The following is a 576,716-nucleotide window of genomic DNA, read 5'->3' as shown; positions in this document are numbered from 1 at the left end:
TGGCCTGCCCATAATACCAAGGATAAGGCAAAATAGGTGAACATTGTTATGGGCTGAGCATTCCTTCATTTAGTGAATTGAAATTTAATTTTCCAGGTAGATCAGCTGATGTTTCATTAACAGGAGCTAATGTGGCTGATAGTCAGTTGGAGTGGGTATCTGTCTTGGAGGAGGTGATATCCCTCCAGATGAGAAGAGTGGTGTGGGAGATGGGGAGAGACAGGGAGAGTGCAGTTCACACTTTGGTGAGTCAGGTCCATTATAGCCTAGGGCCTATTTTATGACTGCAGGAGCTTTACACTTCCACAATCTGCTATCAGCAGAATTAGACTGATTCCGCATTCCACATGATTCTAAGTATGTTTGACCAAGTTGCTGAAAATACATACACTAATTGGATGGAGTTTTGTTTCACTTGGTAGCCCAGGTAGATCTCTCAACCAAAGCAACAACTCTTCTTCATAATATATAACAGTCTTTCTGGTCAAGCCAGCCTGTTGTGACAAGTGGTGGTGTTATGTACTGAGTTGAATAGGATCCAAACTGCAGCAGTCTGATTGGTCCTAGAACAATAGCATCCAAAAGGCAGCAGTCTGATTGGTCCTAGAACAATAGGATTCAGAATGCAGCAGTCTGATTGGTCCTAGAACAATGCAGCAGTATGATTGGTTGGCAGGAACCACCCAATCCTGCTTCAGATAGAAGTGAATCCACAACCTGATTGGCTTACAGTAGAATTCCAGAATTAGCCAATCATGTGCAGCCCATTGTGTAAATAATGTATATAAAGCAGATACTGTGAGGGGACATTCATTCATTCCTCCTCACCACTATGAGCTGAATAAAGAGCATGAAATCACTTTGCGACTCTGAGTATATTTCACTGGCGACGAAGGTGGGATCCCGCTGAGCTGACTGCCACACACAGCACCGCAGCACCGCCAACTGCCGCACCGCTGCCTCGCACCGTGTATCCAGGCTTCAGCTCCGGGACACTAGGAACTCAGAATGGCAGCCAACAGCAGCTTCTCGCCATTCAACCCAGCATCTGGAGACTGGGAAGCGTACGCCTCCCGTTTCACCTTCCTCCTAGAAGCCAAAGGGGTCACCGACGAAGAAGACGCCAAGAAGAGGGCGATATTCTTCAGCGTCTGCGGAGAGGAGACGTTTGAAATCGCCCGGGCTCTCCTTGCGCCTGAAGACGTCGCTACTGTTCCATACAAAACAATAATGGAACAGCTGAAGGGGCACTTTTCGCCGCAGCCCTCAGTGGTGGCTCGTAGAAATGCCTTCTACGCAAAGCGGCAAGCCCCTGGGGAGACCATAACTGGGTTTGTGACCTCTCTCCGCCAAGCCGCCCGGTTCTGCAACTTCTCAGAGCTGGAGAACATGCTTCGTGACCGCCTCGTCGGTGGCCTGAAGGATGAGAAGCTGCAACGACACCTCTACGCTAAGAAGGACCTAACGTTCCAGGTCGCTCTGGAGGAGGCCCTGGTAACAGAAGCTGCCGAGAGGTCGACCCAAGAAGCACGGCCGAGCCTGCCATCCCAACCGAGGGTCCGCCACGAAGACCTCACCGACGACTCAGGATCCGACAGGGAGGAGGTGCACCGAGTACAGCAGCGCACTCAAGCAGCGCACAGACCACAGCTGCCTCGACGAGAAGGAGGGAACTGCGCAAGCTGCGGGGAGAGTCACAAGAGGAGGACCTGCCGTTTCCGCAACGCAGAGTGCAGGCAGTGCAGAAAATCGGGACACATCGCCCGGGTGTGTCGGGCTCGGCCCACCCGACACCAGGCATCAGATGACCAATCCAAGAGCCCCAGGTCCCGGGGCCCAACGCACCAAGGCAACTCGACGGAGCTCACGGACTTCCAGGTATACCAGTTGCCCCACCCCAACGTAGAGAAAATTTATGTAGAGGTACAGATAGAGGGGGCCCCTTGCCGCATGGAGCTTGACACGGGTTCAACTCTATCCATAATCTCGGCAAGGACCTTAAGGAAACTGTGTCCTACTGGGGGTCCCAAACTCAGGCCGGCCCCATTCACCCTCCGGGACTTCCAGAAACGTAAGGTCCCCACAATGGGGGTGGGGACCTTCAGGGTGCAATACCGAGGGCGGACACGGCAACTGGACTTGCTTGTGGTCAAGGGCCCCTACATTAGCTTACTGGGATTGGCATGGTTTGGACCACTGGGGCTAGCTGTCACCGGGGTGAACCACACTAGCTTACAAGTGGACGTGGACGCCATATGCAAGGAATTTCCAGGGGTTTTCGATGGGAAATTGGGACAGTATACGGGCCCCCCCATTGCGCTACAGCTTGACCCCGCAGTACGACCGGTCAGGCTCAAGGCCCGCCGGGTCCCGTTCGCCTTGAAACCCCGTATAGACGAGGAATTGGACCGACTCGTGGAGCAAGGAGTGCTGGAGCCGGTGCCTAAGGCCCCCTGGGAAACCCCAATCGTCACACCCGTCAAGCCTAATGGTTCGGTCCGCATCTGCGCAGACTACAAATGTACCATAAACAAGGCCCTCACGGCCCACGCATACCCAGTGCCAGTGGTCAGCCATGTCCTTGCCACCCTGGCTGGGTCGAAAATTTTTGGCAAGCTGGACTTGGCCCAAGCATATCAACAGCTGCCAGTAGATGAGGCCACAGCAGAGGCACAGACGATTGTGACGCACAGAGGAGCGTTCAGGGTAAAGCGGCTGCAATTCGGTGTCAGCGTGGCACCAGGCATATTCCAGAATCTAATGGACTCTCTCCTTAAAGGGATTCCTGGCGTCACCCCCTTCTTCGATGATGTGTTGATTGCTGAGCCCACACCAGAGGAGTTTGAGGACCGCCTCCGCACCGTTCTGCACCGTTTCCAGACGGCGGGTCTCAAGGTGAAGCGGGAAAAATGTCTACTAGGAGTGCCTCAGGTGGACTTTCTGGGATTTATGGTGGACGCAGAAGGGGTCCACCCGACTGGGGACAAGGTATGGGCCATTTGTGATGCCCCAGCGCCCAAGAGCAAGACTGAACTTCAGGCCTTCTTGGGACTATTGAACTTTTACCATTCCTTCCTTCCCCACAAGGCGGCGGTAGCGGAGCCCCTACACAGACTCCTGGACAAGCGGGCCCCTTGGGTGTGGGGCCAGCGCCAGGAGGCCGCATTCCAGGCAGTCAAGGACTTGCTTGTCTCAAACTCGGTCTTGGCACACTTCGACGAGAGGCTGCCGGTGGTGCTAGCGTGCGACGCCTCACCCTATGGCATTGGAGCTGTCCTGGGGCACCAACTCCCGGATGGAAGAGAGGTACCGGTGGTGTACTTTTCCCAGACACTCAACACAACCGAGCGGAACTACTCGCAAATCGACAAGGAGGGTCTGGCAATCGTAAAGGGAGTAAAAAAATTCCATGATTTCTTGTACGGGCGGCCCTTCACCGTGGTGACTGACCACAAGCCGTTGCTTGGCTTGTTTGCCCCTGAAAAGCAGACCCCCCAAGTGCTGTCTCCTCGCGTCCTCAGGTGGTCAATTTTCCTTGCCAGCTACCAGTATGCACTGATTCACCGACCTGGGAAGGCGATGGGCCATGCGGACGCCCTCAGCAGGCTACCACTACCCGAAACAGGCCCTGACCCAGCACCTGCACAAGAGGTTACGAGCCTGGAGCTGCTTCCCGACCGCCCCATTCAGGCACAAGAAGTTGCAGACCATTCCAAGAAAGATAGGGTCATCTCCCGGGTCCTGGACTGGGTGTGGAAGGGATGGCCCAGCAGCAGCCCCGGGCCAGAATTCGCCGGCTACACAACCCGCAAACATGAACTGTCGGCCCACAAGGGGTGCCTGTTATGGGGAAGCAGAGTCGTTGTTCCCCAGCCCCTCCGCAAAAGGGTCCTCACAGCCCTACACGAGACACATCCAGGGGTAGTAAGAATGAAGGCCCTTGCCAGGAGTTATGTGTGGTGGCCGGGGATCGATGGAGAGATAGAGGCCTGGGTCAAACACTGCCAGGCCTGCCAAGAATCCCACCCAGATCCCCCAAGGGCCCCAGTCCAGTCCTGGGAGTCCGCCCGAGCACCATGGTCATGCCTGCATGTGGATTTCGCTGGCCCCTTTCAGGGGAAAACATTCTTCATAGTGGTGGACTCCTACACCAAATGGCTGGAAGTCGCACTGGTACCGTCCACTTCCACGTCCGCAGCCATCCGGGTACTACGCAGGCTGTTTGCAACCCACGGGCTCCCTGACACTCTCGTCTCAGACAACGGGATTACATTTACATCAGAAGAATTCCAAACCTTCACAGCGCAGAACGCCATCCGCCACATCCGTTCGGCGCCGTTCCACCCTGCCACCAATGGCCAAGCAGAACGCATGGTGCGGACCACCAAGGACACCCTTCGCCGCATGACGCAAGGGGACTGGGAGTACCGCCTTGCCACATTCCTTCTAGCACAGCACAGCACCCCCAGCTCAACGACTGGCCGGAGCCCCGCTGAACTACTAATGGGTCGGCGCCTTGCAATCAGATTGGACCGCCTTCACCCCGATAGAGCTCAGGATGAGGTAGTGGTGGGGGAAGGCAGGAACCCCCGGACCTTCGAGGCCCAGGACCCAGTGTACGCAAAGAATTTTGGGGCAGGCCCAGCATGGGTACCTGCCACAGTCACCAGGGTCACTGGCCCCGTGTCGTACGAGGTGCTAACGGATGGGGGGCAATGCTGGCGCCGCCACTGCGACCAGATACGGCGACGATTCCCGGGAGAAAACCAGGAGGAGGACAGGTCAGAGGAGTCCTAAGGGAACAGCGGGGCAGTGAGGCCCATAGAGCAGGAGGGGCAAGCAGGAGAGGCAGAATCAGTAAATACAGAGAGGACCCGTGAGGCCGAAAGGACACCGGAACCAGAACCAGGACTGAGCGAGCCGGTTGCACCAGACCAAACAGCCCCATCACAGCCAGCATCCTTGGAACACGAGCCAGAACCTGGAGCCCGGACCAGGGAACACCCCAGGCCGCAACGCACACGTAGGCCGCCGGCATACCTTGAGGACTATGAATGCGACCTCCCGGGCAGGACTGGAACTTAGAGGGGAGGGGTGTTATGTACTGAGTTGAATAGGATCCAAACTGCAGCAGTCTGATGGTCCTAGAACAATAGGATCCAAAAGGCAGCAGTCTGATTGGTCCTAGAACAATAGGATTCAGAATGCAGCAGTCTGATTGGTCCTAGAACAATGCAGCAGTATGATTGGTTGGCAGGAACCACCCAATCCTGCTCCAGATAGAAGTGAATCCACAACCTGATTGGCTTACAGTAGAATTCCAGAATTAGCCAATCATGTGCACCCATTGTGTAAATAATGTATATAAAGCAGATACTGTGAGGGGACATTCATTCATTCCTCCTCACCACTATGAGCTGAATAAAGAGCATGAAATCACTTTGCGACTCTGAGTATATTTCAGGTAGTTTTACGTTTATTTCAGTCCCAGTAGTAATGCTGGAGTAGCTAGACCCACATGACTTCTACAATGTCAGGGTGTGGAGAAAAGTAAAGACCACACCAAGCTAGTCCCGGTCTACTTAACTCTGCTCTGGATCCATTTCTTTTGTGACACAGTGTTTGGAGAGTAGGGAAGGTTGCTTTATAGACAGAGGGCTTGCCCACATTTGAGCATTATTTACCTGTTCCCCTCATTTGAATTAGACTTGAGTAGTTCACACCCACATGTATTTGGACTTGTATATGAGGAGCAACATTGGTCTTTTGTGTTCATACAAACAGGTGCTCCTTTTTGTATTTGTCCTTGCCTTCTAAATTGTTGATTCTATTATGTCAACTAAGTACCAATAGGGCATGTGCAAAAATAGTTGTGCGCACCTTCTTTTGTTTGCTTGCTTGTTCTTAAATTCCCCACCCAAGACATGTGCAAAAACATACAGTCATACCATTCTAAATTTGCTTGTTAAATTTTCTCTGTTTTGTGCAAATCTGAGCGATAATCTGAAGTGCCCTTTTCTGGAAAAGAAATTAAAGCCATTGTAAATTCCCAACAAACACTTTTCAGATTACTGCCCAATATATCCAGTGCAGAAATTTTTAATGTGGCCCGCTTGTGTAGTTTTCTGGTTTAGTGCAAAGCTGCATTATCAAAAGAAATAAAAATCCTCCATTCAGGAGTGCACTAGAAATTGTTACAAGGACTGCTGGGAATTAAATAAAAACATTGAAGGAGTAGTGGGCATGGAAAGGGGAGTAGAAGAAAATGACAATTGATCCACCTACCTAGAAACACCCAAACAAATTGTCTGCAACCCTCTATGGAGCCCAATTTCCCCCATTTTTTTGGATTATATCAAACCAAGAAAACCCAAATTTGCAGGAGGAAATCATTGAGGTTGATGTTGGTTGAGGGTAATGTCATGCGGCCTATGCAAATTAAATGAGAATGCAAACAGCTGACAAAACACAGTAAATTCCAGCGGACAAGCCCAGATAATATATATGATACATCTTAATTGGGTGTAATAAAATGCTGTAACCTGTGTGATATATTTGCCAAAAAGAAATTAGTTCATAGTGGAGTAAGCAAAAGTATTGCAGATCTTCCTGATTTATAAAATTATAAGTGACTATTATGATGCATTTTGAAAGCATTGTTCATATCACTTTTTAATATTTTACAGAAACTGTATAATTCTAGGTAATAATTCACTGGTGATACATTGTAAATGACTACTTACATGAAAAGGAAGATCTAGCATTATATTATTTTCACTGTAATTGGAACACATTTCATTGTCAAAGTCTTGTGGCACTGTCAATTCAGTATATGTTGATATATTTTAGTAATACCTGTCCATAAAATAAATACCAATGGGATTCCAGTACATATTATATTATATATTATATTATGCGGCGGCTTTTAAGTTTTGATTGTGAGTAGCTCAAAACCAGAAGGTTAAGATGATACAGGGACAGGATATTAATGATGTGAAATACTCCAAGTTACACAGCAACCAGACCTTGATCAGGAGTAGTGTGAAGAAATCGGCAAAAGGTCTCCAACTACAAATATGGAAATTGCAGCATTGAAGCTGAACTATGTGAGAAGACTAAAATGCCAAAAGAAATAGTTCTTCATTTCATCCTTAAAAGAGACCATTCTTCTAATTCAGTTTAATGTATAAAGCAGTATTAAACTCCAGGCAGGCTGCAGCTGTGTTGTCAAGAGATCTGCTAATTCACCTTTAGTGTGTGCAGTGTTACGATAGTCTTGTAATGACTATCAACAACATTTGCTGTTAATGTTTTACAAAGATCAGCTGTATACAAGTGAATAGTATTGGTAAACAGATGGATTTAGGTGAAGGTCCTCTGCACATGACCTCCCTCATTTTGAGATTTTTTGTGTATGTGAAGGAAGGACCAGAAGGTTTGATAACCATCTCTAAACGTTATTTGCTTGGATGGGTGCCATAGAACTTAGGAGAAATACTTTGTACCAGAAACTTAGGAGAAAAACAGTTTGTACCAGAAGTTGCGTTGGAGGCCTGGCAGAACCTCCAGCGTTGCTTTGAAAGTCGCGTTGGGCCTCCAATGTGACTTTCAGTACAAGCAGGAAGTTGCATTGTAGCCCACACAGTGGGTGGGTGCCAACCACCCACAAAAAAATTTTGTGGGTGCCTGAGCCCCCAGGGCCCCCTATAGTTGGTGCCTATGGTTGCTTGTGTAAAATATCAGGAACCCTGAATTCTTCATCTCAGGTTAAAAGCCAAGCCAAATAAAAAACCATGTCTAAGCCTGCTTGCAACTTTCTAGCCTCAAATCATGTATAATTATTATACAATTGCTCCCTCCATCCCTTAAAAAAAAAGAGAGAGAGAGAGAGAGCCTATTGTGGCATGACTGGTGTAGGGGACACAATTTTCTCTTGCTGCCTGAGCCAAGGGATTATGTGATCTTTTGCACTGATGCCAGGAGGTCTGATCTTGTATTCTGCTGACAGTGAGCAGGATGGAAACCCACAAAAAGGATGCAAACCTGCTTTGTCTTGTGATTTTTTTCCTCAGCATTGCTTTAACGTACTCTTCAAGTAGGTGCATTGACATGGAACAAATATGCAATGAGGACCAAATATGAATCTTCCTCACAACTCAATGCTCTTAGAAATCTACTGATTTTTCAATGCAGCCTTTTGGCTACAGGAAGGCCTGGGTAAGATATTAGTTCGGCAACATGACCTGAAGGTCAATAAATGCAGGCTCTAGTGGATTAACTGAGAAAGTACATTCTATCCTTCAGTAAAAATGCCTTGCTTCATCCTGCTTCTGATTAAAACTGTAAGGCTGTGACTTCTAGCACTTCGGTTGATCCTCTTTGGTATTATGAGAAGACAGACTCCCTCTCTCACACATTCATTCAGGTATTAGTGATGTGCAAACACCTTGGCTCACCTCAATTTTACAGCTCACTTTTTGCAGTCTTTCTGTGGAAGTGCTGAAAAAAAGCACCTAGAGTCCTTTTGGGTACTCACAAAAAGATTACATAAAACAAGTGGACAAATCTTTTCCCCACACTTCCCTTACTTCCCATTATTTATATGGTAATTAATTGTCATAGGCTGCTTGTGTTGAAAGATTATCTGCCACAGATTTGCGGCTTGGCCTTGGACACATTACCTCCCAATATGTGACAGAAGCTTGTGTTGGAGGACCTACAGTGGAAACTGGTCCAGTAAGGCAAATGATCTCACTCTGCTCTCCGCCAGCCACCACCTGCATGCATACATACAACCAGTCCAGGGAAAGCACTGGTTGTTAGATTTCTCCACCTTGGTCTCAGTATTGTATCAACTGGGAGGAAGATTGTGCTCTGAACCTTTGCCTGCCTACCCACCCATTTGCTCCCAGGCCACTGCACTGCTCCTCTGGGCAACTCAGAGGACCCATGGTCTACTCTAGATAAACAAACACAGAACCTTAGAGCAGGGATGAGAAACCTGTGTCCTTCCAGCTATTGCTGGACTACAGCTCCCATCATCTTTTGACCATTGGCCATGCTGGCTGGGGCTGATGGGAACTGGAGTCAAGCAACATCCAGAGGGTGACAGGTTGTATTCCAACTTCAAATAATGTAAAAACAAATTCCACCAGTCCACCCACATAATAAAAACCAAGATCCATTTCAGCCATTCATGACTGACATTGGATAGCAAGGAAAACAAAACATTACTTTCTGATTTTTTTTCATGCATAATGGAAGCAACTCATGATATGTGAAAGCATTTTTATGCTTTTCAAAACACACATTGGACACAAGGAATACTTTGTGCAAATAAAAATGGTAAGCAGGACACCAGCTTTCTAACACGCACACACATTAAAAATATGGTTTGTGAAACAAAAAAAATACTTTTAAGAGTGAACTATTTGAGTGTGAAAAAATAGAAAATCAACCCTAAGCACTCCTGATGTCAAACAGCTAATTGAACCATAAAATAATTCCAGTATCTCTAACAAACAAGATTAATAATATATTAGATTTTTTTTAAACAAAACAAAACATGCCAACATCATCTATGGCTACAGTTCCATGCAACTACTCCCTAAGGCTGCAATTCCATGTGCATTTGCTGGGCGTATCTCCTGTTAATAAAATCAGTGGGGCTTAGTGCTGCGTAAGCATGCATAGGCTAATGTAACAAAAGTCTTAAAGAGGCCACATATATTTCAATGGTACATATTTGGGATTATTTGAATGTAAATTATTTTAGGTATGTTGCTGAACTAAACTGCATCAGAGCACAGTGACTAATTTCAGAAAACCTGGTGTGATTCACCCAGTCTGCTGTGAAAATAATTTCTCTTAGTCGTGGCTGACAGAGGGAATTCCATCCTCTTCTGTGTCTTTCTTTTACTTTTAAAGCATGTTGGAAGCACAGTCACACTCAAAGAATTATGGGTACTGTAGTTTGTTAAGGGTTGCTGGGCATTTTAACTCTGTGAGAGGTTAACTACAGTGCCCAGAATTCCTTGAGGGGGAAAATGTCTTTTGAATGTGCTTTAAAGGGTCAGTGTGTATGCAGTGCGCACGCTCTCTCTCTCTCCCCCCCCCCCCATTCTCCATGATCTTTTCTGACTATGAAATGCCTTTCCAAGATGATAATCCTTTTTGATAATGATATATAGCCATCTGAATGGCTAGAGGAGTACTTATCTTTCCAACTAATACAAATCAGTAAAAGTCTTTTCTTTGTGTAGGGTCGTGGGGGTGGGGGATAAATTTCAAAATGGCCAAGTATGAATATTGACAAACACAGCATCTGACATTTAATATCTTATAACTATTTGTACTAGAACTCTAGAATAGAAAGTTGACATTTCTCCAGTGTGTTTGCCTTGACCCCCCCACCATGGAAAGCTATTATTAACAACAGATTTGCTTTATCTCTGCAATATTTCCAGGATAGTGATCTACGTCTAGCTTAAACTACAGTTCAAATTAGTATTATTTGTGAGACACAAGTATTTCAGCAGTAAGAATTCTTGAGAGCACAAGGGAGAAAATATTCCCCATCCTCCACCCCACCTGAGTACAATGGCTTGGATCCTAAGTTGTTCTTCTGGGACGGCAGAAAGCTACAATGGGAACAGAGCAGTAGGAAACCCTTGTTCCCAGTAATCCCATGAATTCTGATCTTTGAAGTAAAACTAAGATCCAAACATACATTTATATGTTCATTATTTTTTTGCCGATTAAAAACCCCCACAAAATTCATTACACACAAACAATGTTAGTATCATCAGCCCACAGGCAGAGGTACCTGGCCTCCCCCGAGGCAATTGAGCGAGATACTGTTGTTTACCGTCCGTCTGCGACTCCCGGCAGGCTAGGTAAACAAACCGGCGATCCTCCTCAAACGTGAGCAGGACACACCCTCCTCCTTCTCTCCCTCCCTGCACTCCCCCAGGGAGGGGAAATGAGACAGACAGGAGTCCTCTCTACATGTTTTATTCCTGTCATTCAACAGTACATAGAAATGTGACTGTTCCCTTCAGACTCCATCAGAAGAGTCACAACTCCTCCCCTGTACTTCCAGCACAGGTCATATGACACACTGAGCTAACATCCGGTGCTCAGTACAGAGAATAGGCTCCACCTTTTCCCCAACAGTACATCTGCACTGTTTTGCATTCCAGCCATCTGGAGCTGGCTTTTGCCTTGGTGCTTTTTCCCAACATCCTCCCCCAAAAGCATCAATTGGCAAAACATGATCCAGAGAAGAGAACAAACAGTTGTTATACATATAACAGTCCCCTGTTGTTTCAGTTCCACCCTTGGAACTCCCCACCACTGGTTTCACCAGTGTACCTCTCTGGTTGTCTGGCTTCCAAGGAATGAGTTCTTCTGCATTACCTTGGCTAGCTACTCTCTGTTGTGTCTTTGTCTCTGACTTAGACACTGCTTCAACCTGCTTTGAGTTGTTAACAATAGCAACACATGCAACAGCTAAGTTAGCAAACTCTTTTGAGTACCTCTTTGGTGGTACACCCTTTGTAACTCTCTCAGACCTGCGTATGAGGTTCTGATCCTCTGTGCTCACTGGTTCAACCTTTGGACTCTGTTGAGAACCAGTAGCAATCAGTGGTTCTTCCTTCACCTGTGAAGGTCTATCCATTGTGTGAGATTTCCTCTCAATGACTGTTACAACTGAACTCTCTGAGCTATCACTGTCATCGTCAGTACCACTGTAATCTGTGACATCAGAAAAATCATCATCATCATCTGAATCGTTTCCTGTGGGAAATGTCTGTACTATCCGCTCTTGCTTTGGAGCACTCTCTAGGAACTTTGTGAGAATCACCTGACCAGATTCAGACAAAATTACTCTGTAGAGACCTTTTTCATATCCCACAAAAATGCCTCTGGCATTCTTTACTCCACCTGGAGCTTCTGTTCTCACATGAGACCCGAAAACCTTAAAATAGGCAACAGAAGGTTTTCTTTTGAACAGCTTCTCAAAAGGAGAACATCCCAACTCTGTTGAGACTTTTCTCAACCACACATGAAGATAGGACGCTAGCGATTCGGCCCAATATTCATGTGGCAAATGTGAACTCAGCAATTGCGCATTCATCCCCTTTTGCAATTCTTTGTTCACTTTAACACAGACCCCCCTGTTCCACGCTTCTTGCGAAACTGCAACTTTGTGGTCTATCCCTTTTCCATCCAGGAACTTCTGAAACTTCTGTTACAGAAAAACTTGTTTGTCATCTGTGAAAAGACAATCAATGTTAGCATCATGCATATTTTTAACCTTGTCACAAAACTCCTGAAACTTTTCTAAAGTTTCTTGCGGTTTCTCCATCATATAAACCCAAGAATAATTAGTGAAACAATCCACACACAAAAGGTAAAATCGTGCACCGCCTCTAGATGGTTCTAGAGGACCAATCACATCAGCATACACCCGCTGAAATGCTCTGTCGACCTTCTTGGTCTTGGTCACCCCTGCAAGAGAGATTTCATTAGAAACAGAAGAATTACATTTCATGTAATCACTTTGATCAAAAGTCAACAAATACAGTCCATCTTTCTCTTTGGCAGTAAGAAACAGTTCTCCATCTTTGTAGATCTTGCAGCTTTTAGCATCATAGGACAGTTTCAGTCCTTTCTTTGCAATCTGCGACACGCTCAGCAGATTAAATCTCAGTTCTGGAACCAGGTAAACATCACTTATAGTCAAGTTCAGACTCTCAAGATACACAGTCCCAATTCCGGTTGCTTCCAACTCCTGACCGTTGGGCTGTTTCACAGTGAAGCTTTGCTTCCTCAACGTCGAAAATAGTCCTCTGTGCGGGCACATATGAACCGTGGCGCCCGTGTCAAATATGAACGAGTTCCCAACATCTGGCGTGGTTCCTTTCGCCATCATAGCCTTTGCAGGTTTCACCTGGCACTTGGAACGGCTTTTGCCTGACGCCTCAGGCTTCGTAGAGCTGCTCTTTGCTCCTCTTGACTGGCGCGGCTTCTTACAGTTTCGCTGTAGATGCCCAGTCTGTCCACAATTGTAGCATCGGACAGCACTCAATGCTACACCATGCTCCCTAGTAGCATCAGCAGTGGGGGAATTAGAACTCTGTTCTTCCCTCCCCCTGTCAGCAACACCCATTGCACCTTGTTCAGGAACACCAACAGTTCCTACAGCCACAGTTCCTGCACTCTCCCCTCTGGGGTCAAAGCTCTCCTCAGCTTTCGTTGAGCTCTTAGGAACTTGGCCAGCATCATCTTGGCTCACCCCTTCTGGGGTAGTTATTCATCCAGACCCTGATGAATAACTGTCTCTGGTTAGGGGAGATGAGTTAGGCAAGTCTCCCCCTTCTTGGCATCCATTTAGAATCCAAGCCTCCAGCTCACACTGTCAAACAAACTGTAAAATCCAACAGTTGTTTTTTCCTTTCTCACGCAGGCAAAACTGCAAGTTGTTTACGCCCTTTTGCACCTGGCAGCTAAACTCTGGCTGCTATTGAAAAGTCCCTTCCAAGGGCACGTAAACTTGTAGCCGAAACATTCTCTGATTTTGTTTCGCTTTCCCAGGCTCACACTCATAGTCCAGCCCCTTTGCCAGTAACTTTCCAGGACCGTTACTTAGCAACAATGCATTTCAATAGGACTTCTTATCTTAACCACAAGAATTTGTGGAATGCAGGCCTCTGCCTTCAAGCTGCAGGCCTCTTCCTCCCGGAGCTTTATTTTTCCAAGACGCAGCTCCCCGTGAACCAGTGAATTAATCTTACTGCGTTCACACTTTTAGCCCGAAATGCAGCAGCATACCTTGAACTTTGTTGCTCTGGAAAACACCTCTTCTTTCCACCAGCTGTCTGTTGAGCCTCTGGCTTTTCTCAGACGCTTGCCTTCTCCCTTGGAGCAGAGGAGGACAATCCACCAGCCTCTCATGCAGATGTCCGATGAATCGCAACCATCCGAAGGCTGCCATATGTCAGTATCACCAGCCCACAGGCAGAGGTACCTGGCCTCCCCCGAGGCAATTGAGCGAGATACTGTTGTTTACCGTCCGTCTGCGACTCCCGGCAGGCTAGGTAAACAAACCGGCGATCCTCCTCAAACGTGAGCAGGACACACCCTCCTCCTTCTCTCCCTCCCTGCACTCCCCCAGGGAGGGGAAATGAGACAGACAGGAGTCCTCTCTACATGTTTTATTCCTGTCATTCAACAGTACATAGAAATGTGACTGTTCCCTTCAGACTCCATCAGAAGAGTCACAACTCCTCCCCTGTACTTCCAGCACAGGTCATATGACACACTGAGCTAACATCCGGTGCTCAGTACAGAGAATAGGCTCCACCTTTTCCCCAACAGTACATCTGCACTGTTTTGCATTCCAGCCATCTGGAGCTGGCTTTTGCCTTGGTGCTTTTTCCCAACAAACAATGCATATTGTAATTGTTAGATATATATATACATTGCACCTTCATTTATCTTTTTAAAAATAATATTTTAATTAAAAGGCAACTTCATTTATATAACCATGCATCTAGGAATAGGTACAAATGGGCCCCCTGTAATGGGCATCATAAAACTGTCACCTTTAGCTAATTAAATAATCTATGGCCTTTTAAACTGTGGGAGGGTGGGGTTATTGTTTTCATTTGTTACAAAGTTATGTATTTTTGTGTTTTTATGCTGTAAACTGCCCTGTGGTCCTCTGATGAAGGGCAGTATGGAAATTTAATTAATAAATAAAATCATGATAATAACGCTAAACTTTATTATAATAAAAGAAGAATAGATAGTTCATGCTTTTTCTTTTTCTTCTTCTTCTTTGTTTTCTGAAGCCACCACTTGGAACAGGTCCATGCAGTTATTAAAGCAAGGGCAGCAGCAGAATGCAAACACTCATGAATATGAACCTTAGCCACCTTTTAAAGATTCTGAGAATATTCTAGTGAGGTAATAATTTGCAAGGTGGTTGGCATCTGAAGCTATTTTAAGAAAGGAGAGGTTTATGTGTTTGCATTATAAGCTGGAACTTCAAAGTGCTCATTTGAAACCATCAAAATGATCTCTCTCTTTGCTGATATTTTGATGAAGAGTTTTAGACATGTTTTATACACTTTGAGAAAGCCGTAATATCACTCATTATAAAAGTATCATTGTGGGCAATATAAAAGTTACGATTAGAATTATGAAACAATCATCTTAAATTGTTCACTTTACCTGCTTTAAAAAGAAAAGTACAGTATCATTTGTGATCCTTTACAGTTATTGCAAAATGACATTTTGGATGTTCACCTTTACTTCCTAAACTTCCCTAAACTAATTTTGTTACAGATTGTTTTTGGTTTTGTAATCATTTGATCCTCCTGCGATTTGACATTTGAATTACTTTTTATTTCTTTGGGGTGTGTAATTTTTGTGCCACTGGTTCTATTGGAACTGCTTGAGAGTAAATAGTTTGACACAGCTGGTATTGAATGCTGTTGTGGCACTCACCCAACCTCCCAACAGCAGAGTCAGTGTTGCTTATTGGAAGGAAAAGGCAATGGGCAGAAGAATCAGCGTGGGGCAAATACAATACTGGAGACAATCTGGTGCACCTCCGGCTGTGCTTTCACTATGCCAACTCCCTTGCCACCTTGCCCCTCTCCTTCTTGGTAAGCAGCAGCATTTCCGTTTTTAGGTGAGCACTGCTACCCCCACTGTTAAGTTGTGGGTGAACATATCAGACGACACAGCGATTCTTGAAGCAGCTCTTGTTTATTCACAGGCCAGAACAGAACTGAACTGAAGGGTTCAGCCAGCCTGCTTATATAGAGCTCCACTCCAACACAACAGCAACCATTTTCTGTAACTATCCAATCACTGAACATCACTTTCAATTCCTTATTTGCATATGTGGACCTGAGTGAAAACTATCTACAGTATCCCCCTGCTGACCCAGGGTGAGAACTTCAGTACATAACACCCACCATGCTGTCCACCACTGGACACAAAATAATACACTGATTCCTATTTCCAGGTCAAGGTCAGATCATACACCCAAAGAGTCAAGCGGAGAAGCTTTTCCTGTATAGCTTTGGGTGGTGGTTTATAACTTGAATTTTCCATTAAAAAACCCTAATAAAAACCCTCTCTGCGTATAGAAAGCTACTATGTCAGGAAGAAGGCTTAGCATAGCCTTTTCTTCCACCACAAGGAGTTTCCCACACCTAGGTGGGAGCATTCAAAGGTTTCGTTCTTCATCACAGCCTGAAGAGATGCAATCCGGGGTGGGGGGGGGGGGAGCCTTACAACTTGATTCTGCTGATTATATAAACTGGCCCTTATTCTGCTTTGATTGTAATCAGGAAAAGGCCACTGTGCTAAGTACCATACTTGGGAAAAGTCCTTCTGAAGTCAGAGTAGCTTATATATCCAGCATATATCCTTCCTTCTAATTGTTTTCTGATAATGCTAATGACAGAATTTAGAAGTATAGAGATTAAGGCAATTTTATGTTGTATCACTAGTCTAGAGATAATTTTACAAGACAGAACCTAGGCACACTTAAATTATCTGGATTATGGAGGAATTTGGATCACTGATGCCAGTGGGACACTCATCAAAACCTATATACAGTGGTACCTCGGGTTACATACACTTCGGGTTACATACACTTCGGGTTACATACGCTTCAGGTTACACACTCCACTAAGCCAGAAATAGTGCTTCAGGTTAAGAACTTTGCTTCAGGATAAGAACAGAAATCAGGCTCCAGCGGCGCGGCAGCAGCAGGAGGCCCCATTAGCTAAAGTGGTGCTTCAAGTTAAGAACAGTTTCAGGTTAAGTACAGACCTCCGGAACAAATTAAGTACTTAACCCGAGGTACCACTTTATTGATGGCTGAGACCATGGCCTAATCATTATTAATCACACGCTGCTGGAAGAGTTTATGGGATAATGAAGGGAAAGCCCCAATATATGTTAAACATGTAGACATTCTTCTATATTTTCCTCTGCTATAGTAAAGTAGTTGTTTAGAAACTGTTATGCTTTCTGTTACACTAAATAAATACCTTACAATCCTACACGGCCAAAGATGTTGGACAGATACCCATGCCCCAAAACACTTTTCAGAGAAGACCCGGTGAAGAAGGTAGTCAAGTCGAGGTGACAAGAAATGAAGTTAAAGAACTAATTGATGAATTAAAAATTAACAAGTCACTGGCTTTGGACAGCATGCACCAGAGAGTATTTAAGGAACTCAAGTGTGAAATTGGCAGTAGATTCAGGGGACAGGCAAAAGAAAGTACTTCTTCACAAAGCCTGTAATTAATCTATGGAAGTTTCTGCCACAAGTTGTAATGATGACCACTTATTCAGATGGCTTTAAATTCATGGAGGACACATCTATCAGTGGTGATTAACCAGGACAGTTAAATTGACTGCTTCCAAATGCCAACCGGAGAAGGGATGTTGCCACCATTCTCTGGTTGTGGGCATTCTAGAAATACTAGTTGGTTACTGTTGGAACCAGTATAGAATCATAGCATTATAGAGTTGGAAGACACCATGAAGATCATCTAGTCCAACCCACTGCAATGCAGGAATATTTCACTCAACGTGGGGTTCAAAGCCACAAGCATGAAATTAAAAGTCTTGTGCTCTTGCTGAGTTATCCCCCATTTCTGTTTGTTGGATAACATAGGCCCTTGAACTGATCCAGGAGGATTCTACTTAGATTTTCATATTAAAGGAAGAAGGTGGATATCTGAAAGTAGGGCTTAGCCAAAATATCTCAGAAAGGAGTTTTCTGACAAGTGGGGGGTGGGGGGCAGGGATATTCAGTGAAATAGTCTCCCTGGTTTTGCCATCCATCAATTTTGGAAGTAACTCTAGATCCAGTTTTAAAACTACTCAATGTTATTTCAGTGTTGTTGAAAAAAACAAAGGGCTTGCCCCTTACTCCTTCCAGTTCCCAATTTTTTTGGTTCACTAGGACTTTTTTTCTGCCCAATGTGAAATGCAAATTGGCACCAGCCCCTCATTCCATGAAGGAAAACTCAAACTGACCAGGCTGGTGGTTGAATCTTACTTCCCAGTAGCAATGGCACACCATTCTCCACTGCACCTAAAGGAAGCAGGCTAGATTAGGGGGGCAGGCTGTGTGCCACATGTAACTTTAACACTCTGTCACTCCTCCTCACCAGAGGCAGCTGCCTCACTCTGCCTAATGATAGGGCCAGCCTTGTGGCTCACTGCTTCTTTCGTCCACCAGATGAATGAGCAACTGAATTTCATCCAACATCAAGAGAGCCAGTCTTTCTCACAAAATAATTTTCTGATGAATACATAATTTTTTAAGAAGGTTTTTCTGAACTTTTGGAGAATGGAAGTATTTTGCCCTGGAAAATATTTTAGCAATATTCACCCATGAACAGCATTTTGAGAGACTTTCTTCTTCTTCTTCTTTTTTTCTCACCCCTACTTGAAAGTGTCCTTTATTTCCAACTATTTCCAGACTGGCTCTCCAGTTAGAGGCTTCAACCTAGACTGAAATGCATGGGTTGCAGTCAACTAACCTGGAAGCCAATGCAAGACCTCCTGCTAGTGCAATGGGGCCTCCCACATTTATACTTTCAGCACCCTTGCAGCTTCTCAAAATTGACCCCTCAGAGCAGTGCATGGGGGAGATCTTTCCATTGAGCATGCAGAATTGCTTGTGGGTTTCCCACAGATATTTGGCTGGCCACTGTGAGAACAGGATGCTGGACTAGAAGAGTTATGATCCAGAATACTCTTCTTGTGTTCTTAATGATCCTATTAGCACAATATTGAATTCCACTGTGTTTTCTTTGCTAAGTGCTTTAAAAATATTTAAGATTCGTTATGCCAACACCTGAAGTTTTTTTTTAATGCAGCCAATAAATAGTTTTCCTAACAGAATGTAGCAGCCGAAGTGCAAATCAATCTGTGTATATTTCTTTAAAGGTGGTGAGTATCCTGTATTATATAATAAAGCTGCTATTTAAGGCAAGCTTCTTCCGAAGTACAGCTGTAAAGTGTGTGTTCAATGAAGTTTTCCATGAAAACATCTAATCAAGACAGTTTAATTGGCTGCAATTATGTATATTCTGATGCTTTTGGTTATCTTCAAGATAAAATATGACATTAATGTTATTTCGGGAAAGTAGATCTAATTGCATTATTGTTTGTTTTGTTTACTGCCATCACCAGATGAAAAACAGCCATTTTGCCAAGTAATGTGGGCACTATCACATTAATTAAGTATATAAGGCTGTGATGTATGTGTTGAAGTTGAAAAACATAAAAATAGTGTTGCTTGAATTAAATTGATGAATCTTTACACTTGACTGTATATAGTTCCTGCTGTTTCCATTCTCATTCTTGAGCAGAAATGAGAGGCAGGCCTTCATTTCAGATTTGCTTTGCTGACTTTGTAGTTTTTCACATCATGCACAGTTAAGCTAGCTGGGCCTATTGGAGCACATTGTGTGTTGTGGTGCCCATGGTGAAGATGTCCCAAACTTCAGTGTGGTGCTCCATGTAGGGACTGTAATATTGACATGTGTGGGGTAGTGGTTAGAGTGTTGGACTAGACCAGGGGTCTGCAACCCGCGGCTCCAGAGCCGCATGTGGCTCTTTTACACCTTTGCCGCGGCTCCGGGGCAGATACTAGCGAGGGGAGGAGGCGCATTGTGCGCCCCGACACTCCCCACTGTGGCGGCCGCTGTACTGGCTGTGACATCGCATGGGGGCGGTGCGTGCGTTAGTCATGCACCGTCCCAACATCACCTTCCTGCCCGCCCGTCCGCTACATTGTAAGGGGCATGTACACTGGTCACTGCATTGAAAGGGGGCATGTACGCTGGTCACTGTTTTGAAGGGGAGTGAAGAACACACACACACAAAAAGGTAACTTGTTAATTTAACGTTTATTTCTATGAGGAGGAGTAATTCTGAGGGGTCAAACAAAGAAATAATAAAAAAAGTGACAAAAACGTTATTTTTATAATGACGAGTTTTGCGGCTCCCAGTTGTTTTTTTCTTCGGAAACGGGTCCAAGGGGCTCTTTTTGTCTTAAAGCTTGCAGACCCCTGGACTAGGCCAAGGAACATGGGATCCTAGTCTCCATTCAGCTATGAAGCTCATTGGGTGACCTTGGGCCAGTCACTGTCTCTCAGCCAAACCTACCTTACACGGTTGTTGTGAGGATAAAAGGGGGAGAGGGAGAACCACGTATTTCACCTTGAGCTTCTTGGAGGAAAGATGGTATATAAATGTATTAAATAAATAAAAATGAAAAATATGGAATATCTACACACCGGCAACATGAGTGGCTAGCAGGCACATGTGGCACTGGAGAAGCTTACAAACACAATCCCTCATGTGCAATGCCCCTACATGGAAGCAGTTTTTGTTACTATCCATGGGGGTCAGGGTATAAAGCATGAAGAGGTTTTTTACTCCTTTAGACAGGCATATAATTTTTAATAATATTTGTTTACATATCTAGCACTTTACTCTAATATTCAAAAGTGTTTCACATTATAGTGTCTTGGTAGTCCTTAACATGGGTGGTGCTGTAGTCTAAATCACTGAGCCCCTTGGACTTGCCAATCGGAAGGTCAGCGGTTTGAATCCCCTTGACAGAGTGAGCTCCCATTGCTCTTTCTCAGCTCCTGCCAACCTAGCAATTTGAAAGCATACCAGTGCAAGTAGATAAATAGGTACCATTGTGGTAGGAAGGTAAACGGCATTTCCGTGCGCTCTGGCTTCCATCACAGTGTTCCGTTGCACCAGAAGTGCTGGCCACATGAACCGGAAAGCTGTCTGTGGACAAACGCCAGCTCGCTCGGCCTGAAAGTGAGATGAGTGCTTTACTCCATAGTCCCCTTTGACTGGATTTAACCATCCAGGGGTCCTTTACCTTTTACCTTTTAGACCTTAACAACAATCCTGTAAGATATGTCAGTATTTATCCCCATGCTGCAGATAGAAAGGCTGGGGCTGAAAAATACTTTCTTAAGACTTCCTAATGAGGCTAAGGCAGCACTTCACATCTCATGTCACACCCTCTTCGCCAATGCGCTGTACCCAGGCATAGTATCAGCAATGTCTGCTAAGCATCACACTCCTACATCACTGAACTCTCAGAACCATACATAAGCTTCCTGGAAGCTTAGACTGGTCTAGCTTGCACCGCTTATATAGCACCATCTTGAGAGATTGATTCAACCTGACAATAGCTTGATAATTAGGAATGCTCTCAGGGCCAATTCACACAACCTTTGGGGCATGTAGCCAGCCACTTTCCCCCCCTCCGGGCTGACATTTTCATCAGCCAGGATTCCAGCAGGCTCTTGTTAAAGCGGTCATCCAAACACTGTCATAAGCACAAATTCTTATTCAACATCATTCTGAAAACAAAAACAATAAAATCTGTTTAGAAGCAGCATGCTGTATCGGGAGGGATTGAGAGATCAGATGACTGCATCACCAGGGGCATACAAGAATTCAAGGTGACAGAAAAGGCAACAGCTAGAAAGTAGGTGGTCAACAATGCACTGAAAGGACATGTAAATCAATGCTCTCCAGCACAGCATAATGTTCTCATGCTCTCCACATAATAAGCACTAGAGTGGCATTGGAGGCCACCACATGGTATAGTGCTCAGGTGATGGCTGCTTGAAAACTTCCTCTGTGTTGCTGCTGCACAACATGGTAAAGTGCTGAATGCATAACTTGCCACATGGCTTGGGTGCTGGGTCTCTATGACATGCCCAGAACGCCAACCAGTTCACATGAAAGGATGAAGAAGCCACTGTACAGATTCACTTTCAATTAGTTTCCACACAACTGAATGGGGTCTTATATACAGTCGATTGCATACAAGTGACTTTGCCACACAGTGGCTACTAACAGGGGTGCTGTGAGGCCGGTATGTGTCATGTGGTCATGCGTCAATAGAGTGAATTTTAACATGACACCACAACTGATCAGAATTGTGGACACCTAAATGTTAATAAATTGGCCTCACAAACCATCTTACAAGCTTGCTGTTGTAGCTCTAAAATGGCTTTAAATTGGGAGATCAGATGGTCATCATTAAATATTCCCAACTGTATCTACTCCTAGCATCATGATGTTAGTATTTTTGTTATTAATTTAATTTTTTATGCCACTTTCATTTGACACTGCAAGCTGCTGCCGTTTTTTTGTAAAACAAAACACTAAAATTTCAATACAAAATAAAATAAAATCAAAATTCCTTCCAGTAGCACCTTAGAGACCAACTAAGTTTGTTACTGGCGTGAGCTTTCGTGTGCATGCACACTTCTTCAGATACACTGAAACAGAAGTCACCAGGACTTCCGGAGGCGGCGCGATCGGCAATGGCTGCCCGATCCTGGTAAGGAGAGGGAAGCTCCGCTGAAAACGGGTCGTCCGCTACGGCGAAGCGGAGACCCACTAAGGAAAACTACAGGCGGCAGAAGCCTGTAGTCTCGGGACCCGGCGGGCGCCAGAAGCAGCCCCCAAAACGTTGAAGGGACCCCGTAAGGGGCTCCGGATCGCGGAGGGGGTAGCGGCGCTGTGGGTCGTTGCGCAATCAACGGAGCGAAGCCGCGTTGCTGTTGCCGGTGAGCGCTGACCTTTCTTCCTGTAATTTTCAAATTCGGAAAAGCTGCAACCCGTGAGTAATCTGGACTTTAAGAATTTTTGGAGACCTTTAAAACTTAGAATTTGGCTGAAAGCGGAGTGACGATAAACAGGAAGCCCGTCTTCCGCTAACACTGAACTTGAAAGCAAAGAACAGGAGGAGTGGAGACTAAAAGCGATGCTTTAACCAATTGCTGGCACCTATTTAAAATAGCTACCAGGACAGAAAGACTTTAAGCTGTTGGCTTTTGGATTTATTTGGGAACAAGGATATCTTTCTTCTGTTGAACCAGTGGATTACAAATTAAATAAGAACCCCAGGTGCTGGAGCTGCCTGAGTAATTGAGCACCAGTCTGCAACATTGGATACTTTGAATTTAGACTTTGAAACATTCTGAGCTGGAACTTGTTATTTTGAAACATCTGCAGTCTAGGCACTGTCTGAAACACTGTTTTGCCTTACGTATACTCTGTAAAAATTTAACTCTGTGGAGGTCGTTGGATGTTGAATTAGATCTATAAATTTGAAACGGACTTGACTTTCTCCCTTAAGACATTTTAAGCTCCCTCTAGAGGATTTTGGACTTACAGCAGTGACTTTGTTTTACTTTCCTTTTCCCGGCCCTCTGTTTGACTGTTGCATCTGGGCTTCTACATTCTCATGGGAACAACTCAGTTTGACCTTGGTCTTTAGATAACTTTGGAATGAGTGGAACAAGGAAAAGGGGAAGAACCAAACAAACAACCTTAACTTTATCTGCGGCCTCACAGCGTAGATCATCTGTGCCTGCTTTGCCTTCCACTTTGCCTCCTGAGATAGAGGCGGCTTCCCTGTCACAGGCAGGGGAGGGAGAAACGGAAGAATTACAATTGGAAGATATGGCCTCAGGAGGGAGTGCTTCTGTTTTAGACAAAATTTTTGAAAAATTGGAGGCTTTGGATAGAAAGGTTGATTTGCAAACGGCTAAAATTGACCAGAATACAGAAAGTCTGAATAGATTAACTGGACAAGTTGCACAGAATGTCCAATCCATTGGAGAGTTGAAGGAGGCTGTAGGTGAAAACCGGAAATTGGCTGAGGATACTAGTCAAAGATTGGGAGAATTGGAGAAAGAAGTTAGACCACTCAGCAAACAAGTTGGAGAACATCAGATTCACTTTTTGATGACAGAGCTGCGGAACAGGGAGGCCAACTTGAGGATACGGTCAATACCAGAAGTAGAAGAAGACAATTTAATTGAGTTTTTGACCAAAGAATTTTCCAAGTTTTGGAAGTTAGAGGAAAAAGACTTTAAAATAGTATCTGCTTTCAGGCTTGGAAGATTTAGGAGGAAAGAGAAGCCCAGAGATTGTTTGGTTATACTGAGATCCAAGGAGGAAAGGGACAAGATTTTGGGCCTGCACTACGGGAAGTCACTGGACATTCTGGACAAGAGAATTGAAATTTACAAGGATATCCCTAAACAACTGTTGGACCTTAGATCTGACTACACGGAACTAGCAAGATTGTTGAGGAGCAACTCAATTATCTTCAGGTGGGAGTTTCCTCAAGGATTATCTTTTACTTTCAGAGGGAAAAAGATCAAAATTAGAACATTGGAGGATAGAGACAAGTTTCTGGAAGCACACGGAGAAGATCTTCACAAAGGACTTGGAGCACAAGGGCCCGAACCTTCAGGGGAGCCTGCGCCCTCGGACCCTCAAGGACCGGAGAACAAGGTACCACCCCAGCAAGAATAACCAGATTTATTCAGGATGTCTCTGCAGCTTCTGAGCTGGAATATAAATGGCTGCAACAGTCCGGAGAAAAGGAGAAAAATCTTTCACATTTTAAAAAAGGAACAATTGGACATTATTTGTTTACAAGAAACACATGTGATTAGGCTCCACAGAAAAGTGTTAATAAATAAAAGACTCGGCCAGGAATTTATATCTTCTGACACAGTTAAAAAGAGAGGCGTAGTGATTTATGCAAAAGAGAGCCTTTCACCTAAATTTCTGTTTAAAGATGAAAATGGAAGAATTTTGGCAATAGAAATACAACATCAAGGAGAAAAAATTTTGATATTAGGAATCTATGCCCCAAATGAAGGAAAATCGGATTTTTATAAGAAGTTGCATGAGACTATGCTGGATTATCTGGATTACAACAACATCATCATGATGGGAGACATGAATGGAGTCGTATCAACCAACATGGATAAGTCACAGAATCAAAATGTTACTAAAGAGGGAAGACTACCAAAGACCTTTTTTGAAATGACTGACAATATGGACGGGATTGATATTTGGAGAGTGAGAAACCCCCTGGGAAGAGAAGGAACATTCTTCTCTGAAGCCCAACTGACTTGGACAAGAATCGACCAAATATGGATAACTAGAAGTCTGGCACCTAAGATTAGAAAGGTGGAAATCTGCCCAAAGACATGCTCCGACCACAACGCACTGAGAATGGACATGACACTGATCCCAACCGGCTCCTTTAGATGGAAGATGAATGACGGCCTGTTTAGAGATCAAGAGATTGTAAAGAAGGCCCTAAAAACTCTAAAGGACTATTTTGAGGTTAATATGAACACCAGGGTGGAAAAAAGAACTATATGGGACGCAAGCAAGGCCGTGATGAGAGGGTTCCTGATACAACAGAATACCATAAAGAAAAGATCACAGAATGAAAGGAAGGACAAAATTTTGGAAAGAATTAAAGAGCTAGAGAAGAAGTTAAGGTCTAACCCAAAGTCCCAGCCGATTCTACGAGAAATTAAACTTCATCAAGCACAATATTCTAAATTGATAAACCAGGAAATAGAATGGAAGATTAAAATAATGAAGCAAAAAACTTTTGAATCGGCTAACAAATGTGGAAAACTGCTAGCTTGGCAGCTGAAGAAGAGACAAAAACTAAATACGGTAACAAACCTAGAGATTGAAGGAAGAAGCATCCAGAACCCTGGAGAGATCAGAAAGTGTTTTCAGAAATATTTCAAAAAGTTATATACTCAAGGGCCACAAGATGAAATTGAGATTAAACAATTCTTGGAGAAAAATGGACTAGCAAAGCTGTCAGAAGAAAACAAAACAATTTTGAATGGTAAAATAACACGACAAGAGATTGAGCAGGCCATCCAGAACATGAAACAGGGCAAATCGCCAGGGCCAGATGGGCTGACCTCCATCTACTATAAGACATTGAAAGACTACCTGATACAACCATTGTTGGAGGTCAGCAATGAAATTATGGAGGGGAAGAGGGCGCCGGAATCGTGGAAAGAAGCTTTTATCACATTGATACCAAAATCGGAAAGCGAAAAGACACAACTAAAGAACTACCGTCCCATTTCCCTTTTAAATGTGGATTACAAAATATTTGCAGATGTCTTGGCACGTAGATTCAAGAAAGTTCTAAATGAAGTAATTCATAAAGACCAGGCAGGCTTTCTCCCAGGTAGACATATGTATGCTAATACAAGGAACATTATAGATATACTGGAACTTTTGCAAACAAACATAAACACTAAAGCAGTTTTAATCTTTATAGACGCGGAGAAGGCCTTTGACAATATATCCTGGAAATTCATGAAGGGGAATCTAAAAGAAATGGGAGTGGGACGGGGGTTTGAGAATGGGATTGAGGCAATATACTCAGAACAAAAGGCTAAACTGATAGTTAACAATGTGGTTACAGAAGAGTTCAAAATTGAAAAAGGTACACGACAAGGCTGCCCGATTTCCCCACTACTATTTATCTCGGTTCTGGAAGTGCTCCTGAACATGATTAGAGGGGATCGGCTGGTGGAAGGGATCCAGGTCGGAGCGAAACAATATAAACTTAAAGCGTTTGCAGATGACCTAGTTCTGACATTACAGGAGCCGGAATCTAGTACGAAAAGAGTATTACAACTGATTCAAAACTTTGGTCGAGTGGCGGGATTTAAATTAAATAAACAAAAAACTAAGGTATTGGGGAAAAATTTGACAGATACTGAGTCGGAACGGTTTCAGAGGGAGACAGAGTTAACGGTGGTCAAGAAAGTGAAATACCTAGGGGTAAACATAACAGCAAAAAATCTGAGTTTATTTAAAGATAACTATGAAAAATGCTGGTTAGAAATTAAGAGAGACTTGGATAGTTGGTCAAGATTAAAACTTTCTTTGTTAGGCCGAATAGCTGCCATCAAGATGAATGTATTGCCAAAAATGTTATTTTTGTTTCAGACACTACAGATTGTAGACAAGACAGAGTGTTTCCGGAAGTGGCAGAAAGATATTTCCAAATTTGTCTGGCAGGGCAAAAAGCCCAGAATTAAGTTTAAGATATTAACGGATGCGAAAGAAAGAGGGGGCTTTGCCCTGCCAGACTTAAAGCTGTATTACGAAGCGGCAGCTTTCTGCTGGCTAAAAGATTGGCTACTTCTTGAAGATACGGATGTATTAGATTTAGAAGGTTTTAATAATGCATTTGGATGGCATGCATATTTATGGTATGACAAGGTTAAGACAAACAAGGCCTTTAAGAACCATATTGTCAGGAAAGCAGTATTTAATGTCTGGATAAGATATAAAGACTTATTGGAGAATAAAACTCCGAGGTGGCTGTCACCCCTAGAGGCTAAGGCCCGAAAAAGAGCCAATATGGAGGCCAATTGGCCAAAATATTGGGAGATATTAGAAAGAGATGGTAACAATTGGAAATTGCAGAGTTTAGAGAAAATGAAAGATAAAGTGCGAGACTGGTTACACTATGCTCAGATTAAAGAAGTATTTAAAAATGACAAAAAGTTAGGATTCCAGGTGGAGAAGTCAAAGTTGGAAACTGAACTGTTAGAACCTAAGACTAAAGTACTCTCAAAGATGTATAATTTGTTGCTGAAATGGAACACACAAGACGAAATGGTCAAATCGGTAATGATAAAATGGGCACAGGATATTGGGCATAATATTATGTTTGAAGACTGGGAAAGGTTATGGACCTCTGGGCTGAACTTCACTGCATGCAATGCTTTGAAGGAAAATGTAATGAAAATGATATATAGATGGTACATGACCCCAGTTAAATTGGCCAAAATATACCATTCGTCTGACAATAAATGTTGGAAATGTAAGGAAAATGAAGGAACTTTTTTTCACCTCTGGTGGACTTGCCCGAGAGTGAAGGCCTTTTGGGAGATGATATATAATGAGTTTAAAAAGGTGTTTAGGTACACCTTTACTAAGAAACCGGAGGCCTTCCTCTTGGGCATTGTCGGCCAGAGTGTGTTAAAGAAGGACAGAACATTTTTTATGTATGCAACAACGGCAGCAAGGATACTGATTGCTAAGAATTGGAAAACTCAAAATCTACCTACGCTGGAAGAATGGCAGATGCAGCTGATGGACTATATGCAATTAGCTGAGATGACCGGCAGAATTCGAGACTTGGGAGAAGAGAGGATGGAAGAAGACTGGAAGAAATTCAAGACTTATCTGCAAAAGTATTGTAATTTGGCTGAATGTTGATTGGGATGTCAGAGTAGAAGTAATTGTCTACCACTAAATTAGACTTAAGTTTAAACTATACGCTAGTGATCAAATCCAAGATTATGAACAAATTGATAATTTGTTTGGAAATAATTCTTTAACGTTGTAAGTGTGTGCGGGAGGCGTGGGGGAGTCCAAAGTAATGATGAAAAGATGTCAAATAATTAATGTTATTTGTTTAAATATGTTTATGTATTGAAAAACTTGAATAAATATATATTAAAAAAAAAAAATGAAACAGAAGTCACCAGACCCTTGTATACAAAATAAAACACTAATCAATAGGCTGGGGCTATATGTATCCTACCTTAAATTAACGCTGGATTGTAGTTTTTATTATTATACAGTCATTTTTTTTGTTTTCTATTGACCCTTGGCTGTCATCTGTATTTCTTCCTTTCATCTTGATTGGCCTCCAACATACAGATTACTTTTCAGAAAGAGCTGCTGCATTTTTAATTTCACATCAGCCAAGACTGATGCCAAGAAGCTCCACCACCCACCTTTGGTCAATAAATATCATTACTGCAAACAAGCATGAATTGGAAGAGCAGAACAAATCAAGAAGTGCTTTTGACAGGCTTCCCTGGCAGTGTAGGAGGATATTCTACAATTCTAAAAATAGCTTCAGCAGATTTCATAGACAATTTGCAATGTCTCCTTAAGTCCTCCCTACAAAAGATAGTCCCAGAGCCCACATCCTGAATCTGACACATGACTTATAATAATAACCTTCTTGAGCAATACATTATCTTCATTTTGTTTTCAGCTGAGGAACGGAACAGTAATCAAGAACCGTGATCAACATAGTTTTTCTTCCTTTCCTCAGCAGATGATCCTTAGACTTGGATAAGTGCCTTGGAGCTCCACAGCCAACTGAATCACTGCAACTTCCCCAAATGAGTCCTCTTCGCAATGCCAGTGTGTCTGGCCTTTTCTCTGCTGCTCCAAGTGGTTGCCAATCCCCCAGTCCTGATTAGCATATCTGCTTGAACTTCATTGTCAACATTACAATTTCACCTCCATTTTGGATCCCTGCACAATCATTTTAGTTTAAGCATCTCCATTGACACCTTGTCTAGAAATGGAAAATTGGATGGCCTGGGATCAATTAAATCTGGAAAAGTGGACCCTGGCATGTCCATATTAGATTTGTTTGCCACCAATGCCCAGCAGCTGCCTCTGGTGTTTTTTTTTAGGGCTGCACAGCCTCCAGACTTAGTGAGCATATTCCAAACTTCAATATGTTAACTCTTGCTGGATATATTTAGTACCAATTTACAAATTTGTAATACTATGGCTAAGAACACATATTCCACAGAATCTTTACTGGTTTATCACACCTCTATTATTATGGAGCCTGACCAACCACTCATGGAGACCTAAGAAAATTTACTTCTGGCCTTCAGCTAAGTCGTCGTCGTCTTCTTCTTCTTCTTCGACAATCACTCATAGCCAAGTAAGCTAGTACATGGGTTGGCAAACTAAGGTCCACGGGCTGGATCAGGCCCAATTGCCTTCTGGATCTGGCCCACGGACGATCCAGGAATCGCCGCGTGGATCACTAGCGCGCATGTTCTTTCCCTCTCCCTCACACGGCGGTGGTGTCGGCGGCGGTGCCTCCTCCCTCCCTCCCTCCCTCCCTCCTCTTGGCTTCTCCCTGCCCTTCCTAGAAGAGGAAGGGGGCTGGGCTTTGTTGGTGCCAGCAGCAGCAGCACTCGAGCAGCTGCCATTTTAAGCAGCCCCTATCTGGAGCCCTTTCGCGAGCCACTCATTGCCCCTCCACCGCTACCGCTGCCAGCCTCTGCCACTCGCAAGACACAGGTAAGCAGCCACCGGGGCTTGTCCAGTGCTGTGGAGAAAAGAGGGGAGAGACAGTGGGGGCTGGCTTATAGTGCCCCCCAACAAGGTCTGAGGTACAGTGGACTGGCCCCCTGCTGAAAAAGTTTGCTGACCCCTGATAGATTAGCCCTAACAATATGAAAGCTGGACACACCTGTTATGTGGAAAGACCCATCCTAATTCAGCTAACGTGATTATGAACACAAATTAGCTGCACATCCAAAATGAGGATGCAGACTGCACTGCATTACTTTGACTGAGATGCACATTCTAGTCTGTATACACATCCCCTTTCCATTCATTGGGGCCAGTACTTTTGGGGACTGGGGCCACTGAGTGGTGGGCCACTGAGTGCTTCTGGCCTAATTGGCACTTCAATTTAATTGTGCTGACAGAATGTGTGAAATATATGAGGCCCCCAATTTTAGTAATGCAGCATGGTAATAACATTATGAGATTCTTCTTCTTTGTTGCAGATTATTATATTTGGTGACATTTTCAATGCCATTTGAAAAGTACTTTAAAAAACCCATTCTGTATTGTTACATGCAAATAACTTAGTAAATAAAACTAGCAGTCTGTTCCCCCCCCCCAATATAATACATTTTACTGCCACAAAAGCAGAGAAGCTACAGAACATCCATGTTTCTTTTAAAGCAGGCTTCTTCAAATGGCGATAGGAACGTCAACAGAAGGCGATGCAAAATGTATTACAGCTATTCATCATATTCGGCTGATGTTCCCACTCTGCCAATAATTTAATTAATCAGTTTGGATAGAAACAGCTTATTCATTCATGCACAGTGTCACCACGCCTGTGCCAGACTGTTGGTATTCTATTGTTTAGACTAAATTAGCTGTAGGAGTACCAATCACAGATATTCCATCAGCTCCTCTGGGAAACAGCTTGACAGCATAATGGATGTCAGAGGCAATATAAATGTTCTATCAAGTCAGCAGTGCCATGTATGAAGACTAGGCTGTTCTGACCCACCTGCAATTGGACACCCATGAAGCAAGGCAGGCCAGTGATGCCAGCACCATGGAAAGCTCCCAGTGAGCCACTTACTCCAGCGAAGGCTGGAGGTGGACTGAGCTTTACAGTCATTTTATTTATATGAGAATTTCCCCACCTATCTAATGAGTACACGTCACTCAAGGTGGCTTGCAACAAATCGGATTACATATCCACAACAAAACTTCAGTTTTGTTTTAATGCACATTTAAACACAAAAAACCAGGATAGAGGCAGGTTGCATAGATAAAACAATCTATTCAGATGAAATGTCAGCTGGTCAGTAAGACAAAATTGAATTGTTGGGTAGCTGTTGCAGGATCTCATGGGCATATGATCCCATCCAACTGATGTTTCCAAAGATTCTTCAAAGATATCCACATAGAGAGTGTGCTGGAGTAATCCAGTCTTACTGTAATGAATGCATGTCCTTCTATAACCAGATCTCATCTCCTCAGTAATGGGTGCAGTTAGTGCACCACCTTAAGCTGGGCAAATTGGTTCCTAGCCATCACTGCCACCGGTGCATACAAGTGCAAGGCTGAATTAAATAACACCAACAAAGGATAAACCTGGTTCTTCAAACTGAGTGCAACCCAATCCAAAACAGGTTTGTTTGTTAATATACTTCACTTCATTCCTTGCCTCCATCTAGCCTACCCTTCCTAAACTCTCTATAGAAAATGTGAATCCTTAAGAACCAACCTCCTGGCCTGAAGACAAGTGCTTCTGGCAGGTGCTCCCTGTGCCACTGGGCAGGTGTGGGAGGTACAAAACTCAAGTGAATCAAAGGGAAGGTCTTGACAGGGGTCCTGGTTCAAATTCTGAAGCCTCCTGACCACCAGCTCAAGGCTCAGAACCAGGGACATGGTTCTTTGTTCCATCTATCAAAATCCAAAATGGTGCCCTTGTTTGTGGTTCTCCAGTATTTTGCTCAGCTAGTCAAAAAGTGAGCATCTATTAAAAGCCTGCTCTAATGGAGAGCACTGAAGCTAAAGGCCTTTATTTCCACCAATTAGCCAAAATTACCCAGATCAGTAATGAATAGCACAAAGTAATTCACCTTTCTTTGAGCTTTAATGACCAACAAGTGATTACAGAACCTTTGTTAAACATCACTCTTCTTTCAGCTTTCATTTATCCAAGCTATGAGTTCAGGACTTAGCTTTTTTGCAGTCTAAGTCTAAGAATGTTTATATAAGTCCAATTTGTTAAACATGTGTTTAGGGCTTCAGCTTTAATTGGTCATGGGAGAGTTGACTGCATAACATTTAACGTCATGGTACAGTACTTGGGAATGACAAAATTCCTCTGAGTCATTCCAACCCAGAAATGAGACTATCGGCCATTCCTTGGCTTACTTACCACGATGCTGTGAAATTACCCACTTTGGGCAGCACATTCCAGAGGAGGCAACCATTCTGCCACTTCCATTTCCATTGTTACGTGTTCTGTAGGATGGTGTTACATGTACACAGCCTACAGTCCACAGTAGGATGGTGTTGGCAACTTTTACTTCATGTGCAAAAATATAGAAGCTGCAGAGTTACAGAAAGTGTAACCTACAATTTACTAAAACAAATTGTTTTTAAAGTAGTATGTGCTAACTACCTAGTATCAGACCCAAATCAGTAACACAAGCCCCATCTACCACCCCCATTTAGGGCTGCAATCTTATGCACACTTACCCAGGAACAACTCCAGCTAAACGCAGTGGGTCTTGCTTCCATGTGAACATGCTACACAGGAAAGAGCAACATGTCAGAATGCTACTGCCAATAAAACATCACTCCTGCTAACTCTAATATTGTGAAAAGATCCTTGGAACTCTTTGGAACACTCACTTTATGAAGAAGAAGAAGAGTTTGGATTTGATATCCTTCTTTATCACTACCCTAAGGAGTCTCAAAGCGGCTAACATTCTCCTTTCCCTTCTTTCCCCACAACAAACACTCTGGGGGGTGAGTGAGGCTGAGAGACTTCAGAGAAGTGTGACTAGCCCAAGGTCACCCAGCAGCTGCATGTGGAGGAGTGGGGACGCGAACCTGGTTCTCCAGAAGTGACTCATGGGCACCACAGCTGTCAACTTTTCCCTTTTCTTGCGAGGAATCCTATTCGGAATAAGGGAATTTCCCTTAAAAAAAGGGAAATGTTGACAGCTATGATGGGCACAAAGATTACAAACAGGGCACGTGCTTGGTTTGCTCAGCTTACGTACCATGCCTGATAAATGCAAATAATATTGTAAATAATTTGCTTCTCTATTACAGAGAATCAAAGTAGACTACACTATTTTTCTGTTTGGGCTTATATGTGCATATGTGTAACAGAGATTTGGGGGGGGGGTGTATTTCAGAGTACAAAATCTTATCAAATTCATGACCGGAAAAAGATGTCGCGAACTAACAAAACAAGATCGATTCTTCTTTCATTGTATACGTTTGTTCCCATAGGGCTGACAGAGGGTTAAGTGCCTGTTTCTCCTGCAGGCTTCCTGTATGGTAAGTCATCAAACATGCTTGACAACAGCCAGAGAAATTGCTGCTCAGAGTTTGAGGCAGCTGCCAGTTATAAATACTAGGTTCCAACAGCTCCATCCCTTGTAAATGACCAGATTGGAAAAGTCACATGCAGCGTAGTAATTGTATGGATGTATTGTATACAAACTGACATTTTATTTCGCAATTGGAATTAGGATTGGACATGTGACTTTGATTTTCAGATCTTGTTTGATGCTTCATAAATGAATGCCACCACTGAGAGGATAGAAGCATTAAGAAATATGGTATAATTCTTATCAGAATTAAAATAAATGGTTATAGGATTTGATGTTGCTATGGCCCTATCCAGGTTGTGCCCCCAGTGGCAGCCTGGCCTACGAGAAACAAATAGATGCTTTTCCTGAGGCAAGGAATAGTTCAGAAGAAATATCTCACCCTCTGAAATAAATCCAAACAATTATGTCGTGCATAAGATGAAGAATCAGGAAGGAACGACTCGACCCAGGACCCTGCAGGCCACAATTGCTTCCCTGCGTCACTCTGTTTATTGGGTTTTCTTTTAATCACACAAGCTTGGAGATGTTATACAATTGTGATTGGGGTTTGAAGGCTTGTGGAATTGGAAAATATTGTTCAGTTTATAAATAGAAGCCATACCTTTGTTTCAGCGACAGTGCCTTTTTCAAAGTAACCAGAACTGTCTGAAATTAACAGGCTTTTCATAACTCATTTTGGAGGCTGTCTCTCATCTGGCTCTTTGCCCCAATTTTAGGAACACTGCCTCCAATCACCAGGCCATGGAGCTGACAAGTACTGTGGCGACATGTGTTATTTCCCTCACTCCTTCCTGATATGGAGCCATGGTCCTCATTTAGTGTCAAGCTGCACGTTCCCCCCCCCCCCCATGAGGCCTCAAACTAATTGGAGTATATACAGTTCAATCTGTGGAGCAGTCAGGCCCAGATACAATTAGATTGCTCAAAACAAAGCTGCAGATCTGAACAGCACAGAGAGAGGAAGAGAGAGCATAGATTAATTCAAGCTTCTTTCCAAATAATGTTGGGTAAGGTTTTTCTGTGGCTGATTTCACAAGAGGCAGGGTGGTCATGTGTCCTACTTCACAGAGGACAGTCCTTTACTTGAAAGGCTGTCAGAGGCAGAGGACAATCTTCTGTTTGAAGCAGTCCTCTATTTGAAGGCCTGCCCAGGTCCAGTTAATAGCCAGTACCTTGACAGCAGATGCGGACACCTTCCTATACTTAAAGTATAGTTACCATGGCTAAATTTAATCCATATTCATTTTTATGCAAATCTGCCCCCCCTTGGAGCTTTTTTTTGACCATGCACTTCTTCCTTTATAGTGATGCATAAGTGGTTATGGTATAAGGAAGTGGGTTTGGTCCTCTTTTTTACAGGAAACATCCCTTACATCTGCCCATATTGTCAAACTTTATTAAATAGAACTCAGCAGAAACAAGCTTCACAGAGGCATGAGAAACTGCCGCGTGCTAAGTCAGATCACTGGTACAGCTAGCTCAGGATTGCCCACATTGACTGGCAGCTGTCCAGGGTTTTAGGCATGAGCGTTTTCCAGCCTCAGCAGGAGACACCAGGGATTGAACCTGTGACCTTCTGCATGCAAAGCATTTGCTTTACCAACTGAGCTATGGCCCTTCCCTATAGCCCAACAGCGAAGGACGTAAGGCAAAGGGGCTTTTGAAAAGGGTTCCACTTAGAGGAATACTAGGTGCAGAAAAAGGTGGTTTCTTGGTTGTGCATGGATTTACACTGTCCACTTTCCCATAGTAGTAAAGTCCAAGGGACGTTCTTGTACACAGGGCATTTCCACATAACAAGATAATACCAGAGGGGGTATGCCGGAGAAGGACTAGAGGAAGACATAAATCAAAAGAATAATTGATAGTTTCCCTATCCTCTGACCTCCCCCCCCCAAAAAAAAAAACCTTGGAGAAAATTATGCCAGCCTAGGAGCTGAGTAATTCAATCCTGTTTATTTTGAAACTTTTTTTTCTTTAAAGGATGGACGAGCACAAGAGTTGTGCTCTGCTCTAATTTCTGCCGTGCCAGTGGGAGCCCTGCAGAGTGTTGAATAAGGCAGAAGAACCACATTCTGTTCCACTACCTCACTCAAGCTTTAGGATTGCAGAACTGGTGCCTTTAAAACATTGCACACTGTGGGCATCTCTCAATTGTGATGAGCCTGTACCGCTGACAGTGCAGGGATCTCCATCTATAACAGCTACTGATATCCCTTAGTCCATTTATTTAGTCCCCACAGTCTTCTTCCAACATAACTGAATTTGCTCCATAATTTTAAAATAAAACGGCTCAGTTTAACACTAAATCTTAAGGCCATTCTTATGGACTAGTTGGAAAGGCAGGGGGGCAAGGAAAGACACTGCTGGTGTTCCTCTTTTTCTGCCAGTAAGGAAAGGGACAGCAGGACGCAAAACTGCAATTTTATTTCTGTTTTGACTTTTTGCCACCTCACATTTCAGTTCCCATTTATATTACATTTTAATTTTTGATAGAAGACTGTGCTGGAGGGCTGTTACAGATCAGTTTGTTCAGGTAGAATGTATTTATATTAGCTACTTCAAAAGATATTGGCAAAGAAGTGACACCCCATTCCTCTGAACAGGAACTTGCATCAACTAAGAACCATTTCACGTGCTGCCTATTATTAGCAGGAGCTGGCACAAGTCCTGCTAGTGCAGCAGTGTTTTATCCCCCATGTGCCCCTGCGCGCACACACACACACACAAACTGACACGGGGTGGTGGTGGTTCAGGAGAACTCTCAGAACAGTGCATGGGGGGCGGGGAGAGGGAAGATTGTTCCGTCTGGCAAGCAGAAATGCCTGCACTCAAATAATAATAATAATAATAATAATAATAATAATAATAATATTTCCCCAGCCACTCTGGGCGGCTTCCGACAAAATATTAAAATACAATATTCTTTTAAATATTAAAAGCTTCCCTAATCAGGGCTGCCTTCAGATGTCTTCTAAAAGTCTGGTAGTTGTTTTTCTCTTTGACATCTGATGACAGGGCATTCCACAGGGCAGGCGCCACTACCGAGAAGGCCCTCTGCCTGGTTCCCTGTAACTTGGCTTCTTTCAGCGAGGGAACCGCCAGAAGGCTCTCAGCACTGGACCTCAGTGTCTGGGCAGAATGATGGGGGTGGAGATGCTCCTTCAGGTATACTGGACCGAGGCTGTTTAGGGCTTTAAAGGTCAGCACCAACACTTTGAATTGTGCGCGGAAACGTACTGGGAGCCAGTGTAGGTCTTTCAAGACCGGTGTTATGTGGTCTCGGCCGCTCGTAATAGTGCAACAATGAATTCCTCCCTATATATATGAATCAACTTCCCTCGAGAATAAAACAACCTAAAACACACAAGTAATATATACAGATCCAACTCTACTAAAAGATAAGCATCCAAAATTAAGATCCAAAGAACATTTTTGCCAGGCATCTAAAACCAGATAGCAATGCTGCTAGGTGTGCCTCCCTGGGGAGAGCATTCCATGAAAGAGGAACCACCACTGAGAAGGCCTGTTCTTGTGTTATCTCCCTCTGCACCTCCCTTGGAGGGAGCACATGGAGACGGGCCTCAGATGAAGTCCAATTTCTCGCACCAGACTAATTTCCCCAAACCACGCCCACCTACCTATCAGCTGGCATCGCTCATGACATCAGCTGATGGGGCAGAATTAATAATAATGCAAGGTTGACTGTGTTGACAGTTCTGTGAATCTTGTGTGTAATGTTCTGTAGGCAAAGGCTGCAATCTCAAGCACACTCACCAAGCAGCAGCTCCAATTCAATGGGACAGGACTTACTTCTGATTAATAGTGGGCCTGGTCTGTTCAGAACTCAGATATGATTTCAGACTTTGGCTGTCTTTAGTGCACATGACACAATTTTCCACCGCACAACATATTTATACATCATACAGTTCAACTTTATGGCCTAGTCCTGGCAGCAGGTTCCAGTTTTCACAAGTATCCTTGAAAAAATATTGCAGCAGCTGAAACCCATAGACCTGGTCAGTGCATGCATTGCACAACCCTTCGACAGTTCTGCAGAAACTGTTGTGGCCACTACAAATGTTGACATAGACAGAGGAGGGTGGGGCCACAGAGGAGTTGTTGGAGATTGACACGGAGTGGTTTGGTGAAGGGAAGTAGGGACTGCATTCATTAAGAAATCCATGGTTGTTAAGAAAACTCTGACATTCAAATACCCTTCTCAGATGTCTAACCTCAGTGTTAAAGGGCCAGATGAGCAGTAATTGGTTCCATTTAGGCACTTATTATTTTTAGATAATATATTGTTAGATGAGCATGGATGTATATGTAATATCTGTTTCCAAGTCAAGTGTTTTGTTTGCACAGTCATATCCTTGAATTAGGAGTTCTCTGTTAGTTTAGACCAGGGGTCTTCTATGAAGACTTACAACACCTTCTAGAAATGACACCAAAGAAGGATGTTCTTCTCATTATAGGGGATTGGAATGCTAAAGTAGGGAGTCAACAGATAAAAGGAACAACTGGAAAGTTTGGCTTTGGAGTTCAAAATGAAGCAGGGCAAAGGCTAATAGAGTTCTGCCAAGAGAACAAGCTGGTCATCACAAACACTCTTTTCTGACAACACAAGAGACGACTCTACACATGGACATCACCAGATGGGCAGCATCGAAATAAGGTTGATTATATTCTCTGCAGCCAAAGATGGAGAAGCTCTATACAGTCAGCAAAAACAAGACCTGGAGCTGACTGTGGCTCAGATCATCATATTCTTATAGCAAAATTCAAGCTTAAGCTGAGGAAAGTAGGAAAAACCACTGGGCCAGTAAGATACAATCTAAATCAAATCTCTTATGAATACACAGTGGAAGTGAGGAACAGGTTTAAGGATTTAGATTTGGTGGACAGAGTGCCTGAAGAACTATGGATGGAGGCTTGTAACATTATACAGGAGGCAGCAACGAAAATCATCCCACTGAAAAGGAATTGCAAGAAAGCAAAGTGGCTGCCCAACGAGGCCTTACAAATAGCGGGGAAGAGAAGGCAAGCAAAATGTGAGGGAGATAGTGAAAGATACATGTGTTTGACCAAGCTGCAGAAAGTAGTGGAAGACAGGAGTGCCTGGCGTGCTCTGGTCCATGGGGTCACAAAGAGTCGGACACGACTAAACAACAACAGGCAACCTTTTTATACCTACCGCCCACTAATGCATCTTTCTTTAGGGTAAGATTTCCTTACCGCCCACCAGTGCTCGATGGAAGGAGGATTCAGCTTGTGCCGTAGAACCCCCTACCGCCCACCTAGAATCCTGAAACGCCCACTAGTGGGCGGTAGGAACCAGGTTGACAACCCCTGGCTTAGACTCTCCTCCTAATTTAAAATAGGCCAAGCCCTATTCATCAAAGATAAAGATTTCTTTAGATCCTGAGCTGAGAAATACACAGAGACATGGATTTTGAATTAATAATATGACATCATGATATTAGCCAGATTTAATGAAATAGATTAGCAATGCTGTGGTTAGGTTTATTGAGACATTAAAACCTTTTATTAAAATCAAAGAAAATGGCAGAGCTCAGACTGTGGTTCGAACATTTAAATATTAATTTTTCATCAGTGGACCCTTGATAAAAGATGGCTTGGTTTTCTTTTCTTTTTTAAAATTGAACAATTGTATGAATAAGAATCTACACCATACATTTTTAGTATACTCAGCACACATTTAAAGCACGTGACTTGATGCAAAGAATTCAGGAAGCTGTAGTTTGTCAAAGAAAGAGAAAGAGCAGACGAACCATCATAACACTTTAGAGATTGGGCAAGAAACAGCAGAAGAAGCAAGAAAGTTGTGTTCCTTTGCTTTATCATGACAAGATCATGTGATAGCTGTGCTATGTGAAAATGACTTCCTTTCTTGCAGCACAGTGCTTAAAAGCTCTTCCTCTCCTTAACCATTCAATTTCTGCTCCCTTCAACTCCTAGCTCTCTGTGTGCAGAAATAAAGGCAGTTTTGGGGCTAGCGGGCTGGTGACACAAATAAATTTCCCTTTAAAAAGGCAGGCAGAGGAGCTGTAAGTTAAAAAACAACAACTACAGAAGCAGGGGTGCTGATCCGGAGATACGTGGGAGCAGTTGCTTATAGGGATGATAGGCGGTTAAGTTCCACCTATGCTCAGTGTGTGTGTGTGTGTGTGTGTGTGTGTATGTGAATAAACTCAAGCATTGCAGACACACACCAGTGCCTCTCTCTTTCCAAAGGAAAGCAGTCTGAGGTACATAACCCCTCTTTGAGATGTGCGGCACACATTGCAATGATATTGATTAGACTCCTGGTTTCTTGAAGGCTGAGGTCTGGAGAAAGTGGATTAATCCTTTTGGTATGGATAGGGCTGCTGATGTGTGGATTGACCTGGACTTGCATAAAGGGTTAGGTTAGAGATGGTTAATTAGAATCCTTGGGGCTGGTTCACATGTCATTCACTACACAACCTCTTTGTTGAATTGTGCCCCTCATCTTTTACAGCATTTCACCCTTGGTTTGGGGTACTGGACACATATCAAGCTTGCCCTTAAGACTGACACTATTAGGAAGATTGACACTATTATACTTCATGTTCTGTAGTTACTGATTTAAACTGGTAGCATTCTTTCCTGTTTGATACCCTAAAAGTAAAACTTTGGGGTTAAGAGAGAATCAATGTTAATTGAGAAAAACCTGTGCCATGACTTCGGAAACATTAAGATACACTGTCCTGCCTGATCTCCAGTCAGAAGGTGCAGAGGATGCCCAGCTAACTGTCACCGGTGATAAATCCACATAATAAGAAACTTTCTATGTGGTCTTCTTTTTAAAGGGGAGAAAACTATAGCCCAAATGAAAAGTGAGTTTTGTAAGAATCCTCTACTTGTGATCAAGCATGTAGATGATTGACTTTGGTTGATAATGGGCAAGAGAGTCACATGCTTGGGCAAGAGAGGTTTTCTTCCTTTGCCAACCACTGACCCACCTACAACTTGGACCTCGTTAACACAGCCCTGTCTCCTACAGGCTTTCAGTTGCTAACCCTATCCATTTCAAAACTAGTTATTATTTATCGCCTGCCTAGTGAGTCTTTTGTTTCACTTCACTCTTGTGTGTTGCTTCTGGCTCCTCCAGGACTGTTAGCTATTGCATTTTCACTGCCAGTGCCATTATAACTACCTCTTTGGCTGCACAGCTTCTGTTTATTTCCAGTACTGCTAGATTTGTGGCACAGATGAATGAATTCCTTCACCTGAAAGGAAAACAACCAAGGAAGAATGAATGGGTCCTTGTGTGGAGCTTAAAAAGCAAAGTGTCCATTTCATTCCACATGTTGCCTAGTTTTCACTGACACCGGTACTTGACGTCCTTTAGCTGAAGATTTGCAAGTAACATGGATTCAAAAGTAATGTCAGAATTCCACACATCATTTCCAATAAAACTGACTGAGTTTCTGGGTAAAATCAGATGTTATACTAAACAAATGGCATGGTTACTTCCAAAAGTAGCAGCAGTGAATCAAGCTCCACCTTGCCTTCTCTAATGTCTAATAGAACATGCCCATCTTTGGGTATCAAGGCCACAGTCTCACCATATCTAACTTGTTTGGGAGTCAGCACCTATGACATTGGTGGGACTTCTGAGTAAACACAGATAGGCACAGGCCATAGGTCAGATATCTATTGTATAGAAATATCATTGTTGTTAGCCACTTTGATATGTCCTATGACAGGGGTCTGCAAGCTTTAAGACAAAAAGAGCCCCTTGGACCCGTTTCCGAAGAAAAAAACAACTGGGAGCCGCAAAACTCGTCATTATAAAAATAACGTTTTTGTCACTGTTTTTTTATTATTTCTTTGTTTGACCCCTCAGAATTACTCCTCCTCATAGAAATAAACGTTAAATTAACAAGTTACCTTTTTGTGTGTGTGTGTTCTTCACTCCCCTTCAAAACAGTGACCAGCGTACATGCCCCCTTTCAATGCAGTGACCAGCGTACATGCCCCTTACAATGTAGCAGGTGGGCGGGCGGGAAGGTGATGTTGGGACGGTGCATGACTAACGCACGCACCGCCCCCATGCGATGTCACAGCCAGTACAGCGGCCGCCACAGTGGGGAGTGTCGGGGCGCACAATGCGCCTCCTCCCCTCGCTAGTATCCGCCCCGGAGCCGCGGCAAAGGTGTAAAAGAGCCACATGCGGCTCTGGAGCCGCGGGTTGCAGACTCCTGTCCTATGAGATAGTCATTTATAAATATTTTTATAATCTAATAAATGAGCTAATCATGTCTGGACAACCAATCAGATCAATTGTTGTGTAACAGCAGAATAAAAACAACAGACATCTTTTAAAAAACAAATCTGGTTAAGTGTCAGTGAAAACACATGCATCTGGGAGAAAAATGGTTTAGGTTCCTTGTTTGTATTAGTATTCATGATTTTTTAAATTCCGATGAAGAGTATATACTTTTACAAGTAAGATCAACAAATAAAAGCACTCTATGCTGAATAGCTGCACCAAAGGCACTGAACACAAAATATAAAACAGCAATATAGTTTATTTTGAAAATAATGTACCGACTGCCATCTGTTTTAGTTGGTGTTTCATTAATATTTTCCAATACTGAACATTTGTAAGCAATAAACCTGATTTTCTTTTTTCTCCCCCCCTTATTTTTGTAAAGAAAAAGCCAAATGTGTTATTCAATAGATATAGTGAGTTATTTTACTGGCTGAAGTCCAGCACATGTCCTCTCATTGAGCATTCCAGCCTGTGTTTCAAACACTGATAAATGTGCAGTGAACTGTGTCCATTACCATTTTCTGGGCCTATATAGCATATGGCCTGCAAGTGAAATGCAACAGCCCTTGTCAATTTCTGGAGCCTGCCAGCAATTCATTGCCTCCATTATGCAGACCACCAGCTATGAGATGGCCAAGGGCAGCAGAATACTGAAGGTTGTGTTTTGTTGTGGAGAGGGGGTTGGAAGGAGTGCAAGATAGAAGGGAATTTTCAAGAAATGAGCCAGCCAAGAGACCCAAATCCCCATTGACTAGAGTTGCCAGGGAATTTCACCTAAAGTGAAATTCTGAATTGTGAGGGAAACAGAAAATTTCCAAATAAGACTAATGACATTTCTCTGGAGATAAACTTTCGAACCAAAGCATGTTTTAAGAAGAGTGTGGAATGTATAAGGGCTTTGGAATGACGCAGTTAAAAATATCGTCGCCATATTGGGAAGTTCTGTCGGAGGTCTTGAGTCTGGGAGGAGAAATAGAGAAATAGAGCTGTTTTTATATTGTGGATGAAACTCCTCAGAGGGACTTAAGATCGACAGTTCTGCAATTAATGATGGAAAGAGCGATGTTATCTATGAAGGCGATGATATATGGAAACCATCTCGATTTGAGCATTGGAAGAACGGAAAAATTCACACAGGATTATTATTGGTGTTTATCGGCTTAAGGAGACTATCAGAAGAGATCATAAAGAAAAAAGAGAAAATATATGAACAAGATGTGATGTGGAAACAGCAAGATAAGACTGGATAGAATTATGAACTTTGTTTGGACTGATTTGGACATTAATGCAGTAGCAAGAAGATGATCAGAATCCCCCTTCGGATCTTGAAATATGGGTCCCCTCAACAAAATTTAAAATTCGGCTTTGTAACTCGGAATTTGTGTGATGTGATTTGATTTGATCTGACTGGCCGGTTAATAAAAATTAATTTTTTTTAAAAAAAGACTAATGACATTTCTCAGGGGGTTCTGATCATCCCTCTCAGTGACATTATCGGGAGTGCTACACATCCATTTGTTCTCATGCATTTCTAGGTGTGGTGAGAAGAGTGCCCCGCAATCACAATTGATATGGACTGAACTTGCGTACAACTTCAGCACTGCACTGCATCTTCCTTGCATTTTCATGACCATTAAAGGTTTATTCCATTTATCCTCCACCTTTCTTCTATGGCAGAAGTCAAGGCAGCATTTATCAGATTCCCAGCAGATTTCCATTCTGGACACTGATCAGACCATTCAATGAACTCTTAAAGACAATCAGATAGAGGTTGGGAATTGAGCTGTACCCGCCATTGCTTCTCTCTAGTACATTGTTTTGTTTTGATTTCTTATACGTGTATGTCACTTTACAACATATACATAATGGTATAAGACATAATAAAACTTACCAAACAATGCACAATATCAGTACAGTAACCAGTGATGCCTGGTGCTCATTGGGACTGGCAGGGCAGGAGGCAAGGAGACCAAAAGGAGCCAATGACAAGTAGAGCCAACTAGTTCTAGTTTTGCCCCCATCCTCCTCCCTGCTGAGTTCTACAAAAGCAACTCAGAGATTAGAGAGCAGGAAACTGACAGGCAGTGCCACCCCCAGACTGGTTGTTAGTAGGAAGGCAAGCAGGTGGGGTGTGTGTGTGGCTGAGAGCAAGCTGAGGTTGATGGGGGCAGCAGCCCATTCACCCTAATGGATCAGCCTCCAATGACCGTAACAATTGTAAAAAATACACACTAAAACTACAATGGAGTAAATGATGAAGAGTGTTAACAAGCAGGGTCATCTGTACTGATGCTGTCCTGAAATAAGAGCAAAAGCAAATATGATCGCAAGAGCAGTTCATCTTTTGAGTATTCTCAGTTTGTCTTGCATAAGCAGTAGGAAAGATATGTATTGTCCAGTGGTTTTCCCAACGACGGTTCGGTCCGAGGGAGTTCACAATACAAACAAAATGAGACAATCATCTCATGCTATATAGCTATTGCTAATTTATATTTGGGGGCAACATTTGCACAATTGACAAGGCTCCACCTGGAAAGTAATGCATGCTTTATCATATTTTGAAACTTGAATTGCTTTCCAAATTGTTTTGAGGAACCAGATTTGAGAAAGCATTTCAAAATATAGAAATTTGTGTGATATGAAGATCTGAATGTCGCTTGGACTATTGTTCATTCTAGTCTAGTGTTGCCTGTTCTGGCCAGCACTAATTCTCCAAAGAAGCCTTTCCCAGCTCTGCTGTGTAGTGGTATCATTTCAACTGGAGGTGCTGGGATTCAACCTCAGCCCTTTTAGATGCAAAACATGTGTGCTGCCACTGAGCTATGAGCTCTTTCCTATGTCCTATTCTACTGCACTTACTTTTCTCTATATTTACTTGACTATTCCAGTACATCAATATTTTCAGCACCATCATTGTGCTTATCTTCCGAGACTGCCTGAACCTTGATAGCAGCTGGTAGAGGTGGCCATTATACAAAATTCATAGAGCACCTTAGTAAATTGGTTAGCGGTGCTGATGTAATAGATGGGCTAGAATAAAAATGCAGCTGCCTGTGAAGTGGAATGAACAAAATAATTCTCCTGAAGAGAGTATCAAACTGGGATGAGAACAGTAGCAAAGTGTCCCCAGGCCACCCTGAGCACAGAGCAATGGCATTACACATGTGTTGAACACCACTTGCAAATCACTTAATATTTTGTGATCTCTTTTTTGCTTTTAATGGGTGTGGTTGTTCTGTACTTTTTCATCTATATTTTGCCTTCTGCAGGCAGCCTACTCAGAAAATGGTAAGTGAGGTTTAAGTGGCCAAAAACGAGCAACTTTCCCTTTTTTCTGGATATAGCTGACAGGCGTAATTTGTTCCTTCCAAACTGCACCACTTTGAAGAGGAGCAGATGGTCCCTTTAAAATGTAACAAGCTACAAAAATATGTAGATATGATCAGCTGAGCTGACCTCTTACCGGGCCATCATGAGGTGAATACAGATGAGCATGAATACATGCAAATTCTTGGTAAGCTAACTGTCTATATTGTTTTGCCAAGAGGTAAGGACTAACCTGATCTCGTTTTTTGACAGAATTACAAGCCTGGTAGATGAAGGGAACGCAGTGGATGTAGCCTACCTTGATTTCAGCAAGGCATTTGACAAGGTGCCCCATGATATTCTTGTAAAGAAGCTGGTAAAATGCGGTCTTGACTATGCTACCACTCAGTGGATTTGTAACTGGCTGACTGACCGAACCCAAAGGGTGCTCATCAATGGTTCCTCTTCATCCTGGAGAAGAGTGACTAGTGGGGTGCCACAGGGTTCTGTCTTGGGCCCGGTCTTATTCAACATCTTTATCAACGACTTGGATGATGGACTCAAGGGCATCCTGATCAAATTTGCAGATGACACCAAACTGGGAGGGGTGGCTAACACCCCAGAGGACAGGATCACACTTCAAAACGACCTTGACAGATTAGAGAACTGGGCCAAAACAAACAAGATGAATTTTAACAGGGAGAAATGTAAAGTACTGCACTTGGGCAAAAAAAATGAGAGGCACAAATACAAGATGGGTGACACCTGGCTTGAGAGCAGTACATGTGAAAAGGATCTAGGAGTCTTGGTTGACCACAAACTTGAAATGAGCCAACAGTGTGATGCGGCAGCTAAAAAAGCCAATGCAATTCTGGGCTGCATCAATAGGAGTACAGTGGTGCCTCGCAAGACGAAATTAATCCGTTCCGCGAGAGTCTTCGTCTAGCGGTTTTTTCGTCTTGCGAAGCAACCCTATTAGCGGCTTAACGGATTAGTGCTATTAGCGGTTTAGCGGCTATTAAAGGCTTAAAGGCTTAGCGGATTAGCTGCTAAAAGGCTATTAAAGGCTATTAAAGGCTTAGCAGATTAGATAAAGGGGGGGGAAAGCGAAAAAAAAATCTCTAGACTCGCAAGACATTTTCGTCTTGCGAAGCAAGCCCATAGGGAAATTCGTCCTGCGAAGCAACTAAAAAACGGAAAACCCTTTCGTCTAGCGGGTTTTCCGTCTTGCAAGGCATTCGTCTTGCGGGGCACCACTGTATAGCATCTAGATCAAGGGAAGTAATAGTGCCACTGTATTCTGCTCTGGTCAGACCTCACCTGGAGTACTGTGTCCAGTTCTGGGCACTACAGTTCAAGAAGGACACTGACAAACTGGAACGTGTCCAGAGGAGGGCAACCAAAATGGTCAAAGGCCTAGAAACGATGCCTTATGAGGAACGGCTAAGGGAGCTGGGCATGTTTAGCCTGGAGAAGAGGAGGTTAAGGGGTGATATGATAGCCATGTTCAAATATATAAAAGGATGTCACATAGAGGAGGGAGAAAGGTTGTTTTCTGCTGCTCCAGAGAAGCGGACACGGAGCAATGGATCCAAACTACAAGAAATAAGATTCCACCTAAACATTAGGAAGAACTTCCTGACAGTAAGAGCTGTTCGACAGTGGAATTTGCTGCCAAGGAGTGTGGTGGAGTCTCCTTCTTTGGAGGTCTTTAAGCAGAGGCTTGACAACCATATGTCAGGAGTGCTCTGATGGTGTTTCCTGCTTGGCAGGGGGTTGGACTCAATGGCCCTTGTGGTATCTTCCAACTCTATGATTCTATGATTCTGCTACTTTCCTGTCTCCTCAGGCGTCTGATCAGATGTGGTGTGGCAAAATTCTCTTCTGTATTTATTTATTTATTATTTAACATATGTTTAAGCCACCCTTGATTACAAAGTAAATCCAGGGTAGACTACAAGGTGCAAAGGTACTGGAGTCAATTCTACAACAGTAACCCTATTTTTAAGAACCTTTTATCAACTAACCCTGCATTTAGACCTTTATGCTGCTGGTCTGGGCCTTAAAACATCACTTAAGGCATTGTCCAACTTCTGATTCTCAATTGGTGTTAGATAATTCAATGTATATCAGCACCCTCAGGTTCATCCTTAAGTATACCTTGTTAAGAATGCAACCAGTGAGCATTACTGGAATCTCTCTTCCTTGGATTCCCTTTTCCTATTAACCCCAAGCTCTTCCTCCTCTGAAAAGGAAGCCTGAAAGAACTTGTTTTTTTTAGTTCTTTAGTTCTGAAGTTTCTGATGATGACAACAACACAACCACCCTCCTCCTGAATCTCATTCTTTCCACTGTGAACATCATTTTGTTGCTGTTTGCGAGAAGTTGAACTATTCACACAGAACTGAAGACAGTGATGGATTTATAGGTGTGCACAGAGTTAGGACCCCATTAAGCTGACACCTCACACCCAAGTTATAACTATTATTAACTGAGAGTATACGTTTGAAACTTGACTATAATGAATTCTCATAGTTGAATTTTATTTTGTAGCCATTTTACCCCTCTTTATTCTACTCTCTGATTAAAATCAGTGGAGGCAGGCCCATCAAGGCAACCAGGGCTTAGGCCTACCAAGTGAAACATCAATTTGTTTTTAAAAAACAAAGTTTTCATCAAGATCTCAAAGGTATACCCTTTCCTTTCCCACAAATCCTTCAATAATTGGTTTGAATGCAGAAGGCTTGAGCAACCATTTCTGTCAATCTCCTGTTTACTGCTTGATCTGTATGCGTAAAGTGAGAGTGGTTTGCTTTGCGCAACCATCACAGGCTGATATAGAAGATCAGCCATTATTTTTCACCTGATGGTGCACCATCTTCAGCTGTAGTCTTTTGCACTCAATAGCAGCTGAAGGTTAGATGATATGTTTATGGGCTATGCATGCTTCTTGTGTCCTGTTTTTCCTTTTAAAAATAATAGCCAGGGTGGTGGGGGAGGTGCCAAATTATGTATGGCATATAGAAAGGGAAGATTTAGAGCTTGCTGCAGTCCTTATGAAAATCCACTCTGACTGGCTGCTATTTCCTTGGAGACTCCCAAATTCAGAGAAGAATTTGGAATGGGAGATACCCATATTTACTCTGGACTCAGATTACCAATTGCCTTTGCTTTCCCAAGTCCTGTGTCTCTGTTGGAGCTTTCTCCAGCTCTTTTGCCTGGAGCCTATGATTTACTTACTACTCCTGAGCAACTCCAGTTGCTCATCCTAGGTTTGGCTTATGACTTGACAAGTCCATAATAGTCTGGCCGGAACAGGGCAACAGCTGTAAATGATTTCCTTGGCACACTTGTTTTGGGATCGCTTGATGAATTTGCACAGATAATTTATGCTAACGTTGTAGCTTAGTGACAACTTAGTTAATATCTGGAGCATCTTGTGCTCAATTGTTTGACAGTGTTGCTTCATCAGTCTTCTGAGCCATCAGACACAGTGAACCACTACTTGGAGTGCACACGCATGAATGGCTCAGTTGATTCATGTATGTGAATGCTTGGATGATAAAACATGGAAATATAGCTAGAGATGCAGATAACCAAACCCAATTATGCCACATTGTTTCCACGTTCTTGGCTTCAGCATTTTTAATTGTTTTTCAGTCACAAATTATACAAGATAAAGGTCAACATGGACATGCATTATACCATGTCATGCTGCTCTTGCTTGCTCGGAAACTGGTTTGTCAGCATTTCTTATGAACAGCTGTATGGAGGTACTAAACGGAGCAAGCATTTTCTTCCCCTTCAAAAAAATGTGGAATAAAAAAAAAGTCTGTGCAGGATTTTGAAACAGATAGCTCTGAGCTAATAGTGAGTCTATTTCTTTAAACACTGGAATCATGCCAGTCTTATTTTAGCAACAGTAATATTTACATTAATCTTTTCTATGGTCAAAAGAAAAAGTAGATTATATAAAATGAAATGAGGTCCCTTGGCACAAAGAAAATGTAGTGATTATGGATGGCTACTATGCTTGGGGCTTCTCAGATAAGTAATGGAATGAAAGAATTCACACACTAACAATGCAATTCCATTGCATGTTTCCTTAGCCAAAGGTCCCAGTCATATACATATATGGGAGAAAGTCCATTGAACTCAGTAAGCATTCATAGGATTGTGTTGTACGTTGTTTATACTGTACATTGGTTATGATAACCAGAACATGACATTGCTGGAATAAGCTTTGCAGGATTAGACAATACAGACTACCTCTTGCAATAACAGAAGGAAAGAGTGTTATAGGCCAGAATAACCAGTTGATCTTTCCTTAATGGCTCAGGAACCTGCCACTGAAATTAATAGTTGAGGTATAAAGAGAAAGTCTAGAACGTGAAAGCAATTTTGGACAAAGTGGCTCATTCCTTCTGCTGTCTTCCTTAACAAAGGGTAGATCTTGATGGTGTAAAAAGAAAAATACAGACCTTGGGCCAGTGGCGGAGGATGAGACATGGGGCGGCCCACACCCCCCTTCCTACGTCCCTGTCTGGGCAGAGAAAGCTGAGCTGAAAACATCAGGAGAAAAGGTACCTTTGAGAGTGCCTGGCTGCCTTTCTGGAGACCCAAATGTGGGACAGTGAATCAGCTGCTTGACAGAATGCTATGCTCTCTACCTCCACATGCGCTAAACTTGAATATTTATAAATAAACCCAGATATTACAAAATACCAGAAGTCTCCAGTGAACTTGTGTTCTAAAGGAAGCCGAATCCTGGTATGTACTACCCTGGAAGTTCTCATTGTGCAGGGAAGTGGGGAGCATGAAACAATATGAAATAATTTTTCTTCCTAATGTAACACTAAAGTCTCAACAAATGAAACTGACCTGTAGAAAATGTAACTTGAAAAAAGAGACATTGCACATACTTTTGTAAACTAAGAAATCTTTAATAAAAAAAAATCCTCAAAAAAAGAAGAAGTGAGAAAATTGATCCTAGCAGGCAGAGGGCCTTCTTGCCTGCCCTGTGGAATGCGCTCCCGTCAGATGTCAAGCAAATAAACAACTACCCTACTTTTAGAAGACATCTGAAGGCAGCCCTGTTTAGGGAAGTTTTTAATGTTTGAAGTTTATTCTGTTTTTAAGGTTCTGTTGAAAGCCGCCCAGAGTGGCTGGGGAAACCCAGCCAGATGGGCGGGATAGAAATAATAAATTATTATATATTATTATTACCATCTTTCTACCCATTAAGCAGGGTTGGGAGTGCCTATCTATTGTTGGATCGTGCCAAGAACTTTAGTTTCTCAGCAAGTAAACTTCCCTTACATTTAGTAAAGTTTTTTGCTCCTTTCTCCCCGGACTTTATGTTTATATTCCAAAGATTGCCATCTGGTAAGGAATAAAGCTAAATATAAAGCCTAACCTAGTTTTTCTTCCCAAATCAACACTGCAGGTTTTTTTGGGTGTTTTTTAAAGGCTGATGCAGTCTTTAGGCTCTTACTTTATTTTCCTTCTGAATAATATAGGGAAATATTCAGGGTTCCCTCCCCCAGGCTTATAAGGTTTCCAATAAGTCAGACACTGAAATTTGGAATGCAGATATAATGGTCATTGTAATACAAATTTATTAAGCTTCAAATCAAATAGGATTGCCACCCTCTTTGGACATTTTTATGCCTGTCTCCTTGTCCATTACACCTGAACGATGCACAGCAATGCAACTGGAGCATAATCTTTTTCTGACACTGTGCAAATCCAGCTTTCTCATCCTTTGTATTCTGTCCAGCTGATTTACAGATGTTGGCACTACAAATCGTAGAAGCATGACAATCTCTTCAAAGAACCTGGGTTCTCCCTGCACCTTACCATGTTATTTAAATTGCAAGCAATTATGGAATCTATTTTTTGAATATAACTACAGTCTGTCCTCTCAGCTATCTACAGTCATACCATTGCATTGATTCATAGGAAGAAACTCACCTGTTCACTCGTTTATTTGTTTTCTATGCCTTGCCATGCAAAACTAAAACACATAAAGCTGTTCTCGTATCAGGAAAGTTATACTGTACCAGTATCAGACTACATGATTAGTGAATAAAGTGATCAGCTGTAAAGAAAGATAGGCTCCTTTAACTTCAATGTTCAAAGCCAAGTGGGAGTTCTCCGACAGATTTTCTTACTGCTGCATGTTAAGCTGCACTTGAAAAGATTGCCTCTTCCACAAAACCAGCGAAAGTACAGTAGCCCTATCATTGCACATGCATATCTAGCTATCTAGCTAAAAATGTTTATATCCTGCCTTCCAGAATGAATTAAAAACACCATACAATACAATCAGAATATAAAACCAACGAAATAAGAACAGAGCGTTCAGAGATGTAAATGACAAAAGCTGCTTGCATTGTGCAATGTGGAAAAAGCACAATCAATCATGCAATGGGCAACAGAATGCTGAAAGACTGAATGGTCATGGGAAAAGTAACAACAGGTAACTCTGGCAAGAAACCTTCTGAAACCAACCAATTTCTATGGCAGTGGATTAAAAGAATGACTGCTGCTCCTGTTCTTACTATCATCCTACTTCCATCTTTGGTAAACAAGCTCAGCAAGTTGTGTTTTTTCAGAAAAAGAAAAGAAAAAAGTGATAAATGCCTTTGGGTGTCTGGCAGACTCTTTGAACCAGTGGGCACATTTCGAAAATGTGCCAGTCCCCAAATGGGAGCACTGCATAACACGGAATTAGAGCGTGTACAGCCATTGTCACTTTCTCCCCCATCTCGGACAATAGGAAGTCACCTATATGCTGCTAGTGCTGATTGTGAAGATCACACAGTATTGATCACATACCTAAACACACAATACTGCTGCTGCTGTCTAATAATGACAGGGAACATTCCCCCAATACCAGGAAATATAGACAAGGCGGCCACATGCTCTATCGCACATACAGCACATACACCCACACTCAGAGCATGCAGATTAACCACAGGCACATATGCATCTCTTTCACACTCATACACTTCATGAATACACCCACACCTCTCCCTCTCCCTCTCCGCCCAAGTGCATCTCTCTCACACCCACCACCCCTCTCTCAGACTGTACAGAAATACATACCTCAGCTCCTCTCTCTCATGCACCTCTCTCTGCCCAACTGCATTTCTCTCAATCACACACAGACAGCATATCTGAGCACACCTGCACCTACACATTTAGAAAAGCATCTCTATGGTCGAAGGAAGGGGCTGCTATTTTTTCTTTATTTTTTAACCCCAAATAGATGAAAGCCACCCATCTGCCAGGTTGGTGATTCCTGCATATACACTTAAACTGAGAGTAATTCCTATTGAATTATGACAATGCAGGCAATACTGAATTCACTAGGGTTACTTAGTTCAGAGCAGACTTTCAGTGGATGATGCTGTGAGAGAGCTCAGGGAGCCAGGGATTTTATGTGTATTGTATTTAGTTCATTGCTGGTATTGCTTGTTCTCAAAATTAATAAAAAGCAAAAACAAAAAAGCAAGCTATTCCGAGCCTGGCAGCAAATGTTGTATTAGTTCTTTTAAGAGACTGATTTGTGTGTTCTGCTGATGTACAGCTTACCAGAGGGCAAAAGAAAATCTCAAAATGCATTGGCTGTAAACTTATGATAGTGCAAGTAATTTTAATATCCAAAGGTGGGGGTGCAGGATGGATTGCAATTTGTCAGACTCACTGGGTTGGGGGCTGCAGGCAGAGCGAGAGGGAAAAGGCAGGGTCTATAACGGCTGCCAATAAGAGCTGAGAAAGTCTCATTTAGCAGGGCTGCTCCTACCATTAGGCAGAGTGAGACAGCTGCCTCAGGTAGCTGATTGTCTGTATCACAAAGGGGCAACAAAAGTTCATTATTCTGTTTATCACTGTTGCATTTCTATTACCAGGGAGGGGAGAAGAGCTTGTTTGGTCTGCTTCCTCAGATGTCAAAATAACTTGGCTGGCATCGGGTACTCTGCCCCTTGACTGAGGTGCATATTTGTCAGCAAAATGCCTCAGGTCAGCTTCTGCTCCCACCTCCTGCCTGGATTCCCAAAGGCATCCCCAGCTTTCCTTCAGCACATCTCCTTTAATTTTTCTCAGTCAGGCCAGCAGTTAAAATGAGATACTGGGTAGTCAGTTAATAGGAGAGGCAAGAAGTGGCTGTGTTTCCTTGACAGAATAACTGCAGCAGTAGGCAAGGCAAATTCCGTGCATCTCCCCGTTCTGAATGCGCAGGAGAGACACTGCCCTGCCCTTCACAACCTCCTCTCCACCCAGCCAGTGTTTGTGCTGACTGGCAAGCAGACAAGCGAAGTGATCAAACACCTCCCATTATGTGCTAAACAGTAGGCACAGCTGCATGCTTGTTGCTGCACGGCTTCCTTTGCAGAGGGGTGGGGGTGGAGGGGTGTGTGGAAATCAAATGTCATTTGTTTGACTCCGGCTGCGCTGATATTTCACTTCTTGGTTGTGACTCTTTTTTCCATTGTCAATCTATTGAGTGCATTTCCATCCGCAATAACAAGAGAGCCTGCTGAGGAACAGCAAGAGAGGGAACAGTGTGATACAAGTTTCATCATAATGGCAGCATAATGGGGTCCCCAGGGGCCTAGACCTGAGTGCATTGGGACTCGCTCACAAGGTAGACTTTCCTGTGGAAGTAGCAGCTCAGCCTCTCAAGTGTGTAAACAGATGTAGGAAAAATCTCTGCTGTTGACATTAGGTTGCTAGTTGGAAATCTGCATAGTGCTCACCAAATCCCAGCATTAGCTAAGTAAATAGCAGCATCCACCCCATTGTCTTTAGAGGATTTGAGTCCATTTGCCAGTTATAAGGCACATGTCCATAATGCATCATCACTTCCCTACAAGTTTTTTTATTTGTAGCCTTTCAGAGCTGAATATCTTTCTATGTCCCTCTGTGTGTGTGTGCCTGTCCACATATGTGTACAGTATATGAACATCTAAAATGTGCACAACCATTTAGACAGTAGGGGGGTTTATTTTTCATTCACTGTTGAGATGGTTCACTTCAGACAACAGTAGCCAATTCCTCCTGATTAGGTGGCAATGAGCCAGTGCAAATTCATTTCTGCAATGGCTTTAAAGAGAGAGGGAGAGAAGTAAATCCTGCTAAAAACAGCAGCATTGGTATTGTAGCATTTGGAAGCAGGATAACCTGCGGAGAAATCAGCACTGCCCTCTGGATGACATTCAATACTCAGGATGGAAATATGTCATGTTCAGAAGATAATTTACCGTTAAGGACTGGAGAAAGAGAGGGAAATGGCATTACAGTGCCAAGGTGGAGGTAAACTTTTGTTACTGTTTTTAATGCATATTTTTGGAAAATAAATATGGCCTTTTAAACTTGGGCCCTATGAAATTAATGCCACTTGCAGCCAGTTTTCCGGGCTTTAAAATGAGGATGCCAATGAAATTCACATCATGGGAATAATTGTGAAAACCATTTAATTTGTAGCAGCCTGGAGAAGAGTCACTGAGAGCTCAGCAAAGAAGCACATACATTGCATGTAGGAGGCCCCATAGTAAGTCACTGGCATCTGCAGTTAAAAAAGGTAAGACGGTAGCTGGGAAGACTGTGACTTTTAAATATTTGCTTTGGGTGAATGGACAAGACTCAGAATACTTGAACATGCAAAGAGGAATCAAACAAGGATGCTCCTTATTACCTCTATTACATGCACTATCAAGGGAACTATTGTCCAATGCAATTCAAAACAATCCAAAAATAAAAAGAATAGTAAGATATGGGCAGATTACCATCGAACCTTTTTGCTGATCATATTTCCCTGACGGTCTCCAACCCAGAGACATCCCTGTCAGAGGCCATCAGAGAAACTGATGGTTTTTTTTGGGAAAATAGCTAGATTGTCCATCAATAAAACAAAATTGGAACTATTAAGTCTGAATGTCCCCTCAAAGATGCAAGCAAACATAGAAACTAAAACAAATTCAATAGTCAACTCTCAAGCAATTAGACCATTGTCATCATTTGAAAAACTAATTCTGAACATGACTGAACTTTTTTTAAAAAAAATAATCTATCAATTGTATACAAAATACTCATTGATCTAGCCATTGGACAATGCTCAGCTATTTTTTTTTTTTAAATGATATTTATTAAAATTTTCAAAAATACAGAAAGTAAAGATTAAAGTACATTCAAAGCCTTATTTTCATACATCCACTTTCCGGGACTCCCCCCTTCCCCCACCCCTACCATATTCCCCTTTCATATTGTTGGCTCCACAAGCTCTCAGTTCTAATTGAAACTTAATTTGTTTAGACCATTATTCGAATTTAAAATTTATACACTCCTCATCAATACCCTTAATAAAAGACAAAAGTTCTCTCCCCAGGGCCCACCCCATTTTCATTCCACAATTTCCCTTTTTTTAATGATAAGGACACCCCACACAATAGAAATATAAGAAATAAGAAATAAAAAGTATAATAGATGAAAAAGAGCCAATTCAGAAAAAAAAAGTTGACAAGCCTTTGGATTTTAGTTCTCCCCCCCCTGTCCCCGGTTTAATTTCCCCCTGACCACCAAACCATGTTATCCGCCTGGAATTCTTAAAGTCCATAAATCACCTATTTCCCCCAACTCCTTGCTGGCTTTTTCTTTTTATAGTTATTTTTTAAGACATTTAACTTCAGATCTTTAATAAAACTCCCCCCATTGTTCTTTCCAAGTTGTAGTCCAATTTCCTCTTGTTCCGCTGCTAAAACGTTCTAATTCAGAAGTTTAGTAACTCTGCAGGGATTATTGTTATTCAGGAACAAAAACTTGCGTTCAGTCCCTTCCTTTCTTCAATAGAAAATTCTATTGTCTCCTTTAGCTGAACACCCTGTAGACAAAATATTATTTCCGTTTTGCAGCTTTCCCAGAAGATAACCAGTCCTGTAAAATTCCAATGGTATTTTTCCACTTACGACCATCTTTGTAATGTCCCGAAACTCCTCTAGGGGGATTGTTGTAACTTTGTTTTCTCTAGTCCAAAAGTCCGATTGTTATCCATGTTTTCGCCATTTTGTATCCAAGTTTTAACGAGTTATAGCAAATTGTAACAAATTTAACCAGCAAAGTTCTCATAATAAAATCCTCTCTGCTTTCCGACTTTGACAGCTACTTTGACAGCTGTCAAAATCTCCGACTCTTTTCACCAGGCTCTCTCTTCAATCACCCCGGTTCCCTGGGGGGGGGGTTACGTTTCCCTTCTCCCTCAATTCTTCCTCCAGCACAGTTCTTGTAGTTCCCCATCGTGGAATTCTTAGTTTTTATCAGCAATACAAATCTTTTTGGACCTTGGTTTCCCCGTCCTTGTTTTGGAAGGTTTACAGTAGGGAGGGGGACTGACTTCCTTTTTGGATCCCCCCCCGCTCGTGTCCAATCCGAAAAAAAAATTCTTTTTTTTTTCTCCTTTTGAACCCGGTTTCCAAATTACTCACGGGTTATTGTTAAGAAGTCCGAATTTTCAATGGAAGAAGTCAGCGCTCTCCGCCGGATGGCATGCGGCTTCGCTCGGCAGGGATAGCAGAGGACTCAAAGCACCACGCTTCTCCCCGGCACCCGATCCGTAGCCTTTAAAAAGGCTCCTTCACGAGTCGGGAGGGCGCTAGCGGTGCCAGCCGAGTCTCCATGTCCACGGCCTCCGTGGCCGTGGTTTTTAAGGGTCCCCGCATCGCCGGTGCGGTAGGACCCAGCCCCTGCCGAGCAGGCTCCCTCCGGAGCTCGGAGGGAGTCCGCCATTCGGCGATGGCGCCAACCCGGAAGTCCGACAATGCTCAGCTATTGAACAAAACTGGGAAAAGGACTTGGACACAGAATTTGAAGAAGCAGATTGAAGAAGCAGATATTATCTATGGACAACAACACTACCCCTAAAATCAACATCAACATCAACCCACAAGGCAGTCAATCCACATCACAGAAAACTCTTTTAAGGTAATACACAGATGGCATCTAAGACCTGTAAGACTCAGCTACATAGACAAAACATCGTCTCAGCATGCTAGAGAGGGTGCAATGTAACTGGTATGGCTTTCCATATGTGGTGGATATGTGCAACCATTTTAGGAAAGGATATTTACAGAAAAAAGCAAAAATGCGAACCAGGACATACAATGCAATCCAGGTTTAATAACAATTTTCAAAGATACTCAACTTGAACTATTACACCAGGAACTTATCACCTTTCTCCTGGTAACAGCACAATTACTTATAGCAAAGAACTGTGAAGTGCTGTATTACCAAATAGAGTAGGCACCGGCCTATGGGGGCCCTGCGACAATGGATCCAAAGAATATTGATTTGACCTTAAATGAAAAATTACCATCTTATTTCAATGGCCTCCACAGGATTTAATGTGGCACTGGACTTGATCCCTTCCCCTTCACACAATGGAAACAGAACATACTGTATGAACGTTTGCTTTATCTGAGAAACTAAGACTGGTATCCACTTACTATGCACATAAACTTATGGGAAAATTTGATGCATTACTCTTCAGTTCTGGGGGTGAGGGGGTGGAAAGAGGGAAAACCAATTATACTCATGTTTTTATATTTTTGCTCTTGAAAATAAATAAAAATATTTGGAACATGAAGATTTGTTTCCACTGAGGGCCAAGCTACTCAGGCGACTCATGTGATGTATGTCTTTTATTTGCTGGGGGGGGGGGGAGCTGCTCATTTATTACAGAAGTGTTGCTGAGGGAACGGGTCAGAGGTGCTGTTTCCCTCTGTGAAACTGGCTTCCAAAGCTGCTGTTAGCTTGCTGAGGAAAACAGATAGGTGCAGTACAGGTACCTGTCATTTTGCCTTGTGGTGATCAAAGGAAGCTGCCTTATACTGAGTCCTGTTGCTAGTCCATCTAGCTCAGTTAGATTAACTGTCCTTTTGGGGACTTAACTAACAGCTGTAATGAAGGCTGGTGTTAGAATTCAGAGTATACAAAAAGCATGTATGCGTTTTGATTGGTTGGTGCAGGTTTAGAATTTTCAGTTAGGTAGTGTGATTGGCTGGGGCTGGACTAGAAGGGCTGGAAGAAGTGTATATATGGCTGGGCACTGGTGAGTTGAATTAGTAGGAGTTATTTATGTTTGTGGAGAGAAGAAGAAGGCTTAGGTTGAAGAGCCAAGGGGAGAACCTACCTGCAGTGCTGACGGGAGAAGTGAGAAGCAGCTTGGGATGTTCATCTCTTTTGATTGGTAGGAGTATCAGAGGGAAGATTTCCATGACGGGAGAGCAAAACAAACTTTTGCTTCAAAAGACCAGTAAAAAAAGGGGGGGGGGGAGACTTCCAGCAAAGTTCTCAGAGTGTCGGTGTGGCTTGACAAGGGTGGAGAAAATAAAAGGGCAATTTAGCTAAAGGGTTTTAATAGGGTAACTAACTGCTTGTCTCCCTGCTTGTTTAACTTATATGCAAAATTCATCATGCGAAAGGCTGGGCTGGATGAATCCCAAACTGGAATTAAGATTGCCGGAAGAAATATCAACAACCTCCGATATGCAGATGACACAACCTTGATGGCAGAAAGTGAGGAGGAATTAAAGAACCTTTTAATGAGGGTGAAAGAGGAGAGCGCAAAATATGGTCTGAAGCTCAACATCAAAAAAATGAAGATCATGGCCACTGGGCCCATCACCTCCCGGCAAATAGAAGGGGAAGAAATGGAGGCAGTGAGAGATTTTACTTTCTTGGGCTCCATGATCACTGCAGATGGTGACAGCAGTCACGAAATTAAAAGATGCCTGCTCCTTGGGAGAAAGGCGATGGCAAACCTAGACAGCGTCTTAAAAAGCAGAGACATCACCTTGCCAACAAAGGTCCGTATAGTTAAAGCCATGGTTTTCCCAGTAGTGATGTATGGAAGTGAGAGCTGGACCATAAAGAAGGCTGATCGCCGAAGAATTGATGCTTTTGAATTATGGTGCTGGAGGAGACTCTTGAGAGTCCCATGGACTGCAAGAAGATCAAATGCATCCATTCTTAAGGAAATTAGCCCTGAGTGCTCACTGGAAGCACAGATCGTGAAGCTGAGGCTCCAATACTTTGGCCACCTCATGAGAAGAGAAGACTCCCTGGAAAAGACCCTGATGTTGGGAAAGATGGAGGGCACAAGGAGAAGGGGACGACAGAGGACGAGATGGTTGGACAGTGTTCTCGAAGCTACAAACATGCGTCTGACCAAACTGTGGGAGGCAGTGGAAGACAGGAGTGCCTGGCGTGCTCTGGTCCATGGGGTCACGAAGAGTCGGACACGACTAAACGACTAAACAACAACAACTAACTGCTTCCTTAAAGCTGTCTTGAGTGTAATATTAATAGTTAAAGATTGGCATTAAAAGTGGCAGCTAACAGGTTAACAAAGCATATACTCATTTAAAGATAGATTGAAGTAACTTGAAAAACTTGTGTACTTAATAATCTTGCAAGAGGTAAATGCAAATACCTTTATTAAATATAATATCAATATCTGACTGTCTTTGTACCATGCCTGTATTAGGGCTGCCATATTTCAAAAAGTGAAAATCTGGACACAGATTTTTGCAAAATGACAAAAAAAATTATGAAATTTTAGAGCTATTTTTAAGGAAATTTGCCAAAATCTACACTACCAACATGTGTTGCTATACGCCCGAATTTTCCTGGACATTTCAGCGATTTCTGCCTGGACACTGTTTCTGACTGCTGAATCCAGGCTATGTCCTGGATGTATGGCAACCCATGGCTACCAAGTTATTGGTAAATTAAGTGTCCAGAGGGACTAAGCAAGACTGAGTGGTGGTAGTGGCACAGATTTAGAAGTACTACGACTGTAGAAGTTGGGTTTTGTTATTATAGAGTGAGAAAATATTCCCCTTCTGTCTACAGCTATACCGGATTAAAGGGACCAAAGAGCCCCAGGAAAAAATTGCACAGAAGGAGGACGTTTGGAGAGGGTCACAGTGTACAGGCGCTCTCACAATGCTGGATCAGGCAATGAAGCTGAATGTTGGGAGATAAAGGACAGACAAAAGGCAATGTTTCACAGTGTACTGTTGATTTCTGGAATTTGTTATGACAAGATGCAGTGAGGGCTATCAACTTAGACAGCTTTAAAGGAGGATTAGACAAATTCATGAAGGATAAAAAAAATAAAAAAATCAGAGGCTCCTGCTAATGATAGCTGTGCACTACTTTCAACATCTGAGGCAGCATGCCTCTGAACACCAGTTGCTGGGTTTCACAAGTGGGTAAGGTTTTTGTACTGGCAGGCTTACCATAGGCATCTGGCTGGCCATTGTAAGGACATGAATGCTGGGCTAGATAAACCTTTGGTCTTAACCAGAAGGACTGATGTTTTTATGTTTATATGCTAAAGTCTGAATCCTCAAAACCTAGAAGGGGTAAAATTGGACAGCAAGGGGGGAAAATGGGGAGCATAGGGTGCATATACACCATACATTTATAAAACATGTTAAAGCACACACCTTCCCTCAAAGAATCATGGGGACAATCATTTACACCCTCACAGTGCTATAATTCCCAGAACCCTTAATAAACTACATTTCCTAATATTGTTTGGGGGAAGACATGTGCTTTAAATGTGCATTGAATATGCTTTAAATGTGTGGTGAGTATTCTTCATCGTGCCATTGTTTAATTTTAGAAAGAAAAGAAAACTAAGCCATCTTTTATCAAGGATATGCTGATGGAAAAGTTAATATTTAAATGTAAACAACACAGCTTGAGTTTTGCCACTTTATTTGATTTTTAATAAAATTCAAGGTTATAGTGTCTCAATAAGCCTGACCACAACACCGCTAATATATTTTCTTAGATTTGAAGTAGACTAGTATCAAGATGCCATATTATTTACTTAAAATCCATTATGTCTCTCTGTTTCTCATTTCAGGATCTAAGAAGATGGACAAGTTATGTGCTCAAAATGTATTGAGTATACAAAGCCCTAAACTTTATGAGAACCTACTACAACAGTGATAAGCAATGGAATATGGTTATCTTTGGATAGCAAGTCTGTAAATAGCCAATATGGTGAGCTGATGGTGTTGCAATTGGATTGAGATACCCATTTCTGCTTGGCCAGGAAACTCATTGTGGGACTCTTGGCCAATCACTACCCTCCAGTCTAACATCTCTCACAGCATTGTTGCAAGGATAACGGGAATGTGGTGTCATATTTGCCACCCTCAGTTCCTTGGAGAAAGGACAGGATAAATTGTAATGTTTTTTAAAAAACCAATCAAACAAGTAAGGATAAGGATGGTTGGGTTCAGGGTGATGTAGCTCCAAGGAGAGTCCTAGAAAACCTTAAAAAAGAAATTGCTGTTGGTGAAACTACCAGGCCTCAAAAGTAACTTATTTTTATGCATATACTATTGTCCCCCGGCAAATATTCTGATGCACTCTTGCAATGGAGAAAGAAATCAAGGGGGCAGTCAAAATAGGATATTTCAGCAACTTCAGCTACCCTTGCAGTGACAGATTAAATAAATGTAATCATGAGAAAGGTACAAATATTAATCATATTTCTAAATGTCTGCAGTTATTAGTGGAACTAAACAGACAGCAGCCATTCCTGAGGGGTCGCCAGGATCTATTTTTACAAACAAGTCAGAGGTCTCTAAAACTACAAATAGCATGGAGAAAGCAGACTAAGGATTTTTTTTTCTTCCTCTCATAATATTAGACCTTGAGGTTGTGAAGTGAAATTGATTAGCAGTAGATTCAGGAAAACAAAATAATTGTTTTTCATACAATATATAATTAACATTGAATTTACCTCCACAAGTTGATGGCTGCTGGCTTACATTTCTTTAATAATAATAATAATAATAATAATAATAATAATAATAATAATTTTTATTAAATGCTTCCTCCTCTCTCCCAGCATAGGACATTGAGGAAAAGCCTCTTATGTATGTAGCTTTTGGAATTTTAGCCACTGAAATTATTATTAATTAATGGAGTATCAACATTACTGTTCATTGTTGTTCTTGATTAGGGTTTTCTGAAACCAGATAAATTCTTGAATTACTGAATGAATTTCTAGCTTCCATTCTTATGAACTAATCAGTTATTATGTGCATAAATGCAACCACTGTGTATGTAACACACTGAATATAATTTATGTTGCAACATCTGATGGTAAGTGCATCAATACATTCCTAATGACTATTATTATTGCTGCTTTGCAGATCTCAATAAACATTTCAGCATTGGCTCAGAAGAGTCATTAACACAGAGCCTTTTGTGTCAGGTTCTGCAGCTGAATCTGTGAACTGACTACAATGAAGAGGGTTGTATATGGAGTTTGATCTGGAATGGCTCATTCGCATAAACAAGGTACCCCTGCAAACTGCAGTCATTAAGAGATTAATGTGTAATGGATATTAGATAAAAATAGATTGATTTTTCTCCCACAAGCCTTTGCACTCTTGCTTAAGCATTCTTATTGTGGTGTCTGGCAGGGCCGTAGCTAGGGGGTGGCAAAGTGTGGCGATGGGTGTGTGTGTGCAAAATCGGCTAAAATATGTCCATAAATATAAATATTGATTATTGCCTCCTAAGAAATGGTTTTAAATAGAGGGTGAATTGAATGGGTGGAAGGTGGGGGTTGGAGGAGAGGCAGAAAGAAGAGCAAATTTATCCATAGCTATGGGGCGCAATCTGGATGGTTCTGCCAGGGGCGCAAGATCACCTAGCTATGGCTCTGGTGTCTGGTGATTTCCTGGACCTTGTAAGACTCTGTCTGTCTAATCTTACAACAGAAACCTAGCACAGCTCTTTGTCCTTCTCTTTTGCCTAGGGATCAATCTGTAGAAAGGGTAGTTGGGAAAGCTCAGTCGGTAGAGCATGAGACTCTTAATCTTAGGCTTTGGATACGAGCCCAACATTGGGCAAAAGATTCCTGCATTGAAAGGGGTTGGGCTAGATGACCCCCATGGTCCCTTCCAACTCAACGATACTGTGATTCTATTGCAAATGTAACAGAATGAAAAGGAAAGGCCCATTTCAGTAGTGGCACTTTGGGTATGGAACAGCCTTCCCCAGGGAGCCTCTCCCGGTGCCTGATCAATTGTCTTTTGGGCACCATGTAAAAACCCTTCAAAAATCTGTTCCTTATGGATCTGTTGGGAGACCCTTATGAATGGTGTGGCATTTGCAATGGGGGTTGCAGGGGAGGCAAGGAGTCTCTCAAGATCACCTTGATCCCTATTCTGCTGTCAGAAGGCTCTAGGGAATCAAAGAGTTCCTCTCCACTGGCTTCTGAGTAGGGGGTTAGGGGAAGGAGCTCTACTGTGGCAGAGGTCACAACTTCATCCTGTCAGGCAGAAAGCAACCATTAGCAGATCTTTAAGTATGACAGGAAAGGGTGGGAGAAAGACTACCGGAATGACCTGCTCTGCTCATTAGGACTGACACTCAACCAAGTCTGTGAAGATCATGTTTTTGCAAATAAAGAATTAACTTCATCTTTGAACTGTGTGATTACTGACCGGCACACATATCAGGGCAGAGCAACTAAGCAAACACCTAGAAGACCTTTCAGATCTTTAAGCAACAAAGGCTACAGCATGCTACTGTACCTTTTCACAAGTTCCTTTTGTCATTGTTTCAATTTGCCTTTCTTGCCTTACTTTGTTTCTGCTCAGCCATCACGGTCCATGTGGGTGTGGGCTACAGCTCAGTGACACATGCTCCACATGTAAAAGGAGCTAAGTTCCCCGGGTAGGGCTGGGAAACTGACCTACCCAAAACCCCACAGAGCTACTACCAGTCAATATTGACAATACTGAGCTAGATGGATTGTCTGACTTGGGAAAGGCACATAGGAAGCTGCCTTATGTATATAAAACTGTCTTATTTGTATAAAAAAGGAATGGATTGTATACCTGGCCAACAATGACTCCACCAGATGACATCACCTACCAAGGTCTAAAAATAATTTTTTTAAAGTGTTTCTAGCCATGTTTCAAGAAAATCAGTCGTTGAATTCAAATGAATATTGACCCAAAAATCAGAAGGCAAATACTGCACCCCACTGCTTCTTTAGCTGCAAGTACTTGGGCTGAAAAACTTGGTGAAAGAACCATACCCCCCATTCTGTTTAAATTCTGTGTTGATAACTATTTACTGCCTTTACTGCAGAACTTCCCATGCCATCAACTAAGAGACTTATCAGTGTCAGATTTCTTTCTTTGGATACTTCTTTCATAAACCAGATCTCCTTTGTGGTCAAAGGAAACAATCCACAGAAATGCAAGGCTTGTTGAATTTAATGGGATTTAAGAGCTTAACTGCACTTTCCACTCTTTTGTTAACAGCAGCGGTACTTAGGTTCACATACTTTTCTATGGATTGAGCTCAAAGAGTCCAGGAAATTATTTATTATTATTATCGCCAATGCTTCACTTTTTACTTGTATGTTGCAAAATGTTGCTTTAAGCCTTTATTGGAAGGTTGATTCGGGGTACTACATCATATTGGTGACAGTTTGTTTAAGTGACATCTCATTCAGTTGGATCTAGTAACACTCACTCTCATCTGTCATTAGTATTGACATGGACCAGTATTACCCCTGTGGCCTGGAGTTAGAAACCATGAAGCCAAAACTTTGCAATGAATGACTAACGGCATTGGGAACAGTACAGCAAAGGCCAAATATCCTACTATAGGACTTGCACCAGCAAGATTATGATGTGAAGAGATGTAGTAGGAACAAAATGGCATTGTTGAGGGATTTAATGATGACATGACTGTAACAAGATGACACAGAACCTCCACTGACAACTTTGTTCTGATGTTCGTTCACGATGCCTGACTATTTACCATGCTGGCAGGGCTGATGAGAGCTTCACTTCAGTAAAATCTGGAGGGCAGCACATTGGCTACCGGAGTTCTGGAGGTTTGCAGTATCACATTTATAAATCTGTGTGATAAAGACAAATCTGCATAAGCAAAACTATTCTCTGTCTAAAACATACTTCTAGTAAAACTATTTCCCTGCCACAGTAATCTTTAGAATACAGTTTCTTTTTGCATACCACAGATCACAAGCGTAACTCTACAACCACTTTTGCAAGAGATCATGAAACCAGAGAATGGAGTCTTGCCAGCCTTACTACTTCTGTGCAACGCTATAGCATATTTTCAGGTAAGAGAATACTTCACAGCAGAGGTCGTTCTGTTAAAGGGAAATATCCCATTCCAAATGCAACTGTTTTAAAATGGGTGGCTGTGAAGCACTTATATGTACACATATTTAGATATTAAGGGTGCACTCCTATGCACACTTACCTGGGAATAAGTCCCAGTGAATTTAGTGGGACTTACCTATGAGTCCAGACAGACCTACCTATGAGCAGACAGACATGTACTGCTGTAGTAGTATGATTGTAGCAGTAGTATTGGCATTTGTATGGTGCCTCATAACATACAATTATTTGGTGGCTTTAAATACAAAAGATGGCATAAACACAGTGGTGCAGGGGGACGGGACTTCTCCCCAACCCCAATGTTAAAACACAGGTTTAAAACAGAGGCCCAGACTACATGGGTTATACGAAAAAGGCTAGTTGAACAGAACTGTATTTGCCTATCCACAAAAGTTCCAAGTGAACCTTTCTGAGATGGCTGTTCCATAACTAGGTTGTCTCTGTCATAAAAAGCCCTTAGTGGTTACCAACTCACTTCATTTATTTGGGATACACAGAACCAGGCATCCACAGAAGATCTTAAGGTTGTGGTAGATACATACTGGGAAAGGCAATCTTCCAAATAACCTGGTCCCATATATTTGTAATATTCATAATTTGTCATATGGTCAAATGAGACTCAGGCAGGGCATAGATAATTTTGGCCAAGATGGCTTCATTCAGGTGAGGTTACAGCTGATAAAAAGCACTTCAAGGCTGTGCAACCTCAAATGATAATGCTGAGTCAAAAAGCACCACCAGACTATGAACCTGGTCTTTTAGAGGGTGTGTGACCCCATCCAGAAGAGGCTGAACACCACCCACCCAGATAGATAAGCCACCACCAACAGTACCTCTGCCATGTCTAGATTGAATCTGTTTGTTTGTCTGTTACTGCACCGAAGCATTGGTTCCAGATAGCAGTCTTGCCTGCATTTGATGAAAAAAAAAAAGAGAAAGCTGGGTGTCATCCACATGTGATTTTACCTCTCTTAGTGGTTTTATGTATCTGTTCAACAGCACTGGAGAAAGAATGATGTCTGTAGAATCCTGTAGTATGACTGTCTAGAGGTCAAGCAGTAATCTCCCAGTACTGTCTTCTGGAAATGGCCATCTGTGCGGAACTGGACCTCTGACACCTAACTTAGCCAACCTGTCTAAAAGAATACTAGGAATAACCCATTCATCTCCAGATTAACTGTGACCCAGGCAAATAACTAAAAGAGGAGTAAACAGAATAGCACCTTCACAGTTCCCCAAAGGGGTGTGCCTGTCAGCACTGTGCCTGCCATCCAAGGCAGCTTTCCTTTGAAGTCCCTGTCCCAGGAAGCTGATGCAGCCTGATGAAAATTGGCAGAAGGCTAATGCAAACTGCTGAGTCAGGCCTGGTTCCCTCTTCTGCCAAATTCTGTAGGCATAAAGAGTCTCTGGAGAAGAACCTGTGACAGGCAGGCAGGCAGGCAGCAGATGGTAAGGCACACTGACTTTCTACCTGATTCGATGGTCTGTTCTTCTTCCACTCCTGCTGCTTAGGGGTGTGCATGTTGGCAGTCCTGTTTCTAAATACCAAAATTGCTGATTAGGGTACTCCCAGATTGTCACTATTTTCAGATGGGATTCAATCACAATTTCAGATTGTGCAATTACCATTGATTTGGAGACCCCCCCCCCAATATTTTTTTTAATTGCAATAAGGAAAGTGATAGGGAAATGTGCTGGAAGTGTGGGATGACACTTGCTTGATGCAGCACTGTCTAACCATCTCACAGACAAATTAGAATGAATGCTCAATAGTCAAATCCTCTGGAAGCAATCTTAAATTCTTATTAGTTCAAAAGCGTGAGTTGGGAACACTTCAAAGGAAAATTTGTGGAGAAATCACTAGCAATTTCCATTTTAACTGCTCATAGCAAATATCAGCCAAATACCAAATATTGGGGGTGTTTAGAACATCTACAGAGAGGACGTTTCAGAAGAAACAAGGCATCCACATGTATCCTTTAGTGACCCTCCAGATGTTGTTGGACTCCAACTCTCAGCACCCCCAGTTTTAAAACTGCTGCAAGTTCAGACATACAGAAAACCAGATATTTTTATAAAGTAACACAGCTGAAAAGCAAACAAGACACAATGAGAAATTCTGAGCGTCCACTGGTTTAAGAGACAGTCCTATACAGCCTGTACCTCACAGCTTGTGAGTTATTCCACACAAAGTCTTTTCTATTTCCTCCTGTCTTGTCAAGGAAGTCTTTCCAAAAACTAACTTGAATAGGCTGAGAAATGATCTAGAACAGTTGAGATACCTGAAAGAGAGAACCCTACTGCTGCCTTCTTTCCCTGCACGATGTGCTGAAATACGTTGAAATCCAAAGGCTAAAGCAGGGTGATAAACCTGAGGCTCAGAGGCTGGATTAAGCCTTCTGGCCCTCGGGAATCACAAAGGCCACTCTCTAAGACACATCTTTCATCAGTCCTGCTCCATGCTCTGCTTGAGTACTTTTTCCTCACTGAAATTTGTGGGACTGTGAGGGACTGTGATGCTTCTTGGTTGTCTGGATGAAGAGGGGAGAGATATGAGCTTGTATGCAGAAACCTCTTGCTTTTGTGGCTGAAATGTAGCTTACTGTACAAAGTCAAGAGACACATCTTTTGCTCCACCCACTATTGCTTCTAGCCTACCCTTTGTTGCCTCTGACCCTGCACACCATTTCCTACCCCTGCTCTAAACTAAGAGTTGGGCAAATACAGTTGTTGCTATGTGGCCTTCATGCCTACTTGAGAGTCTAATGTCACAAATCTAGAAGAACACAGCAATGCTGGAATCATTTGGGAATAATGATTAAGGCACAAGGTACTTCCTGGTGGATCAATAACCCACTGGGAGGAGTTGATGGTCCAATCTATGCTTTACTAAACCCTGCCATCCGTTAATCCCCAGGTAATGTTCTGTGCTGAGGCTGCGTCTGCTGGTTTAAATTGGCAATAGTTTTCATTCTCTAATTCTGAGTACAGTTGTGTTCTGTTAATAATGATGTTAGATATGAGTATGTTAGGATGTAATGTCCAGACAGAGAAGCTCTGTGGAGTTGTAACTTTGAAGACAATGAAGCTATTATTTACTCCAGCTGCAAAGATCAGGAAGACTGAAATAATACATGTAAAATGATTTGAGCCTTCTAAAATGTTACATAAATGCTAAAAACCCAATCTAGCTGACCACCTATGTGCATTGTTTGGCGGGTTCCACTCTCTTGACATTGGAGGTGGGAGAGGAGGGCATGGTGCTATTGGCAAGGGAAAGGGGTGTTGGTGGTAGAGCATTCTTGCTTCTTCAGGTTCCATCATTTGAGCAGGGATTCTAGGGCTTTGGTGTAAAATTTTACACCAGTACCTTAAAAAACACCACTTGTTTATCATGTATTTCAGTTATTTTCAGTTATTGTCACCAGAGAAAGAGCTGGGAAATATTTTTTTATTTTCTTTTAAAGCCTAGACCAGGGATGGGGAACTGGTGGCCCTTCAGCTGATTTTGGACTCTCATCAGCCTCAGCCATCATGGCCAATAGTTAGGGACAATGAAAGCTGGATCCATCTTCAGTATATTCATTTTATTGGCTATGTTGTTTATTTTGCAACTTTGTACATTATTTGCATGCATAATTTACCCATCGTATATGATGACAGAACTGCATGCATGGATCGAATCACAATTGCTGGAAGTTGCTCACACATACTCCATTGGCTGAATGTGCGCTGCTATTGTAAAGTTTATCATGACTAATAAAATAAAATACAAAACTTATGAATAATGTTGGTCATGTAGGTCAGTGTTGCAAGACTTCCAACTGAAGATTAAGTATGTGGAGTAGACAGTCCGTGACAGATACCATCTGAATTTGGTGTGTCTTCTCCTCCATCCCAAGCCCTGCACCCCAGTTCATTGCCTGCCACTAAATGCATTCATGAGTTCACAAAACTATTTTCAATTTTATTTGGATACCGGCTCTGATATTTGGTTATGTAAATATACTAAGGGTGAAACTCACTCTATAGTTATGTACTTGGATTAGTTTATATCTTATCACACCCTTCCTCCAAGGAAGTCAGAATGACATTTTTAGTATGTTTATGTTGACAGAGAGTAATTTGCCCAAGCCTATCCAGAGAGAATCATTGTTCAGTGAGGAACTAAACTTTTCTCCTCATATCCAACACTCTTTTAACCACTACCTCACACAGTCAGCATGTTCTACTAGATATGCAATATACCTCCGTCAGGTCTTAAGTGTGCATAAGGTTAAGTTCATATTTCAAGTTCAATTTCTTGCACAACTGCCACTTCTGTGAACAGAACTGCTCACAGCTTACCCCTGTGATGAATATATATTTGACTGTTTTGCTATCTTGTAAGCAGCCCAGAGAACTTCGGTTATAAAGTGGACTATAAATGTGTATAAAATAAATAGACAATTTCACTCCAAAAGAAGTCAGTACTCACTGGGATCATACACACAGTAAATAAATATGTGTGCTTTTATTATACATGATGATATACATGCAAAGTACCCAAAATAATTTACACAGAAGTGATATTTGTCATCTGTAAAGTTCCTTATCTGGGCAGGGGATCACAGACTATTGATATCCAACTTGTATAATGGCAATATTCCAGTTTATTTCAGAAATTTTAAACTATGCCTCCAAAAGTTATATACTCATGGTAAAGCATTCCAATTTCAGGGAATACAATATTACAACTCCAAGGCTTACTGCTTGGAAGGTCATCAGAACAAGTTGTGCACACCCTATATTGTTGTTCCTGTGATGTTGTGTGAAGTCTCCAAGAGCAGAGTTCCATTCGGAGAGACTTCTCTAAACATTCTAGAGCACCAGCTACAGCCAGTGACCTTTCATTACTTGGTTTTCACAGGCTATATATAGATGATTGCCTTGTAGACAAGGTATTTAATTGCTGCTACATTGATTCACGAAAATAAAAAGGGTAAACAGATTAAAGTCTAACATCTAAATATAATACTTGACAGGTGAAACAGAAGGATGACACTGAAATTTACCAATAGAAACCTTGTAAGGCAGAGTTCTTGAGATAGCCAGAAATGTGAAATTAATATGCCTTTTTTCTTTTATTTTGCTGCAGAATTACATCCAGAATGACACTCCTCCTCACACTGCATACTACTGATACCAATGCAAAGTTTCTTTGTTTTCAGAAAAGCTCAGGCAAAACAAGACTCAGCAAGGGAAAGAAACTGGAATCTCAAAAATACAATGTCAAATTATAAGGTAACTTTGATAAATGGATAACAGCCATGGTTCTTTCTGAGCTCTTGGATTCAAGTGGGAGGCACTTGAGGATGAGGGCTTGGAAGAGGAGGAGGGAATGAGACTATGCAGCAAAGTCCACTGGAGGTACCTACCCCCCAAATGACACCAGATGCACCAGTACCTGATGAGACCTAGAGGTTGCCACTACCCAGTCTGTGGACAACGATGGAGGCTGAGGAGAGCAGCCTGCTGTGACAGAGCAGAAAAATTCAGATGAAAATGCATGTCCAGCAACATCTCCCAGGTAAAAGTGGTTCCTCAAGGTAAGAGAGGAGATTTATCTTCCTTGGAGAAATGCTCACCTTCAGGCCAGGAATTATTACAGAGATTCTTGCGAGTAGTTGAGCCTTTTGTCTCTGCTTACAAGCTTGGTGGGTAGGTGTGGAAATTTGTTGGAACCCCGTTGCAGCTGCTGTGCAGTCTCTTGGAGCACTGGCTACTCATCTTGGCCTCTTCAGCCTTGGCCTTTGCTCTTGACTTGGATTTATTGTTGTCACGCCTCTGCCTTGCAAGAGCACCTAGATAAGATTCTATTTCCTAGCTGTTGAGTTTGTACTGTTAGACTGCTGTAATAAAAGTTTGCTTCTTTACTTACAAATAAATGTCTTCAATTATTTCTGAAAAGTGCAGATAGTAGGTACCTGTCATAACTCAGCAAGAATGTTATTCCGCCAAAGAGGAACAGGCATGTTAAAAGCCCTGTTCTGTGTGGCGAAGGCTTCTGAGGTCTTTGGAACTTGCAGGATAAACTGTCCCACAGACTGCAGTGATCGACTGGGTACTTAAGGAATCAGATGGTTGCCACATTATCCTGAGTTGTATAGGGCCTTATATATTAATACCAACACCCTGAACTTGGTTTGATCACAGATTAGCAGCCCATGCAAATCCCACAAGCAAGGTGTTATCTTGGCACCTGGCAAAAATGTTTCTCTATAACCAGGCCTTGTATTTGTGGGAGGGAGGTTATTTGTTTGTTTTTGTTTTTATTATGCATTTTGAGTTCTCATTTTATATTTTTATGTTGTGACCTGCCTTTTATTTTTGGATGAAAGGCAATATACAAATTTAATAAATACATAATAAATAAATACCAGCACCATGTACTCATGTAGAAGAATGTTCAACGCACCCTGAACCCACCCAGTCATGCCCCTTTGGCTAGCTTTAATCAGCCATTACAGAGGCACCAGACTCAACTGGTGCAGCAGCACTGGCTGCCACACTGTAGGGGGTGCCACAACAATGCTGTAGAGCACAGCACAAGAGGCGGGGGGGTGGTGCGCGTCGGATTTTAGCATTGCTGAAATTTGAGAGCTGAAAGCTGCCACTAGCCATTAAGGGCAAGGATCCAAAGAGCATGTCATCAGGTACACCCTGTCAACATCATCAGGCTGTAAAAACTGAAAACGATCCCATAAAACTTGGCTTGATAGGGCATTGGAAACCTCAGTTGGGGATTGCATCAGTCATGGCATTTGGTTCTCTGTGGAGACAAATGACTTTCTCCTCAAAGTGATCAGCAAGCAACTCACAGAAGGTCTCTGAGGAGTCCCAGGCCGCATCCACCAATATAGATGTCAGCAGCCTATCGACCACTTCGAGGATGTGATGGAAGCAGTGAAGCAATCACTGCTTTCACTGCCACACTGTAGGCATGATTATGTGTTCTAGCATGTGTTTAGACCTCTTTGCAGTGGGACTTCTAGCACCTGCCACTGCCTGGCCTGTTTTGTTGCATGTAGCTCCCCAGTATATAAGGGACTGTGGCGATCACACAGGGTCCCTGGACGTTTGACGGTCTATTGATCCCTGTATCACCACTGTGCTCGCTTCCCCGCTGCCACCAACTCGCTACTCTCGGGTCTACACTGAGTCCAGACAGTTGTTAAAATTAAATCAAATAAACAAATTTATTTTGTAAGCATTAACAAGTATGGTTTCTCAGTTAACTTTTTTGTCAGTTTCTTATCCTTAGTTTCTTGACCGGCCTATACCTTCCTAATACCTTCTGACTCAACTTAACAGTTTCTCTCACTCTCTCACATCAGATTAGCCCAACCCACAGATTTATCCTCCCTCTCCCTTCTCTAACTCCAGACTGACTTCTTAACAACTCTAACTCTAACTCCTCCCCTTGGGTTCCTATAGGTTAGTCATTTTACAATTAGTTAACCCTTTCCTTATGAACCCAGTATGATGTCACACACCTAGGAGGGCAAACGCCACAGGGGCCCTAATATGCTCTGTGATGTCAGAGAGGGCACTCAGAAACAGTTATCTCTCTGGCCCCATCTACACAATGGGAGGGACTTCCAAATGGTAGGTTCTCAAGGATAGGGTCAGGTTGTAACTCTATCTAATGCGTTGCTCTTCAGATATTGACATCGGCATTAGCCAGCAGAGTAATCTGAAATACATTAGACATTTAAAAGCAAAACCTCCCCCCCCCCAATGTGATACTAGGAATACACAGGCAAAGCTGAGCATCTGTACAACGAAACCCAAAAAACCTCTACTCATTCTAATGCTCATCGTTAAGGAGAAGGAACAGAGGCAGCTCAGAGCATTCATACAAGAAAGATGTTGGATTATTTCTCAGAAAGTCACTGGAGAGGAAACATGTGCTCCCTTTCTGTGATATATAGGCATGTCAATAACACCTCATGATCAGCATTACAAAAGGCAGCTGCTACATCTAATAATGTCAGCAGGGACACCCGATTTATCACTGCAAACTGTGCAGACTTTGTGCTGTATGCAAGATAGCACAGCCATAGAAATCAGAGATATGTACATGCTGCAGAAGTGACAGGGGCACTCATAACAATAAATCGCAGACTACCTCCGTGGACACCACTGGTCAGATTTCACAAACAGCAGTGCTTTTTAAAAAATATATATAAAAAATTAAGGGACATAAAAATGGTTGTGCTGGAGTTAAGGGGCATCTGGGAATTTAATACACCCATGAATAAGAGTACTGGCCTAATCACAATTCCTTTAATTTGCATATTGTCTCTCTGTGTGTGCTCATGCCCCCAATCACTTTCACAGTGGGGGAAACTTCATGAAATCAGCAAGAATTGACTGCCTGGAGCAGACTAAAGTCCATTTAACCCAGCATACCAGTTCCAACAGGAGCCAGTTAGATCCTCTTGGAGACAAACCACCAGGACGTGCAGGTCACAGCTATCCCTATTGCTTCTCCCTTCTATACTTCCCCTGAACATGCTGCTACCACAGCTATTTCAGTTGCTATAAATATCCTTCCCCTCTACTTCTTATGAATGATGGAGCTCTTCTGCTCACAGGAAATTTTTTTTTTTTTAAATGATATTTATTAAAATTTCAAAAAATACAAAGCTTACACAAAAGCAGAACAAAAACAAAAAGTAAAAATAAAAATACAGAAGATAAAAATAAAAATATAAAAAAGTAAAAGATACAGAAGAAAAATAAAAAAGAGACAAAACAAGTTCATTATTTTCAGATCCTTAACTGTCATTACCTTCTTTCTTAGACCTCCTCCTCCTCCCTTCCTTTGTATTCTAGTTATTAATTATCCCAGCAAATCCTTTCCCCATGTTTAAAAAAAAAAAAAAAAGAATTCTCAACTAATTTAATCCTATCTTTCTATAATAAAATAAACCTTAAAGTTTAAAATTTAAGTCTTAACTTTACCAACTTCTTGTGTTCATAATGTTCTTTCATTATTCTTTATGCATCTTTACTAAAGCCAGGTAATTTCTTCCAACATTTTTCTATCATTCATCAACTTTGTAAAACACTCTATTATTAAAGAAAAGAAAAAGAAGCATATAAACAAGTCCAATCTTTATCCAACGTCCCTTCCTCCTGGTTCCGGGATTTGTCAGTCCTTATTCCTCAATCTAACCCGGTGACCTTATGTCCAAGGCCCTCAGGTCACTTCCATGGCCCTTCAGCGGCTCTTCTTCATACTTGTAGCTGTAGTCTCTTGCTCGTAATAACTCCGACTTAGTAGTGTTTTTAGCCCTTCTCGTCAGATCAGACCCTTTTCCGTATTCATCGCTGCATTCCATGTAGTATTTAAAAGCATGCTTCAAGGGCCCTCCAAAATTGTGGGCCCCCACAATCCCAAACATATCGCAGCCTATTACCGTACTTAAAAGGTCCAGATATCCCGACATAGGGGGGTCAATCCATCCCCCCATTTCCAAACCACACCAAACTTTCCCTTCCCGAATCTGGTTTTTTCCCAGTTCCTTTGTCCAATCCGAAAGATCAAACTCCTGTTGGGTCTGTTCTGTCAGAACACACTCCTGATTTAATGCCACAAACCCCTGTTCTGTCAAAACACACTCCTGGTTTAAGTCCTGGATAGGCTCCACATATATTCCCACAGTCTGGTCAAAACATTCCACTGCCTGTTCAAGATTTCTGGTCGAAGTGGCCATCCGGTTCACCTTATCATGTAATTCTTCCAGTAGAGCATTTGTTTTGTTAAACAGGCACACCAGGACTTCTGAAAACATTGTCACACTTTCCCACGGTTATTTTGTAGCAGCTGTCAAATCCTTGGGGTTAGTTACAATTTCAAAAGCTCCCCCTAGGGGGAAGACTTATATTTGTTTTTGCTACACAGTTTCCCCCTTTTCCCCCCCAAATTACTTAAGATACTTTGTCCATATATATTCCTTTAAATTGCGAAAGGGAACAGTAAAGTCACAGAGATTCTCTTCTTTTAGCTGTCTGTCACGCACAATTATCTTAATAGATTCACGTCAGTCCTGACATCCCCGCTCCAGGATCGGGACGAAAATAACTTCCTTTTACTACTTCAAGTAGTCCAAAAAAAATCTCCAATTTAGAATGTTAGAATCCACTCTTTTAAAAGCGATTTTCTAAGCTCCAGTGTAAATTGCCTTTGCTTTGTTCTATTTACAAAAGAACGGAAGGGTGACTTCCTGTTTAGCCCTTCCCGCTCCGTACCGAATTCAATAGATTTTTTTTCCTTTTTTTAATAGTCCAATTCTGTCCTTTTCACAAATCTTCATTTACTGTCCCATTTGTTCAAATTCTAAGTACTCACGGGTGTTTGTTTTTAAAGTCCGAATTGTCCAGGAAAAAAGGCAGTGCTCTCCGGCAACAGCTACGCAGCTTCACTCCACAAAAGAAGCAGACGACTCACAGCACAGCGCCACTTCCCCGCTCTGTTCCGGAGCCCGTTGCCGGGTTCCTTTGCAGATGGGGGGGGGCGCAAACAGCGCCCGCTGAGTCCCAGGGTCACAGGCTTCACCCGCCTGTGGTTTAAGGGGTCCCCGCTGCGCCGAAGCGGTGTCAGACCCAATTTCTGTGGAGCAGATTCCCTCCGCATTAGAGGGAATCCGCCATTACCGTTGGCGCCACCTCCGGAAGTCGCTCACAGGAAATTATTGAACCAGGGTTGTTAGTCTGGTTTGGCTCTACAACTGTTGCAACCTGTCCCCAGAGAAGTGGATAAAGGGTTGTGTCCAAATCAGTCAATCAAACCAAGGAATCCTTAAAGAGAGATGGCGCTGAAAACCGCTTTTTACAGGTGGATGAGAAAGACTGCACAATATATGCTCATACAAAAAGACCTTATCTTTGTTGGAAATTGGAAGTTAGACAACACACAGCAGTAGCCCAGACTTGCTGGAGTCTAGACTAACCATTGTCCATATTGATGGTCTGATGCATGGGTAGGCAAACCAAGGCCCGGGGGCTGGATCTGGCCCAATCACCTTCTAAATCCGGCCCGCAGACAGTCTGGGAATCAGCGTGTTTTTACATGAGTATAATGTGTGCTTTTATTTAAAATGCACTTCTGGGTTATTTGTGGGGCATATGAATTTGTTCCTCCCCCCCCCAATATAATCCAGCCCCCCACAAGGTCTGAGGGACAATGGACCAGCCCCCTGCTGAAAAAGTTTGCTGACCCCTGCTGACCCCCTCCAAACAACATTTGGAGGACTGCATGTGCCCCATGCCTGATCTATGCACCCCCCCCAATAGTGTATCTAGAAGGAGATTGCTTCTCCCTACTGTGTGGTAGGGCGGTCTGTGATTTCTTCCCATTACTAGTATCAGACACAGCTATTCATTCATTCAGGATTTGGAATGCCTTATTTCAGTAACTTCTATTCATCACAAATTTAATTCACTGGCCAGTTCGGTGCTACTTCTTGTCATTGCATTCTTGCTACCTTACCACTATTCTTCAGCGAGCACAATAACCTATAAAATTCCTACCAACTTCATAGGTAACCCAGAAGACAAAATCCTAGACTAAAGCAAAATTTATACCAAAAAAAGTTGTCACACTGTCAATTTGCTGTTTTCTCTCTGCGCCCAAGGCCCTGTTGGCACAAGATTTCATACTGTCCAGATGGTCTCATTTCCACTTCCTATGCATGCAACCTTTTATTTTTGCCCAGTCGGTGAATGCCAAGTTTCTGGTAAAAACTTTAATTCATTTATCTAAAAGGCTCGTGAGATCTTTCTTTTAATTCCCTCATCATGCTGTACTGATGACTGCTAGAAAAACATTCCCCCCCCCCCTACAATATTCAACAATAGAATCACAGAAAAGCAGGAAACATAAACAAAGGGCCATTCTCCAACCAGAGATAGTAAGTGTTTGGAAATTAGGAGAGTTAAGCAAATATTCTTCTAAGTATTCTTTTAGAAGTGTGGCTGAGGCTGCACACATTTCCTGGATGGGCGCTGGGGTGTGTGTTTTGCTGGAGAGCAGCATTGCAGTGGCAATCTCTGCTTCCTACTTTGCATGCCTTCTCATCCGTGTATGCAGTGTTCCTATACACATGCCAATGGGTATACATAGGCATCTTTCTTTGGTTGGGAACCCTACAAAGTCAAGCCCCTAGTAATGGGGAAGATGTGAATATGCATGTAGGCACACTGTAGATGTTCACTGGACTACACCAAGAGCCTACGGCCACAACACCCTAACACCTTACGTGAATTTATTGAGCACATGGAGGCCCAGCTGCGTGTTACTTTCAGTGTAATCACTGGGTAAAGGAGCCTTACTCCCAGTGTTATTGGTGCTTAATTTGGCAGGATCATGCCCCCACTATGTTGCTACACATAATTTTATTTACTTACTTGTTGGGGTGGGGAAATACTCTTAACAGGTTCGTTCCCTGGTTCTCTCCTTTCTAGTATACTATATCTAACTGTGTGTACCTTAAATGAAACCACCAGTTCTATATATGAGAAACAATGATGCACCTTGTAAGATATAGTTATGTGTCAGTATTTTTAAAAATAAACCGAGAGATCATCTGTTCTGGATTACTTGCTCTTTCTGAAGTACACTATTTCCTCCCATGGTGTAAGGAATTTGAAAGACTTCCTGCCTCTGTGCTAGACACAATAGCCTAGAAAGATATGTGTTCACATGAGCAAGAACCACACAGATGTTATGGAAGACCAGAGACATTTCCATTGTAGCTGATGGGAAATCAGCTTGCCTCTATTGCAGTAGAAACTTCAGAAGAAACCCCTGAGTGTCAGCAGTTTCACTCTAGGGTCCACTTACAGCTGAATGTCTTTTTCCTCTGGAGTATTAACTCCTTCAGCAGCAGCATCCTTGCACAGAAGTTCATTCATTTCTCCAGAATCTGCCCTGTATAGTAGTCCATTCATGCTTCCTACGTCTACTTTGAGCATAAGTTCATTCAGTGCACCCAAGCCATACACAGTATATGGTGCTCATTCTGTGCCCACCCTGATCTCCCACCTTAACACTTTGCAGTGCACAAAGGACTGAGGAGCATAGCACAGGTAGTGGAGCCTAAAGAGAGGAAAGGGCAGCATTGATAAGCTAAACTCTTGGGGTAAACACAGGGCTTCCTGATGAGTGCAAATACACTTTATGAAAATTTTCATTCAGATATGCCAGAAAACAGGGATGGCTAAACTTTTAAAACTGTGTGTGTGTGTGTGTGTGTGTGTGTGTGTATTGTATTTAGATATTGCATAATATTATTATTTAAGAGCAGTTTACCTTTTTTTTGGAGATAACACACAGTGTTGGCTAACCCTCAGACGGCCATAAGCCTATGGCAAACACAGACATAACATACGTATATGCATGCCACATCCATAGACACATACCCACACTAACCTCTATCATAATGCTGAGCCAAAAGGAGAGACTTAAAAGTCTCCTCTCAACCATGTCTGCAGTGGAGAGTCAAAGCACCCTACCACAGCACTGGGCTGAGAAGAGATGTTTAACCCTCTCTTTCCAGTTCAGCATTGAGACAGCATCATTTATCCATTGCAATGCTGAGCTGACAGGATTGTTAAACCTCTCAGGTCAGTATCAGAATGGTGTGATTTTTTTCATCACAGAGCTAGGCTGCGTAGAGAGGTTTAAACCTCTCTGACCAAGTACAGGGCTGCAATGGGAAGAAAGCCCCATCGTCTTACAGAAATGCTTCTCCTCCCTCTTGTGCAGTGCCATTGCTTAGGGTTTTTGAGTCTCCTGCAAGTCTCATTCATGCCTAAACACTTAACATAGTAATGTTAAGATAGACTCTGTTGGTGATTGACTTACTAGTAACTTAAAATTTCCAGATAGACTAGACCAGGCTTGTACAACTTATGACTTATCAAGCTAATGTAGACCACCAGCCATGTATTGTACCCTGCTTAGGTCTTGGCAACCTGCCTGTTTTTGCAGTCTCATATAGGCAGCAGAAAAGTGTAAAGTTGCACAAATCCCTAGTGGGCTGCATTAAATTGATGGGTCATAAGTTGTCAAGGCCTGAATTTTAGTTAGTACTTGAATGTAAATTTTAGTCATTTTAAGTCCCATTGATTTTAATGAAATATTTAACGATGTTTTTAACTTTCTCACTGAAATCAATAGGAATTAGATTCTGAACTGTATGATATACAGGTCCTGTCCCTTGGCTATTCTATTAAGGCAATTATTGTTGAAATAAATGGAAATTGCACTGGAAGCAGTCTTCATAGCCTTTGGGGCCTTAATCTTTTAATTCCTCACAGCTACGTTAATTAGTACATTATCTTGAAAAATCAAAATAATATTTTGATGCAATCTTGTGTGCCATATAATTATGTTTTCTTCAGCTGCCATGCAAACACTTTCTAGGTCACAAATAACCTTCACACGGAAAAAAAAATGTTCAATATCCATAGTTTATATATATTGAGATACCTTTTAAAGTACTAAACGAGAATAAGTTTTTTTAAGTGTTGTAAGTGCTTTTGTTGCAAGAAATTTTGGACTAGCAACCCATTATAAGGGAAAAGATCCATGAACAAAGAGTGAGACAATCAAATGAACCAGACAATCAAATGATATCTTCACATTGCAATATAATTTTAGTACAGTCCAGCTGAATGTTATTTGAATATTAAGTAAGGGCACAACCCACTGGGAAGTTTTCTTGCAAACAATCCCCATTAAATTACAGAAGAACAGTGGAAAAACACTCTTGTGCTGTGCCTGTTCAGCTGGGCTGGGGTCATAAAACATCCCAGTGGATTTCCTAGACAATCACACATCACTATCTCCCCCATGCCTCAGCCACCATGTTAGTCCTTCCCTGTGACTTAGCCACCTCTTAATCAACTTCTAGATGTGAGCAATTACTGTCTTGTAATTGCTCAGGCCTTTATAGCTGCAGGGATAAGCCACTTGTAATGTTGTATAGCTTCCCCAATAAAGTGATGCTGATGTGGTAGCATCAGATGGTGCAAAATGATGCAACTGGGAACCCTGAACTCCAAAATACCTTGTTCCTTCTGTGGCTGCAGTCATTCAGTAAGTCAGTCTGCACTGTGTACGACATGTTGCCCTCTTAGTCTCCCTTCAAGGCAGTGCTTCTGCCACCATTGCTAAGTGGTGACAAAGTGTGTTCTCCCTCATGGAGAGCACAGGTTGCGGGCGGGGCTGACAAGACACCTAACTGTTACTAGGCAAATGGTTTGGCCATCCTTTAAGCAGGGGCGGGCTGTTACTGGGGAAATCTAGATGTTGCCATTTGCTGATTGACAGCCCTATTTGTTAAATACAATGCTTGCAGCGAAGAACTTCCTCTTTTCGCTGCTTACTTCGGATCACCTGCCCTCCCTTCCCTAATTTTAGGCTGTTTGCTTGACCTTGCTATGCCTGTCATGGGGTCGTCTGCTTTGGGGCAGGGGCCAGGTAGGAATTTTGTCCATTTGGCTGATTAGTGTGTGCCACTTGGTTTTTGCCTACTGCGTAGCAAATCGTCACAACTTGTAAGGTTTGCGGTTACGCATTGGTCTTGGAATTGGTAGGTGGAGGGGTATGGATTCGGCTGTGCCTGCCCCTCCAAAATGCTGCTGCTGCTGCTTCAAGGGTTTTCTGTTCAAGGAACCCAGGGGCTCCCCATGCTTTTGTCCGAAACCCCCTGGCAAGGGGCTAGGGCCACGCAAGCCCCTGGGAGCATTCTGGGGAGAGGTGAGGCATGGTTCCCAGTCCCGTCTCTCTCCCCAGGTGACTTACCTTTGCTGACTTTGCGGGGGGTGCAAATGTCAGAGCTGTCCCCGTGCGAGGTCAGTTAGTGCTACCAATGCCTAAGCAACCACTCACATTGCTGTAATTTGAATAAAGTTGTGGCCAAAATAATGCCAAAAACCTTAAACAAAAATTAAGTGGGGGGGAGGACACTTGGACCTAAAGTGTATTTGCTAGGCTGTACTTAATTCCTCCTCCTTTAAAATCTGTTTCCTTTTTATGTATTTATAAAAATATTTCCACATACCACTTTTCACATAAGAACCAAAACAGTGCACAATAAGAAAACAACTGTCATTAAAATAGCATAAATGCACAATAAAACAATGAACATACGATAGCCGGGAAGAAAATTGGTACCCAGAAATTCCCTGGGTAATGAAGAACATTTTTTCACTGCCTGTAGAGACCTCCCTCTAAAGGCGCTCACTGTATCTCAGGGAAGGAGAGGTGAGAGAGAGACTGTATGAAAATACAGGTGCCATTATAGATCAACTGATGCAGGTTGTGGTGCTATTAAAGGGGCTTCCTTGAAGATATTAGTGAACAGAGTGATTCATATGGGAAAAGATACTCTTTTTGGATAGCCTAGTCCTGAGTCATTCAGGGCCTATTAAATCCAAAGTAAAACCTTAAACTGGGCTTGGTAGCTAAAAACGCAGCTCCATTTTTGTCACATAAATGCAGGTAGTATGCATGGCAGTTAGCAGCCCAGCTTCAGCTTTCTGAGCTTGTTGTTGCTTCCATACCAAGCCTAAGGGTAGCCCCACATATTGTGTACTACAGTAGTCCATTCCTGAGCTTACTGACATTGTGGCCAATGTATCTCAATCAAAAAATGATCATAGGATTCGAGCCAAAGCTGATGAGAGGAGCTCCTACTCACTGTGTCTACTTGGATGACCCGATCATCACTGGTGGCCCATCACTCTCTCAAGCACCTTATCTCAACAGGGGGTGGGTTCGCGACCAGGTGGGCGTTGTTAACAACCTCTAGGTCCAGAGTAGCTTTCTTTCCAGGAGTGGAGATGCCACTAGCTCCTTAATTGTGGTAGGCACCACACCTTCACGTAGCAAGGCATTAACCACATCCTGGACCTATCCTTTCAATCTCCCTCAGGTAGCTTGAATTAGCCAGGAAACATAGTCAGGTGGGCAGCTACAAGCACCTTGGTCACAAAACCGCAAAAGGCTGCAAAAGCTTAAACTCATAAAACTAGATGAGACAGTACACCTTATATGGACCTGTCATGACCATAGCATGCAAATCATTGTGATCAGGACAATGCAATTCTACTTGCAATGTGCCTGGCAAATCCGTCACCGCAGAAGGATTCCAACATGCCATGTACTGGAACAGATGCTAACAACCTCTCACTGCTCAGAAAAGCTCTTTTGAGTGGCTACTTGAAAATGCTATAGCAGCAACACAATAAAGCCCCCCAGGACAACCATTGTGGGGTTCTCAAACACCATGCTCAAGAGTAGGAATGTCAGAGAATTCCAATGGAAATGGGAGGGGAAATGGCCAATGTTCACTTATTTGTCCCATATCTGGAATGGAAATCTATCCAGTGAATAAAATCCGTAATGGTTGTGGTGGTTGCTTTTGGTCCATAAACGATATGTAAGCGATTACATTTCTCCTCCTCATGTGCATCGTGTCTCCTTTGCACTGAAATGAGTGGAGTAGAAAAACATAATGGTTGCCATTAATCTGATTGGAATTAATTTTATAATGAAATGATTTTAGAATGTTTTATCATTTTACTGTTGTTAGCCGCTCTGAGCCCAGCTTCGGCTGGGGAGGATGGGATATAAATAAAATTTATTATTATTATTATTGTTATTATTATTATTATTATTATTATGACATTGTAATGAATTGTGTGAATTATGCGAGTTAAATAATTCCACTACAGCAAAAAGCAATATTAATAATATAATTTTTGGCAGAAGACGAAATGTATGGGGGTGGAAACAGTGTTGCATGAGATGGATGCAGGGTAGAATGAAAAACAATGGCTTCTAACATCCCTATTCAAGAGCAGCTCAGTCAGGGAGGCTGGTCCAAAACAAATTGCAGGTCCCCACAGCCTGCCCCAAGGCAAGGAGATCTCCTGGGACGAAAGAAGAAATTTTCTTTAGATATTAATTTGGAGATGTATGAAGTTTTTCATACTGTGAGCTTTTATGTGTGTCTTATGTGTCAAAAAAAAAAAAGAACACACAGGCACATGGGCAAGCTACAAATATTTTTTTTAAATCTCACCAATTATAACAAGAGATGCAGTGATGCAGCTATGGTGCCTCTTTGTCCAACACACCAGTTAGGAAGACACTCTCGATTTGCTGGGAACTCTTTCTGTCTCCACAGTTGGCCTCTGTCTCTACTTTGAGAAACTGAATCACTGCAATGCAGTCAATGTGAAACAAACAAATGAGGTTGAAGGAAACACCATAACCTTCCTGAGCAGACATATTTTTCCTATCAAAATGCTCTCAGCCAGATATCAGGCAAAGCCTTTCCATCAAATGAGCTGGAAAAGTTAAGTATCAGGCAGGCTGGGGTGAAAAACCCATGGCAACTGATATAAGAGGCCATTATGCAACAGAATGCCTCTGCTTACAGGAAACACAGTGTCGAACAGATCATTTAACCAGCTGCAGCTAATTTCAGGTCATACATCTCTTCATTAATATCAAGCTCTCACCACACAGTCTGTGCTCAGTGGGCAGCTTTCTTTTCAATCTACGGTACTTATTATCTGGGTGAAAAACAAACAATATTGGCAGTCACTCTAGGAATGAGATCACGCAGGTGGTCATGCAGGTGTCAGAAGCACCCCTTGCATTTTTATGTAGCGACATTCTTTATATGTAGGGAAATAGACTCAGGTGGCTGGAAAGATGTATGCCTGTATCATTTCTGAACTATGTGTTGCATTTTTACCCAAAAAAGAGAGAAAAAGTCATAAGTGTGTGAAAAGAGCCTGGGTGGAAATACGCAATGACATTTGCAGATTACTTAGATACAAGCCTCCTGGAGATTTCAGGTCTACTTCTTGCACGTGTTTCAGAAAATGACATAATAAGTGGCTCTCCTGTTAGTATGGTCTGGTGGAGAGATTGCCGACTTGGTTCTGGCTTCTTTACTTCAGATTTGGCCCTTGGCTAAGTCAGTCTCTCAAAATGTGCCTCCATATTATTTATTATGGTATGACCAGTACAGATAATTATATGGCAAGCAGGAGTGCTGTGCCATTGTTTTCATTCCATGTTTTAACTTATTAAAGAAGTCAAAATTTGTGATTGCTTAGACAAAAAGGTCATGCCCATCATCTTCCTGGTCATTGTCCTGTCATTTATGCATCATGGTAAGATAACTTTAAGAGAAAACCTATTCATTCCATTTACCATTTTCTTTTCAGAAAAAGAGCTCAGCTGAATCAGTTTAGCATCCAATTTCCAATACTGGCAAGCCACATGCTATTTAAATTACCAAGTTGTTATGTACTGAAGTTCTCACCCTGGGCCAGGAGGGGGGATACTGTAGATAGTTTTCACTCAGGTCCACATATGCAAATAAGGAATTGAAAGTGACGTTCAGTGATTAGATAGTTGCAGAAAGTTGTTACTGTTGCATTGTAGTGGAGCTCTATATAAGCAGGCTGGCTGAACCCTTCAGTTCAGTTCTGTTCTGGCCTGTGAATAAACAAGAGCTGTTTGAAGAATTACTGAGTCGTCTGATATGTTCACCCACAACTTAACACAAGTGATTTTTAAATGATCAAAAGCCCCCTATCATATCACAAGTTGTGAAACTATTTACTATAAAATCTTACTCAAAACCAAAATAAGATACAATGGAAAAATAATCTTTACAATGAGAAACCATCAATAAAATTAGAAACTGAGAAGACTAGCCAAATTACAGAATGCATATCAAAAGCTGTCTCAATTACAATGCAGTGCAACAAAAATTAGTATTTAGGATTGTCACGGCAAACTAATGAGCAAATCAAGCTGCATTTACATGCTCCTTATATGAAACTGAAGTCCTGTCATAACTTTAAGAATACAAATAGGCTAGTCAAGTGTCACATTAATATCTTAACAAAAAGAAAAATATTTCCCCTTCTCCTTAGAGACTGAGCTTTCGTGTGCATGCACACTTCTTCAGATTAATATCTTATTCTAAGATAGTGGTCACCAACTACCACATATTAAAACACAAGTAGGATAGTGTAATTGGAAACACAAACAGTAGGGATATTTTAGAACTATATACTTAAATATAATATTTCTTTATTGTGAGATTACTCAGCAAAGCATTTTAGAAAGACTAACTTTGGATGTGCACACTTGTCATGCTAAACTTTTCACAACAAGCCTTCAAACACACAAGTTCATACATAAAAACACTCATTTCTGGTGTATTTTTTACAGTAACCTTTGGTAATGTAACTGATTACTGAAAATAGCTATGGCTTAGTGAATATATGACCAAAGTTGTCCTAATGGATTGATCCATGCTTACACAGAAGTAAGAGCAGTTGATTCCAGTGGGACCTTTTAAAATTAAACGTCCACAATCCAATACAGAGTTTAGCACACTTAAATTAACTGAAATCAATGGCCTTAACTGTGCTCAGCCTTGTATTGGATTATGGATAGTACACTTATGGAATTTGTGTGGTAGCCAATATAGGCAATGAAGCTTGTATGTAAAATAATTTTTTCATTTTTGGACAGAATTCAATAATACAGTGACTTTCCTCTTCCATATAAGGTGGTTTCAGGCAAAACTGTGCAGGCAACCCCCACCCCACCCAATGTCCTTGCATGCATCATGCCCCCCTTTGTCTCCAACTATGTATCTCTGTATTGGGTGTGGAAGGTCACTTCCACTGGAATGTGAGCAAAATGCCTCATGTGATTGGGTACTCTGCTTCATCATAGTCCTCAGTCACACAGGAGGTCCTATTTGCATTCAAGTGCAACCCCCCTACAGGACCCCCCCCCCTGCTCAACATGGGGATGGTTGGTTGGTGTAAGGTGCCCCAGGAAAACTGGGGCTTGTATGCACATCCTGTACCCCCATTAATGGATACAGAGTATGCATGTTCAGGCCTGAACATACAATTTGTCTTCTAACAAGCCTGATGGGTGATGGTTAAAAACCTTTTAACCACTGTTAGAAGATATTTCTCTCCACAAAATTTAGTCTGAATCAACACCAGCATATTTTTTAATCATAAAGTGATTGAACTCACGATTTTGGAATTAAGTTGGGACATGAATAATTCAGCACTTTTCTCTTCCTACACAGCATGGAAAATACTTGTAATTTTGATTCACGGTTTCAGCTAAATAAAAAGCTGACAATGCTATTTTCTGACCAGCCACCTGGCATGTTCTTTCAGAAGAGGCGCTTTTGACCGTAACTCCCTTCAAAGTAACAAATAGAAAGAGAATGACCAGTAGGAAGAGAAGTTTCCTTTATGGGAACTATTCCCTATCCAGACATGCAAAGAAGGACCTACATATACAAAATGCCAGAGGCACACTCTGCAATCAGGAAGGCATTGCTGCTCTTGCTAGCATCAAAATAATCATTTTACCAAAAAATAAATAAAAAATGTCTTGATGATTTAACAGTTCCGTTTCCCACTGTGCTATATAATCACTTGAAAAATGGTGAAAGATTCACCCATGTGATCCTGCTGTTTAATTATTTTATTATATGCATTTCCAGAACTTTCTTTAAAAGTTGGAAAGATTTGTTTTGTAAAATGTTCTGCCCAGCCCATGCTCCACAACTATCCTATGAGGCTTTCTTTAAATGGAATCTGTGCTGAAGATGCTCTGATACATGCTGAATGGATTGATTTTTCTTCAATAAAAGATATAACCACCATTAACTCTTGCTTGTCTGGCCACGGAATTTTATTTAAAAGGGATAGGGGTAATGAGGCCACTGAAATACTGAAGTTCAAGCTCTAGAGCAACATTTCCTAACCTGATATATAATGCTTGGAAACCATTTTAAAATCATTCTGTGTAAAACCTGTCAGAGTCCACAATAACTTTAGGTAGCTACACTTCCTTCATGGGATATCTTATACCATTGAGTTAAGCTGGTAACCTAGTGACAGTTAAATACCAGGGATATGAAACTTTCAAGAGGGGTGAAAACAATAATAAACTGTCCTTCATCAAATGAATCCAGGGAGGTGTACAAAGGTGTGAATAAATCGAATCTATCATTTAGCATATAAATACAATTTAAAACCAACAAATGAATATCATAGAACACAGGACAAAGAAAAAATGAAACCTGAACAACTAAAGAGTAAACTAAAATAAACGATAGCATAAAACACTAAAATGCCCATCCTCTTCCTGGCCTTGACTAAAATGTCTTTTTCTGGTGCTGGAAAGCATGTAAATGTCAGGGCTAGGACTGTCTCCTTGGGGATGGAATTCCAAAGCTGAGCGCTCTAATAACAATATAATGACCCTTCACTAAAAGAGGATATACGGACTGTTATGGGGCAAGAGAAGAAGAAATCCTTCAGGTATTTGGGTCTTAAGCAATTTAAGGATTTAGGGGCAAGCACCTGCACCTTAAATTAGGATTGGGAGCCAATGTAAGACCTTCAGGTTATGTATAATATGAACAAGTCTAGCTGTACCTAACAGAGGCCTTACTGAGGCTTCTGGGTCACTTTAAGGGCATTATGCACAACACACAACACATTATAGTAACAGGACTGAGAAGCTACTAGAGCATGAAGCTGGTAAAATGCTCTCTGAGCCCCTGATGCCACCTTGGCCTCAGTTGTTCGTGCTGGATCCAAGAGTGTACCCACACTGGGAACCTGTTCTTCCAAAGCAAATGAAATCATGCATAGAACAGGATATACACTGGTTTCCCATACCTGAGAATCACCCACCCACAGTGCCTCCATTGTGTCAGGATTCACCTTCAGTTCATCAGACATTAGCTCTTGGAAGTTTCTTCTGCTAACCTAATTTACTTGGCAGTTAACAGCTATGCATGATTCTTTCTTCTATTATTAAGTATGTCCTCCTTTCTTTCTTTCTTTCTTTCTTTCTTTCTTTCTTTCTTTCTACAGAATTCTGTACTGTACTAGGGAAGTTTCTTCAAAACAATTATTTTTATAGCATTAGTGTTTCCCAACAAGCCACTTTCCACAAGTAGCAGTGGAAGGGAACAAGTAGAACTGAATTCCACTCCCACTTCTAATTCTCCTACATCCACCCTTATATAAATGGGTACCAGAATGAACCTGGGTGTGCCAACGGTAGGAATAGTTTCCCCATGTGCATCATAGGACTGTTGGTTCAAGTTAATTACCAAGAAGACTGGAATGAGCTTTTATTCTTTAAACATTCTCTAAACTCTCTCCTAACTAAATTCCTCAAATGTTTTATGTTCAGTAATCAATTTTTTTTGTCATTCTAAACCACAAAATTAGATGCAAATTTCTGTAGATTTTCTCTTCCTTCCATAGATTTTAATCTGAACATTAATGTAGCCTTGAGGCCAGCTAACTTTCAAGTTCAAAAAGTTCTCAAATTTTGTACAGGAATAGCCTCACATTGAGATTATGGTGAAACATCTCTTTTTTGCTAGAGTGTGTCACCTTCCGACACTTTAGGAATTCATTATTTGATCAAATGCAAGCTAAGGCCAAGCAAGTCAAGCTGACACGTATTCCCAAAAGATTAACTGTATATCATTTACAGTATCAGAGCAAGACATTACTCTTAAAATTAAACACTAGTCAAAGCAGAAACCTGAATCCAGTTTGTTGGCATCTGAGCTGATCTTACAGAGCACATAAATTCACAAAACAGGTAAGTCCATTAGGTTCTCTATCCCAGTGGCAGTATGTATTCCAAATGGGAGCAGTTATTCCTATCATGTGGAAGAATAAATAGGGAGGCAGTATTATGTTTGCTATTCTATATGTACAATACACAGATGCATCCATAATTCAGACTGTTGTAGTGCAATTTTGTAGTGTTTTTAACTGCTATTATACTACAGTACTGTGAAAATTTAAAATCTGGATATTTAAATTCAGACAGGTAAAAGAAGAGTCAACTAGATACTGTAATGCCAGGGATTACATTGGAGGCCAGAAGAATCAATGCTTGGCTTCGGTATGAGATGAAAATAGCCAATAGCATTGTTTATGTGCACTTGTGAATTGACACCTTACTAGCTTTTCATTTTAAACAATCATAGTTTGGATTAAACACTTGTGTTTGCAAGCCCACAATTTCTCTTGCCTTTAAAAAAAAAGCTGGAAAATTAACTGTAGTGAATTTAGGTAGTGAAATGATTTTGAAAAATTAATTGATGAATGATGAATGAATGAATGAATGAATGAATGTTATCTCTGATGTATTTAATTATACTATCTAAGGAATAGGGGAGCAGAATCAGTTATACCAAAATAACAGCAGGATGATTCTAAGCCAAGTTATGGAGATAGGCTTTTACAGTTGGTTACATATTAGTAAATATGTGGTATCACTCCCTTTAGTAGCTAACATATTAAAAATGTGAACAAGCTGGGACCTAACCCCTGTCAAATCATCTAGGGTTCATAATGTTAACACTGAATGTTGGAAATGGACAGGGCTGACTTTTTTCATTGCTGGTGGACATGTTCTGTGGCAAGGGATTATTGACAAGAAATCCAAAGGAAGCAGGAGCACGTCTGGATTCAAACTTTTTAATTAGCCGATTTGAAAGATTCTGTCCCAAAAGAGAATGAGAAATTGTTGTTTTATATGGTTATTTTCTATGTCTGTGGGTGGGCATAGGGCATTTCTTATATTTTCCTTTTTGTTTCTTATGCATATCTGGTTTTACCTTGGGAGCTCACTGTTGCAATAGAGCAGAAGATGATTTCACAGATTACAGCATAACAAGCCTGAAACGATCCAACTTTTTTAAAAAAGCAACAAACATTTGCAACCATGTCATATAATATGTGATCAGCAATGATGGGAAATTCATCAGGAAATGTGATCCTGTTTCTTTGGGGTTGGAAAATCTGTATAAAATCTACTACAGCAAACTCTCTCTCTTTAGCCTTGCGCTGCACATATTGTTTAGCACTCCTGTAAATCAGTCTATAGTCATTTCTACCAAATGCCCTCACCACTTCTGTAAAGCTTAACAAACCTTTATAGGGAGAAATTTATAATCATATTAGTACATCCCATGTTGCACTGTGTTTAGTTGAACATTTCCTTGAAAACGATAAAGGGAAAAAATGAGCCCCATCACGTCACTGTCCACTGCCAGGTTGTTATTGTTGTTGTTATTGTTATTATTTAACCCCCCCCCACTCCTTTTCAACATTCATTGCAACTTTCTGCAATGGAAAGTGGCGAGGGTGGGGGTAGGGAGAAGAATCTCGCTGTCCAGGCTGATCAGGCAGGCAGGCAGGCAGGCAGAGCGTCCTCTCATATCTGCTGACAAAAAGGTCACTTTGCTAGCATTTATTATTCAGCTTCCACTCCAGATCTTGATTTTTAACTTGACACAAATAAGTCACTTCATGCTCGCCAGATCCCCAAGGTTGCCAAGCTGTTTTTGGATTATTTGGGATAATTTATTTTGAAAGCAGCCTGCTGAGTCTCTTTCCATGTACTGAGAATGTTTTAATGCTGTTTTGACTGTCACCCGCAGGAATGAGGCTGTACACCTTCACTCTCTAATGTTTGATTGGAGAAATGTAGGAAGAGAAGGGATTAACTTCCCACACCCTCTGCCTATTGCACTTTGAGCTTTGACAGATGCTAACCTATTATTTACCACACTCTTTGGGTACTTCCAGATGACCTGCTTATTGAGCATTTGTTTTGATTTGTTTGTGGGGAGGTGAGATGATGATGTGCCAAAGCAAGCATTATCCAACCCTTTCCAATCATCATTTTCCTTATCTCAAAAACTCATATGTATGGGGGAATGTATTGGGGAAGCAGGTCTGTTATGCAAGACCTCCCAATCTACTAACATTCTGCAACCTGTATTTGCCACTATGTGATTTTGTTTTGTTTTATAACATTTGCTCAAGGGGCTGCACATGGTCCTCTCCCTTCTCATTGAATCCCCATAACAACACTGTGAAGTAGGTTAAGCTGGCCCTGTAAATCAGTGGCTGGCCCAAGGTCCCATAGTGAGCTTCCTGGATGAATGAGGATTTGAACCCTGGTCTTCTGGAATCACACCACACTGGTTCTTGCATCCCATCCAAAAATAGTGCCCAAAGTCTCTTCCTGTTACTAAAATATGTTTGCTAACCAGTTTCACGAACCACTCAGACCAGTAGACTTAGCAAATGTACAGTCTATAAAATATATACAGAAGTAGCATACAATTATTATAGCTGTGGGTAAGAACATTTCCTACTACAAGACGATATTATTGGAGGAGAAAGATGATTTCTGAAATGTTCAAAATACTTAAGTAAAGGCATCCTGTTTTCTGGAGATCCCTTTCTGCATTTTATATATTCCTAGGCAAATTCAACCCAGTGCAGAGTCTTGGGCTGGTGACTACTTGTTCTGTAAATCTCAGACCACATTGTCAAAAGGGGAAAATACAAAGTCGCAAAAGACTGAGTGCAATCTAAACCTTCCCAGCATCTAAAGTCTCCTCTCTTTGCCGAAAAATGACAGGCCTTATAAAAGTCCACATGCCCATGTGTGCTCATACTTTCCCCAAATCTACATGCTGTCAAAATTGCTTTGGAGAGTTTCTGCATGTTCGCTGTGGGTATATTATACCATCCCAATTACTTCAGATATGACATGCATTATTCAACCCACTCCCAGGCACAATAAAATGGTCTTTTTGTGAAAGAATTTGCTTAGAATTTTGGAAAAAATGCCCACACATATATATGCCCACAAGATTATCTCATTTTTAAAAGTTTGAAAGATTTGTTTGCTTGTTTCAGGAGAAAGCATGAGTTCAGTTTCTCCAAGTAATGACATTAGCCTTTAGAGCAATGTGATTTTCTGAGATTATGAAATGTTATTGATTGGAGAAAAGGGGTAGCAAATGCATGTCACACACACAGCTGAACGATTTCAAAACAACACAAGCTATTTATGGTCCACAGACAGGAGGCAGTCAAAGAAAAACAATTATTCAGAAAATATACAGCTGCATAGGTGTCTAGGAAGTATCCTCATTTTTGTAGGTGATGGCCCCTGTACTATAGAGACTTGTTTTCTATCTGTAAGCATTGCATATTGCCAAGCAACTGCTGCTGTTCCATAAGGGACCACTTTCTCACTTATCGCAAGGTTGGGGAACCTGTGGCCCTCCAAATGCTCTTGGACTGCAACTCTCATCAACCCTGACCACTGACTATGCTGGCCAGGGCTGATGGAAGTTGAGAGCCCTCTCTTAGGGAATTAAGAGGGAAATTGAGTTGGGCTCCCCAGCCACTCCAAAGTGCACCAGGTCTCTATGCAGCAAAAAAAATAAAAATAATGTTGAACAGGGGTAGCTGATGCAGTGCCCTCCAGATGTTGTTGGCCCCCAACTCCCATTAGCCACAGCCAGTATGGCCAGTGATGAGGGATGATGGGAAATGTAGTCCATTAGCATCTGGAGAGCACTACGCTGGCCACTTCTGACATAGAAGCCTGGCAGTACACATTGTTGGGAGCCCTTCCAGAGATAAACAGCAAAACCAGAACTGCACTGCAGCTCTGATGCTTTTCAAGGGGAAAGCAACCCAGCGAGCTGGTTCCTGTTGCTGCCATGAACAGCTGAGAGCTGGAAACTGAGAGAACAGCCCTCTCACTCTTCCTCCCCTTGAGGAAGGAGGAGGAGGTTCACCTCCTGTCAGACCTCATAATGACTCAGATGATTACAGCTTTTCTACACACACACACACACACACACACACACACGCTTGGCAAAGTTGATAGACACATGAAAGGGGCTTGTGAGCCTACTATGGCTGACAGCCGTCTGAGCCGAATGTTCATTTTATGCTGAATACGTAGCACGTAGCTACATCTTCATGTTTTCTTTAAGTAATGACATGTTGGGAAAAGGGTTATTATTGGGAGAAAAGAGGCTTCTTTCTCTGCTTTCCAGCAACAATTAAAATGACACACACACTCTGCCCACAGTTTTTCTTTCTTTCTTGGTCACCACAAACATTTGTTCATCTTCTGCATGGAGGAAACATCTTTGTTGCATTTATATCCCACCTTTTCTCTGAGGGGCTCCTTGTTCTTTCCGTTGCTTCAAACATGGACAAACACGTTCTCCCCTCCACCCCTTTGTTGTTTCACTTCACTTCTCAGTCAAGATCTGATATGGGAAGGTGGTCTGTGTTCTTCTCCTTCTTCCCAAGTAGCATCATGTGGAGCTAGCCAGGCTTTTCAGTGGTAGCCCTGGAGCTCTTCCCAGGCAATCTATATCCTCTGCTCCCGTATCTCTGGGGGGCTGAGCTCTGTTCAGGAGCCCAGGCAGCTGGTTGGGTGACCCAGACAGCTGGGGCAGGACACTACAAATCCTATGGCTCTTCTGAGTCACTGGCAGCAGGCAGATCTGCTGGGGGGTTGGTGGTTCCTGCTCCCCCTATGAGGTTCCAGGTTTCAGTTCTGGTCAGGCCTGAGTCCTGACTTGTCTTATCGGAATCCTAGCTTCTGCTGTGCATGAATTTACCTCATCCAAACCTGAAGTTCGCCTTGTTTGATGCTGTCTTAACACACATGCACTCCCCAACTCTGACTAGAACCCAGTCCAGCTGAATCCACTGCCCAGGAAAGAACAAGGAAGATGTCAGAAAAGGAAAAGGAAAAGGGGTGGGGGTGGGAAGAAAAAGAAGCAACTGTCTGCTGGATGAAATAAAATAATTGTATGAAATGGCCACTGGTCTCCCACATACTTGTTTCCTCTGCGGCATTCAGTTGTCAGCATGACTTCTAATCTTGGCCTTTCAGACTAGTTTGCCTTTCCTGTGTTTGACCAGAGTGTCAAATATAAATACGTTTCACTGGCACTTCCTGAACACATTCTGAACCCGTGTAGGTCTTGGATTGCTTCTCCCCTCCTCCCACCGAAGTGTGGGAAGAAGTCAAAAAATGATTGATGGTATCAAAGGAATTGTCAACACCCTGTAAGTCCTAGGGCAATAATCCTTCTTCCCCTCCCCGCCCTCCTGCCCCTGCTTGGCACTCCTCTGGTTGTTTGCCCACTTCTGGCAACGGCCCATTAGTTAGACCAAAGAGTTTCGGATGGGTAGATTAAGACAATAAAGCTGAAACACACAGCATACCAGATAATCAAACATATGTATTCAACACTGCTTAATAACTGTTGCCAAATAAGACGGCAAATTCTTATTTGTCGTTTCAGTTGCAAGTCAGCTTCCCACGTCTCATATCTCAATTCTCAAATGTCTGGTTTCGAGCACAGCATGACATTTGCAAAGGAAGAAATGAGATGCAATCATACATCATAAAACCAGGGAATGATGTCCACTTAAAGAGAGCAGGCTTGCTGAGCTGGGGCGACCATTTCTAGACAGCACTTTTCTGCATCTGCTGCTGATAAGGCCAACATAATATGCTGCAACTAATGAGGAGTCCTTATTTGTATCAATCACAACTGAAGTCAGTGGGTAACATTGATCCTAGCATCTGCCAAGAAGGAGATGAGGCATATTAATACAAATTCAGACAGAAAACCAAGCTCCCTGTGTTGATGACAATGAATCTTTCCTGAAATCTACTTGGTATTTAGAAAATAAAGTCAATTCTCAGGCCCACAGCCAGTAGGTAAGCCTTGTGGGTGGGTACAGTATTATCCTGTACAGTATTAATTTCATACTTCCTACACAGATATAAGAGACATACTTTCTGTCAATTTCTGCCACTGAATTCTTCTCACTAGAAAATTCGTATTTCAAAAACATTCATTCACATATGTATCTCAGTAAAAACAGATATGCTAAGTTGCATTTTTAAAGCGCTTCGCCTACATTATCTCGCAACACATGCACCACCTTGCCCCCATGATTGAAGGGGGCTGGGGCTGTGTGATGTCACTGCAGCGTGTATGCATGAGTCAGTGTTCTCCATGGCTTGATGTTGCATGTGTATGCCACGGGGGTGCTGACATGTGCGTGGATGCCCCATGGCATGTATTGCAGATAACACTGGCTCTCAAAGTGAACCATTCACAGTGGGATCAGGTGTTAAACAGGGTTGTGTTATTGCCCCAACTCTGTTCAATATTTTCATTGCCATGATCCTACACTTTGTTGAAAGGAAACTCCCCACCGGAGTAGAAATCATATATCGAACAGATGGAAAGCTCTTCAATCTGAGCAGGCTGAAAGCAAAGAATAAGGATACTGTAACTTCCATCATAGAGCTTCAGTATGCTGATGACAACATAGTGTGTGCACGCTCAGAGGATGACCTCCTAAATATCTTTGCAGGAGCTTACGAAAAGCTTGGCCTATCACTCAACATCCAAAAAACCAAGTGCTGTACCAACAAGTACAAAATAACCCCTCTGCAGCGCCACAAATCCAACTCAGTTGTTTAACGTTGAAAAATGTTGATCACTTCTCCTACCTAGGCAGTTATCTTTTCACAAGGGCCACATTGATGCCAAAATCCAGCATCGCCTGAGCTCTGCAAGTGCGGCTTTCTCCCAATTGAAGTGCAGAGTGTTTGAGGACCGGGACATTCACAGGGAAACCAAAATGTTTGTTTGCAAAACTATTGTACTACCAACCTTACTACAGTATATGCTTGTGAAACATGGACCACTTATAAATGCCATCTCCAACTCCTTGAAAGATACCACCAACGGTCTCTCTGAAAATTTGTACATATCACTTGGGAAGACAGGCGAACTAATATCAGTGTATTGGAAGAAGCAAAGATCACCAGTGTCGAAATAATGATTCTTCAACATCAACTTCGTTGGACTGGTCATGTTGTGCGGATGCCTGATGATCATCTTCCAAAGCAACTACTCTATTCCAAACTTAAAAATGGAAAGTGTAATGCTGGTGGTCAACAAAAGAGGTTTAAAGACTGTCTCAAGGCAAATCTAAAAAAATGCAGTATAAACACTGACAACTGGGAAACACTGGCCTGTGAGCGCTCCAGTTGGAAAACAGCCTTTACCAAAGGTGTCATGGGCTTTGAAGACACTTGAACTTAGGACGCAAGGGAGAAACATGCTAAGAGGAAGGCACGCTTGGCAAATCCACACCATGATCAACTCCCACCCGGAAATCAATGTCCTCACTGTGGAATGACGTGTGGATCCAGAATTGGCCTCCACAGTCACTTACAGACTCATTGTTAAAACCGTGTTTATGGAAGACAATCTTACTCGGCTACAAGTGATCGCAAAAGAATAGGGAGGAGGAGGAGGAGGAGGATGCCCCATGGTATGCTTTTGCGGCTGGCATAGAAATTGGGGGTGGTTGGCTCTTTTATTTGGAATTTTGTGCGGCCTTGGCAGCCTTGGTCTCACAACAGAATTAGGCTGCTGTGTTGGGTTCATTAGGATTGTTTTTTTTTAAATAAAATATACAATCCAGAATAGTAAAAAAAGTTGTCAAGATATTAGCCAGCTCTTGAGTTCTCCAAAACACCTAATCAGGCTGGATGCTAAAGAAACTGAAGGTGAAGTAATAAAAGCTGAACATGATGTCACTTCATCCAAGTCTGCCATTTTTAACAGTCTTAAAATGAAGCACAGGAAGGGTTATGCAGGTATAACTGGATTAGCCTCACAAGGTGCTAAACAGTTTGTAGAATGAACCCTGGAGCTAATGGGACAAAGGAGCAAAAAATCTCATAGCTACTGGTGTCTGCTCCAGCACTATCGGAGTAATCCTTTACAGTAATCCTGTAAAAGGTATATTAAGTATTACTCCCACATTGCAGATCACTGGCATGCCTTAGAAAAGCACAGTTAGATGCTTATAAGTTCTGCTAAAGCATTCCTGTCTTAAAGGTAAATAGAAATAAGGTTCTATCTAGAAGAGAATACACCATTTTAATATGCTCTTGGAATCCAGCGCAGCGTTTAGGGTTTTGCAATTAGGCTTCATAGATCTAGCAGATGGAGGCACTGTGCCGCTTCTACAAAGACCCTGCCGTCAAACAGTTTTGTAGCCCTATTATTTACTTGTATTAAAGCAGCTGGCATCCTATATCTATGAAAGTACTTAACAGCAGCTAAGGAACAGCAATATGCAGCAGACAGAATTTAAAATTGAAAGTAATATGGGAAAGCAAAGAGCAGGATCTTTTGTATCTTGTTGACACACCCTTCCAAAAAAGGAACATGCTGGAAGAGAATTTTTTTTCAAGGAATTGGAAGGTCTCTGCTAATTGCTAAGGAAGGTTTCCACACAATCCCAAATTAATTTTAAAGTTATATACTGTGATTTCAAAAGTTTGGAGATATATATATATATATATATATATATATATATATATATGCACAAAAAGCATCTTGTCCAGATTTCTTTATTTATAGTAACTAATATACAGGGTTAAGCACAAAAATCTTTAACTGTTTTAAATATATAATTTACAACTAACTCAGAATGCTCTTTTTAAGAATAACAAGTAGTGTTTTAAGAGCAAGTTAACCTGAAGGAAACAATGTCATTAGTGATTATATTAGCGATTATCATTATTCCTGTTAGATTTTTACATCTTTGTGTGTGCGTCCTTGCCCACCCACCTTTTTGCTGAACTTCTTCTTGGTGCCTAGCAACTGCTGCTTTTCAAGTGGCTAATGGTGACCATCTTCTGAATCCAATAGGAGTGTGTGTGTGTGTGTGTGTGTGTGTGTGTGTGAGAGAGAGAGAGAGAGAGAGAGAGTGTATTTGCGTGTAGTTTAGGCTGTTCATAGGGAAACAGTAGAGTGAATTAATGCAGAAAAAGATCCAAACCTGCTAGCTTCATTCTGATGTAAGAAATAAGAACTAGTTTCAGAAGCTGTGGTTTTTCATCACGCAGGCAGAAACTAGGTGGCTTTGCTGTCAGCCCGCTCAAGTTGCTCATATTTAATCACAGACCTGAGTCTGCACAGTGCTTAAGTTCTTGAACAAGGACCGTTGTTTACTGGTAGAGCATGGGGCTAAGGGTGGGGGGCATGAGGGCCATTTGGCATGGGGCCTCCGGTTCAAAGGGGGTCTCACATGTGGCCCCTTGTTAATTACTTAGCATAGGATAAGTTTCACAACTTGTTTTTGTGCGCAGCAGACTGGTAAGTTGTGGGTGAACATATCAGACGACACAGCGATTCTTCAGACAGCTCTTGTTTATTCACAGGCCAGAACAGAACTGAACTGAAGGGTTCAGCCAGCCTGCTTATATAGAGCTCAATTACAAAGCAACAGTAACAACTTTCTGTAACTATCCAATCACTGAACGTTACTTTCAATTCCTTATTTGCATATGCAGACCTGAGTGAAAACTATCTACAGTATCCCCCTGCTGGCCCAGGGTGAGAACTTCAGTACATAACACTGACCAAATTGTGATGCGCTCGAGCAACTTAAAGCTACAAATGGAAACAAGTAAGAGATATGATTTGGTACATGACATAATTTTTGTTAAATGATAATAGAGTTTGTCATAGGCTTAAAATCAACTGTGACATTGTGTGAAAGCAAGACTATCCCTCAATAAACAGTGCATTTGCGCAGAAAGAAGTCTAGAAAAGTATTTGTTAAATTTTATTATTTGTTCAATTTATATAAAGCCCTTCATCCAAGGATCACAGGGTGGTTTACAGTATAAAAACACAAAATACAATGCATAATAACCAACAGAACAATACTACCATCACCACTCCCAGTTTAAAAGGCCATAGATTGTTTAATTAGCCAAAGCCTTGGCAGAAGAGAAACATTTTTTTCCTGGTGCCCAAAGATAATGTAGCAAAGGTGCCAGGCGAGCCTCCTTGGGGAGAGAATTTAACAAATGAAGAACCACCACAGAAAAGGCCCATTCTCATGTTGCTACCCTCTGGACCTTTCATGGAGGAAGCACATGAAGTAGGGCCTCTGATGATTATCACAGGGTCTAGGCTGGTTCATATGGAGAGCGGTACTGCGGGTACTGAGCCATTTAAGTCTTTATAGGTCAAAACCAGCACTTTGAATTGGGCCAGAAGCTAACTGGCCCCCAGTGCAGTAGGGCCAGGATCAGTGTAATATGCTCAATCAGTCTTGCCGCGGTGAGCAACTTGGCCACTGAGTTCTGCAACAGCTGAAATGTCTGAACTGTCTTCAGAGACAGCCCCACATATAATACATTGCAGTGATCTAACCCCTATTATGTTTCACTCTTTTTTCTCTCTGTGTGTATTTTGCTGCTTCTTTTTTATTCCTTGTTTTGCTTTCATGTGTTGTGATTTTATTTTTATTATGGCTGGAGACCTTAGCTTGTTCATTAGTGCAATTAGGGCTTAGCCCTACCAAGAAAAATGTCAAGCAATTTTTTAAGGGGGAAAAAATCTTCATAAAACTTCAAGCCTTCTTTTCTCAGTGAGGAATAAAATGAAAGGATATTAAGTGGAATAGGACCTAGGAGATCCCGATAAAAACCACACTCAATGCAACTCACTGTGGGACCTTGGGCCACACTATCCATCAGCCTATCTTCCCTCACAGGGTTGTTGTGAGGATAACATGGGGAAGAAGAGACTCATGAATGCCACCTTCAGTTCCTTGGAGGAAAAATGGAATGGCAATTAACATAATACTGAAAAAGAAAGAAAAAGAAAAAAAATCTCTTTCCAGTCTTCTTCTACCCAATTTAGAACTGGGGAATGCAGGCAAAATCTTGTCAGCTGAATGTATTTTGAAATTATTGGTGCCTAGTACAGGCTTCCTCTACCTTGGCCCTCCAGATGTTTTGAGACTACAATTCTCATCATCCCTGACCACTGGTCCTACCAGCTAGGGATCATGGGAGTTGTAGGCCAAAAACATCTGGAGGGCCGAGGTTGAGGAAGCCTGGCCTAGTATATTGAAGATGCTGTCTCTTCTTGTGCTCATTTCTAATGCAAAACATCTAAAACAAGCAATTCATGCTGCCATACCACATGTAGGCTTTGCATGCAGAGTTCTCTTCTGAGCCAACTCTGGTGCCATCCTACTTTTTGTATTGTAACAGCATTTTAAATTTGCCAGTGAAATATACTCAGAGTCGCAAAGTGATTTCATGCTCTTTATTCAGCTCATAGTGGTGAGGAGGAATGAATGAATGTCCCCTCACAGTATCTGCTTTATATACATTATTTACACAATGGGCTGCACATGATTGGCTAATTCTGGAATTCTACTGTAAGCCAATCAGGTTGTGGATTCACTTCTATCTGGAGCAGGATTGGGTGGTTCCTGCCAACCAATCATACTGCTGCATTGTTCTAGGACCAATCAGACTGCTGCATTCTGAATCCTATTGTTCTAGGACCAATCAGACTGCTGCCTTTTGGATCCTATTGTTCTAGGACCAATCAGACTGCTGCAGTTTGGATCCTATTCAACTCAGTACATAACAGCCAGAGTGTTTTATATTCTTTTTATTTTCACAACAGCCCTGCACAATTTGAGTAAATCAACAACAAAGAACGGTTCTGGGACCATAAACACCAATATGTTTATTACAGCCTGAACTTTGGGGGGCTAAAGTCCAGTTCAGCAGATGAATCATTCTTGGTAATCCATGGAAATTTATGGAATAATACATATGCTAGCCTCTAAAGTGCTACTTTACTGCTGTTTCATTTTTGCTGAAAGCCAGGGCTAGTTGGCTTCTCCTGTGATTGAAAGGATACCAGAGTAATGCATCCTACTTCACAGAATGAATCAGTGACAAAGAAGAGGATTTTTAAAGTTAAGTCTTCAAATTCTCTGGTATACTTGTTTTTTTTAAAAAAATGTATAAAGGTATAAAGACAGGGAGGCTTTTGCCAATTGGCTTACTGGGAAAGAAAATGTGCAGGCAGTATTCTATCCAATTAAAGTATGATGCAGCCCAAGGGGTATAACTATTAGCACCACCAGAGTCTCCTCGCAAACCACAGCCTCCTCTAACAAACTTGAGCAGGGGAGACCCGATTAGGAACTATGAACCTCAGAAATAATTGGCATGATAATGCAGTGTACAGTACCTGCCTCGGCAATGAGGAACCGGTGTTTGTATTTAAAAAGGTTCTGCAACTGATTATTTTTTCTATAAACAGTACAATGCAGAACTGGCACAGTAGAAGGAGCCTGCTCGATCAGGCCAAAGGCCCATCTATTGCAGCATTCTGTTCTCACAACACCCAACTACACACACAAAGCATTTTTTAAACCTAAAGAAAAATAGGAATGCAAAATATCCACACTTCACCCAAACATAAATCACACACACACACATTTATACCTATAGTTCCAAACACAGGTAAACAATTTTTGACATGATAGTCATTCTGCCTTATTAATATTTCTGCAAAGTTATTACAGACAGACTACAAAATCAAACGACAATTCACATTTGGGGAGTCATAGATTGGCAAATTTACAATTTTGTGGGAGGAGGACTTTAGAAGTAAATAAAGGCTGAAGACACCATTTTGTCTAAGAGTTAAAAGTTTTATGGGAATCATAAAACTCTGCAAAGACAATTCTTTCATTCCACCATCATCTCTCATCAAACAGGTTTTTAGCAGCTCTTCAAACCCTGCAAAACCTGTTTACCAGAGATGACAGTGGGATAAGTATGCATATCATGGGCGATGTTGGTTGTCCTTCAACAGTCTGAGAAATCTGTGTAAGGCTATGTACACATTAGTGGCTTAAAACTTTGTAAATTCATTTCCCCAGCTGCAGTCCAAGTCATATTTTTACACCAGAGATGGGGCTGAGCATCTCTTCGCCTGATGCACATTACCCGATTACTTTCCCTGCACCTGCAACCCTCCAAACTCTTACTCAACGAAGCTGCCGTCTGCTCATGTGCAATGGCTGTTGTAAATACACACACCTCAGCTTACCTGCAGCTTACGTTTTCAAATCAAATGGAGCTGGTTTGAGGGGAAATGTATCAAACAGCTGTATTTCTCAAAACCCACAGGATGCAAATGGATTGTGGCTAAAAATCAAAACACCAGCAGTGGGAGAACACTGGAGAACACTGGAGAAAATGGTAATGTATACTCTCTTTGTCCTTTTGTTTGTTTTGTTTGTTTTTCATTTCCTGAGGTTGGAGTGGCAGTCCTTATTGATGTCTGAACACTGGACATCCTTCTGAATCTAGATGGCCGACTGAAACATCACCTCACTTACTTCAAGGTGCAAAGACTTGTAGCTCAGTGCCAAAGCACATGCTTTGCATGCAGAAGGTTCCAGGTTTGATCCTGGAATCTCAAAGTATGACTAGAGAAGACAGCTGTTTGAAATACCGGAGAGCTGCTGCCAATCAGTATAGACCAGTAAGAGCCAATGTGGCGCCCTCCAATGTTGCTGAACTGCAAATCCCATCAGGCTCGGTGAACACAAGCAATAATCAGGGATGCTGGGAGTTGTAGTCTGACATCTGGAGAGCGACACATTGGCTGCCCCTGGTTAGCGCGGCCCTAGATTGACTAGTGGTCTAAGACAGGCTTCCTGTGTTCCAGGTCCACATGGATCATTATCCCAGTGTGTCTCTGTATCAGATTTTTGATTGCTATGATTCTTTGTATATATGAAACTGTGCTATTGGTTTTTTATTGCTTTTACAGTGAAATCACTTTTAGATATGTTTATGGGAAGCAATTCAGAAGTTAAATACATACATACATACATACATACATATGGTTCTTTTTTCTAAAAAAAATATGTTTAGGGGTACTCTCATTTTCCTTCTCATATTGAAATACTGCCCCTCAATGAGGCCAAACTTAGATTCACAAAGTGCATCCCCTGCATCCCCCCCCCAGAAAAAAGCACTGCATACATACATACACACATGCATGTTTTCTAGTCAGATTTGTTTTCAAGAGGGCTCCTCTTCCTAATATATTATAGCTTTTATCTCTGCCTTTAAAAGAAAGTATTCTTCATCCATCTCTAAGGCAGAAAAAGCAAGTTCCCCTTTCATCCCCTCCTAAAGCCACTGAACTCTTAATAAGTTCCAGTGTTTTCATAATGCTGTGTGAGGGCACAAGTGCACTTTACAGAGGATGTTCCTATCTTCACCTATGTTTACATAACATAACAACATTCAGAAAGCAAATAAAAGAGAAGGAACATGAATATCCATTACGAACAGGCATCCACACAGAAATGCATGAGTGGGAAGAACTGCTTTTGGAACTGGAATGTTTTTGAAGCTGTTTGTTTTACCAGCTCAACAGACAAGGTGCTTTTAAAAATAAACTACTTTCCTCTGTGGCAATGGTAGCTAATCCCAACTGCACAACGCTGCAAGACAAATTCCAAAATAAGTCCCATCTGCACAGGTAGCTCTTATCTACCAGTACTTTTATTTGCTGCTTTGGATTGTGTCCAGCATTGTTAACTACTGGGAATGTCAACCCCACCTAGGAAGCCTTCAACCTTTGCAATAATACCCTAAAACTAGTATCCCAAGAACCAATGCATGCACTCTGCACTGGAGGAAACTCAAGGAAGGTCTAATCTGAGGAAGACATTTCAGCAAAGAATCCTTTGGAATGGGTTTAGATGGGATGAAGGGATAAGCTTTTTATTTGCATTCAACTTTCATTAGAACTATATGATCCAGGAAAAGTGGGGAGGGAGTATTTCGGAGTTTGGTGAATATATAGCAGCAGAATGCAGAACTAAATAGCCTGGTAAGACTGCTGGTTGAAAGAATAACGCAAAATAAGGTTATTACTCTTGGCAAACAATGCCATTCTGACTGAGTACAGGCTTTGTATTTGGCCAAAATGAAGTCAAGTAGTTAACACCATCCTATGCCTACTCATGCTGTAACTAACTTGGAGAAGAAGCAGGAAGGAAGTCAAACCTGAGAACGCAATCTACCTGAAAACAAGTCGTTACTAAAAGAGACAGAATACATCAGGATAGAGATCTGATCTGTCGAGAAGGGTCAAAAATATTGCCAAGCTGGAGTTACCACGAGCAGGAGACAAGGGAAAATACAGTTACAAATATGAATAAGAGCTGCGGAAGGGACATGGAAGAGACTTGAGGGCCTCGGATATAAGGTTGCCAGGTTAATGCGCTAGATCGATGGGATAATAAGGACTGACAAAACCCAGGACCAGGAGGAAGGGACGCTGGATGAAGATTGGATCTGTTTGTATTTCTTTTTTTTTACTATTAGGACTGTTTTATAAAATTGATGAATGTTAGAAAAATGTTGGAATGAAATTACTCGGCTTTAGTAAAGATGTTTAAAGAATTATGAAAGAATATTATGGTTATGAGAAGTTGGTAAGGATAAGATTTAAGCTTTAAGTTTCAAGGGTTTTTTTAATAGAAAGATAAGATTAAAACAGTTTAAGGTAATGACAGAATATTATAAAATATGGAAAGGATTTGCTGGGATAATTAATAACTAGGATACAAAGAAAGGGAGGAGGAGGAGGTCAAAGAAAGAAGGTAATGACAGTTGAGGATTTAAGAATAATGAATTTGTTTTTAAATGTTCTTAAATGTTTGTGGTGTATTTTTGTTTTTTTCTGTTTTTTTTCTTATTTTGAATTTGTATTCGTATTGTTGGAAGTGGTTTGTTTTTCCCCTTTTCTACTTTGTTAACCATTTTTATTTTGTATTTTCTTCTTTTTTTATTTTTATTTTGTAACATTTTGAAAATCTCAATAAATATCTTATAAAAAAAAAAGAGAACAGCTTGCCTTTTCAGGGAACTTATTTCAAGCGCTGCTGCTTTACTCTCAACAATTTATTTATTTTAAAATTATTTATCACCTTTCCTGTGTTATACTAAAGTGGTGTAGAGCATAATTAAAGGCATATTACATTAAAACAACTGAAAATATACCAAAAAGGAATCACATAGTAAACAAAGAAAAGGTAAATGAGCCAGTGACCAGCAATATACAAATGCATTGCTTCTTACATGAAAAAGCTACACTCCCCATAAATCATCCTGCAAAACCTTCTTTTGTGCTCAAACATTGGTAGCTACCTTGGAAGGATGGACCAAGGAGTGCCTAAGAAATGATCAGGTAGATTTAACGTTTGCAGACACAGAACCTTTTAATACACTGCAAACACTCTGTGTTTCGGCTTTCCATTTGCAAACCATACTAATATAGAATTATTAAAGCATTACAACCCTACATGTAAATGACCTAGCAAACACTGTCTTCAAATACTAAATCTATGAAGCTCTAAATTAGCACCGATTAACATGTATCTGGACAAATTAAATTGTTATTATGCTAACAATCCAACCCCACGAACTTGGCAATGCTTTCCATCAAATTCTCTAGGATCAGGGTTAAAATATACATTTTGAAAAGCTAATTATTCACATCCTGATATTGTTTTATAGTAGGAAATGTTTCTTGAGTTCCCATAATAAATACATTAGGCTCTATGTGCAACAAGACGTTTGCTGGTTTTGCTGCAACAGACTAACAGGAATGCTTTTGAAAATGTTCATGTTCAAGTATGATTAGCTATTGTTATTCCCCAGCATCTAAGCACCTGATTTTGGCAGAAAGGAAGATTGGTACAATCTTAGTACTGGATAAGTTTTCAAGTTACAGTATTTTCAGCCTTTGTTTTCTTGTGGGGAGGGCGGTTGAGAAAAGTGCAGTCTGTGGGCCATTTCTATTCAAGAGGTTGAGGCTCACACATAGCCCCTCAAATCTCCCCGGGAGGATTGGCAGGGGATCCAGACAGATCCCAGGAGGGCAGGGGAGGAGGGGATGTGCTATTCCAAAAGCAGAAGTCCCTGGAGCCAACTCCAGGGGGGCATGGGTGCTTCGGCACTCACAATAATACATTTGTGGGGGCTGGGCCCCCACAAAGTCAATAGGCAAAGTTGAAGCCCTTTGCTCCGGGGCCCCCCACAATCTTTGGCACAAGATGGCATCTATGAGAGAAGTCCTTGTGTGAAGAGGACAACTTCCTTAGATACAACTTGTAGCACCTGTGTGACACGTTACAAGTGACACGGAAAGGAAGGATTCAGGCAGATTCATTTTAGCCAGTCTACACTGCTGGCTGATCTTGAGTTCAATGCGCTGGTGGCAAACCACAGAGGTAAGGCAGGAATGACTACATTATCTCACAATGTATTGCTTGAGTGGCACTGCCTAATACCTGGACTTGAACTTGCCCATGTGCCAGTAATTTTGCTCTTTAAGTGTCATAAATATTGATGGCACTATCTAAACAGTGATACACTGAAGTGTCCTATTATTCTTTGGATTGACTCTTCCCTGTCTTCTGCTCCACCTTTGTTCCAATTTGACACAGATAATTTGCAAAACTAATTTTGAAACCGGCACGTGTGCAGTCACACCCCCCTTCTGTTGCTTCTGTTCATTCATATCTGCTTTTTCTTTCACATTCAGGTGACTGACCTGCATAAGTGCCTATGCGCACTAACGGTGCAGGGAAGAATCTTAATGAGGCTGAGTGCTCCATCAATCACATCGAGAATCCTTTTTGTGCTGTTTTTGTGCCAGTGTCACACATGCTTGTGAGCATTCACAATCAACATTCTGGCAGAGGGGGAGGATATGAATTAATAGAAGGAATTGAGAGCTATAGCAATCTACCCATATGCTGCAGTCTGTATAAACTCCAGAAACGAAACCCGGAAGAATAGCAGATTGTCGACATATCCGTGCTACTCTCCAAAGAAGAACAGATAATTGGGTTCTGTGACAGGAGAAATTCAGGAAATAAATAATTCAAGACCCACCCCATTTGGAGCGCGAAGATTTCATAAGCATCCTAATAACTACTAGCTTTTTCAAAAGCATTCACCACTGGAGTCAACACAGGTCTATGATGAACGCCCTAGAATATATCTCTTCTCCCACCACATTTCACTGTTGCAGGTTATATTAGATCTCATCATTTACTTAAATGCATTATTCATTCATGTAGCAAGAGTGATGAACCTGAACTCAAAAGCAAGTCCAGATGTGGGATAATTTATTTCAAAGCATGAAAGCAGTCATTGTGTTTGCAGATGATGATGATAATTTATCACTTATAAAGTGTCTAAAATTTCCCAAGCACTGTACAGAGATTAAAAGATAAGGACAGGATCAGAAAATAAATAATTATTACAGTGAAATCAGGTTTGTTGGATGCATTTGACTTGGCTTTTTTTCTTTCTTTCTTTTTTGCTAGTATCTATAACAACCGCTATGTGAGAACAAGTCATACAAGATTTCATCTACAAGATAAATTATTGCATTCACGAGCCCTTATACAGCTCAAGTTACCAGACTTTGCAAGCATATTTGACAAGCTCAAGTGAAAATGAATAGCAGAGAAAGCAATAAAGGACATGTGAAAGATTTATAGACAAAGCTATAGAACCTGAATCTACATAATGCAATAGTAGATTATATAGTGGAACTGCAATAATCCTACGGAAGAGGATATACATTTTCCTTACTGTGAATATCAATAGCCATCTTCAGGTGTTTGCCTGAATGTGTAAGTATTAAAAGTGTGTATAGAGACCATTGTGTGTGCACATACCCAAGCCTCACCCACAGTGTCCCCAGGCACACAAGCTCCTCTTAGAAGCCTCTATGAGTTGAGGTGTCCTGTCTTTTCAGGATTCCCAGTAACATGGAAGGTTCTAAGCACATTCATTCCAATGCTTGGAGAAGCCTCCTTCAGATCTTTGCAGTCAATGTTGAAAGAGGAGCCCATAAACCAGGGGCCATTGGGCCAAAGCTTACAGGCCCACACTCCACGCCTCTACGCACTTTTAACCTCCATGTGTTCAATTGAAAGCCTAGAGAAGCCTAGAATTCCTGAATGCCATGCATCTATGTAATTTGAATACCTTTGTGACAAGAAGAAAACTCCCCATGTTTACCTGACATTGACACAAAGCTGTTGCAACTATTTAGACAGTGAGACTGTTCCCTTCCACCACATTTTCTGATTCCTGGGATCTGATTAATTCAGCATCCATGTGATTAAACCTTGCATGCAGTTGTTGAATGTATAAATAGCTTAAGTACAAAATGTATCAAAAATGGGGTGGCTTCATCATACCACTCTTTTTAAAAATCACAGTTATGCTAACAATATTATTAAACATGTAGATTGGTGTTCAACTGTTACTCACAGTAGACCTAATGAAATTAACAGGTCTAATGTAGTCACGTTAATTAATTTCAGAAGGTCTACTCTGAGGACAACTGAGTTTCATACCACTCATTAATATATTTTTTTCAAAGTGAGAAGAATAAGTTAAACACAAGGCAATCACTGCATGGATGCAGCTTTTTTTTATTAGTACAAAAATCAGAAGGTATAACACAGCTAGTTTAACAAACACCTATTGTTTTTAAACTGTCAAAAGAAAAAGTGAAAATAAAGAATAGGCATTGTAAACTAACTGATCTGGTCAGGTGGACAGTATAGAATCAGCATTGTGTTTTATAGGTGTGTAATATTCTGGAATAAGAGATTAATTTGAAATTCCTTTAGGGGGGAGGTTGTAGCCTATGATTTCCATGTGGAAAGCCCAGCATCTCCAGGCAGGGCTTGGCAACTCCTACCTGAAACCCTGGAGAACTCTTGCCAGCCAGCATTGTGTGTTCAGACCAAGAAACCTCCCCCATAAATAAATTCACACGACTCAAATTTTGGTTTTGGTTTTTGGCAGAATTAAGGCCACAACTTTATTGATTACAGAAAGTGACTGGTTGCATAGGCTCTGTTTTGACTAGCTCCCTGCCATGCAGGTAGCGCTGACCCAGGGTTCCAGCATAGGTCAGCCAAGGGTGAACACCTGGATAAACGGAAAGCCAGGAACAGGCTATCTCTGCCACCTAAATGTCCCCCTGGACTCAGGCACGGGCACAACCCCCTTTCAGGGATGACCAAACCATCGAGTCCCTGGATTCCTTTAATGGAATACTCTTCACATAGGGATGGCGAGAGTGTTCTCCCATCCCTATCACCTGAACCAGAGTCTATCTGCAACCTTACAAGTTGTGATGATTTGCACCAGGGAGAAGGGTCGATGGAAGAAGATTGGAAAAAATTCAAAATATACCTTCAAAAATATTGTAATATAAAAGACTGTTAGAAAGAGGTTGGAAAATGAAAATTAGGTCGTTTTGGTAGATATGATATAAAGGATTAAGTAAAATGAGTTGATGAAATTGACGAAATAGAGGAGGTTTAATTACATTATTTTAAATTAAAATACGTAAATGAAAATAAGGTTAGAAGGACTTGCTGGAAATACGATCTGAACTAGAATACAAAACTGGGAGGTGAGAGGAGGTTATGGACATAAGTAAAGGGAAAAGGCTATGTAAAGGTTTAATTTGTTTTTGTTTCATTTTAGCTTAATGCATTTTTATACTTTTTGTTAAGTCTTCTTTTTTTATTCTATTTTATTGTTCACTTTTATCTTTTTACTTTTCCCTTTGTTAAGGTTAAATTTTTCTTTGTATTTTGTAAGGTTTTTCTTTCTCTTTTTTGTAACTTTAAATTTGGAATAAATATCATTTAAAAAAACAAAAACAAGTTGTGATGATTTGCTACGCAGCAGGCGAAACCCAAATGGCAACAGCCAATCAGCCAAGTGGGGAAATTCCTGCCGTGCGACTGTCCCAAGGACAGACGACACACGACAGCATAGCAAGGTCAATCACAAAACCTTAAAAGTAGGGAGAGGTGGGTGGGTGTTCCAAATGCACGCGCCAAAAGAGGAAGCTCTGGGTCACGTGCATGGGTATAAATAGGTCCCTCAAACTGTTTGGACTGCATCCCATTGACCAGATTGCACCCAGCTACAAGGGACCTACCAATCCGGTGTTGTGGCTGAACAATTGTACCCACCCACAACACAGGGTGTCTGTTTCCAGGTCTCACAACAATATGTGCCCTCTTTAAGGTAGGACCCGATTAGGCATTACATACAGAGCAAAATGGATAGTCCAACTCTGCATAAGGCAGCTCCCTATGTTTCTAAAATAAAACAGCATCTGGCAATTCAACAGCCCCCATGTGATTTGATTAAGGCATGAGTACAAAAACTTGGAAAACATTTCAGTATTTCCTGGTCTCTGCTGAATATATCATGGTGATTATCAATCCTGGAAAGCAATGCTCCCCTCTTCATTTTTTTCAGGATTCAGCTTATCTTTCTTTTCATCTGCCAGAGATCTTAAAAGCACACAGTGGGCTTCTCTAGACTTGCAGTCTATTCTTTCCTTCTGTTTCTTTGCTCTTGGCACGAGGACAAGAGCCAATAATCCCAAACTAGCATTCACTTTGGTGGGGTTTTTTTTAGTTACACTTTGGGAAATGAGATGAGGAAAGGGAAAGTCAGATAGGTTTTGCTTTTTTACTTAAAAGTTAGTTTGAAAATCTTAACAAAGGTGCAGATAATATTTATACAACAAAAATACAGCATTAAATGTAAAAAAGGGAGACACAGAGGAAAAGAGAAAGAAAGGCAATTTGAACTTAACACCGAAAACTCTACAGAGAAAATTTGTCAGACTTAGCAGTGTTAACCCAGAAGATAACTTTAAGCCAAGATTTTAATAAAGGGAGGTATTTAACAAATACTGATACCACTCCACCTCTAATAGGCCAGAACCTATTTAAGGGTTTATAGCAGTTAGTTGCAGTTTCTGCTCCCTATGAAAACTCAAGGAACAAAGCATCTTTTAATTTTTACAGCGAACAAAATGCAAACACAGAGCATGGGGCAGGGGTATTACCATTTGTGTGGCATGCGAAAGCTATAATTAAAACCAGAATTCTGTCAGGCAATTTTACAATTCCCCGTCTTTGTTACTAGCTGCCCAGGCAACCAATGGTGTAGTAGTCTCTTCTGTTCCTGCAGAAGAGATTGTTAGATCTTTGCCCTAAAAATCAATGACGTTATTGTCTTGATTAGCCAGATGACATTAATAGAAGATGGCATGGCCTTTCAGAGGACACCTCCTTTCTTCTCAATAATTTTAAATAAAGTACTCAGAGAAGGAAGTGGCTAAATTCCAAAGGGAGAGTTCAGAAGCATGTTAAGTTGTGCTCTATCCTTTTAGTATTCTTGATTGAATGATTTCCATTGTAGCTGAACTATTTTAAATGTAGGCACCCAGAAGTTAAAGAGCCCAGGGGATAGATTAAGCAACCGAACCATCGTATTAGACCTACGGTATTTGTTTGTAATATTGGTGGGAGAATGGAAATTAACATAGAGGAACTATGTAATATATTTTCTAAGGCAGGACACATTTGTGACTGATTCAATAACACAATAACCTAAAATAAATAAATCCTATTTATAGAATTCCTTCTGTTTGTCCTAACTGGCTGCAAGCTAACCTAGTTATAAGCACTTTGCTGTGATCCAGATGAAAGCATGCATCCTTCAGATTTCCACAGGGCACAGAGCCTCTGCATTGTGTGTGATGTGGACTAGTTTTCAAAAAATAAAGAAACAAATATAGAGTTTTTCTTAAAACAAAGATGAAATCACTGAACTAATTTCATTACTAATATCAGGCGCTTATACTCAACTTGGAACAGTTTCCTTTGATTTAGTTGGAAAGGAGAAATAAAGTTGGGTATCATCATTATATTGGTGACACTGAACTCCCAATGACCTCCCCAGAATTTTCATGTAGATGTTAAATAGCTTGGGGTACAAGATGGAAGATGGACATCACAGACCAATGGCTAAGATGTCAAACAGGAATTCCCAACATCACCTTCCCAGAAGGACTAGAGCCACCAAGAAATGATGCCTCAAAGTACCAGCCCTGAGGTCCACTGATTGCACAATTAAAGCCACAAAACCAACAGGGAACTCCTCCTACCTATCAAGTTCCTGGTATACATACATACATACATACATACAACCTCTGGGGGAGGATGCTTGCTGGAGGAAGCCCATTGTCATTTTTAATTACTCTCTGAATGAAGGTGTAGAAATGTTTACTAGGTAAGGTAAAAGTTAAAGGACCCCTGGATGGTTAGGTCCAGTCAAAGGAAACTATGGGGTTGCGGTGCTCATCTCGCTTTCAGGCCAAGGGAACCGGCATTTGTCCACAGACCGCTTTCCGGGTCATCGCTAAACCGCTTCCGGTGCAACGGAACACTGTGACGGAAACCAGAGTGCACGGAAACGCCATTTATCTTCCCACCACAGTGGTATCTATTTATCTACTTGCACTGGCATGCTTTTGAACTGCTAGGTTGGCAGGAGCTGGGGCAGAGCAACGGGAACTCACCTCTTCGTGCAGATTCGAACCGCCAACCTTCTGATTGGCAAGTCCAAGAGGCTCAGTAGTTTAGACTGCAGCACCACCCACGTCCCTCTTGAAATATTTACTTATTAGGCATGCACTATTGGTCCCTGTGGAGAAATCCCTCTGCACAGCATCTACAACGAGGAGAATCTTTGATAGGACCATTTCATACTTAGCTTGGGCTATACCCCAGCATCCTCTGATTCCCTTGCACGAGTGCCACACACATTGCTCAAAGGAAAGCTAAAATGTACATATAATTTCAGGGCATGTTCTTCTACTCAGGGGCATAGCGTGGGGGGACAGACATGCTGCTCACTCTGCCCTCCTCAAGCCAATGCTGGTGTCGCTTCGGTGCTGAGGACTGGCCAGGCGCAGTGGGCTCCTTCGCCTTCCATGCCCCACGTATCTGCCCTGGGTGCAGTGTGAGCATTCTCCACTGCTGCTTCCACTCCGTAGCTACAGGGAAACACCCAATGCCACCATGATAGTTGTTTTGTTGCACAGCTAACATTAGGTGAAATTTTATTTCATGTACGTTTCCATTTTTAAAAATCTACTGTGCTTAAATCCTTTGCAACAAAATCGGGGTGTTCATTCCAATAGTAGTGATCTATAGTGGCCCAATTTCTACTTGTCACTTGAGACGTTGGGGGATTTTAGGGAAATTTTGGCATAAATCATGTCTTCACATATCACAAACTTTGCTTTGGAATGCTGCATCTGTAGCACTCTTCCACACAGCTTGTTCCTACGGTAGAAAGGTGGGGCCAGTTCTTAAAAAGAAGAAGAAGGATTTGTTTATGTGTAAAACTGAGTAAGTAATAAGGGGGGCAGTTTTTTCTGCAGAAATTCCAAATGTCATCACAAACAAGCTGTAGACAGTTCATTACATTAATTTGCATAGTCCCTGAGGTTTCCTGTAATGTGCCCTCAGTTTTCATGTCAACACCCCCCCCCATTGCAAATTCCTTGAATGTACATATCCCACTTGAAGCGGGGGGGGGGGGGGACTCATCTTATTCTATTTTGACATTCTATCAGTCTGTGCTGGTCTTGAACCAGCAACCTTAGGAATGAAAAGTTCATACCAGCACATGGGGAAGGAAGCAAAGAAAAAGACAAATAATATCTGCCAATATGCTGTAAAAGTACAGCATTCCCCACCACCACACCCCGCCAGCAATCCAGCAATGCTTTTTTGGCAACCACTGTATGAACTGCTTATGCAATGTAGAAGGATTAAGCAAACTGGCATAAGGTTGCTTTAATTCCCGTGAGTGCGTTTAATCCCAGAGTGTTTATTTATAAGAACTGAACACAGTTTAATCATAAATGGGGGAGGGTCTCTTATAGGGATAGAAAATAAGAACTTTATAGGGTAATACATCAGTAGCTGGAACCATTTGAACTTGTAGTTTTTGTCAAACTCTGAATGTACTCAAATTAACAACCTAGACCTCTTGTGTATTAATTTATTCACATATTTGAAACATGTATTTTGGTTCAAAAATATCTAAAAGGTGGCTTACTAAAATTTTGAAATGCATAATACAAAAGAAAATAATCAAAACCCATAATTTTTCCTTTAAAAGCCCACAATAAAAAATAAAATAAAAAAGGAAACTGAAAACTACTTGAAATTAGCAGCAGGAGCTGATAGAAAACTCTGACAATCCCAAATGATTGCTGGGGGCAGGGACTGTCCAGGCTCAGCACCTAATGATCTGTAGAGATAGGGTAGACTGTGAATCTTCCTCAGGTGAAACCAACAACATTGGTGCCACTGCTGAGTGGGCTCTGTCTTATGTAGCCCTCCACCTTAACACCAATGACAGTGGGACCTAGAGCATTGCCATGAAGAGAGATCTTAAAATGCAGGCAGATTAATGTGAGAGATTGAGGTATTTATTGTATTTTTGATCCCAACCATTCAGGGCCTTAAAGATCAAAGCCAGTACTTTGAACTGAGCCCAGGAACCAACTGGAAGCTGACAAAGTTACTGTTGGCAAAGGCAGTTTCATGTAGAGCATTCTGCAATAATCTAGTCTTGATGTCACTAACATATGAATCCATCACTTAGGAGTCTTCCATCCACCTCACAGCATAGCCAAGGCAGCAAACTCAAACATCAAAATACAGACTAAAAAGCGCCAATATAATCAGCATCATTCAAATATCCCTGAAGCTAGGTCAACACAACCTGCCAGTGGTTGAAACTTGCTTTAATGGTCTCCTTGTTAAATAAAACCAAAATTTGCTTCCTGAGCTTATGACAGCCATGGATTTGGGCGGCGGGGGGGGGGGGGGGGATAACACAATTTCCAGAGGATAATGCAAATGTTTGAAATAACTGTACATCAACTATGAAATTGTTATACATCAACTATGAAAGTTGCAGCTGGATACAGGGTAGGGGTGATAAATGTTTGACACTTTGTAGATGTCCAATTGCCACCAATTAAAAAACAGAGTGATGTTCAAGTCAACACGCAATAAAGGCTTTAAACATGTCACACACAATGTTGTTGTCTGCACCTTAAATCCGGTTGCCACATATAGAGCTCTGGAACAAAGTTTAATCAGGTCTATCTATCCCTTTACTTTTTAAAAAAACAGTCACATTTGAAGACTCTGCCCTAAATTGTTGTCTTGGGGTTTTTTGTTTTGCCATACCCTTACAATGAATTGCGTTGAAGCTTGCTTTAGCAATAAGCACAAAGCTTACTAAGTAACAACGGCCTTATAAACTGCCACACCAGTCTCTGAAAAGGATGAGGACCACATATCGTTTGCACAGCATGGCTATTGCCTGAAAACAGAAGAAACAGTGCAGCTCTCTTATCTGTTTACATACTCAGATAAGGGGTTCACCAAGTAGAAAGGTTAGGCCACACCCAGCCACCACTGGCAGATAACTAATCTCTCAGCAAACAGCTTTGAAATCCTTTGAGTCTGAGGCAAGGGCACACTGCACTCTAGTTTTACCCAAGCAAGTATAGGATGCTAATCCCACAAGCAGGCCCAAACTCGGCCCTTCTGCTACAAACTGCAATAATAAAAGTAGTGTGAGGTAAAATTACATAATAATGTATTCCGTTGAAAAGCAGACGTAACAAATACCAAGGAATACAAATAATAATAACGATCGATAGCGTTGGTTACCCGCATTAAATCAAACCACTTTGAAATATCCCTTCAAAGTCATATCTGCCTTTCTGAAGGAAGATAAGAAGCATGCTGCCTTTTAGAAAAAATATTTAATTTTACTTCTTCAGCAAAACCCTAAAATAAATCCAACCCACAGGCTTGGCAATGTTTGTGAAACCCAAACTCCAGTCAGCTCCAGGCAGTTCACTGTGACGCACAAAGTCTATCGATGCTCACAGCATCGCTCAATGTGACCATGTGTCACATAGGCTGCGCAGAGTGCGTGCGGAAGTGGCCATTTTCATTGTGAGGGTCTCCCCCTTCCCAGTAGTTTCACTGCTCTTCCCCCACATAGTCCAGGCATGGAAAATCCCCTGGCAAGAAATAAAATTACAGCTGTGGTCCAGGCCACAGGTTCATTCACGGCAAAGACCCACACCTACTTGCACAGAATGCTTTAGCAGATCATATTCCAACTATGACTAAACACAGCTTGCATTTCCATGAGCTGTTTTGCCCGAGGAAACACAGTGTGCAAAGTGTGTGTGATTCATCTCAGCAAGAGACAGATAGAGGGTGACAGTGAGAGGCTCTGACTTCCCCAGCGCAGCCACAACACAAGAGGGAAGAAACCCAAATAGCTTTACTTGCCCGATCCCACCCTCATTCCTCAGAGCAATATGGGCTACTCATGGCTCGCAAAAGATTCCCTTGCCTTTCCAAGCCTCACTCTGGGCTATAATTAGGAAAGCTGATGTAGCATATCGGCCTAAGAGACAGAGGCTATGTGCACATTAGCGGCCTAAAACACAGCAAGGTCATTCTCCCTCCTACTGCATTTCAAGTCACATTTGCACATTGCTGTACTCACCAGAGAGGGTGTGGGGATAACTTTGCCCAATGCACAATACTTGCGTGGCTTTCCTGTGTCCAAACCCCTCCCCCAATCCTATTCATGAAACTGTAATCTGCACATGTGCAATAGCTGTCTCAAATATACATACAGTGGTATCTCGGGTTACATACACTTCAGGTTACAGACTCTGCTAACCCAGAAATAGCACCTCAGGTTAAGAACTTTGCTTCAGGATGAGAACAGAAATTGTGCAGCGGTGGTGCAGCGGCAGCAGGAGGCCCCATTAGCTAAAGTGGTGCTTCAGGTTAGAACAGTTTCAGGTTAAGAACGGACCTCCGGAATGAATTAAGTATGTAACCAGAGGTACCACTGTACCTCAGCTAAACTGAGAAATAAATGTGACTTTTCAAATTGGATGGAAGCTGGTTTGAGGGGAGAAGTATCCAACAGCAATATTTCTCAAGAAACTACAGGATGGGTATGAATTGTGGTTAATGGCATGTGAACATGGTTTCAGCGGGAGTGCCCTGGAGCCACAGTAAGTGGTAATGTGTACACAGTCTGCGTTATAAATCGGGAAGTCCCTGCTTTGAATCTTACCTTGGCCACTAGGTGGACTTAGCCAAGCCATTCTCACTTAGTCTCAGTCATTCCAGCTGCAAAATGGGGGATCATACTACAGACTTACAGCATGACTGGGGAACCTGATGTTGTTGGACTCCAGCTCCTATTCACTCCATTCAGCATGGCCAATGCTCAGGCACAGTAGTAGTGACTGCTGGAGAGGAGTCATGAAGCCACCCTCCTGACACCAGTGTTGCTGCAGGTTACCTGGCCAGTTGTGGGGTGGGGCAGGCTGAAAATGAGGTGGGGGGGGGTTGCATGGATACACTGATGGAAGCGTGTATCCTCTGCTGCTCAGAGATAATGGAAGTTGTAATCCTACCAGACTTGGAAGGCCACAGGTTCCCCAGCCCTACATTACAGATTTGTTATAAGGATTACAAATAGGTAATGTGTAGGAAGTGCTCAACATGTATTTTAATTACCAGATAAAATTTTTGCTCCAAAGGGGAGAACTGATAAAGGTTAAGCGGCTTCCTACTGGGTTCATCTGCCCAGGTACTGGCTACTCCAAAGCCTTTCTCAGCCCTGCTACTTGGCAAGTATTTCAACTGAGCACTTTCAGCTCCCGTTGCCTGTGGCTCTTACTGTCCGAAGGCAAAGCGGGTTTGCCTAGAGATGCAAAATGTCTGCCAGTGTTTGATATAAGCAGTAAGGCAAAGCATGCTGGAGAGACCAGTGACTGAACCTATCCTGGAAAGACCTTAGGTATAGAAAGCTTTTGCTCGGCCCCTGAGATATGGGCTCTCCTTGGCAGCTGGATATTATGAGGCAGCATAGGAGCCAAAAGGCTGTCTCTGTTCTATGAGGCAGTCATGTGCTGCATTCTGCCTGCATAATCAATCACAAGACACAGTGCATGCACACCATTTCAGTGGCAATGCCCATAAGCTTGGGAGTGGCTCCCTCAAATATTTTATGGGGAGGCACAAAGGGACCTCAGTCCTTAGGAGTCGACTCCTATGGGTGGTTCAATATACATTATATGGCATAGGTTTGGCAATTTTTGCAGGTGCCAGCTTCTGAAGAAGTATTAAAGGAAGTGACAAGAAGTGGCAGTTCAGGTTTGGAGTGGGGAGGCAATATTCATAGCAAGGCTTGATCTGATCTGCCCATCTCCTTCCATGCCCATGTGTCCCCAGTCCACAACAGACCATTTCCTTACATCACCAAGAGGGATTCCCTGAAACTGATGTAGGGCTGTGCCTGACGCTCATCCCTCTCAGCCAGTGAAGCAGGCAGACACTTGTGAAAGAAAAGGGAACTGGGCTTTAATAATTAATTTTAATAATAATAATAATAATAATAATAATAATAATAATAATAATAATAGTATTTTTTCCCCCACCCATTCTGGCTGGGTTAAGACTGGTGTGCATTTTCAGAGCCCAAGTGGTCCTTTCAGCAGGGAAATAGTATTTGTTTATTTATTTAAAGAACTTTTTAGCCAGCTTTTCACACACTCAAGGCAGCATACGGAAAGTAGAAAAAGACTGCAAAATAAGAACAAGGGAATAAACAGTACCAAACAAGCAAACTAGCCAGCTGAGCTAAAGGCTAAAGCTCCTCAGCGGAAAAAGAGAGGATGTGTTTTGAAAATTCACCAGAGGAAAGGGAATAGAGAAGGGGAGTTGTTTACCTTGGGGTGAGTCTATTCAGCAGCCTCAGGGAATTTTGTGTAAAGGCTGTGTTTCTTGCCACAGCATAGTATTGAGAAGCATATTGAAGTGAGGAAAAATGTTAGGAGAAGTGTGAGGGACCTCTTCCTTGAAAGGAAAGGGGAGATTTTACCGTCCTGTGAATTTTTACAGATCTCCATAGTTGAAGACTATGTGAAAGGATGCTTAAAGGATCTCCAGCCTTTCCATGTGGGGTGTGAAATGTCTCCTATCTGAACCCCTGGAGAGACTCTGCCAATCACAATAGACGATACTGAACTAGATGGACCAATGGTCTGACTCAGTATTAGGCATGGATGTAAATCAGGAAGTTTCCTAGAAATCACCAATAAACCGTAATTCCCGGACCTAGTTTCCATTTAAAAAATATAAATTTTGTAGCATTTGTAGAACCTGAGACAGGAGACAAAATGTACATATGCTATCCTTCTTAACTTCTTGGCAGAAATCAGCCTGCTCCTCCTTTCAGTGTTTTAATTTACACACACACAGAGAAAATTGCTGCAGATGCCCATGGTATCAGGCAGCTTCTTGTGTTTCTAGGTGTTCCTCAGGAAGAGCCACTGAACTTCCCTTCTTGTGCCCCATAAATCAGCCTTTGTCTATTGTTCTCATCAGCCCCAGCCAGCTATGCTGCCCTAAATGGTGCTCCTGAGCTGCTGAATTGTGCTGGCACCAAAGTCCTGCCCTGCTACGGAGCAGGGAGCTAAAGGCCTTTGCTTCTTTGGATATGACAGTACTACCTCAGATCAACTACAAGAAGAAATGTTTTCTTCCACAAGTAGCTTTTATTAGTTCTTTCTTTTGTAAAGAAATGAAGCAACCTGACCGATACTATAAAATGTACAGAGTGCCCCGAGTCATCACATCACATTAGAGGGAATTAATCTGACCTTTGTAATTTCGGGAGCACAGAACTATTATTTTCCAGGCAGTACATATGTGCCATTTAGATCGCGGGAGCTGCCTTTCTCACAGCATTTGTACTGGCATGGATTAACCAACACTGTAAACAGCAGAAGAAAGGCAAATATTTGACCTCCTTTATTTATTGTTATACTAAAACACCCTGTTGAAGCAAGGATGTTACAGCAGCTCAAGCTAAGAGAAGGGAAAGAAAGCTTCTCTGGGTAGCATGGGTGTAACCAGTGCGAGTGATAGCAGTTTTGAACAGGGAGGGGTGATGGTTCTAATTATCTGTGCCTCAATGCCACAAGTGCAAAGTGGGAGAGATAATGCCAGGGTCTGGTGGGGCAAAATTCAGACAGCAAGTGAAAACCATAATCTGTAGGTTGGGATGGGTGAAACTGCCAATTGCGGCTTCTCTTGGTTTTCCATTTTCCAGTCTAAGGTTTGGTTCTCTACACTTGTACATCAATTTGCAAGGAAAAGCACCAACATCTTCATGAAAATGTATCAGTATTTTAGTGTGGATTTATCCCAATATACACATTTTATATGCAATTTGGCCTAATATACACACATATGCAGAGCAACCTGCCCAGTGCCCTAACGTAATATGTTTTTTTCCACTCATATATGCAGTTGTGTGCACACTTCACCCTAGTATGTTGTTGTTGTTGCTGTTTTCTCATTACTTGGGTAGAGAAACCGAATGCAAAATTCAGAAAAGGATGAATTTTGAAGGGTGGCTGTGTTTCAGTTTGTGCATTGTTTCAGAAAGTGTCAATTAGTGAGGTTTGCCTTTAAATGTGAAATGAATCCAATTCCCGCCCCCCATCCCTACAACTGGAGGTGAGCATGGTGGGGGGCAGACACTGAGGAAAGGGTTTTGAGTGTACCTCTTTAAGAGCCTGGTTTTAGTTTAACTGGACTCAACTGAAATCCTGCTGAAGACTATTGAGTTGTGCAGAACCAATTCAAAATATACCATTTGGGGAGTTCAGGAGAGAGTAGACATTGTTTCGTTTTCCCCAAGCTCAGACTACCTATCATTTCTCAGGACTCCTCTGTTTCTGGGCAATTGGTCACACACAGATTAATATAAACAATGGACATTGCTATGCACACTGATAGGCATGCACAATAAAGGTATAAACCTATTTACTTGGGGTTTTTTTTTAAGGGGAGGGGGTAGCTGATATATATTGACTGATCATATTAAACCTCATGAAAACATTGCTATAGTTCTCCTAGCATTTGTTATCCTACGTTTTTCACGCTTCAAATATATGCTTAAAAATTAATTGTGAAAATATTCAAGGCCACGTCTTGAACCTTGATGAGAATGTTATCCCACCTATGAACTCTCAAACAGTGACCTTGTCCGGTACAAATTCAGGAGACATATTCAGAAATTCTGTCTCTCTGCAGTTATTGCTGTGAATACACATTATTAGTGTGCCAGTTTAATACCTCCACTATGGTGTGTTTAGGCTGGTCCAATCTGGGCAGGTGAGCCAAGGGGATAAGGAGGAACATTTGTGTTTTTTAGGAGGCCCATAAAATTAAATTGTGATTTACAGAACTGTGTTTCAAGGCCTTTTGTGTGTTTAATTTGAGTTTATATTGCAAACAACAGACTTTCTTTGGCTGATAACACTTTTTTATTGTGTTTTGTTAGGGACTTTTCTTTTTTTAGACTGTGCTATTGCAGAATTCTGTATTGCTTCTGCTCTTATCTGTCCTGATCCCTTTGCCTTCATTAACTGTTAACCTTTCCTACGATAACAAGAGGAGACTCTTTAATTTTCTTCTGCCCGATGAGAGAGATTTGAGAGGCATACCAAGGCCATGCATTTCACTTCCCTTGGAATCTTTTCCTTTTTCAGCTGCTAGTTTCTGGCACAGTTTATGCCTGTGACATTTTCAAGAAAAGATAAGGCCACTCAAAATGGTGACACATTTGAGCTCGGTTCACTCATAAGTTGTTCTGCTCTGAGCTAGAAGTGAATCAACTGAATCTGAATAAATGCCATCTCACTTATTTCTGTTCTGAGCAGAATTTCAAGGATGCTGCTATCCTGAGCATGTTTACTTGGAAGTAATTATTGTTTGCATGGATTAGAGTGCTAGAATTCTGAAGTATACCTAGACAGAACTAGAATCAGTCAAAATTGAAGATGTTTTCAGACGCAGGTGGCGCTGTGGGTTGAACCACAGAGCCTAGGACTTGCCGATCAGAAGGTTGGCGGTTTGAATCCCCACGACGGGGTGAGCTCCTGTTGCTTGGTCCCTGATCCTGCCAACCTAGCAGTTCGAAAGCACATCAAAGTACAAGTAGATAAATAGGTACCGCTCCGGCAAGAAGGTAAATGGCGTTTCCGTGCGCTGCTGTGGTTCGCCAGAAGCGGCTTAGTCATGCTAGGCGCATGACCCGGAAGCTGTATGCTGGCTCCCTCGGCCAGTAAAGTGAGAGGAGCGCTGCAACCCCAGAGTTGTCCATGAATGGACCTATAGGTCAGGGGTCCCTTTACCTTTAATGTTGGATATTTTGAATGGCCAGTTTTGAATGACACACATTTTTAATGAACGTACTATAGCAGAAGTCCTTCAGAAAATGCCTGTCACTGCAGAAGGTCATTCATGGGACTCCACCACCCCCTTAAGGTTCCTGGCTCTGTAGGGGACAATCTCCATTCCAATCATGGTGGGAAAGTGAAGAGGTAACCTCCCTTCCCATATGCTTACTTCCCAATTAAAACCAGAATCCCTTGGATCTTGTTTCTAAGGGAAAACAAAGCTTGTAACTGCATACAACATATTAGGAGAATGTCTACCGTGGCCCACAGTGACACTTCTAGTGGGAACAACAAAGAGTCTTGTAGCACTATATTAGGACTGCTGACTCTAGCCCTGAGACCTGCGGATAGAGAGCAGTATGCAAATTTAATAAACAATAATAAGGTGCAACAAGGCTCTGTGGTTTTTTGCTACAACAAACTAATGTAGCCCCCTAACTAGAAATGGTAAGGCTCGTCATGACCATTGCCTTGTAATCTCATTCCTAACAAAGATCTGCTAGTCTGGCTTTTACAGTTATTCTGCGCTGAAGGGAAAAATTCTGCCTCCTCAGGGGCAGCTTTATCTATTTTCTGAGCTTTGGCATACCAAGAGTGAGCCCAAATTAAGTTCTGTTTTTGGCTCAATCTTGCATAGTGAGTTTGGAGGAGAGGCCTCATGAGATGAGCACAAAACTCACCTTGCAATGAAAAACAGCTAATGAGACTCCACCATTGCCATATGGTGGCTGGAAAAATCCAGCTGAGCCAAGAGAAGAAGAACCCACTCACAAAGGGCTTGTTATCATCTTATGGTGTGATTACCTATCTAAAAAATGTTTGCTGATTCAACATTCACCATGAGCTTAGTAACCCATGTTCTGACATGCTAAGTGAGTTATAAACATTCCCAGATCTCTAGATAACACCACTAGATCCCATATTGGATGGGTTCCTTGCTCAGGAAAGGATGCTGGAGTAAAGGAAGAATGGATTGTGAGCAACATGTAGTATACAATGGATAGACGGACCTCACTAAAATAAGGCAACAGCTGATTTGGTAGAAACACTTAACAGCACAGTCCTGTACATGCCCATTTGGAAATATGTCCTATTGAGTTCAGTGAAATAGGAATTTCATTCAGTATAGGAATGTGCTGTGAGTCAATATCAAGCCCAGTGCTGAGTGAAGAGGGCCTAGTAATATTGAGTTTTAATAAATAAATAAAATTTATTTAACAAAATAAATAAAATTTATATGAATTATTATGCATGCATTTTTTTTTCATGCATAATAATTCATATAAATTTTACACAGGTTTTCTTGTGGGTAAACAGAGATTTACTGGTTGAGGTTCATGAAGGATGCTTTCTGTCTCCCAGCTTCTAAGTCTTTATTCTGTTCTAAGTTCTGTGCGCCCCCCCTTGCCAGGGCACACAGACAAGTGGCAGGAAAATGACTATTCCCCCCCCCCCCATTGTTCAATAGCAATAGCCATATCGTCACCCACACATCTGTTTGTTTCATTCTATAAGAGCCTTCAAAAACAGATGGTATCTTGGATACCCCTTTCCTCCCAATGAATCAGCTGGCCTTGAGACACTAAGATCTTCCTCAGATTTCTATCATTAAGAGAAATGTCACTGTGGCATTACCTGTCTGTAGTGCTCATGCCTAATCACTTCTCCTAATTAAGGCTAATTCCAAACACTAATGTTGGACCTTCATTAACTATCTCATTTTTCTCTACGGCAAATATTAGAGCAAAAAGCTTCTGTGGATCCAATATAACTGCTCAGTGTTTTTAACTACACTGGATTTTGACTGATTTAGCTTGGGAACAATGCTAATTATGCTGGCAGGAAGACTGACGTAATTAGTAACATGTTTTGGCATTGTTTGTATATCATTCTTGTAGCAAAGAGTTGCCATCTACTGAACTGTACTTGCAGACCCTCCAAGTGTCCATGTTTTCCGGGGACACCCCTGATTTAGAGAATGTCCCGCTTTTCCTTTGGGTGTCCCTGTTTTCACTGAAGAAATTTTGGAGGGTATGGAGATATGCGACTTCTGAGCCGTCTGTAGGCAATCCTGTATAGGGAAGTTTTTTTTAATGTTTTATTATTTTTTATATATGTTGGAAGCTGCCCAGAGTAGCTGGGGCAACCTAGTAAGATGTGTGGGATATAAACAGTAAAATCATCATTATGGGATGGGATGTCCCTATTTTCATCAGAGAAATGTTGGAGGGTATGTGCTTGGCCCTCTCTCTAGCCAGGGCAATTAGGAGTGTTGAAATTTGAGCAGAGGTACTCAAAGGCTCCTATTCAAATTCTTGCAAGCAGAATTGAAGCAGGCATGCCCTGCTGGGAGCAGACTGTGCTAGCCTCGATTCTGCTTGCCCTCCTTGCCCTCCACCACCTGCTCCTCTATCCCTTGAATAACAAACATTCAGCAGGCTTCAGAGAGGCCTGCTAATCCTAGAGCACATGATTTGCATGCAAAAGGTTTCAGGTCCAATCCCCACCATCTCCAGGAATGGCTGGGAACACCTTGGAAAGAGACACTGACCATCAGTCTGTCACAGCGCTTAGCTAGATGACTCTGGATAAGGAAACTGCCTATCTTCCTTTCTCCAACTCTTTGGAAAGTGAAGATGCTGTGGGCACAATGAAAACCCTTGAGGGTCTTTTCCAGCATTTGCCTGAAATGCTCAAAGAACCCAATGCATTTTGGGATGGCCACAAAGCTTCTCACTCATTTCTAATGGCAATGAGGGTGTTGATGCAGACTTCCACATACACTCCTGCTGGACAAACATATGCCTCATAAGTGGTTACCGCTCACCTGCTCCCACCCTAAGAATTCTGGGAACTGTAGTATAATCCTCACCGAACTATAATTCCCAGCACCCTTAACAAGGTACAGTTGCCAGGATTCTTTAGGGAAGACCATGTGCTTTAATTGTATGGTGTGAATATGCTGTCAGCATAGTCCAATTTACGTAGGCAGGTGAGATCGCTGGATCACTTGTTTGAAAGTAGGGGGAACTGAGCTTAGCTCGTTTGCTCTCCCCGCTAGGTGACTTGTGCTTCTTTTATGTACCTGCCGCACTTCATGATATTAGATTTCAGTGCCGCATACAAGAAAAAAGTACAATATAATAAAACACAAAAGCTAAGACTGCAGAGTTAACAGTACTGAACTTTTTCAACAGCAGGGATGCTTATGAAGGCATACACAGCTAGGTTGGAGTAAATACCTTTAATTTGGCTGGGTGCATTCCTTGATGCAAAACAAATGTATTAGCCTCTCTCTAGAAATAAATGATCAATTAAGCCCTGTTGGTTCAATGGCACTTAAGCATGACTAATGCGTTCTGGATTAGGACCATAAGCTTCTTGCTTATTGGTTAATTTTCATTCATCAGTCAAGGGTACAATCTTTTATTACAGAAATAAAAAGCTGTAGTTTGGGTCTATTAACAGTCCCCCCCCCCACTTCCTCATTCAAAAATGGTAAAAAATAATGTATTTCTGAAATATAGTAGCTCAAAGTCAAAGAAGGTGAAGAAAACAAGAGAAATTCTAATAATTCATTTGCAGTGTGTCGTACGGCAGTTCTAGGAGGAAAAGGTGACAACACTCCACCCTTTTCTTTTTTTTTGGAGGCTACGACTCAGTAACCCACATACCTCAATAAATATATGATTGTCTGAAATAAGTTGGTATTTCTCATGGACTCTGCTAGGTGAAAAAATAATAGTTTCTTCTTACATCTTAAATGAGCTCATCATTCTGCAAATCCTCCTGTGGAGCTTAGATAATGATGCTTTACAAAGTTGGGCGCAGAGAGAAGGTCGATACTCTGAAGCAACATACAGCTGCACTGCCTCATTGACGTCAATGGCATTACACTAGAGAAAGTGGTTTGAATACAGTATTGTAGTTTCTTGATGGAGGCTGAGGGGGCACTGAGGGGGACTTCTAAACTGGAGGTAAGCATCATGCAGACAAAACACTGAGTCATTTGAAGAGCTCTCTCATCAGCCGCACTGAGGAATAATGATGGGCTTCCCAGGAAAGAGATTCATTGTTTTCCTTAAGTAGGTTATTCCTGCAGCAGCCATTGTCAAAGACACTACAGCAGGCATGGGGAACCTCTGGTCCCTGGAACCTTCTGGAAGCCACGTCCCCACCTATCACTCACTCTGCTTTGTCCCCTGAGAGCTTTTGCTTAGGTGAACCCTGAGAATGCCTCAGGCTTGCCTGGATGGAGTTTAGAGAGGGATGTGTAAAAACTAGGCTGCCCTATAAAGGTGAAATGTTCATGAGGATTTTTCAAAATTGCAAATTGATGCAGAAATATAGAGAGCTGAATTTCAGGTTGGACAAATGAAAAACGGACAGACAACAAAGCTGAGGTATTTGCCCATCCCTACTGGGTGTGTGTGTGTGTGTGTGTGTGTGTGTGATTTCTTTGCACACCAGCGCACTAGTCTCTGCCCACTGCAGTGCTGTGTCTGCTTTAACTTTTCCCTTGCCAAAACTGGTGGACTCATAGGGAACCAGAAAAATATGGGGGTTTTTTTTGGGGGGGGGCAGGTTAGCCATACTTGCTATGCAGCCAATGCTGGCTCAATGTTTTTGGCCCACCCTTGTTGAAGTACCATAGCACAGATCTGGGCCTGGGACATCTCTTAATGAATGGAAAGAACTCTAAAAAGCTTGGCTACCTGTGTCTTTCTCTCACTGGTGTGGGGGACTAGCCTTTGTGCCATCGTTTGAAATGTGAATTTGAAATGTGCCTTCAACTGGAGCTGCCACCTCTGCTAGGATGACTGAGCCAGCCTTGGTGACACAGTCCATCATCGCATAAAAATACAAAATGATAGAAGTGAGAAGAAACATAATACTGGGTTCTGGTTCACTGTAGAATATGTTTCTCTTTAAAGCCTCTTCCCAACCACAGGACTGAGGTAAGCTCTGAAGCCCTGCCCCGAACATAGGTGCTGATGAAGTATGTCAGCACTACAGATCAGACAGCTGTGTGGTGCAATCCATGGTACAGGTAGCTGTCATGATAAATATTCATATAAATAGGAAAATAATCTGAGTAGTAGTGGCTGGATAATTTATGAGGTAGCAGGCAGGTTTATGTTTATAATTCTCCCCAGAGTGGATGAAATGCTTTCTGCAAAAATGAACAGTCCTTAAGACAATCTTTAGCTTGTCTGAGTCAGCCCCCCCCCCTTTCCAGGCTTATTAGCAACAAGAAATCAAAAACAAAACACAACCACCACCTCACTCTCTGTGCATAATAAAACAACAAAGGTTGATTTTTCTGCAGGAACATGGCATTAGTTTTTCATGAAGCCTTGGATCATCAGGCAGAAATGATCTGCAGAACAGCTGCCTGGGTGCTGTGCAAACAGTCTGAGGGCAATATTTGTCCAAGTATTCAACCTTTACAGCTCTTCCAACACTTCTATATTTCACACTTTGCCCTGAGGAACAAAACCCATGTTGACGTGGGAACCCAAAGGAATGCTGATAGCCCCAAATAACCTAGAACAAACTGCTTTTGAGTGTAGCTTATTGGTTAATTTAAAACTTATCTATCCTGCCTGATCTTTTTAAATTTTAAGTAACAACAATGCTCTAAGGTAAGTAGCTTGCCAAAAATTCAATGTGAGACAGCGAGCAAAGAGAATCATTTTTAAACAGAATATACAGTACACCGAAAGCTCTGAGAGTACTGAATTTCACTGTGTAATGCTAATAATTTTTGTGCTGATCTTTCCTTTCTCAAAAGGGGTTTGTGGTTGTGACTATTACACGGGGAAATGCGGAAGTGCAACCATTATGTGCAGGAAATGGTCCAAGGAGCTGGGCCGGCAGAATAGGGAGAGCAAGTGTGAACCTTTTGCTGTAGGAGAAGTGAGAGAGGTGGGAGGATAAAAGGCTTTCTCAACATAGCTCCTCATATAACCATGTGGCCTTCACAGGAAGGGATTTTTATATCCTTCTAAATGACAGATAAGAACACACAGGCAATGCTAGCACAATCAGTCACTACCCATGTCTGTCTAGTCTTCTTAGCATAAGCAGCACCCACCAACTCTCCTCCCACCATCAATCTGCCACACACAGAAAAGGTGACCAGATCCCAGTCTATGGTTCCTACCTAAACCTTTGAGGCTGAGCCCCTATGCATACCTAGTGGGGAATACTTCCAAGCAAACTGGCCTAGGTTCTGTCTGCAAACATTTCAAGAGAGTGGGAAGAGAGTCTCACCTCACTTCTTGCCCTTTTCCTCCATGGGTCCCTTTACCCGTACAGGACTACAATGCCCATCATGTCCCACCCAGACTGGGCCTGATGGGAATTGGAGTCCAACAACATCTGGAGGCTCCCCACCCCTGCTCTTGAGTAGAGAGGACTCTCCTACAGCAATGCCTCTTGCTGCAGCGGAGTCTACAGGATATCCCGGGGCAATGATGGTGTGCATTGCTTCCTGTTATTCCATCCAGTATTTTTACAATATGAAGCCCTGGATGAGAAAGAGCTGCTGATTTGAAAAAGAGGAAAATCAAGACTCTTTGGGTTCTGATGTTCAGAGCTGCTGAGGTTTATAGACCAGAAAGCTGGGGCCTATAAACCCTGGCTTTAGAATTTTGGCAAAATCCAGCAACTGTAATTCACCAGTGATTTCCCTTGCATCACTCTCAGTGGAAAGCAACAAAAGAAACTAGCATCAAGAAGAGCCAACTTTTCTATCTGTCAGCTTGCCTTTCATTCTCTCTTTTTAGAAGAGGGGAAAAAATTGACCCAGGGGCTTCTGCAGGGAGCTTGAGTCTGCCAGTCCGCCTGCATCAGCATTAATGAAAGGAACTCAGCTGCTGATCATCCCTGCTGATATAATCTCGGGAGAAATTAGAAAGGCAGAGGCCTGCTTGTGAGGGGAGAGAAGGAGCTGAAGGAAAGCAATCACAGGAGCAGCGAAGAGGGAAAATTGAGCGTGTAAAGAGGCAGAACAGGAAACTGACAGGCTCCAAAAGTATATTGTTTGGCGAGCTGAATGCAGTACCTACACAGCCAGTCCAAATATATGTGGACTCAAGGGAAAACGCTTCGTACTAGTTTTGAATTCACCTTGTAATGAGGAAAGAAAGGGGTTGCCACTTCTCAGGACATCAGCGTTTGAAAAAACAACAACTCCACTATTGGGCACAGTCCAGGCATGTGGAAGAAGAAAGCTGGAGAGGAATGTGCAGGAAATCCCATCCTCCTTTCTGCCTGATGTTACAGCAGGGGCAGCCCAAGGCGTTTTGTTGCTTCCCCATCAGGGTGCCTATTACATCCAAGGGCCACCAAATTATTTTGCCACCTGAGGCAAAATATCCCATGAACACCTATCTTCCCACTCTTGGAAAAGGCTGTACTAGCTAACCTGTTTCCCTGCCCCCACCCTCAATCAATGCTCTCTCCAGAAATAGTTGCATTTATGCCTGAATGATTTCCAGCTCAGGGGCTTGCAGTTTATTGTGAGATAGGCTTCATACAACGTATGAAGGACCCTCTGAACACCATACTTTGCCTGGAGCAAGTTATCTCCATTCTATAAAAAAGAAAAGGTGTAATTGGCTTAGCTTGTGTGCATATTAAGTTGGAGCAGAACGAAAGGTTGGAAAAGCAACACCATAATGGCTTGGCAGCGCATAGGAGTCCTTGCACCCCGTCCCCCTCCCCCAGCTTTGCAGCAGTCACATTGAAATCATTTTTTAAAAGTGCAACGGAAAAATATTTTTTTATCAAGTTGTACACAACCCAACATTCCTGCACCAAAAAGGAACTAAATAGGAACTTAAGGACATTTGTTACATTTCACTACCTGTATTACCGTAATTTTCAAAGCAAGGATTAATGAGTTAAGGAAAGTGTCTTTTTTTCTCCAGCCACTAGATGTCAGACTAGTCTTTAGAAATGATCCTCACATTGAAGGAAAACCTGTATTTTATGAGGCCTGCTAATGAGGCCTTCACATCTAAGGTGTGATGGGCATAAGCCATTCCTAGCCAAACTGAGATTATATAATGATTTTTTTTATGAGAGGTGCACAGTTCACAAATTATTTTCACAAATTGTATCTGTTTCTGAACCAGTATTAAATAAGACCCTCTTGGAAACAAACAATTTCGCAACAATCAGCCCCTTCCCATGGTGGAACATTTGAGGGTACAGTTTCCAGGCAGGCTGAAAGCACAACATTCATCTTTTAAGAAAGATTCACTACTGCAACACCTAGAGGCCAGGCACCTTCAATTAATGCAATGATAAGGCATGATATTTCTGTTTTCCTTGCGTTTGTATTCTGCCCTTCCTCCAATCTGCTCTGCATAAACAGGGTTTCACAAACACACCCCAAACCTGTGTGGTAGGTTTGACTAAGATTTGGCTCAGGGTCAAGTGAGATTTATGGATAAGTGGGGATTTGAACCTTGGTCTTTCCAGTACTAGGCTGCTACTCTAACCATTATACATCACTCTACTTGCTAAGGATGTGGTGGGAGGGGGTGCTTCAATTTGCATTTTAAAGCAAACCAGTCTAATTTGCAAGTCCCTGATTTACATGTGGATTGGAATGCAGTTATTTATTGGATTATGTACTTCTCCACATTTTTCAATGCAGTTTAGATTTTATTTTTTTTAGTAGTCAGAAACACCTATATTTTTACAAAAAAGAGAGATACCAAATATATACTTTGGGGAAAATGCAATGATAAGGTTACAAAAGTGTATTTTTTTTGGGGGGGGGGGGAGAATGCATACAAAATGCATGCAATTAAACTGTGATTTTTCCCACAAAAAATGGGGCAGCATAGATCTATGATGGAGTGCCTATGAAATTGACATGGAATGGAAACAGAATGATATGCAGGCAAGTTATCATCAATTAAAAAGTGGTATGATAAAACATGGGACTATGTTTTAATGGATGAATTAATCCTCTTTATCAGATTCAGAAAATCAAATCAAAGACGGCATAAGGACAAATGGGAGAAAACTTATTGTGGGATATACGAGTGGTTACTCAGCACATGTTATGGCTTCTCAGTGTTTTTATAAAAGGAAGTTTATGTCACTCCAAAGTCATTTCTTGTACTACTGTATAATTTCCTTGAGAAAATATACACACTATCTAAACTTGAGTAATTGTAAGATACTTTTTGTTATCTATTCATTTCAAGATACATCCATTGCAACATAAAGTGAATTCAAATACGCAAGCAAAGAAACAAATAAGCAGATGCAATTGAATATGCTGTCTACCCCTACCTGCGGCTGTTCCCACCTTCCCTCTCCTCAGGCTTTCATTTTGCCCTCTTCTCTTGCTGGCAACAGAAGGGCAAGTCTCCATGCTCTCCTTGTTGCTGGCAGGTGGGAAGACTAAGAATATGGCCTGAGCAGCCACAGCTGTTTCATCTCCTCTTTACTGGTGCATTTAAAGGAACGTGTTTCATCTTCTGGAATGCAGCTTGGTGATCCTAGTTAGAGTTCTCTCTCTCTCTCTCTCTCTCTCTCTATATATATATATTGCAATTTACTTCTGTCAGGGTTGCTCAAAGTTTTCCTGACAAAGGTGTCTGTTTCTTTAAAAGTAACATGGCTGCAAATAAGTCAACAGGTAACATATTTTTTTTCCAGTCACAGGTTTAAGCAACTGAGCAAACACTCTCAGCTGAACTTCTTGTAACTGTGCAGGAACTTCTTTCGAAATAGGTGGCAGACCTATTGTTGGTGCCTGGAGGAACCTGCTACAAACTTACCACGATGTAGAAATCCTACATCATATTAATTCAAGGCTATAATCCTTATGTCTACTCAGAAGCAAGTCCCTTTGAGTTATGTGGGGCTTACTCTCAGATATCTGGGGTTGGGATTGCATCCTTGGCCGGAAGATCAGCTCTTGGCATTATGAAGTTTTGTCATAAGAACAAAAAAGAAATAAAACACCTGACGCAGGTATTCTATGCCCCATCAACAGAAGTATAGTGTCCAGATCAAAGGAAGTCATAATTCCACTCTGTTCAAGGTGAGTACTTTGTTCAACGTGGAGTACCGTGTCCAGTTTCAGGCACCACAATTTAAGATGGACATTGGTAAGCTGGAACGTGTGCAGAGGAGGGTGACCAAGATGATCAAGGGTCTGGAAAACAAGCCTTACGACGAACAGTTGAGGGAGTTGGGGATGTGTAGCCTGGAAAAGATGAGACTGAGAGGAGATACGGTAGCCATTTTCAAATATCTGAAGGGCTGTCACATGGAAGACAGAGGAAGATTGTTTATGCTGCTCTAGAGGGTTTGACCCAAGCCAATGGATTCAAGTTACAAGAAATAAGATTCTGAGGAAACTGAATTTTCTGGCGGTAAGAGCTGTGTGACTGTGGAACAGATTCCCTCAGAAGGTGGGGGACTCTCCTTCATTTGAGGCTTTTAACAGAGGCTGGATGGCCATTCGTCAGGCATTCTTTAGCTGAGATTGCAGGGGGTTCTACTAGATGACCCTTGGGGTGCCTTTCAACTCTACCAATATATGCTTCTATGAACACCAATTAATATAAGGGTGCTTATGTCCTCCTTTTGACCCTACAAGCCATCTTCCCATAGCAACTTACAAGAAAATAATATCCCAATCAAAATACAATTAAAACCAAATAGGATCACTAAAAATACAATCAACCAACAGAAGGAGAAAATAAACATCGCCCAAATCAAGAGAGAGAGATATTTCACAACGTCTTCACAGTTTTTGGAGCCTGTTTAAGCAGAGGTTGGATGGCTATCTGTTATTCATGCTTTAGTTCAAATTCCTGCATTGCAAGGGGTTGGACTAGATGATCCAACTCTACAATTCTGATTCTATGAAAGTGTCTATTTATTAGAATGGTCCTGCTGTCTTGCTAACAATCTTTAGACATTCACACTAATTTTAAAAACAATTTGGAAACCTTTTGTCTTAACAGAAGTGATAGAAAAACCTTCACCATTGCTGTTTAAAACAGGAGCAGGAGCTCTTGCTGTCAGCAGTTGGATCCAGTTTTCTAACTTCTTGCTGTGTTGTGTCCTGAGGCCACATCAATAAAATCATATCACATTTGCGGCAGGCCAGTGTTCAGACAGACGCTGAGAAGAACTAACAATTGATCTGCTCCCCACAAAAACTTGCATTTTCCAAGTTTACTGTTCTTGCACAAGGTAATTGGCTATTGATATTCCAGCATGAATCTTTACTGCAGTGTGATCAATACCATGTATCATTGCCTAACGGGTCAGGAGCAGGGAGGTCATCTAAGGCGTTACACTGCCTGAGGACAAAACAAAAAATAGCTTCTAATTACCTTCAGATCTCAAAAGTCCACAGCAATTAGATTTGAGGGCCATAATATTTCATACCAGGAAAGTTAATTGCATTCTGTATTTGATATAATAGATCTTGGCTATTGCATGTAGAAGAATAATTACACGCATGTTAGAGCGACTCTACATGTTATATGGCAATCACGTCGGCTGCAGGTTTCTCCTCGGCAAATACACAAAAAGTGTGGATTGCAGGATTCCAAGGCTTGGTTCCAAAGGAAAGAAAGGCATCCACTTCCTTATCCATCCTTCTATCAAGAAGAACTGCCCAAGGTGAAAGGAAAAGAGCACAGTCATAGTACAGAGAAACTTGAGTGCTGATGCTTTCTGTCTAGGAGGTCAAGATTTTCTATTGGCCAAGATAAGAGAGCAGCTTTTTGTGGCTTGAATAGCATCAGACGTTTTGCTGTTTTGCCAGCCAATGCTTTTCAGTGATGCTTTCGATTTGGGCTGTTTATTTATAGCAGCTACTCAGCACCGAGTACAGCTCTTGCTGTAGGGAAGAGATTCCAGCAGTATTTAGGATATCCAATATATTAAAAAAACAAACCAACTGTGCCTATCAACATTAACAATCACATCTGTGCTATTTCATCAATAGTTCAATAAAATGGAACTGTAGGGTGATTTGCTAGCTGACATAAAGAAGGGCTTGAACATTTTGTTGATTGGATTGGCAATAATCAGATAAATCAGATCAAGTGAGGGGAGGTTTGGGAGATACATAATTTATGCTATACAAATATTTTCAGGTTAGAGACTTTTAAAATTATTGGTTGCCAATATACAGAGGAGGAGTAAGGCAGCCAGATAATTTTGTCAAAACCGAGAAAAATGGTTGCCTTACATATGTCAATCTGTTATTCATACGGGAGACAGTACACAAGTTGACTATGTCACAAAAAATGGGAGGAAATGACTGGGAGATCAATAAATATCTGGAAATATATATGGGGAAATATTACCAAATATACTGCATTGTTAGCACTGATAGATAATTCTATTAAACTTTGGCTAATGTGGTATCTAACACCATCTGGGATATCTAGAAGATACAAGACAGGAAATGATAGATGTTGGAAATGTAGAGGGGATAGAGCAGATTTTATCCACTGCTGGTGGAACTATCCTGAGGCTAAGAAATATTGGCATGAAACTGTGTCTAATATAAACAATACAAGCACTCAGTACACTTAGACCCCAAAGCGTACTTAATAACTTTCTTTAAAGATGCAGTCCCCCAAGGACAGAGAGAAATTCTTATATCATATGGTTCTAGCAGCAAGGATTTTGTATGCAAAATATTGGGAGGGGAGAACACCCCTATTTAAGGGAATGGTTTATACAGTAATACTTTTGGAACTTTAAACACAATCACCTGGATGCTTTGGGTCTGACAAGGCAAAAGGAAAATAAATATTCTTTTCTTCTCTTTCTTTTTCTCACTCCTTTGGTGTTCTTTTTTATTTCTATTTGTTTCTTCTTTGTTGATTTTATATTTTGGATGTAAATAATAATCACTGTTATTTAAAGTTCACTTACAATCCGATACATCTTTGTAAACCAGGTAATGATTGTTTGGATGTCAGTCTGTTTCCTATTCCACTTTTTCTATTTTTACCTCTACTAATAATAACAACAATCAGTGCTTTTTTTCTTTCTTTCTAAAAAAAATGTTTAGGGGTACCCTCATTTTCATACCCATATTGAAATACTGCCCCTCAATGAGGCCAAACTTAGATTCACAAAATGTTTAGGGGAATGTGTACCCCTGCGTCCCCCCAGAAAAAAGCACTGATAACAATAGTAATAAGAAAATAAAAATTTAAAACCCCTAACAAGCCTTTCTGTCAGCTGTACATCAGCAACATCCCTATATTTGATACAAAATGATTATTGTTTTATTATTTACTTATTTTTGTTAAGCAGTCTTGAGGGAAAGTACACTTTCCACTCCCTCTCTCTCTCTCTTTGTGTGTGTAAACCTTGTTTTGTGCATAATCAACATTCAAGCCTAAGGAAGTCAAAACCTCATTGTCACAATTAGCTCCCTATGCAGGAGCTGTTCAGCTGCAAACAAACCCATATTTGATGCAGTAAAAATGCCTTGGAAACAAAAACATTTGCAATATATTAGGCAGATATAGAAATACCTCCCTCTAGTGACGAAAGATGGTAATTTGTGACCTCTTTCGATAGGCAACTTTAAGCCTTTGTTGTAGATTTTACCTTCCAGGCGAAGAAAATTATGCATGAGCGCTTAAATTTAAGCTACTGTATTAGGCTCCCTGTGAGAATAAAGAATTTTAGGCTGAAATAGTTCAGCTTAACTTGGTTAACTAAACTTGGTGCAAAACTTCACAAGAGCCCTCATGCGTCCTTCCCAAAGCTCAGCACCTCATTTACCCAGCTCTGGGAAGGCAGCACGAGGGCTGGCGAGGCATCAAAAGTTGCCTTGGACTGTGTGTTGGACTACCCTGAGCTGGCAGTATTTTTGTCACTATATTGCAGATGGTGGGCTGAGACCTCCAAGGAGTGCTATTTTTCTAGAAAAAGAGGTGCTGGAGCTCACCATGAACAGCTCCCTTGTTCTCTTAGAATGGCAATGGCGCCCACCTGAGAGGTGCCAGAACTGAGTTCCAGCGTGTTCTGGCTGGAAAAAAAAAGCCCTGCCCCAGAGGAGAGTGGTTTGTCAAACACTTACTGGTGAGTTCATGGTTGAGGTGAGGTGTGGATTTCCCAGCAACCTGCCTTTGCAATCATATTACAGTGGTACCTCGGGTTACATACGCTTCAGGTTACATACGCTTCAGGTCACAGACTCCGCTAACCCAGAAATAGTACCTCGGGTTAAGAACGTTGCTTCAGGATGAGAACAGAAATTGTGCTCCGGTGGTGTGGCGGCAGCAGGAGGCCCCATTAGCTAAAGTGGTGCTTCAGGTTAAGAACAGTTTCAGGTTAAGAACGGACCTCCAGAACGAATTAAGTACTTAACCCGAGGTACCACTGTAAATGAAATTTGGAACTTACCAGCGTAGCATGAGGGTAGACGAAGATGATGTCAGTCCTGCACACTGCAGTTGGACCCAGTACCTGGTTCAGCAGCTGTGAAGTGGTGCCATCAACTTGTCTCTCCTCTGATAGCACTTGTGAGAGCCTTGTAGCACACTTAGGTGGATGAACAGTTTATTACTGAATTTCGATGCAAGACCTGAAACAATTCTCAACTAGCATATTCTCTTCTACCACAGCATCTTTCTCAGATGTAACAGGGATAAATTATACCTTTAGAGAGCATCAATTATAGCCAATTACTCACATCTAGAACATAATGAAGATTACTGTATTTTCATCAAGATGTGATTTTTTTTTTTAAGGGACAAAGCCTTTATAATTCAGGAAGTGAAACTGTTACGTAATGTATGCTAGAGAGGTATACTGCTAATGTACTCATTTCAGCCTACTAATTTGGATGCTTTATTATCACAGGTACACATATTTTGGGGGAGAAGGAATTGCTGAGCAGCTGTTGTAGCATTTTCTGCATGAAACATGTTTATTACTATCATGGTGGATGAAGATTGAAAGCTAGTAAGGGGGAAAAAAGTGAGGCTTATATTCAGGCCAATACGATACATTTACTTTGCAACTTTCGTGCCAGGTGGCATACTCATTTGGCTCCACAGAACTACCTTGTGAGGTAGTGATCAGCTCTAGGTGATTTAGTGAGCTTCATGGCTGGGTTGGGGGTATCTACAGTGGGGTCTCCCGAGCCCTAGTTTGACCGTCTTAATAAGCAGTCCATTCAGGTTTTCAGAGTGGTGTTCACTTCTCTGGGCTTCACCATGCTCTCGCCTATTTGTAGAAGTGTGCTTTCCCCAAGGCCTTTTTTCAGACATACATGGTTCTCTTCCCTCCTCCTCCAAGCTCACAAAAAGCCTGTATTGTTGGGAGACTGCCTGGTCCAAAACCACACACTAAGTTTTCTTGCCAAGCAGGGATTTGATCCCAGGTGTCTGTAGGTATAACCCAACACAATAAGAACTACAGCACCCTGGCTGTGATTTACATCTCTGGTTGCAGCAAAACTAAGCCACCAAAAATAGGGATTTGGAATTGGTGAGTTTTGTTGCAAAGCTGGAAGGCTGCCTGGATGCTATGTTGCACTTGTACCGAATCATGTTCCATGGGGGCACAATATCATTCATCACATCTTGTCAGTACAAAATGCCTCAGCAAATATATGGTCTACATCTTCAGGGAAACCTACTCCACACAAATACTGAAGCCTCTTGCATCTGTGGGCTGTAAGCCCACAGTATCAGAGCTTACAAAGGCAATTAAGTAACTGGTGGAACAGGACATCCAGAATGGATTCTAGCATGAGTGGCAGAACTTCAGAAGACTTCCTGATAGAAAAGTTGTGTCTGCCAAATCTTTTTCAAGCAGCACCAGGTGGGCCCTCCCTTCTGCAGCGGCATTGCCAGGAAAAAGTGCCATTTGACTGGGGGGAAATGAAATCCACTTGTAGAACCACCAAGAAGACATTGCCATTTTGGGAACCAAATCATTAAATATTTGTAACAACACTTTTGGAAAGGCTCAAGCTGTATACAGTGAATAACCTTGACAAATGTCAACATAGTATGATCAGTTCTCCAGCTTAAAAAATAAATAAATACAGAGACAGCCTCTGACATACAGATGAATGAAATTATCTAAAATGTATTGAACTTTAAAAGGGTGGTAAATGAACAAACATTGCTCTATGCTACCTCTCAATTATTTGAAATAAATAGGTGGCTACAACCAATAATTCATTGTATCATTCCGGATTAATATTGCACTAGAGCATTTTAAATGTGGCATTAAAGTGAAAGGTAAAGTCAAGTACAGTGGTACCTCGAGTTACAAACGCCTCAGGTTACAAACGCTTCAGGTTACTAACCTCTGCTAACCTGGAAGAATTACCTCGAGTTGAGAACTTTGCCCCAGGATGAGAACGGAAATCATGTGCCGGCAGTGCAGCGGCAGCAAGAGGCCCCATTAGCGAAAGCACACCTCTAGTTAAGAACAGTTTCAGGTTAAGAATGGACCTCCAGAACGAAATAAGTTCATAACTAGAGGTACCACTGTATTAATAGGCTAAGAGATTGAGTTCCTCTATTTCTCAAATCCTGCAAGAGAGAGCTGAACATGTCGGTCACGCAGATGGTCAGTCCAGATGGAGATGTGAACTGCTTTCCATTGAGTCTAATGGATGCTTCTGATATGGAGGGATGCAAGCACACACCTGGCCCATTAGTCACACAAAGCTTGACTATAGCTGGGTCTATGCCATAGCAGAGGCCTTCTAAAGTCAGTAGGTGTGGTGGTCTGTACATGCTTCAACCGTGGGTTTTGCTCTTCTTTTTCTTAGCTCAGCATGGATAGTGGTCTGGTCTTCCTTAGTTTGATATTTTCTTTTTAGCTTCTTTTTTCTCTGAAAGGCACCTTTACCCTCCCTTGTTGATCTGTATTTCCTATTTTTCTTAAAAAGAATAAGCACATTTATTTAAATTAAGCCTGACACAATCTGGATTAATGTTGCATGGTTCCTTGCTTATCCTTACAGTATTTGGGGAGGGAATACACACAATCCCTTTCCACAATATGAGGGGACATGGGAATTGCATCGTCCAGCCATGGCCCTTTGCATCGGCCAGATATGCCCTCCCTGCAGCGCATGGTCATAAGCTCAGCCTTAGTGGGCATTATAAACTCAACATTCCTCCATGGACTCCTGGAAGTCCCAGGCCAATCAAGATTTCCCATCATTTGGAGGAGCCATACGTCTGTACATTCTTACACATGCAGGGCCCTTTACCACTGAGCCTGAACTCGCAACCATCAGAGAGACATGGTCCAGCCAGCACAATCCCAGTTTCGCCTCAACATGCAAGGGGTGTTTTCATGAGCACCCTGTTGCCAACCTGTAACTACCGACTGTTCTGTTGTGTAATGTTAGTGACACTGCGTAGTTGTGCTTCTACAGCTGTAAGACACTGAGCTTTGTGCATCTGTGAAGGGAAGCAGTTTCCTGTGACCACAACTCTGACCATATCAGCCTAGAGTGACCACCCCTACTCCTCAGGTTTTTGTAAGACTCATATCTGTCATGAGTAATAAGAAAAAGCAATTTCTACATTTATTAAAAATCACTTTATTTCTCATAATCTTATTTCTAGGGCTGCCATTCAATAAAAAATGTAGTTGATTAATCCTGTAAGATTTAGTCAATTCTTTTGTGCATAAATTTGCATATGATAATACAATTGTGCTTGTAAAAGTCTTGCTTTTAGACAGCAGCAAAAACGTTGCCGCATGGTAGAAAAGGAGTGCCTCCTTTCTAAACTGGCACACTGCGGTTTTTCTAACTGTGCATTCAAAATACTTTTTTTTATAAAGAAACAACCTGTGGCCTGATTAATTAGAGGCACCTTTAGTCAAGCAAAATGTTCTAAATTGATTAATTTATTAGGCTAATTCAATGAATGTTGCAGCCTTTACATATCACACATTTAACACAAATAGATAACAAGGGAGAGAAGCAACAAAAAATAAGTAAACAAAATATACAAAGGTGAATGAAACAGAATTACATAGCATACAACTGAAAGCAATTCAAAATACAAATAAAAACGAAGAAAAATTATCAATGGAGGCCCTGCAAGGCTTCCCCTTAGTTGGAAATGGTGAATGGAGCATCACCTCCTCCCAGACATTATGGAACATATAACTACAAAAGCTGCAAGCTCTACACAGGTGCTATTTCCCATAAAACAAGAGGCCTTGCAGCGTCTCTCCAATATGAAAGTGAGACCTCTCTGATTCCCATTAATCCCCCCACCCCCACCATGCAAATGATCAGGAATAATTGGATGGTGGTGGGCACAGGGTTCAAATCTCACCTTAAGTCAGGGCCAGGTCAAAAGGAACTACACATGATACAAATAAGGTCAGACTTTTCAAGTGTGTGTGCATGCATGCCTGTCAAAGAGAATCACACTTTTAGTCCTTCTCTTCCCATTCAGAGTCTCACAGCATCATTACTCAATGTGCTTGAAGTTGAATTACAGAGTTGGAAGGGACCACGAGGATCATTTAGTCTAGGGCTGTCATATCTTGAAGAGCAAAAAAGAGCACAGCCCAAGCGACTGCCAGCCCAAGCCAGGGAAAGAGGCAGGCAGATGCGCGGATGTGCGGGGCTGCCATGCATTTCTCTCCCCGGCTCGGGCTGGCAGTGGCTGCAGTGTGCAGAGCACCCATGCCATCTTTCCCTGGCTTGAGCTGGCAGCAGCCACGGCATGCAAAGCAGCCTGAGCCACCCACGCCTGAGCTGCCTGCACTCCCCAAAACTGAACCCCCCAAACCCCAGACACTTGCTATAAATGTAAACATCCCCCAGGTGGGTGTGTAAGCCCCCCAAAAGAGGACATGTCTGGGATTTCCTGGCCGTAAGGCAACCCTAATCTATTCCAACCCCTGCAGTACAGGACTATTTCACCCAATGTGGACCTTGAAGGCATGACCCTGAGATTAAGAGTCTCATGCTCTACTGACTGAGCTATCCCTATACAACCCTATACCTTGGTTGTCAAACTTTATCTGTTCCTGGAGTCCATTCGACTCCCGGAACCGTTCGAAAACCAAGGCACGGCTTCCAATTGGCTGCAGGAGCTTCCTGCACTCAATTGGAAGCTGCAGAAGCCGCGTTGGATGTTCAGCTTCCAAAAAACGTTTGCAAACTGGAACACTCACTTCCGGGTTTGTGGCGTTCGGGATCCAATTTGTTCGGGAGCCAAGCCGTTCGAGAACCAAGATACCACTGTAATGCTGCAGGAAGCAAGGGTTTCACAACACTCTTGCTACTGCTACTAGTTAATATTTATTAAGTACCAAGATTCCATAGTGTTGGTTCAGAATGCAAACGTGATGTATTAGGAGGGGAGTGAGGGAGAAGCCATGTTAATCACCCCGACCTCCTTTGAAACACCACAAGCAAGCAAGCAATCAAAAGGTGAAAATGATACGTACTATGGGGCCCAGCCTCCATCAGTAGAACTTGAGTAAAAAATAGGGGCTTGGTGTAGTTACAGGACTGCTTCACACAACTATCAAAGGCCAGGAGAGTACTAGAATTCTCAATTCACAGGCAGCTACTTAAAATCAGATTATCCGTGCTGATAATGTTGTTGAACCTTAGAGCTGCCCCTTGGCCCTTAGGTTAAAACACAACAGTTTTACAGGCAAGCAATGCACCAGCCTCAATATTGTTGCCACAGGACTTCTCTAAAGCCTTGGGGAAAAAATGCTTGACAAATATGCAGTGATTGTGCAAATGGTATTGCTATTGTGTGCATGGGGGAAGACTTCATTGGCTTTCGCATGCGGCCATTCACAGAGGACAGATGGAGAAAATACGGATGGCAAATAAGGTACTAACTTTGAGAAATACGCTGGTGACAGAGAGGATGTAGCAGAGGAGCTAAAAGGTGAATTTCAGTAAAGACTTTTCAGGAAAGTGAGTGCTGAGTAGTGATGGGCAACTTCCCATCAGCCAACATCAGACTGACTTGGAAAATAAATCAAACTACTTTACAAAATTGAAATACCTTAGCTTCTTTCCCGAGCCAACCCAATTTCGGAAGTTATTTACTATCCCAGCCTGCAAAACACTCACCATCTATGATTGCCAATCCCCCAGTATTTATTTCTAAGCAACAAATTTTCCTACTTGGAGTAATAGAATGGAGTGTTTTCTGGGACAAAAAGTATTTTGTTGCTTCCTTTTCTTTCTATTCATCATCCAGCTAGGGTGCTTATGGGAGAAACATCTTCCAGCTGGACAAAACAAAGGCCAGTGCAGATGCAATGCCACAGAATGAGATTAGTCAGCGCTCGCCTACGTGGGGTAAGACACACTGCCAATAAGCAATGCCTGGTAGTGTGAGAAAGGTTCTGGGATCTAATACCTGTGTCATTAAAGGAAATTGGATTCACAGATTATTCTGCTGCATTTCTACAAAGCAAAATTATTTATCTTGCCATCCTTCTAATTTAAATGACAGGATTTTGCAGAGCATTTGTTCAAGCTAATCTCAGAACATACCATACTTCTTTAAAGTACTAACTGCTGCAAAGGGAAACAATACTCTCAGTTGGTAGAGAACTAAACAAGAATGAAAAATGATAGGTCGTGTGTAGGATTTGGATGAAACTAGCTCCTTGAGAATTGAAAGTAACCTGATAAAAATATATCATTGACCAATGTTCTGAGCATAATTTGTAAACATTCCTTTAGTTATCACACATGAGAACGAGGCATCCTTATCTTTTGTCATTTTTTTGTAACGCTAGGCATAACCTTTCACAAACACACTCTCTTCACTGGAAAAGGTGAAGAACAAAGACAGCCCAAAATACCAATACTGAGATTCCTAAGAATATTTTAGCTTTCCTCTGCTGTGTCATGTACTTTGTAGGCTGTGTGTCTAGATTCATATATCCTTTCCCCCTCCCCCAATAGTTACTTCTACAACAAGGGGTTCTAGAGCTGTTATTGCACTTCATAAAATCCATAAATATATAGCAAAATGGCAATCAGAAGCAGGCACGTGGTCAAGTTTGCTCAGAATTTTCTTTTTCAGGATTTTGTTTACTTGTATCACCACCTCTTGGCCCAGCAGAATGGTTGAGGGTGGTACCAAGGTAACTCTCCTCTCCATTCCACTAGACTTCCTTGATTTAGATGTTCATTTATTCTAAAAACTATCTGACAATACTGAAAGGCATATTGGTAATTTTGTTGCAAACATTTATTGCAATTAAAGCATAAAAATATAATGCCAAAGTAATGGCATACAGTTACAATTTTAAAATCAATATCATTTAAAGATTATAAATGGATTTCAAAAATAACACTTGGAAAAAAGACAGAATTGCATTCCAAAATACTGCAAAAACTGGTGCTCTTTTCTGACCAGTAAGGAGGTTTACCCAGCTTCTATTTCAAGCAAATTTACTTTTTCTTCCCTCCTTTTCCTCCTTTTCCTCCTCCCTTTTTTTTCTTCTGCACATCTGGGGTTTTCTTTTCTTGCTCTGCTCGAAGAGCGGCTTCTTCAGCTGCTAGTGCTTCTAATCTTAAGCGCTCAGCTTCTAATAGCTTAGCTCTGTATGCTTCCCGGACGCTGAGCACCCTGCCTCGTGCTTCATCTAAGGATGCCTATCCAAAGACAAACACATCCACTCTATTCAAAATTAAACCTATAGGTATATAATAAATCTAGTGCCTTTCTAGTAATATTTTAAGTACTTCATTTATTCCATAAATATGTGAGTCCTTTCCTTTTCTCAATTACATGGCTTAATTGTCAGTTTTGTTTAATTATATCAAATGGGAGAAACTATCATTTACCTTTTCAAGTGTATACTTATATATCTTGGGTGTATACCTAAAACAACAACCAAATATTTTGAGCAGATTTCAGTGTTCTAAAATTCTGAACGCTTACTTCACAACCAAGAAAATTCCTTACACAATGAATTCCTTACGTATTATCTGACACCAGGCCTTTTCTACCTATGGAAAAATTCTGCATCTTGATACAAGAATGTTAAAACGCAACAAATGTTCTAAAGTATAAGACACATCAAATGTGTATGCAATTTGTTTGATTTCCAAATTATTACAAGATGTTATTTCCCAGAAGTCTGTAGTAGCATAGAAGGTACTGTAATAAAAAATCCTAAGTATTATCTCTTCAATACTGTGGGTTGCACAACTTTTATAAAAGCATGAATATTTTAGTTACCTAGAGCTCATGTATATTTTCTCACAAAGTTTTTATTTTTCTAATGACCACACAGATGTATTATACTGAAGGTTTTTTAAAGATGTGTGTCTAGGGGCTGCTTGTTCATACATAACTCTAAGGAGCAATACTAAAGAAACTGCCTAGGGAGCAAGCCCCATTGAACCCAGCAGGACTTCTCTGAGTAAACATGCACAGGATCATGTTATTGCAATGTCTGGTCACTATAACTGCATGTTGTACTTCCTCTCCATCCTCAGCATACCAAATTTGGATTGATGATAAAAAAGAAAGAAAAGGAAGAAAAGGAAGTGAAAGGAAATCAGGAAAAATATGAACCAAGCAAAAACGTAACAGGTAAGCATAAATAAATAAATAAATAAGACATTTATTCAAATGATTAGCAGAATTATGCATACTTACCTGAAGACTGTCATACATATCAAGTACATTTTGCTTCAACCGATTCCTAGCCATGTGTTCTTGCCCTCTGTGTTCTCCAACCATCTCTCGAAATTGTCTAAAATGATTTATTTCTTCTGCCTTACGCATCTCTTGCTCTTGAATAATAGCTTCATTTTTCAAGACAGGTTCAGGTAGTGTTTTTCTGTGGGTAAAGCAGAGATTAAATACTTCCCTTTGATGTGCTGCTTAGTTAGAATTGATTTCAGGGTGCTGATATCCAGATCCACTCCATCTCCATAGCTTTGGGAGCAGGACATGCTTAGACAATGGGACTAGGCACAAATGAGACAACATGGTGTACTGCTAAATATAAAGGCATATAAAGGTCTGTATCCGAGAAAGCCATCCTTTTCGCAAAAGGACTTTTGATTGAGCGGAATGAACTTTTCAAGTGCATGTTGTGTTCTCAGCCCTCTAGAGGGGAAGTGCCCTCACACAAGTGGGAGTTCTTCTGCTAATGGGATAACTTCATGGGATACAACTAACCATAGGAGCTAGATGAGTACTTTAAAATATTTCTTAGGGTTGCCTTTTGTCTGGAATTTCCTGGCCATATATGGAATACTGCATTTGGCAACAGTGTCCAGGTGGAAATCGATAAAACCTTCAAGATGTATGGCAACCCATGTTGGCGGTGTCAATTTTGCCGAACTTCCACCAAAGTCATTTTTTTGCAAAACAAAAACAAAAAGCTCAACAACTTTTCCGTTACTGTTTGAAATATGGCAACCCTACATTTCTTAACTTTTACACATTTAAAAAAATATATGTTGTAACCAAACTTTAAACACTTGCTGCAATTTACCTAATATAGGGAGAGAGGTCTAAAGGTTCCTTCCGCTGCGTTTCAGCAACTACTCCAGCAGGGGACACCACTAGTTCAGAAACAGGAGAAGCAGTCCCTGGCCAGAAAAGAGAAACTGGTCAAAACTTTAGTACCATATTATCCCAGACATGATAGTTATATATGTTGGGATACTGCCAGGGAGACAAAGTCCATCATGGCCCCCAAGCCGTCTCCGGACGTCCATCGATCTCCCGTAGACACGCAGTATCAGCAATTAGCGACACGAGCTCCAGAAATAGCCTGCCACATTCCAGAACTCGTGCACGCTCTATCAGCAGATAATGCACAGCGAAAGATGCACGCAGGAGAGTATTATTTACAAGTTTATTCAGCGTTGGTCAGAACAAAGAAAAACATGACTGCCTGCTTCAGTGTTCAGGCACAGAGAGAGAAACGAAAGCAAAGACACAACAGAAACATCCTGTGAACAGGAAATATGCAGACTCTGTGACTCACAAAGCCTGCTCCCTTTTAAGGTGGAACGGAAATATCCTAACAATATATTGACCTGATCCAAAGATATAAATATGCACCAGCATGTATATTTGCAAACTGACCTGATGATCAGATGGCCAGTGAAGTCACCTTTACCCAAACCGAACTGCTGCCTGGTAGAAGAGCTTGGGCTCTATCCCAGTCTATAGAAACATATTGTCAGTACTGTCAAAGCTAACAATTTTTTACCCATCTGAATGAAACTGCACCTCCAGACCATGTCTATCTATGTATGAGATCCCTGGCTGCACAGCAAGGTGTAAGCCTTTATCCTTGTGCCATATTTCCTATATCCTTCCAATCACTAGGCTACAGACTTAATTAGCTGGCTTCCACTCCATTTCTGGGCATAGCTGTCAACTTATCCCTTTTCCTGCAAGGAATACTATTCGGAATAAGGGAATTTCCCTTAAAAAAGGAAAACGTTGACAGCTATGTTTTTGGAACCAATACAAAGTGCTAGGTTTAACCTCTAAACCCCTAAAATGACTTAGGGCTGGGTTACCTGACAGTTCACCATCCCTCATACATATCTGTCCAGACCCTGCAACTTCCTTGGAAGCCTTCCTCCAGGTTTCCTACCTAATTAAGTGAGAAAAAACAGCTACGAGGGAAAGGTGGTGGTATCTCCCCATTTATGAAATGTCTCCCCCGCCCCCCAAAAGCTTGCCTGGCACTTCACTATGGTCTTTATGACACCAGAAGAAGACCTCCTTGTTTTTCCAGGCCTTTTATAATTACAAATTACATTGAGTGCTTCAGCTTTTGTGCAAGGGATTTTAAGCTAGTATTAACTACTTTAAATTCTAGGTTTCTGCTTGCTTTAGTTGCTTTTTTGCTCAGCTTTTTTGTTTTTGTAGCTTATCTTATTTAAGTGTAAGTGTTTCAACTGTGAATTATATTTTGTAATTTATGTAAACTGCCCAGAGAACTTAGTTGTATGAGTAATACATAAATGATACAAATGCAATTGACAGAAAGACAGATACTTTAAGTGCATGATTAAATACGTGTGTGTATATATACAAGAGCCATTAGGACTTCTGACTGGGAGTCACACAGTGGATGTTAATCCTTCCTTCCATGCTGTTCTCCCAACAAAAATGGCCAGTGAAGCTCCCGGGGGGGGGGGGGGGAGTTGATATGGACATAAAGAACAGCCTCCCTCCTGGGCCAAATGTCAGACTGCCAGGAGGATTTCCACTAGGAAAACATAGCGAGGGAAACATCTTTCCTCCAAGCTGCTGCCCCTGACTTGGATCAGGGGCCTGGGCAGCATGGTTGTTTATGTTGTGAACCACCCTGAGATCTACAGGTATAGGGTGGTATACAAATTTAATAAATAATAAAAAAAAATAATAGTTTGGACTGCAGTATTTTTGCTAAAATGCATTCCAAAAGCAAGGTATATTCAGAAGTGACTTGAAAAGCAGCATATGATAGAAGTAAAGAATATTTTGCCTATTACCCACACAGCCTAGTTGGTAATGACACCCATTTTATGGCAGACAGAAATTACTATTTCATTCCACAAATCCTACACCTGAAAACAGTTTCTTCAAGGTTTTCATAGGTAAGAAAGCTTATATTATTTTAGGGTTGCCATGTGTCCTCTTTTTCCAGGACACCTTTCAGCGGTAAAATTTGAGATAAATTGCATTTATTTGCTTTGAGTGGCTGTTATATCCGTCATAGCATCCTCTTTTTTGCTCTTCAAAATATGGCAACCCTATTTATGTAGGCATATACATACCTGTTTCTCCTGAACTCACTCTAGTGCTGACACTGTCGGCCTCAGACGCAACTAAACCTTTCCGTGCACATTTATTAATAAACTGCATGCGCTCCTGAACAGCCTGCAAAGAGAGTTTTATTGCAAATATTTGAAGTACTGCATGCTATATTAATTATCAAGCCATTTTTATATGGGAACATTTTTATCACTGGCAAAAGATATATTCAATAATTCATGAATCTTATAGATGCAAAAGCCAGAATTTTAGGCTAAAAGCTTAATAGGATCATAAAAATTCTATGCATCCATGCACTGGTAAGCACTGGCTATCAACATGAATTTAAAGCCTCTTGGTTTTATCAATACCAACATGTATCTAGCATGGATATCTAAAAGCAATTATAATAGTTGTCCCACCCTCAAGTCCGTTTAGAAGATGCTTCCAAAGCCAACATCTTGTTTATGATTCCCAGTTCACATGTGAACAAACAAGATTGGCTTGGCCTGTTTGTTGTTGGGTTGGCATTGCAACAGTCTTGGGACATTGGGAAATAGGGTTCTTCTATACAGTGACAACTGGTGAAGCAATTTTTAAACCCTCCCTTCCTTTCCCACATAATATTGATGTTTATTGCAATAATGTGAGTCCAAATTAACACACTGTAGCCTTGGAATGCCTATTTGCTCCAAATCAAATCCTGCCAAAAGGAGGTCCTTTCATGGCTGACAGTCTCCAGGGAAAGGTTGCCAGGCAGGAATGCTCCCCTATATTTTATAATTTTGAAATGACTGACAAAACAGTCCTTGAGGCAGATCTACAAAAAGCCAGGCAATACAAAGCAAGGTCATCCACAACCTTGTTGTCCGTGATGGAGAATGAGTAGGTGGTCACTCCCTTTCTTCCACTCACGCCATTTTTCTTACAGTAATCTGGAAAGCTATTATTCCCTTCCCCCTTCAAATAAGTTGAACTCGGGGAAAGGAGATTACCTTTTTTTGGAGGCACAAATTTTCAACAACAAAGAATGTGTCACAGTTAGAGAAATGATCTCAATAATTGTCATGCAGATGGGATGGGGGAGGATCCGGCTTCTCAGACAGGAGAGCAGTGGAACAGAATCCAAAATCCAAATTAACTTTTATTGAGCTTTTTTTGGGAAGGGCAAACTCAAAGTTATTGAGCTTTTTTTGGTAGGGGAAATCACTCACCTGTAACAACAACACAGTGGAAAAAGCTGCTTTTGTTTCTTAACTCATCAAGAATATTTGACGCTACGGGGTAGCAGAGCAACAGAGGAGGGGGGCGGGGACTTTCACGCCATTGCTTTTCACTGCCACCAATAGAGAGGGACTAGTATACAGCAGTAGGTATACATTTGGCACCCCCCAGAATTCAGCGCCCGAGTGCCCCACACCCCGGGTAAAGATGGCCCTGCATCTACTACCACATCTATTTCATGTGAGGCACTTATATGAATACATTTCTAAGAAAGACAGGAAAGTCTAAATCACTGCATGTCTGCTACATGCCCACTTCTCCCCTGTCTGACCATTAGTTTGTGTTTGAGCTGAATACTATCTTAGAGAACAAAAACAAAGAAATAAGCTTGCATTTTCTCACCCAATCCTTTGCCCATTGCCCCATAATAGAGCCACTGCTGGTAAGTTGGCCACAATATACCACGCATAGTCAATGTTAGGGCAAGCAACAGATAGATAGTCAAAAAGCCTGACATGTAATAAGACAGCTTTCTGTATTGCCTATGATGTTACCATAGCAACATAGGCACATGCATGTAATTGCAGTGGCATACGAAACAACAATCTCTTCAGATTTGGTCTGGCTGTACAACAGTAGCATGTTATCATTGCACACCAAGAGAACGTATCATTTAAATTTTGAGCCGAGCGGCTTAATTATTTTATTAAGTGATGGAGGTCTGGCTGACAACTGAACGATGAGTCACTGAATTAAAGCACACACATGGGTAAATGACTCATGTCACAACATTCAACTGCAGTGCTTGGAGTGACAGGAACAGAAACAAAAAATCAATATTTTCTCCTTAAATTATGCAATTTTAAGCTGTTTGACTACTAGCTGTTAAATAACAAAAACAACTGGGTACATGGAAAATGCACTGAATAAAGCACAATTTTTTTTAAAGCAACTGAAAAGGGGAGATGATTAATGCTTATAAAAGAAAAACACCTTGTTTTGTTTTTGCAGGCATGTTGATGCTCAGTTATTAACATAAAATATGCCCTGCTGGAATGGATCAAAGGCCCATCTAATGCAGCATTCTGAGTCCAACAGTGACTGGTATTGTCTTTTAAACATATTAGGCTGGATTAAACTAAGTTGTTGTGCTAGCAGAATCTAGTGCAATGAGCAATGTGTTCCACTGTAGGACTCCCTTGCTCCCCACTCTTCCCAAATCAGCTTGGAAGAAGCAGGAGAACCCCTAGAAAAGTGGGAGGGGTGGGAAATCATTCCGTCTGGCAAGCACAGGGGTGCCATCTCCTAGGGGATGAACACCCCCCCAAGTCCAAATCACAGAGCGGGGCACAATGTGGCCTCAATAGCCATGGCTCCTTCTCCTCTTCCTCCTCCTGCTATGGAGGGGAAAGAGGCTGGAAGCAGCCCCAGGCCGGTGGCGGCAGCAGCAGGAGAAGCCACAGCCACTGAAGCTGTGCTGCCACTGCGCTGAGCTCTGCCCCAGCTCCTCCGACATCCTGACATCACATGCACTGTGCATCCCCCCTCCCCCCAAAAAAATCTTATTCAGAAGCTGGCATGTGTGGGCAAGGAGAAACGCTTCTGCTGAGAGGGCAATTGCTTTGGCACAAAATTTAATTGCACCCATTGTAAGCCACCTCATGTTGGCTACTGTGATGAAAACAGCAATGTTAAAAATTGCAGCCATAACCAAGTCAGAATGTTACCAGCCAGCACTGTAAAGCATAGATGAAAATTCAGGGCTTTCACTGCCTAGCTGCCTACAGTGATTTATTCAAATCAATCTCTCAGTTCAGCCTCAGCACTCACTCTTCAAACAGGAGTTTGATACTGAAAAATCTCTGCAGGGATTTGACTTTTTGGTTGGCATTTCCACACTACCCTGCTGAATCTCGGAACTCATTTTAAATGCATGTGTAAAACGATAAGCCCTGGTTACCTTAACAGCTCTCCCTGGCTCCGCAGCCTCCCATGCTTGCTTCATAGCTTTGATCTCATCTGCTCTCTCAGTGTCTTTCCTCAAATCCAGTGCTTCTATTTCATTTTGTTCAATGACTAGACGTAAGATCCAGGAGGGTTTGTTAGGATCAGATTGCTGGAAATGAAATGCACAAAGCAAAATCAGAAGAGCACATATTGCTTTGAAACTCTCAAATGAATGAAAGAGCCAATTCATTATCGAGAAGCACTGTCCATGATAGACTCTTATTGTCAAAGAATGCCAAATGCCACCTTCTGGTCTCATTTGACGTATGTGTGCTCAACTTTGCAAGGGAACCCGCAAGAGTTACCATCCCCAAAACTAGTCTGTTTCCCCCACACATGCAGCAAAGGCTGCTTTCAGTCAATATCTTCTTTAGCAGACAAGAGCAGTAATGGGTCACTGGAGGGCTGGATTTGAAGTGAACCCCAATGTGAGTTGTTTTAAAACCTGGTTTCTAAACTGTGGTTCAGGAGAGCCCTTATTCATGGCTAGCATATGACTGCCAAGAGAAATTTGTACAAATGGGGTAATTGCTGGGGAGGAAAGAGAGCATGTGATTCTGCTACCCAAACTATGAGTAGTCTTGGAGTAGCACTATGTTTATCATGGGAGCTAATCATTTGCAGCACATCAATGGCCTGAAGGGGGGGGGGACTATTTTTCCATTTACAAATGCTTGCTTCCGTGTCCAGTCACCTGACGATGGTTGTTGTTAAGTTGTGGGCGAACATATCAGACGACACAGCGATTCTTCCAAAACAGCTCTTTATTTGTAAGCTGGAACAGAACTGAACTGAGGAGCTCAGTCAGCCTGTTTATATAGAGCTCCAGTACCTTGTTACTGTTGCAACTTTCTAAAACTATCCAATCACTGAACGTCACTTTCGATCCTTCATTTGCATAACTATCTACAGTATCCCCCTGCTGGCCCAGGGTGAGAACTTGAGTACATAACAGTTGTTATTTGCCATAGCTAAGATACCAAGTTGCCTAGGTGGCTCTCGTGGATAATTAGTATTACTTGGCTTATCTAGGCCATCACCATGTAAAATGAAGAAATGTGGATGGAAACAAGTTAATGAAAATAAACAAGAGAGGCCACTTGAGTTGATCCAAGTAGATAGACAGAAGAGAACACCCTAAAAAGTGTGGCAATGTATTTCCACCCTCAAGTGGAGGTGTAGAGGAAGGGGAATCAAAAACTATTAAGGGTCATTAAATAAAGGGTCATTAAAATAAAGACAATGATAATTGTAATAGTGGAAGATGTGAATGAAATGTGTATGAGGGGCAGAACAAGTTGTGAAACCTCTCAGTTGTCACAACTGTGACATTAGTGATGCAAATTGCGACTGATATTAATATTTCATTGCTCCAGCAAATTCAAATAGAATTTGAATTCAATTCAATTTGCATGCCATTCAATTATACAGGATCTCAAGACAGCTGCCTACCCAGGCAGAGCTGAAATATAGCACAATACAGTGTGTGTTTCAGCCACAGCACTAGAGAGTGAACATATTACATTTTTTTTTACTACTTTCCCCTTCACTCCTGGAAAAATAAAGATGAAATTTACCCTATACAACATAATTCAGAACATCTGAAAATTCACTTTATGAACTTGTATATTTATTATTACCTGTGATTCGGGCCTAACAACAGTTACGGGTTTTTCTTTAGCAGCTTTTTCTGCCTTCTCAGTTGTTTTCTCCTTCACTTTTCGACCTCCTTTGGAAGAGCCTGCAGATTTTTGTCCTTCCATGTTGCTGTGAATGTCTGGACTTAGGACACTTACACTTTCTTCATGTTTTTCAGTAGGACGTGCTGTGTAAATTTCATTGTAGTGTTTATTTATGCTTTCCATTTATGCTTCTGGAGCTACATAATTGTTTGTTACCGAAGAGTTTATTTTTAGGAAACAGGTCTTTAAAATTATGCACTCTCCCTTATTTATGACAAACTGCTGTAAATTTCACTTTAAAAGTAAAATGTTCTGTCCTAGCTACTTAATTTGGACACTAAAATCTACCCTAGATGGCACTGTTGTCTTAAATTATGAAGTATTAGGATGAGAGATGAAAGCTTATAGAAGTGGTTTTCTATTTTTCCATTTACACAATAGCGTTTTCTGGAAATTATCAACTGACATGTTCTTTTGATGCAGGACTGTATCAGCATCTTTGAATAAAAAATAATTTTGACTACATCCAGCATGTCTGCAACTCTTCTTCACAGCCTCTTTCTGAAAATGGATGCTTTCACACTCAAAACACTACTACTACTTTTCCAAGTTAATATAATGATAGACTTTCAGGAGGTATTTTAAATAAACAAAAAGTAACATAGATCTTCTTGGGAGAAAAGCAGTGACAAACCTAGACAGCATCTTAAAAAGCAGAGACATCACCTTGCCGACCAAGGTCCATATAGTTAAAGCTATGGTTTCCCCAGTAGTGATGTATGGAAGTGAGAGCTGGACCATAAAGAAGGCTGATCACCGAAGAATTGATGCTTTTGATTATGGTGCTGGAGGAGACTCTTGAGAATCCCATGGACTGCAAGATCAAACCTATCCATTCTTAAGGAAATCAGCCCTGAGTGCTCACTGGGAGGACAGATCCTGAAGCTGAGGCTCCAATACTTTGGCCACCTCATGAGAAGAGAAGACTCCCTGGAAAAGACCATGACGTTGGGAAAGATGGAGGGCACAAGGAGAAGGGGACGACAGAGGACGAGATGGTTGGACAGTGTTCTTGAAGCTACCAGCATGAGTTTGACCAAACTGCGGGAGGCAGTGGAAGACAGGAGTGCCTGGTGTGCTCTGGTCCATGGGGTCACGAAGAGTCGGACACGACTAAACGACTAAACAACAGCAACAACTTAGAACTTAAGAACAGTTAGTTGGATAACAGTGAGTGGTCTTAAGAACAGTCAGTCACAAGGAAGGTGGGCTGGCCAGCTGATCCCACACAGACCCATGTGGAACACACAGTCCATTGTACACAGAAAATTAAATAAATAATTAAATAAAAAGCACAGGCAACAGCTTCTTTCAATAGCTTCGGCCACAAGGGAAATAGGGCTGGCCGCACTCAGCCCTGGACAGAACCATCACCACCTAAAAAAACTCAGTTTCATATCCTTTGACATGCATAATTATTTCAATCATTATAAAGGATGGTAAAAAAGTTATCATTTGGGGGCATAATTCAAAACAAATGGCACTCCAAAGCAGAAGCTGGAAAAATAAGACCTAATAAATAAATAAATAAATAAATTGTGGCATCATTCTCGTAGTATCAGAGCAACAGTTCATCTTCAGCTGTATGTTCATATTTGTTCATTTCAGTACACTGTTTCTAATGTCTTGGTGTAAGAGAGGTAAAAAGGTACACTAGCATACTAAAGAAGAAAAAAGCTACTCCCAGAGAAATTTGTACTCCAGACTTATTGAATTCCTAAAACCACCTACTAGGAAGAATGTCCCATTGAAATTCATGGCACATATTTCAGAGTAAAAATGCATAGGATTGCCCTGAAACTTAAGCACCATAGTTTTAATGGACTTGAATATAATTGATTTTTTCTGGTTTGACCTCTCTCTCTCTATTTAATAAAGTTTTGTGCTACCATTCAGTAAAAACGTTCTCAGGGTGGTATTAAAGGCATTTATGAGAAATAATTTGCTATTTGTAAGTTCTCATACAATTCTGTTAAATGTAAGTTACATAATTAGCTAACTGAAATCAAAGAAATTGGTGTTTGTTATGACGCATTTCAATAAAAAAATAAGCATGTAGCAAAGTCACTCACTCACCTTTGATTTCATTTTTTTCCAGTTCTCTCAGTGCCTGAACAAATACCAATTGGTTCTCAGTAAGTGGCCAACTATTATGCAACACTGAGGCTTGTATAATATACTTGTGAGGCTGTAAAAGCCAAATGCAGTAAATTACTTTTTTCAGAAATAATCACAGCTTCTTATTTAAATTTTTTTAAAAACCTTGCTTTTAGCCATCACCCCCTTGACTGCTATCTTGGATTTCTGTAGGGAAAGAAAGAAGGGTCAAAAAAGGTGCCTGAAGAATTCCTGAATGTGTTGAATTCCTGTACAAAACAACCTGATCTAAACCTCTCAGACTGAAATGCAGGTTGAAACTTAACTAGCCACCAGTTCTTTCACTTCTGTGAATGCTAAGATTCAGTTCTAGGCTGTTTAGTATCAAAATATGCACTTAAATATGTATATTGAAATGACTTTTTGAATAATTTTTAGAAATGCACAAATTAATGCAGAAATGGAATGGGATTATGGGTAAAAGAGGCAGGAAATACCATGATGGGGTTTGCCCAACTATATGCCCCAGACGAGGGGGCTTGGTTTGGAGGAGCAGAAGAGAAAAAGCGGATTCAGTGCCCTATTGCTGCCTGCAAGGAAAGACAGAGCACACCCCAAGGCATTACTGGGCTGCCTCTTTGACAACTTGAGCATGCCCCTTAACTCCTTGTTTCTTACAGGTTCGCTCTGCAGGTGACCGTGCCCAGCAAAGGCATGGGTCAGCACAAGAGAGGAAGCAAACCATGACATACAAAAGCTGCCCTCTCTGTTACAGGTAAACTTGCACATATTACTTATATATTCGAGTTGTTAGTCGCTTGTTACACAGAGGTCTCCAAACAATCTGCAGCTTATTACAAACATAAGCATCAATACATTATAATATGAACATGTACCTTGGATACCAAATATTGTACAGTGGTACCTCGGGTTAAGTACCGTATTTTCTGCACCATAACACTCACTTTTTTCCTCCTAAAAAGTAAGGGAAAATGTCTGTGCGTGTTATGGAGGGAATGCCTACAGGTGGCATGCCTACGGATTTCCCTCCTCTAAAAACTACGTGCGTGTTATGGTTGGGTGCGTGTTATAGAGCGAAAAATACGGTACTTAATTCGTTCCGGAGTATACCTCTCTAGTATACATTACGTAACAGTTTCACTTCCTGAATTATAAAGGCTTTGTCCCTTAAAAAAAAAAATCACATCTTGATGAAAATACAGTAATCTTCATTATGTTCTAGATGTGAGTAATTGGCTATAATTGATGCTCTCTAAAGGTATAATTTATCCCTGTTACATCTGAGAAAGATGCTGTGGTAGAAGAGAATATGCTAATTGAGAATTGTTTCAGGTGGTGCATCCATTCTAGCAGAAATTCAGTAATAAACTGTTCATCCACCTAAGTGTGCTACAAGGCTCTCACAAGTGCTATCAGAGGAGAGACAAGTTGATGGCACCACTTCACGGCTGCTGAACCAGGTACTGGGCCCAACTGCAGTGTGCAGGACTGACATCATCTTCGTCTACCCTCATGCTACGCTGGTAAGTTCCAAATTTCATTTACAGTGGTACCTCGGGTTAAGTACTTAATTCGTTCTGGAGGTCCGTTCTTAACCTGAAACTGTTCTTAACCTGAAGCACCACTTTAGCTAATGGGGCCTCCTGCTGCCGCCGCACCACCGGAGCACAATTTCTGTTCTCGTCCTGAAGCAACGTTCTTAACCCGAGGTACTATTTCTGGGTTAGCGGAGTCTGTAACCTGAAGCGTATGTAACCTGAAGCGTATGTAACCCGAGGTACCACTGTATTACCATGTGTTTATTTATATTGTATAGATTTAATATCAGCTGAGGAAGCCCTTCGGGGTGAAACAAGGGAGATATCTGGAAACCTTGTTCTGCCCAAGTTAGCAGTTTGCAGCTGCACCAGCCAGCTAGTGCCAGCAGTCCACATCAGCTGTGTTGTTCTCAATACCTTGAGGACTTTTCTATTTTCACCTAAGGATTGTGTTATACAGAAACTTACAGGAACAAACAATAAGAAAGCCTAAGGATTGTGTTATACAGGAACTTATAAGGAGAAACAATAAGAAAAGATAAGTAAAGAAGAAATGTATTAATATTGTAATTAGTCTCATAGGTTATATACCGTACATATGAACTGTATATGTTGCACATACTGGGCTAGACCTTTACATTAGGAAATAACCAATAAAATGTTTACAGTTATTATTATTCAGCTTGTTGCACTTTGTGTATTGTGTTACACCTGAATACAGGTATGTACCTCCATTTGGCCATTCAGTAGCCCTGGGAAGAACAAAAGTACCATTTTAACAAGCTAGAGTGGCGACTTGGCAAGATAACCCCACTTCTGGTGGTGCCTTGTTCTGTTTTGCACAAAGCGTTCTGTTCTTCCTTTTCATCTAATTCCAAACCCACATTTAGCAGGAATCTTGAATTACCTGAACCTTGTTTTCATCTTCTTGTTTTAGATAACGCTCCCCTTAGGAAACACGATACCTAAGAGTTCACTCCTGGGGAACTGCTTTGTTCAACCTTCCACAGGAACTTTAGGATACAATGTTTATTACACTAAGAAGCAATGTAGTAGGAATTATTCTCAAAATTCCTCCACAAATATATTTAAGATCTCTCACCTGCTGAAATAAATTTTCATCAAGAACAGGGGTAACAACAGTTTCTTCTTCTGTTGAAGTTGGGCCTTCCTGTGACATCTTGGCTGCAGACTTGACATTCTTCTGAGCTGCCACAGTACCTTTTTTCTTAGAGACTGCAACTACTTCAGGTTCCTTTTTGGGAGTGCTTTGGGCAACTCCACCTTTACTTGATGTTGCTGGAAGAGGCAATAACATTTTAAAGAGTATTTTAGCATTTAGTCATTTGTCTTACTAATTTCAATTTTATATCTACTTCTGTAATTCTCTCCTTCTCCTGCTTTACCTACTTATCTACTGACTCTTTCTAAGGATTTACAGCCCAACCTTCATAAACCTTCCCAGGGAATTTTAAAACATAGTAAAATAAATAATATAATACTAAAATACAGATAACCACAACTTCCAAAATGCTGATATCAAACAGTATAAAAATTAGATAAAATACCTATATAAATGCAATGAAAAAATAAGAAGTCTTCACCTGACACCTAATTGAGAGAGCCAAGTCTCTTCAAAGACAGCATGTAATAATTAGTACCACCACCAAAAAGGCCCAAACTGTTTTTCACCCACTAAATTTATAATAGCAGAACGTCCCAAATAATATTTCAGTGAACAGGCAGGCCCATATGGAAATTGGTGGTCACACACACACACACACACACACACACTCCTTTAAGTTGAATAATTCATATTTTAAAATGGAATTTGGTCTCTTTGCTCTTTATTCTTTTGAATAATGCACGTCTGAATAATAATTAATCCAGAAAAACAGCTCAGAACTGTTTATAAGGAGCTTATAAATGTCGATTAGTCTTGGCAATATAATTGCTTGATTGGAAGCTTGTTAGTTCTAAGTAAAGCTTAACTGTCAGAATGAGGAAGTATCACTTTGCTATTCCTGCTATTAGCTGCTGTGAGACTCCTAATAGCACCCTAGTGGAAATCTCTAGAGACAATGGCCAAATAGATGTGGTGTATGGCTCTCTTGGAACACCTAACTTACCACTGTAGGGTAATTTGAGGGGAAACAGAATTTGATTCACTTGACAAGGAATGGTATACCCATTCTGCATGCTCTGATGGTCTATATGCCAGAAACCGATTCAAAATATGCAAGCCTGATCACTCAGCAGCAAGCACGACAAAGCAAAGTCAGTAATCCTTAAATGAGGTCTTAGCGTACGCCACAAATTATTAACGTAGTTATTAAGGCAGGTGCACATGCAAATGTATTGGCAGTCTCTTTGTCCACAATAATCATAGCAATTCAGTTTACCATACTTACACATGCTACTTAGAGGCCGCTCATTAGATATGAAATAAAACGCAGGAACAACAGCATGACCCTTCCCAACAGAGTGCACCATTTCTTCCTCAGAGTCCAGAACTTGCACTTTAATGATTACATCTGGCTTGGAGGTCTGTACTTGCACAGTAGCCATAAGTGGTGTTGTTACTTTTACTGCATACCTGAAGGAGAAGGGGGAGTAAAGATATATAGTTAACTGAGGCAGATTTTATTATTTTCAGCAAGTCTAAGATCTCAATCCTTAAAATAATGTTATTCAAGAAGGCAGCCTAGCCCCAGCTCAGCAAGCTCTGAGATGGAAGTTAAGACATATGTTTAGAACAGTCCATTTGTTGCTATGGAAACCAGTTATCAAAATGAAACTGCAGTTAAAATGCCAAGATTGACTACAATAAACTTTCTGAACAAACATTAGACAAATGATAAAAAAGAGGCCTGTGCAAAGCCCTGAGTACCTTAGGAACAATCACATACATGTTTGCACAGAAGTGAGTCACTACTGAGTTCAGTGTGGTTTACTCCTTCATGTTTTTAGAATATAAACCTTATTTCCTAGATCATGCAAATGTCTTGAGATGAATGTGAGATAGAAAAACAACTTTCATGTCTGAATTTCAGAAATACCAGGACTTGACCCAGCATTTTAGAATGCCCAACGAGGTGCATTTGGGGAAAGATACAAAAGCATTACTGGGACAGCTCAGTTAGCCAGAGCATAAGACTTAATCTTGTGGGTTTAAGCCCCACATTTGACAAAAATAATCATGCATTGTGGGGGTTGGACTAGAATGACACTCACAGTCCCTTCCAACTCTAAAATCTTATGATTCTATTATTACTACTCATTAATGCTTCAGTAAGTAATATGCTCAAAGTAACATATGAACGCTCAAATAGGGTACATATGCAAATACCTTTGCTGTTTCCTCAATTTTACCTGAATATAATATTCTTAGCATTTGGTACATAATAGTCCTTAACTTCTTTAATGGAATATACATTGTTTATAGTCTCACGAGAAAGAACTGGAAGGGGACTGTAGGAACCTATGAGTCGAAGCCTCCATTTCCCAGCCAACACTGGTGACTCACCAGTTTGAACTTCAGCCATAAAAGTATATCCTCTCTGAAATTAAAGTTAATTTTGTTAGCTATTAACACAAGTAATATGATACAATAAGTAATGGTAAGTAAAGAGTAAATATTATAGCTGCTGCTGATGCAATACTGTATACCCCAAAATGGCCCTACAATATTCAAGACTTGTACATTATGAAGAATTACAGGTTGTGTTGTTGCATTCACAGTACCTGGGGAAAATAATTGTTATTTATATCAGTGTGTAGTAACAGGTCCTTTGTATCATTTTGTTAGTAAGATAGTAGTACTGTAATTACTATGAAGATGTTTGTATTTATCACCTTATTCTTTGTATAAAGATGGGGTGCAACCCTGAGAAAGATCCGAGGCATTTCTTCCAATGTATCATTGTCTACGACATGCAATGCGCATGTAGGTATGGAAGAATAAAATTTTGCTGCTATGATCATATCTTCTGGAACATAAAACACCTCTCTATAATAAAAGGGAGAAAAGTGTAAAGTAAGGATAAGGGGATCTGTCTATCTCCAATTCATGCCATTTTTGCAGGTTTTACCCATACAGTGGTATCTCAGTTTACGAACTTAATCCGTTCCTAAACCGAAACTGTTCTTAAACCAAGGTGCGCTTTCCCTAATGAGGCCTCCTGTCGCAAACTAGGACATTGCTTCTGGTTTTGCAGAGTTCGTAAACCGAATCATTCGTAAACAGGTACCACTGTATTTCCATGTCACTTCCACCATGAATCCAATTTTAAAAAAATACGTTTAAAATGCCTATTTATGGGCAGATTTTGACATGCTTAAACTGCCTAGAACTGCACAACATTCAAAGAAGGGTTGCAATCTAGTGAATATCAAAGTTCTGATCCACATGTCAGTTCTAGAGATGGTGATCAGATAATTTCATATCAAAATTAACGAAGACTGAATTCCTCAAGCATGACCTTCATGAACAAGTACAAGAATGTTTCAACATGTGGTCACTTGGCTTTCAGTCACACAAACAGAATTAGCAGTTAAACTATAATATGATATAGGTGGTCTCTATGTGACTCATCAATAACAAACCTCACCTGAAGACCACAAACCAAAAATTTGCTGGCTGGTCCGCATATGTTACAGTATAATCAGCAAAAGATGTCTTAGTCCACTCATCTTCAGCACAACGGTATTTTTCAAGTGACTTACATTTACTTTTGAACATATCTCTGTGAAGCACAACAAGAAGAATATAAAATAATCAGTTGAGATCATAACCAACAGTACTGAGCTTCAAGCTGCCTCCACTCTATATATACATAAGATATAATAGCATCCCAAAGATTAAGCAGTGGCTACTGTATTATGAAATAAATGCCTTCCCCAACAAGCAACAAATTACTTGTGGCAGAGGCATATCAAACACTTTAAGTGTGGGTCTACTCAATCTCACAAATGAGGGATCAAGCCTTCCAGATGCTGCTAAACTACAACTCCCATCAGCCCCAGCAAGCAAGGCCAATGGCTTCCCCACACCAGAATAAACAGTAGGAGTCTGATTTAAAGGGCAAAAGGAATTTGGGGATGAAGGGTGCTGAACTATATCCCAATCTGAGGATTACCTCTGTTTAACTGGGATTTCACTTCTCTGTCAGCTTGAATCTAATTGGGAGGTGAAAGCAGCTGGAGCACAAACCGCAATAAGCTCAGGTTTAAAGCCTCACTACACACCTTTTTTGCTCCTAAAGCCAGACCTCCCTTGTTCCTTCTGCTTTATGCTTAATTAGCCAGACCTATAGTTCATGCTGGCCACATGACCTGTCTGCGGACAAATGTCAGCTCCCTCGGCCAGTAAAGCAAGATGAGTGGCGCAACCCCAGAGTTGTTTGCAACTGGACTTAACTGTCAGGGGCCCTTTACCTTTTTATATTTTAAGGGCTGGCCAAACTAGAAATAGCATGGGAGATGCTCAAATGTATCTTTCAACATCTTTTTTCCTGCTAAAACCAGCTGTGGCGCCCCTACTATGGATCACGGCCAATCTAATTCACACATACACCAGCTGCTATTAGCTGTGAAAGGAGAGTGTGCTGTGGAGAGTGAAACTCATACTGTTTCTATGTATTTTACTGTCTGAAACGAATAGCAGTTCCCAGAGGGAGGATTTAGATTAGCAGTGTGACCCAAATCTAGCCCTACCCCCGCTCTGTGGTTGTTTTTGGAGAAGAATAAGATGTCGGGAGTTGTATTTCTGAATCTTTCACATCACATCTAATGTGGCCCTGAGGAGTAGCAGAAGTTCAAAGGGAAATTAAGATATGATCATGCAGCTTTATCACTGGACACAAGAAATATATTCTATACATTCTTTTAAAAACTACTTTCTCTGTATCAGTGTAATAACTATGCTACCTCCAGGCTGGCATAGTTTAGGGATCCAATTCTGGGGCCTATCAGGAAAACAAAGGAACTTTGGATCCAGCGGGTCCAGGGTTACCTTTTGTCTGCCTCTGCAGTACCCTGTTTCAGACCTTATTGCTGGCTGAAGCTGAGCTGTCAACACAGAACAGATGTGTACATTGGAGAGGCAGTGTCTCAATCTGTGAGCAAGAAGAAACCTCTTGTGGATTCAAGTCACAAGACTGTTCTTACTGAGCAGTGCAAAATCTATAAAGCCTTAAATGGCTCAGGACCAAAGTACGTTTCCTTTCCTCATATGAACCAACCCAGTCCTTGCAATCATCATCTGAGGCCCTTCTTTGTGTGCCCCCTCCATGAGAGGTCTGGAGGGCGGCAACACAGGAATGGGCCTTTTCTGTGGTAAACTCCACACTTGTGGAATGCTCCCCCCAGGGAGGCGCCTGGCAAATCTACACCATTATAAACTGGGGGGGGGGGGTTGTTTTTGCTTGTTACTATGTTATGTATTTTTGTGCTTTTCTATTGTAATCCAGTCTGTGATCCTTGGGATGATGGGTAGAATAGAAATGTAATAAATAAAATTATAAATATATAAACCTTTTCTAATGATAAAAAAATTAAGAAATTTGGCTTCCACCTTATCAACTAACACAATTTGAAGACAACCATCTCTACTCAGTCAGACTATAGCCCATGATTTGTAGATCTATTCATGCAGGGCCCAGTCATTTATCTGGGACAACAATCTGGTATCCTTAATACAGATGTGAATGTGGATCAATAAACAGAAGAGATGTTGCCCCATTTGCCAATTTGCACATAAAGGTAAAGGTAAAGGACCCCTGACAGATACATTATATTTAATTCTTCAGTAACAAATTGATGTAAAAATCATAGATTTTTTTTATCCTGAATATAAAGCAGAATAAAAATTGATTCAATGGTTAAGCAGGGTGTTCTTTAAATTTCACTTTTACATCCGAAAAACTAAATATAGGGATGCCCAAAACTGGGCTTCAGTACTTTCCCTACAGCACTTCCTCAGGGTCAGGTCAGTTTTTATGAGAGAAAATAAGGGGGGCGGGGGAGGTGTTGTGAGGCAAAACATGGGATTTATATACGTGACCCTGCAGAAACCATACTTTGTATTACCTCAAAAGTGTCAAAGAACATTGTTCAAAATTTGGCTCTATTAGAGCCCACAACTTTTGAAGTGTGTCTTTGACTTTAGTATTCTCCTTAGTACCTGAAAAATAAAAAGACAAATAAAAACAAATTTGGCTATTAGTAAATATTCAACATAGTTATCATTCCTAAACACTGGCATAAAGAAATAAGGTAAAATATAAAGCTCTGAGAGTAAGCAGAATGAAAGCATGTCTAGCTGAAAAGACTATCTAGCCAACACTTCTGCAAGACATCATCTGAGGACATCTGTAGCCAACAATGCCATGTTTTGTACAAATAAATAGCTTTTATGATAAAATGACCAACTGCATTATACGAGCACTGTGGTGACTCCTATGGCATTCTGTGAATAATTCAAGATTCTAGGTGTCAAGATTGGGCCTTGGCCCCCCAATCCGAAAGTCAGGAAAATTGTGTTTGGCAGCCATTTGGAAGTTCTATGTCTTTTCCACTCCTCATCTGGGCTTCTGTACAAAATCTTCCATCCAGATCCCTTTACAGGAATACCCAGATATATCACACCTGATAAAAAAGGCGGGGTGATGCACCATCTCACCCCGCTGGGAGTAGACTAAAGAGTCAACCTTTATCTATCACATGAGCAGCCCACTTATATACTTCAGTGGTGGACCGGAGTGACGCCTTGGTTCCTTCAGTCTGTTTCTGAAGCCCCAACCCGCCCTGCATGTAGGCCTCCATTAGCTAACTTAAATTTAGAGTTTTGGTGGGCTATCCCATCATCCTCCGTGGCTGGCTGAAGTCAAAGCAAATGGCTGTCTGCAAAGGAGGAAGGCGCCGCCCTGCTCCGTCCCGTAGGGGCTGTGTCAGGAAGCAACTGTCACTTCCCTCAGAAGAATCCTGACCTGGTTTTCTGCCATTCATTAGTAGCCGCACATAAGACCCTTTCCAGGCAGCTTGCAGTTTAAGTGCAACTTTCTCCTCTTCAGGTGTGGGATCTTTGCTTTGCCAAGCAGAAACATTTACCTCTGTCAGCTCTAAAAAGAAATTAATACAAAAGTTACCTGCCTGTGAGATTACAATACTTACGTCATGTCTACAAAAACTAACAATGGAGTGTTTTATTGTTTTATGATGAAATCCTGTATACTAATACACATCTACAAGTGTGGATTCTTAGGTAGTCACACATAAGAGGGATCATTGCAACATTTGGTTGCAGTTCCCACTTGTTCATTACAATCCAGGAACCCAAAAAAAGCAGTCTAATGCAACATTTCTGATGAAAATATATGGTTCTGTACTGTTTCCCTGCAAAATGTTTTCAGGTAACTGGATACTGCAGGACATTTACATGAATTTAGATCAGTTTGATAGATCTGAAACATTTTTCTCATCTAATGAATGTTTAGTAGACCTTACGTCAGCAAGCTTAGTGCTGCATATATCAGTAAAAACCCAGATATGCCAGGCAGCAAATCAGGATGGTTGGCAGATTATGTGCCCACCCCCACAGAGCCCACAACTGGCTGACTGCCTTTCCCTTCTGCTGCCTGCTGCCACCTCATTCTGCCCCTGCTCCCTCCTGCTCCCTATTTGCTGCCAAGAGTGGTGGCATGTACTCCATGACTTGCTCTGGGGTATTTCCCCAGAGTAAGGTAATGTCAGTGAAATCTCCTAGATAGTGTCTGTACTACAGCTGAAAATTACTGCTTAAGTTGCCTTTTAAAAAAGAGGAAGATTTAAACAGTCATTTGCTGCCAATGGAGAAAAATGGCAGCCCAGAGCATCTCTGAGATGTCTTGCTTTAAGAAACGAGTCTTTTGTTGGAAGAGAGTGAGTGGGAGGGAATGGTTGGTGGAGGGGAGGAAGAGGAGGGGAGCAGCAGAAACGGTGATGGCATCTGCTGCCATCTCAGGTGGTGCAATATCTACCGTTGGTCCTGGTTAATCCTGATTGCCAAAAATGGAACCTCAATTTTCAGAGGCAATTGACTGCTAATTTTCAGATGCTAGGCACCAACCGGGATGCGGGTGGCGCTGTGGGTAAAACCTCAGCGCCTAGGACTTGCCGATCGCATGGTTGGCGGTTCGAATCCCCGCGACGGGGTGCGCTCCTGTCGTTCGGTCCCAGCGCCTGCCAACCTAGCAGTTCGAAAGCACCCCCGGGTGCAAGTAGATAAATAGGGACCGCTTACCAGCGGGAAGGTAAACGGCGTTCCGTGTGCTGTGCTGGCTCGCCAGATGCAGCTTGTCACGCTGGCCACGTGACCCGGAAGTGTCTGCGGACAGCGCTGGCTCCCGGCCTATAGAGTGAGATGAGCGCACAACCCTAGAGTCTGGCAAGACTGGCCCGTACGGGCAGGGGTACCTTTACCTTTACCTTTAGGCACCAACCACAGTAGTGGCTTGTAACTTCCTGGAGCTTGGTCTGGCAACTATTGGAGATAAAGCACTAGCTAAAGAAAGTACTTAGTTTTGGTCCAGGATGACCTCAAACAGACAGCACGGACAGTTTCATCCTCCACACTAGATGCAATGCATTTACACTTTAAGTCTGGGAACATAAAATGCAAATTGATTTTTGTATTGAGTGCTAGACTTATGTCTTGCAAGCTTAGGTAAGTGATGTGCTGTTCTCCTAGTGTCAAATGCTAATTAAAACTGAAATCCAATTAAAGTTTAAGAACATATATAAGACTGATTTTTTTTGTAGGTGTTGCAGAGCATTTGAATGATTGAAGTGCTGTAGAAATGGGAAAAGGATGTAGCTCAGTGCTACAGCATATACTTTGTATGAAAAAGCTGCCAGGTTTGATCTCTGGCATCTCCACATACAGATGTAAAAGACACCTGCCTGAAATCTTGGAAAGCTGCTGTCAGTCAGTGTCAGCAATACTGAGCTAGATAGAACAATGGTCTGTCTAGAGAATCAACAATGTTCAAGTGCCCCAAAAGTTGGGATCAAAGATGGGTAAACTTCAAGAGTATCACACAAAAAACAAACAAGTTCAATGGCATAAAGGTGTGCAGAATTAAAGTTAGCAGCATCATGTTAGCTCTGATGTATGAAGTTCAAAAAATCTGTAGGCTCCATCAGTTATATGAGAGAATACCACGTAAGAATTTGGTGTCTGGTTTGTTGTGTTAAAAATGGCAGGACATCTCAACATTCAGCAGAATTTTTCTGTAATCGTATCTTCTTAATAGATTATTTAAAAATAAATATTGCTGGTACATTATTCATGTTTTCCGTATACCTGAGGAGTCTGTGTCTTCAACAGACACATCACTGTCTTTAAAATCCAAAGTGAAACATCTGTAAGCAAATTTATAGTTGAGAGGAACATTCCCCAATGTCTGTTTTATCAAATGCCAAAAAGCATTATTGAAAGCCTAAAATGTAAAAGAGAAATGGTCAGTAAATTATTATAAATAAATGTTCAAATATTTTCTACTAATGATTTTCAGAGGAAAATATTACCAAACACATACCCCAACCTGTATATTTGACTACTAGATAGAGTGGATTTGTAGAATCTATAAAATGGCTCACTCCAACTAAATGAGTTTTCCTTTTGATATTTCAAACCAGCCACATAATGTGATCACTATCTTAAGATATGATGGCATATAAACAGTATATTTTCAGAGGATCAGATATCTGCCTAGTGACATTATTGTTTCCAAAATATTTAATTGCATAAGCAACCAGAACAAACAAATGTATCTTTTCAACATCAGTCAAAGGTTGGGGGCAATTCAGATTTGGGGGCATTGTGGTGTTTGAACAACTGACAACCCAGCAGCAGCAGCAGCAGCAGCAGCAACAACAACAACAACAACAACAACAACAACAACAACAACAACAACAAGTTAGCTGAAAGCTATATCCAAAGTCAAAGTATTTTGTCTGAGAAAAGGGCAGTTCAACAACATGTTAGGTACTGCAACATGGGCAGAATGATCCTAAGGCTTGCACAGCCATAGCTAAAGGGCAGTCCTTTAAGATAAGAGGAACGCAGCTGCTCAGTGGAGCTTATTGTAATTGTTTCTAAAACTCATACTTCACTTTCTCATTATTTATATAATGTACTGAAAATTAGGGAGTGGAGATCTGTTCTGAAGACAAGGCTGTTGATCTCATCCATTCTTCACTGTGTCTGCATAATTTGAAAAATGGCACAAGACCATAATTTCATTTACAGAGTGTCCAAGGATCACCTCAGTCCAACAGCACAGCTGCCGATTCTATGCTCTTATGTCACTAAGGAGCCAGAGAACAGGCATCAGTGTGATTATTGGTTCATACCATCCAGAATACGGGGTTAGATTTCTTGTCAACACTGAGGAAAATCTAGACTTTTCAAACTATCTGAAGTGAAATTCACAAGAGCATGTTTACAGGAATTCATGGGACACAAACTAAACTTTCATTATCAGGAGTTTCAGCTAATGGGCTGCACTAGAAAACAATCATTTGGAAAGCACAATATATTCTGCATGTTAACAGAAGGATAAGATTCTTCTTCTTGTTTTTTTACCTTAAAGTGTTCTCTAGTTGTTCCTGGAGCACACAGGCCAGGAGGACAATGTGTTGCTTCCAGTGTCTTTATGGCTGCAGGAAGGTTTTCTGCATTTCCAAAATTCAGTATCACATTTCCAATGGCTTTCATGATAGTGGTGGCTTGTTCTATGAACCGATAGCTTTCCTGAAGAGAAAATACATAAACTACCATTAGTCAGAAATATTAAAAATATATCACTATTTCAACAACATGCACATGGTCAATTCATTAGGAATTACTGAGGCACTAAACCTATGCTAGTGACTATTACATTCATATGTAATTACTATGAGGGTTTTTTAAATGTCCCTGGAGAGAGGAAAGAGAGTTCCACATAAAGAATCATTTGAAAAATCTATGAATTCAATATACCGTATTGGCCAGAATATAAGCCGCACTTGCAAATAAGCCGCACCTTTAAAATCTGGCTGCTTGGGAGAGGCTTGGGAGCCACGGATGGGATGGGCGCCATTGCCCTGTGCTCCCAGGCTGCTCTCGGGGGGGGGGGGGGCGTGCTGCTTTGCCGGTGCAGTAAGGTTGCGAATATAAGCCACACTTTAACTGTTCACGATCGGAAGTTGGAAAAAAAGTGTGGCTTATTTTTGGGCCAATACAGTAGATCAGATCAGGAACCACAGAAACCTAAATATAGTGAAGAAACAAAAGGGGGGAAACTACTGAATGAAGACTGAGCATGCTCAGTGGGTATGGAATGCTGTCTGTCTGCTAGAGGAAAACTTAGAAAAGCAGGAGATGAGTGGAGAAAGAATAGAATGTCTGGAACCATGAACAGAAGGACTTTACCCTGTAACTCCACTTGTATAAATGTATTTGCTAGCTCTGTTAAACCTACAAAGAAAATCCTCTAGAAAGAAAATCCAGCAGAAATTGAACCACAACTACTTTTTTGAAGAGCTAGGTGAGATCCTCGTGGAGCTCAGTCTGTAGACATTTTGCAGAATTTTCTCCCTGTATGATTTGGAGAAAAAATGCTGGGCACTTACCTTTGGCCATCAGTGGGGCCTGCAACCAAATTTCAAAATTGCATAAGCAGTTGTATGTTTTAGCATTATTTTGTGATGATGCAAGTGTCTTCCAGATTCTGCCATTTTAAAATTAAATTGCAGGATTATTATGGATCTGTGATTTTTTCCATTCAGAAACAGACTATCTACTTCTTGAACAAAACTTTAACTTCAATAGGAATTAAAACTTGACAATGAACATTTGTTTCTCCCAATGGGAATATAGCTCCAGTTGTTATGGTAACAAATACCTTTTCAAGATTTGGCAGGACAATATCCTCTTCACCAAACACACATGGGACCATGCTACAAAGATGGATATGGTGCCCTACAGGAGAGCTCGCAGTGAAGAGTAACACATGACGCCTACATTTAAAATAAGCACACTAATGAACAAAGAAACTAAAACATAACAGAAATTCTAAACAGTCAGTGTAAGTAAAACCCTCTTGTCTCTTTCATTATTTATTGCTTGGTTCTCAAAACATTTAATGTATAAAGGAAAGAGAAGGCTCTAAGACTATTTGGTGGACCACATGTGTTTGTACACTTTGAAAAAAAGTTATATGTGAAAAAGTGCTAAGACTTGTTGGCATTTCATCCACCCACTAGCAAATAAATATGTAGCTTATTTTGCAAAGTAAGTAACCATAGCCATCTTCTTCCTTGTGCAAGAACAGATGCCTCAGGTGGGAGTTGAGCTCTCCCTTGTGGCCGAAACTGAGGTGAGAATCAGAGAGTTCCTGGTATAAAGCTGAGCTCAGAGCAAGGCACATGAGAAGAGATGAGGGACTAGTGAGACAACAACAATGACAGCCAGGGAGGGAAACTACCACGAAGACACTCCACTTTAGAAAAACACACACATACAAAACTGACAAAAATAACAAATGGATTAGAAAGAAGAGGCCAGAAAGGCAGCACAAGCTGTGTGAAACCAAGAAATCAGATTGTGGCTTTCCAAGGGAGAGGCACACAGCAACTTCTTTGAAAATGTCAACATTTCCTGTCTGCAAGCACAGGGAGGAACAAGATCCCAGTTGGAAGTGTCCTGTTGCCCACTAGAAAACAGAGAGTTCCTCTGCTGAGGCTTAGCCCTACCATGAATTAATTTATTTAAATATGTAAAACTGTATTTTTCATAAAAGATACAGCAAGGGGGTATACAACATACAAAGTGACAATAGCTTTGATAAAAGCATAAAGGTGTGTTTATTTATTTAAATATTGAGGTAGCGTAAAAATAAATGCTTATTTCTCAGCCTCAGTAACTCCATGGAAACAATGGCACTGACCTATTTTACAGGATTGCTGTGAGGATTAGAAAATCTGAGAAGGTGTGTAAAGAATTATTTAAAGCACTATTTTAAAGCACTATTGCTATGCCTCTAACTCCTGGATCAAAAGGGTGTAGCAGACTGGCACATACCCAGCAGGAAGACTTATCACAGCAGCTTTAGTGGCATATGTATGGATCTTCAGGATTAATTGTCCTGGCGCCAAATTTTTCCATGAGAATTTTTCAACCATGAGTAATCCCTTGGGCAAAACATGGCCTTCTTTTTGTGCACTTGCTATAAAATAAAAGTGTACGGATAACTTGTTTTTTTTTATCACCAAAATGTAACCATTTCCAATATCTTTACATATGCTGAGGATTTTATTTATACCCTGCTCATCTGGCTGAGTTGCCCTATCCACTCTGGGCAGCTTCCAACACATAAAACATAAAAAAGTCAAACATTAAAAACTTCCCAATACAGGGCTGCCGTCAGATGTCTTCTGAAAGTTGTTCTTAGATGTAACCTGTAGTTTGTTGCTTGTAAAGCTCATAGAACATGATTTATATCTTATAAATATCAGCAGGCAGTCTTTCAAGAGAGTAGACAATAAAACAAAAGGAAAGGAGGAAGCTCATCAGCCTTTTCCTTTCTGCCTATAGCATGTTAAGTCAAGTTGCCAGAGACAGCAAATAATTAAAATTTGTAAGCAGTTCTACTAAGAAACAATGAAACACTCAAATCCTACTGTCAGATGCTGGTGTGGTTGCTCGAGAGTAAACAGGCAAGACTCTGACCTGTCTTTTCCAGGCTTTATTCTTGGTGCAAACTATTTACAGTGAAGAGCATCGTAAGTTTATGTCTGGCTCAATCGCTAGCAGAATCTGGGAGTGGTTGGTTTTTGTACCTCCCCCAGCATAAAAGTTGCATCACCCCCAGCCTTTTCCGCCCCTCCCTGCGCCGAAACCTACTGCACAGATTGGGCGCTGGCAAGGGCATACTTCCTGCCTCTCCGGTTTGCTCAGGCTTGGTGTTGAGGCTCTCCCTAGCATCCCCTGGTCCCTGCACCTCTTCTCCACTGGAGTTGTGGCTTTCCTCCTCGCTGGAAGAGGAACTGTTTCGCAAGATTTCCGGAGGCTCCCTATAGCACAACTGCCCTTCCATCTCTCGCCTCTGAGCTGATGGCAGTTCCCTGATGCCTACATATGCCTACCACTAAGAGGCTTACTTCAGGTACATGAACAAAGAACTGCAGTCTAACATGTTTCTCTTCTACACCTTCTTGAACAGGCAGAATCTTGAATATGCAAGGAGTGAGGAACATGCTATGTTACCCTCTCCAGATCTCAGATAATGAGATGCCTCTTGTGGTGGACAACAAACCAAACCCAAGGCAATGATAGGAGACAGAGTAGACTGGTCCTTCATAGGTTTCCTTGAGCCTCGTGTGCACTGAACTAATGCTGAAGGGACTATGGGTACTATGTGCCTTCCTTAAAGCCTAAAATAGAAAGCTTAGTAGTTGTGTGGGCTGGGAAGCTCTAGGAGATTAATGTAGGGGGAATGGTAGGGATGGTGGTGAACAGAGCAAGCAGGGCTGCAGACCCTAGAACTCCAGTAACAACAGAGCTGCATGTAAGGCATTTTTATTCTGACATATACATTGAGGCTGTTTTCAATTGCAAATTATGGCAAACCATAAAAGCAGCCTCAAATTATTATGAAGAGGATGGAAGTTGATTGAACTTTGATTTGTTAGTTAATAACATGTGCAGTTCTACCACAGACTCTGGGCTTAAGAACAATTAATTGCATCCAAGACTTTCACCAAACATTCATGGTAAAATGAGAAAGTTGTGTGTCAACATAGAAGAAGATCACAAATACTGCAGCTCTAACAGAGTTCTATCTTTGAGTACCTCTTTGTGAAAAAAATCACAAGAATCAATACTTGCATTACCTATCTATTTGATACTGATCTTACCTCCTGATTCCCCCCAGTGTACTAATGCAGAAAAGCTAACCAGGATATCAGTAGGCTTCAAACTATCTACAGATAAGTAATATACAATACGATCATCCACCATCTGTAAGGGAAAAAAAGAGTATCCATGCTTATTATTTATCTAGTATTGGAACGACTAGTATTTGGCAGCATTTGAGTTATATTTTAAACAGTGTTTTTCAAATCAATGTATGATATAAAGTCAACAATGAAAGGTCACCAAGCAAAACCTTGGATTTTGCTTCCCCATAACATTTAGCTTCTATTTTAATCTACTGAAAAAGTTAAGTTTATCCTAAGAATTAAAGATTTTCTCTGACCCACTTCTGTTATCGTAGGAGGATGAAATTGTACATGTATACATCTCTCCATAGGTAACGTGGTAATTTGTAGCTGCATAAAGTGATGGGAGAAGTGTGTGACTCTTGCTGGTAGCTATGTAGAGAAGGACTAATAACTGTGCCCAGTTTCGTTTGCCTCAGTCCATGGGAAGTACATCAGGGGAAATCTTTAATGAGCACCCTTCGTAAACTACTGGTCTAAATATTTTAAAAGAGAAGACACAAAAGCTAGTTAACATGATGAAGCAATGGGTTTAGGAATTCTGCAACTAGATTTTACTTACCGTATTTTTCGTCCCATAGGACGCACCTAGTTTTTTGGGGGGAAAATAAAGGAAAAAATGTTTTCCTTTATTTCTCCCCCAAAACCAGGTCGGGGAACAGCGGGATGGCGGCGCTGCGCCTCCCCGCTGTCCCCCGAGCTTGTGGGGCTGGCCGATGTCTGCCCGGCGCGAGGGGCACTCTGCTTCAGGGCGCCCCGCGCACCCGGCGGCAGGCTGCTATCCGCAGCCTGGGGAGCCCTGCGGGAACTCCTGCAGGGCTGCCTAGGCTGCGGATGTCTTCCTGAAGCCTGGAGAGCGAGAGGGGTCGGTGCGCACTGACCCCTCTCGCTCTCCAAGCTTCAGCGAAAGCCTGCATTCGCCCCATAGGACGCACCCAGATTTCCCCTTCATTTTTGGAGGGGAAAAAGTGCGTCCTATGGGGCGAAAAATACGGTAATTAGCACAAAATACTTAAGCACAACACAAGTCTCCTCTCCATTTGCCCCCCCAAATTGGCCCTGAGGGGGTCAGGAGAATCCCAGAACAGTAAGAGTGAGAGGAGAAAGGGAATCATTCCATCTGGCAGGCTGAAATGCTTGTCCTGGTAGAACAACCACCTTAGTACAACACTGAATTCTTTCCCGTGTATTGGTCCAGAATGTGCGACTTGCTTTAAAAATGTAGAACAAATGAAATTCTCCTCAATTTCTTCTAGGCCTTAGGGTACAAGGGGTACTTGAATTGGCTGAATGCCTAATAACTTTATTCCACTGTATTCCAAAATGTTTTGGATCCACAGAAAATTCCACAGCAGTGGACTGGGATAACTTGATATTCCTACCCCCATTCCTCTGGCAGCTTCCAGCTCCCAGAAAGTTTATAATGAGAATCAGGGGACCCAGTCAAATGGGGTAGGCTGTGGCATGGGCAGGGGGGAGATCACAGAAAACCGGACAGTGGCATCTTCCATGAGATGGCTGGGGGTAAGCCAGCTGTGTTTCTATAGGCTTTTATCTGGATTCAACCCAATATAAATTTGGTGACAGAGTTTGAGGCTTTATACTGTTATTACGTTGAAAGCCTCTATAATAGTACAGTGGTGCCTCGCAAGACGAAATTAATTCGTTCCGCGAGTTTTGTCGTCTTGCGAAGCACGGTGTCGGGAAAGTTTTGGAAAAGCTTCAAAAATCACCAAAGTCTTTAAAAACCTCAAAAAAGGCTACCACACCGCGTTCTATGAGTTGCTCCTCGAAGTTAAGTCGCAACTGTATTAACGGTGTTAAGAAAAAGGAAACAAACTTTCAAGACGTTTCCGTCATGCGAAGCAAGCCCATAGGGAAAATCGTCTTGCGAAGCAGCTCAAAAAACAAAAAACCCTTTCGTCTAGCGAGTTTTTTGTCTTGCGAGGCATTCGTCTTGCGAGGTACCACTCTAGTTGCTTGGTGACATGCTCTGAGAGGGAAGAGAGGTGATCACTTCGAAAAGGTATTAGGCAGGACCTAGAGCATGTAAATTCATTCTGATTCGGCTGGGTGATAGCAGACTCTGATTGTACAGAAATTCTAGAGTGGGGGTGTCCAATAGTCAGGAAAGGAGTTGAAAAATGGTCAGTTAAGGAGTTGGGGAAAGACAGGGAAATCGGAGGGGAAAGTTGAATCCTGAATATTAATACCCAGTGTGTTTTTAATACTCCATCTGGTGAAAACCAGGAGAAAGGAGCTGGTGACTGAGTAGGTCTGAGAGGCTGCCCTATTAAAAGTCTTAACAGAGGAAGGTTGCACAAGCAGGTTTTTTAAGCTGGCTAAACTGTCTAAGCAACTAGAGGAATTTGGTGGGTCAGAGGCAGATTGACTCAAGTAACTGGACTGGGTTGTGGCTGCATTTGACTGGGGTGGAGGTTTAGGGATTTGACCTGAGGTAAAAGTCACTTATCAAGTACCTTTAAGACCCTGATGTAACTATTAGTATTCCTTTGTGCACAGTATCCCTTTTAATTAGCCAATGATCTTAGTTAAAAGTTCATCATATATCTCGTGTTATTGTCCAGCTCATATGTTAGCCTACTATACTATACAAACTACAAAGAGGTTTCAAAGTATTCTGAGTGAATTGATGGCAGAGGAAAAATTAAAAAATACAATTATCTAAACTTGTGTTTATACAAAATGAGGCTAAGGGAACTAGTTTCCCTGTCAGATCCAAACTGAAATTCTGCAGTTACAGATGGGTAGCCGTGTTGGTCTGCCATAGTCGAAATAAAAAAATTCCTTCCTGTAGCACCTTAAAGACCAACTAAGTTAGTTCTTGGTATAAGCTTTCGTGTGCATGCACACTTCTTCAGATACACTTCTGAAATTCTGCAGTATCTCTGATCCCAAAGTATCATGATAACATTGTTTTTAATGTCTGTCATTTATATTTTAGGATTTGTATCAATTATTTCTGTGGTAGGTTTTTGTAGATAGTAACATTTTACTGGTGAATGCAAATGTTTACAGAATGGATACAAAACTGGGATTCACAATGCCGTTATAGTTTACAAAGAGATGAATAAATCATGTAGTCAGTGCACTTACTCTAAAATCTGACTTCTGATAGGTGTAGCTATAGGTATTTGGCTTGTGGAAAACATACAAATTCCTAAGGAAAGAAAACATTATTATTTTAGCATTAATTATACAGAAACCACTCCCTCATGCTGTGCATCACATTTTACTGAAATATAAGACAACTGAAACAAACCATCAGGATTCTTTGAATAGTTACTCAGTATGTTATTATCATCTAGCAATAGAAGTTAACTTCCAAATTACATGACAGCTTCTGAAATTGAAAATGTGAATAATCTGTCACCATTCTGAACTACAAGTTGTAATTAAGTCTAAGTTTCCATTGTTCATTTAGGCTACAATCCTGTACTCCATTGCTGAGAGTAAGCCCCATGGAATTGAATGAGACTTATTTTTAAATTGATGTGCATAGGATTGCACTGGTAGTTGTGGTTGCAGCCATGACAGAACTCTTCCATTACACCTGTATCATGTTCAGGTTGAATTTAGGATGTTTATGAGCATCAAATCTGATGTAAAAAATATAACCACGTGCTTAAGATTTCCCTAAATGCTAAAATGTTATGTGAAAGGACTTTTTTACTTGTACATTTTTTTCATTTCACCGTAACTGTTTTTCATAAATAAAATAATATTTGGCATTTCAAGTCATTTATGTATGAGGGAAGAATGTGTCCAGTGAGTCATTCTTATGTCCAGGAGATGTAGAACCAAAAACCAATGTGAAAGCATATAGAGTAAGTTCAAAGAACCAGGTTTCAGGGATGGGGCAGCAAGAGGCAGAATGGCAAGAACTGCAAGGGACCAAGAGCTCTGTGTGGGGGAAGTAAAATGGAGCTTGCAAAAGTGCTTTTGTAACCAACCAGACAGGCCTACAGACCTATGGGCTGAGATGACACCTGTGACCTTATGGGTCTAGCCATTGGGTATGTGCAGCTTGTTCTCTAAGTAACAATGGAGGGGGAATGCTAGGAGTTTGGCAACTGCTTTTGAAGACAATTATTCTGGAAAATTGATGTTACATTTATTAAAGAAGGTTATCAGACATCACAGAAATCTCTTACTGGGCAACATCCATTGTTGCATGAGTGGACTTTTGCTTGCACAATGGGACTTCCCCTTTTTCTCTGCCATCATGTCCTCCCCAAATCTACTCCGGGGGTCCTTGAACCATCAAGAACAGCTTTTGAATGTATGCAGGGGACTGCAATGGGAAGGAAAGGAAGGGAAAGTTCTGTCACACCAGTAGAAGTCCATTCTCCTAGTGGTGGCCACCACTGGCCACCATCCATTGTCTTAAAGAAAATACAGCATAATTTGTTAGGAATAATCAGATGGCAGATTTATAAGAAAATATGCTGAATTTCTAGTATGTACCACAGGGACTGAGGATGCCTTTTGTGTAGCAGCCATGAGTCACCTACACAAATCTGAAGGATAATTTGCAAAAGTCCACAAAAGAAGATATAGCTTCTGTAACAATAATAAAAGCATGCCTTACTGAAAACTAACACAGAAATCTTCATAGTCCATCCATATTTCCCTGGAGATGGGGCTCTTTTCTGATTCAATCTCTTCCTGAGATTTATTTCCTAACTGGTTATTAGCAGGTTCTGTTGATTCTGGCATTGGAGCTGCTTCACTACTTATTTTTTCAGTCGATTCCCCTGCACAGATAAGGGGAAAAAAATTTCCTTAAGTTTACACTCAGAAATGAAAGACTATATTCTACTGGTAAAGTTGAGGAACATAAACAGGGCAAAATTACCCTAGTAATTTATCATAAAGCAACTTAGCAATACTGTATATGTATACACGTAACAGCCTAAATCCTCACTGATTGCTGTGAAGCTGCATGCACCACAAAGGCAAATGCTTTGAAGATAAATGGAATGAACTATTCTTTCTTCTCTTAAAAAGGTAAAGAAAGGAGAGAGATTGAATTTCTAACTGCCAGAAAGCAGCACAGTAAAGCAGCCTTCTTTAACCTGGTGCCCTTCTGATATATTGGAATACAACTCCAATCAGTCCCAGCCAGCAACACTGTACAAAACATCTGAAAGGTACCAGGCTGGGAAGGGCATGTTTGTCCAGCAACATAAGCACAGATGAACTATCAATACGTCAGAAGAGAATTCTCAAAAGCAGAGAAGCATTTTTTTGAATATACACCAAGACAGCTACTAAATAATGACTGAATCAAGGAGGATTTGTCCATAACCAACATATTGCTTGCATATTGAAGATTTCATACATCTTCAAAAAGAAGAAATAAATTATTTGAAAACTGTGAATTGAAATGAAGGTTGTGAAGCTGTGAACCCCTTAAACCCAATTCACAAAAATACTGAATAAATGAAAACATAACGGTTATGCTTCACCTCTAGAGGGCTCTCTAGGTTAGCCCTGAAGCATGCTGACAACAAATGCTTCTCTGTTTTACCTAATCTCTAGTAAGGAAGTTGCAGAATACAGGGTTGTCAATGCACATCCTTGAAACTATCTTATATACCATATTTTAAAATAATTTGTTTTTAAGAGATAAGCCCAACTGAAGTTCTGGAAGCATTGTGCTCCAAGAAGCCAGTCTGTGCTAACTCTCTCTCATAAGAAGGGAGCTGAACAACATTTCCCGGATCAATATGACAACCTGAATTTAGTTAACCAACTTTTGCAATTCACTGGTGTTTGGTGCAGGTTTTGGCTCAAAGTATTGAAATACATTTTTAAATGTGTATTTTGAGAGAAAGCAAGTTAAGAAATGCAGATTTTGACAGAAAAGGCCTATTTAATACGCACACACCCCAAATACAGATTAACGTGGAGATGCAATAAATGTAATTATAAGTGAACATAAGTAAAAGTGACACAGAACAGAAATAAACAACCATCCATCCCTAATTACAGTAGGTTACTGCTATGTGATGTTTCTGTAGTTATATAACAACACAATGTGAAATATTAACACACATGCTCTTTGAGAGAGAGAAGCACTCATGTACTATGTGCATGTTTTGACAAAGGTCATGAAGCATTAAAAGAGATTACCGTACTTTTCTCTCTATAACACGCAGATTTTTTTCTCCTAAAAAGTAAGGGGAAATGTCTGTGCGTGTTATTGAGCGAATGTGTGGTCCCTGGAGCCAACTGGCTGGAGCGCAGGGGCAAAAATCCGGCAAAAATCCAATCGCGCGCGTCAGGGAGGAGGGAGCTCCGTGAGACAGGAAGCTGTTGCTTTCCTGCATTCTGCCTCAGGGTCTTACTGCCCACCCTGTTCTGTTTCGGTTCCTGTTTGCTCAAACGGAACAAAGAGCAGGCAAATCCCCTCCCCTCCAGGCAAGCAGAGAGGAAAAGAAAGAATCACTTCCTTCCTTCTAATTCCTCTCCGTGCTCCGGTGCTGCTGCGTCCAGGGAAGCATTTTAGGGACTCGCAGGCAGCCGGAAAACATGCAGGTGGGAGAGAGAGAGAGAGAGAGAGAGAGGGGGAGGGAGGGAGGGCTGGCTTGGGGGTGTGTGGGGGGAAAAAACTTTTGCCTTCCTTTCCTCCCTCCCATTAAACCCCTCTCCTGCATTCTTAGCCAGCTGCTTCTCTGCACACCCCTCTCGTGCTCCTTGTCCCTTCTGTGTTTTTCCTTCCCTCCCCACTTAAAATGTGGTTACAAAGCACGGATCCACATGGATCATCAGGATCTTTGCATTGGGTCACCCCAAATTCACCATCAGATCACATAGCATGTCCATGGCTACAGCCTGCACCAAAAAAATCACGCATCCACTGTTGCCTGGGGCTGCAATGGTGCAAAAATGTGGTTACAAAGCACAGATCCACATGGATCCTCAGGATCTTTGCATTGGGTCACCCCAAATTCACCATCAGATCACATTACATGTCCATGGCTACAGCCTGCACCCTGTAAGCAAAGTCAATGGTCAGAGATTATGTCAGCTATAGTCCAAAATTATTGGAGGGAAATACTAGTTTAATGTGATGCAATATCAGAAATTCCCTTTTACCAACTGCTTATTTCTCTGGCAAGTTTTCATTGCTGTTCTCCCCCTATAATTTTGCATTGTAAGACACCTTGGAACTAGCTATTTATAGAATTTTTACTTCATTTATAACTAAATAACTGAATGAATTAATAAATATTTTCCTATTCAATAGAGAATTCATTATTCACAATCATATTATTTACCTCTGGTGGATCCTTCCACAGTATGTAGTGCAGCTAAAGTAGATTCCTGCAGAGAGGGGAAAAGTTTGTTTAGAACAATACTGGCAAAATAGCAAAAAGCAAAATAAATTAAATGTGTCATAAATTAGAAGTGTCATAGAAAGCTAGTTATCTGTAGCAAACTTCCACAGTCTGGCAAACCTCACTACACACTCATTTCCATGAGACTCTGTGCACACGTTAACACATGCGTGCTAATGTTGGCTTCACTGCGGATGTGAGGCAATAACAGAATGCTTAAAACAACTCTGTTCTCGTCCCTAGGGACAACTCTTAAATCAGAAGTATGCTCAGCCCTCTACTACCAAATTGCCTCTATGCATGGTGGCAGATTTAGGATCATGCCCACCAATTCCATTCTAGGACAACTGTTCTGCTCTCAGATCAATATAGTACTGGGAGTCCAATTTAATGGAATATTTCTGCATTTTTACAAACTGTCTCCTCCATGTTACAGTATGCTCAATAAAGATTATAAAATGATAGAATCTGGAATCCAGAGTATAGTCATAGCTTGGAAGCCAACCGGAATCTATTCTGGAAGCCCGTTTAACTTTCAAAACGTTCGGCAACCAAGGTGTGGCTTCCGATTGGCTGTAGGAGCTTCTTGCAGCCAATCAGAAGCCGCACTGGATGTTTGGCTTCCAAAGAATGTTCACAAGCCGGAACACTCACTTCCGGGTTTGTGGTGTTTGGGAGCCAAAACGTACGAGTGCCAAGGCGTTCGGCTTCCAAGGTTTGACTGTACAGCTCCCAGAAGAGGGATGGTGGAAGCTGAATTTCCCAACTTATCCACACAGCCCCTTAAAGCCTCTCATGGGACTTGGGAGACACTGGTGAATGGGGCAGAGGTTTGTACAACCTGCCACTAGTCACATTAAATGCAGCCCAGCAGCATTTTGTGCTTGATAAGAATCCTGTTTTTGCTGCCCACCTGGGACTGCAAAAAAAACAGGGCCAATTTCAAACTCCAACAGGTTATACATGCACGGCTGGTAGGCTTAGTTGTGCTTGCTTGGCAAGTTGTGCAGGACTGATCTAGAATGATTTGTGAACATAATTTTTTTACTACAAACTTCAGATGAATCACAGTCTTCAGATTTATTCAAATGCAAAGAAAAAGAGCTCAGCAACATTTTTCTTTTTTCAAAAAACTGATCATACAGGAAGTAGTGTACGCATTTTTTTGCATGAATGGGGAACAAGACATGCAGAATAAAATCTTCACCTGAGAAATTTCTTCTGTACTTGTTAAATTTGAATCTCCAGAAGAGTCAATTACGCTTTCATCATTTTCAGTGACAGCAGGAAGACTGGATGCTGGAAGAGATCCTTTTTTGAATGTAGAAGGTGGGAAATGGCTAAATAAAACACAGATAAATTAACATTCATCTCTAAATAAAATGTATATATTAAAATGTCCAGCGGAGTAACTCTACTCCATTAGCAGTTACCATAAAAAGAAGTCCTACTGGAAAATAGGGAATATCCAAGGAAAATTAATTTAAGTTCAGAAACCAAAAACACTTCCTTGCACTTTGAGGAGGTGAGATTTACTAATGAAGCTTCTAATCCTGGTACCTGTTCTATAAAAGAAGATAGACTTTTTTTAAGAGCAGAAGCTCTGCTCACCAGAGGCTGGGCTAGCTGTTCCAAGGAAGTGGGAGGCCTGTTTTAGGCTTAGTCTGGGTTCACTGTTTATTGGAGCTACATTCAAGCTTTCCTTGTCTCACTGCCAACCTAGGTGCTACTAGGAGCTATCCAGGGTGCTACTTATCTAACAACCTTGCCGGTTTGCCTCATCCAGATGTTTTGGGACAACTCCCATCATCCCTAGCTAACAGGACCAGAGATCAGGGATGATGGGAATTGTAGCCTCAAACATCCGGAGGGCCGAGTTTGAGGAAGCCTGGTCTAGCATATGCTACCACTTGGGCAAGAACCTTGTCTCCTGGCTGAAATCACTGCCTGGGAGAAAACAAGGGCATCGTGTTGATTACCATCCATTGCACAAGTACTTTTGAAGCATAAATTGTAAGCCATCATTTCTGGTAGTTATTTTTTGTGATTGTCTTTTTTGTTTTTAAATCTGTTTTTAATGTTGTATTTAAATTTTTTGCAACCTGCCCTGGGACCTTCAGGGAAATACACATTAGAAATGAAATCCTCATCATCATCTCCAATTGCTTATGTAGCCCACCCCCCTCGCACATGCATGCTGCCTCTCGTGCTGCTCTAGGGAATCTCCAAATCCTCTGGTTCAGTTCTTCGGGGGGTGGAAAAGAATCTGAGAAAAGTGCCTCTCCTTCCTCTAACATGAATGCAAGTCTGATTCCAACATATTGTCTTTTGGACATATAGGAAGTTATATATGTCTAATGGGATTTTTGAAGTTCAGGTTTTTTTAAATTACAGCATTACCATGAACTTCTATGAATACAAATCACTTGTGGCACATTTTCCCTCCTTTCCTCCCTTTCTTCCTCTATTGATAAACACACCCCTTTAACACTTTGTAGTGTTAAATTGTTGTTGAATTCACCTTTATGCACAAAATATCATTATTTATTAAATTTTATATAACGCTTGATTGTAGGTTTCCAAATATAATTCACTGAAGCCCACTGGTTCATATACTTACGTGTCTCTTGGTATTGGTATTGGAGAAAGTCTATAGCTCAGAAACGGGCTAGCAAGTTCAATGAATTGTTCTGGCTTTTTAATGACAGGTTCTGGAAGGTAAAGAACAAAAACAGGAGTTCTTCATAGTTTAAGAAACCCTCCACACAAAAAGACTCTCATTGAAAAATAACAATCTGAATCCAGGGAATAGTATATTATCTGCAGGTTCTATACAATAAGACTGCCTTTCATTCAGGAAGGTGAAATGTGCACACAGACAAACATGGTTAGCAGGTTTATGTTAAAATGTTAACAGCACAGATTTAACAAGAAAAAAATATTCTTAATGTTGTAAAGAACATCAGCCTCACCTTCATGACAGTACCAAAACAATGACCCAGATTGGGTGATCCCCTTTCATGTCACCCCTTTGGGGTCAGCCCACCAGCAGCAGTCTTGCCCTGTGGGCAGGAAAAGAGGCTCAAATGCCTAGAGTCCTCCAGCTGGTTCTGCCACAGCTATAAAGCTTCAAAGACAGATGTTGACTATTAGGAGCTCAAGGGAGGGATAATATGATGGTAATATTCTTCTCTGTCACTCTCTTTTCTCATTAGTCTGGCCCAAACAAAGAAAAAGTCAACATTCCTCCCATCAATATGATAACACTTTCCACACTGCAAGTTTCTGTGCCAAACCAGAGAAGTATCCTATACTATATTTTGTGTACGTATGTGTATTGCTGTGGGTCAGATTGCTTTCAGAAGACACAATATATCCCTATGTCTCGAACGTGGTCAAGACAAGGGAAACACAACAAAAACCGCACAATAGTACTACTTTCAGTACTACTTTCATTTCAAGCACAGAATAATACTTATTAGGTAACCGATAAAATAAAAAGCATCTGAATTTTCATACATCAATCCTTTTGATCCTCTAAATGGCAGTGTGGGTGAAATCAAGAGACAAGTATTACATTTTGGCTTATTGTTAGTTTAAAATATACTGCAAAGCCTGGAAAAACAAACCTTGGGGTTCATCAGTCACAATTGTTTCTTTTTTCTGGCGGATAAGTTTCCAACGAGGAATAGGTGGTGGTTTTGGAGGGGCTACCAGGGGGCCAGACCTTGTTCTGGTTAGTAGTGCAGGGTGACTGTATATGTGGGAAAGACCATATTGCCGCAACTGCTCAGATGAATCAGCCTGCAAAAGAAATAGGAATAAAATGCACAATGGAGGCTGTGTTACACATAAAAATATCAAGAGGAAACTAATTTTGGCACAATTATGTAATTTCTGACTATCATAATTGTTCTAGGACAGAGAGCACCGCACTGCCTCTGTATGTGGGGCCATCAACAGCCCTAAACTCCATCTGAGCGCTCCAATCCTACCGTTGGCAAGACAAGAGTATCAAGGAGGTAGAAGGGGAATATAGAGGAATATAGGAACAACTGCACAGTCCTGCAAAAACAATAAGACTCAGGTTTGGAGTGGAAATAAAATATTGCACTGTAATTGAGCTGTAACTTCTCTCAAAGACTGTTGGCAAACTTGGCCAGTCACTAGCATAATTACAGCCCTGTCTACTTCTAGATTATCCTTCGTTATGATGGGCAACTTATTCTTGGCTAGACCTATATGGAAAGTCTCCAGTAACATTGGGAAGATATCCCTGTTAATGGTAAGAATACTATACATGCCAGGATTCCAATTAACTGCACATTGCTGTACCATAATCCAACACAAGTTTCAAAAAAGGAATGTTTATGAAACATACGTTTCTTTTTAACAAGTCAAAGCACTTAAGGTGTAAAACCAACCAACCCCAAACCTGAGCTGGACAGAGGCAGAAAATTGGCCTACAAACAGCCCTTTTCACAAATAAGTTTTGCGTTCTTTGTTGATATATTTGCTGCTTTTATTCGATTATTAGTTCATATTTTGAAGGCAAAATAAACAAAGCCTTACCATTTTCCCTAATACAAATATCTTTCTTTCAGACACATAAAGAGGCATATAGCAAGCATATACCACCATCTGTGGTTGCAGTGGTGTTGCAGAACCTATTAAAAGAACCCATTACATATTATTATTAATTAGATTTATATACCGCCCATCAAAAGATTTCAGGGCAGTTCACAAGATAAAAATACTCCAAAACAGTAACAAAAATCCCTCTGAAATGCTGCCACAGATAATAGCTCAATATTATCATAACTATTATAGACCTTGTTGGGTGCTATGTTGCTATGAAAGCAAGAAATGAAACTTGATTTCACCAATTTTGTTCAAGTTAAGTAACCTTTCAGGCACAGATGAATGGAGCTACTTCAGAACAGTGGTTTCATGATCAGCTAGGGCTTTACACTTAAACGGCATACATTTTATTCACTTTTTTTTTCTAGGGACTGATCTGCCCCTACGCGACCTCTTGTGCTTAGAGCAGAAAAAGAGCTAGCCAAACCATGGAAGGAACTAGCAACCTCCAAGTGAATTGTTCCATGTACCTTCCCAGCCACCACCTGCTTTTCCCACAACAAACCCAAAATTTTAGCAAAGTGTTCAGGATTGTAGTTCACCTGAAGAGGTTAACTTCTTCAGACCACCTGAAAGAAGAAGGGAATGTGGGGCAATATACACTTTCTCTGAGGCTGAAACCAACTCTGAAGTACTTTCTGCCTGCCTTTGAGATTAATTTGTGTTTCATGCAAACTGGTATGATCTTTTGCAGTCTCATTCAGCTGAGGAAAAGCCTACAATCCTTAATTATGAGCAGAAGTCAATAAAGTATTCGGTGTCGAGATCAGTTGTTACATACATCTAGGAACAATTATAATTTACCATCAAGAAACAGCTGGAGAGAATTTTGAAAGTCAGAAGACACGCGTCCAGAATGAGGCCCTGGCCTAAATTTATCCCTTTCACCATCTTTGCTTCTCTTCTTTCCAACATCTTTTTGATCTTGCTTCTCTACCAAAGAAAGACAATGCACGTGTGAATACTACCATACATGGTCACACAACACCCAGTGGTCCTTGTCTCAAGGCAGTGCAGAAAACCATGAACCAAAATTTGTGCCTCTGTTTTAGATAAATGTTAAGTTCAAGATAAATAATCTCACTAAGTTCAGTGGTGCTGAGTTATCTGAGGGCAGTCCTAAATTTTCAGTCCAGCACACTGTTGCACTGATTTCAATAGGATTTAAAGGTACTTTATTGTACACTGAATTGCAACCTTACATCAAACCTCAGTTCTCTCTCTGACATACATGTAACACCTTCAAGTCTGGTAACTCCTTGGATTTTAATGTGATTATTTGACGTCTATACAGAAAAGTGCAAAGAAATAAAGATGTGGTTTCTCTGTCCAGAAGGTGTCCTTTGTTGCATATCATTCACAGTCTTTATAATTTCATACCTTTGGCAGTTTTTTCAGGTTTCTCTACCTTCTCTGGTGGCTTAACAGTAGGTACGGCATCATTTTTAATGTCAGATGATTTTAGATCTTTTTTAGTGTCTTGAAGTGATATCTTAAGTTCAGGAACGGATTCTTCTGGTAACTTAAATTCTGGCAATGTCTCTCTTAAGAATTCCCAAACTTTATCCAAATATCCAGATCTTTAAAATATACATAAACATTACTTTGAAATGTAGTTCTGTCTGCTCTTTATTTACTGCATATGCATTATGCTACTCAAGTGGTTTTTTTTTAATCTATAGAAGTCAAGTCAAGCAACCATGCTGAATTTTACTACCATTTAAATAGTCTGGTTATCACTGGAACCGTTCTAGTCACTCTTGGAACCTAGTGTCATCTAGAATGTATCCACTCCTTGAAAAGAAATGCAACCTATTTTTTTTCTCGAGTACTGAGAAAATAACAACGAAGACAAGCACAACAGTTTGCCAAAAGGTTAGGGACAAAGCAAAAGCAACCCCAACCAGGGGAGTAAAGTGGTGGAACAACGGTCACATGCCCAAGTCTTGCCACTTGAGCCAGTCAATATGTTTTTTGCAATGCTGGCTCTAGGCTGATACTGTTGAAGGGCTCTATGTTGGCACTCCCCTTAGGGGATAGAGCAGCTTTACATCTAGTGGATCTATGGCTGGTTCTGCATTGTACCTGCCCCACCCTCTTAATGATTCTATAAGGCTATGTTTTGGAGCCCTATACTAACTGCTGAAACAGCCTTTCAACCCAATGCACTTTTAGCAGCAATGGAGTCCTCCACTGGTGGAGGGACATCATCTTATCTTAACTCTCTCTAGCAGCACAGAAGGTTAGGATTACTCTGTAAAACTCATTCAGAAATAACATAAACAAAAAAACACTAAACCAAGCAGTTTCAAAATCAGATATTTAAAATGATCATTTGAAACGATGAAACATAGTTTCCCCCCTACATCCTTGGACAGCACGATCCAATGTATGTTTGCTCAGATGAAAGCCCTACTGAGTTTAACAGGTCTAACTCCCAGGTAAGTGTGAATTTGAAATTAATTTAGGCTAGAATCCTATAGACACCATTAACTACCAGACAAACCCAACAAATAAAACATGTATACAACCATTTTAAAAGGTAATATTTCACTAAAGGAGTCATAAAGTGATTGAATAGCGAGTGAGTATCGAGCAGGCAGAAAGGAAGACAAGAAAAAGACCCCAGCAACAATCAACTTATGATCTTTTAAGGTTTTTTTAAAAAAATTCACAGAATTCAGTCGATTTTGACTGCTTTTAAGTTTTGAGTCATAGTGTGTATCTGTTCACCCCATCCCACCCCAAACACCAGATCAACCAAGTATACGGGACGCAATGCTGAAGGAACTGCATATAAAAGTGGAACTTACTGGAGAGGAATAATTTCTGGTATCCATCCAGTAAGTGCATGTAGAACTGTGAATTCCCCCAGCTCCCTTTTTCCTACATCATTTATGCTAAAACAAATACAAATATGTATATAAGCAGATCAATATTCTATTCAGATATTAATTCTGTCTCAACAGTCACTCATATCCTTCCAAATTCTTCATATTTCATATATATTTTCCACTGCAAGCAGACAAGAATATTCACAAATCAATTCACAGTACAGCTGCAGTCAGAGGGGTACAGGCCTCCTATCTTATCTTCCCAGAAACAAAATATAGCATCAGATAGCATTAAGCAATTCAAGCTTTCAAAGGTTTGAAGCAGGCTTCCTCAACCTTGGCCCTCCAGATGTTTTGAGACTACAATGCCCATCATCCCTGACCACTGGTCCTGCTAGCTAGGGATCATGGGAGTTGTAGGCCAAAAGCATCTAGAGGGCCGAGGTTGAGGAAGCCTGGTTTGAAGAAATTAGAACAAAAACCATGGTCAATGACTTTTTATTGGCAACACAATTTGCTGTAACTTATTGAACAAATTCAGTTGACAAATTCCAAAGGAAAACTTATGTTAGCCAGCTAGTCTTAAGGTAACTGAAAAATGAAAATTTATTTTGAGCCATAAACTTTCATGACAATAAAGACATGCTTTCATATTAAATGTCCACCTATAAATCTATTTAAAATTGCCATTCTAGATCTTCTCAGTAAAATTTTAACGTATGAACAGAAAGAGAGCCTGCTGGTTCAGGCTCATCCATCATCTTGTTCTCAGTGGCCATTCAGAAGCATGTGGGAAGCACACTGGAATTCAGAGGAATACTGCCCTCTCACAATGGAGGTGGAATTCTGCTGCTATAACATCTACGTTTCTTTAATTTTTTCATTATATTTGTTCCAAAGCTATGCAACTGAAACTGCTAGACACAAAGTTATAGAATTATTGGTCAAACAGACCAATATGTAGGGTGGCAATGCAAATGTACTTTGTTAGTTGTTGTGTTAGCTTTCCAACTGCCAACACAATTCATGATCTACAATGCAGTGAGCTCTATAACATATGCCCTCCTAAAACCCTGAATCTTCCCCCCCCCCCAACTTCCCTAGCATTTCCTTGTTTGGGTGGCCCTGGGCCTTGGGAGAAACCAGGTCTATAGCTCCCATGCTGCCACAGACATTGGCTGAAGAGGGAAATAATTCCATCAAGCCCCCTCCTGAGAGGATTCTAACTGTCATCAAGTCAGTTACGGCAGCTGCCTTAGGGAAGAATGGTGGCAGAAGCTGCTCTGTCCTGCACATTGTTCAGCAGTTCTGCTCCTGGACCGGAGGAGAGGAGTGCTTCTGGTGAAGAAAGCCGTGGCCATAACTGCCTCTGACACCTGTGAGTAGATGCTGCTCTTCTACACAAACAGAATCTTATAACAGTTATAAGAACTGAAATGTTACAAATTGAGCTCCAGTTTGCTTTCCCACTCCACCTCGCTCCCCGACCACTCCTTTTTCCTCATGTGTCATCTTTTTAGATCATAAACCTAAGGGCAGGGACCATCTTAAAGCTGATTTTTTAAAAAGTCATTTAGGCAGCCTTTTTGGCTGAAGGGTGCAATATAAATACCTCCTTAACAAAGCAGAGCCTTAGAATCTACAACTGCAAAATGAGTTCCAAAAATGGAATAGGGCTTCCCCACTTCACTCTTCCTACTACAACTTCATGTCTACTTCAAAAAGCTTCATGTGAGAGTTGAAGGTGTTCAGTGGGGTACAGGAGATTGCAGCAGAGGGAAGGAAAAATCAAGGACACCCTGGGCCTCTGTGAAATGAAAGTGTTTGTTCATTAATGTAAATATAATCCAGTTGCATTTACATGTGACATTAAACCATGGCTTACTGCTATGTGGATGAGCCTGAACAAGTCTGAGTAAAAGGTCGAAGCTACTGCACTGCATTCTCTCCTTTTCCTGTACAGCTGGAAAGAGCCAAGTTTAACTTTCAAAGAATCCCTGTTTAGCATTATGTTCAAACCAGAGTTCCTGTTTAAAAGAAACTCCGGTTAAGTTTCAGAAGAAAACAATTTCAAACCATGGGTTATGAAGCTCAGTTCTTAAAACTAACCAGTTTGTTTTAAACCAAACAATAAGCTGGGATTCTTTAAAAGTAGGACCAAACTCTGCCAAAGTCCTCCTCCCAGATGTGCAAGAGGAGTAAAGCAGGGAGGATGTAAGCTAATGCTGCAGTCAGACATTTCAGGCTCATCCATGTAGCATTAAACTATGGCTTAGTATATTATGTGTTAACATACCCACTGACTTTGGCTGCAGCTGAGGATCTTCCTTTGTTTACTATATTTCTTTCCTTTGTTTATTATATTTTATAGGGTTCAAAAAGCACCCCTATCAATTCATTCATTCTTAACAAACAAGCATCCACCCTATGTATTAAATTCTAGCTTTGTTGCCCATCGCTCTATTTTGATCTCAAAACAGACACAAAGCTTAGAAAACATACTCATTGTTTGCTAGTTTAATTATGGCTTTGGATAATATCAATGGCCAAAGTTCAATTTCACATGTTGTTACTGGAAGCAGCATATCATTGTCTTCATTGAAAGGTATGCTGTCATCCACAATGATCTTTCGCCAGCTCCCCTGCAAAAGAGAAAGGAAATTAAATGTGATTAGGTGTCAGCATGGAAATCTGTGTGACCTTCCAAGAACGTGACCCTCATTATAGATAATTTTAATAAATAGGGAGAGCAAATATGAAAGTCCAGTAGATTCCGCCTGCACAATGGAAAGCAGCACAGCTAGTACTTTCGAAATTGTTTGCAGGGTACTGATGAGCTATTCCTCAGTTGTCAGCTCTCGTGGTTTTCACCAATGCAAAACTATCCTCTCAGAACTAAAAGGATTAGTTGGAACATTCTCATCTTATAAAAGCATAATGATAAAAGCACTTTGTCATCTATCATTATTACTCATATAAAGTGGAAATATGGGGTGGGACAAAGTGTGCTACTCAGATGCCACTGAACAACCATTGAGGGAGAATGTTATTGGAATGTTCTGGTACTTTGGGAATGGCTTGTTATGCTTCCATGGCAATATATTAGAATCCACTTTTCTGGAACTTTCCAAAGCATCTGGAACAAGGGAGAATTATTTCCTCCTTGCTGTATATATTTATAGGACATCTCACATATGGGATTGAACTCCTTTTCAATACATGGATTGTATCGGCCTGAATCTACATTCACCTGAGTGTGGTTTCTCCTTAACATCAAATGGTTTAGTTATTTCAAATGTTACTATAATTTATATGCTTTAATGTTGGATTTAAAATAGCTTGTGGGCACAGCTTAAATTTTAAAATGTATAATTTCTTGCTGAAGAGATAGAAATTTGTTTCAGCCTGTGCTATCCCTTTAGATTCATGCATCATATACTGGCCAATATTTTGGTTCAATATTTGTCATTCATTTATTAAAATCATTGGCCATGCTGGCTGAGGCTGATGGGATTTGCAGTCCAATAACACCTGGAGAGTTGTAGCTTCCCCAACCCAAGGCTATAGGAAGCACTGGATTTCCCTTTCTGCAGACCATGTCAGATCTGAGAGAGACGTAGAGAGATCCAACCCTATATGGCCCCTCCCTGTCATTGCAGAAGTGTCCACAGCCTCTGTGTGGAAAGGAATGAAAGGGGTGTGTGCTGGGGGAAGGCACTGATTCAAAGGATTCCTAGCCTGTCCAATTCTCTGGCACATCCACCCTTACAAACCAAGAAGAAAACCATGCCAGTTTTGGAGCTGTTGCTACTAATGAAAGGAAAACTGTAAAATAAAATAATAAACTGGAGAAGGACATAAGAGTGCAAGAACCTCACTTCCACCCTTCCAGCGAAAGATCATTAAGCCTTTTGATAAGGCCGCTCAAAGGCTTTCAGCCTTCAACCACCCCACCCCACAACAGGACTGCAACCTATGTAAAATAAATGATGTGCATAATATATACCAAAAAGATTGATGCATACTTACCATCCAATAAAGCTTTACCACATATTTTCCATAGCTATTGTACAATGGCATATGTCCCTTGATAGCTTTGCATAATGAATATATATGTTCCCATGGCTTCCACAAAAGCTGAGGTGCTTCATTTGCATTAGCTTTAGGATCAGGACTTAAAGCAGGTGCATTATACAATTTCCAAACTGCATAGATTTCACTTATTATCCATCTTATCAGCTGAAGCCAGGGTTTTTTTTGGGTGGTGGAGGAAATAACAGAAGTCAGTTTTGTTCCCAATACATACATATACATATATAGTCTAACTCTACTTTAAAATGAAATATATAATGATAACAACACTATTTAATTGTATAGAAGCTAATAAAGCAAGTGCTGCACAGAGAACATTAAAAAAGAAGTCTGTGCTCAACAGAGCAGAATCTAAGCACCAATATGACATGAGAGAGAAGGGTTGGCAGACAGAAAGACATATTAAAAGGTGCACAGAATACTTTATTTATAAATCACCTGGCCTTTATAAAAGTAGGCAATCAATGCAACAGAAGAAAAATCAAAATAAAGCAGGGAACACTTTTCCATATGAATTTATTGAGGGATCTCTTCCTGGATCACACACAGCAGGTGGTGTGTCAGTATTAAATAATCTGAAACAAAGACACCCTAAAGTAGCAAGCATGATCTGGAACCAAATGTGGCCATACTTTTGCAAAAGAATGTTGTTAGGGAGAAGGAGCAGAACCCTGTCATCTGGGAGAATAGATGACTCCTTTCCTCTCCTGTCACCACACAGTTGTTCACCAGCAGCAGCTCTGACAGAATGGATCATATGTGCATGGGGACAAAGTGGAAGATCCCGTATGTTGTTGTGGGTGAACAGCATCCAGTCTCTAGACTGAGGCCAAGAACTTGATATCCAGCCTGGTAACAGATTAGTTAATTTTAACTACAGCCTAAGGTATTCTAGTATGTAGCTCTTCCTTAATGAACAGTTCAAGTCTATTCTTACCTACTCAGAAGCAAGCTTTTCTGGGTTCAGGGTAACATACTCCTAGGTAAGGTGCAATCCAAATGTACGTATGCTTAAGGCCAATGACATCAATGAGACCCCAACATGCTTAAATTCACCTGGATCCCCCCACTTTTCCCTTTCAGTAGCTCCCCTATAACACCAAACCCCTTGTTAAAATGGATGGAAATTGTTCTCAATCCATGTGTTATCATATATTTTTTCATATAAGCTACCTCTTCAGCAGCTGGCACTCTACCCCCAAGCTGAATTTTTAAACTCAGTTCATTTTGAATTTTAAAATAGCTCAAGGTAGCTTACACCATTTTGAAAATGTAAGTGTGCTCATTCTTCCCTTCATTTAACCCTCCTTCTGTGGCATCACCTGAAACAGGTCACTTCCCCTTGCAGCATGGTAGAGCCATCCCTGCCCTATCAAAGGCATTTTACCTGTTTTATGACAACATCAAAAGTCTCCTCCATTCATCTACACAATTAATATGCTTTCTTAATTAAGAAGAGATCGTACACATACCTCACTGCCCATTAAATGTTCATTGGCTGAAAAAAGGTCAAACCACGTTTCATTTTTCACTACCACAGGCACCTAAAAAGATAATTGTAATTCTTATATTAAAATGTTTATGAAGGCTTATACATGTTCAAAATCTTGAAATAACTTACCGGTATAACTGCCTACAAAATATTATTCAAAAGTTAAGGAAGGCAATTTAAAGTAATCAGTGCTAAAATTCTGTAAAAGACTGATGAACTGTTGTTGAACTGATTTTGGACATTAGTGAAATAATCAGTGGGTAACATACAATAGTGTGATAGTGGCATTGTTTCCCATGGCATACATGCCCCCCCCCCCCCGGTTATACACTGGTCAGGCAAGTTTTGAAGGCAAACACCCGCAAAACCTTTGAATATAGGTAACAGGTGGATAGTTAAATAATACTGGCCCAGATTGGACAATGTTTGAGGTGGAAAGTCATCTACAAGTGTCTCAAAATTAGAGGTGTATGAGGATATGATTGTAATTATGTTTCTACCATTGCACTATGCTCTCCCCTACTCAAACAACTTGGGAACAGGCAGGAACAAATGGTGATGATCATAATGATGACTCTGAAATGGGCACCCCCCCCCAACCCTCACCACTACAACTTTGCAGGCAGCAAAATGACTGACAGGCAATTCCCACATTCTTTCTACTACCACAACAGAGGCATTTTTTTAAAAGCCTTTCAAGTAGCCCCTGCTCCATGTGGCTGGCAGGCAGAAAAACAAAATAAACAGAACGGCTAAAAAACTAAAACAAAAACACACAAGCTGGAAAAGTGCACTAAAGGGCATGAGGAAACAGAAACTCTGCAGGACTCAATGGATTCATGTTGTCTGGTGTCCAAACAACTCACTTATCAATCACAGCTCTGACTTCACTCATTGGCTAAAAATACTGACAGGCACGAGAGCCAGGCTGGCTCTTTTCAAAGAAATTGATTATATCTGCACATTTTGCTTATCTGCATATTTTGCTTCATAACTGTCTTTGTAGGAAGGGAGACACTTCTTTCTTTCTTTCTTTCTTTCTTTCTTTCTTTCTTTCTTTCTAAGTCTTAATCTGGTGGGGGTACTAATGGGTGCAGGGTTAGCAACTCTGCTGTATAAAATAAACATCAGATAAGAAACATCTTCTCACCTTAGTGACTAAGAATTCTTGTGGCCTTCTCCAGAAACTCACTTTTAAAGAAGGGGGCAATTCAATTTTTCCTTCTGGATCCTCAAAGACATGCTGTAAAAAGCATTCATTTACTATATATATATAAAATGCTTATCCTGAAGAGATTCAATTACATACAATTCAAAGAAAAGTTGCAAACTTTTCACTTGCAAGTTTTTTTTAGAAGCATATCTAATATTCTAATAGTGATCAAGAACTAAAGCTTAAACAACTGAGAAAAATAAAAGAACACTTGTATGAAATGGAAACTATCAATTATTTTTAATTCTAAATTTTTATAGATAGCATAACAACAATCATATAAGGACAGCAACAATGTGTGTTGTAGAGACAAGCATTAAAAAACTAGCATTAGAAGAGCATAAATAGCTCCACAGTAACTCAGGACACCAACTATCTATACTTTCCAGAAATAACTGAAGTCGTTTTTTGTTTTGACAAGCTTTTCCAGCTGCCTTAGGGTTTTATGTTGCATTGTTTTAAAACCTATCTTCTATTCTTTGTGCAGTCCACAAAATTATTTCTGCTGTTTTATGATGTTTGTAAATTGCCTTGAGACGCATGTAAAAGGCCATTCAGAAATATATCATCAACACCAGCATCATGATCATCATTAATCTGGGGGATGTACCAGTCAAAGTCTGATACTACAGTGGTGCCCCGCAAGACGAATGCCTCGCAAGACGGAAAAACCGCTAGACGAAAGGGTTTTCCGTTTTGGAGTTGCTTCGCAGGACGAATTCCCCTATGGGCTTGCTTCGCAAGACGAAAATGTCTTGCGAGTCTTGAGATTTTTTTTTTTCACTTTCCCCCCCTTTATCTAAGCTGCTAAGCCTTTAATAGCCTTTTAGCAGCTAATCCGCTAAGCCTTTAAGCCTTTAATAGCCGCTAAACCGCTAATAGCGCTAATCCGTTAAGCCGCTAATAGGGTTGCTTCGCAAGACGAAAAAACCGCTAGACGAAGACACTCGCGGAACTGATTAATTTCGTCTTGCGAGGCACCACTGTATTTTGTAAACTATTTTGTTTGCTGCTCACATCGTGATAAGTAAACAGATAGCTCTGGGAAGTGTGATGGGTCTCAGGCTTCTTCTCAGTCCTGGAACTATTGCAGGTGGAGGGAGAAGAGAAGAGGAAGCACTGGAAAACAAGTCTCTGCCTCCACCCTACAGCTCGGAGATAGAGGAAGACGAATGTTGGCTTGGCTTTGTGCTTGCCAGTCACTTGGAGCACTTGGTGAGCACAGAGTTGTACAAGGCTCTTTACCCCTTCTGCATGGAGCTGTTGAGGGGTGGGAGCTCATTATTACTATGTGTAAAATCCCTCTCAATGCTTTCCAGCTCATAGCTTGGAGTGGGAGAGAACAGCAGATAGTAATCATTGAGAGCCTCACACTGGGTTTTCAAAGCACAGCACCAAGTCAGTTACAAGACTTTGGCCCTTAGGGGAGGCTGTATGATCCCAGAGATCACAATATTTTGGTTGCCCATGAAGGTCAGCCAAAAATTGGGGAGCTCAACTTTTAAATCTTACTGATTTTAATATAGGTTATAACACAGATGTACACACATCTGAGCAGTTCAACCAAAAAGTGCTTAACTTTGGCTGGACCCTATCAGCATATCCAAAGCTACTGGTGATCCCACTCAGAAATGCCTCATTTACAGACTTTCTCCTTCTACTGCTGGTGGGAAAACCTCCAGCAGTAGCTGTCTGCCCACCTAGGCAAAGTTGGGACCATCACCATAGTGTAGCCTCCCCAACAGGCAGCATTCTTCTTAGTGAAAGATACCAGCAGAGAGGTAACTTTGTGCAATCCTGATCAGAAGGTGCTAACAAGGTCCTTCTATCAGTGCAGTGCTCTCCTTCCTCTACATGCTGTTCTGGGAGTTCTCCTGGTGGTTTCAGGGGAGGCGTGAGGGCACACAGAGGGAGGAGAGGGTGCTGAGATACCCACTGCGGTAGTCCTTTTGCTGGCTTCCACCAGCAGCTGTGTTATGACTGGTGCCCACATCACTCTCTTAAAATGCAAAATGTGATCACTAGTTGGCAATGCTTGAGCTAAGGTATGATTCAGAAACAGCTAAGCACTTTTAACTTTAATATTAGTTTAATGAAAAGCCTCATTGCATTACTAGAATGGCGAGCACTCATTCAATGATGAATCTTTAAAAGGTGTGCTTAAGAAGATACAGGGTTAATACATATTCTCAAATACTGATGAATCTGAAAGAACTTTTCTGATTACTACAGAAAACTTACTAAAATAGGACTTCTTCCAGCTTTATCTTTTTCCTTTGCACCTTTTCCTGCATCCCACTTCTCTACATTGATATCTGCTTCATTCCATTCTGGCCAGATAGGAAATCTTGGTTTCCTAGACTCACCCAAAGGACCTTGAGGGTTTACACTAGAGACTGATCCAGTAATACCCCAAAGGCTGAAATAAAACGTGAGCACGAGAAGAGAACTTGCTGTTAGTTACATGGTAATCAACTTCCAAATTTTCTTATTCTAATTTCAGTTTCATACTGTTGGCAAGCACAATATCTTCATTTTGAACCCCATGCAAGTACTATCACTACAAATAAAATGAAGAGATAAGAAATACATCATTTGAGCAGCTTATTATATGTGCCTTATGACTGACGCAGCTCACAGTCCCTCAGAAAAAGTATAAACAATTATCATTTCTACAACCAAAACAAGAGGCTTGTAGTAATGGGAACAGCATTTCTTTAAAAATCTTTATTTTCCCTAGAATGACCCTGGGAAAGATGCTATGATGAAATGCAATTCCCATTGGTCATTCACAAGGAAGAACGCTGTTGGGTTGCTGCTTATTGTAGCTCTGCCACTACTTGAAGTAGCAGCAAGTTGTTTTTTTGTTTTGTTTCAATAAGAGAAATCACAATGCTCTACTGCGTGATCAGGAAACCCGCCTGAAACACACACTGCTCCCCCTCCAGTCTTAAAAAAATGCCTGCAACTTTTGTGGAGACAAATGACCCCAAATAATGAGGGGGACATTATTGTCCAAGCCTACTAGCCAGTTGGCAGGGAAATAGTGAAAACTCTACTAGTAGTAGCATCTAATTGAAGAGCCATATACCTCTGAGCTGTTTGACATTCAGAGTGAGATTGTTTGTTCAGCGTTGTGCCAGTCTGATAATCAAGGGTGCCTTATTGACAAACAGTGTACATCACCCCTTCCCCAAGCTCAAATGAATCCTTTACATAATATAAATGTTCACTGGGGCTGCGACTAAATGTCTGCACCTGCACAGAGAAGTAAACTTTGCTCTTGCACTGCTGTTGCATTTCTACCACCTCACCCTTTGAGGAGCTGTCAATGGAACCTTAATATCCATTTCAGTTGTGGTTTCCCATCTGTGGAATACTTTTCCCAGTGAAGTCTGCATGACATATTTTTGGTGCTAGGTGAAGACTTTTTCTAAAGCTGAGCTGATTTTGTTCTGCTGCTAGTGTGCTTCTAAAAGTTTCCTGCAGATGTTACCCAGGGGGTGGGTGGGTGCATTAATTGTAGGTGTCTGCATGAGAAGGTATGGAGAATGTATGAGAATGCTAATGTTTTATATGATTTTTTAACAGTATAATGTATTTATGTTTATGTTCCTAAATGTAAGTCCCTTGGAGACCTTGGTAGCAAGTGACTAATAAAAACTAAAACTAAAAAATAACCCAAATGTACCAACAATTGAATTTTACTAGTTGAATTCAGACTAGTTTCTAAGTACCTACTATAAAAAAATATTTCCATAAAATGTCTATAAAGACCATAGTAATTACTTTCTTCAACGTGTCTTCATTATTGTACCTCTAAGGCAAACATCAAGAGAAATTAACAAAGCAGGTGAAGTGCAAGATAGCAGACAAGCAGATTTACCAATATTTTCCCATTGTGTAATAGTCTGTAGGGTGGTGGTAATTCATTTCCTCTTATTATATTGAATAGTGACAGCTCCTTAGATAACAGTTTATGTCTTTATTTACTTCAAAAAGACATACTGTAGAGCTGGAAAATGTGTGGAAAAGGGTAACCAAATGTTCATAGGGCTGGAACCACATCTCTAAGAGGAAAGGTTACAGCATTTGGGGCTTTTCAGACTTATGGAAAAGCATGTTCATTAGTCCAATTTTAAAAAGCAGGAAGGCTTCCTAATATTTTCCAGGTGCTTTATTTTTAACATACAGGCTTAAATATTCAATATTATGCATACAGACGTATGCCAACAAGCTAGGAGAAAGAAACTGACCTCTTTGAAAGTTTTATAGTTAAAAATATCACTTAATAGACGACAACAAGCTGCCATCAACCTCTTGATTTACCGTATTTTTTGCTCTATAAGACTCACTTTTTCCCTCCTAAAAAGTAAGGGGGGATGTGTGTGCGTCTTATGGAGTGAATGCAGGCTGCGCAGCTATCCCAGAAGCCAGAACAGCAGGGATTGCTGCTTTCACTGCACACCGATCCCTCTTGCTGTTCTGGCTTCTGAGATTCAGAATATTTTTTTTCTTGTTTTCCTCCTCCAAAAACTAGGTGCGTCTTGTGGTCTGGTGCGTCTTATAGAGCGAAGAATACGGTAAATACTATCTACAGTTCAGCAGTAACTAAACTTAAATATTTCCTGACAGCTGGGGCCAGAAGGCTTAGCTGGTGGTTTGTCAAAGTCGAAGAGAGATATGCTGCTCTGACCTGACACTATTTTGAGGATAGCTTCGTAAAAGACTTCATATATATATCCTTTGCGATATATAAGCAGTGACTTGACTAAGGTCAATCTGCAGAACAATGTCAGGATTGGTTGTTGTTGTCATTAGGTTATTTGTTTAAGGGTTTCTTCCCCACTTTCATATTAGACAAGACAGCAAAACAATCCATCTATAACAAAGAAACCGAGCTTGGAAACTTCTGCCTGCTGAACTTGAAAGGGACCCAGGACATATATAGAGCCCAGCTGTGGGGTGTGCCCTACTTTTTAAAATAAAATTGGAAAGCAGACAATTATATCACATTTGGTACTACATTTTATTTCCTGTTCATCCCCAGGTTTTCCCCTTGTACCTATTTGAAGAGGAATAGGTGAGGCCTCTTTATGCTATAAAGTCATACCTCGGGTTACAGACGCTTCAGGTTGCATGTTTTCGGGATACAGACGAGCCAACACCCGGAAGTACCAGAATGGGTTACTTCTGGGTTTCAGCGCTCGCGCAGAAACACAGAATCGCAACCCGCGCGTGCGCAGATGTGGCGCTGCGGTTTGCGAACGTGCCTCCCGCACGGATCATGTTCACAACCTGAGCGTCCACTGTATTAGTAAATAAATGAATTGGATAAAAGTGGATAAATACCCCAAAGACTTGCTTATCAGGTGGCCACTAACCATGATGGCTGTAAGTGTATTTGACACTTCTCAGCTGCTGAGAATAGCTGTCATTATCTTGTGTTGGGGCATGTGGCTAGCCACCATCAAATCCACAGTGATAGAATTGATGGCTCTATAGAATGACCCTGCACAACTATTATTACCAATCAGCTACTGGTTTAGCCAACTCCTGTTGAAATTCTGTTCCAGCCCTTCCAAAAAATAGTAAATATGGTTAGTTCTCAGGTAGGCATGACATGTCTTCTGGCCACACAAGCAGTCTTATACTCCTTTCTTTCTGCATCAGAAGACGTTAGTATTCGAGGCTCAAGAAACGTATGAGAGCTTTCTGATATAGTAACTTATTTAATTCCCAGTTACCAGGAAACAGCTGAAACGGCTTGATATGCTCATTCAGAAGTTCCTGGAGACTGATGTGGCATCTCCTCTTTTAGTTGATTAGGGGGAGCGATGGTGAGAGAGGCAAACAGACATCACTGAAGACAAAGTAAATCCAAGGCTTACTAAACCAAATAGACAGTACAACACCCAGCAATTTGGTACTATACCCAGAATCTCAATAGCACACATTCAACACCACTAACTGATGACAGTTCTTCCATATTTTGTATAAATTGACTCTTAACCATGGCAGGTATGCTTACTGTGTACCAACAGGGTGCACATAACATGTGAAGAGGAAAGCCTGTTTGCAAACATGCAGCAGACACAGAGAGATGCCGTTAACCTTATCTTCCCAAAACATATCCCCAAGTGTTCTGAAATCATATAAAGCCCTGCTGCATTAAACAAAAGGTTCATCAACCAAATACTTCCTGGAATCCACAAGCAGAGGGTATAAGCAATAGCTCTTCCCTGTTGTTTATAATTCCTCAGTGTTCAATATTCAAAGATATACTTTCCTCAAAGGAGGAATCATTTAAGGGAGGATGCCCTTAGCTATTAAAGCTAATAGCCACTGATAAACATATCCTTCATGAATTTTAGTAATAAAAAAGCTACCAATGCTAGCAATCATCACTGCATTCTGTGGTAATACATTCTGCAAGTTAATAATGTTTTGAGTGAAATAGTCCTTTCTTTCATCTGTCCTGAGCCTAATGCCAATCAATTTCATTGAAGTTAAGAGCCTCTCCTTCCTACTTTATATGCTGCCCTTAACATACATCTGTGCAAACAAGGAAACACAGCTACTGCTTTCAAGTGTGGCTGACTCTACTTGGCCCCTACTGCTCTCGCTGCCTCTAACCTGCCTGTGTTGGATTCCACCCAGACTACATTTTCTGGGAGCAGAGCAACACTTCTGTAGCAAGTCTGCATATTCCAGACAAGGAAAATATCTGACACTTCTAAGATAGGGTACCCATTTTTTTTAAGGAAAAGTAGAAAGTGGAAGGATGGTTGCAGTGGAAAGGCCCAGCTTCAGTCTCTGCTCAGCCTTCACACTCACCGAGGCCAATTCCTGTACCTGTTGTTAAGGACTGGGAAAGGGGAGTGTGTATGTCACACGATGAGCTCCTTCCCAAGTTTCTTGAAGGAAGGGAGAGATAATAAATGTGCAATGTACGCAGAATCGTTTAAGGTTTTGAGTCCCAGCCAATCCCAGGTGCTGCAGTTCCTCAAGCATCAAAACAAAGCCACCGACAGCCGCAAAGTACATGTGGCAGATACGGCATGTGGCCTAGAAACAAGAATCAAAGACATTTAGCACAGACAAGACTTACTTGAGTAGCTGATGGCTAGATATAGCTAAACTGCAGCTGGAAAGAAAAATATTGATCATCATACGCTCAACCTTTCCCTAGACCCCAGACACTGCTTTGGCAAGGATAGTACACTCTGCACGCGCCCAGAAACACTCTTTCCGGCTACAGATAGGTAGCCGTGTTGGTCTGCCATAGTCAAAATAAAAAAAATCCTTCCAGTAGCACCTTTAAGACCAACTAAGTTAGTTCTTGGTATGAGCTTTCGTGTGCAAGCACACTTCTTCAGATACCGGCTGTTATCGCTTCACATCTTCCAGGTGCGAGTCCTTAACCTTAGAAACAGAAATGCATTGAAAGAGTCGGCGAGGTGTGCGCAACCCGCAAAGAATGAGAAGCGGAGGGTTTTGGAGCCTTACTCTTTAGCGGGGAAGGGCGTCTGGAGAACGTTGTTGCTCTTCACCGGCTCCTTCTTTTTGCTTAACTTCGACATGCCAGGCACCCTTAGACGAGCTTCAGCGCCGCCGCAATAGCTCGCCTCCCTCAGGCGTCGGCCGCGACGGCGTCCATCCCGTTGCTAAGAGACGCCGACTCAGTCGCAGAGATAGAAACGGGTTAGAGTGCCACGCGTCCCGTACTTCCGGCACGATAAAAAGCACGGAAAGTTTTAGCCGCCCACACCAGCCTCGCAGTCCTCATTGCCCACTTCCGGTCCGGAACCTTCCCTCCAAAGCACAGTAGATAGGGAATGTTCTTTACCATAGAGCTGCCGCCGGGTAGACGGACGTCTCCCTGAGTCCATAGAGATAATAACGCTCGACTTCTGGCTTCCTGTTTTTATTTATCGTTTGTGTTTTTACGCTGTTGGGCGAAAAGCCCGACGAATGAACAAAGCCGGAGGCGCAAGGGGTTCGCGCGCAGCTGACCGCAGAGAGGACGGTGTGGCTGTGTGTTTTCATGGAAGTTAGATACAATCGAATTGCATACTGTCAACAAAATCGAGTATCTGTATCTCATCTTGCGCAAATCGTTCTTCCGCTGCCCTTCCATATCTTGATAACATGTTGAATATCTTCATAAATACAAAGAGTGAGAAGGGGACGGCTCTTCAAATCTGCATTAGTGTTTGTTTATTTAGGTGGCGGAGCGGAGTTCAACATAAACATATATAGTGCACGAGAAAGAAAACAATTTGAAAAACCCAACGGTGTATATCTTTTCTGCTGTAGGCAAGACACATGCTGAAGTTATTTGTCCAGAGGAGTTACTGAAAGCAAGTATTTTATCTGTTAACATTAGCCTAATCTGAGAAGTAGAAGACCTCGAGATGGAATAGTTGTGATGTCTTTCTATCATTAATGTGGCAATATTAGTCAACTACATTACAAGGGGACGCCGATCGGAAGGTCAGTGGTTCGAATCCCTGCAACGGGGTGAGCTCCTGTTGCTTGGTCCCAGCTCCTGCCAACCTAGTAGTTCCAAGTGCACATCCAAGTGCAAGTAGATAAGTAGGTACTGCTCTGGCGGGAAGGTGAACGGCATTTCCATGTGCTGCTCTGGCTTCGCCAGAAGCGGCTTAGTCATGCTGGCCACATGACCTGGAAAAACTGTCTGTGGAAGCGGACAAACGCTGGCTCCCTCGGCCTGTAAAGCAAGATGAGGGCCGCAACCCGAGAGTCATTTGCGACTGGACTTAACTGTCAGGGGTACCTTTACCTTTTACATTACAAGGGTGTCAGAAGCCACTCTTAAATTTAGCCTGCCCCTGTGTATGTATGACTTACAGTACAGAATAATGATACTGGAGTACCCAGAGCTGGTCCACCCATGAGGCAAAGTGAGGTGACCACCTCAGGTAGCAGGATCTGCAGGGTCAGCAGATCCCTAGGTAGATTTTTGTTCCCCACCCTTATTCTTGATGTAGATCTTCACTCACCTCTTCTTTCCTGGCAGGGAAGGAGCACCACTTTGCAGTTTGCATCAGGTGCCAAAATGTCTTGGGCCTGCCCTGGGAGTATCTTACCAGATCAATTGTTGTGCTCAGTACAAGCAGTCACACTCAAGAAAACAGGAGTAAAAGCAAAATAGTTATTGGAAACAAGATAAGGGAAAGAAAACATTACAGGGGCAGGAGTTTGGCATTCAAATGCAACAGATTTTCAAGTAACTCAGATTTGCAAGGATTGGGGATCCTGTGGCCCTCCAGCTGGACTACGTCTGAAGGACTGGTCTGTACATACAGCAGAATGGAATGCACCACTTCAGACAAGAAGTTACTGGTAGTGGTGGTACTTTTGAGTACTTGCTTTTTAAAAAAATCCTGCAAGCAGAAGACAATGCATCGGAGAGAAAAAATTTTTTGTCCAACTGCATTGGCTTTCTGTTTGCAGAGAAGTTTAACATAGCAGTGTTGAAAAAAAAAGTAAAACAAGTCTGAAATATGCAGTCCCATGTAGGACAGCTTTGTTCTTCTACATATGTGGACCAGCCTTGAATGTACACAGCAGAGAGCTGCAGCCTATCCAGTTCTCTTATTAAGACTGGCGAGATTTGGGTCTGACTCATTCCTGTGAACTGTTTGACTTGCTTGGGGTTCTTTTTTACAGTATCAGTTGCAGTTACAGGGCAGGCAGGGAATGTACAGATCATTGCATCTTCTAAAACCTGTCCAACGAAAGCTCATGAAGCCTCCTAGAACTTAAGGGTATAATGGATCTTCTGGGGAAATGAATTACTCAAGTTACTTCGGACGTTTGTTAATCCACACTCTGTTTCTACCAAAACATCATCTCCCAGTACAGTACTTAACCCACATGGGATAATTCTTGACTCCCACTGAAGAGAAGAGAAACACAATGTATTGACTACAAATTTTATTTATACAAAATATAAAGAGCACTTTAAAGTTTTAGAAAACAAAAATAGTGTCAAAAAAGCAAGGATGAGAACAGAGAACAGATCCTGAGCACTGTATTGGAGCAAATCAAAGTAGACAATTGCTTTCGCTTTTACACACACAAACAATTGGATTTTGTATTAAAAACTTGGTGTACAAAGTAGAAAAACTATCAACATCTATTTTCTTCCAAAAATATTTAGAAATATATAGTACATATTCTAGTGCCTAATAGACACAGGCAACATATGTTGGATTCCAAAAGGGTTCAGTGGAGACCCATCTTCCTAGTTAAGTGTTGATGCAGAGGATGGCACAGGCTGGATGTGGAAGGAATATGCAGGCTACACATTCCCCAAACTGCCTGTCTCATTACCTGCTCATGCACCTATGCACTTATGCTAAGCAGGAAAACAGCTAAACTGAACAATAAGAATTGGAGTGCACTATATAACTCTTAGGCAGCAGATTATGCCCTTAATGTGGGAAATATTTTAGAACTTGATTGGTTTTAAAAAGCCACATCCAACCAGGAGCCAAAAATACAGAAGCAGTCAAGAGTCTCAAATAGGGTTAACAACTAGGATGATGCAAGGACACCAACTGTTGCCAGTATGTCATGGGTTATACACTGTGAGCAAGCGGTTTGGATATAGCCTAAGCATTCATTTTATACCTGCTGGCTCAGTTTATTCATTTCATATATACAATAGGTCTCAAGCTTTATTGTGGCAAGGATCCTTTAGGTCAGCCTTCCCCAATTTTGGGTTACCAGATATTTTTGGACTACAATTTCCAATCATCCTTAGCCAGCAGGCCAATGGCCAGGAATGATGATGTCAGCTGTAGTCCAACAATATTTGGAGACTCAAGATTGGGGAAGGCCAAAGTTTCATAACTAACTTTTGACCATCCCCATGTATGGTTAAAAACTTAAGGTGGATTGTTTATGTGGGAGCAAGTAAATTAGGAACAAAGAAAGGGACACAGAAGCAAGTTGAGATAACTAGTTCTCAGGAAGAAAAATTATTCCAAGAGAAGAAATTGTTCTTAATCCTGGAGAGCTAGTGGACAACACAGACGTATGAAAAACAACAGTGATTGTACATGCACACACATGTATGTATAGTGTTACAGAATCCTTCATTTCAACTAGAGGACACATCACAGCAAAATGAAGGGGGGGGGGGAGAGCCAGAACATGGTTCTTGTCCATCATTCAGGAAACCCTCGAATTAGGCCAGCCTACTCCATCCTGGCCGTTCTGGTGTCTTGGGACTGTAACTATCATTAGCCCTGGCAAGCATGTCAAAATTAACCTCACAACAAGGCTATTAAGGGAGAATATTAGCTTAGAAATACAAATACAAAGGCTTCACACACCAGGACCATCATTCCACTTTGCCTAGTACTGTTTACTTTGACTGGCAGCAGCTGTCCAAGCACATAGCAGAGATCTTTCCCAGGCCTTATAGTGTAGGGATTTTAACTAAATATTCTACAGTGGGAGGCATCAGCCCTTCAGTCGCTCATCAGGGAGCAGTAAGGTCACTGTGCAGTTTGAGAAAAACATGAAATTAAGCCAGGGAATAAACCACATTTCATTTACCCTTCAAATTTAAGAGTGACAATTATAAGACAGGAGTTGAATGAACTTCAAAGGGAGAAAGGGGGTCACTGCTGCTGGACTTGTCTTCTCTGGACAATAGTGACTTCTCAAGAGCCATGCATGGAAGTCAAGTTATACAATTATGCTGCTAAGGTTAAAAGATATAGAAAGGAGGTGGAGCTATCAACAACTTACTTTACAACATTCTTTCTGCTACTCACAGAGAACAGCAGGCACTAATGCTTCCCTTCCCCCCCAAACTAGAGATTACATATAATACTGCCTCTGGCTTTTGAGCTCCACCAAGCATTGCCTACATGCTTTAAGCTAGTTTAAGAGGCACAAAAGGTTTGTTTGTTTTCTTAAATTAAGCTGAGTTCTACAGCTAATACCACATTCTGTACTATACAGATAGACTGAGGTGCAACACTGAGTACTCTATGGCCCCTATGCCAAAATGCACCACCATGCCCCTTTATGCAAGTGCTTTGCTCCCATTTAGAACAATACAATATCCATGGAAGACCCCCTATCAACAGTAATGTGCTTTGAATAGCTAAATGTGCACACCAATAAATATTTGGTAAGCATGAATTAATGCCTTGCTACTATCACCAAGCTAGCAGATGTCTCTTTCCCCACCTTTGGTACATTTCTAGTGGCTATAGGGTGCTTCACCATTACATAGCACAAATCATGTGATATGTATTCAGCCTATTTTTATATGCTGCAATGAAGTTTAGCTTTTTAATGTTCTAAGAATTCTATAAGTGATCAGAGGAGCTTGCTGATATCAGAGCTCTAAACACCCACTGTCAAACTGCAATGTAAACTTCTCACTTAGATTTTGGGAAGAAATATTCAAAAACGTGTAACTGGAAAGATAAGATTTAACAACTGTTTAATTAAAAATCTGCAGAAGTTAAAAGAGTTCCTTCTTAAGAAAAAGTGGTCCAATGCTTTCTCAAGGACAGCATGAACTCACGGTAAGTATACAAAACCTTTTCTTCTTCTTGTAAATTGATATCACATTGGACAAGTATCAACAAGTAGTGTGATGTTATCCATCTTGCTGACCTGTGCATAAGATTGTTTCCTTACAAGCAGAGATTACCTCTGCTCAAAGGACTGCCATGTTAAGCAGAACACTGAAAGCCTGGCAAAGACGAGCCCCCAAAGAATGTCTCTTGTCTATTGCCCTACTCAGAAGTGCTGGCGGCTAGCAGACTGCATCTCCAATGAGGTTTTATAAACATGTTCATTTGCACACATCTGTTAATGTAAACACAATTACCCACCCCCTCCACATCCAATGCAGCAAGTTTGGGGAGCAGAAGGTGGCTATAGGATGCTTTACCATTACATTTAGCATTAGGAATCGTATTTTGATTTTTTAAAAACAATGAGTTACTCAAGCTCACATTTAGAGTTTGCACTTCATGTGTATTAAAATCTATTCCAAATGTTTTTATTTATTTTAGAAAACTAAATGAAAACCACAACGGTTAGGGGATTCAGGATTAAAAGGGGCTTTGACTTTTGTGGAATTCAACAAAATTAGTGCAAGCCTAGAACAGAAGTCTAGGAACATGAGATGCTCTCTTTGGATTCTTGACAAAGTGCCTGAACATACCTTCTAACAACTCCAGGCTTGTGCATTTACATCATAAAAATATTTGCCTGGTATTTTAAATCATATCAAAACATCTTTGGTCACATAAATAGATTTGTGACCCAGTTTAAGCCTTCAGAAATATTAGGTCAAAAGTACTTCAAGATGTCTAGTGGCTGGCATGCTATGTTATATAGGTGTAAGGTGCAGAAAACAGGATTAACAGGTTTTAAGATTGTAATATGCAATGCGTTAAATATTTTACAGAAGTCACCCCATCTCACACACACCATAAGAAAAAGGCAGTTTTTGCACAGATACTTCAGACTTCTTATTTTTGCACACACAGCTTTAGCAGATAGCAATAGTAATAAAACCAATAATATATTCCACATTTGCAAATTGTTCTTGTGCAAGACTTGAATCAAGTGTGACTCCTTGTGTAGAACAGTAAAAGTAGAAAAATACAGTACTATAAATATAGCATGATTAAGAAGAGGTCTCTACTCGTACACCTATCAGTTAAAAGATCAAAGTTGACAGTTCTGTGTTGCAATCTGATTTCATTTTAAAAAAATTCTTGAGACAGTTTAATCAGGCACATTATTCATTTTTAACCCATCAGATACCATAAGAACATACAGAAAGAATTGTGTTTGTGCAAGAAGGGAGATTTTCCTTAAAAGTTTAATTGTGCACAGATGCAATGTATGCAAGTGTACTGGAATGTTTCTTTCCATTATCTGAGTCAGAAATGGACTGTTACTCATTGGTCAGATGGGACAGCACTGACTTATCCTTATCACTCCCTTTCAAACAGCATAATCTTCCTATCCCGACTTTCCAAGCAATAGAGTTTAAGATTACCATTGCTTAATATCAGTCCTGTGCTATTCAGAAATGAAGTGTTCTTGGGTGCCAAGTGTCCCTAAAGGCTTGGTGGCCCTGGTGCTCAAGACGAATGGAGGAGACATTATGGGAAAAGCAAAAGGAGGCAGCTACAGGATTTTGTATGCATTAAAGGGGATATAAGCAAACGATAATAGCACTTATCAAAATGAACAATTTCACTCATAGACAGATGTTCCTATTCTAGTTCTGAAATTGCACTGTGAAAGATAAATATTGGGATTGAGTCACTCATACTGACCCTTGACTTGTAGGATAAATACTGCCTTTTCGTATTGGAGGCAGCTTTCAACTGTGCTAAATGGTTCACAACCAGACAATGATATAGTGTAAAAGGCAATTTGAAGTCCTACCCAACAAGGAAAAAAAGTGTGTAAACGCCTGGAGTGTGATCAACTCTACAAAACACAATTCCTCATTAGGATTGTCGTGATGAAGCACCATAGCAGCAGTCCAACATAAGGAGCAGGAATCTTGCTGCTCTGACATAGTGTGTCACTGCAAGATTGGATGTAACTAACAGCACTGAGGTTTGCTTTCTGCTGTCAGAGGACCCGGTTCCAGTTTTAGTCTCCCGACATCATTCTCTTCACTAGGAAAGGCTTTGAGATTTGCAAGGATGTTTTCTACCAAGAACCGAGCAGCTTCATCTATGTTGATATTATCCTGTGGAGGAAACCATAGGAGATAAGTTAATGCTTTCGTGTGTAGAAGAATCTAAGAACGCCACCTCTTAAGCATGCAAGCCTTGTACAACAAGCCCACAACTTAATGCACATTCAGCTTTACATGCTCGGCAAACCTTTTCTAAAAAAAATTAAAAGGGGGCAAAAAGGGGGTGGGCATCCAGGAAAAAAAGACTTCAGCAATCCCATCCACCAATGCACTCAATGGGTTTTGACAATACACTATTTTGGTTTTAGGTACGATCCCTGAACGTAACCCCTGCGTAAGTTGAAGACTTGCTGTATATGTGTAAAAGGTGTTTTGATACAATGATTCAAACCATTTAGGAAAACTGTTCAGAACTAAAGTTTACAAGCAAAGCACTTTGTGACTGTTATTTCAGCTTCCATGCAATTGGTTTAAGGTTAAAGTCTGCAACTTTACCTTCCTAAAGCCAGTGCAAAACCAGTGCCATGTTGAATTTCATTTTCTACACAGAAAAATGATCTTCAGGTGGATAGAAAAAGCTGCATTAAAAAGCTTTTAATTTAGTTTCCTGTCTTCTTCTCTTTTTTGCCTGCTTTGGCATCACAGATACACTCCTGCAGCAGCATCGCTACCATTTTCAGAGCTTGCTTCTCCCCCGCATGAGCCTAGCTAAGCAGGGATCAGACAGTGAACATGTTGAGATTTGACATCAATCAAGATTACTTCCTAGTGCCTTATTCACATCTCTCTATCTTGCTGTACAAGCAGTTCCATTGCCCACCATTGCTATGGGGCAAGATTTCTCCGCATCTACATATGTGTGGTTCAATTAAGTAGTTGGGGCAGAATGTGGGTGCCTATTTAGACCTGAATGCCCATTCCTTGTCAAAAGTAATATGCTACTGATGGACAACATCTGCACCTGAATGCGTGATTTTCAGAAGGATGAAATTATACTAGGTCCCATCTGCAATTTTGCCCCAGTTAGTCAGCTATGTGTGGCAGCAGAGATACATGAAACTTAGAACTTGGGCCCCCTTAAAACATCAAGGATATACCGGTACTTACAGTAGTTACTGAGCTACACGTCTTCCTTTCAAGAACCACTATTGAGTGAACGCCCAGAACTGAATTGGAACTTATAGTCAAATGTTCTGCCAATGAGCTATGCTTCCTTACACATTTATCATGAGATATGGGTTGTGATTCTAGTTATTCAAATGTTTGCTCAAAGCAAGAAGCAGTGGGGCTGCCATTTCTTTTAAGAGTCACATGTGTCTGAGCTTCCTAGAAGCCGTTACTGTTTCAGGCGATGTACTCTTTAGATCAAAAGCACAGCCATTAACTATAAAGTTTATGGTCTATAAAGTTTCATTTCCTGGATTTTAATGCTTCACCGTCCATATGACTAAAACAAATAAGTATCACATACCACATAATTACATGGCAAGAAGATTTATTTACACTAAATTAAGAACCAGTGTGGTGTAGTGGTTAAGAGCGGTAGACTCGTAATCTGGGGAACCAGGTTCGCGTCTCCGCTCCTCCACATGCAGCTGCTGGGTGACCTTGGGCTAGTCACACTTCTTTGAAGTCTCTCAGCCCCACTCACCTCACAGAGTGTTTGTTGTGGGGGAGGAAGGGAAAGGAGAATGTTAGCCGCTTTGAAACTCCTTCGGGTAGTGATAGAGCGGGATATCAAATCCAAATCCAAACCACATCAAAATTAAGAAAGGGTAGGCAATAAGCTCTGGGACATTTGGCTTCTAACATGATCAAACACAGACTGACTTCCGTGGTAAGGGTGATGGTGAATACACATTGTGCGACAATTTTTTCAAATTTATTATGTCATACTTTAGAGCTGTATTTGAATTTTCTCTTTTGTAACAGAATTCGTCACAAGAAAGTAATCATACTAATAATAATTGAAATAATAATAATAATAATAATAATAATAATAATAATAATAGCTGCTCCTCAAAACTGTATCTGAGACAAAATCAGACAGATATATGAAAGAAATCAGATAACAAACATTTATTTAGGCCAGAAACTTTTGTGATTCAATTTGTAAGTGTGCCTTTGCACAGCTTTTGTTTTTCACATATGTACACATAAGCTTTAAAGCTTACCCTGGTTTAAGAATATTCTTACCTTTGCAGAGGTTTCAAACCACCCAGCAAAACCACCTTCTTTGCAGAACTGGTCCATCTGAGAAGGATTTTGGCCACTGTCTTTCTTTTGGTCACATTTGTTGGCAATTAGAACTGCAGGGATTGGGCTGCCATTTGGGAGAAGCACTTTGCTGTCCAAGTCATGTTTCCACTTGGAAACTGCCTCAAATGTTGAGCCTCTTGTGACATCAAATACTACAAAAGCACCGACAGCTTCTTTATAGTACACTCTGGTCATGTTGCCAAAACGTTCTTGACCTGAAAGACAAGGGGGCAAATGTTACGAAGGGAAGCACTAGGCACTGTTTTCTTAAAGTAGCCAAAGCAAAAAGGGGTTGTTCAATACTGATAATCAGGTTATGTGGCAGCTGGCAGCCGATCATGTGAATATGGCAAAATGTATGTCCAATTGAGCTAGCACTCAGAAGAGCTAGAGATGAGTGAAATAATGAAGCCTGCCTGCACAAGACTTTGAGAATTTAGGGAATCCAACAGTAAACAATTGATCTGGCCAAACACCATTGGCCTGCACAGCACAGATCAGGCACTCTGGAAGGGTCAACTGGAAGAGTGAAAAATACGATTTGTACAGGGTCCTGAACACAGTGTCCATCTATGGTGAACAGAGTCCTGCAGAAGTCTGGGATAGGTAGAGGACATCGCAGACATGCACTAGAGCCTGGAGGAAGTGCCATAAGTTGGTGCTTTGCATGCAGAAAGTGTCGCGTTCAGTCATCAGCATCTCCATATAGATCTGGGAATTTCCACTGTCTGAAACCCTGGAGAGTGGCTGCCTATCAGTGTAGGCAATACTGAGCTAGACAGACCAGTGGTTTGACTCTGGGAATTGCAAGTGGGGAGTGCTGTTGCACTCAGGTTCTGTTTTCAGGCTTTAAATATAAATGTAGTTGGCCACTGTGAGAACAGGATGCTGGACTAGATGAGCCATTGGCCTGATGAGCAAGCTCTTCTGCTTGTATGCAAGACATTTCCTATGTTCCTAGAGCCTAGGATGTCTGCACAGGGGTGTGTGCGTGTCCTGAGATGTTGGTGGACCCATTCTTGTTTCAGATAACCTTTGGCCCAACCCCTTGTTGTTGCAAAGTAGGCTTGAGACACAGACACACCCTGGCCACATGTACCTTCAAGCTAATCCCCACAGCAATAGCTTTACTCAGCTTAACAGTGGATTAGTCGTTCAAGCAAAAGCCATCATTCATGGCTGAAGGTGTGCACGTTTTATTGCAAAATTCAGGTACCCTATTTCCAAGGGATTAAACTAACATTTACACATTGATAATAACGTTAAAAGAATTCTAGTTGCTTAACGGTCAAGCATTGAGTAAGTACTAAGAATGCTAGGACGTCTTTTGAATAACAGGAGATTGAGATCCCTTGTCAAGTGTTGGAGGTCATCTGCCTAATGACCCTGTGTACAAGCAAGGTAGAAAGGAGGAGCGAGTTTTTAAAGATCCCACTAGAGCACATGCCAAGGTGGCCAACCTGAAGTCCCTGACATCATTTTGTATGTCCTCTGCAACCTTCTGAAGCTACCCTGTTCTTCCATGCCAGAGTTCCTCCCTTCCTGTTTCTTCTTAAGTTTTTCCTGACTTCCTAACCGCATCCTCCCACATTTCACATAGAAAGGAAGAGAATAAAAGTTAACAGGGTTTTTTTCTTTTTTAATCCTGGATGTATTGGTTAGGGAAAAGACACGTTCCTCTGCCCCTGGCTGTCTGGGAACAATTGTTAGTCTTCTGCCACTTAACTGCTTACTATGATTATATATGTCGGTGTGTGCATTTGTATATAGCACACTAAAGTCAGAAAGGAATGACTTTAACTTAACCTCCAGAACAGTAGCTGTATCGGAATGTTGTACAAAACCCTCTGTAGACTTTTTGAGGGGGTCCTACGAAAACAAATCGGGCTTACTTCCAATGAAATCTTTATGGTACTGGGAACTGTAATCAGAGGTGGTCATGTTGCAAACTGAAGCAGGTGGTATTTTATTCCGGATCAATCAATCAAAACCACATGGTGCTGGTTTCACCCACTGCAACACTCACCCGCCTAGCAACAGAAAAAGGTCCATCCGTCTCCCTGCCCAAGGACTTCCCTTCCAGAGTTTAACCACTTCACCACAAAATTAGCAAATAAATTTGTGCCAGGGACTTCAGTTAAAACATTAATAGCTCACAGTTAGGCCAGAAGATGTTGGCAGAAAGGTTGGGCAAGTTGTTGGTAGACAGAGTTGGCATCTGAATTAGCTGACATACCATGAACAGCTCAGACTCCTGATTATGGCACAATATGAAACTCTATCATTTAAGAACATAAGAAGAGCCTGCTGGATCAGGGCAATGGTCCATCTAGTTCTGCTTCTTGTTTTCGGGCCAACATTGTCACATGATAGGATGGCCTGCCCACACAAACCAACTTTTCATGGGTAGTACTGTGAACAACTATTGCATATGTGTTTTAAAGAACAATTCTGCTAACATGGCTACTATGTTTAGAATTCTTACAGCACCACTTAAGGTGTGTGGGGGGATTTAATTGGCTTTTGGCCTGTTGAGAGAAGGCTGCTTAACCAAGACATTGGGCTAGGACTTAGAACACACCTTTCTTCCACTGCCAGAGAATTGCTTTGACTGAGTCGATTTAGGGAGGCAGTAGCCCCAGCTACTGGGTTATGGGCTCCACAAGACTTTCTATTATGCAAGGCTTTTCTTCCCTGTCTCCCCACACCAACTGATTTTTGCAACAATGCAAGACGCTATATCAACCAGTCCTCCCTTTCGCCCCTTCTGACCACATATGCCAAGTTTGTAAAAACCTGTATAATTATAAACTATCCAAGTTATCTTGGATAACTTGCATGGAAGGCTTTTATCTTTTGTAGAGACAAAGCACACAGTCAAAAAGAGGATTATGCATGCTGATCTTAAAAATTGCAATAGAATTAAACAGGGCACGGGGAGGCTGTTTCTATGGTACTGCGGCCAGCACAGTAATGAAAAATCGGATCATTATTCCACATTTTATCTTGTAATTTGTTCATGTAGGCACTGTTGTAATATTAACCAGCCAGGTTAATGACATAAAAGCCTCTCACTAAACTCATTATAAAACTATACTTCAGGTGCTAGCATCAAACATTTGAAGATGATGGATCCAGTGCCAGAAAATCAGTGCAATTTTCAGCTTCCCATGAAGTCACACATACCTGGCTACAACGCAGCATTCTGTAGTCTGCTGAAACTAGGTCCATCAGCTAAAGTGAAGCTGACACCAGTTCTAGAATATACCTTAATCCATCCCTAGATCAAGTCAAGGGCAAACACACAAAACACCTTGCCCCATGAATCCTTTGGTATTCTCTGCAACATCACATGTTTGAGAAAAGTGGAATTCCCAATTCACAAAGTTAGTTATTGCACACAGTGCCTGTTAAAACACTACTCATGTGGGCATCAACTCCAGCAGCAAGTACTGTTACCAAGAAGCTTACTTTAACTGGAACTCTGCACATGCACCAGCATTGTGCAAGCCTAATTAGTCTTCAGAACGTCTACCATATCTAATGGACATATCTGCTCTTACTTACCATGAATTAATCCTAGGACAATGGTAATAAAACTAGCATCTTCCACCAGTAATTGGATGAAGCCAGGGATATTTATACAAGTCAATGAGGTAATGGTGAGGGTGCAGGCAAATTCTGTCAAAATTTATAGTAACAAGAGCTTACTCTTATCCTTGTTAGATTGTAGGTGTTCAAAACTGGGCAAAAGTTTTGAAGTTTAACATGACAGAAACCCTTTAACATGGTCTTCCGCCAAGCACAACACAGAACTGAAAAGTCAGGACCTCAAAGTTTCTTTAGCTTGCACACAATAGGATTAGTAGGGTGTGACTTGTAAGTAGGATGAGACCACCCATCTACTCCAGTGGTGGAGGACTTGTGGCCCTCCAGTTGTTGCTGGATTGCTATTTCCTTTCAGGCCCAACCGTTGTCATGCTGGCTAGAGCTGATGGAAGCAGAGTTCAACAACATCCAGGGCAACATGTTCCCTACCACTGGTCCACTATTTCTAGTTGCTGAATCCAATTACTGCTACTGCACCTGAAAAAGTAAAAAACAGATCCCCATCCAAGGCCAGAACCCTTCAGTCTTGAATGCCTATTCCATGCATGTCAGCTCACTTCTCTTCTGTGACTGTTGCCTTCTGAACCTTCATTATTATTTCCCCAAACCATTCATACTTCTTTTACAAGTTCTGGTGAACCACATCCTGCTTACATCTTGGGCACTTCTCCAACATTTCCCATGCTGCAGGTACATGGTAAAGTTGAGCTTCTACCAAACAATGTTTGATGGGGCTATATGTATATTTATAGAAGTGTGTTAGGAAGTCACAAACCGGTTTTAGCCCCCTGAAATGTATGTTCCATTGTATGTTTTTTAAAAAGGCTATAGTTGGTTTTAGATATATTTTTAATTGCTTCTCCCGTCATCCTAAGGGCAAAAGTTGATCTAAAATTAAAACAGCTCTGGATACTGAAAATTCACTTCCTTTAACAGAAGGAAGACATAATGCACTTGTCACTTCTGAAGAGATGATTGCTCAAAACCAGTTTCAACAGTCACCTTGCCTTGTCTTAGGGGTTTCAACGCTTCATATAGTATGTACACTTCAGCCCTGTTCAGTGGTTCTCCATGTATAGAATCCAAGTGTGGAGAAATGAATGGAGGTTTCTATATTTGCAAAAACAAATGGTAACAAGTTGCATACTGGAAACCCCAACTGATCACCACTGACTACAAGCAAAGTATACAATTTCCTTTTGTTTTAAACGGCTAAGGACCGAAACAGCTCAAAGACCGCCTCTTTCCATATGAACCTACCCAGACCCCAAGATCATCTTCTGAGGCCTTCCTTCGTGTGCCTCCTCCTCAAGAGGCCTGGAGGGTGGCAACACGAGAACAGGCCTTCTCTGAGGTGGCTCCCCATCTGTGGAATGGTCTCCCCAGGGAAGTTCGCCTGGTGCCTTCATTATACACGTTTAGGCGCCAGGCAAAAACGCTCCTTTTTAACCAGGCCTTTGGTTGATCTGATTTACGTCCTATGCCATTTTAACTTTTGTTTTTTTTGGGGGGGGAAGGGGCTATTGGGTTGTTGTTTTTATTTTTATTAGGTATTTTGTGGTTTTATATCTTGATTTTATTCTGTGAACTGCCCTGAGACCCTCAGGTATAGGGTGGTATATAAATTCAATTCAATTCAAAGAAGAAGAAGAAGAAGAAGAAGAAGAAGCCACCATAACTTACCTGCTTGTTTTAGCCAGACCCTGACTGAAAGATAGTCTGCCCCAATGAGAAACAGTTACAACATAGCAAGTGGTGTGACAGCACCTTCTTCTCTCATTTCTTCCCTCCTTTCCCATCTGCTTGCCACAAGTTTGTCTGGAAAGCAGCCAAGGCTACAAAGCCAGCCTAACATCTCTGCACAATACTGTGTGGCATTTTACAGCCCATGCTGAAGCAAGCTCTCACATTATTCTGCTCTGCCAACAACTAACAACTAGCACAGGTTTTAAACACATTGAAACCTCTTGAACTGGCAGACCTGCCACACCACACTTCTATCATCTCTTCTGCCTTATGAAAATTTAAAGGCCATTCATCATCTGAAGTAACACAAACAGTTAGAGGAATGACCCAATTTATACAGAGGGAGGTGTTGTAACCTCTGGTGCGTGCTTCTTCCCGGTTCCTTTTAAGAGACTTGAACTAACTGCTAAAATGTTCTGTAAGTTATTTGACTTATTTGTGTCTAGCAGAGAAATTTCAGGGCCAGAGTCATGTGCAGCTTGTTCTTCTCTCCAGGCTACCATTTTCTTAGCCACACACACGAATCCAGGGAACTGAATTCAAGCAAGTCAGGAATTTGCATAAAATGTGATACAAGGGGCTGATTTCATACATACAGTGGTACCTCGAGTTACAAACGCCTCAGGTTACAAACGCTTCAGGTTACAAACTCCACTAACCTGGAAGAGTTACCTCGAGTTGAGAACTTTGCCCCAGGATGAGAATGGAAATAGTGTGCTGGCGGCGCAGCGGCAGCAAGAGGCCCCATTAGCGAAAACACACCTCTAGTTAAGAACAGTCTCAGGTTAAGAACGGACCTCCAGAATGAATTAAGTTCATAACTAGAGGTACCACTGTACTGGCCTCCACTCATGTTATCCCTGGTGTGTTAGTGTGTTGGGGTGGGGGTGGGGTTGCACTGTTTTGAACTTTAGTGCATTTTAACTGTTCTGCAATGCCATGAGTCTTGTTTTGGAAATGACATCTAAGAAATTGCATAAACTAAACTTAAGAGCTCCACTTGACTTGGAGACATGCACACTATGTTGCTAACAATATCTGAAAGGAAACCCCTTCTACCTCAGTATCCTTTCAACACCTTCTGCTACCTAATCTAAGCAGACTTGGAGAGCCGTTTGACATAGCTTTAAAACTCATATCCCCGTCTAATTTTGCTAGTCTCTTCTGTTTCTCATTTTAGATTTACAGTTGGAGGCTTGTGATTCTTCTGCTCACAGTCAAGACGGTGCCCTTCTACGATTGTCCTGGCAAGCTTTGCACTGGAAGTAACTTAATTTGCACTGCAAGTGCTTGCCTCCCAGCTTCCTTGCAGAGAAGCAAGGGACCCGATGTTTGGGTTCTTTGCTACAGGTGCTTCTTCCTAAGGTGGTTGTGCATCATGGGACCACAGGCCATCTACTCCAACCTCCTGCAATGCAGGAATCTTTTTGCCAACATGGGGCTGAAACCCATGGCCCTGAGATTAAGACTTTAATGCTCCACCATCTTCAGTTCACTTATCACCAGTCCACCACCACGGATGACTTGTCAAGGGCACCCAGAAGCCTTAATGGCCAAGTGGACATTTGGGCCTCCATGATATTATTATTGGATACAGAGACCCACTTGGCACCATTCCTCTCAACTGTCATGCCAAGACTATTTTATTTACCCAGCTGATTTCATGTCAGTGCCTAGAAATTATACCAAGTGATTCCATCCTGCTGCTTTTGGATCTGGATTTTATTCCGCTTCTGTGTTTTTCATTTTTAGCCATTTTAATTTGCAACTTTATAATTTTCTTTGGGGAATTTGTTTGTTTGTTTTGTTACCTCCTACTCTGGTGATGTTGTTTATACGTTTTGAAAAGTGGACAAAGTATCTTCAAGACATAATCTTTTAAAACAACTGGGGAAAGGTTAGTGGGTAGACACAAGTATTGCAGCTATTTTCTGTAACTTTTCCTGTTTTCCTAGTTAGCCTCAGATGTTCATCAACTTCTGGCGGCCTGTGATTTGAACCCCCAGTCCCTAGACTTGCACACCGGCACAAGCTTGAACATATTATTCTGCTTTAGAGGAAACAAATTTCTAATTCAAAATCGAGTTGAAACCACTCATTTACACAAAACAGCACTTCCTTTTTATCTTGCTTAATCAGGAGTCTTGAAAATAAGCTTAAAACTCAGGCTAATGGATCTCCATTCACAAGACTTAGCTCATGTGATAAAAAGAATGAATAGTCACTTCTACATTTTACCATGTCTTTCCACAAGAGCAAAACTAAAACTAAAGCCACAAGCCACAAGACCTCAGGGACTTTTGCTTAAGTCTTGCATTAGCACACACTACTCATTTCTGGAAGTCCTTCTGTGGCAGTTGTGTCTGAACTGGGACACTGTGATCTGCTCTTGCAATCCACAACCTGTATTAAGCAAGTAACATACTTGGGCCGGGATCAAGAGGAGCCTGCCTTCTCATAGTGCATACATAGTGCATACACTCATAGTGCATACATAGGAGGAAGTCTACTGCAAAAGGGGAAATAAACATGCTTTCATTCGGCATTTGTCAACATGTTACCCTCTAGCTGTTTTGGACTGCTACTCCTGCCAACCGGTCTTCCAAAGGCTATTTATTTATATGTTTAAGCCTTCTTTCCAGGATGAAGCATAGGGGGAAACAGTTGTGTATTCAAATGAGTGGCAAGTTTACCCACCTCCACCCAAGAGCAGCTTTTTCCAACTTTTAAACAAAAAATTCTGCTTTAAAATTGAGGAGACAAGCAAGCAAGCAAGCAAGCAAGCAGCAATTACCGTATTTTTTGCTCTATAAGACGCACTTTTTCCCTCCTAAAAAGTAAGGGGAAATGTGTATGTGTCTTATGGAGAGAATGCAGGCTGCGCAGCTATCCCAGAAGCCAGAACAGCAAGAGGGATCACTGCTTTCGCTGAGCAGCGATCCCTCTTGCTGTTCTGGCTTCTGGGATTCAAAATATTTTTTTTCTTGTTTTCCTCCTCCAAAAACTAGGTGCGTCTTATGGTCTGGTGCGTCTTATAGGGCGAAAAATACGGTAGCAGGCACAGTACAAGTCCCAATTCTCTCCCCTCCCCCACCATTTTTTAAAAAAGTGTGTGATTTCTCATACGGGACTACTGTTCAAGGCACAACTGCCTAAAGCCCCTTGTAAATATATACCTAGTTTCACAGTGCCTTGGGTCGTGGCGAGGACTTCTCCTGCAACAGCTCTTGCATATGAAGCCTTTTCAGACTAGCTTGGCAGCTAATGCAATTTTTTTTAAAGGCAGGAGTCATATATACGTGCAATACTTGCAGGGGTCAGCAAACTTTTTCAGCAGGGGGCTGGTCCACTGTCCCTCAGACCTTGTGGGGGGCCGGACTATATTTTGGAAAAAAATAATGAATGAATTCCTATGCCCCACAAATAACCCAGAGATGCATTTTAAATAAAATCACACATTCTACTCATGTAAAAACACGTTGATTCCCGGACCGTCCATGGGCTGGATTTAGAAGGCGATTGGGCTGGATCTGGCCCCCGGGCCTTAGTTTGCCTACGCATGCACAACAGGATGGCCCACTTAGCAACTCAACCACTGCACTGTGCACCAATTGCAGCTTCTGAGCCAATCTTAAGGGCAACCCCACACAAAACTCATTTGCAGTAGCCTAGTCTTGAGGTTGCTAATGTACTGTGGCCAGGCTTTAGGAGCCAATGGTTATTGCTGGTGCACTGGCTGAAACAGGCAAAAGGCACTCGTTAGACACAGAGGTTGCTTGGGCTTCCAGTGATGAAAATGGATCAAGGAGTCTCCTCAGACTGGATACCCATATCTTTGGAGGGAATACAATCCTATCCAGAATATGCACATTCCCTAACTCCACTCACTCGCAGGCATGTTTTTTACTTACCAGTTACCAATTTACTTTAAATTTTTATTATTATTACAATGAAAAGTATAGTAAAAGATGATGTAACAAAATAATTATAAAGACAAAATAGCCAGATGAATAATTATCGCAATATAAGTAAACAAAACTTTCTGTTATCCATAAATTCTTCCCAAATACTCAGTAGTAAATCCATTCAATATATTTTTATGGTGTTCCTAAATGCGGATGGAAATTGTCACATTTTATGGCACCAGTACAGGATAAGCAGAATTCTATTTTTCAATAAACAAATCATTAGATTGTCCACCTTCCCTCACTGTCATATAATCGTTACATTAGAATGTATTTGCGAATTCCCAGACCTGCAAAATCCACTCGTCTGATAAAGGAGTCCTTGAGTCTTCCCCCCAGTTAAAACAAGTTGCCATATGTGCCACTGCTAATAAATGAAGTAACAATCCTATATCCGTTGACATAACCAAATCATGCATAGCCAAATGACAAGATTAATGAGTGTTCAGAAGAGACATATCCTGTTGCAAGTTTGATTTAATTTATTATGACTCTGCAGAAGGCTTAAATTTTCAGGCAGAACCAAAAATACCAGACATATCAGCGTGGCTCACAATTTACACCTTCAGCGTATATTTGTTCTCCTCTCTACCCTGTTAAGCCTTAAGGGTGCTAAATACCAGCAAAAGATAAATATGGAAAAGCTTTCTTCAAGATTTGTGCTTAGGGTTTGTTGTGGGGGGGGGGGGACATGCTGTCATGATCAATTCCAAGCCTGATGCTCTGTCAAGTACCTTTCCCAATAGTTCTGGTATGCATTTCTAAGGGCTCATCCATACTTTCTTTTCTGCCGGGTTTCTAGACACGGGTATGCTCTACTCCTTACCTCCCAGCACTTTCCCCATAAAAACCAACTTTTTACTGCTGAATCGAATCAAATGGCAATTAGTTGAAAACCCAAATTTCCATTAATTCCGATTCAATGTTAAAGAGCAGGTTTTCCTGTGGAAAGAGGTGGGGGGAGGGAAGTGCTTGGGCACAGAGGTTTAAAACACAGACTTGTGCCTTGAAAGCACAGGGCAAAAAGTGTGGATGAGCCCTAAATTAATGCTGTAGTTTTATCCTACTGGCTGCACTTAGTACTCGCTGAAGAATGGCCAAAGCAGTTATGTACAAAGTCTCTCATATAAAAACAAAAACACAAAACCTGACAGCTAAATTTATTAACACAGTCCAAAATAGTTATTCTGTCATTTCTCCATCTTCTTTCACACCCCTTATAGTGGTACCTCGGGTTAAGTACTTAATTTGTTCCGGAGGTCCGTTCTTAACCTGAAACTGTTCTTAACCTGAAGCACCACTTTAGCTAATGGGGCCTCCCACTGCCGCCACGCTGCCGGAGCACGATTTTTGTTCTCATCCTGAAGCAAAGTTCTTAACCCGAGGTACTATTTCTGGGTTAGCGGAGTCTGTAACCTGAAGCGTATGTAACCCGAGGTACCACTGTATTATAAAGGACATTGTTGCACCTTATCAGAACTTCACCAAGGTGTCCAGATAATGCACCATCAGTATATTCTTTTGTATTTGCAAGCTGCATGTTCTTGTAGCCATCAACGGAGACGAGGTAGCCTTCGTATTCCTTTCCCCACTTCAGCTGCACCATCCCTGGATTCCCAGTCAGCCCATTCAGAAAGGGCTTTGGATTGAGAGGCAGACTCACAGCCAACCAAAGGGTGGCTACAAAAAATTACTTGTGGGCAGCACTTGCGCCCACCAAAGCTCTAAAAAGAAAAGGCATGGAAGTATGTACCAAGTCTTATACACCAGCAGCAGCTATCATATGTCTATTGAAACAGTCTCAACTGACTCTTGATTCCTGCAATTAAATTCTCTACCCCCAGTTAGCCACGCATTAATACAATTAATACAAAAAAATACATTAATACAAAAATACAATTTGCTTTTATACATGATATAAATACCAACTTTGATTGATTTTAAGCTTGATTTTATGTAGATGAGTCATTTTCCTATTTGCTTCAGATACCCACATTTCATTTTAAAAAACAAAACAAGCCTAGAATTATTTTGCCTGTCGCCACACATCAATACTACAAAGACAGACAATATGAAAAATTAAAGAGAATGACTATCACATGCTCACTCTGGACCGTCGCTCCCTTTTTCTAAAGGGCAAGCTTTACTAAGAACTTGCACGTTTAGTTTATGAATGCATCTGACAACTGGAACTCATCTGTAGGAACATTGTGACCCTTCCATTTACTATCTGCATGCACCCCAAATATTGAACATATTTACTGCTGCGAAACATTCATTTGGTAGCCTTTGTTGTTTAGTCGTTTAGTCGTGTCCGACTCTTCGTGACCCCATGGACAAGAGCACGCCAGGCACTCCTGTCTTCCACTGCCTCCCGCAGTTTGGTCAAACTCATGTTTGTAGCTTCGAGAACACCGTCCAACCATCTCGTCCTCTGTCGTCCCCTTCTCCTTGTGCCCTCAATCTTTCCCAACATCAGGGTCTTATCCAGGGAGTCTTCTCTTCTCATGAGGTGGCCAAAGTACTGGAGCCTCAGCTTCAGGATCTGTGCTTCCAGTGAGCACTCAGGGCTGATTTCCTTCAGAATGGATACGTTTGATCTTCCTGCAGTCCATGGGACTCTCAAGAGTCTCCTCCAGCACCATAATTCAAAAGCATCAATTATTCGGCGATCAGCCTTCTTTATGGCCCAGCTCTCACTTCCATACATCACTACTGGGAAAACCATAGCTTTAACTATACGGACCTTTGTTGGCAAGGTGATGTCTCTGCTTTTTAAGATACTGTCTAAGTTTGCCATCGCCTTTCTCCCAAGGAGCAGGCGTCTTTTAATTTCGTGACTGCTGTCACCATCTGCCGTGATCATGGAGCCCAAGAAAGTAAAATCTCTCACTGCCTCCATTTCTTCCCCTTCTATTTGCCAGGAGGTGATGGGACCAGTGGCCATGATCTTCGTTTTTTTGATGTTGAGCTTCAGACCATATTTTGCGCTCTCCTCTTTCACCCTCATTAAAAGGTTCTTTAATTCCTCCTCACTTTCTGCCGAATAGACACACATCTGCAGCCTACAATTCTTTTAGGTGAGTTGTCAGAGGAATGGTTAAGAGATTATCATTGTGGTGCTTTGTTCCTTTTGAATTCTTCAAGTGAAAAAGAACATTTTTAATTTGAGACTACTGTAAAATAAAATAGAGTCTCATTTATCTTCATCAAGTTAAGAGAAGTCTACTGCCATGTACTTTTTATTTTAAAAAACCCTGTTGCTCAAACACTCCTGTTAGCTGCTCAACCACTTCTCATTAGCCTATGGCGGATACTCTCCTTGGAGAGGCAACTTCCAGGCACCACATATTCAGCCTAGCAAACAGTTGAGCAGCAGCCTCATATCCCTACTATAACTTTCTCACAGCCTGCCTGCTCTTCATTACAGTGGTACCTCGCAAGACGAATGCCTCGCAAGACAAAAAACTCGCTAGACGAAAGGGTTTTTTGTTTTTTGAGCTGCTTCGCAAGACGATTTTCCCTATGGGCTTGCTTCGCAAGACGGAAACGTCTTGCAAGTTTGTTTCCTTTTTCTTAACACCGTTAATACAGTTGCGACTTGACTTCGAGGAGCAACTCATAGAACGCGGTGTGGTAGCCTTTTTTGAGGTTTTTAAAGACTTTGGTGATTTTTGAAGCTTTTCCAAAACTTTCCCGACACCGTGCTTCGCAAGACGAAAAAAATCGCAAGACGACAAAACTCGCGGAACGAATTAATTTCGTCTTGCGAGGCACCACTGTACTGCTCACACTATTAGTTCTCTTGCCACAGAACAGTCTCTTTCCCTGCAGGGGATCTCTGCACCCAGACGCTCTGCTGGTTGTATGCATCACCACACCATTTCCTTTACAAGTATGCGTCCCCTGCAATGGGATTATGGCAGTGATGGCCAAACTTGGCCCTCCAGTTGTTTTGGGACTGCAACTCCCATCATCTCTAGCTAACAGGACCAGTGGTCAGAGATGATGGGAATTGTAGTCCCCAAACAGCTTGAGGGCCAAGTTTGGCCATCACTGCCATAATCCTATAATTTGTTACCTGGAAGTAAACCCCACTGAGTTGATCTGAGCTTGCTTTTGAGTAGTCATGTTGAGGATTACACTGAAAGTCACACTGAATTTAATAGAATTTGCTTCTAAATGCTTTCCTCACCTTCCCACCCCAAACCCCTCATGATTTAACATTTAAAAGAGTTGGGTCCTGCCGACTATCATGAAAAACAAAAACAAAGTTGTTGAAATCAACAACATTGAAATAAGAGCCCATAGAAAATTTCGTTCCCAATTTTAAATGGATGGCAATGTAAATTATGCTGGAATAGTAAACTAGGAAATCCTGGGCAACTTGTGCTAGCATGAGGTTTTGTAATGCACATACACAGAGACACTGACATTAGAATGTACCAAGATTAGAGCCTAGTTAAGGGCTTGCCCCATTGCAGGGGACACACAACATTCACCCCCCCCCCCCAATATTCTTGGAACCTCTGCTTCTAACCTCCATTATTTCCTCTTATAGCAAACTCAGCTGGGAAGCATCAACAGGAGTTCAAGTGCAGTCAGTGAGGGGGAAAAGAGGGAACATCAGTATGTTTAAGCAACTCCAAGTTTTGCATTAGTGTGCTAATATGCGGGTGGCGCTGTGGGTTAAACCACAGAGCCTAGGACTTGCCGATCAGAAGGTCGGCGGTTCGAATCCCCACGATGGGGTGAGCTCCCACTGCTCGGTCCCTGCTCCTGCCATCCTAGCAGTTCGAAAGCATGTCAAAGTGCAAGTAGATAAATAGGTACCGCTCTGGCGGGAAGGTAAATGGCATTTCCGTGTGCTGCTCTGGTTTGCCAGAAGCGGCTTAGTCATGCTGGCCACATGACCTGGAAGCTGTACGCCGGCTCCCTTGGCCTATAGAGCAAGATGAGCGCCGCAACCCCAGAGTCGGTCACGACTGGACCTAATGGTCAGGGGTCTCTTTACTAATGGATTGGAGTATCCTGTAAGAAAGCATTGGCAGGAAAATAGAAGTAGAGCAGTCCATAATGTCAATATTTTGTTGTAGATCCTACTTGTTTCTCTCAGAAGATAATCAGCTCTAGGGTCAGAGTGGCTCTTGTCAGACATATGTGCTTTAGCTTCCCTGGTTGCAATCATCAACTCAGATGCCTCAGTAACCTAATTTGGGCACACATATTTCCTGGCCTTAAAATTCAGCATGTAACAATAAATCCACTTGAAATTAAGTTACATTAGTAACGGCTGTATGTCACAAGATTTTGAATGGCATCTTGCAAGTACAAATAGGTTGAACGGCTTGAAGCTTTCTATGGGCAGACAGGGAGACTTGCTTGCATGGAAGCAGAGTTTGAAGGTTGCCAGGCACATTTTGCACCTGGCTATTGACCACTTCTTGGCAACAGATGGCACCTGATGTCTCCACCATCTGGAGGTACATGCCTGGGGATCTTTGCACTAGCAACACATCCTGTAGAAATCTATCCATTATATTTTATCTACAATCAGAATGAATTTCAGGAACCAAAAAATCGATTGAAAAATACTACTTCCGACCTGTCTGGCCCAAAAATGGAACAAGGCATTCCATTTTGGTGACTGTGACCCTGGTTTGAGGAGCCATTTGGTGCCTAGTTTACATATATATGTGTGGAAGACTGTCTGCTCATAAAAGGAATAATCAGAATTTACACAGCCACTTTAGTAAAACTTCAGCTTTTTCCATTTTGGCAGTTTCTCCTAGAACATATGGTTTCAGTTCTTCACGTGATCGCTGTGTTTGTATCTTGCAATGTTTATATTGTTCTATTATTGGGGTAACCACTTCTGTAGAAAGTGCAGTGCAAAATTGTTTTGGACACACTTCAAAACATCTAGGGGACTGACAAAAGGAACACACTGGTTCAGCGGGCTCCTTGCCAGGTAGGTTGCATTCTCTGCATTGTTATGTTTCGCTCTACTGACTTGCACTTCATTAACTTATGAAGCGCAACCAATTACAAGTACATTTCATGGCACTGATTAGCTGAAAACTGAAAGGTGCCAGACCACAGAAAGATCAGACCATTAAGTAACACAAAGCTTTGGAGACCAGAATTTGGTTCTTCACACACTGTGCTTCAGAACTAACTGGACAAGAGACTTAAACTAGCCAATTCTCTCATCCTGATGTGATGAAAATACAACAGTCACAAAGGAATTCTAACCAGGAAGATATGCCCGTGTATCTCTGGTGCGACATAAGCCACATTCTAACTGCTTCTGGCCATGTTTTTGCTTTGTTTTTTCTGCGGTGGGTGGGAGGCCAGCACAAACCTTCACTAGCTTCCCTTCCACTGACTCCTATGTGGTGCATTTCAGTTACACCAGTGACTCTGCTGGCATAAGTTACGCTGAGTGCTGAATGAAGGCAGTTATAGGATATCTTCATTTATCTCTGTCCCTGTCATGCCTATTCCCATCTCTGATGCTGTCTGGGAAAAAGGTTGGGATGTGGAATATCTGAAACTTAGTCCTTTACCATCAGTCTCATTAGTACTGCCAACAGGTTGTCATTTTCTGTTGTTCTATCGAGGAAAACAATAAGCACTATTTAGATTTATTGTTGTAGAACAGCCTTAAGAGAAATAAAAATAAAAGACTACATCAAAAACACCCAATATCTACAGATCAGTACATCAATCTGCAACCTCATCTTGAAAAGATAATTTCAATAGAACTCGATGAAACCCAGCATCTGAAACAAACATTTGCAACAGTTTGGCTGTCAGTTGAGACTCATATATATGTTACTGAACACTGGTGTTCTATTTTTTCAACCATTACACCTGGGGTGGGCAGGCTTGTCGGACGTACTTTTGTTTACTAGAAGAACACAAAGACCTACCCATCAGAATCAGATGCAAAGGACATACTGTTAAAATTAATCAACAAGTTCCCTCAGAGCATATTCTGAGTCCAGGAATTCTTTTTCCATGCCAAACTGTACCAAGTTCATAGTTCTTTCACACAAAAATCCATTCCTGATTTGCTTGTTTCATTCAACAGCCTAATTTAGCTGGGAAAGTCATTTTACTGCTGCTCTTTAACAACTAGGTGTCAGAAACCTTTGCTGAGCTATTACAAATGACTCTGAGATCAATCATCAGACCCACTCCCCCATCCCGCCCCCAAATTAGGCACTAATAGCAACAGAGAAATTACAGGTGGTGCTTGTTAGCACTGTTAAATTGTACTGGTTGTGTAAATGTAAGTATATATAACAAGGACCATTTCTAGGCTACCAGCGGATTTAGAAAAATCACACCAATATAAATACTCCCCATATTAGTAGCTGCTTTGGTAACACAAATGTTCAAAAGAGAAGTGACCAGCCTTCATTTTTAATCAACTATCAGAATGGAGTTTTTAACAGTACGTTTATATAAAGGCTGCTTTACAGTCCTAGCAACCTTATTAGGTTAGTCATTATGATTCACTTTTACAGGCTAGTATTTGAAGGTGAGCAACTTGCCTGATGCCACCCAGGTTAAAGTACACTTGCAAAGCTCAAATGCTGCTGCATGCAATCTGGCCTATCCAAATATGTCATTGCAAATCGGCCTATGCATCACCCCCAATTCAAAGCTGCTCTGCAATCACATCAATTCAACCAACTAAAATGACAGAAGAGCAAAAGGTTTGCAGTAATCACATTACTTCTTTAAATTAAGGGGGGGGGTTGTAGTTATAGTAGCTTTCCCCCTAACTGACCCACTCTATGATAAATAGTTGCTGGACTCAGTTGTGGAGAGGGAGCGGGTACTAGGAAGAGAATGCTGATCCCATAACTGGAAGGTTGTCAACTTGGCAGATGAAAAAGAAATCCTTCTTGCATTCCACTGCTATATAAAACAGTTTGTAGTCTTAAAAGGTAGAGCAAACTGGGAGCTAGCAAAGGAAAAGAGGAACCGAAGAGACTATTACAACGAATTTTGCAAAACTGGGAAGACTTTCAAGACTACATCCTTGTAGTGAAGCAACTGAAGAAAATGCCACATCAAAAGCTCCCTGCAACTTACAGTTACTAGAAGTTTGTCTAAAACAAGAAGTAACACCTTTTATTGAACAACACAGCAACTGCCATAAATCATAAAGAATAACACTCATTTCCAAAATCCAGAGTTTTTAACACACTTCACCAGAAGTCTGGAATAATGTAAAAAGTATACTTAGAAATAGTTTAGTTAAGCTTACAGATAGGTAGCCGTGTTGGTCTGCCATAGTCAAAAAAAAAAAAAAAAAAGGTGCTACTGGAAGGATTTTTTTTAGTTAAGCTGATACTGATAACTTCTGGAAAATCGAGAATGCAACACAAGAGTAGCAACATCTTCGAAGCCCCACAACCTCCACAGCTGTCACACATTCAGACCTTTAACCTATGCCCATGTTTTAAAAGTTTACACATATACATACTTTACACATTAAGGCTTAGTACCTCTGCTTGCATGTGGGTATATACCAAAGACTACAACTTGTGTGCATGGAAAAGCATAGGTAAGATACATACATGAAAAACTTTATCAAACTATCTCCACATAACACAAACATATGCATTTAGAAAATTGAAAGGCAGAAAGCGGCTCTTCCCCCTCCCCAACAAGTAAATAATGGCAGACCCATTGGGGTAACCCCCCTCCAAGCAGCTCTGAGTGGCATATATGAATTCTACTTACCCTACTGATCATGCCCATCCTATAAGGCGAGTTAAGGCCGAAACAGAAACTGGCTGACCTAGATACACCCCGTGAGCAGGAATACGAACTTGCATCTTCCCCGGACAAGCCCGGCCCTCTCTCCACTACATCACACTGACTTTCCATCCAAGTAAGCAAAACCAAAAGCAAGCTTCTACTCAAGACCGCATAAAGCCCGCATAACGAGGGATGGCCTCCGAGCACATGCAGAGCGCCTTTTCCATAAGAGAGCCGGCATCGCCCGCCTGTCGCCTCCTCACCTGCGATGTCCCACAGCTGCAGCCTCACCAGGGTCCTGCTATCCCAGTTGAGCACTTTCAGGGCGAAGTCCACGCCGATGGTGGCCCGGTAGTGCTGCGAGAAGAGCTGGTGCACGTAGCGCTTGATGATGCTCGTCTTGCCCACGCCCAGCTCGCCGATAACCAGCACCTTGAACAGATGCTCCCGGCTCTCCGGCAGCCCCGCGCCGCCGCCTCTCTCGCCTCCCCCCGCCATTCTCGCGCCCCTCGCCCGCCTGCCTGCCCGCCTTCCCCCGGGAGCTCCCCAGCCGCCAGCGACACTCAGGAGGAGCCGGGCGAGAAGGGGAAGGTTCCTAGAGCTTTGTTGCGACCGCTCGGCAAACTTTCTTTGTTCAACTCCTTCTTTTCTGGTGGGAAGGCGCGTCCTCCTGCAGGCGGCTCTGGAGAGCGAGGGAACCACCTGACCGGAGTCACAGGACGCGGAAACCCGGCAAGTTATAAAACTCCATGGAGGGGCGGAGGCAGCGCGGGCGGAGGAGCACCAACAGCCACCGCCTCCTCCTCCTCGGCTCCAGCTCCTCCCCGCCTCTCAGCCCGACGCTGTAAGGCGCAAAGGAGGCTGGCGCTCTCTGGCCCTCACGCTGCTGCCCTGTTTTGGTTAGGCTGGCCTAACGCCCGCAGACATGGGACTAAGCCCCGCCGAATTCAACAGGGCGTCTTTTTCCACAGAGGGGAGGGTCTCGCTAGAGATAGTAGGGAGCCTTCTCGGGCTTAGGGTGGCGAAACGAAAAAGAGCCCTTGCGCCTTTAATGGCTGCATGGAAGGGGGAGATTGCCGTGCCGCTTCAGGAGAAGCTGTACCGGATTCCCTCTTCTGCACCACGCAACTCTTAAAGCTGTCTGCCCCCCGGCCACATTAATGTGTCGCGGCCGCTTGGATGCCACAGGATGGCCACTATCCCGTGACACTTCCTGCGGAATGAAGTCGGCGGGGTGTTCTTTTCAGGAAGCATGCATATATGCTCAGTCTGCAGGTGTGCTCAGAAATGCGGGCCTTCATCAGACATAAGTCACAATAAGATCTGTCCTGTACAATTGTATAAAATATTGCATTGCTGGGAATAGGAGGTGACTGATTTCAGGGTGAATATAAAATGTGCCAGGGTATGGCCTGGGGGGAATATGATGCAACTATCTTGTTGAAGATAAGCAGGTCTGGTGTTATGTACTGAGTTGAATAGGATCCAAACTGCAGCAGTCTGATTGGTCCTAGAACAATAGGATCCAAAAGGCAGCAGTCTGATTGGTCCTAGAACAATAGGATTCAGAATGCAGCAGTCTGATTGGTCCTAGAACAATGCAGCAGTATGATTGGTTGGCAGGAACCACCCAATCCTGCTCCAGATAGAAGTGAATCCACAACCTGATTGGCTTACAGTAGAATTCCAGAATTAGCCAATCATGTGCAGCCCATTGTGTAAATAATGTATATAAAGCTGATACTGTGAGGGGACAATTATTCATTCCTCCTCACCACTATGAGCTGAATAAAGAGCATGAAATCACTTGCGACTCTGAGTATATTTCATCTGGTCTGGGCAGTGCTTGGATGAAAGACTACCTGAGAAGGCTATGCCATCTTGAGTTCCACGATGGAAGGAAACAGGAGCATTAATGTACTATGTAAATAAATACTAAGGAAACAAAGTGTAACCTGACTGATCAGGATAGCAGCTTGTCATTAGCAGGTAAGTAAAGGTAAGCACCCTTCCAACATTAAGCATCTAAACTCACAGTCCCACTCCAACTCATACCTCTTCCTCTTAGTCAAGTATGGAGTTTACTTTGTTGCTCAGCAGAAATGAACCAGATGGAGTGCCCCAATGAGTCCTCTTCAGTAGCAGAGGTGCTGGAGAATTCAAACTATACATCTCAGCAACCCCTTGGAAGCCACCACAGTTTTGGAATAGAGGAGAGGAGAGTGTTAGAAGATGGTTCTCAAAAGTACACAGCATGCTTTCATGATCCACCAGGTTTTTGGGGTAGTAGCTGTCAATGGACCTATTGTGAACAACTGTCACCTTTTAATAATAAAATGTTCATAACTACTGCTCTAATTAAATCACAGTGTGAATCACATTAAAAAGGCATTACACAATGTAAACTAACAAGTCATTTTAAATTTACTTCGGCAAATTTATTTAGGCATGGGGAGAGGAGAGGGAGGGGAAGTTCCTTTCATCAGCCAGAAGTTCTTGCACTAATGGAACTACTTTGGTCAATCACACCCATAGTTAAGCTATTTTCCAAGTGATGAATTTACTTTCAAATGTTAATTGTGTTGTACCTGCATTTAGACAGCACTTTATTCCATTTTCCGGACGTTTCCTTACCTGATAATGTTTACATTTTATGTGAGGTTTCACACAATCTAAAAGTCGCTTCTGGAAATCTAGCAGAAGTTTGATGCTCCTTTTTGTGTTAGTTGCTTCCAGAAAAAAATATCTGTTTGCAACCCCATTAACACACAAAATAGTTGGAGTTTTGCACTGTAATTCCCCACCCTGCTTTAATGGAACATGCCATGTGACAAAATTTGCAGCAGTATTCTGGTATATAGCTCTTTCCTGCAAGGGGAAATGAGGACCAAAGCATGCATGCATGTTATAGTTATGACATGTATAATGGCACCTGCTGTTGTGTCACACTAAACCCACTGGTGTGAATGAAAGTAAATGTGACATGGCAGTATAGTGATCAAGAAGCCACAGTTCCGTAGTGCAACGGGTCATGCAGTGTAAATGGAAGGTTAGTCCTTGCCAACTGTAGCAACTAGTGTTCAGTGGCATATTGCCTCCAAATCTGGAGGCTTCATATAACCCTAATAAATAATAACCATGTTATTTCCTGGACTCAATGCACTGCAGAGAGGAGATCAGTAATTCAGGGCAAGCTGTCTTTCTTATCATTCTTCTCACCGCATAAGCCCTTACAATTGTTCATGAAACAAAGTTAGAAAACCGCTCAGGAACACACACAAATGTTTCATACACCTCATAATATATCAGGACCAGAAATGTCTTTTTTGCAAGGTCTGTCGTATCTACAAACCACATCTCAGCTTGTGTCATCTAACTTTCTCTTGAAACTTTCAGGTTCAGATGCATGACACACTAAGGGAAATGTTGCCAGGCAACTAAGGGTGCCCCAATAAAGTTAACTGAAACATTCCTGTTTGCTTTCATAGGAACAGAATGTTTGGTCCAAACTTTCATTTCTCTTTTCATTATTGTTTGGTGCAGTCCTTTCTAACCTCTAGCAGCAGAGTACATGATTCTGTTTTCTAGCAATAAAATTTGCACTTGTCATATTTAATAAACACATCCTGCTTATTGGGGTGATAAACAATGTTGTTCATTTGTTTATGACTTCTGTTTTGCGCAAACCTGCCACAAGAAGCAGCATTTGATTTTAACAGTTAGGTTCAGGACAATCATAAACTCAGAATGATAAGAGCTAGTTTTACAGTGGGAATGAAATATACTTGAGGACAAATTGGAAGAACAAACTTGTCATTCTTAATTAGGGTCACTTGCTTGACAATGGAAGGTGATATGAATTTTAGGATTCTGAAGATTAGCATGCTGCAGTCCTAATGCCAAAAGCCACTGGTGTTCTGTCTTGTGGACCAAAGTCCTGTGACCTTGGAATTCATTCAATCAATCTCACTGGTTGTCCATTCAGTTTCTTGCCCAGGAGCATTAAAAACATTGCAAAATATGAAAATGGATTTTCTGAGCTGGAATGATATAAATGAGATGAGACACTCTACTTGAAATGGGAATCACATAAGATAAGCACTAAGCAAATCACCATCTGCACATCTTGTGTGGAATAATGAGAGCATAAGAAGAGTCCTACTGGATCAGATCAAAACCCTATCTAGTTCTGCATCCTGTTATTACAGTGGCAAACCAGATGCCTATGGGAAGTTCACAAGCAGGACCAGAGTGCAACAGCACTACCCATTTGTGATTCCCAGTAATTGGTAATCAGAGGCATCCTGCGTCCAACATAGCAACTGAGCCTGGTAGCTACTGATTGCCTTATCCTCCATGAATTAGTCTAATACTCTTTTAAAGCCATTCAAGTTGGTGACCACCACTACATTCTGTGCAAGTGAATTGCATAGATTAACAATGCGCTGTATGAAAAACTACTTGTCCGTCCTGATGGTCCCAAGTTCTAATATTATGAGACAGGAAGAAAAAACTTTTCCATATGTACTTTTGTATAGTGTTGTGTTAAAATGATATAAATGATACTGCTATACACCTGTATCTTGTCTCCCCTGACTTATTTTTCCTCCTAAAAAGCCCCATATAGAACCTTTCCTCAGATAGAAGTTGCTCCAGTCCTTTGGTAATTTGGCTTGCCTTTTTCTGTGTCTGTGTACTGAGAAATATACATGGTAAACCATGAAGTGGTTGGCCACTATGGGGAACTGAATGCTTGGCTGATCCAGCAGTTCTTATGCTTATATGTAAGGATTTGGTACATACATCTTCCAGACAACTCTTACTCTTTTTAGCTTTCTCATAAAGTTTTTATCTAAGCAATGAACTCTTACTTCACCTTATATTTCCCATTAGGTGAAATCAGGGTTCTCTCTCTCTCTCTCTCTCTCTCTCTCTCTCTCTCTCTCTCTCTCTCTCTCACACACACACACACACACACACACACACACACACACTCTTATTGCAAATACTTTCACTTTCCCCAAAATCCCTCAAAAGTTTTTGCCCAGGCCGAAGCATCTAAACTCAGCAACAATGTTACTGAATTGCATTGTGTTCTGAAAAGTTCTGTCATGAGACAGGGTATATTCTGGTATATTCCTGACCAGCTGAAACTGATTGCAATCATACAGTATCACATGCACTAAAAGCACATCATGTTGTGCATTGCTGGGCCTTTGGGCAAGACTTCATTTTCCAGAAGCTTCCTTGATAAACATTGTGCTTAGTTGCCCTGTCCTTTAATGGCGTATAATCTGCCTAATCGGATTGGTCAAGCTTCAGAAAATTTTAACAGATGCCTCAGAAACTTCTTTTGGGCCACTGATTTCATGCGATAAGAAGTAGGAGGGTGAGAAGGATTCAGGTACCATTGAAATCTTTTTTCCTAAGTCATTATAGACATAAGAAGAATTTATCATGATCTGAGGTAACGTATATTACTGTTTTTACTTTTTGGATGAATTTTTGTTTGTTTTTCTTTCAATAAAGCATTAAAAAAAAAAAAATCTTTCCCCCTAAACAATATAGGAACTTCTTACACTAACCCATGAAATGGAAAAGAGGTACAGGAAAACAGTTGCCAACCTTTTTGTGTGAGTGGGCACATTTGGAACTTTTGGAAAGTGCCAGAGTCCAGTCAAAAAATGGTTGTCCTAGGGTATGGCATAACTCTAAATGACTGCCATGTCTGAAGGAGCAGAAAAAGAGACAGGATCACAAAATGGTGCAGACTTCCTTCCCATCAGCCTACCAGTCAGTGGTGGAAAAGGCATCCAAATCGGCCACCAACATGCTCACTCACAGAAAAAAAAGCTCTTTGCACATATTCTCTGCTCAGAGTAGAAAGGAGAATGGTTGTCCAGACCAGTCCAGGCATCCAATGAAATTGGGGCATTTTCAAGATATGCATTCAGTGTAGGAGGGGCTAAGCTAGTGTAAATAGGCAGGAAGACTAAACAGTCTTTCATGTATTGATGGGATATTTATTGAGATCTTTTGCAGGCACCGTAGGAGGTACTGGCAGCACACTGGTGCCCATGGACACCATGCTGGGGATCTCAATGCAGTTTCCACTCATCTCAACCCACTAATGTATGTAAAGCAACAAACAAGGGCAAATATGTCTATGAACTACTATCAATCTCATTCCAGATACTGAGGCTGTGTATGATCCATGGTGGTGCAGTATGTGCATTGCTCCATTTATATTTGTGATTTCTCCTTTGCTTCTTCAGTCTTCTGAAATTTTCAAAACCCTATCAAGCTAATGTATCAGATGGAACGTGCAGTGGGTAGACCTCTACTGACGAAATTGCAAAGGACCGCCTGAATGGGGAAAAGACCTATTCATGTCTAGCTTGGAATCGTGTGTAAGTTTTCCTTCGCGCATATCCAAAGCTGAGTTCTGCTTAAAACAGGGATTCACAGTATCATATTCATCTTGACTGAGTGTTCCCACAAAGTACGTTCTGCATGAACAGGTCCTATGCCTGCAACATGGGAGAAGTGGTTTTGAAGCATGTATATTTTCTGCCCTGGAAATAAATGGTTTTAGCCTAGTTCAGATGCCCCATATCTGTTTTGACTACAGGGTAATCATGAGCAATTGAATAGGAGAAGTTAGTAGGATTTGGGTTTCAGTTCTGCTCCAGAACTTGGGTGTATGTATTTAAAATGTGGTTTCTCCATTAATCAACAGTGGCATGCTATCATCAGCACCAAACACTGAAAATATTTGCTCTGCTTCATAGACTGGCCATTTTGACAGTGCTGAAGGGTGCATGGAAGCTTCTAGAGGGGCACGTAGCATAAGTGTTGAAAAAAGGAAAGACACAGGGGTGGTGGAGCCAGCATTTTTATACTCTTCTATGCTCAAATAACAGCTTTCTCCTTGTGTAACCCACAGGAGGAAGCTGAGGAGTTGCCAACTTACTTCATCAAGAAAGGGAATGTCTCATACAGCTCAGAGAAGGGAGGGCTGGTGCTCCAAACGTTCCTGAAGGACTCCTGAGAAAGCTCTCCAGAAATCATTGCGACTTGGCAGACAGAGATTGGCTTAACCCCAAATGAATGTGGAACACAGAAACATAAAATGGAATGATGCAAACAAAGACTGCTTAACATGTCAACAAAGTCGGAGGTTGGAGGTTTTGGTGTGTTGTTTGCATTGTGCCATGCTTGCTGTATTTTTTCACTGTATGTAAGATGCTGCTTTCTGTGATTTCCAAGTGGATTCAGAGGCATTTCATCTGCTCACCAGTTCTTCTAGCTAATAAGGAATTTTTCAATGCCAAGAAAATCACCGTGCTGAGACATGCCTCTAAGAATTATCTTGGTTCAGAGTCTCTTGTTTTGAAGCTGATTAATTGAATCCACACCCCCATTCCATTAGCACCATCCCATACATCATCTTTCTGATTACATAAGGGATAGTATAGTATCTGGTCAGATAAGCAAGTGTCAGGCAGAGGCACTCATTCCTGGAAGAGGCGCACTGAGCCAGGATTTTCCTCTATTGACAACAACTGTAGAGAGTGGAGTACTGTGTAGTTCACTCAATTATGCCATAATTTATTATTATTATTGTAATTGTAATAAAGTACTGTGTCATCCTCAGCACCAATGGGCAGTTGTAGACTATAGATAACAGCAACATGATTTCTTCTTAACAACAAAATTATTATCCACCCTTCACCAACAGGTTCAGGATAGGTTACAACAATTTTAAATTCAGAATTAAAAACAGTTAAACTATATTGCATTCACAAGAATAGAGTGGGTCCCAAAACACTTATCTCAGGTGTCAGTGGTACTTGTATTATTACAATATAGTTAATGAAAAATTGAGGCTGTTACACCTACTTTCATGATTTCTATTCTATGCAAATATCCCAATGTTATTTAGCAACACAACAGGGTTATTCAAAGTGTGCTTTTGTCAATACTACTGACTAAGTAACCTCTGGGGTTTAATGGAACTCATAATAGGAAAGAAGAGGATACTGGAATGCCAATCACTGAAGAAATCTCTTTAACGTTAATAGCTTCAGGAGGCAGTCTTTTAATTAACAATACACTTCTCGTGCAATTAATAGGCATTACTACCAGGCAATTTGCCAAAGAGGGCATTTAAGTGTTTGGGAAGTGCAGGGCATGTCTGAGAAGCTGCAGCAATAACAGTTGCACATGGAATTGGCCATGACTGTTTATGAGACAAAAACACTCATCCAATGTGGGGCCATAGATATCTTTAGACCACACCATCCATGGCGTTGGTGCTTTAGTAATTGGTGGAACAAAGCTAAGCTCAGAAAGCACAGCTCCTTGCCTAACTCAAAACAACAACACTAAGAAGATAACACTGGGAGTGGAATATATTCCTCAATACTAACACAGTTCATGTGCTCATCTGACAATAACAACAGATAAAAGAGGGATGATCTTCTTCCAGCCAATGTTGGCTTGCTCTCCATATTCTAGCTGGGCAAGATGGAGGCTTGTCATGACATCTCTCTCTGCTTGTCAGTCTGTATAGAGTACTCCTACCCAGAAGTCCCATGAGAGATGGGCAGGAAGGTTTGTCTATTCTTCATGTCTAGAGTTTTGGGGCGTGTCACATTTGTTGTGGGATACCTGAGTGCTCCTGACTGCATTTCTTCTTTTTTTAAAAAAAACAACATATGAACAATTTACTACAGGTGAGCTATTCAGAAGTTTGGTGACACATCACATTATTTCCATGCTGTTCTATGTCATATTCAATTTGATGGTGGGGCAATGTTCCAGAACAGGATATTTTTGAAAATTTTGGTGTGGCTCTCTATAATTCCTATATAGAGCTTTGAGGCATCTCAGTCTGATTGCTGGGATATCTTAGAACCAAGTAACCTACAACTTCTAACATTTATTGTCATTTATTGTTTATTATTCTAAACTTTTGTCACCAAGTAGAAGAAGCCCATCTTGAACTTCAGAGTATGGATAATACCATATCTTGGTTATTCAACTTCAAGATGAACAATGCTGGAATGTGACAGACTCTCTTGCTTGATTAATTGTAATGACAACAAGAACACAACATAGCATCATTTATACTGTCAAATCACCCACAGATGAATAACTTCCTTTTGTTAAATAACTTGGAGAGAAACAATAAGTGCTGAACTGACAATAGGAAAATACAAAACTTCTTCATTTTACATTACATATTCCATATTCAATTTTTCAGAGAGATCTACCTATTTCATACAGGGAACCTATATTTCTGAGAGAAACAGTGGGGTGGGGGCCAGGAACAATATTTGGGGGCATAGGGAAGCAGCCCCAACACCCAAATTCTGGACCAGAACTGAAACCCAAATCCTACCAACTTCTCCCATTCAATTGCTCATGATCACTCTGTAGTCAAAACAGATATGGGGCATCTGAACTAGGCTAAAACCATTTGTTTCCAGGGCAGAAAATATACATGCTTCAAAACCACTTCTCCCACACTTGGAATGCCTGCCTACCTGCCTGTCTGCCTTCTTCCCAAGTCTCCTTAGGACCACAGCCAAAATTGGTTTGAATTCAGATATTGTGGCTTATCTTACTTCAATAAATGAAACCTCAGCAGTGAGGAATGATCCTTTTCTTCTGAAAATATGCAGGCAACTGTGATAAAATGCCTTGAGGCAAAAATAAAACCAATGACAATGTTAGTAAAACTGCCTTAACTAGTTGACTAATAAGAATAGAAGAAGAACCTGCTAGGTCAAGCCAGTAGACCATCTCGTGTAGCATCCCATTCTCACAGGTGCAAAGCAGATGCCTAATGAAAGCCCAAAAGCAGAACCTGAGCACAAACTCCCCACTTGTGATTCCCAGCAGCTGGCATTCAGAAGCCAGTATATATCAAGTGCTAATATACAGAGAAAAGCAAATTGTACCTTAGGCTTTCAGGAGATGTATGATGACCATGATGTTCTTTAGGGGGTGGACCAGTGGAAATCATCCTGGTTATCCTTTAATATTTTGATGATCCTTCATCTCTGCAAAAGCCTCTGTTTTTATATTAATATGAGATTTAATTCAGTTTTATCAGCTGTGATCTGTTTTGCCGACTCTATTTTTTTTAATAAATGATGTTTTAATATATTTTAGGGTTTTCCCCTTTTTATACCTGCAAACACTTCATGTGTCTGAAGGAGTAAGCTTGAGTCTACAAAACTTTAAGCCATAATACATTTGTTTGTCTTTAAGCCGCCACAAGACTGTTTCACTCTTTTGCTGCAAGATTCTAATGTGGCTACTCTTCTGATATTTTATGCAATAGTTTATGTGCATATTTTATGTAACCAACTTTTATCCTGCTATTTTTGGTCAGTGGACCGTAAATGACTGACCAGCTGCAATAGCAATTGCTATGCTTTTGGACTGTATATTTCAAAAGGTGATGGGTTGGACTTGGAAAACTAGGTGTTTGCATTTTTCAGTTGTGAATGGTTAATCTCTCAAATACAGCACAGTATTATGAAAAGATGCACTGGCTTAGAGATGGAGAATATTCCCACATCCTAACAGAAATTGCTGCCTTGAAATCATTGAAGTATTTTTTTTTTTTTTGCAACCATGAAAATTAGAAAGTCATTATTAATGATGCAGACTCAATTTATTTGATTGAATAGTATTTTTGAATTTTGCTTCAGTTGTACAGCCTTCTAAAAACTGGATAAGGAATGAACTATTGGGGTCTTATTTAACAGATTAGATGGGTGGGAGGGAGAGGAAAAGTCTATCTAAAAAAAGCTATTCTGTGTATTCAAACTTCCTCTCTCTTTTCTATTGTCAATTATTCATTTGTCAATTATTCATTTGATTCCTCTGGGGATTTGTGAGTCCTGCCAATCTTTCCTTGCAGAGCTGGGGAGGTGTTGGGGGGGGGGAGGCCTAATATATATGCAGTCTCAATATTGGGAGTGTCAATCTAGCTACCTTCTGTACCAGCAAACCTGCTTTTGACTGTAAATGCCCTAGCAACAAGCGCCCACCTCTTGGGAGATCACAGATGTCACCAGAGATATTTTGAATGCGTGAATTGCACGCATTCAAGGTTTTCACCCCCAAGGCAACAGGAAGCAAAACACTGAGGAATCAGCCTGAGGTTTGTGTAAAGGTGAAAACTACAAGAAGTCTTACCCAGGGCACACACATTCCTGTCTCCAGTCAGCAGCTCTCAGCAGGAATAACATGGTTTTTCCCCCTGTGAGGATTTTGGAGAAAGAGATGTGAAGACAACCTTTTCATGACAAATAATACATTTTTGGACTCATTCTGGCAATATGTGATTGAAGACAGAGGAGTCCATTCAAAAGAGTGGCTCGGGAGATCCAGCCAGATGGGTGGGGTATAAATAATAACATTAATATTATTATAAATGTCTTTTTCTGACAGGGCTCAAGTTAGGGTGGCTACCCGGGCATTGTCAAAAAGAGTTCCATAAAATGTGTGGGTGCTAATTCATATGTGTAAATACAAATGTAGAAATAATGATGTTGTTTTAAATAGAAATGTAATACATCTTAGCCCTTGCTCCCTAGTTTTATGGTTCTTTATCTTTAAAGGAACCCTTTAAATAGAGTACTGTCTACATGCTACTTAGGGAGAAATGGGGAATGCTGGTGGTGATGATAGCGAGGTAATCTACTGATGATGATATTATATTATTATTATTATTATTATTATTATTATTATTATTATTATTGTACCACCCTTCATCCATAGATCTCAGGGTGGTTCACAGTATAAAAATGCAAACTAAAAACATGAAAACTGAGCAAAGTGATGGAGGAAACACAGGTGTCTCTGCATAAATCAGTTTTGTACTAGATATTCCCCATGCAGGTGGCCCACAATTTTCATGAAATGTGCAACCTGCCTAATACTGTTCTGAAATGCTCGGAAGCAACTTTCAGTCAGAGCAGACAATACTTTTGTCCACTCGGTCTACTTGGGTTGGATCTAGACACATCAAAGAAGTGATTCAGTTAAACGCATTGTAAACTTCATACAGGGAAATCCCGTTGGTGAAAGACGGGACTCCACAGTGCCATCTGGTGTCACAGTGTTACAACACATATAAAGCGCTTTATCTTTACGAATGTAGTTGGTCTGCAGACTTTGAACAACTAGTGCAGTGTAGGGCTTTCATGACAACCACAGCAAAAACAAAAAAATGGGTGGGGGGGAGACAAAATGCTTTTGAGCTAGATCTCATAAGGCCTATTTCTCAGGGGTCAGTCCAGCCCCTTCAGAATAATTGACAGTCATTCAAAAAGAAAAAAAATATTTTTAATTGTCCAGCTATTTTTGCATATATTTCTTGGGTGCCTCTTCCCCCACCTACCCTTTAGTTTCTCTATTCCTTCCCCCAAAAAATTGAGTGTGCATTTCTGAAAGCAAATATAACTTATTTCTTCTTCTTCTTTTTATGCTTCCTCCGCTAATAATATCCTGCTCTCTGATAATGTCACAGTAAATGGTGCTGAAATACTTTCTGTAAATTGTCTTGATATTTTTCTGAGGCTTAGTACATTTTCCATGGCTTCATGTTAACTGCAACTGCCTGTAGGCAAAGTTCAAAAGCTCAAGCTGTTGTGGGGAGGGGTTCCACACCAGTAATTTGGCCTGCTTAAATGTTTTTGCTCTGCAAACAAACTTAATCTGATTTTTGTATTTTATCTCTTTTATTGGGTTCTGTGGGCTCTTCTGAAGAAGGAAGAGATCACATTGCTACTGTTTGCTTGTAGGTTTGTGGGCTCTCCCTTGTTTATCATCTTTAAGGAGTTTAGAAACTCTTTTGTTCCCACATCAGGGGCCATTTATGCAAAGGGGTAAGGTAAAGGTAAAGGTAAAGGGACCCCTGACCATTAGGTCCAGTTGTGGCCAACTCTGGGGTTGCGGTGCTCATCTCGCTTTATTGGCCGAGGGAGCCGGTGTACAGCTTCCTGGTCATGTGGCCAGCATGACTAAGCCGCTTCTGGCGAACCAGAGCAGCGCACGGAAACACCGTTACCTTCCCGCTGGAGCGTTACCTATTTATCTACTTGCATTTTGACGCGCTTTCGAACTGCTAGGTTGGCAGGAGCAGGGACTGAGCAACGGGAGCTCACCCCGTCGCGGGGATTCGAACTGCCAACCTTCTGATCGGCAAGTCCTAGGCTCTGTGGTTTAACCCACAGCGCCACCCACGTCCCTTCTGCAAAGGGGCAACAATATAATAAATATATTCCATATTTTGATTGCTTGTATTGTAGCAGCAATCATTGGTATTTAATTAGAGCTTACCCTGATTTTTCATGAATGCTGTTTGGAATTTGAGATCTTGTTCAAACTAATATTTTGAGCCGGTCCCAATTTGTGTGAGAAACAAACTACTTTGACCTCATAGATACAATTTGGCACACATACAGCAAGTAGCGGTACAGATGTTGGTTGTTTTGTTACTTCAGTTTGAAATGCCCCATCCTACTCACTTTTCTTTTATAATAAGATGGTACTATAAAGTAAACCATTCTTATATCTATTTCACAGATCATGCAAGTCAAACGTATGCATGTTTTCTCAGAAATAAGCCACGCTAAGCTTTAATGCATGACAAGCTATACCTGCTGAAATTGTGTGCTTAGCCTACACAACTATTAAAGGTTGCAGGAGTCCATGGTTGTTGTTGTTTTCAACCTTGCCACTGTAAGCAGTAGGACTACACTGGACATTTGATCCTCAGTCCTTTTATTTACATCATACTTTGGACAATTTGTGCAGGTCAGAAGCAGATGCTATAGAATTGGATGGGCTAATGGCTTTGCTGAGCATAAGGCAGCTTTATATATCCGTAAGGGAATTATTCAGCTTCTTTTCTAATGCTGCAAATTGGACTGTACAATGTGTTACTACTCCTATTAGTCATCCCAGACAATGAGCAAGACATGCTGTGGTTAAGGGCATCTTTTTTATTAGACCAACTGCTGTTAGTTAGTTTGCAAGCTTTCCAAAGAGATCTGCTCTTAACATCTCATTTGCGAAAGTAGCTGGACTCTCAAAGGCTCTGGGCTCTGTTCCAGAAGAAGATGATGTAATAATCACATACATCACTTGCCAGCAGGATGTTTTTTTGTTTTTTAAGAAGTGTCTGTTAAATACCTCATTAAGAAAGGCATGCTGTAGGCTGGCTGCTTCTTTCCCTTGATGAATTTGCAGGCTGGTATTTGCCAAGTATCATTTTACTGATCCAATTATTTAAAAATACCCTTCAAGAGGTTGTTAAGATATACTCCCAAAGACTTCAGCTCAAGTAGTTAGTATAAGGCAGCTTCCTATGTTCCTGAGTCACACCATCGGTCCATCTAGCTCAGCATTGTCTTCATTGACGGGCAGAATCTCTCCAGAATTTCAGTCTGGGAGTCTTTCACAGTTCTACCTGAGAATTGAACAGGGACCTTCTTTATGTGAAGCAGATGCTCTACCCAAGGCCAGCCCACTTGTGAGACAGACTGAGGCAACCGCCTCGGGCAGCAGAATCCCAAGGGGTGGCACCAGTGGGGAAAGGAGGGAAAGCGGCAGCAGCTTCTGGCAAAATCCCTTGAGATCTCATGGAACGCTTCCGGGATCTCACAGAGCTCACAGAAGATCTCGCCACAGCTGCCAATTCTCCTCACTTCTCCCATGGCTGAAAGGCATCCTCTCTCCCCACCCCCACTGCTGCCACTGGAGAAGCAAGGAGAAGTGGCTGTGGTTTCCAAGTTCTGGCGAGATCTTACAGACCTCTTATGAGATTTCACAGGAATCTGGAAGCTGCAGCGCATGCGTGGTAAGGCTTCAGCAGGGGAGTGGCGGGATTGGCTGCTTCTGGTTCTATCACTCAGCAAAGATTAAGTTGTGTCCCATTGACCTTTGTTAAAACATTTCATTTTCCTCTAGCCAACAATTTAAAAAATAAATAAATGATGGGAATTACATTTCAAAGCTTGGTTCTCACTTCTGTTCTTTCCAGAATTCACACAGCATGCATATGCAGTGGTTGATGGGACGGGAGATGAAGGTGGTTTAGAAATCACCATCCTTGGGAAAGCGCTGCTCTCTATAGTTCATAGGCAGATGTATTTTGGTGCTGAAGTAGGCACTTTTTAAGTCTTAGGGCTGGCAAGCACAACCAGAACCAAAATGTTATGCTTATCTTTTGCTTGTATCTCTTGATGCTTCTGTCTCTGTGCTTAGCAGTAAACATGAGTTTTGTTGTTTTAAATGGTCTAAATTGGTACAGTTCAAGTTGATTCTTAGGCAATATATTAGATAGAGAGGAGTGAGGGCCATGAGGTTGAAAAGATATCCATACTGAAAGTGGATGCCATAGACTAAAGGCAATCCTTATACAGGTCTCATAGCAAAGAAGCAACTTTGTGGTGGAGGAGATTTTAAGTAGACAAGATCCTGTGCAAAATGGTGCGGTGACATTCCCTCAAGCAAGTAAGTTTGTTCCAGAGACGGTTTACACATTGAGCTGAGTCCTCTCTCACTCACCACATAGCTTACAGTGGTACCTCTGGTTACGAACACTTCTGGTTACGAATGCTTCAGGTTACGAGCTCCGCTAACCTGGAAGTAGCTGCTCCTGGTTGTGAACTTTGCTCCAGGATGCGAATGGAAATCACGTGCCAGAGGCATGTGTGCAGCAGAAGGCCCCACTAGTGAAAGTGTGCCTCAGGATAAGAATGGTTTCAGCTTAAGAATGGACCTCTGGAACGAATTAAGTTCATAACCAGAGGTACTACTGTATCTGTAATTCTATCCCATGTGCTGTGGTAAAAGGTAAGGTAAAGAACCCCTGGACAGTTAAGTCCAGTCAAAGGTGACTATGGGGTTGCGGCGCTCATCTCACTTTCAGGCCGAGGGAGCAGGTGTTTGTCCACAGACAGCTTTCCGGGTCATGTGGCCAGCATGACTAAACTGCTTCTGGCACAACAGAACACCGTGACGGAAACCAGAGTACACGGAAACACCATTTACCTTCCCGCCACAGCGGTACCTGTTTATCTACTTGCAGCGGTGTGCTTTCAAACTGCTAGGTTGGCAGGAGTTGGGACAGAGCAATGGGAACTCACTCCGTCATGGGGATTCAAACCGCCAACCTTCCAATCGGCAAGCCCAAGAGGCTCAGTGGTTTAGACCACAGCGTCACCCACTGTGATATGCCTCAACGCCACTAGTACATACCAGGGGCCAATCTGATGGGTAGGCCCACCTTCATTTAGAAAGGAACTACATGCTCAGCCTCACACATGTGGTTGTGGTCAACCTTTTAGTGAAAAACCACACCTGTATGGGACAGGAGTCCAGAAAAATGGCTGAGTTTTTCAAGTGACTGTGGGATGGGGGCTTGAAGATAACTCATCAAGTGATCAAGTAATGTGTTAATCAGCTCACAAAATATTTCTGATTTAAACTTTTTATATGGTTTTTGATGTATAGTTTTATGTATAATTGTTGAATAGCAATATATAAATATTTTTTATAAATTAAAGAATAACAACAGTATGTCCAGATATGAAAACCTTTGGAGTGTTACTTTTTCAGATATGTAGTTTGTATCTTAAATCATGATAACTTCACGGAGTAAAAATGTAAGATCATCTTCTTTCAAAGTAAATATAAAATACTTATTAGACAGTGTTATAAAGGCAATTTTAATTAATCATATGACAGGCCCAAAATATACCTTTTTACAGAAATCTTAGAAGTTTGTACAACCACACATGTGAAGGTCTTCACCTTTGGATAAACATTAGAGACATATATCACAGTTCCAGTTTCCAGTTACAAACGAAGAGCTAATATAAGGAGCCTCAGTAAAATGGATATTCATTGATATTTATGCAAAACGATTACTTATTATGTTGAGATTGGCTAGATCAGAGTACAAGTTGCAACCATCAAATAGGCGCAAAAATAGGTGCAGGTAGATGATGTGCTTCCTCTTCACATTTTATTGTTGAATATGAAAGCTATTATCACTGCGGTATTGATTTTGTATCAGTCATAACAGTGAATTATCCCATTTTAAATGTTGCCTTCTTAGTAACTAGAGAGGGCTTACTGTAAGGTTTTGTTCAAACAGTGTTTCTTCAGTGGTAGAGAGGACCGGCCCTGCCATTAGTCAAGGTGAGATGACCACCTCAAGCAGCAGACGCTAGATGGCAGCAGTAGCCCCCTGGCAGATTCTTCTAAGCCCCCAAGCCATTCCCTGTTTATGTTACATAGACTGTCCTGCCCCACTACAGTATTCTGCTGTCTCAGGTGCAATGAAGAATGCTGTCTCATCACCTGTGTTGAAGTAATATCCAACTGAGGAGTCAGGCCAGTTTTTAAAAAGTCATTCTATACTTGTAATATTTACATGGCAGGAGAAAAATATTCTGAACATGTCAACTGCATGTGTAACATGCATGATTTCACTAAGGTTTTGGGGATTGCTAAATTTGCCAAATAGTATAAAGACCTTATCTTTACATCTTTAGCTTTTGCTACATGTCTCTTTACCCTGGCCTTTGTCAATTAAGGTATTTAATTTTTTATGGACCCCGCTTTTTTCCTGAATTTATAATGTTCTGTTTCATTTGGACTCATTTTACATGTTTTATAATTGCAGTGTTTTTTGCTGTTTTATGTTCTATTGTTGTAACCTGCCAGTGGACCTGATGCTGAAAGGGAGCTAAGAAATCGTATAAATAAACAAGCACACTTTTTGCTGCATGTTGTGAAATGAGAACTTTGCTTGTCTCCCTCACTTCAGAGTCTTAGTGGGTCCTATGAATGTTTGGTTGTTCAGTTATCCCTTCTATTTTGCTACTGTTTTTAGTAATTTACTATGTGATTTTATTGTGCTTTATATATTTTTTCATTGTACACTGTCTGTGGAGCATTTGCCCTGGAAGAGTGAAGTCAATCTCAGGTTTGTAGGCTTATGGGAGCGTTGGACACCCAGATTGCAGCAGTAGCCAGGAATACTTTCTGTCAACTGACTGCCTCTAATAAGAAAGCTGCAGCCTTTTTTGTCAAATTACAGCCTCAAGAAGACAGGCTACTGTATTGCGATGAGATTTGGGGGGGGGGGGGGGGCGTTACAATGGGAGAAGGGATTTGGCAAAAATTGAGCAGAGGCACTTCGCATGTACAGAAGCAAAGTGCCCCAGCCTTGTTCTTACTTGCTGAGTTTCATGATACTTCAGAGCAGCCTTTCCAACCTGAAGCACTACAAATTAATTAAATTTAGTCTTACTTAAATTCCATTGATTTCAACAATTAAGTGTGGATCAAACCCTCTGATTACAATGGCTGAGTGCACTTGGGGCTGCCCTGAATATTCGCCTTTTTCAGGCTAAAATTGTTTTTTTGATAGTGTAAAATATTTCCACAAATATCCCTTTAGACTACGTAAACATTTACCATCACCATCCAGTCGTGTTCAGTGCCAACATGCTGGCTTGCTGCTATTATTAAGCTACTGCTGCTTCTTTCTGGATTACATATGGGGGTGACTGAAGGTCTGCTCAACTTATTGGGTGGGCAGTGTTGCATTGATCTGGCCCAGGGACAGAGACTGGCACCCTCCCCACCGCTGCTTGTCCACGCCATCAGCACTGTGTGGGGCCCTGCTCAGGGGGTGGGCCCTGGTGACCAATCAGCACCAATGGTGGTGGCCGTGGAAAATTTAAACCCTGACACGGCAGGGAAATTGAAGCCAATCAGGGATTAAATAGTTGATGGAATGGCATCACAATGCTAAGTATCAAACTTGGCTGCATGATGACATCACTGAAGGCATAAGAAGTTAACGGAAAACAAGAGAGGACAATATAAATGCACATGTGACGATGTCCCCTTTTACTGCTAGGGATGGGGAGAAGTTGAGTCCAGCAGACCTGCATAATCCACATTTTCTGATGCACAGGGCAAATGCTTATATATATATATAGAGAGAGAGAGAGAGAGGGAGAGAGAGAGAGATAGTCCAGTAGCGCCTTAGAGACCAACTAAGTTAGTTCTGGGTATAAGCTTTTGTGTGCATGCACACTTCTTCGGAACATGCACATGATAGCTTATACCCAGAACTAACTTACCAGTAGTTGGTCTCTAAGGTGCTACTGGACAATTTTTTTTATTTAGTTTTTATTTATTTTGTCTACATCAGACTAACACGGCTACCTACCTGAATCAAGGGCAAATGCTGCTATTCTCCTATGCTTTGAAATTTACACTCCTCCAAATTTTGTGAGGCAGTTCTCCAACCAAACATACAAAAATGCATAAATTATGGGAAAGTGTGCATAAAATGCATATATTTGTGATGTACGATTGTTGGAAAAAAATCCTTGCAATATTCACATTAGGCAAAATTGCATATAAAAATGCATATTCTGAACTTTCACAATGACTGAAAAACCCCCACAAACTGATGTGTAAATGTGAAGGATTGAATTTAAGATCAGGGAAAAAACCCATAGAAACTGAAATAAAATGAAGTTGACAGATTTGCCCATGCTTACCCACTGTAGGATCTGGGTCACATCCTATGCTGTTCTGGAGCTTTGCCTGATCTCAGGTCAGGAGCAGTTTTTAGGGGGCTCATGGGGCTGATGTCAGGAAGGGAGAGCAGTAAAGTCCCTTTGCACAAGCATCCTTACACTTGTGTATCTTTGGATACAACTCTGTGGGTATCTGTGTCTTAGTGGAGTGAACTCATACACCCTGGAGATATTTGCTTGCTTCCAGTCCCCGCTGCCCATTTAAGCCCAGCCTGAAATGCTGGTTTTAGGAGTAGAAGACCCATCAGCAACAGAATGGGATATGGTGCAGAGGGCTGCAGCTGGTAGGATCATTTAAAAACTGGATGCTTTCACTTGTCCGTGCCAAAGCATTTTTAGCTAAATCAAAGCCACCATTGCATACAATGTTTTTCAGTTACACATTCTCCAAATTCAATTGTGTTACACATTTCCTTCAATCCCTTATATGAAAAGAAATGAAAAATGTTGTTAAAACAGCATGATAATAATTGATTTTGATTATTAGAAAAGAAACCGACACAAAATCCGGAAACTGGGGGAAAGAAAAAAAAAAAACAGCATGAGAGGAATAACAACAATGGTAGACAGATTTAAGCACCATAGAAATTTCTTTGCCACAGGTATGGTCTTTCAGTTATCCATAACGAGAAATGGTCTGAATACTTTTTCCAAATTTGCCTTTACAGTTTTTTTTAATTCTGGTGTGTGCAAGATTTCTAAAAGAGATGCATCCTTTATTAAATACATTTGTTTAAAATACATGAAATAACAAATTATTGGAGCACTGGTTATTTTCAACAACATAATTTCACATGGCAAAAATATCAGCAAAATCAAGCACCCTATTATAAGGGAAGGCTTAGCTTATTAAAAATGTTTCAGCACAGCTTACAAACCTTCAAAGATCTATAGTATATTTTTAAACAATGCAATATAAAACATGATCGAAACATAAAAATATCGATAATATATTTGTAGGACGATCATCCAGTGGCAGTTATTAGATGTTATACAGCACATGTTCTATACAGTTACACGCACACACACACACAAAGACACAACATACACTCATTCTCTTGCCTCTACCATGAATCTAGTGAGCCACGGTTAAGAATTGCTTTTTGCTTTAAAGTAGTAACTGTTGCTCAAAATATATAATTATTTCATATGTAGTTGTTTCCATAGTAACACAAACAAACAATGTAACCACATGGCAGATGCATCAGATTATGAAAGTCGAGTTGGTAAATATTGTTTTGCTACAGGAAATGTAGTGTTAACAGTTTAGCCACCTGGCTTGCAATCATCTACAAAAGGGCAAAGGCTCAACACTACAGGAATTTCTGCCTTGGTTCTCATCAGCAGCCCTTTCGTGTCTTCACTGTGTTTATTCTGGCTCTTTTTAAAATCAGCGCAAGGGGGGGGGGGCGGGAATACTAAATCAGAGGTTCCTTATAAACTATATGCTCACATGCTATTTTTGCTTCTCTGACACAAACTTCACATGACAACTTGTTATTTCCAGGTCACTCACTTAAGAAAGCATAAGAAAAGATATACCCAGGTATGCTGTCTGCAGAGAAGTCTTTTATTCCTTCCTTTCCAAGGGAACGTTGCTGCATTCAGTGAAGATGTCCAGCGGTGAGATGGATGCTAAGGTCTCCTCTGTGGTTTGTGTTATGCAGAGTTCTATTCAAGTGTTGCCAAGAGAGTGTGTGACATGTGTGTGAAACGTTGTGTACTGTACTTATTACCCCTTTGAATTTTGTTTTTGCTATAGAAGTTGTAGATGGGATTTGTGCTTTGTCAAAACGCCTACTGTCTTCTCAGAATACAATACTTTGAAAACAATACAATACTTTCCCTTTAAAACATGCGCACACGCACACACGCACACACACAACAAGTAAAGAATTGAAGCCCTCTAATAGATTTAGTGCAGGATACACATTTGTTCGTTGCTGCTGCTGCCCCCTCCTATACACAACACCATGTTGGTGTGCCTTCTCTTGCCCTCACACGGCTTGTGCTGCTTTGCCCCATCAAACCAAAGCTGACCAAGGAGACATGGGCCACTTGCTTCCATCACCACAGCCTCCGTTCTACAGGGTCGATGAAGTTTGCTTATAATCCCTCAGAACAACAGAGGCATAGGTTGCAATGGGAGGTGTGCAAAGCACTGATTCAGATACCGGGGAGCTGGGCACAGAACTGCCTGAGGCTACCGAATCTCGAAAGGGAGATGGAGGCGTCAGTGCTGGTGAGTCTTCTAGAGTCAGTTTGCTGGTTGCCTGCTCCTCTTCCTCATCTTCATCCTCCTCTAGGTTCCCCGGCCGCTCATACACATACCCTTGGATAAGCTTAAACTTTTCATTTTCTTCTTCTTCCTCCTCCTCCTCCTGCCCCTCTTCTTCAGATGGGGACGAAACTATCTCTTTGCTGAATGTACCCATTTGGAGTGGCAGCACCTGCTGCTGCAATAATGGAGGGTGATAGATAGGCCTTACTCCGTTCCCGGCACCAGGTGCGGGGATCACAGAGTTGAAGTCCGGGATGCCAGTGGCAAATTTGTTGACCACGCCTTGCAGCTGCTCCATAACAGATCTCTGTGGTGGTGGAGGTGGTAGGATTTGGGGACTCTGCTCAGACAAGAACAGGTGGGTTTCCTCTGCTGTTGCCTGCAGGGGAGGCGTTGCCATGATTCGCCGATGCACAACCATGGAAGGACTATTTAGTTGGCCGAAACGCACTGGCTCACTCTCCTCTTCCTCCACCACATTGTACAGAGTCTTACTGCTGATGTCTGAAAAAGTCAGGCTCTTGCCTTGGCCTGGATAGCTTTTAGTCAAGGGCTTGATCACTGCGGTCTGATTGCATCCTGGCTCTTTGCTCTTCACATGCACTGAGAGTCTGTGCCACATATGTTGTCCCTTGGGAACGTCTCTCCCACCTGGTTCAGACCAGGACACAGACTTGCCGTTGGAACTATGAAGAAAGCAAAGATGGTTGGTTTGTGTTTGCTTCAGGAAAAGAGAGGCTACAATAGCAAAACTGTCCTTAGTTCTGCTCTGTAATATTGCCTCCACTCAGAAGCAATTACAGGGAAATACTACATTGAGAAACAGCAAAGACTTTCTGTTTTTTATAAAAGGGAAACCAAATTATTCCTTGTTGTGGTGGCAACATGTTGTAGAACAGAGGTCACAAATGAGGCGCCCATAGGTGCCAATGTGCCTGCCAGTGCCTTCTGTGTCACTCAGGAAATAGTCCCTCAAAGATCCACAATACACAAGAGACTATTTGCTCAAATTCTCCTACATTGAGCATACCTGCTTAAACATTCCCACAATTTATTGTATGCCAGGACTGGACACTTACTATCCCTTTTATTCTGAAGTGCAAAGGGCATCTCTCTTTGAGCAAGTATGATGGCCGCTGTAGGTGCTCCCCTCATTGTGAATTGATGAGGGAGTATGCCTGCACCATTTTGTGGTCCAGTATTTCAGCTGTTTTAGATGTGACAGCCATTTTGTGTTATGCCACACCCCTATGACAGCAATTTTGTGACTTGCAACAAAGGCACTTTCTCAAAATTCCAAATGTGCCCCCTGGTCAGGCAACTTGGATGGCTTCAGTTATTTTGGTTTCAATGTTCTCTGCAGGGACAGGGAACCGCTAATCAATGTTAGATTCAGTTCACCTGAAAGTTTTAGAAGATGCAATCCATAATCATTAGAACTCATGTCTAAATCTATGGCAGTAGAATTAAAATATTTAATGTTATATTCCCACGTGCCATACACTTTACATTTCTGGGTCCCATCTAAGCTTGTATTATGCTTTTTCTCTACCACATTTCTCAGGCAATTCTAGTATACAGAATCCCAACTTATTCCATCATGCTTTAAAAATAATGATCAGTGTTTGGTCCACTCATAATAAGTATATTGAGGTTCATGATCAAGCTTATTCCCTTGAAATGGTAAAAATCTTATATCCAAATTAAATTTGACTAATGTTCCTCATACAGGTTTTTTTTTTGTTTTTTTTAAAGAAAGCACCAATGGAAGAGATTTCAACATTGCTCCAGACAAAGGATTCCATGTCCCGTGGAAGGAATTGCATATTGATGTTTCGAGTAAATCTGTTTTGTCAGAACTGGAACCTGCAATAAAAAGTTGATTTCTCCTTTATTTAACTAGCCTTTGGAATATACTCCCAAATTAATACCAGGCATGCATCTGGAATTTAGGTGCCATGCTTAAAACTCATATTTCACCCAGGCTTCCCATAAGGGGGTGAACCAACTATGTTGATGTATTAAGCCAATGTACTTATTTGTGATATTTTTGTACTTGTTTTATGCACATAATTTCAGTGTTTAATTTACAGCTGTTCACCAGCTTGGTCTCCCCACCCTTAACATTAGTGGTTATAGACATTTTTTGCAAACAAACAATATACTGAACTATTTTCTTCTTATCCTCACTAACAGTCTAGTGGGACATAAGTCCCATTCATTTTATTTATTAAACCCAGCTCCCACCCTTCCTCCCAAAGGAGCCAGAGGCAGCAAACACACAAATGAAAAAACAACAAAAACATATTAGAAACCATTCCAATACAGACACAGACTGGGGGAGATCTCTACTTAAAAGGCTTTTGTTGGAATTTCCAGCAGACTTAATACCAGCCATCTTGGGGTGCTTCCAGACAGGGGCTTGCTATTGCAAGTAGGTTGTTCAAAGCACATTAACTTCCACACATTCCTGTTTTTTCAGTCATGGATATTCATTGTTATTCTGCTGCTTGCTGTCCACACAAGTGGGTGAAGATTGAGAAAATGTACCTGGAGGGCTTCCCATCTTATTCCCCTCAATCACTCATTTCCAGCCCTCCAATGCTGTTGGTGGGCAAGTGCAGTGGTATTCTCTGTGTGTGTGTGTGTGCGCGCACCACGCACACAACTTTTTTAAAAAACAACAACAACCCAGGAAGTGCTCATGAGTGCAAGAGGAAATATTACCAGCCAGAACATGCAAAATGGGAACTTGTGATTTGAAGTATGGGTGTGAGCAATATACATTTCCACTTGCTTATGAGTGGTGTTTCTCTAAGCCTAGTACAAGAGTGATACTGAGATCTTGCACAAGATCACTGTATTGGTTTTGCTGAGAATAATTAAAAAGACAGATATATGTACTGTGAATACAACCTCTGAGGTAATTGCCATGTGTATTTTAGGAGATCTTTTGAGAAAAACTCATAGCAACTGGTTTGCTGAAATTCAGGTGTGCCCTCATCATGTGGCAATCTCTGGAAATAGGCACACTTGCATCATTTGAGCCACTGAAAACAGAATGGGCTGGATGAGTGTGGCATTAGAATCCATCCACCCAAATGTCACAATGTGTGACAAACCATGGAACGAGACTAAATTAATGTGCTGAAAAGTGACTGCAGATCACTAAGGTTTATTTTTTTGAATCAGATTTTCCATGGAAATGGGAAATCTGGGCTAAAATTTTAAAAAGTATGAGCTGACATTCTGTTGACAAGGATATTGTGTGGGCACTACAAAAAAGAATTGTGTGCATGAACAGCACCAATTACCCAGTATAAACTCCTGTCTGGAAGCATCCTTAGAGTGAACTCAGAAGAACACTTAGCAGCCTAGTCACATAGAGAAGAGCTTTTTCAGTGGTGGCTATTGGGATGGAGGCTTCTAGTGACTTGGTTATCATGTGCTAGCACAAATAGCAAATTAAAAGCACTATTATTTAAATGTAGCCTTGGTACATCCATCCAGCACAAGTCTGCAAAATCTACAGTGTGCATTTGGCCCGCATTTGATTTGTATCACTTGAATAGATATGGGAATTGATAAAAACAGCAAGGCAAAATTGGCTCAAACTATGTGACAAGTGGAATTCTACCTATCAGACATGATGTCACTCATCTTGCCCATCTTGCCCATTTTCTCTATCGCTGTATATGTCCATGACCATAATGAATTGATTCATTCATTCATCTTGCCCATTAGAGACACAGAAGCTTGAAGGGGTCCCTCTCCACCAAGTACGTTTAGAACAAACACACATGGTACAAATTCAGCCTCAGTAATCACTAAGACAAAAAAATGTAATAAAATACAAATGCAGACATATTTGATACCGATGACTATACAATACAATTGTGTGTGTGTAAGTAAGTACGTAAAAAGATTCAAGAAGTGTGGGGGAGGATGCAAGGTCAGCCGCAGGAACAACCAGTTGCCCTGGAAAAACCCAAATATTTTAGAAACAAGGGTGTACTAATAATATGGCAACAACCAGAAGATTGAGACCATTGGGTACAAAGGCACTGTGAACAGTGAGACTCAATACCACAGCAATTTAAAAGCAAGGGACACACAAAACTTTAAGCAGGACTCAGGCATCATGACAAAGGGAGCCCTATAGGTATGGATGCTGAGGAGATTTGTGGCACAGGCAATCTGTTGTGTCTTAGCAAGGAGGTGAGGCCGGAGTTTGCCCTCAGGTAATGAGTCTCTAAAATATGGAGAGCTTTTCCATTTGGGAAGGGCTTGGGGAGAGTTAAGGAAGAACTGGGAAGGGGGATGATTGGAACTCAATGATAAAATGCATTCTTTGCTGCATAAAGATAGTTCCTGGTTAATTTCCTCACACTCGTTTCCTAGTTCTCCTGGATCTCTCAGCAGCCTTTGATACCTTTGACCATGACATCCTTCTGGACTATCTAGAGGCGCTGGGATCTGGGGGCACTGTTAGATAGTGGTTCCGCTCCTTCCTCCTGGGCTGTGTCCAGAAAGTGGTGTTGGGGGATGAGTGTTCAGACCCCTGGGCTCTCACTTGTGGGGTGCCTCAGGGTTCTGTCCTCTCCCCCATGCTTTTCAACATCTACATGCAGCCACTGGGAGAGATCATCAGGGGATTTGGGCTGGGTGTTCATCAATATGCGGATGATACCCAGCTCTACCTCTCTTTTAAATCAGAACCAGTGAAGGTGATGACTGTTCTGTGTGAGTGTCTGGAGGCGAATGGAGGATGGATGGCAGCTGATGGATTGAGGTTGAATCCTGACAAGACAGAAGTACTGTTTTTGGGGGACAGGGGGCAGGTGGGTGTGGGGGACTCCCTGGTCCTGAATGGAGTTATTGTGCCCCTGAAGGACCAGGTGCGCAGCCTGGGAGTCATTTTGGATTCACAGCTGTCCATGGACTTGTGTGACTAAGTTCTGTAATTCTATATTTGTATAGAATGGAAGACAATACACACTACACTATAAAACATTTTTGAATAGTTATACTGATTAATACATATAAACACAAACAGAAAACCTACCTGCATGATATACACAGAACTAACACACTTTTAATTTCCGTTTTAACAAGGCTGCTTTGATGAATTTAATCTGCTTACAACAGAACCACGCTTTGAAATAGGAAATCCTAATGTACTTTTGATATTATGGCAGGGATGATTTTCTGTTAAGGAAAGAACTAATATGGCTGTCCTTACATATAATTCATCAGGACCTGTTTCCTAGCAAATCATGTTTTAATTCACCTTACTCAGAAGCAAGATCTGCTGGGTTTGCACTCTACATAGATAAAGGTTTGTGCTGCAGTTACAGTTAGATGGTTCTAAATGGTGTTTCAGTCACTGTAATTGACATTTTATGATATGCTGAAAATCTGGGAGCTGCCAGTAAATATTGCAAATCCTTCTTCATTCATACTATGCCTTTGTTACATATCTTCAAGTGCCAGGAAAAACTCTCTTCTCCCAGGCCTTTGGCTAATTAAACAATCTACGGTTTTTAAACTGTGTGTGGAACGTTGTGATGGTGGTTGTTTCATTGGTTCCTTTTTAATTTTTATATTGTAAACCCTCCTGTGATCCCCAGACGAAGGGTGGTATAGAAATTTAATAAATATTAATAAAATATATCACAAATAGTTGCATACCAAACATTTGTTTTTAAAAACTGCATACAAGAGTTTGTTAGACTTTCAGTCTGATTCAGAGTACAATCCCAACCATGTCTACTCAGAAGTAAGTCCTATTGAATTCAAGGAGGCTTACTATCAGGTTAGGATTGCATCCTAAATATCACAGGCCTTGGGAATTTGGCTAGCCTTGTTGAAACTCTTTTTGCTTCCCTCTAAAGCAGAGGTGGAGAACCTCTGGCCTTCCAGGCGCTGGGACTCCCAACTCCCATCACTATGGCTATTTGTGAGAGATGGAACTTGTGGTCTGTTAATAGTTGGCGGGCCACAGGTTCCCTGCCACTGCTGGAAAGTGTTGAGTCTAAACTTAAGGATGTTTCTCCTAAGATGTTACATCAGAATATTGCTGTGGGTTAAATTTGGTGGTTAACTCCAGAGGTTTGATCTTTGTCAACTGCATGGAGAGGTTCCCCAGAAAACCTGGACCCCCAGCATGTATGTGGTGCTGGTGAGATGCTGAATTTGCCAACAATACAGCTTGTCAGTCAATAGCATGTGTGTTTCCATAGCTTCTAGGTGGGGGTGCACATCCTCTATGCAAAGAGTATTTTATCATATTGTTGGGTTTTTGTTTGTTTCCTTCCTTGAGTATTTTGTCTGAGTAGGAAAGTCAATGTTTGCTTTGAAGATTCAATTTGGGTTTCAGTTAAATTCTGTTAAAACAATGAAATGTTTTAACTCTGTTAAAACACTGAAATGACCACTATATCTGTGAAGTCTCTTTTTCTTGGCTAACAGCTGTTCCACGGCTTCTGTCACATTATTATTTCTACTTGGTTCATGTTCTCACTACTTTTGTCTGTCACTACCTTCTCTGTGTTAAATTTCCCAACCAGAATACTGCTGTTCTCATTATCAGCTTGATTTGAACTTCAATAAAACTAATTGTCTCCCACTTTCTACCACAAGCATCATGTTGGAAAACATACCTCTTCTATAATGACTATTTTCTTCTCCTTTTCCTAACATAATTCTGCTTATTAACCTGTTTTCATCAGCTCCAAATCTGTGACTTAGCACCTACTAATCTGTAAACACATGTTAATGTGACAAGAAAGGGAAGAATCAATTGGGTTTAATTATTACTTTCAAAAGTAATAATTAAAATCTTCTATCTCATTGCTTGAGTGTTTGCACTTCAAAATTCCTGTGTGGCCATAAATGGTCGTCAGCACGAAACTCTGTGTTTTGCACACTCCACCAAACCAGTGTTCTGTGAAAACCTGCAGCCGAAGTTCACCAACCCGGGCTGTCAAGAAGAATCGGGCACAGCAAAGCTGCAGCAGCCACTAGAGAAAATATAAAGCCGTCATTGCAAGTAGGCAGGATCGTTTCAGCTCCATGCAAAACTCTGAACAGGGGAAAACAGTGTTGGCTAAAGGACGGGGGTTCAGATAAAACGAACAAGAAAAGTACGTATTTTTTGTTTTTGTTTTGCAATTTGATCAGCAGATGCTGGAAGTGACAACCATGGGGAGAAAAAAAGAGTTTCTTTCAAAAATTATTCCACAGTGTCCTTTGAAGAATATATGGACAAGCAAGAGTCAAGGCAGTGTGAAAAATGGGACACATAAGCAACTGTTCCATCATTAATGGCATGCACCACATTTGTCCCATTATCCGGAATGAGAAAAGTCATGAGAAAGAGAAAGCAATGGGTAAAAAATAAAAATAAAAAAGATATAACAACAAACACCACTGTTTGTCATGCAGCTTCTCTTACACATTCACTGCAGTTTGGGGGTTTTCAAAGCTGCACATGGGCCGACGGACACTGGCTGGTGGGCGAGAATTCTGGCTGCCTCTTCCTGAGGATTGAAAAGAAAAAGACACCCAGTGAGTGGTTATCCACATGCACATTCATGGCAGCTGTACCACTCAGTTGGGTGCTTGTCCCTGGCCTACTTCCAGCCTTCCTTGTGCTGCTTCAGGTGTCTTCTCCAGGTCTGCATGACTTAAGTGGTTCTATCTACCCTATTCGCCATATGGTATTCCTTTCTTCTTTGCCTACCAAGTTGCTATGCATTTAAAAATGAGGGTGGTTATGCAGTGGATACTGTGCTGTGAGCTTGTTTGTTTTTTGTTTTGGATAGGGGGGAGCTAGGTGGAAATCCCTGTGCTTCATGGAATGGGCAATGCACTAGCACCCTTAACGTAACTTCCTGCCCTGTGTTGGAGCTAAAATAAGAGAAATGTATAATGGTTGTCCTCCAGAGCTTCCTACAGGAGAGCAGGAAAGAAATCTAAATAACATATAACCTCCAGATGATAATAATGGTGCTGTGCATGAGTGGAAACACCTCTTAGTCATGCTTAAATAGCTTGTAATTAGCTATTTGTTTGGTTGCCTGTGGTGAATTAGACCTGATTCTGAGCAATCACAGAGTCAGCTGGTTCTTTTCTCCCCTTGGACTACTGATTGTCAGAAGTAACTAGCACAATTAACATGTAGGGATAGCCAGGCTTAGGGGGGAATTTTGTGGGGTACTAATTTATTTGCCAGGTGGGTCTATATGCCACATTCATATTGGAACTTGCACAATATATGGAGGTTTTTCTTTCACAGTGGTCAAGTCCTTGGAAAGAGGGCACATATATTCTACATCCCCTTTTTCGGATTGTTGATAGCTTTTCGCAGTGCACGGGCCCTGCCTTTCCATAAAAGCCATTGTCACTATTTGCTTTTCTGATTTTTATTTTTTATTATTTTTAGAATTTGAGTCTCAGTACGGGTGATATTTTGGGCCATAGTAATGAGGCAGATGACAAATTAAAGCACAGTACATTTACTGATAAAATTGCAGTTATGTCACCATCAAAAGTGTCACAGGAACTTGAGGGGGAAAACAAAGTACCTGAAGTCAGCATAGGCTAGCACTTACCTGAGCTGGTGTGAGGATAAGAATATTCAGAAACATTCTGTGCTTCATTTACTGAACTGCTAGAGAGGAACTACTAGCCTGCCCCATTCCACAGCGCCACATTTTTTTGCTAGAATAGTAGGCTGGTCACGGTTTCACATGTTATATTTGTGAAAATTATGTAGATAAATTTGTTACTTTAAAAATTATCCAGTTTCTTGTTTCAGTTTCTGGCACACCCCTGAGGCTTAGTGATATGGGACAGTTGGGATGGATAGCATACCTGGGTCCATGAGGAGAGCACCACCCCTCCCCCTCCCCCTTTGCCTTTTCCCCTCTTCCTCCCCTCCACAGGTTTCAATTTGGTCTCCTTTTTCTCCCTTTTTTCTCATGGACAGAAAAAAAGGGGGGAGTGGCAAAGGTGGTCAGTGGGGCTGGTGGCTGGGGAGGATTTGTCATCGGGGATGGGGGAGGAGTCGGCAGGGTGACATTTTCTGTTTTGCTTCAGTGGCAAAATGTCCTGGTTTCAGTTTGTGGACAAGAATGAACCAAACTGTAGGATTGATGGAACAGACTGTCTAAACCAGGCATGGCCAAACTTGGCCCTCCAGATGTTTTGGGACTACAGTTCCCATCATCATCATCCCTGACCACTGGTCCTGTTAGCTAGGGATGATGGGAGTTGTAGTCCCAAAACATCTGGAGGGCCAAGTTTGGTCTAATCTTTGCTTCTCCCTCCCTCCCTCCCTCCCTCCTTTTTATGTTAATTTCTTATTATAGAAGTGTGTGTTATATTGTCCTAACATTTGTGTCATATTGCAAAGACTTCACAATAAACTGCTACTTCTGCTTACAAATATTCTTACAACTCTGGGCTAAATTTTCAGTGTGAATGGGGTGAAGATGCAAGAATAAATGAATTTAGAAGAAACTTGTTGGAATATCTTACTGCAAAAGGTTTCCTGGACTCCTGGGGAACTATTTGGTTCTCATGTATATGCAAAAGTTGCCCTGTAAAGTTAAATAGATATCTCCCTTTTAATGTATCTTGCTTGGAAGTTACGATTGGTTGGAATCCTATAACTATAGATATGTTAATTACATTACATTACATTACATTACATTACATTACATTTCTATTTTCTTCTCTTTGATATACTGTGCAGTAGCAAGCTGCCAATGCAATGTTCCCAAAGTTAAATGGAAATGTTTTCTTTTAAAAAGTCACGAATGCTACCTTTCTGCTGGCTTGGACTAGCTATTAAGTCTAATCAGGATTTTAATGTCAGCTAGCAGGAGGCGATTTAGTGACCATGAACTACTGCAACCATAAGCCGACATAGCATTACGTGCTATTAGCACATTCAGACTTAGGATTTTTTTTTGCGGGGGGGTGTTGATGTGTCCGTTTAAGTGGGGCACTAAACTACATACTATGAAAAGCAGGGTGGCCACTTACATGTCACTAAAAAAAGAGAAGACTGTGACCGGTTGATCTATGTGATTGCTCAGTCAGCTCTCTAGGTGATAACTGTTGAAGGTCAACTTCTAAGCCTTGCACTCTATCTTCACATGGTTCTTTGTCTTTAAACTTGACTTGGGCTGGACAGTCCTACAAACAGAGGGCTGCCCTCTGACTTCTCTTCAAAGGTAAAGGTAAAGGGACCCCTGACCATTAGGTCCAGTCGTGGCCGACTCTGGGGTTGCGACGCTCATCTCGCTTTATTGGCTGAGGGAGCCGGCATACAGCTTCTGGGTCATGTGGCCAGCATGACTAAGCCGCTTCTGGCAAACCAGAGCAGTGCATGGAAACGCCGTTTACCTTCCCACCGGAGCGGTACCTATTTATCTACTTGCACTTTGATGTGCTTTCCAACTGCTAGGTTGGCAGGAGCAGGGACCGAGCAACGGGAGCTCACCCTGTTGCGGGGATTCAAACCACCGACCTTCTGATCAGCAAGCCCTAGGCTCAGTGGTTTAACCCACAGCGCCACCCGTGTCCCTCAAAGAGTGTCTTCAAAGAGAGGACTCTAAATTAGGCCACATAGCCACCATAATGAGAAAGTTGCTCCAGGCCTAATTCTCTTGCATCTGCCAGCTAGGAAGAAGAGGTAGGTGTTGGTGCCTGGAAATATGTGACAGGAAGGCTGTTCAGCAGAGGCAGAGAACTTCAGATGTGGGAGCAAAATATGGCTCTTTGGAGATCTTTATTCAGTCCTCAAACTCTCCCCAGATCACACCTGCTCACTGATCTAGCTCCATGCTTTCCTATAGTGCTTTTGCCTGGATGAAATGTGTCTTTGTACCAAGCAAATGAACCTTGCTTGACTGGCTGAAGAGCTGTGTGTATGTAAAAACCTTTAGACTTGTGTGCAGCTGTAATGGAGCGTACTCTACAATGGTAGGAGTCACATCTGCTGCTCTGCTGACTTTGCCTCTGGCCCTGTCCACAGCTGGCATGTGGCCCCCAGAAGGCTGTCTACAAGGGAATATGGCCCTCAAGCCATATTCCGCCATCCCTGCTGTAGGCTTCACAACAGTGAGGTGCCTAACAATTTCCCCATGGGAGGCTTAGGGTTTTAATGGATGGAACTGCTTGAGGCAGAATAATCCCTTGGGAGAGAGGATGGCTTATAATTGTTGAGAAACTAATTTAAGAACCATTTTTTCTTCCCAGGACCAGGGACCCTGGGAGCAAGCTTCTTGCAGGGAGTGGATGAACATATGTGGGTTCAGGGAATATTTTGTTTAGTGTAGTTGTGTTAGGATTGCTCTCTGTGTGTATGCAAGGATTTTGTTGCATACAGCTGATTGGTTGGCTTCACCAGAATAGAGAGAACTATAACCATGATGAGAAGGAGGGATATGGTGCCCTACACATGACATTCTGGCAGGTTGCGTATTTCGCAGAAGATTTGATCCCGGATTTCAAAGAAAATTTATTCACCTAGTGTCAGCATTGCTATTTCCTGGCACAGATCTTCTACCAGACAGAATTCTGCAGAAAGACAAACAATGTAGTTTTGCTCTAAAAGCATCTAGAACAAAACTCTGCAATTTTTGCTCTCGACCAAATAATCAGTATGCATAGTATTAAGATTGCATTTGGCTCAGAAAATGAAGGATTCTTTGATTGAATGATTACTTGAATTTTTTGATGTAATCAGCGGCGTAGCGTGGGTTATCAGCACCCGGGGCAAGGCAAGTAATTTGCGCCCCCTAACCCGGGGCAAGGCAAATAATTTGTGCCCCCTAACCCGGGGCAAGGCAAGTACAGTAATTTACTCTCCCAAGCAGCAGCAGCAGCGAGGCTTCTCTTTCCCCCGCGCTCTCCTGGAGCTGCCTCTTTTCTTTCCTTTTTTCCCTTTCTCCAAGGCTTTTCGCTTTCTCTCCTTAATTGATTCCTCCTCCACACCGCAGCGTTTCCTAGCTGCTTCCCCCCCCCTTCCCCTCTCTCTCCTCCTCGCTCTGCTTGCCTTGCCCTGCACCGGCAGCAGCAGGCGCAGCCAGACCCCCGCCAGCCCGCCCGCCCGCCCACCCGGCTTCCTCTCCTTTTTTTGCCCGCGGCAGAAGGCTTCGCTCTCCCCCTTCCGCGACCTCCTCGCCAAGCCGAGCGAGCGCGGGCTCCCTAACCCGTGGATTTTAGTAGGGGCAGAGAGCTGCTAGTGCGAGCGCGCCCCCCGCCCATGTTGCGCCCAGTGCGGCCGGCCCCCCTGGCACCCCCCACGCTACGCCACTGGATGTAATTTAGAGGTGCAAGTCAGTCTCATTCCAGGGTCGTTTCCTTGCATTCATTCCATTCACCTTGGTGTCTCACTCACAATTAAAACCTTTACCAGCAATGACAGGCTCTCCAAAACAAGAAATTATATATGCAATGACAGTCTGAAGCTTAGCAACTGTGGCCTTTTTTATTAGGCCTTTCAAATTCACAATGTTTCTGATTAACTAGTCCAAGTTTAAAGGCAGCTTGATATGTGAGCATTTGACTCCTGGTTGAAAAATGATGTGCATCATTATGTGTTAATTATCTACTTGTCGTGGTTCAAATTAGGGAGAACAGTATGTTCAGGTAAGGGATTTGATGCAATAGGACTGAAATCGCTGGAGCTGCTCCCCAACCCCGATCCTAATGCACGGTACGCAATTTCGTTTGTCAGATATGGTTTAAGGGAAGCGACTGAGAATCCTATCTCCCTATTTCCATTTCTTCATTTGCATAGGCCAAACTGAAGGGTCGTGCCCTGATTACCCTGGGGTAGTTTGTCCATTAACATGGTGCAGTGATGAACAGCTTAATCACAGAAACTTGAACATATATAATGCCCCAAATTTCTCCCCAAGTGTAGGGTGCTTGGTGGAGATATAGAAGTAATCACAAAAATCTCCACCCACCAACAGCCCTGGCGCTGGCACCTGGGCCCTCAAGCTGCCATTAGTGCATGAGGTGGCTTCATAATATTGTTGAAATGTCAGCATTATGTGACAGAATGTCCCAACAAGTTCGATGAAATGTGATGATGGTTACTACTACTACTATAGTCCACTTTTCCTCTAAGGACCTGGCAGAGGCCTACATGCTCCCCCAACCTCTCCATTTTATCCTCACAGTTACCCTGTGAGGTAGGCTGGGACAACATGACTGGCCCAAAGCCGCACAGTGAGCTTCATGTCTGAGTCTGGATTTGAACCCTGGCCTTCAGTGGTGTGTAGTCAGACTATGCTAGTTCCCTAAATGTCACTGGTAAATTAGAATATTAAAGTATTAAAGCCTGGCACCTTCTTCCCAAAATCTGGGAAGCTTCTTCCTGGCTAAGGGAGGGAGGTCTGATGGGGTCCAAGAGCCCCTCCCCATTGTTTTCACAAGCTGGCACCTCTGGCCCTAACCTACGAAAAATTTCACTGCCTGGCACTCCTGGCCTTCTAGGTTTTGCATTGCTACTACACTGGCTTAACTCTCAGGGCATCTTAAGTTCCAGGCTAGGTATCTTCATAGCCAGCAGCAGGTACTTGTGCCCACAGATGCATATAAGGATCTCCCTTCTGAATAGACATGTAAGGGTTATTTTTAGGTGAAAATTCTGTGACACTCTTGCATCTCAGGAACTCTAGATCATAAATACAAGTTATATCCCATGTTCCTGTGAAAGGTGTAAAGAAACCTGAAGCGGTTCAGAGCTGTAGAATATGACTCTCCTTTGCATTTTATTTTATTGCAGCATGTCTCCGTACTGATGGACAGTGACACATATAATGAGGCATCTGAGCCTGCATTATAATCAAGGCTTATATTTTGATCAGGTTCCTATAATTCTAAAAATGAGCTTAAATTCACAAATGTTTCATGCCAGGCAGGAACTAGGCTGGCTAAGATTTTGGCAGATGTTCATCCTCTTAGGCAGAGGGCCCCTTTGGTTTATTGGTTTATTGCGGTCATAAAAAGGCTGGGAAGCGAGGTCACTGACCTTACAAATAATCAAGTTGCAAAAACACAATGGTAAGCTGGTAAATAGTAAGAATATTGTGCCACAAATAGGACAAACGGCAAGAGCTAATGGAAACAGCAGCTGGCTAGGGAAAGGGGGGCTTCTCTCTGAAGAAAGTGTTTTTAAGTTTTTTCTTATTGTGAACGTCTTTGCTTATAAAAAAACTATATATGTTATGTATTAAATATATTGGCTTAAATGTAATTATGCAAAGGATTTAGAAATTTAGATTCTTATGTTAGATTCTTATTTCATAGAATCATAGAATCCTAGAGTTGGAATAGACCACAAGGGCCATTGAGCCCAGCCCCCTGCCAGGCAGGAAACCATCAGAGCACTCCTGAAATATGGCTCCAAAGAAGGCGATCTTTCATAGCTGGTGAACCCAAGATCTCTGTTCAGATAAAAATAGAACCATTAGCCACCATCTGTTCTGGAGTGAATAGGGCAATAGGGCAAAAGGTGAAATGTTAGTTAAGGCGCCTTGTCTAGGGCAAAGGGTTATCTGGTAATTAAGGTGCCTTGTAGAGGTTAATGGTAAGGGGGCAAAGGTGATCGTTAATTAAGGTGCCTTGTAGAGGTTAATGGCTACTTGTTTGCCAATTATAAATAGAAGGAAATATAGCTCTTTGTCTCCCATAAAAGGTAATAGGAAATGGGAGTATCTTATATGATTGGTTCTAGCAATCAGCCAATAGGAAATTCAACCAGGCTGATTGGACAGAGGCAGCCAAAGGAGGAGCAAGGGGGCTGGGCTGAGGGAATATAAGTGCTGGCCATAATGGCAGGATACCAGGCCAGAGCTTGGTAACCATATACCACTGTGCCTCTCATTTATTTGTCTGACAAATAAATTATTATTTTAATTTCTCTATTGCTGCGTTGAATATTTCATTCCAGCTAAGCGTTAACCACAAGCAGGGTGCTACATTTTATGGTGCCTGTGACTCGGATAAGTGGTCTGCTGGAACGCAGCCCCTTCGCCTTACTGGGCAGGGTACAAGAGAGAGGACCACTCACTGCTTACCCAGCGCGCACTGGAAAGTTTTTTTCCAGGGGAACGCAGAAGTCTCGTCTGTCTGATACCCTGCCCACCGACGGCGACGGACCGGGGGGAACCAGAGAAATAAACAGGCAACCAACTAAGGGTAAGTGCACTAAGGGGTTTTTGGCCCTCCAATTAATTGGGAGGAAGAGAAGTCTTGATCAAACTTCTGCGTCTCAGTAAAGGGGAACTGAGTACGCTAGGTGGTTGGGTACATCAGATGGTGATCTGGTGTAGGGAAAGGGAAAGGTTGGGAGGTAGAGTATGGTGAAGTATCCAGCGCATTGTATGTGTGAGAAAGTACAATTTGTAGCTGACCTGAGTGTGGAGTGGGTAGTACTTCGGTTCCCGGTAAGGCGACTTCACCCGGGCAAGGAATCTCACGAAGCGTGTGTGTGAGTGACTGAGTGGATACTTCACAGGGCCATACAATGGGAGTTGGGGGTTCAAAGGGGGAAAATACACCTCTTGAATGTATGTTAAATAATTTTAAGAAAGCCTTCTCAGGGGCATATGGAGTCAAAATGACGCCAGAGCGCTTGAGAACGTTATGTGAATTAGAGTGGCCGAAACAAAATACTGAATGGCCATCTCAGGGAACCTTTGATATAAATTTAGTAAGCAAACTTTGGTCTAATATCGCCAAAGAAACTGGAGGGTGCCCAGAACAATTTTCATATATAGATTCTTGGCTGAGCACATTAAATAAAAATCCTCCATGGATAAGGGAATGCAAAGTCAAACGATGCAAATTATTGGCTGTAAAAGCCGAAGCTAGGAAAGGAATATTGCCAAATAAACTCAAACCCATTTTTGAGGGACCAGAGGAAGAGGTGCTTCCACCTCCACCCTATGCTCCACATCGAAGGGAGCCTAATCCAAACACTCCACCAGTTGTAACCCCAAGGCAAGAAAGTGGAATGAATAATGGGGCTGGAGTCACAGAACTTGATTCCTTGATAGATTATGATAAATATCTTCAGGAGGCATTGGAGGCCTATAATAAAGCCCAAGCAGAAGTGGTTATTCCACCTGTGAGTCCCAGTAGAACTCCATCTACAGTCTCTTTTAGTGGAACAACTGATTGCCTACCCCAAACCCCTGTACATCCAAGTCCTAGAGAATTATTACAGAAGTTACAGGGAGACCTTAATCGGTCAGCAAGCAATACAGCCAGGCGTATAAAGCTGCTAAAAGAACGCCTTGGGACAGATACAATCCCCTATGATTTGAGGCCCCTAGAGCAAAGCGAAGAGAAAGATCACGTAGTAGCCCCTCTCAGAAGAGTATTTGATGCACTTGAGGAGCCTGTGCTGGTTAACGGGCAACTCGGACCACGGCCACCTCGAACTTCAACCCTCCAGTACATTCCATTCACAACTACGGATCTGATGAATTGGAAAACACACACCCCATCTTTTGCAGAAAAACCTCAGGCTATGATGGACTTGGTGACTTCAATAATAAATACTCATAGTCCTACTTGGACAGATTGCCGCCAGCTCCTGAATACTCTGTTCACCACTGAGGAAAGGAGAGACATAATTGAAAAGGCACAGATATATTTGCGTGAGCAGGCCAGAGTGGGAAATATTTTAAATGTTGACCGTCATCTCCGGGACAACTTTCCCTTGGAAGATCCTAATTGGGATCCAAACAATGCAATTCATCTGGCCAGGCTTACCACCTACCGCCAGACGCTTGTGCAAGGTATCCGCAGGGCATGCCAGAAGCCCACTAATATGTCTAAAGTCTCAGAAGTAGAACAGAAACCAAATGAGAGTCCAGGAGACTTTTTAGAGAGGCTGCAGGAAGCCTATCGTATATGGACTCCTTTTGACCCTGAAGCCCCTGAAAACAGCAGAATGATTACTGCTACTTTTGTGGCCCAGTGCGCTTCTGACATTCGTAAGAAAATTCAGAAATCAGAAGGATGGGAAGGGATGCTGATGAGCCAAATTATGGCCATTGCACGCCGAGTTTATCGGAATAGGGATGAGGCTGAGAAGCAAGAGAAGAAGAAGTGGCAGAAGGAAAAGATGGTGATGCTAGCCACAGCAGTGATGTGTTACCCATAACACACTGTTTCGTGTTCGGTGTGCACCGACAAAAAGACTTAAGTTGTCACCTTTTGAGCTCCTGTATGGGAGGCCGCCCTCCTTTGTTCAGGATATTCTAGCTGACCTCAAACAAATAGGAGACTATGTGACACAGGGACAAGTGCAATCTCTCTCCCGTGTTTTTGTTTCTCTTAACAGGTGGGCCCTCGAGCGCACGCCGTGCAGCATTGCCGAGCCGATTCATCAGTTCCAGGCTGGCGATAGCGTATGGGTGAAAGAGTGGAAACGTGATCCACTTGCACCTAAGTGGCGTGGACCTTACACCGTCTTGCTCTCTACTCCAACAGCGGTGAAGGTAGCTGAGGTGACCCCCTGGATTCATCACTCCCGTTTGAAGAAGTCTGAAGGCAGTTGGACATGCAAAGGTGACCCCTCTAATCCTTTAAAACTGACTCTCTCCAAAAACCCCTGTATCTAGCCCTACGGGGAACGGGCTAGGTCACGGGCAACATTAGACGACCGGCCTGCTGCAGCCACAACCTGGAAGCTGGCTGACCTGCGCACGCCTGAAGCTTGAGGAGCGTCTAAACCAGCGATTGTGAACGGGAAGATTCTCTAATACAATTAATTGACTGCCCCCCCTTGTGGAACAATTATCAAGGATATTACTCATTGGGGATCCTTGGGATATATGTTTTGGTCTTGGTGGTTCCCCATTTCTGTCACTGGGGGAATTATATTGGGGCTAATATTTTTATGCTATCACAATAAGGTAATCTTTTGTGGAAGGAATGCATATACTACACATCAACATGATTTTATTATTAATCCTGATCCCTTGGGAAGGGGAAGGGTCCTTGAATCTGACCAAATTTGCTAAATATGGATTCCGCCATGACCACAATATGTGGGTAGGCTTAGCTGAGATGGTAGCCAATGTTACAAATAGGACCAATTGTCTTGTTTGCTCTCTTGGGCCAGATGATTCAGAGGGAGGTATGCCCTTATTACCGATACCATTAAATGCCATTGGTATGGTAAGCGAAATGCCACACCAAACAGAGGTACAGAATTTCCCCGGATGGAACTCAACTAAACCAATACGAGTTATACCTGTACAAGGGGAATTCTGTGTACATAAATCATCAGAGGCAGCTGATCCTACCATGGTAGGCTCTTCTCATTGTCACTATACTTGGGATTATATTAAGAATAGTCAAACCTGGGTAAACGGTACTACCTATCGAACTCGGAATACCTTGCCCTGTGCACCTCCTTTTATTGATGCATGGAAAGTGGTATGGAACATAACTGTGACAGAAAAAGGCAATCTAACATACTGCACTGTGAACTCTCTACCCCTTTTGATATTTCGCCTTCTGCACTCCACGTACCAAAAACCTCAGACCCGATGGTTGTGGTGGATATGTGGAGAATGGGCATACAAGCAACTCCCTTCCAAATGGAGTGGGACTTGTTTCCTGGGATGGGTATTACCACCAATGTGGATTATGCCCACTAATTCGGCCAAGCGTACACGAAGAAACGCTGATATTTCTCATATAGCAGGAGGAAGTACCCAAAGTTGGAGCGATACTGATGATTGGCCACCAGAGCGCATTATAGCCTATTATGATCCTGCCTCCTGGAATCCTGGTGAGCTCATACAAGGGGCACGGGATCCTATTTATAATCTAAACAGAATAATTCGATTGCAAGCAGTAGTGGAACTTGTAACCAATGCAACAGCCCAGAGTTTGAGACTTATTGCACAACAGCTGGATGAAAGTAGAGCCGCCATTTTGCAGCTGAAAATGGGAATGGATTATGTACTTGCCAGGCAGGGAGGCCTATGTGGAGTCTTGAACTTGACAGGGAATGCCTGTTGCTTTAACATTTCTGATAATGGTGAGGCAATCCGTGTGTTGGCCACAAAGATGGAGAGTATAGCACATGTCCCAGTACAAACATGGGAAGGATGGGATATGGGATGGCTCACCAACTGGTTACCTAATGTTGCGGGACTCAAAGGGATACTATTGTCTTGTTTGTTTTTCTTGACGGTAGTAATAATGGTTTTATGTATTGTGCCATGTATCATTTCATGTTTTAGAAGTACAATTAGCAAGATGATTTCGAATGAAACTCTACCTCATATCATGGCCCTATATAGAGCTTTACCTCAGGAATATGATGAAGGTCAAGCTATCAAGGACACTTGGGATGAAGGTCCTTGAGCTTGAAAGGGGGGAATGAGGCATCTGAGCCTGCATTATAATCAAGGCTTATATTTTGATCAGGTTCCTATAATTCTAAAAATGAGCTTAAATTCACAAATGTTTCATGCCAGGCAGGAACTAGGCTGGCTAAGATTTTGGCAGATGTTCATCCTCTTAGGCAGAGGGCCCCTTTGGTTTATTGGTTTATTGCGGTCATAAAAAGGCTGGGAAGCGAGGTCACTGACCTTACAAATAATCAAGTTGCAAAAACACAATGGTAAGCTGGTAAATAGTAAGAATATTGTGCCACAAATAGGACAAACGGCAAGAGCTAATGGAAACAGCAGCTGGCTAGGGAAAGGGGGGCTTCTCTCTGAAGAAAGTGTTTTTAAGTTTTTTCTTATTGTGAACGTCTTTGCTTATAAAAAAACTATATATGTTATGTATTAAATATATTGGCTTAAATGTAATTATGCAAAGGATTTAGAAATTTAGATTCTTATGTTAGATTCTTATTTCATAGAATCATAGAATCCTAGAGTTGGAATAGACCACAAGGGCCATTGAGCCCAGCCCCCTGCCAGGCAGGAAACCATCAGAGCACTCCTGAAATATGGCTCCAAAGAAGGTGATCTTTCATAGCTGGTGAACCCAAGATCTCTGTTCAGATAAAAATAGAACCATTAGCCACCATCTGTTCTGGAGTGAATAGGGCAATAGGGCAAAAGGTGAAATGTTAGTTAAGGCGCCTTGTCTAGGGCAAAGGGTTATCTGGTAATTAAGGTGCCTTGTAGAGGTTAATGGTAAGGGGGCAAAGGTGATCGTTAATTAAGGTGCCTTGTAGAGGTTAATGGCTACTTGTTTGCCAATTATAAATAGAAGGAAATATAGCTCTTTGTCTCCCATAAAAGGTAATAGGAAATGGGAGTATCTTATATGATTGGTTCTAGCAATCAGCCAATAGGAAATTCAACCAGGCTGATTGGACAGAGGCAGCCAAAGGAGGAGCAAGGGGGCTGGGCTGAGGGAATATAAGTGCTGGCCATAATGGCAGGATACCAGGCCAGAGCTTGGTAACCATATACCACTGTGCCTCTCATTTATTTGTCTGACAAATAAATTATTATTTTAATTTCTCTATTGCTGCGTTGAATATTTCATTCCAGCTAAGCGTTAACCACAAGCAGGGTGCTACAATATATCTTTGTTTTGAGGAGAGTACGTGCAACGATCCCTCAAGTGCAGTGGTGAAACACCCCATCCCTGAGAACAAACATTTAGAAAACATAATTTTCATGACCCATTGAACTACTACTCTGCTTATTCAGTAAGAAAAACAGTTTTATCACAAAGCAGACTTGTCCCCCCCCCCCGAATTGTTCTACCCTAAGTAAGATGCTGTCACTGCAAGTTCTGTCAGAAAGACTCCATAAAAAGGAAAGATTCTCATATCTCATTTGCGCACCAGATACTTATCTGCAAGGCTGAGCTTTTATCTGAGCCAGTAAGAAGAGAAATGGAACTTCTGGTATGGATATAAGGACTTCAAAATGGGATGGCACCAAAATAAACACTTGATACAGGTGAGAACAGTTTTCACTGTTAAATAGAGACATTTCTCCATGTCAGGCTAACTGAATTGTTGTGAGTTTCTTCCTATTGCTCAAATGAAATATACGTATATTCACAAAGGTACCAATACAAGAAAACGTAGTATGAAATCCAGTCAAGCAAGAAATTAAATTGTAACTGGTGTGTGGATTATTCCTGACATGTTATGCCATGACGAAAGCATTTCCTTATATTTTCCACAGTGATACATTTGTGACCTCCAACATGGGAAGCATGGAACGTTTTGTAAAATTGCAAAACCTCCTCAATATTGAGATGAAATTTTGTTTTATATTATAATCAGAATCCAAAGAATTGCTAAAGTTCCTATCAGGGGGTTGTTGTTAACCTGGGGGAATGTTTGGCTTTTAAAAGTTGAACAGTTTTCCCTTCACGACTAATTGCAGAAAGCAAAATTTTTATTTTTACCCACTCTGCAGTTCCAAAGCATTTGAACATGGGGCATGGAGCTGGAAAGTCTAAGACCCTCTTGGGCTATCCAAACTCATTTCAAGCTATTTCACTTAATCTATATTTCAGACAATTGCTGACTGAGGTGATGGTAAAGCACTTAATTTAACATGCTGGTTTATACAAAGGCTGGATCTAGATACATCAAAGAAGCGTTTCAGTTAAATGCGTCTTAAATTTAAACAGGGAAAACAGGTAGAGAAAAATGGGACTCCACAGTGCCATCTGGTGGCAGAATGTTATATTGCATATATAACGCATATAAATCGCTTTTTCTTTACCAGTCATAATCTAGAATGTGGAACTTGTTTGTTTCCAAATATTTCCCCTTCCTTGTAAGACCTTGGCTGACAGCAAGACTTCCTTGGCTTAGTACAATCCATTTGGCAACTTCTTTATCATACCAAAACCGAGTAGAGGAAGATGTTTTGGCACTTATTGTGCTGTATAAATCATCTTATCTTATTTTGTTTGTTTAAATTGCGTCATGGATGGAATAATGAAAATAGGAAGATGGATGAGAAAGTTGGAACTCTAGGTAAAATTTTCAATTTTATAATAGCTTTTTACAGACAAACACCACCGCATAATTGAATCAATGATCTTGCTACTGACTATGTAAGAAGGCAGGGACAGAATGATAAATGCACCATTTGGAATGCCAGCTATGACGTATGCTGTGGGAAAGCTCTATTAACTTGCTGTGGATCAGAGGTCAGGAACCTTAGGCCAGGGAGCCAAGAGTGGCTATCCAGGTCCCTCGATTTGGCCTTCAATGCTCTTTCCAGATACACCCCCTCTGCCCAGACCATGCCCTTCCCTGGTCCTCCTCCAGTGCTTTTGCCTGGCTGGAATGTGTGCTTGAACTGTGACAATACCTCTGGCCAGCAAGGATGGAGAGATGCAGAGGTTTAGAAACCCATACTCTCCAACATTCCTCCGATGGAGATGGGGGCATTTACATCCAATCTATCTCCCTCTGTCATAGACAGGAAAAGTCAAATCCCTCCCATAAGTGTGTCTTGCCCAGATAGATTTTTAGGTTCTCATTTCTTACTCCACTATGCTGCCAGAACTCACTCACATCTCTGTTCACATGTTTATGATAACATGACAGGGTCCAGTAGGGCTGGGAATGTCTCCTGTCTGAAAACCTGAGGGCTACTGCCAGTCCATTTCAACAGTAATGAGATAAATGGGGCGATGGCTTGGCATGGTATAAGGCAGCTTCCTATGTTCTTAGGATGTTCCCATGCTCATTCCATCCCAATCTGACTCGGAAATCTATACCTGGCAATGTGGCTACATAGAGTAATATGGAATAACCTGAGTGTGTGTCCCTATTCATTTGCATTGGACAGGGCCACAGCAGCCTACGCTATGAAATTAAATGCAAATGAGATGAGGCAAAGTATAAATAGAGAGACTGAATCGATTGAGCAGGCCTTCGGCTTTTGTGCAATCAAGGTTTAAATGTTAATTCGGATCTCGTTGGCTGCATTAGTTTCCGTTGTATTTACCCCCCCCAACCCATTTTAACTGTGACAGTTCCTTTAAAAAATTGTTGCCCTGCATCTCATGGGTGCTTTAAATATTCTCTTAAATCTATAAGCTGACAATATAAAATGCATCTAAGCTTGTTGAACTTCCTACTTGAAATTCATCTCACACAAAAGGAAGACCTGGAAAACAGCCATTATTTGTCACAGTCCTGTGTGTCCTACAAAAGGACTGAAGTTGAGCCAGCAATGTTGGCAAATGTATGACTGTCTGGGGTAGATGCTTGGCACTGAAATCTTTAATTATTGTTTTGTGTTAGCTGCACGCCTGCCTGCAGTATTTGGGAAAAGGTGCATTTACCAAAGTCAGAATAATTGGTAAAATCTGAATAACAAACAGTAAAGAATAAAACATGATTTTGTTCTAAAGTTTGGGGGTTTGGGAACAAACCCGTCCTCTGTCTGCCTAAGATACAAATGTAAGTGCCTCACAGGGCAATGCAACACTAATTTTTATCGAGAGATCTGGGAATTCAGGAAATCAGTTCTGTTCTTGGTAAATTTATGGAAAGCATTATTCAATACAGTGGTACTTCGGGTTACAGACACTTCAGGTTACAGACGCTTCAGGTTACACACTCCGCTAACCCAGAAATAGTACCCCAGATTAAAAACTTTGCTTCAGGATGAGAACAGAAATTGCATGGCGGCCACGCGGCGGCAGCAGGAGGCCCCATTAGCTAAAGTGGTACCTCAGGTTAAGAACAGTTTCAGGTTAAGAATGGACCTCCAGAACGAATTAAGTTCTTAACCCGAGGTACCACTGTATAGAATTACCAAGCATGAAGAAGAACAAGTCTGGCTGAAGAAGAATCAGCATGACTTTCCTTTTAGAGTTCTCTGGAAGTGTTGGCAAATATGTGGATGGGGCTGATCAGCTAGATAATGGTCATCTCTGCTTTGACTCTCAAAAATATTTTGACAAAGTCCCTCATCTATCAACTGTAACTAACACATGTTGTATCAGGAAATTCCATCACAATCCCTATTCTGTTAGAGTGACTGTTACACAGGGGCATAGTGTGGGTTGCCAGCGCCCGGGGTGGGGCAAGTATTGCGCCCATCTGGTGGACTGGGCAGCGTTCAAGCCCTTCACTGGCCAGCGTCTAATCAAGGGAGTCTCTCCTTGCAAACCAGTCCCAACCTGGAACTAGGAATGCCATTGTGTTGCCTTGCCCTCCTGTCCTTGCAGTGGGCGCTCTGTGGCTCCAACAGTGCTTTCCCACCTTTCTCTTCCTCCCCTTGTCCTCAGTGGGTGGTGGTGCCCTCACCCTCCCTCCCTCTTGGCTGGCTCAGGGGTGGGGTGCACATTGGTACCCCTTTGTTGGCCACAAGAAGAAGGAGGCACCGCTGCAGCCCCAGCCCCAGCCCCAAAGGCCCGACCAGGGAGCAGCTTGCCTCCTCACAGCTCCGGCCTCGATGAGGGAATCTGTTGTGGGGGTGCCTGGTTGTGCCCCCTCAGAAATTTGTGCCTGGGGCCAAGGCCCCCCTGCCTCACCCACGCCATGCCACTGCTGTTACATGGTGCCTTATTTTTCAAGTGGGTCAGAGCACACCGTTGGGAAGCACTGATATAAGCCGTTCTAAATTGGGTACCACATGGCTATGTGTCTTCTCCTCCTCTATCTTCTCCATCTTCTTTTTTACTGTGCTGTGTTTTAATGAACCCATGTATTTTCTGCCCTGGGGTCACCTGCTGGAGGGCATTATACATTTCACAAAGAAATAATAAATAACAAATAGCTGAAAAATGCACTGAGCATGAGCGATAGCAAATACAGAGATCAAAATTGGAGGCATGGCAGTCTTCTCTACTGAAAAGACAGAGGGACATTAGATATGGAGCTGGTGTACATGTTTTCAGCTGCACCCCTGATCAAGTTTGCATTCTTCTGAGGGCTTGTCATAGTGCTCCAGTGGGAGACAGACTTCCTTTAATGGAGGCATTTCTATGAGAAAAATTAAGAGGCATCTGCAAAGATGGTAAGAGCCAAGGCACATTTTCACCCACAAGACAGGGATGATGTGCTGGCCCAGGGGTGACCACAGCAGCTATCTGTCTGTCTGCCTGCCTGCCTGCCTGCCTGTCTATCTATCATCTATCTATCATTTATTGATCTGATTTATAGCCCACTCTTCATTACAATCAATCCCAAAGCAAAGTACAACATCTGGTTATTAACATATGGGGCCCTTTGACCCATTCCAAAGCTCCTGAAGAGTAAATGTTTCCATCCCACAGGATTTCTGAGGACATTTATGAATTCTCAGCAAAGAGATACCTTTGAATTTCCTTCCTTCATGGGCATCTTACAATGTAGAAGCGTTTATCCTACAGCAGTGAGTAATGAGGTATTTGATTACATTGTATTCACTCTAGACTCTTTGCTTTAGTCTGTGCCAAAATGGGACAGTGAATGATTTGTGGTAAATATATTTTCATGAACGGAACTACAGAAAGAGGAAGGGTGAACTCTGGGTTTAATAACTGAGTTGGGCATTTAAAGCGTGAGTTATCACCCTGGCTTTCCAGCATACGGTGTGGGGTGTTGGCCAAATCACTTAATAATAAATAGCCTATCTTTCAGAATACTAAACTAGAAATTCTTTATGGAATTATTTTTATTAAGTGCAGAATCTGAAGAGTTTTAAGTGAATTTATTGGGCAGAGTCACATGCTGAAAGATTAAGCTAGAAAAAATGCTTTTTCATAGCTGAGGATAACCCATTTCACACCCTAAGTAATGCATGAATGAATCTCTTCTCTTTTTGCCCCGCTGCATATCCTGCCCTCCTTCCTGCCCTTATTTTCCTTTCTTGATTGACGTTGTTTCATATTATTTCTCTGTTTCCCAGGGTTGTTAATTTAGTTGTTTAAAAACAACAGTCCAACCCCTTTCCCCAGGAATTCATAACATGTCCTTAAACATCGTCGCTTGGAAATAAGCCCTATTTATTTCAGTGGAACTTAACTTCCAAGTAAGTGAGTTAAGAATGTCCTTCCAACAGCTTTTTCACTTACAATCAAAATCAGGCTTTGGACAGGTGAGCATTCAAGAAAAATGAAGATGAGCAACAATTTAAAGGAATTCAGTGTCTACAGAGCAAATAAGGACAGCTGTTTGCACTGAATTAATCCATTTTGAGTTCTGTTTAACACCAGCACTTGACCTTCATCTCAAGTTGTATAGTTTTATTTTCCATTTTTGAATTGCTCCTTCTACTGAAGTCTGTCTCTCAGTGTTTCACCAATAAAAGTATCTCACTTGATCTAACATTTCTAGGACTACTGTTAAACTGTTGTTAACAGTTTAAAAAGTGTCTAGATGCTTTGCAACATGCCTTTAGCCTGGGAAAACGAAGCAGTCCATTGAAGGCTGATGGCAGCAACTCCGCTCTGTGTCCTGCTCCAAAGAAACTGTCTTTAGCCAGAACTTATGAGACCCTGAATAAAGGAGGTTAATGCCCTAGATCTATTGATAAGTATTCTTTGACACAGAAATTAGAAACCACCTATCTATACACATTTCTGTATCTATTACAAAGGTTAGAAAGGTAAAATAAATCCTCTGAAATTGAATTTTAAAAAGTAGAGAATCAGCTCATACTTCCCCTATTATGGTCATATATTTGCAATGTATCCTCAGGGCATTGAGTCTTCTCTTTCTGAATTTATCTTCCCAGATATCCTCCCAGAATAGCAACTGTTTCCCTTGTTTATTCCATTAGGAATCAGCAACTGGCTGAGTGCCTTTTCCTAACAAGAGGTAGCTGATTTACATGACGAAAAGGTAAGATTACATTTTATATTCAGGCTAGTGGAGAGCTACTGGCCAGGGAAATAGATGGGGAAGCTGTGTGGGCTTTCTTGCCTACATCAAGCTGAGTAAACATCAGTCAGAGATGGCTTAGTCATGGCAAATCCAGCCTCTCTGCCTTAGATGATCATTGAGTTCTCCCAACTCTATGATTATCTTCTCAAGAAGTGCAAATATAGCTTATCTTGGGCTGCTGACGCAGTGCTTTAAAGCCAAAGTTATCTTCTGGGATGCCCATCAGCATGTTTATGTTGGTGCATAATAATAGCATGGCTGTGTGCCCCCCACTTGAAAACAGATTTGCTGCCACAGCAGCATATTCCTGCCTTGCAAGCAAGCCCTTGTGAATGCTAAGGCTGGCAGCAACAGCCTATTAGGAGACTTAGGTCACATTGCTGCTTTTATTTTGGGTGTGTTAATGATCCATGTGCCCTGAACAAACACAAAATACAGAAGGCATATTAACAAACTAATTGGCTTTTAGTTCCAGGTCACAGTAAAGGTACAATGACCGTTTGTTTTTGTTTGTTTCAGTCATTACATACTTCCTGGGTGGGGAAGAGCCAGCGGGAGAGAGAGAAGGAAAATATCTCAAGAATGTGCTCAGTGCTTTTCAAAATGCATCAGATTGTTTAGTGGCCAAAGGAAGAGAAACGTTTTCTTGTAATATGTACTTAAGGCTGAGTGCAAAGTCTAAATTATGAATGAACAATATAGAAGGCGAATATTGCTCCTCCAGTTTAGTTCCATTCCCTGTCATTCAAAATTACATTTGAAGGGGTTAGTCCAGGTTCTGTTATTAGTTGATTTGAAATCGTTGCTAAGAGTGGAGAAAAAGAGTGGTTGAAGTTGCTCGTGATTCAAGGCGCACAAAATCACTTTGGTGAAAATCCTTAGAACCCAGTCTGTTACTGACTGTGAAACATCAACAGCAATTACCCATTACCTTTACCCAACAAATAAAGTTATTTCAGAGAGAAAATATACTGAGAGCTGTGAAAATTACGTTGAATTACATTCAAGGAAAATAGTACCTGTCTCTATATTGCAGTTTACAATGTTCTGTCTCTTTGGCATGCACTATGTGAAAGAAACAGATGGCCAGAAAATTGGTTCAGGACCACCCAGAATTTGAAACCTTGGTGACATCAGACTAGGACATCCAGTAGAGTTGAAACTTCTGCAGAGCTAATCAAGATGATCCGGTTCATCTTTATCTATTACTCTAAGCTAGACAACTGTTGCCAACAGGTCCAAGATTTAAATAAGACTGGCTAAAATCCTATTAGTTTAATCAACTATGCATATACAGTGGTACCTCGGGTTACATACGCTTCATGTTACATACGCTTCAGGTTACAGACTCCGCTAACCCAGAAATAGTACCTCGGGTTAAGAACTTTGCTTCAGGATGAGAACAGAAATTGTGTTCTGGCGGCGCGGCGGCAGCAGGAGGCCCCATTCACTAAAGTGGTGCTTCAGGTTAAGAACAGTTTCAGGTTAAGAACAGACCTCCAGAATGAATTAAGTACTTAACCTGAGGTACCACTGTAATACAAGAGCAATAGTTTGATGATGTTCATGAAACTCTCCAAAACCATCTACCTTGTACTATAAAAGTGAGTGTATACTTCTGTTTTTTTTAGTTGAGAAATCCCTTTCTAGATTTAGACGTTCCATTCCATTCCATCCCATCCCATACTCTCTATCTAGCTCAATAAATATCTAACTGTTAATTTCCTTTGGAAGGGTTGTATGTAATTATATCTCTAGACAGAAGAATTACTGGGATTCCTCATCTTGAAGTGTAAAAAAATAATAACGTTTAGGTTAACTTTTTGTAAGGCTCTGTCACTCTCATATAACAGAGCAAGAAGATGTAATTTCCTTACCAAGCCTTGAAACCTGATCCATAAACAATTTGAGAATTACCGTACTATTTCTTAGGGAAATATTCATTCAGCTGAAGTCTACATTGGTTTAAATTGAATTTGACTGATTGCTAGAAACGTGCTGCACAGTTCAATAGCTTGCAAGGTGGTTTGGGTGAGAGTAGCCACTCCATCATGGCTGTTCATATTCTGCTAAGCAAGAGAGCTGAAAATCCTGGATCTGGAATAGCAGTTAGAAATCCTCCCAGTTTACTTAGCTGCCATAGATAGGACTACATTGAAAGTGCACTGCTGGAGTTCTGCCCTGCCCAGACCTCAAATCTGAGGTCTCCTCAGAGGAGGAGCAGGGGGTGCAAAACCATCCAGCAGAGCTCCACTGGGGAGCAAATGGACACAGATACTTCTGCCCCAGAATGGGAGATCCCCACACCACCTGCCTCTCAGATCTCCGTACCTCCCCCTGGGCCTCAGAAGCAGAAGAGTCAGCTAACCTAGCAGGAACTTCATAGCCACTGATGAAATGCCTGGGTAGCTGCATGCGAAGCTACATGGGAGAAGTGGAGGTGCATGAAAGCACCTGCTCAGATCAGGGGTTGGCTGACAGCTTCTATTTAAGCTTCCGGTCTAAACTGCTTCATTGCTTGAAGCAACAGCTGTCTCCTAAGCTCTAGGCTGGGGAAAATCAATGCACAGCTGCATTTCAGACTAAATATTTATTCCAAGACAGGAGTGTTCAGGCTAGCTTTTTCAACGCGTGAAACCAACCACCTGTCTCCTTGATCCTTGCCCATCCTGGCTAATAAAAGCAAGCCGGGAAGGGCTGGGCGATAGGCTCTGTGGGGTGGTGAATGCTTCCCTCTGTGAGGGAACATTCCCAGATCCGCTGAAAGAGGCGGTCATTAAACCGCTTCTTAAAAAACCATCTTTAGACCCGGCCAGTATGGCCAACTATTGCCCAGTCTCAAATCTTCCATTCTTGGGCAAGGTGATTGAGCGCGTGGTTGCTGAACAACTCCAGGCACGCCTGGAGGATGCGGACCATTTGGATCCCTTCCAATCGGGATTCAGGCCTCATCATGGGACTGAAACTGCCTTGGTCGCACTGGTTGATGATCTCCGACGAGCTAGAGACAAAGGTGAGAGTTGTTTCCTGGTTCTGCTGGATCTCTCAGTGGCCATAACATCCTTCTGGACCGTCTAGTGGTTTTGCTCCATCCTCCTGGGCCGTGTTCAGAAAGTGGTGGTGGGGGATGAGTGTTCAGACCCCTGGGCCCTCACTTGTGGGGTGCCTCAGGGTTTCGTCCTCTCCCACATGCTTTTTAACATCTATATGAAGCCGCTGGGAGAGATCATCAGGGGGTTTGGACTGGGTGTCCATCAATATGCAGATGATACCCAGCTCTACCTCTCTTTCAAATCAGAACCAGTGAAGGCAGTGAAGGTTCTGTGTGAGTGCCTGGAGGCGGTTGGAGGATGGATGGTGGCTAATGGATTGAAGTAGAATCCTGACAAGACAGAAGTACTGTTTTGGGGGGACAGGGGGAGGGCCGGTGTGGAGGACTCCCTGGTCCTGAATAGGGTAACTGTGCCCCTCAAGGACCAGGTGTGCATCCTGGGAGTCATTTTGGTTCTCACAGCTGTCCATGGAGGTGCAGGTCAATTCTGTATCCAGGGCAGCTGTCTATCAACTCCACCTGGTACGCAGGCTGAGACCCTACCTGCCCACGGACTGTCTTGCCAGAGTGGTGCATGCTCTAATAATCTCCCGCTTGGACTACTGCAATGCGCTCTACGTGGGGCTACCTTTGAGGGTGACTCGGAAACTACAACTAATCCAGAATGCGGCAGCTAGACTGGTGACTGGGGGTGGCCGCCGAGACCACATAACACCGGTCTTGAAAGACATTGCTCCCAGTACGTTTCCGAGCACAATTCAAAGTGCTGGTGTTGACCTTTAAAGCCCTAAATGGCCTCGGCCCAGTATACCTGAAGGAGCGTCTCCACCCCCATCGTTCTGCCCGGACGCTGAGGTCCAGCGCCGAGGGCCTTCTGGCGGTTCCCTCATTGTGAGAAGCAAAGCTACAGGGAACCAGGCAGAGGGCCTTCTCGGTAGTGGCGCCCGCCCTGTGGAACACCCTCCCATCAGATGTCAAAGCGATAAACAACTACCTGACATTCAGAAGACATCTTCAGGGAAGTTTTTAATGTGTGATATTTTAGTGTATTTTTGGTTTCTATGGAAGCCGCCCAGAGTGGCTGGGGAAACCCAGTCAGATGGGCGGGGTACAAATAATAAATTATTATTATTATCATTATTATTTCAACTCAGTCTTAACCAGTCAACAAGTATAATAGGGATTATTGCTCACCAGCCGGGGGCCGCCGTCTCCATATGTGGCAATACTGTGATAAGCATTAAAAAATATTTTTGAACAAATGTAGAAACATGGCTACCAAGATTTGTTGCTATTTTACAGTGTAAAAAGTGACCGCCATTTTGTATGCATGTCACTGTGTACCGAAGCAGAATAGGTTAAAGGCAGGGTTGGGGGTCAATGGCAGAAAAGCATGTAGGCCTGTGGCACCTGACACGTAGCACAGGAGAAGCAGAGAGGAAGAATAGGTTATTCTTGTAGACTATGCCAGAGTTCAGATCTCATTTCCTCCATTGTTTCCTCATGTAAAGAAGTTGTAGCAGAATCACAAACCTTGTTGAAAAGGTAAGAAGGTTCCTGAAAACGGGAAAAGACTAAGAAAGTGAAAAACGAAGACTGACAGATGCACAAAGTCAAGTTACTTACTTTGGGTTTCCAGTACTTGGCTTCTTCCGCCGGAATATGCTGAGGAAAGTGTTGGACCTACAAGGTGTCTTCCCATCCCCAACATGCATACGCACCACATCTGAAGTGGTGAAGGCACTGCGGACGTTCCTCTCAGGCTTGGCAATGATGATATACATCTTGGGTGTGAACATGCACCCCAGAGCTACTGTCACACTCAGGCTCACCGCAAAGCAAGTAGTGATGATCTTGTAATTGCTCCCAAAGTATATAGGTACAAAGGCCAGCCAGATGATACATGTTGTGTACATAGTGAAGGCAATGTACTTGGCTTCGTTGAAGTTGGCGGGCACGTTGCGAGTTTTGAAGGCATAGTAAGTGCAACTCATGATAAGGAGTCCGTTGTAGCCCACTGGGGCCACCACACCTAAGTTGCTGGTGTTGCAGATCAGGAAGACTTCCTTGATGCTGGGATAGGAAAGGATGGGGAAAGGGGGCTCCATGATGATCAGGGTAATCACCAAGGTCAGCTGCACACTGATCAAGATGGAGGCAATGAGGACTTGGGCCCAAGCACTCATGAAGCGCGGTTTGCGGGTGCAAATTTTTTTCTTACTCCCTGCTAGGATGCGTGCAATGCGATTGGTTTTGGTTACAAGGGCAGAGTAGCACATGGCAGAGGAAAGCCCCACGAGGAGGCGCTGGAGGTAGCATGAGGTGACAGTGGGCTTAGCAATCAGGGTAAAGGGGCAGATGTAGCCAAGGAAGATCCCGGCAAGTATAATGTAGCAAAGCTCCCGACTGGAGGATTTGACAACAGGGGTGTCCCTATAGAGGGCAAAGATAAGCGTAACAAACAGGGTGACCAGAATACCCAGGCAAGAGAAGGCCACAGCCACAATGGACTCAATGTCACTCCACTGCAGATATTTTACAGGGATGGGTTCGCAGCCTAAAGGATACAGAAAAGAAAGACAGATAAGTTTAAATGTGTAGCTAGAGAAAAAGCATTTTTTCCAAAGAGAAACTTTGAATTAACAGATATTTATTTATCAAGTGTAATTTATTTTTAAAGTCTATACCCAATAACTCTAACATTTCTGGGGTGCCTTACATACATAATAATGACTTACAAATCATTATAGTTTATCTCTATACCTCCATCCCAATATTGGAGGGGTAGAATTTTTTTACTCTATGCAAAAACTAAATTAGAGAGAAGGAAAGAAGGAAGAAAAGAAAGAAAGAACTTGGAATATTTTTGCTGTTATTAAGCAAAGCTAGATAATAAAAGGATTAATTATAGTCATGGCTTTTCTTTTAAATATAACCACACACTTTTAATAACCTGTATACAAGTTCTTATTCTGTCTGACATAATCCAGCAGCATGGTCATTTGAGAACATGGCTTGGTGGTGTGACCTGTAGAGTCAGAAAACCACATCTATTTGTATTGCATATCATTTTAAAAGTAGCTACATTTTTATTTTCTTAGCATGTTTATGCTAACTGACCAATGTCATGTGCTAACATATTTGATTAGCTAAAAGTTATTGTTTTGAAAGTGTAGGCATGGGAATGTACAGTAATGTCTGTATATGCTTGCATTTTATGTGCCTGCTGTGCACAGGAAAAAGGCACAGACGTTTCCAAGAAATGTATGGGTTGGATGTTTTAAATAATTATTTGTCGCACACAATTTAACTCCCTCACAATGTTCCAGCAGACTCAGTGCTGCTATAGTCAAGCATAATAAGACATGTGGTGATAAACTATTGTAAATATACCTGCTGTTTTAGATTCTTTAAAATATACAACATTTCCATGCATTTGGAACAAGCTTGAGTTAATGACCTGGAGGCCATCTTTAAGGGGGGAAAATGCCTAAAGACCCTTGATTTATTTGCCACTTTTAATTCAACATTTTCAGAGTGGTTTACAAAACCTGATACACACACACACACACACCAAACAGAAAAAGGCCATGCTGGAAACAATAATAGCAGGGGATAAATACATGGAAGTAAGATGTGGGAAAATAAAAAGTTCTGTGCCTGGCAGATCAAAGGCACTAGATGAGCTTCTAAGAAAAAAGGTTACATAAGTGAGGTGCCACAGCTCTCTTCTCCATTGATCCCCACCTTAAATAGATGGCATGGGCACCCAGAGAAGGGCCTCTGAGGAAGATCTCAGTATATAACAGAGGCGTGCACCAGCCACAAGATTTCAATTCCTGACATCTCCAGGAATGGAGCATCACTCCCTGAAACCCTGGAGCGCAATTCCCAGTTAGTGTCAACAATACGTAGCTCAATGGACCAATGGCCTCACACACACACACACACACACACACACACACGGCATTTCCCCTTTGTATTTAAGCACACTCTCCCTCTCAGTTGCAATACCTGTCAGTTCTGTGTTGGGCCACCATCCCAGGTCACAAGCTTTGCATGTGAACTCATCCTGTACAAACTCATTTTCCTTACAAGCTGTGCAGATCCAGCAGCAGCTCACTTCTCCCTTCCTTATAACCTGCAATAACCCCCCAAAAAACAATGGAAAATGTTATTTAAAAATATATTAAATGGCATCTCGATTTCACTACAGTAATATAATGTGTAGTGCAGTGAAACACAGCCTTGGGAAATAGTGATAACCGAATCTTTCAACTTGTATTCATGTCTCAACTTGCTTGGTCTAAATTAATTTTTTACAAGTACAAATTCTCATTTGTACTTTCCAACACTCTTTCTTGTCTTCCACTCCACAAGCTAGCAAATGAATAAACCCGGAAACTACAATGGATACAGATTTAGTGCATAGGATCACATGGTTTGCATGCAGGTGTTCCCAATGTCAGTCCTTGACATCTCTATATAAAAGAATCCTTGGTTGCAGCAGGGAAGAAGTAGATACCTTTGTCTAAAAACAACTCTTCATATAAATACTGAACTAAATTAGTGATGGAGAACCTGTGGCTCTTTAGATCTTTTTAGACTCCACTAACCTTTAAAACTGAAGGGATTTTAAAAATTTATTCCCAGTCCCCTTTTAAAGGAACGTTTTGCTCCTTCAAGCTAACTTTATACATGCAATATATTCTCATTAATACCTCCTTTTATGCCACATGAGCATGGTGGATGGTGAATTGCATGAGATACAAACTGCATGAGATACAAACTGAGTTGGTAGATAGGTATTTTGCATGCCGTTCAAAACTGCTTGTGAGGTAGGAGCATAGATCCCACCCAAGGAATCTGCTGTTACATTTTACAACTTGCTAATATGCTGGGTATTGATTTGGTTCAGTAACGTTTACATCGCATATTGTACACATAATGCGGTCTGCCCCATTAAGGAAAGTCAATTGAGGAAGAAACCAAAGTTCTAATTATACAAACTAAAGCCAGGTTTCATGTGCAAGATCAATAGGCTTTCCATGTATCCAAAGGGACAAGCATTTGTTAGAAGTTTAAAGAGAGAATGCTAGTGAAAGGAATTAGTGTCACAGTGGCAGGATGATACCTAGGAAACAAGCTGAAACTTGGATCCAGCCTCTCCTTCCAAGAGTGGAAGCGGGAGATGACTTCTTATCACTCTCGCTTCAGACCCTATGCTCAGGAGGGCTGGGTCACCATGGGAGGGCACAGAATGGCAAGTTGGAAGGGACCCTGAGAGTCATCTAGTCCAACCCTCTGCAATGCAAGAATCTCAGCTAAAGCATCCATGACAGATGGCCATCCAACCTCTGCTTTAAAACCTCCAACAAAGGAGAGGCTAATAATAATAATAATAATAATAATAATAATAATAATGCTGTTCACATGGTTCCTGGAAGCAGAACAAATTTTTGCAAAGATATGCAAATTTACTGAAATGTTATGTGAATCTTATTTATTTATTTATTTATTTATTTATTTATTTATTTATTTATGGCACTCTGTCTCAAGGGATGGCTACGATTTATCTTAACCAGGCATGTCCCACAGGTTGGTTTAATATGGCCCCTGTGGCAGTTTATTTCCTGGGGTAAAATCCTAAAAAAAGGCCCCTTTTTGTCGGCCCCTACGGCCCTTCACTTCATCAAATCTGGCCCTCCTTGAAAAAACTTTGGACACCACTGATCTTAACAGTAACTCCCCCACCCGCCGCACAATAGAGATACCTCAGATGAGCAAGCACTGGCAACATACCTTAATTTGACCCTTCAAACAGGGGTCACTACACACCGACCGGACCATTCCACTTTTGTTCATCTGAATCCTATTGTCATCAATATTCAACACCCCTTCATGCCAGGTCCCAATATAAACATAATCATAATGGTTAGCTTCTATGTGCTGTAGGTTCATGATGTCATACCTGGGGGACAAGAGCAGAGTGCGGTAAGTCAAATTAAACATTTCTAGGCAGACCAGAGTCTCTTTTTCCTGTTCTGCTCAGCTTCTAAATGGAAGCCTTCTTCCAATTAACTTCTTTCAGCTCATGCTCTTCATGTGAAATCAAATCTTTAGAAGTTACTGTTTTGGCCACAACTTATCATAGAATCATAGAATCATAGAATCATAGAGTTGGAAGAGACCACAAGGGCCATCGAGTCCAACCCCCTACCAAGCAGTTTGTCAGGATCAAGTCAGGGCAATGAAATAACTGGCTGGACCCACAGCCAGCACTGCTCTAAAGATAAGCTAGGCAACTTCTTGGGGTACCAAAATTCCAGGGCACCTGCCTATTAATGTAAATTTATCAAATAAAGAACCACCGTCTTGCTGGTACTTTTGGCTTTAGCAGCATGGAGATGCCATCCTGTGTCGGTGATTGTCTATGTTTCATTTAAATTAAGTAATATAAAGCACAATCATGCAATGCTGAGTTATTGAAATAAAAATGGAAATAAGGAAATAATTGCGTGTATGATTTTAATTTTAAGAGAGAAAAAAAGCTTGGTGGTTATTTATTTGTATTATTATTGTCACTTTTCCACATTAATGTGTTCAAAGCAGCTCACAAGACTAGAACAGAAATGCAAATTAAAAGCACCATTACAAGAAACCAACTCTAGGATGGATTCACTGCACTCAAACAAACCGTAGTTCATTTCAATAATACTAGTATTTTAAATTCACTACAAAAACTGAAGCATCAGTCCTTAACACACAGTATCAGATGATGTTATTTATCAGTTTCTTTATACAGGGAGAAGGTTTCTGACTGAATATATTTTAACAGTGTCTGAAGAAATCTTTGTCGTCTTTTTAGCAGTGTCTGAAAGGGAAGAGTAAGGAAGAACTGCTGCGGTGTGGTCACCAGGGGTTTGAACTATCAGTGGCTCTCCAACACTCGTGGGGCATGGCATTAGTTTTATCAGTCTCCATTTGTAATCTTTGTATGCAACAGCCACTAAAATTCCATTGGCCCTTCAAACTGAACCTCCCCATTTTGCCTGTGAATGAGGCAAGTCCCAGGTTGAAAGAAGTGGTTCTGTCATTGATAAGATAAGCCTGACGGCTCAGGGACCATTCTTTTCTTTTCTTTTCCTGGCACCTTCTCTCAGGGAACAGCAGGCAAATCCTTTTAAAGTGATCTGGCAGATGAGCCACCTGTCTTTGTTAAACCTGTGGAGGCCCAACCCGTGTTCTCATTGACTTACGGAGGCTTCTTATGATGTGCTCTGAGAATCCTTGACATAAATTAATCACAGGGTTGTGTTTAATAATGGATGGAAGGCGGCTCTGCAAGCATCTCATGAACATTTAGGTATCCAAGTGGAAAATCTGCTGTTCGCCTGCTCATGGGAGGTAGGCTATGTTTGCAGAAGACCAAAACAAAGTCAGCCTACATGCTTCCAAAGGCTTTTCATCCTCTGCCCACGCTCCTTGCCCACCGCATACCAGCACTACATTGTAAGGAGTCGTTTGCTGCCACCACGATATGCTGCTTTTTCTCCTTACAGGGAAAAGGGATTGTGCAAAAGGGAAGATTGACAGCAGTAATTTCAAGGTGGGGGAGAAAGAAGTAGGAGTGAAAGGAGCAGAGGAAGGAGGAGGCGGAATCACCACTGAGTCTAGACAGACAAGCCGGTTGTTGAGATAGAGAAGAAAAGATGGTTGTGGGTGGCAAGCAGAGGAGTGTTTTGATCAAGATTCAGGGACAGGAGAAAGAAGCAGCTAGAAACCCTTTACTTTGCTTAGAAATTGCAAGAGACAGGATTCTTTCGGGGCAGCCGCTTGGTCTGTTTAGCTGGTGGCTTTAGACTCAGGCAAAGGCATTTTCTCCCTTGAGTGTCACAACCATACAGATGCGGAGAAAAACTGTACAGAAAAGCCAGACAGGTGCTTGTGTCCTGAATAGTAATGAGGGGCAGGCAAATCAAACGGATTCTGAAGAGCAGAAGGACAGTGCCCCAATCTTTTTCTCCCCTTGAGGTTGAAACAAGATAACTCCTATCTCACATTTCTGCAAGTCAATTGTAAACTGTATTTTTGGAAGATTTCATGCCCAAAAGTTCCAAGGGCATCTTACTTCAGTTTCCGTATGCTTAGATGTAAATATTTCAAGTATTTTTTTTCTGAACTTTCCCCCAGTTTGCTAGGGGCTCTTAAAACAACAGGGAATGTGGGAAATGATGGTTTGTGCAAACCATAGCTAGTTATCAAACCAAACTAGACCATGGTTTGATACCATGGTTTGCTACCAGACTGCAGTTTGCATTATGAAACAAGGCACAGTTAGTTATAAAATGCAAACTCCTGTGGTCAAAAAAGAGGAAATGTATCATTAAAAGAAGGTGGGCAAAACAGGACACAGAGATGCACAAAATTTGCATAAGCTGATTTATAGTGTTGCATGCCATCCCAATCTCTGAATGGTGTGAGATTCCAGGAGTTCCAGGCACTTAGTCAGGGTTTGTGTTTCCTTGTGCTTTGAAACTTTCTGTTTTTCTCTCTCTAGCTTGCTGCTTTCCTTCTAGATCACTTCACTGCCACTTCTGCTCCAAACTCTGTCCTTTTCTGTTGAGGGAGTGGACCCCACACATCTGATATCTTACACTGAACCCCTTAAATCCCATCACCACACCAGGAAACTAGCTTGGCTATTTCCCAGAATTAGAAGATTTTATTAGTTTTTAACACTTGCTAGATCCAGGGATTATGGGGTCTGGCACCCCGCACCCCAAAACTCATAACACTATGTACAGATACAGATTTGGAAAGAATTGCTATAATTTAAATAGAAAAACAAAAATCTCATCATGGCAAGGAAGACTTTAGACCAGTGCAGTTGTTCAGTCTGTTGCACAGTTGTCAACTGTTGTGTGGCATCTGCTCTCCCTTCTTACAGTTCTTGATCTTAGACTAGACAGCTCTTAAACTAGAGGATGACTTCAAATAGAGGCACGCCTTCTTAAGTGTTGGTGCTGACCTTTAAAGCCCTAAACGGCCTCGGTCCAGTATACCTGAAGGAGTGTCTCCACCGCCATCGTTCTGCCCGGACACTGAGGTCCAGCACTGAGGGCCTTCTGGTGGTTCCCTCACTGAGAGAAGCCAAGTTACAGGGAACCAGGCTGAGAGCCTTCTCAGTAGTGGCACCCGCCCTGTGGAATGCCCTCCCACCAGATGTCAAAGACAAAAACAACTACCAGACTTTTAGAAGACATCTGAAGGCAGCCCTGTTTAGGGAAACTTTTAATGTTTAACAGACCATTGTATTTTAATATTTTGTTGGAAGCCGCCCAGAGTGACTGGGGAAACCCAGCCAGATGGGCGGGGTATTATTATTATTATTATTATTATTAATAATGATAATAATAATTAGAAGGTTAATCTCATTAAAGCAGGATGCATTACCACCCTGGGCAGCACACAAACCTGATGCACATTGTCATGACAACATGGTTTCTTACATCTGTAATGTCACCTTGCAATCTTATGCTTGTCCTATTGAGTTCAATAAGGCTTAGTCTGTAGCCTTAATGACACACCTGCTGTTGACTGAACCTAATTCTAATGTTCTGCTTTTGAGCATATAGCAGACACGAAAACCGGACTAGAAAACCGGACTAGTACAGATAGATAGCCAGTCAAACCTGTGGCCTCTAATCTGTCCATAAAATGCCAGCTATTTATCACACTTTGCCAGATGCTCAAAAAGCCTCCCAGTTTTGGAAACCCCAGGCTGCATAAACATCATTTATCTTTTTTCCAGAAGCCAGTTATCTTCTGTGAAGGAACATTAGATTAGCCTGTTTTGATGCGCTAGTGAAGGACTCAGGGCTATTTATGTCTCACCTGAAGAATTTCCCCCTTAATATTTGTTATAGATCTTTACTATGGCTAACACCAGCCCACAAGATCTGCAGGAATACATTCACTTAATATTTCTTAAGTACATAGTTGGCAGTTAGTGCAGAATGCAGCTGCACAATTGCTAAAAGGAATGAGACTGTGTCAGCATAGAACACCTGTGCTCAGGTATCAACACTGGTTGCCAATTTGCTACCGGGCTAATTTCAAGGTGTTACTATTAGTATATAAAGTCCTTAACAATTTGGGACCAGTTTACCTGTGAGATCACCTTACCCCATAATATGCCTGCTCAACCATGTTGATGTGCAGAACTGCCACTGTTAGAGGTGCCACACAATACCAGTTCCTAATTTGTGTGGCAGCATCCATACTCTGGGAACCTGCCTAGTGACATCAGGTAAGTGCCTTCACTGCACTGTTTTCAGCACCTGCTAGTCTGTTTTTAGTTTATTGCTGTTTTTACTTTAATTTTTTGAATATTTTAAATGTAGTTGTTTTTACAGCATGCTAGTTGGGACTGATGGGAGTTGTAGTCCAAAACATCTGAATTGGGGCTGGTTAGCAAATGCTGTGCTTTGTACTGGATATCGTATATGAATCATGTTTTGGAACAGAACTTTGCTTTCTATCATTAATTTGATACACACAGTATGCAAAAAATAAAAACATTTATATGATCTGACAGCCTCCAGAATTTATTTAAGTTGTGGCTCGTAATTAGATCCATCAAAGAAGTCAATTGTGAAATAATCAGCAAAGCATAAAATGTTTTTTATATGTATTCTTTCATTTTATTTTGTTCCTGCTTTGATACCTACTGAATATATTTGTATAGAAACATGGTCAAATATAAAGGCCTCTGCTATTTCATCAATGAAGAAAATAAATGTAATTAAGAATTCTTAATATAAAAATGAGTGATTCTTTGTGAATAAACTTATATGGAGTGCATTCTTGCTCAGCTTTGCACACCTTATATTAAGCCTTTGAGTCCACCAGAGGCTTCTTACACAAGTGGTGTTTGCTCATTTTTTTTATAGGAAAAGTGTTATCTTTTTGTTGTATTACGTTGCAATGCTGGAGCAAAATGTGTGAATTTGAAGCTTAATAGCATAACAGTATTTTCATATAACTGAGCTTTAAACCTCTACTGCAGGTAAATAACATAAAAAAATTCTTATAAAAAAAAGGAAGAAAATGAATTATTTTCCCCCAACAGCTCTTTACATGAAACTTTTTTTGGTTTTATTGTTGCTTCATTGGAACCTGTGCCATACCTTCTTTATTGGTGCCTAACGCTATCATATGAAGGAAGGAACTCAATGTCCTTTTGTTGATTAACATGGTAGTTGGCTAAGTTGCTCCCCCTTACTGGTACTATCCATCTGCTGTACTACATAGCAGAGATGGAGTACCTGCGGTCCTCCAGATGTTGCTGAACTACAACTCCCATTATCCCTGATGATTGGCCATGCTGCTTAGGGCTTATGGGAGTTGAAGTACAGCAGCGACTAGAGGAGCACAGGGCCCCCCTCCCCATCCCTGATTTACAGTGTTAAATGTATCAGCTTCTTGCTTCAATTGTACAGGCTAGGATTATTAACAAGGCAAGATGCCATAGTTGCTTACCTTCCGGGAGCGTCTCCATTCTCATCAATTCGAACTTCCTCTCCTGAAACGCCGATGAATGAAGAATTGAGCAGAAAATCCAAGAGTTTGCTTCCATCAATGGGCTTCATGGCATCACACAGTCCAATGTGTCCTGGGCAAAGGGCATGATGCATACTTTGGAGGCCGTGAGCCATAGCATAGATGGCATTGATAACAAATCCCATTTTACTGTCCTGCACATAGTTTTCTTCCAAACTTTCATTGCCTATAAGTTAAAGATATTGCATAGGATGAAATTTAAACATGAAAAAATACCCGACCTTATATATATATAAACACTGATTTTTTTAAGGGAACCTGTGAAGGAAGTTTAGTGCACACCCACATGCCGCTTCCCACTTCTAAATTACCCCCTCAAAAAGTGACTGCTCTTTTCTTCTTTTTAAAAGGGTCTGGGATTCCGTCATCCCCATTTGTATATAATGCACTGTTGGCCTCTCCTGCATCTCCTTTTTTCACTATTCTCCTATGATAAGATGTCCCCATACATATCACTGAAAGGAAGACATGCGATCACAAAAAAAGACTCGTATGTTCGCTTTCGGTGCTTCTGTGCCATCTCAAAGCATCCCTCGTGTACTGGAGGGGCCCCCCAATTGTGCCGTATGCCAGAAGAGATAAATCCAAAACGTCAGCCTTCTTTCTTTAATCCTTCACAGGACAGCTCTTTATCTCTCTGTTTTCACGCAACAGAAAATATGACAATTCTATTATGATCCTTACGAGCCTATTATGCAAAGTTGTCTTCTCAGCTTGCACCTATGGCTTAGTATCAAGTACACCATCATCCCCAATAGCATCAAAGTGTTGTTTTCATTATGTGTGGCATCTGCGTGCTCCTCCACCACATTATGAGGAAAAATATGTATCAATGTCTAGCAGTGGTAATGTAAATATCTGAAAGTTTTGTGTTTTGTGCAAAAAAAGGAAGAAGGTATTTGAAACTTCTTAATATTTAGGCAAAAGGACCAAGTGATCAAACAGCACACTTAGGCTCTCCTTAGTCATATCCTGAGCAAGGTGGGTGATTACTGCCTTCCCCTAGGTTGCTCTCAAACACAGGTAAATTTGACAATAACAATTTTCTCCATTCAGCAGCCATGCTCACAGCCTAACATTTCTGATATCTCAGACTGGAGCACTGTTACTTTTATGTCAATCACAATGAATTTCAGTGCAATGGCATCACCTCCATAGCTGCTCAAATATTGCTCCAGGAAAAGTATAAAGCTTCTTTACAGAACAGTGCAAGCAAAGCATCTCCCGGCGGAATAGGTATCAGTTGCATGTTATGTTAACATGCTAACAAGCAATGGCAGATAACCCACAGCCCAGTGGTGTACATTGGCTGTGGATTATCTGCCACTGCTTTTTCTGGATTCCCAAGACCCATCCCCATATGTTATTTTTTAAAGGAAATAAATTTATTAGTATTATTATTATTATTTTAGTGTTGGTATGGGTCTTCCACTGTGGTGTCATTAGGCCAAAGGGTTTTTGTTTTTTTGCACTGCAGGCTCCCCATTTTGATTTGTGTGTGTGTGTGACAACTCTCCTTATAAATACAAATGTTTTTGTGACAACTCCCCTCTCAATTTATCATTTTGTAAAAACATAAAAAACTTCAACTGTGGGCCACTATAAGCCTTGGCTTGAGTAAGGTTAGGCCCCTCTGTTCTAAAGCAAAGCCATATGTGTAGAAATTTTAAAGCATTTCTGAAGTAATATTGGAGGAATCACATGGAACTGACACTCAACTGTTTCAAATTGAGATGTCAGAACCTTTCCTTTTTACATTACAAAGGAGGTTAATTGAAAACATTAATTAATCAATGCGTTCTATTGCAACTGTAGAGATTAAACTGTCCCAGATCTATTCACACTGTGCTATTGATTGAGGTTGTGAAGATAGTGGTGGTTATTGATTACAACACAACCTTCAATTTCCCCCCTAAAAAGTTGCTTTGGCTAGCTAATAATAGCTGCAACAACCAGAGAGGTGGTGGTGCAAAACATGGGCTGCTAACAGCAAGCAAGGCAACCTGTGTCTAAATGGGTGGCACTGTGGGTTAAACCACAGAGCCTAGGACTTGCTGATCAGAAGGTCGGTGGTTTGAATCCCCGCGTCGGGGTGAGCTCCCGTTGTTCGGTCCCTGCTCCTGCCAATCTAGCAGTTCGAAAGCACGTCAAAGTGCAAGTAGATGAATAGGTACCGCTCCGGCGGGAAGGTAAACGGCGTTTCTGTGCGCTGCTCTGGTTCTCCAGAAGCGGCTTAGTCATGCTGGCCACATGACCCGGAAGCTGTACGCCAGCTCCCTCGGCCAATAAAGCGAGATGAGTGCTGCAACCCCAGAGTCAGTCACGACTGGACCTAATGGTCAGGGGTCCCTTTACCTTTACCTACAGAGTTGGAAGAGACCATGGGGATCATCTAGTCAAACCCTCCCTCACAATGCAGGATTTGCAATGCAAGTTGCATCTGTAGTGTCCCTGATGGATAGCCACCCAGTCTCTGCATAAATACTGCAAACAAGGAAGAGCCCACCATCTCCTGAGTCAATCTGTTCCACTGTTGAACTGCTCTCACCATTCGGAAGTTTCTAGTGATACTTAGCTGAAAGGAATTTTCTGGACAGATCTGGAATACTTCATTTGGCAACAGTGTCCGGGCAGATGTATGACAGCCCAATAGAAAGTGCTGTTTTGGCCAAAAAAAGCTCAGCAACTTTTCTGTCCGGATTTTCACTGTTTGAAATATGGCAACCCTTTCAAAGGTCCATCTAGTCTAGCACACGGTTCTCACAATGGCCAACCAGATGCCCATGGGAAGTCTGTGCAATCTCTACTCACTGGTTCTAGTCCTGTCCTTGGAGAAAACAGGGAACCACCCCACTTTTCCAAACCGTATTAGAGTCTTTGTGAATGATAACAATCATTGTAGTTATGGACACAAAGATCTAGAGCAGGGCTGTGGGACTCCCACTCCCAACAGCCCAGCCACAATGGCCAGTGGTCAAGGATCGTGGAAGTTGTAATTCAGCAATGTCTGGAGGTGTTCCAGCCTTGAGCTAAACTCTCAATCCAGTACTGCGATGCGAATGAACTGCTTAGCTTTACCTAAACACTGCAGCTAATGGGTAAAAACAGCACAGTCAAAGCATATCTGTACTAGGCTCAGTCTGTTAAAGCATTAGAAAATGAAATTCCAATTAACTTCCCTTCTATGTTCATTTGCTACAAAACTACTACTTCATGACCAGTAAGCATAACTGCTGGTAGGGATTAATAATCACTGGAACAAGTGACTTTCCCTTGAAATAACATGCCACTTTTAAAAAAGAAACATGAGGCCTCAACTCATTGATATATGCAATAATAAAGTGTGAATTAGTTTCCCATTCTTTTGGGAGCATCGGAAGACAAATTTCATTACATTAGAGCTGAAGAAATTATGTTAGCCATGCATGAGAGTCAGAATTATTCAGATGTGTTTAACCTATACAATGAAGCCTTTCTGGAGTAGAACCACCGCTCAAAGTTCTAGTTGGGCATACACAACTTGCTTTGTATTAATACTATTAATTTTAACTAGTTTTTCATATATAATATAATACAATATATGCAATTCTCTATATAAAGCTTAATATAGTTATAGCAACTGATCAAGCATATTCAGCTCACTAACATTTTATTCCTAATTTATTCAAATCTTTCTATAAACATATGTGGTGTTTTGACCCGCATTAATACATGCCTAATTTTATTGTGCTCTCCATACTACGACAGGCAGTGTTTTTACTACAAGTCAACTCCATGCTTCAAAGTACTTGATAATGAGCCATGGCAGGAAACTCCGCGTCCTTCCATTGGAATGTGATTCCTGGATGCTCTACATAGCATTCAAAAGTAGGGGTTTATTTCTAAAGAAATACAGGAAAATACCAGTTCTGTGATGATATTATTGTTTAGCATTTTTTTCTACTTTGTGCCTATGCAAACACTATGTAATCTTTGTGATTGCATGTAACCTTAAACCATTTTTTAACACAACACATGCAACCAATCCCCTCTCCCCCTGTACAGCTGATTTCGTTTCCGTTTCACAGTCTCAGGTTGTCACTACATAGTTACTACAGACTGTGTTTTATCACGAACTCTGATTAACTAAACAAGCCAGCTTCCTAACTCATGGTTTCAGTTTGGCTTGTTTTGAAATTGACCAGGGTTTGTTTTAAACTACAATCACTGGTTTCAAGCGAGAATTTGTGAAACTGAAACTAAGAACTGGCAAAGACCTTCTGCCAGTCATGTGCGAGAAGGACAGAGTAAGGAGAGTTGGTGATCCCAATGCTTTGCTTGAGCTTAAACCATGATTTAGCAGGACTGGGCCTCTTTTCACAGAGGATCTTGGAATTTTCCAAATGGATAACATAATAACGAGAGCTCTCTATGCAGAATGGTTTTGCACACAGGCACTCCTGCAAACCTTAAACTGAATGTGTGGTAGTTGGTGCCATCTGAATGGCTCCTCCACACATTGGGATGACATCCAAAGAGAGCTAAGCTGTGTTGTTACCAAGATATCTCATTACTCTCTAAATAAAATGATTAATAGATTGTTACTGCAACTGAGACACTATGGGCAGTGGACAGGCAAATGTATATAGACTTTTGGATTCTGTGGCCAGAGATTAAATCATTGTGGCCATGAGCCATGAGGTCAGTGGTGGTCCTGGCAGCTTCAGTTGTTCCCCATCTGGTATCAGCCTAGTTTATGGAGCCACTGGGGGGGGGGCGCAGACAAAACAGTGGAAAATACTGTATATAGAAAATATTGTATACATTGTAAAAGTAAAAGAAAAAAAGATCCTTGGGTACCAGATGCATATAAAAAGAGAAATTATTTGAAATTATTATTTCACTGAGTGGTGAATCTCTGAGTGGTGTGAGATTCCAGGGTTTCCAGGCATTTACTCAGGGTTCATGTTTCCTTTTGGAATGAGGCACAGCAGAGATTGTGGTGCCTTTATGCTATATGGTTTATTTACACATATATACAAACTGAGCCTACGATGGAGGGGTTCATAGCATTAGCACTCCAAAAAGGTCTTGTTTCTTTCATAGTCTCAGAAATCAAACATGGCTCTTTCTCTCTTTCCAGCTCTCAACTCAGGCTTTTTCTTTCCACCATTTGCCATCTTGCACAGAACCTCCTTTCTTTTGTTTTCTGAATGGGGCATCACCCAGGTAATCACCTCAACACAAGAACCCATTGTGGCTTATATTTTAACACTTCCTAGATCTAGGGATTAAAAGGATCTTGCATATAGCCTACTTCCCTCACCCAACTCATAACATTATAATGTGTTTTCAGTGCTAGGAAGCTTTTTGCTTGGCCTACTACAGACTTAAACAAAATCAGTGCTCCCTGCCATATGCTGAGTCAAGCTCCTTTTTAGCTGGAATACAATAAACTTCACCTTTCTGCAAGCAGCAGTTGGAATTAAAATACATCATACAAGCACTTTGCTGAGGTCTGAAATGCATTAAGCATCTGGGAGCTTGAAGGGCACCTGAAGCAATAATGAGTTCAAAAGGCTGCAGACGTCACATCCAAGACGTCACTAAGTAAGAGTAGTTTCATTCCAGTGCTCTGAAGTATTATTTTATTTGCCAAGAAAACAGAGGCTTTGCCCACCCACCCATTCAAAGCCATTGACATAATTCAAGTTTGCCTTGTTAACGAGAGAGTAGAATCACAATAGCTGTGATAGGATCTGCATTCTAAATACTGAAAACAAAACTGCCTCATGTCATATAATAGTAGGTTACATATTGGATGTGGCTTGGGACAGTGCCACAGTGCTAGCTTACTGGCAGTTGCTTGCCAAAAGAGGAAGACAAGGTGGTGGGGCCTATCATGTTCTTTCGGCACAACCTGCCTCACACATTTGTGTTAGGGAATCATTCCGGCAGAAACAGATAGAAGTTTCTAGAAGGTTCCAGGTTCCATAACATTTGTGGCACTTTAAGCATGCCTATAAAAGGAGGAACGATCGGTTTCACTTTTGCCTGACACCTGACGGCAGATGGAAGATGTCTGACAAGGAGAGCTGCATCAGGACTGCTAATGAGATGATGGACTGTTCCTGTAATTATGCCGTGCTGAAGAGATAGAAAGACTTTAACTGAAAGAATGCCATTAATAGCTGTTTGCTTTAACAAATGTAAATACTTTGCTACCGGAATGCTTTTTATGACCGGTCAGGTAATAAATCTCTTGACCGTGATATCAAGGCATCGTTGAGTGATTTATCACAGAATAACTCCAGTCACTAGTTCCGAGGAAACAACAACTCTGCTAAATAGTTGGAAAGCGGTTTACTGAGGTGCCATCATACAAGTATCTGCGCAGCGAAAGTATGATGGGCAGTGACCTGTTTTAATAGGTTGTTGTGATGGTAAAAGTGTGTGTGGGGAAGCATGTACACGCCCCCACTTGAGCTCCTTGAAATGGGCTATATAAAAATAATACATTGTTATATTTTCTGAAGAGATAGAGACCTTGATTTTGAGTGTGAGGCCTTTAGGTCTGAAATCCTCATGCATATATACTATTATTTATTGTGATTTGTTATATAATACCCTGTGAAGCTGCAAAATATCTAGCAGTACTTGATGTATTTTCAAGAGGTACCTTTAAAATCAAGCACCTATATTGATTTAAAAGATTCAGTGGGTTTGGAATGTCACTTTAAACCTGAATAGCGGAGCTATTGACATTTAAATAGCTTTGTCTGTATTACATAGAATATAGAGTTAGGAAGCTCAACAATATTGCTTGGAAGATATTATACATTTATAGTAGGAACCCTCAACAGTGTACCTCCAGCTGTCCCTAATAGGAATGCTCCTTTTTAGCACTACAGCCAACCTGCAACAGCAGCCTTGTAGTGCTGTTTGGGGCTTTCAATACTGGGAGACACAACACACACACATTTTTCTTTCTTTCTTACATTCCTGAAACCTTCCCCTGTTGTGCTGTGCTACAGGTTCTGGCCATGCTCTCAGCCCCAAAACTATGTACTTTATTTCTCTACAGCAGTGGAGGAAAGTCTCCGGAGACTGGAAAAGGGTACCTGGGTTATTTTTCCTTTCGTCCCTTCTGAAAACTCCCTATAACATCTGCCAACACTTTTGACATCCTCTAGGATATTAAGGAAGACTGACAGGCCAGTACGCCCCTCCCTACTTTCCTCCCCATGAACCCTAAACATGCCATATAGTTACCCACAACCAAAGTTGAGCCAGAAGTTGTTAGGAAAGGTTTTTCTGAGAAAAATTCAAAAATCCCTTTCCACTTCCTAGAATATTCTCCACCTTCTTTTGTGGCTGCCACCTATTTCTCCCTACAATGCCCTAGAGCCAACACAAATTAGGGGAGATGAGGGAGAAAGAGTCTGTGCCGTGAAGTTAGCCCCACTTCCAATAAATTGGTGAATTTCGCCTTTACCCACAGAATGAATTTGTCTGACACAAATATGGTAAAATATTGAGAGGGGGGAATTTATACCCTCAGTGTTCCATGGAACACAGGAACCACTGAACTAAGGGTCATGTTTCTTTTTTCTTTTAGTTTACAAACTTATATACTTATGCTTACCTTGAATATTACCTGCCTAGGTATTTTATGCATTTATTTTATCATATGCATCCTGCTGTTCAGTGGATGAGGTTTCTAGAGTGGGAGAAGTTTCAAGAGAGGGGAAGGAAAAGGACACCTTTCCCTCTTTCCAGCTCTTTTGAAACCTCCTGCTTTGCCATAAAGAGCTCAGATTTAGGGAAGTTTCTGAAAAGGGGATGTTCAGTATTCTAGCCCTTCATGGAAAGCCCATGGAAACATAGTCAAGTCCTTCTGAGGAGCCAATATATGGGAACCAGGAACATCATTCTTCCAGAAATGAGTATTAATTATCAATAAGAAGGGAATGTAAGTGGTAGGTGAGAGGACAGAAGTGAATTTCCCCCAATGGTTTAGCTACTAGAGTATTTTCTATAGTGATGGGATATTTTGAATCAAGCTGTAGTTTCACCATTTTATCTGCTGGCACAAACACTTTTAGGATTCTGAGCAACCTAATATGGAGAAGAATGTGTTGATTTTGTAGTTTCAATGAATTATGGCATAGCCTAAAGTTTCAATTCAAGCAACTATTCAAATCAGTTACTAATGCATTGTATTCAAATCATATGAACAGAAAACACTACATGGAACTATAGTCCTTTTGAGTCCAGCTCACTTCAATTTACCTTTTCATGTCTCAAGATTGAAAGAGATCCAGATACACACATTAATTACTGTATCTCAAATAGCATTCACAAAGGAGAAAGGACTAGATTTTGCCCACAAGAGGGAGCACATCATTCTTCTCTGCCATGAACTATTGTTTCTTGCTCAGATACACAGCTGGAAAATTAGGGAAAGTAAAACATTCAACAATTTGGAATCCTTCAGCTGACACGAACATTGGTGTCACCAGGCTCTATTCAATGTTAAAATTAGAATGTCTCACTCTCAGTGGAAAAAACAGGCATCTTAATATTTATTCCACTTAATTTACATGGGATAGTATTAGAAAAGGTGAAATTAATGCCAAACCCTCAACCCAGTTAATGAAGCAAATTAGTTATCAAAAATTGAGGTAAGCAAAAATGAAGGTCAAGCTTGTATGGTAGCTATTGCAGAGGTTGACAGAAATGAGATTTCCTCATTCCTGAGGAAAAGGAGATGGAGGGAAACCACTGCTGGGCTTCTTTCACAGTGGTGGACAGAAATGAGTCCACCTTCCTCACAGGTCTGTCACAAATCCTACATATTTATTTGGAGAAACAATCCCTCATGTTTTCCCCCACAGCATTAAAAATGGAAAATAGGAAAGGGGTGGCGGCCCTAAAATGCTGCCAGTAGTCCACTGGATGCCATTCTCAAAAATGGCACTACTCTCTTCATCATATGCTGACATCAGCATCAATATACACATCTGAACAGAGCAATGTGTGTTTTCCCTGTACATCTGCTTTGTCAACACTTCCCACTTAATTACACAGTTATGCCATGGAGCATATAGAATACAGAGTTGAAGCAGGTATTACCAAATATTTGAAATTTAAACTCATCAACATTTCCATTGTTGAGTGCAACATTTTACCCTCCTGAATTTGAGTACATTATTATTATTATTATTTATATCTATCTATCTATCTATCTATCTATCTATCTATCTATCTCTATCTATCTCTATCTATCTCTATCTATCTCTATCTATCTATCTATCTATCTATCTATCTATCTATCTATCTCTTAGGACCATCATCTGTTAAACACATTGTGCTGTCTGCAAAATATTTCAGATATTCAATACTATTGTGTATATAGTTAAATATGAAATACTATTAAATATACTTTTGCAAGGTATCTGATAAAATGTACGGAGTCAGTAGTATCATGCAATAAACCTTTCATTCACCGTACTCATGATTTCCTTTTTCTTTGGAAGCACTGTGAGGGTTTCTAAATAAGAAACCTCTGGCTAACTGGGTGAACAACCGCCTCACAAAGGTTAGCTCAATTTGAACTATCAGCTAGTAACACACCATGATTAAGCTATCACACTAGCTCTCTGTTGTGAGCTACCAGACAGAGAATTAGCCTTACTTGAGGCGTAGTAATGGAACCAGTTACAAGATCAGCACATAATTCAAACTATGGAATTTGCTGCCATAGAATGTAGTAATATCCACTAATTTGGAAGGCGTTAAAAGGATTTAGACAAATACATGGAGGATAAGGCTGTCAATGTCTAATAGTCATGATGAGTGTGTACTACTTCCAGTAGCACCATTTGCTCTGAACACCATTTGCCGCTTTTCCCAAGTGGGGAATATGCTTTTGCAGTCATGTTCATTTGCAGGCTTCCCATAGGCATCTGATTGGCCACTGTGAGGACAGGATATTGGACTAAATAGGCATGTGACCTGATCCAGCAGGGCTCTTTTTCTGTTCAGCCTCAGGGTTAATTCAGTTCTTCCATCTCTCTAGTCTGCACATAAAATCCCATTCTTTTCTGTTCCTGAGATCTCTGTTCCCTTGAGTGACTGTTCACATCATTCAACATGACGAGCTTGTTTAAGATCAAGACTGATGCTCTTAGACACAGGCAATGCAGACCTTAGCATGCAATCTGTTCCATGCTGTGTTTTGTCCTTAGCTTTGGTTAGCGCATTGGTGCTTTCCAGTGGTGCTCAAGGGACACAGTGCCAACACAAGACTAATCCTAATTTCAAAGACGTGACAGAAAGCTGCAGGGTGGATAATGCAATCTCCTCCTGTATGGACCCACTTAACGTTGTTGTTTTAATGTGCCAGTAAACCAACCAGTAGCCACAGTACAGATTGCATACCAAGACACATTCCATATGTCCAAAGCTATAACTCCATTTCGCAAACAACCACAATTCCCAAGGAAGCTTAAAATGAAGATCACATCTGCAGCCTGTGGGGCTGATCTGAAAGGGAAATCGCAGGGGGCACATCAGCCATGAGCGGTGCGTCATAAAGACATGGCCAGATATCTAGGCAGGTAAAGCTGGGGCACATTAATTTGCTATCCCTGATCTTTAGTGTTGCATCTAGGCTTCTAACATAAAACCCCATATTGCACATATTAATTCCATCTCTTCTGATCAATAAGGGGTTAAAATTAGTGCTTAGAACAAAAATCAGCTGTGCTGGGCCTTTTCAGATGAGCAACAAATGTACATACACAGCGTATTTCTGTGATTACTTTGAAGGAAATAAGGGGTGGGGGAATACCACACATTTACATTGCATTTCCTGTCTCTCACCAAAATCTATTCCACCCCCCTCAATATATAAACTAGCATGGAATGCTTTTCAGAAATGATAAGAACAAGTTTATGGGAAATAGATCTATGACTCCCTCTTATTTCTAATCTTGAAGGGGAAAATAGTTTTACTTATGTAAAAAAAGGTGCCACCACATACAAGAGGGAGGTGTCACCTAGACTCAGGGGACACCATGAGACTTGCACAGAATACAAAAAGGGTTTTAGAAAAAGAAAAAAGAAAAAACCTAAGGGGGCAAAAATCCCAAACAACCTCAAATAGCCCAGTGAAGGCCGAGTATGCACAGTGGGCTCAGAACACTGACAATGCAATGGGGAAATGAGAAATCAGAGAAGAGAAATGGAGCATCTGGAACCCTGAACAGGGAGAACTCCATACTTGTTGCACATCAATGGCTACTACCCATGATAGTTACGTGATTACTGTACAGAATCAAAAGGTTTCTGTAAAGGGACAAAAACAGGAGAGGACCTTAATTCCTTTATTTCCATTTGCCACATTTCTTCACAAGTTTGTGAATTTTTAAAACTCCTCATGAAAATTCACCAACGTTTTAGTCCTTGTTATTTATCAGTTTGTTGGCATTTTAGTACTAATGTACACATTTTAATATGTGATTTTGCTGAGTACATCTGCACATTGTCCAAGCAATTTTTATTAATACAATGCCCCCTGAAAACCCAAATTATATATTTTTGAACATGCATTTTTATTTGCTCCTTCTGTCATTTCCACCCCCTCAGTATGGGGGCACTTGCTGGTGGTAGTGGGGGGGACACCTATCCCAGGGGGCGAGAAGAGGTTTGGCCAGAACAATCCTACAGGTGGTAATGGGGGGGGGAGACCTGGGGTGCCAAGGCCACTCTCTGAGAGATCATAGGATTGTCTCTAAATAATAACAGGGAGAGACTGCACCTCATTGGTAGAGCACATTCTTTGCATGCAAATGGTGCCAGTCAGGTTCAGTCTCCCTAATATCCAGGGAAGGCTAAGATAGATTCTCCTGTAAACTTCTGGAGAGCTGCAGCCAATCAGTATGGACAATATTAAGCTAGATAGACTATTGGTCTGACCTGACATAAAGCATCTTCCTTTGTTCCGAAAAATAATTGTATTAACAATTTATTCAGTTGGGAGCAGGGATAGCTCACCATTTATATTATAACCTCACTGTCTTTTTGACATTTCACTGAAAGCAGATTTTTGTTTGCTTTGCTTTCCCCGTGTATGTAGCGGGCGTGTCCACTGGCTCTACTGCACAATTAATTTTAAAATGGCTCTTGCCTGCTTTCTGACTGCTTTAACAATGTGCACACAAACAGCAGGATAGATGCTCGAAGGCAGTTTCAGCACCATGTGCGAAAGTCTGAAAAAATGCCTCAGGCCTTGTCGGCAACCAAGCCAGGTTTTCACTCTATTCTCCTATTTTACCACCTGCAAATTCATTTTAGAATCAAACAAAAACTTCTGCTTTGCCGCGGCAGGAGAGAAAAACCAATTAAGAACTGGTTAAACAGAGCCAGAGGACATCTCAGGAAGCCTTCCCCAACATGAGGATGCAGCTGGATTATGGCTCCCATCAACCCTGACCCTTAGGCCATGCAGGCTGGAACCAATGGAGACTGGAATCTAACAACATATGGAAAGCACCACGATGGGGAAAGCCTGACCTAACACATCAGTTAGATATCCCATCATTGAACATTCACCTCTGGAGTGCCAGGGGCAGAATTCCGTAGTTTATCAGGGAACAGTAGTAGCAAAGTCGAGATTGCCCCATGTTGACACAGCACCTTGCCTACCACCCCACCATGATTTGATGGTGGGGTTTCCTCCATGAGTTCATGTAGGCTTTTACTGCAGTGCACAAGCAAGAAAAAGAGAAGACACATGGGCAGGGCAGCGCAGGGCAGGGCAGGGCAGGGCAAGCTCTTGTTTGGAAATTAATAATAATAATAATAATAATAATATAATATGTATATATTTACCAGTGCAGTTCTTTTGAAAGTTGGGGTTCTCTAGAGGATGTCCTGGAATGCGACACTGGAACCTGTGCTGCCAAAATTCTGGGAACCAGGGATTCCTTGTGTTGGTTTCCAGCCGTATTTTCAAAAAATAGTCATCGAATGACACGACGTCCGGAGACTGCAGCTTGATTGTGATGCCCCCATTTGCTTCAGCTTCGTACCCTTCAATGACTTCATCTCTATCTGCCCATCCATCACTTAAAAAAGGAAGGAAAAGCTATTAAGAGGGAGCCAAAAGGAGGAAGGAGAGCATGTCAAAAGGCATCTTGATCTTGTTGAAGCAGATGCCCCATAGCAAATCAGAAGGTCATTTCAATATGATGTATTAGAGGAAACTATGAGAATATATGCTTCGTCTCCCACATCACCTCTATGCAGTATAACTTTCTGTTATTTATCCGGCTTGGTATACTCGAAATCACTTGCAGAAAATTAGACTTTATGGAGACGGTGGCTGATATACTTTCTGTAGCAGCCCTTTTGTAGCCAACAACACTCAAGAAGGGAGTGTTAACTAGTCTGCGGAAACTTCAAGATGTGCAGAAGTATTAAAAATAATGGTGGGAGTCCTAAGTTGCTGCTTAAGTGGGAGCAGGGATGGAAAACACAGGGGAAGGGGCATAGAATGGAGTATCCTGGAACAGGGCATGACTGGCTGTCTGGAATCCTGAACAGGAGCACTATACGATGCAACATTTTGTTGTCGTCCCCACTTGCAGTACTGCAAAACTTTATTCTCAAAGTTTCCAACTCCCGGGCCCAAAGAAGTGCTCAGCTACATCCTTGCTAAAGGACACTAGTCCTTGTTCGCTTACACTGGTTGCCAGGGCATGTTTAAGCCCCATTCAAGGTACAGGTTTTCATCTATAAAGCTGAACATGGCCTCGGACAAGCATAAGAACATAAGAAGCGCCCTGCTGGATCAAATCAACAACCCATTTGGTCCAGCATCATATTCCTCAAGTGGCCAACCAAGCATCTATGGGAAGCCCACAAACAGGACCTGAGCACAACAGTTCTCCCCCACTCATGTTCCCCAGAAACTAGTATTCAGAAGGATACTGCCTCTGATACTGGAGATAATATGCAAGCCATAACTGTATTTATTAGATTCATACCCCACCTTTCCTCCAAGAAGCTCAAGGTGGCATATATGGTTCCCTCCCCCTTTTGATTTTATCATCACAGTATCACTGTTAGGGGTGTTAGGCTAAGAGACAATGACTGGCCATTGGTCACCCAATGTGTTTCATGGCTGTGTGTCTACTAATTTTGTGCTGGTTTAATCCTCCAAAAATTAGTCGAATCCCTATTTGAAGCCATCCAAGTTGGCAGTCATTACTACATCTTGTGGTAGTGAATCCCATAGTTAACTATATCCTGTGTGAAGAAGGACTTCATGTGTCCTGAACCTTCCAGCCTTCAGCTTCTTCACTTGTCTCTGAGTCCTAGAGTTGTGGGGGGAGGGTTCTCTGTCCACATCATGCATAATTTTACACACTTCTATAATGTCCCCTCTGATTTGCCTTTTCTCTAACTAAAGACTTTCCTCATAAGAGGAGCTGATCCATCCCCATGATGCTTTTGGTTGCTCTTGTCTGCACCTTTTTTCCAGCTCTATAATGACCTTTCTGAGGATTCAAGCGCAACTCATGAAGGTGATGATCTAATCTAAACCAAACACAGTGGTACCTCGGGTTACGAACTTAATTCATTCCAGAGGTCCGTTCTTAACCCGAAACCGTTCTTAACCTGAGGTGCGAGTTCTCTAATGGGGCCTCCCGCTGCTACTGTGCAGCCGCCGCCACGTGATTTCTGTTCTCATCCTGGGGCAAAGTTCACAACTTCGAGCAACTACTTCTGGGTTAGCGGAGTTTGTAACCCGAAGCATTGGTAACCCGAGGTACCACTGTAAGGACCAAGAAATGCAACCCAATGTGTCAGAACAGGGAGGAATGAAACGTGTGTAAGAAAATTCAATCCGATGAAAAATCATCCATCTGCTATTCATACACAAACACATTTTCCCAATAGGCAAATAATCCTTTTCCTCCTGTGATATTGTCAAGGCAAATTGGCTGTGCTAAAAACGAGAAAGAATTCTAAACCCTTCCAATACAGACTGACATATTTTTGTTGGTGATATTTATCTGATAAGACCCACTTTAATGCTTTTCAAATGAATCACTTGGGTGAGGAGCTTTTGACTTTGTAAAGGTTAGCTCATAAACTCTTTGGATCATAGTTTAGTGGTTTTCTCCAAATCTTTCTGTTGTCCCCCAGAGACTAATAGCTTGGAGTTTAATTTAAGTGCAAATGCAAGTCAGTCTGCATTTAATTTTTAATGTGTGTGGTCATGTCGCTAAAGAAACAGATTATGTTGGCATCTTAGAAATGGCGGCATCCTTGTGGAATGATACCAGCAACTCTTTCTGTCCTTTAAAGAGCTTAATCTGCTTGCTTCTCAAAGCAGCAGAGTGCTACAAAAATCAATGAGACTTACCATAAAGAATGTACAGCTGACCTAAGCTACAAGATAAGGAGTTACTTGCAAGAATTGTTCCAGACACCCAGGAGACAAAATGTACATGGGTTCCATTGTAAGGGACAATGTGCAACCTTAGAGTAAATCTGGTGTAAAAACAGATCAATGCAGGCAGAACTTCATGAAGATTCAACTAGTCTTTAAGCCATAAGGGCAACTATGGTGATTCTCTCACTCTGCTTATAGTATGAACCTAATCAAAACTGCAGTCAAGGAATTGGTGATTTCAAACCAATATTTAAAGAGGAAGCTTTCCAGGGCAGATCTAAGGTCAAACCCTGTCTAAGCTGTTATGTATTTATTTACAGTGCAAGCTCATGCAACCCTCTGCTCAGAGTAAGTCCGATTGCATTTGGTGGACCTTACTCTCTTCCAAGTATACATAGAACTGCAGCCGCATTCACTTATAAAAGCATTTGTATGCTGCTTTTCAGACACAATAAAACAATTTAATACAAATTAAACCATGTCATACATGAAAAACAGCAGCAGAATAAAAGACAGATTTCTAAAACTTAAGTGAACTACAGATGTTTTAACAGAGAGTGGACTGCTAAATCTTTCTTGGAAATGAGTTCCACAATCTGGGAACTTGAACAGAAAAAAAAAACCAAAGGAATTCAGGAGACCTTATTTGTTCTTTGAAAGCTATAGGGCTTTGCAGAGTGTCAATAGTTAACTGGTGGTTTAATTGCAGCCCTCACCAGCTAGCATGGCCAATGATCAGGGATGATGGGAGTTTTATTTATTTCAAAAAGATTCAGATACCACTTGATTGCTACTGACAGGTAATATAATTGATGCGCGTGACAAAATGGGCAGCCAAACTCCACTCAGCTGCTGCCTATTTTGCTTTTGGGATGGCTCCTAATAGGGCACTTCACTGACTCCCCCCCCCCCCGAACTCTTCACCACCACTCATAATATCCTTTTAAGTTCTCCTCTAAGTAGGCAGTCCCAATTTCACTGTCTTTTCCTAAAGTTTTATGTAAAAACTTCTTTTTATTTGCTTTCTGCTTACTTTTTGGTAGGCAGTTGCTAGACATGAGCGGCTAGCAAGATGTGCTACCAAGGTGTATCTTTGTGTTTTTGAAAATGGGAAAAATATAAAACATATAAAGCATCCCAAGGACTAAATAGTCCTAAAATTTATCTTAGAAACATGATCTTTGGGTTTAGCCCTCCTCAGCTATTGTTTCTCAGGATCCTTTCTTCCTCCCTGCAACCATTTTTTAAAAAAGTATTTCTAGTCTTGAATGCAAAGCTGTTAGCTCTGCCAATCTGATGCAAGATGCTAAAAAAAATATTACAGAGTCTACTCAGAAGTTAGCCATCCTGAGTTCACTGAGGCTTCATCCCAAGAAAGTGTGCATAGGATTTCTGCCTAAAATATTTCCCCAGGAAAAATGGTGGTGGGGGGGGCTTCATATGAAAAACCAAAACAAAGGCGGGGCTCAGTGATACAAGAACTGTTAAGCTTTAATAAAGCATTGTACCATTGGAGACTGGAGTCCCTTACTGCCCCCTTCTGGTAAACCATTTCCCCACCAATAATATATCCTGAAATCTCAACAGTCAGCCTAAAAATACCTATTAAGATGAACTGACAAATTAATAAAAAACTGCACACAAGCCACTGATCCACGTTTAAAACCTACCTAACTAGCTCGTTTTGTCATAGCGTAACCTTGTAGTTTTGCTCTGAATCTGGCAATTTGTGCAACAATTAAAAGTACTGATGCTCGGCGAGGGCGTTGAAAGTGTGAAGGCAGAGAGGTTGCTTGGAAGGGACATGCGTGTGTGGGTGGAGAACCAGCAATCGCACTCCTCACTGTCATGAAGAAAGAGACAACCAACTGTTTTCGTTGCTGTTTCACAGTGCGTTTGCCACAGTCAAAGTGGCTGCCAGTTTTCTACAAGCTGCACTTGTTTAGATGCCTCATGTTGTATAACAACAACAACAACAACAATGTATGCTTTTCACAGGCATTTTTTAAAAAAATCCAATACAAAAAGAAATGGTGCAAACCTAAGGATTACTCCCTGTTGTTTTGGATTAGGCATAGCTTCCCACTGGCACCATTTCATTTCATAAAAAGAAAGCCTGAAGGGGTTTTCCTTCTGTAGTGCGCTACTATGCACCAGCTGGTATTTCTGTTTGTTTCCGCTGTTTGTACTGATATACCTGAAATTGAATACAATTATAGATACCTCCCAAGCCAGTGCTTGGGCCTCCATGCTTACTTGCCGAGTGTTGCCTTGGGGGCAAATTGGCAAGGCGTAACTGCCCTTTTCATCGACCTACCCTCTGATTTAAAGCATTGCCAGGGTCTGTCCGAGCTTCTCATGATGCTGAGTTGGATTGTTTGGCTTCCTACTGGCTTCCTTTAAGCCAATACTCAGTGTAGAAGCTTGTATGCCTCCCAGCAAAGCTTTGTGCAGCATAAAGTTTAGGAAGGTTCAAGGTTGCAAGGATCTTAAACTTCCAGGCAACTCTAATACTTCAGATCTAGGGGCCAAATCTATATTATGTGCAGCTCTAAAGGGACGTGGGTGACGCTGTGGTCTAAACCACTGAGCCTCTTGGGGTTGCCAGTTGGAAGGTCGGCGGTTCGAATCCTCGTGACAGGGTGAGCTCCTGTTGTTCTGTCCCAGCTCCTGACAACCTAGCAGTTCAAAAGCACACCGCTGCAAGTAGATAAATAGGTACCACTGTGGCAGGAAGGTAAACGGTGTTTCTGTGCACTCTGGTTTCCGTCACAGTGTTCTGTTGCACCAAAAGCAGTTTAGTTATGCTGGCCACATGACTCGGAAAGCTGTCTGTGGACAAATGCCAGCTCCCTCAGCCTGAAAGCGAGATGAGCACAGCAATCCCATAGTCACCTTTGACTGGACTTAAACCGTCCAGGGGTCCTTTACCTTTACCTTTACCTTATGTGGAGCTCTATGACAAAAAAAACCCCGGCAGCTCCAGAGTAAGGGCCACATGCCGAGGAAAAGGGGGGGGGGGCGGCAGAATAAGTTAACACTTTTCCTCCACATCAATTTACTAATTTAAAAAACTTAATAGATGTGCATATTGGCTGTGAGCACAGGTGACTGTTTTTATATGTTTGCAGGTGCTTTTATATATTATTTATTCATTTGCTTTTAAAAGTGTGTTGTTTTGCTGTAAATACCCAGAAATCAACATTGGATCTCTCATTCTGTTAGTCCAAAAGCAAGCATATGTTCATCAAGTCACCCATAAACATCCATTTGCTCTTAGACAAATAGAACAAGAGATTTAAGTGTTGAATTCTGGTATTTACACAGATGATAATAAGAGCAAATACAGTCATATTATTAGTCCTGTTGTAAAACTGCAGACAGAATTTTGCTCCACGAGTTGCATAGTTCTGATAAAAGTCAGTCATATTTTAGTAGGATTTATGTTCCTTCAGAAAACCAAACCTAATATATTACAGTGATAGTGAATATGGCTCACTTGGCCCAGATACAGCATATAAATGGATGGTGTGTCTGAATCTGCATTCTTAGTACTATTAAATAGAAGTAGGGCACTGCCCTGAAAAAGTCACACTGAAATTAGCAATCAGTCAATGTGGCTGAAGGTGGCTGTGGTTTTAAATAATTCACCCATGAAGAAAATAGGCTCTCATGGGAAAATCAGCAACTTTCTATCCTAATTATTTTAAAAATGTAATAGATGTCCTTTTTTGGTTCGGATTAGTGAGCTTCAGTTGAAACACCATCAGTATTTTAGGAACTAGTTAAGAATATTAATATAATATTAACTTTTTCTTCTCTCTTTGTTTAAGAAACAATAGGGTCACTTAAGCAAATGAAAATCCCTCTTCTTACAATTCTCATCTTTCCTATGCAAATATTGTCTGGGATCCAACCACAATCACTTGCAACTAGTTCAACATTAAAAAAAGGGGGGGGGGGAACGTCTGCTTCTTGATGAAGATACCTGCACAATTCATAAGATTCCATGACCTTGCACCGTGCATATTTTGTAATTTTTAAGCATGCATATAGATACTTTGTGATGAATGGAATTGAACAGCATTCCTCTCCAACAAGTGGATGACAGGATTCCCTCATAAACAGATATTTCAGGGTCTCACTTCTTATACTTCCAACAGATATTTCACAAACCATGAAAAACATAGGTTATGACTTGTAAGAGTATGACAGTCTGTTTTGTAAATATGTATTCAAGAATCAAAAGTACCATATGCACTTCATATATTAATTTTCATAATGCATTTGTATCGGCCTATCACACCAGTGTCATCTTGGAATTGTTACCATGAGGATCCCTGACACTGTTAGCATTTTCAGCATTTTGTAGGAGTGACTGCTATGCTTGTATATTAGCTGTTCTCAAGGATGCCTTCCATAGCACGTCTTGGTAAACGTGGGCTCTGTAATCCATGCTCTCACAGTTAACTGTATAGACGTTTTCTAATCAAGGTACATCTAGGTGATCCCAAGCCCTCTTTATTAGAGCAAGTCAGCATTGTGTGATTTGCTTACTGACAAATAGCCTATTGAAAATGGCCAGCACATTTTTATGGGAACATGAAGGAGACACTCAGTATTCAGGTCTGGGCAAGGTGACTAGAGAGGTCAGCTCCTAGCACATTTGGTAATGGGAAAGTCAGGGAAACAATAGTAATAATAACTCTGGGCAGATTCCAACAAATATAAAAGCATAATAAAAAATCAAACATTTTAAACTTCCCTATACAGGGCTGTCTTCAGATGTCTTCTAAAAGTTTTATACCTTGGTTCTCAAGCTTAATCTGTTCCGGGAGTCCATTCGACTCCTGAAACCATTTGAAAACCAAAGCGCAGCTTCCGATTGGCTGCAGGAGCTTCCTGCACTCAAGCGGAAGCCGTGTCGGACGTTCGGCTTCCAAAAACATTTGCAAACTGGCACATTCACTTCTGAGTTTGCAGCGTTTGGGAGCCGATTTGTTCGGCAACTAAGATGTTCGGGAACCAAGGTTTGTCTGCAGTTATTTATCTCCTTGACATCTAATGGGAGGGCATTCCACAGGGCAGGCACCACTACCAAGAAGGCCCTCTGCCTGGTTCTCTGTAACCTCACTTCTTGCAGTGAGGGAACACCAGAAAGCCCTCAGAGCTGGATCTCAGTGTCTGGCCTGAACAACGGGGATGGAAACACTCCCTCAGGTATGCCGGGTCGAGACCAAAATGCTTTTCATGAACAGTGGCAACCTGCCCTTTAGGAGAACTTAGTAGTACAGTGGTACCTTGGGTTACATACGCTTCAGGTTACATACACTTCAGGTTACAGACTCCGCTAACCCATAAATAGTATCTCAGGTTAAGAACTTTGCTTCAGAATGGGAACAGAAATTGTGCTCTGGCGGCGTGGCGGCAGCAGGAGGCCCCATTAGCTAAAGTGGTGCTTCAGGTTAAGAACAGTTTCAGGTTAAGAACAGACCTCTGGAACGAATTAAGTACTTACCCTGAGGTACCACTGTATGGCTATGTAAGGGAAATTGTTCTCAAATTTCATGTTCAGAAAGCATTATTCCCTCCTCAGAATTAGTTTCATGTGCCCTTAGTGACTTCAGCATACAACCATAACTGACTGACTCAGCTTTGCAAGGTCCTAATGTTTATAATTGTTTGGAGCTAGACTTGTCATATTGCAAAAGGGTTCCTTTCATTTGTAGAGGGGACAAAGAGCCAGAAGAGGATTCGGCTGGAGGAGGATGGGAGTGGGAGGCAGTTGTTACTGATTTTCCTTTTCCCTTGCAACCACTAGTTCTACCTCCCTTCCAGAGGATCCTCCAGAACAGCTTTTCATTGCCCACAGGATGGTTGTAGAACTTGTTGGAGGGGCAGAAATCACTACCCACTTTCTCCAGTGAGACAGCCTCACAGGCAGAGCTCCCCCACAGTTAGTCTGGATCAAATGGTATATAGATTCTGATTGTCTAGGGTCATATAATGAAGGAAAATGAAGCCCTGCCTAAGGGGGGAAAAATAGGATGGCAAATCAGAAGCAGGTTGACCTTATCTGAAAAACATTTTCTCTGGTTTGATGCCCCACACAAAACATTATCTTTGCCAGAAACAGGCAAACAATTGGCACAGCCCTAAACCTCCTCAGGTATCTACCACAATTCAGTTCAAGACTGTTCATGGGAGTACACACAAATTCTAGTAATTTGGATGGTTACATAAATCATTCAACCGATTTACAGAAGTAACGCCATGAGACTTCTGAACCCCCTAACACCACATGAGTAGCACTCCAGCTGCAACGAACAGCTTGTGGAGACTTTTCAGATGAATAACTGAAGAAATGTGAAGGTAGTTCAGAATAATGAATTCATCTGAGAGTTTGGCAATCTGTTCATATGTAAATAGTTGTGGGGAAAAGAAGTCAAAAAGCATTTCTCTTATATTTATCTTAGCCTTTGCAGTCCTTCTGTCACCTGAACAACTGTTGCTTTGCACAACTATAGCACACACAGAGCTCAGGCTTGTTTGTTTCATTTCACATACACATGGTTTCTTTTCTGAGTGCTTTCTGCAAAATCTAAGATGTTGGCTCAATCAAAATTACACACACACACATACATATATTTTATATATTTGTTTATATTTGTTGTTTAGTCGTTTAGTCGTGTCCGACTCTTCGTGACCCCATGGACCAGAGCACGCCATATAATATTACACACACACACACGCGCGCGCGCGCACACGCACGAAGCATAGCTCAGCCGCAGGTTGTGTTATCTTGTATATGATTAATGGCAACCTGTCTGTTTCTTATCCAACATACAGAAATGATGAATAACTCACTCAGTAGAGCATGAGACTCGTAATCTCAGGGTCATGGATTTGAGCCCAATGTTGGGCATGAGATTCCTTCATTGCAGGGAGCTGGACTACATGACACTCAAGGTCCCTTTCAACTCTACAGTTCTATGTTTCTATGAATACGTATTATTATTATCTATTATATGCCGCTTAGATGCCAAAATGCTCCCAAATGACTTCTAGAATGCACCCATATTAGTATGCAACCCCCCCCACAAAACTTCTAATATTGTACAGATGAGTAGACTCTAGTCCACAGAAGGTTATGCCGAAATAGAAGTTGTTGATCTTTAAGGTGCCACAACACTCTTTGTTGCTTTTTGCTGCAACACAGCCAACTCTCTGTCACTGCAGAAAAACATGAACAATAGTGCAGGAGCCCCAGCTATGCTTGGGCAAAAGCTTCTCTATGTCCCCACTCCCTGAGGGGTTTGGAAGGCGGCAACACAAGAATGGGACTTTTCAGTGGTGCTTCCCTGACTGTGGAATGCTCTCCCCAGAGAGGCTTGCCTGGTGCCATCACTGCATGTCTTTAGGCGCCAGGCAAAAACATTCCTCTTTACCCAGGTTTTTGGCCATTAAATAATCTATGGCCTGTTAAAGCTGCATAACTATTGTTATGCTTATTTTATTAAAAAGGTGTCTATTACAGTGGTACCTTGGGTTATGTACTTAATTCGTTCCGGAGGTCTGTTCTTAACCTGAAACTGTTCTTAACCTGAAGTACCACTTTAGCTAATGGAGCGTCCCACCACTGCGCCGCCACCGCCGCGCGATTTCTGTTCTCATCCTGAAGCAAAGTTCTTAACCCAAGGTACTATTTCTGGGTTAGCAGAGTCTGTAACCTGAAGCGTATGTAACCTGAAGTGTATGTAACCTGAGGTGCCACTGTATTATGCTTTATTATTGTGCTCAGTAAAATGTGTTCTTAATGTTGTATACCGCCCTTGATAAAGGGAGATATATAAATTGAAAATAATAATAATAATAATTAGGAAAAGCTTTCATTAAGTATGAGGTTCTGCAAATGCTCAGATTTGCTCAGTAAAATTTCAGCTTAAAACGATCCCAGAATGCATATGCTGTCATGTTTCAAAACAAAAGGTACATTTAAAAAGGAGGGGGTGAGAAAAGGTATTGTTTTAGCTTTATTGCTTTAAATTGGAAGAACTTCCTTCTTCTATGGCAATTTCAGGGCTCTACAAGGCCCAGCTTGGCAGGGAATCTCTCTTCAAGGGCAGAGAAGCACACAGTTCATCCCAAAGGCATCCTCCAGGGATGCATTTGATAAAGGAGATCTATATCTGAAGATGACAGGGAAGAAATTGAGATCATACAGATAGAAGCTGGTAACAGCCACAAGTCTTTGGGGACTGGCTGGTTAATTACAATTTAGGATACATAGTAGTGAGCTGTTAAGCAAAAGAAGAAATGTTCTGTCATGTAATGTACAAATGCTGGAAGTCTAAAACAGAGAGGTAAAATCCCTCAGCACGTTTCCAGCTCAGCATCCATTTGTATGAATGAGGGGCAAGCAAGTACAGAGCATGGATAAGTTGCTCCCTTGAGGTAGATGAATGTCAATGTCTGCCACTGATTAATACCTTCGAAACTGGCTGGAAGGAGAATAGTCGGTGGGCCTGGCCATTCCAGCACATAAAGAACAGAGGAACGACAGAGCTAATTCTCTGAATACATCTAAGAAGGTAGATGTCTTTTAAGAGAACTAAAAGCTGTCCTACAGAAGTTCTATAAATATTGGACGTGCAAATAATTGACGGGCTGTTCAGTGCTTTGCTTTTTCCCATTGAAGTGAATGGCTGCCATTCATTTCTAAAGGATAAAGGCACGATATATGCTCAGGGAGCCATGGAACAGGAGCCAAACCTATCCTCATCCAGGATTCCTGTAGTTCACAAACCCACCTTCCCTTCCACAGCCCATCATAACATTCAGCATTTTATTAGTTTTATATATTGTGGATTAATTTATCAGGCAAGTTTACACATCTATCTACTAAGGAGCAGCATGTGCTACTAATTTATGACAATAAGCAGATTATTAAGTGGAAGAAAGCCTGAGGGGTTTGAAATCTGTGAATTGTGATATCTTCACGCTGCATTTTGGGTCGCCTCATACAAGGTGTGAGCAATTTCTGAGATTAGAGGGAAGGAGACTATGTAAGTGCTGAAAGATTTGTTTACACAGTCAATTATGCACGCGCTGTGCCTGTGAAAAGTTGTAGATAACACTCCAGCATTTGTTCAGAAATTATTTCTTATCTAGGACTGTGTATTTGTCTTTGGATAAGCCCAAGACAGCACCATACAGGCATCAAACACAAGTAGCATGACTCTTTTGGTGACAAGCCCAAGTGCAGACTGATGCTATGTTGGTGCTTTCTTCTACAAACCCTGGAAATGCAGAAGATGTCATCTATGTACCAGGAACTTTAAATGCATGTGCATTTAATGCATGGGGTGTAGGGCTCCCAGAAATGTGTATATAAGCATCAGGGACTGGTTGGACACTGGGGAGTGGTGGCTGGATTCCCATGAGTGGGCACTGAGAGAAGGGGGCTTGGAGACTAAGGGATCAGTGAACTGGATGGGGGGCTGTAAGACCCAGGAGATGAGAGTCAGAAGGTGCAGGAGAAGATGCAGGATTGGAGAGTGAAGGAGAGGTGCAGAGGGAGGAAGAGATAGGCCAGGCTGGTGTGGAGTCAAGAGCTTCCCCACTTCCTCCTTCTGCTCCTACTTCTCCTGCTCCACCGTCACCCACAACCAGAAGAGGATTGAAGCAGGAGGAGCAGGAGGCTACACGCAAGGAGTCTTCACTTAGTTGTGTGCTGTTCTGTTGTGACAGCTGCCTCATTGGATGAACACCTAAGAGTAGCTGAGAAATGTAGGACTGGTGGACATGCCTTTTGCTAACTTTTAAGAGTACTTTTGAAAATAAAGAGTTAATTCCTCACTCTGGACATTCTTGCCTGACGGTGTTGTGGCAACGAGTGTATAAAGACACGTTTACAGAAGGTACATTTATTACACTTTGTGGCATTAAAACACACATACACCATCCACTTGTGTGCATGCAGCAACTGTATCTTTTTTATTATTTTGACAAAATAATAATAATAATAATAATAATAATAATAATAATAATAGTAATGAATTAAGTGTGCACCCCACCCCCAAGACCATTCCATTGTAACTATCCAACCTCCCAAAATTTCATCATGTCTTGCGATGGTGTGGACCCCTTTCCATTTTAACAGTACAGATTCTACAAACACCTTCCATATCTCCTCAAAATTATTTCTCCTGCTTGTTCCCCATCTTACCTTAATGGCACATGTTAACTTATCATTAATAGCTATATCAGCAACTGCATCTTTTCTAAGCTTTGGGAGAGGAGAGAAAAATAACCTTTCTGAGATGAAGGCACAGAAACCTGCACAGGAAAGTATGAATTTTAAACACAATACAGTGGTACCTCTGGTTAAGAACTTAATTCTTTCTGGAGGTCCATTCTTAACCTGAAACTGTTCCTAACCTGAGACACCACTTTAGCTAATGGAGCGTCTGCCACTGTCCCGCTGCCACATGATTTCTGTTCTCATCCTAACCCGAGGTACTATTTCTGGGTTAGCGGAGTCTGTAACCTGAAGCGTCTGTAACCTGAGGTACCACTGTAATTGCACATTACTGTACTGTACACAGTTACTGTAAAGCCTTAACCAATATACAGTAATGACATGCCATAAAAATGGCACTGAGAGCCAGTTTGGTGCAATGGTTAGAGTGTTGGACTAGGTTCTAGGAGACCAGGTTTCAAATCCCCACTCAGTCACCCTACTGGGTGACCTTGGGCCAGTCACTGCCTCGTAGTCTAACCTACCTCACAGGGCTGTTGTGAGAATTAAATGAGGGCAGGGAGAATTCCATCTTGAAAACCTTGGAGAAAAAGGTAGCATATCAAAGGAATAAATAAATAATAAAAATCCCACAATTGTACCTTTCGTTCCCTTTCACTTGTAATTAGCATTGAGTGTGCCATATAGAGTGTTATAACTCCCCTGTTACTTTCTTAACAATGTGACAACCCATTAGCAAACACCTCCACATATATATGATGTAGTTGGCGAGCCAGAATGGGCAAGCCCTGGTACCCTCTCTCCATCATCTCAGATCCCCTTCCCTTACCTCACAGGGATCCAGCTGCCCCCATGAGAGGCATCAAAAGGCAGACATACCTGCAAGGCCCAGTCACTGAGTGAGGCAGCTAAAACATTCTTTGGATGGTATTGATGGTAATTCCAATGCAATTTAAACTACATTTCTCTCCTGGCAACCCACCCGTTCACCTTCCTTCTTGGCATTTTATGTGCTGGTTATTTCAAATAAAAGCCACCATTGAGGAAAGCATTTATTCTGGTTTGTATTAAAGGAATTTCATGGACAGCTAACATGGATGCCTGCAGCTTCTCTTCTTTCTCTGGTACCAAGTCTGTTTTGCCTTGTGGCTTTAATCAAGTGAAGCATCCTGGGGGGAAAATACAGCCATAGAGTTTCACTTATTGTCTTCCAAATGATGTGAATGGTTGCAAAAGGAAAGATTATTCTCTTTGTTTTGCAGCTGCCTAAATAACGTCCAGAAATAACTAAGATTATTAAGCTGTGAGAGGATGACCTGAGAGACATTTGTTCGGTGAGATGAACAGAAACAGAGCTGTCCGGCTATCCCCAGAGAAGTCCTCCCCCAAAGGCTACATCTACAATGTGGAAATAAGAATAATTGTAGGCACTGGAGTGTGGATAGATTAGTCTGAAGGTCTTTCCATTTTGTCTAGAATAATCCAGTCTAATTAACTAGCTCATTGTGATCTTATTGCCGTGAAACAAAAAATACATTTATAGTAGTGAGCTCCTTCTAAAATAACGGGAAATTGTTTTGTTGTTGCCGCTTGTGCTGAGATATCTAGACTAGGCCCTCTACCCTGGTTTCATTCACATCAAAATGAGGTAGCCCTAACCGTTGATGTCCACTCATTGTTCTGCACAGAGGATGCTTTTGACTGTAGATACAGAGGTGCTGGATTTTGGTGCTGGTTGTTTTTTGAGGCAAATGTTACCATTTTGAAGGAAAGGTGACTGCTGAAAGTGAAAGTAGTATCTCTAAGCTTGCCATAGCACCAGGGTGGAATGCTGTGGTGAGGCAGAGGGATTGGGTGTGGGACAGGGGAGAGGAGCCAAGAGCAGAGGAGAAGGGACACTGAATCATTTTATGAGACTATATTTAAAGGTCATTAACATTCCAGGCTGCATTTCATTTTCATGTCCAGTGTTTTCTTTCTCAACAATTCACCCCACCCCCACCAACAAGCTGCTTTTGCCTCTACCGGAGAAAATACTGCATATATAGAAACCTGTATGTTTTCCTTTCTATGCAGAAACACAAAAGTTCATGAAGGTCTGGCCCTGTTATCTGCCTGAGTAGGAAACTGTCCCAGAGCCCCTCTCTTTGTCATACACATTATCTGACACCATCACATTATAAATTATTTTGCCTCCACCAGTTGTAGCCAGTGATGTGGGACAGAAATGCATAGTCTATTAAAGCAGGATTCAGTGTGCCGCTAGTAGCAGAGTACCTGAAAGGAGCAGAAGAATTTCCCCTTCCCCTGAATTTAAAAGGGGAAAGTATATAAATCTTTTGAACGCGAGTTGACTGGACAGGAATTACTTCTTTGTTGTGCATGCCACCTAATTACAGTTGGCGCTAAATATATATCTAGCTGTAGCAATCTGTAGTCTTCATTCTGCTGATTACAAAGTACTCTGGCCATAGCCTGGACTAAACCAAAATTTGGCTGAGGAGCAAAAGCCTTAAGGCACTGGGAGCCAATGCAGTCCCAACCATAAGTCATTCTAATTAAGCTATCATACTTCTCCCGGACTCCTCAGATGTGATATAACCAGTGAGGCTAAACTCAATTATTCCTTAATGATCAGCCTTGCAGGCAATATGAAGCTTACTCTAAGGAAGGACAATATAGTAAACTTCAAAATAAAATGAGATGAATATTGACAAAAGACTGAGTTCAAAAGACCAAAGTTGGGTTTTTTCTCCTTCTCTGATTGAAATACTTCCAACCTAATTTATAAATCAAAAGTCTTTGTACTAATGATGAAAAAATACATCAATGAAGAAGAAAACAACAACATCAACAGAGAAATCAGTCCAGCATCATCAAATAGTACCATGAGATGTAAACTGAGAAATCTTATATATACCGGTGTGTGTGTATATATATATATATATAATGGTACCATGAGAAAAGAGATCCAGGACTATTTTTAAAAAAGGCTTTCAGGGGGATACAACCTAAGCAGGGACTGTTCTAGAGACTGTAAATGTCAAATATGAACTAGACTTCAGAAAATATCAGCTGGATATAAATACCTTCTCCTTGTGGTATTGCTGAAAGTTTGAAATTAGCAGAATAAAAGTGACCCAATATTTTTTGAAAGTGACCTGGAAGACAACTGTTTGAGTTCCTAAGACATGTAAATGAAGCACAAATAAAACACAGGCACAATGCAATAGAAACAATTCCACAAATACAGGACTGATGATTTCATTACTAACATTTGCAAACTGTTCTGCAACTCTCCGTATAGCTCCTATTATGTATTCCCACAGAGACCTGGCTCACACATAATGCTAAACTATGGCATGGTGTTATATGTAACCCCAGCCCAGGAGCCATGGTTTGTTGTTAGCTTACACATTTTGGTTTGTTTTAACTATGGTGTGACATTAGTTAACCATAGTTTGTTTGGACAACCCCTCCCAGATGCTCACCAAACTACAAAGGCATGAGGCAAGAGCAGCTGGAAATCAAACCAACATCTGGAGAAACAAGCCATGCTTAGTTTGTTCATCTGTGGAACAATCCATGGTTAACCTGTGGTTCTTTAGATAAAAACTATGGCTTAACATTATGTGTGAATAAGGTCACACTATATAATAGGAATTTAGGGGAGAGTTAAAGAATAGATTGCAAATGTTAACGTATTTGTGATTTTGAGAAATACCTCACATTTGAAATTCTCATGTATACTGAGCTCTTTCATTAAAGTCACATTAGGGATGGGTTGTGGAACTAAGCTTTATACATCTGCTAATGCTAAACACATCATCATGAACTGAATTCCAGGAAGTACTCTTCATCATTTTAAAGGTGTTGGGGAAAATAACACTCTACAGTGGTACCTCGGGTTACATATGCTTCAGATTACATACGCTTCAGGTTACAGACTCTGCTAACCCAGAAATATTACCTCGGGTTAAGAACTTTACCTCAGGATGAGAACAGAAATCGTGCGGTGGTGGCACAGCAGCAGTGGGGGGCCCGATTAGCTAAAGTGGTGCCTCAGGTTAAGAACAGTTTCAGGTTAAGAACGGACCTCTGGAATGCATTAAGTTATTAACCAGAGGTACCACTGTATTCTAATTCTGTAAGCAGAATAGATGACTCTGAATACCAGTTGCTAGGACTCACAGGTAGACAGAGTGCTGCAGCACTCATGTCCAGCTTGCAGGCTTCATACGGGCATCTGGTTGGCGGCCATGGTGCAAACAGGATGCCATTGGCCTGATCCAGCAGGCTCATCTTACTCTCTTATCACCTCAGTTCTTAGCTGCATAGGGAGAATATAGAATCTTTTCTTCCACCCCTACTGGCCCTGCCTTCTAGGCTGCCAACCAGATGAGAGAGCATTTATTTGGCATAGAGCATTTCTTTTCTTTCCAGAGTTGTATAGAATGTATAATTTTGCCAGCTGCAATTTTTCTTTTCAATGCAACTCTTAGAAGTACAGAAGCCTTCCCCAAGTTTGGCTCTGGCACAGCTAGACAGCTAAAACTCCACACTGATTCTGTTTCCAAGCTTCATGAGTTAAGTGAATATACATACGTCATCTGAAAAGGGCTTGTGGGGATAACATTGTTGGTCTCTGATATATAAGGACACATGATTATTCATACCCAGAAAAGAAGGGATGTGTTGTCTAGATTTTTGAAGACTTTGAATTTTGTCTGATGTGAATTTATTTACATAGCATTCTAATCTTCGCTTTGGGGCATCACCAGAAATGTCCATTTGCTTTGTTGTCTGAAGTATAGGTATTTTGTTTCCCCATAGAATAAAATTAACCATTCAGTCCACAAGAGCAACATAACAGCTTCAGATTTTGGAAAGGGTAGTAGTAAAAACTAATGAACAGGAGACTGGTTGTCCACTTCTTTTCACTCTTTGTTCTAGACTTCCTGAAACCCCACTGAGTCCACTTAAATGTTCATTGTTTAACTGGGAAGTCTGCTCCAAATCTGTATCCCTGGCAGAAACAAGAAAATAGCAGTAAGTAATGACCTGTTTTGCCCCAAGACTCTTTCCCCTGCTGGGAGGCCTGTTAACTCTCACACACTCCTTGCTTTCAGGGATAAGTATGATAAGTATGAGGATGTCTATCATTAATCCTACAAACAAAACACCATAAAGCACACACCACAATTGTCTCAAGAACATCCTTTGAAGGTTGATAGGTGGTTGCCAAGAAAGCCAGTAATCCCAATTATTGAGCCAAAACAGCACCATTTTGAACTTTTCTGCATCAACACAGAAAAGAAATAAAGCACATCTGGAGTGGACAGCCTGCATTTGAATTCCTGACTCACTGGGAGAATTCACAGCAGGAATGTTGAAGAAAACACACACACTGAGAGAAAATTATAAGGTATGAATATCGTATTGACTCTTTCCCAGTTTAAAGAACCTCAGCCTTTGGCTATTCAGTCACGGACATAGAGAATTAGAAACCTGGTAGGAAGAGCATAGTCCTGACAGAAATGTTAAAGTAGCTTGGAGTAATGAATGTGCATGCTTCCAAACATGTAGGCATGGCTAAATGAAGTCAGGACTGCCACTCTCTGTACAATGCACCCACTCAAAAGTCCTTGAGCACCATGTAATTACTGATCCATTCTAATGCACTCAAAAGGAACATAGTTCATGTATTTCCATCTCCTACCCCCTATGGTAGTTTTTATGGGACTTCTGCCTAGAGGTTTTTCAGGTCTCAGATGCTAAATGTTTCACAATATTTACTTCAAGTTTTACTATAGCTTTTAGCTATTAGGCCATAAGTAACATGCAAAAGTAGAACTTGCCAGCTACTGAATCATTTACTATTTAAAATCTTCCTGTTCCCCGCCATATTCTATCTCAAAAACCAGTTGTTGGAGCAAGCTGGATTTCAACAGTCATGAGAATTATAATGGAAAATGAGTGTGCCGTAGCAAATGTCTACTGGGCTCTACAGTAATCTTCAGTCCATGTTCAATTTCTTGCATGAGTGAAATGCCTCCTGAGGTATGATGCTAACATATTGTGAACATTTGGGCATGTTATGCACAGCAGTTAATTCTAATCTTTTTAGCTAGCGTCTCCTTGCAGCCAAGCTTGCCTCACTTATGTACTATATACTTTAAAAAGTTCAAGAGAGTCATCTTTGGCTTCCGATGGAATGATCAACAAAATATTTTCTTCCGTAGGCAAGTGAATGTGACCCCTCTCTAAAATTATTATATTCTTTAACCAGGTGTTTTCCACAATTGGTTTTAAAGGGACTTCTGGTTTCAGGTGCTCTTTCAGATGCTCAGTGTATTGTAATATTTAGTTCTGAGATGCTGCCGAAAAGGCAGCCCTGCTTCATCTCCCCTTTCCATAACATCCCATACAACTTATCCTGTGCTCTGATGACATTATGCTATGTTTGTCTCCAGCCTCCAGCCAATAGCATTCAGTGGGATCCCCGCTTCTGCTGCACAGCACAATATTATCAGAAGTAAAGGGAGAACTTGGAATGACATTACCATTTCCACCAGCAGCCCTGTGTTCCTTGCAATGTTTCATCTCAGCTGAGACTTGTGAGCCACGGAATGCTAGTCAACATCCAGCCTGTTTAGTAGACATGACAGCTAATGGTCCACCCGTCTGAACTTGTCATCTCCCCTCTGTATCCTTACAAAATATTTAATATTTGAGCCAGATCCATGAACTGGACAAGGAAAACATATTCTCCCGGTAAGGAAAACATACGTACTCCTCTGTGATTTTTGCTCCCCTCCCAAAAAACCACTTGCATTAATTATAATCATGCAGTCACATGGGTGAACTGAATGTGCAGAACTTTAAAAGGGCAAAAGAAAGGTTCACCCACCAAAACGCCCCTACCATTTAATTAATGCTAGTTAAACAGTGGTAAGCTTTCTCTGTGAAGTACTTTAAATGTCAGCTTTAATCTTTTTTGGATTTTATTCCAAAGCATTTCGCTTTATAGCAAAAAGAAACAAAAAAGGCATATGCCTCTCCTTCCTCTATTTTTTTGTTCTGTCTTTGTATCCTTCCACTGGGAATATGTGTGTTTGTATGTGTGTTGGGGGGGGGGGAGAGGGGGAAATAAAAATAATCACTCTGTTTTATTATGTATCATAAACTCCCATCAATCTTACAATTAGTCTTAGTTTTGCTGTTTGCAGTTGAAAATGTGCTGTTGCATGTGTTTCCCTTTTCCTTCAAAGTCTTGGCCACTTGAAGGAAGTGAGAAAAAACTCCAATGCAGTACCTGTGCAACCTTACAGGGCCAGGCTTGGGAAAAGTCCCAAGCCTTGGGAATAGGAGGGCAAGGCAATTTCAGAGAAACTTCCTAATGAACTGAGCTAAAGCTTAGGCAGAATCCCTTTTAATAGTCTGTGTAAACCTTTCCCATGGTAATATGATGGGTCATCAACTTCTTTGGGGATCACTTGTAGCTGAGTAAGATTGCCTTCCATGAACATGGTCTTAACACTGAGTCCGTAAGTGACTGTGAAGGCCAATTCTAGATCCACACGTCCTTCCACAGTGGGGACACAGGTTTCCGTGTGGGAGTTGATCAAGGTGAGGGTTGACCAAACATGCCTTTCTCTTAACACATTTCTCCTTTTTATCCTGAGTTCGAGCTTCTTCATCCATGACAACTTTGGTAAAGGATGTTCTTCAATTGGGGCATTCGTAGGCCAGTGTTTCCCAGTTGTCAGTGTTTATACTACATTTTTTTTAAGATTTGCCTTGAGAGAGTCTTTAAACCTCTTTTGTTGACCACCAGCATTGGGCTTTCCATTTTTAAGTTCAGAATAGAGTAGTTGCTTTGAAAAATGATAATCAGGCATCCGAACAACATGACCAATCTAACAAAGTTGATGATGAAGAATCATTGCTTTGACATAGGTGATCTTTGCTTCTTCCAGTACACTGACATTAGTTTGCTTGTCTTCCCGAGTGATATGTAAAATTTTTGGGAGACACCGTTGATGGAATCTTTTGAGGAGTTGGAGATGGCATTTATAGTGGTCCATGTTTCACAGTAAGATTTGTAGTACAATAGCTTTGTAAACAAATGTTTTGGTTTCCCTCTGAATGTCCCAGTCCTCAAACACTCTGCACTTCAATTGGGAAAAAGCTTACAGAACTCAGGTGGTGCTGGATTTCTGCATAAGTGTCAGCCCTTGTGGAAAGATAGTTGCCCAGGTAGGAGAAGTGGTTGACATTTTCCAATGTAACACTGTTAAGTTGGATTTGTGGTGCTGCAGAGGGGTTGTTTTGTCCTTGTTTGTGCAGCACTTTGTTTTTTTGGATGTTGAGCGATAGGCCAGGCCTTCATCTGGGACCTTCATGGGGAAGGGCCATAGGTCAGTGGTAGAATATCTGTTTTGCTTGCAGAAGGTCCTAAGTTGAGTCCCTGGCATCTCCAGAAGGGAGAGAACCCTGCCTGAAAGCCTAGAGAACCACTGTCAGTAAGTGTAGACAATATTAAGCTAGCTAGACCAATGGTGGAACTCAGCTTCCTATGTTGCTATATCCTGGCTTGTTCACAGTAGGAACCCACAAGGTGAGGCCATAAGACAGCTTGATTCTCAGCACCTTGGATAGCTCCAAGTGCACAATTTGCTGAGTTTTGCCTGGGTCAGCTATTTATTGACTGCCCAGTTAGCCTGCCCAGATTACCCCTTGCTTGTCAAACCAACAACCATTTCACCAGCATTCCCGTCTTTGTCCTAACATTTCTGCCTTCACTTTTCTTTTCTTAAAAACATGTCCTTCTATGACTCCTCATTATCAACAACTGTGTCCACTTCGTTCTATTCAGAAATGCAAACATGTACATGTGATTTTTCAGGTATAGACATTTTCACATTTTATTATCTGCCTTTCATCACTTATTTGTATTTTAAGGACCGTTAAGTGTCAGAAGAGGAAATACCTAACCAACCTGACTTCTATGGGCCACAGTATTTTTTTCATTATTATTATTATTTTGGAGGGTGGAACAGTCTCCCTCAGGAGGCTGTGGACTCTCCTTCCTTGGAGGATTTTAAGCGGAGGTTGGATGGCGACCTGTCATGGATGCTTTAGCGGACTTTCCTGCATTGCAGAGGGTTGGACTAGATGACCCTCAGGATCCCTTCCAACTCTACAATTCTATGATTGGCTAAGTTGACCCTTACTATATTTTCTACTCAAAAACCTGAAACATACAATTCGCCCTTGGCATTCCTCTTGCAGCATAAACAGGGTGAAGCTAAGATTATAGCAAGGCCATGAGTCATACTTTAAATATTCTGTATATCATAAAGGACACTGTCAGTTCAAGTTCAGGCCTTATTTTTTTAAAAATCTGCTTAATCAAAGCTTGAGGCAATAAAAAAAACTTAGTTTATTTCCTCTACTCACATCCAAAGCCTCATGGGGTATAAATGTTGATTTAAACATCTCTAGAAGATACTGTACATCATTATATAATATTGCATATTATCAAATTGCCCATAATCAAGCCATGGCTTAAACATTTAGTGGGTGGCAGCACATAAATGGTGTGGTGAAAAAACAGAACAAGCTCTTAATAGCACCATGCAGAAAGTCTTCCTTGTCAACTGGATTCCTCTACATCAGGCATGGCCAAACTTGGCCCTCCAGATGTTTTGGGACTACAACACCCATCATCCCTAGCTAACAGGACCAGTGGTCAGGGATGATGGGAATTGTAGTCCCAAAACATCTGGAGGGCCGAGTTTGCCTATGCCTGCTCTACATAAATTCTACTTGGGATAAATTCAGGTGATTCCTCCCCTTCAAAGAAGTGATCAAAGACCCCATGAACTGGGCCTCTGAACATATGACAGGCCATTAGTGCAAAAAAGCATAATTAAACCTACACACTTCTTTCTTTCCAACCACCCCTACCTATCTGTACCAACCACTTCCCTCTTCAAAATGTATCTGATAGTCCTTGATGTGGCTCCCAGTAGTTCCTCTTCTATGTCTAATTTTATTCATGGCCAGTAGAAATCATGGGAAATGTAATGCACAAATTCCCCTAGGATATGCATTTTTTGAAACATGGTTAGGTTTGAGAACTGCACTGCAAAATTCAAAACAGAGTGAATTCTGAAGAACAGCTGAGTTTCAGCTTGCTTGTTGTTTTGGAAAGTGCAAACTGGATAGATTTAGCTTTAAATGCATACTGAATCAAATTTCTCTCCCCCCCCCCCCACTACAAGATGAACACCGAAAGAGGCAGCAACTGACAAGAAGAGGAGTCTTGGGATTGTGGTGGGATAGCCTGATGAAAAAATTAGCTAATGATCTAAGGATCATTAGAAAAGGTATAGGAAACAAAACTACCAATATTATAATGAAAGGACTAGGGCTGAATGTGGCCCTCCAGGCATCTCGAGCTGGCCCTTGGGACTCTCTCTAGATCACTGGCATGTGACCTCCAGAACATTCCCTTAAAGAGAATATAGCCCATGGGTTGAAAAAGGATTCCCAACCCTGCTGTTTAACTTCCTGGTCCTTCCACATATTATTGGTGCTTCTTAATTGTGTGCCCTCTGCACGTTCCATCAACAAACATCTATTTTTCACCTCAAGGTCACTGCAATGTGAGCCCAGTCTAGCATCTGCATGTGCTATATAATGGTGCAGATGGAACAAAAATGACTTGCTGTCTGGATGACATATTGTCAGCAATATGAATTTAGTAGTGCGTGTATATATCAAACTCTTTGAAACCGCATGAAAGCTCAGCAAAGGCTCAGTAAAACACCCAAAAAGGACAATATACTACTGACATGTCTATTTTAAGCAACAGGTCTTCTTCAGAAACATCAATTTTATATTATCTTCAATCTTTTAAAGCTCCAAGGCTGCTATGAAGGTTCTTAATAGTTGCAACAATGTCCAGCCCAGTAAGAAACAGATTTACCATATACCAAGTTCAATGGCACTTACTCCTGTGTAAGAGTGCAGAGACTTGCAGCCTTAGTTACTTCAAATTACTGCTGTGGCTAACCTCTACTTTGAAAACACTATAAAAAGATATTTGCCACTTTCCTCCATCATCCCTTAGGGCAGGGAGCAGGGGTTTGTCTTTTTCTGGTATCAAAATAATTAAGAGGTGGCAAAGTGGTGGGTATTCTTGCTTGAATCCCTTTAAAAACTTTGCCACTTCCTAGAGGTCCTTCTTTCTGTTGGCTGTGTTCGCCATGCCTCCTGACAGGACTTACAAAGTGAGGTTGTCTAGAGCGCTACCTGCAGAGTTCTGAAAAGCTCTGTTTTTTCGTTTTTGTTGAAGCAGAGCAACATAGGCTTTTTAAAAGAAACTTAAATGAAACTCCTGACTTTTAAGAAAATACATCCACTGCTGTGCTTTCACAAACAGCAACAACAATGACACAGAGCTTTTCAGTCCTATGCAGGGAACGTTTTTGTCAGCTTCACTTCTTGCAAAGCCCATGGATCTAGAGAAACACAGAGATTTGATAGGGGAGCATAGTGCTGCATCCCCACAGAAACACAGCACTCTGTAGCTTTGTGTCTCTGTAGCTCAGTCTGACTCAGGCATTGAGCAGAGTCGAGGAAGAAGGAGCTCCCAAATTACTCCAGTTTATCTCATTATTTTGTTCCCCCACACAAAATCAATGTATACATCTACTGAATATATTACAGGCCATGCTTTGTGTCCTAAAAGAAAGAGAAACCACCAACATGTCTCAATTCTAGGCAAATGTACATTCCCTGTACATAAGGTAAACATAAGGCAGCTGGGCAGACAACCGACTGTCCTGCTTTAATGCTGTTGTGTCACTACAGCTGGATAATGGAGCACAGATCTTAGGTCCTGCTGCTCAGGGACCTCTCAAATAACTGCAAACTCTTCAAGTGTCCCTATTTTCCAGGGACAATCAGGTTTACGGAAGCCGTCTCGGTTTCTGATTTATCCCAGAATGTCCCTATTTTCATCAGAAATGTTGGAAGGTATGGTATGATGTCCTTATTTTCATTGGAGAAATGTTGGTGGGTAGGGAGATAGGTGACCGCTGATCCAAGTAACTACACAACCTTTAGAAAACAACTTAACCCAGGCCTGTATAGGTTGTTTTTTTAATGTTTAATGTTTTCTTATTTTTTATATATGTTGGAAGTCTCCCAGCTTGGCTGTGGCAAATTATCATTATTATTATAATGGAACAGGACATCCCTATTTTCCTCAGATAAATGTCTGTAACTGCAGTTGCCCACATTTTTCCCTCTTTTTTTTTTTTTAACATCAGATTGCTGCAGAGTGAAGCTCCAAGTAGTCGCACTAAGTACTGTGCCTCTACATACATGTGGAATTCTGGAAAATGAAGATGGAGGACATGACTGTCAGGAACTGAGCTCTGCAGTGTGTCTGTTGGGGGGGGGCGCAGGCAGGGCTGGTCCACCCATGAGGCATGGTGAGGCATTCACCTCAGGCAGCAGAATCCACAGGGGCAGCAGATCCCTACGTATATATTTATTCCTCCCTCGTTCCTGATGCACATCTCCACACACCTTTTATTCCCTGACAGGGAAGGAGGCACCATTTTGTGGTTTGCCTCAGGCACCAAAATGTCTGGGTCTGGCCCTGGGGGCAAGAAAGTAATTGCTGTGATTGCCACTCCTGCCAGCTGGTAAGGGGGAGGAGGGGGGGAAGAGGATAGAGCAGGTCCACATTCCTTTCTTTAAAACTTTTTGCAGACATTGTTTGGTATATACTGTAAAACATTTTGAAGAAAGCAATAGGTGCACAACCCTTCCTTTAATCATGCCACCTGGTAAGCTGGAAGAGATGACTTTTTTCTTTACTTTTTCTTCCCTTCAGCAAATAACCCATTTGTCCATTCCCTCCCCTAATGGCTAATCAGGTAGCAGGAAATTAAAAATAATTCCATTTATTTTATTTTTTTGGGGGGGGGGAGGAATTTGTGTCCTCTCCCCCCCCCCCCACTTACCAGGTGCGAGGAACTGAGGAGAAGAAGCAACCGGGGACAGCATCTTGCTGAGGAGCCCCTCAAGGCTGGCTGCACAGCTGTGTCTATATTCTTTAAATCCCTGTCCCTGGTGTTGATTACGACACAATATGGTGCTTGAGCAAATGGCACATAGAATAAACATCCATCTCCCTTCATCTCTAGGTTATGTCCATTTTAGTTGATATTATGGATCTCTTTATGTAACCAACAAGATCTTTTTGTCTCTGGCCAATCTTGCCTACATTTTCCCCCTGCAGTTTGATAAAGGGGAGTGCTATCAATCATTTTATATTGTCTTTATTTTCACATTTGGCACTCCTAGCAGAAAACAATCAGCTCAAAGGGCTGGCACTTAATACTTTTTAGGTAAAAAGGTCCCTATTTCAAGAGGCAGAATATATGAAAAGAAAGGGTTTGGAAAGTCCTTTCATGAGATGTTAATTGGTTGCCTCCTGGGCATCATCAACAGCAAACTATGGAAAATAACTGCTAGATAAAACTACCTAATTTAGATTCTATTGATTTTTTTTTTAAGCCTAGCACAGCACCTAAAATTAATCTCTGACTTTGTTAACATAAGAACTGTCTGATTCTTTTTATTCCTGTTTTCCACCCATCAGAGAATCTGTGTTTTTTGGCCCAAGTAGGGAAATGGATCTGGATAACAAAAGGATTTTATATTTTCAAAAAGAGGAGATCATCCATTCTAGGTGCACCCTAAAACTAGGAGTGGCCAGTGGGGAGGGATGTGGCACCAATCTCCCTGCTGTCTTGCCCTTCTCTGTAAGCCAACAGTGAACCTATCCTGATTCATGAAGATCCAGACTGCCTGTTATCATTAGATAAGGTTTCTAATGAACAGTGGATGTCACATTTGAATGGCTTGGCATAGTCACCACAGTTCTCGTTTGACACCCCATAAGTTCATAATTATTTTGCTTTTGTATGCATATTTCACACCTAGGTTGAAAAGGTGCTATGTATGACGATCATTTGATAAAATTTGGACAAAACACTCCCCCAGCCCAGTACAGTGCTTTCCAGATGTGCATTGCAATGGTGCTTCTCAGCTTTGTAGTTTGACACTATAGCAACACTGGAAAGAAATCTATGAATTATAAAAGGCTTCCATTTGTTAGGGAGAATAGATGGAGAGTACAGAAAATATTTCCTTTACATTCAGATTCTCAAGGAACTTCGTACAGGACTTCCTTATACATCTTTTAGATACCACTCTTGCCATGCCTACTAGAGTGGGAATCAGTCCTGTTCCCTTAGGCCTGGTCTCTTTGAATGTGGGAGATCTTGGTCATTTGTCAGTTTATGAAGTCTGCCATGTCACGGCTTCCATCCCTGGTTGGGTGCTACAGCTGATTGGTGTTATAACTCAGACCAATGAACTGGTGCTTCTCAGACCCTCCAAGTGTCCCTATTTTCCAGGGTCAATTCCAGATTTAAAGAAGCCACCCCAGTTTCTGATTTGATCCCAGAATGTCCTGCTTTTTCTTAGGATGTCCCTATTTCATTGGAGAAATGTTGGCGGGTATGGAATTATGCAACCTCCCAAGTCAAGGAAATAAGTAACCAAACAACATTTAGAAGATATTTGAAGACAGCCCTGTATAGGGAAGTTTTTTTAAGTGTGTGTGTGTGTGTATTGGAAGCCATCCAGCCTTTTATATTTTATTAAGCCAGGAGGCTGCCTCATCTGCTATAAAAGAGCGTAGGGAACTTTTGAAGCATGTTCACTTGCTGGACAAGACTTTTTGTGGCTGTACAGCTATTGCATGTTAAAAGTGACAGCCGGCATTTCTTGTGCTGTGTTTTCCCAGCCGGTAAACTCGTATTTTGCTTCCTAACGTGATCCTACAGGGAAGTAAACTCCTCCCATTGCCAGGTCATCCAAGGTGGTCACAGTTATTATCTTAAAAAAAAAAAATCTGGGTAAGACATTGTGAAGTGATCAGAGACCATGCAGAATCCTAGAATGTGTTGGAATTCTCAGCAGGTCTCAATATTCCACAGAGAATCTCATATTCACATTGATCTATGTAATTAGAGGCACTTATATACAATACTCTATCATTTTCCATTTCCCCAGGTCAGGAAGGCTGGCACTTGGCTGACAGCTGTTGCTTCAGCAATGAGGCAGCTCAGACTGACAGCTGATATAGGAGCTGGAGGTTCCATTCCTTCCAAGCTCTCAGTCAGGCCTTGATCCAAAGAGGTGTTGCCATGCACTTCTCTCTTCATCTAAGTAGCCTCATGTGCAGCTAGCTGGGTTCTTTGCTGAAGGCTCTGAAGTTTTCCTTGGCCCCTCCTCTGCTCCTGCAGCCCTGGGGGAGATTGGGGTGGGATTGCCTGAGAGCCTGTCAGGAACTCAGACAGCTGCTCTGGCAAACTTGGGGCATGAATGCACAGATCTAAAGGTTTCTCAGCATTATTGGCAATGTGGAAGAGATATGCTGATGAGGCCAACACCCCTTGCCTGTCATTTGAGAGACTTGGGTTTGAATACTCAGTAGGGCTGAAACCTGACAGTCATTAAATTATTAAATGTTAAAAGGCTGCCTTATGATGGTCCTCCATTCCACCCTCATCCCAGCTTGTCAGTTACAACTTACAATCCTTGCAACTGAAGCCTGCAAGCATTTATGCCATTGGTGCTACTGCAAGAGTGCTTCATCTGTTCAATAATCCAACTGAACCAGCATGTTTCACTGCAGAGAACCTTATGTAATCAATCTACTTTAGGCACTCATTAGCTTCTTCCTCTTCTTCACCTTCAACTTGTGATGAGAGAGAACAAATTAATTTTGAAAAGAGGTTGCTTTGGGGGGGGGGTAGTGATATGGTTTGCCTACACCCATTTCTCTTGCTATATGCAAACCCATATTATTCTATACAGCACTGAAAATCTCATGTTCCTTATCAGGTTATGCCGTTAGATCTATAAAGCTCAGATATTAATTGGAGGTTTGGTTTTGCTCAGATATGAGTTCAAATGCAGTATCCCACCCAAGCTGAAAGGTTGCCTAGTAACAGCTTTTAAAAGAGTGCTATTTGCTCTCCAAGCGACAAGCTGTTATTTCTCCCTTCTTTAAAACAAAAACATAAAGAAAGAGTAGAACTAACAGAAGAGAGTCTAGTAATTACTGCACCAAATAATAGTGTAAATGGCCCCATGGTGACACATGATGCCTTCCTGGTTGCCACTGTAAGGCTTCTAGGAGAAAGAGTAACACGGCGTCATTGTAGCAGAGGCTTACTGAAATAACCCATCTAGCCTTAGGGAACACGAATTACATGGAAAACATCTAGCTGAATCACTAGAATTGTCATCCTCAAACAAGTCAGTGGCAAATCCAGTTGGGTGATGAGTGTGTGTGTGTGTGTCCTAGCATCCTGAAACAAGTGCTTCGGGAAATATCCCTGATCTTTGTAATCTCAAGTAAAACATTTACTGAAATGCCACATTGCAGAACCATCACACAGTTAGGGTGGATTGATCTGACATTTTCCCCACTGAGAGGTGACTTTTCACCCCATGGTTGAGATTCACAAGGAACACCATCACCCAAAGGCGTCAACTGCCCCAATGGGATTGTAATGCAACACGTATGCTACAGACTTGCTTTTGAGGCTTACTGAGCACTCTGCCCATCTCAAACTGCACTGGCCCCTTCCTATAACCAGTTATATGTAAGCCTCTACTTTGGGGGAAAATTTATAATAAACTCTATTATTTTCATTGCTATGATCCCACACTTTGTCAAAGGGAAACTCCCCACTACAGCAGAAATCATATCGAACAGTTAGAAAGCTCTTTAATCTGAGCAGGATGAAAGCAAAGAGCAAGGTTACCATAACTTCTGTTATAGAGCTTCAGTATGCACACTCAGAGGATGACCTCGAAACTATCCAAAATATCTTTGCGTATCTTTGCATAAGCTTACAAAAAGCTTGGCCTATCATTCAACATCCAAAAAACAAAAGTGCTGCACTAATAAGCACAAAACAACCCCTCTGCAGCACTACATATCCAATTTAACAGTGTAATGTTGGAAAATGTTGATCACTTCTCCTACCTGGGCAGTTATCTTTCCACAAGGGCCGACACTGATGCCGAAATCTAGCATCACCTGAGTTCCGCAAGTGCAGCTTTCTCCCAATTGAAGTGCAGAGTGTTTGAGGACTGGGACATTCGCAGGGAAATCAAAATGCTTGTTTACAAAGCTATTGTACTGTACTACCAACCTTACTATATGCTTGTGAAACATGGACCATGCCATCTCCAATTCCTCAAAAAATTCCATCAATCTCCGAAAAATTTTACACATCACTTGGGAAGACAGGTGAACTAATGTCAGTGTACTGGAAGAAACAAAGATCACCAGCATTAAAGTAATGATTCTTCAACATCAGCTTTGTTAGACTGGTCATGTTGTTTGGGTGCCTGATAATCGTTTTCCAAAGCAACTACTCTATTCTGAACTTAAAAATGGAAAGAGTAATGCTGCTTGTCAGCAAAAGACTCTCTGAAGGCAACTCTAAAAAAATGTAGTATAAACACCAACGATTGGGAAACACTGGCCTGCGAGTGCTCCAGTTTGAGAACAGCCTTTACCAAAGGTATCATAGACTTTGAAGAAGCTCAAACTCAGGACGTGAGTGTTAAGAGAAAGGCACATTTGGCCAACCCTCACTTTGATCAACTCCCACACAGAAACCTATGTCCCCACTGTGGAAGGATGTGTGGATCCAGAATTGGCCTCCACAGTCACTTATGGTCTCACTGTTAAGACCGTGTTCATGGAAGACAATCTTACTCAGCTACAAGTGATCGCCAAAGAAGAAAGAAGAAGAAGAAGAAGAAGAAGAAGAAGAAGAAGAAGAAGAAGAAGAAGAAGATTAGGAAAGTGCAAAAGAAGAACAGCAAGCATTGGCATTCAAGAGCAACACAGATTTTCTCTCTGATAAAACTATTGACAATGCTTATTTATATAACAGTGAAGCTATGGGAGTGGTTTACCACTCTTTTTTTCCACACAAAGTGGTGAAAAGAGTAGGAAATGGTAGTTTTTAGCCTATACTATTAAAGACTAGTGATCTGAATTCACATTTGCTATTGCGAAGAGAAAACTGGATGGCTAAATTCATCAGGAATAACATATTGTGATCTTGCAGTCTATTCTTTTCTGTTCCTTTTAAGCAAAGCACAAATGGTTAAGTTTTCTTTGAGAAAGAAAGTAATCGTGATATGTGCATCTTCACAGGAGAACCACAGCAAGCATTTCCCACGGTAGCATTATCACCACCAAAAGACTGGAAAACAAAACACTGTGAAAACATTTCAGATCACTTCCTTACTCTCTTGTTATAACAGGAGGCTGTTATTTCATAATAGATGGAAGCAGCCTATCTCAAAAAGAAAGGAAAAAAGGCGGAGAAATGGTCACAAAAAGTCTAAGTGGGTGATTCTTTTTTTTAAAAGGTTATATTTCTCTATTTAGTTTCAATATTATATTTATATTCCATGGTTCTCCCTCTCTTATATTGTACTCAGAACAGCCCTGTGTGGCAGGTTAGGTTTAGAGCCAGTGACTGGCTTACATTCATGCAGTGGAGTTCATGACTGAGTAGGGATTGGAACACAGGTGACAATTTGACACCACTACAATACAAATACATATATTTTGATTTAGTTGAAATGTGTTTATTCTTTTCTCACTTGGACTTCGTCTATGCATCAATTTCATCATCATCTCAAATGTAATATTATTGAAACTTTTTAAATTTTTGAAGAGGAACTTTATTTCTAGTGCACAACCAAGCCACTCAAGCACTATTTTTAAATTGTATCTAAGATAAAGCCAATGCGCAGTTTAAAAATTAAGAAATAAGAAATCTTAAGAGGGATACACTGTCAAGATTAACCTCTTTTAAACAATGACATATTGCTGCTGGGCTTTAATTGCGGACTTAAACAACTCACCAAGCCAAATGCATGCTGCCAATAAATCACGATGGCCAGTCGAAGGACCTTTTTCATCCTACCTTGGAACACAAAACAGGAGAGAGGATGGCCAAGTATTTGGCAGGCTTTAATAGATGGCTGGCTGGGCAGGGCTTAGCTTGGTGGACCACCATTTCTGCTTTAATATACAGAAATCTCATGGGGTTAGTGGTGTTGAGTTCAGTGCAGGGCAAGCTAATATCATCCTGTAGAACCACTGTCCCACTAGAAGGCTTCTTGTAAGGAAGTCGTCATGCCATTCTGCACCTCATGGGCTCCACATACCTCACAGAGCACCTTTTCCCGTACCAACCTTCCATACACTCAGATCAGCAGAGGAAGCCATTCCCTATCTCTAGGAGAAGGACATCACACATGAGTTTTAAAAAGAGGGCCTTTTCTGTAATGGTGCCCCGCCAGTGGATTGGTCTCCTATGAGAGGAACGACAGGCTCAAACACTGCTTTATTTTCAGTGCCAAATTAAAACATTTCTATTTTCCTAGACATTTTAGATTGTGATATTGTTTGTCAAGTAGTTTAATTCCTCTTAAATTTATTGTACTGTTAGTTTATATTGTCGTGGTTTCCCCCCTGTAATTTTAAACATACCACCCTGAAATCCATTTATGATTAAAATTAGAGAACAAAATAAAATAATGAGAAGAAATTAGTGAGACAACATTGAAGTGCATTATTTGGCTGGTTCTTCAACTCCTTGAATCAGGGCTTGTTTTTACTTGCCTCAGGGGCTTCTTTAAGCCCAAGGGACAAACAACCTTACGGCTGTGCACAGCAACCACACCAGCAGGCTCACTAGACAGCAGCTCCCATGGGGTGCCAAGAGCAGTGGAGGATAAATAGGCCTAGATTCCTGCTTTAGCAAGAATCAGCAAACCAGGCTGCCACTGACTCCATCACTTTATCCCCAAATGGTGTGCTAATAAAACACCATTTTCCTTCCTTTGTGCAGACTGAATGGGGAAGCGAGAGGGGAGAGGCAGAAGGAAATACAGTGGTACCTCAGGTTAAGAACTTAATTCGTTCTGGAGGTCCATTCTTAACCTCTGGGTTAGCAGAGTCTGTAACCTGAAGCGTTTGTAAGCTGGGGTACCACTGTAAGTCCATCGGCTCAACAGATTTCAGTATTCTAATAGTTTTGGCTGCCAGCCATGAATAGCCATCAGTTCTTCCAGGAAAATTTCTCTAGCAAAGGCCTCTATTTCTAAGACTGAGCTCTTAGGTTGCATAGAGCAACCCCAACATACTCTTCTCCAAGAGCGGTGCTACCCCTTCATTAGTGCACAGCTTGTGATCCACTAAACCAAACGCAACCCACCAGTCACATAAGGAGGGGTCAGTAGAACTCCAGTTTTGCTGCTTGCCTGGGCATGCAGAATGTGTGTGGGTGTCAAGCACACGGCAAGCAACAATACATGCCTTTGTCGGCTGCATATAGCTTGGTGGGCCACCCACTGTGTACGCCTGATGAGGTGTAAAATATCAGTGAAAGCTTGGGTGACATCCTTGTTCCTGTTTGACCATTCCCTCCACCTTGCAATCTAACAATTCTGAAGGCGAGGAACCCAAAAGGAACAGAGTTGTGAGACATTTGGTTTTGAGGATTTTGCACATATATATGAATAAAAAAGCTGCCTGCAGCGTGAATGGAACCCGTTTTTTTAAAAAAAGCACAGCTTAGTTATTGCTGTCACGTAGAAACACTGCTGAGGAAATTACTCTGGCAAAGACTGGGTTTTAAATCCTTGTGCAAATGCAGTTTGATGATGATTATTTCCCTTCCTGAACATTCCCCTTTGGTGCAGCAACACCCATGGCATATTTCCTTTTGCTTTTCAATGGAATTGTAGACTGTTGTGCCTAAATTATGTCACCATAGAGATGCCAACAAAATCCAATAACATGACTAGATGTTGTAAACACTTGCATCCTTTCAAAACAAATGCACCTGACAGGAAGCCAATGTATCCCATTCTTTACACTTACAATGGAATCAACACCAGATTGCTTATGCTCTGAAATGTTGTTGCCATTTTATAATTTGAATTTGAGAATCTGAAACAGAGCACAGAAGAGGGAGGGGATGTACTGTTGCTTGAGAGATTTACTGTGAAGTTGCAAAAATGTACTTAAATACGGCAGCTAACTCTTGTGGGTTTTGAAAATAATCCTTGTTGTTGTAATGTTAATAATTACAAATCTCTTGAAGAAGTAGACACTACAAAAATAATGTTGGGGAACACTCTGCTTGAATTTGCATCAAGACAATATGATTAGGGGAAGGAAAATGAGAGGCAGAGATCATTTATTAAAGGCTCGAGAGAAAATTCATTTTCAGACATGCTTTAAGGATTTGTTGGGAGGGAGAAACACATATTTCAGGAAGTTCCAAAAAAGGGAGCAGCAATAGAGAAAGGGCAGACATGGAATGAATGGAAATGTGCGCATAATCTGTGCAAGAGTAGAATGGCGCAAGTATTATTTATGACCTGTCATTCATTTCACACATATTGAAGCTTTATTGTTAATGTGACACCAAATGGCCTTTCAATCTTTACTACTATCATGCACATTCAATATCACTTTCCTTGGGTAAATGACTGGCTGGAAAGGGTCCAAACTCAGGACTGACTTAAGATAGTAAGGCTAAAAAATAAAGCCTTATATAACATCTAGTTTAAAATCTTTTCAAGGTTGATATCTCTATATCATTAACATCCTTCTACTGCAAAGCTGTGTCTTTTTGTGAGAAATTGGGAAAGTCCTAAAGCAGAATGATCTATAGCATGAGTCTAAAAGCAGGTGTCCAAGTTTCAAGTCAGGGTGTGCAGTGACCAAAATATTTTGGTTTTCACTCCAGTTTGGCATTTTGGAAAACAGTCCAGCTCAGTCTGAGGTACACCGTACACTGCCTGGTTCTGCTCAGGGTCTGTCTGAGTCTGCTATTTGAGAAATGAAGAAATTGCTATAATTAAATAAAACCAAACTTCTGACACAAGTAAATGAAATTTGCAGCCATTGTAGCCTCTCCAAAGTAGGTAAAACCTGCCAAATTACAGGCAAAGAGGTCCGGGGGCTTTTGTGCTGAGCACTTTTAACATTTGATTGATTTATTATTATTATTTTAAAAAACACAGGGAAGGGTAATCCCACTGGTGGTGTATGGTGCAGGAGTGTGGGGTCGGGAAAATGTTGTCAAGCTAGAAACCATTTAAAATTTATTTGAACCACCCACAAGGCATAACCTTGCTGTTACAAGGTTAAAATTACAGAGTATGCGAGATGCAAAGTTGCCCAAAATGTGTTATTTGGAACAAATTTGCAACAGAGCTGTTCAAAACTGGGTAACAAATGCAAAACCTTATAACATGGGCAATCAACCCAGTGAATAAGAGGTATGGGAGGTGGCGGGGTCTATTGCAGCATGCCCAGGACAGAAAATTGTCTCATTCAGACTGTCTGACCCAATCTGACTATCTCACTTTTCATTGCTGAACCACAGCAGCTTGTAGAAAGGAAGGTATTGCTATCTCCTTCGCCCCTCTGGCTGCCTGGTTGAGAGTTGTGTATGAAAGGGCTGTGTGTTGGGCTGAGTGACAACATTTGGGTGCTGGTGTCATGGGTAATGTGGCAAAATCATTGGCCAGCATATTCATTATTGGTAAGAGCAGAGTTTCCAGGGACACCATAGGCATATCTATGTATTCTGCAGCATCAGTACCTGTTTCTGCAGCTCTTGTTCGGTGTTTAACTCTGCTGCTGTTTGAGCATAGGATTGTGTAACTATTTTAAATTGGTGTTAAGCTGGGAGAAGTGGCTGCCTGGTGTACCAGTGCTACAGGGTTTCTCTGTCCCTGTGAAATATTTTTCTTGTCGCACAAGTGTTATTATCACATGAGCATTTTATTGAGAATATTAAATTAACTTTTATTATTTATCATGTGCTCCCCACCCCGCAGGAGAAATGTTCATTCACATTTACTGTCAGCAATTTCAGGGAAGGCTATTCAGACTGGTGTCAATTAGAGATAATTCTCAGCAATTATTTTCATTGCATACTACCTCATTTTTTGTTTAAAGGGTGACTCCTGTTCCTCCTTTCCGTATAAATCAATGCACTTTGTGTTTTGACAAGTAATGTTTAAGGCTTTGTCCCTCACCACAAAGTATAAAGCAGGATCAGAAGATGCCATTTTTATAACTAGCAGTTTAGATCAATGCTATGTTTATTTGTATATCCAGTGCATTGTGTGTGTATGCGCGCGCACACGTGTGTTGATGTGTGTGTTTGTGTTTTGGGGGATACTATGCACTTTGTTTACTGGCAGCTGATGACATCAGAAGTCCAACTGAGCCAGTGTGGTGTAGTGGTTAAGAGCAGTGGACTTGTAATCTTGTGAACCGGGTTCGCTTCCCCGCTCCTCCACATGCAGCTGCTGGGTGACCTTGGGTCAGTCACACTTCTCTGAAGTCTCTCAGCCTCACTCACCTCACAGAGTGTTTGTTGTGGGGGAGGAAGGGAAAGGAGATTGTGAGCCGCTTTGAGACTCCTTAGGATAGTGATAAAGCAGGATATCAAATCCAAACTCTTTTTCTTCTTCTTCTTGTTCCTATGGAAATGCCCCCAGGTTTTTTTCCCCCATACAACCGAAAGTTTTACATACTCAAAAATTCTATTGCTGCTAATTCTGGAAAAACATACAGGAAAAAAATGGTTTTCATTGGTTTTTTTTTTTTTAATATAAGCAAGATAGTGGCAACTTGCATTTCCGTCATTTATTATCTTGAGTTTTTATGTATATCTGATGCCTTTCACTCAATGAAAGACTATGGGCAGGATTTCGAAAAGTCTCCGTAGAATTCAGCTCACATCAATGCTTGGATCCTAAGTTGCTCCTCCATTTACATTAAGAGGGAGGGAGAGAAAGCCCACCAACTCCCCCCCCCCAGTCTGCAACTCCCACACAAAAGGAACATAAAAAGAGACTGCTGGTTCAGACCAATTACCCAGCATCCTGTTCTTACAGTAACCAATCAGATGCCTGTGGGAAACCTGCAAGCAGGACCCAAGCGCAAGAGCAACTGGTACTCAGAAGCATACTGCCTCTGACTGTGGAGGCAGAGCATATATTTGTCTATATAGCATAGATATCTCCAATATCTCCATACCATTGCCCAAGACCCCGCAACCTTCAAACAAAGGTTTTCAAAAAGGCTGCAGAGGAAGGAAGACAGGAAAAGAACCTTTTGCATTCATGGACAGAAACTTAAGATCAAACCCAATGGGGCTTCCACCTTGCCCTTCCCGAGCATCAGGGAATTAGCTGGAATGTAGGGCAGGAGAGGGAATGAGCAAAAATGGGGAGGAGAGAAATGAACATGCTTTTAAATGCCTTCCACATGCTCAATGGACTGTGTGGATCCCAGTTCAAATATCACGTGCCGTAGCTGTTTTCTCTTGCCCTTGGTAAAGGGTTTACCTTGCTGTGAACCAAGCACAGCAAATTTAGCCCAATGGAAAATATTACAAAAAGTAATTAAGCACATGGGGAGATGAAATTAGAAGAGAAACAGGAAGCTTCCCATGGAAAATGCTGATTCAGGTGTAGTTCAACTGCAGAAGAGAAGGAACCTCCAGATGTTGCTGGACTCCAGCTCCCATTAGCCACAGTCAGCATGGCCAATGGTCAGGGATGATGAGACATGGAGTCCAGCAGCATCTAGCCAGCCACAAATTCCCCATCCCTGCATTAGGCCACAGCTATCCCAGGTACAACACATGCATTCAACTACTACATTTTGTCACGCAATTGCCAAGATTATAATAAAAGTAATTTTCCGCCACAGCATAATTTGACTACTGCTGCTGTACTCAAAACACATTTAATACACATTCTTTCGGTTCTCTTTGAATCCATTCACCAACCCATCAATTCTTTCCCTGAAATCTATTTACATGTTTTATTCATTGTGTGAATCTTTTATTTATACATGTCCCTTTGATGCTAGCATGCTTTGTCACAATACCACATCTGTATTACCAGTCTATCTATCATTTATTATTTCTCATAGTTAACCAAGTCTTTCATGTCATTCCTTCAAGAATGGCCAAAACATTACTGGGATATATTTGTTGATACTTTGCAAGGCCTAGAAAATTATTACATAAGGGTGTTTTTTTAAGCACTTTGCTTTCTAAGAAGTACATTTCCCCCCAAACAGTAGTAAGAAAGACTCAGAGTACACTCAGAGTAGACCCACTGAAAGCAATAGATATGATTTAAGACTATTGGTTTTAATGGGCCTCTACAGTGAGGAGAACTTAGCTGGATTCAACCAATTTCTAGAATTGGAACTGTTGCAGTCATAATTGAACACATTGCCTCCAAAACAATTTCCAATAGTTCATAGATAATTCACATGATGCAAACGAAAAATAAATACTTCCACATTCTTAACTGCTATTAAGTTGGTTTTTCCTCCTGACTAAACTAGGCATGAATATATTTCTGATGCTGTATAGGGGAAAATCTACAACTGTAGCATTTGTTTTTAAAATAGGGACCCAGTAGCACCATAAAGAGAAACAGATTTATTGCGGTATGAGCATGTCAGTCTTTCATGGTGCAAAGGACTGGCACAAGACATTTTGCTGCCTAAGAAGAAGGACAATATGGCACACATATCCACTTTTTCCACAAAGAGAAGCCAGTTGAACTGGACATTAAATCTCACGCCAAAACTGATATCCAACACAATATTAATATTGTTCACTGTTTTATTTCATATTTTTGCAAGCTGCTTAGAAGGTTGTTGAATGAGAAGCGTGTACCTGATTTCTCTCCTCCCTTCCATCTGTTCAAGTGGAACAAGTGAAATGAGCTCTGATGACTTTTCCACTGAAATAGGAATCCAGCATTTCTACTCATAAGCCCATGATTTCTATAGGCTCCAAGATGGCAGAGGTGAATGCGTGGGAATCTTTGACACACACCCCCCCCAAAAAGAAAGAAAATGTATTCAGACTTAAACAAAAGAAGTGCATTCTTTTTATTTCAGACTGGTACTATCTCTCCTGCTTCAGGATTGTGCTTAGCTTCCCCCTCTGCCCCATTTTCCACCTCCTGTTGCTTTATTTTGCTCTTCCCAATTAGGTATTCTTATAAAACTTGAATAGAAAACCAACAGCATTTGCAAGGGAGAGGCCTTCACATCCAAGACAATGAAGTGTAGCACATTTTGAACTTTCAAACAAACTGTTGGCATGGCAACAGAAAGCATTTACCGCTAGAAGGAAGAGATGACAATGGGGGATATATGCTAAAATACAGCACTCTATATGTTAGGAATTCTACTGTTTGGTTTTTTTTTTAAAAGAGGGATTTGTGTGTGTCTATAAATCCTCTTCAGTCAATGGCCTCAAGTAAAACCCTTGTAAGGCAATGGTGGTGAGGAGACATAATGGCTCGTTCTTTCCTTACAGAAAATAAAAAATAATTTTTTAATGCCTTTGTGCCCTAATAACACTGCTGGTATGCATTCGTAAGAGCAGGCCTGACTCTTATCTTTCTCTGTTAGTCAACAAGACTCCCACAGGGCAGCCAGGGCAGCCAACTAACACTGGTACTAAAACAGCAAGGAGTCAGAAACGGCATACTAACTATATAAAGTTCTTAGACATGAGGACAGAAAACCTAGACATTTATACACTATTAGTAAGGAGGATTAGCAACAATAATTCCCTGCTAATAAAAATGTGCCGCTGCTGCTGTAGCAGCAGTGTTAATTAGTGGACACAATTTCCATTTTGCAATTCACAGGAACCAGCACACCATGTTGCACAGGCTGCTAGGCTTGCATGTGTGAAGGAACTTGTGCCTGGGAATCAGATTGGGAGCGCATCTATGGAATAGGTCACTCCCCCTCCCAAAGCTGCAGGGCCGTGGCTTCGTGGTAGGGCATCTGCCTCGCATGTAGAAGATCCCAGGTTCAAACCCTGGCATCTCCAGGTAGGGCCAAGAGACACCCCTGCCTGAATCCCTGGACACCTGCTGCCAATCTGTGTCCACTGAACTAGATGGAGCATTGGTCTCATTCAGTATAAGGGAGCTTCCTATATCCCTATTCCCATAGCTCAGGCTATTTGAATTCTCAAGGGACACTGTGGGACTAAAATAGTACAATTGTGATTTTGATTTCTGACTGCTCACCTGCATGAGCTGCAAACGTGCCATAGGCCTTTTTCTTGTTTCTGACCAATTCAGGAAAAGGAATTATAATTCTCTACAGGTTAAAGGCCTGATAACGCATACCCAGCAGGCTGAAAGTGAGAAACGAGCCTCAGGTTTTGCAGCTCCCCCAGCAGCATATCGGACTTTGAATATCAGCAAGGGAGCACACATAGAAATTCCTAGACACTGCTTATGTTATTCATCTGCAGCGGGTGGGGGAAGGATGAGGACCTACTTGAATAGGAATTGACATGCCGTGGCCTTGGCTCACATTCAAGTATCTAGAGTATATGCCATGTCCTTGTCTCCAGATGTCATGGACAAGTGACTATTAGCAAGGACCTCTTCAGAGGCAGGTCAATAGGAGCCTTTTGCAGTGACCTGCAAGACTCCCACACTGGTTCAGTCTGAGGGAAAGCACTTGGGGGATGTCATAAATAATTGCAAATGAGAGCTCATAAAAGTGTGCTCCATGGTTCAGTTTCCCACAAGGTTTCCTCTGTGACCTCAGAAGCTGTCATTTCCCTCTTCATCTGCCCCCCATAGAGCTTACCCATGTCAGCAGAAGGGGACAGTGGCTCTCTGGATCACTTGACTGCAGAAAGGACTGTCTTTCCTGGGAAGTTTCATTTGGAACAAAGATATTGTTAACTAGGGTGGCAAAGAGGAATTGTTTGAGAAGTGGGGGTGCACTCAAACTTGGAGAGAAATTGTTTGGCCAACAGAGAACAAAGAAAGTTCTGGATTTATTTGACTGAAGAAAGCACTGTCTTTCTTTGAAAGCTGGGAGGGAATGCAAGGGCATGCAGTACTAGCTAGTTACTGAATTCAAGAGAAAGCAAAATAGTGTTTTCTTAAACCAACCTTCGGCAACCTGGTGCCCTCCAGACTTACTGGACTCCAGTTCCCAACATCCCTGCCTGTTGACCATATTGGATGGAGCTAACTGGAGTTCAAATTCAAATATGGAGGGCAGACCCAAAGTGTGACCTCTTGTGAATAGAAATTTCCATTCGGTATGCTCTTCCAAACCCAAAATGTTCTACAAAGCATCTTGCTTTCTTATCAGGTGTCTCAGAGACCAGCATAATGCTAGAGCTTCCCAGAACTATTCCAGGCGACCACTGATTCGTGTTAAGCCCTGTACGCAACAGTGAGGCTGTGGCAAAATCCCTACCATGCTGAACTTTGGAACACTGATTAAAATTAAATGCAGATTGGTTGTCCTGTTCTGCAAGTGTGCCCTATCTAACATGGTGAAATCCAACATTGTGTGAGCAGACTTCCACTCATGCAACGGGAGTTTACCATCCTCTCCTTCCCCTGCAGCCCCACCCATCTCCAAACTCTGCATCCTCCATGATTTTGAGACACATGGATGACTGGAAGGGTGAGGAGTGAAAGGCAAAGTCCCAGCGCATGGGCAGACACCTATTCTGCTTGCACACCAACAGTGTTGGATGAAACCTACATAGTGCAGTTGGCCTAGAAAGTCCTGTTGCCCATGTTTCTTCTTCGTTCCTTGTTTATGCTACATTGTGGGAATCATTGTGATCGCAGCCTTAGTGGGATATATACAATGCAATGGACAATCTTAAAGGGATATATGGATGCATATTTTTAAGGAAGCTGCAAATTGAAAGAGAGCGACATGGGTCTCATCAATTATTCATGAGGGATTAATCACACACTCATCTTTTCCTGGTATATAATTGTGTGGAGAAAAAGCAGCTGTAGTTAAAATTTCAAAAAGTTGTGCAGGAGTGGTGCAACCAGCAAGAACAAAGTGCAAACACTGACAAAACTTTTAAATGTCATTATCTTAGCTAATGATATGCCCCAGTTTATAAAAGGGAGTTCAAAGGCACTAGTGGGTGTTGGTTTTTTTAGGGCAAAGTAATCCCAGGTGGTACAGTTTTATATTCTTCTGTCTCTTCAATGTTCTCTAAAACTACAAGCTTTTTGCTTTGTCTTTTTCTCCACCAGGCATTTGCTGCTGCGGGACCAAGGTGGTTTCTTCCATGGCAGATCATTCTGTTTTCCTGACATTTCCCTAACTGTTAATTTCTGTATGATATTTGAGCTTTCACACAACATAAAAGCCACTTCCAGAAATGTAGTGGAATATGATGCAAGTTTACTACTCATTTCTGCATTATTTGCAAGCAGACCTTTCTCCTGGAAGCAAATAACAGGCGAAAAGCTGTATTTCTGCAAATGGCTTTTATGTCATGTGAAAGCTAAAATGTAATGCAGGAAGAAACATAACTGCTGTGTGAATGGAGTCCATGACAAGGTTGGGGCATAACCTAGTCCTAGACTAATGAGTCTCCAACCTTTTGGGGCCCAAAGACCCAGCTAGAAATCTAAGAAATGGATGTAGACACCACAAATAGCCATTTCACAGGAGAAAAAATTGGCAATACTCAGAAACCACCACCACCTCAAAAAAACCCACACCAAAGCAAAAACACCCATACCTCCAAAAAACAAAAAGCAGGCATCACCCATAAGCAGTTAGCCCCCAACCAAGCAACTGAACCCCCCCCCCCACACACAGGGAAGAGGGTACATGAGGAATCCCAGACCTAGACTATTCTGCATGCAGAGCTCAAAATGGCTACTACAAAATATGCTTTTAACCTTCCCATTTTGGCTTTGTTTTGGCCACAGTGATCAGTGATCTGCAATGTATATGCAACTATTCCTGGTAAGCAGAGACTTTCCTGCACCTCATTTATATGCACCTGGTGGTCTGCTGTTCCACCAGCTGCCACACGTCCCTTCTTCTGATTACCCAGGCAGAGCAAATTATGCCGCTTCCGGCCAAACACATGCTAAGGACACCCCAGAGTGAACATTCTTCCATGGACAGAAGTTATCTAAAAAATATTTAGGAGTGCCAGCCCAGAGCTTCCCCAACCTCACCACCACCTAGCACACCACATCACCATCCTGCTGTATGGCAGCTGCTCCCTTACATGCCATTGTTGTTGTGTTATATGAAATTGGTATAAGTCCAGCTTGATGGGGCTCCCTAGTCTGGGACGGTGCCATCAATCACCTAAGGGCCCCCCTTCTATGATGATCTGCTGTCAGACTGAAGGGAAAATACATTTCCTATTTTTATTCATTCTTAAAGTGCGTGCCAGCTTTCTACAAAAATGATAGAAAAGTGTAACTTAAAAAGAGGACAAAATGCAATCTGAGTGCAAAACAAAGTAACAAAACCAGCAGCAGTTAACAACAAACAAGCAGCACTTTTAAAAGGAGATTACACTGGAGAAAATTAGGAGCTAAAGGTGTGTACCCTTCTCTCCTATCATGCCTCCACTTTCTTTTGGCAGCCTTAACCAGGGTGCTGTCTAAAACCAATATTTGTGGCTGCTTCTGTGGTTAATAGGGAACCACATTTGTGGTTAACTGTTGTTAATGCCAGTATAACACAAAACCACAGTTAAAGCAAGGCAGAAGGATTCTAATGAGAGACTGGGCGATTGTATGCATGATCTTGCTGTCCCCTTGTGATGTTGTAACCATGGTTAAGATGTTGAGAATGCTATATCCACACTATGCCTTATCCCAGCTGTTGCTAACCTGATGACCTTTAGATACCATGGATCACTTTGTCAGTTTGGACCAATTCCAGTGGTACAGAAAGCCCGCAACTTACATGGGAGTTACATTCTGGGAATCATACCTAAAGCTAAGATTGTGTATGGTCACAATCCCATTGAATCATTGGGTTTAATGGCAGGTGGAATTGGCAAAATCTTGTTTCCCAGATGCCCACCCCCTGTTTAATTTTTAAAATATTTTTGCCAAGCACATAAATATGAATGCCCATGAGTTTAATGTGCATAAGCTGTGGTCTTACTGTATAAAAACCCCTGGAATTAAGGGTATTGATGAAAGAGCCCAAATGTTTCCCATGCTATTACAGTGGTACCTCGGGTTACATACGCTTCAGGTTACATACACTTCAGGTTACAGACTCCGCTAACCCAGAAATAGTGCTTCAGGTTAAGAACTTTGCTTCAGGATGAGAACAGAAATTGTGCTCTGGTGGTGCGGCGACAGCAGGAGGCCCCATTAGCTAAAGTGGTGCTTCAGGTTAAGAACAGTTTCAGGTTAAGAACGGATCTCCGGAACGAATTAAATACTTGACCTGCGGTACCACTGTACAAAACTGTTTGGAAGAATCCTAGCCTAATCAGCTATTTGGTTCGGTGCAGAGCAGACAGTCAAACTGAACTTGAACCAGGGGGTGTTGCTGGGGTGACCCATACCCTAGATCTTTTGCATTAGACTATGGCTATCCTAGGGACGCGGGTGGGACTGTGGTCTAAACCACAGAGCCTAGAGCTTGCCAATCGGAAGGTCAGCAGTTTGAATCCCCATGACGGGGTTAGCTCCCATTGTTCAGTCCCAGCTCCTGCCCACTTAGCAGTTCAAAAGCACGTCAAGTGCAAGTAGAAGATAAATAGGTACCGCTCCAGTGGGCAGGTAAATGACGTTTCCATGCGCTGCTCTGGTTCGCCAGAAGCCGCTTAGTCATCCTGGCCACAAGACTTGGAAGCTATCTGCGGACAAATGCTGGCTCCCTCAGCCTATAGAGTGAGATGAGCACGCAACCTCAGAGTCGTCCGTGACTGGACCTAACCATGACTGGACCTAATGGCATAGCTGTCAACTTGCAGATTTGAAAATAAGGGACCAGCAGCCTTGAAAATAAGGGACCTGCAGCCTCACCTGTTCCAGGCACTCCAGTCTTCCTGTCCTCCTGCAGTCTGGTCAAACTCATGCTGGTAGCTTCGAGAACACTGTCCAACCAACTTTGTAACCAGAGGTTCAACTGAATAGAATCTGAATCACATGCACCACAAGGCCTATGCAGCCTCAACTTAAGATGGCTCCCCGGCCTAGCTTTGCACTGCAAAGTTTGCAGCAGCACGTGCAACAAAATGGCGTCCAGCATTCAAAAAACCCCTCAGCTTGCATTAACTAGCCACACACAAGGCATGCAAGTTCCACCTCCCAGTCGTTCTTAGACTTCTTATTGGGTGAGCAACACAGCCAAGCAACACAGTTGGAGCCTCCTTCCTCCCTGGCCGGCAGGGAGGAAGGGAGAGGAGCTGCTTCCTTTGAAATTTAACGGACATCATTTAAGGGACATTTAAGGGACATCATTTAAGGGACATCCATCAATAAGGGACAGCAGCGGGACATGGCGCTGGAATAAGGGACACTTGACAGCTATGCCTAATGGTCAGGGGTACCTTTACCTTTACCTTTGGATATCCTACCCCTTATCAAATGTTTTGTTTGTTTTTCTTTATTTATAGGGTGGCTGGACACACTGCTGTTGAGACCCCAGTCACCCAACATATTAATTTCCTAGAGGCATGCATACGTATACATTAGCATATGCAAATTTGTGTCACAGGCCTGTGCCCTGTGCCCTTTAGAAAGATCCCTGACCTGAACAACAAAGACACAGCAAACCAGAAGAACTTCCTTTTCAGGTGAACCTGAACTGAACTCAAACGCTAAATGTTTTGACTCCATGGTGATGAAGCTGTATCTTCCTGAGATCTATGCCAAGTGCAGGAGCACTTCTTTGGGTTGCTTTTTCTGGATTCAGCATTTGTTCTTCCCATGCGGCTGGCTTTTGTTTAAGACTGGTCCATATCCTAAAGCATGTAAGAACACTACATTTTGGATGAAGGAAATAAAAGATTGCTTACCTGTGATCTTGAAAGGATTTGAGGGGCACACGAATGATAAAAATGGCTTCAGCACAGGAGCACCTTTGTAAAGCTACATTATAAAGTTCACAAAGCCATATTGGTCAGGCTTGAAACTTCTGTCTGTGGTGCTCTCTGTCTCTCTTTGTGTGTGTGTGTTGTGTGTGTATACACTATCACAACTGGGTACATGTCAAGAGCAGATCCACAGAGAGTGGATAGATACATGTAACGATTTCAAATGGCCTTGATGAACACAGGCATCAGCTTTTATTGAATCTACAGTTTGTTTGACCAACCATAAAAATACATGGTCCACTGACAAGTTGATCTGATGTCCAAAAATGGCCACTTACAGTATTCAGGCCATTATTAGAACTGCGACGAAGGGAGAAGCTTAAGTTAAAACGTGTGTTAATTAGCTGCTGTTATGAAACAATGACATTACAATCTAAATCTCTGCAATCAATTATTTATGGCTAAGTTATGCAAACATAAATGCATGATAATGAAATTCCAAAGACTGTATTTCTTGAGTTCTCTCCTGGAACCCGAGGGATAGCCCAAACAGTTTTGCATTCTAAAAGTGAAATTAAACAAATAAACCTCACAGAGCAACTAAAGACAAAACAAGTTTCTAAATGTTGTTTTGGTTCTAAAAAGGAACAATGCAGCTGCAAAAGTCTGGGGAGACTATCAGCAACAGGACTATGACATGCAATGAAACACACATTAAAACATACATCCCCAAAGTGACTAGTTTCCCACAGGAAAGATGATGCTATTGACACCAGTGGCAGCTTCTCTCCAAAGATGAACAACTTCGAGACAATGGGTGGACAATGTCGTGTTGCTACAAATGTTCCACCTGCACCAGGCAAGCATATCAGCTTGCCAGACCTCCCGTGTGTGCTGTTCTGTGGTTGCCCCTGACCCGCCTGAGCCAATTTTAGGGGGCATGGGTAGAGAATGGGGAAGCCATGTTGCCCTAGTGCTGGGCTTTTGCTGATGGGATTCATTAGGTGAATCCCATCCAAAGTGATTTACATTGCGAAAGCAGTACATGATCCTCATATGAATGATTGGTTCCTGGCACCAATATGTAAAATGCAACCATACGTTTCCAAGCATTATCTAGTTTGGTCTTGTCATGTTTTCAGTACCCGATTCCCGTAGGCTTGGAAAGCAAAGGGACCTCACTGCTGCCCTTGCAGTGATGCCATTTTAAAAATAAGCTACTAATCACAGAAGGATGTTCTTCAGGGAATATCTGGCAATATTTGACTAGCTAACTGGCCAGTGTCTTAATCCTAGTTCAAGCTATAAATGTGGGTGACTCTTGGTCACACCACTGTTGCTAATGAGGTCCACACTAACTTGGCCTAAATATCTACAAGATGCATTTCTCACTGGGAGCCAAATTAGGAACAGCGTCCCATTTCTGTGCACTATTCCCTTTTTCCCTAGGCCAAAATTTCCTGTGAAATATTTCATAAGAGTAGCATTGCTTATAATCAACAATACAATTCTTACTGCAAAAAAAATATGCTTTACACAACACTCTATCCTTCATGACACTGCAGTGCATTCAGCATAAACTGGCTATGTAGAGCAATCTTGCACGTGTTAAGAAATAGCGATAGTCTGAAACTCTCTGCTCTAGGCACTGACACCGTCTTCATTTTTAGAACATTTTAATTGGTATCTGCATATCTGGGATTTTTTTTTTCTTGCTTGTATTCCCAAGCAAGAGAGGAAAATGGAAAAGAAGCGCTAATCTACTTTATAAATTAGCACATACACAATGCTGGAGAATTGCCTGCCTTTTATCATTTTGACATTGGCTTGGTAACACTTAAGAAAAACAAATCTTGTAACTGCATGCAATTAGCACCCAGTAAGAACCTTGTATACACAATCTCAATGTGTTGAAGAGCACCTTTTCATCCCCCAGCCCACCCCATTCTGATGCAGCCAGCTAGTGGCTTATGTCAGCCAATAATTATCTGAGTGCATCGCAAGTTGTTTCCTTCCCCAAAATACCCCAAAATTATAGACTAGACTTTGCAGTCTTCTGGCTGGAGACAAAGGAGAAGAAAAGAAAAGCCAGATAAACAGGATAAACATAATACTAAAAATGCTACTGGTTGGTTGAAGCTGATGTTATAAGTCCACAGTTCTATCAACTAGTATTTCTGGATTTTACTTATTAGCCCCCTCGGAGCCACTTCACACATTATACAGAAGCAAGTCCAGGTTTGCCACTACAAGTAAATGGATCAACCTGTGATATGGATTCTTGCTCTCTCTCAGTTAAACCTGCAAGACACAAATGCATGAAAATAGGCATTTGTTGCATGCACACACTGGATTCTTAGCACACACCTAACAATTGTGGTTTAAAAATGAAATGTGTTTTTCTGTAAATAATAATAATAATAATCACATTTCAGATCAAGTATTTTCCTAAAGCCCCACTGCTAGAATCTTGAAAATCTCCTCATATTTTCTTAATTCTTTACACAGCAGCTAAACAATGTTTGAGACCCAGGACTGATTATGTGGTCTTTAAGATGACCATATGCATCATACCGCTGCCCAGCAGTTAAATAGCTGAAACAAAAGAATGGCCTAGGTGACTTGCCTATGTTCCTAGCTACTTCAGTTAGGTAGGCAACCTGGTGTCCTTCAGATGTTGTTGGACTCCAGCTCCCATTAACCCTTAGCCAGCATGGCTAAGAGCAGGGATGATAGGAGATGGAGTCCAGCAACATCTGTAGTCCAACAGGTTTTCCATCCCTGAGTCAGAGCATGCGTGGAAATGTATCTCAAAAACAACTAGAACTGCTATATTAAGTTGAGGGTCCACAACATGGAGAAAGCAGATTACTCTTAGACTTAGGAAACTGGCTGTTTTTTAACTAGGATACCAAAAGCAATCAAAATAGCTTGGAATTCCCACCCCTTTAGAGAAATGAGCTCCTGACTAATAAAACCAGGAAATAGCACCCTCATGCTCTAAGAAACAAAGGCTGATGTTTACATCAGAGAAAGCCTATCATCAGTGTCACTGTCTCCCTCCATTCAAGAGTAAATCTTTCTGGTTATTCCTCCCAGAGCCAGAACTCATCCAAGCAAACTTGATAAGTGTTAAATGAGTTTTCTTTTTTTGAGAGAGGGAAGAAAGAATGTGATGACTTTTTGAAATCACTCCAACAACAAAATAGGCACGCTAGTAATAAACAATACAAATATGAACACTGGAAAACCACCACCGCTCAGTGTAGACAATCCTGTACTAGATGCACAATGACCACACTCAGTATAAGGCAGCTTTCTGTGTTCCTAACCAGTACAGGCACATGGTGGGCAAGCACCCACTAACATCCTTGCAACCACATTCTGGTCCAACTGAGGTTTTCTAATGACTCTTCAAAGGTAGAACCAAGTAGAGCACATTGCAATAACCCACCCTGGTAAGAATTAGTGCATTTGTATTTCAAAAAACAACCAAACAATTTTTAAAGTTGCATTGTAATACAATACAGAGCTACTGCTGAGAACATCCAAATCCCAAACCCCTGGAGCCAAGATCATTTCCTAGAAAAGGTGTCTGCAGAATTTCAGCTGACTGCACTTATAGAGGGTTGCCATACATCCAGGAAAACCCAGACATGTCCTCTTTTGGGGGGCCAACATGCCCATCTGGGCGGATTTCTGCATTTTAAAGGAAATGTCTGGTTTTTTTTGGGGGGGGGGGGCTTGGGCTGTTCTGCACGCCGCCGCCGCTGCCAGCCCAAGCTGAGGGAAAAGGCATGCGGGCATGGCAACAGCCCCCCCTTCTCTGGCTCGGGCTGGCAGTGGCTCAGGCTGTCCTCTATTTTACTGTTCAAGATATGGCAACCCTAATTCAATGTTCAATGTTCCAACCATAGCATGTTGTTGGGAAAAGAACAGAGAAAAATAGCACAACCCCAACCCTGATGGTATCCTAAGGCATTGAAAATTTTGGACACCTCCCTATACTTGTTAATCCTCTGTCTTTTTGTACTTATGTATCTCAGGAGCTGCTGTGTTTTTCAGGCAGTATGGAAATGGAAAGGAGCCACCATAGAGTTTCTTTTGCAATGTTGCAAAATAGGTTGAGGTAGGACTCTTGAATTGTCCTCTAAGGTATATTGGATCATGTGGTGCACCTTCTCGGATTGTGCAGTTTGCCATTCAGGGAAAGGATAACTTGGACAGCCAGATGCTAAGGATTAACAACAGGGGCTCACTCCTCTTGTCCCACTCCTTTCCCCTGGGGAAAACTGCTCTTTAGTGCTCAGTCAGAGCAAAGAGCAATTCAGTCCCCCCCACCCCACCCCAATTGCTATTTGTTCTGATCTATTGCTTTGGGAAGAATCTATTGTTCTGCTCTTCCATTGGGAAGAAGTGGGCAAGTGAAAAACTGCTTGGACCTGTGCTTTCTAGGCATAGCACAAGTGGATGCATGGACAAGCTCAGGGTATTAGAACAGCATTAGAACCAGAAAACAAATAAAAGCACGCACATGAAATATCTCTTTCTGACTCTTCAGAAGATACCACCTGGCTTTTCCCAAACCTTTCTCTACATGTAAGAGCGCTACAAAATGAAATACTAAGAACACCCAAATTCTACCCCAGAAACCAGATGTTGAATTTGCATTCCGAGCCCACATTTATGTATAACAAACACAAGCATTCGGCACAGCCTGCTAAATAGGTTCAGACAATTATTCAAGGATAATGGTAAGACTTAGACTTTAGAGGTTGAAACATAAAGATAGACAAAGGTAAAGGTGTTCTGTGAATGCTTATTTTATGGCAAATAGCACTGTGTACTTTTGAAAAGCAGTGTTAAATGGATAGTGTACGCTAGCCCATCAGTTTATATTGAGAAGCATTTCTAAAGACAGCTGGTGCTACCCAAACAAGCTTGATTTCCAGTCCTTGAGACTGCACCCTCTCTTCCCTATAAATGTTGATTGCGGAATCACTGATGAGCAGCTGACAACTCTTGTCAATTTCTGAAATGAGTTCTCCCTTTCTTTAGGTAGCATATTGTCTTTCATTCAGGAAGTATGATAGACATTTCCATGATTTATTTGGGGGGATGGGAGAAAGTAAATGAAATAATAAATCAAGGTAGTCAGCATCCTCCGAGCTTTCATCACAGCTGAGATGGTAGTCTGTAAACATTGCCTGCTCAGAAGATGACACACTGATTGATAATCGTATAAAAGATTCCATGTGTGCTGTTGATAAGTGTTGGTGACAAAAATAACTGCAGAGGTGCCTCATCCTGTAAAATATTTACGCAGATGCTTGGCCTTGAATGACAGAACCCAACCCAAATGAAGTCTAAGCAGGTGTAGCTTAATATATTCACATTCTTCCCATGCCCCCCCCTTATTCCTCATCATCATCAATGGTTTGTTACCTCCCTACATAGGCTGGACACCCACAATTTTTTGTGCATGCCATGGGCATGCTGACATCAGACACAAGCATGCATGCAGCGTGCACAGCCCCAGGCACCCATAGTCCCTGGGCAAAGCTAGTGGGCCAGTCTCCCCATCCTTTCTGCCTCCACCCCTGTCAAAATTCAAATGGCTATTAGTCACTGCTGCTTTATACTACCACCAGGATCAGAGGCAACATGCCTCTGAGTAAAAGTCACTGGGAAACAACAGACTGAGAGGACTATTGCCCTTAGGTCCTGCCTATGGACTTCCCTGAGGCATTTTTGGATTGCCACTGGGGAAAGGGGGATGCTAAGCTACATAGGCCTTGAGTCTTATCTAGCAGAGCTTCTCTTATGAAATGCAAGTTCTGTCAAACATCTTGGTGCAAATATGTTCATTTCCTTTCTTTTGGTGATTTGCATGTGGCTATCCTAAGTCAGCTGTAAATCAAATATGTGTATGTGTGTCTAGGTGCTAAATAAGCATCCTCTCTCACTCTAGTTCTGCACATTCCCCATTTGTCCCAGAATTATCCTTTTTTATCCTTTAAAAACAAACCATTCCAACACTGGATTGCTGCCAAAGGTGTGCAACTAGGGACAACTTAATGTGGACACACTAAGGTAGTAGAGTGGTCTCCAAAAATCAAATATCTGTGTAGGGATTTTGGCTTTTTAAAGAGGGGAAACCTTTCATGTGCAAATCTCTTATACAAAAGCAATTGAATCCCTTTGGATTCTAGGATTAATGAAGCATTTGATTACCCTGGACGTGGTTCTTTACTATGAATAACAGGTCTTCAACATCTGTGTGTCCCTTTGATTAAAAAAAAAAAGGTAAACAGTCTCATTGCAGGGCCAGTAATTACACAGAGCTTTAACATTTTAAAAACAAAGCCAAAAACCTTTCACCTCCAGTTTTTATATACAGGCAGACAGGAGATCCTGTCATGGTTTTCAAAACAAGTAGGTCATTACCACCATGCTCAGAAATATTTTACAGAATATAACCACACTTTGGTGTAATCCCCCTTCATTGTTTTATAGATTAGTTTTGATACAAAAAGAACAACAACAATACCCTGAAGAATGATGAGCTTTCAGTGATATCCCCCACTTAGCACTCCTTTTCTTCCTTGTGGATCACTAATACCATGTGAGTGGCCCTATAAATATTGGGATTTTAAATTATCTACTCGGTTAGGTTTGGTGAGGTAGACCCAGTGCTTTAGGATCCATGTGACCAGCAGCATAACTAGCTGCTTGGGCGCCCAGGGCAGCGCAAATGCCCTGCACCTGGGGGCGGGGCAAGCCCCTGGCCTGGGCAGAGCATGTTGGGCGGAACCTCCACAGAGTCCGCAAGCCCCACATTGCTGTTTTGGGCAGCGCATAGCCTGCAGGTGCCAGAGCCACCACGTAACTCCCCAGGAGAGATGTCTGGCTCAGGCACGTTGCAGGCCATGCCCCACAGTCACCCCCCTCAGTGATGACACCCAGAGCAGCCAGCACACACCACACACCTTTCTACACCACCGTATGTGACTGAAACAGCACGTATGTGGCTGAAACAACAAGACCTTTCACCAAATTAGCTGCAGTACAATCCTGACATAGGTGCAGTACGTCTCTCCTGCTGCTCTCCCCAGCCTTTGTGATCATGGATAAGGGGAGACATGGCCATAGGGAGAGGAAAGTCACCATGGAAGATGATGACAAAGCTATTTACACCTTGCACCTTGCTTCCTCCCCTCCCCTAACCTGATTCCTAGTCACTTGTCTACTGTGCATGCTGTTATTTAACACCAAATTGGTACAGGATAAGGGTGCTGATCTGGCATGTGTTACCAAGTCCTGGGTAGCTGAGGTGGGGGCAGTTGATCTGACCCACCTGCACCACACTTGGATACTCAGTGCAGCATCAGCACAGGCTTCAGAGACTTGGGGGGTGGGGGCGGGGAGGAGTTGCTGAGGTCCATAAAATTTCTATCTCTATCTCCAGAAAACTCCTTGGTGACGGCCTGCACCTGGTCTTGTGCAGGAGTAACTAGGGTTACTCCTGATGCCCAGCAGCTTCTCTGGTCAAACTGGCAGAGTTGGTCTCTGTTGCAGTTGGAGGACCATAGGGGAAAAAAGTTCTGGGGGCTATTGACATCCATGCTGATGGTTAGCATTCCAGTTTAGGACTTTATGGCCTCCATGATAACCATGGAGTCTCATAATCTGTCCAGTAGGGCATTTCATCAACTTGGCCTTTTGTCCTGGTGGAGTAAATGGATTTCTGTGGACAGGCTGCCATTGCGCAATTTCACCCCATCCCACAGGGATGGTGGACAAATTTGGATGGTCTGCCCTGTGTTTTCCCCTCCAGTGGGAGGTTGCTTCAGTGTACACTGACTGGGTCCATAAACTGTTTCAATTACTTTTGACCACACAGGTATTATTCTGTGAGGTTAAAGGACCTCAAATATTCCTATTCATAGCATTTTTCTTACCAGAGATATTGCAATTGGAGGTGGCAAGTTTCTTGTGAATTCACTTTGAACCCTCCAAGCACATTTTGAGTTCATTTTATATTCACTGTAATTGTACTGATGAGTAGAATTCATTTGATATTCATTCAGCCCAACACGTTTATTTTTGTACTAAAGGTGTTCCGTTTTAAATTCACTGGATGCTAAACAGGAACACTTTTGGGAAGCTTATGGATCTTTCATGGGTTAGTGTCCTTAGAGGTATTTGCAGTCTAAAAAAAAAGTATATGTTGCGTGTATATTAAAGAGTACACATGCATATTATGGACCTCTCTGTGAAACGCATCACACATAGGGTACTTTAGTTTTAAAGGAACCATAAGACTCTTTGTTGTTTTATGACACAGAAGGTTAGTGAAAGAGTAGGAGATTACATCTTCAAAAAGATGGTTCTTATCTGTTTGTTATATTTCTTTGTATTCTCAACAGGTAAAATATTTGTATCCATCAATGCAATGACACAACCTACCATAATTCAATTCGCTGTACTGTACCTGTTTTGTTTTGACCAGCACTTTAATTTTAATTCAGATCTGTTATCATGTGTAAGATAAACACCTGCAGTCTGATCAGTAGTGTCTTGAAGGATAAATGTCTCCAGAACTCAATGCATATCCCAGCTTTCCTTTGCCTGGTGCTTTCTAGGTGTTCTGGACAACATTTCCCATAATCCCATGGTGGCTGGGGTTGATGGAAGTTATAGTCCTAAACATCTGTAGGGCTCTAGGTTAGTAAGGTTTGTACTCCACCTCATGCATCCCACAGAAGGCACCAAAGTTGAAATCTGTGCTTGTCACTGTGGCCTTGGAAAAAGCCTGAACTGTTCTTTCATTTTCATGGTTGACAACACATGGCCCCACTTAGGACACCTTGGGCCACAGATGAAGAAAACCATTGCTTAGCTTTTATTATGCAAAAGTTATGTGAAATACATGCATTAAGATTCAGAGTAGACATTCAGATATTAGACATTCAGGAACATAGTGTACCTTTGGCATCCTCTGCCAAAAAGTAAGTCTTATGGAGGAGATCCAGACCAACATAGTAATATTTCTTCATAAGTTTTATTTTTCCTAGGATGCACTTTTATATGCATTCATGGGCGTGAAAGAGAGAGAAAGGAAGTGATGCTTTTACTACATCTCTAATCTGCTTTCTTCCCTGTGTCCTCTACACCTCCAAGAAAGTCAGTGACAATATGATTATCTGCCTTCTTATGTTTCCATGGTACATTCAAAACTAGAATTAAATGTTTTAAAAGCAAGCCTTGGTTTTTTCTTTTGTTTTTTTTTTGCAAGTGGGGGGCATTTGCTTTAAGGGCAGACTCTTTTCCCACTTATTTTCTCAAGGTTTGTTTGTTTGCGATTGTTTTTTTGGGGGGTGCCAATGTGAGGCAGAATAATATCTTTATCCTTTAATATACTCCATTATGCTTTTTTGACAGTTCTTTGTGGGGTGGGTGGGCAGGTCTGACACAGAGATCAGACCACAAAGCTTATATGGAAGTTACTGAACCCTTTTGTACGTCAGCCTCTTAAGATGTCATAGTACTGAAACTATTCAGCTGGTTTGTAGTACTGAACTGATCAGGGAGGCTGACAGTGGTTCATAAATGGGACTCTTCAATGCAAGAGAGCCAAGATGAATTGGATGTACTGAGCTAACTCTATTAGATCCTGCATCTTCTTTGGAAATCGTTACCTTTGCAATCAAGACACAGAAGGAATTCAGCAATTGCAACCCCTTTCTCCCCATACACCCTTTAACCCAGTGGTCAAAGAGGATGGGAATTGTATACCAGGACAGCCCCGATTTGGAAAAGGCTCACTTAAGCAAAAGATGGCTCAGTTACTGCATCTCAGATAATATGCTGCAACTATAATACCCATACACAAACCACAGCAAAATTACAGAAACACGTGAGATGCTGGATCTCCTTTCATGCTTACAGTACAAGGAAGAGGAAGATGCTGATGGGCAAATTGGGACTCCTTCCCATGTCCCATCTCCTTGAGAAAATGGTAAGGAAATAAATAAAGCCAGTATAGGCCATGCAAGTCTGTGTTTTGCAGGAATTGTAGCAGGACATCTTAACCTGAAATCTATCAAGCCAAGTGCAGTCCATCAGCCATGTATTGTGGACTGCTAACTGCTCAATATTACGCTGCTGCCATTTTGAAGTCCCAGAGTGGCAGAGAGAAACATGAGGTTTGTGGGCTGCCAATCACATGTGGTAGGGAAGCTGCTCTTGGCTTGCCAAGCTACAGATTGGGAAGCCTACTAAACTCTGCACTCTCCAGGCAGTGGATCCCACTATCACAAAGAATATCTTTCTTTACTGTAAGCTTCAGAAAAATATAACCCCATATTTTATACAATTTTAAAAGTCTATATAGGAGAGGCATAAATATGATTTGTTTGGTTTTTTTACTGATCAGCAAAAAGAAAAAAGAAAAAACCTGATGGATGTTCCCCTTGGTTCTTTGACTTGGCAAAATCAGATGCAAATGTATTGAAGCCATAAAGAGCTCATCTCTTTTTATATGACGCGGCTTTCATAGAGACATATTTCCTTGAGCTATATTCCCCAGCCTTGCAGCATTCATTTAACATATTAACTGTTGCATGCAGAGTCAGCCACCTACTAATATGGTAATTTTCTACACAAGCACACTTGTGCTAATATTTTCATGACTTAAAAAAAAGTATGGTGATAAACCGCTGCTGAAATCCCACATGAAACCATCGTCTCTTTGTTTCATTTTGTCAAAATACAGCAGAGTGATCCCACATTACACAGGGATATTACCGCCAAAAGTGTGCATGTCACATAAAGGAGATTAAGAGGAGGTTTAGAGCTAGGAAACCTCTCTCTTCATTAATGCATTACTAATTACCTTCTGCACCCAGAGCACAAAGGATAGGGGGGACCATTGCGGCAAAGCTCGCACTCCTTTCTGTAAAGTGCTGGCTAGGTGCGTGACCACAGCACAGCCCTTTGCTCCAAAGAAAATGTGACTAAATTGGTTGTACAATGTAGATGGATACTCTCAACACAGTCCAATATCCAGTGTCAGTAGAAATTATTCTACAATACCCTATTAGATTAGTTGTGTTAAAATCAATAGGACCTACTTCCATGTAACAACCATAATTCAGTGACTCCAAGTTATTGCATCTGCTGTCCTCTCTCCTTCTGTATGTTAGGAGAACAGGAATGAAGAGGCAATTAAAAAACAGAGCAATTCCTGGTCATGGAGCCTGTTCCACTGGAGAACTTGATAGAAGATCATTGCACAAACAAGACTTTGGATCAGGCCCAATGTAGTCAGGGAGTAAATTTTCACTGGATGTATCAGATAATGGATCTGCAAATTAGCATATTTAAATCAAATTTGCATCAGTAGATTTGTATCTGAATGTCTTTTGATGGGAAGATCCTAAATCCTTAGACCAGATCTTTAGCTGATCTCAATTAGAGCAGCACTATTGACATTATGCTATTCATTATATTCTCCATTGTTATAATGACTCTGCATAGATAGGATAATTATAGATGTAAAACCTGAAAAAAATGACTGTCTATATTTTTCAGTTCGTGTTTCTTTGAAGCACTAATAAATGGCATTTCACATGCAGCAATGAAAAATACATACAAAAACCATTAAAAAATGCAACCATCCCTTGGTTGAATGCAAGAGAGAGGCAATGACTCCCCCAAAAAATTACCTTTACCTTTTTTTACTAGATCTGTTTCCATAGCCATCCCTTTGTTTTCATTGCAGTTCCTCAAAGTATTCAACAGTGAAACTTTATTCATTGCAAAAATATTTCACATTCACCCTACTTACTCTGAGCTTCCAGAGTTCATTTTACAGTGTGCAGAGTGCAACATAGCTTACCAGAAGGGTTTTTAAAGAAACAACCCCCACCCCAAACAACACAGCTCTTATATGGCATACACTCCCCACGTTATCTTATTATTTAAATCAAACATATGGAAAGGGTTATCTTATAGTGAAAATGAGCTTCCCCTGCCAGCAACAACAGTGTTTTGCATACTTTTATCAGCCTTACGAGACTCCAAGGGTCTTATTGCTATGAGGGTCTTATTCCTAATACTAACCTGGTTGGGGTTTTATTCCAATAAGCTTACATCCAGATCAGAAACAGAATATACATTATCATGTTTCTTTTTTAATTACTCAGAGATCAAGAGTATAATTCTTACAGCCATATAAATGAAAGTGTTAAATATTTAACCTTTAAGGAGCGTCTAGAACTCAGTAGTACTGCCTATTCTTTGACCTCAGAAAGCCTCAGATTCAACTCCTGACATTTCCAGTTAAAAGGAATCTCAAGCATCTAGAAAAGACCTCTGCTCCCAAGCTATGGAGAGCTGCTGCCACAGGTGGTACGGTGCTAGATGGACCAATGATCTGACTGAATTTATGAGGCAGATTGTCATGCTCAACCTCCATACATAATGCAACGTGGTGAAGAATAGATAAGCTGCTCTGTTACATTTTTCATTGCCTGCTGTTCAGGAAAAACAAAACAAGGTAGAGTAGCTTGAGCATGTGGCTTGGCCTGGGAATCTATAATACAAGTGACCTGGGCGCACAGAGATACGCTTTAAAGGGAAATGTTATCCACAGGAGAAAGTCTGCTGGTCCAGAAGAAGGAAAATATTTAGAAGGATTCTTTTAGTTTCTCCCTTCCTAGCATCAGAGGGAATTTTAAATCAAGGGGAAAGAGAAAGCTGGAACTTAAAATCTTTGGAGTCAGGTGAACTACATCCAGGAGACACACCCAACTCATTTACTCTCATCTAGCCCAGTCTTGGGGTGGTTTCTGGAAAAGAGTTAAATTAAGGAAATTTTAGAAGGTGTGAAATAGGTTTAATTTATGCTTGCTTTGCATAAAGTTAGGGCAAGATCCTAAATCCGTGTTAAGGGAGGAAATTGACATTCTAACTCAGCACAGCACATCTAATATAAAAACAAATAATAAAAGTGAGGGGTCCCTTAGAACACACAGAGAACTGATATTATGGAGTGAACTGATATTGTTAAAATAATCATAACTGACAATCTGTGTAGCTATTATAACGTCAGAAGAGACACTGGTTTAAGTAACTGAAGCAGCAAATGCCATGTGGATGAAGGGGTGCACTGGAGCAAATATCCACTAATTTTTATCTATTTAGCTCTATTCTTTATTACAGTTTTGTGCACCTTTTAATTTCATGAGAATGTTTTGCTTTAATAAAATGAAGGCATAAGAGATTGGGGGGGGGGGTGCAATTGCCCTCAAGGTATGTGACTTTCAAATACAAAATGGATGACTTATTAACAGACAAAGCTGTGGGAACAAGTTTGTCCAGAGATGAACCTTGTTTTGAGGCTGCTCTTCACCCACACGTCTTCATACATTTTGGTATCAAATAGTGTCTTTGCCAACTGAAACAAAATCTTCAGAGCTTCCAGTCATGATCAGTCTCTTTTTTTTTGACAGCTCAGTCCACAACACTTCACTACAATGAAACCTCATCTAGGGCCATAAGAGACAAATGACTGAAGCAGTGACAGGATTTAATCCCTCAGGCAACAGGAGGAGGAACAGCTACCTATCACAGCTATTTAAAATCTGATAGGAAGACATGAATGAAGGCAATTTAACAAGTTTTACTGTCTCCTGTTGGGGCAAGTTGTCAGAGTCACAACACTTTTTAATCATTATCAGTGTAACTGTGTCACCTGTGTCTATCACCACAAGGAATCATCCAAAAATACTACCAAAGCTGTCTCAATTTCATGTTGGGCCTGAAGCAAGACTAGTAGCAGCCTTGTATGTATGCAACTGAAAGCCCTTCTTGGCATTAACTTATCCAGAAACGCAAAAACACAGAACTTCTCTTCCACAAAGAGATGTGATCTCACCTTATGTATTTGAAACTTTCTTGATTAAATGTAGGCTTGCCATATGTCAGAAGAATTCCTAACATGTCCTGGTTTTTGGGTGTAAAAATGGCTTTAGGGGGAATTTTTGCTGCATCAGTAAAAGTCAGGAAAAACCTGGATGTATGGCAATTGAAAAAGCAACAGAAACAGCTCAAAAAAGCTTAAAATCACTGCAGATGTCAGGAATTTTACTTATTGAAATATGGCAACCCTATGCTACTCAATACTTTCTACAGTTGTTGATTTGACTAACATGAAAATTGCCACACATCAATTAAACTGTATGAGGAATAGAATCTGTAAAGTCTGAAGACCTGGTCACAATTATTGCATGCAGTGATATCTACAAGAGCACCTCTGACACTACACACATGACCTCTACTGAAGACCATGACAGCTCCTCTGTAAGTAACACTAGAGCATATGTTGGGATGCAGCAACTGAATGCAGACACAGTGATATCCGTGACAACCTGAAGATGTAAGGATTATTACCTGCATTCAAAGGACTGCGGGGGGAGGGTGACTTTGTGACATGGCTGCAACTGCCACTTGGTTCTCCAAACAAGGACACATTTTTGGCCTGGTTTTTACTTTGTGAAATCTGGCAGCAAACGCCAGGAGAAAATGTTAGCAACCCCTGGTGCTGTGTTGTTGTTGATGCTTAAAATACAACTTTGACATTTTTATACAACAATGTAAAGTATAACATGATCCCTGCAACTTTATTTAAAACGGGCTGTAACCAACACAGGATGACCAGAAGTCCACGCTTGCAACAGGACTTCCCCTATCTCTCTTCCTCCCTGTAGTCTCCTGTTTGCTCCCAAAATCTGCTCCTGAGGGTTAGGTGTATTCACTCTGTGAAGAGGGTTTGATTGTTAAATCACTCAGGGGAATAGGGGCCTTCTAACAATTGTCCTTAACAGATTACAACTCCCAGAATTCTTTAGGGGAAGCCATGACTGTTTACAGTGACATCATAGTGCTTTAAATCTGTGGTGTAAATGTGGCCAATATCCTCCTCCCAGTGGGCATGTTAGCAGAGTGGAAGAAGGGAATTCAGATTAGGAATCATATCGGGGAAAGAGTTAAACACTCATCCTCCAGCACTGCCGCTCTGATCAAATTAAGTATCCTCTCAAAGAGTCTTGAAAACTTATCACAATCTCTGCCATGAAATATTTATTTTGGTCCTTAGTCAAAGTAATACTTTGCAAATATGTAATTAAAAAACTGTTCCTGTGGGCAAAATACGCCAACATATTAATTTGGGGCCAGGGTATGCTACTCTGCAGAGCCTTTGCTGTAAAGCACCAGTTGAGAAGCCTTCATAAAAGTGATATATGAAATGTAACAAGGCATTTAAAATTAAGTAATTGGATACATCTGGTATGGGGCAGTGAGATGTGCAGAACAAGAGCAGAGTGGGAAACTAATATTCTGGATTGCCATAAAATAATTATTATGCCCCGCTGCAAGTTAAAGCTCAAGCCATGTTTGTTAGATTGGGGTGTTTCTCCTCCTTTTGGTCAGTTAACCACCCTACAACTCCGACCATCCCTGAACATTGGCCAAGCTGGTTGGAGTCCAAGCTGAACTGGAATCCAACAACATCTGGAGGGACCACATCCCTCAATTTATATTCCAGTGAGTACTTGTGAATCTAAACTATTAGAGTTCTATTGTAGGGGAAAGGCAGAAGGTAAGTTTCCTAAGTGATAATTAAATAAACAATTCAAACCATTTTGAGACTTGTAAAGAGAAATACTTATGTCAATAGTTTGCTTTATTTTTTAACTAGCTTCACTGTCCCTTAAATCTGAAGGACCATCTTGCCCTGAGCGAAGCGGAGTAGAAAGAGGCTTGGAAAAGTGTCACCATCCAGTTTCCATAGTGGCCCATTCCCTCAGCTGCCACCACAGAGGCCTCTGAAGGTCCATCTTGCCCTGAGGGGAGGAGAGAGTAGGCAGGAGCAGCTTTTTCTAAACCAACAAGTTTTCCTATCCATTCTATTGTATTTTTAAATACATGGTGTTGTAATAGCCTTATGTAAATCACTTTGTGAGTTCTGGCTGAAAAGTAGTATATAAAGGCAATAAGTAAATAAATGCCCATGCTTAGAATAATCAGCTGCTGTGACTTGTCTCCAGACAGATATGTTCTTATCCCAATACACCAGTAAACATGACTGAAATAACCTACCTCCCAATCAAGAGGAGCTCCCCAAGCACTCCCAGACGTTTCATAGCCATAAGTATTCCCCTGACGGTCATGCCTTCACAGAAACAAACCACAACTCTGGCCTTTGGCAACCTGTCACGGAGCTTCTGAAGCAGCTTTTCAAAGCTCTTTTCACCTGCGTTGCTGTAGATCTTGTCCGAATGAGCAATACAAAGACCTTCTTGAGCAGCCAGCTCTTTGAAGGCTTCCATGCCACTCTCCCCATAGTTTCCTAGACAAAATAAATAAATATATGGGTTATTATTACTATTGTGATTCCAGGGTTCACACCAGCGGCATCTGAAAGCTTACTGAATTAACAGACACAGTAAACTGAAATAGTACAGCTGCTTTCTCCCGTTGTAAATCTTGGCTACTTAAATCACATAAGTATCTTAAACCACTGCCTTTCCATTATTGGTTATTTGGGGGGAAAGTAACACATAGAAACTTCACTCTCAAATTGCGTTGTTAAAATGCTATCAATATCCAAGCCAGGTGAATAAGTCTGTACAACCAAACCAATCCCTGTGGGGCAACAGGGTCCAAGCATAATAAAGATGATGTATACTTTGTTTTGTCGTTCCTTTACTATCTAGCTAAAAAAGCAACAGTGATTTACATAATGAGTATTTCTAGCAAGAAAAACATACTTGACTTAGAGAGGCTGACTTTCCCTTGTCAATAGATACTGGAAAGCAGCAAGCATTTGGAAAAAAGGCAAAGGGAGGAAAGCGGTGCAGAGGTTAACCAAGAAAGCAAGGATTTCACCGTCTCTGGGGGCTTGTTACTGCCAAAGACAGAGGAGACAGAAATCAATGGTGCTGTCAGCTTGTTAGGGCACAAAGAATAAGCAGTGAACCAAGACCGCCAGTGTTCAGATGGGCAAGGTACCATTTTCTCTCTCTTTCCAACTGCAGCAATAAGAATATAATTCAGAGCAGCCCTCCATTGGTTCAGAGCTCACAGGTGGCTTAGCTATGCTTTTTGTGTTCTGCCCTTTAGGAGTCTTCATTTGTTGCACAGAGAGAAGATAGCCACCTTCACATATCTAAAGAGCTGTCACATGGAAGATGGAGAAAGCTTGTTTTCTCTGGCTCTGGAGAGTAGGACCCGAACCAAAGGCTTCAAATTCTATTATTCTAACACCAACTGCTGGTGTTTTGAAAGCCCTTCCTCTTGAGAAGTACTGTTACTCATAAGGAGTTATTATTACTACTGAGCCACATGGTGACTTTGGGCTCTCAGTTGTGCACTTTGTCATGGGTTTACAACTTGAATCTTTGGGGATCCATGCCCTTGAAGATTGCTGGCAGTGGTGGCTCCACCTTTCCCATGGACTCCACCAGGAGCTCATCCATTGACCTTCTAACTGGAAGCCACACAAATGGCACCTCTGGAAGGACCCTGCAAAGTTCCCCCTGAACGTTCAGGGCTGGCAATGGGGTGGAGATGCCTGCTCCCCCAAGTCTTCAGTCAGTCAGTGGGAGGTCCAATTCATCCTCTGAGGAGCTGGTCTCCAGGTTAAAGCTGGGCATGACATAGACACATTTTTAGAATGTAGCAGACTAAAGATCCCCTGACTTTACAAGCCTCAGCCATATTATATGGATGATACTATTTCTATTTAAAGTGTCCATGTGTCATGGAAAGGTGGAGGGGGGATTGGCAGGAGGTCTGGAGTTGGCTTTTTCTCTTAAATTTTATATAAAACTTCTATTGACTGTAATGGGAGCAAATTCAGGTCAGGACAGAGCACTTTAAAAAATATTCCCTGAAGAGATCTTTTTTATTGAAAAACTCAAGCAGTGCTATTAATTGTGTGTGACAGCCAAGAACATTTGTTTGCTATGAGGAAGTTTCCTCTGATCTTTACCTATGCAACTGATAGCAACTGAAGTGGAGAACACAGAAGACTGTATATATTAAGAGTATATTTGCAGGAGAAAGTCTAAGGACAAAAAAGACGCAGACAAACAGACCTGGTTTCTTGGATCAAGGATTCAGAAACTGAAAAGAACCAAACCCGGGTAGTCCTGACTTTTGTTCCATTTACAGTTCAACGTATTCTCTGTATGGGCCTTTACAGCATTTTGAGGCTTACAATAGCACATGGATCCTAAAAACAGAAGAAGGGCAATGGCCCATCTAGTCCAGTATCCTGTTCTCACAGTGGCCAACCAGATGCCTATGGGAAGCCTAGGTAGGGCACTTAATATTCAGAGGTATAGAATATTTGACATTTACAGTAGGAGGTGCTAGTCAAAGTGCATGTGCCAATATACCTTAGGCTGTGTGGACCATTGACCTGAATCATGCAATTTATATGTTCTATATATGGCATCTGTCCTGAACCCTTGTCCTACCTGGTGGCAAGTCAGTATGTCAAGTCCCCAGTCCAGGGTCAAGCCACAAGTCCAAAATCCAAACCAAAGCAGTCCCACAGAAATCCTGGACCATCCAAACTAAGGTCCATCAACATGGGCACTTAAGCAGACCCAGGACCTCAGCTCTGCTGCCCTTTTATAATTTGCATGCTGACTGCAGCATCTGGGCTTGATGAGGCATCTGACCCTCACCTGTTCCAGCTGAGGAATTACACACCTCCTCCCAGAGCTAGCGAGTTCCACCTGGCCAGCTAGGGAGCTGGGCTGTGGGCCCTTGCCTGCCTCAGCCTCCTGGAGCACCCCACCCATTGCTCCCTACGCCTCAGAGCCTGCCATGTTTGTGGAGACAGGAACCCCTCTGACTCCGGCGTCCTGCTGCTCTGGTTCCTGTGTACTGACTCCCATCCCCACAACGTCCTCCATAACCCTGTGAGTACTTCCTACACCAACCTCTCCTTCCCCATCCCCAGCTTGCCGTGGTGTGTCCCAGGCCAAGCAACACACCTTCCCAGGATCCTCTTCCTTCTCCCTGTTGTCCTGCCAGATCACGACACATAGATAAGGTTGGTTCATGTGATACAGAAAGTAAACACAACCATTAGCCACTGTTGGCTGTGATATTTATTTTATGAGACAACTGTGTTGAAATTGCATGTTCAGTGTATGTAAAAATATATATTAAATACCTTGAGTTTTTGCATATACAAGTGGGGTATATTGGCCAGGGGATATACATTCTTGTTTTGGTTTCTATCACTTCACCTCTTCTTGGCTTAATACACCAGCTGTAACCAAAAAGGGATTCAGAAAGCCACTGGGGTGGTGGTACCTTCCCTTGAACCCTCACTGGGGCTCAAAGAAGTGAGATCAATGATGTGAAGCAGCCATGATGGATGTTGTGGTGGTGAACGCAATGCCCCCTGCTCCAGTTTCTATGCTCAATCACAAAGACGGATGACCCAAGTAAAAAGGTAGGCCTAACCTTCACAAGAACAGACACTGCTGAAACCATCACAGTATTTATTGAACATCAGTTCTGTGAGCAAAGCATAAAAGTACAGTTGCCAACCATTTTCTTCTTGCAGAGTCTGTCTCTGCTCCTGCAGCTATATGAAAGACAGTAGGATAAAGATACAGCTTTCCCTTTCACTGTAACTTTGTGCTGGGTACCACTGAATCTCTTACACTACTGCCAGTCCTGCTCTTTGGAAAGACATTAGCAGAGGTTGGAGAACAAAGATGGCAGCCCTCACAGGAAAGGCGAGCTTCCTACTGGTTACTGCTGCTTCTGTTGTAGCCCTTCTGGTTGCCTGCTTGACATTGGGTGAGGAACATCCTTATATCTGTGCATGTTGGAAGACTTCCCCATTGCCTGTTGAGAGACAAGAAAGGAGTGTGATGAATAAAAGTTAGCAGCTGCGACAGACAATCCATGGGGCTGTGTGATTGTAAATGAAGACCACCATAGATGTTCTTCAGTTCTGCATGCCCCAGCCCAGCTCCCATTCTCCCCAGTGACATTCCCCCATGGGGCCTATATTTAGAGATTGATCTGTTGGAGAAGACAATGTAGTAATAAAGACAATACTCACACATCTCATATAGTGGAATGTACTGGTGTTGAATCTCCATTCATTGTTTGTTCTGCTCCATGTGTCTTGGCTCTGAACCTGAAAGAGTGTCTTGGCTCTGAACCTGAGGAGTCTTGGGTGTTTCACTACTAGTTTCAATAGAGTTCTGGATTTTTTTGGTGTTCATTATGGAAGATTACTTACAGTTTGGGATTTGCAACCAATAGGTAAAAACTTTCTTCAACATCAATACTTACTCCTTGTTCCCTATGGAGGAGACACTCTCCACTTCATACCTAATGTTGAGCCATAGTTGGTTTCACCTAAGTTGTGCTTTGGTTGAATGTCTGAACCCACCTCAGGCAATTAACCATTGTTTATTTTACAGCAACAAACCACAATGTGAAGCCATGGTTTGTTGCCAGCTTTAGAATATCTGCTTTCTTTAACCATGGTTTGTCACCATACCTGAACTCATGATCCTGGCTTAATTCTGGTTTGTTTTAGCAGCCACCCCAGCTAAGCTACAGGCAAGAACAGCTGGAAAACAAAACCAAGCAGCTCTCACTGGTGTTTTCTGAGAATGAGCCCTCCCTCCTCATTGATTTTCCTATCCAACTCCCCCTAACAAGTCCTCCCTCTCAAGTCAACCTGTCTAGCTTCGCTACTGCTTTGCAAGGAGAGGAAAATTGGCTAACTGACTAAGATCTAACCAGTAGTGTACTTTGAAAGCACAACTTAACTCTTAGCAGGTTTGAATGACCTACTAAGGATAAAAACAAATAACTTTGAAAGAGAAACCAAAGCTTAGGGTCCCCACTCCACAGTGCTGTTGCTGGGATCTTCTTACTTAGACACCTAATGATCCTGGGACAGCTATTGCAGTGGTGCCTTGCAGACCCAGCACAGACTCCAGCTACATAGCATGCATTTAGCATGGGCTCCCTGCTAAAGAGTTGGATGCTAGGTGGTAAAATAGCACCTTTTTGGAGGGGAAGGGGAACGATCCATCTTGCCAGGTGGTCTGTGGGGAATAATTTGGCCAGTGTTTTGCTGAAAGTTTGAAGATACCAATCACTAACAGACTTTTGTCTTCTGGGTTTCTGGGGGTTTTCCTGTTGTTACTCTGTCTCTCACAGCTACAATAAACCTACCATTAAAATTATGGACTGGTCATTTCTTCATCAGAGGGCAAACGGGCAAATTTAGCAGGGGGACAAATACTTTCCCCCCTCACTGTAAAAATTTCCCTTGGGGGTCAGTGGGTGTTGTCGGAGTGTCAAGGAAAGCATTCACAACCCTTCACCTCTGTGAATTAATAATTTCAGTCAACAAATAACTTTAAGGACAATCCTTAAAGTTAATACCACCCAAATTAGTCACCATCCCTACATGATGCATAAGGAAATTCCATAATTTCACAATGCACTGGTAGGAAAGGGATATTAATTTCTGGTCTCAAGATTACATTGTGTGGGGCAGGGGAAGAAGGGAGGTTGTGGAGCATGCTGAAAGCAGCCCAAAATGCCCAAGGAACGTTCCATGCCCCATTTGAGCATAGTTAGGCATGCCATATTTCAAAAAGTAAAAACCAGACCACCTTTCAGAAATTCCCAAGATGTCAATTCCGCCTTTGAAATCCCAGTAATGTCTGGGGAAATCTGTATGGCAGCCTTAAGCATTGTAAGGAAGCTGGTGATGTGGTGAGGCCGTGTTGATGCATTAATCTGAGCTGCTGATTTATGGTGTATTTTGTATTTTTTTTATGAATGCAATTGTTGGTTTCATGCTGTTCACTGCCATGAGACTTTTTTTCTTAATGTTGCCGGTATATATTTTTTTCAAATAAATGGCAACACAGGAACTTTGCAAGGGCATTTGTGAGAAGAGAACAAATCAGGATTGGGTAAAACAAGCCATAGTTTCTTAGGTCATTTGCAAGACTGATCATGGTTTGGTCTATAAACCATGGGTAAAACAAATCCTGGTTTAGTGTTACGTGCAAACACAGCCAGTGTTAACCTGTGGGGTATGTTGTTAAGCTAGTTAGTGGTTGATGTTTTATTGTGTTTTTAATATTTTGTTGGGAACCGCCCAGAGTGGCTGGGGCAACCCAGTCAGATGAGCGGCATCTAAATAATAAAATTATTATTAAAATATAACTAATTAATACATAGCTTCATCATACTATACTGGGTGGGGAGACACTGTGGGCATGGCTGTTTCTCCCCCTCTCTGACTTACCTGTGTCATTACAGCCTCAGCTGCAGCAGTAGAGTTGAGATTCCCGGTGGGTATTTGTATCTGGAGTCCCGAGCAAGGGTTTCATTAAGGGTTGTGAGAAAATGAGTGTTAGTACTTCACATTGTTTCTGTTTTGTTATGAGCCTCAGTTCCTGGTGCATTAGGCTTGTAGTTCCTGCATTTCACTAAATGTGTCCTCAGTTATCTAAGCACCTGTAGCATGGGACACCTTGATCTTTCTTGATCATTGTTACTGCAGCACATTATCTGGTCTGTTGGCTGTAATGATAAAGAACCTTCAAGCCCCTCTGAGCCATACAGTGTTCTATGGTTCCCCTTTCCTTTAACTCCTTAGCTATAAAATGAGCAGGCTTAGTAATATGCTGCCTTATATGGGAATTGTAAGGATAAATACATGAAAAAATGGTGAGGTGATCTGATACTATGGTAACAGAGTGCCTGATAAAGATCCGTATTGGACAGGCTTCCGAGGTAGCAGCTAATAAGCTAATACAGGGCACATTTGGCACTTTGAAGTTTGAGCAGCAGCATTCTCTAAATGCTTTCTGCTTTAAGAATAAAAGCTCCCATCAAAAACAAGCCCCTTTGAGGTTTTATATAAACAAGAGGGTAAAGCTACACGCTCAAAGCCCAGCAAAGAAGCTTATTACGTGGCAACCACATAATTTTGTACAGTCTGGGAATATGGATAAATGAGCCACCCAATAAATACACTTTCGATCACTCATCCGATTCCTGTTCCCTAAATAGATCAATTCACATTCATTATCCTTTAATACCTAGCACATTACTGAACACAGCCATCACACCCTATGGCCACAAAGCAGATTGTTAAAGGGAAGCTGGTAGTCATTTGATTCTCTTTAACCTCCCTCTGCTTCCAGCTAGGCCTGCTGGGCCAACTTTCTTTATAGTTTCTCTGCTGCCAACTTTCACATGCACGAGTCTCCACTTCCCACTGTAGAGGATTTCCTTTCTAAAGAATTTGCTTTTCAATCCTCCTTGCTTTCTGGATCTGCCTCACCACGGTATCCAGAACCTTCTTCATTGGCCTGCTTTGGCATCCATCTCATCTGCATATGGGACATTCATGAAGAGGAGGGGAGGGGGTCATGCCTGGGACAACAAGGAGTTCAAAGCAGCATAAATGGGGCTCATCCCACTGTATGACTGGCTTATAGTCATCCGGGGAGCTCCATGGCTAAGTGGAGTTTTGAACTCAAATCTCCTTGACCCAAGTCCCACTATACTGTGCTGTCCTTTACTACTTGGTGGTTAAGTGCTAAGATACCAGATGTAGTCTTTTAGGACTCAGAGTTATTTTCCTGCTGTAGCCTTGTGTCTATATGATAACATTTGGTTGGTTCTGTTGCAACTGATTACCGTATTTTTTGCTCTATAAGACGCACCAGACCACAAGACGCACCTAGTTTTTGGAGGAGGAAAACAAGAAAAAAAATATTCTGAATCTCAGAAGCCAGAACAGCAAGAGGGGTGGCTGCGCAGTGAAAGCAGCAATCCCTCTTGCTGTTCTGGCTTCTGGGATAGCTGCGCAGCCTGCATTCGCTCCATAAGATGCACACACATTTCCCCTTACTTTTTAGGAGGGAAAAAGTGAGTTTTATAGAGCAAAAAATACAGTACATTGTTTTGTGGTGATTTCTGCAAGTCACCCTCAGTACATGTGCTTAGAGCCATCCTAACATAAATACATTCACAGAGAATGGAACAGAAAAATCTGTCCTATACCATGAGACTGTAGTTTAGGATAGGGAACATTTTTTGCCTGGTGATATTTATTTCTCCTATCCTAGCAGGCCTACATTGGCAAGTCGGTGGGACCACCTACCTGTCAATCATCTGACATCATATTGACACCAGGTGACTGAAAAGTGGGTTGTCCCACCCACCTGCCAAAGTTGGCCCTCATTGGTGGTGGTAGTGGACCAATCAGGACTGATTGGTGTGGGCCTCATCTGAGCAGGATTAAACTCCCTGCATATCATCTGACATATAGGGGAGTCGATTCTTCTTTCTGCAGCAGCATCTCTACCTGCAACACACCAGACATTTTGTATGATGCCAGATGTGGGATATGTGGATGCAGCTTCTGGAAAACAGCCTGATGGACCAACCGAGGGAGGCCTGGTGGAAGGAACACAGACAGCTGGGATCCATGATGAGACTCCTGTGGACATTTTATAGCCAGAATTCAGATAATAGAATAGATCATACATCCATATACCAGTTGGGACTGGCTTTGCTAGAATGATTGACATGGAGCTGGGAACTTTGAAAAACTGATCAAAGATTAGCTAAAAACATTACAAGTCAGGGTAATACCACCACCAGACGTCTAAACAGGAAGCAAATATATTGATGCAAGGTGTATACTACAAAAATCCCAGTACATTATGAGCAAATAGCTCTTAGGAAGATCTTTTCCTTGAAGATGTAAAATTTCCTGGTTAACTGCTAGTTCAGTTTTCAATTGAAACTACTGTATTTCAATAGTTTTCATGAGTGCTGCAGTGTGCATTTTATGAGGTTAGATTTTCCCTCTGAAATGTTGCCATTTGAGGTGGGTGAAAATGTTAACAACCCCCTCCCACTCGCCTCATACATGTTTCTGTTTATTTTTCCTTTGATCTGCTGTTGCTTTGAGAGAGGATTACACCCCCATTCCCCATGCAATCAGCCCAGCCTTCCCTACTTTGTTATGCTGCTTTAGCAAGTTTATTGCTCATCAGCCCTGTACAGCCAGACTTGCATCCTGATACAGCTCTTGATGCAGAGTTACATATGACTAGTTCAGGGATGAGATGGGCATAAGAATATGGATCCACAGTGCCACAGAATACAAATGCCATAATCCCATGCAGCATGACTTTCTTGTGTATCTGAGTGTGCATTCCCATTCATATTCTTCCCAATTCTTTAAGAAAGCATGGCTGGATCGGGAGAAGAAGCATAAGCCTGGGGGTCTCATCTATGGGGCATAGCCCCTCTTCCCCTGACATCCACTCCCTTGTGCAAAAATAATCACTGCAAAGGAAGAGCTGCATTTCTTGGGAGTCATGAAGCTTAGCAGTCATAAAGAATGGGAACAGAGCCAGACTAGCACCCTGGACAGCACCTGAAGACAGAAGCAGTTAATTCATGGGTCAGCACGAAAATAACATAGTAGAGAAGGAGCACAGAACACTTCCACCCAGCACACTGATAGTTGCTAATGTGTTCATGCAATTTATCCCCCTCTAAAAAGGAGGGGGGAAATCATGCACTTGAAAAGAAGGATATAAATGTAACAATGCACAATACAGAGGTTGCAGCAGATGCAGAGGTGTATCTGTCAGAAAGGGCTGTGCCTTTCCTCAGTCATATTACTTGACTGCTGGTTTCTGGCAAATGTATGGATGTAGACAGGCATTCCTTTGATCCAAGTGAGAGAATTAAAACAGATGCACAGATATCCATAAAATGTGAACAAATCAGCTGAAAATAAAGTGGCAGTAATAAAACACATTCGTTATAAAGATATTTGCTCATGTTCAGCAAAACACAATTGCTCTGATCTATGTGCACGTTTCTTCTTTCAGCTTTCACTGAGGTGTGGAGCATCTTGAGTGTACGAAATCCATGAGTTCACATTTGAGAGTACTCAGGGCTCCGATTGGTTCAAATGTATCTATGTGGATCTTTGTTTATTTTTATTTTTTGTTTTAAGTCAGTTTGAGTTGCCTTTAGCAAGGTTATGATGATAAAATTAGAAAACAATAGAACAGAAGGCTCTTCTGTATGTGTGTATGTGTGATAGGGGGCTAGGATATGCTGTTAGATTGTCATGTTTGACAACATGTGGGTGTTCTTGCCTCATGTATTCATGCTGGCAAGCTAAGATTGGGTGTTGTGTCCCATTGCATCCACACCATGTATACATAGAGTGGGAAACCCATGTGTGTCATTGTCACAAATAATGAAATTCATATATGCCAATGTCACATGCAGGTTGCCTGTCAAACGATGCATAATGTGCTTATGGCGTTTGCTGCCACAGAAAGTAGTGATAAATATTAGATCAAGACAGAAGCAGACTACATTTGCCACAAGGGTACAATAGACTGCATCCTTTTGGGGGATCTGCACACACAAGCCAACATACTTACTGCTATATATTTGGAAGTACTTGTCATGTAGAACTCAGCCACTAATACTGTGTTGAGCGTCTCCACTCCCTTGCCCCATTCAACAGCTATGCTATGACTGAAAACCATAGCCTAAGAGCCAATCTCTTCCTTGGGTTGCATGGGGAATAAATTCAGTTGCACACTTGAGGGAAAAAATCCTGAAATTCATTTGCCTCTGTAATCTTTCTGTAGATCATATGAAACAACTTTATAGAAAATCTCCATCAATCAGATAATTATAAAGCAAATGAACATTATGTCACCATTATCACCACCACCATCAGATTTATGTTTTTCATTGCTGTTGTTCTTCTTGCCTTTCCTGTGCAAGAAAATGAAAATTCCAAATATTTTTTTGTGAAGTCCTTAAACATAAATTTGCATTCTGTTTGTTCTGGCTATTGGTGCCATTTGGCTCTCACACTTTTATTAGTATGACTATTAAATATTGAAAGTGATTGAAGGAAACCTTTGTCAAATATTTAGGTTACTTATTTCCAAATATGTAATATGATATTGTATTCTTCTGTCATATTATTGTACATTTTCAAATGAAAAATCAGACTAAATAAATAAATAGGCTTCTGTTGTAGTAGTGAAGACGAATTTAGTTAGATCAGAAGTCACCTCTTCATCTTCTGATTATGCCCCTCTGCAGGAAACTATAAATTTCAACAACACCACCACCACAGTTAACACTAGTGTTTCTGTAACTTCCTTTCAAACATGTATTAATTCAATAAGACAATGAATGGATACGCTATTTACACACACATACCCTGCCCCCCCACCTAATCATTTGCATGGTACTATTGACGCGGGTGGTGCTGTGGTCTGAACAACTGAGCCTCTTGGGCTTGCTGATCAGAAGGTCGGCGGTTCAAATCCCCGCGATGGGGTGAGCTCCCGTTGCTCAGTCCCTGCTCCTGCCCACCTAACAGTTCGAAAGCACATCAAGGTGCAAGTAGATCAATAGGTACCACTCCAGCGGGAAGGTAAATGGCATTTCCATGCACAGATCTGGTTCGCCAGAATCGGCTTAGTCATGCTGGCCACATGATCCAGAAGCTGTACGCCGGCTCCCTCAGCCAGTAAAGCGAGATGAGCGCCGCAACCCCAGAGTTGTCCACAACTGGACCTAATGGTCAGGGGTCCCTTTACCTTTACCTTTATGGAAGTTTGCTGCCAAGGAATCCAAAAAGGCCCATCACCAACATTACAGCAAGGCAGCTCAAATCATTTGAAACACACATCCATTTGAAGTACATCCTACCTACTCAAGCACTGTAGAACTTGAGCCATGCCTCAAATCGAGCTAAAGAGAAGAGTCCTGTGGATCAAGATTTTGAAGTTAAAAAAAAATCCACTGTTTATAGTAATATGGCCAAAAATCATGAGGAGTATTGCTCCATTACAAATTGAATTAACCCACATTTCAGAGATGTGAGCATTCACAAACAATTTGTTAAACCTCACCGCAGGTACCTCAGCGGCTGTGATTCATTGAAGTGGGTATGTTATTTCTCTCTCACAAACGAGCAAAATGGTGGAGAAGGCCCATAAATGCAATAAATGTTTAAACAGAAATTAACAGGCTGATCCTATTCCCAAATTATGCTGACTGGGAGGGACAGGGTCACTCTTAAGGCCCATGGTACTGGCAAAAGTCAAGCTAAACCAGCCTAGGTACTGCCAGAAAAACCCTACCAGTGCAAGGCATAAAATTGGACAGAGTTAGGAGGACTGGGTGCTGCTTGTGCAGGAGTTGCTGGACTTGAAATGGAGTAATTAAAACCCCCATTTCCCCCCTCACTGCCCTTTAGGCCAAAACAGAGTATAAGGTTTCAACTACAGATGTAAGAAGGCATCTCCATCCCACCTCATATTCATCGCATGCAGCACTTGTTTCAGTTCTGCTGCAAAACAACATTATTCGTCTTACTTTCAGTTATGGTGAAATTTGACGTAATTAATTGTGTAATTCATCTGATCATCATTAAGGAGAAGAGGACGACAGAGGACGAGATGGCTGGACAGTGTTCTCAAAGCTTCCAGCATGAGTTTGACCAAACTGCGGGAGGCAGAGGAAGACTGGAGTGCCTGGCATGCTCTGGTCCATGGGGTCACGAAGAGTTGGACATGACTAAACAACTAAACAACAACAAGTTGTTTCACACCATTCACTTCTATGCAAGGGAAACAGTACAAACAGGGATGAGGCAGTAACATACAGGTGCCATCTCTGTTGTCTTTTAGATACCTACTGAAGACCTTCCTCTTTCAACAAGCCTTTTAAGTAGAAATCTGTCCTAGTCTATAGCTGCACTGAATTTGCTTTTAGATGATCTAATTGTTTTTTATTTTCAAAGGAAGTGCAGGATATAAATTTAATACATTGATGATGATGATGTTAAGTACTATCAACAGACTAAAAACAACAAGAACGAATATCAATCATATTTGCTGGATTGATTTCTGTTCCAGATATAAGCAAACATTGGCAGTTTCAGATCTCATTTCCTGCAGAATTCTCCAACATCCCTAGTCTCATCTAATTCGGCAGTCATCACACTCTCCCAGGAGTTTGTAAGCAGCAACCAGGAAACACAGGCGATGGATGCGATGCAACACAGAAGACAGTATGCCATGAAATTGTGCTCCCTATTTCCAAAAAACAGGAAGACCAGAGTAATGGGAATAACAATTACTAAAATAATTCAATTTCATTAAATGAATGTGTTGCTCTCTCAGCATACTTGTATTGGATGTGCCAGTCTGATGAAATTAGTATCTCCTGCATATGAAGTAGATTAAATTAATAGTAGTGTCTAGGACTGAATCTTCTGTTGCTGAATGCACTGCAATCACAGTAATCCCACAGTAATCCTAACCAATTAGTGATTATTTTAATATTAAATACCATACATGTTAATTCCTTTGCTGCCATCAGAGTACATGCTACCTGTCACTTTGCAGATGAACATAATCACAAAAGTCCATTGTTTTGATCATACAACCTAAATTAGATTAGAAAAAGAAATGAAACCATAGTTTTAATATGAATTTGCATACAGAGAACAGGTAGTGGCCCCATACCCATTGCTCAACCATCATAATTTGGTATTAATGAGGATAATTCTAAAAATACACACTCCAGACTAGCTTCTTACAGTAATAAAACTGTAGCAGGTTTTTTTTAAAAAAATATGAAATGTTAATACAGATTTTAATCCTTCTTTGTAGCATAACCACTAAACTGTAACATATGAATGAAGTTTTAATTTCAGGAGCCCATTAGTGCTGTCAATCACATGAGTCATTAATGCAGTTACCTTAAAGAGGCTGCTACCTTGAATTTCTGAACAGGTATTATTCCTTGGGAACAAGAGACATGTCCAGTATCGTTAGCTCAAGGCTCAGTAATTTGGCCATTATTTCTGAAAATTGGGAAATGTTGCTTTAGGAGTAGGCGGTACTCTAATTGTCAGGTTGGAAAGGACCCAAAAATTCACACACTTTCTCCCCTTGCTGCAAGCAGAAGCTTAAACCTTCTACCCTAGTCCTTCAGATTAGCAGAGACAACCAAGACCGCAGTGTGTTGAGGCAGATTGCAGGTAGAACATTCTACAAAGGGCCTGTAGAGCAAGCAACGGCAGGTAACCTTTGCAAATGAAGAAATCAATATTGACTTTATTTCAGGATTTACAAAGAAAGGAAGCAGGGATGAGACATCAATCAGCACTGACATAACCAAGGCAAGAAAAGGGACCAAGGGTGACAAAGAAGAATTCCAGAAAATACTTGAGCAATTTGAACAAATTTAAGCCAATGGAGCTCCAATAACATTTTCCTAAGGATTGGTAATGAGTTCACTTGGCAAATCTCAAAACTATTACACCGCCTTATGTGCAACCAGGTCCATCAGTCAACTTTGTGGTTTTTTAAAAAAAAGCTTTGTCTGGAGATCAGGCAACCAATTTGCACCCTCAATATATTGTCCAAAAGCTGCCACACGGAGAAGGATTAATTCCTCATGGGCTGCCCAGAGAAATCGAAATTCAGCTTCTAAGGCCTGAAATTGCACTCAGCAACGTGGTTCAAGGCAAACTACCTACCTGTCTCTCCTGCAAACATACACATCAGGGAGATGACAAGCTAAGCCAGTGGCAGCCATTAGGCCCATGAAACTCCTACTGATACAGCTTCATGCTGCAATGACATCAACGTAAAATATAAACGCGAATAAACAGTGTGGTGTAGAGAGCCATTGTGGTGTAGTGCCAGTGTGGTGGTGAAAGTTTTTCACTAAGACCTGGAAGAACAGGGTTCTAGTCCCCTGCTCAGCCACAAAACTCACTAGCTAACTTTGGGCTTGTCTCTCAGCCTAACCTACCTCACAGAATTGCGAGGATGCAGTGGCAAGAGGGAAAATCACGTACATTTTAAAGATGTAATAAATATGAATACAAAATAATAACAGAGAAGAGAGAGGTAGATATGGGGAGGGAACAAAATAAATATGAGGGGACCATTAAGGGGGTGGTTAGATAACAGGCTGTCATGCTGACAAGCCTATTCTTTTTGAAAATTAATGGAAAACTGATCAGGTTCCAGGAAACAGAATAAAAGCAAATATATAGTGCCTATTTTTTACACAAGGACCGCAGGGAATTATCGGACAAGTTCATCTGATTACTTTACCTCAAAGATAGTGCAGCAAATGATAAAGCCACTTATTTGCCAGCATCTAGACAAAAAAGGCATGATTACTAGCAATCAACATGGCTTTGTTGAGAACAGCTTAGTTTTCTTTTTTTGATTAAAAAAATGGTTTAGGAGGCAAAGGGAAGGCAGTTGGAGTGCTTCCGTTTCAGCAGGACTTTTCACCTACTCCCACATGGCTTCTCCTAAACTATACAAATGGCTAAAATTTAAACACTTTAGCCTTAATATACACACATCACTAGAAAATAACATAAGTTCAATTGGATCTGTGGGACCTATGTCCAAAAGGGGGTGGGGTGAGATAGTCGGTGCAGATTGGAAAGAAGCAATCAGTGTTTGACATAATAATGAATCGGATGCTAGTTAAATACAAAAACGATCATCATAGTTGCTATTTATCAAACTCATTGATTTCTAACGCAAGTTGTCCGTAAATGTTTTGCAATATAAAGCATATCACACAATGCAGAAACATATAGAAATTAAACAATTTGAAGCACAAAAAAGGTTCCATTCTGATGACATCAGTAAAACAAGTAACAAGTTACAACTACTCTAGTGATAGCCACATATTTCATTCATAAAAATGGAGCCCTCCCAAGAAGCAACCCTCCATCACTCAAATGCCTGGCAGTACAGAAACGTTTTCTCGTGGCTGTTCTTCAGCTGGAGTTGGCATTGGACCAAAATGAAGGTTAACATGGACAAAGGTAAAGTGTTGACATATAAGAGTGAAACAACCTATGCATCAGAACATTTGAACAAAGGAAGCTGCCTTGGACTGAGTCAGATCATTGTCTATACAGCTAAGGACTATGGACACTGGCTGGCAGCAGGTCCCCAGGGTTACAGGCAGAGGTCTTTTCCAGCCCTACCTCAAGATGTCAGGGACTGAACCCTGAGATCTCCTGCATACAAAGCAGATGCTCTACCATTGAGCTATGGCCTTTGCCCTTTCTCATTCAGATTCTCCACCCCATTACCCATACACAATCCAATCAGAATGGCAGTCAAAACTCAGTCGATGGGACAATGTCCTCCACTACAACAAGCAAGTTTAAGGGGTACAAGAGAAGCCATGTTTCATCCACAGTTCCATTCTCCAACATTTCACCACCACTTGCTTGTTGCTCTGCCTGGCACCTATTCGCTCAAGCAAATGCAGTATTACAGTAGTGATGGCACCAGCATGTGTCACATGAGCAGAGCAATGCAGGTGCACATGCAAAGCCTGCTGGAGTTTGTGGGGAGCGTCTGCCTGCTCACTTTGTCGAACGCTTTTTCTGAATGGCATTGTCAGTCATGTGTTGAGTGAAGACAACTAAGCAAGACACCCAACCAGCCCAGGATAACCAAATTCTTAATTATATCCCAGTCAGCCAAGCAGGGGCAGGCAGAGTTTTAACCTTCACCCATTCCCTCTCCCAGAATTCCGATGAAAATTGCCCCCCTTCTGCTGTTAAGCTCAGGAAAAAATCATTAAAGAGACCTAGACAAACATTTTCTTAGCCGTGGAATATATGCAGTGCCTTTTAGCTAGACTAAATGTGCCCTCAGTTGATTGTAGCACTCTAAATTCTGTGAAAGATGAATATCTGTTTTTTCTTAGTTTTAAATTTATTGGTTAATTATGTTAGCCATGAAAAAAATTCTGTGCAAATTTCAGCTTAGGTCTAGGGCAAGCCATTAGTATGAGCTAATACTTTTTTCTGTTCGCTAAAGACAAATATTTCAATTTAAGGGCATTTCATTTTAAAGACAACTAGCTCATCTGTTTAGCACGGTAATTTTAACCCTTTATTACTTGCATGAGCTGAAATAGCTGTAGTTTTAAACTACACCTTTGTTGCTGCTGAGCCAGAAAATGCCGGGGCTAAAGTCTGTTTGCAATTCTATACACACCTGCTCAGAAGTAAGTACCACTAAGTTCAGTGGGGCCTACTCTCAGGTAAGTGGAGCTAGGACTGCAACCTGAAGCTCAGCCTGGAGCTCAACAAAAATTTCTGTGTCATTCAGTAAGACTCTTTTGTCAAACAGGACAGAAATCTAAAGTGTTTCTCTGGTTTTTGCCAAGACATGAACACTAATTGCATCTCAGTACAGTCAGAGCTGTGCAAAAGCTTCTAGATGCTGACTTTAAGGCTCTGTGTAATCACTGTGCCAATCTGCAGGGCACAGCTCTGGGAAGTTCCTCAGTCTTACTAGGGGAGAAGGAAGCATATAAAAAATTAACGCCAAGCTGAAAAGCCCCATTCTATTTCTGTACGTTTTCAGGGGAAATTTAGGGGCAATCTCGTCCTGATGATATAAGAGTTCCTCTCAGTGGCTAGCAGCCTCCATCTTTCTCCTCAGAATAGGCCAAACATAGCATTCATTCCAGAGCATTCTGGAGGGAAATGATACCACCACCTTAACACACACACAAAATAGCAGCTGCCAGTGAGGCTTTCCCTTTCCTCCCAGAATACTGTGGAATAACATTTTATCCAGGGCAGTCTGAAGAGAACCCCCCCCCCCAAAAAAACCCCAGTTTTTGACACCCTACTCCCAAAATTATTAAGGCTGCAGTGGTCATGTGGGATTCACCGTAGCATTTCTCCTTGGTTGCACACCAAGGTAATGTGAGATGCTCCAGGCCACAGGGGAGAAGCCTGTACTGTAGTTGGTTTCTCACACCAGCATCTGTCCTCTGAAAAGCAGGTCAGGGCTGGCATGTGGAGGAGCTGAATTGCAGGCTCCTCTCACACAGCCTGGGACTTCCTACTATAGAGCAGGAAGAACTGGCCTTATAGGTTTTTGTACCACAATTTTTGTACCATAAGAACCCACTCGTCCATTTCATCAGCACTTCAGCATCAATGTGGCTTGTTTATTTTTATTAATTTGAGGCAGGCTCAGGGTGTTTGGTCTCACTTAAAACTTGAATGTTGTTTACACAGGCCAACATATTCATTCCATCAAAAGCCCTATCAAAGTATTTGTCAGAAAACCTGCCAGAAGATCTACTGTGCCAAAGATATACGAGTCCAAAAAGGAAAAATAAAGTTCCAAATTCCAATGTGGCACTGTAGAAGTTAGCATTCCTGTCAAGCCCCTGGCATGAAATAACATAATGCCTTGTGACAAGATGCAAGAAAACACACAGTGAATAGATAATGAATCTTTCAGACACAGAATATTCTCAGGCCAAATATCGTCTGCCTCTGTAACCAGTCCAAACACAAGACAATTAACCAAACTGAAATGAATATTAACACGCGTGCAGGATGCAAATACTGGCAGCTTTTCAAGTGGATAATTATGTTGCATTTAGCATAAGATGTAAACAAAGGAAGTAAGAGTAATTATGCAGAATATATGCATGTGCGTTGTGTATGTGTGTTTGGCCTTTTTGTGACAGTATCCACTGTTGCTGCCCATGGCAGCCATTGACATTGGCATTTCTATCAATATACAAGTACCAGCATGTCTCATATATACTGCTTTTTTGAGAAGAAAATAATGTAGCATAAAAGGGACTTCAATTTCCAGCTTCACTGTTGTCTCTCTTACACCCTCACAACAGACTGTAAAGGTGTAGAGAGAGCTGTCTCAATTTTACCAGAACTCAGCAAATCCGCATCGCATTGTGAGCACACCGAGGGATTCATTTCCACAAAAGGCCAGTGTTATTTCTGTATAGAAAACCTTTTCCCGTATAGCAAAGTATCTCTTAATACAAGTACTATTATAGTCATGTTTACCTTTTATAGGAAGGGTGTGGCCCTCCAGGTGTTGTTGGAATTCAACTCCCATCAGCCCCAGTCAACATGGCCAACAGTCAGGGATGATGAGAGTTGTAGTCCAGCAACATCTCGGTGGCCACAGGCTCCCCGTCCTTCAGGGAAGCTGAAAAAGACCACAAAGCCTACTCTTTTTACACTGGGACTGTCCTGTCCGCACCCAGAGCTATACTGCCAGCTATCCTGATGGAAGGCTCCTGATGACTTTGGATATGTTGTTTTTGTTGTTAAAGTGTATTTTAATGTTACCTGTGTGCTGCCTTGGAAGGATTTGGATCCTAAAAGATGGAGTAGAAATAATTGTGATGGTAGCCACCACAGCAATAACAACAGCAACAAGAGCAACAACTTTCCATGTTAAAAATGTGCCCTTCCAAAGCATTTCTTATCTCAGTTTATCTGTTCTTAGTCACTGCCAAAACAACTGTTCTGTCCATTAGGCACCCCTCCGAAGGTTGCCTCAGCAGTTCTCAACATATGCAGAATGAAATCTGTAATAAATATGCACAGATAAGTATTTGCAATGGTTATAGTACAATCTCCAGCAATCCTTGCCTGGTGAGCAGTTTCTCAGAACGGTCCCAAGGCCCCAAAACTGCCACCACACAGAAGCAGTTTCTGCTTCCTGTGGTGTTGGTCTTCAAACGGCACAAGGAGTCACATGCAGATCATCAGATGGATCAGAGGGTTTGCAGTGACATAGTTTGGCAGGAGGAGTACCCCCACATCACACTGCAAACATCAATGGTTCACTGTGTACAGACTGGCACCAAGAGCAGCAATTTAAAGTAGTTACTACAAAGTAGCTATTTTGTTGGCCTTTGACGCATAGGCCTTTCTACTAGAACTGACTCTCTGGGTGGAGGCAGGGCAGGTAAGCTGGTGGAGACTTGTGGACTTTACTGGGCTTTATATTATATAAGTCTAATTGGATTTAAATTACATTTTAATTAAAAATCATTGCTCATCTTCATGCCTTCAAGAAGAAATGTAGAGCCTATTTTACAGACAGTTGGCATTTTAGTTTCACACAGCTTGGTTTAATGGAAAAGGTACTGAATTACACCAAAAACCTGGTTCTGGAGCTCACTTTACCATTCTGCCTTAGAACCATGTAAGAGACAATTAATGCCTTCCTTAAAGGTTGTAGAGTAACATTTATGGCAATAAAGGTGACTACTTGGTGTTCAATAATAAGTAATTACAAATGGCTTCCAAGTGGGACCCAAATTCCTTCTACTCTAGCATTCTACATGGCAGCCAGTCAAATCCCTCTAAAAGATCGCAAGGAGTGGAGGGAACATAGAGGTTCCATTCAGTCTAATAGCTCCATCATCACTAAATTGACTAAATCTGTTTTTAAAGCCAAACAAGCAAGTCCAATGGTAATTTATTGGTTATGCATTGGGACACCATTCCACTAGAGCTGACAGTCAGTCAAGAACAAGCACATCATGTCTTGCTTTTGATTAATTGTGAGGGGTGGAGAGGTGAACTGACATCCTTCTGCCAGGTGAAATCAAGAAACATGAAGCAGAGAGTTCTAAGGGGAGTTTAGGACTTCCTTGGCAACAGTTATTGACTCTCACATTCCCTGACCCTCATCCCCTGGCCCACATTATACCAAGTCAGATTTCCCGAAGCTGGTGCCCTGCTGCTGATTTGGACTACAGCTCCCATCACCCCTGGCTGTTGGTCATGCTAGCTGGGGTTGATGGGAATTGTAGTCCAACAGCATCTGGAGGGCACCAAGGTGTTGTTGCTGTTGTTTAGTCGTCTTTGACTCTCCGTAACCCCATGAACCAGAGCATGCCTTGGAAACTCTCACTTTTTTTCCAAAGCTTCTCCTTTTTTATGTCCATGGAGTTTTCTTGGCAAAATACTGGAGTGGATTTCCAGTTCCTGGTTCAATCAAAGTCAAATTTCCATACCCTCTTTTTCCCCCTCCCTTTCATGATACTGGCTAAGGCTCATCCTAATGTATTTCCTGAAGCATAGTGAGCATACTCAGCCCTCGTTGACTGGTTTGGTTCCTCCCCTTACCTTAAAGAACTTAAAAGAACTAAATTTTTTGGCATACTTTTCTAAGTATTTTGAAATCACTGCCTTGTCTTTGAGTGGCTCTGTTTCACTGTCCATTTAACAGGCACATGACTACCAAGTGCCACATTAGAAAGAATGACAGAAGGACATCTCCATGCAATATATAACGCATTTCCAGAATTACTCACACCTGACCTGATTGCTCAGTAAACTGGCTGATCTGGCATGCTGTCATGTCTATGTTTAGTCTGATTTTCCATTCTGAACAACATTTGTTTCTCCTGAACAGGAAAATGTTCTGCATATACTAAGAAATGCTGGAACAACTCTGTTTATGGGTTTCTCTGCAAGCTATCTTGCATTCATAACATACAGTTCAGAAAGTGCAGGATAGCTCATGCTTCTTGGCTGAGTTCCCAGTCTGCTGTACGGATGGGATAGAATCAGGCACACTCTTCAGATAAAATTAAATGTCTTTGAAATTCAGGGTCTATGTAGAAGCTGGATTGGATCTTTCAAAAAATAGCCTCAAACAGCTGATAACAGTAGCCTATTAATCTTTAAAGGGCTGCAAACTTCTGTATATTTACTTGGAAGTAAGTCCTGTTGAATTCAGTGGGAAGACTTCTGAGTAGACATGCATAGGATTGCATGGGAAATGTGAAAAAATGCACCACCAGGGAATGTTTTATGTCTGATATAAACCTTACCAATATTTACATAAAGGCTAGAAAGGAACAAAATGGCTTGCATTAAATGAAATTCCACCTCAAGCTCAAACTGAAGCAAGCTTGTAAAGCAGGGGTAGCTAACATTTTTTGGGGTTGATGGCCACGTTGACTCATGATTATCCCTCCAGAGATGATGTATAATAGTGGATGTGTCTGAAGTGTAAAAGTAGGCATGACCAAAGTGAGAAAGTGGGTGTCACCAAAGTATAAAAAAGTAGGGATAGCCAGATTGCAAGGGCCAATTCTTTTTTGGGAGGGTAGCTTTGGGAGTGGCTGGGGGAACCCAGCCAGATGGGTCGGGTATAAATAATAAGTTATTATTGGGGGGGGGGAAATAGCACCACAGTGGGTTACCTATCGGAGCAGTCAGTAAAAATGTTCATTATTTTCAAATACTTGTTGAAAACTTTTTCTGATTTTCACGTGTAGTACTATTTTATATTATATTGTGTACCATGCTTAGAGGTGCTCCGACTAAGTGGTTTAACACTTTTCTAAACCAATTTTATTTATGTTTAAATGGACAAATTTGGAGGCGCCTTTGTAATGTAAAGTGTGCGCGTCTTGAGACGACTTGCTTTTCTTGTCACAGTGCAGTGGCTTTATTTATATATCATGGATACTCTCAAGCTGAGTGGGTAAGAAGTCACATGTGTTTGCACCCAGGTGCTTGGGAGACGGTTCATCTGCATAGCCACAATGGAGAGTTGCTGTAGCACCTTGGAGAGGGGTGCTAACAGGGGAAGGACTGCGGCTCAGTTGTAGAGTGTTTTGCACACAGAACATTCCAAGTCAACCCTTTGCATTTCCAGGAAGGGCTGGGAAAATCCGCTGTCTGAAATCTTGGAGAGCAGCACCCAGTCAGGAAGGGCAGTACTGAGCTAGACCAACCATTGGTCTGACTGAATATAAGTTAACTAACAACCTACACTGTGATAAAATATTTCATCAGTGTCAATCTAAGTTGATTTTTGTTTTCCTCAGAGAGTGGTTTTTTATTATTAAAAAGTCTCTCTGTCTCAAAATAGGAACTTAGCTGAGAAGCCAATAGTGGGATCTGATATTTTGTGGGTTTCTTTTTTAAAAAAACTTTTCTAGAAGGCTCTCTCTCAAAAGCAGATCTTTTCCTCACTGTGTTCATAAAAAAAGGATCAAGCTGCAATGAAAATGTTAGTGGAACCACGTTTGGGGTGTTTTTTCTCTTTGGCAAGGATAAACCTTTATGTTTAGCACAAGGCTGAGGCTTGGCTCCTTATTAGGGGTAGACTGAGGCTTCTCACCCTGGCTTAGGAAAGAAACAATTACTGCAGGAGGGCAGAGAGTGGTTTCCATGCCTCATTCCACTGGGGTAAAAAGAAAAGAAAAGTTAAAGACCTTTTTAAAAATTTCAGCCTGGTTTGCAGACGGGGGGTAAACATGACATGAACACAGACATGGTATGCAAGACCCTATACAGCTTTGGACCATTATATCTAATATACCCTACAAATCACCACACTTGGCATGAGACCCCCTCCTGAAGATAACATCTCATCAGGAAGTTTGTTCTCTACAGTGCAGCAATCGAGCACTTTATGTGGTTGGCAACTATCCCTTGGAACTTGCTTTTGTTACGTAGCAAACAGGCACAGTCTCTATTTTCATCCCAGTGCTTATGATGGCAATTTTTACCTGTGTTTTTTATTGTCTTAAGCATCATGTTACTTGACTGATTGTTGTATTGTGTGTTTTGTAAATAGCTTTGTAATCATCAATGGTGAAAAGTGTTTTATAAATATTGAAGGCCTACCTTTTCCAATAAGTCTTTTAAGTGGAGATTTGTATCCCAGTCTGCAACTGCACTGAGTTTGAAATTGTTTTATCTATGAAATTGTTTCATATATGTTTGTATTGTTGGTGTTTTTATTGTTAAACTGCTTTCAGGTGTTTTGTAGGAAGAGATTCATAAATGGAATGAAATAGATAAATCTACAAGTAGTGCTAAGGAGATCGTTCCATCAGTACAAGCATTTCTGCTTGCCAGATGAAACAAAATTCTCTCTCCTCCCCTTGTGCCAAGGATTTACCTGACCCTCCAGAGTAGATCTTGGTGAGGCGCAAAGGGTCATGGAAGGAGGAGAGGGTGGGGAAAGCCCCACTGCACTAGAGGGAGTCCTTGCACTGGCTTCTACAAGCAGGCCAGGTAACTGAATCCAGCCCTATATTTTTCAGTGTTCAGTGTACTATTTGTTTCATGTACATACAACCTGATTTTCCAGGGTCCCTCATCACATGGAAAGAACCTCCCATACTGAGTTGCAGATAGCACATGCAATCCCATTCCTTCTCACACTCAGTGCAATGTGAGGAAAAGTGCACCCAAGGTTATGGTTATTAAAGCAGCCCTGGGATATCAGATATGTTTCATTTTTCAAGTGTGATATTACCTCAGAGATTTTGTTTTAGAAAGTAAACAGGCCAATGGAGAGGAGACTCCCCCCCCCCCCGTTGATTACACAAGAACTTCTCTGACAATGCCTGTCAGAGAGAAGCTTACTGAATCAGCTCTCAAGATGTATAATATTTGTTGGCAAAACATTAACTATAGAAGAGCCAATAAATTGTCTGGTTAGGTTCTGCAGCATGAAAGTACCAGTAATTAGGGCTGTGATTCTAAACACATTGACTTGGAAGTAAGTACTATTCGTATTGAGGGACACGGGTGGTGCTGTGGGTGGTGCTGTGGGTTAAACCACAGAGCCTAGGACTTGCCGATCAGAAGGTTGGCAGTTCGAATCCCCACGACGGGGTGAGCTCCCGTTGCTCAGTCCCTGCTCCTGCCAACCTAGCAGTTCGAAAGCACGTCAAAGTGCAAGTAGATAAATAGGTACCACACCGGCGGGAAGGTAAATGGCATTTTCATGTGCTGCTCTGGTTCGCCAGAAGTGGCTTAGTCATGCTGGCCACATGACCCGGAAGCTGTACGCCGGCTCCCTCGGCCAATAAAGCGAGATGAGCGCCGCAGCCCCAGAGTCAGTCACGACTGGACCTAATGGTCAGGGGTCCCTTTACCTTTATTATTCGTATTAGTGCACCTTAACTGTTATTTCTGCATTGCAGTGGTTTGGACCAGATGACCCTTGGGATCCCTTACAACCCTAAAACTCTGTGAGACTTTGTCATGACCCCTCAGGGTCCAACCCTCCATCTTCAGGGGCTGAGGCTGAGATATTAGGAGAGGAAATTGCCCTCAGAGCTAGCCCAGTATGCCCCTACAACCTCAGAAGCACTACCACAACAAGAGACTGCAGTGGTACCTCGGGTTACAGACACTTCAGGTTACAGACTCCGCTAACCCAGAAATAGTACCTCGGGTTAAGAACTTTGCTTCAGGATGAGAACAGAAATTGCACGACGACAGCGTGGCAGCAGTGGGAAGCCCCATTACCTAAAGTGGTACCTCAGGTTAATAACAGTTTCAGGTTAAGAACAGACCTCTGGAATGAATTAAGTTCTTAACACAAGCTACCACTGTACTGTCCCAGCACCACTCCAGTTTGAGGAGGTTGCATTTCCCTTGCTCTGACTCGAAGGACTCCAGCCTAGAAGCTCCTGAAGAACTACAATCTCCCCAGTACTACTGGATTTAACAGCTGATAAAGCAGCCTAGGCCCCTATAATTGAAGAGATTCCTCCCATTGAAGGCAGAGACAGCCACTCACATGGAAATGTCCGTCCATCGCGGAAAAGGCGTTTGACAAAGTATCATGGAAATTTCTAAAAATATTATTAGACCAGATGGACATGGGAGACCAAATTACAAGAGGGCTAAAAGCAATTTATGAACAACAAGAATCAAATATAATAATAAATAATGACACGACTGATTATTTTAAAATACAGAAGGGCACCAGACAAGGGTGCCCACTTTCACCATTATTATTCATTTTGGTTTTGGAAATATTAAATCAAGAAATCAGACTGGATCAAGAAATAAATGGAATATCCCTAGCAGAGAAAATATACAAAATAAGGGCATTTGCAGATGATTTAGTCTTAATGGTGGAAAACCCAAAGGAAAGCATAGCAAAGGCTCTAGAAAAAATGGGAAACTTTGGAAGGGTCTCAGGTTTTGCTCTGAATAAAGAAAAAATGAAACTAATGGTAAAAAACATGGGAAATCAAGAGAAAAAGGAACTGGTAGAAAAATTTAGGAATACAAATAACAATGAAAAATATAAATTTGTTTAAAGATAATTATTTAAAAAATTGGGAAGAAACAAAAAGAGAAATGGAAACTTGGACAAGATTGAATTTAACACTCTGGGGTAGAATTTCGGCTATTAAAATGAATATTTTACCAAAACTCTTGTTCCTTTTTCAAATGATTCCCATAATAGATAAAGATGATTGTTTTAAAAAATGGAAAACGGACCTAACAAAGTTTATATGGCAAGGCAAAAAGCCACGGATCAAACATAAATTATTAACCGACATAAAAGAGCGGGGAGGTTTCGGACTCCCAGACCTGAGACTATATCACGATGCGGCATGCTTTACTTGGATCAAGGAATGGATCAAATTGGATAACAGTGACATTTTGGACTTGGAGGGATGGAACAACAAATATGGTTGGCATGCCTATCTAATTTATAACAAAGTGGCAGTACATAAAGAATTTCTAAACCACGTAATTAGAAATGCATTATACAAGGTCTGGGTGAGATATAGAAGGTTGTTAGAACCGAAAACCCCATGGTGGGTCTCACCGTTAGAAGTAATATCGGTTAAAAAGAAAAATACTATAGGAAGAATGGCGACATACCAGCAGCTCCTAAAGGAAGAACAGGGCCAATTAAAATTAAGACCATATGAAGAGGTAACCGAATACTGTACTACATGGTTACAATATCACCAAATTGCACAAATATTTAATCAGGATAAAATAATAGGATTTGAAAAAGAGGAATCAAAATTACAAAAGGTATTATTACAAAACTCAAAAAAGAATATATCCAAAATGTATAATTTATTATTAGAATGGGAATTAAAGGATGAAGAAGTAAAAGAAGTTATGATTAAATGGGCACGTGATATAGGATATGTGATTCGGCTGGAACAATGGGAGAAATTATGGAAATATGATATTAAGTTCACAGCATGTTATACAATAAGAGAAAATTTTATGAAAATGGTGTACCAATGGTACTTAACTCCGGTAAAATTGGCTAAAATTTACAAATTAAAATCAAATACCTGTTGGAGATGTAAAAAAGAAATAGGAACAATGTTTCACATGTGGTGGGAATGCCGACCTATTAAACAATTCTGGAACGAAATTTACGAAGAACTCAAAAAGATGTTTAAAATATCTTTCAGTAAAAAACCGGAGGCATTCCTTTTAGGTTTAATTACAAATGATATTCCCGAAAATCAAAGGAAAGTATTCCTTTATGCAACAACAGCTACCAGGATGCTTATAGCAAAAAACTGGAAAGGGAGGAAAATTCCATCAGTGAAAGATTGGCAAATTAAATTTTGTGAATACATAAATCTGGCAAGACTCACAGCATTCATAAGGGGACAATCGGACCAGAAATTATTAAAAGAATGGGGTTGTGCTAAAGAGTATATGAAAAAACATTGTTCTGGAGTAAGTATATTGATATGTAATGAATGATGCTTTACAGGGTTAAAGGGGGGGAAATGGTGTAAAAAAAAAAAAAGTACAAAGATGGAAGTAATCTAACCAGTAATCTAACCAATATAGTAAGAGTAAATTTTTTGAGGTCTTAGAACAAAGGAAGGAAGTCAATATGTGTAAATGTACGTAATGATATGGTTTTTTTCTGTAGATGTGTGTTTTTTCATTTTTGTTTAGTTTTGTTTTGTTTCCTTTGCTTTTTTTCTTTTCTGTTTTTCTTTTGGTATGTTCCGTTTTGTTTGTTTGTATAGTATTATTTTGGATTCAATGTTTGTAATTTTTGTTATGATTCTGCATTGAAAATAAATAAATAAACTTTTTTTTTTTTTTTTTTAAAGGAAATGTCCGTCCATTTGAGTTTCAGTCTGGGATTGCCAATTGCTGCAGCCACCTTTCAGTCTTGATCTTGGTCTGCAGCCTGAGTGCAACATGGAGCTGTCCATGGTGCTGCCTGAATCCCAAATTCTTGCTTCACATGGACCTCGTCCTATTTTGCCTCACTGTGGTCTGCTCTACTGAAACTAAAAAGTTTGCCTTAGCTTCAGGCTTGGGCCAAAACCTCAATATGGCAGTGGCCATTGCTTGGAACAGACAGAACATGACTACTTCCATGTATTCATATAGATTCAATAAGTTTTATGATTTATTTATGCATTTCTTTTTTCAAATTATGTCCCACCCTTCCTTCCTTTCAGCACACAGTTTATCATGCTTTTTTGTTTGCACCAGATGTATATGTCTGATTTGGGCTAATACCCTGGGGTGCTATTGTGGCTTATTATTCTTTCCCTCCATTTTCATGGGTGATTTATAGAGGAACAAAGGCACAGAAATACATAAAGGGTGGTGTGGTGACATGTCTAATGATCTGCTGTTGTGTCATCATGGTCAGTGGTATGAATGAAATTTAGCACAGCACAACACTATATAGTGAACACACTGTCCATAGTTTTATAAATAAATTAATACAATACTGTACAAGGTTTGATAAAACTATGTAGTTATCTCAGTTTAGTTACAGAAGAAAGGGTGAAGAGTTTCTTAAAAGTTCACTTAAAATATTTTGGATAGATTAACAACTATCTGTTTATATTTGAGACATAGTCCCAGAGTCATCTGGAAAGTAGCAGGGGGAGCCTTTTTGCTTTTATAGTTTGAAATTAATGGAGAAGCCACAAGTATTTCCCACCAACCTTTAAATAAGGTTGAATATGATTTCTGGGAAGGCAAGGGGGAAATACTGAATGGTGCTTAGTATATTTTGGTGATGAGTGTTCTGCCTTTTGCAGATTGATTTTATTTCTTCCTCTTTGGATGCACTTGATTTTTTTATTTTCTTGCTGGAATGATTTTCATGGCTTCTCCTGAAAGAACCAGAGCTCCAGGAGAACTTTTATCATTGAACTGCAGTGTATATATTGCTTGGCTTTAAACAATGTCTTTGAGAAATCTCACAAGATAAAACAAATCTAGGTTGCCTCATTTTACACCTTCTGCTGCTTAAGCTGGTAAGCCGTGTGGGAATATAAAACCAATATACTGTAGCTTCAAAATGAAAGAAGAGAGAGGGAAAGCTCTTTAAAGGCACAGGAGGATAAATCAAGACTGGTTTGTGCAGTGCCAAAAAAGCAGGAAAAGGAGTATAAGCAATCCAGGCATCTTCTGCTCTAGCATAAAACTTGGCAGATCTTGCCACACTTCTTGGGGAATAATGGAGTAGGCTGCAATGAGGTATTAGTTAGGGAAAGACCAGGCTTGTACACTAAATACAATTAAGAATAGAAAAGAAAAGAATAGGTTGCCCGGTGCTTGTTGAAGAGCCAGGGCCCATTGGTAGAGCATCTACTTGTCAAGGTCCCAGGTTCAGTCCCTGGTAACTGCAGGTAGGGCTAGGAGAGATCCCAGCCTGACTCAGTATTAGGCAGATTCCTATGATCTTAAAAGGGACAAGCATGTGCTACAATCTATTGGATCTGGTGCATATGCTAGGATGCCAATGACATCCAAATGTCTGTGGTTGCAAAGGCCATTCCGACTGACAAAAATAATGCAGGCAGTGGCTCAGCTAAGATAATTTTAGACTTAATGATCTTCCAGGTAGAAACATAGTGCACAATTTCTAATTTCCCATTACCACTTTCCATGTTCTACAATTGCTTCTACAATCCTGATATGTTAAGAGCAAAAGATGAACAGTTTATCAACATTTTCCCCACCACAACCAAAAATCCCACAGGGATTTGCAGTTTCGTATTTTGAACTCACATAATTCATTGCACCATTATGGTTACTGGAACAAAATGGAGTCTGCTTCTGCTGCCCTGATTTTGAACACATTCACTTGGGCATAAACACCGTTTTGTTATAGAAAGCATAGTATATTTTAAAACTAAAAATAATAAAATAACCATCTGAAACCCATTCAGCTTCTTCCTGGAACTCTCATCACCACCAATAATCTCAGTAATTTAGCCATCATCCCAGCCTGTGAGACTTAATTGTCTTTAATTGGGGGACACGGTTTCAGTGTCCTAAATTACTGTAACAAAGAGTTCTAGATGGGAGACAGTCCCCAAAACTCAGATTCACAATGAAGGGTGGAATTCAGCATCTCACAAAGGTGATTATTTCATCAGTGCAAGCATTTCTGCTTGCTGGATATAAAAATCTCCATTTTCCTCTCTTTACACTGTTTGGGGGCTTCTCCTGACCCTCTAGATTTGGAGAGGGTGAGAGGAGTGTGTGGGGGAAGAGAGAGAGGAAAGTAGGACTTGTTGCACAGGCCTCCTCTAGTGTAACAATTTAGTTGAATCTGACCCCAAATACTCTAGCAGTGGCTTCTGGCATTCTGGGACTTTTGACCACATAGACCAGTGCACATTTGACAAGGGCTTAGTCATAATTAGGCATGCATACACGTCAGACTTGAGCTATATATAACATCTGCCACAGGGATCAGCATCCTCATGGCAAATGGGAATTTTCCTTCACTCACTCTGCAGTTCATGGTCATCACTGAGTGATTTTCTTGGTTATGTCAGCAGCAGCACAGAGCAGGTATGGAAAAACTTATAGCATGGTGTGGGAGACTTTGCACAGATATGTTGATCCCCACAGTGAATGTGTAATGGCCATATCCCAGCTCCCTGGGTCCTGTGCCTCCTGGGGAAGGGAGGATTGGCCACAACAATGGGTGCCCCTCTTTTGTATCCTTCCCATTAAATGCACTTGCAGAGACCAGATAAGAGATCAGTTATTTACCAGCCTGCCTCTTATTTAACTTCCCTAGGGTTTCGCTCTGAAACCTCCTTGGGTAGCGTAAGGCTAAAGTTATATGGGCCTTAAGCTGAGGCCACACAGGGCTTATGAAAAAGAAATGAGTTTACAAAGGAAAAATAATATATGACAAGTGAATGTTACAGAGAAAGAAATCTGAGGCCCTCACATTCCTGAAACCCAACATATTCCATTGAAGCAAAAACAAATCAAAATTGGAAAAATTCAATCCCCTATCCCTAATCCAGAATATTCCCTAACTCATCAGGCTCTTAGCAGGGTTTTTCTTGCTTGTAAGCAGGCCTTTTGATCCTTGGAGTCTTGCTCCCAGGCTTTCCAAAACTTATTAATATCACTTGGGATCTCCTACATCTGCCCACCTCCTGGTTGTCTCTCTGTTTTAAAAGACTTTCCTCATCAATCTTGTGTTCTTCCCCTTGGGATACCTGCTCAAGTAAGTTTAGAACTTTAAAATTTCCTGTCATGAGAGACAGGTGTGCCATTCTGCACATATGCAATGGAGTTTTGCTGCCTCAGGGCATAGCTAGTTAACCCCAGAATCCCCACATGGACAAAGCAGAAGCATTTACATCCCCTTGCCAGATGCAGCAAGATATATTGACCAGCGACACACAACTGTAGTTCAGTTCCTTCACAGGATGGAATGTGCAGCCCAAGCCTAATATTACTGGCTATGTGTTCTGAGAAACTGTATCAGATCTTAAATTTCTCAGCAAATTTCTCGACTACAGGTGATACGCCTATCTCCAGAAGCTCCCTGAGAAACAGGAAAAAAATAAGCAGCCATAGCCAGTTCAGAACAGAGCTGAATTCTAAAGCACACAGAAGCACACCTGCCAATTTCCCAAAAATTAAGTTGGGCAAGTGATAGATTCAGAAGGAGTAGCAAAAACATTGCAACCACAGGAGAATGGCCTCTGGAGAACAGAGAAATCAGCGCAGGGAAGTTCTATTTTCCATGTTAGCCTGAAAGAGTAAGTAGATGACCTGTGCTTCTTGTCCATTTCTTCTTTTTTGCTTGTAGGATAAAAGCAATCTGTCAGTAGAAAACGACAAGCTTCCTTCTTAATGAATTACCTGCTTCATTGTCATCGTAATGTGGAGATGGTGGAGGAAATCTCTTAATACTCATTTCCCAAAGCACATCCACTTAATCACATTTTGTTATAGGTGTTGGCAGATCATCTGTCAAAATGAATTAGTGGGAAATGTAGTGCTTTAGTTTTGCAAATAATAAGTTTGCCGTGACATTTCGGTTTCCTTTCAAGTTCTGCTCAGTCCCTGATTTATGCCATCTTCTACTACTCTCTGCCAGTTTGATGCCTGCTTCCTATCAAACATCTACAACGGATGGGGCAGAAATGTCTGTTTTTCTTGTTTCGTAAAGGCATTGTGTAGGTATGTCACAGAGCGTGGCCTCACAGTTCGCAATTTGTTCCTCTGTATTTATATATACCTCTGCCAAGGTCAACACTTCATGCATCTGATGCGGTGTGCTCTGGAACTCAGAACCATACCATAAGAAAATCCTTAAGGAGTCCCAAAACTCTTTCCTGATTTTGCTACAAGACTAAGAACATAAGAAGAGTTGGGCAGGCCAAATTGCCTATCTAGTCCACCATCCTCTTCTCACAGTGGCTAACCAAATGCCTGTAGAAAACCAACAAGCAGGACCCTAGCACAGGCGCACTTTTTACCCCACCCATGGATTCCAGAAAATGGTATTCAGAAGCATTACCAGTGCTTCTTTTCTAGAAAAATATATGCCGGTACTCACCATGAAGTTGTTACAGTAATTTAGGTTTTTAACAACAACAACAACAACAACGAGGTGCCAGTACTGCATACCCTTGAGTGCCCCCTGAAAAAAGCACTGAGCATCACTACCTCTGACTAGCCTACCCCAGGGATTTCTTTAGGTTTCCTTGCAATAGATTTAGCTAGTAATAAGTGTATGAGTGATATTTACAGAGACAGATGCAGTTAAAAGCAGAGGAGTGCAGTGGCTGAGGGGTTGTGTTTCATTGCAAGAAACCAAGGTTTAAATCATGATCTACTTATAAAACTCTGGGTGACCTTAGTCAAATGACTGTCTCTCAGCCTAACCTGCCTTCCAGGGTTAAGAGCAGCTTAATCCACCCAGAAGAAAGGGAATATCCAAATGAAACTGATAATTGTCCACTTTGATAAGTTCTGATGAGAAATTAAAACTTTTTTTAAAAAAATCTTGAGAGAAATTGTTTATGGGGACAGCTTGAATGTTTGTGCATATCAGCAAATTTCTGTTTGAAAAGAAATGATTTCTTTTTAAAAAATTTGTCTTAGTCATACAATCAAATATTTTTCTTCTTTTCCATACTTTGTCTTACTTTTTTTTAAAAAAAATGTTGAACAATGGCATATTTATGATGTGATATTTGAAGAATGGTTGTCTGATGGGAAACAGCTATTTTGTCCACACTGGAAGCTGGCTTTATTAAGATTTAAATGCTTTTTAAAATATGTATTTTCCTTTTAAGTATTAATTAATTTAAAGGTCAGGATGCTTCAGATTGATGACAAATATGCAGGGGAATGAAAGCTGTGGACGGAAAATAGTATAGATGCTCTATATCGGTCTGGAATTCAGAAGGCAAAGAAATAGTGTCTGTTAGTACAAGCTTGGGTCCTCTTATGCCCATATTAGTGCAGGTGTGGAGGGACTGTAGCATTTAAGCCAGTGAAGCCTGGGGACCCATAATGTGGCTCCATACGTACATGGCCTTTGTGATTTTTTAGTCCAACGCTGGCTATAGAAACACTAGTTGTACTGTGCATTGCTATATATCAATACTTCAAGCTAAGTGAAACAATCATAGGCGTAATAGAGCCAACTCTCCTAGGAAATCAAGATGTTCTCTATGTTTCATTAAAAAGAAAAAAAAACTAGGGCACAGTTAAAAGTAACACCAGGTCAGCTGAACAAGCAAAAAATCTTCCCTCTGCTCTTTCATTTCCCAAATAGGAAGAACAAACATTCCAGAACAAATATGTCAGTTTCTCGGTTCTGTAAGAATGAATCTCCCTCAAACCACAGAGTAACATTAATGAAACACTAAAAGTGAAAGGATAATATTATGCTGGTGGTTCTTAGGCTCTGAAATGCAGGTGAGGTGTGTAACAGCAAACTTGTCAGGTGCTTCAGAGCAGCTTTTTAGCTCCTCCAAAGCAACACACTTCATTTCAATACCCAGGGTTTTTCCAAATCCAATGCACTCCATTTGCATCAATTGACATTTTTACATTTCCTTGGGTTCACATTGTCACAATCCGATTCAGTTTATTAATTGTGTTACCTAGTGGCCATAGCAAAACCAAATACTGTAAATTGCCACTCTCTAGTATGACACTTTAGCAATGGAACTGAAGGTCAAACTATGCAGGAAGAAGAGCACTCAGTTCTCAGTGGTTCACATTAGGTTTGATGAGACAAGGTACCAAGTATTGCCTGCCAGAACAATTACAGACATGCATTTTTATTGTCTCTCTTCTTCTTCTTCTGGCAAATGTATGAACTGTTGCTTCTTAATGAGAAGGAAACCTCACTCAAGTATAGAAAGGCTGAAAAATGGCCCATGGTGAATGTGCTGAACACAAGAATGGAGGAAACTATCAGACCTGAATGCGGATTGAAGCTCTGGGTGCTTTCTGAATGATAGGAAATAACCTGTTATTTTCAAGACAAGTGGTACTCGCCATTTCAACAGTGTAGCTTTCACTGTTCTCCAAAGGTGCTTTGAGAAAGATCATAGAGAGCTGCTTTAAGCTCTCAGTACTGACAAAACTGCCAAACATGGGCTCTACCAATGAGCCATGACCCTTCCCAAAGTGTGTCTGACATTACCTTGTGCTCCATTGTGATAGCTGAACACCAAGAGACATGTTTCTGCTAAAAGAGAAGTCATATGCATATTCTTGTTAGAAAACACTATACGTGGGACTCAATCAATGTGTTAATTAGCACTGTGCGAGAAGCGTGAAAATGTTCAAATATGCAATAAAATTTAGGAAAAAACACTTCAGGGCATGTGTAAGGTGTGGTTTTCATTAGGGAACTTTTTTAATTGCAAAAAAATGGTCTGTGCATCTGTCTACTAATAGATTGCAGACCTTTATGCAACCACGAGAAATACAGGGTATCTTTTTTTGATATGTGAATACCTTTATGAAAAGAGAGAAGAGTCCCTGATGTGAGCTATTCTATTCAGGAAGGGGAACTCAGCGTGGCATGTGATGGGTCTGGGGTCTCTGTGTGGGGTGCTCAGTCTGCTATCCAGGAGAAGAGTCCTGCTCTGCTTTATTATCGTTATTGATCTTTAAACTAAGCATGTGCAATCCTTTCAATAAAGATCACCTTTAAAAACAGGCTGTCCTCTGTAGAGTACATGGCCACTTTAATGGGAAGGAAAGATCCAAACACAGCAGACAGCCACCATGAGCATTTTTATGAAAGAAAAATGTGGTAGAAAAAATACACTGTCTTTTATCATCAACACTTATTTATAGATGGTATACAATTAAACAACTTTTAACACATTACATTGCAATCCTAAACAAGTCTGCTCAGAATCCTATTGAATTTACAGGGGTAAATCCTAGGGAAATGGAGTTAGGATTTCAACCTCAATCTATGTTTATGTTATTTTAATTGTTCTGAATTGATCTGAGAGAGAGAGGGTGCGTAAGCTGCCTTGCCATAAAATGTTTGGTTTTTTTCATCTGCTTAGGAAAGTTTTCTTAACATTTGGGGGGGGGGGAATCGCTGATTTCCTCCTGGTGTGCATACCAGTTCTGTCGCCCGCAGGGGTAAGGCAGTTCCCCCTTTCAGTCTCCATGGGCAGTCAGTCAGGGAGCCTCTCTGCGGAGCCTCACAGTAGTGGTTTTAATTAATGCCATCTATGACAGTGGCTTCTGAGTTGTGAATGCCAGCTGCCTTAAAAACTCACACAGAGCTCTAGCTCTTTCCACATGGCCTGCCAGGCAGCAGTTGGTTAGCAACAATATTAATTCACTTAACTTGCAGTTAGCTGGGAGTAAGCCACACAAAATATAGCGGGGCTTACTTCTGAGTAGACCTGCTTAGGATCACACTTTCCAGAGTCTCAAAAATCCTGGAATGGTGACTTTGAGAGCCATGAAGGCTACATTATTTATAAATGTTCTCCTTCTGGCAACAGAAATCCATCATCCAGTGATTTCACAATTTAAACCAAAAAACATTAAGATCTGCTTTCTTAAGTGTAGACCAGAGCACCAGAAGCACAGTTGACCCATTTTGGAGGAATTCGAACTGATTAATACTTTATAAGTGGAAGGCGGTGAAACCAAATGCAAGCTTCTTGGATGTAAATTTCCATTTCAATGATTTTCCCCCTTAGTCCTACTTTTGCACATGCTTTCCTTATGTCAGCTCCCTTTGTTCCTTCCAGCTCCCATTTCTGTACAATTTAGCCTTTTCCCTCATAACTGACTTCTGACCTGAAACCTGACCTCTTCCTGCTTCCCTGTTTCTCTGCCTCATGTGAATCTTTCATCATCTGGAGAAGGCCTATCACTTCTGTGCTCCATACAGTGTCTGGCAGACATCAGCTACTAAATACCATGGACCAGGGCAATCCCATGGTCTAGTTAAAGTAGTTTGTGCTATGCCAGGTCCTAATTGTAGTATAATGCAATCCTGTGCTCAACCAGCAGGAAAGTCAGAAGCACAGCAATGAAATGAGAGCAACACTGACAGCCACTAGCACAGCATCCCTGGAAACATCATCGGCATGCATCAATCATGAGCTCACTTGCCAACAATGTCACCCCATATCAATTGATATCTAGTGATGCTACCCTACACAGCACACCCTCCCTTCTCTGTTACACACACAAACCAAACCAGAGCTAGGCAATTAGGAAGAGGGAATGACCACACCAGCCCATGATGACCACCATGGCACAGTGGGGAAGAGAAAGCAACTGCTGCTATTAGGAGAAATTGTGAATTCAGATACAACTTGACCTGATCCACACTAACCTTCCAGGCTAATCTGCTCAACAGACCATCTCTGTTCTTTGGATTTCACATTTCTCGTGTTTGCAGCTCCTAATTCAAAAGGCACACCAGACCGGTTTGAGATAATGTGCATTTAGCACTGTCTATTTTGTGAGAAAATACATTCAAGGCTACATATTGAAATGCACATTTTTTTGCCGATTTTACTTTTTAAAAAAGAAAACAATAATTGCAGATCAGTGCAGAAGCAAGAAAGAATGGACTTATGACAAAAGTGACACAGACCAGAGAGAGGCAGAACCCCCAACCTCCCCTTCTCTAGAGCAACCTTCTAAGAAAGCCAAAAGGCAGGCTCGTGATACAAGTCTTTGTAGTGTACTGAACTGGCAGTCAGAACAGGAATGCACTAGAACCAGTAAGACCTTGTTGTTCAGGTAAATGGACTTCATTGCCCAGTCCAGTCAGGAAGCCTTTTATAGCCATCACTTTCCAGGAGCATACATACATACATCATTTTATTTGCAGGCCACCTTCCTATAGTTCAAGCCATGCTCAAGGCGGCTTTACAATATGAAAAAAAATCCATAATTATGAACATAACAAAAGTAGTCATAAACAATAAATAAAACATCAAAAAGTACACAACCAAATTAAACAACCCCACACAACTCATAGTAAGTACTGAAATAAAGATACAGCAAATTAGCATCAATAACAGCAACAAACCCTCCCCCCAACAAAAACCCCTAAACAATGCCCCAATGCAGTCCAAGAGTCTGTTCAGCAGTCTCAGCTTCTGTAGCTGGAGTCCTTCTGTGCCCCATCCTCCCAGGTCAGGTGGAAAAAGCAGGGAGCAGGTCTCCCAGGACTCGCAGCCAAGATGGCAGGCCTCAGGGAAGAGCTGGCAGGCCAGAGCCTGAGACTACTCCATGGCCAAGCTGCATTTCTGATAGCTCATCACATGAGCTACTTCGCTGTCAGATGCTGCTGTTTGTAGCCTTTGACAGGTGCACCACACACCATGTTCCCACTTGTGCAACCTGCATGCTAGGGACAATAAGACATAGTGCCACATGCCCATGTGAAATTATAGTTTCCTGGCTCAGTCTTAAATGCCCCTGGAGGTGTGTTGTGAATTCCAGCCTCCATTGCAGCAGGGAGGACAGGGAGGGAACAGGTGGAGAATAGTCAGCTGGGACTGTTCATTATAATCACAGTGTTTTAAATTTCATCAACTCTTTCATAGACATCATGGGGAATGAATGAGTCTTGAGTGAGCATAAGGTTCCTCCTGATATTTCCCTTATCACAACCACAGTCTGCCCACTTTCTACCCTCCCATGCAGGTCATGCATAAAGGTCCTGCAGACATAGCACAAGAGCAAATGGTCCATTCATCCCAGGATGGTCTACAATGTTTGGCCAATAGCTCTCCAAAGTTGCAGACTGGAGATATTCCCAGTCATAGAATCATAGAACTGTAGAGTTGGAAGGGACCCTGAGGATCATCTAATCCAATCCCTCATAATGCAGGAATATGCAGCTGTCCCATAGGGGAATTGAACCTGCAACCTTGGCATTATCAGCCCACACTCTAACCAACTGAGCTATCCATGCATTCCTACCTGGAGATGTGGGGGAATGGACCTGGGACCCTCTGCATGCAAAGCAGGTACTGTACCCAGCTCTTCTCCAATGATGCCACCAAAATGCATGGGACTTAAGAGGACCATTCCTGTCCTTGTCTAGGGCCTTAAGCAGGGAATGAGATTGTTCTACTGCTCCTATGGAAAAAGTGTTTTATAACTAAACTGCAATTCCAGTAGAATATAATTCTGCTTTTTTCCCCTTAAGGCAGGCATGGTCTTTTTTTATGTCACGTAATGATTAAGAGAAGGTCTGCCCAACATCTGACCTACCAAAGCAGCCACCAGTTATGTATGTTAGCCCACTAGAGGATCTTCCACCTTCTGCTTTTACTGCCTGCCTGGAACTGGGATTTGTCAAGCATCTGGCAGGCCACAGCACACGACCAGTAAGCTACGTTTGGCTTGGTCAGCCACCAATGTGCAAACCTGATTTAAAGAGCATTTCTGTCCCACTGCACAAAGCAGGGCAATATAATTAAAAAACACATTTCTCAGCACTCAAAAATGTCAAGCTCACTTGGCAGTGCCAAAAGGATATATTTCCCTTGGAAATGAGATCATGCATACATTTAGCCATATTCCATATTTTTCTCCTTATTGCATTAATTTGTGCATAGATATTATTTTCTTCAGAATCACCTTGTAGACTGATAGCCAGCCATGAACAACTATCGCACAGCAACACAGAAAGGTTCTTGGTCTCAATGTTTAAATTAAAAATGATGCCAGGCATTACGCCGGAACTGCTTCAGAGACTTACATTTGTTGAAAACCAAAATGCATCACGTAAAAAACGGGGGAGGAAAACAGAGATTAGGGCAAATAATGAAGTGCTACAAAATCCATCAACAAGCAAAGGTAATAATTTAATCCTCCCCCCCCCCCCATTAAACTGCATATGTATAGATTCAGCACAGCCTGTAACACTTCCACAATCTGTCACATGCAAATTGTCATATGCACAGCAATAGAAGTGCTTGATTAGAGGACTCCTTTGTGCTCCGGCACCAATCTGCATACACAAGTAAATGCCTGACGGGCTAAAGGGAAGTGTGCATTGATATTTTAAGATTAATGGAATCTGCTATCTAGAATAAAATGAAACTCAATTTCCTTTCCCATATTAATGAGAACCATCCTAAGACTACTTTTCACACACACTTGCAGCTAGAATAAATCAATAATGGCCAGCAAGAAGTAAGGGGTCGGCATCAGATCTGGGCAATCAAGAATCAAAGTGAGCCACTTTGGAGAGATTCAGGGCTTGTCTGAGAGCTTATCCACACTTACCTTTCCTCTGCTCTTTCCAGGACGATTCACGATTTAAAGCTCTGTGTCTGTGGTCCAGAGTTTTCCCTGCAAAAACCCACTTTTAAAGCTCAATGGAGCCAAACATCAATCTATGGAAAACCTGAATTGATGTTTGCTCCGATTGCACTTTAAAGAGTGAATTTTTGAGGGGGAAATCTCAGGGCAACAACATGGAGTGTTAAAGCACAGACCTCTGCTAGAAAGAGTGGAGCAAAAGGTGAGTGGGGATAAGCCCTGAGTTCAAGTGGGATTTCTCGAAGGCGCCCTAAACTGAAACAGGGATCTCTGAAGTGGCTCAGAGATTCTGATATTTTTTATGAAAAAAAACTACACAGCGGATCTGTTAAAAGCGACATTTCTCTCTATGCTAACCATTGAAAACATACAGCAAGGAGGGAGGCCTCTATTCTGACTAACAGAAAATTATTTCAGCAGGACTTTCCAATCCCAGAGCTTGGAGAAGGGACATCAGCTTGTAGTTGTCTGTTCTGCATCTTTGCCGGTTCTGCTACTAATGCTTGCATGGAAATGCTGGACATTCAAGTTCTTCTGCCCCTGTGCCACACACCCATGTACCCATTCCTGTCAAATCAGCTTTTTCGCTTCGTTTCTTTAAGTCTTGCTGCTAGCTGAGCAGAACAGAAGCCTGAGGCTGTGAGTCCCCTCCCTTAATCAAAACTCAGTACCTTACACCTAACATTCTGAATTTTTGCAGATTACTTTCCTAGGGGAGCCTAGGTGCTAATAAGTCTGAAATTTCATCCAGTTCTGCAGAAATATTTCTTTTTAAGTTATAGACAGTGCAGGGTGGAGGGGTTGAATAAAATTCAAATGTGAACTGCACATAACCCCCAGTAGAGAAGGCTGGAGTCATGCTTGCCCAAATTAGAATTCAAATCTAAACCTTAACTGAATCAGACAACTTCTGAAGCATTTTGGACTAAATTGGGCTGCTCACTGATGTGCTAAATCAGGGCCGAAACCAAACCTTGTGCTCAGTGTACACCCCTAGCAGAAGGAACAGCTATTAGGTTTTTGAAGATCTCTGCAGGTCTCATTTTTAGCCTTTAGTGCCTATTGACCAGAGAAGGAAAGCCCTGCTGGCAGTGAGATGCTACAGAAGAATATGGCTGCATCATGTTCAAATAGCTGGTAGCATCTGGTAAAATGACAATCAGATGTGGTGGCTTTACCTCAACATGAACACCCCAAAGCAGGCAGTTGTTCAGGGAACTGGTCCTATGACTAGTGTATAACAAGGGCTGCAGATATTACAGCCACTCAATTGCTCTTCAGTAGAGCGATGGCAATAATGATGGATGAAACTGAGGGATTTTTATTTAACTATTTCCTTCTTAATTCTATAGTTCAGTGATCTTGATAATAGGTCTAATTTACAGTGCTATACAAGCCAACACAAATGGGAACTGCCACTCTGTTCATTCATCTTAGGGTAGCCCCATTATTGGAAGGCCCATAATTTAGTGGCAGAGCATCTGCTTTGCATGCAGAAGGTCCCAAGTTCAATCCCAGGCCTCTCCTGGTAGGGCTGGGAAAGATTTCCTGCCTGGAATCCAGGAGAACCACAGCCATTCCTGAGCTAAATGGGCCTATGGTCTGAGACCCCAGGGTATAGGGTGGTATATAAATTCTAAGAATAAGAAGGCAGCTTTCTATGTTCCTGTGCCCCATACAAAACAGGACATTTGCAAGTGCCTTCTGAACTTTTTCATATTCTATATAGCAGGGCTCCCCAGAAACCAGTTGGCTCAGAATGTGTGGGCTCGTTCTGCCATAGCAATTTGATCCATAGACTAGAACTAAGCTCCTTGGCACATTCCGCTTCTTCCTTCATCCTTCCATTTTGCTCCTTTTGCATTTATTCTGTAGTTCACAACACACATCCCCTCTTGGTGTCAGCCATTCTCTTTTCTGCTTGCTACAGATTACTGCTCCAGTACTCCCCCTCACACGCCCCTCTGAGACAGACTATCCATGTCATTTGCCAAGTTTCAGCCAACAGCAAAAGAGGAACCCACCAATGTGAATGCCTTCCTTGCTACAAGAGGCAAGAAAAGGTTTAAATGCCGTTTCATTCATTAAGCATATTTTCTTGAGCACCAAATGCAGGCAGTTCCTGAATCCAGTCAGAGGGTTCAGAGGAGGCACATGCAGCAGCAGGGTGTTTTCTTTTAAATGCAGCAACAGATTTCATTAAATGCCTTGAAGCAAGGATGCCCGGTGACAGGCATTTGCAAAGACAGATGCAGAGATCCTCTCACTTTGTAACTTGACTGTTGCTTCCTTTCGAAATAATGCACTCCCTGATGTGCAGCTGCAGGACAAAGTTGCATGATAACCTGGCAAGATTAGCTGTTTGTGATTTCTCTTGACTGTATGGCTTTATTTGTCTTCTTCAGCGCAGGCTGACATTCATTCTCTCTCTCTTTCTCTCTCTCTCTCTCTCTCTCTCTCTCTCTAGCTTTTCTTTCTTTCTCTCATGCACACACGCACACATATAATGTTGATGGGTAAAATATAGTCAGGCATGTGTTCTCTGATTCTTCTCTAGACCCTATGAATGTGAAGCAACAATGTCCATAACTATCAAATGACATCAAACTTGCCTTGATCTAAAATGCTAAAAAGATTTTTACAAATGTGTTTGTGGTAAAAGGTAAAGGGACCCCTGACCATTAGGTCCAGTCGCGGACGACTCTGGGGTTGCACGCTCATCTCGCTTTACTGGCCGAGGGAGCTGGCGTTTGTCCGCAGACAGCTTCCGGGTCATGTGGCCAGCATGACTAAGCTGCTACTGGCAAACCAAAGCAGTGCACAGAAATGCCGTTTACCTTGCCGCCAGAGCGGTACCTGTTTATCTACTTGCACTTCGTGCTTTCAAACTGCTAGGTTGGCAGGAGCAGGGACCGAGCAACGGGAGCTCACTCCATCGTGGGGATTCAAACCACCGACCTTCTGATCGGCAAGCCCAAGGCTCAGTGGTTTAAACCACAGCGCCACCCGCGTCCCACTGTATTTGTGGTACCTTACCCAAACTGGATCACTGTTATCACCTGCATACTTGCACAAGCTAAAATAAACTGACTGAAACATCTGTGTTGTCAGAATAATGTAAAATTAATGTATAATCCCTACCCCCTCCCCAAACCCAGAAAAAGCTGCATATTTACCAAGGTAAAAGATACAGTGGTGTCTTTAAAATATCTCTTTTGGGAAGCAAGATCAATTTCCTACAGAGTGTTTCCACCTGTGGCCATAGGACTATAGCCAGAGCTATGCCTACTCAGAGTGGACTCAGTAAAATTAATTTACATGACTAACTTGTCTGTTGATTTCACCTGGTCTACTCTGAGTAGAACCTAGTTGCAATATAGCATTATCCTATAATGCATCCATGGTGAAACATTATTTGTTTATTTCACATCCCTTTCCATCTTTTTTGGGAATTCAAGGCAGCTCCCTTGGAACCCCTGGCGTCCTTAGGTGGTTTTGCATCCCAGCACTAACCAGATCCAGATCTCCTGAGCTACACAATGTGCCCTCAGACTACTCAAAAACACAGATTCCATTTGAAATCTCAAGAAAAACTTACTGGATTTTTCCTGAGATATCCATATGAATGCTGCGCCCCAATCTAATATTTCCAACACATATTTCTGCGTGGTTATTTTTTCATTGCAGAAAACCCTCAAAATTTGCCCCAGGAGGGGATAAGGCCTGTGTGGAATACTGTAGGGGAAAGGATCTGATGAAACCAGGAAACCAAATAACTAACCTATTTAGAAGATTCATTAATGTATCCCTGTTTGGAACTGAGCAACAGCAACTGATCACCAGCTGAAACATATGTGAAGTGGGAAGGTGAGCTCAAAGCGAGTTTAGTATCAGACTATGAGTCAAGCCACACACACACTCACACACCTTATATTACTATATTAAGGGTAATACTACTTAACTATTAAAAAAATAAAATCTGGCGTTTTTTTCCTGGTCTGAAACAGGAATAATGCTCAGACTTTAACATGTACCATTTCTTGGAAACAAGTAGTTTTAAAAGGAAGCATTCTCTGCCCCCCAATATAAGCACTAATCTCCTCCAAAAGTCCAAGGATATTTGGTTGCTTAACTGTCTTTCTGGAGATGACTAATCATGGAATGCTTTCAGACATGAGACTTAAATCACCACTGAAGCATCTCTCACGCTGTTTATGTCAAGTCTGATCACTGAGATTGAGAGGCACTTGACTTGCGAGGAAGCATTCTGGCCAATGTAGGCTTTGCATCCACACTGCAAAGCACTGAAACAAGAACTACTTAAGACACCTCATGTGTGAAAACGCCGTTCCTATGTACAAAACACTAGTGCAGTTTAACAAAAGGAAACTCACATCAGGACCAGATATGGCCCACATCAAGTTTAAACTGAACATTTTTCTCTAAAGAATCACAGTACAGAAGAATGGTACGCTCTCTTTTCAACAGTTATACAGTTCAGAGTGCCACTAGACGAGGTGTGAGAGATCTGTGATCAAAATCTCCCACTCTGTTTAAATTTAAAACCACCCGTGGTGCCATCACATCACATCAGAGCTGTGGCATTGTGGAAGTGGGTGGCTGATCCCTTTTTCAATCTGAATAATCTCCCCCAACTATTATTTGACCCCTGGGGAAACGTCAGATACCAGTATTGTTCTTGTATGTTTTCCCCTACAGGACAAACCACATTTGGTGTTTGGGGAAAACAGCATGAGGGATTGGAATAACTTGCCTCTGCTAGTACAGTTGCACTGACCCAATTTTCACCCAATGCAACTTCTTTTAACTTCTTTCGGGTGATCTAATTGTGATCCAGTTGTGAATGTCATTTCTAGACTAATACAAAGTTGTTCTTAAATCATCAGTGAGGGTCAAATCAATAGTCTTTCATTATCTCCTGTCCAATGGGCAACTCCCAGGGCAAAACCATAAAACAATTAAGTACAGTATATCTTTATTGTGAATTGTACAAAATGGAGAGGTATTTAAATTCTAATAGATCTTTTACTGATGCTTATATAACATATAAACAAGAGAACCCCCAAGACGGCTAACTGAAGAGAGGTGCATCCATTCTCACTATCCTTGGGGCATTTGCTTTCCGTATTTTAAAAACAGGATAGTGATTATGATGATGATCTCAACACCTTATGTAGTTTACAGAAAGAAGCGTCATAATCTTGTTGGAATTTTGGAGAGTAGAAAACCCCAAGAATATTGCAAATTCAGTATTATTTCTTCCTTAATTCCTTAACTGGGATCCTAGATGGACCTATGTAAGTTCCACCAAACTTTCAAGTAAACATGCATGGGATCAGGATACACATCCTACATTGCAAATACGTTGGGTGTAAACAAAAATGTCCACAGCAATTGTATCTGTAAAAGATTTATGATGGCGCACAGTCAGAAGTCAGCATGTTGCAAAGCAGACTTGAGCCCCAAATCCCAAAAATATCATAGTAGAAGGGGAGGTTACCTTTAAATTACGGTACTTCCTGCTAAGGAATATTTTCACTTTAAAAGGGCAGCTTATTGAAAGATTTTGCAAGCAGTATATGCAATTACTAGTGAAAGTATCATACCATTCGCCTAGGCTTTATAGCATGCACTGATTTTAAAATACATTTATCAGAATGATTCATTGACCCCATTTACTTTTGAGGAGGAAATAGCATATGTGATAAATAAAGAATAGTCTTCTCCTTCACCTGCCACAAGATCCAGCTATATCCACAAACAGTGTTGTAATTGAGTGCCAGGAGTATGCAACAACTGGGATGAGTTACAGTTATTTTATTCCTAGGTTGCCACAGAATGAACTCCATGAATACTTATTCCCTTTTCTTAACACATTTCAAAAAAACAGGCTGATTCCACATTTTTAATGGCTAACACCACTCTAAGTCAAATCACCTATGACTAACTGAAGGCTGCCTTATTTCATGTCAAGTCTATACTTGTAATTTGTTTCTTTCAGCTATTATTTGATCACAAAAAGTTCATGAAAAATCCTATTTGTTATGACAAAAAGACATTGAAAACTTCAGTATAACAGGAAGACCAAATTTTGCATGTAAAAAGTCAGTTATTCTTTAAACAGATATCAAAGTAGAACATTTCCCCTAGTGGACAACTTTAATTATTTTTTATCTATTTGTCATGATCTAGCTATAAATTATTGCTTATATTTTCTAATAACATTTCTCCCCAATTCCTTCACTATAGTTTTAAAGTATAGTAAACTTCTTCCTTGTAGTCACTAAAAGATAATATTATCTGGCAATTCACAAAGCATCAACACATTATGAGTATTAATTCTTTTGGATACTTGCACACTAAGAGATCTTTGCCCACATCAGTTCATTTTATGAAATATGTAACAACAATAATTTTGGCTCTCATCCTTGCTGCCCGATAGTTTCCAGAGATAACAGATTTCCTAGGGGTCAAATGCCCATATTTTATTTTTAAAAACAACCTTGGTGCTCACTAGAGCAAAAATACAATTGACATGAAAGACATCTTTTTTTCTCTCCCTCTCTTCAAGGCAAGCCTGCAGAACTTGCCTCATTGAAAATCTATAAACTTCATTACTGAGCTGGCACTTTTTCTTTGAGAATGATTTGTTCATGCCATTATTAACTTTGCCTGTAGATTTCCACATCTGCTACCTACTTAATTAGATATGAAAGACTGCTTGCAATTGGAATTATTGAGTCTCAGTGAGGAAGAGGATAAAAAGGTTGGTTTAAGTACAAAATAACACTACACATATCAGGGGTGTGCATGTTTCTTCTTCTAGATGTTCATCACAAGAGCATGGATTCGAAAGAGCTGTTAGCTAACAGTTTCACTCTGTCATGCTTAAATATTTAGTCTTTGGGGAGTTAGCTGTCCATGATTCAGGAGAAAAGTTGATTGCTAATAAAAGACCAATAGAGGCTTGTCCCACTGATGGGAAGATGAATATTCCCCAAAAAGCTTTACTACTACTACTACTACTACTACTAATAATAATAATAATACACCCTAAGCAATGTATAGGTACAGTACAGCTCTCTTATCTTCTCTAAAATCATGGATAATTAATGGTCTGAGAGCTAAAATTAATGAGATGAGAGCCAAAATGTATCTATTATATATGCTTGTTTAGCAAAGCTCATTATACTATAGGAAAGTTCTGTGGGGAGCTGTCTATGGTTGTAAGAGAAAGACTAGTTCAAAGCAAAAGGAAGGAAGAGATCATAAGTAATGTACACATCTAGCAGAGTTAAATGGTTTCGACTTGAACCTTGAAGTAGGATCAAGACCCTCTTCTCTTCTGATATGAAGTCACTCCTTCATAGCAGCAGTTTCTCAGAATTGGAATAATGTTGCCAATCCTTTAGTGTTAAAGTTGGATTGAAACTACAAAGTGATTTATACCTGAAATGCCCTACAGGAGCAATTAATAATATGAGCTTCTCTTTTTATACCCACCTTCTGTATGGACAGCAGACACATAGGTCCAGTTGTAACGTTTGACTATGTCGAGCATGGCTCTGGCTTGCAGAATGTCCGACGGAACTACCCTCAAGAAGTATTTGTACAAAGTTTTGTCACTCAGGTCAATACTGGTTGCAGAATATGCAATCTGGGGAATATCAAAGAGCTGAAGCAGATTTTGAACCTGGATGGCCACAGAACTGGATCCTGGGCCGATGACACCAGCAATGGGCTTTTTCTCCCTGACCTGGTGGTGATACGAAGGGTCAGGCAGGCAGCGGCCGAGAGCATCTTTCTCATCTCGAATGGAGATCAAAGAGTCCCTTATGAATTCAATACTCTGCTCCAAGGCCACAGAGGAGTGCCAACAGGAATCTCGGATTTCACTGCCTAAAGTGATGTTGGGCAGCAAGACTGGGTCTGAATTAATTTTATCCAGAGTGTGAAACATGGCCTCAACTCTCTGGATGCCATATTGCTCTCGGATCTCACCACATTTTCTTTCGGGCACCTTCTCAGCTGGAGGTTGGTGATGAACAGAAAAGAGGGCTCCTATGATGACATCACCATCCATTCTGGCTACTGATCTTTGGGAGGAAGCACCTGAGATCAAAACCTTCCTGCCAGCATTCTTGGGGAGAAAGTCCATCTCCAGGAAAATTGCAGGGAAGAACACCAGCAGCACCCCTATCATCTTGTTGCAGGAAGCCATCCAGATTCTGGCGACCAATTTCACGGGCTCTTCCTGCCTGCACATTGTTAAAGATATGAAAAAGGCGGCAGATTCGCTCCACTGTTTTACTTCTCAAGTGCCTCCAAAACCCATTAGAATGTGCCCTTAAAGCAAATCGCCTGGAGGGGCAAAGAAGTCATCCTAGGAGTGAATTGTAGCCTGTTGACATAGGAAGAAAGAACAGAACACATTGATCAACTGAAAATATGTCAAAGCAGAGCTCAGTAAAGGTCATTTTCTTCATGAACATCTCTCCCCACCTGCCTGGAATATTAGCAGACACCAGATCAAATGGCTCCAAATAGCAGGTGTCTTTCGATTTCAGATCTCAAGGGGAGAAAGCAGGGAGAGAGTAACAAGGCACAGTTATACTACTTAGACCAACACTGCATAGGTGTGGGTGTGGGTGTCTGCACACACACACACACACACACACACACTAAAGTAGTGGTGCCTTGTTGCATGCATGCATATGTAATATACGAAGAATCTTGCATTTATAAACAGAGTGCAGTGTGTGACTTGATATATTCATTTATACCTAACCACCTCCATGTGCAGAAATTGGTATCCCTTATCTACTAAGGCAAAATGCTGTTACCTGCATTCTGACACTTAAAGCAAAGAAAAGCCTTTACAAGTTTGAGAACTTCCTTGTGTCTTTAATTAGATTTTTAAAAAAACAAAAACCCTTCATTATTAAGTCGAGAACAAGAAAACTATGCTAGTTTAAACATCTTGAGAAAGACGGGGTGTGTGCGCTTCTGTGTAGAATCTTCAGAAAAGAAAATGTCATTTAAAGGTCAAGACAGAATTCTTAAAAACCCTTACAAGATACAGCCTTTCCCAGCTAGATTAATCTTTGGGTTTTGAAAGGGGGAAAGCTGTAGTTCGACAAAAGAGACAACTATGCAAGCTGTGGGAAATACATATTAGTTACTAAGGCAACCGCAGGCAAAGTCCTGATGTGCTTTTCTGGCACCGTTTGCTTTTCATGCAGACTTTGGGCAGGAGAGGTGACAAGCCAGGCGGCTAGAGTTTAAGTAGTTTAATGCGATTTAAAAGGCGATCGGCCGCTTGTTGGAAATAATTGCTGATTGGAAAGTCGGGTATGCTTCGCTTCGCTCGGCTGCCTTGGCTCCCTGTTGCACGGGCAGGGATTGCTATGGATTTCAGCACCCTGGACAACGTCCACGGCAACCCGATCCCTAGCGAGTTCCTCCGTTCGGTGCAACAGAATCTGCAGCCATGCTGCGCTCTTTGCCCCAATAACTTCTTGCACCCGTTGCTTTGGTCTTTTGCACCCACCGACCCACCCACACACTACTATCCAGTCCCCGAAAACACATAGTAGAAATACATACAGAGAATTCCAGTTGCAGCAGCCTCTTCTCCCCACCCTCTCTCTGAAAGGCTTTTAATGGAATGAAGCGCTGCTGGTGGGTTTCTATGAAGCAAGCCAGATTTCTAGTTGCCACCTCCCCCCACCCACCTTCCTTCGGTCTTTCTCCCCATTATCTCTGAAGGACAGGAGAGGGGAGAAAGGCGAGAGATGAAAGCGGGCAGAAGGACCGTACTGTCTGTAGCAAGTGCCGATTCTCCCTGCGCACGCACAAAAACACACACATCTACGGAATCCAGAGAAACTGGTCACAGGAAGCCGAATTCGTTTGAAATCTAATGGAGAAGGAAGGTCTTTTTGTCTGGCTCTCTTGCCTGCAACGTTATGGTTCGCGCCGGTCCCTTTTGGAGGATGGAACTCAAGACCTACCTGAATCCGAATCGGTGAGGCTGGTCGTTCCTTTCCGTGTCCGAGGCGTTCATTGCCAGTTCTCCTGTTCACATTTCCCTTTGCCACAGTCTGGTACAGGCGAATCGAAGGAGATGGGCTGTACGCGACTGCCCTCTTTCTTCAACGCTGTTTTACCGCATGAAGGAGGGAAAGGGGAGGGGTGTGTGGAAACAGGTCATTCCAGGCTCATCTATTATCTCATGCATAAAGATCAGTCATTCTTTCCCCTTCTTCAACCAGCTCTCAGCCCCCCTCCCTTTCCATATATAAGCATATATATGTTGGTTTGAACTGTATTTCAATGCCTTAAATTCGTTACTTCCCAGTCACACAAGCAAGTATAAGAAACAGGAGAGAGACTGGTTTCAGAGGTATAGACAGACATGCACATTTGCATCCTGCTGTGAAGATTTCTAACACTGCATTTGAAGATTTAATTTTCCAATTACTATTGCATTAAAACCCTACCAGAACAAAGCAAAATCCCATGAATAGTCTAGAATGGAATTTTTTTCCAGCTGAATCTAAAGCTTGCATGCTAAGAGGCATGTAAGATTAAAATAATACCAGGCTGAAAAAGGCAATTGACCCGCTTGCTACACAGACTGAATTAAAGGACTCTAGTGTTTTAGTTTATTATATGAAAGTTAAAGTTAGAATAAGACCCCACTGGGAATGCTAGACGCTTTCAGGACTGATAGTTGCCCTACTTCTGAAAAGGCAAAGACACCTTGTGCAAAGAGATGAGTGCAAGAATGCAAGGACCATTTTTTGTGGGCTTATTTGCCATGGTTTTCTACCTGTATGATCTCTGTTACCTTTACACAGTTCATTTATGTGTTACATGTGTTTACATTAGTTCCAGTATTATTTTTTAAAAAACAAAACCTGTGGACATGTGAGCTTTATGATATGTTTTCGGTAAAAAAGGATAATTTTCCTTCTGCCTGAAGGACACCCAAGGTAATGTGCATCCCATAGAAACCAACTCAACAATTAAAACAATGGGATTTAAAGTAACAGATGAAAGATCATGGCTAAAATAGCTGCATAACCATTTGCAATGCAAGGAAATGTGTTTTTAAAATCCATTCTAAGTCTAAATCTCATCACTGATGTGGCCTGACATCTCTTACTGAGAATCAGACTCCAAAGCTGTAATGCCACCTGTGGGAGCCTTCTTGCCTCAAGCCCCACAGTGTCATTTCAGGAAGGAAGCCTAGTGTAAGGTCTCACCAGCTTATTTCAAAGAACAGGGTTCGTATGTGAGAAGACATTCCCAGAGGTAAGATCAAATTCATTGATGAAATCAAGAGAGACCATGAAGCTACAACAGGGGACAGTGAATCAATCTTTTGCAGAACCAACACATGAATGGTGGCTTATGAGTTAATTGTTTCCCACATAATGGGATTAAGATGTATCTGGCTAGAGTTTCAGATTGGTTTGTGCTTTATCTTTGGAAACTTATTTTAAGAGAGGGAAATTCTCCCCTGAGGAAAAAGTGAGAGTTGCTTAATAAAAGCAATGAAGAAATCCAGGATTTTAGCACACATGTGATTGGACTGCTATGCTCCCTTCTCAAACAAATGTTAGCAGCAAAGGCGAGAATTTCTGTCTTTGACTATGAAGTCAAACATCTCTAGCCAATGAGGTGGAAATAATCTAGTATTTTTAATCTCTTTTTGAAATTTGTTGTTGTTGTTGTTGTCATACAGTACCTGTGTTGTTTTAAAATACATATATTGCAGGTAGGTCAATTACACACATATATCTTATGCTTTTGACCTCAGCATTCCATAGTTTCTGGAAGTTCTCAGCTCATAGAAGCTCACACCTACACATCTATAGACATATGGAGTCACCTGAGTAGGTAAAAGTCATACCATAGCAACATACTTCTGAGTGGCCTTATTTGACTTCTAAACTGACAGGCATGCAACAACCCAATTTTAATACCCAGTGAAGGATGCTTTCTAGAACATCCATGATTTGCAGAACAACAAAAGCACCTTTAATACCTGAGGGGATAAGCTTCTGCTCCTTAGGAGGATGGCTCAGGAGCCATAGGATGCTGCTAACATACCCCATTTCACCAATTTGGACAGGATACCCATTTGATCTACACAGCTTCAATTCTGAGTCCTGTCTCATCCCTCCACTCCCTGCTAAAAGTGGGATCACCTCCCTCACACACAGCTTGATAACACTCCAAGACCACGACGTAGTTTTTACAGAGCCAAATATGGATAGTTGTTTCCCATCTTCACAATAGACTGAACCATTTTGCTGAGATTGAGAGGCAGAACTGCCAGATCAACTATTACTTAGAAACAATCTGGTGTTTCTGGGATATGGCCAATCTGCATTACTAGCTCAATTCCAAAGGAATGCATCAGATATATCTGTGAACGTATAAAAGTATTACAATAAACTGCAGTATGCCTAGAGCATGTAGACTCCTGGAAGTCCAGCAAAACTCGTGAGGATGAGCAGCAGGTTTAAGATTATAATGGGAACCTCTAGCATGATTTGGAGAGATATGAATATCCTTAAGGCAAAACAAGTAAGAGTTATTGTAGCTTCCTCCAGAAAGATTATTGATAAATAGAAGTTTTAAAACACTTCTCCGCAGCAATACAGGAAGGCTGAATGACCTCACATATTATCTTCAACTGAAATATAAATTCCATGATGTTATTTCATTAGCATAATGAATTCCATTTACCCTTTTTAAAGTAAGCAAATCACACAGACTTCCCCAGAGATTCAGCCAATAGGGAGTTTTCATCTCATGGTGGTTTCAAGCATCTTCAGATGTGAAATATATCTTAATGCATAATCCGGCACCTTGAGACACATTGTGTGTTTTCAATGCTCTTCAGGGGCTTTAGTCTCTCTCAAGCAATGCATAGTTTATGTTCATCCAGATGTACTACCTCGTGAATTGCCTGCATTTGTCACAGTATTTTATCCATACCTGTATCTATATGCCAGCCCCTGAGTGTGAAGGACTAGATGTGGTAGAGGTTCAATCCAGATTAAACAGAAATTGTTGATGATTCGTGTTTGAGTTTGCAGTCTGTCTTGGATAGAGTTGAGATTCCTGTGAAAGATCAGGTACTTAGCTTGGGAGTATTCCTTGATGCATTGCTGTTGGATAGGCAGGTAGCATTGGTTGTGAAGAGTGCCTTGTCCCATCTTTGGCTAGTTTGCCAACTAAGAACTTTCTTTGCCACAGTCATTCATGCACTAGTGAAAGGGAAGCCAATGTGATACCTTCTAGGTGTATGCAGAAGGGTCATAGCTCTGTAGTAGAGCATCTGCTAGGCATACATGTCCCACCTTGAATTTCCAAAATGTTAAGGTAGGCCTGGAAAGATCTCACCCTGAAACCCTGGAGAGCTGCCACTAGTTAGTGTAAAAAAAATACTGGGCCAGTTTGACTGTTAATCTGACTTGGTTTGAGGCAGATTATTATGTTCTGTTGTTGGACTCCAACTCCCATCAGCCCCTGGCAGCATGGTCAATAGTCAGGGATGATGGGAGTTGGAGTCCAACGACATCCAGAGGGCACTATATTGGTACTGATGTACTCTCATCCTCTACACTGGATTACTGTGTGGGACTACCCTTGAAAAGTGTTCAGAAACTGCATTTGGGACAAAATGCTGCAGCCAGGTTGCTGACAGGTGCTAGCATTTTGATTCCAATTTGCCCATTCTGAGATGTGTCTCCTGTGGTTTATTTAATGAATGTGACAGAATCCTGAGCTTCTTTCAAAACCCAGGTTACTTTCATCATTAAGGGTAATTTCACTTTAAACCAAGAGCCTGGTGTGGATGATATTCTGCCTTGGGAATGATGCAGTTAAAAATGCCTTCGCCATATTGGGAAGTTCTGTCGGAGGTCTTGAGTCTGGGAGGAGAAAGAGAGAAATAGAGCTGTTTATATATTGTGGGTGAAACTCCTCAGAGGGACTCAAGAGCGACAGTTTGGCGAGATGGAAAGAGCGATGTTATCTATGAAGGCGATGATATATGGAAACCATCTCGATTTGAGGAATGGAAGAATGGAAAATTCACACAGGATTATTATTATTATTATTATTGGTGTTTATCGGCTTAAGGAGACTATCAGAAGAGATCATAAAGAAAAAAGAGAAAATATATAAACAAGATGTGATGTGGAAACAGCAAGATAAGACTGGATAGAATTATGAACTTTGTTTGGACTGATTTGGACTAATTTGGACATTAACGCAGTAGCAAGAAGATGATCAGAATCCCCCTTCGGATCTTGAAATATGGGTCCCCCCAACAAAATTTAAAATTTGGCTTTGTAATTCGGAACTTATGTGATGTGATTTAATTTGATTTGATTGGCCGGTTAATAAAAATTATTTTTTTTTAAAAAAAAGATATTCTGCCCTGGGCATATGAGACTATCCAAAGGGCTGCCAATTTGAGAATCACAACTAATATATGCTGTATGCTACTAAGCTTTACTGCTAAGTGCAAAGGTAGCCCAACAAACCATGAAGATACGGTGCTCTGAAATGAACACAGAACTCGATGAATTATTGGAAGCCATGCGAGCATTTTAAAATAAGGCTGCAGTTCTAATAATGCCACTGAAATTGATTAAATTTTCCATGTGTAAGGAGGGTGTGGAAGTTTGCCACAGGTTTCATTTAATATATTTGCATTAATGACAATAAGAGGGGTGGCTAAGCCACAGCCCTCTAGCTGTTGCTGAAGTACAACTCCCATCATCTCTGACCATTGGCCATGCTGACTAGGGCTGATATAAGTTGTAGTTCAGCAGCAGCTGGAGGATCACGGGTGGTGCACTCCACACAGCCTGTTATCTTTTTTTTACAAATATTGGCGCTGGCAGTCTGGAGAAGGTGCAATAAAGCTCATAGATAAAGCTGGCAGCCAAGCGAATTAGTGCATAGCTGGGCTGACAGGTGGGTGGATTGGGAGCTGAAAGCCAGCAAAGCCTGTAGGGAGAGTCTGAAGAAAGCTTGATTTTTACCCAAAGGATGGGTTGTCAAAGCAGAATCAGAGGCTTTTTAAAGTGCCATTTGGAATCAACATTGGCCCCTTATGTCACCTTACCTCTGCTGACTAAATATCTACAGAACAGCCTTCTGGCCATTAGCAATGATGGCACTCAAGCGGCAACAGAGATCAGGCCAGCCACTCTCTCTTCTGGCAACCTGCCATGAAATATATCTGGGACTAGTTATCAAAGTCCCTTGTTCCATATTGTTGACATTGAACAACAAAACCCCATTTGCTGCAAAAGTTAGGACTTATTCCCCCTCCTATCCCCAACCAATGAGTAACTTTAGCACAGAAGAGAATGCCTGCATCAAATATTTAGCAGCTGCTCTTTGCACCCCTCAGTATCCTGCCATATCTAGTTTTTCATTTCTATATATTGCACAAATGTATCTTAGCAGAATCACAAAAGTCAGAAAGGGTTATCCAATTTCCCTACATTCCCTACATTCCCCTATTGTCTCCTACAATTTAAAAAGGCTTATGTTGTTGTTGTTTAAGTGCTGATTTAAAAGGCAAAACAAACAAAATAAAATATTGGGAATTTAGAAAGGGTTATGAGAAAAAAGCACGTTGACATGTTGGAATTGTGACTGATATGAACAGCATAACCCCATTAAAAGTCCTTCATCTTCACTTGTGGAATGTACCTCGACCCTCTAACATAACTCCACTCTGAGCTTAATATGGAAAAGTCTCAGATAGGTCTGTCTTGGGTCATATGTGAACTGAACACCAACTTCCTTGAGAGTTCTGGCTAATCATGGACCATGCAATCATGCGCCACCTCCTGAAGCACCTTGCTCTGCTCACAAATCATTGACTTAGATCCTAAGGTTGCAACCCTAACGATGTCTACTCAGAAAGAAGTGCTCTTTAAATTAAAGGGGCTTATTTGCAGGTAAGTGGGATTTGGAGTGCAGCCTAAGCAAGCTTCTGCAGGTGGGAGTGTCATGCGAGTGGAATTCTGATCATGAGACTCTCTCACTAATGGAAGTGGAGAAGTGACTTTCAGTAACCTCCCTTTTCCCCTTGCCAACCTGCCACAGAGAGTTATGAATGGTGCTCCACAGCAGCATTGCGCAGCTGCTGGGGAAAGGAGAGATGAGCAAAGAAAATGTCATACCACCCCATACTCTGCTAGATACCAGCTCCCTCCATGAATGTAAGCAGCCCTTTCATTAGCAGAGGACTAGTTAAGATCCAAGTTTGGTAGCTAAAGGGAGGGTTTTTCAATGCACACTTAAATCTTAGGGTCATAGTGTTCTTACAATATCCAACAGAGAGAAGCTTGGATAGATAAGGCTGGTTGGCTCACACTGGTAGAGCTTAGATCACAGCAATCTTGAAGGTGCACAAGATAACACTAGTTTTTTATGAGGTAGAAGAGAACCACATACTTGAATTAATGTGCCTATGCAAAAATGTCCCTTATTTGTAAAGCTAAGGCATTAGAGGGAAAGCTAGACTAGAAGCCTTCTGCCTGATATATATTAGTCTTACATATAATGGGAAGCTTGAGTGTGGAAATGCATTCAACCAAGCAACCCCCCCTCCCTTGCATTTTCAGGGGGTATGTAAGGTTTGTACTGCATCCCCTTGGTAACAACATGTTTAATACATAAATAGATGCCTGTAGGCTGGAAAATGGGGAAAACAAACGAATATTTGAACTGGCTCAAATATCCCCTCGATTCACCCATATTGTTATTTGTACAATGGCAAAGAGGAGAGTAGCTAGATGGAGGAAAGAAATTACACAGGACATCCTTGATGGCAGAAGGGGAGAAGTCGGTCACAACTTGCTTTATTCTAGCTTAGCAGCAGCAAGGCAGGCAGGGCATGAAAACAATGGTTGGGTCTGCTAAAACCTTTTATCAAGTCATACTGTTGGTCTCCTTACTTCAGTATTGTCTACTCTGACTGGCAGTGGCTCTCCAGGCCAGGTACCAGGCAGGAGAATGTCTCAACCCTACTTGGAGATACCAAGTCTCTCTAGGTCTGGAGAAGTTGTCTCTCTAGATCTGTCCAACTCCTCCCTTAAGAACTTAACCAGGTCTTGATTGTGGGATTCCTATAGGCATCTGGTTGGCCAAACTAAATGAGACACTAGTCTGATCCAGCAGGACTCTTTTTATACTCTTAACCTGACCAACTCAGCAAAGGAGGAGATCAGTCTCCCCAAGTCAAAGCCAAAACAGGCCACTAATGGCCTGCCACTACTAGTGCAGATATACTTCTGTCCTCCCTGTATCCTATCACACAGCACAAAGCAAGTCCAATAAAGAAAGCAAGGATCCAGCATTTCCTAAATGATATATCCCATCTGCTGAGAAATCAAAGTCATATTCCTTTCTTTAACTAATCTTGCTAAATAAATTCTTGGTAATCTGCAGTCATCACAATCAAGACAGGCTCGTGGGTTTGTGTTGGTGGGTGACACATCTGTCCACATGTTGCCACCCAGGGGCTGCTCTGTTAAGATCCCCTTTCCAAGGCCGTGACAGTAAATTATATCAGACATTCAAGTGCAGACCATCCAGTACTCCCATTATTTTTGAAAAATGAGATTGCAAAAGTCTAAGGCGCCTCATTCAATCTTGAGCAGCATAACAAATAAAGCAGAGCTGCTCTATTTGTAACCTGGTAGCCCAGTTTGGAAAATAAATTAAAGTTTTGATTAAATCAATGTGTTTTAGATATGGATTTAAAATTTGAGCCTTCAGAAAGTTCACAGTATGAAAAGGCGGGAGAGAACCCTGTGCTTCCTTGGTTCATTTTGTTTAGTGGTCATTAATACGGTAATTGCCTCATGAATACAACTGAAATAGCTACACTTTTCAAATTGCAAAGCACTTATTATTGGAGAAAACTGTGTCTCATTTCCATGCACTGAGGAAAATGTACTGTACCTATGTTTGTTTGTTTTTGAGAATTCTCCAGTATTTTTGGAGAGGTTTTACTTTTTTTAAGCCAATATTTAAAGAAATAGTGGGGTTTTGTTTTTAGTAACTTCATCTTTCTCTTGGTATTTTGAAGGGCTGTTACCTCTCTTCATGACTATTTGAGAAACTGAACCCTAGCTTTTAAAATTTACCTGTTAAGATTAAATCAGATATTATGGGAATACAAAGAAAGCTAGAAGAACTTAAAATAACAAACTATCTAACTGTACATGAAAAATTCATGTATAGTTTTATGATCACCCCCCACTTTTTTCCCTTGCGGCTGATCTGCGATGAGGCAGTATCCTGTTTTACTCACTGACATTGGCCCTCATGACATTTGACTACCTAAAAGGAATATTAATGTATACTTTATACTGGGGCTTCATTAGACCATACATTTCTTGCATTAACTATAGCAGTTTAGGTCGTTTTCTTCCCAGCAGCAATTCAACAAAATAGTATCCTCTCATATCACATTTAATCTCTATTGTTTGACGTTCACTCATAGACTCGCTGATTCAGTGGCATTCAAAACAGTTTGCTTATTTATTTAACCATATTTTTAACCTACCCACCTCTTTTTCAGGCAATTATTCTCTCCCAAAGCAGCTTGCATCAATTTAAAAGAGTAGAGGAGCACTGCCATCAGGCACACAAAGACCCACAAGGGAAAAGAAGTGGATGGAAAAGCAGAGAAATGGAACATCAACTCCTTAAGGCCAGACTGAAGCAGTGGGCCATAACCAGGCATTTATAGTCACCTGTTTATAGTCATCAATTTATAGTTGATCTTCGCTGGCCAGTGTTCTTGCTTGAATAGCAGTTGATGGCTCTCAATGGATGGGGCCAGAACGTCCTCTCATTTTGCTTCTGCAATACTAAAGCAGACTGGAAGTTGGAGCGGAGTGTTCTTTCTGGCATGGAGGAGAAAGCAAGCTCCTTCTGTGGCCAGTGGATGGGGCCAGGCTGGCCACCCCCTTGCCACAAGGTTCTTCCTAGGAGCCTCCCAGTGGCCTTTGGTGCCTCTTACACTGAACATAATCTTCCATCTACAATTGTCTGAAGCACCAAACAGAAGCTTTAAAACATACCTAAATAAATCCTTTCAATCCCATCCAGGGAGTATGTACAGACTTGTGATGTTTTCATGTCATGCAGACATGATGTTTTCATGTCATGTTCCTGAAAGAGAATCACGGGGTGGTGCTGCGGAGGAAGTGTTTTGGACATTAACACAGAATGCACAGTGCTGTGTTGACAGCAGAAGAGAAACTCAGTCTGTTCACATTTTTATTGTACATGAAAAATATGTTAAGACACCTGTGTGGTGCCTGTACAGAGCCGAAGAGAATTTTTTTGAGAGAAAACGGATTTAGTACCACAGTGGAGATGGAAAAATATGAGCTTAGCTAACTCACACAATGTTTTTATGCATTTAAGATTAATTATGGGCACAACCCATACATAGCATCAGTGTGGTGTGGTGTCATGCTAGGATGGGAGAAGCCAGTTCAAATATATACTATATTATTGTTATTTTGCTATTGATGTTGATATTATTAGTATTGTTTTATACACACACATCGCCCTTATTATGTGTATTTTATATACCACCCTTCGATGAAAGGGCACAAGGTAGTTTAAAACACAGAACACAAATGTCAATACATAACATAATATCTGTACAATATAAAAATCAAAATGGTTACAATTGTCGTAAAAAATACGTAATGGAATATAGATTTTTTTAAAAAAGATAAAATACAGATACTCATAACAGCAACAGCACAAACGAAAAGGAAGGAGAACATCATCAGCCAGGTATCTAAAATACAAAAATAGTGCACAAATTCACAATTGTCTCTCTGTCCAAAGTAGCTCTTAATTCCAGCCCCACACAGAAAACGACAGACACTCTGAGCTTTCGCCTGGGAGCTTTCCTTTTCTCTCCCAGTTTCTCACCCTGGGAGATGTTCACACTGTTTCTCACTGAGGGTCCTTCACTGAGGTCAAGCAGAAATCTGCCAATTCAAAGTCAGACAAAGCAGAGGCAGTTAAGTACAGATAAGCAATATCAGGCAAAAGCAGATAAGGGGTCAAGGCAAAGGCAGTTAGCACCTTGGACAGCTCCATGTCACATAGATTGGAAGTTTGACAAGACGGTCTTGAATGCTGCTCCAACAACCAGCAAAGTCAGATTTAGCCTTAACTGGACTGCAGCTTCCACTGAGTAGCCAGTCTCGCCCCTGGTGGTTGGAATCTGGTTTGGGAGCCATTGACTCTGGCAGCTCAGAGCAGCCCATGATTCTTCTATGATCTCTGAGCTGTCACCCTTAGAGTCTGAGAAAGGCAGTGCGACCTCTTGGGACTGGAGAAGTGCAGGCATCACCTGCTCCTCTGGTGATGTAACACCTGAGGAGACAGGAACAACCAAGACTGGTTCTGAGGGGAAATCCTCCTCACAGTCGAAGGTATCTTCTGTATCCACAGTCTCAGTCCCTGAGAAACCCTGAGTCACATGACACCATAACATTTTTGACACATTTAGCGAGTAAGTTTAGGAAGTTGAAGAATTTTGTTTTAGTGTTCAGGGATAGGCGGAGGTGAGGAGGAAATTGATCATTGTCCAGAGAAACCACCATTAAGGGACAATTATCTAGCCTGGTTTATGCAGCAGAATTCAATGGTAAAACTCTGGGGTAATAGAATGGACTGTACCACTTCAAAATGCAGGTGAAGGTATCATTTTTTAAAAAATATAAAGGAACATTTAAAAATGGTATCTTCATTCGCAATCTGAAGCAGACCCTCTCTGTCTCTGGGGTATTCCCAACTGACAGCTAGCAGAATAATATACTACACCCTCCTTAGGGTGTTCCAAATTGGCAGCTACTGGAATAATATATTGCTCCCTTCACAACAGTGACATGTATACTGAGCAGCCACGGACTCCAGAGAATTTAAATTGGCTTTGCAGCCACATTTTCAGGGGTATAAAATGCTTTCCAGCGGCACTTTATAGACTGGCTTAGTATTTCAGTTATCTAAAGCCAAAATGCTCTTGAGCATAAAACACACACACTGCTTAAGAGATAGTTAACTCTTCACCTAATGAAATCATGATTGCTATTTCAGAAATGAAATAGGACCACTTAATTAGATATAAGGCCTTCCTTTAAAGTACTCTTTCTTTTTCACTTAGCTCAAAGTGAATTAATTTTTAAACCAAAACTTTCAGACTGAAGGATGGAATTTTTATCCTAATCGTAATAGCACCATTATGGGGTTCAAATATTCATAGGAATCACTTCCGGTGCTGCCGCCATGGTGAACAGCGGATCCCACGATTGCGGATGTCAGCCATGCAGTTAATTAAGGATAATCTGGGAGTAAAATCCTGGGCCCATTTGGATCGCCATGTGTGTAGCCTCTCTGCATGCATATACTGGTTACACAGAGAGCTTCTTCTCACACATGTAGGACATGCGGGTGGTGAGGATGGAGCCACTGGGTGTGTTGACATCAGGCCTATCTTGTCCACAAGGTCCTCACATGTTCTTTTAATGTTTATCTGAACTCCCCTATTGTCATAGCAAATGGCATTTCACCAGCATTAAAAGACAAATTAGTAGCTAGGGACGCGGGTGGCGCTGTGGGTTAAACCACAGAGCCTAGGGGCCACTAGGGTGCATCAGAAGATGGCTGACAATAACATCTCTCCGACCCACACGAGGTAATTTGGAGGCTGTGATGGGAGTAAATAGCCTCCCTACCCCCCCAGGATTGTGTGGGGGGGGGACTGCCCTTGCCTGCTGTGCCCTATACCACCCCCGAATTTGTGGGGATGGGGGCACTAGGCACAATGCCCTCCTGTGGGATTTCGGCGCTCCTGGACGCCGTCTCTGATTCGCGCCACTAGCTGCAAGAACTTCAAAAGAAACAATTTGGATGAAGCGAATGCACATATTTCAAGGAAGGAGGGGGAGTAAAGACTGCTAACAGAAGAGATCTCTGATAAAACAAGATGAGTCGGAGGAACAAGTATAAATCATGAGAAGATGCGCCAAGACTCGGTATGGCAAAGGGACTGATGGGGGAGAGGGGAAAAACTTTCCTTTCTTTCCTTTATGTGATTAAACAAGAATCCCCCCCCCTCACAAGTCAGAAATGTTGTTTTAAGGACTTAAGCTGTGGATTTAAGGCTGTGTGGAGATAAACTTTCAAACCAAAGCATGTTTTAAGAAGAGCGTGGAATGTATAAGGGCTTTGGAATGACGCAGTTAAAAATACCATCGCCATATTGGGAAGTTCTGTCGGAGGACTTAAGTCTGGGAGGAGAAATAGAGAAATAGAGCTGTTTTTATATTGTGGGTGAAACTCCTCAGAGGGACTTAAAAACGACAGTTCTGTAATTAATGATGGAAAGAGCGATGCTATCTATGAAGGCGATGATATATGGAAACCATCTCGATTTGAGGATTGGAAGAACGGAAAAATTCACACAGGATTATTATTGGTGTTTATCGGCTTAAGGAGACTATCAGAAGAGATCATAAAGAAAAAAGAGAAAATATATGAACAAGATGTGATGTGGAAACAGCAAGATAAGACTGGATAGAATTATGAACTTTGTTTGGACTGATTTGGACATTAACGCAGTAGCAAGAAGATGATCAGAATCCCCCTTCGGATCTTGAAATATGGGTCCCCTCAACAAAATTTAAAATTCGGCTTTGTAATTCGGAATTTATGTGATTTGATTTGATTTGATTGGCCGGTTAATAAAAATTATTTTAAAAAACAAACAAAAACCACAGAGCCTAGGACTTGCCGATCAGAAGGTCGGCGGTTCGAATCCCCGCGACGGGGTGAGCTCCCGTTGCTCGGTCCCTGCTCCTGCCAAGTTAGCAATTCGAAAGCACATCAAAATGCAAGTAGATAAATAGGTACCGCTCCGGCGGGAAGGTAAACGGTGTTTCTGTGCGCTGCTTTGGTTCGCCAGAAGCAGCTTAGTCATGCTGGCCACATGACCCGGAAGCTGTACGCCGGCTCCCTCGGCCAATAAAGCGAGATGAGTCCTGCAACCCCAGAGTCGGTCACGACTGGACCTAATGGTCAGGGGTCCCTTTACAGAGCTATTGCCTGTCAGCAGCTACCACAGTGAAATTCTGTATTAATAACATTATGCAAAGACATTTTAAATAAGGGATAGAAATTCAGTGTAGCATGGGCACATGTGTTGATTGTCTGTGTATCTGAAAGAATTTTGGCCTCTGTTCATCACAGAGTCAACTACCAGTGAAATCCTCTATACGAGGGATTGGAAATTTATGGTCTTCTAGATGTTGTACTACAATTCACATCATCCCTGACCACTGGCCATATTGTCTGGGGCTGATGGGAGTTGGAGTCCAATAACATCTGGATGGTGACAGGTTCCTCACCCCTATATACTTTGAAATATTTATATATAATGAGATGGGTACTGAAAAGCCACAAAGCAGACATGCCCTACCACCCTACCAAGTTTAGCTCCATCAGTGTATATTACTCTGTGTTATCACAGCAATACACCCACCTTTAGGGTCATCTTGAAAAGCCTTAAGTGTCCCACTAAGTAACATTGCCCCAAATAATCTGGATCTTTCACTCTCAGACCAGCCATACAGGATCATTACTTAGTGTAAAAGAACATTATGAACATTGCTGGAAATCCTCTGTGATGTCTGGCGTGTTAGTATACAACATAAACAATTAAACGAGGAAGGAACTGAAGGTGTAAAATCCTCTGGAGGTAATTTCCCCACTGGGTTATATAAAGTTGATCTCTTCACTGATCTGAAACTTAAGTACAGCAACTTTATGCTTGAATAGTTTTATAGTCTGCTGTAGTAAAACATCTCATTTATGCTGGGCTATGTTCCTGTCGGCAAATCTTCACAAGCTTTTGCACACTTTAATTAAATAATTATCGCCATATCCCTGTGAGCCTTGAAAGGTGTCAAAGCTGTTCTACTGAAGCAGACAGGTAGATGTTATTAAACGCCTTCTTTGGGGGGGGCACCGAGTGTGTTGGGTCACTGCAGTTATGTAGTGCCAACATTAACTAGCTGTATTTGTCTTCTAATCTTTCATTAAGGTGTTATTGTTTTAAAAAAGAAATTATTAAAAGTTGAATTCAACTTGTAAAATTAATGGTTCCTATTCAGTAACTGCAGAAAGGGTTGTAGCTTAGCAACAGAGCTTCTGGTTTGTATGCCAGAAACCCAAGATTCCCTACCATTTCCAAGTAAAACTGGGAATATTCCCTGTCTGAACCTTTGGACAGTTACTGCCAGTAAGTGCAGATCAGAGGGGGTTAACATCTGGCCCTTCGGATATTGTTGGACTCAAGACCTTCGCAGAACCTCAAGACCAACCAACACGCCCCAAACTAATCCTGGTTAAACCCATCACTGCAACCTAATCTGGGTGGACCGGGTCCTACAGCAGCTGTTCCGCAACCGTCTTCGTTCGTCCTCCCCGCAGAAACACGGAACACGCCGGGCTGGAAAAAAGAAGGCACCGCGCACGCGCACATTCGCCAGCGCTTCCCTCCCGTTGTGGGGGGGGGGGGCAGGCGCGTGCTAGCGCGAGAGGGGCAGTGGGCGGGGCCTCCGCGTCACTCTCGGCTTCCGCCTCCTTCCTCCGTCCGGCGGGTGAACTTTGAGGGGAGAATCTTGTTGTTGTTTGGCTTTCCCCTCCCCCAACCTTGTTTGGCTTTCCCCTCCCCCAACCTTCCCTTCGCTTTTTCTTCCTCTTCCTGGTTCAAGGATGGTCGCTGCTCTCCTTGGAGCTGCTCAGGAGCTCGTTTCTTCTGCCAGCCTCGCCGCCGCCGTCGCCGCCGCCGGGCCCAGAAGGGGAAGCCGGGGAGGAGCCCCAAGGAGCTGATTCCAACCCTCTCAGGTGCGTCAGGCTGAGGAGAAGCAGCGGGTGGGAGGTTGCAGTTAGTGGCTTCGCCCCCACCTGTCGCTTCCACACTTACACACACGTGTGTGTTTATAGTTTTATATATAGAGGGAGAGACAGCTTCTTCGTTGGTCTATGACGTGCAATAGGCCTTAATGTGGGGGGGGGGGATTGTTACTGGCACCTTGGCCTTGTTGGTATCCCTATTATCTGCATATTCTTATAATATGCACAATATAATGAATAATTCTCTTGCGGTTTTGTATCTCACTCCCCTCCCCCCCCAACAGCCCCTCTTATAAGTTGTTGGGAGGAGCACGCTAATCTTCTCTCTCCTTCAAAAAACAAAAAAATCATTTTCTGGTATGTCATGTGCATGTACAGCCAGAGCTTATTATATTCGTGATTTATCTGTTGGAAACAATCGTAGAATATTCGTAGCATCTTTGTTTATAAGCATACAGTGAGGTGGAAGAAGGGGAATACCCCACTGTCTTTGCCCAGTGTCTACTCCACTTTGAAATATGGTAGCATAATTTACACAGTTTAGTAAGGAATCCAGATTACATGGTTTTGAATGTGCGCATATGGATTATTTGCCCATTTTACTTCCTGTCAGATGATGTGGATTAAATGTCCTGAGTAACAGATGGGTCCCAGAGTTCTTGGTCACCTGTAGATAATATAATGCAAATATGTATCAAGTTAGGTTTGTATCTGTGGCATAACTTCTTTGTTTGAGGTAGATGTATTAATTATGGCTTTCATTTGTTAAGTGCAAATATGTTTGATAGTATATGCAACAAAGAGTCTTGTGGCACTTTAAAGACCATCAAATTTATTATGGTGGTCTAGAGTCAAGTTTTTTGGTTTCATGATTGTAGTCTATAAATGTTTATGCTGTAATTAATTTATTAATCTTTTAAGGTGCCATAAGGCTTTTGGTGTGTTTTGCTCCAAGAGCTACCCCTTTGGAAAAGGTTTGATTGTGTGGCTGATTTCGTCCTTGAGACAAAATGTCATGTGTTGGTACCAACATTAATAGGCCTTTCATGAAAATTTAAAAATACTGCCTGCATCCCTCATCTCTGCCTCCATCCCTCATCTGTCCAAATATTTTAGCTTTCAGGCAGTGAGGGCGTGTTGTAGTATAAGGTGGCATAAGGCAAATTCTGAATGGCTGCCCAGATAGAAGCTTTCTGAGGAACAGAGTTGTGGTTTTTTAAGTTGTTAATCAGCAGGTATTCATATGCCTGGCCCTTGTTGTCATATTAACTTGGCCATTAAAGCAAGTCTCTCATTTTCATAGAATCTTAGAGTTGGAAGGGACCCAAGGGTCATCTAGTCCAACCCCCTATGGTGCAGGAATCTCAGCTAAAGCATCTATGACAGATGGCCATCCAACCTCTGTTTAAAAACCTCCAAGGAAGGCGAGTCCACCACCTCTCGTGGGAGTCTGTTCCACTGCTGAACAGCTCTTACTGTCAGAAAGCTTTTCCAAATGTTTAGTCGGAATCTCCTTTCTTGCAACCTGAAGACATTGGTTTGAGTTCTACCCTCCAGAGCAGGAGAAAACAAGCATGCTCCCTCCTCCATATGACAGCCCTTAATATATTTGAAGATGGCTATCATATCTCCTCTCAGTCTCCTCTTTTCCAGGCTAAATATACCCAGGTCCTTCAAGCGCTCCTCATAAGGCCTAGTTTCCAGACCCTTGATCATCTTGGTTGCCCTCCTCTGCACACGTTCCAGCTTGTCAACATCCTTCTTAAACTGTGGTGCCCAGAATTGGACACCGTATTCCAAGTGTGGTCTGACTAAGGCAGAATAGAGTGGTACTATTGCTTCCCTTGATCTGGACACTATATTTCTGTTGATGCAGCCTAGAATAGCATTAGCTTTTTTTGTTGCTGCATCACACTGTTGACTCATGTTTAGCTAGCGGTCCACCAAGACCCCTAGATCCTTTTCTCATGCACTGCTAGTAAGCTAGGTGTCCCCCATCCTATATTTGTGTATCTAGTTCTTCATGCCTAAGTACAGAACCTTACATTTGTTCCTACCTATTGAAATTCATTTTGTTAGCTTGCGCCCAGTTCTCCAATCTGTTAAAGTCATTTTGAGTTCTGATTCTGCGGCATTAGCTACCCCTCCCAGTTTGTTGTCATCTGCAAATTTGATCAGCACCCCCTCAATTCCTTCAATCCAAGCTGAACAATAACGGGCCCAGGACAGAACCCTGTGGCACCCCACTTGTCGCTTTTTTCCAGGATGACGAGGAACCAATAATGAGTACTTCTTGGGATTTAAACTATATATTGGGTGCATGGTCTCCATCCATTTGCAATCACATGCCTATTTTTAAATAACACCATTTCATAATTAAATAGGCTTATGTGTCGAGATGAAGGGTACAGATCCACTGGTGAATTCACCCTTTAGAAATGGTAATGTTTTGAATTATATTTAGAATTAGAAAACAAATTTGGAGGGAGGAATATTTAGCTTGTGAAAATATTGCTGTTGTAAGCAAAACTGATTAAGATATATTTACTTTTTACTCAGGACTTACATTTTAGATGTGTCTGTTTATATAATTTTGACAAGTGTTGTGGCTCCTTCACATGCTACTCTTTATCATTCTTGCCTTGAAACCATTTGCAGCTAGAGATTAAACCACAGTTTCTGATCAAACCCCAGAATATTCTTTCGTGGGTCGGTGAGAGACAGAGAGAGGAGATGGGACACAGCACTCATTCTCTGTTCAATAAACTATGGATTGTTACCTATACATTTGAATCAGGCCTTTATTGTTAATAAACCAAAGTCTACTAATCCATGCAGAAATGTAAATGGATGTCAATCTGTATTACAGAGATTAAACACTGCTAGTGAAACATAAAAATGAGTGGCCGTCGAAAGCGTGCTCCTCCATCGAGGATCAATGATGAGAAAAAGAAGCAGCTCTGCTGGAATATGCATGATGACCGTAAAAATGAAGTGATAGATTTTGATGCAGTGGATGAAGGCCAACCTCTTGCAGGCACAAGCTCATCTTTTACAACACATGTTGTTATAAATGATGATAGCACTGATGAAGTTTCGACGCTCAAAGTAAACAACCTAAAATCATTGAGCTTTTCAACCATTTTGGATGAAGCAGAAGATTCCTGCCATCTCTTGAATTCTATATCCATACAGCTAAATATTGTGATATTTCCTTATATTTCTGATTCTAACTGGAAAACCTTGCTTGGAGAGTTCATTCTGCAACCTCTTCCTGGTCAAGAACTAAGTGAGAATGTCCATAAAAAGAGTTTTACATTGATGAGAGCAGAACCTAGTGATCATTTGCGTATCTGTATTCATGCAAAGAACGTTGAGAAGGTGGATGAGAGGGAAGAATCATTACAGAACACTTACCAAGAAGACGTGTTAGTTGAATCATCTTTAAATAATGAAATGTTAGAAGACTTGATGTGGCTGCAAAAGAAGAGAGTAATTGTACTTTGTCAAAGATCCGGAGATGGCCAGTGCTTAAAGGTACTTGATTTACGTAATTAATAAGACTTCCTAATTGCTAAGAATAAGCCATTTATTTCGTACTTGGAATTAACATATTACGTGAACATCTGGCAGCACCATAATATAATTCAAAGAGTACCCTTTCTGTTTGATTTTCAGAGAATTGTCTCTATTTACATTAACAACATTGTCATGCATATTTATTCAGAATTAAATTCCATTGAGTTCATTATGCACATAATCCTAAATATGTATAGGATTGCAATGTAACATTGGTCCAATAAATATTAAAAGTTAGCCAAATGCTTGCCTGCAACATGAACATTATAGGTAGTTTTTTTGGTAAGATTTAGTTTAGCATATCCTAGGATCCAGGAAGCTGTAGTTTACTCATACCATGGAATGTTATCTGAGCCACTTGGGGTCAAATATAACATTATAATCAGGATTACATGTAGAATCCCCAATTTATGCTTGACTAAGGCTTACATCTGATGGACTTTGGGCTCCCACAGAGAGCATTGACATTTCACACGTGAAGGTTTATGTTATTAGGGAAGTTGGATTATTTTCAGACTGCTAAATGTCACTTATTTGCACTGTCTGCTATCTAGCTTCTGGGCATAATTCAAACAGCAGTTGGCTGAAGGATGTATTGGTTACAGTTTTTGACTAAGAACTGGGAGACCAGGGTTCTAGCCATGAAGCTCACTAGGGGACCTTGGGCCAATGAGTCAATGTCTCTCAGCCTAGCCTACCTCACAGGGTTGTTGAAAGGATAAAATGGAGAGATGGAGATCCATGTGTGCCACTGAGCTTCTTGGAGGAAATGCGGGATATAAAAGCAAGCAAGCAAAAAATAAAATAAGGCATCTGGGGATTGGGTAGACTGTTTTTCCTTGAGTATTGTTGCTTTGATCCATGGCTGTGCTTGCGGGAAAATAATTATAATGGAAAATCTAATAATGGATCTCCCACATACATATAATTTGGTCCTTCAGCCACAAGTTGCCAAGGGTGGTCACCTATGAACTCTGCAATTCTAGCCATGTTTACTTGGAAGTAAGTCCTATTAAATTCAGTGGGGGTTGCTCATGGGTAAGCAAGTTTAGAATTCCAGTTTAGTCACCAGTAAACTTATGATCTTTTTCTCACTTTTTTTCTCCTTTTCTTACATGTTCCAAAATTCATCTAAAAACTACATTCACAGGTTGGAATGTATCTTCTTGAAGTTGGCTTAAGCAAGCTAGAATTCCTTAGTGATGGTGGTGGCAGAATAAAAAAAGCTAATCAACTTATTCAAAAACTGATGGAAAAATTCTACCACTTCATAATTCCAGGTAATCTTATTTGATAATATTGACACATACTGGTTATACCATTAAAACATATATATATGAGTTTTGAGGGAAATGTTCTTATCTTGGTGTTACATTTAGGTGACCTTAATTTATCTTCTAAATTCTGTTTCTGGAGTAAAGAAGGTTTTAGCTTCTCTTAATGTGTGGAAAGCAGAGCATAAATTATTTAAAGTCTGTCACATTTGTCAGTGACTTTTGATACTTTTAACTTGAGTAAACGGCACATATACACAGAATATTCTCTGGCAAAGTAACAGGACATACTTCCTTCAGCTCAGGGGTGAGGATTCTGGAGATAATCAAGAAATGAAATGCCTGCCAAATGACATAAAGGTATATGGAAATGTGGCCTAGAGTTGGGTGTGCCTTTATATAAAGAGCAGAATATGTGTGATTCAGAATCTTGTAGAAATATATCCCTGTATGTCCTGCACTATCATTCAGTTGTTGGTCTAGGACTCTAGGCAATACCTGTGCTATGTTGGTCAAATCTATGCTAATAATATTTATCCATAATAATAATAATAATAATAATTTATTATTTATACTCCGCCCATCTGGCTGGGCTTCCCCAGCCACTCTGGGTGGCTTCCAAAAAAATATTAAAATACTATAATACATCAAACATTAAAAGCTTTCATATTTCATATGAAAATAAGCAATAACTTTATTAGAAAGATAATGTTTTGACCTCCAGACTCTGTAGAGAACATCAGTCCAAACTACTGTACCGAAATGGTCAATTGTTGCACAATATTGCTAGAGATGTGTCATGTAAACTGGCATGATTTCTTTTGAAATTGGTGAAATTGTGCTGAGTAAATGAAACCGACAACTCTGTTTTGTGCATTTTTAGATGTCTATCTTTAGTTAAATATATGTATTCTTGGCTCATAATGTGTAAAGTGCACATAATGTGTAAAGTAGTCACAATTCGCTTGTAAAGTTGAAAAAAAAAGTGATGATTGAGTATAGTGAATCAATGCATAAGTTGCACATTATTACCAGTGGAGACCCACACAGAATGGCAGAGGAGAGTGGAAGAAAAATAACTTGGCCTTGCATTTTTAAATGTCTTTTGATTCTTCATTCTCTCCCTTCATCATCTGCTCAAGCCCTTACATGTTCCTCTTCCTTCTGTTCAACCCTATCTCTGTTCATAGTCACTCCACTTATTTTTCTTACTTTATACAGTGAGGGTGGGAAGTGGTTGGCTATTAAAGGATAGCATCTGGTTTTCTGCATCACAGCTGCTGCAAGAGGATTTGTTCATCAGTAGCAAATTTAATCAACACATTAATTATAATATTAGCACCTTCACTGTTCACCAAGTACAAGGAAAGTGTTGTGAATGAAATCAAGATTTTGTTTTTTAAAATTGTGAACTGATGTTGGTACTGTAAGCTTTTTAAATAATGGAAATATATTATAATTTCTTAAAACAAACTCAGTACTTTAAAAATTGTATTCTAGCCAGTTCCTAGTATTATTTATTGGTCATGTTTTTGATCTTAAAAGAGAGCCAAGTTCTCTTCTTCCCCTCCAAGAACTATTTGGTATTGTACCTAAGATTGGGAACAACAAGGTACTTGTGATGGGACGATGAGCTGCTTGTGCGTAAAATCCAAGTCCCTCAGAGTTTGGTCATGTTTCCAAACCTCTGTCTGTAACGGAGCCCCTTAAACATGGCTCTGTCAGTCGCTTGCAGATTCCGACAGTGGTTGCTTTCGGAATCGCTTCCAACATAAAAGCTCCTTAACGGAAACACGTCTTCTGGACTCCCTGCGTGACAGTTTCCGGGGAGGAGTGGGTGTCCCTACAGGAGGTCCTGAAACCTCCCCACTGTTTTCGCTGGAAGTGTCTCGGAGCCATCCCTCCTGCTCACTTTCCCTCAGCTCAGCTCTTCTCCCCCTACTGGTTCCCTCTTCAGCTGCTGAGTCTCTCCCAACCTGTGTGAGCCCTTCCACCTCCCTTTCCTTCCGATGCCAGTTCCCTGACATCCACCTCCCCTCCAGGGCCCCCTTCACCCCCTCCCGCCCCCTCCTCTATGGGCGGTGAGGAGGCAAAACCCCGGAAGGAACTTCCTTCACCTTCCGATGTCTCGAACACTTCTCTCCACCTGTTGCGGTTCCTGGTCTCGAAGTACTCCTCCTCCTCAGAGTCCATCTCCCCTTCCCCTTCCGAATCCGTGAATCCTTCCAACTCCTCCTCCTCATCGGTGGTCCCAAAGTATTCCCTCCGGAACCTCTCCACAGGCTGAGGTTTCCTTGGGAACCTTTGATGGAACGTTTCTATCAATACCTCGTCATTGATATCTTCTGCCATTACCCAAGTGTTTTCTGACTCCGGTTCTCCTTCCCACGCTACCAAATACTCCACCTGATCCCCCTTCCACCTGGCGTCGAGGATTTCTGCCACATGGCTGCTGCATTCCCTTTCTTCTATGATCGGTCCCCGAGTGGACATCCCTTCTCGTCCCCCCTCATACGGTGACAGTAACGACCTGTGAAATACTGGGTGCAGTTTCATGTGGTTGGGTAACCGGAGCCTGAAAGCCACTGGGTTGACTTGTTGAATGACCTCAAAGGGACCCAACCTCCTGGGTCTTAATTTCTTACAACCTCCTTTGAACGGCAACCCTTGGGTTGACAGCCACACCCGATCTCCCACCCTTATGGTTTCACCTTCCCTTCGGTTCTTGTCTGCCTGCCTCTTGTATTCTTCCTTCGCCCTTTCTAAGTTGAGTTGGAGCTGACGATGGATTGCTTCCATTTCTTCTACAAAATGCTCGGCTGCCGGGACGCTCCATCTCTTGAACGCTTCATGAATGGCAAGTAGTTCTCGGTCATACACCGTGTAGTTCCTCTCAGATTTGTTCAGCTTTCGCGAAAAAAAGGCACACGGTCTCCACTCGCATCGGTTTTTGTAAATCCACATGCAGGAGCTGTGCTTCCGAAGCGAACGCCCTTTTCAGCTCCTCAAAAGCTCGCTCCGCCTCCGCCGTCCAAACGAATTTCCTCTTACTGCTGAGACAGTCCGTAATGGGAGCCGTCAAGTGGGCAAAATTTTTGATGAACTTCCGATAGAAGTTTCCAAATCCAAGGAATCTTTGCACATCCTTCCTTGTTTTCGGTGTTTTCCATTCCAGTACCGCTTGGACCTTGCCAGGATCCATGGCCAATCCCTTGTCCGACAAGCGGTACCCCAGGAATTCCACCTCCTTGGCATGAAACTGACACTTCTCTAGCTTCACCCACAGCTGATTGGCTTGCAGTCTGCCCAACACTTCCCTGACGTCTTTTACATGCTGCTCCTCAGTCTCTGAATATACTAACACGTCATCTAAGAAGGCCACACAATTCTTGTAAAGCAAAGGCCCCAGGACGTGGTTCATAAACGATTGAAAGCACGCGGAGCCTGCTTGTAGGCCGAAGGGCATAACTAAATATTCAAATGCCCCCAAAGGGGTGAACATGGTGGTTTTCCATTCATCCCCCTTCCTTATTCGTATCAGGTTGTACGCCCCCCTCAGGTCCAGTTTAGTAAAAATCTTTCCCTTCCTGACCCTTGTCAAAATGTCATCAATTCTGGGCATCGGGAAAGTCACTGGTTCTGACACTGCATTTAAGGACCTGAAGTCCACTACAAGCCTGGGTTTGTCCGTGTTTTTTTTGTCCACAAAAAACACTGGGCTGCCCCCCACCGCCCTGGACTCTCTGATGAACCCTCTCTTCAGGTTCTTGTCAATGAACTCTCTTAGCTCCTGCATCTCTCTGTCTGACATGGCGTACAGCTTGCCTACAGGGAGCTGTGCCCCAGGGAGTAAATTGATTTGACAGTCAAAGGGCCTATGTGGGGGTAGTTTGTCTGCCTCCCTCTCGCTGAAGACGTTGCTCAGGTCGGCGTATTGTTGGGGAACCTTCCCCTTCTCCGTTACTTCCGTCCCTGCTAGAGTGGCTCTGGCCCCTCCTTGAGCCTCCCGCTCTTTGCAGTGTTCTAGACAATGTGCTGACCCAAAGGAGACCACTCTCTGATGCCAGCCCACTAGCGGATCATGTAACGCTAGCCAGCTCATCCCCAGAATAATGGGAGCTCCTCCCAAGGTAGCCACATTAAACGCTATTAGCTCAGTGTGTCTTGCTACCCTCATTATCATTGGGACGGTCTGCTGGCTGACTTCTCCTCCCAGCAGCTCCCTTCCATCGATCGTGGTCACCTGCAAAGGGTTACTTAAAGGGATAGTCTGTATCTGGTGCTCAGCAGCAAACTCCTTACTCATGAAATTGCAGGAGCTGCCTGAGTCCAATAGCGCCTTTATCTTTAGTGGGTGTCCGTTAGGCAGCTCTAGTAACACCTCTATCACTAGGGCGGGTTTAGGAGGTTCCGGCGTGGGCACTTTCACTGCTCTTTGGCCTGGCTGCTGTGCCCCGACGGTGGCAGCCAGGCGTTGGCTTTTACTTGCTCCGGTACCTTTTCCTCCCTCTCCCCAACAGCTCCCGCCATTCCTTGCCATTCCTTTCTTTGGGGGCAGACTCTGGCAAAATGACCTGGCTGTTGGCAGAGATAACATTTCTTGGCGCCCTTTCCCTCCTTCTTCCGCTCTTCACTGGGCTTTGAAACTGCGCGCGCGCGCGCTGTTCCAATCTCCATCGGCTCTCCCGGCGGGAACGGTGGCTCTGGAATCTCTGGAATGCGAAGCTCCCTCCAACATTCCCCCTTCCCTTCCCGCCTCTCCAAGGCTCTCGCCTCTTGGCGCGCTCCTATGGTCAGCACTGATTTGGTCAGCTGGCCCATAGACTCCGCCCTGGGCGCCCGGGAAAGTTCGTCTTTCACAGCCGAAGAAAGCCCTTCTTCAAAGAGCATTTAAATGGGTTCCGCCGATAGATCCCACCCCAATTTATGGATCAACATGGTAAACTCAGTCCAGTACTCACGCACAGATCGGCTCCCCTGTTTGCACGCCATTAACTGTCTGCGTACCACTCCCTGCTCAATATCGCTGGAAAACATCAAATCCATTGCACGAAAAAACTTCCTCGTATCCTTCAGGATGTCATTGTTTGTTGCCATCAGGGGCCTCACCCAGTCTTTCGCCCCCTTTTCGAGGTGCCCAATCACAAAAGCCACCCGCGATTCCTCGTCGGGAAAGTCATCAAACTGCAGATTAAGGGCATATTGCATCTCTGTCCTAAAGGCATGATAGTCCTTGGCCTCCCCCCCAAACTTCTGCACCAATCCTGGCAACTTTCTGGCGAGCGGGGTGGTTTTCCCCTTCTCTGCATCTTGAGCCCTCCTCTCCTCGAGCCTCGCCGTCTGCAGCGCTAGCTGGACCTCCAACGCCCTGTACCTTTCCTCCAGGCTTGGACCCGCTCCAGCTCCTGCTTCTCCGGTTCCGGCTGGGTTGCTCATGATGCCTTCTCCTGCACAAACAGCTCACAGAGACTGTCGGAATGCTGTGATGGGACGATGAGCTGCTTGTGCGTAAAATCCAAGTCCCTCAGAGTTTGGTCATGTTTCCAAACCTCTGTCTGTAACGGAGCCCCTTAAACATGGCTCTGTCAGTCGCTTGCAGATTCCGACAGTGGTTGCTTTCGGAATCGCTTCCAACATAAAAGCTCCTTAACGGAAACACGTCTTCTGGACTCCCTGCGTGACAGTTTCCGGCGAGGAGTGGGTGTCCCTACAGGAGGTCCTGAAACCTCCCCACTGTTTTCGCTGGAAGTGTCTCGGAGCCATCCCTCCTGCTCACTTTCCCTCAGCTCAGCTCTTCTCCCCCTACTGGTTCCCTCTTCAGCTGCTGAGTCTCTCCCAACCTGTGTGAGCCCTTCCACCTCCCTTCCTTCCGATGCCAGTTCCCTGACAGTACTGAATTAATATTTCCTAGTACAGGGATACTATTTTTACCCATTTGTTTTGTTACTTCATTGCAGTACGTTTAAGGTATTGCAAACATTACTGACTGTGAATCAGTGCCATACGGTTCTTTTAGATATTCTGGAGGAAGATGAGGAGGAATCCGATAGAGATATAGAGCGGCAAAATATTGAAGAGCTTTATGACTATGTGAGGCATACACACCAAAAAGAAATTCAGTTTTTGAAGGAGAACGTACAGCACTCTGCACTGATTCCTGTATTGAGGCCATACCAAACTGAGGCTGTAAACTGGATGCTTCAACGTGAGAACTTCAAAAATGTACCAGCCAATGGCAAGTATCTTGAAAAAGGCAACATAAATATATATCTTGATTACATTGATACTGATAGAAATTCATGATGATGTATTAGTTATAAGAAAGTCGCACATCATTCCCCCACCTCAGGTAGCAAAAATTCGATGCCCTGCTTGTGTGAATAGAACTGCTTTCTGCTAAGGCAAAGTTGCCATTGAATACAACCCACTGTGCATCCTGAATTGCTGATCTGAGACATGCTCATATTGCATACATCAGCACTTAGTTTATACACAACATAAGGGTTGTTTGTGTTTCTAACATACCAGGTGTGGCATTAATGTGCATCACTTGGTTCAGAAGTGGCGAATTACGAATAGAACCCCCTTTAGGGAAATTTCATTCCCCCTCTCCCATATTTATATTTTTGGCAATTTCCTTCCTAGTTATTGCTTATTTCCTTGATGCTGTAGGCAGGAAATGTATGTAACCTGAATCTTAGATTATTCCATCTGGAATATAGTAGGTACTCCATGTAAATTTCCATTTAGGGCAACTGGGTTCTGGGGATGGCTTAAATGCTGGAAACCTGCTTATGAGCTCTGAGAGTTAGTTTCTGTAGATTACCTGTGATTCATAGTTCCTATTTAATTTACACAATTATCTTGAGAAGGAATAAAATAGACCTACCATAGCACACAACTAAGAGTAAGCTGTGGGTCAGAAAGTCTCTGGTTCATATCTAATAATGATCATAAACTCACTAGTTGGTCTTAGGCATGTACTTGGACAAGTTGTCTTTCAAGCTTCTGGATCTGTAAAACTGGGCTTAATAATGCTGATTTACTTTATGGGATTACTGTAAGGATTTGTGTATGTAAAACACTATAAAGTACTAAGTGGTGGTGTTATCCAGATTTACAATCTGGTCATTTAAGGGTCTTGTAACTATTTGTACTGGGTTCATTTAATCTTATAGAAGCTGAAGGGGCATTGGTCTGTAACAGAACATAGGGCTCGAGGGATTGTGGAATGATCAAATAAGATTCCTCAGAGCTTCAGTTTCTGTACTTTCAACTTTGAAGATAAGCGAAGACGCAGTCAAAATAAATTTAAATCATATGAGTAGAATTTGTATGAATCTCATTGTTTTCTTCTTTCTCTCAGTAGAAAATGCACTCCACTTCTTATGGAGAGAGTTTATTACTTTAGATGGACTAAAACTGTACTATAATCCTTTTACTGGCTGGTAAGGATTATTGGTCTTATTATTACAGCCAAAGTGCATACAATTTAAGTAATTGTGTTTAATGCTATAAATATCACTCCAGCACTTGTTTTATGAAAATGCCTTAATGTGACTATTTCCTAGATTTAACCAATAAGAAATTATATAAATATCTTTTGAATACTTCTGAAGATGAGAAAGGAAAATATGACATAGATTGTGAAAGGAATTAAAACTGTTAGTGTGATTTCATAGAATCATAGAATTGTAACTTGAAAGGGACCCTGAGGGTCATGTAGACCAACCCCCTGCAACACAGAAATCTCAACACATGGTCCCCCATTTGAAAGCATATTGGATCCTGCTTCGTTTTGCAAATGAGCAGTTTTATTTAATTCTGTGCTTGATTGATAATGAAATATATATATCATCTCCTTTCTGTTCTTAAAAAAACGTGTAGGTGCTAGGATTAAAGCAACTCTTGTGATGGATTTTGTTATGTGTACATCTTAAATATTAGAGACTGAGTTGTCCACGATCCTTCTCCAAATGCATGTACTTTTAGAATGTTACCTACTTCAGAAAATGCCAATGTAGTCATTTGCTTCTGTTAAATTTGTGATCAGAAATTATACATACACATAACATGTTCTTAACTAGGATGAATCTTTGGTCTTCAGCATTATTCGTGAACGCCCAGTTGCTGGGCCTCAGTGGCCTGGAGGAATATTGGCAGATGAGATGGGCCTTGGAAAAACAGTAGAAGTATTGTCCCTTATCCTGACACACACTCGAAAGGATGTTAAACAGGATGCTCTGATGTTACCTGAGGTGAGAAATTTGTAGTAGGTGTGAGAATGAAGCAAATGGTTCCAATACTTGAGAAGTGATTTGGTCCTTGCTGGGGTAGGTGGTGAGGGGAGAAGAGACCATTCTTGGTAGCAGAACATTGAGCTAGGGGTTTATTAGAACTGCTCTTTTATGTTTATATTCATAATAAATTATTCATTTTTTTCATTTCCACAAGTCTTTCGCTTCATGTCCATCCATAATCAAATCCCATTTTATTAAAAATGGGGGGGGGGGAGTTCTAAGGAGTTTAAGCATATCTATACAAAAACAAACATGGGACTGGTTGCTTAACAGTGTATCTTCAGCATTAATAAATACAACTTTAAAATCTCTCTATAAATTGAGCAGGAATTTACCACTCAGCCTCGGGTTTATGTTGGACCAGATTGTATGCTTATTTTTTGACATGCCTGATGTTTTTCGACTGAAGTTCTTACTATTCTACAATAGATTACAAGTTACCATCTAGAACCAAATGCCAAATTGGTCCAGAATTGAACCTCCTGAATTGAACAAATTGATATGCAACCTACATAATCTGGTTGATCATAATAAATTTAGTATTAGACAATTTTAGAAGATACCAGAAGCACCAAGTTTCACAGAATAGGGTTCATGAAAGTCAGGAAAATTGTTTTTGTTGACAAAATTTATGTACTTCTCCTAGGGCCAAGCAAAATATACAGCATTCACTAGGCTAAGCTTATTGAGAGATGATCTTTATTTGTAAATTACTAGAATAACAAATTTCAGGTCAATGTACAACCTTATATGTTTTTTTCTATGTTTTGAAGACCTTGCCTCATACCTGTACATTGCTGTAGCTCATATTCTATATACTAGGGCCAATCTGGTAATAGCAAATTAATATTTTCTCTGTGCCCAGTCAATTTATTATTAACTTTTTCTTTTACTATTTTATGTTGGTCATTATCAAACTCTCATTTTGTCCCATGATGTCGTTCCTTTTGTACAAAGACTTCTGCTTATCTGGTGGAATTTCCCCTCTTCTCTCCTCCTGCCCACCACCAAATTTTTAAATACCTTTAAATATTAGTTTTTCACTTCAGCTGGGATATCTGTTTGATATCACCAATCTTCACCATATTGTTAGTGAATTGTTACTGTTTGCCATTGAATCGTCACAGCAAGCATTACACCCCCAGCCTTAGTTTTTCTATGTGTTTTCAAAACCAGAGAGTCACTACAGTGGTGCCCCGCAAGACGAATGCCTCGCAAGACGAAAAACTCGCTAGACGAAAGGGTTTTGCATTTTTTGAGTCGTTCTGCAAGACGAATTTCCCTATGGGCTTGCTTCGCAAGACGAAACGTCTTGCGAGTTCTTGCGAGTTTGTTTCCTTTTTCTTAAAGCCGCTAAGCCGTTAATAGCCGCTAAGCCGCTAATAGCCGTGCTTCGCAAGACGAAAAAACCGCAAGACGAAGAGACTCGCGGAACGGATTAATTTCGTCTTGCGAGGCACCACTGTAGTTAATACTCAAATATTCTTGGCATGATTGTTTAAGATGCATTAATTGTGCGTCAGACTCAGTGATGCAAATGTTAATTTTGTGAAGCAGGTCAGCATGGTAGCTGAACGTAAATCTGATATTGTTAAAATTATCTCTTAGGGTTTTTTGGTAAACTTCTTTGTTCCGCCTCAACCTAGTGAAGGAAGCAAAAAGAAAAGCATAAAGAAAATGGAACTTAAATTGAAGGAAAAAGTGCACTATCCTAGTAAGTGTTCTTCAGTAGGTTTAATTTGCCAGAAGCAATAATAAGAAATATGTACCATTTACAGTAGATTTGGTACTGGGTCTAAAGGCTCCTTCCTGTAGAAACATCTAACTAGACTACTTTGAATTTGTGGGCAAAAAGTGGTAGAACTGTTGTTGAAAACAAAATATTTAAAAGCCTTACAGCACAGCCAGGCCAATATTTATTTGCCATTATACACTACGTGTATATACAGTGGTACCTCTGGTTATGTACTTAATTCGTTCCGGAGGTCCGTTCTTAACCTGAAACTGTTCTTAACCTGAAGCACCACTTTAGCTAATGGGGCCCCCTGCTGCTGCCGCGCCGCCGGAGCACAATTTCTGTTCTCATCCTGGAGCAAAGTTCTTAACCTGAAGCACTATTTCTGGGTTAGCAGAGTCTGTAACCTGAAGCATACGTAACCTGAAGCGTATGTAACCTGAAGCGTATGTAACCCGAGGTACCACTGTACATTCTGCCTCTGTTTCCTACTATTCTTTGTACCAATTTGGTGCAACATATTTGCAGATACATTTATTGCTGCATAAAAATGATTGCAGAGATTGATAATATAAAATAACTGACAGATCAGTACTGCAAGACATATTTTGGATTTCTGTATATTACAGAAGAGCCAAAGTCCATGTATTAGTGGTGCACATGTTACATTTTACTTTGATACACAGATGCAGACATGGTTCCCATATCAGTGGGGGGACTCATTCAGATGTCTCAAGCAGACATTAGGGAACACTGTTGAGTATATTCTTTGAGAAGCTGTTGAGGTTCGCATGAGATCGAAGGTAAAATGGGTTGTGGTCTTTCAAAAAATAATAATACTTTTAACATGAAAGTCATTTGTAGCATATATGAAATGAATAAAGCATTTACTACCAAGCCCCCCAAATTTATCTTTATTTATTGAGGTTTTAGTATATGATAATGATGCTTTTCACATCAGGGCAGGTCCTAAATTGATTGCATGCAATTGAATAATTATGTTTAAGGGTTTCCCCCCCCCCAAAAAAATTATTTGAAATACTGCAATAGGTTCCTTTAATTTTGTTAACTTTTCCTATTAACTAGTTTTGCGGAATTGATTATAGATGAAAATTAATGTTACATCAATTTTAAAAAAGAATAGTCGGTGCTGCATTAGTATTGTATTGGATTTGAAATTGTTCACCACTTTGAGATGTTTTCATGGAAAGTGATTCCTAAATAAATACATAAATACTGTTAAAATCTTAACATTATTTTGTGACCTCTTTTTGCACAACTCCTTATCGTAGATATTTATGCCTTCACAATAGGTTTGCGAGTGATGCTCTTAACAGCTATAAAAGAAATGAATGTGAAGAAGGGAGCATCAATTGTGGCAATTTTTAAGTATGTCCATGCCATATACAAGTATGACACACACAGAAACCGTCGCATTCTTAAAAGGACTCTGGAAAAATTAATTGCAGAGAAGGTAGTGGAACAGGTCAAAGGTCATGGTCTTGCTGGTTCTTTCAAGCTGGGCAGAAACTACAAGGAACAGAAATTTTGTAATAAATTCAAAAAAGAGGTAACCTGGTAGTTTTTTTTTAATCCATGGAGGGGATAATTTCTGTTTACGTGTTTTGATACATGTGCATTATAGTGATTTTGGTAATGGGAGCAAATGAGAACAGAGCAGCTAAGTCAATTGAACAAGAGCTGATAGAATTCAGGGCGTAATCGCTGTGTAGGAAATCTTATCTGGATTTACCATTGGATATTTTCCACCATCTGCTTTAATGACTGTAGTCTCAAAAGTTGTTGTGAGATATCTTCATATCAATCCCTGAACATTTTAATGGGTTGAAATAATTGCATGTAATTTAGGCCAGGGAGAACTGGGTATGAACCCCAATGGCTGATAATGAGGATGAATGTACTTATAATGTGCAGTAGATCTCTTGGGTGTAATGCTATTACACTGTTTAATGAATTACAGATGTGTTGCATTGTAGTTTGGGGTGTAGTTTCTCAGTGTTAAACTGCAGTGCTGAATTAGAGGACAAAAAAGACCTGAAAATGTATAACTGTGTACACATGCACACATATTTATATATATATTCCTATATGCATTAAAATGTAAGATGTCAATACTTTGCAATTTGCATGGCCACTGAGAGGCAACCTATCAGTGAGCTGTTTATTGGAAGGGCTGGGATGCTGTAGCAGAGTTTAATGGAGAAAGCCCTTCACACAGTACTTGGGTAGGTAAGGGTTGAGATATAAAAGGGTGGTGGGGTTGGTCAGGTGTGTGGGAAGGGCAAAGGGGTTGGTGAACAGAGCAGGGGTGGCAACCCCTAGTAAGAGTGTGTGCGTGCGCGTGCGTGTACACACACACACACAGTTTCTTTGTTTGGAACTCCCTTTAAAAAGTCTTGTAGAAGTCTACTCAGAATCCTGAAAGTGTATTTTGTTCCAAACATGCACAGAATGCAGCATGCACATTGGGACTTTTCCAGCTCCTCTTCCCATGTGCCTCCTAATGAAGTGTTTGATTTAATCCAGAGTGTTTTTATGAAGCTGAAAAAGCAAAATAAATTTATTTTATTTGTTTGTTTGTTTTAGAAAATCAAAACTTCAGATAGGGTTCAGAAGAAAAAATCACCAGAAAATAAGAATGAAACCAAAGAATTGGGAGATGAGGGCACGTGCTATCCAAATGGTCTTAAACTATGTCAGGCAGTAGACATCACAGCAGAAGAGCATGATTACTGTACAAGAAGCAAAGATAATACAAAATCAGAAATGGATCCTAAGGGCCGGATAATGCAAGAAGATTCTCTGCATAGAACTTCTGACTTGCAAGAAAATAGGCCTATTTCAAAAAACAAAACGTATTCTACTGACATTTCTAAAAAAGATGATGAAGCTGAAGACAACTCAGAAGGCCAGTCTCCAGCCTCTCAAGAACACACTAGCATTTTTGTACCACATCCTGGTTCTATTTTTCCATTCAATACCTCTGATTATCGCTTTGAATGCATATGCGGTGAGCTTGGCTTGGTTGACTATAAGGCCCGTGTGCAGTGCCTGAACTGCCACCTGTGGCAGCATGCTGAGTGTGTGAACTACAAAGAAGAAAATCTAAAGATCAAGCCCTTTTACTGTCCCCATTGCCTTGTAGCAATGAAACCAGTTCCAACAGGAGCTACTCTGATAATCTCTCCAAGTTCTATCTGCCACCAGTGGGTTGATGAGATTAACAGGCACGTGAGATCATCTTCTCTTCGAGTGTTGGTAAGAAAAGGTGTTGTTTCACAGCAATCAATAGGGGAAGTATACTATGTTGAGGTAGAGTGTAGCAAATGCAGTTATTAAGTGAGTAGAATGAAAATATTTTCACTGCTGGGTAGTTGTTAAAATACATGTCCAGCATTTCAGTACATTTTGATATTGGTAGTAATCCTTAAGTTTTTTTTGCAGGATAGATTGATTTATATTAAGACAATTTAAATCAGTGATTTAAAATCAACAAGGAAAAAAATGCCAATGTAAATCAAGGGCTGTATCCAACAAAATTGTTCATGCAAATACTTCTCCTTTTGTCACAGAACTTCCTCTTACCTTCTGAAAAAGATTATTTCTTGTAAATCTTTGTTTCTAAAGTAGTCAGTTCTTGATTTAGCAATCATTTCTGTCATGAAACTTGAGAGCCAAGTTATAGAGAACCTACATTTTTAAACCACAGCATGCTTAACTGTGAATAAAGCTGTCATCATAGTATTAAAAACCTCTTGCAAGGCAGGAAATTTTCAGCTTCTCAGTGTTCTGTGTCTCTCCCCCTCCCTCAATTTAATTGTCAATGCTTTCTCTCATGTGCATTGTGCCCAAATTTATTCAGGTTTATCAAGGAGTGAAGAAGCATGGTTTCTTGCAGCCTCACATCTTGGCAGAGCAGGAAGTAGTGATCACCACATATGATGTCCTTCGTAGTGAACTGAACTATGTGGACATTCCTCACAGTAATAGTGAAGATGGACGCCGTTTCAGGAACCAGAAGCGTTATATGGCTATCCCAAGTCCCTTGGTAGCTGTGGAGTGGTGGAGAATTTGCCTGGATGAAGCACAGATGGTAGAATGCACCACTGCAAAGGTGAGAATGAACATGAGTTGCTTGGGTATGATCCTGTTGAACATGTACAACATAAAAGCAAATGAAAGAGCCTACTTGTATACCCTTTTAACACGCGGGCATATAAATTTGACCTTAACATTTATTCTTCTGAAGTGACTAATATAGTTTCCCTTGGAGGTGTTACTAAATGTTTTATCTGCCGGAGGTTTGACTTGCTATGAAGCTTAGTACTTTTTTATAATTTAATCTCTTAACACAATGTATTCTGACAGTTTAAAGAACTAGGTCATCATGTATATTACACTGCTTGATAGTTGAAAGCAAGATGTTAGTCTGTTTCAGTGCCTATCTAAACAGGCAGAGGGTCTGCCCTTGGGTCTAGAAGCTGTAAAACGATCTTTATTGACATTAAGAAATATTAAGCAGGACCATTTCAGCTGTTTGCAAAGCGATACTGCTGTGAATACCTGCTCACCTCCAGTAAAGGAATTTCTTGGTGGATGACATTGCATATTTGAACAGCTAATCTTTTGAAGAGTAACAATGTGATATTCTCATTCTCTCTCTCTCTCTCTCTCTCTCTCTCTCTCTCTCCCTCTCTCTCTCTCTCTCTCTCTCTCTCTCTCGGTGTGTGTTGTGTATGGATTGGAATGAGAGAGAGAGATGTTGGAACACACCCACAATGGGTGTATCCTCATTCAGATCAGATAGCTGTTCAGTTTTACTGAGGACCGCCATGCGTACAAATGAATAGGCATCTGTAAAGTAGAGTGAAGGAAGGAACCCAGACGACAGTGGGAATGAGGGGAATGGGTTCCAGAAGCAGGCTTGCTGAAGAAAGGAAGGGGAGGCTGAATTGCAGTGATATGGAGTGTAGGAAATTGGAACAATGTGTAAAAGTATTCCAGTTTGAAGAAACGAGAAGCTATGGAAAAGTAGTCACACCATGTCTGTGAATATAAGGGGCTTTGTTCTGATGGCAAGATGCAGTAATGATGGCAGGCCAGGAACTCACCTGAGTAGGAAAATAGAAATGGAATGCGGTCTCAATACTTCAGTTTGCATTGCTCAAATGTTCAGCCTTTTTCACCTCCTCCCTGTTCACAAAACTGAGCCATAGCAGTGTGGACAGTGCAGGTTGTTGGGATATTCCAGCTGAGCATTTTTCACTAGGACTCTTTCTACTGGTTGGTCTCTATAGGGGTCTCTATAGGGGGATGAAATAGAAAGGTGGGGAACTACCATGTCGTCAATTTCCTAAAGCAGTTATTCTTCACTTACCATTGTGGTATTCATCCTTGCCATTCAAGTCATGTAGGAAGTACATTTAGAAAGCGTGGTGGCAGGTGGACCCTTAGTATTGCTTAATATTCTTGGGCTAAGCATGAGGTTGTTCCTAGTAGTCATGGGCTTTAATTATATTTTCTATAATATTTTATTAGGCTGCAGAAATGGCTCTCCGTTTGAGTGGAATCAATCGCTGGTGTGTCAGTGGCACACCAGTGCAACGAGGATTGGAAGGTGAATAGTATAGCTAATCTTCTGTCTATATCAACAAGCATGCAGTAATGGCAAGGGTATTTTGGTCCAAACTCCCTTCTAGAAAGCAATTCTTTTTTTTAAATCCAGAATATTTGTGTCCTGGCTATCCAACAGCATATTGTTCAAGACAGCTAATAATAAAAGAGAATCCATCAAGTGCAAACTAAAGCATATTTAAAATACACCTTAAAAATCACATACCAAAGAAAAAAGCAGCACAAAAAAACAAAAACAGTGCTAACTGTACCTACAAGTAGGTCTTCTCTTATGTTCCCACCAAATGTACCTATGACATTGGTGAGATACAGACAGTGACCTCATTTGCAGATCTTAATGCCCAGGCAAGTTTGTACTGGAGCAGGCAGTCCTTCAGGTACACTGATGCCAAGACATTTAGGACTTTAATGGTCAAAAGCAGCCCTATTTTGATTTGGGCTTGGAAACTAATTTGAAATCAATTCATTTGTTGTGATCAGAGTCACATGCTCCTCATCAGCTACTCCAGTTAGCAGTCTGGCTGCAGCATTTTGGACCAACTGCAATAGTCCAAATGTACGTAGAGCCCAGCATCCTATTTTCACAGTAGCCAACCAGATGCCTATGGGATGCCCACAAGCAGGACATGAGCACATCAGCAGTTTCTCCACTTGTGTTCCCTAGAAACTGTTATTCAGAGGCATACTGCCTCCAGTACTAGAGGTACATGGCAGGTAGTCATTTATAACCTTATATTTCATGGGTTTAACCCTGTTTTTAAGACTCCATCTTGTGGTAGTAAATTCCAGAGTTAAGTTGGGTGCTGTATGAAGAAATGCTACCTTTTGTTTCTCATGAATCTTCTGACATTCAGCTTCATTGCATGGCACCAGGTTCTACTAGCTAGGGCATGTGTTGCCATGGCCAAATTCGTACCTCAAGTAAAGGATGTAGTTGACATACTAGCCAAAGCTATGCAAACATAGTTCCAGCAACAACCTGTTGCCTGTGTATCCAGTTTCCAGGATTACTCCCAAAGTGTGAACTTCATTGATCAAGGGAAGTGGGACCTTCTCTAAAACAGGATGAACTCCAACTGTTTGATCTGCAGTATTATAGATTATGACAGTGTTAGCCAAACTTGGGTCTCCAGCTGTTTTGGGACTACAATTCCCATCATCCCTGACCACTGGTCCTGTTAGCTAGGGATGATGGGAGTTGTAGTCCAAAAAAACAGCTGGAGACCCAAGTTTGGCCAACACTGGATTATGAGCACCTAATAATTGCATTTACAATTGGCATCTATTCGTTTTTAGTAGTAAACTTAAGAAACGACAACAACAAAAATATTTTTTTAAGCACTGGAAAATTTTCTACCCTGTATCATTGCCACCATGCAGTAATCCTTGTTCAGGAAAGCCTCCTAAGAATTAGGAGGAAACTGGAAACTGTCCTTCCATGAACTTCCATATAAAATTTACATTTGTGATTGAAGCCTAGATTTTGAAAAATGTCAGTGCTTTGAAATTGCTGGTGAACTCTGTGTGATACTTTTAAGGGAATGTACTGCTTATTTTAAGCTTTCACAAAGATTTGGTTGTATACGCAGCACCCAAGTTCGATCTCTCCTCCCCCCAAAAAGCAAGCGTGAAGCAATTTAACTTGTCAGGCTTCGCTAAGTTGAATTGTGTATAAGCTTTTTTTTAAAAAAGGTATTTCTTGCATGCAGTAAAATGTGCTGTTCTTTTGCCATAGATTTATATGGATTAGTACTGTTCCTTGGAGCTGATCCTTACTGGGTCAAATATTGGTGGGATCAGCTTCTGTATCGACCATACTGCAGGAAAAACACACAGCCTCTCTACAACTTCATAGCCAAGATAATGTGGAGGTCAGCAAAGAAGGACGTGATTGACCAAGTAAACACACAAGTTCTAAGAATATGTTCATAGACAACATTTTTCACCCAATACTTGAGTTACTCATTTGTCGTTTCGTTTTATTATTAGATTCAGATCCCTGCTCAGACAGAAGATACACACTGGCTCTATTTTTCTCCTGTGGAGAGACACTTTTATCATCGCCAACATGAGGTCTGCTGCCAGGATGCTCTGGCAAAACTCAGGAAGATTTCTGATTGGTCCCTCAAACTTAGCAGCTTGGATCGGAGGACAGTTGCTTCCATTCTGTACCCTTTGTTGCGCTTGAGGCAGGCCTGCTGTCACCCGCAAGCTGTACGTGGAGAATTCCTCCCACTGCAGAAAAGGTTAATTACATTTATTCTTAAAGTGACTCTAGACCTCTCATAATTACGGGACTCTTATACTGATGTACCTGGGTCAGTGGGGCTTATTTCTGGGTAGACTTACAATATTGAAATGTAAAGGTTGGGCATTTTCTGTAGTTACTCTAAAGTCAGTTGGTGGGTGAAATTCACCAGTTCGGTATATGAAAGAGAAAGCTATTTGTTATTCATTTGGACTTCATATTCCAGGCAGTGACTCTAGAAATAGTAGAGTACTTGTGAAGTTGAATTTACAGTGGTACCTCGAGTTAAGTACTTAATTCGTTCCAGAGGTCCGTTCTTAACCTGAAACTGTTCTTAACCTGAAGCACCACTTTAGCTAATGGGGCCTCCTGCTGCCATGCCGCCGCAGCACGATTTCTGTTCTCATCCTGAAGCAAAGTTCTTAACCCGAGGTAATATTTCTGGGTTAGCGGAGTCTGTAACCTGAAGCGTATGTAACCTGAAGCGTATGTAACCCGAGGTACCACTGTATACTTACAAGACAGCGTTTGAAAATACCCTGTATATTCTGCATACAGAGCAAGACATACATACATATATGCAACCTGCTGTAGTCTTGTTACCTCACCTGATGGAACATTAAAGATAGTTGTTGAAGTTCAAATGTCAGATAATATGCAAAACTAAGATCCCACTCCATGTTTTTAATCATTGTGACTTGCATCAAGAAAGTGCAAGTGAGGTTGTAGTAGGAAGGGGAAATTAGTGGAAAGTGAGGAAGGAAGCAGAGGTGCCCTTTGCTTGCAAAAGAGCAGCTTTTGATCCAAGGCTATGAATGAAAAGATATCAAATCTTTTAATTTTAATTATCTTTAACTTACAGTATTCTGAGACAACTAACTGAGCAAAGAAATAAATAGATCTAAACCATGCAGATAGGTTTACCCTAACTGTAGTTGGGATCCATTGACCTGTTTGGTCTTTGCTCTTGACTCAAGACTATTTGTTTACCATAAATTGAACAGTGCTGAAGAATCTTTTACTGCACACACCACCAATTGAAATTCACATTTTGATCTGCAACCAACAAGTAATAGTACTGATTGATTAATCCTTTTCAACTCTGCAGATTACATGTTTCTATACTCTGCTATGAGAAGAAATAGCATAGCAGTATGGCAACTGATGCTGACTATTCATACTATCACAGCCTAGAAATACTAGCTTGTATTGGGAGCAGAATATTGAAACTAACTTTTTAGTGTTTAAGTTGATGCAGCAAGTTCAGGAAATGTGTCAGTGAAATAAAGCAGCTTTAATTTTAACTGAAGGGTTTTATCTGTCCTAGCAACCTATATTCAGTGGAATGTTCATGCGTAGCAACAACATAGCCACTTCAGTAAAGGAGGAGTACAGTAACAAAACAAGTAGCTCCCATAAAAAGGACTGCAGAAAAAGGATCTGTTTCTAAGCTCTTTTTGTCTGAGAGCAATAGTCCATTTTTACAACAAATGGTTGAAATTACATGTGGGTATCCTTTTACTTCTGTGACCATGACACAGTGCTAGAGCTTCTGAATAATAGAAACAATGAACCCATCGTCTCTATCAGGTTAGCAAGCTAGTTCACTGTTGCTTTGCTATCCTGCCCTCTGTGAAGCTGGGGGTCCCAGGTTGTCTTTTATCCACATAATAGCCTGGACCAGTCTCTTGGTTTAGATATAGAATGACATCAGGTTTCTTTGCCTGTTGTTAAATATATATCCTTTTCCTCACAGCATGTCTTTTAGAAATCAGCATTTATTATTTATTTTTACAATTGAACCTGACAGTGAACAATGGCTACTTTCTCTTTTTCTCCCACTCTGGTCCTGTATTGTGCCTGGGGAATGTGAACATGAGAGTACTGTTGCACTCATATCCTGCTTGTGGACTTCATAGATAATCTGGCTGGCTCGGTGAGAACAGAATGCGAGGCTAGAAAGCCTTTGCTCCGATCCAGATGGGGTCCTCATATTCTTAGAACAATCTGCTTCTCTGTTAGGGTGCTTCCACCTGGAAGCCTTCTGCAGGTTTCTGTTCCTTCTTATTCCACTTTCATCAGATTATGAGATAGCAGTGTACTGTCCACACCATTTTAATTTTTTAAAAAAGCAAACAGATGAGTTGAATGTTGTCACCATCAACAAGCCCAGACTAGAATGTTTTTAAAGTGTTTCTCCCTTTTCCATGGGCCAGCATAGCAGGTCCAGTGGAGAGTTTGGGGCTGTGTGTCAAATAATGAAGATTATTTGGTTTGGCCAATGGCATCATGAGACCTTGAGCAGCATGGACTGGGGGAAAAGGAGGAGACCCCTCTTCAGGGTAACAATCCCAACTGCAGTTACTTGTCCCCCTCTCCTGTAGGCTAGCAGTGCCATTCCACTATTTGTTGTGTCACTAAGGTCATGTTACTTGGTCATGTCAAGTCAGTCATTATAGTCTCTCACCACACTTTTGCATATAATGTGGATTACAAGGCATCTAGGCAAGGATTGTATCATTTTTTTCTGTATATTAAATGGAATATATTTAGTAAAAATATTAAATAATAGCAGTAGAACAGCATCATATTTGAATTATACCAGTTACTAGCCCTTTCGGTTTATTATTGTTATAAAAAGTACATTCTTGAAAAGGTGGGCTTATTACCTCTGATGCATATTGAATGCCTGCACTTCATGCTTTGGGTCTCTGTTCCAGCACAATGACAATGGAGGAGCTTCTAACATCACTACAGAAAAAATGTCGAACAGAATGTGAGGAAGTCCATAGGCAGCTGGTGTGTGCTTTGAATGGATTAGCTGGTATTCATATTATTAAAGGTAAAAGTGGCTCATAATAGTTTGGTGTAGTTCTTATGAGTGCAGTAGCACTCATATATTTTATTTTTAGAGAGAGAGAGAGAAAGAGAGATCTTTACTATTTGGTTAATTCAGACTAAATCCAAAGGGCTGATTTGTTTTGCCTCAGATTCTAGCCACTTACTAAATACGAATATCCCTTGGCTCTGAGCACCAAACTAAATTGGGCTAGCTGTGGAATCTGTTGGTTGTTTCTTAAATAGTTAAGTACCAGCCCAGGTGTTTAGCCATTTCTTTAGTAGAGTTACTGGTAAATACTAAAGGAAAATGTGTATGTTCAGGATACTCAAGAAATGACATTTGTACTATAGCTGCAAGCAAAGCTGCAGAATTGTAAGTATGTGGAAGGTTAGGAGGTGTAAGTCGCTGAAATATTACTTCAAGGTAGACTTGGTACACCAAGTTGCAGGAAGAGAAATTTAATCAGAAATTAAGATGGCACTTGGGGAAATACTTGCATGCCTTTTTAAATCAGTCAGCAAAGAGGAGGGCAGTTTTACAGGCCCACTCAAAAGTCTGGTGACCCAGCACACAACTCTGCATCAGCATAAGAAGTACTTGAATCTAACAGGGAATAGTGACTATGTACAGTTTTATTTTATATCTCTTATCTCAAAAAAATATTTTTTACAACATTTTAAAAATATGTTGACTTTATCAGTGGCTGCATACACAATTTTACTGTTTTGATCTTAATGCTACAATAGGTTTGCCGGTCTGTCTCTGTCAAGCTTCCATATGTAAATAGCCAAACAATTTAATATAATACTTTACAGTGATGTTTCTAAGTGTTGGAAATAGGGAATTATTTCTGTTTGGGAACAGACATAGAAAGTGTCTATATCTTCCATATCCAGGGTGGGGAGAGGGTTCCCATTGCTTCTACTTCCCTGGAATGAAAAATCACAGTGGTAGTAGTAGAATGCTGTGTTTTAGCTTTGTTTTCACAGTTGGAAATTTATTCTCCAACTCCTTTTCAGTTATAATTTGTTTATGCAGCATAGATGTCTCAAATTAAAGTGCTTACTAAGAAATCCTGATGGCACTGCGTGTACAGTTGTAGGTAATTAGACATTTGAAAGACAGAAATCCCAATACTCCAGTCTGAAATATGCTAATTTTTCAGGTGAATATGCATTGGCAGCAGATATGTATAGAGAGGTGCTGCGTTCCTCTGAAGAGCACAAAGAGAAGCTCAAAACAGATTCATTGCAAGTATGTGCATAATCTCTGAAGGCACTCTTTAAACTAGTACAGAAATTTTGTGGAACTTTTTTTGCCTTTTTCTTGGCTTTTATGTCTATTCATGAGCTAAAAGATTGATCACCTGATCAGCCATCAAATACCAACCTCTTTTGCGAAGAGAGACCTGGTAATGTCGTCAACTTTCAAAAATCATCATTGTCACCAGGCATATATTCTGATATTTAGGAACCAGCTTATATTATGCATCAGTTTAGTTCAATCTATCCATAAGAGGAAAACTAATTCCTCTGTTTGAAATAGTGTTACATCCAACTTCACATATGAATAGGCAGGTGCTAGGCAAGCATTGGGTTGCAACTAGTGCGTATACTGCAAGTAAAAACAATGATTTCTTCACAAGGATCTCATAATTGTTAAGCACCCTGGAAGTATGGAAGACCAGGATATAAGTATTTTGAACAGTAATAATCTATGGTACCAGATGAACAATGTAAACAGTGAGCTAGGCCTTTCAGCTGGTGATGGTGTTGTTTTTTTTTTAAGCATCACTATAGAATACCTGTGGGCACCTATAGTTCTATAATGTACAGGAGTCAGTTTATTACACCATTACAGGAGTAGAGAACAGGATCTGGCCAGTGGACCAAGTTTAAGAGTAGGACAGAGATGCCCACCAACCAAACGCCTAATTTCAAAATGTTTTTGACCCTACTTGCCCACATAGATTTTGCAGAGAGCTTTTCAAAGGACTGTACAAGACATGACACTCAGCTGTTTTTTGAATCTTCGAAGTCTGCTTACACAATTTCACATATGTGCCCTGGGTTCGGAATGTAACCCTCACATAAATGGGGAGTCACCTGTACTGTTCTTTTCTGTATAACATGAATAAGTGTTTAGTGCCATAACTTTGAGATGTGGGTAGAAGATTACTTACCGTATATACTTGAGTATAAGCTGACCCGAATATAAGCCGAGGCACCTTATTTTAACACAAAAAACTGTGGAAACTTATTGACTCAAGTATAAGTTGGTTCACCACACCACAAGCTTCTCCCTCCCCAGCCCCTCCCGTCCCCCAGCCTACCTAGGGTGCTGCCGAGAGGCAGAGGCTCGGGGCAGCAGCGGAGGAGGAGGAAGGAGCAGCCCGAAAGGGCTGCGTTCAGCCTGCTCGTTCCTCCTCCTCCATCTTTGCTGCTGTTGTATAAGCCATGGTTTTTTTCCCCAGCTTATATACACGAGTATATACGGTAGTTCTATGTGGTAATGTGTTCATGTTTCTGTGGGGATTTTACTGCCAATTTAAACTGCTTATTGTCCGTAATTGTCACCATACGTCAAACTTAATCACTGCTGCCTTTTTTATTGACAAACGCAGAGACTTCATTCTACGCACAACTTGATGGAGCTTCTGGCAGGAAAGCATCCTGGGATATCACCCACTTTGCGCGATAGCAGGCTTCAAGAAGAGGTGATTGTACACTGTGTGCACTTCAGTGTGTTTAGGAATACTTCCCGCAAAAGAGTTTATAAAAGAATGTAATTTGTTACAGGATAGCTCCGAGGCCTCTTACAGAAATGCTTACAATCCTAAGGTCAAATGAAAGGAAATTCCATGTTTGCCATATCTTTCCAGATGCAGCTACATTGCACTTTCAAGGTCACAACTGTCAGTAACAAGCTGCAAGAACAAATGAATTTCCTTATGGAGACTGCTGTGCTTAACTTCTTCATAACCTTATCCTGGCTATTGTTGTAGAGTTAATGCAGTTCTTCTCAAACCTCCACTAACCGTATTGGGCTGTTAATAATAACAGAAAGAGTTTATGGTTGTGAAGTTGAAGCTAATTGAATTGATCAGTACTTTTAAAGGATTGCCTTTAGGAAAAGTTTGGCTGGGATAACTGAAGCTGAAAAACTAGCAAGGCAAGAATGAATACCAATAGATCAGATGTTTTGAAGCTGAACAAGTAACTTTTCACAGATGATGAAAACAAGGATGTGACATTTAATGAAGAACAAACTGTAGAACTGGAACACAGAGTGGGAATTAGTGGCAATAGTTGTAGCGTTATATTTGAATAAGAATTAAGAGGGATAACAAGCAAGTCCATTTGGATAGGAACAATGATTTGAAGGCAAGATTTCATGAAAATACACACTAAAATGATGGCATCCACTCAGGAGGCTGGTAAGCTTTTGTCTTGCTTAGGTGAGGCTGTTCTACCTTCAGTTGATTGCTGATAGAGAAGAGCCAGCTAGGCACACCCTCAAACCCTGGCAAGTTCTTTCTTTTATCATCCTTTGCTAGCTACTACAAGTGCCTGAGTCATGTTTCAGGTTGTACAAAGGAGCATTATTTATTAACTTTATTTGGAAAATTCATAAATCGCTTGATATATATATATATATATATATCCAAGCAATGTACAGATAAAATGTAGCAAAAAACCCTATTAAAAATAAATATGCAGAAGATAATGATTTTTTAAAAAATGATAAAATGAACAAAACTTTTAAAGCAGATGTTTCTTGATAGGCTTGCTAAAATGGGAGAGTTTACAGCATGTGTTTTAAACAATGTAGTAATGGTGCTTTCTTAATGTCAGTAGCCAGGGAATTCCAGGGCACATGCCACACATGGAAAAACCCAATCACAAATGCGCAACAGGCAGCTTATGGGACTGCAAAAGTTGTAGTTCTGCAGATCAAAGGGATTGAATAGGCACATGTGGGGCAAGGTGAATTTCTTAAATAAATTGGTCCCAAGGAATTAAGAGTTTTATATACCTTAATATCAGTTTATTTTGCTGATGTCATTAAAACATCTAATGCTTAATATATGCTAGCACTAACGAGGTGATAGACAGGATCTCTGCCCAGAGTTGAAATTCACAATGTTAAAGGTAATTATCCAGATAAGTGTTAGGGACGAAGTAATATTTCATTGTTGTCCAGAACTGGCAAGTTACGTCTGTTGTTGATTATATTCAAATAAACTTGCAATATTCCAGATAAACCTGAATATCCGTTCTATTTAGAAAAGCTGTGCAAGTTTCTCTGTGTTCTAGGGATAAGGGCAGTCCTTACTGAAATATGGCTTTCAAAGAAAATATTCCCTATGGTTGGTTGGTCTTACTTACTATGGCTTGCCCATAGACTCATAGAGTTGGAAGGTACCCCGAGGGTCACCTAGTCCAACCCCCCTGTGATGCAGGAATCTCAACACAAATGTCTCTTGAGTCCTTCTGTAGATTTTGTTGTCGGTAGCAGCTATGTTCATATGTGATTCTAGCTTGGTATAGCAATTTATGTTGTGGCCTTTCTGGAGAGTGAAAGTAATTAAAAATGGCCTAACACTCTTCTAAAAAACATAGTATTCTATTTCATCTACATTCACTGGTAATAATGTATCAACTATTAACTAACAGTGTTGTAAGTATTTCAGTGTTTGGTGTCTTTCTCTTTCTATAATTTAAAAAACAGTGTGAGCAACTCCGTCAACATTATATGAGCAAATCAAACGCAGAAGTTTCTGAAGCCCACCAGGCTTTGCAACCAGTGCTACAGACAATCCATGAACTCCAGAAGAAAGTAAGATTTTAGTAATATTTTTGACTTGCCTTTTGATGATATGTGAGCTATGTGGGATTTGTATACAGTGGTACCTCAGGTTAAGTATTTAATTCGTTCCGGAGGTCTGTACTTAACCTGAAATTGTTCTTAACCTGAAGCACCACTTTAGCTAATGGGGCCTCCTGCTGCCGCCGCAGCACGATTTCTGTTCTCATCCTGAAGCAAAGTACCGGCACTTAACCCGAGGTAATATTTCTGGGTTAGCAGAGTCTGTAACCTGAAGAATATGTAACCTGAAGCATATGTAACCTGAGGTACCACTGTAAATCTCTAAAAATGTGCCCATGAAAAGATTCCCTACTGCAACAAGGTGGATCAGAAATGGAGTTCTAGAAAATTGGCCTTCAGTGGGCTATATCCAATGCTGCAGTTCCATTAATGCAACAGACTTCCACAGTGCAGGTGAATTTCTACCCGTACAACAGGACTCTCTGTGGTTCTCCTGCTCCCTGCAGCCCCACTTGTGCCTTCAGAAGTCTGCTCCAGAGCAGATTTTTGTGGATGCAGAGAGGGAGGGAGCAAGGAGAGGAAGGGAAAGTCCTGTTATGTGAATTAAAATGTGCATGCCAGTTTTAGATACAACCAATGCATTGTTCTTCCACAGAGTTTCTACGGAATAATGTATGTTCACGTTTCTCTCTGCCTCACTCCTGTCCATAAACATTTAAGATGCATGAATTGACCTGTGAATATACAAGTTAACAGCTTCAGTACATGCAAATGTTATAAAACTTTGGAACTGCCCCAATAAAATAGATAAAGCAAATTTTCTTTATCATGGATTTTTTCTGTTCCTCCAAGGAGCTCATTCCATCTTAGGCTAATTTACTTCACACTTGACAATGGACAAAAGAGCATGTTTGGCTGAAGCTCATGGCTGATCCTTCTGAGCCTAGTCTGACACTCTGTTTGCTGCTGCACTCTACAAGACACATTGTGCGCTGGGATGATAATGAACACTGATGGCTATGTTCAGGCATAACACTGTGATGTGAATGAGCCTGGGGCTTGCACACAATTCCCCTTCTGCCTTGGCATGGCCACAAGGAGTTCAAAAGGTTTCACTTCCCTTTTTGCTTATCCCTGGCATCTTGTTTAATTCAAACTGACAAGTTGCTAGTTTAAAAGAAGCCAGCTCTTTCCTCCTCTTTGCATTGGAGGGGAGAGTACGAGTTTCTGAGGCTTACGTATGCTCATTCACAACACTCTAAACCAAGGTTTATTTTAACATCCAAACGCATCCACTGTGACTTCCTCACTGAATCACATTTGCATTTGTTTCTTCAAATGTAAGTTGAGCAATCGCTTATACCAGGTGTGGAACAGCAAGATCAAGGGTAGTGTCATTTCTGTAATCCTTAAACAAATGGTGTTTCACTTGGAGATGCTTTGTTTCTCTAAAACTAATAAAAAGCAGTTCTCCAGATGAGACTTGCTTTTCTCTCTAAGAAGCAAAATTACTTTAAGGCAAGAATATGTCAGTTTTTAACACGTAGCTCCTCAAGGAAGATCTTAGGAAATAATTCACTACAATAGGCCTTTCTCTTTTAAGCCTCATTTTGGGGTGTAACATATGAAGAAAGGGGGGAAGTACTCATGTCATTAAAGAGATATGCTCACCTAATTGCACTGTTTCCACAGTTTCAAATATTCCTCATTTATTTTTCATTGTTAAATCTAGCTACTGATTTGTCTCTCGCTATCTTAAACGCTACAAAAAATAAGTAAACAGAGTAAGAGAAAATACTTAAACAATTGTTTATATTTAAAAATCAGTTTTGAAATTATCTAAGATGACTGCAGTGTGTCAAAATTTACCTGGGGAAAAGCTGCTGGTCTTGTATTTAGTCACAAAAAAGTGTGTGTTTCTCAGGCATGTCTTTTTATCACACAAGATGTGGCGCATGTATTTATGGGCCTATTTTCTGCACCTAGATGCGCTCCAATTCACCTTGGTGGTTGGATGTGATCCAGTCAGCAATACAATATGCTATTGATGAGGAGCTTGTTCAACGGGTGCAAAACGATCTTACTAGCAATTACAAACAACAAACTAATAAACTCTCTATGGCAGACAAGTAAGTCAGCAGCTACAAAGGTAATGTTCCTTATCATAATTCTCAAGTTTTACTCAGTTTGTGACAGCTCATACACCATGCCCAGGCACTGCTTGCTTGCAAACATCTGGGCTATCATTTAAAATTTGAAAATGCTTCAAGCGATGTATGTATCCAAATACAACTTTGGTTTTCAAAAATGTAAGTCTTCTGTTCCCTTTTATGTTGATTTAAATCTTAGTTGTGCATTAGGTGTATTTTTATGTTTGAGATAATAGTCTATGGATTCATTCATCTCTTTAGCAATTATTTTTGCTCTGGAGCGTAACATTATTTTTTAAAAAATTACATCATTTCGCTCTTAAAGCACCATTTTCTAGGAATAAGTAGAATTGTATGTATATTTTAAAATATCAGCTTGGTATATATTGCATTGGTGTATGCTCTACATTGACTTGCCTTTTCAGAAAACTGCAATTGTCTTGTATAGGCACATTACCTCACTTATAGGCTACTCACAGAGATCGCTCTGCATTCTGCCAAAAGTCAAAAGCAGAAATGTTTGCAAGCTGTTAGCCACATAGCCAGTTCTGAATGTTCCTCTGATAAAAATTTGAAGTAAGGTTTGCATCCTCATGCCATTCAGCCAGAAGAAGTTGCATACAGTATATGGGCCGTGAGTCAATCCAGTGATTTCAAAATAAAGTTTTGACTTTTCCTGTTTTTGCTAGATTCCGTGACTGCAGGGGTCTTCAGTACCTGCTCACAACTCAAATGGAAGAAGTGAAGAAATTCCAGAAACGTGTGAGAGAGGCTGTGAAAAAACTGGAGGGCCCTCCTTCCAAAGAGGTTATCGAGGCTGCCACTATCTGCCATCTGCGCCCTGTGAGGTTGCCCCTAAACAAGTAGGTGTGAAAACACCTAGACCTCTGTCACTGGGATTCCAATTAGCATTTCTTCTAATAATGAGACACATATCCCACAACTGAAGTGAAGCAATCAAGTGTGTGCATGGATCCTGTTGAGTTTTTAAAAACCTAAATATATTTTTCTGATTCTCATGTTATATTTCTTATTAGGCATCTCAGTGGGGTTAGTTTCCAAATCTTTTTATTAATTGAAAGAATACTGATACCAAACTTTGGAAAATTTAATTGTTTATTGATCTTCTAAATGTTTCTCTTTGTAATATCTTGTATTCCAGCTGTGTCTTCTGTAAGGCTGATGAATTGTTCACAGAATATGAGTCAAAGCTCTTCTCCCATACGTAAGTGATTTTCTCCCTTTTTGTGCACTTGTGATGAAAGCAAACTTCTTTCATAGATCAGAAAGCAGTTTCTGCTGTGACCTTCTATATCCTTTCTGGATAGAAACGAGGTTCCTTCTCTTTGAGAGCTGCTCCACCTCTTGGGAGTGTGAAACTCAGGTGAATTATGTTCTCTTTCACTGTGTTCTTGTGAGGAGAATTGGTATAAGTTTTAAAATAAGGTCACTATATCAAGCACTGTAGCGTTTGTTTGCCTATTATCTTTGATTTTATTAAGATTCATATGGACTTCAGATATGATGACTACTCTAATTCTTCTACATTATTTAAGTGTAAAGGGACAGATGGCAATCTTTGAAGAAATGATAGAAGATGAAGACGGTCTGGTTGATGACCGCTTACCTACCACAAGCAGAGGTCTCTGGGCAGCAAGTGAAACTGAGCGCTCTTTGAAAGCTATACTGTCTTTTGCTAAAGCTCATCGAATAGATGCCAAGGCAATTGAAGAGGGCAGCATCTTTTTGGAACTTTTTGAAGCATGGAAAAAGGAATATAAGGTACAACAGTCAGAAGAAATCATGGTGAAAAGTTCAGAACATAAGGAGCATTTTAAGTTGTTTGGTTGATATGCATATAGACAACTCATGCATAACAGTCATAGCGATTGATTTATTTGTAAACCTCCTTTCCACAAAAACATGCTTAAAGCTGCTTACAAGAATTATAATGACAAGCGTCATAAAACAGCAATATATACTGGTGGCGCTGTGGTCTAAACCACTGAGCCTCTTGGGCTGGCTGATCAGAAGGTTGGCGGTTCGAATCTGTGCGACGGGGTGAGCTCCCATTGCTCTGTCCCACCTTCTCCCAACCTAGCAGTTCCAAAGCATACCATCCAGGGGTCCTTTACCTTTAACTTTTACCTAACAGATAATCATTTCATACAATGATAATTTATTCAATAAAGAATAAGGATGGTAATAATACATAGCACATACAACCACAACATTTCATATGTGTGATCAGTATGTATATTCTTATTGCTGTGTTAGGCAATTGTCACAAGCCACCATGACCCCTTGCATTGCATAATCTTTTGACTTCACTGTTCACAGTTGTTTTCATTTGTGTGGAGATGCACATAATGTAAGTGGTCTCAGTGGGCAAATATGTAACCAAATATGTTGGGTAACATATACTCAAAAGGTTCTGCTCTGATTAATGAAAGGGTATGCCACAACAAAATGGTTAATGTGCCACAGAGCTCTTTGTTATAGATGTCCCCAAAGCAGTTTTCTCTAAACTAAAGGGCTCATTTTGAAATGTCATTCCCAGCTCTTCATTGCTCATGTCTCAACCCTTAGGTGCAGGATGGAGGCTTTGTCATTCAGGCAGTCAAATTACTGGTGCTAATCAGCCATTTATGACATTAATGTCCTTCTAGTGTTGCAAGTGGGGAACAAATTGTCTCTTCACATATGGTTGCTTTGAGGACACATATGGAGACCTGTTACCAGTGACAAAAAAGGCTGTGCATTTGTTTCTTCCATCTGTCCAGTACTGGTAAACTTTCAATTGGCTATGTAGCCTTTGCAGTACTGCACCTGGTAACTCTACCAAGGCCTCGCATTCTGTGCTGCATGGCAGCAGCATTTAAAAACTGAAAATTGATTCCTGTGAAAGCATTTTTAAGTTGATATAGTTCTTTATTCCTCAAACTATAGCTGTTGGCTAAGAGAATGAATTGTAAACTAGGAAGCTGTAGGTTAAGTTTCATTTTAGGCAGAAATTAAGTAGTCTTTAGGCAAGAGGTAGTGTCACAGCATTGGATCCATAGCTGCAGTTTGGGGATGATAATAATACAGGCTTACATCCCTAGGTCATTGTAATGATATATACATGATATATGTGCTAAGAGTACTGTACCTTTAAAATATTGACTTACATTTTCTCTAGTTTGGCTATGTTTCAAGTTATTTTGTGAAAGCAGGCTTTTTATTCTGTCTTTGGACCCTTTAAAAACAATAACAACCAGGAATTGTGCATACTGAAGTGTGCTTAGTTTTGCGAAAATAGCTGGTTTTCCCACTCATAGCTAACACAGAATTTCTAGTTTACTGTAACTTTCTTCTGTGTACCTGTGTGGGTGGGTATGCATATATTTTGCACTACAAAGTACAGTAATTTTACAGTGCAAAGCTGTAATTTTCCATTAGATTTTTTTCTATTGGTGTTATTTTGAAATTCTTAGTGCTGGGACACAGAATTATTTGTTAACCACAGCTTACTGTGCTGCTGCTGATTATCTTTTTATCTTCCCTTCAGCTGCTTCATGAATATTGGATGGTCCTCCGAGATCACGTGTCTGCCATTGATGAGCTTGCCATGGCTACAGAACGGTTTAGAGTGCGTCATCCGGAAGAGCCAAAACCCAACCACCCTGTTCTTCACATAATTGAGCCGCATGAGGTGACAAGATTGCATTGTATCTGAAAAACAGTAGTGCTGATTAAGCCACCATTTGGGACTGCTGCTTGCCACTAAACAGGACTTTAAAACCTCAGTCCTGCTGTTTGTTGAATGTTCTTTTTTTAGCATCTCTTCATTGTTTTGGGACTAGATATAACTTGCACACCAGGATTATGTGTTTATTGTATTATATCTAGAGATTGCCTTAATGATCACTGAATGGTTCCATTTCTTTTCTAGGTAGAACAAAATCGAGTGAAACTCCTGAACGACAAAGCAGTTGCCAAATCACAGCTTCAGAAGAAACTGGGCCAGCTCCTCTACCTCACTAATTTGGAAAAGGTAAGGTTGACTTGCACCATTTCCAAATTACATTCATGCGGAACCCTCTATTACCTTGTAGATACGATTTTCTCTTTAATCTTCCCTCGTATTGTTTGAATATCTAAAAGAAAGAAATGAGGGAACAGGGATTCCTACTTTGCATTGGCGTTATCCTCAAAGAGATTCTTGGAGCCGAGACAAGAAAAGCTGTGCTGAGGTTCTGCAGATTTTACCTCATACCTTCAAGTATGTCCAGTATGGATTTAAAGGGTACAGGATAGACTCAAAACTATGACTCCTTAAACAGCTGTAGATACCTATTGCAGATGTTTGTATAGCTATGTCAAGAAGCAGGATACCTTCCAGAATGTGCTTCATAGCTCTAAATAATACAGTGGACCCTCCGGACATGAACTTAATTCGTTCCGGGTGTCTGTTCGCACCCCGAAAATTACTTAAGTAGATGTAGCATTTCTGTGCACGCACGCGTCGCAGTTGAGCGCTTCTGTGCATGTGTGAGGCACGCAGAGTGCTTCTGTGCGTAGAGCGCTTCCGGGTTTGCCGTGTTCACAACCCAAAAGTTACGTTACCCGAAGGTAACATAACCCGAGCGTCCACTGTATACAAATTGCTAACCTTCACATAATTGGGACTTTCTGCTGATTTGAATCACTGCAAACTGCTCTAATTAAACAAAAGGAAAAATCTCATTCTTCCTTTAATGCCAGCTTTGTAATTTTTAGATCATAGTGATGAGAACTATGCAAGCCATTTTTTGCACAAAATGAATTCATTCTCTCCCTCTCTTATATACATGAACTTACCATACTACATAGCTAGCTAATTCTCAGGGAAGTTTCAAAACCAGTTTGAAATACTGAAGCAGGCTGTTGCCTAAATGATAAAAAAGACAGAAGTCCCACTGGGCTTGTACAAGCTCTTGGACACACCTAAAATTGTCTGGATTGTATTTTAAAATCATGACTCAGAATTAACCCCCCCCCCCCGGTTGCCCCTTGGAAGTTTTAATAGTTTTCCATGGAGTTGTTTGCATTCATCAACCATAGTGCTTTAAACAATTCTTTTTAAACAATATCTCTCATAGAAATCCTAAAGTGGATCACTGAATCTCAGACAGCATTTTCTCTTTTAGTTTTATAACTCCTGAAAAATACTGGCTTGAATCCAAATATGCCCTTCTGGTTACAGAAGGGCTGTTGACCGAGAGAGAGAGAGAGAGCGCGCGAGAGAGAGCGCATAGCATGAGAAAGTAACCCCAATTCAGAAAAGATTTTTCTTTTTCCACAAGTTTATTAATGGAGTTTGTATGCTACAGCTTGTATTGTATGGTTCTCATACTGTAATAATGTAATCCCAAGTACATTATGGTACTGCACTGTAAGATGTCTTCCACAAGCTTGCACAAGAACACTTGGATAGCACTAACACACACATGAGTCTTTGAATCCAAGCTATTGCTTTTATTTTTCTAGGTATTGCTTTATTTTTAACATACTTACAAACAGGTCCTATATAATGAATTGCCAAACTTACCACACTTTAAAGTTGTTCCAGCTTCAAATCATTTGTAAGATTACTTTAAGTATTAATTTACTTTTACTCCCTCACCCAAAATGTTTTTCTTTAATACTTCCATAGTCTCAGGATAAAACAACTGGAGGAGTGAATCCAGAGCCATGTCCAATTTGTGCACGGCAACTGGGAAAACAGGTAAGACATTCACCTATGGATTTTTCTGTAGAGGATCTTAAGATTTCATATTTTTAAAGTTAGTGCCAACCAAACTTCCCTGGGGAGAGCATTCCACAGAGAACCACCACAGAAAAGGCCCGTTCTTGTGTTGTCACCCTCTGGACTTCTTTCGGAAGAGACACCTGAAGGGCCCTTGATGTTGATGACAGGGTCCAGATTGGTTTAAGTTGTGTTTTTATGCTCTATTTGTAATTATATCCATTTCAGTAACTCCTTGTTTTTTACCTTTCTTTTGACTTTATAATCAAAAGCTCCTTGTGTGTAAATAGATAGATAGATAGATAGATAGATAGATAGATAGATAGATATAGATACAGTGGTACCTTGGATGTCAAACGTAATCCATTCCAGGAGTCTGTTTGACTCCCAGAATGGTTCAGAAACTGAGGCGTGGCTTCCGATTGGCTGCAGGAGCTTCCTGCACTCAATCAAAAGCCGCGGAAGCTGCGTTGGATGTTTGGCTTCCAAAAAACGTTTGCAAACCGGAACACTCACTTCCGGGTTTGTGGCATTCGGGAGCTGATTTGTTCGGTAGCCAAGCCGTTTGACAACCAAAGTACAATTGTATATAGATTTATAGAGATAGATAGAGAGATATGAGAGATTTTTCTGATTATTCCAGAGATCAGTGTACAGTTGGGGTAGCAACATCACTAATGGCTTCTTCCCTGATTCATGCCTTTAGTATCCTTAAGTAATGTGTACATATTAATTGCAACCAGCATTGTAGATGGATTTCTTCATAGAACTTAAATTCGAATGTTTAAAAATTAAAATTTTCCACTTAGTTCTAATGTATTGTCATGTTTGCATATGAACGCCAACATCACATATGTCTTTGCACTTACTTGCTGTTATTTCTCCCTCTAGTGGGCAGTGTTGACATGTGGACATTGCTTCTGCAATGAGTGTATAGCTATTATTATAGAACAGTACAGTGTTGGCACCCGCAGAAGTTCAATCAAGTGTGCCATCTGCAGACAAACAACATCACATAAAGAAATCTCCTATGTCTTCACTGCAGAGGCAGCAAACCAAGAAGATGATATACCTGTGAAGGTAAACTGTCATACAGATGGGCACTTTTTATATTGATTCAAGTTTCTAATAATCCTGTAAGAGTATTTACATTTTACATTTTTCTTACTTGGAAGAAAGTTTAGATGCATGCTGACTGGCAACAAACCTAGATTTTTAGGAGGGAAACCAAATGACTGATTTTTAATGTTTTAGTATGTTTGTTTGAACTGAGTTTTCTGTAAACTTAAAAGTTGTGGCCTCATTTAATCCCAATACTGCTGTCCTGTGTCTTATTTTGTGTTACTTTACATGTGCCTGCTCCACTGCACCTCAGTCCGCAACTAATTACTTTTAATTTAAAAAAAAAATCACATGGAGGTACTTCTATTTGAATAACATTTTTGTGAAATGCTTACAATGTTTCTATGTAACTTTTAAAAATAGGATAGATTTCTTTATGGAAATCATTTATGGCAAATTTCACTGTATATATTTATATAAACACACAGTGATACTGAATGACTTTAATCAGATGTGAACTATATAAAGGAAACATAATCTTCAATTTCTTTTTCAAAGGGAAGTCACTCCACCAAAGTGGAAGCTGTGGTCAGGACTCTAAAGAAAATCCAGTTCAAAGATCCAGGAGCCAAATCCCTAGTTTTCTCAACGGTATATCTAAAAGTTTTAAAAATTAAAACGTACATTAATCAAAAGGTGGTATATAGCTAGATTGTTTATTTCATACATTTTGTTTACTGCTCGATTGTAAATGCACACACAAACCTCAAAGCTGTTTGGATTGGGTGATGGTATAGCTAATGCAGATAATTTTAAGTTAAGATGAAATTAGGATACATGGGAAAGTATAGCTTCTTGTTTTCTTCCCACCTATTTTAGATGCTGGGTGCTCTGATAAGTACCATCTTGTTTGTAATATGGAAATATCTTCTTTTTATATTTTATAGTGGCAAGATGTGCTCGATATCATTGCAAAAGCGCTATATGATAATAGCATGGAGTTTGCTCAAATCAATGGAATTAACAAATTTCAGGTATGTTTCTTCAACTGCTCACTGATGGTAATTTAATCCTTTGCTTTGTCTTGAGAGTAACATTATGAGGATTTCAGAGAACAGACGTCTGCCGGAACATATTGGGACAGGATTCACCTAACAAGTCCCATTAGCAGAAGCCCTGCTCAAGGGTTTCTACTTGCACAACGGCGCTTTCTCCTGTGCATTCCTGTGCCCCCAAAACTGGGGGGGAGGCAAATTCCCAGGACTAGGAGGTAGGGAGAACAGGGGAGATTGTTCCATCTGGCAAGCTGAAATGCTTGTCCTGAAGGAATGATCAGAAGACTGTGACATTGTATTTGAGCTGATAGCACCTAGCACTTGCTTGGCGCGGAAATAAAAAGAATTAAACTGTCAGAGAGCTAGGCTAATTTTAGAGCTACTAGAAAGATAATGCCTACTCCCTGTTAATTGCAGCTAAGCAAGTCAAATAACTCAGGAATGTGGATGTAACCCCACCCCCATTGTGTCTGGACCAAGCTCCATCTGAAAAGCCCCCCTCATGCCCACCTAGCACATTTAATCTCTGAGGTCATCAGAAAGAAAGGAGGCAGCAGCCAGGCAACCCTCTATCATGCCTGAATACATCTGCAGCTGTACTTGATGCCCAGACACCCTTCCCGCATACCTGTGCTAAGGTATAGTGCACACCTGCTCTCTCTGTCTCAACACTCTCACATCACATCTAGCCTAAGACTGTTTATTGTGTTTTAATTATTTACAGTGATTTTAATTAGTCTTGTGTCTGCTTAGGGAGCCAATTTTGGTTTATAACTTGGGATTAAAATTTAATCACCCATTGTTCATGTTCATCGCTGCTGTGAAGTTAACAGTGGCTAAGGTTTCCATTTCATGCAAGCTTTGAAACCCCTTCTGACTAGCTTCAGGTCCTTTGCTGCAGTGGTGATGAGCTGCTTAATCGCAGGGAAGTGAGGAAGGAAAATTATTCTTCCAGAGCTGCAAGGGAAGGAATAGTTATAGTCATTGTTAACAGGAGAGAGTTATTGATATATGTGCACCAGCCCTAAGTATTCTCGGGTTGTGTATGATCCATTACCTCTCAGATACACTCTGTCTTTGTAAAGAATTTAGGATTCAAGGGTCACTAGTCTGTCACACTTTATAGCAGCTGAATTTGTTCTTAAATATACAGGGATCTGGTGAAGTTTTGAATATTATTCTTTATTTTGCCTTTCAGGAAAATCTATCTGCATTTAAGTATGATCCCAAGATCAACATATTGTTATTGCCTCTCCATACTGGCTCAAACGGATTGAATATTATTGAGGCAACAAATGTCCTCCTAGTAGAACCTATCTTGAATCCAGCACATGAGCTACAGGCCATTGGCAGAGTGCATCGCATTGGGCAAACTAAGTAAGGATCAAAACTGTTTTGGGCTCACCTAACTGCCACTTAATGCAGTGTATGTATAACCACTCTGAGGTTTTCTACAATTAAGCGGTATATAAATTCTAGGAAATAAATTAACTAAATGCAGCGTTAGGGTGTCACATAATGTACGACTATAAATTGCAAGTAAGTGGCAGGTCAGTAGAAACAGGAAGTACCAGCAGAACCAACCACTTGCCAATAACCTGATCTCATTATGACATTGGCTGGTCAACACCTGTCAAAATTTCTGTAGCCAGTATTGTCCTAAAGCTACAGTATAATTCTAGCATTTTCTGAAACATAAGTGGTTTATAATACACATCACATGCTTGTTGTTGGAGCTATTATAGAGTAAGCAATAAAGACTATGAAGGCTGTAATCCTAAACTTCCTTTCTAGGGAGTAAGCCCATTGAACACAGTGATCTACTGCGTAAACTAGTAAGGGATATCCCTGTAAGTAACAACGTGTGCTGAATAGTCTTTTCTTTCCCCCAAAAAAATTCAGGCCCACAATTGTTCATAGATTCTTAATCAAAGCAACAATTGAAGAAAGAATGCAGACAATGCTAAAAACTGTAGAAAGGAGGTAAGTAAAGCCTGTCTATACAATATTTCATTTTTCAAATTTGTATTCAAATTTGCAAGGGCAGCTACCCCAGACATAGAAACTGAAATCCTAGACACTTACTGCTATGTAAGTAAGTCCTAGTGAACTCAAGAGGACTTACTTCTGAGTAGATATGCATGGTGTTAGAAGCCAGAAAAAAATGTTAACAAAAATGTATTGTGGTGCAAGAAGGGGAGGCATTATGCAAGTGATATTTCTGCAGTCACAAATGATTACGAATTTCTACATAGTACTCACAAATGCAACAAGTGGGCTTGTTGCCCAAAGAATATTGCTTTCCCCAAGCAAAATAAAGCCCTTTGAAGTATTGTGGAAATCAAACCCCTACAGCAGAAGAGTTTCCCTAAGGATCAAACATTTGAATCCTAGGCAGTAAGGAACTGCATGCACACTTAGATATAAACTGATCCTATGGTAATGGTTCTCTGGTTTGTCCTTCTAATTTGTATGTATTTCCAGATCTTTCATGTATATAGAAAGCCCTAGAATCAAAACTAGTGGTGTGGTTTGCCATCACATACATTCAAACTTTACTCCTCATTGGCATTATTTTCAGGCTACTGGAACTGAAGGGCTTGGGGGCATTTTTCCAAACAAAATTAAGACAGAGTGAATTTACTTCGAATTTTTGTATTGTCTGATATTCATAGCGAGCCCACATTGTCAGGTAACATACAAAGCAGTGTGCACAAAAATCAGTGCGGGTTGTTACAGGTGGAGAACTATATACCTGTTTACCATTCACAAGCACAAATCGGCCTTTTCTGTAAGTCTGCTTTTACGATAATAGAGCAATCTAAGTTGGTTTTTGACCATCTTTTGCAGGTAACATAGCATGTTGATAACAACTCTCATAAGGTTCTTTAAATACACAAAGGTTGTTTCAATAAAAGAATATAACATTCTTTTGCATATAAAATTCAGCAACTTTCACAACTTAATTTTGTGAACCTTGATAATACAAAAATGACTAAAGCAAAAAACTGGCTTAGAAAGAACACAGTTCACAAAGCAGCTTGTCCTTGCAAACCTACTTTTGACTATTTTCTTCAGGTAAATAGACGGCTTGGTCCACCTTTAAAACCCAATGCTGTGCTTTTGAGACTCTCCTTTTCAACCAGGATCATTGCAACATAAACCTCTTTAGTAGAGCTGCCTCTTGTATTTAATGAATGTAGATGTGAGCTACATTTCTCATATTTTAAAATGTATTTTTCCCTTCTCCCCTCCGATGTTCCCTCATCCCCCAAAGCCACTCTAGTTCTTCCATGAAGCAGTCGGAGGCCTCTGTGTTAACAGTAGCTGATCTCGCAGACCTTTTCTCAGCAGAAACTGAAGAACTTGAATGAAGCAATGGATTTCATGCTCTTTTGAGACCAGAAGAGGGCCATAACCTACTTGTTTTCTAAGCAACACAATACAAATAGCTAACTTCAGAGGTTCCTGTAGATGTCACTAAACACCCACCCTTATTAGGCTTCCATGAACTGATAAGTCTTTTTAACAGTTTCCTCTAAGTTATGTGGTTGTGGATTTCTCCAGCACATTTCTGTTAAGAAGAAAACTTGCACTTTACACAAGCACTACATTAAGTATAGCTTTGCACTTCCAAAGAACATGAACACCCCAGTCCAGCTTTTGTTTTGTGATTTAAAAAAAGTAAAATGTATGACTAGTTGTGCCAGAAAATGGATGGGGATTCACATACCATTGAAAGCAAGGAGTATGAGTAGATAGTATCCATACTCAGATGTACATCTGAGTTATCCCTGACATTCCTAAACCAACATGAGACTTGTTTGCTCAAGGTGTTTGACTAGACACTGAGGAAAGAAAGCTTTGCATGGCAGAAAAGAGTGTGAAAATCATGAAGCAATTCTTTTGCCTTCATTTTATTCCTAGAATTAATTACTAAAATAAGTTAGTGAGTAAGCAAATCTTTTTTCAGAAAGGGCTTCTAGCGGTGCTGACATATTATGCAAGTTTTACCAGTTAATCCTAGCTACTTATTTTTAGACACCACTTTGGCATTTGTAATCATTTTCTAGTTATTTATGCTGTGATATTATGTTATAGAAATCTGAAAATAATTTGCTTGTTTATATTTAAACGTTTGCTGTTAATGTCTGCTCTTCTCTTGATAAATTATGTCTTTTGTATGATCTTTTGTCTTGAAATAATAGCTGAAAACATCTGTTTGATAGATTTTTAAACATTCTTGTTTAAATTTTGGATTCTTGTATCCTATTAAACTGGTAAAGCTTCCTCTTGTGTAGCTCACTTGATATCTATTAATCAGTTTAGCAGCTTATCAGAATTACATCACAGGGCAAATGTTAATGCTAACAGATGTGTTTTCAACACTGAAAAATTAAATTGTTGAAACACTGAGATTCAATAAGAGCTTCGTGGAGAAGACAAATACTCCTGTTAAGAGGGAATTTTTCATAGTATGTCTTCACATGGGAATGCATATTAGAAGTAACATCCTCCTGGCTTGCTTGGGCCATCACTTTCAAGTACACCTCTCAAATGGGTATTTTGCATACTCATCTTCCTGCAGCATCTGAGCTACCGTCAATCACAACTGTCTTTTGGAGTGTGTGGGAGGTGTTTGTGTGTCCTTAATCTTTACTCATCATTTGCTACCTTGGAGGTCTCTTATTAAGCAGAAAGATGGTTGAAGTGGAACCCACATGTGGAAGGAATAATATTTTTACACAGGGGTCAATTCCAACTTCATTTCCCTGCAAATAGCGCTTAACTTCAGTCCTGGGGACCAAATACAACTCTCCAAGTCTCATTGGCTGGCTCTTCAAGGTCCCTCCACACCACACAAGTACATTCTGGCCACACCCTTGAGTGTTTTTACTTGCTGGTATGCATATCTTTGAGCTGCCTTTTGCTTGCCGTGGATGGAGGATAGAAAGAGGTGTGTGAGTGTGTGTACTGCACAAAGTTAAAATTTGCATGCATTGCTACACCTACTTTTGCATTTGGCCCCATTCATCACTCTCATGTCCTTCCCCCCACCCCAAAGTGATTGTGGTCCTTGAACTAAAAAAGGTTCTCCACCCCTGACCTAACCAAAACCAACATACCATCGCAGAATACTGTGATAGCATATGAACCTATCCTGAAAATTCTTAACATTGGTTCCATGGAACTGGGGTTTGTTAGGAAAGTGGAGATGAATCATCATTTAGCCATGCCCTTTCTCTAGAAACCGTGTTAGCAGGGATTATTGGGAATGCCCAAAGATTGAGAGCAGGGTCCCAGAACAGACATAATTGAGGTGTGTGCTGTGTTTATCAGCCATATGAGTTTGTTTGTTTTTGTATGGAGCTGTTAGGCTTAAGAATCTTGGTTACTCTTATGTTAGCCACCCCTGTAGAATAGATTCTGGTGACTGATCTGCTCTTTTAAATATACAGATGTTATTTTACTATCTGTATTTAGTATCTTAATATTTTACTAAATATTGCAGATTGTGATTCTTCCCTTGTAAAATGGGGATAAGTTACTTAAGGATGTAATCATATACCTATCTAAGAGAAAGCCCCATTGAACTCGATGGCTTCTGAGTACACAAGTAAAGGATTGTGCTGTAACGCATGGGTTTTCTGTGAAGAAAACCCTGGATTATAAATCCATTTGGCAGATCCCATGCCACCCCATGCCACTTAATCTTTCCAAAGCAGACTTTGGGGACGTATTCTGAGTTGTTTTATGATTGTTGCCCTTGATTTAGTGTTAGTCCTCCCTGAGGCTCAGAGGCTTGGCAGTTTCCCTTTGGTTGCTAGAGCTAAAACTTGTGCATGGATGGCATGTAAACATGGATGCCTCACTTTATTGGGGTGATGGATGTAGCTATCTTTAAGCTGCTTTAGACTTCGTTACAGATTTTTAAGATATTTATTTCTGTTTAAGCATCTTTTTCTAACATCGTTATGCATAAGGCAAAGAATATCTGAGCTAAAACATAGTACAAATAGCAATACATGTGTGTGTTTGTCTAAGCTCTAAGCTGCTGGTTCAGTCACAAGAAGAGTTTCGACCGTTTCAAGGAGCTGGACTTGGCCTGCAACGCATCCGTTGGTACAACCAGCCTTTTTCTTCCTTTTTTGGTTGCCTGGAACATAAAAGTTGTTTACGAGAATGGTCATGTACTATAAACGTAGGCTTGAAAAAAAGATCCCACGCTGGGAGAAAAAGGAAGCCAAGGAAATTACTTGCTTGCTCCCAACCCCCCTCGTTTGCTCAGTCTGACAAAGATTGTGTCTGGTCAATGACATTAGGGCAGATGAGTCACAATCTATAAATTGGCTGCAATGAAAAGTGTGTTTTAGAACTAACATTGTAGGAAAGCCAAGCCACTTTTGAGAAGTTATTCACTCAGCAACACTATTCTGGGAATTTCTGTCCTTTTAAAAGCTGACGGAGCTTCAGTATGGTGAAAAATGCCAACTGGCTACTCTCATTGGCCTAGGCGCATGGAAAATGTTCCTGTTTATCACACCTATAATACCCATTCGCACTGCTTCACAAGTTCTGCAGCCCCATGAAACAGGAACCCGCAGTTTGAATGAGAATTGGAGTTTTAAATATAATAATTTACTTGCCTGCGGCTTCCCAAATTAAACCATGGGTAATTAACCATGGTAATTGCATTTGTTTCTCATTAAAACCAGAAATTCCATCGTTGAAGTGGTGACTTGAACAAAACCTGCCTCTCAAAATGAGGGTACCATGTTTCATAGCATCACAGCTGGAATTGCATACATCACAAGAAATCAAGTCACATGCTTATAAGGGGGAAAGGGATCTGAATATATTGATTTGGGGGTCCTCTGATAAGAGGCTATTGATTCAGTGGAGCAAGTATGCAGGCAATGATTGGTGATTTCCCGCTCTCTCCTGCAGCTCCTCACGCTGTTCTGAAGGGGCAGGCAGGGGAAGAAGAAATCCCTATGATCCCTGTTCTGCTAAAAAGCTTCACTGGGTCAAAGAGCCTTTCAGCTGAATACTGTATCCATCTTTTAAAAATACTTGTGTGATACAGCAGATGATACCCACAGCGAATTAAGGAGCAAACACAACCATTTCAGAAAACAATTTCATACCCCCTTTTGTGCTTTAATAAGAGTGTTGTTTCCAAAATAATAATACTGCTTAACAAGCAGGAAGATTAGTAACAAAACTGCTTGTTTTAGAAATTCACAATCGGAGTATGTACTGTAGAAATTATACTCTAACAGAACTTGTGCTTTCAACGGTCAGTAGAGGTTTCCCTAATAATAATGATAATAATTTTATTATTTGTACTGTACCCATTTGACTGGGTTGCCCCAGCCACTCTGGGCAGCTTCCAACAGATATAAAAACAGATACATCAAACATAAAAAGCTTCCCTATACAGGGCTGCCTTCAGATGTCTTCTACAAGTTGTATAGTTATTTATCTAAACATTTGATGAGAAGGTGTTCCACAGTATGAGCCCCACTACCAGGGGCCCGCTGCCCGGTTCCCTGTAACCTCACTTCTTGCAATGAGGAAACTGCCAGAAGGCCCTTGAAGCTGGACCTCAGTGTCCGGGCTGAATGATGGGGGTGAGCATGCTCATTTGGGTATACATAACCAAGGTCATTTGGGGCTTTAAAGGTCAGTGCCAACACTTTGAATTGTGCTTGGAAATGTGCCGGGAGCCAGCGTAGATCCTTTAGGACTGGTGTTATATGGTCCTAGTGGCTGCTCCCAGTCACCAGTCTAGCTGCCATATTCTGGATTAGTTGTAGTTTCCGAGTCACCTTCAAAGATAGCCCCACATAAAGCTCATTGCAGTAGTCCAAGCGGGAGATAACCTGAGTATGCACCACTCTGGCATGACAGTGCGCAGGCAGGTAGGGTCTCAGCCTATGTAACAGGTAGAGCTGGTAGACAGCTGCCCTGGACGCAGAATTAACCTGTGTCTCCATGGGCAGCTGTGAATCCAAAATGACCCCCAGGTTGCACACCTGGTCCTCATGAACCTGAAATGGCTTCTTCATGCGTGATTTGTTGAGGATTTGGAATAAATTGTTGTGGGTCACAATTTTGTCCACTGCTGTAAGATGGAAACACCACTGATTTCTGTTCAGTCTTTCATTGGGACCTGCCTACCTTTGTAGGCAAGGTCATACTTCAGACAAGTGACAATCTAAGTAAGTTATTTTTATCCTCCTTGAACCATAACATAAGCCAGTTTTAAAATGTTTTAGGCAGCAATCCAGAACTCTGACTGGATTATTCCCGGTAATTTCTCACTTGGGGATGGGGAGATAGTGTGGTTTTCATACGTTCTGGGTGTTGTACTGCTCTTGTTTTTACTTTCATGTTTTTTATTTACGGTAACATGCCTTGAATCTTTTCCCCTTTTTTTCAAAAAAGGGTGCCTAAGAAATCGAATAAACCTAAACATATGTGTTCACATTAAAGTGTCAGGCAGACTGTTGACTGTGAAGATGCCTCATCTTTCCCATCAGTCAATATAATCAAGAAAGAGGTGGCTTATCTTATAAACCACTAATGGACCCAGGTTGAATGCTAGCTCTTTCGTTTGGAGCATCCAAAGCATCATATTTAATTTGGTCCATTGCTGAGTTTAAATTATATAGTACACTGAAGAAAGGAGAGGGTTTGAAAGTTTGAAGATTTACATTCCTTAGAGTTCTATAATGAAAGTGGTTCCAGAGTTCAGTTTGGAACCATTGCTCCTGGGAATAGCCTTTCTGTTACTAACTTTGTAACCTAGTTACTGTGATCGTAATGTCTGGAGTCGCCATTCCTGGCTAGGTTAACTGAGGGATTCCTCCTGCTGACAAAAGGAGGAAGTTTGCCTAGATTAAAACACAAACAAGGCTTTTAATTCTTCCTTTTCCCAGTTGAATTAAGAGTTTGTTGTGCCTACAAGTAAAGACTACAGTCAGAGAAAGCTAATCATTTACCGTGTTTGAGTACCAATGAGATGCAGGGAGTGCAATAAATTGTTAACTGTACATGTTTAGTCTTGGACCCAAGACTAGCAGTAAAGGGGCCAAACTATCAATATGACATTAAATACAAATACATTAATTACACACTCTCACAATCACCCTTCCACTATGATCTCACCATGATTCTCCACCTTCCAGTGCTGCTATTTGTATTGGGAGGAATGTTCCCACTGAATTAGTCCAAAATTTGATCAACTAATGGTAGTGGATTTTCTTCCTAAATCTTATTTATTTGCTTTAAACCCTAATCTTCATGTTCACTCAGAAGTAAGCGCCGCTGAGGTCAAGGGAGCTTAGTCCAAAATAAGTGTTTATGGGATTTCAACCTTTATTGCTATTCCCACAGCATTCAATGCTAAAGCATTACACATAACTAAATACTAAATAAAATTATTATTGTACTACTTGCCCTTGAGTGGTCCAACTGACATTGGGTTATTTTTTAACATTCTGAGTAGTGCTAACTGTGGATTTTTTTCTTCTCTCTTTTGAACAACTGCTCACCTCCTTTCCAAACACTAGATTGCAAGCATCTTCTGAAAACTCAGATTCTAAAGCAGTTTGATTTGCAGAATTGGGTGTGAGAATCTAGGGTCTCTCAGAACTTGTTTCGCCATCATTTGGATCCTGAATGATATTTTGGCATCATTCTCTACATCTTCCAAAATCCTTTTACCTGATAAAACTGCTGTGGGTGAACACCTGCCCTCTAAAACTCATTAACATAAAACTCCAACAGTTGTTAGATCCAATACAATTCCATGGGCTGCAACAGACAATTCAAAAAGCGACTTAGCAACTCTTGACAATCCATCATTATATTGGGCCCATTAAATCTTTAGGTTTGTCTCCCTCATATGTTACAGGCAGCTACAGGCAGCTATAGCTGCTGTATTTCCCGCTGAAATTCTTTCCATAGAAATGGTTGGGGTCATTGCCTGAAAATAGCAGAAAACAGTGACTTGAGGGAAGTACACATTCTTTCAGGTTAATAGCATCATTTTGAAAGTGATGCTGCTTTTTTCCTCTGAGAAAACTCTCACCTCTTTTAGAAAGGCATTTATTTATTTACATTGCCCACCGAGAAAATTAGGACATTATTTCCAATTCATGTTTTGTCTTCTGTGGGGATGGTGTTAGTGTCTTCTATTATTTTGTGCCTTTATTCCCAAGAAACAACAACAACCTAAATGAATGCATAAATAAACAAGGAGCTGTAAATCATTTGCTGCCCTTCTGCAGAGCAGAATGGAAGGATATAAAACACCCAGAGGGAGAATCCCAAAGAGAGTCGAGGGAGGTCCTCCTCCTCCCAGATAAAGGACGTGCTAAGCGGCTGCTATAGTAAAGACAAAAATGTAAGGTGGGGGGGAAGGGTTTTCTTCTTGGGGAGAATTCAGCTCTAAAGTAGGTGGTGACTTTGGCGTGAGTAATCATGGTCTCCAGTGGCTATCTCTGTGGAATCCTATTGTTGGACCCAGAACGCCCTTGCGTCTTCAGGCAGGAGACATTCAAGTTTAGAAAGGGAGGGGGGGGACACCACAGGGTAAAAGCTGTGAGGAACCATTTACACCACACCCTCATCCAAACCCTCATCCAAGAGACCAAGTTGAAAGGGCGGGAAGTCTCTGTTCAAGTTCCTGGCTGGTGCTCTTTGAGGAAACTTCGGTTGTGATGGCACCTTGCAAAATGCCCTTCTCTGCCCTCTTGGCGGCTTCTCTGCTGATGTCTTCAAGCGGGACCAACACTGGGGAGGGTGAGTTCTCTCAGGAGGAATCTACTTTGAAACAATGTCTAGATCTTCTGTGGTATTATTGGTCCAATTCTAAATTTATCTTTGTCATATCTACAGTTTAAATGCGTTTGTCATAGTGTAGCTTTGAAAACATAGCTTGTGACACACTTTGATGTTTCTGTGCGTTGTGGCAAAGGTTCAGTATAGATACCTTAACAGGTTTTTTAAAAAAAATTACAGAGTCACCTTTTCTATTGAATCAATGTTAGTAATAAGAATTGGCCTGGACTTGCACAGCACCTTTGTGACAGTTAATAGATTTTAGAATAAATAATACACTGTTAAAGTACCTGGTTGGAAATTCCTGAAACTGCTTGCCTCGATGGGTAAGTATCACTTGTTGCAATACTGTACTTTCTTTAAACGGTTAATACAAATTTGCTGGTTATAATAAACTACCATGTAAGGCTTGTGATTTTAAGCTACTACTGATGTCCCCAGTTTTAATAATACTCTAAACTGAGAAAGTATTTGGGTGACTTTTTATTTTCCTGGTTTAAGGAATGCAAGCTTTCTTGAGGAGCAAGGATGAACCCTAAGAAACACAAACACCAGCCCTCCTTCATGTAGGCTGGGGGAGCCCACAGTGGGGAAAGAGCGAGGGAGCAAAAAGTGGAAGGAGGGGCACAAATAAAAACGGAGGGAGGAAAGGAGGAGAGGAAATCCTCTGCAAGTAATCAGCTCAGACTTGTGGCAAGGGAGAAAATGAGATGGAGGGATTAGGGCAAAAACAAACACACAACACTCTATAACGCTGCAAACTCTCCACCACTGGCTTTGGTGCCACTCACCATCACAAAGATGACCTCTGTGGGAATGTGGCCGTGACAGAGAAAAAAATGATTCTCTAGTCTTGCATTCAAGGAGACGACTCCTATGCCATTAACATTTTTGAAAGTTTAGAAGCAGGAACACAAGTTACCGGTAGTCTGAGTTGTCTTTTTTGAAAAAAAAGGAAGAATTGATCCCTCCTGGAAAGTTATGAAGCAAATTCTGCAGGCACCCTTCTAAGCAATTTATGTGAGATGAGCCAACCTGGCTGCTCCCATCTTTCAGTGTTTTAGACAATAAGTGAAGTCAGAGAGGTTATTAAGGAGTTTGAACGCCAGGTGATAGAAATCCCTGGGTCCTTAGAATCCACTCTTTTCACTTTGTCCTCAGTGCACTTTTCCTGCTTCTGTCTCATTTTGTACTCCTTGAAATTTCTATAGTTTGCACTTCCTTTTTTGCCTAGGAACTAGAGATGCACGTTTCCTGGTGATGGGTTAATTTAAGTACAGTACTCTAGAAGTTATTTTCTGCAAATCCTGCCACACAATAAGTGCAGGTGGATGCTATAGAATCCCACCCACTGCAAAATAACAAATAGAAAAACTTTGCAAAGCTTAGGCACATGTAAAGCTAAAGACCAGACATGCATCAAGAATTCACTATTGCAGCTGAATTTTATACATGTCTACTGATGAGTCTTTGCTGTTTAATAGGGTTTATTCCCAGGTAAGAGAGTACAGGGTCGCAGTGTAAGTTTAGGGTTGGCATTGGGGAAAAGCAGGGTTCTTGTGCCTTTAAGAGCTGAATGGCAGCTAAAAATTCAACAGGTTAAGCATTTTCTAGTATGGACATACAATTGGGGAAAGCTTCACCTGCTGACATTCTGTCTGTCAGATATTTTGTTATGTGTGTGGCAGAAGATTTATTTTTGGACCCTCCAATCCACCTGCAAAAGAGGTTACAAATTTGCATATTACATAAAGCATCTGTAAATGTTATGCAAATCTCTCTCCTCTTTTGCAAGTGGGACAGAGGGCCTAAACTACACACAGTGGACTGGGTACAGAAAATTCTGTTGGAACCCCTGTGCTCCATTGCTTCAAGGGTGAAAGAGGCTACATTTATTGACATCCATGCTGTCACACAACTGTTAAAGGTACATGTATCCTAAGATGAATTGTGCCTAGTCACTTTCCATCAGTACAGCACTGTCATGCTCAGAATAATTCTGCGTGTGCTGTTGTTCAGGATTTTTGCTGGCACTCTCCTCCCTTCCCGTAAATTAACTGCTGCTTCTTGGCAGCTTTACAGACAGATTGGCAGCTGCAAAGCTCTAGCTTCTTTCAACAAAACTCTGGGAACATGAAAACAGGAGTAATTCTGATCCCATCATTTTACATGTGGACAAGTAGGGTAAATTATTGAAAGCTGGCCCACCAGCCTTTGGGCATAAGTCCTCCAGATAAAGTTTGATAGTGAATAAAGAGACACAACAATATTTCCCCTGATCCTTGGATAAACGACAACATATCTTTCTTAAAATTCATGGGACTTCTTTATTACTGATTTTAGAATAACACTGGTGGCACTACATTTTAAAAATCTACAGTTTCTGCTGAATTCATAAAATAACCCACTGTTCTACATTTTACATTAAAAAACACTATAAATGTTTTAGAAATATTTTTATTAGAATATTTTCGTAGAATAGTTATTAATTAATCAGATTTTCCATATGTTTGTTCCATTTGTTCAACTTTTTATTTTGCATTATACATCTAGGACTGAAACCCTTTCTATGTCCAGGGCAGCTGTCTACCAGCTCCATCTGGTATGCAGGCTAAGACCCTATCTGCCCACAGACTGTCTCACCAGAGTGGTGCATGCTCTAGTTATCTCCCACTTGGACTACTGCAATGCGCTCTACATGGGGCTGCCTTTGAAGGTGACTCAGAAACTACAACTAATCCAGAAATGCAGCAGCTAGACCGGTGACTGGGAGTGGCCACCAAGACCATATAACACCAGTCCTAAAGGATCTCCAGTGGCTCCCACTATGTTTCTGAGCACAATTCAAAGTGTTGGTGCTGACCTTTAAAGCCCTAAACAGTCTCGGCCCAGACACTGAGGTCCTCCTCCGAGGGTCTTCTGCTGGTTCCCTCACTGCGAAAAGTGAACCATTAGACAGAGGGCCTTCTCAGTAGTGGTGCCCTCCCTGTGAAACATCCTCCCTTCAGATGTCAAGAAGATAAAGAATTACACAACTTTTAGAAGACATCTAAAGGCAGCCCTGTATCAGGAGGCTTTTTATGCTTGATGTTTTTATTATGTTTTTAGATATGCTATAAGCTGCCCAGAGTAGCTGGGGGAACCCAGCCAGATTGGCAGGGTATAAATAATAAAATTAGTAGTAGTAGTAGCAGCAGCAGTAGTATATTGTAAACCACTCTGTAAACTGCATTGTAGATCACTTACTAATTCAGGGATAGATCAGTTCAGTGTTCTTCCATTGTAACATCAGTTCTAGACTACAGCTCAAATTTATTTTCAGGATTCCAAAAACAAACAAACAAATCCTGAGACAGTAATAATAGTTTAGGGGTTTGGGCAGGGGGTATTTTCCATCCCTTCCCCTCCCTTTGAGGCCTCATTTGCTAACCTCATCTTCTAGCTGATAGAAATATGACAATCTAGATTAGTCATTCATCTCTGAAAACAATTCTGTGCTAAGATTAGGCTTTCAATACATACTGATCAACCACTGAGAGCAATGTGCTAATTCATCTTCCATTTTAGCCACCCAAAGGCTAACAATTCTTTCCTGAATGTAAATTATATTTCTTTCAAGCCAATAACCTCTGTGACATTTCAGCAGACCATTAGTAAGTAAGGACCTTCAATGGAACCTGCTCTGCGATGCTTCAAGAAGCGCAAGAATCAATCAGCCAAAAGCTCTGTTAACATTATTTGGGTCTGATAAATATACAATTTCTGAAAGGCCAAAGCTAATTGGTGTTCTGAAGATACTTCCATTGCATCCAAAAACAAATGTGTTTTATGAAAAGCCCTGCAGCTGATTTGACCTAGAATACAGAAACAGGATTTGCTATCAAGCTAGCCCAACACAAGTAGACTCTCAACTCTATAGTGACCTAAACACTTAAGGCAGTGACTCATACAGCAAATTATTGAGGAAACACTAGTCTCCCATTATCATCTTCATCTTCTTTGACGATCACTCGTAGCTGAGTAAGATTGTCTTCCATAAACACAGTTTTAACAGTGAGTCTGTAAGTGACTGTGGAAGCCAATTCTGGATCCACAAGTCTTTCCACAGTGGGGACATTGGTTTCCGGGCAGGAGTTGATCACGGTGTGGATTTGCCAAGCGTGCCTTCCTCTTAGCACGTTTCTCCCTTGCGTCCTCCATTTGAGTGTCTTCAAAGCCTATGACACCTTTGGTAAAGGTTGTTCTCCAATTGGAGCACTCACAGGCAAGTGTTTCCCAATTGTTGGTGTTTATACTACATTTTTTAAGATTTGCCTTGAGGCAGTCTTTAAACCTCTTTTGTTGACCGCCAGCATTATGCTTTCCATTTTTAAGTTCGGAATATAGTTGCTTTGGAAGACAATAATCAGGCATCTGCACAACATGACCAGTCCAACGAAGTTGATGTTGAAGAATCATTGCTTCAACACTGGTGATCTTTGCTTCTTCCAGTACACTGGTATTAGTTCACCTGTCTTCCCAAATGATGTGTAAAAATTTTCAGAGACACCATTGATGGAATCTTTTGAGGAGTTGGAGATGGCATTTATAAGTGGTCCATGTTTCACAAGCATACAGTAAGGTTGGTAGTATAATTGCTTTGTAAACAAGCATTTTGGTTTCCCTGTGAATGTCGCGGTCCTCAAACACGCTGCACTTCAATTGGGAGAAAGCCTCGTTCACAGAGCTCAGGCAATGCTGAATTTCGGCATCAATGTCAGTCCTTGTGGAAAGATAACTGCCCAGGTAGAAGTGATCAACATTTTCCAACGTTACACCACTGAGTTGGATTTAATCACTCTGATGTTGCCATTTATTGGAGATGTGAAAGACCTGGCCCCATATTGACTCATGTCTACAAAGAGATTGACCAGAAAATCTCAACAAAACCAGCTATCTTCAAAAAGCTCAATAAAACTAGAAAATAGCTTACTCCCTCTCACATTTGTAAACTCTGTAATGATCCTCATAATCAGGAACGCAACAGGTCAAAACACCTCCTTTCAAACCACTCTATTCCGATCCCCCAATCCACCTGTGAAAGAGAGTTTGGGGAGCCATGTTTCCCAACAGCTCTTGCATCTTAGAGGCTGCTATTAAGTTCTAGGCATCAGGGGAGCTGTGAAATGTAATTATCCCAAGTGTCTTGAGTCCACATCCTGGAGGACTCTGGTTTACAAGCTCTCTCGTGTTTTTTACTCAGCTGTTGGAGCACTGTATGTGCCAGGGAGAGAGTCAAGCCTTACACAGATCCATCTAGAGCTCTTGCTGGGGTCAAACTACTGCCAAGTGAGTTTGGAAGAAGGAAAGGGATGGTAAAAAGGGAGGGAAGACTGACTGACAGCTCTGGCAGGCTGTCCTACAATATAAGTCAGGCTCAAATGCAGAAGGATCCAAGTATGGGGAAACTCCAGTTTGCCTCCATCACAAGCAGGAATATGATTTCCCATCATAGACATCAAAACCTATTGAACTGCTCCTGCAAATGGAATAGATTTCACCCACAATATTCCTGTATCTTATAGCAAGGCAAGAATTCTGACACTACACCTGCCAAAAAAAAAAAAAAAAAAAGCTTGGATAAGCAGCAACAACTGGTATCTTCAGTGAGGAAACAGGCACTGTAGCTGTTCCACAGCTGGGACAATCTGGTCTAATCCTAGATACCATTAAACTAGTTTAGCATTTCAGCTACACTGAAAATACACAATAAAACTGAAGACACGAGGAGATATCTTTATTGCAGTGGGTCATAAGACTGGGCTATACAGAAGTGTTCGCTTTCCCAGAATAGTAGTAATTATTGTAAGAATTGGACATGAGTGACTGACAATGTTTGCAACTGGGTAATAAGGCCCCACATTACAAGTAGGGCTATGCCATTTTTGGAAATTGCTAAGAAACCTGTACACTACTAGGGAAAAACTGGCCATGCACATGCAAGTTCTGAACTGCAGCCAGTGCATCTGATTTGGGCCTTAACTTTGGTAAGAATCCCAAAGAGAGCCAGTGTGATGTAGTGGTTAAGAGCGGTGGACTCGTAATCTGGTGAACCGGGTTTGCTGCCCTGCTCATCCACATGCAGCTGCTGGGTGACCTTGGGCTAGTCACACTTCTCTGAAGTCTCTCAGCCTCACTCACCTCACAGAGTGTTTGTTGTGGGGGAGGAAGGGAAAGGAGAATGTTAGCTGCTTTGAGACTCCTTCGGGTAGTGATAAAGCGGGATATCAAATCCAAACTCTTTTTCTTCTTCAAGTGTTCCGGAAGCCGCAGAATTCACTGATATTCACTAACCTGTTTTCTAGAATGTATCCCAAGAAAAACATTTCCTTTGCAATTTCACCTTTGCTTTTCAGTGATCCAGATTCAAACTCTGTACATACACACATGCAGATCACACACACACACACACACACACACACACACACACACACACCAGAAAGCCTGGACTGTTCTTCCCATTCCACCCCTTTAACAAGCAGTGTTTTTACATACAGACACAGAAATCAATGAGACCATCATATGTACTAAGGACCTGATTGAAGTAGAAATTCCGAGTGCATTCTTCCTGTCAAAGAACCCTCCAATATTAGTAAGTACTGTGATTTTATAATTTTAATTTTAAAAAACCAATCCATTCGGTCACTTTAACATGAGGTAATCCCCTTTATTTGGGATGTGTGAGTACCAATGCATATTTAGCAACCACTGCACGCACGCACGCGCACACACACACGGGCGGGACCCTGAAGTTTGTAGAACTGCAAACAAAAAAATGGGGGGGGGGGCAGACCCAACAAGGAGGGTGGGACCCAAAGACAGCCCAAGGAGGACTGAGTTGCCATGAATGCTGACTGTTGTGTGTGGCGGTGTGGAGGTGAGAATGGAAGGGCATGGCTGGCCCCCTGAACAGGAATACCCCACACTGCAACATTTTGTTGTAGATCTCAGTTGGGGTTTTTATCTGGATGCTTTCCTTTTTCCTATTACAATTCAATAACCCAGAGGAGCTCATAAAGAATTGTGGCTAATAGCCCATTTCATTGCCTCTAGTTTCTAGAACTGTAGCATAAGGGAACATTATTTATCCAGATCTTATCTGTAGAGATCTTCCACTATCTTCATGGTCATATGCTTTATATTCTAATTTTCTGCGAGTTGCCAGCCAGACAATGATAAAATGTGAGCTGGTACATTGCAGACTACGCCACATCAAAATATTAGGGAAATGCCAGGCCTTTCTTAGTGCCTTCAACCATGAAGTATTTTAGCCGTGCTTAGAAAATTCAGGAGAAGTGCCTTTTGAAAGAGGGGTAGATTTTTCTCATGCTGCCGCTTTCTCTGTGTCCAACTCCTAATGGGATCATAGGCTACATCACACGAATGGATTTTCACTCCCCCCAAAATTGTTACTGTCACATGATAGAATGTACCTGTCGATAGAAGGCAGGTTGGCACTTGGTAAGATTGTATCTTGATGACTGTGAGTCCCAGAAGGCAAAGGAGGCATTTTTCATGCAATAATGCCATGCTTCCAAGTAAAATGACAGGTGTCAGGACCAAGGATATGCTGATTAGCTAGTGCAACTGTAAACATAATCTAAAATTGTGTTGAGAATTATATTGTAAAATTAAAAGGAAAAAGAAAGGTTTTTCCTTTGCAGGTCTCTGATTTACACCTTAATGACCCAGCATGTCATGGTACTCAAGTAGGAAACCTCTACATATTCAGCATTAAGACCAACTTCACAGACTGCGGAACACGAATGGTAATATGCAAAAGATGTTGCTGTAGTCTTATGACTTTTTACATGCCTTCTCTGTACACTGCATTTATCCTCTTGTGTCCTGCTTATTTAGTATACGAAAGAACAGCTTTTGAAGAATGACAGAATCTCACACACATTAAATTCTATATGGAACTAAATAATCATCTGCTTTGTCTCTATTCATATTGTAAACCACAAAAACATCATTCCTGCCTTTTAGAAACTGATTGAGAATAGCCAAAACACCAAGAACCAGATTCACATGTGAATCATACAGAGGTGGCATACGGTAGATTTATATGCAGCTTTCAGCGATTCTCAACCTGTGGGTCCCCAGATGTTGTTGGACTACAACTCCCATCATCCCTGAGCTCTGGCCTTGCTAGCTAGGGGTGATGGGAGATGTTCAACATCTGGGGACCCACAGGTTGAGAAAGGCTGCAACTTGATTGTGTTTGCGGAAGTGTGTGTGTGTGTGTGGTGTTGCTTTTTATGTATTCCGTTTCTTACATGTCTTTCATGATAAGGTCCCAGGACAGGTTACAGCAGTTTAAAAATACAATATTAAAAACAGTTCAAAACAAGTTCCATGATACTATTTGATTCTATTATTTTAAGCAAAAACCATTGGTTAAACATTGGTCACCTTCACACCATACATTAAAAGACATGACTTCCCTCAAATAACCCGGGAACTGTAGTTTGCTAAGGGTGCTGGAAAGTGTAGCTGTGTAAGGGCTAAACTAGAGGTCCCAAGATTCTTTGGGTGAAGCCATGTGTTTTAAATGTGCCTTAAATATATTATGTGGATGTGGCCATTCTAGGGTGGCAGAAACTATACCAATACTCAAAATCCCCCAAGTGCATTTGTGACTTATCGCAGTATTTCACTACACATCTGGGTTCAAGGACAGAAGCAGTCTGTAGAGGTCTCTAGTGCCTCTCCCCTCTCCCTGTCCCTGTTATTACTTGTGTGATCCTTAATCTCTTTCTTTGAACTGGGAGAGCAGAATGGCTAAGAACTGACCTGGGTCTGGGGCTCTGCTCAATGGACCTTTGATAAGACATCAGTGAGGATCTTCCTTTCCTTACTGGGTGCTCTAGTTCAGGCGTAGGTAAACTCGGCTCACCAGATGCTTTGGGACTACAATTCCCATCATCCCTGACCACTGGTCCTGTTAGCTAGGGATCATGGGAGTTGTAGTCCCAAAACATCTGGAGGGCCGTGTTTGCCTATGCCTGCTCTAGTTGGTTAAGGAGCAAAGCTTCCAAGTCAGGAAGCACAGCTTCAGAGCAACCTTCAGTTCCCACTGCCACTACATTATTATTTTCCTATCAACTTAAGTTTGGGGACTTACTGGGATATTTTTGTGTTTTACTAACTTGTAGGATTCTGATGGTGCACATATTATTTTCATCAACACCATACAGAACCACCTCTCTGATATAATCACAAGAACTTTTATCAATATCACATTTGCCTGCCGATATCCTATTAATTATATGGTACAGCAACCTAATGGAGAAAATAAAATCAGTGTTGATATCAGGTAAGCCTGTTGCCTTGTTGTTTTCTGTATACCAATATTGTGCCTGGATTAGAAACAAATCTGTAAATTATGGTTTCTCATTTTTCCAATTCAGTTATCACCATTTCCAAATTAGTTTGTGATTTATTTATTTTTAAATCCACATGGACACATTTTGGCACACCATTTCCCCTGATATATGCATTTTTGCAAGCAATGTTCCCTAACATGATACATTTCTGTATTTCCCCCCACAAATGCAAGCATTTTTGTGTGCACTTTTCCATATCATGCAGTATTTGGGCATGCTCTTTTGATTGCATAACTGCACTGTAATGTTTGGAGAAGTGTGAATTTTGAAAAGGAGCTGCATTTTGGTACACATATTGTTTGGGGAAGTTCAAATTACATATGTTCACATTTAAATACAAACTGAACTCATTTCGTCCTCCATCCCAAATCTGGATTAAAGTCACTTGAGAAGTATGCAGGCAATATTGGGTTAATCACTGCACTAAGTTAGCTGCATAAATAGTGTGCTCTGTTGAAGTTCCTTGAGACGAGTGGGACTCTCTTGCTTAGAGCTCTTACTGTGTTTTCCATAGCATAGTTTCTGTGCATGAAAGGCAGGCATGCATCTAGTTAGGACAAGCTTATTGTTGGATCACCATACTTGGGAAACTTTCACTGGCTGAAAGCTTCTGCCTGTCATGCAGCTGGTCCAAGTCACAGGAGCTTGCCAGAAAAAAAGTTGCAAATTTACTTAAAAGGGTATCATCACCACTGGCTACTAGAGCTGCTCCATTCCTTGCAACCTGATCCTAGGCATTTGTGTATAATACTGAAGTACCAGTATAAGAGCTCTGCAATGCCAGTGTTGCAGTTTCCATAGCTGGCCCAGGCCTCACCATTAGGCTTCCCTAGTAAATCATGCACACGTGTGTGTGTGTGTGTGTGTGTGTGTGTGTGTGTGTAATGATGACAAATTATCATGCAAATTGTGTCATTTCAACATCTCCATCATATCTATTTGTCTTTGTTTGTGACAGGACCATTACACTAAATACAGAAGATGGAAATTTCTCTGTATCAATGATGCTGTACAAAGACCAGCATTTTGAAGACATGTGGACTACCATTCCCTTTCTGACTCTAGAGGACAACGTATTTGTCAAAGTGAAAATGGTACCTGGGGTTACTGAGTCCCTGATGAATCTGAGAGATGAGGTGTTGGATAGATAGCAAAGGCAACACACCTTCATCCCACCAGGCACAAGCCAAGATACATTGGGGGGGGGGGGGAGCAAAAGCAACACGAATCTGAGAACATTTTTGAATGTTACTCTTTACTTGTGACTTACTTTATTATCATCCATTTGCAGGAGTGGGATTGGGAGATGATAATAAAATACATAATTTTTTTAAAACAGAGAATGAATTTCTTATCAAACATACGGTTTCAGATAGATAGGCCAATGGGAATAGGGATATCAGGAGCATTGGGGCTGAGAGCTAACAATATCCAAATTAGAGAAGCTACATTCACCCATAGGCCTCAGCCTTACTGTTCATGGATAAATCCTAACCAGGGGCCTGGGGAGGAATGAAGCAGCAGATCTACTTTACTGCTCTAGCACAAGCTAAGAGTGAAGGTAGAAGACCCCCCTCCCCATTTTTTGCCATGCCAGGAAATGGTATAACTCAGGGGCTCGAAATAAGGCCCCTCAGGGGACATGTGAGGAATTAGATCCAGGAGAACTAAAATTGTTGGCACCCACCCGCTACTCCAAAATGTCCTGATTTGGAGCTTACCATTTGCCACTGCTGGTGGGAGAAGCCAGCAGAGACAAACCTATACCCCATCCTAACACCACTCCCTAACACTGCTCATCCACCAGCCTTGTGGGTGGGGTAGGCACTCTTTTTCTGTGCATGTATTTGGGGATGGGCAATGCAGAAGAGAAAATTGCTTGCAATAATCTGTATCTCTGGGAGAAAGGTGCACTAAAATACTGGTGGATTTTTGCAAGGACTAAAAAAAAAAAAAGATTTGCAAACTGATGCAGATCTGATATGCCAAGCTGAACTGAAGTCTGGAAAAATACGAAACAGAGAGAACCCAAAATTGACAACTTTGTCTAGCCCTAGTGACAGCTGCCTTCTATTTGTACCCAGCATCTAGTTGTCACGGTTTCTTGTTAGCGATCATGGCTGACAGTCATTGTTAGGCTCATCCTCCGTGTACCTATCTAGTCCTTTTGAAAGTTACTGACTTAAGAAACAAGAACCCTGTTTATGTTCTGTCTCTGCATTTGGCAGGTCCCAGGCAACTTAATCATTAGGCTTGAAAACTGCTGGTCTACCCCAACGAAGGATCCTGTTCATGCTGTCCAGTATTCTTTTATCAGAGACAGGTTCGTATCCCGCTTTGGTAAAATGGACAACTCATTCTGAAAACATATTGGGCTGAGCTTTCCATTTCATTTTAAAAACAAAGCAAAATGACTGCTGTGAAGGGGAGGCTGACCAGATGAAGTCAAAGCTGTGCTTCAAGAGTTGAGTGTAGGTATTATCAGCATCAGACTCATTGATCTCATTGTTGTTGAGAATACTAGAACACACTCTGAGGGAGACTGTAATGAGAATGCTAGTAATAACAAAAGGTTGCTTTGGTGAATGGTGCTGAATTTGACCTCTCCCCCTTACTGTTTCCTCTTCTCTTAAGCAAATGAGCCAGAGGCTTATTTTTCACAAATAGCAGGTGCCTTTGCATCCTTGTGCAGGCCCATCTCTCTTTATATAACAAGTAAATACATGCTTGTCCATATGTGCCTGTACCTCTAAAGCTGTACATGTAAACAGTATGATTTGAGTAAATCAGCCTTGAACAATGGCAGAATCCATAGCTTCAATGGTAACCCCAAGTACTTTGGCATAGAAGGTTTTTCTGACTTGTGAGGAGCAGGAAACCATTGGTCACACTGAAAGGACTGGTAAAATGGAAAAAGATGCCCAATATAGATCTCTTTGATGCAAGAAATGCTCACAGTTGAAAAAGCATTCTAATAGTACTATACTTTTGAGTCAAGTACTTTGCACTAAGACTAGGTTTTTTCTAGGTAGTCTATCCATAATGTGTGTATTCATTTTTTGCAGAGATGCCAGCTTTTGATGTAATCATATATTTTTGGTTTTGTTCCTGCATAGCTGCCCACAATTTGTAAAAGATGAAACCCTATCAGTAATAACAAATGGAGAAGGCGAAGAAGCACTCTTCAGGATCCAAATGTTCAAATTTGTTGGCATCGCATACAACCATGTTTTCTTACACTGCACAGTTCAGATTTGTCATGGCACAACAGCTGCTTGCAAACCAGTAAGTTGATTTTTTTACAGGAAAAATTCACATTCAAAATTTGAATTAAAACTTTGCATTTTGCACTCAAAGTTGAGGCTATTTTTGTTCTGGTGTGTTACTGTAAAAGGAAATGAAAAGAAAATGCTAAAGATGGTATTTCCTTCTAGCAGCTGGACTCTGAATGGAAGGGAGCCTGGCTGGGGGGAAATGATTGGGGAGACTAGCTGTGAGGCAAAAAGAAGCACACAAGATGTTTCAATAGAAGCCCTTGTCTGCACATCGCTATTGAAGCCCCCTCATTGGTCCTTCAGAGTCAAGTATTTTCTGTTGTGCTGTTCCACTTCAATCCATGTGTTTCTGGAGTGTGTCACACATGAATATTCATCACATATCACTTCATCATTTTGTGGCAACTTTAAGAAATGAACGAGCTATCAGAGTACAGTACTCCGAATGGGAAAGTCATCTTGAGATTAGAGTTAACTGTAGGAATGCTTCAAGAAAAATATGTTAATGTGTGCATTTAACAGATCCTGATTTGTCAAAGCTAAGAAATTGAAAGGTTTTTGCAGCTGCCAATGAAGGCGAATCCTAAAAAAAAAAAAGCTGACTGAACAATTGATTATCAGAAGCACTGGAGCTCATTTTTTTTATCTTCCTCTGTGCTTTTTCCCTCTTGCTACCAGAGCTATCGCTGCAGATAAAACTATCATTTCATAGCTTTAATTGCAGCCAGCTCATACAGCTACAGGTTATCAAATAATGAGCATGGGTGTATGACTCATCCAGTCTCTTTCTATCAGAGCTGGAATGATCCAATCAATATCCAGCATCACCATTTATTAAGGCAGTACTGGAAGCCACCTGGGTTTGTTTTCCTGACCCAGAGTCTGTGACATGGGAAGATCAGAATGGTTTCTGGAGTTGAGACAGAGAAGAGGTGGTGGAGGAATTCCTGTAATCTGGCATACAAGGATTGTTGTGGCTTCCTCCCCTTCCTGATTTGGAAGGTTACAACAGAGCATGCAATTGTCAGCGGGCAGTTTGGGGTTGGGTGGAGAAGGGCTATGGACGATAGTGTATGTACTGCTTTTACAGATTCCTGAACCATAGCCTTTCAAACACACAATGCAGTGTCATAGGAACATATCTGAAAAAGTGCTCAGTCCCAATGGCAATATAACTAGGTGACCTTTACTGGCAGTCAACTAGCAAATTATCTCTGCAATTAAAGCAGGGCTTTTTAACAGATGCAGTACAATATCCTGTTTCAGAATGATACTGTTCCTTAAAACTGCATCTCAATCATCAGCTGGTAGGTGACTGAATAGTATCCTTGTGAATTATTTTAGAAAATAGATGCTTCTACCTTAGCAGCAATTGTCATCGTTCTGAAAAAACTCCAGAGAAGGATTTATTTTCCTAGTGCTATAATGAAAATGTCACTATACTTATATACTGAGCAAGGACAAAATGAAATCTGAAGTCAGTGTGATGCTTTGGATGGAGACAGTTATAATATCAGAGGCTAGCACTAGATGGCTTATAAAACAGTTCAGACCAATAACAACAGTGACTCTTATGCAAACAAGCCCCATTCAGTTCAATTTAAGAGTCTACAGTGTATGTAGAATGAGAACTTTCTACAGAGTAGTAGTGTAGAGTTCCAAAATAGTGAGTCATGTGGCTCATAGGGAGTTTTCTGGTTAGTTCACTATGAGACTTATTACTTGCTTGCTCAGAAAAGAGATGTGTAAAAAAAATAGGAGACATTACATCTCAAATTCCTACATAACATAAAAGGAAGAAATGCTGTTCTGCTATTCCTTCTGGTTTCCATGTTGAGCAGTTTCTTCTGCAGTAAACCTTCAGTTCATCCACACACCCCTCTTTCTCTCTCTCACACGCGCACACACAATGTTTAACTTCCTCTAGTCATACCCATTGCCATCTTCTTCCTACTTCCCTTTGGGGATGGGCTATAGCTCATAGTTAGAACATATGTTCTGCATGCAAAAGGTCCCAGGTTCAATCTCTGGTACCTCAAGTCAGGACTGGGAAAGACGTCTGCCTAATACCTTGGAAAGCCACTGTCACTCAGTGTAGGGAGTACAGAGCTAGATGGGCCAATGGTCTGACTTGGTATATATACGTAAGGTTGCTACCTATGTTCCTATAGTGGATAGATTGCAAGAGATTGGTGGGTTACTCATCTTTATGATTCTAATAGTCTGGCATGGTGTGTTAAGCAACTTTATGACTGAACATTCATACATGTCCCTGCATATCACCCTTCAGTACTTGAGTTGGAAAACTTTGGCAATGTACTTATTAGTTTGTTAGACACCCTAAATTCCTGGCTCCAGTAGGTGTTATCAAGCCGCCTGAACCCCTGGATCCAGCAAGGGTTAAAATCTAAGCCAGGCTGCAGAAATGACTGGTAGAATCCGTGACCAGGGAGAAGAGTTGGTGGAGGAAGATTGGAAGAAATTCAAAGACTATCTTCAGAAATATTGCAAAATTAAAGAATGTTAGAGTGATGTTGGACTGAATATAAGCGGTTTCCAGCTGTACAGGTTAAGTTAATGATAGACTAAGATTAAAGATTAGGTTTAAAGATGTTTAAGGAAATGGAAATTTGACAATTAAGAGGTAAAATTTCAATGTTATATTACATTAAGATCAAAGATTAGGTTTAAAGAAGTTGAAGTTATATATTATATTAAAATTAAAGATTGGGATTAAAAAAGTGGAAAAGAAATTGCTGGACAAACAATTTGGATTGGAATACAAAAGAGGGAGGTATGAGGAAGTCCAGAAAATAAGTAAATTCAAAAATGGAAATGGAAAAGAGATATTGTTTTTAATTGTTATGTTTTTTTTGGGTTTTTTTTCTTTTTTATTGTTGATTCTTGCTCTTCGTGTTTTTTTTATTTCTTTCTGGGATTTGTATTGTGCATTTGTGTATTTTTTATGTTTTTTTTGTTTTTGTTTGTTGTTTAATTTTTGATTGAAACTTTAATAAAATTATTAAAAAAAAAAAAAATCTAAGCCAGGCCAGTCTCCTGATGTGGCAACTGGCTGGGAGATTAAGAAAGCAAAAGGAAGGTTGTTTTTGTTTAGTCATTTAGTCGTGTCTGACTCTTCGTGACCCCATGGACCAGAGCACGCCAGGCACTCCTGTCTTCCACTGCCTCCCGCAGTTTGGTCAAACTCATGCTAGTAGCTTTGAGAACACTGTCCAACCATCTCGTCCTCTGTCGTCCCCTTCTCCTTGTGCCCTCAATCTTTCCCAACATCAGGGTCTTTTCCAGGGAGTCTTCTCTTCTCATGAGGTGGCCAAAGTATTGGAGTCTCAGCTTCAGGATCTGTCCTTCCAGTGAGCACTCAGGGCTAATTTCCTTAAGAATGGATAGGTTTGATCTTCTTGCAGTCCATGGGACTCTCAAGAGTCTCCTCCAGCACCATAATTCAAAAGCATCAATTCTTCAGCGATCAGCCTTCTTTATGGTCCAGCTCTCACTTCCATACATCACTACTGGGAAAACCATGGCTTTAACTATACAGACCTTTGTTGGCAAGGTGATGTCTCTGCTTTTTAAGATGCTGTCTAGGTTTGTCATTGCTTTTCTCCCAAGAACAAAAGGAAGGTAATAGCCCAATAAGAAAGCTATGGAGAAGGGGTCTGTGCCAGAAGGCAAGTGGGCAGGGCCCCTCCTCCAACTCCTAAATAGATAGTGAGAAGACAAAGGCAGAGTTGGAAGTAGAGTCTTTAGAGTTGGCTGTGACATGACCAAGGGAGAAAAGTTAGAGAGCTATGGCTGATATTGATGACATCCAAGGCTGTAGCTATAGGAGAAACAAGACCATTTTGGGGTGTTAATGTTGTGGGCCCATCCATTGCAGGCTCAGGTTCTATATATGTGTAAAGGACCCATATAAAGACACTAGTTTTCGCATTGTCTCATTTCCAAAAGGACACACAGAACCTAGAACCCCTGGAATCTTGTAGGTAAGAAAAGGTAAAGGGCCCCTGGATGGTTAAGTCCAGTAAAGACAATATGGGATGCAGTGCTCATCTTGTTTCAGGCCAAGGGAGCCGCCGTTTGTTCAGACAGCATTCTGGGTCATGTGGCCACCATGACTAAACTGCTTCTGGTGCAACGGAACACCATGACAGAAGCCAAAGCGCACAAAAACGCTGTATAGCTTCCCATCACAACAGTACTTATTTAACTACCGGTACTTGCACTGGCGTGCTTTCGAACTGCTAGGCTGGCAGAAGCTGGGACAGAGCAAAGGGAGCTCACCCCGTCATGGGGATTCGAACCACCGACCTCCCGAGCAGCAAGCCCAAGAGGCTCAATGGTTTAGACCACAGCGCCACCCACTCCCAGAGATTGGGGTGGCATGTAACAATACCTTTTATTCTGATTGGCAAATTATATTCTAAGTAGCCTTTTACCTAACCAAATGGGAATTTACTTGTAATCCTAGGGTTTCTTATTGTGCACTACGGTACTTTGATAATCACTTTAGGCTCACACATATTTACTAGTTTGCATTTTTTCTAGAACTGCACAGATGACAGTCTGACCAGAACTAAAAGAGAAGTCCCACCCTTTTCTAGTCACATGGTATCTTATGGCCCTATAAAGCGAAAGGTGGCAGATAATGAAGAGACTAATGTTGGTAAGTGGCTAAAAAAGTGCATGCCTTAAAATATAAATCTTCAATAGAGTTACAGAGAACAATAGTGGTTCTCTTTTGCAGCATGCAAATGTCCAATCTAGTAGAATAAAGATAATGGATGGAATTCAACATCATGCTTGATGAACATCCTCCCTAAACAAGCTTTTCAACTTACCAGACAGAACCACCCACATTCCCACCCCCGTGCACTGTTTCGGGCGGATGTGGGGAGGAGATGGGGGGAAACCTTATTGAGTAGGCAGAAACCTTTGTGCAAAAATTGAAAAACATCAATTAAGCAACATCAATTAAAAATCCTAAGGTTAATAATATAAGAAGTGGTTCATCCTCCATTCCCAGAAGAATGACTTTAAACACACTGAAAACTCACCTAAGTGACTGGCCAGTAAATGTGTATGTCTGCAGGTTCCGTATTCAGCATCTCCAGGGAAGGCGAGTCGGCAAAGACCTTGGCCTGTGATCCTGAAGAGCCATTTCTAGTCAGAGTAGACAATACACTGGGCTAGATGGACCAATGATGAGCACAATGCAACTTCATGCATTTGTAGCAAACATCTCAGATCAGGATATTCCCCTCTTGCTGCCATCTGGTGCAGGTGAAATCCACGTTGCTGCTCTGTTTAAAGCAGCATGCAAATGCAATTCAAAGTTTTATAATGGTTAACATTATTTCACACATTAGATTTGGTGCGAAAGTATTAACTTTTCTGGAAATCGTTCTGCTTTCTTTCAGACAGAGGAAAACTTCTACCAGTAGACATTTTGATCCTTAGTGGAATTCTGATGGCTGTACTGGTGACAACTGCAGTTTTTGGAAACCTTTTTCTTCAGTCACGGAGGACCTACCCTACTATGCAAGCACAACTAACAATGTCCCGTTTTCTCAACTCTGAAGTACCATCATGATTAACTGTTCCCATATATTTACATATTCTATAGAAATCTACTGATATTTTTATCTAGCTACAAGTAAAGATTACCCAAAGTACCGTAGGTAAATAATAAATGTAAGTGAACCTACAATTTGAAGACCACTTCAGATGTGAACTGTCTTCTCAACTTCTCATGCACAAAAAATGCCCTGAAGATTGTATATATGTGTACATTTTGCTGTGTTCATGCATGTTCTGATGGAATGCTTCTCAGTATAATCGCTGGGTGAGTGTGCATGACCATGGATGAGTGTGTGCTCACTATACTTGATGAGCTGGATGCTGATTGCATTTTTTTCTTCTTCAGAAAAGTGTTATCCATGTAAGAAATTTTTCATGCTTGAATAGCCATTCCTCCATTACATACGTTAGATACATGCCTCTCAGGAAAAGCATTTATTTTCTGAGATTCCCCCTCCCCCCATGGAAGCGGTCAACTTCAGCTGTCATTTCATTTTTAATGAATGTTATAGGTATGATCTATTGCTCAGACACTCAGATGAAAACTACGGCTTTCCTACTGTTTGCTATGAAATGGCTTATGTTGCTATTAATTGCTATCAATTGTCCTCAATAAGCAAAGCATTGTTTAGTAGCAGAAACTGGTGAAATTGTGTGACCCTTCTTCCCTTTACTCCTTTCTCCCCTCTGTGCTGCATCAAAGAGTTATGGCACAATTCTGCAAGTGCAGTACTTTGCTAATTTTATGAACTGTTAAGATTTGTCTTAGCTACCTATAATAGAACTGTTTCTGAATAAACACTGATCTGCTGCTAAAAAGTTTGTAATGCTGAATGAAACAAGACCTTATTTCCCTGACTACAATATTTATCACAACCTCCAGAAAGGTAGCCATGCCCCCTCTGTAGCAGCAAAAGCAACAAAAAGTGGTGAAGATTAACTGTTAACATCTTACTGTGACAACTACAGCAGTATGCTGTATATCACTCATATAAACCCACTATTTTCTCAAGTCCAAGTTGATGCTACAAATAATACCTTTATCAAGAATTTAGCTAAGCAGGATGTAAGCACAACACAGACGAAATTGTTCTGGATTCTCCTGTCCACAGGTTCCAGAAGAAATGGATCCCTTCAGTAGTAAAAGGGGTATGCCCCTTTGTCCTGTGTGTGCATGCTTTGATCCCAGTTCTGTCTCCACAGCCCTTCTGATGGCAGTGAGCTCCAGCCATCTTTACCACCAATCTTCAAGATGCCAAGGAGAAGGGGACTGGGCTTTATCAGCACAATACATTTCTTTATAGCTCAGCAAGTCATCATGCAACTATAATTTACAGCAGCCATTCCATCAGATTCCAGGGGTCTGCTAAAAGACCAGCAATGTTTGGCTCTTCTTGAAATTCTTCTATTCCAACTGGTCATTACAAGAACTCTGCATTTAAGAAACAGTGCTTGAGTTTTCTTTTTTCGAACTCCCTCTCAAATTCTTTTCTTTTTGGGATAAAAATGATTTAAATAAATAAATAACTTGTGGACCTCCAGACGTTGTTGGACTCCAACTACCATCAGCCCCAGCCAGCATGGCCAATTGTCAGATATGATATCCAAAGGACCACCCTTGTTTTATAGGTTCCCTAATGCAACATATATTCTAACAAGGTGCTGTCAAATGGGTGAAACAGATTATTCTCTAATAATAACCGGTACTTTAATATAATAAATATCATAATCCTAACAGGATACTTTACTCAGTCACATAAAAACCCAGCTGTGCATATTTGCAAATGAAATTTGGTATCTTCTGGGAATAAAAAGAATCTCATTTATTTGAGGAACATTTGCTCAACTGCAAATAGTAACTAGAACAAGTAGTAGTAGCAATTCTACAGAAGGAATACAAATGCAGATAGTAGAATAGCAACAGAAAATATGGAGGAACATACCCTCAGACCATTATAGCTAAATTAGCTAATGCTTCAGACATTTCTACAATCGGCACACACAAAAGATGCACAAATTAGTTTTGCTTCCAAGTAACATGAAGGAATCTGTACATCTTTTTGTGTGTGACTGTGATCCACATCCAAGCCCAGCAAGGCCAAAAGCCTCTCATGTCCAGGGACATATCTTTGCCAGTTTTGGATATGATTACTGTACTGTATTTCAAAGTAAGGAAATGACACCATCAACAAACAAGGTGTAATGATAGTAAGCAGAAATCCAAGTGCCCTGTAAGTGGAGATAAGAGGTTCAGAAAAATACCAGCAAAGAATTGAACCCTATGACAGCAGCCTTCACCCCAGAATCTTTCAGTAGCAGAATAGTGGAAAATGCAATAATGCAGAAAAGTGCCTCCGTCAGAGTGCCTACACAATGCAAAAACAGCCATTGAAAATAGTGAGGACAATGAAGAGGTACCATGTAAATTGTCTTTTATTCTTATATTTTTACTATGTGGCAAGGTAGGTAGATCTGTCAAACTCTTGAAATAATAATAGAGAAACTTGAAGCAGGGCAGACCTTCCCCCTTGCCCGCAGCACCATGCCACGGGCCTTATCTGGCAGAGGAAAGGACTTTTCCTTCCGCACAGCATCGCTATATATCCCATTGCATCTGCATGCAGTGGAAATCATGCCCTTCAGAACAAATAATCCGGTTTCCCGGTCCCTTCCCTCATCATATATAAAGCAGAGCATGTGCGAAAGAAGCCTGGAACCGGCGAGCAGCAGTCGCTTCTTCAGAAGCAAATTCCAGAGAACGGCTACAACAGCCTTAATTCCGAAAGTAATAAGGAAGATGATGATGATAACAAAATAAAAGAAAACTATTCCCGCAATAGTTGCTTGCACTCCTCCGGGGCCATTATCCTCCGGAATAGTAACTTATACTAGTATTGTAAGTTAGCATAATTCCCGGAGATAATGGCCGCGAATAAAATGCAAGGCGCCCTTGTATTTTACAATAAGGGAGAGCGACGCGGAGGTGTCGCCGGACTCCGGGATAACCTCGGTCACGCTCCCCCGGTGGGAAGCTCGCTTCCCTTTCGCTGCGTCACCGGCGCTGCCGGCCGCAAGGACTCCCGTTGCTCCTCCTCCTCCCTCCTCCTTTACGACACCCGCTCCCCCCACCGCCACCGTGCAGCTGGGGAAGAGAACGCGCGCGCGCGAGCGAGCGAGCGAGCGGCGTAGCCGGAAAGCGCCGCTGCGAGCCTGCTCAGGCAAGTCCTCCGCCCCACCCCTCACCGGAACCGGATCGAATCTTCAGGGCGTCCGGGGGAGCGGCTGCCTCTCTCGACTGCTCCTCTCTCTTCCTCCCTCCACGTTCAAGCTGCTTTACGCGCAGGAGGCGGGAGAGCGACCGAGCGGTGAGTCTTACGTGTGTGTGTGTGTGTGTGTGAGTGAGAGAGAGAGAGAACACGGACGCGGGACGGGACGCGTCTTGAGGGCTTTTCTCTGTCTGTCTGTCTGTCTGTCTGTCTCTTCTCCCCTCGGTGGGCTCGAACTACGGCTGCTGCTGCTGCTCCCTGCCGGCCGACAAGTAAACAAATGGCGGCTGGCAGGGAGGTGGGTCGGTGCGTGGTGTGGAGCTGCGGGGTCCCCCTCTGGCTCCTGCCCGAGCAGGACGGGCCCGGCCTGGTCTGGGGCGGTCAACCCACCTTCTTGCAGGGCTGTGAAGCGGGGTGGGAGTGATGGTGGTCGTCGGGGGCCTGAGGGGGGTGGCAATGACTGGCTGACAGCTGGCGCGGTCCTTTATGAGGAGGCCTCGGGAGGTGCTTTCCTTGGGGCAGTGGCGCTGCTGCTTTTGCCCCCCCCCCCCGTTGTGTTTAAAGACGGGTCTCAAAGGAGGGTAGGGGTGGGTGCCAGGGAGGGAGGGGGAAGATACGCCTGTGGCGCTGGCTCCTTCCCTTCTCTTCGCTGCCCGCCCCTCCTCTTCTCTCTTTCCCCTTCGGTGTAGATGGAAACAATGGACAGAGGGGAATGGACCGCCTCCTCCTTGAGCCGATTACTTAGCATGGCTACGGCAGTAATATGCGGAGCTGCTCAGCCACACACACAACACACACGCAGACGCCCAGCTCCCAGTGGTCAGAAAAGCCCTATTGTGAGTTGGTGCGGCTGCTGCAGGGCATCGTCCCCGCCTCAGGGGAAGGTGTTACACAAATTAGTACAGAGAAGCGTGTTCGATTCACCGGCGGGGATTTCCCTGGGTTCCTATATGGGTGTGTGTTAAAAATAAATGGTTAAATGCAAGGGCAGTTCTGCCCTAGATGACTTGGCTCCATTGAGGGTTGTCCTGTGGTTAAGCCTGAGCCTTAAAAGGAGACGGCATCGTTCCCTATGTTAAACATGTGGGAGGGAAGGAGTATGGCTCTGCCTGTCACTTGTTATAAGGAAGAATACAACACAATGGAAAGTGGTATTGATTCTTGGAATAGCTTCTTCTTGAAAGATCTTTGCCTACATATCTAATATGGAAGAGTCTGTAATAATCAATCGCCTATTGAAAATGAATGGATGGGTATAATGTTTTGTAAACGTTTGTAAACTGAAAGCAGAATGCAGTAAAAGCTACAGTTTGGGAAAGGAGACATTGTAGTAATTGTGAAATAAGAGAACTTTGTCAGATTTTTGAAAAGACATCAAACAGTGACCATAGGGACTATTGTTCAGAGAGGAATATGAACACTACTTTAGTTCTCTCAAAGAATTTCCCTGTCACATTTTGTTGGCATCTACTGTAACAGTACAGTTTGTTGATTTTGTGCTACGTAATAAAATAAAAAAATTTGATAGTGAAAGAATATAGCTGGGACTTGAGTTATGCTGTAGTATATGGCTTAAGCCTGAACTTTAAAAGAGTGGTGGGGGATAATCCTGTAATAAAACATTATCAAATGTGAAATTCTTTAAGCGACATGGTTTGTATATGTATCTGATAATTCTTATTTTATCTGAAATAAGTTGTTACAATTGTAAGCAGCTCTTTGAAAATAAGTCTTAGAGTCATTCAATATTTGAGGTTAGGCACTGAACTTCTGTATTCACAAACTTTAACCTTTTCCTTCACCTTTTCTCTACATTATTTTAGGTGCAATCAAGGGGTGCAGATGTGGTGACTGGGTGGATAACGTAATATGTATGTGCTTAAGCAAGCTTTGAGGCGGCTTCCTATTTTTACATACTACTTTAATGTCTCTTAAATATGTCCTGCAGTACTTCCAGAGTTTTCAGAAATTACATAGCTTTGGAAACCATATGGAGAATCTATTGCCCAGCTGTAGTACATTAAGCCATTAGATCTGTGAAGCTGTTTCTGAAAACACTTCAGTCCCAACCACATTTTTCGAGATTAAGCCCATTTGATTTTAAAGGAATTTACTATATTAAATAGCAATTCATGGGCAGTAACACCTCAGGGTGGGGGTTCTCTCCACATTATGTCATACATCAGATTATATTCCCAATCTAGAAACTGTAACACACAGCTGCAGGCTATAGACATGCTGCTCTATGCAACGAGCTTTGTGTTGAGTAGAGCTTGGGTGCTGACAGCTCTTGCTGAGAAAGAGAAGACTATTGGTGTCTGGAATCTGTTTCCATCAGACCTAACCACACTGACCATCTGTTCAAAGCTGCATGTGTTTCTCCAATCCAGCAAGTAGCAGCAAACTTTATAGCTATTGAAGCTGGACCCAGATTTTTCTCTGTGCATCATCTTTTCATCTGTCCCCTAGGCCCCAATTTAGAACTCTATTTCTCTAGGTGCAGATGTTAGAACAGGGCATAGCAGCAAAAACAACCCAGCATATCTAGTAAACCAGTACAGTATCTTGCTTTTAAATTAAATCCAAAATTTGGAAGTATCAATTGAGCTACAGATATTTAAAATTAAAATAAATAGGTACAAAACACACTCGGTGTCCAGAACCATGATGAAGGAATGTAGGCAGTATTTGCATAATTGTGAAATATTGAAAACACATTGCCAGGTGTTTTAGCTACTAGCGTTTTGAGAGAACTAACCACTTTTATTATATTTTAATCTAAATTTCATAAGCACCCTTAATTTTTATCAAGTGAAAACTAACAATACTATTAGCATAAGCTGTAAATGTATGGAACAGCGTAGAATATATAGATATACCTGAAGGAACATCTCCATCTCCATTGTTCTGCCCAGAAACTCAGGTCCAGCGCTGAGGGCCTTCTGGCAGTTCCTTTACTGCAAGAAGCAAAGTTACAGGGAACCAGACAGAGAGCCTTCTTGGTAGTGGCACCCGACCTGTGGAACGCCCTGTCATCAGATGTCAAAGAAATAAGCAACTGTCTGACTTTTAGAAGACATCTGAAGACAGCCCTGTTTAGGGAAGCTTTTAATATCTGATGAATTATTGTATTTTAATATTTTGTTGGAAGCCGCCCAGAGTGGCTGGGGAAACAGCCAGATGGGCAGGTTATAAATAAATTATTATTATTATTAATCTTAAAAAGAAGGCATTAATAAATGGGTGGCTATACACAGCAAGATGCATGAAATAGCCTTTACTACAGGGATGGGGAACATTTTGGGGGGGTTGAGAGCTTCAGTGGGAGACCTGTTGGAGTTGCATTTGGGCAGGAGCACAGCCAAAACCAAAAGGAGGTGGGATCTGAATATTCAGTTAAATAAATTGTTTCAGAAACCCCTACCCTTGAATATTAAAACTAAGATTAGAGAATTAATGTTAACACAGGCATAAGTCTGATAGTGCTCCCTGATATCCTTATTTTGATATTTGCTTTCTTTTGTTTGTAACTATATCCCCACTACTTCCTTAATGGTTTTATTACTGCCATTTGCCACTTCCCTTTGTTTGTATTTTTATTCCTTTTATTTGGCATGTCACACTTCCATGTTTGTGTCCATTCATTCCCTCCCTACATTTTAAAATTACTTTTGTTTTCTTGAGCTGTTTCCTTTCATTAATTATGAGGTGGGAAGGGGTTTATTTCCCCCCTCTCCTTTGCAAAACAGACATGTCCACTATCTGATGCTCTTAATTCGAGAGCAACAGCAGGCAACCATAAAGTACACAAGACAGACTGCACAGTAGACTTTCAACCAGATGTGCTTATGGTCAGAAGGAAACACAATAGCAAGGGGCTATAGGACCGGCACTGAGTTCGGTGCTGCAGTGCAGAAGATGAAAATAAAGTTATGGGTGACCGAAAAGGCAAAAATAAGGTTATAATGCACTGGTGGGGTAAATTTAGCAGTGGAGGTAGAGGGCAACCAGTTGAATGCAGATTTCTTTCCTATGTATAGTTACAGCTATCCTGGGTTTTATTTTGTACATTTATTTGGTGGTCCAGGCTCAATCTTGCAAACTCTGGATGTTTCTAAAAATGTTATTTTGAGAAAAATGAACCTCTTCCTTTTCTAAATTTATGTTAATTTCTAGACGTAATGTTTGACAAATTGTGTATAAAATACTATGTCCTCAGTGTTGTGTATAAAATAATATGTCCTCAGTGTCTCAGATTCCAAGCTACATAAGTGGCTTCTTTAGGGCAAGTGCAACTACAGAAATTGACAATTGGCAGACTGTAGTGTAATGTGTGTGGTAGATTTCTCACCCAATCCTAAAGCTGAATGTTTCTTTTAAAGATTACCTTTGTATAAACACAGTACTGTGCAAAGCTATAATCCTTAAATGCAAATAGAGATGAAACGTCAATTTAGTTGTAGCATTTAACAGAGAAGGAAAAGTTTCATCTATAGGTCAGGTATTTTCAGTGTTGATGTTTTAGAATAATGTCATGGATCATTGACAATTTGTACTAATTACAGAAGTGACTATTCTTAAGAGTCCAGAGTTTCACAGAAACCTGGCCAGATCCTAAGGAAGACCTCTTTCCCAGTGCAGTGAACTGGATGATAGTCTTGGACATTTGCAGTCTGTGCTCCTCTGATGTTTGCCTCATCTTGCTTCATGCTTCATCATGACTCCTGTGTTCCAGTTCCTGTTCAGAGATGCTTATAATTATGGCACATGACTAGTAAGAAAATCTAGGCCATGTGGTGTAATTGGGAGAGGAGAAGGCTGAAAATTTGTGGAGCAAACTGCAAAGCCTATGGTGCCTGAAACCAAATGAGGGCTTGGGTATTTGGCTGGAGAGCAAAGGGCCCTCAGGCTACAATCATAACATTCTATGGATGCAGTTTAAAAACCTGGAACTTACACACAGCTATTCTTGACTTCATGGGCTTTTTTTACATTTAAGTGATCAATTGTTTCCCCCCAACTCTAGAACAGTTGTTGGACTCTTAAAGAGAAGCCTCTCCCTTAAATGTTTCATACGCTACTTCTGCACAGCCTGCTATATGTGAGGAGAAATGTGCAGAAACGTATTACACATTAAATTTGACTCTTTGCTTTGGTTCCTATGCTAATTTAACCAGGTAGTGCTTATGTGTCTGATCTATCTAAGTTCTTTTTCCTGCTATGTTTTTGTAACAGCCTACTATACCAAGTACTTAGGAAAATAAAGCATGTGATAATGAAAGCGGATCTGTCAGAAAGATACTTTTTATCTTTTTAAAAAAGATATTTTTAAAACAATTATGTTTACTGAGACATTAAGAAAATTAGTTATTCTGAACTGCCATCTCAAAGTTAAACATTTGTAATGAAATGATTGTAATCTAGTAATAAACTTAAAATTCTAATTGAAAATAGTGAAATAAACAGAATCCTACATCGCCTAAAAAGCAAAGACAGAAAAATAAAATTATTTTATCCCATGCTTTGCTTGACTTGTGTGTAGTATATGTATGTGCAATAATAAGGAATTTATTGCCTACTTTTGAATGTGCTAAATATTGTAAAATAATTGAAAGTCTATTGCAGAAATATTTCCATTGTACATGAATTTATAGACTACGGTAACAGTAACAAACAATATGCTATGATTTTCTTCCTGCCACTTTATTGGCCAGATACTGAAATTAATTACAGTTTCTGGAGGCAAGATAGAGGGTTTGTAGTATCAGCTGTACCAATAGTCTTAAGGTATGTAAATTTAGAAGGCCAGACATGCTAAAAAGATATTTGAAATAGGAAAGCAGAGCTCACATTGGGATAGGGGATTGAGATGTTCACAGCAGTGATCCCAGCTCAGACTTTAAAACTGAACATTAGGAAGAGGAAAGGAAGAGGATGATGAAAGGTGCTCATGTGGAGCTCTCAGTGTGATGTAATTTTGATCTGATTTCTGAAAATGGACAGAAATAATTTAGAACTTTTATGCAATATTTTTGAGCAATTGATTTTACAAACTAATCTGAAATACTACTTACTGTTAAGAGGCTTCAGCACATTAGTTTTGCAATCCTGAATTTACACCTGTTTATGAAGTATGATTTGTGAGGGGCTGCTAAACTCATATCAGACCATACATTGAACTGATGCAAGTTTCCACAGTACAGCTTGGGCTCACTGTGATTTGCTGTTACATCTGAATTCAGAACCACACTTCCATGGTTCTGTCTCAAGAGGCTTACCTCATGGAGGTGGGAGTAAATTTATGAACTTGTGAAGTTGAGTTCTAAGCAGATGAAAAACACAAGAAGACAAGCAGCTCTAAAGCACAGCTTACTTGTTCTGAAAGTGCAAACCATGGTGTAGGGTACATTCTGAGTTGCACGTAACACAAACCAGAATGTTTGATGTCTCAGTTAACCAATTAGTAAGAGATTACCATATCACCGACTTTTAAACAGTTATCTTAGTGTACTTTATTAAATGTATGAAACGGTTGAAAAATACACACTGACATGTTGTTAAAATTCCAGTGTTCAAAGTTTAAAGTGTAGCTATAGTAACTGGATACACAAGAAGCAGAGAAGGAGTTGAATTACACTTTGAATACCAAGAGCTTTCTATTTCAAGTCATTATTATGCTCTTAGTTGTTCATACAAACATTGGTCATCGGGTTGTTTGCTACAGCTGGAATTTTAGTTTTGGCAGCAGACGTTCCAAACACACTTTGAGAGCTCTAGTCAGCTGATTGTAGTATGTACAATAACATCAGGTGATCTGTACCTTCTGAGAGCAGTGTACATCTCACCAGAACTGTGTGTATTTTTAGGTTTCTTGGTTGGTAACAGGCAAGCACGCATACTTCAACATCTCAGATGAACTGAACCCAGTTGCTGACATTGCCTAATCAGAAATGAGCAGCTGTTCTGCCTAGGTTTGTTCATTAGTAAGAGACCAGTATATCAGAAGCTGTTATCTTACCGTACTGATTGGTCAATAAGACTGGGTTTTGGTGAGCAAGTGTCTAGGAGCAGGTTGAAATATGTTCCCCATGTTTTTTTCACCAGAATTGCAGTTCAACCACCTTGCTCTTCCAAGTGAATGTAGTGTAGTTAGTTCTATGAAAAATAATACTTTGAATTGTCAGAATTTTAAAAGGTACGGTGTTGGCACTTGCAGGTTTTGCAGGCTTTTCCCCTAAGATACCAGTGCTGGCAACCAACAAAGAGGGATTGGGAGGGGAATTCTTGGAAAATAATGCACAGGCATTGTGTGCATGCTTGCTTTAAAAAGAACTGAAAACCTTGTAACACTTCGACCACAGCATCAAATAAAACAATCCAAAATAAAACATCACAGGAGTATACAAATATAAAGTATACATTCAAAGGAACATAATTAACAGGAAACTAAAAGATTCTCTTAAACATTTAAAAAGAAAACATTACTAAAGGAAGTCAAATATAAAATGCACATTTAAAACAGCACAATTAGCATAAGAATAAAATATTATCATAAGCCTAGAAGATATCTGCTGCTGTTGCTGCCAATCCTGGTTCATGGTGAGCAGCTACTGGAAGCTGAGGCTTGATGACCTAGGTCTGCACTAAGAGGTAGCCAAGATGGTCTCTGGCCTCTTAAGCAGCCTCAGCTTTCGTAGCTAGAGTCCATCAGGGCCCCGCCAGGTGGAAAAAGGCATGGAACATGTCTTGCAGGACACTCAGCCAAAAGTCCTGCAATCTCTGCTCCTGAACCAGCATACAAAATCATTTTTATTGGTAGATCTGAGCTAAGGGCATTGGTTAACCTTTTCCCTGTCCATCACCACATAAATTTCTCTATTCTACATCAATATGTTGTTTCCTTTCCTTCTTGTTCCAGTGTGCTTTCTTTGTGTTCTTACTTCTTGATCACTTCTGTTTCTCTCTCTATATAACCCTTCCTGTTTCACTATTAATGCAGTGACCTGTAACAGCTTCTTCTTGCTATTCTTTGAAAGTACTTTCTGACTTCTAGGAATCGGAATAATATTTGTCCAACCTTGTAAATTATTTTAAATGCACGCTTTTCAGAGGTGGAGCTTTAAAAACAATTTTTTAATTATGCATATAATTAATTTTGAGATAGAATCATAGAATCATAGAGTTGGAAGAGACCACAAGGGCCATCGAGTCCAACCCCCTGCCAAGAAGGAAACACCATCAGAGCACTCCTGACATATGGTTGTCAAGCCTCTGCTTAAAGACCTCCAAAGAAGGAATAGAATGTTGATAAATAATAAAATATTGGTATAAAAAAGAAAATTCTACAGGTCACAGTTTATGGACAGAGTTCAAATATGATGTTTGAGTAGCATTTATGGGATTTACTGTCACATGCACTGAACTGAAACACGAGATCATCACATCTGACTGTGGAAACTGGTTTAGTACCTGGATTACCAGGAATTAAAATATTACAACTATGAAAAGAACGGCATGGTACTGCATTGTGAAATACCAACAAAGCACTGCATTCTATTATCAGCTGTCTGGTGTTCTATAAATTTAACTTACCTGGATGCTAAGTATATTTACTTTCACATATATTTCTTTATTTGAATAGCACTTACTTCCATGGAAATGTGCTTTGAATTGCAATATTGAAAACCATAACAACAGTTTATATGCCCACATGTTTTGTAAAACCCCAGTGACTTATTTGTTAAGGGAGTAGTGGAGTTTAGAACAGAAAAGTGTGTGTGTGTGTGTGTGTGTACATGCTTATTCCATTCTGTGCTTACTGCTTCTGAAGCAGCTTCACAAAACACAGCTAAGGTGCATTGGTATATAACAGGCTGTTTCCACAGTTGATTACAATGTCCACACATGGACAACATCTACTTCTCTGCTAGTCTAGCAAAAAACTTGCCTTGTGAAAGAATGTTAATAATTTTTAAAGTTTACATTGGTGTTAAGAAGAGTGTGTGTGTGTGTGTGTGTGTGTGTGTGTGTGTGTTTTCTAATCAAGTCAGTGTACTATAATTCAAAGGTTGATATTATTTTTAAAAAATTAACTTTACTGAAAATGATTTGTTACAGGAAAAAATCAACCTGAACTCTGTTCCAGCAATAACAAACTGGTAAGTAAGCTCTTATAACAAGGGGGCTGGAGGGCGGGGGTGGGGAAATACATTGAATGGGAAAACTAATGGTGGGGAAACTTCATCAGATATGCTGCTATCATAATTGGATGCTTTCAACCATAAGAGTTTATCAGTTTTGTAGTTCTTGCAATAGATGTAATTAGCAGTGTAAGTCACTGAATTTTCTCACCTCATAAAGGGGGAAAGGGATATGATAACTCATAGTTTCTGATATCTGATTCTGTTTCTTCCTAGTTTCCTTAGCTGTGGGATTATCCTCGTCTGCATATTATACGGATGGAGTCTACACACAAAAGTCTCATTGCTCTGCTGCCCCTTGGAAGGTCTTGATTTGGTGAGACAGTTTTCCTGTTCATAGGGATGTTCAAAACCAGTACTGAACCACTTCTTGAGCAAGAGAAGATAGAGCTGAAGCTTGAAAAATGACGTCTTGCTATTTTGGTTGCATTTATAAGTAGCAGAATTTGCTCTAAGGCCTGGTGTATTTGAATGGCTTGTGAGCTGAAGAGTTCTTGCATTTGTTGCAAGTTCACTAGTGGCTTTAGCCAAGCTGATTTTTATTTATTTAAAGCATTTTTATCCCACTCTTCTGCCAAAAGGGCTTCTGGAGTGGCTTAGAACTAGAAAACAATCTTACCCAAGGACCTACAATCCAAAACAGGGATGGGGAGCTTTTCAGCCCAAGAGCCACATTCTCCTCCATGTGAACCTCATGCCAGTGGTGGGCAGGGCCAGAGACAAAAATGAGCAGGGCAATGAATGTGAATTTTACCTTTGTACCAGTAGGTTAGTTTCTACACACTTGCACACCCCTCCCTTTCTTATCTAGGACCAGGTAGAGAGGCCTGAGGTTCCCTGTCCTTGATCTAAAAATGCATGGCACAGAAGGCAAAGAGATTGAGAGGGAGGAGGAATAAAATAAAATAAAAAGGAAAATTCTACTAATTCTTAAGTTCCTGAATCCCTTTGGGGTGGAGCTGCGTTGAATGATTAGTACCCACCTTGGATTATCTGAAATAGGCTTTTTAAAAGTTAAGCTGAATTTTGTGCATACATTGTCACAATTTTCATCTTTGGGCCTGAATATTTTTAAGTATTGATGAAAAGAAAGCAGTTACCTTATATGGCTCTCTTCTTCGTGTGTGGTGTCTGCATGGTTTTGGAGTAAGACCAAGTGTGATTCTTTACTGCATCTGTTAATTTCATCATTGAATGACACATGAGTAAAGCAAGAGACTAGAATACTGTTAATGCCATATAGGACTCCTCAATGACACCCTCTTTCTTTGGTATGATGGTATTGTCAAAGTGATGGATGTCAACCTTTTTCTATTTCAGGGACTCTCCAAATCTTAGAGGAGCAAGTTCAAGTACGTACTGACAATGTGTGGTTTATTTGAAGAATACAGTTCTTAAATGTGGTGGTGAAACATTTGGGGTTAAAATATATTTTTGGTTTCTTATGCTTTTAGTTTTTTATTGCCTTATTCAGGGGCCAGTTTTTAATTCAGAGACAGTGTAGTAAGGCACATGTTGGATTTGAATGGGAGGTGCATTGGAAACTTTTTCACAGCCATAGCCACATTTCTTGTAAAGTGCTTGCAATGTACGTGTGAAGATAAAATTCAGTAGTCCTATGTATGAATCCTGAACTTAGTTGGGAAAGGATTGATAAAATGTGATTAGGCTGTTACCATTTGTCAGACTCTACTGAAACATATTCAGTAGGCCTTGACCTGGGGTCATATTGCAGAAGCATCTACCTTCAAGTTAGTTTTTATGCATTTATGGTCTCTAAATTATAGCTTATTCCCCATTATTAGTATTTTCTAGCACACCAAATTCTCCTGCAAAAAAGAAAAAGAAAAAAGAAAAAAGAGAGAGATCAAGAATTTGGGTTGCATATAGCTCCTGATTACATTGTTTAGCATGTAAAGCACCTTTCCATCAGAGGATCTTAGCAGGTATATATATTCAACTTGTGTGTGGTATTAGACAAACGTGAAAGAACTCATTGCTCACTTTATGTTTGTTGGGAAGGCCTATATCAAACAGTTTTTCTGTAGTGCCTTTTTATAGGTCTTGTGCAGACACACAGGTGTGTGTTGGTGAAGAGCTTTACAGGGTTCCTTCCTCTTTAACAAGGTATTGAAGTCCTTGAAAATTCATATTAGCTGATTATTCATTATTTGGTCACTAGAGGGAGCTAAAATACCATTTTGAAATTTAACATAATAAACAAAGGGCTTCTTTGTGTAACTATCAAATAACTTTCGTCTTAGCTTGAAAGCCTTGTTTGCTGCATTTGTATACGCCCAGACAATATCCTATTTTTGCAGATTTGTTTTGATGTTATCTAGGGTTTGATCAAAATCTATCTTGGAAACAGGTGCCACAGGACTTTGCAGCGGTGAAGTGATTTTGTCACCATGTTTACACTGTCAGCGGGGGGAGGACTTCCTACTGTGCCTGCTTTGAGTGTGCCTGAACGCAAGTAAGTTTCAATGATCCAGTGCTTTTAAAAACCACTGAAAAGGACTAGAAATCTCAATATGGGATGGTAGTAAAATACCAAACCTATAAATTTTGTGGAACACTGCGTAGAGCTCCTAGGAAATAGTTTCTCTTTTGGAATGAATGAAATGCTTTTGAATACAAAGATTGACTGGCAAAACATGTGAAATTATGATTTTTTTATATGCAGTAGCCAAATTTCCTACATACAACGGCATACAATGTGCATACAATGGCACTTGCAGATATTTTATATAACCGGGAGAGTACTTTGCTACAAGTCTGATGCTTGCTTAAAATCAAACATGGACATTTGGTCTGCTTTATTTTCCTCTTTTCCTAGAGCTGAACTTGCCACCGTGGAAGAACATCAGCATGTACATTGCGTCAACTGTGTTAGTCGGCGTTGTATGACCAGACCAGAGGCTGGCATTTCCTGTGATTTGATTGGTTGTCCTTTGGTTTGTGGAGCAGTATTTCATTCATGCAAAGCTGCAGAGCATCGCCTTTTATGCCCACTTGAAAGAGTGCCTTGTCTCAACAGTGGCTTTGGCTGTCCATTTACTGTAGCCCGAAACAAAATTGCTGAACATCTAGAAATTTGCCCTGCAAGTGTGGTATGCTGCACTATGGAGTGGAACAGATGGCCTGTCAGTTATGCAGATAGAAAATCTTATGAGAATCTTAGTAAAGATGTTGATGAAGTTGAACAGTTAGACATGGCTCTTGCCCTTCAGGATCAACGAATGCTCCTTGAATCCCTCAAAGTTGCAACTATGACATCGAAAACAGGTGATGAGGTGGTAAAATCCAGAGAACAGACTTCTGTTGCAGGTGCCCCAGATGCTGCACTTTCAAATGGCTTGATGCCTGTAGATGAAGAGTCTTATGGTGCACTTTATCAAGCTACTGTGGAAACGACAAAGAGTTTAGCTACAGCTCTAGATATCCTGAACACTGCTACTAGAGACATAAGCATGTTAAGCTCAAAGCTTGGCATTTCACCACCTAAAACAAGTGAAGATTTTCAGCCAAAAGAGCAAAATTGTAGTAGAATGCATAAAGTAGAACTTGACTGTCTAGATGAAGATAACATGGGAGCAGTTGGTGGTATTCACCTGGATATCTTGAATCAAAATGCGCAGTTGGAACAAAATGGCTCAAGTGACATTTGTTACGACACCATGCAACAGTACAATTTGAATATGGGTCTTGATACCTCTTTATGCAATGGCTTTCATGCAGACAATACAAGCGCAGATACACTGCAAGAGAGTAAAGAACTTGGTATGTGTAATTCTGACCAATCTAATGTAGCAAATGGTGTATGTAATGCTTCTCATGTTGAAGCATTGGGCTATTGCAGCCCTATTCCTGTAGCAACACAACTTAAGGAAGAATTACCTCTCCACAGTTTGTCTAACGGCACTGTTAATCATGTATATCTGCCACAGTACTGTAATGAAGAACTGATACAGAAACAAATTGAACAAGACAGACTGAGAAGCATAGATGTATTTTCTTTAATTCCTCATCGTACCTATAATTTCCTTGCAAATCACTACATATCTGCACCAAAGGAAGACAAAGCAGTGGATACATCAGATTTGGAAATAACAGAAGATCCTATGGGTCTTCATGGAATAGATTTAATCACAGCAGCATTACTGTTTTGTCTTGGAGACTCTCCCGGTGGTAGGGGAATATCTGATAGTCGTGTTATTGACGGATACCGTGTTGATTTTGGGACGCAGACGTTTTCTCTCCCTTCTGCAATTCTGGCCACAAATACAATGGTAGGGGAAATTGCTTCAGCCTCTGCATGCGATCATGCAAATCCACAGCTCTCAAATCCAAGCCCTTTCCAGACTCTTGGGCTAGACTTGGTGCTAGAATGTGTGGCTAGATACCAAACAAAGCGTTCAATGTTTACATTTGTTTGTGGACAGTTGTTTAGACGAAATGAATTTCCTTCGCATTTTAAGAATGTACATGGTGACATTCATGCTGGCCTCAACGGCTGGATGGAGCAGAGGTGTCCTCTGGCGTATTATGGATGTACATATTCTCAACGCAGATTCTGTCCTTCAACGCAAGGGGCAAAGATTATTCATGATCGGCACCTTCGGTCATTTGGGGTTCAGCCATGTATATCTACTGTGCTGACGGAGCCTGATAAGAGATGCTGTTTAGGACTGCGTAGTGACCACCTGAGTAATCTTCCTTTTGAAGTTCTACAACACATTGCAGGTTTTCTAGATGGTTTTAGTTTATGTCAGCTTTCACGAGTGTCGCGATTAATGAGGGATGTGTGCGGAAGTTTATTACAGGCACGAGGAATGGTCATACTGCTGTGGGAAAAGAGGACATATCCAGATGGAAGTTCTTCGTGGCAAATAAAAGAAAAGGTTTGTATGCATAACTATACATGGAATTGCCTTTACCTCTGTTTTAGAATTAGTATGTTCTTTTGTCTATGGGTTGAGGTCTTCCAAGCGTGGTGGGTCCTCATCACTGCTAATAAAGATAGAAGAGGAACTAAAAGTAAGAATTGTGCTTTTTGAACAGGAAGCCTCTAGTGCCCCATAAACCCCTGGGCTATGATCTGCCTAGTTCCCCAGCACTAGACAAACCAGTTGTGACCAGGTTAATAATTCAAGAGTATGAAAGCAAAGCAACAAAAACGTTTGCTGCAAGAAAGGCAAAAGACCTTGGAAGCAAATGGTCCCTTGGGAACACGGGTCAGATTCCTCCCTAGCCTTGTCAACCAGTGGCTAGTGAACACCTATAGCAAATAGAGTGGGCAGCAAAGTAATGAGAGTAAGCAAAGAAAACATTAGCCTGTGTGGTGTGCTAATTGATCAGAGGTAAGACCAAAGCTGATGTATGGCCAAGGCAGTGAGACTTATGCTGGATGAGCCAAGTGGCACTGGACAGTGTGGGACCCTGGCTGAAGCAGGAGTTTGTAGTGAGTTTATAAAGAATTGGATCTGTAAAAGGTTATGATAGTGAGCACAAGCTAAATATTGAACATAACTCTTTTCAGTAGTAAAACGTAAACACAACCCTAATAAATATTTGTAGATGGGCTATCTCTGTAAGACTACCGCATTTGACTTAAAACAATTTGAGAATAAAAGAGCACCACATGGTTTAAGGGAATGCTGTTACAAAATCTGTAGATTAAGAATGTGTTAATAATGCCCTGTACCTTTAAAAATATTTATATCCTGCTTTTCATTAAAGATTGGTTCTTGAGGCAGCTAATCATTAGGATCCAGTGTGGTTAAAATTGCCATAGAAGTTCATGTGTTTGTGGCAGGAGGAAGGATGCCTACTGATAACTATTATTTGAGTCTTTCATTTTGACTTACTCTTGCCATAGCTTCTTATTGCTAAGAAAGAAGGATGCAGATGAAAGGTTTTCTGGTTGCCAAACCATTACACTTTGGTTGATAACATCTCACAGGCTTAATTGCCAGTAAGAACATTTCCCTCCTCCCCACACTCTTCACTTTTGGCGATACGTGGCTAGTGTTACATCTACAGGTGAAACTTGAAAAATTAGAATATCGTGGAAAAGTTCATTTATTTCAGTAATTCAACTTAAAAGGTGAAACTAATATATGAGACAGACTCATGGCATGCAGAGCGAGATATGGCAAGCCTTTATTTGTTATAATTGTGATGCTCATGGCGTACAGCTGAAAACCCTGTACACCAACACCTGATAATCAAACCCTCATCTGAATATATTTTCAAACCATGGCTTGGCTGTAACTGGTTAGCAAAAAAATCAATTGCTGTTGCAATGTTGGCCCGTTACCTCCCATACCAAAAAGAAGGATGAGGAGCTGGGGGAACAGTCTTGATAATCAAACTGTAGCTTCTTGATCAGACCACTGTATTGTCTTATGAACTTAGGGTTTTGTGTTTACTGCTGTACTGCCATGCACTTAGTATTGGGAAACACTGCTTCCAAACACTGTTATAAATGCAGTCTTTGAACCTGAAAAAGCAGAACTAAATGCACTTTTATAAGAAAAATTTATTTTCTAGGTATGGCGATTCAGCACAGCTTTTTGTACTGTAAACGAATGGAAATTTGCTGACATTGTAAGCATGGCTGACCACTTGAAGAAATGCAGTTATAATGCTGTAGAGAGACGGGAGGAAGCTGTACCACTACCATGCATGTGTGTCACACGAGAACTTACAAAAGAAGGACGGTCATTGCGCTCTGTCTTGAAACCTGTACTTTAAACACGAAGAATTTACTCCAATTGCACATACACTCAAGCACCTGATGTAACCTCTATGTAATACTTTGTGACACTTTATTAATTTACTAAATACAATTTCTAGGTAAATCTACTCTGTCATTATGTACATAAATTTTTGAAGTGGCATTTATTTTTTATAATACTGTCTGCTTAGAATTAATGAAAGTTGCCTTAATGTTTGAAACAATGGAACTTGCTGGACAGGGTAGTTTATATAAAACTCCTATCTAAACTTTTCATTAAGGATTTCTCTGACTTACGGTTCTGTTTCTTTTTATTCACTTCTAGAGGTATGCACATTCAGACCGGAACAATTGTATAAACAGGAATCTGACCAAACAGCATATATTTGGTCTCTTTGCAAATACAAGTGAGAAGCTGAATGCTACTTAGCATTTAGCAGTGCATATTTTGAACAATCTTTTCCATTTTTGAAAGATTGCTGTGCTCATTTAAGCCGACTCAGTGGTATGTAACTGTTTCTAGTTAAGTTTCTAGTTAAGGAGGAGACTTACATAGGTTGGGTGCTTTTGGTGTTGATGCAAGTAAGTAAGGGGCGCAATCAAAGCTCTTTGAAGTCCGTTAACAAACTCCAGATTTTAACGAAGCAGAATTCCTTTTAATGACACTTTTTCTTGATGGTCAACAAAGGCTGCTGCAACTAAGAGTCTGATGTAGGGCTGGGGAACCTTTAGCTCTCCAGATGTTTCTGCCCTCCAGTTCCCATCAGAACTAGCCAGCATGGCCAGAAATCAGGGATGATGGAAATTGCAGTTCAGCCAAAGGTTCCCCAGCTCTGGTGTAATGGAACAAAAGTTAATTTTATTTCAGACTTAAATGTATACCTAGACTAGCATTTTGGATTAATAAATTTTCTCCCATCTTCTGTTGGCAAAGATTGATAAAAGGTGAACTTGAACAAAATTCATGTTGCTTGTTGTAAATTAGCTACAAAGGATCCACAATTTTTAATTCATTGATCTAATGAAGGGCTTGTTTTGTGGTATCAGTGTAATACATTTTATTGTTAACATGTCTACAAATGTACTAGTTGCTTCCAGGCTATTTTAATTTGCATAGGACTCTTGATTCTGAGCACACTTTGAAGTTGGTTCCACTGAAATTTGGAATTTGCTTCTAAGCAAATGCTTTTAGGCTAGAGGTGTCATGCCATCTTTATAAGATGAAAACCTGTTCACTGCAAACAGCATATCTTAAATGCATGTTCATCTTTATCATGACTCCATGGTTTTCCAGTCTTCCATAATGAGGACATTGTGTTGAATGTTTACTGTAATTATAAGAATGCCTTTAACTATACTACCATAACTCTGTTTATACCATACTGCTAGTTTGAGCTTGTGCCATAGACTAAAACCAAGATTGTATTAAAAGGGTGTTCCATTTTGAAAAAAAGATGGTTATAAAAATGGCTACATTTGAAATGTTTATAATGAAATCATTTAAGTACTTGATCCAAGAGTTCATATGTTCAGCATATATGACTCCAATCTGGGAAATAATTGCCTTTTTCATAACAAGTTGCCCCATTTTTTGAAAAACAAACCTCAGCCTCATTCTCTAGTGCCATATATTGATACCATTAAGGAACACGAATGCTTGCTCTACATGGCTTTTGGTAATGCATGCATCTTGGGATCAGTTAACTTTTCTCACAAAGCTGCCTTTCTCTTTGAAGGGTCTAGAGAATTTTCCTTTAATCCTGCATAATTTTTCTTCAATCAATAGAACACTTCTAATTTTAGTTGTTTTAAAACTTGAGAAGAGGACATTATTATGAACATTCTTTGTCAATTCAAGTATACTGCTCTTACAACCAATAAATCTCTAGTACCCAGGTATAGACATTTTCTTCAAAAATCTGTGGGAACTTGCCATTCTCCAAAACAGAGATGTCAGCCCAGGAACAACCAAGAATGTCCATTCCACAGCTTTTTACAAGATACTTCCGTATACACTAATCTTTAACCATCAAATATCTCACCAGTGTGTACTTAAGTATTAACTGTGGGGGTTGGGGGGGGGGGGTTTAAATATAGAGATAGGCAAAAATATGCCCCGGCCTCTTTGAAACAAATATTGTAACACGAGGCCTTTTACACTAGAAGGCTCCTTAGCTCTAAAAAGTAATTGTACCTGTGAGGAAAATTGATTCATTTTTCCACATTTAGCTTTTTGAACACTTCATTCTCAATACTGTGCACTTTTACTTTGAAATTTAGATACTGTGGGGTTTTTTAAACTTTAATCCAGAGCTATTAAAACATTAATGCTAAATAATTCTGTTTGGTATACTCTTGTGTGTGCAGGAATTCAATGCAAATCTAGGATATCAGTATTTCATACTGCTATGCAGTTTTTAAACAAAACAGTGGCATGTAGTTTTTCAATACTTGACTTTTTCTCCTGTACTGTACCTTGTTATTTTAAATACACAAGTCTGCCCCAGTACTTTGTTCCAGTTGGTTGCCTTTATTTACATTTTCTAGCTATTCCATTCTCTCACCAACCCCACACTCCTTTGAATGTTTTCAGTTAATGCCATTTTTTGCAATGTCTGTCATAATCTTAATAAAATGTATTTGCCATTTCTCTCTTTAGTGCATGCTTTCCCTTGATCTAGGATGTTGTGTTTCGTGCTAATGATCCTCATGCTATTTGTGCTAGGCCATAGTATGGAGGTGGGGGGTAGAGCATTTGCTTTGCAAGCGGAAGGTCCTAGGCTCAATCTCCACAATGGGCTGGGAGTATCCCCTCTGAAATCCTGGAGGGTTGATGACGGTATAGCTAGCGTAGCTGAGACAATACTCTGCTAAATGGACTGATGGCATGACTATATAAGACGACTCCCTAGGTTCCTATTGAACCAATTTGGGTCTGAAACTGAGAGTATAGCTGCAATTTATTGTTAGTTTTTCAAAGCTGCTAAATACAATTAAGGATTTTCTCAGGAAGCAAACCATGACTTTTCTGGAATTCTTCAAGAGATGTACTGAGTAATGAACAATTTAGTTTCCACTGTTGTTCAGTCCCAAGTAGCAATCCAATGGATTTTTGTCTCTTCTCCCCACCCTCCAGGTCATTTTGTAGTGTTTGTCATATCCCAAGTATGAATGTTCAGTATTTCCTAATGAATATAATGCTCACTAATGTGTTCAAACAAACTACTTTGGCTACAGGGAGCTGGTAGATATACAGGTGTACAACTTTTTTAAAAGTTTAGTATTTGCTCCTCTCTCCTCAACCACGTAAAAAACACATTTGGGGCCAGAAAGTTAACTGAATGCTGCACACTGAGGCCTCAATATAGTCTTTTGAGTGGTTTGAACAGGTTCTCGTATACACTGTATGTGGGCTCAGCAACTTGGCCTGGCAGGCAGCTGTATGCAGTAGGGCACATGATATGCCACCTCTATCCCCATCTAACCCTTCCACTCACTTCCCTCTTAAGCTGCAGCTGTGGAAAACCAAGCACACCAGACTCAACCCTAATGGCCACAACCCAGGGACCCCTGATCACCACCATGTGTGAACAAGATGGTAGGAATGAGTTGCAACTCCTGGAGCTGTGCAGGGAAGGACACATTTCAGCACTTGAGTATTTGCTTAGCACATACTGGCTGGATCCTGGGCATCTCCAGGGACCGGCTACTGTCTGCAACCGTGGGGAGATGCTACCAGTAACACTGAGCTCAATGGCCCAGCTGCCCGACACTCAAAAGTGACCAGACCTTCCTTCCTTCCTCTCCCTGCGCACAAGCCTACAGGAGAGCCGACAAAGCTGCCCCTCCACTTGCTTGCCTTCTCTTTCTGAGCCCTATAGGAGAGTCAGTGTGATGCAGCGTCGGATAAGGACCTGGGAGACCAGAATTCAAATCCCTGCTGGCCCAGGAAGCTCCCTGGATGACGTTGCGGCGAGCACTGCCAGTCAGGATAACTACCTGGCAGGGTGGTTGTGGGGAGAGGGAGAACCAATATCTGCTGCATTGAGGCCCTTGGAGGGAAAGGTGGGGTGGAAGTGAAACGTGAAAAAAGACAACGCAAGCCGGGCCTCGCTCCCTTCGAGAAGCGCTGTTCCTTTGCGAACTTGAAGGGGCTTTAAAATAAAAATAACAGGCGGCGCGAGAGGCTTTTATAACGGGTTCCCGAAGTGTCACGTGTCCTGCTCCGTCCGCTCTTTCGCCGCCGGCTCGCATTCCCTTTTCGGTAGCGGAGCGCGGACGGGCAGCGCCTCACGGGAGGCCGAAGTGACGTCGCAGTCGCTCGGCTGCGTGAGGGAGCCCGACAACCACTCTCTCTGCCTGCTCCGCCGCCGCCGACTCCTGCCATGCTGTTCCGCTTCGGGGTCGTCGTGCCCGCCCGGCTAGCCGAAGGCGGCACGGCGCTGTGCGTCTCGGGTTCCCGGCCCGAGCTGGGCCAGTGGGACCCCAAGCAGGCGCTGGCCATGAAGCCCGCGAGGCCGCTGGCTCCCTTGCCCGCTCAGGAGCCGGTCTTGTGGCTCGCGGAGGCGGCGCTGCGCGAGGACGAGGCCGCGTGCACCTTCTGGTACAAATTCCTCAGGCGGCACGAGACGGGGGACGCCGTCTGGGAAGGTAACAGCCGCTCAGCAAGCCGAGGCCCCCGCCCCCGCTTTCTTCCTCTCCGTGTTTGTGCGCCCGCGCGCGCATGCGTGTACCACGGGGGCGTGGCCATGACGGCCAGTTCTCGCGTCGAGGACGGTGGGCGGTTGTTTTTGCCCGTGTCGTGGGCAGCGCGAGGGACGCGCGCTTATTGCATCAGCACAGCTGTGTCACCTTTATGTAATAAAGAAAAAAACCAGTCTGCCTTGAGCATCTTTTAGGTGTAGGTAGCTCACAAATGCAGAAAGTCTTCCCCTCAGCCTGCTGAGATATATTTCTTCGGTTCATGGTGCTGTGTTGGCTACAAAAGGGGGGACAGATGATGATGATGATGATGATTGTTGTAAATAGGGGTGGAGATAGTTATTAGGTTTGCAAACCTACCTCCCTTCTGTTGAGACTGGGAATGCATTGTGAGGTGGCTCCGAAGTACAGTTGTACCTTGGAAGTCAAACGCCTTTTGAGTTAGAACGTTTTGGCTCCCAAACGCTTCAAACCTGGAAGTGAGTGTTCCAGTTTGTGAATGTTCTTTGGAACCCAAATGTCCGAAGCGGGTTCCGATTGGCTGCAGGAGCTTCCTGCAGCCAATCAGAAGCCGCACCTTGGTTTTCGAACTTTTTGGAAGTCGAACAGACTTCCAGAATGGGTTCCGTTCAACTTCTGAGGTACAACTGTAGTTGCGGTTAGCTTGTGATGACCATGGGGAATTAACAAGGGTCATGAATGAATACAGGGGCACACAGGTCTGTGGCTGGCTGTCTAGAGAGACAGTGAAGTCAAACTGCTGCATTAACAGCACTAAAGTGACTTCTCTGTGAGGCGTTAGCTTCGTTGGTGTGTATGGAGGTCCTGGGCTGCCCAGACAACAAGACCCCCCTCTCGGCCTCGCTGATGTGGTCCCAAAAGAAAGCAGAGCAAAATGTTTGGCTTGTCTGCAGTCCAGCCGTCTTAGGGACTCTGCTCCAGATTTGTGTAGGGTTTAATCCTTAGCCTTTTCTTCTCCTGAAGATACAAGGTTTAGGATCAGAGTCTTTCTTCTCCTAGATGAGCTACCTTCCCAGGTTGATGATCCCCACCTGCACCTCACCTCCCTCTACAGCACATGCAGAAACTGCCTTCTTGACCATTGAACCCGCTATTGGTTTCATTTGCTCAATTTACCAGGGTTTGACTTGAGACCTATCGGGTACCTTCACCTGGGTTAGCCAGCCAGTAGAAGCTGTTTTCCAGTGTGGCCACTGTCCACATGTTGACAGCTTCTAGGAGTGTTGTAAACAAAAATTGCCCTTTTCTCTTATGGGGTATCCAAGAGCCCATATAGAGTCCTTACATAGGTTCCCTATTGGTAGAAGAAAATAACAGAGGCCAACCAGAGAATATTGAGAAGCAAAGCAGCTAGTAAGCTTGATCTTTATTGATCTGTTGCAACAGGGTGCTCCCCTCACACGCAGGAGAGGAGGAGGACCCAGAAAAATAGTGTGCAAGGCCTTATAAAGACTTTTGAAATTGCCACCCTGTAGATCAAGACCACCCCCAGAAACATCATACATACATCACAGAAGAAAGTGGTCTAAACAGAAATTTAAATGTTGTTTTTCTCTTGTCCTTGTTTATCTCCTGTCTGGCAGGTTACTTGATTGGATTGCCTGAGGAGCCTGGCCATTCTTTTGTAGTGATAAATACTTAGTTCCTGGGCCATGTCACAGGCTCACACCCTATTCAAACACCCTTAAGACAGGATTTGTGAAGGAAAAGACAATGGGGAGACTTTTCCAGTTTGACCTTGCAGAGAAAACATTTGCTCAGTTTAGGAATCAAAATGGTTCCAGGTTGGCCTTCCTGTGCTGATCTATGTATGTGCTTAGTTGGTACACTTATGAACATTACCATATATCTAAGACCATAAAATTCCTATCACAGGAGCCACAGGTGAAAACTGAGTGCAAGGTGTACAAACTCTTCCAGAAGGAGCACAAAGTGCCCCCCACCAGAGGTACCCCTCCCTTAACACCTGTACACCCCACTGTTGCAAATATATGCCATAAATCTCTTCTAAATGAAATGTAGGCTCCTGCGAAGGAGGTGTGGTTGGATACCTTTAGGCAGAATTTAGGGAAAAAATGCATTTGCATCCAAAACAATCACTGAAATATCCTGTGAGCATGTATATTTTGGTGAAGACCAACAGTTCCAGTAGGTCATACTTCTTTGGTAATTTTGAAACACTGCTAGAAAGGTGCAGAAGTCCTTTTCAAGGGGTGAATGACTTACAGAGTGATGCTACGCAGGCGCATAGGGATGGTGGGAAACTACTACACCCACAGAGGTCACATTAGATTTATATTGCCCCATTCACAGTGTTCAAGATGGCTTCACATCCAAATGCAGCGCTTAATAATAATGCAAGTTGAGAGTATAGTTTACATAGTGCAGCTTCCAGACAAAAATGTTTATGAGCTGCTGCAGCTAAGGAAGTAACCATGGTTTATGGCACTGGAGAGGAAAATAAAGAAAGCCACATTGTTTCAAGGTTGCAGTAGGCTGGTGAAAATAAAAGGCATTCTTTTGCAGTTCAGTGTTTTTATTTGCACCTTGAGAGTAGTAAGGTGTGTGATTGAAAGTTGCACCATGTACAGTTAATATTTAGCTAAGACATGTATATAAATACACTATCTTGGTATTATTATTATTTTTTGGAATTGTGCTTTATTGCTTTAAAATTTCAAAACCAGGTGTTATTTTAAAACACTTGAGTACATTTCTTATGGATAGTTGTGTGTGTAATGGTGGTGAGAATCTGTTCTGTTCTACTTATAATTGCATAGAAAAGCCAGACAGTATTGGAAATAGGGAGAAGACCTGGAGAAGCTAAAGTAGATAGTTGGAAGGGAAGAATGGACTGGGTACTGAAGGTAGCTATATATTGTTGTAGCTCAGTTTCATAAGGAAATCTTCCTGTTCCATTGCAAAATGACAGTAGGTTTCAGAAACAATGCATCTTTAACTTGCTAGTACAGTTTGTAGCCCATCATTTCCTCGTGGTATTAGTAAAATCTAATTATGACAACTAGGAATTCTTTAACACACTCTCCAAATCTGTGACCTCCAGAGAAGATTTTACTGAAATAATTATATTTCTAGAGAAGGGCAGTTGTAATTTCTTGTTCCCTTTCATGTCTCTCCCCCCCCCCCTTCCTCAATCTTTTGCTCTCTTGCTCTCTCTCTTTTCGTTCCTCAAGCTAGAATGGTCTATAAATCAATACTTTCTGCTCCCACTAGATGTCCCTCTTGGACCTGAGAATCGAAAATCCTCATTTCTCCTACAAGACAGCACTATGAGAGTTTAATCGACTTTTAACAACAAATTTAAATTTTATTCCCTTTGTGCATTTCAATCTTGTCTAAAAAATAATAGAAGGGAAGGAACATTAAGTACAACTAGGTATTGACTGCCTAATTTTTTTTAAAAGCACAGCTTATTTCAATCCTTTTGCTGAGCAAACAGTATTAGATCTTTTAATGTTTTCAGGTATAAGGATACTTTGTAAGTGACAAGAAGTAAACACAAACATGTTGTAAAATCAAAACATTGAAAATAGAGCAATCTTCTATGGGTTACTTTTCCGGTATGGTCTAAAATTGGGTTGGCACCTTTGGTTGGGCAAAATATGAGACATGTCACACAAAATAAAGGACTGGTCGGGGTGGGGGTAGGAGGGTCACACATACTCTCATGGCACCAAATCCTCCCCCACATTGTGGAAGGGGATTCCCCACATTTGGTCTCCCGCTTCCCTCACCATTTTGGCCCTGCTCTTTCCCTCAACTCACATAGATAGGCAGGGGCCAGGGATAGATGGCCAGCTCCCACAGGCGACTTGAGATGAAGCTCCAGCCTCTTGCCCATGCTGGTATCAGAAGAGACTAGAGTGCGGAGGAGGAGGGAGGAGGAGAGGTTAGGTCAGGGTGGCAGAGGGGGCTGAACAGTGGCAGCCCCACGCCATGCTAGACTTGGGGGCGGCAGCAGAGGAGGAGCACCAGCAAGAGGTAGGGAAGGAGAAGAGATTGCTCCTTTCACATTTTCTCTGTTGTCCCTTGTGCTGGGCTGGGCTCCTTGTCAACCACACCAACAGCAATGCAACTGCCATTTGGGGCTGGCTGAACTCAAATGTGGAGGAAAAGGCGTTCTGTTTGAAGTCCAAATGGGAAAGGGGATATTATGTACAGTTGTACCTTGGGTTAAGAACTTAATTCGTTCTGGAGGTCTGTTCTTAACCTGAAACTGTTCTTAACCTGAGGTACCACTTTAGTTAATGGAGCCTCCCGCTGTTGCTGCGCCACCAGAGCACGATTTCTGTTCTCATCCTGAAGCAAAGTTCTTAACCCAAGGTACTATTTCTGGGTTAGCGGAGTCTGTAACCTGAAGCGTCTGTAACCCGAGGTACCACTGTAGTCAGTGGTCTGTGTTGCCTGAGCTTGAGTCTGGACTAAGGATTCTGAGCCCCTGTGTTCTGATTCGGTACCTGATATCCAGTCACAGAACATTTCAGGATTTGGGCCTCTGCCATTGGCCCTTAAACTCTGACTTATGATTCGCAGCTTGGAAGTTTAGGCAGCCAATCTTGTTGGGAGTGGGAGTGGCCCAGGCCTTCAGAATATAAGCAGTTGCTTTGCCCCTGTTGTCCAGTTCTGTAGTTCAATAAAGGTTCTTGCTGTTATCACTATGTCTTGCCTTGTGAGAACCCACCTACACTTAAGGGGATACACTTTTGTCCAAAACCAGGACGATCCCATTTTTTATAGGGACAGGTAGCAACTCTAGCTTGAGATTTTCTCCTTCCAGTTTTGTGCCCCCATGCATAGGCTGTAAAGGCAGTGGAGGCATATTGGATATTTTCTGGGTGGGGGCAAAAATCAGGAGATGAAATTTACCATCACAGTCTATCTCCTCAGAACAACTCTGAGTGTTATGCCAGGGACTGAAGTCAGACCATTGGTCTATCTAGCTTAGCATTGTCTGAACTGTCTGGCAGGGTCTTAGACAAGGGTTTTTCGCAGCACTGCTTAGAAATTCCGGAGATTGAACATGGGTCTATTTCATGCAAAGCATGTGCTCTGCTCCTTAGCTACAGCTTATCAAGCCTTTAGTTTTAGCTTTGCAATTGTCCATTTGATGGTTGTAAATAAGAGCAGTGAAAGAGACTTATAGCATAATCCTAGGCATGTATACTCAGAAGTAAGTTCCCTTGTTTTCTAGGTAAGTATATAAAGGATTGCAGCCTTATCTCTGCCTCTGTGCCACCTATAAGTACTTGAAAACAGAAAGGTTTTGTTCTCTTCCTGACTTACAAGATGTGTGTGTGTGTGTGTGTGTGTGTGAGAGAGAGAGAGAGAGAGAGAGAGAATAAAGCTTATACTTAACACAGCAATGCCTCAGTTCCCTGAACAAAGGGGCAGGTTTTTTTAACTGATCCAATGAGCAAAAATTAACACATTCAGAATAGCAAGTGAGTATTGTTTTTTCCTATTGTTTACTGCTGAAACAACTAAAGGGGGCGGACACTATATCTTTACTTATTATCCACCATAATTTGCTGAAAAACAGAGACTAGGTATACAGTTTTTGTAATGTACATTTTGTGATGTACCTTTGCATCTTTGATATGCTAAGCCAGGCTTTAGAAATGTACAGGGGAAATGCTATTTGGAAACCAAGCAGGCCCATTGCCAAGTTGTCTGAGCCATCTCTGTTTAGATGAAGGAAGCTCAACATGTCCATAGCTCTATACAGTAACAATCAATACCAATTCAGTCTTGCATTCCAAGCCATCTAATACTGAATTTAAGTCAAAATGTGAAATAGCAGGGATGCTTCCATAGCAGACTTCAATCTCAAGGGTTTAGAAACGTGGGACTTGTTTTGTTCAATGGTGAAGCCTAATAATGTTAACAGGAAAATATCATTCCTTGAAGTACAGTAAGTGAAAATTGGACCTCAATGAATTTTCTTTTTCATTGTAATGCAAGACTACAGAAAGTTGGAAGTGATTTATCTGAATCTCTTTATGAAACTTTTTTAAAAAAGCATCTGATCAGACAGCTAAGCTGAATTTTCAGCTCCCCATTGAATGTTGCACATCCACGAGTTCTGTGTCAATCTGCCTGTCTGTGTTTCTTCTATAATCATTAATCCAGTTTTACATATTGTAAAATCTTATTCTCCCCCCCCCCCATAGTTTATTCAGATAAATTCAACTGCTGAGCTGCAACCCAGTTGTCTGGATTTGAACAGCAGTCTCTTTCAGTTATATAGGACAGACTAGCTTTCAACCTTTGAGTTATTCTGGGGAAATATAACAACAACAACAACAATTTTCTGTGCTATTCTTATTAATAACATTTTTATTTTTTCCACACAATTCTGTCATCTTTCTCCCAAACAATTTGTTCAAAAACTGGAATGAGCAGTAAGGTAGCCAAGTTATGACACCAAACCACTGCGGGTGGTAGAAAAAAAAGGGTTGTGAAATGCTCCAAAAGATGTATCCAGAATGTGTGAAAATGGCATTAAAATGGCAAATGTAATTCAGTGTAAGCAAAGGGAAAGTAAAACACATTGGCGGGAGGTCATAAGTTCACATAAACACTGATCTTGACTGACCTCAAGATCATGATGGGGAGTTTAATGAAATGTCCTGTTCTGTGGTGATGTTCAGCACCAAGGGAAGGTGATGATGACCCAAGCAAGGTAGAGATCTGTAGAGCCAGGGTTCTGAAACATGATAGGTAAAGCAAAGCAAGGCCAAGACCTTGGATAAGATCAGGGTTACAGTTGTGGCAGTGTAGCAGAGGCAGAAAATAAAGTTGTTTCAGTGGTGCCTTGGAGCAGCTGGCAGAGTTTTGTAGCCTGGGCTAGTTACACAAGGTCATAGAGTCATAGAATGGTAGAGTTGGAAGGGACCATGAAGGTAATCTAATCCAGCCTCTTGCAATGCAGGAATCTTTTGCCCAGTGTAGGGTTCAAACCTTCAACCCTGAGATTAAGAGTCTCATGCTCTACTAACTGAGCTATCCCAGAAGAAAGCCCTGCTCCTTGATCTGGCGCTTAAAATGCTAGTACCCTTTTCTGCAGCTGTTGGATTTTTCTAGGCAGTGGGGTGTCAAGTTTGGGGAAAGCTTCTCAGAGGTCTCCTGATACTGAGGAGGCTGTATAGTTCAGTCATTGATGTCTTGTAGCATAGATGTCTCCTTAGTGTTTGAGAGATGCAATGTGAGCTCCAATGTCAGTAGATTCACTTGGGAAGGACACACCCTGAAATTTTTGGTCCTGTATCTGACAGTGCTGATGAATGCACAAATGGCATGGCTGGTGCAGTCACAATCCAGAAAACAGAACTTACAAACAGACATGCCAGACCCAGTGTGGTGATCAAGTCTCTGGAACAGTAACAAGGGCACCAATTTCAGATCTAGTGAACATATCACACCATGAAAAAATCTGTTTTCTGTACTCAGATTCCCCTGCGAGAGCACATGAAATATGCTGCATTCGATATGGTTTTTCCTTAGTTAGCTAGCTGGATGTTTCTTTCAGAAACATTGCTATCTATGCCTATTTTTCTTTGCAACCATTAAGAAGTTTTTTTTTTTTAAGAAAGTGGATAGTGGATGCCTTACAAGAATGTTGGGACCACTTGGAACTGCCCCAGGACTCTTAGCCTGCTTGTGTTACAGGTTTCCATGCATAAGATGCTACCCAGCATGTTGTGTGCTTGAGTTCAGCTCTTTTGATGTTTGCACCTCCTCCCTCTTCCCACACCCCTTTGGAGCTTATGTTTTCCCTCCCATCACTGATCTTGGGCTACTCTGGATTACTTCTTTCTTTTGATCATGTCTTACTTGCTTTTCATATTCTTATTTGTTCTTCTCTCCCATATGAGCTGCTCATTGCTCAGAGATCTTTGTTTTAATCTCCTTTGCAATAAAGCCAGTGGCTTTTTGATATGCCAGTTTGATCATCTTTCTTACGCATCATGCCAGGAGCCATATGGGCAGTCCTGCAGGCTTTGAAAGAAAGACTGTTCACAGAGATTGATTTGTAAGGCAGAGTTTGCTGATTGCTTTGTTCTTGGACATGTTGATGTGCAAGCAAATTGCATGGGAGAGTTTTTGAACAACAGTGGAATAAAAAAGGACTTAGTTCGGAATCCTTGGTACAGAAATATATCCTTTCAAGAATAACCATTATTTGGCTTCCTAATGTTTGTCAGTGATGGGCTCCATTGTTTTTAATCTTAGCCTTTGGACATGAAAATCTCCTTCCACATAGGATATCCAGGCCACACCAGTAACGGACATAATGCAGGCACACAGCTCCAGATTTTAGGCTTTGCGCAACACGTCAAGCAAAGTGTCCTTGCACAGAAACCACCTTCCCCATGCCAATTGTGTTTGCATAAGAGCAAAAGAGTCTGAGAGCAGCCTACAGGCTTCCACAGGCCCTTTCTCAACTGCTCCTTCTCTAGTGTGGTAGAAGTGTTTGTGTGTGTGCTGGAAAGCCAGTATGATGCAATGGTTAAAGTGTTGGACTATGACCTGGGAGAACACAGTTCAAATCCCCACTGAGCCATGAAGCTCACTGGGTACCCTTGGGCCAGTCACTGTCTCTGGACCTAACAACCTACGTTACAGAGTTGCTGTGAAGGTAAAATGGGGGAGGGGAGAACCATGTATATCTCCCTTGAGTTTCTTGGAGGAAAAGGTGATATATCAATCCAATCAATATATATATTAGGAAGGACATAGGAAGCTGCTTTATTTGTCCATCTAACTTAGTACTGTTTACTCTGACTGGCAGTAGTTTTCCAGGGTCTCAAGCATAGGGTTTTCCCATTCTCTGCTACCTAATTCTTGTAAGTGGAAATGTCAGCAGTTGCTGTTCTGTCCCCTGGAAAACTGCTCCTGGACAATGTAGGACGGAGGCAAAAATCAGGCAAGGATGGTTACAGTGGGAAGGAAGGACCAAGAGCTTCCCGTGCATGAACTTCCTTGAGCTAACTTATAGGAGCTGAGCTTTTGTGTGATTTGTAAATGAAATTGATTAAATATTGCAATGGTGCTGTACAAGGTTGTGTTTTATTTCATGTTAAGAAAACACTTTCTTTAAAAAAGAAATTCTTTAAACTACATTTATCCAAATAGGAAAGCTAAAGCTATAGCAATGAGAGAAAAATGTATTTGTCAATCGATCTGGACTTTACTAATGTGCTCTTTGTTTGGCCACATCCCTATTCCAAAGTGATTTTTGTGTTTCTTTCATTTATTATTCAGCAAGTGAAAGAGGAGGTGGGTGGAAACTGATTAATTTTGTCCTTTAAACTCTGTATGGGAGAAGGGGGTATGTGGAAATTGAAAAAGGTTGATGATTTAAACAGCCATTATTTCTAAAGTGGTATATTACAGACATTTCCCCCCCAATGTATAACTGCTTAAAGTTACAAACTGAGGAGCCAATCACAGTTTTTCCCTCAAAACACTGAAAAGCTTCCTCATGAAGGGTGTGATACTATGTTAACTCCTTTTTGAGCAAAAACAGGTAAATCTGGTGATATTTCTTGTCTCTGCGTATGAGGATATATTATACATTTGTTGCCCTACTGTGGTTTTGCCAGATGTGAGCTGCATATTCTACCACGTACAAGAGCATTTTATGTCCAGATATTTCTACATGAAATTCAGCCTTCAAGATTGGCCCCAAAGCCTGTTTTCGTTGTATGTGTGGACTGGGGACTGATCATCTAAATCTGCTAATTCAGAGGAACACCAAGGAAGTACATCCAAATCTGGGCTTGAAGTAATTTAAGAATGAATAGAAAAATGAACTTAAAAGAGCCTGCTAGGTTTATTTTTCATTTGTTCTGAAACAAAAGAACAGATTGTGAATGAGTATATCTTTTTGTATTCATTAAAGGCCTGGAGAGATGATCTGTGTCTCTCACAGGAGGAGAGGCATGAGCTGAATTCAGTAGCTGCTCCTGCTCTTAGCATTTCCAATTCCCCTATTGCCAGAATGGTCTGGTCTGGACAAGAGAAAAGATCTATCAGGGGATACCATTCCTTCCCTCCCCATTAGCTGCACCCAATCTCATATGGATTTCCACCCTCTTAGATTAACTCCATCTGGACCTGATGGTTTGTCCTTTTTCAATTTCTCAATAAGGTCTAGAACTTCATCTCTCATCACCATTATCTGCTTGTGTCCACAGTGGGGCGTTAATGCATATGTAGGTATCTGTTTCCATATGGTCATTTGTGCATCTTCATCCACACATGAGGGATTCCAGGTTTATGCCTCTGAAATCTACCCTTATGTTTCCCATCTACATCATTGGGCAGTGCTTGATGGGATGTATTCACGCTGCACTCTTGTCTGTTTGTGTCAATTAGTACTTCCCTGCCCACCATAAGTTCTACAAACCTAAGATTGATTGTGGGCAAGTGTGTATGTCTGTGTTTTCCTGTGCACTTGTACTTTAAAACAGAAAAAGGAAGACCTTTTTCAATCTACCAGATTTGCATGACATTTTCTCCTTTAGATGCCTCTCTGATTTTATTCTCTGGCTCAAGACCAAACTGATCCCGCAATTTGGGGTGGGGGGGCATAGAAGAAGAAGAAGAAGAAGTCCCCAGTACTGCTTTACTTTGGGGGCCTGGTGGTGACTCTGTGGAGGAGTCTCTGTTCTCAGGAACAAGTCCATTTGGGCTAATGGTGATTTATGCAGGATTTGATCCATATTTGATATTACTTCCTGTCTCTTTGATCTACCTTTCTGGTACTTCTATTCTCTTTCACTAAAGTACGCCTTACTTTTAAAACAAGAATTAACCAGATGTTTCATAAACAGTCTGCAAAAGCTAGAAAAAACTTTGTTTGGCTTTCCAAATGTAGAGTTAGTGTTTACAAATCCAGGCAAGAGATTTTGTGGTGGCACATGCCATGCTTTACACAGCAGATGGCACTCTTAATGCCTGAAATAGGGAAGGAATCCACAGATAAACAATGTGTATTGAAATCTCTGGTGCAGAATTAGCACAAAGTGGTTGCTGGTGTCTAGGTCACTTCATTTAGAAACATAATGTGGCAGTCATCTGCTCAGGAGTTCTCACTACATCTGCTTCCTTGAATGATGGATTTATAATAAGAAAGGTGAAAATTTTAGAAAACCTTGTAGATGAAACCGCATTTTGAAGGCATCGCTGAATAGTAACATTTTGCACATGTGGTCATTAGCTTGTGAGAAAAGGAATTCTAGTGACAGTTAATGAAAGGAGTTATTTCCCCCTTTAAATTTAGGTTTTACTTACACGACACCTTGTGTTTCCATTTCCTGAAGGAAAATGACTTTTACTCCAATGGATGGCTGTCTTGCTTTCCCCACAACAGGATACACATAGGGTTGAATCCAGACTTGGTCATGCTTATGGCAGAGCAACTGGAATCAATTGGACTTAAGTTTCAATAGGTCTACTCTAACCATGATTAGGTCCAGGTCAACCTATAATATGTGTGTTTGTGTGTGTTTATAATGTGTACCCGCCCTGCCGACTGAATGAAAATCCCATGAATTCAGAGCTCTTTGTTTTTACACCATTGAGCTGTATTGACTGACAAATTGTGTGTGTTCTCATTTCAGGCAACGGGCCCCACCATGATCGATGTAGTGTCTATAACCCAAGCAATTTGGTCGATGGAGTTTACTGCCTCCCAATAGGCCATTGGATTGAGGTTTCTGGCCATACTGATGAGATGAAACATACAACTGACTTCTATTTTAATATTGCTGGACATCAAGCTATTCACTACTCCAGGTAACAACAAAAAAAGAGATTAGGTGTTATGAAAAACAGCATGGGAAGATGGTGATTTACTTCATGATCCTAAGCATGTCTACTCAGAAGCAAGTCATGCTGCATTCAGTATGATTTATGTCCTAATAAGTATGATTAAGATTGAAGACTTAGCTCGGAAAACAAAATACTTCATATTATTTGCTGATGGATGATCATATGCAAACATGTGGGTGCTCAGATACCCCAGCCACATTTTCAAAAGTTTTGCTTGCAGTTGTGCTGACTAGAAACTCACATTTACACATTTGTTTCCCCACCCTCAAGGTGAATTTCTAGCTGCCCTGGATGATCAGAAGACTGCTTTTGCATGCTTTTATGGGGCACTTGATAAGTGGTGGTCTCCTTTACTGATACCACTTGGAAGATCAATTATTGGAATCAGCTAATGTGAAAAACTGCCAGTCAACTTAACTTACATAATTTTAGAAACATCTGACATTGTGTCAAATGACAATCTGATTATGACACGGGATGCTTATTTTTAACACCAGCTGCTGTCGTCTTTATTTGAAGTAGCAAAGCATTGTCCTGTCTGCCCTCTAGAACTAAAATAGTTATTGTCCAGTAAACAAGATTCTCAATAGCATTCTACAACATCTGCAGATAGGTAGCTAATCTCCAATTTCAACATCTTGACTAATAGCGGTAATAACAGATGCCAGGTGTTGAATGGTGAAGAGAATAAACATGGAAAACAAAGAGATGAGATAAGGAATTCACAGTCAAACTGCGATGAGCAGAGCCAGAAGCTGGCAGCTGAGAATGAAGCCAGATGCTGGGTCAGGAAGCTGGGCAGCAGTAGGTGTAAGACTGGTAGACAGGTACAGTGCCAGGAGCGTGACACTTGGAGATAAGCAAGTTTGGTTCTTTTAAACAAAGCCACAGAACTGCCATACTGTAAGTGCAGCTGGCTTCCCTTGTAAGGCTGAGGCTGGCCAACATGAAGCAAATGGGATAGAGCTATGTGAGTGCACCAGATGCCAAGGTTGGCTCTTTAAGCATGCTTCCCCTATTCTTGAACTCCTTGGACGGAAGGTGGGGTATAAATGTAATTATAAATAAGTAATCTTAAAAAGAAACCTCATGTGTGAAAGGAAAACCACTGGGTGTATGTGCATTTGAAGATGTGACATATAAGGGGAAAGTTGTGATTTGCCCCAAAGGAGCCAGCCTTGGAAAGGCAGAACATTCAAACTGAGATGTATTACAATGTGACTTTTTGAAGTGATCTAGATTTTTCCAAATATGCTCTTTAAAAGTTGGGGTTCATACAGCGGCGGAGCAAGCCGATTGGGCGCCGCACATGCCCTGCGCCCAGGGGTGGGGCAACCTGCCTGGGGGGCGGGGCGAGCTGGGGCAGGATGCTCCATGCCTGCCTCCTCCCACTCAGCTGCCCTACAGCTGGGGGGGTGGGTGGACCGTTTGGGGCAGCACGGAGCCTGTGGGCGCTCAAGCCACCTTGTCACTCGCAGGAGAGACGTGTGAAGCAGGCGCACTGCAGGCCACGAGGTGAGTGCCGCCCGGCATTTTGTCACCCCCCCAGTGGTAACACCCAGGCAAGCCCGCCCCCACCACACCCCCTTCTCCGCCCATCTCCTCTTATTCCTTACCCAATCCTACAGCCTTGATCCAGCTCTAAGGTAAAGGGACCCCTGACCATTAGGTCCAGTCGTGACCGACTCTGGGGTTGCGGCGCTCATCTCACTTTATTGGCCGAGGGAGCCGGCGTACAGCTTCCGGGTCATGTGGCCAGCATGACTAAGCCGCTTCTGGCGAACCAGAGCAGCGCACGGAAACGCCGTTTACCTTCCCGCCGGAGCGGTACCTATTTATCTACTTGCACTTTGACGTGCTTTCAAACTGCTAGGTTGGCAGGTGCAGGGACCCAGCAACGGGAGCTCACCCCATCACAGGGAATCGAACCGCCGACCTACTGATCGGCAAGTCCTAGACTCTGTGGTTTAACCCACAGCGACACCCGTGTCCAGCTCTAGTCATACATTAAAAAAATAATAGTGCTGAAAGTGACCGGCTGAGTATAACCGTGCAGATACACATCCATGCTGGCTATGTGCATGTAACCTTTCTTCAGCACATAGTTTTCCCTTGCTGGATCAAGTGCAGTGTAATTGTAATATTGCTGTAATAATTGAAAATAAACTGGTCAGTATGATAGTTTGTAGTTTGCAACTCAGATTCAAGCTTTGGATAATGTCTGATCTTCCAGATCCCCACCACACTACAAATGTAGTCAGGTCCCAAGAACTGATGGCAACATCCCTCTAATGCTTGTTGCCTTGTCAGCACATAGACCCGCATTCAGGCCTAGCTGTCAACCATTTAGGCGTGAATATGTGCAGTGTGGTACTGCAGTGCCTCAAATATAACATTTGGGAATGGATAATGAGCTTAACTCGAAATGCCACCTTGAAGTCAGGTATAAGTAGCTTTCAAGATTGCTTTATTACTTACCCTAAATGGAAGAGTCTTATACTAAAAATGCATTGGATTTTTAAAAATCTTTTCGATAAGTATTTTATAAGAACAATTGCAGCAAGTATTGTGGTAGTGGCTGTGTTAGCTTTGACTCTTTGCCTTGCTGTAACAAAATTAATTGTTTCATAAAGGCCATTAAAACTTCTAATCATCGTTAATAAAGGTAAAGTCAACAGTGAATTATTAAAATACCTCTGAAAAGAAAAGAAAAGAATATATATATTTATATTTATATGTATGTATGTATGTATGTATGTATATGAGAACTAAGTATGAAAGGGAAGCAAGAAATCCATTCAGCTGTTTAAAGAAAAATAACCTGTGTGCTAAGTGTCACCCTGGAGTGATTTTTTATTGTTAAATTATAGCATGAACTATGGTGGAGAAAGTGACGACTTTTAACTGGAATTCAGTGAGCTGTGCCATTTGAGTAGAAAGCTGAAAAGATGCCCTGTGGTTAAATAATTAATTAAGAACAGAGCTATGGCATCTATTGGGATTTCTACCTTTGGAACTAAATTCTGAGGCCCAATTCCCCTTCTCTTTCCCTAGAAGTTCAATAGCAACTGCATCAGTAACAAGGCTAAAAATAATGAGCTACAGAGCCAGAGTCATTGATTGTATTGTAAGTTTTAAAGAGAGTCTAGATACAGCCTCTCATTTAAAACAGGGAAACAAGACTTGAGTTGCTTTTAATGCATGCTAATGGGTTTAACCTGTCCCTTTTGAAGTCAGTGGGAATTCTGCCATTGATTTCAGACCAAACAGCATTGGACCTCAAATAGCTCAGGAAAGTTAAATATATTTAGTGCACTTCCGGGTTGGCGCCATCACCGAATGGCGGACTCCCTCCGAGCTCCGGAGGGAGTTGGCTTGGCAGGGGCTGGGTCCTACCGCGCCGGCGACGCGGGGACCCTTAAAAACCACGGGCACGGGGCCCGTGGACATGGGGACTCGGCTGGTACCGTCAGCGCCCTCCCGACTCGTGAAGGAGCCTTTTTAAAGGCTACGGATCGGGTGCCTGGGAGTGGCGTGGTACTTTGAGTCTATCGCTTCCCCTGCCGAGTGCAGCCGCATGCCATTCGTCGGAGAGCGCTGGCTTCTTCCATTTGAAATTCGGACATTTAACAAAAACCCGTGAGTAATTGGGTAACCGGGTACAAAAGGAGGAAAAAAAAAAGGAATTTTTTTTTTTCGGATTCGGCACGAGCGGGGGGGATCTAAAAAGGAAGTCAGTCCCCTCCCTGATTGTAAACATGCTAAAACAAGGACTGAGAAACCAAGATCAATTCAGAAGTTTATTGCTGATTAAAAATACCAAATTCCACGATGGAATCATTACAAGAATTGTGCTGGAGGAGAGTCGAGGGCGAGAGGGAAAAGGCAACCCCCCCCCCGGGAACCGGGGCGATTCAGAGAACCTGGTGGAGAGAGATGGAGAGTTTGACAGCTGTCAAAGTAGCTGTCAAATCTTGAGAATATAAAGAGGACTTTGCTACAAGTATTTTGCTGGTTAATTTTGATACAATTGGATATAAATATGGATACAAAATGTCGGGTGGAAAAAGAAACAACAATTTGACTTTTGGATGAGAGGACACAAAGTTATTGCAATCCCTCTAGAGGGGCTTTGGGACATTACAAGCGGCGTATATGGAAAACTACTCTGGGATGTGTACTACTGGTCTTAGCTCCTGGGAAAGTAGCAAAACTGAAATATTTGTTTTGTCTACAGAGGTGACAACACAATAGAATCTTTCTATTTAAGTAAGCTCCTGAATAACAAACCTCTGTAGTGATACTAGATTTCAGAATAAGAATGGTTTTGCAGCTGAACAAGACAGAAACCTGAGAAAGTAAGAAACAAAAGAGTAAAGGACCAACTACGCCACGGCAAGAACAATGGGAGGAGTAACAATGATCAAGGGAAATTAAAGGCCTCGATTAGACTGGACTTTTGAAATTAAACATCATCAAAACAAGTAAATTTAAAGAAAACCGGCAAGATGAATTGAGAAAGTTTGGCTGTGGACTTGAGACCTCCAGGCCGACAACATACAGACTGATGGACATAGGGAATCTAAACCGGGGAAGGGAGGGGGAATTCTAGAATCCAAAGGCTATGTAATCAACTTCTGGAACCTTCTTCTATTTTCTATCTTTTAAATTTTTTTTTTTTTATATATAACTTTGGTATTTTGATTTAACAAGTTTTGGAAAAAAAAAAGAAAAGGGGGAATTCGTGGAAGGAAACGGGGTAGATTTTGGGGAAAAAAATCTTTGTTCTATTTTGTTAAAGGTGAGGAGTGATGTTAAGATTGTAATTTAAATTGGCTATTAGGCATAACATATTAGGTTAAATTGGGAATGAGAACTTGTGGAACCAACGTAGGGAAAGGGGAATACAGTCGGGAGGGGAAGGAGGGAGTCCCAGAAAGAAGGTTATGAAAATAAGGGTTTAAAATTGGTCTCTTTTCTTTCTTTTCTTTCTTTATCTTTTCTATCTTCTTTATTCTGTTATTATTGGAAATTTTAATAAATATGATTAAAAAAAAAAAAATAAAACCTTTGGAGTAAGAAAAAGCTCCGTATAGAAAAAAAATAAAATAAAAAATAAATATATTTAGTGCATCATTTATCATTTAAATATCCCATGTAAGTAACTGAGCAGCAAAAAAAGAAAAAAAGAGCAAAGCAATGTCAAGTAATGTCACCCTAAGTTTTCTGTTGTTATTACTGTGTAAGCTGTTGTCTTAAAAATACTCCAATTGGCAGCCTGATCCTATGGAAACTGAGCTAAGCACTATACTCACAAACAAGTGTATACAGGAGTGCAACTTTAATGCATATATATATATATATGCCTCCCTCTCTCTCTCTATATATATATATGTCTGTATCTAAAATACTGTATGAAATACAAATTGTCCTCCATCTCTCTGAACCCATCTGCCTTTCATGGTTCCAGGGCTTGAAAGCTTGGCTTGTTACAGTATTTTTGTTTCATCTAGATGTCTTGCTATGGGTAACAAATGTTCCCCTTCATCATCCCTATTGCTTCTACTGCACAGGATCTCAGATAAAGTCAGACATGCTTCCCAATCTTCACTGATTCCACTCATTAAATATTGTCTGGGGTTTGTTTAGGGCAAACAGACCTATAATAGTTTTCCCTCACCCGTGAATCCAGTCTGCAGACACTTCTCCAAGCCAGGGTAGGCAGCCAATCATGCTTCTCACGTTACACTTTCTCTTCCCAACAGTCTTCCAGTTACAGTGACTGTTCCTCCAACTTTACTCATTTGTTTCTGCTGATAGATAAAGCCTTTTAATCTTGGTTACTGGCTACAAAACTTCATAGGCCAAGATCATCATCACTTATCCACACTTTGGACTTCTTTTGGCACCCCAGTGGGGTGCTTTGCAGCTGAGATTCTAGGTTAGCTGTGTCCCCTAATATACACATTTTTGTATGTTGTTTTCTCAGACATGCGAATTTTAATGCACACTCACCCCAGTATATGTGTTTTTGTACACATCGCTTAGCTGGACAATTGTGTTGCAAAAGTCATTGAATTTTCGAAGGATGGCTGTGTTTCAGAACATGTGAATTAGGTGGGTTCACCTTTAAGTGTAATCTGAATTTCTTCCCCCTCCCTAGCTGGCCCTGAGCTTGCTGCAGTTACATGTGACTCCAGAGGCATATGCCTGTAGTGCCTGTACACCACTTGAGTATTCCTTGAGAGTATTTATTCTGAAATAAGTAAATAAATGTACTTTCTCCTTCCTCTCTGCTCTGGACAATACTTTAGCACCCCACAGGCCCAGTGAGAGCACAGGGACTCTTTTCCCCTGCCTCCTCATATATCATCAGAGAACATAAGTTCAAATCCTCATGGATTCCAGAATCCTACCGATGCAACCTTATTGTGTCTTGGGACTGTATATTGTTTCAGGCTTATCTACAACTTTCATATTTTAGCTCAGAAGCCTATATATGGTTTATCAGAAGAAAACTTGCATATTCCTCGCCTATAGCTTAGTTTTTATAACATTTCTTATTTTTAAAAGTAAACAAACATTACTGAATCATTGCAGTTTTTTCCCCCAAGAGACCTTTTGTTTCTGCAGAAAACAAAATTCCAAACAGTTGAATTGTGGCTGTGCTTGTAGAGAGAGTACTTAAGAGGCTCATTTGAAAAATCTCCCATTTCTCCACTTTAATGCTATGCAGCGGGAGATTTTATTGTGATACTCAGGGGGCTAGATGTACAGCTCCCATAACAGTTAAAAATGTTGTTCAAATCTCTGTGAACCACGATAAAAAAAATTGAGCTCTGTAAGTTTGCCAACCTGTTTGAAATATGGATTTCATTTCCTCTTTACTGGCTAAGCAACATTGAAGACTTGAAAATCAGAATGATGTGTCTCATTCCATATTCTCCCTCCCTCTCCCCACAACTTTTTACCAAGATTATAAAGACCTGATAGATACAAAAGAGTAAAGGAATTGGACAGAACATGCATTTTTTCCATTAAAATTAATCCAAGGGAAGAGGTCATGTTGATAAAATGTGTTTCATCATTTTGAGAGTGAAATTAACCCCTTCCTATAAAAAGAGAAAGCAATTACACTTTGTTCAGACAACTGAGGTGGAAAGATAGGAATAAAGGTATTGTGGGGGAGACTATTAGCACCCCAAGTTTTCAAGATGCTAGGAAAATATTGCTTATTTTTACTGGTAACTTGCTACATAATGTATAAAAAAGTAAAGGTAAAGGACCCCTGACAGTTATGTCCAGTTGCAGATGACTCTGGGGTTGCGGCGCTCATCTCACTTTACAGGCCAAGGGAGCTAGCGTTTGTCTGCGGACAGTTTTTCTTTTTTTTTCTTTTAATGATATTTATTGAGAATTTAAAATTACAGAGAAAGAAAGAAAAAGAAAACAAGAAAGAAAGAGAAAGAAAGAAAAAGGTAGACAAAAATAACAATTAAACAATACAAGTCAATAAAAACCAAAGTCAAAGAAAAACAACAACACACAATACATCAAACTCAAAAAACAAAAATAAACAAAAAATTTAAAAACAAATCCAATATTCCCAAATCCTTATTTTCCATTAACTTATTTCATTGACCTCCTCACACCTCCTTTTTTTGTATTCTAGTTATTAATTATCTCAGCAAATCCTTTCCATCTTTCACAATATTCTGTCATTAAATTACCTTAATCTACTTTAACCTTATCTTACCATAAATAACCCTAAAGCTTAAGACTTAAATCTTATTTATACCTAATTCTTTTAAGCATAACATATTCTTACATAATTCTTTTTAACATTTCTACTAAAGCCAAATAATTTCATTCCAACATTTCTCTAGTACTCATTAATTTTACAATAATTTTCTATATAAATAAATTTTTAAAACTTTCTTCCAATCTTCATCCATCGTCTCTTAGAATCATAGAATCATAGAATCATAGAGTTGGGAGAGACCACAAGGGCCATCGAGTCCAACCCCCTGCCAAGCAGGAAACACCATCAGAGCACTCCTGACATATGGTTGTCAAGCCTCTGCTTAAAGACCTCCAAAGAAGGAGACTCCACCACACTCCTTGGCAGCAAATTCCACTGTCGAACAGCTCTTACTGTCAGGAAGTTCTTCTTCCTGGTCTCGGGTTTTGTCAGTCCTTTCTATCCCATCCATCAAGTCCATCAACCTGGTGACCTTCTATCCGAGGCTCTTAAGTCTTTTCTATGTCCCTTCCGCAGGTCTTCTTCATGTTTATACCTGTACTTTACATTGTCTTCTGCTGATCTTATTCTTAATTGCCTTCCTTTCTCTCAGGGAGACTCCAACTTGACAATGTCTTTGTCCCTTCTCGAGAAGTCAGCCCATTCTCCATAGTCGACACTGAAATCCATATGATATTTAGAAGCATGTTTCAAAGTCCCTCCAAAGTTAAGGGCCCCCACAACTCCCAACTCCCCCTGGCCCAAAGCCAAATTTGAAAGGTCAAAACATCCCTGCATAGGGGAATCTATCCAGCTTCCCATCTCCAAGCCAAACAGAACTCCATCTCTCCAAATCTGGCTTTCTCCAGATTCATTCATCAGATCCAACAGCTAATTTTCCTGCAGGGCCGCAGCTCTCTCCATTTCTGCTACTTGAGATTCAGGAACAACCTCCTCCTTTATCTTCTTCACCACGTGATCTGTCAAAGCACATTCCTGGATTAATTCCTGAGTGGGTTCTATATAGGTATTCACTGTTTGTCCAAAATTTCCGACTGCGACAGTCATCAAATCCATCTTCTCATGTAGCTGTTCCAGTAAAGCACTTGTCTTGCAAAGAGCAAGTACTAACGCTTGTTCTAGGCACATTCTTGTTCAAGGTCAAAGTCTGGTCCCACAATCTTTAATCTCTACAGCTGCAAAGCTCCCCAGATCGACTCTAATAACAGTTTCACAAGCTCCCTCTAGGGGAAACAATTTCTATTTGTATCCGTCTTTTTAAAGGCAGATCTAGCAACAAAGTTCCTTTCCTTTTTCAGATATTTTGTTTCTTTTAAATGCAAGAGGGAACATTGGAATCAATATGTTTCTCTTTTTTTAACTATCTGTCAAAAACGTTTGTCCACAGTCAATGAACTTCCCCAAAGCGTCCGTCCTGACACCCCGCTCCCAGGTTCAAGACGGTGGAAATTTATCTTTCTTTACTCTCTCTTCTATAGGTTTAAACAATCTAAAAAGGTTCCTCCCTCTTCTCCTGCTTCCAAGGGGGTTTAGTAATTTTAAATGATGGAAATTTAATCCTTTCCAGACAACTTTCCAGACTCTAGCTTGCAATGTTTTTGCTTCAATCTATTTACAAAAGCGGAAGGCGGACTTCCTGTTTAGACCTTCCCGCTTCAGTGCCAAATTAAGAAATTTCATAGTCCAATTTTCCGTTCTACTCACAAGCAGTTGTTTAAAATCCAATTGTCCACAGGAAAAAGTCAGCGCTCTCCGGCAACAGCAGTGCGGCTTCACTCCGTGAAAAAAGCAGTTGATTCGAAGCACCGCGCCATTCACCCCACGTCGCTCCAGATCCCCGAAACCGGGTTTCCCTGTGAGTAGGGGAGGCGCAAAAGGTGCCAGCCGAATCCCACGTCCACAGGCTTCTCCCGCCTGTGGTTTTTAATGGGTCTCCGCCTCGCCACGGCGGTCCAGACCCTAATTCTCACGAAGTGGATTCCTCCCGATCAGAGGAAATCCGCCATTGCCAGAGGCGCAAACCCGGAAGTCTCTACAGTTTTTCAAGGTCATGTGGCCATCATGACTAAGCTGCTTCTGGTTCAACGGAACACCGAAACCAGAGCAGTGCACGGAAACACCGTGATACCTATTTATCTACTTGCACTTTGGGGGGGGGCATGCTTTCAAACTGCTAGGTTGGCAGGAGCTGGGAACGAGCAACAGGAGCTCACCCCGTCACAGGGATTTGAACTGCTGACCTTCCAATCAGCAAACCCAAGAGGCTCAGTGGTTTAAACTACTCTGCAAATCAGTTCTTGATGTTGGGGATTTCCCCCCCTTTCTGTAACTGAAGCAAGCTGACTTATGCAGCACAATCTTCTACATATCAGAAGTAAGTCTCATTGAGCTCAGCGAGGCTTACTTCTAGGTAAGTGGGTATAGGATTGCACTTTAGTCTATATAAGTAATAAGGAACCTGTGGCCCTCCAGGTGTTTTTAGACCACATCTCCCATCATTCCTGATATTTCGCCATGCTGGCTGTGGCTGAAGAAATTGGAGTCCAACAACAACTGGAGGACTACAAGTTCCCCATCCCTGAATGAACAATGACAGGATTCCATCAGTGAATTGTCCTTTTATTATAATGAATGGACCAATTAACTACCCATTATCACTCATGCTGCTCCTTCTGGGATTTTCTAAACTCCCTTCCACGGGCTACCTGGCAATTGCTAAGGGTCTTGGCGGACAGCTTAATAATTTTTCTGCCTGTTGTAGCAAATATAATGCACTATTCACCTTGTAGGTCAGAAAACCAGACTCTTAAATTCAGCATGAATAGTTTCATAAGCAGGTGGCATAACACTTATTATTCCATGGTTTCAAACATGTTGTATATCACTATATAATGTGGTGTTAAACAGTGATAAAAAGGTGCCTGCCTCCTTTTAGTTGCCAAGTCTGTTCCCTTGTGAGGATCTCAGATAAGTAGACTAAATAACATCTAAGAAGAAAATTTGCCAGTTCTTAATTACTTTTCACCAGTGTGCCACAAATAATGAAAAAAGAGGGAAACGAGCATAGAAAATGTATTGTAGTCTATTTCATTTCTGCCATATAAAAGCCCTGGAGTAGAATTGCCTTAAAATGCACAGCTTCGGTAGCAAATAAGAAAGAAATTATAAATACAAAATTCTTCTCCTCCTAATTATACAATTTAGATGAAAAATGAACTTCCCAAGTTGTTTCACCAAAGTGAGCTCTCCAGGGCACAAGCCTGGGGGTTTGTATGGCTGTCCTGGGCTGCCCAGATGACAGCACTCTCCCCTTGGCCTGCTGGTGTGGTCCAAAGGAAAGCAGATCAATACAATTGGCATCAGCTTGGCTGGAGGAGTTGCCAGAAGAAGGCATGCAAGGCACCATCCAACTGTCTTAGGGACTTCATTCTGGATTTGTATAGGGTTTACTCCTTAGCATTTTCTTCTCCCAAAGATATTCCGCAAGGCAGTGGATAATTCCAAAGAGTAACAGAAAAAACAAAATAGGTATCTTAGTCTTAGCTGTCTTTATAGCTAATGAGCTACTGTAATTGTGCACAAAACGCTTGTGAGGTAGTGGCACAGAAGTATGAAGTTAAATGACACCATACACAAAGGTAAAAGCTAGATTTTCTTTTCAATAAAAAGCTTGTGTACAATAAATTAAGAACAGGTGATAAGCAAATGGAGACTTTCCATTTTGAATAACATGCTGATTGGTGAATAGTGAATCATGTGCCTTCCAGCCACCAGAATGGTTGCATCTCTTGTTGAAATCCATAAGTTTGCTGGGATCTAAGGCCTGGCCTTACCATTTCTTTATCTTGGTTTACTGCTCTTCTCTATGATTAGTCACTATCTTTTCCTATCCCATACCATATAAAATGAAGTATGCTTTTATCAAATGCAGACTTGATCACTTTGACCTTGCCTTTTCCTGCTTGCTCCCAAATCCTGCAAGTTTCTCTTTGCTCCTTGCCACACTGCTGCCTACTTCTCCCTCTGACCTGCCTGGACTGCCCTTTGGAATTTGGACCTGATTTTATCTCACCTCTTTCAATTTCGCCTTTGAACAAATGTGCCAGACCACTCTTCCTTCCCTTCAGAGAGCTCAACACTGCAAGGGGCAGAGCACTATGTACCAGTGAGCAGCAGAAGCTCGGAAAGCAAAATGAGAATCTAAAAAAGAGTGCATGGACCAGGAATCCAAAATTAGTCACTGCTCCCTGATGCGTCCATTGTGCATTAATAAGCTATGTTCAAATGTAACATAGCCAAATCCTATGCAGTGTTAGTGTGCCCATTCAAATCACTGGACTCAGGCATACCTGATGCTGCATATGATCAGACTGGTAAAGTTCACCCTTTGGACATGTGCCAGACCCTCTGGAAGAACATCTGCCATGTAGAGTGTGAAGCAGCTTTCAAAGAGATTGAGTCAGCACATGACTGGTCAAGTAGAGTGAACTGTTTCTCTTGACAACTTAGCAGAGTTTAAGTAGGACTTCATTGCTGTGCTTTCGAAAAGAATACATTGGCTTTCATCTAATCAAAATCAGCAGTATAAACAACTTTAATGGCTGGTGAGTGACTTTATTACCAATTTCTTCTGCAAAGTAGCTTAATTCTGGCAAGCATTTAGCTTTTAACCATAGGTGATGGCCACATAGTGCCTCATTATAGATGCAAGCAAGTTAAATGCATCACTTAAAGTCTGCTTACATGGGGCTGCTTTTTACAAGGCTTCTGGACAGGGATGGGTTGCTCATGAGACTAGAAGCAAGTTTTATGAGGCTGCTGATTTTTTAGTGCTTCAGAGTGGCGGTGTGCAGTGCAGAATAGTGTCAAAACAGCAAAGATCTTTTACAGCTCTAGGCTCACAACATCTCTGTGGGTGAGAAGATGATTCACGTGTGTATTGATTAAATGAAAAGAATGTGTGGCTTCAGCTATATCTAGAGTGAATTGTCAAATTTAATTAAGAATCTACAAAGGTGGGAAGGGAGTCATCCAAGCATTTGGTGCTTTGGCATCTTTAAACTAATTAAAATCTTCTGACAGAAGAAACACTCTGTAAAAGTGACTTCCCAGGATCCCATGTTTCCTCTGCTCTTTTTGGCTCAATTTTCAAATTGCAACAGACTTCCAGAACCTGGCCTATTCCTTAGTCTTGAGGGGAAGAGATATCCTCCTCCATACTGGTTTTTTTATCAACCTCCCCACACAGCATACACAAAAACCCAAGATCTAGAAAAAATGAGTCTAGATTCATGCTGAAGAATTTGCTGTCAGGTCCTTACATGAGAATGCTAGGTCAGTGGAAATCCTTGTAAAATAGTTTTTTTTTGGGGGGGGGTATATAATTTTATTAAGTTTCCTGTTTTACAATTTAAAATACTCATGTTGCATTCTTAAGATATCAATGACTTCCCTTCTCTTTCCATGGTTCATTTTACATATCATTAATCCCTGCATATTTTACAAAAACTATACCATTCAGTATTCCATTGTTGCATCCATCAAAATTTGTTTACACTGTTGAATTTATCAATGCTGCTAGAGTTTTCAGCTGTACACAATTATTTCCCATGTATTCAGTAAACATTTTCCAATCTTCTTTAAACGCATGTTCTTCTTGTTCTCTTATTCTATCTGTTAAGTCTGCGAGTTGTCCATATAGTGGTACCTCGGGTTACAGACGCTTCAGATTACAGACACTTCAGGTTACAGATGCCGCTAACCCGGAAATAGTACCTCGGGTTAAGAACTTTGCTTCAGGATGAGAACAGAAAACGCACAGCGGCAGTGGGAGGCCCCATTAGCTAAAGTGGTACCTCAGGTTAAGAACAGTTTCAGGTTAAGAACGGACCTCCAGAACGAATTAAATTCTTAACCCGAGGTACCACTGTATTCTGTCAACTTAAATTGCCATTCTTCTTTTGTTGGGACCTCCCTCATTTTCAATTTTTGGCTAACAAAACACGGGCCGCAGTAGTAGCATGCATAAATAACCTTTTTTTGACACCTGGGAATTTCAGTCTGAATTATCCCCAACAGAAAGGATTCTGGTTTTGTGGGGGAAGTACTTTCAAGTACTTTTTTTCAATTCATTATGGATCATTCCCCAATACTCTTTTACCCTTTTACAAGTCCACCACATATGAAAGAATGTTCCCTCCACCTCTTTACGTCACCTTGTGGGCACGCAGGCTCAAATGGCAACTTACCCTTCTATCTCCTAGGGGTATCACTGGCTTTGGGGCAGGCTTCTTTGACCATTTTCAATCAATATAAGAGGAGGCATGAGTCACAATGGGTAGATAATATTCTCAGCTGCACTTCAGGTCCAGACAGTTTTACCATCCTTTACCCTCTGTTGGCCTGACTTGCTCTGATATGCATGACTCGTTTTTGTAGGCCTCTTGTCCTGTCCACATTTGACAGAACTTACTTCTGTATTATACAGAGGTGGAAAAGAACACCAACTATTTGTGCTTCTTTGCCCCACACACTTTCTCATGTCCCCTATTATATGGAAAGTGGGACTTGCAGATCTCATTCACTGTGAGAACTCTAAGCTCCAGTAGTTATTTGGGGCTTGTGAATCTTATCAGAGGATAAATCCCTAAGTCCCACTGCTCATGTTATACCGCAAGGAGGGAAATTAGAAGTGTGAGTCATTCACAGTTTGTTTTTCTTTTCCTCGTCTCTATAATGGATATACTGCTCCTTAGTGTTCTGATTCTAACTCAAGGTTAAGCTTTGCATTGCCCTGTTACATTGTCGACTATAGAAAATGATAGTTGCTACTCAAACAGCTTCTCAAGAGCACATAAGAGAAAGCCAAGTTGTTGAGAGCCATTGTGACACTGTAGGCTTGAGATGACCAAATGGACTATAGATAGCATCTGAACTTAATTTTAAATGTCTGGTGCATGAAGCTTGTTCCCACGTCAGTTTTTGGATTTCATATGAGGCTCAGGGAACAGGAACAGATGCCACGAGGGTGAAAATGCCTTTATTTCTTCTGCTTGATTTGGGATCTACACTTCTAGAAACAAGAAAATAACGAACAAGGATTAGACATCATATGAATGTTGGTTTTCCATGGCCCTCTGGTTAAAATATACAATTTCATCCTCCATCAACAAGTGTGGTCAAATACACCCCAACAGCACTGAAAAAATAAACCTTTGTGTCACTCTTTCACAACTCCATGTTCCGGGTAGGTCTCTGCCGCGCTGAGGTGAAAATTACCATGAGGCACACATACACCAATGTTTTTACTATCATGGCATTTGAGGTCAACTCTACCGCATTCCTCAACAGTACTGAGGGGAAAAATGAACATATGGACATATGGTACCCCACAGGTTTATAAAATGCCTTTACAAACCTGAATTGTTTAAACATTTTTTTCCAAAATTAGAATGTTCCTTGTGAACCTCCCCACCCATTAATTTGCACAAAACCTACTAATTCAGCTTTTGGTGGGGGAGATCACTGAGACCCCAGTCGAATCTACAAATGTTTGTAAGTAGCCTGCACCCTCACTTCACCAGGTTGCCAGACTTAATGCCAACTTTCAATCAAATAAGTTTTGAAAACACTTTTTGTGATTAAAAACTCTGAGGTCAGTTAGAACCCCCCCCCCATACCATTTGTGTAGCGTTTTGTACATTATAGAGATCATACTGTCGTGGTTAGAGTGTTGGACTAGGATCTGGGAGACCAGGGATCAAATCCCCACTCAGCCATGAAGCTCTCTAGATGACCATGGGACAGTCATTGTCTCTCAGCCTAACCTACTTCACAGGGTTGCTGTGACAAGAAGAAGAAGAAGAAGAAGAAGAAGAAGAAGAAGAAGAAGAAGAGTAGTTTGGATTTGATATCCTGCCTTATCACTACCCAAAGGAGTCTCAAAGCAGCTAACAATCTCCTTTCCCTTCCTCTGTGAGGTGAGTGGGGCTGAGAGACTTCAGAGAAGTGTGACTGGCCCAAGGTCACCCAGCAGCTGCAGGTGGAGGAGCGGAGACGCGAACCCGGTTCCCCAGATTACGAGACTACCGCTCTTAACCACTACACCACACTGGGAGGGGGAGCCAGAACAGCCTGATTTTGGAGGAATCTAGCCAGAACAGATATTTCTTCTCAGTGCACAAATGTAGGGAATCAGCCCTTTAAAAATGACCATATAAACTAAGAACCATGAGACAAACAGGTAAGGTCAATTTTCTTTCTTTTTGATAAGATTTTATTGTTTACGTTAATAATGTAGAACATAATCAATTTCACCCTACCCCGGTCTATAAATGGCTGTGGATAATACAGTAAAATAGGAAGATGTGCAGAGCTTTACAAACTAAAGTTAACTGAAAATGAAGCTCATCTCCTTGGAATATAAGGGTTAACCATATCAGTGGTGTTTTTATTTATGTATATTTGTTATAATTTCTATTGTATCAAAAGTCTGGAATGTATTACTGAAATCTATGGTCCCTCTTTGTCTCTGCTTCAATATTTTCCATCTGTTTTATGTGATGGTTTTCTTCTATGCTAGATTTTACATTTCAGTATAAAATAAACAAACAAATAGGGGGAGAATTGTTTATGCCACTTTGAGCTCTTTGGGAGGAAAAGTGTGATGCAATGTAAAAATAAGTAAATAATGCAGTGAGGTATTGTTGACCCCAATGATTTATATGTAAAAGGAAGGTCTTACTGAAGGCTTAAAACAACAACAACAAACATTGCAAACAATGGCATGTTTCATAACTTCCACCAGGTATTTGATTGATTTATTACTTGAGCTACAGTTGTCTTGATACTGGGTTGGTACAATCAATATTTCAACTGAGCACAGTCTGTTTTGCTATACCTTATAGAGGGAGAATATTCAGTATTTAATACGATTGTTACAACTATGCGGAAGCAGAGCCCACACATTCTAGAGAGATAAATTTAATGGAGGAATTAAACTTCTCTCATTAAAGCACAGTCAAATGAACCAACTCTTTAAGGCAGATTTTGTAAAAACAGAATGGTAAAAATTGCTATTATAACTTATGCTGGCAGTCCTCATGACAGCTTGCTTGTTTAACAAGTATGTCATATTGTAGTGCTCACATCAATTATCCATATAAAAGGCTTTTCTGCTGCAAATGTAGAAAGACTTTCTTTGAGAGTTTCTAAAGCTGTTAGCTCTTGATGTCAAGAACACTGTTTTCCTTCTGAATGAATGGCTGCTAGAATACTGTTAGTGTTAATGGAGCACAAATGATAATCAATGGGACACTGTATCCTGCTTTATAATATCCAAACTAATTCTATTGCAGACTCACAAGCCAATCCTAACTGTAAAAGCTGGGGTCAATTCCACTGTCATAAGGCATGCTGGTGTAAGTTACCCCATTCCAAACTCTGTGCAGGCAGAATGTGACTTACCACACCAGTGAGATGTCTGTGGTGAGCAACGGCTTCCTTTTCCCCACCAGCACTGTCTCGATTTGTGTGTCTACCTGCCTGAATGTGTGTATGAGTCTGCCAGCCTGAGTGAATGTCTGTATGAGCATGTAATGAGCATGTAGTGTGGAAGTGTCAGGCGGCAGAGAAACAACTCCCACGGCAGGTTGCCGGGAATGGATAAGACAAGGAAAAGTTCTTACCACCTGCTTTTTTATTCAATATTTACAGAGAGAGGCTTGGGATGCAGCCTCTTAGAATAATGGTGTTGTCCCGAGTGACTCTCTGCCCCCTTTTTCTCCCACTTCCTCATTCGTCATCATCTCCCCTACGGGTGGCACTGAGGGCCTTTTGCTGCTGAGCCCTTTGCTCTCCTACTTTCAAGGCTTGCCAGGTTCTGGGAGAGGGGTGGGGTCTGGAATGCTTTCTAAAGACACTGTGTCTGTCAGCTGTTGCCCTCCTGGTGCTTCCTCCTCCTCCTCTTCCTCCTCCTCCTCTCCCATTATTTCCCAGCTTTTCTGCTCATCTGCCTCTGAGCTGTGACCTCCCTCAAACCCCTGTTGTAATTCTGAACTGTCTTCTTCTCTGGGAGGGTCAGGCTGAGGAGGCAGTCTCCGCCATTCCTTCTCTGCCCAGCAAGTGACTGTGTGGGCCATGTACACTTCAGCTATTCATACTTTGGCTGGCTGTCAGTGCAGATCTTGAGCCAAAAGTGGTTAGCTACCCCAGCTGTACAGGCGGCATAGGTGTCCTGCTATTGCAGCCATAAACCCATCATGTCCTTCCTATGTATTTTTATCATGTTACCGGTTTATAGAAAGTCTTTTTTTTTTTTTTTACAGAATTTTGCCAAATATATGGTTAGGAAGTTGCCCTCGTCAAGTGGAGCATGTGACCGTAAAGCTAAAACGAGAGTTGGGCATTACAGCTGTAATGAACTTCCAGACTGAATGGGACATTGTTCAGAATTCCTGGGGATGTAATCGCTATCCTGAACCTATGAGTCCAGAAGTTCTCATGAAGCTGTATAAAGAAGAAGGCCTTGCTTATGTCTGGATGCCAACACCAGACATGAGTACTGAAGGTAATATTCACATTCTGCCATGAGTTAGAATAACTTGAAGAAGAAGAAAAACATTCAGGAAAAGATATGCATTGTGTGAAAGGTTAGCATCAGCTTTCACACGGCTTCACAAATTACTTGCTGTTATCTTCCAGGCAATTTGCTGCCATGGCACACCATATGCCCAGAGATAGAGATCAGAGTGTTCTATGGATTTAGCAAGCAGCTCTCATATATAAAAAACTTGTTTAAATTGTGCTTGCTCTTAACTGCATTGAGCAATCTTGAAATACGCTGAATACGCTTGATGTTCAACAGTACCTGAAAGAAAGCTCTATCCTTATTACTGAGATTAATAATATGATGATGATGATAATGAAGATAAGCAATCATATATACCCAATAAATTAAAAGTTGCTTTTATCAGTAGTACTCAAAATATACAGGGATTTATTTCATAATCTGAAGTTTTCCCACATATATAAAAAAGTACACCATCACGATTGATCTCAAAGGTAGCACATACTTTCCCCCATCTAGGGATGTGGAAGGGGAAAGTATTCATTTCACATTTAATGCAAATCTATCTAATATGAAGCAAAACAGAGCCACCCTTCAAAATTTATACTTCTCTGAATTTTGCAATAAAGTTTTCCAGCCAAATAATGTGTACAAGAATGTATATATTAGAGTAATATATCAGTGGAAAATAATATTCCAAAATGCATTATATTAGGGGAAATTGCTTTGCAAAAATGCATGCAAAAATGTGTATATTAGGAGAAAGTCACACTACAATGCTGGTGAGTTTTCAGGATGATTTCTTTTTTAAAAAAAGGTTTGCAAGTTGATGCGGGAATGTGGAAACCTGAACTTAAAATTAGAAAAATAAGTACCAGAGAAACTGAAACGGAAATATTCACCCATCCCTCCTCACATCAAATATTACCCTTTGCCCCAGGAACTAGATGTGCCAAAAAAGTCAAAGAATCACATTTGATACTGGTCACTCAGAGTGACTTTAATGCATCAGAAGTATTCTGCTCCCCACAAAAGTTCATGTCACAAAAATCTTTTGCTTCTGATGCAACACACTAGATCGCTACCCCTCATGAATTTCAAATTACTTTGTGATGAAGACAATTACACTTTTGTTTTTAATGTTCCAGGAATAGCTTCTAGGCAAAATCAATATACTTCCATAATGGTCTTCATGTTTGTGTTGTTCCAAGTCACAGTGCTTGAACATTTTTCAATTTATTTACTACCTATTACAATATTTGTGCCCGGCCTTTTTGAACCAAAAGGACTTGCAAAGTGCCTAGCGACGAAAGATGAAAAAATACACAATGAAAACAGTAACTACAACTACAACTTAATAGCAAGAATTAATAAAATTAAATTAGCCAACAGTAAGCAAAAGAACAAGAGCCAACAAAAGAAAGAAACCTTGCAGGAGGATCACTTCAAATTCAATGTGCCCCAAACTTGCCCTGAAAAAGGCCAGCTCTTACCTGGAGATTAAAACTGCATGAAAACCATCTAAAGCCAATTTAAAGCACCTCCCCAAAAAAAAAGAATCATGGGAACTGTAGAGTACCTCTCAGATCTACAGTTTCCAACACCCTTAACAAAATACCATGTTGGAGATCATAGTTGGGATGTAAGGCAATTTTTAATATTTATTGTTAACCTGAGTGCTTGGGATAGTTGAAGTGCACAGGGTAGTAGTCACTCTTGTAAGAGAAGCAAGAAGGCAAAAGCGAATGAAGAGTCATCAACTCTAATCCCACCCACCCACCCTTATCCCTCCACTAGAGGGATAAAAGCCACCTAGAGTGGGCGGTGGCCTTTATGAAATGACTTCAAAGTCTGGTTATTGTCTTTTTTTTTTTTTAGTATGTGCAGTTTTCATATGTTCTTGAGTTACAGTCACAACAAAAAGTAGTCCATTATTACCTCTTGTGAACACATTATTTTCCCAATTCAAAAGGAACAGTTTGGTCTTCTCCACATCATTAGAACCAACCTCCAGGCAGTTGCCAAAGGGCAGTGTCAAGTTACGCTGGCCATTTCAAGGAGTGGGTGCTATAAAGGTTTTTTGCCCTCTTCCTTACTTTACATTTTTCTTCCCATTTTCTCGTTGGCAGAGGGAATTAGATTTCTCCATCCTTATTAGTTGGGCTGAATCTTTTATTAAAGGATCACCCTGGAAAACAGGACAAAGGGAATGAGAAAATCTCTCTACTTATAGCCTTCTTAGAAGACCGTTGCATTATATGTTAAGTGGAAGTATGGAAAACAAGGAAGTATTTGATTATGGAGCAGCATTGGCAAAATATGGGGGCAAAATACAGAAGGGCAGTTGCTGGATGCTTGTTCCTGCACACAGTGACCTATCATATCCCACAGCAGTACAGCTGCATACCAAAACCTGTTTGTGTAGGCAAAACATTGCCTCTGCATTGGGGTGAACACACTCATTATATATAATCAGTTTTTGAGGTCTCTGTTTCTCTTTCTTTACCTGTGTCTTTTGTCCGACTTAGACTTTACTTTTAGCCCTTCATGCCCTGTGTTTTCTTATACATAGAATTGTACTCAGGAAAGCTATACTGTACCTCAGAATAAGGTTGCCTACAACTCATGGTTAGCAAAGAGAAAGCTTACCCACAAACTCAGGTTTAGACGACACACTCAACTAAACCTTTAAGGGTCACTAGTGTCAGTAGCATTAAGCAACTTATGTGAACTGTGGTCAGAGTCCTAGATAGGGATCAGACTGAGGACACACAGGCTGAAGAACTCCTGATCAATTGCTGTTTCTGCTAGTCTCTGACCTCTCACTGTAAAGCAGTTATTTTATTACAGTTCACAAAGGTAAAAGAGCAATCATGTTTCACCAGTGAAAATCCTCATAAGCTAAATATGACCATACCTAGAACTAAGGCACAACACAAACCGCTACCAGTGTTTCTAACTTGTGAGTGTGGGGTTGTCATGCATTTGACAGTTGTCCTGTTTCTAATTCTAGGTAGAGTCCAAATGTTGCCTCAGGCTGTCTGTCTTCTCCACGGGCTACTGGAGAACGGACACAATGTCTATGTTCATTGCAATGCAGGCGTTGGCAGGTCCACAGCTGCAGTCTGCGGCTGGTTAAAATATGTGCTAGGATGGAACTTGAGGAAAGTGCAGTATTTTGTGGCCTCCAGGAGAGCAGCTGTCTACATCGATGAAGAAGCTCTGGTGCGTGCCGAGGAGGATTTCTTTCAGAAATTTGGACCTCTTCGCTCCTCATGCAAGCCTTAGCAAGAAAAAGAGAACGTCACTAGAAGTGTTGCCAAACCCAAGCATTTGAGGAATTGTGGAACTGGCTCCAAAAACAGGATCACTGCCTGAGGAAACGGTGGGATGGTGGTGATAACGGTGAAGAAGTCTTCTGAGTCTTATCTTTCATATGTTGCTTTTTCTTTCTCTCTGGAACAATTAAGCAAAATGGCTTCGATTCAGCCGAATGTGTGTGCAGCAGTCAGGGCTATGATTGTGCAGCTTTGTTGGAAAAGGTGTAATCACATTGATTAGCTGCTTGGCACATTGATTAGCTGTTTGGGGAGGGGAAGCCGCTGGAATTAAATCCATCTTTCCTCCTTTCCTCCACAAACACCACTGTAGATTTTGTAACAGGACTCCACATACAGAGCCCTGACAGCTGGACCAATAGAGGAACTGCAAGTTTAGAACTTGATTGTGCATTTAGTTACATCATCCAGCTAAAGATAAGCATGTATGTCCCCTAGCTGGATCAGGGCAAAATTCCTCTAAACTTCCTAGCCAACTGGATACCCATACATAAGATTCTTATACAATATCAGGCATGGGTGAATGATGCAAAGAATTAAAAGAGAAACACTTGGGATAGAAAGAAGTCAGAATGGATCGGAACACAAGCTGTTACAAACTAAAAAATCATTTCCCACACCTGGGCAATTTGGATTATTTGGTCATATCAAAGGGAGCCTTTAGCACAGTCTTTGGCAAATAGAAGTTGTAGTGAAATAAAATTTTAAAGAAAAATAAAAAGCGGGGGTATTACTCTTGTCTGCATTGGCATATTTGTTTCTAATGTACGGGCAAACCTTTATCTTATGATGTGTATAATGTTTTTAGATTTTAACTGATTTTTAACAGCAATATATTTATATGATCTGAAGAAAAACCAGAGGATAGAGAAGCCAGGAATATTGTTGGAAATGATTTCTTAAGGTCCTCAGGAATGTCTCCTTTATATCTTTATTTGATCATTTGCATTTATGTTTGGATCATTATCTTGTATTTTTGTGTATTAAGCATGTATAATGTGGTTTATCAATAATTAAGTAAAAAGTAAAATAAATAAAAAATAAACTTTTAAAGCTTAAGTTCTAATCCGCTTAGTATATTTCAAATCCTGCATATGCAGGATCCCACCCCTCACACTCACTATTCTCTTATAGGGCTAGTCTGCATGGCAAAACAGTTTTCTGATGATGACATTTGCTGGTTTGGAACAACAGTGGCTATGGCTCTTCGTGTGTGAGGTCAGTAATGGGTGTGGAGAGCTTAATCAGAGAAAGGAAAGGGATGAGATTGAAAGAAAGAAAAATACAAGGAAATTATAGGGAAAGACAGAAAAGTAAAAGAGAAAAGAAAGTGGATCACTGCAGGTTCCTAAAATTGACAGTTGCATCTGGCAGTATTGAGCCACACTTACACCTCCACCAAAAGCCATATAAAATGATATGTGGCACAGTGGCAAGCTTATCTATAGCATCCTACTTTGCTTTTCTTTGTTTCTAAACATATCTTCCAGTGCACCCTATGCATCCAATAAAAATGTAAGTTATGTAACTTTTGTATATTTATTTTTGTTTTACAACAGCTTGGGAAAGCTAACACCTAATTCTCTTGACTCAAGTTCCATCTGAATCTAATGCCAACATTGTTTTCACTAGGAGTTGGTGAATTTCCTATGTTCCATTGTGAAATTATTTTATGGCATGACTCTCCCCTGTGTTCTGTTCTGCCATTCCGTTCTTCTACATTTCCATCTAGATTTTCTGTCTTTCACTTCAAAAACTGGTTTGTTGCAACATTCTGTTCCTTTCTTTTGTGTGTGTGCCCTTTTCAGTTCGTCTTGTACGCAAGTAACAGAATACATTAAAATACCAGGATTTCCCGCCAGCATCCATCGCTAACATGCACACTGGTTAACGGAAAAGTCCCATCCCAGCATTCTTTGTTCCCCATTTATTTAAAGGCAGAGACCTTGTTGTTGATAAGCCATGCTCTCAGTCTCAGCACACCTATCACCAACATGGTTATAACCACACTGGGCTGTTATTACCTTTGCTTTCATTACTGAACAATACTGAGCCTTCATTACAAGACTGTTGTAAGTTGCTCTGTCTCAGCTTTTTCCCCCAGTGTTGATAGAATTTAAGCGTTGTAGTCACCTTCAAAAGCAAACTATTGCATTGCTCTGCCAGTATTTACTTTTCATTCCCATTCTCTTGCATGTAAGGAAAGGAGTGAAATTTGTTTTAATTATTTTATTTTGTGTGCTGGTCTGATGTTTTATTTCTATTTTTAGTTTTGTGCCAACATGTCATTAAATAATTGAAACTGCACTATTACTGCTGGTAAATAAAACTTGTGCTTTTTGCATGCTATGCAGCCTAGATTGATGCATTTGTTCTCCTCATCACCCTGTTGGATTTTAATGATTTATCCTACCATTGTTTTCAGTATATTTAAAGTTCCTTCTGTATGGTCATTTGCCTTCTGTATGCTATTTCAGCCCAGTTTAGAGCTAATTCATGCCATGTGTATTTTCCAAACAGGTAACACACTCACAATGATAGACAAATATACTTCATTATTTTTGTGGAGTTGGCATCAGCCCATATTCCCTATCTATTCACAGTTTGGCTCATGTTTGCTGTTTGTTAAGCCAGCACGCACACAAAAAACTCATCTTGGAGAGACCACAGAACAGAATTTCATTTTGTGACAGTGCCCTTTGATGCAGCAGATTCCCCCGTCATTTGCTTAGTACAAAGATGATTCGCTTACACGGAGTAAATCTGATAATAATATACGAACAGCCACACTGGTAAACATAAATATAATTCAACTAGACAAATATATGGTCCCGGATAGAAGCCATTATTGGTTGTTGATGGAAAGTATGAAAAAACTTAAGCAAAATAATCTGTCCTTTATAGTTCACGCTTAGTTTCTGAGTAAATTGGAAATTGTGTGTTTGTGCATATGTATCTATGGGTGGGTGTAGGTGTTGTTGTGAGTGCTGCGAATGCTTTTATCTTTTAAAACACAATTTTATTATAGACCATCTTCACCTCCCAGAAGTCTATAGAGCTGCTCTTCAGTTCCAAATTAGATCTGATGTTAAATCCATGAATGCAATTAATGCAATTAGTTTTTTGAAGTTAAATAGCAGCCTCATAGGGCAGAGCCAGTTGGGGTCAGGACCATAGTATGCAGAGATGATTCAACCCATTGTGCTCATGCTGTACTCTTGATGAAAGTACCCTCCCTGCTGCATACACAGGGTAAACCCTTGTTTATTATGTGACCATAAGAAAACAAGAGTAAGTGTATTTCTGATTATTCTTGTACAGTATAATACTCTCCATATATGGTCAAATTTATTACAGTAGCTTGTATCATTTGCAACAGATGGTGGTTGCTACTTCTATTTCCTCCACCTCTTGCATTGCAAAAAAATGAGTTTGCCCCAGTGTATTAATGTAAATTGTGGGGATGAGCCAGCCAAATTGAAACAGTCTTAAATCCCATTTATTGCAGTGAAGAGTTAAGCATATTCTTACAACTCTCTACCACTGATATCAGTTAAAAGTGCCTAACCATAGTTGGTTATCAATCCACATTCTGGCACATCTAGAGAAACACAAATATTTTTCTTAGGTATGACGGATAGTCATTAAAGCATTAAATCTCAGGGTTGTGCATTCAAACCCCACCTTGGGCAAAAAGATTCCTGCATTGCAGGGGTTTGGACTAAATAACCTTTGTGAACCCTGCCAACTCTACAAATCTGTGGCAAAAATAAATTTAGCTAGCACTACAAATGCAAATGACAGAGCCCACGGACAATACAAAGTGATTGTCTCAAAGTACTGATGCCTCCCCAGTAGCATAATTACATAATAAGTCTAGATCTAGTACTTATCCATTAAAAAAACTAATTTGAAATATGCTCTACTGATTGGCTCATTAGCCATTACCACACAAAAACCTGTTTATGCTATGTCCGAAAAGATGAGCAAATTTTTGAAACTATTGTCTTTGTATGGCTCCTCTTGGAAGTCTGGCACAAAGGTGCTAATACATTTTGAGACAAAAGGGTGGGAGGTAGAAAACTCCTAAAATGAGAATTAATCCATTACTCTAATTTCAAAGGGAGTTTTTTTTCCTAGTGACAATGAGGAAGGCAGAGCTGAAACAGGTCATCCATTCAAAAGCATCATCAAAAGAATTAATTGCAGGCAAAAAAATTTACACACAGAGAAGAGATTCAGACATAAAAGCATACCCCAACTAAAAGAACAAATTTGCTGACTGGAATAGCACGGCTCAAACCTCAAGATGGAACTGATTAACAGATTGGAACTTATTGCACTCAGTATGGGCATATTACATAAAGACTCATGTATGTACCCCACCAAAACAGCATGAGGTGGACACAGCATGGGGACTATGCATGTTAGCACTCGCAATCTCCCTATTATAAGAATATCTGAAGCTGCTAAGTACAACTCCTGGCTCATCTACCTCAATATGTCTACACCGACTGGCAGCAGCTCTCTTGCGTTTTAGGACCAACCTTTTCCAGACCTACAAATGAAACACAGGCTTTCTTCTTGCAAGACCTCTCCTCCTCCCAGAGGGGAGGAGTTGTGTGAGGGAACTGGCATCAGCAGGGGGGCGTATTCAGCCCCCTGTGTCAGCCTTCCCTTAGCTGCTGCGCCAAGCCCAGCAGACAGCCAATAGGGCTCGCTGTGGGCGGGATTTAGCCACGCTTATGTGGCCGCGGTGGCGCTGGGGCCCCATTCAGCTTCCTGCTTCCTTTGGATCTCCCACCCTCCCTCCCTTTAGGTCAATTCTGTGTTTTTGACCTTGCTATGGACTTCGGTTGGTTGCCTTGGTTGCCCAGGGAGCCTGGTAGGAATTTTATCCATTTGGCAAATTGGCACCAGCCTCTTGGTTTTCACCTACCTCATAGCAAATTGTCACAACTTTTGGGGTATTGGCGGTTAGGCATTGGAATTTGTGCAGTGTGTTGGAGGGCAGGTTGTGGCCATCGCTTCTTGGGAAGCTTTCAGTTCTATTTGCATCAACAAGCTCCTCCCATTAGCTGTTAACCCTCGATTGACCCCCCGGTGAATGGGATGCTGTCATATATAGTTGTCTGATCCAATGCCTAAGCCAATACCTCTCACATGCTGTAACCAATAAAGTTGTGGCCTTATTTAGCCCATTAACCCAAATACATGTGTTCTTGTGTCTTTCTTATCTCCATGCGGGTGGCGGGTCCTCAACACACAAAGCAAATGATCTACCATTGAAAAGCTACAGCCCTTTCCCTAATATGTTCTGCACATTAGAGCCTGGGAATGATGTTCAAGAAAACTCCTGGTGTTCAAAAGCACAACATGAGAAGAAGCAACCCAAGGTGTTTCATTCATTAAGACCGAAGAGCAGATTTAAGTAAAGAAGGATTATATGATAAAGCTTCTGATTTGTGAAGCATTATTAGGGATTAGGACTGTAACTGTAGAAAGGAAGGGAAACATTAAAAACCAGCAATACTGATTTAGGTGACCTGCCGAAAAGCTATAAACACAGCCAAGGATATTTTCTAAGGGCTGGCACCAGCTTATTTGCATTAAGTCTAGCACTGTGAAGTTGCATCATTGTGATTTCTCTCTCCCCCCATCCCATGTCATGTTTATCTGTTGCTGAATAATAATGAAACTCACAGCAAGATTCCACCAAATTACTCACTGACTGAGAACAATGGGATTGTGTGTGTGTGTGTGTACACATAGATATATATCTGATATTGCACAAATAAATGCACAGCAGTCTGACCTAGATCATCTTTTGTGAAGGCGTAGTGTACAAAAGCAACTGCTGAAAGGGAAATCAGTTTGGCCATTGTTCAGCTGCTGAACAACTAGGGCTTGCTTTGTAGGAACACCCACCCACAAATTGTCCCGATTTTACCGGGACATCTCTGATTGACAGAAGTCGCCCTGGCTCCTTGTTCTGCTTCTTCCGTCATCAAAACAGGTATGTGCTTCCTCCTGCCCTATTTCCCACTGTGCTCCACCCATCCCACCACTTCTGCCACTGCCAGAATGACTCCCTCTCACCAGACCTGGGTGTTTCACAAGGCCCAGCTGTGCCGCTTTCTGAACAGGGATAGCCTAACTTATATTGTCTTATGATCTGGTAACCTCCAGGTTAGATTACTGCAACATGTTATACATGGCGTTGCCATATGTGCAGATTTTCCCAGATATTTTCCCAATTTCTGCCCGGACGCTGCTGCCGACTGCAGTATTCCTGATATGTCCGGGGAAATCTGGACATATGGCAACAGGCCTTTTCTGTGGTGGCACCCATTTGTGGAATGCTCTCCCCAGGGAGGCTCACCTGGCACCTTCATTATGTATCTTTAGGCACCAGGCGAAAATGTTTCTCTATAACCAGGCCTTTGGCTGATTAACATTATATGGCCTTTTAAACGTGTTTGTTTGAGGGGAGTTATTGGTTTGTGTTTGTTTTATTATGTATTTTGTGTTCTCATTTTGTATTTTTGTGTTGTGATCTTCGGATAAAGGTTGGTATACAAGTTTAATAAATAATAAAATAGTAATAATAATTGAGATCCCTCAAATGTTGCCTGTCTTTCTTCCCACCATTGCAATGGAACATGGCATTCTGACTCTGCAGTTTCTTTCATATGTCGTTGATATGTTCTATGATAGGCTCATTGGTGTTGTTGCCATGGTTGCTGGAGGAGGAGCTGTCCTGGTTGTTACATTATGCACTATTTTCTTTTCAGTTTTTCTGTCAGAAGTTCAAAGAATCCCAATGCTGGTTTATACCAGTGTCAGCTGCCTGCTTGTGAAGCTGAGCCATTGGATTTCTCTGTAGCAGAGGTGGAGGGGGTGGGAAGCAATATTATAAGGGAGAAATGACTGGCAGAAGAGAGTTATTCCAGCTAACTGAGGCAGAACAAATGAATTAATCACCTTCAAACAATGGAAGGTCACATGGACAGAGGAAAAGAGGAATAACTGGTGAGGGGAGGTGAACTGAAAGAGCAGAATGAGGTCAGATAGCTTCAAGGATCCATGCAGAGTTGTGAGCTGCAGGAGAGCAATTCAGACATGAGTTAAGAAATGGAAAATGATGTTTGGTTTTGCTTCCTGGGTGTACTGGCCTGCAGAATTCAGGCTAACTCAGTTATTTATATGTGTTCGGAAGAATAAATCCCATAAACTGAAAGTTTAGAGAGCAAACATGCACTGAGAATGAAAATAGTTCAGAAAACTTCAAACAGATTTTAAGAATGAAAACAGAACAGAAACTTTCAAACAGGTTACAGGGGGAGAAATAAAAATTATATAACAGAATCTGCCAAGGCAATAACCCAAGAGAGGAAAAACAGAACAAAAGCCTCTTGATCATCCAACAAAATTAATGTGAGCAGGGTTAGAATACCGTATACTTTATTTACTTTAAAGAACAACTGCATGGCACTGCTGGAATTGTTGTGACTTATAAATCTGAAACGGGTATTTTAATTTGCATTTTTATTGGTCATTTTATTATAGCAGACTCATAGGTTGCTCCGTGGGGGTGCAGAGAGGTAAGTACCCCCACAAACAAGGAACTTGCCCCCTCTAGCCCCTGATTTCTGAACTCCTGTCTTTAGCATATGCTCTTATTTTTCTCCCCCACCCACTTAGAAATATACTCTGCCATTTCTGTGCTCCCATTTTTTTCTAGTACTACCACTGGGCAGAATCCTGCTTCTCTTTGTAGTAGTTTCTGGTCAAGGGAGTTGCTAGGGTTGGACCTAGCAGAGGTAGATAGAGGGCAGTGCAACTGGTTCCACTGCACTGGGTGCAGAGCCAAGGGGGCGCCACAGGGTGTCACAACTATAATGTAGTGAATTAAGCAGAATGGAAGGTGAGAGGCAGTAGGGTGCTGAATTATGACATTGCACAGGGCAGCACTGAAACCTGAAAAACCAAAGTCCGCCCCTGGACCTGGAGTCTATTTATGTGCCCTGAGTACTTCCAGATGGGTAATGAATTTGGAGGGGGGTGATCTAGGTTACTGGGTAGTGTATTAATTTGTGGAAATAGGTTAATTTCAGACAATAGAATAATAGAGTTGGAGAGTTGGAGACGACCACAAGGGCCATTTAGTCCAACCCTCTGCAATACAGGAAATTCAGCTAGATCATACAGTACATGACAGATGGCTATCCAAACTCTGCTTAAAAACCTCCAATGAAGGAGTCCACAACCTCTCAAGGGAGTCTGTTCCACTGTCAAACTGCTCAACTGTCGGAAAGTTCTTCCTAATGTTTAGTCGGAAACTCCTTTCTTTTAACTTGAATCCTTGGTTCAAGTCCTACCCTCCAGAGCAGGGGAAAACAAGCTTGCTCCCTCTTTCATGTGGCAGCCCTTGAGATATTTGAAGATGGCTATCATATCTCCTCTCCGTCTCCTCTTTTCCAGGCTAAACATACCCAACTCCTTCAACCGCTCCTCTTGAAGCTTGGTTTCAAGACCCTTGATCATCTTGGTTGCCCTCCTTTGCACATGTTCCAGCTTGTCAATAGCCTTCTTAAATTGTGGCTCCCAGAACTGGACACAGTATTTCAAGTGTTGTTTGACCAAAGCAGAATAGAGTGGTACTGTTATTTCCCTTGATCTGGACACTACTTTTGTTGATGCAGCCTAGAATAGTGTTAGCTTTTTCCTGCTGCAACACACAGTTGACTCATGTTTAGCTTCTGGCCCACCAAGATCCCTAGATCCTTCTCACATGTACTACTAGTAAGCCAGGTGTTCCCCATCCTATATTTGTGCATCTGGTTCTTCCTAACTAAGTGCAGAACCTTACATCTGTGCCTATTGAAATTCATCTGGGCTCAGTTCTCCAACCTGTTAAGGTCATTTTGAATCCTGATTCTGTTTTCTGTGGCATTAGCTACCACTCCCAGTTTGGTGTTATCTGCAAATTTGATTAGCATCCCCTCAATTCCTTCACCCAAGTCATTTATAAAGACGTTGAATAACAACAGGTCCAGGACAGAATCCTGTGGCACCCCACTTGTCATTTTTTTCTAGGATGATGAGGGGACTATTAATGAATACTCTTTGGGTTTGGTCAGTCAACCAGCTACAAATCCACCTAACAAGTTACCTCATCCAGCCCACATTTTACTACCTTCCTCGCAAAAGCATTACTGAAATCAAGATAGACTATGTCCACAGCATTCCCTGATCCACCAAGCTTGTAACTACATCAAAAAAAGAAATGAGATTCATCTGGCATGACTTGTTTTTGAGAAACCAATGCTGGGTCTTAGTAATCACAGCATCCTTTTCTAAGTGCTTACAGACTAACTGCTAAATTATCTGTTCTAAGACATTTTCTGGTATCAATGTCATACTCACTGGTCAGTAGTTACCTGGGTCTCTCCCCCCCTCCTTTGAAGATGGGGACAACATTTGCTCACCTTCTGTCTGCAGAGACCCCACCTGTTCTCCAAGAATTCTCAAAGATTACAGACTCTGAGCTGACATCCAAGATCCTTTAGTACCCTTGGGTGCAGCTCATCAGGCCCTGGAGATTTGAATTCTTTTAAAGTAGCTTGGTGTTCCCTTGCCACCTCTTTTCCTGTCTGGGGCTGCAGCTCCCTCCTTACATCATTGAGGGCTGCTTTCCTTTTGGGCGAAGACAGAGGCAAAGTAGGTGTTCAGCAGTTCCTCCTTCTTTCTGCCACCTAATAGAGGATGGTGTCTTGTAGATGTATTTGTGGTTAATGAATGGGGTAACTAAGGAAGAATTGAATTGACTTGGAGCAGATTTTGTAGGGAAATTAACTGGGAGTAGATGAATTGAAGATGAGCTGATTGGGGTGAACTGGTGTGGCTGCAAATTAACTGAAAATTTTAACTGAGGTAATTTGAATGGGAAACTAGGTGGCTTGCTGTCTGTGACATTTAAATCCCAAATTTGCATATACACAGATATATAAGTATGTGCAATTTTTATGCAAATTTGTGCCCATGTCTCAAATCTTTTATGTATGTTGGACTGGCCCTGTTTATAGCTCCCATGACTGTAGTAAATAACTGCATTGCTATAAACTCGGGTGTTTCTCTCTCTGTGACCTTAACCTTATTGGTGTAGTTAATGATTCCCCATTTTCCAGACTGCTTGAAAAAGAAGAAGAAGAAGAAAAGGCATCATTTATTAACAAATTCAACATCTGTGGGTTTTTAAAAACAAAAACAAAAAAACACTTCTAAGTATGCCTTCCTCTATGACTGACTTGTTGAGAAAGAAAATTGAGGAATCATAACAGAATTGCTTCATCAAATATTCAGAAGTTTACTTGCAAGAGAAAGAACACTAATGTGTCAGATTAAATCATAAAATAGCCTTCATAAATTTATCCATTCCAATTTCTTATTACCTTCTATTTGCGATTCATGATCAGCAGCATAAGATGAGTAAATAAAAAACTAATTAGATATGCTTAGGTGTGACAGTCAAGAGCAGGAAGCATAAAATATTCCCATACAATAGCCCTCTTATAATTACAACACAAAACCTGCTTAGAGCTAAGTGGTTTAGCTGATGCCAGATTTGACAGGCCAAGGCCTACTTCATTAGCTATGTGAATGGACTGGCAATGTGATTTCAATCGTTCTAGGGCTGGTTGAGGTGACACCAGGGGCACGCTGGGAATATAGCCAAGCTCAGCTTGCAAAGAGTTATTGTATACTAGAAATGTTCCTCCATGTGAGTGGTCCATATCTGGATGCCTACGTTTCTGTAACAGTGGCAGCATTTTTATTTTTTGAGTTATCACCATCATAGAAACGGAGAAATTCAGGTACCATGGAAATATCTGGAAATACATAAATAACACTCAAACAGATGCTCCATGGAGACACAGCCTGGCAGCAGAGTGACCTGATCCTTATAAAGAGATGCATGCCCACATTTATTCAGAAGTATAATGATGGGCAAGCCAAGTCAATGAGAAGGAACTAAAGACAGATGGGAGGCCAGCATATACTCTGATTGCTGAAGTATACCCTTGTAATTTCACAGCAATAACATTTTAGCTAGGATTAGCATTGCTGCAGACAGCAACAGGACTTGGAACTCCAAGAAAGCTGCAATGGTCTTTGGGCAGTTGGAACTGCACAATACGTAACTGAAAAAGCGCTTAAATCTTGAGGTATAAATAGCACAGAGATTACAAAAATGGAATGCATCTTAAAACTTCAGAATGGGTGCAAATTAACAACCTGAAAACTGAGAAAAACACACACAATCTATGCATACATGTTACCGTGGAACCTCATGTTACATACCGTCCTCCTTGCGAACGCTGCGGGTTATGAGCTCTGCTAGCCCGGAAGTAGATGCCCCTTGTTGCAAACTTTGCCCTGGGAGGCAAGAGGAAGTCGCACGCTGGCAGTGTGGCAGCAGCGGGAGGCGCCATTAGTGAAAGGGCGCCTCATGTTATGAGTGGTTTCGGCTTAAGAACAGACCTCCGAAACGAATTAAGTTCATAACTGGAGGTACCACTGTACAAGGTTCAAAGGCACATCAACAGAGACTACGATACATGACTTAAGCAACAGCAAAAACATTGTTCCAACTTGACATACCCCTCCTTCTCTACTTTCAAAGGAGTGGGACAGGGCCTGTCATCTGTGCAATTCCCATGCAAATTGAGAAGACGGAGCTTGCAAGTTTGTGCTCCTGCTGGGGGCAGAGGGTGCTGTGTCTGTTCACATCTGTTGGTGGTGCATCCTTGGCGATGGAACTTGAGTCCAGCCTTCTGACTCTCCCTTCATCTCCAATCCGGCTGGCTCTGCAATTGACTGGCTGGCTCATCAGCTATCATGGGAACCTCATTCTCAGGAGATGCGGTGGGACCAGAGGTGGATCTACTATGAAACAAAAGAGACTTAAGCTTCAGGACTCCTAATCCCAGAGATGCCCCAGAAGCAACTTTTGTTCACATTGCTTAAACATTTTGCTTTAAAAAGTGCACCCTGCATGTATATAACATTTCCTCATTTTCCCTATTTTTCATAAACACCCCATAACTCAAAAACTGTAAGGCATAGGGGTTTTTTTTATTTACACCAGTGACTTTGACACGTGGGATAATCCAGTTCAGCGATTTTAATCAAAATCTGAGATGTAGTAGTTATTTTTTTAAAAAAAATGATTGACCCTATTGAAGAAGATAATAGTAGTTACCCAGACTTTGTTGCTGGTTGCTAAGAGACCCCCATATCAGTTCAGGGTCCCCAAAATGTAGGTCCACCACTGGGTGGGACTGCTTTGGTCAGCTCCCCCTCCCCTTCTGGGCTGTCCAACAGCCCCTAGAATGGAGTCCTCCACATCACTGCTTGGGATATCTCCACTCTCCCCTGACAGATCTTGCCATTCCTGCCCCACCCTGCTTGGCATCACAGGGCCCATAACACTAGAGTACATTTTTTTTTTGTTTAAAGTAACTTATGAAGGAGTGTGGGAGTATGAATGGTTCCCCCCCCCCCACTGACTCCAGTGCCATTGCTTATTCTTCTATTCTTCTGTTCTATTCTCCTGTTGTTAGTTATTACAGACATCAAGTGTTCTACACATAGAAGATTTGCTGTAGCATTTCACAGCCTCAGCGGCTTTCTTTGGGCTTTTGCCACTTGTACTACATGTCATCTGAAATGAGGTAAATGGTCCCAGCTGTTGTCAGCAGATTGATGCGTACCTCATTTCATACTGGGAAGAACTTCACTTGACTGCTGACAATTGTGTGGAACAGTTGATGAGGCACATAGGCTGGACTTGAAATCAGTTCTGCTGCTCATTTCACATCTAATGCAGAGTTAACACTTAAGCAAATCAAATCAATTAACCCAGCATAATTGCTTAACAAGATAAAGCAGTCTTTGGTATTAGAGATGTGTCAGGATTTAACAAGCCACAGATTACCTAGACATTTCCAAACAGGATATATTTGACATGTCATAACTGCTTTCTGTTGTTTTCATATTAATGTTGGAGCAATTTCAGAATCACATGCAATCTCATTTGGTTTCAGTGGGTGTGATGATTTGGGTGTCCCTTACCAAGGAGTTGGATAGAGATTCAAATGGGATCCTAGGTCTATCACTTCGTAAACCTGTTAATAAATGTTATAAGTAAGGAGAGGTTTAAGGAGGAAAGAAAGACAAGATATGGAGTTTTTAGTTATTTGTACATTGCATTGGAATAAATGGCCTGGCCAGGAGCAAATTTGTGGACTTTGTTTATCTTATGTACCACTTAATACAAACATTTTGAGTGGTTTACAAAAGAAAAATAGGGATTCTCTAAACTTTCCATTGGTGCAAGGAACTGATCAAGATTATTAAAGTAAAAGGTAAAGGTACCCCTGCCCATCAGGGCCAGTCGTGACCGACTCTAGGGTTGCGCGCTCATCTCGCTCAAGAGGCCGGGAGCCGGCGCTGTCTGAAGACACTTCCGGGTCACATGGCCAGCGTGACTAAGCTGTGTCTGTTGAGCCAGCACCAGCGCCGCACACGGAAACGCCGTTTACCTTCCCGCTAGAAAGCGGCCCCTATTTATCTACTTGCACTTAGGGGTGCTTTCGAACTGCTAGATAGGCAGGAGCTGGGACCGAACGATGGGAGCTCACCCCGCCGCGGGGATTCAAACCGCTGACCTTTCGATCGGCAGGTCCTAGGCTCTGTGGTTTAACCCACAGCGCCACCCGCGTCCCATCGATCAAAATTATTACATTCCACCAAATTATCGTTTCCTCTTGTGATGGCATTCCAAAGAGTTAAACTAGTTTATTTTAGCCGAGAAGATGGCGTCCAATCAAGGTACCCATACACCTACCCAGAGAGAACAATCAAACAAGAGAGCCACCTTTAGAATGAAGTCCTGAATGAAAATAGTAGAGCCCAGTCTTCACATCTTTTGGGACCATGTTTGTCTACTCCTTCAGCATCTGTCTGTTGTGTTGTTCCACCATGAAGACTCAGAGCAAACATGAGCACTGTTCCTTCCCAGAGAAAAAAAACTGTTGAGTTTATAGGCTAACATTGGATTAAACAAGCCCCCTTCCATCTTCTCCCTAATACCTGTTCTATTGCCCCCCTCTGTCTTGGCAGCCCTGAAAATGGTGTACAGGAAGAGAAGAAAAAATGCAGTCCAGGAAGTTGTAATGGTACTGAAACAGAGATGAAGGAAGAGGTGGATTTAGGGGTGTGTGACTGGTTCACCTGCACTGAGTGCCGAGTTGAGGGGGCACTGCAACAATGATGAACAATGGAAGGTGAGAGGAGCCAAATTTTGGCATTATGCCACTGACGAAGGCCATTACTAATTAGCTCCCTTTTTAGGAGGCTTGTTCCTGTTTTCCCAGTTCTGTCATTTTAACTGGAATTGGAGGAGAGGCACAGACGCATTCATACAACTTACTACAAGACGTTCAAGAGTTCAAGTAAAGTTGAGCAGACATGGTTGGTCAGGCTAGAGTTGCTTGCAGTTTTTTATTTGTATTCCCTTCCAATGAGTTATGTGCGACTGACTTTTTGATGTTTATTTTCCAGGCTTCCATTTGACTCCTGCACTTCAAGGAGAGCCAAGATGGATTATGAGGAGGCACATGCTGTATAAATAACACTGTAACTGAAAGTATGCTGAGAATAATGAATGTCTCCAGCTTTAATACCATGAAATTGCAATGAGCAAGCGGATCTACCAATTTAGGGTGAAAGAAAGGGAGAGAGAAGCAGAATAGGTTTCTTCACACTTTAGATTAAAGTAGTGTCCACACAGCAGTTTCTAGTACCCTCACTTAAGGGATTTGTTCTCAGCCAGGAGAGCCAGCAGTGAGATAAAACATGCACCTTGACAAAGTTGGTATGTTCCTTACAGCTGGAAATGTCGTTTTTGTTTTGTGGATCAGAGATCTCCTAGAGATCTCTGAGATATGGATGTGCAAGGCTGGGGAAAGCCCAGGATTGGCCAATAAATAGTCAAAATGAAAACAAAACAGTAACTACCCTCTCCTACAAACATATTTTAAAGGCTGTAGAATATTAATCAGCCAAAGACCTGGTTGAAGAGAAACATTATCGCCTGGCGCCCCAAAATATATATTGAAGGCACCAGATGAGCCTCCCTGGGCAGAGCATTCCACAAACAGGGAGCTGCTACAGAAAAGGCCCTTTCTCGTGTTGCCACCCTCTGGACCCCTTGTGGAGGTGGCACATGAAGAAGGGCCTCAGATGATGAACACATTTATACAGGAGAAGCAGTGGAGGAAGGAGAGGGATATGGAGGCTAGGATAGGCAGGAAGAGTATATACAATAGTTTCAGTTACACATGCTCTGACTTATTTGTGGGTTTACTTAATGCAGGGCATCAGAACCAAGTGGCTTACAGAAAAGGTAGGCCATGAGAAGGAGTTTGAAGCAAGTCAGAGGTAGCTTCTCACAGGTTCTGGGAGGTATTTCAAGCATATGCATGCAGGGGAAAAGGGTGGAGTGAAAAATATGTACTTTGGCATCACATAATAAAAGGTAGGTGAGGCAACAAATAGTACAGCAAAACCTCCTAAGATTCTTGAAGGATTTAAATGTTGATCTATACATCCATACTTTCTTTCATTACTAATATACAAAATGTGGCATCTCAAAAGAGCTATAACAGGAAAATATTCATATTCTTTCAATAATTTACTCTCAAACTGTCTTCCAAATGTACTCAGTTTCACATCTTTCTCCTGTCAAGTGTTCCCTTGCTAGGCATTTATTGAATTCTTGGCTCACTAAAGTTTTTTTTATTAGTCTTTGAATGAGAAAAGCAAAAGTTTGGTTTTTCAGTTTCCCCTTTCTAAGATTACAAATGACAGTTTGAAACAATTTTCTCCCTGTTCAGTTTCTCAATGTCTTGTTCTGCCTCAGAAGAGTCTTTCAAAAACCAAACAACCATATTTCAAAAGGCTTCCCCTGTTCATCGTTATCACAGGTATCTTCTTAGAAGGAGACATACCTTATTCAGATCAGGCTGATTTAGTTTCTCCATCTGTGTTCCTGTGTCCCCAAATTCAGACAAGGTAGAGAAGCCCTTGTCAGGTGTCCAGTATGAATGGATCACTGGGTTTCCATGCAGAAACAGGCTAGCCTGACACCCTTGATACAGACATGTGCATCAGCCACATCCCCAGCCAACATATCATCCCTATTGGGCTGAAGAGCTCTTTCTGTGACACACAACTATTAAAGGTGCTGGAACCCTTATCATATGTGGTGGACCTGTAATGCTATTAAAAAATTCTGGGAAATGATATATAATGAAATGAAAAAAATGTTTAAAATAACCTTTGTTTAAAAACCAGAAGCTTTTTTTATTAGGAATTATAGGTATCGAGATTCCAAAGGACCAGAGGAAATTGTTCATGTATGCTACAATGGCTGCCCAGATATTACTAGCCCAGAAATGGAA

General features: G+C 41.4%; 7 protein-coding genes and 4 long non-coding RNA genes across 18 annotated transcripts; 7 read left to right on the top strand and 4 right to left on the bottom strand.

Moving 5' to 3' along the window:
- The first annotated feature begins 65,352 nt into the window (after nucleotides 1-65,352).
- LOC308473076 lies at nucleotides 65,353-71,431 on the top strand. Its single transcript, XR_013983893.1, has 2 exons — nucleotides 65,353-65,443; nucleotides 70,642-71,431. It is a non-coding gene; the product is annotated as an uncharacterized lncRNA (long non-coding RNA).
- Nucleotides 71,432-137,639: 66,208 nt separating this feature from the next.
- On the bottom strand, nucleotides 137,640-202,572 carry ADGB (androglobin). 2 transcript variants are annotated; one of them, XM_080998540.1, is made up of 35 exons: nucleotides 202,301-202,572; nucleotides 197,033-197,210; nucleotides 194,729-194,821; nucleotides 193,559-193,630; nucleotides 192,024-192,233; nucleotides 190,497-190,636; nucleotides 187,974-188,060; nucleotides 186,541-186,740; nucleotides 185,965-186,093; nucleotides 185,092-185,186; nucleotides 184,149-184,323; nucleotides 183,140-183,230; nucleotides 181,727-181,859; nucleotides 180,460-180,505; nucleotides 177,765-177,930; nucleotides 176,270-176,333; nucleotides 173,069-173,171; nucleotides 171,234-171,378; nucleotides 170,056-170,170; nucleotides 168,756-168,923; nucleotides 167,472-167,607; nucleotides 165,118-165,249; nucleotides 164,219-164,312; nucleotides 161,740-161,874; nucleotides 160,985-161,138; nucleotides 160,502-160,689; nucleotides 159,541-159,725; nucleotides 158,232-158,428; nucleotides 155,550-155,661; nucleotides 153,372-153,556; nucleotides 151,685-151,840; nucleotides 148,524-148,626; nucleotides 146,234-146,330; nucleotides 145,387-145,570; nucleotides 137,640-139,640 (listed from the first exon to the last, which is right to left on the bottom strand). In XM_080998540.1, the coding sequence occupies exons 1-35, from the start codon at nucleotides 202,372-202,374 to the stop codon at nucleotides 139,470-139,472; spliced, it is 4,713 nt and encodes a 1,570-aa protein (XP_080854666.1). In that variant the 5' UTR covers nucleotides 202,375-202,572; the 3' UTR covers nucleotides 137,640-139,469. The 2 variants fall into 2 exon arrangements, with proteins under 2 accessions (XP_080854666.1, XP_080854665.1); XM_080998539.1 differs by lacking the exon at nucleotides 137,640-139,640 and adding an exon at nucleotides 143,950-144,374 and having other exon boundaries at nucleotides 202,301-202,454.
- A 2,167-nt stretch (nucleotides 202,573-204,739) lies between these two features.
- On the bottom strand, nucleotides 204,740-230,609 carry RAB32 (RAB32, member RAS oncogene family). The gene is made up of 3 exons (XM_080998596.1): nucleotides 230,146-230,609; nucleotides 211,719-211,996; nucleotides 204,740-209,573 (listed from the first exon to the last, which is right to left on the bottom strand). The coding sequence occupies exons 1-3, from the start codon at nucleotides 230,378-230,380 to the stop codon at nucleotides 209,424-209,426; spliced, it is 663 nt and encodes a 220-aa protein (XP_080854722.1). The 5' UTR covers nucleotides 230,381-230,609; the 3' UTR covers nucleotides 204,740-209,423.
- Nucleotides 230,610-231,784: 1,175 nt separating this feature from the next.
- Nucleotides 231,785-237,425, top strand: LOC308473256. Its single transcript, XR_013983999.1, has 3 exons — nucleotides 231,785-231,871; nucleotides 236,158-236,292; nucleotides 236,829-237,425. It is a non-coding gene; the product is annotated as an uncharacterized lncRNA (long non-coding RNA).
- Nucleotides 237,426-249,092: 11,667 nt separating this feature from the next.
- On the bottom strand, nucleotides 249,093-432,687 carry GRM1 (glutamate metabotropic receptor 1). 3 transcript variants are annotated; one of them, XM_080998551.1, is made up of 12 exons: nucleotides 432,522-432,687; nucleotides 428,088-428,146; nucleotides 426,701-427,950; nucleotides 418,088-418,234; nucleotides 415,578-416,475; nucleotides 368,351-368,600; nucleotides 306,253-306,488; nucleotides 293,296-293,542; nucleotides 287,554-287,722; nucleotides 285,766-285,892; nucleotides 283,378-284,308; nucleotides 249,093-252,507 (listed from the first exon to the last, which is right to left on the bottom strand). In XM_080998551.1, exons 5-12 carry the CDS (start codon nucleotides 416,338-416,340, stop codon nucleotides 251,625-251,627), a joined length of 3,606 nt encoding a protein of 1,201 aa, XP_080854677.1. In that variant the 5' UTR covers nucleotides 416,341-416,475; nucleotides 418,088-418,234; nucleotides 426,701-427,950; nucleotides 428,088-428,146; nucleotides 432,522-432,687; the 3' UTR covers nucleotides 249,093-251,624. The 3 variants fall into 3 exon arrangements, with proteins under 3 accessions (XP_080854677.1, XP_080854678.1, XP_080854679.1); XM_080998552.1 differs by lacking the exons at nucleotides 426,701-427,950; nucleotides 428,088-428,146; nucleotides 432,522-432,687 and having other exon boundaries at nucleotides 418,088-418,251; XM_080998553.1 differs by lacking the exons at nucleotides 418,088-418,234; nucleotides 426,701-427,950; nucleotides 428,088-428,146; nucleotides 432,522-432,687 and adding an exon at nucleotides 417,681-418,042.
- LOC308473253 lies at nucleotides 264,197-279,987 on the top strand. Of its 2 annotated transcripts, XR_013983994.1 has the most exons (5): nucleotides 264,197-265,656; nucleotides 272,413-272,808; nucleotides 277,109-277,218; nucleotides 278,551-278,657; nucleotides 279,219-279,987. It is a non-coding gene; the product is annotated as an uncharacterized lncRNA (long non-coding RNA). The 2 variants fall into 2 exon arrangements; XR_013983995.1 differs by lacking the exons at nucleotides 264,197-265,656; nucleotides 272,413-272,808 and adding an exon at nucleotides 275,528-275,913.
- Nucleotides 432,688-432,882: 195 nt separating the features above from the next.
- On the top strand, nucleotides 432,883-477,869 carry SHPRH (SNF2 histone linker PHD RING helicase). 2 transcript variants are annotated; one of them, XM_080998538.1, is made up of 30 exons: nucleotides 432,883-433,070; nucleotides 435,949-436,616; nucleotides 437,809-437,938; nucleotides 443,949-444,167; nucleotides 445,302-445,380; nucleotides 446,040-446,190; nucleotides 447,841-447,946; nucleotides 449,281-449,537; nucleotides 450,575-451,246; nucleotides 451,851-452,102; nucleotides 453,527-453,605; nucleotides 455,358-455,521; nucleotides 455,612-455,868; nucleotides 458,591-458,712; nucleotides 459,878-459,966; nucleotides 461,336-461,428; nucleotides 463,444-463,551; nucleotides 465,529-465,671; nucleotides 466,382-466,555; nucleotides 466,855-466,917; nucleotides 467,249-467,474; nucleotides 469,243-469,386; nucleotides 469,627-469,728; nucleotides 471,370-471,441; nucleotides 472,354-472,542; nucleotides 473,083-473,175; nucleotides 473,472-473,558; nucleotides 474,778-474,956; nucleotides 475,482-475,562; nucleotides 476,857-477,869. In XM_080998538.1, the coding sequence occupies exons 2-30, from the start codon at nucleotides 435,978-435,980 to the stop codon at nucleotides 476,951-476,953; spliced, it is 5,067 nt and encodes a 1,688-aa protein (XP_080854664.1). In that variant the 5' UTR covers nucleotides 432,883-433,070; nucleotides 435,949-435,977; the 3' UTR covers nucleotides 476,954-477,869. The 2 variants fall into 2 exon arrangements, with proteins under 2 accessions (XP_080854664.1, XP_080854663.1); XM_080998537.1 differs by having other exon boundaries at nucleotides 445,299-445,380.
- On the bottom strand, nucleotides 477,268-502,444 carry LOC308473258. Its single transcript, XR_013984001.1, has 2 exons — nucleotides 502,209-502,444; nucleotides 477,268-479,736 (listed from the first exon to the last, which is right to left on the bottom strand). It is a non-coding gene; the product is annotated as an uncharacterized lncRNA (long non-coding RNA).
- Nucleotides 484,272-503,501, top strand: LOC308473232 (pancreatic secretory granule membrane major glycoprotein GP2-like). The gene is made up of 9 exons (XM_080998581.1): nucleotides 484,272-484,391; nucleotides 490,967-491,061; nucleotides 492,134-492,238; nucleotides 493,628-493,788; nucleotides 494,817-494,952; nucleotides 496,087-496,181; nucleotides 496,975-497,143; nucleotides 501,700-501,817; nucleotides 502,572-503,501. The coding sequence occupies exons 1-9, from the start codon at nucleotides 484,310-484,312 to the stop codon at nucleotides 502,742-502,744; spliced, it is 1,134 nt and encodes a 377-aa protein (XP_080854707.1). The 5' UTR covers nucleotides 484,272-484,309; the 3' UTR covers nucleotides 502,745-503,501.
- Nucleotides 503,502-505,886: 2,385 nt separating this feature from the next.
- On the top strand, nucleotides 505,887-524,589 carry FBXO30 (F-box protein 30). Of its 3 annotated transcripts, XM_080998560.1 has the most exons (8): nucleotides 505,887-506,096; nucleotides 515,115-515,155; nucleotides 515,414-515,513; nucleotides 516,518-516,549; nucleotides 517,003-517,143; nucleotides 517,569-517,673; nucleotides 518,037-520,101; nucleotides 521,753-524,589. In XM_080998560.1, exons 6-8 carry the CDS (start codon nucleotides 517,609-517,611, stop codon nucleotides 521,954-521,956), a joined length of 2,334 nt encoding a protein of 777 aa, XP_080854686.1. In that variant the 5' UTR covers nucleotides 505,887-506,096; nucleotides 515,115-515,155; nucleotides 515,414-515,513; nucleotides 516,518-516,549; nucleotides 517,003-517,143; nucleotides 517,569-517,608; the 3' UTR covers nucleotides 521,957-524,589. The 3 variants fall into 3 exon arrangements, with proteins under 3 accessions (XP_080854686.1, XP_080854685.1, XP_080854687.1); XM_080998559.1 differs by lacking the exon at nucleotides 517,003-517,143; XM_080998561.1 differs by lacking the exons at nucleotides 515,414-515,513; nucleotides 516,518-516,549; nucleotides 517,003-517,143.
- A 156-nt stretch (nucleotides 524,590-524,745) lies between these two features.
- EPM2A (EPM2A glucan phosphatase, laforin) lies at nucleotides 524,746-561,246 on the top strand. Its single transcript, XM_080998589.1, has 4 exons — nucleotides 524,746-526,589; nucleotides 538,310-538,484; nucleotides 556,608-556,849; nucleotides 559,863-561,246. Exons 1-4 carry the CDS (start codon nucleotides 526,325-526,327, stop codon nucleotides 560,135-560,137), a joined length of 957 nt encoding a protein of 318 aa, XP_080854715.1. The 5' UTR covers nucleotides 524,746-526,324; the 3' UTR covers nucleotides 560,138-561,246.
- Nucleotides 561,247-576,716: the final 15,470 nt, after the last annotated feature.

Source organism: Podarcis pityusensis (genome assembly GCF_964106645.2).
Source record: "Podarcis pityusensis genome assembly, chromosome: 3".
Lineage (NCBI taxonomy): Eukaryota > Metazoa > Chordata > Lepidosauria > Squamata > Lacertidae > Podarcis > Podarcis pityusensis.
Note: the sequence above shows the minus strand (reverse complement) of the source record. Positions and strands in the feature narration are given on the sequence as shown.

Excerpts from the sequence above, each read along its gene's own strand:
- ADGB (XM_080998539.1), bottom strand. The coding sequence starts at position 202,374 with ATGTCGAAGTTAAGCAAAAAGAAGGAGCCGGTGAAGAGCAACAACGTT. Across the intron at positions 170,171-171,233 it reads GTGATAAGTCTTCCTGCTGG|GCGTCATGTGTTACTCTTCA; the intron begins GTATGTGCCAGT and ends TTTTAAATGTAG. Across the intron at positions 164,313-165,117 it reads AATGAATGGCAGAAAACCAG|GTACTAAGGAGAATACTAAA; the intron begins GTCAGGATTCTT and ends TTTATTTTTCAG.
- RAB32 (XM_080998596.1), bottom strand. The coding sequence starts at position 230,380 with ATGGCGGGGGGAGGCGAGAGAGGCGGCGGCGCGGGGCTGCCGGAGAGC. Across the intron at positions 211,997-230,145 it reads GCAGCTGTGGGACATCGCAG|GTCAAGAACGTTTTGGCAAC; the intron begins GTGAGGAGGCGA and ends CTTGTCTTTCAG. Across the intron at positions 209,574-211,718 it reads GGTTTGAAACCTCTGCAAAG|GATAATATCAACATAGATGA; the intron begins GTAAGAATATTC and ends TTTCCTCCACAG.
- GRM1 (XM_080998551.1), bottom strand. The coding sequence starts at position 416,340 with ATGTGCAGGCAGGAAGAGCCCGTGAAATTGGTCGCCAGAATCTGGATG. Across the intron at positions 306,489-368,350 it reads GAGCTCCTCTTGATTGGGAG|TGATGGATGGGCAGATAGAG; the intron begins GTAGGTTATTTC and ends TCCTTTTTTAAG. Across the intron at positions 293,543-306,252 it reads CTTTCAAAAGAACTGCACTG|GCAATGAAAGTTTGGAAGAA; the intron begins GTAAATATATAC and ends TTTAACTTATAG.
- SHPRH (XM_080998537.1), top strand. The coding sequence starts at position 435,978 with ATGAGTGGCCGTCGAAAGCGTGCTCCTCCATCGAGGATCAATGATGAG. Across the intron at positions 459,967-461,335 it reads TCAAAACAGATTCATTGCAA|AGACTTCATTCTACGCACAA; the intron begins GTATGTGCATAA and ends TGACAAACGCAG. Across the intron at positions 461,429-463,443 it reads ATAGCAGGCTTCAAGAAGAG|TGTGAGCAACTCCGTCAACA; the intron begins GTGATTGTACAC and ends TTTAAAAAACAG.
- LOC308473232 (XM_080998581.1), top strand. The coding sequence starts at position 484,310 with ATGGCACCTTGCAAAATGCCCTTCTCTGCCCTCTTGGCGGCTTCTCTG. Across the intron at positions 493,789-494,816 it reads AAAATCAGTGTTGATATCAG|GACCATTACACTAAATACAG; the intron begins GTAAGCCTGTTG and ends TGTTTGTGACAG. Across the intron at positions 497,144-501,699 it reads CAACAGCTGCTTGCAAACCA|AACTGCACAGATGACAGTCT; the intron begins GTAAGTTGATTT and ends CATTTTTTCTAG.
- FBXO30 (XM_080998561.1), top strand. The coding sequence starts at position 517,609 with ATGTTTACACTGTCAGCGGGGGGAGGACTTCCTACTGTGCCTGCTTTG. Across the intron at positions 517,674-518,036 it reads TTGAGTGTGCCTGAACGCAA|AGCTGAACTTGCCACCGTGG; the intron begins GTAAGTTTCAAT and ends CTCTTTTCCTAG. Across the intron at positions 520,102-521,752 it reads CGTGGCAAATAAAAGAAAAG|GTATGGCGATTCAGCACAGC; the intron begins GTTTGTATGCAT and ends TTTATTTTCTAG.
- EPM2A (XM_080998589.1), top strand. The coding sequence starts at position 526,325 with ATGCTGTTCCGCTTCGGGGTCGTCGTGCCCGCCCGGCTAGCCGAAGGC. Across the intron at positions 526,590-538,309 it reads GGGGGACGCCGTCTGGGAAG|GCAACGGGCCCCACCATGAT; the intron begins GTAACAGCCGCT and ends TTCTCATTTCAG. Across the intron at positions 556,850-559,862 it reads ACCAGACATGAGTACTGAAG|GTAGAGTCCAAATGTTGCCT; the intron begins GTAATATTCACA and ends TTCTAATTCTAG.